The 576,716-nt window shown below is 41.6% G+C and overlaps 13 protein-coding genes and 5 non-coding genes across 51 annotated transcripts in view; 8 read left to right on the plus strand and 10 right to left on the minus strand.

Moving 5' to 3' along the window:
• The first annotated feature begins 3,938 nt into the window (after positions 1-3,938).
• Positions 3,939-95,967, plus strand: STIMATE (STIM activating enhancer). Of its 2 annotated transcripts, XM_050957891.1 has the most exons (8): positions 3,939-4,209; positions 56,291-56,339; positions 60,972-61,067; positions 65,325-65,446; positions 84,053-84,165; positions 86,544-86,621; positions 87,274-87,423; positions 91,759-95,967. In XM_050957891.1, exons 1-8 carry the CDS (start codon positions 4,026-4,028, stop codon positions 91,870-91,872), a joined length of 906 nt encoding a protein of 301 aa, XP_050813848.1. In that variant the 5' UTR covers positions 3,939-4,025; the 3' UTR covers positions 91,873-95,967. The 2 variants fall into 2 exon arrangements, with proteins under 2 accessions (XP_050813848.1, XP_050813849.1); XM_050957892.1 differs by lacking the exon at positions 60,972-61,067.
• A 5,941-nt stretch (positions 95,968-101,908) lies between these two features.
• Positions 101,909-109,010, plus strand: MUSTN1 (musculoskeletal, embryonic nuclear protein 1). Its single transcript, XM_050957941.1, has 3 exons — positions 101,909-102,062; positions 107,056-107,176; positions 108,262-109,010. The coding sequence occupies exons 1-3, from the start codon at positions 102,054-102,056 to the stop codon at positions 108,366-108,368; spliced, it is 237 nt and encodes a 78-aa protein (XP_050813898.1). The 5' UTR covers positions 101,909-102,053; the 3' UTR covers positions 108,369-109,010.
• A 6,670-nt stretch (positions 109,011-115,680) lies between these two features.
• Positions 115,681-171,896, plus strand: LOC127053293 (inter-alpha-trypsin inhibitor heavy chain H3-like). Its single transcript, XM_050957762.1, has 19 exons — positions 115,681-115,847; positions 119,148-119,168; positions 120,397-120,563; positions 124,127-124,231; positions 136,508-136,670; positions 138,125-138,235; positions 140,529-140,654; positions 147,956-148,124; positions 149,022-149,147; positions 151,994-152,175; positions 154,932-155,117; positions 156,167-156,306; positions 161,504-161,658; positions 163,230-163,268; positions 165,114-165,227; positions 167,973-168,177; positions 168,827-168,999; positions 169,626-169,737; positions 170,352-171,896. The coding sequence occupies exons 1-19, from the start codon at positions 115,770-115,772 to the stop codon at positions 170,497-170,499; spliced, it is 2,520 nt and encodes an 839-aa protein (XP_050813719.1). The 5' UTR covers positions 115,681-115,769; the 3' UTR covers positions 170,500-171,896.
• A 15,794-nt stretch (positions 171,897-187,690) lies between these two features.
• LOC127053298 (inter-alpha-trypsin inhibitor heavy chain H4-like) lies at positions 187,691-233,870 on the plus strand. Its single transcript, XM_050957774.1, has 24 exons — positions 187,691-187,765; positions 195,017-195,177; positions 195,668-195,772; positions 197,397-197,559; positions 197,661-197,771; positions 198,521-198,649; positions 205,810-205,926; positions 207,470-207,638; positions 208,870-208,995; positions 210,721-210,902; positions 212,011-212,193; positions 213,055-213,194; positions 213,696-213,853; positions 214,346-214,378; positions 215,600-215,668; positions 222,291-222,329; positions 222,834-222,860; positions 223,485-223,529; positions 224,229-224,264; positions 227,885-227,998; positions 228,642-228,816; positions 230,811-230,965; positions 232,844-232,946; positions 233,795-233,870. Exons 1-24 carry the CDS (start codon positions 187,691-187,693, stop codon positions 233,868-233,870), a joined length of 2,691 nt encoding a protein of 896 aa, XP_050813731.1.
• Positions 233,871-237,631: 3,761 nt separating this feature from the next.
• Positions 237,632-279,823, minus strand: LOC127053290 (inter-alpha-trypsin inhibitor heavy chain H3-like). The gene is made up of 22 exons (XM_050957752.1): positions 278,658-279,823; positions 271,116-271,136; positions 267,346-267,512; positions 266,453-266,557; positions 265,855-266,017; positions 264,806-264,916; positions 263,564-263,689; positions 263,365-263,481; positions 262,462-262,630; positions 258,834-258,959; positions 257,532-257,713; positions 257,043-257,228; positions 255,706-255,845; positions 255,185-255,339; positions 253,034-253,039; positions 251,445-251,471; positions 250,502-250,558; positions 248,917-249,030; positions 247,760-247,964; positions 244,751-244,923; positions 239,253-239,364; positions 237,632-239,161 (listed from the first exon to the last, which is right to left on the minus strand). The coding sequence occupies exons 1-22, from the start codon at positions 278,685-278,687 to the stop codon at positions 239,017-239,019; spliced, it is 2,637 nt and encodes an 878-aa protein (XP_050813709.1). The 5' UTR covers positions 278,688-279,823; the 3' UTR covers positions 237,632-239,016.
• Positions 279,824-279,963: 140 nt separating this feature from the next.
• Positions 279,964-317,298, plus strand: NEK4 (NIMA related kinase 4). The gene is made up of 16 exons (XM_050957763.1): positions 279,964-280,138; positions 285,095-285,361; positions 286,713-286,910; positions 289,581-289,688; positions 290,734-290,888; positions 293,954-294,095; positions 295,736-296,158; positions 297,719-297,772; positions 299,292-299,435; positions 300,428-300,568; positions 300,978-301,044; positions 301,722-301,828; positions 307,018-307,106; positions 307,816-308,021; positions 310,158-310,291; positions 316,993-317,298. Exons 1-16 carry the CDS (start codon positions 280,046-280,048, stop codon positions 317,083-317,085), a joined length of 2,421 nt encoding a protein of 806 aa, XP_050813720.1. The 5' UTR covers positions 279,964-280,045; the 3' UTR covers positions 317,086-317,298.
• Positions 317,299-321,666: 4,368 nt separating this feature from the next.
• SPCS1 (signal peptidase complex subunit 1) lies at positions 321,667-329,499 on the minus strand. The gene is made up of 4 exons (XM_050957924.1): positions 329,023-329,499; positions 327,320-327,379; positions 323,984-324,070; positions 321,667-321,862 (listed from the first exon to the last, which is right to left on the minus strand). The coding sequence occupies exons 1-4, from the start codon at positions 329,401-329,403 to the stop codon at positions 321,740-321,742; spliced, it is 651 nt and encodes a 216-aa protein (XP_050813881.1). The 5' UTR covers positions 329,404-329,499; the 3' UTR covers positions 321,667-321,739.
• Positions 329,500-329,550: 51 nt separating this feature from the next.
• On the plus strand, positions 329,551-345,873 carry GLT8D1 (glycosyltransferase 8 domain containing 1). Of its 2 annotated transcripts, none has more exons than XM_050957874.1 (10): positions 329,551-330,021; positions 334,343-334,402; positions 334,506-334,604; positions 335,788-336,004; positions 337,211-337,328; positions 338,629-338,713; positions 340,483-340,595; positions 341,220-341,386; positions 341,593-341,705; positions 344,542-345,873. In XM_050957874.1, the coding sequence occupies exons 2-10, from the start codon at positions 334,387-334,389 to the stop codon at positions 344,730-344,732; spliced, it is 1,119 nt and encodes a 372-aa protein (XP_050813831.1). In that variant the 5' UTR covers positions 329,551-330,021; positions 334,343-334,386; the 3' UTR covers positions 344,733-345,873. The 2 variants fall into 2 exon arrangements, with proteins under 2 accessions (XP_050813831.1, XP_050813832.1); XM_050957875.1 differs by lacking the exon at positions 329,551-330,021 and adding an exon at positions 330,078-330,174.
• Positions 345,874-346,548: 675 nt separating this feature from the next.
• Positions 346,549-368,492, minus strand: GNL3 (G protein nucleolar 3). The gene is made up of 15 exons (XM_050957854.1): positions 368,407-368,492; positions 367,379-367,437; positions 363,352-363,489; positions 361,766-361,879; positions 361,287-361,370; positions 357,863-357,998; positions 357,254-357,357; positions 355,862-356,000; positions 355,178-355,265; positions 353,564-353,741; positions 352,585-352,727; positions 350,118-350,254; positions 348,808-348,995; positions 347,033-347,114; positions 346,549-346,931 (listed from the first exon to the last, which is right to left on the minus strand). Exons 1-15 carry the CDS (start codon positions 368,417-368,419, stop codon positions 346,846-346,848), a joined length of 1,689 nt encoding a protein of 562 aa, XP_050813811.1. The 5' UTR covers positions 368,420-368,492; the 3' UTR covers positions 346,549-346,845.
• On the minus strand, positions 353,115-353,186 carry LOC127054648 (small nucleolar RNA SNORD19). Its single transcript, XR_007775320.1, has one exon. It is a non-coding gene; the product is annotated as a small nucleolar RNA SNORD19 (small nucleolar RNA).
• On the minus strand, positions 353,826-353,904 carry LOC127054650 (small nucleolar RNA SNORD69). Its single transcript, XR_007775322.1, has one exon. It is a non-coding gene; the product is annotated as a small nucleolar RNA SNORD69 (small nucleolar RNA).
• On the minus strand, positions 355,366-355,439 carry LOC127054646 (small nucleolar RNA SNORD19). The gene has a single exon (XR_007775319.1). It is a non-coding gene; the product is annotated as a small nucleolar RNA SNORD19 (small nucleolar RNA).
• LOC127054600 (small nucleolar RNA SNORD19B) lies at positions 357,123-357,204 on the minus strand. Its single transcript, XR_007775281.1, has one exon. It is a non-coding gene; the product is annotated as a small nucleolar RNA SNORD19B (small nucleolar RNA).
• On the minus strand, positions 357,727-357,799 carry LOC127054649 (small nucleolar RNA SNORD19). Its single transcript, XR_007775321.1, has one exon. It is a non-coding gene; the product is annotated as a small nucleolar RNA SNORD19 (small nucleolar RNA).
• PBRM1 (polybromo 1) lies at positions 368,418-452,903 on the plus strand. 28 transcript variants are annotated; one of them, XM_050957675.1, is made up of 31 exons: positions 368,418-368,693; positions 373,454-373,609; positions 374,990-375,087; positions 375,657-375,804; positions 377,205-377,348; positions 378,427-378,543; positions 379,454-379,522; positions 380,384-380,482; positions 381,648-381,733; positions 384,883-384,981; positions 385,963-386,054; positions 395,294-395,510; positions 409,020-409,161; positions 409,863-409,960; positions 412,673-412,949; positions 414,874-414,979; positions 418,032-418,674; positions 421,058-421,269; positions 422,295-422,480; positions 423,627-423,784; positions 424,677-424,943; positions 427,241-427,386; positions 427,951-428,108; positions 429,691-429,874; positions 430,692-430,902; positions 435,411-435,612; positions 439,445-439,609; positions 443,719-443,874; positions 446,574-446,644; positions 447,923-448,139; positions 449,771-452,903. In XM_050957675.1, the coding sequence occupies exons 1-31, from the start codon at positions 368,418-368,420 to the stop codon at positions 449,941-449,943; spliced, it is 5,373 nt and encodes a 1,790-aa protein (XP_050813632.1). In that variant the 3' UTR covers positions 449,944-452,903. The 28 variants fall into 28 exon arrangements, with proteins under 28 accessions (XP_050813632.1, XP_050813633.1, XP_050813634.1 ...); XM_050957676.1 differs by having other exon boundaries at positions 422,298-422,480; XM_050957677.1 differs by having other exon boundaries at positions 373,457-373,609.
• Positions 452,904-459,488: 6,585 nt separating this feature from the next.
• Positions 459,489-467,655, minus strand: LOC127053359 (small integral membrane protein 4). The gene is made up of 3 exons (XM_050957940.1): positions 467,559-467,655; positions 466,726-466,918; positions 459,489-459,860 (listed from the first exon to the last, which is right to left on the minus strand). Exons 2-3 carry the CDS (start codon positions 466,901-466,903, stop codon positions 459,799-459,801), a joined length of 240 nt encoding a protein of 79 aa, XP_050813897.1. The 5' UTR covers positions 466,904-466,918; positions 467,559-467,655; the 3' UTR covers positions 459,489-459,798.
• Positions 467,656-471,873: 4,218 nt separating this feature from the next.
• On the plus strand, positions 471,874-533,750 carry NT5DC2 (5'-nucleotidase domain containing 2). 2 transcript variants are annotated; one of them, XM_050957817.1, is made up of 14 exons: positions 471,874-472,426; positions 487,091-487,275; positions 489,789-489,863; positions 491,543-491,598; positions 495,640-495,733; positions 504,705-504,833; positions 508,798-508,858; positions 509,566-509,668; positions 510,246-510,347; positions 514,289-514,370; positions 525,391-525,477; positions 530,246-530,386; positions 531,748-531,812; positions 532,784-533,750. In XM_050957817.1, the coding sequence occupies exons 1-14, from the start codon at positions 472,090-472,092 to the stop codon at positions 533,043-533,045; spliced, it is 1,779 nt and encodes a 592-aa protein (XP_050813774.1). In that variant the 5' UTR covers positions 471,874-472,089; the 3' UTR covers positions 533,046-533,750. The 2 variants fall into 2 exon arrangements, with proteins under 2 accessions (XP_050813774.1, XP_050813775.1); XM_050957818.1 differs by lacking the exon at positions 471,874-472,426 and adding an exon at positions 477,421-477,540.
• Positions 533,751-539,081: 5,331 nt separating this feature from the next.
• The window catches only part of STAB1 (stabilin 1), a 123,988-nt gene continuing 86,353 nt past the window's right edge, over positions 539,082-576,716 (minus strand). For 3 of the 4 annotated variants that reach the window (XM_050957663.1, XM_050957662.1, XM_050957665.1), the window contains 28 exons: positions 571,947-572,026; positions 570,627-570,752; positions 569,977-570,050; positions 569,518-569,592; positions 566,550-566,669; positions 565,357-565,404; positions 565,135-565,218; positions 563,634-563,780; positions 563,017-563,154; positions 562,231-562,578; positions 560,431-560,517; positions 556,936-557,082; positions 556,656-556,721; positions 554,302-554,530; positions 553,456-553,605; positions 551,195-551,299; positions 549,833-549,940; positions 549,044-549,237; positions 547,888-548,032; positions 546,895-547,028; positions 546,025-546,190; positions 545,421-545,527; positions 544,955-545,074; positions 544,509-544,661; positions 544,280-544,390; positions 542,540-542,686; positions 540,799-540,897; positions 539,082-539,774 (listed from right to left, as the gene is read on the minus strand). In XM_050957663.1, the coding sequence (XP_050813620.1) occupies positions 539,724-539,774; positions 540,799-540,897; positions 542,540-542,686; positions 544,280-544,390; positions 544,509-544,661; positions 544,955-545,074; positions 545,421-545,527; positions 546,025-546,190; positions 546,895-547,028; positions 547,888-548,032; positions 549,044-549,237; positions 549,833-549,940; positions 551,195-551,299; positions 553,456-553,605; positions 554,302-554,530; positions 556,656-556,721; positions 556,936-557,082; positions 560,431-560,517; positions 562,231-562,578; positions 563,017-563,154; positions 563,634-563,780; positions 565,135-565,218; positions 565,357-565,404; positions 566,550-566,669; positions 569,518-569,592; positions 569,977-570,050; positions 570,627-570,752; positions 571,947-572,026 (3,559 nt within the window). In that variant the 3' untranslated portion in view covers positions 539,082-539,723. The remainder of the gene's footprint in view (positions 539,775-540,798; positions 540,898-542,539; positions 542,687-544,279; positions 544,391-544,508; positions 544,662-544,954; positions 545,075-545,420; positions 545,528-546,024; positions 546,191-546,894; positions 547,029-547,887; positions 548,033-549,043; positions 549,238-549,832; positions 549,941-551,194; positions 551,300-553,455; positions 553,606-554,301; positions 554,531-556,655; positions 556,722-556,935; positions 557,083-560,430; positions 560,518-562,230; positions 562,579-563,016; positions 563,155-563,633; positions 563,781-565,134; positions 565,219-565,356; positions 565,405-566,549; positions 566,670-569,517; positions 569,593-569,976; positions 570,051-570,626; positions 570,753-571,946; positions 572,027-576,716) is intronic. The other variant, XM_050957664.1, reaches the window with a different exon arrangement.

Raw genomic sequence — 576,716 nt, forward strand, 5'->3', positions numbered from 1 at the left:
GCCACTTCTTATTAATTAAACTAAAATTTATTAGAAAAGAGAGTATGGTTAAAAAATCAATATGCATACAGACATGAGTTTAATTCTTGAGGTTCAGATACATAGCAGAGATGGTGAGCTTTGTAGTTGAAAAGAGTTCTTTTAGAATGTAGTTCATAGGTTATAGTCTAATGTCCAATATCACCTTCAGAGAGTACCAGCATAACTGGGACCTCAATCTTCAGACTTAAACTTCCCCAGTGACGTTTAAGCAGATCTGAGATAACAGAATCTGGACCCAACCATCCTTTATTCAGTGTTCTAGCATCAACTTGACCACACAGTCCTGGGTAAACAACAGGCTTTTGATGTAACCTGCTGCTTCCTAAACACCACCAGTAATTGGTTACACAAATTAACATAGGGCAATTTATCTATTAGGCAGTCTATCACAAACTTCAGAGACATTGATATTATTTCACCCAAGATTCATCTAAATGTTAACATTCCCTTTTGATCGCTGACTTAGTAGCTATAATGGCAGACAGGAACTGTCCGTTTACACAGGTAGCATCTAAGATACACACAATTAATATTACCTCTAATTTCTAACAACATAGGCTAGAACTTTAAAATGCAAACCTATTTAGCATGCAATGGCCCTAATTAACATTTCTAACATGTCTTTAAATGTCTGCTTTGGGATAGTTAGCCTGCAAGCTGTTTAATTCTTTCTGGCCATGAGTTATATTTTGTGTAAGATTTGTCACAATTATATAACAGTCATAGCAATAATTATTTGCATGGTTATATTTTAATCAGACAACATCAGTCATCCTAAATTTTCAAAAGTTATTAGAAGACGAATTGGTAAAACCAGCCCAGATGTTCACAATTTTACTCTACAGTTGTATTTATTTTTTTGTTTGGGGTTTTTGTTTTGTTTCAGAGAAGTCTTAAACAAATGGATTAAGAATTTTTTATTTCTCCTACTTCTGGCAATGTCCTCAAAACTCAATTAAACATTGTCTGTACAAATTCAGCCATAGCTTTAAAAAAACATATTTGAATATGGAGATTAGATTTCACACACACACACCCCTGAATTTTTAAAGGAGGCACAGTAAGCTATAAGGTGATGGTATCATCTACAGTCTAATTTGTTGACTGTCTCCTTACTGCAGATGTTTGTGCCTTGCACTCAATATTTTTAATAACTTTTTTGTCCAATAATCCCCAAATCAACATGCTGGGCAATTGGTGAATCAAAGCTTAAATAAGGCAGTGTACTTTAGGGGACTACTTGCCTATTTAGTTAGGCATGTGCTTAAATATGCCTCTGGATTAGGGCCAACACTGATCATATTCACTTGGATAGCTTCCTGTTCAGAGTACTTGCAGTCTAACCCATCTACTGATCTACTTTTGCCACCTGCTGGTCTAATCAATAATCTTTTGAACTGGCTTGACTGTACTTCATTTGCTAAGAATCCATTTTTTCATTGCAAACTTAAATCTTTTTTTTCAATATACTCATTCAAATGATTTATTATTATGGAAATATCTTTGGTAAGTACAGTGCAGTAAGTGGCTGCTAAAAATGCTCCAAAACCCTTACCCATATTCTCAAGTCTTCATCCTGTTTCTGCTGCTTGGGGGGGAGGCATGGAGCCAGGTAGGGAGCCTGCCATCCCTCCCAACTCCCTCCCCACCTAGCACCAGCAGGGGTCTTGGGCTGCACACTGCTATCCCCTCCCTCCTCCCCAGCATCTGGGCCACCCTCCCCTAGCACGCATTGAGCCCCCGCTCAGCCCCCAACCCAAGTTTTATTCATGGGTATTTTTAGTAAAAGTCATGGACAGGTCATGGGCCATGAATTTTTGTTTACTGCCCGTGGCCTGTCCGTGACTTTTGCTAAAAATACCTGTGACTAAAATGTAGCCTTAATAATAAGATATCATACTCTCTATATAAATTCATCAACCAAAGGTTGTGTTTATATTTAATTCCTAAGGTTAGACCTCAATAGTACCTCCATCTACCCGTCTCTGTTTCTTGCTCATTAAAATGGTATAGGTTGAGCTGTCAAACAAGTCAAGAAATTCAAAAGTTGGGATTCCTATACAATTGTAACCCTGGCTTTCCATTTGGAATATGAGCTGTTGCTTTGATGTGCTTGGTCATGAAAGTGCCTTGATTCTTTGCTGCTTTTACAGATCCAGACTAACACAGGTACCCCTCTGATACTTGATTGGATGAGTAACTTAAGGCTTCCAATGTGACTTATCACAGAAAGTGGTATTTTTTTCTGCAATATTTTGGAATAGGCAGGATGAAGTTTAGTTTCCAAGACCATTGACCCTAGCATATTAGATTGTATGAATGCACATATAAAGCAACTGTGAACAGGATGAAAACATGATGAATCTCAGACCAGCTAGTTCAGGAAGAAATAGCACTTCTACCACCTTTAATTACTCTGGTCTACAATTTTTGAGAAGTCGTCTGTTTCAGAGATAAAATGTGATATTTATTATGTATTTTGATGTGCTGAATTCAAATATGACAATTAAAACAACTGATTGGCTACTGTTTCTAAGATATTTATGTTTCTACATTCTATGTATATTGTGTAGATAGTAGAGTGCTTGCACACTATTGCTGGACAGTGCCAAGAGATGCTCCATTTAATGAATACAAGAGGCAAATCAAGAAGCGCCGAGCAGACACTGAATAGAACTAAACATGTACATAATAGTTTTTTGCCTTTTGCTTCATAATAAATTTTATTTATATAACCCTTTTGCTGATTTTTAAAGTGTTACATAAACAGGACAGCTGAAATATTATCATGTAAAGCAACCATAAACACATGAAAAGACCTAGGTTTACAATTTATGATTAAAACTCTACTATCTACACAATATACATAGACATAAAATGTAGATACATAAATATCTTAGAAACAGTAGCCAATCAGTTGTTTTAATTGTCATATTTGAATTCAGCACATCAAAATACATAATAAATATCACATTTTATCTCTGAAGCAGATGATTTCTTAAAAATTGTAGCCCAGTGTTATTTAATTTCATTTTGTTGGCTTCAGACCAATTCTCTAAATTGTCCTCATCATTCTGAAGTTTAATGCTGTCCTGCAAGGTGCTGGCAATCCTCTCACACCTTCGTGTCATCTGTATATTTTATAAGCATATGCTCTTGTCTAATTTGTTAATGAAAATATTGAACCTCTCCTGGCAGAACCCCACGGAACACACGCTCCCAGTTTGACAACGAACCCTTCGTAACTAAATTATGGGGGCGGTTTCTTTAAAACAAATTGTTCGTGTGTTCAATGTTGCGGCGCCTATCCGTTTAAGCTGAGCCGGTGAGCTGGGTGTCCCAGGGCTGGGCGGACGCGCGACCAGTCCCAGGGATTCCCTTCCGCGGGGTACTTTGCTTTGCAGTGACGTGTTCGCAGAATTTCCCCCACTGGGTAGAGCGGGCAAACCCCCCCATTTGCGAAGGGCGGGGGGGGGAGCATCTCGCGCTTTCCTCCCCTGTCGGTAGAGCGCGGAGCAGGAAGACTCCCCGCCCGCTGCATATGAGGGCGGCTGGGGCCCGATGAAGGGAAGGGCAGGGCAGGGCCGGCGGCGGCTGCCCCCACGTGGGCCGAACCCCCGGGAGGTGCTCGCCTGTACCCGCGGGGAGCCGGCCGGCCCCAAGCAACAGCTGCTGCTGCGCTCCCGAACCCTGGGAGGCTCCGCCCCTCCTGCGCTCGAACCGTTCTGTTGTCCCCTATCTTCACTTCTGCATCCCCCTCCTAAAGGGCTGCTATGCCCCGCCCCCGGCTGGTCTTCCGGTTGGCTCCTCCCCTCAGGTGCCGCCTCGACCAATCCGGGGCGCGTTGTTATGTCACAGGCCGGTGGTGACGTACCGCGCGAACCGGGGGGGGTGGGTGCACCGCACCGGAAGCGCGAGGCGCCCGGGGGTGCTCGGCCAGTGTCATGAGTCCCTGAGGCCGTCGCGCGCCAGGGTGCCTCGCCATGGGGGGACCGCCCGCTTTGGTATCCGCCAACGGTAGCCTGAGCCAGACAACCCGGCCCGGCCGCCCCGCCGTGTCCTCCTCGGGGGACGAGGGCCGGGGCTGCGAGAACGGGGCCTTCATGGACAGCTTCGGTATCTTCCTGCAGGGGCTCCTGGGTGTCGTGGCCTTCAGCACCCTCATGCGTGAGTGACCCCTCCGGGCCTGGATCCGCGACCTCTTCCTCCTCAGGGCTGGCCTCTCTGGCACCCCCCCCCCCGGCACCGCCCCCCGCCTCCCCGGGGGCCGGAGTAACGGCAAAAACGGCAGCCGTCCAATTTTTCTACCCGTAGCGGTTACCGCCGTTTAAGTCACTACACCGGCCTCCCTGGCATCCCGCCCGCCCCTCGCTGCAGCGACTTTTATCCCCCCCCCCGTTGCCCTTCCCGGCAACCCCCCGCTATGTGTGATTTCGGGGACCCCGATGCCCTGTCCCCTCTTAACACTCCTGTGTGTGAGTGACTTTTGGGACCTAGGCCTGGTTCCTCTTTCCTCTGCCGCCCCCAGGTGACCAGATGTCCTGATTTTATAGAGACAGTCCCGATATTTGGGGCTTGGTCTTCTATAGGTAACTATTACCTCTTCCCCCCCCCCCCGCCCCGTACTGATTTTTCACACTTGCTGTCTGGTCAGCCTGCCTCTTCCCCCCCCTCGCATTCTGTCTCCTCTCCCAGAGCCTGGTCTGATCTCCTGTATCACCTTTTTCATTAGTGAGCCTGTCTCCAGGAACACTCATGGCACCAGAGTCTAGCCTGGATTCCCCTTAGATCCGTCAGGCACTGCTTACACACCTATTACCTTCTTATGTGAGTGAGACACCACCTCCACAGATACCAGGGTTGCCTCTGCCTTGGTTCTTCTCCCATTTAGCATCCCTTGACATAAATGTCTCTCCACAACTGAGGTCTGGTTCTGGTTTCCCACCCTTTCCTCTTCAAGCAGCTATTGTCTACTTGTCCTCATCCACCAGTCTCAAGCATCAAAAATGCATGTATTTCCTTATTATACTAAAAACGTCTATCACTAGTAGTAAAAAGCTTTAAAAATCCTGTTTGCTTGGTGCTGTTAATGCTCACTTTATCTCTTGTATTTGTTTGTTTGTATAAAGGAAATCAATACAATCAGTGTCACTTGTTTAGATTGAGTCTTGCTTTTGGGTTCTGTTTTACAATGCTTGGGTGACAATGTCCCTTTAATCATTTGCACTTGTATAATGTGCTTTGTGAGGGGGATTTAAAATCTGGTCAGACTTTTTTCCAATCTAAGGAGTCTTTTATATGCTGTTGTAATGATTCTGTGAATATAAGGGATGATGCCACTGTTTGTCTGCTGCCTTCTCTTATTTGTGTTGGCCACTTTTTTCTCCAGTACTGTATGTAGAAAATAACATCACTGGTTTCCTTTTTAAGCATTGATAATCTAGTGGAATTTTTTTGCAGAAACTGTATGTCCCTTTATGGATTGCATGTGTTTCTGATTAATGTAATGTGTAATAATGATTGAAGTGTGTTTCCTAATTCAGAATGATGTGATCTCTTCTCCAAAAACAAATTACCCTTTCCCCAAAAGTTGGTATTTCATACCTAGAATTTGATCATCTTCCTTTCCACCGCATTGTAATAGTTTCTTTATTTCTATTTGATCTACTAGATAAAGAATCTTGGTTCTTTATTTGTCTGGAGGAACCTACCACAGCAAGATACTAAATAAATGTTTGCACTAGCAGTTTTGTAAGTTCAACCCCTGAACAGCTACTGTAATGCAGAAGAAGAAGTTGCTTACAAATGAAAATGTACTTCAAGCTGACATCCTGTGTTCATTGAGGCATTGGGTCTTGATGCAGTGACACAAGCAGTCTGTTCTGAGACTGTTTTGTTTCTGGGCTTGTCACATGTATAATTTCTCATTTATTGAGTGAGACAAAATAACTGCACTACCAGCTTTGGCTAGCCCAGGAACCTCAGGGATGTTGTCAGTGAGCTTGTATGTGTGTGCACTTTCCATGTACTGTTCCCAGCTCTGCTCAGATAGCTGGTTCAGCAAATCGTGATAGTACTATCCTTTGTAGTTAAGTACTGGAGGCTTGAATGTCGTTGCCTCAGTAGCGCTGTTTAGGCTGCTTAATGCTTCAGTGTTAATAGTAGTGCAGCATGTTAGTTCAGCAGACCTCAATGTTACTTCTAAAGGAAGACCATAGGCACAGTTCAGTGGCAAAGGTGCTGGGCCAGGTTTATTGTCAACGAAGCATGGTACTAGCTCCCCGTGTATGCTTGTTACAATGGACTCAGCTCAGTCAGTGGCGGGATTTTCCACTGCTCCCTAGACTGGACAAAGGCTTAAAGCGAAGTACCCTGACATTTATCAGCTGAGACAAACTGGAATACACAATTTACACACCACCTTATGTATTTCATGACCTCTGTTTATTACCCCCCTTCTTCCTAATATCTTTATTATTCTTTCAAACCATTTTATCTTGAACTAGATTAACATGTCTGTACTAGCTAAAATATATTTGTGTAACTATCTAGTGCCTAGTACACTAACAGCAACTTTGCCAAGTTCGTGTACCGGACAGCGAACTTGTAAACAGCTGTTTTAATACATGGCCTGATTTTAGTTCACAACCTCTGGTTCAAGGCCTCAAATCTGGTGTGCATGCATGTGCACTGGCGTGCTCTCTCTCTGTCTCTCACAGGGGACAGTAATCTTAATAGTTTTTTTTTTAAAGTACTGACATTCTTTCTAAAGTCACATTTGGTTATTCTAGGTGCATTAGTGAGAAATACTCATTCTGGCTCTTATCAATGAAAAGCTATATATCAAAAGAAACCAGAACTGCGGTGTGTAAGATGCATATTCAACTTGAAATGTACATTTTTTTAAAGATGTTGCTTAAAACCTTTTTCTTATTTCCTGGGAATGTTGGCGCTCCCTGGAAGGATAAGAAAAAGGAGGTTGGGGGTGCGACACTTACCTGAGGCTTCAAGATGGGGCGGATCGGGGGGGGCTTCCACATGCTTCTGCCCCCAGGCACTACCCCTGCAGTGTCCCATTGGCTTCAGGGGCACTTGGGGCGTGGACAGTGCATGGAGGCAGAGGCACAGCCCTGGGCCGCCAGGAGGGGCCGGCAGCCACTGTAGCCAGCAGGCAGACGCAGCTCAGTTGTGCTGCTGGGGCCCCTGAAGGGGGAGCGGCAAGTGGGGGCCAAGGGAAAGGCTTAAATTCAGATTCTTGCTTTTTACAATTTTTATTATAAAATGATGTCTGATGCATTTCTTATTTACTAGATAATATTTGCTTGTTTTGTCAAGCTATATTGGATGGAAATAGGAATTTGATTAGAAGTGCACAAAAGCAGCATTTTAAATTTGTTTTTATTAGTTAAATAAAACTACCTTAAATATGTTGGATACATAAGGCAAAAAGTAAGTTTATTAAAGCATGTCTTGCATTTAAAACTGTTTTATTAAAAGAAGTATTAACTGTAGTTAGTCAGTAAAGGGATGGTTTCTGGTCACTATGGGCCTGATTTTTAAAAGTATTGAGTCACCAAAAGATGCAGATAAGTGTCTAGTAGGATTTTCAAAAACACCTGTCTGCATCTTTAGGTGCCTAAATGCCTCTGAAAATCTGGCCCGTGTCCTTCAAGTTTTTAGAATTAGCTCTCATCCTCTCCCTCCTGGCTTCTATTAATAGACTGAAGGGAAAAAACACACTTTCTTATTTTTGCAGCTCCCAGTTGGTTTCTCCACTTTGAATGCACTAGCCCAAATGAAGTATTCTCTGCACCTGCTAACAAAACTGAAATCAAAAGTAATTCACTGTAAAGCTACATAGCTATTGTATTTGTGTTGCTGACACTGTAGAACTGTTTAAATATTTTCATGTTATGATCTTAAATTTACTTGTGAAAAGCTTCAAGAGCAGTCTCTCATTAGGTCTTCTTAGTGATAAAGGGCTTGCAAGTGTTGTGGTGAGTAATTTATTATGTTATTCTCAAACAAATGAAACATTAAGATGCAGGTATGGTTGAAAAATGTTATTAGGCCTTTGTAATTATACAAAACCCAATGTATGAAAGACAGAAGTTTAAAAAATAAATAAATTACTGACTCCATGTCCCTACCTTTGACAAACTACCTTATTTTGCTGTGTCTGGGTTCTGTCAGATTATATTAAAAATATATGGCATATGCCTTCATTGTACATTTTGGAGGGTGGATAAATTGTTGGGTTCTTTAATATTTAATGAAATCGTGACTGAGTTTTTCTGGACATTAAAGAACAGTAAGAAACAAGATGTCGATCTTGTTAATGAATGGTTGAAATGGAGAAAGATCCCTGGATCCCTTTGTAACAATGTTGTGGGGGTGGAGTTGGAGGGTAGTGGTAGTTCTACATGTAACATACTGAAGTTATGGTCAGTGACTCTGTTTATCCTTACTGTATTTATGGTATATTAGGTAAGGACTTCTGGCTTATTGTTAATTGGTAGGTAATGGGTATCACTATTGGGTCAAAGTTAAGTAAGGATTCTTTCTAAAGCCTATTTTCCCTATAAAATGGATACATTTTTTAATTTGTGTGTGAGAGATGCTTTCTCTATGCTTCTGTAATTCATGTAGTACTTAAAAAGAAAACAACCTAAGGAAAAATGCTTAAAAGAATTAGTTTACCCTATATCTCATTATACAGCAAAAATTTTCCAACTGGTCACCTGCAAGTAAAATATATTTTTCTTCCTCTCATAAGTGACTGAACATCACATTTGCTAGAGAGTGTATGATATTTTGATTTCAGGACTTTTTTAAAGTCTCCAGAAGAAGTGGATTCTGGGATATCCTGCTTTGTTTATTTTTTTAAAAACTAATCTCAATAGGAAAACTTGAAGCACCTTGGTCACAATATGCTTTCCAAATTAATAGGACTGTCAAGTGGTTTAAAAAAGAATCAAGCGAATAATCACACTGTTAATTAAATATTTTGGATGTTTTCTACATTTTCAAATATATTGATTTCAATTACAACACAGAATACAAAGTGTACAGTGGTCATTTTATATTTATTTTTGATTGCATATATTTGCACTGTAAAAAACCAAAAGAGAGAGTATTTTTCAGTTCTGTAGTGCAGTCTCTTTATCATGAAAGTTGAAATTACAATGTAGAATTATGTACAAAAAGTAACTGCACTCAAAAACAAAACAATGTAAAACTTCAGAGCCTACAAGTCAACTCAGTCCTATTTCTTGTTCAGCTAACTGCTCAGACAAACAAGTTTGTTTACATTTGCCTGTTTCTGGCTCACCTGAAAGTGAGAACAGGCGTTCACATAGCATTGTTGCAGCGAGTGTTGCAAGATATTTACATGCCAGATATGCTAAAGATTTATATGTCCCTTCATGCTTCAACCACCATTCTAGAGGACGTGGGTCCATGTTGATAACAGGTTCTGCTCGATCCAAAATAGTGTGGACCGACACATGTTCATTCTCACGATCTGAAACAGATGCCACCAGCAGAAGGCTGATTTTCTTTTTTGGTGGTTCGGGTTCTGTAGTGTTGCTCTTTTAAGACTTTTGAAAGCATGCTCCAAGCCTCATCCCTCTCAGATTTTGGAAGGCACTTCAGATTCTTAAACCTTGGATTGAGTGCTATAGCTATCTTTAGAAATCTCACATAGGTACCTTCTTTGCATTTTGTCAGATCTGCAGCAAAAGTGTTCTTAAAACGAACATGTTCTGGGTCATCATCCGAAACTGCTGTAACATGAAATACATGTCAGAATGTGGGTAAGTTGGAGACGTACAGTTCTGCTCCAAGGAGTTTAGTCACAAATTTAATTAGCACATTATTTTTTTAGCTAGCATCATCAGCATGGAAGCTTGTCCTCTGAAATGGTGGCCAAAGCATGAAAGGGCATACAAATGTTTAGCATATCTGGCATGTAAATACCTTGCAATGCTGCCTACAAAAGTCCCATGCGAATGCCTGTTGTCACTTTATGGTGACATTGTACATAAGAAGTTGGCAACATTATCTCCCATCAATGTAAACAAACTTGTTTGTCTTAGCGTTTGGCTGAACAAGATGTAGGACTGAGTGGACGTGTAGGATCTGAAGTTTTACATTGTTTTGTTTTTGAGTGCAGTTATGTAACAAAAAAAATCTACATTTGTAAATTGCATTTTCAAGGTAAAGATCACACTACAGTATTTGTATAAGGTGAACTGAAAAAATATATTTTTTATCACTTTTACAATGTAAATATTTGTAATAAAAATAATATAAAGTGAGCAGTGTACACTTTGTATTCTGTATTGGAATTGAAATCAATTGAAAACAGAGAGAAACATCCAAAATATTTAATAAATTTCAGTTGGTATTCTATTGTTTAGCAGCGCAATTAAAACTGTGATTAATTTTTTTAATTGCCATTAATTTTTAAGTTAATCACATGAGTTAACTGTGATTAATAATTGGTCTGCGTAATTTTGGTCAATTAGGAAAATATCTTATATTTTGGAGCGGAGAGAGCTGTATGTAGGTAATCAAGCATCGCACTAAAATCTATGTAAACTGACTGAAAATATTGTGATTTAACAGTTAATATAAGTTTTTCTACTAAGAGTTTGTCATCTAGAAAATTTAACAGATGACGTGTATATATATGTTGAATGTTCATTTGAGTGTCACTTGCTGAGTAACTTATATGGGACAAATAGACAAACTAGCAAACTAGCTTTGTTTTAGTTCTCTTACTTAAGTGATCTACTACAACTAGACTTCCATTAGACTTCCTGTGAGATTACCTATCTCATGGAAAGCAGACTAGAAATCAAAACTTTTTTTATGATCCATGAAGAGTTACTGGTTTCAGAAACCTTCTAAGGCAGGGGTGGGCAAACTTTTTGGCCTGAGGGCTAGATCGGGGTTGCGAAACTGTATGGAGGGCCGGGTAGGGAAGGCTGTGCCTCCTCAAACAGTCTGCCCCCTCCCACTTCCTGCCCCCTGACTGCTCCCCTCAGAACCTCCGACCCATCCAACCCCTCCTGCTCCTTGTCCCCTAATCGCCCCCTCCTAGAATCCCCCACCGTTAACTGCCTCCTTGGGACTCCAACCCCTGTCCAACCCCCTCGCTCCCTGTCCCTGACTGCCCTGACTCTTATCACACCCCCACCCTCTGACAGGCCCCCCCAGGACTCCCACACCTATCCAACCCCCCTGTTCCCCATCCTCTGACTGACCCCTGCCCCCAAACCTCCGCTCCATCCAACCGACTCTGGTCCCTGTCCCCTGACTGCCCCCCGGGACCCTCTGCCCCTTATCCAACCCCCCCTCCCCTTACCATGCCATTCAGAGAAGGATGTCTGGCAGCTACGCCGCTGGGCTGGAGCCACAGTGCCCGGCAGTAGCAGTGGGCCAGAGCGCTGGTGGCACAGTGAGCTGAGGCTGTGAGGGAGGGGCCGGGGGCTAGCCTCCCCAGCCGGCAGCTCAAGGGCCAGGCAGGACGGTCCTGCAGGCCGGATGTGGCCTGTGATTTGCCCACCTCTGTTCTAAGGCATTTTGTTCTTAGGTGTTTTTCATGGTAGCTTTCTTGCTGACTTACTGTGATTGGGGGAGCGAGGGAAATACTATTTTTCCTAACTCTGTGGTGTTTTAAAAAATCAATTTTGAATGAGTAGAAGACGGCATGGATTGAGTAATGGAATGTACTGTTGTAAAGCTTTGAACATATAAAATAATGGATTTATTGAAAATATGCTGACTAATGCAGAAGCCCTAAAAGCAGTATAACTTTTGTCTTCATTAAGACAAGTGGATAAATCTGCTACACAGCATGCTCTGATTAAAATTTTCCCTAGGAATTACTGCTTTTGCTCTCTCAATTCTTTTTAGAGCTTTTCATAGCTGTGTCCCTATTTGAGGACCATGGACAGCTCCTCTTACATTAGGACCTCCAGAACCAGTTTCTGTGTTTGTACTACAGTAGCTTACAGAGGTCTCAGTCAGGACTCGCTCGTACTAGTCATTGTACAGAAAAGTAGAATAAAATCTCACCCCAGAGCACTCATGACCTGGGATAGAAGACAAGACTCAATAGGTGGATGATCGTGGGATGGGGACTGATATTGGTACAGTTGGTACATTTGAATAACTTAGGGCTTGTCTACATCAGAAAGTTGCAGCGCTGGTGAGGGAGTTACAGCGCTGCAACTTAGGAGGTGTACACATCTGCAGGGCACCACCAGCGCTGCAACTCCCTGTTTGCAGCGCTGGCCGTACTCCCGTTTTGTCTCGGGTGTAGAGGATCCAGCGCTGGTGATCCAGCGCTGGTAATCAAGTATAGACACTTACCAGCGCTTTTCTTGACCTCCGTGGAATAAGCAGGTATCCCAGCATACCTGAGGAAGCCTCTGGTAATCAAGCTGGTCTCCTTCCCCGGTTTGCTCTCGCGTTCCCCGAACCCCGAGCAAGCAGGTCTCCTTCCCTGCGGTTTGCAGGGTGGTTCGGGGAACGCGAGAGCAAACCGGGAAAGGAGACCAGCTTCGCCGCGGTTTGCTCTCTCGTTCCCCGAACCCCGAGCAAGCAGGTCTCCTTCCCTGCGGTTTGCAGGGTGGTTCGGGGAACGCGAGAGCAAACCGGGAAAGGAGACCAGCTTCGCCGCGGTTTGCTCTCGCGTTCCCCGAACAAGCAGGTCTCCTTCCCTGCGGTTTGCAGGGTGGTTCGGGGAACGCGAGAGCAAACCGCGGCGAAGCTGGTCTCCTTTCCCGGTTTGCTCTCGCGTTCCCCGAACCCCCCTTGAAGCCGCCCAACAGCGCTGCAGTGTGGCCACATCTAACACCACTTGCAGCGCTGGTTGCTGTAAGTGTGGCCACTCTGCAGCGCTGGCCCTATACAGCTGTACTAATACAGCTGTAACAACCAGCGCTGCAAAATTTTAGATGTAGACATGGCCTTAGTAATCTCTGGTCAAAGTAATCGGGTGGCTACCTGTAACTAACTATATTAATGTTCTAAGCATTTTTATATAAAATATGGGGTTGGAAGGGTGTTAGGTTCCAATATTAAACTTACAGGCCCCATAGAAGATAATGCATCATCTTGTATATTTATATCCTAGATACTAATATATTGACTTTTAGGAGAATACGTGATCCTTGAGTTGTTTGTGTTTGGAGGAGGCCCTGTAGCCAGCTCTGTTTGCTTAGCTCCAGTACAGAATTTAAAAATTTAGTTGCAGAGATGACCGACCGGCCTTGTGTATTGCACGCTTAGGGAAAATATGCATTTCTGCCAGTATTGACTAAAAGTAACTTGGTATTATTCAGTCCAATTTCAGTTATAACAGCTGTTTTTCACTTGAAATTCTTTGCATGATGTCTGAAAGCATTGCTTTTAATGTAGGTTTTTATAGTACTTTAATTGGTAAATGTCTTGATAGTGGAATATCATGAATGGTCTAGTACGGTTAAATGCGGCATATTTCTTCCAGATAACACTTTGGTCATATCTACAAAGAGTAAAAATAAACTTTTTAAAACAGGGTCTGAATACTGTGCCTAAATTACGCCTGTCACTAATGATCTGAGACCCATGTTTATCCCATTAGGAAAATGTAAAGCATTTGCACATCATTGCTCAGTTGATTGCTGGATATAATTATGCTTCCAGATAATAAGATTGCTCTAAACATAACTTCGTATATCATTAACTTTTTAAAATGTCTTTTAAATGTGCAAAATTAACAGAACAAATCATCTTTTTTGCTGGTATTTGATACAAAATAATACACAATATAAGGGGAAAACATCTGTGAATTGTTAGCACTTGATAGGTTAAGTAAAAGTTGAGGAGAGATTTGCAGTGTTTAACTTCAGGTAACTTCTTGACAGTGATTATCAGCTGATCTTACTCACTTATCAAACTGCAGAATGAGATTGTATTTCTACTTAACATTTTATAATTCAGTTCCCAAGAGGTTGGCTTGTACAACTGTAGATCATGCATTTTTGGCTTCTTCGCTGATATTAATTTCATGGTTAATAAGATTTGATTTAAACTAATCCTTATCAAGGTATTTACTGTGTGGATCCTTTTGACAAAATGAAAATGGATCTGTTCACCACTGCCTGCTGACTGAATGTGCAAGGAAAATAAATGCTTGAAACATTAGCTTTGTCACAGAGCATAGTTTTGCTCATCTATTCTGTCAACATTGCAAAATTATTCCCAGTATAACTGAGGGTGGTATTTCTTTCAATGAACTGAGCATAAATTTATAATTCACATAAGAATGGGTATGCATGTAATATAGTGAAGCAATGAATTATTAAAATTGACAGTCATTCTGTATGTCACATGTTTGCTTTTCAGGTATTCTAAGGGTCATGAAAACACTAAAGCTACTACTGTGTATCTCCAGAAACTGCTCCTTAATCCTTACTAGTTTCTAGAGTTCACAGTGGCTTTATATGGCTTAGTGTTATAGTGCTAAATACTGCACCAATATTTTGCTTTCTGTTACGTAATTCATTCCTGGAGGGGCATGGATCAGCATTCACGTTACACTCCCTGTCAGTACCTGGCCCAGGCTGGGGAAGCTAATGATCCAACCAGCGGATCAAAGTCATTGATTAATCCTGGTCATGTGCCACGTTGCACATATGCTAAGAAGAAGATTCATTCATACTTTGCTGGTTGGTGACTAGCCTGGGCTAAAAGGCCAAATTGTGCTTTTTTATGGTTAGGTAAATATAGAATAGCTCTATTGATTTTAGTAAAGGAGTTGAAAAGGAATACCTCTCTATTTCGAATTATGCAAAATCACAAATTGTTGGATCCTGAATCTCTTAAATACACAAGAACTGGTTAAAATCTTTCACATTAACTTTAGGCTCTGATTTCCTAGTGTTAAGATCTGCCTGAAGTTATAGTGCTATCAGAAATGTGTGAGCATGCATTTGATCATTTCTCTGATGTGCATCATCTACAATAAGTGATGTGCACAAACCACACTGGCACTCGTTGACTGAATCGAGATGTTATGTTGCATAGCACCTTAATTGTAACTGATGGCTAGTAATCATGGTCACTGCATTAAGCTTGTCTGTGTTCTTTATTTTGTGTTGTTTAAAGATTGACATTAAGGAGTAGCCTATGGCCACTGGTTAAATTACATATCTACATTCATCTGTTACTGTGCCCAAACTGTGTGTCATGGAGAGAACTGAGAATCAAAATCAGTATGCTGGAATTTTGAGAAACAATTAAAGATGCATAGGAGAGGGAACTTCTAGCGTCTTTAAATCTTAAGGGCTTCAAATGTAATTCCTAGATCCGTGTATCTGCCAGGAATTGTCATCAAGTGCTTAGTGCTCATAACTAGAGTTGGTCAAAATTTTTCCAACAGAACAGTCTTCTATCTGAAAATGCTCATGAAATTGAATCTTGTATAGAATGGGACTGGAAGGGACCTCAGTAGGTCATCTAGTTCTGTCCCCTGCACTGAGGTGGGATAAACTATTATTTAGAGCAGTGGTTCTCAAAGCCAGTCTGCCGCTTGTTCAGGGAAAGCCCCTGGTGGGCCCGGCCGGTTTGCTTACTTGCCATGTCTGCAGGTTCGGCTAATCGCAGCTCCCACTGTAGTAGTAGGTTCATCTAGGGTATATTTCCCTACTTTGTTTATGAGGGTATGGCTACATCTGGAATTTCAAAGCGCTGCCCCGGCAGCGCTGCGGGAGCGCTGCCGCGGCAGCGCTTTGAAGTGTGAGTGTAGTCAGAGCGGCAGCGCTGGGAGACAGCTCTCCCAGCGCTGCATGTAAACCACATCCCTTACGGGTGTAGCGTGCAGCGCTGGGAGCCGCGCTCCCAGCGCTGCTGCCCTGATTACACTGACGCTTTACAGCGCTGTATCTTGCAGCGCCCAGGGGGGTGTTTTTTCACACCCCAGTTGCAGCGCTGTAAAGTGTGAGTGTAGCCAAGGCCTGAGAGAGTCATGTGAGACAGTATCAAAAGCCTTACTGAAGTTGAGAGATCACATCTACTGCTTCCCTCCTATCCACAATGCTTCTTACTCTGTCAAAGAAGGATATTGGGTTAGTTTAATATGATTTGTTCTTGACAAATCCATGTTGACTATTACCACCTTATCTTCTGGGGGCTTGCCAATTGATTATTTGCTCCTATAACTTCTCCGGTACCGAAGTAAAGGTAATTGGTCTGATTCCCTGGGTTGCCCGTATTCCCATTTTGTATAGATAGGTACTGTATTTGCCATTTTCCAGTCCTCTGGGATCTCTCCTACTCTCCATGAGTTCTCAAAGATAATGACTAATTGCTCAGAAATCTCTGTAGCCAGTTTAAGTATTCTAGAATGTCTTTGTTAGGCCCTGCTGACTTGAAGACATTTAACTTGTCTAATTCTTAACTTGTGTTTTTCCTATTTTAGCCTCAGATTCTGCCCTATTTACACTGGTGTTCACTATGTTAGTTGTCTGATCACTGCTAACCTTTTTAGTGAAAACTGGGGGAAGATGGAAAAAACATTTACTATTTGGCCATGCTGCATTTGTTATTTTCTTTCCCTCATTGAGTAAAGGGCCTAGCCTGCCCTTGATCTTCCTCTTGTTTCTAATGTATTTGTAAAACATTTTCTTGTTACTCTTTATGTCCCAGGCTAGCTTAATCTTGTTTTGTGTCTTGGCCTTTATTTTGTCCCTACATGCTTGTATTGTGTTTTTTTATATTCAGCCTGTGTAATTTGACCCAATTTCCATTTTTTGTATGACTCTTTTGAGTTTTAGGTCATTGAACACCTCCTGGTTAAGCTACAGTGGTCTCTTCATATCTTTGCTACACATTAAAAGAATTTGCCCTTGTGTCTTTAATGTTGTGTCTTTTAAAGAAAGTTGGCAGGTTTTCTTACTTTTTTTTCCCCTTAGGCTGCATCTTATGAGATCTTGATACCAATTCTCTGAGTTTAGTGAAGTCTGTCTTTCTTTATTTTGCTGTTTTCCCTCCTACCATTCCTTAGAATCATGATTTCTAGGGCTGTTGATTAATCACAGTTAACTCACGTGATTAACTAAAAAAATTAATTGCAGTTTAAATCGCACTGTTGAACAATAGAATACTAACTGAAATTTATTAAATATTTTGCATGTTTTTCTGCATTTTCTGTAATTGAAATTAGTGTAATTTTTATTATAAATATTTGCACTGTAAAAGTGAAAAATAATTTTCAGTTCACCGCATACAAGTAATGTAGTACAGTCTTTGTCGTGAAAGTGCAATTTACAAATATATTTTTTTTTTTTGTTACCTAACTGCACTCAAAAACAAAACAATGTAAAACTTCAGAGCCTACAAGTCCACTCCATCCTACTTCTTGTTCAGCCAGTCGCTAAGGCAAACAGGTTTGTTTACATTTACAGGAGATAATACTACCCTCTTATTTACAGTGTCACCAGAAAGTGAAAACAGGCATTTGCATGGCACTTTTATAGGTATGTTCGTGCCAATGTGCTAAACATTTGTATGCCCCTTCATGCTTTGGCTGCCATTCCGGAGGATATGCTTCTATGCTGATGACCCTTGTTTAAAAAAATTATGCGTTAATTAAATTTGTGACTGAACTCCTTGGGGGTGAATTATATGTTCCCTGCTCTGTTTTACCCACATTCTGCCATATTGTTCATGTGATAGCAGTCTCGGATGATGACCCAGCACATGCTGTTCATTTTAAGAACACTTTCGCTGCAGATTTGACAAAATGCAAAGGTACCAATGTGAGATTTCTAAAGATAGCTACAGCACTTGACCCAAATATTAAGAATCTGAAGTGCTTTCCAAAATCTGATTGAGATGGGGTGTGGAGCATTCACAGAATTCTTTCAGAATTCTTAAAAGAGCAACATTCCAATGTGGAAACTACAAAACCCAAACGGCCAAAAAAGAAAATCAACCTTCTGATGACGGCATCTGACTCAGATAATGAAAATGAACATGCGTCGGTCTGCACTGCTTTGGATTGTTATCGAGCAGAACCCCTCATTAGCATGGACGCATGTCCCCTGGAATGGCAATTGAAGCATGAAGGGACATGAATCTTTAGTGCGTCTGCAATGTGAATATCTTGCGACTCTGGCTGCAACAGTGCCATGAGAACACCTGTTCTCACTTTCAGGTGACATTGTAAACAAGAAGCAGGCACTATTAACTCCTACAAATGTAAATGAACTTGTTTGTCTGAGCAATTGACTGAACAATAAGTAGGACTGAGTGGACTTGCAGACTTCAAAATTTTACATTGTTTTATTTTTGAATGCAGTTTTTGTACATAATTCTACATTTGTAAGTTCAACTTTCATGATAAAGAGATTGCACTACAGACCTTGTATTAGGTGAATTGAAAAATACAATTTCTTTTGGTTTTTTACAGTGCAAATACTTTGTAATCAAAAATAAATATCAAGTGAGCACTGTACACTTGTATTGTGTGTTGTAATTGAAACCAATATATTTGAAAATGTAGAAAACATCCAAAAATATTTAAATGGTATTCTATTATTGTTTAAAAGTGCGATTATTTTTTTTGATTGCTTGACATACCTAATGATTTCATCATTTCATGATCACTTTCACCCAAGCTGCCATTCACCTGCAGTTCTCACTTAAAATAATGAGTATGTGGAGGGAGCCTTTTGACCTTGGTAGTTTGCGGGAGCTGAGTAACTTTTGGGATAGTGTAGTAAAGATGCTAAACATACTACAAACACTCATGATTCTTAAGGATGTATCAATCATAATGGTATCAAAGGGCCATAGAGGGAAGCTGCTTGAGAGGGCTGCTAGTCACCTATGGCCATGTGCTGCTGGACTGTTCAGAGCTATGATCCCCAAAAGGTCCTTACAGTGCCAGGAGAAGATACCCTATTGTGATAGGAGAAACAGGGCTGCTTTGGCTAGAAATGTCTGGGAAAAGATGAAATACTCTTGCTGGAAACATCTTGTGAAACTGTGCATGCAGATGCAAAGGTGTGCGTGTTCGCTTAGGGTTTCACTGTAGTTTAAAATCAGTGCTTTACAAGTGCTTTGATTCTGTTGTGCAAAAGTACGTTATTGGGAATGCTTTGTGGCTGGTTTTTTTTTTTGTTTTGTTTTTTGACCATTGCCTAATACTGCCATTTCATGCTCTTAAAATAAGGCAGGTAGTTCAAAACTTAATTCTTGTGTTCCTACATGTGCTTAGCAGCTATTTTTGAGAAGAGGAGGCTAAGGGAGAAGCAGGAGCATTACGTTTCAGGCTGACCTGGAGAACGTAAACAAAATGACCTGCATTAATGGGGCAGCCCTTCATCTACATGAGTATCCTTCCTCAGTGACTGACTGGCACTGTGGATCAGTTTCTTGTTCATCCTGGCACCCTCCATGTCCCCATCCTGTGTTGACCTCCTCTGTTACCAGTTCTATGCTGTGAGGTGTCCACTGTTGTTGGTAGGAAAGTGGTGGGGTCCCGGCTCAGTATGGCATCAAGCCGTTTATGATAGGAACGTGAAGTTGCTTCTCTTCTGGTAGGTGTGCTGCAGCTCCTTCTCATTTGGCCCTCATCCTTGATGTATTCCTGGGTCTCCATGCCTCTGCAGTTTGCCCATATGCATCTTTATCCTGTGGGAATTCCAAAGCTTTACGTGCACATGTTCCTTCTCTGCACAGGCTGAGGAAATCTAGGGCCTTTGTCTTTGACAATGCAGCAGCACAAGGGTGAGGAGGAGCCTGTGCAGCTGTGCTTGCAAAGGTGGGGTAGCAGGAAAATACACTGGGGGTTTTAAATGGGAAGCGAGCTTCTCAGCACTATAACACCTGAGCAGCAACGGTCAAGAATTCAACCAGAACAGTTGCTGAAGGACTGCTTATACTGGCACAAGTACTTTTGCATCCCCACAGACATTAGGCCAGAGGAAATATACTAGTAGAAGGCTTATGTTGCTCAGGAAATTGATTCAACTTTGCCAGTGAAAGTTGGTTGTTTTGTTTGCAGGACTCTGAATCGAGTGTGGACATGTACAAGGCGGTGCTGACAGATGCTAGTTTTGCCAGTAAAATTTTCTTGTATGGAGCAGGCTTAACATATCACAAGTGCGTATACCAGCACATTCAAAGTATGTGTTGGTAGAGCTTGAGGAACTTAACTGTCCATAGGGCCAAGTTCTTATGCAGTATAGGATTGCTTTCAGAGTGGGAGAGTATGGAAACCTTTTAAGGTAGAATAAAGTGTAGTTTAAGGAAGTAGTATGTGTTGTTTCTTACTGTTTCTTCATGAAACTTAGAGGGAATGAGGCACATTAAACAATCTCCAGGCACATGTTTCATTCAGAAGTATTGCTTTATTCTGTCACCAGTCTGCTAAAAACAAACATTTACATCATGAGCATAGTAACCTTTGAACATTTCCCTTTGAATGCAATGAAGATGTAAGTGATTCTATTACTGATAAAAGGGTTTTATGGCAGGGTAGTCCTCTTTCAAGGTTGTGAGCTATAAAGCTGTCCAGTGAGTTTTCAGTAGCTTTCTTTTCTTGTCTGCAGTCAGCTGACAAGTTGTGGCTGCTCTCCTCTATGAGGAACCCTCAGCCACAGACATCAGGATGTGCCCAAGTCATGCCACCTTTAAGGTGCAGTGGAAAATCCTTTGCAGGCCTTCCTTTAGTAATAATGATTGGAGTAAGTTGGTACCATGTTGCCTGGGGAGACCAGAATTGAGAGAGATAGTTTTGGTCTTTCATACATAAATGAAGCTGTGAGTAGGTACGAGACAATATGTACCTTGTTGCCACTTAATTAATGTTTGGTTAAATGCTTCCTTAGTGAGTAGTGCTGTTTACTTTAGAACTGTTAAGCTATTGCTTGAAAACATCCTTTGTAACATTTTCTCTACTCCTGGTACAACTCAGAAAGTAAAGGGTAGGGACCATTTTTTTATGTTTTGTACAGTGCCTAGGTACTGCCATAATATAAGTATGCTTGGAAGAATTATATTTTTATTGGGAAACCTCAGTTTCCCCATATACACACAGACTGATCAAAAAATATTTCCATTTATGAGACTCAAAATTTACGGGTATGAAAGTAAGAGAAATGCAGCTTTTGAGAACTTAGAATTTAAATAGGTTATTTTGCTTTGTATATTTTGATGTGACGTTGACTGTGATTTATTGGTTATAAAGCTTTAACTGTCACGAAATATTTTTTATCCCCCGTTGTCTGACCTGCAATAATTTCCCACACCTGTGAAAATTAAATCAATAAAAATATGAAAGAATATTTAAAAATAAACATATTTCAATTATAAAAACATTAAAATCTAATTTGGTGGCGCCTAAATGTAATATGGTGGAGCCTAAATATATTTGGCAGAATTTGATTTTTTTTTATATTTTGATGTATAATACCAATATTAATTTTAAGCATTTTTTATTTTTAATCTATTTAAATTTTCACAGTTACAAGAAATTGTGTGGAGGAGGGTCAGACAATAGCGGGATAAGATAATAATTATTTAATGACAATAACTGAAGTCGACATAGCTAGATCTAGTTACTGCGGTGTCTCTACACCAAGCTGTGTCGATGCGAGATGCTCTCCCACCGACTCACCTTACTCTTCTCAGGGAGCTAGAGTACAGGAGTCGATGGAAGAGTGCTTTGCCATCGACTTAATGGGTCTTCGTCAGATCCTCTAAATTGATACTATTGTATCAATTGCAGCAGTGCTGATTTAGCCATAAGTATAAACAAACCCTTTACCTTTGTATGTATTTGATACAGAATGCTCACAGAAATCCTGGGTAAGTCTTTGTCCCAAGAAGCAATTTTCTCTCAAGAAGCAATTTTCTCTTTGCCTCTGCTTCTAAAAGGACCATTTCTTCTCTACTTCAAATGATTAACAGTGGGGCTATGTTTTCACTGCCCAAAAATGTGTTTTCACAATGAGATTACTGACATGCATTAAGTATCCTGCTGTAAAACCCTAGTAGAGAACAGGGTACAGGGAGCTTTTACTGTGATGTGGCTAGGTGAAGTCAGTCACTGGTGGGGGGGGATATGGTGACACTCTCACTTAGTTTCAGCATGGTAAAAGCTGCCTGTGTCGTCTCCTAAGATTTTACAGTAAGAGAACTAATAAAACCGCTTTTTTGGTAATGAAGACATAGCCACAGCTTTGTTCTACCCTTTGCATTTAGAACCCAGAAAACAATATTAGCTTCATACTCCCCTGCTGGGACCACGAGGCAAGCCTGGGCTATTAACCTTACTGTGTTCTTGAACTGCTGTCTGGGTCATTACTTTCATTGCAGACACTCTTTCTGAAGAGTCTGCCTGTTGACTACTCCATTAACCCTTAATGGGTCATACCTCTTCCATAACAATATCATTGAGATCCAAAGGCTTAGTAAGATTCAAAAAGGGACTGGGCACTTGTATGCATAATGAGAAGATTCTGAGGTGCTATAGAAAGGAATTAAAAAGCATTTCGGAGCAGGTATAAGCCCTCATTCTTTATGGCATAAATCAACTGTTAATGCAGGTTAAGAAGAAACTCTCCTTGTGGGTGAGGTTATTCCATAACTGTTTTCTGCAAGGCTTCTGAAGTAGATGTGGTACTGGTTCCAGCTGGAGATTGGTTCCTCTGTTCTGCTCCAGTATGGTATTCCTTATGTTTCAAGAGTGTGGCCTAAACTGGGCAGTAGAGAGAGAAGGATGAAAAAGGAAGTATTTGGAGTTATTGTATGAGAAATAAGCATCAAGGCTTTTGATGTGCCCTTTTGTGGAGGGTGGGGGAAGGAGGAGAACTTCTCAGCTATGTTTTGCTTGGTGGATCCAACAGAAAAAAAGGAAGGAGAGTGAGGGTGGGACAGAAGTTGAGTTGTCAAGATCCTAGAGCAGGGGTCGGCAACCTCTGGCACGTGGCTCGCCAGGGTAAGCACCCTGATGGGCTGGGCCGGGCCAGTTTATTTAGCTGCCACAGCGGCAGATTCGGCTGATCGCAGCTCCCACTGGCTGCGGTTCTCCATTCCAGGCTAATGGGGGCGGCCGAAAGTCGCGGCCAGCACATCCCTTGGCCCGCGCCGCTTCCCATCGCCCCCATTGGCCTGGGACGCCAATCCGCGGCCAATGGGAGCTGCGATCAGCCAAACCTGCCGATGCAGCAGGTAAACAAACTGGCCTGACCTATCCCACCAGGTTGCTTACCCTGGCGAGCCACATGCCAGAGGTTGCCAACCCCTGTCCTAGAGAGTATTGTTTGCGGGAAACATGCATCAAGCAGAAGTTATCTGGCTCTTGCAGTCTCTTCATGTTACAGATTGATTTGCGCACTGTTCATATTCTTTCAAAGAGAAAACGCTCTGCACTATGGCATTCAAAAATATCTTCATAAAGAGGTCGTAGCAAGTCACATAAATATATGGGAATTAACAATGGTAGCGTGGCTAACATACTTTTATACCTTTTTATAAAGATATTGCTCTAGTCAAGTCCTGCTAAGAGTAGATTCCCATGTAAGGACAGTGAAGTGAGAACCTTTGACCTAAGAAAGCCTGTAATTTCTTAACACTCTTGCCACCAAGAAAGTAATTGAGGAAAAATGAAACTATAAATGTAAACCATTTAAAACCCTTGTGATGGTATGCCCTATCTGAGAAAAGCAGACAAATTCAGGCATGTGAAAAAGATCATAGGACAACCTAAAATTCAATTACAATTGTAGTACCATGGTTGTTAATCATTTAATTTTGCATGGTTTTTAAGAATTAATACTGTATGAGTATTGGACCAATTTCTGTTGGTGTGAGAGACAACTACACTGCATACTGTATGGGTATTCCTTTATAAAAAGGTAATATTGCCACACTGTGGTGGAAGGAGGACGGCTATTAACAGAAACTGAACCGTCTTTCTGACTATATTTCCAAGTAAAATTAAAAACTAGTTTCTCGGCTAGGTTACACAATTCATTTAATCTTGTATTGGGTAACTTACTCCTAAATTCTGTCCCAAATGTACCAGGTGATTATGCCATAATGAAAATTTCGTAGTCACAGTTGATTATTGAAGATTTCTGAGTTATCAGCTGCAAAGGGAAAAGATGCAGTCCAGTTTAAGTAGTCATTTTAAAACCTGAACATAAGCTTTTCTCCCTGTGGCTGCTGGCTAGTATATTGATTTCGTTTCTAGGAAGGGGTTTTGCATATGGAATAGCTGTTTTGGCCAGTATTCAGTACATAGGCAGCTAGTAAAACAAACAGGGCTTCCAGATGTTTTAGTAGGTTTGCCTCAATAGGTATTGGAGAGAGTATGAACCCTCAGAACAAGCTGATCTGATTACTAGCATCAGTGCTTCTGAGCACTAGTAGCAATACACTTTTCAGGAAGGTTAGCAGGTAAGATGTTCTGTCTTTGCATTGCAGTAGAGTACAGAGGCCAAAATCATCACTAACACCCCCATTGCACTAAGTGCTGTACACATTTAAAGGTATTGTCCTGCTCTGATAATTTTACAGCCTAATAATATGTCAAGCATGTGCGTAGAACAGTAGTAGCTCTATCCGCGTTAGTCTTCCTTTAGGTGTTAAAGCAGTACTAGGTGGTTGGTAGAAATATTGCAAGCAGACTAAACCAAAATAAAGAAAAGTTGTTGTAATCATGCAGGTTGGATTTCCAAAAAAGAAAAATGGCAAGGAAGGGTGGTTTTGTAATTGTCATTGGACTGGAACTTTTAGGAGCTTTAGCTCTACATAGATTTCCTTTGTCTCCTTGGGCAAGTCACTTGGGATGGGATTTTCAAAAACACATGAGTGAATTAGGGAAAATATCCTAATCACTTAGCCATTTCTGAAAATACCACCCTAATTGTCTCAGTGCCTAATTTCTTTTGTGTCTAGTTTCTGATGTGACACTTGTCTTTGTAAGTGAAGATTAATTTACATTGAAATGCTCTTAAGAGTATTAGGTATATACGCTGAGCATATTTTTGCAGTGAAAAAAGAAATGTTAGCTTAAGTGAGGCTTCCACTATATTGTTAATTTCAAAGTGTAATACCAGGAAAAGGTTGAATTAAGAACAAATAGTTGGGGATTGAACATTTCAACTAATTTTTTAAAATTTTCTTTTATCCTATGTGTGACCTTTTGATATTTCCTGGCTTGCTTCCTTGTCCAACCAGTGACACTGCAACAGCAATCCATGTGATATCGCAGAATGATGTATCTTGGGCTATCCTCAAAAAAACAGGAAATATTAAAAGGATTTCAGAGAGCCAGTTGTTAAAAATACTAATTTTTTGCTGACTGTTTCCCCAAAGCCTAATCAGAGAGAATACTCAGTAAAGAAATCTATGCTTAACCTTTTTTCTGGTGTGTCACTAGTATTTAGATTATTGAACTGACAACTTTCAATGTAATTCACTTTTCACAATTTAAGTTTGGATAGTAAGAGTATTTAAACTGCTACTAATGAGTCTCACTTTGTTCCATTTGCATTGATGCAGGTTGACCTGTTTGACTTCACAACATTACGGGCAAATGTTTAAATATTAAATGGGGTTTGGGCTAATTTATTAAAAATTCTGTTCAAATCAGATTTTATAAAATTTAACTTTTCAAAAATTACAATTTGTAGTCTCAATTTAGTTGTTTTTCTTTACTATAATGGTATCATGTAAAAAAGCACCCCATGCAATAATATTTTAATTTTGAAGTTCCACTTTCTAAACATAAACTAGTTGAAACTGATTTCACTAAATAAAACTAGGCTTTTTCATGGAAATGAATCCAGAAATGATCAACAGGCAGTGCTCTAACCCAGGGGAATAATATTTTCTTTCATCCTCTTCTCTTGGCAGTCTGTGGGTTTTGTCAAAATTGTTCACTTCCTTTTTAGTAATTATGCTGGAAGCAATATAGCCATATCTCTAGTTTTGACAACTTATTGAATATTCTTTAGTTCACAACCCTTTGCTTGTGTTTCAGTAATAACTGTGAAGACTAAGCCTCCCAACCTCCGTGTCTTGATCTTATTTCTGGCCGCTTGCATTGTGCTGTCATCTTTAAAAGATGTCAAGGTTCTTGGCATCTGCACAAGTCTATTACAAAAGCACCCTTCCATCCTTCTTACTCACTGCATGTAGAAGAACGGATCATTCTTCAAACTTAATGATAACATTTTTGGGGGAGGGGAGGAAGAAGATCCATACATACAGCCAGTTCCAGGTTTCCTTTGTTTAGTAGAACTAAGGCCACAGATTAAACAACAAACCAAAGATCACAGAACAAGGTAATGGCAGACTGTGGAACCAGAGTCCTTACTCCTAGTCCAGTCATTTCAGTTGCAGTTATGTAATTACATAACTGCAACCCACAGTCCACTGCTTGATACAATACCCCGTTAGGATATTATTTTGCTCTCTAGCAGGAAGAAGTAGCTATGTGTAATCAAACCTTCCTGTGTCTGCTCTAGTGTAAGCTAGGTGCCTTGGTTATTTATGTTTATACCTAATGGTTTAAAACTCCCCTCCCCCTTGGCTTTCCATATTTAAAACTAGGATATTGACAAGAGTGTGGCTGGGGCTCAATTCCCCCTCTCTCACCCTGAAAGCACTGTTGTAACTCTGTGCTCAATGTGCCCTCTTCATTCCACTTTCTGCTGCTCTCAAGAGATGGTTTTTATATAAATTCAGTTGCTTTGAAATGTATCTGATGGAAAAATGAGGGCCTTTTAATCACATAATTATCATGAGTGGAGGTCGTTGAATCTGTGTAACACACCAGTGATTGTGATATGAATAGCAAATTGAAATGTATATATTTCGTTAATGCCAAAAGCCAGGTTCATTCCGGCTGAAGACCCAAACGTGTTCTGACTGTGAGAGCTCTCTCTCAACCCAATTTTCTGAATCTTGCTGTGTATTGAATATTCATGCATATGGATTACAAGTGGAATTTTTCTGTTTCATGTTGCACCCACCTCCACAGATGTGCTTGTGTGTTCAAATTGCCAGATTAACCATATCTAACCATTGCAATAAGTGCTATAATAGGACTATGTGCAAGTAAATAAAAGGCTGGTTTAGCAACCTGTTAATTGGCTTGTTTTATTGGATGAGGACTCTCCTTTCAAATTATCATCATCAGAGAAAGATATTTGTTCAAGAGCTGTTGCAGAAAAGCACTTGTGAAATTGTTAAAATTTTAGAGGGATTTTCATACTACAGCAAAGGTTAGAAAATATTTATACATTAGTAACCTTATTTTCCGCGTTTTAAACAATTGAGTTTTCCCAACAAAATTTTTTCTTCTGCAGAATCCTACAGTTAAGGCCCTAACCTATGTTAATGCCATCGGTATGTAGCTGTAGAAGTGAGTTGTAAGTTTGATGTATATGTTAATTACAACAACTAGTGAGGTTTTAAAATCAAATAAAAAAGCTGGGGAGTGTCTTCAGGACATCTTGAAAGAGCTTTCCATTTCACTCAGGATTTTGCTTGAGAGGGGAAATGGCTTGAGGAGAAGGAAAACAGAATAGATTTGAGTCAGACAATTTGTCGCTGGCTTCTTACAAGCCTTTTTAATATATGATCAAATGAGATGCGTTTTCTAAGTGGGTATAGGTGCATATTTATTGAAGACTCAAGCAAATATCTCATGTATTTAGCAACAGTACTTCGAATTTTCTGTAGCACCTTCTCAGTGTGTTAAAATCGAAGAACTGTGTATCAGGGTGTCTTGCTCATCCCCACCCCTCTTTCTGAATGCGCTCTCGATGATTTTCTACTATGCATTTGGGTTTTTTAGTTCTTCTCTCAACTTTCTTTGAAGTAAATTATTTAAACTGTTTAATTTCTCCCCACATTTGTTGTGTGTATAATAAAACCATTTAGTGTCTTCCCTTATTGCTCCCACCCTTTGATAAAACAATTCTGGAGACTGGAGCAGAAAAGGACAGTCCAACAGTCTAGGGTTTTCCCTCTAGCTCAAAAAGCTTCTGAGGGAAAATGTTTTGGCTCTAAAATTACATATATTACTAGGTGTGACATTTTGGGGTTCAATCCAGATCAATAAGGGGTTGTCACCACCTGCCCTGCAATTCTGGGGGCCTTAAATGCTATGCTGCTGTGGCTCACAGGTGGGACACCACCGTAATCGGCCTATAAGCATACCGGTTCCACCTTCGCTTCCACTGTCCAGTTACTGTTTGCAGAGTGACCCAAGACCACCCCCATCCCAGTTTTCCTCAAAATTCTCCCCTTGCAGTGTTCAGCCCTCTACTAGAACACTCTCAGAAGTTAAATTCACTGCTCCTTTAAAAAGACAGAAACAGCAACTTATTTTGATTGGAGTTGACGGTCACTTCAATTCAATCAAAGTACTGGGTTGCTTTAGATAAAAAGTAAAACAAGTTTATTTAATCAGAGATTTTAAGTAAGTTCAGGTATAAGGGATAAAGATAGAAAGGGTTACAAATAAACAAGCAAAGATAAACTGTCTAATGGCTAAGACCTAACTTAACAAGCTACAGTCTTTGTTCAGGGTAGTTTCCTTATCAATTCTTCCTTTTCCAGCAAAGGCTGACTAACTCTTAGTCAGAATCCCCACAGAATCCAAGGCACTAGTTTTCCTTGTCTCCTCAGATGAAGGATAACTTAGGGATTCCCTGTCCCTCTTTTTATAGACCAGTAAACCTTTGAAAAGTATAACTGTCAGCTTCAAGAGGCAGAAACGCATCCTGGGGGCACAGTCTCCAACCCCAGTTGAGATTGTGATCACTTTCTTTCCCGCTTGCTCTCCTTGTTTGCCTGGCACGCAAATATGCTTTACTTTGTCTTTGGGCACACCTTGCTCAACTTGAGAAACGTGTTCAAACAGGCAGAACTGCATTCCTTTGGGAAGAAAACTGTTTATCCACTTCCCTGACATGCCTAGTTGAAACAGATTTTGGTATAATTAAGGCTACGATTTTTTCACGGAGGTCGTGGAAGTTATGGAATCCGTGACTTTCGGTGACCTCCATGATTTCAGCCTGCAGCAGCCTGGAGCTTAAGGTCCACCTGCTGCCCAGTAGGGGTTACCCCCAAAGCTCCCAGCCACTGGCGGCAGCCCCCGCCCCCCGGACCTTCCAGCCCCTGCCAGCAGTTGGGAGCCCCCAGAGCTCAAAGCGGGCCCCCGCAGCTGCACAGCCACTGTGGGTGGTGTGGGGACCCTGCTACTAAGGCTAAGATTTTGACATGGATATTTTTAGTAAAAGTCAGACAGATCACGGGTTTCCATGAATTTTTCTTTATTGCCCGTGACCAGTCTGTGACTTTTACTAAAAATATCCATGTCAAAATCTTAGCCTTAGTCATAATTCCAGCACATCTGTATAATCCCATATGTGACTGGGGTCCTAGTGGAGAGCCAGGGATGGTCACTCAATTAGGGTAAACTGCAAAGAATGGGACAGCCAAACCCCAAAAAGCTGGTGAATATTCCAATACTTCGATTCACTAAGACAGCATAGAACAGCTTCTTTATTACCTTACTGGTTACTCAGAAGTCCAAACAACACAGTTTTTCTTCGAGTGATTGCTCATATGCATTCCAGTTAGGTGTGCGCGCGCCGCGTGCACGTTCATCGGAAGACTTCTTTACCCTAGCAACACTCGGCGGGTCAGCTGGGCACCCCCTGGAGTGGTGCCGCTATGGCACCATATATCTACCCCAGCCGACCCGGCCACCCTTCAGTTCCTTCTTACCGCCCGTGTCGGTCGTTGGAACAGTGGAGTGCAGCTTAGCTGACCTCCACCTTCCCTAGCTACTCGTAGTTCTCGTTGTTATCGTGTACATAGTTATTGTTCTTATATATAGCTAGAGAGAGAGAGATAGACAGATAGATAAACTCAGTTATAAGTTCTTACTTTAATAGTATAGTTAGTTTAGTATTACTTAGTGGGGTTTGGGGAGTAACCCCTTCCCCATACCCGGCGCCGGAGCTCATGCCCAGCTCACCGGGTTTCAAGCCGTGCTCGGCCTGTCGCAGGCCGATGCCAACAGGAGACCCACACAACTCCTGTTTAAAGTGCCTCGGGGAATCGCACTTAACAGCTAAGTGCCCTATTTGCAAAGCTTTCAAGCTGCGCACTAAAAAGGAGCGAGACATCAGACTAAAAGAGCTCCTCATGGAGGCGGCCTTGACACCGCCACCTTCGGCACTGAGCACCAGTCAGTCGGTGAACAGAGGCACTCCTTCGGCACCGGATAGCACCGGTATGCCTAAGGACTCTTGGCGCCGGCCAACACTGGCACCGAAGTCGACTCCATGTCGCTCCCTCTCCCCGAGGTCGAAGAAGGCCAAGACTCCTGCTGCCTTGGCGCCAACTACGCCGCAGCCAGAGAGCGCGCCCAGTTCGGACCGCCCGGCGCCGATACCCGCTGCGGCACCAACTAAATCGGCACCATTAATTCCGGTCCCTCAAGGGCCGTCGAGTCCGGTGCCTCATAGCTCCCCGGCATGTGCCATGGTAGAGTTCACTATGCCATCCACGCCTGAGGCGTATTTGGTGGCGAGAGACTTAATCACCTTGATGGACTCGGCACTGCCTCTACCCCCGGCACCGCCGGTGCGGGTAATCCAATCTCGGGGCAAGCCGACCCTGCCTAGACCACCGTCCATCGGCACAGCAGACCGGCACTGCTCAAGATCGCGGTCCCGTAGATGCTCCAGGTCGAGACAATGCTCCCGCTCTCGACGCCGCTCGCAGTCCCGGCACCGTTCCCCTACACGGCACCGGTCGGACTCACGGTACTGGTCAGACTCCCGCTCTCCGCCTCACTATTCGCGGCACCGCTCCAGCTCTCGGCGTCGATCCAGGCACCGTACCTCTCAGAGCCGTTCACACCGCAGAGACTCGAGATCTCGGTCAACCTCCCGGCACCGGTCTGGTCGCAGGTCCCGATCTCGATCCCGGTACCGCTACGCATACTGGCACCGGTCCCCGTTAAAGAAGGGAGCGAGGTCCATTGGAACCTCAGCCCAAGGTTTCTCTGCTCCTCCATGGCCGTCCAGGCAGTCGTCTGTGTCCTCCCACGCAGACAGTTACTACGACCAGGAGCGAGATACGGAGGTGCCTACCAGGGTCTTCCAGGAGGTCTGGTCTCAGTACCCGGGACCTCACCAGTGGTCCTTTTGGATACCCTGGGCGTACCATCAAGCCCAGGGTGCCCCATTGCTCCAGACCCACTCCACTTCCTCAGAGCATTGAGCTCCAGAGGCCACCATTAGCCGTCCCCCTCCAGCTGGGACAGAGGAGCTGATATCCCATCCACCAGGTTCCCCGGTACCACTGGAGCAGGAACCGACCCAGGAGCAGGAGGCCATCCAGGACCCCCTCATTCCCGGTCTATCGTCTTCTTCCTCCCCAGACGAGGCTGTGGCAGGGACCTCATCATCAGGGCCCCCACCGATAGATCTCAGAGCCCATCAGGACCTACTTAGGAGAGTGGCGCTCAACATCAATCTTCCCGTAGAGGAAGTCCCGGAGGTTGAGGACCCAGTTGTCAGCATCCTGTCGGTAGATACCCCCACTAGGGTGGCATTGCCTTTCATCAAAACCATCCAGGGACTGCCTTATGGCAGTCCCAAGCCTCCATTCCCCCTACGGCAAAGGGAGTTGAGAGAAAATACATGGTGCCCTCTAGGGGGTACGAGTATCTATATGTTCACCCTCATCGTCAGTTGTCCAGTCGGTCAACGAGAGGGAATGCCATGGCCAACCGGCGCCAGCCCCCAAATCAAAGGAGGCTAGGCGGATGGACCTACTGGGCCGCAAGGTGTATTCGGTAGGTGCCCTGCAGCTCAGCGTAGCCAACCAGCAGGCCCTCCTGAGCTGTTACAGCTACAATACCTGGGCGGAGGTGGGTAGATTCACAGATCTTCTACCACCGGACTCTCGCCAGGACTTTGCCGCATACCTTGAAGAAGGGAAGAAGGTGGCTAGAACCTCCCTCCAGGCTTCTCTCAATGCGGCCTACTCGGCAGCCAGAACTCTGGCCTCAGGTATCACCGTGAGGCGTATCTCATGGCTACAGGTCTCCAACCTACCACCCGAGCTCCAATACGTCATCCAGGACTTACCCTTTGATGGCAAGGGTCTGTTCTCGGAAAAGACTGACCCCAGGTTGCAGAGTTTAAAGGACAACAGGGTCATCATGCACTCGTTGGGCATGCATACACCTGTGACCCAACGCAGACCCTTCCGGCCCCAACCTCACCGGCCTTACTCTGTGCCCTGGCACAGACAAGACTTCAGCAGAAAGCATGGGAGAGGTGGCCGTAGGCGCCAGTCCAGACCCCAAGGGGGTCAGAACAACGACCCCACAAAAGCACCTCCGGTTCCTAAGTCTACCTTTTGAAGGTACGCACGAGAACGACGTACCAGTTTCAGGACAGGATCTTTCTCCTCCCTTCTCCAGCCACCTCTCCTACTTCCTCCTGGCGTGATCCCAATTGACCTCAGACATCTGGGTCCTACGGACTTTGAAACAAGGACACGCCTCCAATTTGTTTCAACCCCGCCTTCCCACTCCCCATCCCAGTCCCTCTTCAGGGACCCCTCTCACGAGCAAGTCTTACAAGAGGTGCAGTCTCTCCTCGCCGCAGGAGCAATAAAGGAGGTACCACCAGACAAGAGGGGGAAAGGGTTTTACTCCTGCTACTTTCTGATCCCCAAGTCCAAGGGAGGCCTCAGGCCCATCCTAGACCTGCGAGGCCTCAACAAGTTTATGGTCAAGTTGAAGTTCCACATGGTCTCCCTGGGGACTATTATCCCGTCCTTGGATCCTGAAGACTAGTTTGCCGCCCTCGATATGAAGGACGCATACTTCCATATAGCCATCTTCCCTCCACAAAGGAGGTATCTTCGCTTTGTAGCCAGTCACCGGCACTTCCAATTCACGGTCCTCCCCTTTGGCCTCTCTACGGCCCCGAGGGTGTTTACGAAGTGCATGGCCGTTGTCGCTGCCCACCTCCGCCGACGGCAGATCCATGTATTCCCATATCTGGACGACTGGCTCGTCAAGGGAACCTCCCAGACTCAGGTCAATCAACATGTGAAAATAATCACGGACCTATTCTCTCGGTTGGGGCTGCTCCTCAATACCGAAAAGTCCACACTGGTTCCCACACAAAGGCTGGACTTCATAGAGGCAACCCTGGACTCCACTCGAGCCAGAGCCTACCTACCTCAGCCGCGCTTCCAGACACTGACGGCAATCATTCGAGGTCTGCAGAACTCCCCGGTCACCTCAGCTCGCTCATGCCTCTGCCTACTAGGCCACATGGCTGCCTGCACTTATGTGACCAAATATGCCAGGCTCCGCCTCCGGTCCCTTCAAACGTGGCTCAACTCGGTCTACCGTCCGGGCAGGCACCCAGTAGACACTCTGGTGACCGTTCCTCCGAGCACCTTATGCTCCCTCGACTGGTGGCTGACCCCCTCCCTGGTGTGTGCAGGGCTACCGTTTCATCCACCACAGCCCTCGCTGTCCCTAACGACAGATGCATCATCTCTCGGTTACGGGGCTCACCTCGGTCACCTTCACACCCAGGGCCTTTGGACATCACAGGAGCTGTCGCTCCACATAAATGTCCAGGAGCTGAGAGCAGTCCACCTCGCATGCCAGATGTTTCGGCAATGCCTTCATGGCCGTTGTGTCTCAGTGTTTACGGACAACACAACGGCCATGTATTATATCAACAAACAGGGAGGGACTCGCTCTTCTCCCCTGTGTCAAGAGGCCATTTGACTCTGGGACTTCTATATAGCCCATTCGATAGACCTGGTAGCATCCTTTCTCCCAGGGGTTCGGAACACTCTAGCGGATCAGCTGAGCAGATCCTTCCTCTGTCATGAATGGTCGATAAGACCGGACGTTATTCATTCGGTCTTCCAGAGGTGGGGCTTTCCCCTCATAGACCTATTCGCCTCTCGCATGAACAGGAAATGCCAAGCGTTCTGCTCCTTCCAGGATCTTTCGCCGGGATCGATCACGGACGCATTCCTCCTGCCATGGGAGCACCATCTGCTCTACGCCTTTCCACCGTTCCCTCTGATTCACAAGGTCCTAATAAAACTCTGCAGGGACAGGACGCATCTGATCCTGATCGCGCCAGCATGGCCCAGACAACACTGGTACACCACAGTACTCAACCTGTCCCTGGACAGCCCGATCACCCTACCTCTCCTTCCAGACCTCACAACGCAGGACCATGGCAGTCTTCGCCACCCAGACCTGCAGGCCCTTCACCTCATGGCATGGCTCCTGCATGGCTAAGCAGATCGGAGTTATGCTGTTCCGCTGCAGTACAGCATGTTCTCCTAAGCAGCAGAAAGCCTTCCACTCGGTCTACGTACCTGGCCAAGTGGAAACGTTTCTCCTGCTGGTGTGCAACGCAGAATGTTGCTCCTTCTGAGGTCTCGATCCCCGCTGTTTTAGACTACCTCTGGCCTCTTAAGCAACAGGCCCTGTTGCTTATCTTCTCTGAGGGTGCACTTGGCGGCTATCTCTACATTCCATCCCGGAGAAAGTGGCCACTCCGTGTTTTCCCACCCCTTAGTTTCTAGATTTCTTAAGGGCCTGGAGCGCCTCTACCCCCAGTATGCTGCCCTGCCCCCAGCTGGGACCTCAACTTAGTCCTAAGCAGACATATGCATCTGCCCTTTGAGCCATTGGCGACTTGCTCGCTCCTATACCTGTTGTGGAAGACAGTCTTCCTGGTGGCCATTACATCGGCTGGAAGGGTCTTCGAACTCCAGGCACTTACGGTGGACCCACCGTGTACTGTCTTCCACAAGGACAAGGTACAGTTGCGACCTCATCCAGCGTTCCTCCCTAAGGTAGTGTCGGCTTTCCATACCAACCAGGACATCTTCCTCCTGGTCTTCTTTCCAAAACCCCACTCTTCCTGACGGGAGCAACAGTTACACTCCTTAGATGTCTGTGGGGCGCTCGCTTTTTATATCGAGCGGACAAACCCCTTCCGGAAATCTCCCCAGCTGTTCATGGCAGTAGCTGAACGGATTAAAGGTCTACCCATCTCCTCCCAGAGAATCTCCTCCTGGGTAACGGCGTGCATACGCACGTGCTATGATCTGGCTCATGTCCCCTCGAGCCATCTCACAGCGCATTCTACCAGAGCTCAGGCTTCGTCAGTCGCCTTCCTGGCCCACGTGCCTATCCAGGAGATATGTCTCACAGCGACCTGGTCATCGATCCACACCTTTGCTTTGCACTATGCTCTGGTCCAGCAGTCTAGAGATGATACAGCCTTTGGCTCGGCAGTTCTGCACGCTGCCACATCTCACTCCGACCCCTCCGCCTAGGTAAGGCTTGGGAATCACCTAACTGGAATGCATATGAGCAATCACTCGAAGAAGAAAAGATGGTTACTCACCTTTGTAACTGTTGTTCTTCGAGATGTGTTGCTCATATCCATTCCAAACCCACCCTCCTTTCCCACTGTCGGAGTAGCCGGCAAGAAGGAACTGAAGGGTGGCCGGGTCGTCTGGGGTAGATATACGGTGCCATAGCGGCGCCACTCCAGGGGGCACCCAGCCGACCCGCCGAGGGTTGCTAGGGTAAAGAAGTCTTCCGACGAACGTGCACGCGGCGCGCGCACACCTAACTGGAATGGATATGAGCAACACATCTCGAAGAACAACAGTTACAAAGGTGAGTAACCATTTTTTCCCTTCAAGTGTTCCAACTTCAGGCCTCCATCCAGGTACCCACGTCAAATATGATGAAAATTTCTGTAAATCTTGTTTCACCATATAAAAAAGAACGTTCTACCAATCCCAAAGGTTCAGACACATTACCTCCCAGGATAATGAATGTTTCAGATCTTACCCAAATACGTGCTACAGCCAATTCTTATTAACTAAACTAAAATTTATTAAAAAACAAGAGAGAGAGTATGGTTAAAACAGGAGTGTCCAACTTGAGCCTGAGAAGGAGCCAGAATTTACCAGTGTGCTTTGCCAAAAAGCCACAATAACACAGCAGCAGCCCCCATCAGCTTCCCCCCCCCCCAGCCTCCCCAGTGTCTCCCACCCACCAGTAGCACCTAACTATCCATCCCTGTGCCTCCCGCCCGCTGCGATCAGCTGTTTTGTGGTGTGCAGGAGGCTTGGTGGGGGTGGGAGGAAGAGCGAGGGTGCAGCATACTCAGAGGAAGGGGCAGAGACCTTGGGAGAAGGAGTGGAGTGGGGCTGGGGCCTGGAGCAGAGCCAGGGGTTGAATAGTGAGCACCCTGGAACAAACTGGAAAGTTGATGCCTGTAGCCCCAGCCCCAGAGTTGGCTCCTATGCAAGGAGCCACATATTAACCTCTGAAGAGCTGCATTTGGCTCTGGAGCCACAGGTTGGCCACCCTTGGATTAAAAAATCAATGTATATACAGACATGAGTTCAATCCATTGAGGTTCAGATCCATAGCAGAGATGGTGAGCTTTGTACTTGCAAAGAGTTCCTTTAGAATACAGTTCATAGGTCATAGTCCAGTGCTCAAATGTCATATTCAAGGCATACCAGCGCAACTGGGACCTCGGTCTTGTGACTCAGACTTCCCCTGACGAAGCCTAAGCAGATCTGAGATGACAGAATCAGGACTCAAGGATCTTTTATACAATTTCATGTCCTTTGACAAGTTGGCATTCCTCAAGGAACAAAAGGTAAATAGGATGACTTTGAAGGAGGTTATACGAATTAACATAAGGCCATTTGCTTGTTGCGCCACCATTCACAGTTCATGTCAAAGACAGATGAATACTGAGATATTCCCGTGTTTACAATTCATGGATCTGATAGGATCTTCTTTTGACCTCTGAATTATCAAAATAGAGCATAGGCAGGGACTGATTACATTGTCAGACCCTAATCATACATATGTAAATACACAAAAACACAAACATTATCTCCCCACGTGTTTTTTGAGGGTTATTTATTTTGCAGGATGTTGAACCCTTTCTAGCCATGCATTACACCATATAAACATCATGTAACAATATTAATGATCAGAGAGTTTATTAGTTTTCCAGTGACCTGTTGCATGACACCTTTTTAGATATAGATATATAGATATAGATTTTTAGATATTGATTTTAACAATATTGAATTGGGCAACACTGAGCTGGTCAGGCCAGTTGCAGCTCACTGCTAGATACCAGTGAGCTGTTTGCCTTCTGGTATAGGGATGCTCTGAAAGTCACACTAGGCACAGTTTACACCACTTGTGGTGAGCTTATTTTAAAAAAATGTTTAGTTAACAAATATGGGAAAGGTTTAAATCTAATGAGAACTGGCATCCTACGTCTTTTGTGTAGGATGACAGTGACTTGCATGATGGTTGTTTCATTATTTTTTGCTGTACATCAGTTTTTCATGTATGAAAAGTTAAGGGCCAGCTAGCATGTCCATTAAATCATAGAATATCAGGGTTGGAAGGGACCTCAGGAGGTCATCTAGTCCAACCCTCTGCTCAAAGAGGGACCAATTCCCAGACTGATTTTTACCCCAGGTCCCTAAATGGCCCCCTCAAGGACTGAATTCACAACACTGGTTTTAGCAGGCCAATGCTCAAACCACTGAGCTATCCCTCCCCCCGCCCCCGAACACGAGTGCATGCTTTACAGAATTAACATTGGCAACTACATCTTTGCTCTAAAAATGGAAGAACAGGTTTTTGGAAATTGTTCAGCCGAGCATTGTCATAACTAGAAAGGGAAGGGTAACAACTCTCCTGTAGACAATACTATAAAATCCTTCATGTCTAGAGGCACCAAAATCCTTTTACCTATAAAGAGTTAAGAAGCTCAGGTAACCTGGCTGACCCCTGACCCCAAGGACCAATAAGGGGACAAGATACTTTCAAATTTTGGTGGGGGGAAGGCTTTTGTTTGCGTGCTCTTTGTTTTTGGGGGTGTTCACCCTTGGGACTAAGAGGAACCAGACATCAAATCATGTTCTCCAAATCTTTCTGCACAAGTCTCTCATATTTCAAACTTGCAAGTAACAGCCAGGCAAGGCATGTTTTGTTTTTGTTTTCTCCACTTGTAAATGTTCCTTTTGCTAATAAGTTTACCTCTGTTTGCTCTAACTTTGAACCTAAGGCTAGAGGGGGTTCCTCTGGGCTCTTTGAATCTGATTACCCTGTAAAGTTATTTTCCGTCCTGATTTTACAGAGATGAATTTTACCTTTTCTTTTAATAAAATTTATCTTTTAAGAACCTGATTGATTTTTTTCATTGTTTTAAGATCCAAGGGTTTGGATCTGTGTTCACCAGGACTAATTGGTGAGGGGATTACCAAGCCTTCCCAGGAAAAGGGGTGTAAGGGCTTGGGGGGATATTTCTCAAGCCTACCCGGGAAAAGGGGTGTAAGGGCTTGGGGGGATATTTGGGGGAAGAGGAACTCGAAGTGGTCCTTTCCCTGTTTCTTGTTAAAGCACTTGGTGGTGACAGAGTACCAGGTTTTAACCTAAGCTGATACAAATAAGCTTAGGGGGCTTTCATGTGGGTCTCCACATCTGTACCCTAGGGTTCAGAGTGGGGAAGGAACTTTGACAGGCATATTGGAGTCAGAACCCGAAGCTGCTATTAGTATCAAATAGAGATTATACTTTCCAAACCAATATGTTATATGCACATTCACTGAAAAATGGTGAGAAATATTGATACATACACCTGTAAGAAATATATTTGCTGTTACATAAGGCTATTGAAAACTACAAACCAAGCATAATTTTTTTCCTCAGTCACTAAGTCCTGGTCTTGAAGTGAAGAAAGATTCTAGAACACTCGATTTACGAGATCGAATGATATCCCTTGTTTGTGTCCATGGAGCATTTTTAATCTGTAAGGCTAGAAAATAAATTTTATATCATCTGCTGAGAATTATGTAGCTCTTAGTTTATCTTTTCCCCTCTTTGACTCTTGAATTATCCCCAATGACCTTATTAAAAATAGTTGTAGATTGGCTGAGGACTGACATACAAAACTGGTTTCAAGTTTCTTGGCCAAGTTTTGAGATTCTTTCTGAAAACTGCCATTTTCAGAAAGTCTTCTCTCTGTGTTTAAAAAATCATAAACTTAAAAATGTATGGAAATTACTTCATGCTAGCGAAATTCAGAGTTAATGGTAGGGCAATCTTAAATGCAATTTATGGTACTAATTTGCTCACTTGATGTCTGAAAGTGACTAATGAAGTGACTTTGTCTTGTCTCTCCTCTTCGCCATTCTAAGGGCCTTCATTCTTTTCTGTACATATGAAATCAGCTTCTGGCATAAGTATTGCAAAGTTCAGTTTTACCACATGACTTAAAGTAAGATGCCTTATTTAGAATATATTCTAAAGTAAATGTTTGAATCCTTCCTGCAGCGTTCCTGGGTCACTCATTCTATTTCTAGAAGTGATGCATCGTTACAACAGTTTAATGATCCTGAATATTTGTACTAATTATTCCATAGCTAAAAGAATAGCCTCCAACTCTTATCTTCTCTCAGCAAACTTCTGTCCAGCTGGCAGCTCATATTACTGCTTGGCAAAAGTTCCTTAATTTCCTCCTTTGAAGAGTTCTAGCATAAAATGTTTACACATATTAACAATATTTCTATTTTTACCAGTTGCCAGATAACTCCATATCAAATTTTGTACAGAATTAGTTAATTTAAATAATCTTCAATATGGATAACTTCTGCTGCGGAGAGAATAGCATGCTCGGATTTCAACCATATGTGATAGACTACCCCTTTATTAAACATTTTTGGGAATTGGCAGATTGAGTTCCATCTGTCAACTGACATAAGGTGGTGAGTCTCCCAATTAGTGCAATAGTAATACAGGTGCCAGGAAAAACTGTTAGAACAGCTGGAAGCACTAACAAATAAAGCAATTTCCATGACAGCTAAATAGAAGGTCCACAACTTTCTATCACTTGACAGATGGTTCTCAAAAAAATCTGCTACATTCTTTAATTGAAGGCATTTACCAGTTTAAAGTGGCCTATAAATAATTTTGTCAGGTATATACTACACATAAAACTAATTCCTTATATTTATGTGTGTGTAACTACCTCTCTTACCTACTGCTGTACACTTTTCTATTCAACTAGGTAATTAGTTTTGTAATGAACGAGTGAAATACCTTAATTAGTGTGTGTGTGTGGGGGGGGGGGAATTGCAATTATCAACAGTGATGAAGGGTAAGCAAGTAGATTTTTGTGCCTGGGCTGAAACTTTCACAGCATCTTTGCAAGGCAGCAGGATCATATTGAATAGCTCTTGAATTTGTTTGAAGCACTTATTGACTTGCATTTGAGATTGACCCATGCATAGTACTGTGCTTACATAGTTTTTCAGCACACCAGTTATCTTAGATCTTTCATTCTAAGGAGCCAAGAATTAAAAGCTCTATGTGGAGTAGGGAATATTAGGTCTTCCTAATTCACAAAACGTAGAGCAAGCCTGGTTTAGCCTTCCTTTCCTTAGGCAAAGCCTTGTCATTTTAATGTAGTTTTATTGTGTAAACAATTAGTCCTGGTTTTTATATGTAAGGCCACCTGCATTTCCTTTAGGAAGTCCCTTATTCAGTGTTAGTCATTGGACATTTTCATAACTTCACAAGCAATTTGTGTATCATTCTTACTAGGAGTAGCGTGAATAAGTAAAATCAAGTTCTGAATGCATATTCACTTTACACAATGATGCTTTTTCACTCAGAATAGGAAATGGAATTTTATTAGATTTTTATAGTGCTGGCTGAGCTGCTCAGTAATTCTTCTGTTCACTTTATTTCTTCATATTACCACATGCAAATTTGCTGTAATTCTACAGTTTGCCAGAAATAGGTTTTTAAGTTCATTGATTGGGATGTCAGGTCTCTAACTTCCCTTTTCCCGTTTGTATAACCAGTTCTGTGTGGTGGTTCAGCTGCATTAAACTTTTCCTATGTTCTCCCAACTCCTATTTTTTTGTACATTTGTACAGTAGTATAGCCATGAATCTAAATATATTTTTCATTAGAAGCAGTAGACATCAAATACCACCTTACATGTGAAGTATACTGAGACTTGGCTGTATTACATTTTTATTTTTCTATAATTCTGATGTATAATATCAATATGTTAAATATTTTTCAATTTTTACTTTAAATTTTCAGTTATGCAAAATTATGGGTTTTAAGTAGAGCTGTCAAGCGATTAAAAAAGTTAATCGCAATTGTGAGATTAATCGCACTGTTTAAATAAATGGTATTCTATTGTTTAATATTGTTTGATGTTGTCTGTTTTCAAATATTGATTTCAGTTACAACACAGAATACAAAGTGTACAGTGCTCACTTTATATTTATTTTTTATTACAAGTATTTGTACTGTAACAAAACAAAAGAAATAATATTTTTCAGTTGACCTTATATAAGTACTGTACTGCAATCTTTCTCATGAAAGTTGAACTTACAAATGTAGAATTATGTAAAAAAAAAAAAATCTGCATTCAAAAATAAAACAATGTGAAATTTTAGAGTCTGCGAATCTACTCAGTCCTACTTCTTGTTCAGCCAATTGCTCAGACAAACAAATTTGTTTACATTTGCAGGAGATAATGCTGCCTGCTTCCTGTTTACAATGTCATCTGAAAGTGAGAACAAATGTTCTCATGGCACTTTTGTAGCAGGCATCGCAAGATATTTACATGCCAGATACACTAAGGAGTCATATGTCCCTTCCTTGATGGAAATATTTTTTCACCTGTTTGTGCGGCAAAATCAGTTTTCCAACATTTACAGATGAAAATCTAATCCTTTTAAGTGTAAGCATACTTTTTGTCCTCTCTTGCATCCCTAAATCTTAAATCATTGCATGTCAAAGAAATTTCTCCAAATTGAAAATTTTGTGTCCTGTAACTGTGAATGTGAAACAGATCCTTTTACCAAGATGCACTTCTCTAATCGGTATACAGTAACTCCTCACTTAACGTCATTTCAATGTTACGTCCTTGCTCAATTAGGGAACATGCTCATTTAAAGTTGTGCAATGCTCCCACACAACGTCGTTTAGCTGCCTGCTTGTAAGATTCTGTGGAAGAGCAGCGACTTTACAAGATAGCATTGCGCAAGTTCCACTTCTCTACCTCCTCCCCGTCCATCTCAGCGCTTCCCCACCAAACAGGAGTTTGGTGGCACTTAGGATTTTCTGGGAGGGAGGGAGAGGAGTAGGGAAGTGCCACATCTCTACTCCTCTCCCTCCCTCCAAGAAAGTCCTAAGCACCACCAAACAGCTGTTTAGCAGTGCTTAGGATTTTCTGGGAGGGAGAGGGAGGAGTGGAGATGTGGGGATTCTCCGCTCCTCCTCCTCCCTCCCACACTTTGCGCTTAGGACTCTCTGGGAGGGAGGGGCAGGAGTGGGGAAGCCCTGCATCCGTTTAGGACATTGAGGGGGGGACATGTGGCATGCTCTGGAGAGGAGGTAGAATTGGGGTGGGAAGAGGTGGGCCTGGAGTGGAACGGGGACAGGAAGAGGAGGGCCTGGAGCATTCCCAGCAAAGTCCAAGCCTGTTCTTCTCCGGGGAAACTGCCACTGCTGCGGCAAAGGTGCTTCCTGGTATTCCTTGCCTGCAGTGAGCTGTGCCTATGTGAGGTAAGCCAGGAGCACTTTCCAACCACAGTACAGTACTGTACAGTATATAATGCCTTTTGTCTGCCCCCCAAAAAATTTCCTTGGAACCTAAGCCCCCGCATTTACATTAAATCTTATGGGAAAATTTGATTCATTTAACATTGTTTCACTTAAAGTTGCATTTTTCAGGAACATAACTACAATGTTAAGTGAGGAGTTACTGTACTCTGTTTTCAGCTAGCATGGGCAAGCCATGGGCTTCTAATTTCAAAGTAGACATACCCATCAAACAGCAGTGTGGCCATGGCAGCTTGGGCTTGTTGCTTGTGTACAGTCCCACCTGATCCCCTGCATAAGTATTCTGCTTGATCTAGTGTGTGTATATTTACCCAAGCTGGGAACTGTATCTCTCTGCTGCTTCCCCCTCAAAGTTCGGAACAGATCTTCCTCCTGAATGTTTGCCATTCACAGCCTACTCCACATGTGGTTCCTCAGCTCTTGCTGCCTTGGTCAGCTTCCAGTTCTGTATGCATCTCCTCAGCCTCCCTGCAGCCTGCTTCTCTGTGCTCTGTTCCCAGCTCACTAGAGTGACCACCCGTGCCAAATTGGATAGGACAGTCTGGAAATGCAGAATTCAAGTTCAGGTCCCAGACTGAATGACTCTGGGACAACATTTGTCTGTGATTCCCTGTGGCACCACTCTGCACCTGCCCAACACTCAGGGGCGGTGCTAGCCTCTGCCTGGTGGGGTGAGGGGCTGAGGTGGGCCTTATCCCCCTACTGTTACAAGGCCTTGCTCCTCCTCTCCCTCTCCCTCTTCCTTGCCCCCCCCCAAGTCCCTGCCCCCTGGCCAGAAGCAGTAGTAAGAGTTGCCCAGGCTCTCTGTGGGGAGCCCAAGACCCTCCTCCTGGCTGGGTGCTGCACCCCAGGGAGGATGGGGACATAGGCCAGGGGCTACTCTCAAGGCAGGTGTGGGATCCGGGGCTCCCCACAATGACCTGGGCTCCCTGGGCGGCTCTTACCATGATCCGGCTCTGGCTTCTGACCAGGGGTAGGGCTTTGAAGGGAAGAGGAGGAGCAGGGGGTTAGACTTTGGGGGAAGAGGAAGGATTGGGGCAAGGCCATTGAGGGGACAGGGCTTCTGCATGTGTCCTGCTTTTGCTTTTTGAAAAATTGGTCACCTTACAACTCACCATGCAACCCAACCCCCTCCTCCCCACTCCCGGTCTCATTATCTTGCTCTGCTGAAGGCTTTCCAGAGAGAGTTCATTTCCTGGGTCAGACTTGTAAAGAGTTTCCACCACCTCTTTTTGGCCAGGAGAGGAGTCTAGGTCTACTCTTCCACCTGGGGAGGCGAACATTGTTCAGCTAAGAGGGTTAGCCATGTATAGTAAAATAAATCACTAAAAGTGCATACATAAAGAATAAAAAACCAAAGTTTCCCTCTCCAGAGGTAGGTTTGTATCAATTTCTGTTCTTTAATGTCCACTTGGCATTTGGGAACAAATGAGAAGAGGGAGGTAGATACACTAGTGACATTGCTTTTCCTGCCTTTAAACGCTCTGTCATGGTAAAGCCACTTAGTGGACATTGTTAATTAAAAAGGTGTTCCTGAAGCAAAACATTCTTTAAGTTCAATGCTTTTTATACAATGAAAGCTTAGACTCCATTACAGATGAAATAGTAGAGTAACAGCCATTGCCTGGAAGTGATGCCTCCATCACATATGCTTCTACTGTAAGAACAAAGCATGATCCACTCATGTACTGCGGGGTTGTGTTCTTCTGAATACTGAAATCATTGTTATAGTAGTTGAGCAGTTGGCTAAACAATGTAAGAATGCCTAACAATCTACCATCAATATGCTTTTTTGCACTATTAGGAAATTTTCTAGGGAGACTAAGTGTTTTGTTCGCTCTAGAAAAGCATATGTTTCAGTAACAGGAGATCAACCGATCTATGTTCATGAAGTGAAAAAAGGTGAATTCTCAGAGCTAAATCAACTCACAAAGGATCAGTCATGTGAAGGGCGTTAATACTATTCAGCAGTTACTGACAGGTCATATTTTACACTTTGTGTCTGGAATTAGTGTTCATATTTCTGTTGTCCTTTCTCTTCCTCTTTCTCCTATGCACTGATTTAAGTTATTGTGGGTGCATAGAAACTGTGGGAAAATTGGATTATCTAAGTCTACCTAAAGAAGTAAATGGGATAAGGGAATGCAATGACAAACTACCTCTTTACCCACTTGCTGGCAGTGTCTGCTTTTGTTACCGCTTTTCTTGTAGCGAGAGTGAGAAGAATGAATTGGTAGTAATTTTACTGAGAGGAAAGCGTTACTTTGCCAAGTGATGGGGCACAAGTGGTGTTGTAATATTTTATTTAGCAGAATATTTAAGTGAATGCAGTGTTTGGGAAAAGTGCCTGACTTCCTGTGTAAGAAGTTGACATTTAAGTTATTCACACAACTACTACAACCTGAGAAGCAGCAATGCAAGCTTTCTCCACATTACAGTAGTCAGTGTACTTCAACTCTGAACTGAAGAACTAATTCAAGGAGTGAAAAGGTTGTTCTTTTTCCAGACACATTTATTGTTTGACTTCTGAATAGTGATAATTGTGGTGTGGACAGCTGTCTGTGGGGAGCTGGGCTGAAAATACTAACTCATTTCACACGGACCCAGTCAGTACCATCCGGTAATCTTTTATCACTGTTGATCTTGCCTGGATTTGTAATTAATAGGACAAATGAATTCCACAGCCTTTGATATCAGGCTTAACTATTTCAGATGAACAAGCATCACAAACAGGTTATGAAAAAGCAAAAAGACTAGAAGGAATGGAAGAGGAGATGGATCAACAAGGAAAACTACCTCTTGGAGGTCAGGAAGTGTAGGGATAAAGGGACACTTGCCAAAAGCCAGAGTTGGACCTTCCAAAGCGAATTAAAATCAATACTAAATGATTCTTTAGCCATATAAATAAAAACAAAAAAGGAATGAAGAAGTGGGATCGCTAAACACTGAGGATGGGTGGAGATTAAAGATAATCTAGATATGGCCCAACACCTAAACAAATACTTTGCCTCAGCTTTTTATAAGAGTACTGAGGGGCTTTAGGACAGTGGCAGGAAAATTTAGTTCAACTGTAGAAGATGGGAATTAATATGGAAATTGAAAGATGGGGAAGGAAGAAGTTGAAGAGGAGACTGCAGTGGGTGATGCTGAAAGGTTGGTCTCGGGCCACTCTTATTTTCATTAATGCCCTTGGCCATAATAACATTTTCAGATGAGACAAAGTTGGGAGGTATTGGCAATATGGAAGAGGACCGGAATATCAGACAAGAAGATTTGATAACTGTGAAAACTGGAGTAATAGAAATGGGATGAAATTTAATAGTGCAGAGTGCAAAGTCATGCATTACCAACTAGAAGCAATGGAGGAGAGACACCTGGGTGTATGGGTCAATCACAAAATGACTGAGCCACAAATTTGATATGGCCATGAAAAAGGCTAATGCAGTCCTAGTATGCCTCGAGCGAGGTATTTGCAGTAGAGATAGTGAAGTGATGTTATCATTGTGCAAGGCACTGGTGAGACCTCATCCAGCATACTGTTTTCAGTTCTGACTTCCCACGTTTAAGAAAGATTAATTCAAACTGGAACAGATACAGAGAAGGGCTACTAGGATGATCAGAGGAATTGAGAACCTACCTCATGAGAGGAGGCTTAAGGAACTTAGCTTGTTTAGCTTAACGAAATGAAGGCCAAGGTGAGTTATGATTGTTCTCTATAAATATATCAGAGGGATAGACACTAGAAAGGGAGGGGAATTATTTAAGTTAAGGGTCAATGCTGGCACAAGAACAAATGGCTATAAACTAGCCATCAATAAGTTTAGGATTGAAATTAGGCAAAGGTTTCTAACCATCAGAGAAATGAAATTCTGGAACAATTTTTAACAGGGAAGAGTAGGAGCAAAAAATCTAATGTGTTTCAAGAGTGAGCTTGATATAAATTTATAGAGGAGAAGGTCTGATGAAATTGCCTACAATGGCATATGACCAATCCTCAACTGCTATTAGCAAATATCTTCAATGGCTGGAGGTGGGATGATAAATGGGGAGGACTCTGAGTTACTAGAGATAATTGTTTCCCAGGTATGTGTCTGGTGGGTCTCACCCACATGCTTAGGGTCTAGCTAATCATCATGTTTGGGGTCAGGAAGGAATTTTCCCCCAGATCAGATTGACAGAACCTCTGCGGGGGGGGAGTTCACTTTCCTCTGCAGTTTAGGGCACAGGACACTTGCAGGTTTAAACTAGAGTAAATGGTGGATTCTCTGTAACTTGAGGTTTTTAACTCAATATTTAAGGACTTCAGTAACACAGCTAGAGGTTATGGGCCTGTTACAGGAGTTGGGTGGGTGGGGTTGTGTGGCCTGCCATGTGCAGAAGGTCAGATTAGATGATCATGATAGTCCCTTCTGTCCTTAAAGTCTGAGCCTGAGATGTCCAGTCTCAGGTTACTTGGACTCCAATGACCCATTATAGATTAAGCGGTTTAGCAGACTTTAAAATTAATAGTATTTAGATTACCCCAGTAGATCTGTGGCCAGAATTCTTACTGTGCGAATCAGTGACTTAATACACTGTACACCACATGTGAATCCACAAGCTAAATCTCTAAAAGTTTTCAGAGTAAGCTTTTTCACTGTGATAGATATTGACTCAAATGAAATGGTACATTTTTCAAAAGAAAGTGACCAAACGGCAGTATGCTTATCTTGTAGTCTTTACTCTCAGATAAGTTGCTGATATAACTCAGATAAGTGTTTTGTTTATCAAATCTTTAAATACTCACTTTTGGACTGATTCCTTTTGGATGCTTTACCCAACACACATGAGTTCAGTGCTTAAAAATCCATAATGAAAATAATGGATCACAAACTAATGTTGGACAGTGTTTTCAAAATGAGTCATCAGTATAATTTCTACCTCATGTTTGCAGAAAAGGAATCATTTTCTTCCAACTTCAGAATAAGTTGTTTCTTATATTCCAGGCTCAGTTATTTTAGCTGTGGCTTTCTGGTATTTCACAAAAGTGACACTGGATTTCATAATCCATTATAGCTCTGAAAAGATTTTTTCATTAACAGCATACTGGTTAACCTAGATGAATGTCACTTTTTAACAAGTGTTTTACGTTAATGCTGGATCTGCACATAGGGAACTCTGAACTTACACACCTTGTTATTAAAACTTTACCCTCTGCCTAATGTTCAGTCTTTTTTTCTTGTCAATTCTTAACTTAATAGCAATATTACAGAGAGGTCAAATATAGTTTAGTGCTCTGCTATGACAAGTAAAAATTCTGAAAGTAGGATAGCTAGTTTTAATCCAAGTATGAAATCCTGAATTTTCACCTCTAGAAACGATATTTTTAAGTTATTTCAAAGACATGAGATTGCAGCCTTGAGCATCTTACTGTATGGTGGTTCTTAACGTATGGAAAATTATCTTTTATATGAGATGAATATAGTTGGATCATAAGCCAGTACTCTTTCAATGGTTCCTAAGTTATATAAGCATGGAAAAGATCTGCGTGCATTATTGTTTGATTAACCTTGTTTCTCTAGGCTTTAGATATGGCAACCTATTTCAACATACTGTCTGACCTACAGCTAAATTACTGATGCATACCTTCCAGAAAAGCATTGAGTTTTGATTTAAAGACATTGAGATATTGAGATTCCACCACTTCCCTTGATAGTTTGTTCCAATCGATAATTGTCCTCACTCAAAAAGTTGTGCTTTATTTCTAATTTGACTTTGTCTGCCTTCAGCTTCCAGCCACTGGTTCTCGCTATGCTTTTCTCGGCTAGATTGAAGAGCCCTTTAGCACCCAGTATTTCCTCCTCATGAAGGTACTTATTGACTATAATTAAGTCACCTGTCAGTCTGTCTCACTGCATGGTGTTTTCCCCAATTCTTGAGCCATTTTTGTGGCTTTTTCTTGGACCTTCCCTAATTTTTCAGCATCCTTTCAAATATGTGGATGCCAGAACTGTACACAGTATTCCAGGATCAGTCTCACCAGGGCTGTGTATATATATAGAGAGAGAGAGAGAAAATCTCTCTCCTCTGTTTATACAAGGATCGCATTTAATCCTTTTTGCTACAGCATCGCCCAGGGAGCTCATGTTGAGTTGCTTGTCTTCCATGATCCCATAATCCTTTTCAGTCACTGCTTTCCAGGACACAGTCACCATTCTGTAGATATGGCCTGCATTTTTGTTCCTAGATGTACCTTGCATTTGGCTGTATTAAATGTTTGGGCTCAGCTTACCAAGCAATCCAGATAATTCTATATGACTTCCCTGTCCTCATTATTTGCCGTTCAGCCAATCTTTATGATGTGCAAATCTTAATAGCAATTTTAGACTTCCAGGTCATGATGAAAATGTTGATTAGCATTGGACTTGGTACCAGTCCCTGTGGAATGCCAATAGAAACACCCCCCCATTCAGTGATTCCCCACTGACTACTGCTTCCTGAGATCTGTTTAGTCAGTTCTTAATCCATTTAACATGTGCTCGACTGATCTTGTATAGTGCTAATTTTTTAATTAAATGTTGTGTGGTATTAAGTCAAATGCCTCACAAAAGTCAATATTGCGTCAATGCAGTTATCTTTGCACTTCAAAGAAGTACATCAGGTTTGTTTGACGAGATCTATTTTCCCGAAAACTGTCAGTTAGAATTAAACATATTCATATTTTTTATTAATAGAATCTTATATCAGCTTTTCCCTTATTTTGCCTTGGACTGATGTCAGGTAAGTCATCAGGGTCATCAACAGACTTGGCCTTTTTGAATATTGGCACAATATTGGCACTCTTCTTGACATAGCATATATGATATATCCAGTGGAATCTCAGTGGTTATCATTGATTGGACACTGTCACAGCTGCAGGGCCAGCTGTGCTTAGCACCCCTTTTTATTTCTCAAATGCATCCTTTAGGTGACAGGCCTGGCTTGCTGCACCTCACTAAAGGTGAAATCACACAGTCCAGGCACTCTAGGACTGGATCGCTGGGCTCCAGCCCCCACATTCCCAACCATGTTAATGACACAGGTCCAATTTGGTTTTGGCACCTGCAAGAGTTTCCCCTCAGGAGCCCCTGGCAGCATGCTTTTGCAGGTACACAAACTGTCTTCGAAACAAAGCATTACTTATTCATAAGGTTAAATTCTTCTTTGAGTGCTTACTCACGTTGATTCAATTCTAGGTGCATGAGTGCCTCCGTGCACAGTTGTCAGAGATTTTTGCCTTAGCAGTATCCATAGGGTCGACTGTGGCGCCCCCTTGAGTGTTGCACTCATGCGCTGGTACATGAGGCACTGATGATGCTACGCCCTCTCAGTTCCTTCTTACCGTCTGTGATGGTTGGTTGGAGCACCTTGTCTTGCATCACAAGAGTGTTAGCGGTTCTTACAGTCCGTTGTTCTGTCTCCTTTATTTTTAGTTGTTAGGTACTTAGTTAGACCATTAAGTTAAGTGTTAGAGTAGTAGTCTGAGAGTTAGAGTCCCAGCTGGGACTTCACCTTGAAGCGGGGCATGCCATGTTCCCTAGTCTTTAAGCCATGCGCATCATACAGCCGGCTAATGTCTATTAGTGACCCTTATGATAGCTGTTTAAAGTGTTTGGGGGAGTCCCACAGAAAGGACAAATGCAGGATCTGCAAAAACTTTTGCCCTCGAACTGAAAAGGAACGGGCTATTCGCTTGAGGGCCCTCCTCATGGAGGCTGTGCTTCATCCTGCCTTAGAGCCCTCTCGATTGGACTCCAGGCCCGGCACTTTGGCACGCAGCACACCACCGGAATCTTTCCAGCACCATTCCTCCTCGCCGGCGCTGAAGAAACAGTCGAAATTGATGGGCCCGCCAACACTGCTTCCTGCATATCAACATCAGGGAGCTCAGAGCAGTTCGCCTGGCCTGCCAAGCCTTCCTACCTCGCATGAAAAGCAGAGGGGTCCAGGTTCTGATGGACAATACAGCAGCTATGTACTATATCAACAAGCAAGGCAGAGCCAGATGTCTTCCCTTTACTAGGAAGCCCTCAGGCTCTGGAACTTCTGTATACAACACGACATCCATCTCATAGCTCCACACCTACCCGGGGCCAGGAACACTTTGGCATATCACCTCAGCTGGGCCTTCTCATCTTGCAACAAGTGGTCCCTCCATCCAGAAATGGTCAGCATCATCTTCCAGAAGTGGGAGATTTCCCGGGTGGACCTGTTCGCATCCAGGCAAAGCAGGAAATGCTTGATTCGGGGGATCGACAGAGGGTCGCTCTCTAACACTTTTCTGCTCCCATGGTTGGGAGCTCTTGTACGCCTTCCCCCTAGTGCTGCTAATTCAGAGTCCTCATGAAGATCAAGCAGAAAAGGGCGAAGGTAATCTTCATACTGCTGGCTTGGCTGCGCCAGCACTGGTTCAGCCTGGTGCTGTACCTGTCGGTCGCTGCTCCGGTACAGCTATCACTTAGGCTGGACCTGCTGTCCCAAAACCACGGCAGTCTTCTGCATCTGAATCTGGTGGCGCTGCACCTGACAGTTTGGTCCTGCATGGTTAAATGTGGGGGAGCAGGAGTGCTCGGCCACTGTCCAGCAGGTCCTGTTGGGCAGCAGAAAGCCATCCACCAGAGCGGACTTACCTGGCCAAATGGAAGCGGTTCACTTGTTGGACCTTGGATAGAGGCATTTGACCTGAGCAGGCCTCGCTGCAATTAATCCTGGACTGCCTTCTGCATCTCAAGCTCCAAGGCCTGTCCTTTTTATCTGTCAAGGTTAACTTGGCTGTTGTCTTGGCCTTCCATTCGCTTCTCTAAGGTAGATCGGTTTTCACCCAGGATGACTGCCAGATCCTCAAGGGCCTCTACCTGCACATCAGGGACCCTGTTCCTCCATGGGGCCTGAATCTTGTGCTGTCATAACTCATGGGACCCCCCTTCAAATCTCTGGTTTCCTGCTCTCTTCTCCTCCTTTCCTGGAAGGTGGCTTTCCTGGTTGCAATAACATCCGCCCACTGGGTCCCTGAGATTAGGGCGCTTACTTTGGAAGTGCTGTATGTGTTCTATTAAAAAGACAAGGTCTAGTTGCAGCCACCCCCATTTTCCGTGCCCAGAGTGGTCTCTCAGTTTCAAACGGGCAAGGACGTTTACTTACCAGTCTTTTTTACCCCAAAGCTGCATAAGATAGGTTGCATCCCCTAGATGTTAGGAGAGCACTAGCCTCCTGCATTGAAAGGACCAAGCCATTCCAAAAGTTGACACAGTTGTTCGTCGCAGTGGCCGACAGGATGCAAAGTCGTCTGGTGTCCGCTCAAAAAATTTCTTCTTGGATCACTGCCTGCATTCAATGCTGCTTCGATCAGGCAAAAGTGCCACCCCCAGCAATTGTAACTGCCCACTCAACCGGGGTGAAAGCCTCTTCGGCAGCTTTCCAAGCCTAGGTGCATATCCAGGACATCTATAGGGTGGCCACCTGGTCATCTGTCCACACGTTTACGTCCCATTACGCACTTACCCAGCAGACCCGGGATGATGCTGGCTTTGGTAGAGCAGTGCTGCAAGCCACTAGACTATGACCTCCAAGCTCCCTTCCGAGGATACTGCTTGTGAGTCATCTATAATGGAATCGACATGAGTAAGCACTCGAAGAAAAAACAGTTACCTACCTTTTTCTAACTGTTGTTCTTCAGGATGTATTGCTCATGCCCATTCCATTACCCGCCTCCTTACCCCTCTGTCGAAGTTGCCGGCAAGAAGGAACTGAGAAGGCATAGGGTCGGAGGCACCCAATATGCCAGTGCATGAGCACAGCACTCAGGGGACCACCACAGCTGATCCTATGAATACCACTAAGGCAAAAATCTCCGGCAACTGTGCACGTGGGTGCACACACACCTAGAATGGAGTGGACGTGAGCAACACATCTCAAAGAACAACAGTTACAAAAATGGAGGCAACTATTTTTTCTTCTTCTGGCACGGGTATTTTTAGTAAAAGTCAGGGACAGGTTGCGGACAATAAACAAAAATTCACAGAACCACTCAATCTGTCCTTGGCTTACTAAAAATACCTGAGGAGTGAGGGGGTTTGCTGCTGTTCCAGCCTCTGGGGGGGCTGATCCAACCCCGACTGCTGTTCCTGTAGCCCTGGGGCTGGCTGCTGGTCAGCTGTTCTGGTGGCCCAGGGCTGGTGGCCCAGAAGAAGTCACAGAGGTTCTGGAAAGTCACTGAATCCGTGACAGAATCGTAGCCTTACTTATTCAATCCTCAGAGGTACAAAGCGCACAGAGGAAAGGCTAAAAATAACTGCAGCCTAACTGGATTGATCTTACCTATCCTCTTAGGACTAGATGCTGAGGCCCTGCTTAAAAAGGCTGCCTGCCTGCAGCTCCCATTTCTCTCCCAGTCTGTATGTCAGCCTCATATCCCGGTGACCAGTTCCCCCTCCTTTTCTGCCAGGGGAACCATTTTAGCTGCTTAGAGTCTTTTATGATCTCAGCCTTGGCAAAACAAATCCTGCTAAGTTTACTGGCACTTGAAAGTAGCATCTCCCAGTGATGTTCTCTTACCGTATTTGAAGATTTATACCAGAGGCAGCCCTAAAAGAGAGAACTCTGGGTTCCCCCCCATAGCCTCCTTTAATTTAACTTCTGGCATGTAGGCAGGTTAATATCAAACAGATAACCTGAGAGACATACAGTATTTCTTTTTCTTTTTTTTAAACACCTCCCTCGTTTTCCAGAGACCCAGTGCAAATCGCTGAAATTTGTGAATGAATTATGCGAACAACCATAACAAAGCAAGATCATTTGTGTTTTAGTTCTAATTTAAATCCATAGCGTTCAAATCCATAGCATTTAAATATACAGTAGTATAGTTTATTTTAAAAAATGAAATGTGAAGTGTTTCCAATATTTCCATGCATTAGGCTTGTTTGATTCCTTGACCTTAACATGCAATAGTAGTCTGGCCAGCCAGGTTATTGGTGGCAACTTCGCGTAACCCTGTTATATCTAAGTATTGCAATACATAAGGTCTCCATGTGGGAGTCCTATTTATGAGATGAATCTTGCACTATGGTAGACTAAATCAGAATTTCCTTGCTTTACCTGAGAGTTTACCCTTAATGTGTTAACTTGCTATTTTCTGCTTTATTAGCTAACAGAGTGACTGACTGTCTTTAAATCCAACTAAAATGATCCATTATCTTCCAGCTGCTTCCATTTTCTCCCCCTTTCTTTCACCCCAATGGATTTTTCTAAGTAACAAAGCTTAACTAATTCCTTTTATTCTCCACGTACCCCATCATTCACTGCGGCTGGGTGTGCTGTATCTATCTCAGACAGCTGTAGTATCTAGAACCAGGGGTTCTCACAGCAAAATTTTTGGTGGCCTCGAAGTGCAGTCACCAAGTCTTGCTGGTGGCCACGCAGACAATTTTTCCTAAAATACTTAACTTTAGGAAAAACAAAAAAATATGCAAATAGAACATGTTCAAATCATTGTAATTTATTAAATCTTTTTGCAGACTCAATAATAAGAATAATATACAGTTGTCTCTATTTTTTACTGAACATAAACAGAATAAAACACAAATAAGGTGCTCTGCAGGTTCTTGTCATCTTTATTGTTTCTTTTGCTTTTTTGGTTGCTTTTTTTAAGACTTACTAGCTAGTAAGTCTGCTGCTATGAAAAGTTATATTAACAAACATATAAATATCACTTTTCATGGCAGCAGACTGACTTAGTCATGGCAAACCTGGGAACGAATTAAGCCTTGGATGTGAAGGTTGGTGGGGGGAAGTAGGGGAAGAGGGAATGCATGGTGGGCTGGCAGGGGCCAATAGCAATGGGTGGGGCGGTAAGCCCCTCAGCCGGGAGTTGCAGCACCGTGGCCAGTGCCCGCCACTCCAGGGCTGGAGCCCAACTCTGCTGTCCCCAGGAAGGTGGGGAACTCACTAGCTGCCTGCTCCTCCAGCATGTGTGTCTTGGGGGGAGGTGGGGGAGGAAGGGTCCAACTCCTGCTGGTGGCCCTGGGAGAGGAACCACTGCTTTGCACACTCATCACTGCCCAGGAGGCTGTGGTTGCAAGAAATGACCCTGATGGCCTCATTCTAGAAACATTGATCTAGACACGCATAACAAATTAGTAACTCAAGGTTACAACAGAAGATCACTTATTGATTGCATTACATTGTGGAACGGGTAAACAATTTATCTTAGTGTTTATTTTTGTAGGCTTGTATAAGTGGCAGCACTCAATACTTGATTTTTTGTAAGTTGGCAGTAAATGGCACTAAAATGTTCTCTGTGTCGGACTTGTCGGATATGAAAGAACATTTTGCTTTTTTCTTCAATTTTGAGTAACGCAAGCTACACAAAGATCATCAAAACTATCCAGCCATAAAAGTAGTATACTTCGTCGAGCAAGGAGTAGACTGCCTTTGCCTTGTAAATTATACTAATTCTTAAACTTTCAGTTTCTAGTCTTGTCAGTCTAAATACTTTGTTCTGCACAGCTATGCTTTATACTGCATACATTTACTTATTATTTCAAAGTAGCAAGGGGCAGAAGAAGTAAACTGCATTAAGTTTTGCGTTTTCCTGAACCAGCCAAGCTACCTTAGATTAAGGATTATTATTTGCTGGATGAATGACCATAACAGCTAAAAGAACAGGAGTACTTGTGGCACCTTAGAGACTAACAAATTTATTTCAGCATAAGCTTTTGTGGGCTACAGCTCACTTCTTCGGATGCATAGAATGGAACACACATCCGAAGAAGTGAGCTGTAGCCCACGAAAGCTTATGCTGAAATAAATTTATTAGTCTCTAAGGTGCCACAAGTACTCCTGTTCTTTCTGTGGATACAGACTAACACGGCTGCTACTCTGAAACCTGTCATAACAGCTAAGGACACCAGTATGATGAAAATAAGTAATTGCACATAATAAACAAAAATCTATAATAGTTGATTATCAAAGTAGAGAAAACCTTGCAACTGAAAAAAGAAGTCAGTTGCTTAGAACATAAGAATTACCATTCTGGGTCAGACCAATGGTCTTTCTAGCCCATATCCTGTTTGTTTTACAGTGGACAGTTCCAGATGCTTCAAAGGGAATAAACAGAACAGGGCAATTATTGAGTGATCCATTCCCTGTCGTCCAATCCCAGATTCTGGCAGTCAGATGTTTAGGCCATGCAGCGCATGAGGTTGTGTCGCTGACCAATTCGGGTAATAGCCATTGATATACCTATCCTCTGTGAACCAATTGCTCTTTACGTGGCCGTCCCTAAGAGTTTGATATGTTGACGCATGTTTCCAAATAAAGAACTTAATTTATAGTATTGAATATTACACCTCCATATGCTGATCTACTTCTTAATTTTTATATTTTTGTTACATTGGGAATCACTGATTGTCTTTAATTTTCTTTCAGTAAAACGCTTCAGAGAACCAAAGCATGAAAGACGTCCTTGGAGGATATGGTAAGTCTTTAATTATTAATAGTTCCTAGAATGCTTTTTATATCCTAGATGTTCAGCTCATGGAAGATGAAAGAATAATCACTTGCATATAATGTATAATATGTGAAAGCACTTTAATAGTTAGACTCAAGGGAATACATGAGAAATGAACAGTCATTATTTTACTGTACGATTTTCTTGTTCATTCTGTCTTACTACATACACCTTTAGAAACCTTATTCTAAATGCTAAAGATTCAAAAAACATTTATGTGAAAGCTTGAGGTATCCTTTTTAAAGCAGCTGTTTTACTCCCTTTTCTGTACACTGAACTAAATTTTCCCTAAAATTTGCCTGTGAAGATCCCTCCTGAGGCTTTGGGATCCATGTATTTAATTGAAGGCAGAATTTGGCCCGTAATGTTGAAAAGCAGAATTTCTTGTCAAAGATTGGTAAACTTGGAATCTTAGCTGATGTGCAGGTTCATATAAACACTATTCAGATTACCCCCAAAATGTCTTGTTCCTCTGTCATCTGTATTTTCGTTTATTGAAATGTCTAATAATTCTTAAAGAAAAGACTTTAAATTGAAATTGAACAAAAAAAATATCAGGAAAAATACTAAGTCATTCAAAAGTAAATGGGATCTCAAATTACAGGACAAATTTTCAAACTTGGGTGCCAAAAGGCACCTAAATAGAACTGCTATTTTAAAGATACCTTATTGTAAATTGAAATCTAAATAAGTATCTGGACCTGGCTTTTCAGTAGTACTGAGCAGAAACAACTGCTGTTTGAGAATAGCTAAGGTTACACCTTTAAAAATTAGGTCCCAGATATTTTTTGGCACCCAAGCTTAAAAACGTGGCCCAACCACTCTGAATACATATACTACCTAGTGTAGTTGAATTTTTAGCGTGCCAGACAAAACTGTCTAAAACGAGCACCAAGATTGGCCAATTTAGGGACCCTAGCTGATCTTCATGAAAGAAGTTGACACTGATTGAAAGTAAATTCCTTGCTTCTGTTTAAGAGTAAATTTTCTAGCTGCATTACATGTAACTGGAATTCTCAGCTCTCTTGTGTGAGCATGAAATTTAATTTGAAGATGTTAACATTATCTTGTGTAACTTCAGTGTCTGATCCAATGATCAACATGCAGCTATTCAGGTGTTTAAGTTGGTAATAAATTCTCTATTTTATATGCTATTTGTTTCATCATATGATCCTAGAGAACTGTTTTGTAGAGTTTGAACTCATTATTTGGTTGCCAATGGAATACTGACTTAAAGCAAACTTCATATGAGTTATGGTTGAAAGAAGCCAGTCTGGTCCTCTCCATCAGGTAGCATGGGAATAGTTTAACTTGAGTAAATAACTTATACCTGGTGGAACCTGCATCCAAAGGATCGTGACTTCTCTTCTGAAAATGTAGTGCATTTCTTATATTTAATTTTCCATTCTTATCTATCAGTCTTCATTGTGCAAAGGTCACCAAATACATGAGTATGCTCCTTCAGCCTGCTTACAGCTTGGGGACAGAACCAGATCTGTCATTCGCTGGCAGCAGGGGAATGTCATGTCCACTGAAGCTCCCTTCAGTTTTATCTGTCTCCACAGTGACAAGTGTCCCAGCCAGATCTCTCTGCTGCAGAGCTTTTCTGAGAGAACCTTCAACTTTGTATTTAAAATTTCTGAATAATATTTTGGCTCAATAACTTGGCCATCTAGTTTCCAGCAGTGTCTTGGGGTTGCATTTGCCTTTGGGAAGACTGTCCTGTTAGTGCTGTTGCTGCTTCTTGGGAGGCATTTGCATCAGCTGTTGTCCTTGCAGGCATCAGAAAATAAGTTAGGCTTAGGGAAAACCATTGGCAACAGGGAAGATCTTGGCCTCCTGCTTCACCCCTCTCCCTCCAGTCAAGTATCTCATTGGGGAGCTTGGCCAGCTCTGAGGAGAATAGAGTTCCCCCACAGCCCAGTCTGGGCACGAAAGAAGCTAGGCTGGATTGGAGAGGCCAAAAGAGATGCACAGTATGTCTTCTCTGCAGCTGGGAGGTGTAATTGCATCCTGAGCTAGCGTCAGTCTAGCTAAATCAAAGCTAGCTTGAACAACAATAGCAGTGTAGCCATGGAAGCAGGGACAGCAGCAGGGGCTAGCCTCCTGAGTACAAGGACTGGGTACATATCCAAGCACTATGCCCCTTAACTTTCATCTAGATACATCAGTCTCAGGTGGGCCAGTACAAGCTGCAATCTCATATCTTTATTGCAGTGTGAATGTACCCACAGGCACAGTCTTTGTGCACCATGTGAGATATGGTGAGTGACCTCTCACGAAGCTTGGCAACATCTTTCCTATATGACTTCCTACCTGTTCTGCTGCTTGCCAAGATCATACAAAAGATAGGAAGCGGCAAAAAAGTGGCAGCTAGTCTGTTTATGCCTTACTGGCTGAGAACTATGGCTTTGAACACTAGGTTAATCCGGTCTCATTGAATCTTCTGATGTTTCTATCTCATAATGAAGTAAGCTTGATCTCCCTTAATGTTTGGTATCAGCTGAGGCTAATGTGAATCAGGTGCTATTGTTCTAGTAATTGGGAATTGCAATGAGCTTCAGCATTTAAAAATGTTGCTCCAGTGACCAGTCCTAAACTTTAAGTCATTGAAAAATTAAAACACTTTGCCTCCCACATATTAGAAATTAATCTGGAGCTGAAATTCCTAATAGTTCATAGAATCATAGACTATCAGGGTTGGAAGGAACCTCAGGAGGTCATCTAGTCCAACCCCCTGCTCAATGCAGGACCAATTCCCAACTAAATCCCCAAATGGCTCCCTCAAGGATTGAACACACAACCCTGGGTTTAGCAGGCCAATGCTCAAACCACTGAGCTATCCCTCCCCCCAGAAGCCCCATAACAAGTAGTTTTCTATTTTTAAAACACAATGTCTGCTTCCTAATCTTCCAGGCTGATGTGTGTAGTACTTGTTGGTGCTGATGAAGTAGGTAACTTGCTGTTTTCTCATTTCCCATGCTCAACTCCCTGCATCTGGTGCTAAAGATGAGAGAATAGAGCGAGGGGACAAGAATACAGGGCAAGAACATTGTGTTGGTCTGTAAAAAGGAGAGTTTTTTTGAATTAATGCAAAAAAGCCAACAAAGGAAACAAAAATGAAAGAGAAGGAGAAAAATATTAAGTAACAAAAGTAGAGGACAGAGCTCATCCAGATGTACTGTTTTGATACATATTTCCCAGACTTAGTGATGTGAATAAAATGTGTACTGGCCCCTCTAATTTTGTGCACAAGAAAAGAGAATGTTCTTGATCTGGACTCACTGTCAGAGTCTGCACCTAGTGTAAAGGACTCGTATTTTTAAAACTTGCCATAGTGGCAAGGGATGTTTTTTCTAAAGTAGTTTGCTACTTGGCAGTAATATTTGATGTATAACTTACATTGTAATTTAATTGAGACAAGGTAGATGAGGTAATTATCTTTTTTTTCAACCAACTTCTGTTGGTGGAAGAGACAAGCTTTTGAGGAAGAAGAGCTCTGTGTAAGCTTGAAAGCTTATCTATCTCCAAAAGTAGTTGGTTCAATAAAAGATATTACTTCACCCACCTTGTGTCTCACTATTAATGGCCAGTTTGTTTGCTTTATTTGGAGGTGGTGGGGTGGGGATGGGAGGAAAGTGCAAATGTTAAAAGGCAGTTGAGCATGTTTTTATTTTGCGCTGCTGCCTGTGCTGCTGACTCCTTGCTAGAGGGGGATGAGAAAGTAACAGCAACACAAGCATCCTGTACAAGTACTATATAGAAACAAACACTGTCTTCATTGCAAAGCTTCCATTGGATTATATTTTATTTAAAATAATAGGGAGCAAGAACTGCTGCTGAATGAAATGGTGAGCAAAATAATTTCCTTGTTCTTCAAGTTACCTTTTCAGGAGGAAGAGCTCTGTGTAAACTCGAAAGGTTGGCACTCTCATCAGAAGTTGGTTCAATAAAAGATATTATCTCATCCATCTTGGCTCTCTAATATCCTGCGATCAACATGGCTACAGCAACACTGCACACAACAATGGAAGATATTGTAAATTAATTGACATTCAGTGTAGCCATTTACTTCCAGGCTAAAATATCAATGTCAGCTTTTTAATAAACTAGACTTTAGATGAAGGGATCATTATCCAGCTGTTAAAATGCAGAACTAATGACCAGGTGATCTGAATTGTATTCCTCACTCTGCCACAAAGCTGCTATAAATACATAAATAAAAGATAGAAATCTTTCTAGCAAGACTGTGCTATATTTATTTATAAAATGCTATTAAACTCTTTAATGTTACTGTAATGCTATTCTGTAATCCACACAAAATACTAGTAGCCTCTCCCACTGCTTAAATTATAACAGAAGGCGGTGATAGTGAAGTTTCATATTATATAGAACTTGATTATTCAGAACAAGTACATTAGAAAGTACAAAATTTAAAACAGCACTTTGTCAGAAATGAATGTTATGACTTGGTAATTTGAAAAATTCCATAATTAGTACTAGGTTCTGACTTATTAGTATGATTTAGCAAGGTTCTACTGTATTTTGATTGTTTAATGTAAGTACTTTTCAAAATCCAATCCTTTCTATTTTATACAGGTTTTTAGATACGTCTAAACAAGCCATAGGGATGTTGTTCATACACTTTGCAAATGTGTATTTATCAGACCTAACTGAAGAGGACCCTTGTTCACTGTGAGTGCTGTGAATTGAGTAAACTACCCTTTAGGGAAAAGTCTTTTCTGAGATTGATTGACAATTTGATTGGGGGTTGATGATTGGAAAAAGAATCTGAGAAACTATTTTGAGGCTAAATGAAGGGTTTTTGAAAGCTCACATTTTAAAAATAACTAATGGAGGATCAGAATTCTGGTATCACTTCCTTGTCACTATGAACGGGGAATCATTGAGAGGCAATTGAGTGTCCTGACACCTTGAATTGAAGGGAGAAAGCACCTTGTATCTCCAAGGAAGCATCACCCTTCCCCCCTAAACACTCCCCTCCTCTCTTGCCAAATTAATGCATCACTAATAAGGATACAATTTAGTCATGGAGGTCATGGATTCGGTGACTTTAACAAACCTCGGAGACAGGTTGTCAGCTTCCATTAATTCTTGTTTATTGCCCACGACCTGTCTGTGACTTTTACTAAAAATAACCGTGACAAAATCTTAACCTTAATCATTAAAAACACATCCTAACAGAAGGTAAGATTGTAACACAAGGCTGTTGACCAGGGGGAGGCAGGAGGCAGGGAGGTAGAGAATCCTAGAGAGCTAAGAAAATCTACTGTGGTTCCAATAAGTATCATGCATAGACACTCCAAAAATCTTACATTAATCTAGTCAGGCATGAATATTAAGTCAGAGTGGTGTCCGAGGATATTTTATAATGGTTTTCCTGTCTGTTTTCTAAAATGCTTGTTTGCTAATGCAGTATTACTTTCACTGTTAATGCTGAAAAAATGTTGCTCAGTGTTTAGGAGGCTAATACAGAAAATATTAATTTTGCAATCTGATGCTCTGAGCATTATGACTATGTATATACACACTTAATTCCATTATGTTAAATCTGAAGATTTATGTCTTTGAGACAGTTTTGAGCTCCTGAGTCTTTACTAGCAGCTACAGAAGCAAGTGGAGGATAGTTTCGGGTCTTGAAAGGGACTCCCGCCCGACAGCTTACATGCTAAACTCTTCTGGTAATGGGTGCTGTAAAACCACTTTTAACAGCATATAATTTTGGACCTGCATTTTACACTCTTGGATCCCAGCTAGACGGTTGGCTCCACACAATGCCCCAAAGGACGCTGCTTGCTTAGAAGATTCTGAGCTCATGTTCAGTGGGCTGTTCTCAGTTTAGTTGAAATGGTGGCTCTACAGCAAATCAAGAAATTATTATTGGAAGGCCATTGTATTTTTATCAAATAATTACACACGGGTTTAGTTTTTAAAATTCTTATAAACAGACTAGTATCATGAAATAAACTTCAGTGTAGTTGTAGCTCCTAATCTTGTGGGAATGCAAGAGGCAGAGCCAGAACCTTGTCACATTAGGCTGTCCACCTAAAATGAGTCATTTTTAACTTCTGTAGCCTACTTGATATTTTCTCACTTTTCAGACTGCAGTGACCTCTTGTGGCCTGGAATAAAATGGTTTGTGTTAGGGATACTTGTGTTGCTTGTTGGTTCCTTTGATAAACACTTAAAAATTGATTATATGGTCCTCTTAATCATAATTTTGAAGCAGACTTGTGTTAACATTTTTAAAAAATGATTATGGAAATACCAATTCTGCACAAAAAGCTGTGTGTCTAAGACTTGGGTGCAACATGGCATGTCAACAGAAGTTTTGGTTTCTTTTTATACTCTTGCTGAGCCTCTTCTGAACCCACAACTGGTGTTGAGGCTTAGTTTGGGAGACTACCATTTTATCCCTTTACACCTCATCTCCTCTTTTTAATAGTACCCATTTCACCACCACAGCCCTTTTCTTCCAATCACTAGAGAGTGTCAATAGCTTTCTCTGAGACTCCAGTTTTCCTGCTGCAAATGTGCAAGTAAAACAGATAATGTTGTCTCCCTTTGTACTGGGGCACACCATCCACGTGGAAGCAAGAATCCCAGGTAGCAGTGCAAAGAGTTACCATCAAGACACTTGACTGGCTTCAAGTATTCATGTTAAAAATTTTCAACCCAATGTGGCCTTTAAAAGAACAGTTTAATGTCATGTCACTGGTAGCACCTGAGCTGTTACCTTGTTCAGCCAAGAGTGATTAGCAAATGAAATACATTGACTTACAAGATGTTCTGGTGACATTTGGGTGAAGATATAACTCATGATTTACTTAAATTCCATAATAATCACTTTAGCTTTTGGTGTATGCCATACAGCCAAAAGTTTTTTTTAAGAACAACTTAACAGTAGAGTAGCAACTATATAACTGTTGAAATAGTGTGTGTATATATATATATATTAAAAAGAGAAGGGGTTTTAGACAGTCTTTTTCTGAAGACACATACAATTACAATATTCAGAATGGCTATATACTGTACAGTAACTCCTCACTTAACGTTGTAGTTATGTTCCTGAAAAATGCGACTTTAAGCAAAACGATGTTAAACTAATCCAATTTCCCCATAAGAATTAATGTAAATGGGGGGGATTTAGGTTCCAGGGAAATTTTTTTTCACCAGACCAAAAAAACATGCGCGTGCGCACACACACAAACTACATTTTAAACATTTTAATACTGTTCACAGCTATGATGATTGTGAAGCTTGGTTGAGGTGGCAAAGTTAAATGGTGGAAGAGGGTGGGATATTTCCCAGGGAATGCCTTGCTGCTAAATCAGTGGTTCTCAAACTTTTGTACTAGTGACCACTTTCACATAGCAAGCCTTTAAGTGTGACACCCCCCAATATAAATTAAAAATACTTTTTACTATATTTAACCATTATAAATGCTGGAGACAAAGCAGGGTTTCGGGAGGAGGCTGACAGCTCGCGACCCACCCCCATGTAATAACCTTGTGACCCCCTGAGGGGTCCTGACCCCAGTTTAAGAACCCTTGTGCTAAATGATGAACTAGCACTCTGCTGAGCCCTCAAGGGTTAACAGGTTGTTAATATAGCCTCTACAAGGCAGCAGGAATGGAGGGGAGGGGAGATAGCATAGCAGACAGATACACACCTTGTGTGTGGGAGAGAGAGAGAAATGCACACTGCCCCTTTAAATAAGCTGATCCACTCTTAAGTGCATTGTCTTTTTAAGTGGATCAGGAAGTTGAGACAGCAGCTGCTGCCCCAGGCTTTCTCTGTCTCTTTCAGTCTGTGTCCCCACCCTGCTCTATATGGAGAAGGGGTAAGTGTGATGTAGGAGCAGGGGGGAGGGGGACACCTTCATATTAGCCCCCACCCCTTGCACAGCAAGCAGGAGGCTTGGGGAGCAGTTCCAAGACAGAGGGCAGGAGCAGCACATGGCAGTGGGGGGAGGGACAGCTGCAATTGCTAGCCTGATGGCAGCTGCTGCACAGGGAGCTTAGCGGAGCAGGGAGCTGATATGGGGGCTGCCGGTCCACCCTGGTTCCAAGTCTTCACCAGCTAGCTGCAACGGGCTGCTCTTCCTGCAAACAGTGGACAAAGCTGGCGGCTGCCAAACGAAATTAGAAGGGAGCATTGCACAACTTTAAATGAGCACGTTCCCTATAGCAAGGTAACAACGAAAAAACCTTAACCGGGACAACTTTAACTGAGGAGTTACTGTAATTGACTTGGTGGAATTAAATCAGTCCAGTCTAACATTTGATAGAATTACTTTAAATTTGTATTCTATAGTTATTACACCATACATATATTGTATTAGCACCGGGCTGTTCATAGCTGGGTCTACAAGCATTACTTTTTAGTAGAAAAGCTGATAGCTTCAGCATCTCACCTATGTAAGAGCTGTCCCTTCCTATAACATCCACATGCAATGAGTCAGTATTTTCCATGATTGGAATGAGTGTGATTTTTTCACTCTGAGCTGTTTTCCAAGCAATATAAGAAACAAGGTGTTTTTAAACTAAAATTTTGTTCTCAGGCTCCACTTAAATGAAGTCTTTCCAAATAGTGAAATGAGAGTGGAAGATGAGGTTGGTTTTAACTTGAGGGCATAAAATGCAAATTGGAGTTTATACACACAAATACATGGAATTTCATTTGACATTTAACTGGAACGACAAACACTAAGTAGTGCAGCAGTTCTAAAACTGTTTAAAATCTCGGATAAGAAACGGAGGCAAATAAGTAACTGTTCAAGTTTTTAAAATCTCATAGTGATGCTGGCCTTTCAGAGAGGAAAGCAAATTTACCCTTCATCAGTTGCAGCAATATGATGCCCCCTAACTCCAAGAGAAAAACCCCCATGCTCATTGTTTTTTCTCGTCTGTTCTTTCTCCCTCCTTCCAGGTACCTTATAAACTTCTTGCTGGATGCAACCTTAGGGATGCTGCTAATCTATGCTGGTGTGCGCGTAGTCAGCAGCATTGTGGAATGGCAACAGTGGGAGTCCCTTCGCTTTGGTGAATATGGTAAATATTTCTATTCTTGCAACTAAATGAATTGGAGAGAAGAGCATTGCAGTGACACTGCACTTTTAAAGATGGTCATTATTACATATATGGTTGTGGAATAGTCCGTTCTAACACTTGACTTGCATCTGTTGGGTGCAGACCTGGTAGAAGACACTGGATGAATAGTTTTCTTTTTCCTGAGTGACCAAGGAAGGGGCTACCCCAGAGCAGTCAGGAAGGTGCTAGAAGCAATTAAGTCAGACTCCATAAGACACCTGGAACCAGTTAAGAACAGATTAGAAACAATCAAAGGAAACAGGCTAATCAGATCACCTGAAGCCTGATTAGAACCGTCTGGGACTAGTTTAAAAAGAAGCCCCTTCAGAGAGGCCAGCTGCTAGGAACTGGGAGTAGGAAGGTATGTGGTGGGAAGACTGGGAGAAAGAAGGTGCACAATAAAAGACCCGGGAGTACAAGCATGATCAGGAACCGAGGAGGGTGCTAGGAGAGGCCATTTGGGGAAGTAGCCCAGGGAAGGGCTGTAGCCCTGTAGTATAGGAATACTACCTGTTTCTGCTGCCAATTAGGATCCCTGGGCTGGAACCAGAAGGAGAGGGCAGGCCTGGGTTCCCCTCCCCCCCTCATACACACACTCTCCCTTGAGAAGAACTAAAGAGGGTTCTTAACCAAGAAGAGGGTTGATTGGCTGATGACGAAGGTGACTCAGTAAGCTGTAACCCAGGCAACAGAGGCTCACTGTGCGGCCCACGGCGGGATTCAAAAGGCTCTGAGCTGCCCGCACCGGCGGGGAGCTCAGAGCTCTTTAAATCTCAGCCGCGGCCTGGATTCATAGGGCTCTGAGCTGCCCGCTGCGGCGGGGAGTTCAGAGTTCTTTAAGTCTCAGCCGCGGCAGGGATTCAAAAGGCTCAGAGCTATCCGCAGCGGCAGGGAGCCCAGAGCTCTTTAAATCTCAGCCGCAGCCAGGATTCAAAAGGCTCTGGGCTGCCCGCAGTGGTGGGGAGCCCAGAGCTCTTTAAATCTCAGCCACGGCCTGGATTCAAAAGGCTCTGAGCTGCCCGCAGTGAGGGGGAGCTCAGAGCTCTTTTAAATCTCAGACGCGGCAGGGATTCAAAAGGCTTTGGGCTGCCCGCAGCCGCGGGGAGTCCAGACCCCTTTAAATCCCAGCCGCGGCCGCGATTCAGAAGGCTCTGAGCTCCCCCTCACTGTGGGCAGCCGCGAGCTCAGAGCTCTTTAAATCTCAGCGGGATTCAAAGGGCTCTGGGCTGCCCGCAGCCACAGAGAGCCCAGAGCCCTTTAAATCTCAGCTGCCAAGGCCGGTTTTAGGCCAATTCAACCAATTCCCCTGAATCAGCCCACCCCTAAGAGGGCCACATGCCCAAGCCCCAGTACGGTGTTCCGGCAAAAGCCAGTGTGCTGTAGCGGGGTGGCCCAGCTTCCCCAGTGGGCAATTTAAAAGGCCTGTGGCTCCCAGGCCCTTTAAATTGCCACCAGAGCACCACTGCTAGAGCCCTGGGGTAGGGCTGTGGGGCTCTGGGGGCTATTTAAAAAGTCCAGGGTTCCCATCGCTTCTACTGCCCCGGCCCTTTAAATAGCCACTGGAGCCCCACCACTTCTCCAGGGTTCCCGTGGCTATTTAAAGGGCTGGAGCGATAGAAGAAGGGGAGCCCCGGGCCCTTTAAATACCCCCAGAGCCCTGGGGTAGCGGGGGGTTCTGGGGGCTATTTAAAGGGCCGGGGCTCCAGCTGCCTCTGCCACCCCGGTCCTTAAATAGTCGCTGAAGCCACACCGCTTCCCCAGGGCTCCCTCGGCTATTTACAGGGCTCAGGCGGTAGAAGCAGGGGAGCCGCAGGCTCTTTAAATAGCCCCCAGAGCCCTGGGGTAGCGGCGGGGGGGGTGGGTGTCTCCAGATGCTTTTGCTGCCCTGGTCCTTTAAATAGCCCCTGGAGCCCCACCACTTCCCCAGGGCTCCTGCAGCTATTTACAGGGCTGGGGCAGTGGAAGCAGGGGAGCCCCAGGCCCTTTAAATAGCTCCTGAGCCACAGGCTGCTACTGCTACCCTGGCGGGGGAGGCAGGAGGAGGGGGCAGTCACCATACAGGATGGGCTGTACCCCCTGTACTGCACCAGTTGCCCATAGCCACCCCCTGCCACACCTCCTGCCCTGCCTGCACCAGTTCCTGTCTGCAGCCAGCCCTGCACCCGCTGCCCACAGCCAGCCTGTCTCCAGCCAGCCCCTCACCCCCTGCCTTTCCTTCAGCCCTGCACCAACCCCTGTCTCCAGCCAGCCCTGCACCCCCTTCCCTGTCTCCAGCCAACCCCTGCCACACCCTCCTGCCTGAAGCCAGCCAGTCCTGCACTCCTTTGTCTCCAGCCCTGCCAACCCATGCCACAACCCCCCCTGTGGCCCTGCCTGAAGCCAGCCAGCCCATCCCACACGCCATCTCCAGCCTGCCCCACACGCCTTGCCCAGCCTGCAGCCAGACCCTACCTCCAGCCGCCTCCCCTCCACCTCCAGCCAGCCCCATGTCCACTGGTGTCCTGTAGTTCCCAGGGAAGTAACCCTGCACACCTGCTTCAATGAGGTGGGCAGAGAGCAGCTGGGACCCACACATGCACCCTAGCACACCCTCGGAGTGGCGGAGCTCATTTCTAGTTCAGACACATCTTTTTAAAAAAGAACTTTAGGTAGGGTTAACATACATCTGTACTTTCCCGGACATGTCAGGCTTTTTGGATCTTAAATCGCCATCCAGGAGGAAAATACGGACGTATGGTAACCCTACTGGTACAAAAAAATACATACTGTGGCAGAACTTTTTATAGGGAACCGGTTACTAAGAAATGAAAGGCTTTTTTTTTTACTTTTTTTTTTTCTTTCAGGCATCCCTGCCGGGGCCCCGCCGAAAATGTTCGAGTTGGGCCCTGCATTTCCTAAAGCCGGCCCTGCCAGCTGCGGACGGGATTCAAAGGCTCTGGGCTCCCCACAGCCTTGGGGAGCCCAGAGCCCTTTAAATCTCAGCCGTGGGCAGGATTCAAAGGGCTCAGGGCTCCCCGTAGAGATTCCCAGCCACGGCTGAGATTTAAAGGGATCAGGGCTCCCCACCGCCACGGGCAGCCCCGAGCCCTTTGAATTCCAGCGGCGGCTCCAGCGGATGCGCTGGGGCTGGGATTTAAAGGGCTCGGGCTCCCCTCAGCAGCAGGAGCTCTAGGCCCTTGAAATCCCTGCCCCAGCCCCACAAAGTTCCGGGTTCCAGCAGCCGCCGGAGCCCCGGGCCCTTTAATTTGACCCTGAGGGCTCCCAGCCAGTTCTTCAGCTGGGAGCCCCTGGTTGATTTAAAATCAAGTATCACCTCCCCACCCCCAACCTTCCTTTTTGGCCCACAGCTGTTTTGGTGGGGCGGCACTGGGAAAGGAGGGTTTGTTTCTGCAGGGCTGGGCGGTGCTGGGGCGGAGTGTTTCCGCTGGGGGGGGAGGAGTGTTTCCGTGGGGCCAGGGGGTCTCGGCCCTCAGCTGTTTTCTTTGGAGTAATGTGGCCCTTGCTGCTTTATGAGTTGTGCAGGCCTGCTGTAACCCTTGCCTCTAGGAGGGGAGAGAGGCTACACGGAGGGTCACAGGAAACCCCTGAGGCAAACACTAATCGCCTAGAAGCACAAAACGCCCTGAGGCAAAGCCAGTGCTCTGCCACAATCCCTTTGCAGTTTTTTAATTGGCTGCTATACCTAGGGTATTATACAGGAGCACCTAATAAACAACTTTTTCCTTATATTTAAAAAAACCTTAAAACTCAGTTAGCATGGCATACGATACAAATGGAAGCCTGTCTGCAAGGTATTATCCTTTTTGTAAAATATAAAAAAAACTTACTAGACCAAAAAAAATAGCGAGTCTTCTTCCAAAATATTCAGCACAATTTTGATTTTAAAGATCATTTTGTTTAGGTTGCAATCAAAGACCATTTAAATTGAAGCTTTAACTTAACTAAGCCACTCATATTTAAAGATAAGATTGGGAATCTTCTAGCCAAGTTTCAGAGCTAACACTCAGTACAGGTACTTTACAAACAATGTAGAAATGAACAATATATGGTTGAATACTTAATTTTTAAAATTAAATTTTCTTTTGTTAATACAGAATAACAACTTTTGGAAAGTATCAGAGGGTAGCCGTGTTAGTCTGGATCTGTAAAAGTTGCAAAGAATCCTGTGGCACCTTATAGACTAACAGACGTTTTGGAGCATGAGCTTTCGTGGGTGAATACCCACTTCCTCAGATGCATGTAATGGAAATATCCAGGGGCAGGTATATATATGTGTGCTAGCAAGCAAGCTAGAGATAACGAGGTCAGTTCAATCAGGGAGGATGAGGCCCTGTTCTAGCAGTTGAGGTGTGAAAACCAAGAGAGGAGAAACTGGTTCTGTAATTGGCAAGCCATTCACAGTCTTTGTTCAATCCTGAGCTGATGGTGTCAAATTTGCAGATGAACTGAAGCTCAGCAGTTTGTCTTTGAAGTCTGGTCCTGAAGTTTTTTTGCTGCAGGATGGCCACCTTAAGGTCTGCTATAGTGTGGCCAGGGAGATTGAAGTGCTCTCCTACAGGTTTTTGTATATTGCCATTCCTAATGTCTGATTTGTGTCCATTTATCCTTTTCCGTAGAGACTGTCCAGTTTGGCCGATGTACATAGCAGAGGGGCATTGCTGGCATATGATGGCGTATATTACATTGGTGGATGTGCAGGTGAATGAACCAGTGATGGTGTGGCTGATCTGGTTAGGTCCTGTGATGGTGTCGCTGGTGTAGATATGTGGGCAGAGTTGGCATCGAGGTTTGTTGCATGGATTGGTTCCTGAGCTAGAGTTATTATGGTGTGGTGTGCAGTCACTGGTGAGAATATGTTTCAGGTTGGCAGGTTGTCTGTGGGCAAGGATTGGCCTGCCACCCAAGGCCTGTGAAAGTGTGGGATCATTGTCCAGGATGGGTTGTAGATCCTTGATGATGCGTTGGAGGGGTTTTAGCTGGGGGCTGTATGTGATGGCCAGTGGAGTCCTGTTGGTTTCTCTCTTGGGTTTGTCTTGCAGTAGGAGGCTTCTGGGTACACGTCTGGCTCTGTTGATCTGTTTCCTTATTTCCTCTTGCGGGTATTGTAGTTTTGAGAATGCTTGGTGGAGATTTTGTAGGTGTTGGTCTCTGTTTGTGGGGTCAGAGCAGATGCGGTTGTACCTCAGTGCTTGGCTGTAGACAATGGATCGTGTGATGTGCCCGGGATGGAAGCTGGAGGCATGAAGGTAGGCATAGCGGTCGGTGGGTTTTCGATATAGGGTGGTGTTAATGTGACCATCACTTATTTGCACCGTGGTGTCAAGAAAGTGGACCTCCCGTGTAGATTGGTCCAGGCTGAGGTTGATGGTGGGGTGGAAGCTGTTGAAATCATGGTGGAATTTTTCCAGAGTCTCCTTCCCATGGGTCCAGATGATGAAGATGTCATCAATGTAGCGTAGATAGAGAAGGGGTGTGAGTGGACGAGAGCTGAGGAAGCGTTGTTCCAGGTCGGCCATGAAGATATTGGCATATTGTGGGGCCATGCGGGTGCCCATAGCAGTGCCACTGATCTGGAGATATATATTGTCATCAAATTTGAAATAGTTGTGTGTAAGTATAAAGGCACAGAGTTCAGCAGCCAGTTGTGCTGTGGCATCATCAGGGATAGTGTTCCTGACAGCTTGTATTCCATCTGTGTGTGGGATGTTTGTGTAGAGAGCCTCTACATCCATGGTGGCTAGGATGGTGTTTTCTGGGAGGTCACCAATGCATTGTAGTTTCCTCAGGAAATCAGTGGTGTCACGGAGATAGCTGGGAGTGCTGGTGGCATTGGGTCTGAGTAGAGAGTCCATATATCCAGACATGGATGTAGAGGCTCTCTACACAAACATCCCACACACAGATGGAATACAAGCTGTCAGGAACACTATCCCTGATGATGCCACAGCACAACTGGCTGCTGAACTCTGTGCCTTTATACTTACACACAACTATTTCAAATTTGATGACAATATATATCTCCAGATCAGTGGCACTGCTATGGGCACCCGCATGGCCCCACAATATGCCAATATCTTCATGGCCGACCTGGAACAACGCTTCCTCAGCTCTCGTCCACTCACACCCCTTCTCTATCTACGCTACATTGATGACATCTTCATCATCTGGACCCATGGGAAGGAGACTCTGGAAAAATTCCACCATGATTTCAACAGCTTCCACCCCACCATCAACCTCAGCCTGGACCAATCTACACGGGAGGTCCACTTTCTTGACACCACGGTGCAAATAAGTGATGGTCACATTAACACCACCCTATATCGAAAACCCACCGACCGCTATGCCTACCTTCATGCCTCCAGCTTCCATCCCGGGCACATCACACGATCCATTGTCTACAGCCAAGCACTGAGGTACAACCGCATCTGCTCTGACCCCTCAGACAGAGACCAACACCTACAAAATCTCCACCAAGCATTCTCAAAACTACAATACCCGCAAGAGGAAATAAGGAAACAGATCAACAGAGCCAGACGTGTACCCAGAAGCCTCCTACTGCAAGACAAACCCAAGAGAGAAACCAACAGGACTCCACTGGCCATCACATACAGCCCCCAGCTAAAACCCCTCCAACGCATCATCAAGGATCTACAACCCATCCTGGACAATGATCCCACACTTTCACAGGCCTTGGGTGGCAGGCCAATCCTTGCCCACAGACAACCTGCCAACCTGAAACATATTCTCACCAGTGACTGCACACCACACCATAATAACTCTAGCTCAGGAACCAATCCATGCAACAAACCTCGATGCCAACTCTGCCCACATATCTACACCAGCGACACCATCACAGGACCTAACCAGATCAGCCACACCATCACTGGTTCATTCACCTGCACATCCACCAATGTAATATACGCCATCATATGCCAGCAATGCCCCTCTGCTATGTACATCGGCCAAACTGGACAGTCTCTACGGAAAAGGATAAATGGACACAAATCAGACATTAGGAATGGCAATATACAAAAACCTGTAGGAGAGCACTTCAGTCTCCCTGGCCACACTATAGCAGACCTTAAGGTGGCCATCCTGCAGCAAAAAAACTTCAGGACCAGACTTCAAAGACAAACTGCTGAGCTTCAGTTCATCTGCAAATTTGACATCATCAGCTCAGGATTGAACAAAGACTGTGAATGGCTTGCCAATTACAGAACCAGTTTCTCCTCTCTTGGTTTTCACACCTCAACTGCTAGAACAGGGCCTCATCCTCCCTGATTGAACTGACCTCGTTATCTCTAGCTTGCTTGCTAGCACACATATATATACCTGCCCCTGGATATTTCCATTACATGCATCTGAGGAAGTGGGTATTCACCCACGAAAGCTCATGCTCCAAAACGTCTGTTAGTCTATAAGGTGCCACAGGATTCTTTGCAACTTTTGGAAAAGTACTGTAACTAGCAGTTGACTACATATGATTTTTTTAAAAATAGGTAATTAATGAAAAAGCACACAAAAAATTAAATGACCTTGTGAAATACAAGTATCAGATGACTTGTGAAATTTTATGACTAATTCCAAACAAATAGTTTTCTAGTGGTAAATCTTAACATCAGATGTTTATAATAGAAGTGCTGCCAAGCTCACAGTACAGTGGAACAACATAGTGCTTCTGCAATAAACCCATTCTTATATTAAGTGTTGATTTGTGTCCTTTAGGCTTCCTGTAATGGTGATTCACCCTCTCAAGTCCCTAGATGCTTTGAATCATTGGTCTTAATTGACTTCTCAGTGCAGTTACACTTGAAATTTTATTACATATGGAGTATTTCTAGACACAACTATTTAGTACTAGAGAGAACTCGCAATTCACAGTTACATCTTCACACTGTAAATGATATCCTATTTTGCCTATTTTAAATTCTGTAAAGGCCCATTTTTTTCTTGTTTTTTGGACATGCATATACCACATGGCAAATCTTCACAAAAGAGAACCTGTGCCACTGAAATAAGCCTCACCTTAGGTTGTGATGGTGAAGGAAGGAAATTTTTTCTACCTAAGTACTTGTATCTAACTTGGGAAACCCAGCTCACCTCTGTAATCCCAGTGACATTACTGGGATTGTGTTGATGTAACAGAAATTAGAACTCCATCCTCCAAAGTTTAGTAGTAATCTCTTTAGGATTTAACACCTTAAATCTCTAACAGCCAGCATTTCTTGTTTATGAATATTACCAGAAATTAGTCAATATATTGATATACATGGGTAGTTGTCTCTCCATTCTTACACCCACTTTTCAGGTATGCACATCCCTAAACTAGCTCCATACTTTCTATTAAAACAAGAATACCTAATTGAGTTGTAGTTGTTAGGCGTCTGATTTTTGTCAGAAACATCTTTGCTCTATTGTACTTTCCACCTTAAATTTTAACTGAAATGCTTTAGGTCCTAGAAGAATACACTCCATGATGAATTTACGTATCTGCTGGAAAAATAAACAACTTAGCTGTCACCTAGACCTGAGTAAGATCAAAAGTTTGTCTCTTCGGTTGAGCTCATGGCCTAAGTCAAAGCCTTTCTGCCCACATAGTCACTGATAACTATAGTCTCTCTTAAGGGGACACAATCAACTTAATTTTCAAACTGAAATACATTGTTGACCTACTAGTGTTACAAATAACTAAGCTTACCACAGCTCAAAGAATTAGAGAGAGAGAGAGAGAGAAATCTCTCTCTATTTTCTGCCTCTAATAGTACTTGCTGTATATTCATTGTCACTATTTTCCCTTGTGTAGTCAGTCAGTTTCCCCTGTTTCAAACAGACTTTTTTTAAAACAGGAAACTGTTATTCAAAACCATAAAAGTTGGTGGGCAGAGTTCCTGAAACTACTTTTAACTCATTTCGTAAATTCTGTACATTTAAAGTTGACATATCCCTTTTAAAAACAATTTTTACTTCATCATTTTTTGGCATCTATAACCATGTTCCTCAGATCAGGATAACTAACGAATGATCATTTTTATCTGTCCCATTGTGGAACCAGGACCGTTTCAGTATTTCTCCTCAATAACATCATCATTCACATTTAATTTATGAAAAATAAGAATGCTTCTTGTTAAATTCATTTATCAGGCAGTTCTTCTCCAGCTGGATTCCTATAACTGATGCCTGCAATAATCTGATTATCTTTTAGTTCATGTAGCTCTTAAAAAAGTTTCTGATGACTTTGTGTTTAAGCTTTTGCACCTTTTTATTCATGTGCATTTCATCTGTTTTCTTGCTCTGTGATTCCTAATGTTGCAAGTTGACACACTTTTTTTCCAGAAAAAGTTTTTTGTCTTCTGTACTAAGCTATCATAAGTGCCATTACAAAAAAAATTTACTGTAAACTATTTCTGTTGATATAATGGCAACATTTTGTATGTAGTTAACTAGTTGTTACAACTGAAAAATTATTATTTTTGTGCAAATAAGATTTGATTCCTTTAATTCAGCCAGTCATTGTACGCTTGGATACTTTTGTCCATAATGAAGGTAGAGTGATGTTCCCACCGAACATTCCGGTGACATTTTAGAAAATGTTTTTAGTCTTAATGAGAAAGTATTTGGTCTACGATTTGTGCTCTTAGGTTTTCTTTTCTTTCACGTTATCTAAAAAGGGTAAATAACTTGTTTGTTTAAAAAAAACTGATTACATAACTAGGAACTAAACTGTACTCAGTTGTTAGTGTCATGTATTTTTAATGTTCAAAGGTAAATTTAAGAAATTTGAACGTATATTTTCTACACACAATCTGTTGGGGGTCTCAGATCTGCCTACTAAAAATCCTCTAAGGGAGACCTAGAACTGTGAGCAAGAACCTCAATATTTTACTGAAAGATTTCTCTGGAGGTAGGCAAAGGAACTTCTTTCTTCTGAAGAGGATGTTTTCATCTTAATTACAACAAGGATTCTGGTGGCACCTTAAATGCTAACATTTATTTGGGCATAAGCTTTCTGAAGAAGTGAGGTTTTTTAACCCACGAAAGTTTATGCCCAAATAAATCTGTTGGTCTTGAAGGTGCCACCGGACTCCCTGTTGTTTTTGTGGATACAGACTAACACGACTATCCGCTGATACTTGACTTCATCTTGATTGCAAGTATAAATAAAAACCAGGGCTCTCTTCTGTGCCTGAACTGACCAATGACACTGTCCTGTGCTGTTTGATTATATAGTTTCTAGAAATACATTCTCATGATAGTTCTTGCTATGAGATCATCTCCTTTCTTAGCCGTATTACTTATTCTCTAGTGATTCATTACTTAAGATGTTGTCCAGCAGAAATAGCACTCCTACTGCTTGTATTGAGAGTCATCTTTATATGAAAGATAGTTTTAAGATATAAATGCCTCCAGGAAAGGACTGATAACAGAATTTTTATGTTCAGAAGTGGCTACTGTTTATGCAGCAGATTAGATGTGTGTGGCGCTTTATAAGTAAAACTGCATGACTATACCCCAAGAATAGTTATTCATTGTAGTTTTTCAATCTTAACATTATCTTTGTGTTTTCAAGTACAACAAGTTAGAAGTCAAGCTTTTAATATTTAGAATTCATGTGAACATAAGAACGTGGGAGAAACAGCTGAAATTCACACTAGGGTGACCAGATGTCCCGATAAAATCGGGATCGTTCTGATAGTCAGTCATTTGTCCTGCGTCCTGATGGATGTATAGTTGGGACGCCATTTGTCCCAATATACTGGCTCAGGGAGTGTTTTTTGCGCTTTGGCAGCACTCCAGCTCGGCTTTTTTTTTTCCTTTTGCTCCGGTGGCGCTCCGGACCTGCCCCCCCCATGTATCCCGATATTTTGTTCATGTAATCTGGCCACCCTAATTCACACTGACAAGAACCTATTCATGTATCTCAAATACAGAAACATTCTCCCCATCTTTGTGATGTTATACTTCTTAAGTTGCTCTGAATAGACAACAGGTGTCTAGAACAACTTAGTAAAAATGACCATATTTCTAACTTAAATCTTGCTCTGTTGTCTCTGCTTGCTTTAACTTCTTAGCCTGCAAAGCACTCCAGTGCGTCCAGTAAATCAAACTATAATTTGATTTACTGTAGCTATAATTTTTGTTCACAGAATCATAGAATATCACGGTTGAAAAGGAGGTCATCTAGTCCAACCCCTGCTCAAAGCAGGACCAATCACCAACTAAATCATCCCAGCCAGGACTTCATCAAACCTGACCTTAAAAACCTCTAAGGAAGGAGATACCACCAGTTCCCTAGGTCATCCATTCCACCACCCTCCTAGTGAAAATGTTTTTCCTAATACCCAACCTAAACCTCCCCCACTGCAACTTCAGACCATTACTCCTTGTTCTGTCATCTGCTACCACTGAGAACAGTCTAGATCCATCCTCTTTGGAACCGCCTTTCAGGTAGTTGAAAGCAGCTATCAAATCCCCCCTCATTCTTCTCTTCTGCAGACTAAACAATCCCAGTTCCCTCAGCCTCTCCTCATAAGTCATGTGCTTCAGCCCCCTGATCATTTTTGTTGCCCTCAGCTAGACTCTCTCCAATTTGTCCACATCCGTTCTGTAGTGTGGGGCCCAAAACTGGACACAGTACTCCAGATGAGGCCTCATCAATGCTGAATAGAGGGGAATGATCACGTCCCACGATCTGCTGGCAGCGTTCCTACTTATACAGCCCAAAATGCTGTTAGCCTTCTTGGCAACAAGGGCACACTGTTGACTCAGATCCAGCTTCTCATCCACTGTAACCCCTAGCTCCTTTTCTGCTTTTCCTTTTCCTTAGAACTGCTGCCTAACCACTCGGTCCCTAGTCTGTAGCAGTGCATGGAATTCTTCTGTCCTAAGTGCAGGACTCTGCACTTCTTGTTGAACCCCATGAGATTTCTTTTGGCCTAATGCTCTTAATTTGTCTAGGTCCCTCTATATCTTATCCCTACCCTCCAACATATCTATCGTTCCTCCCAGTTTAGTGTCATCTGAAAACTTGCTGAGGATGTAGTCCACACCATCCTACAGATCATTAATGAAGATATTGAACAAAACTGACCCTTGGGGCAGTCCACTTGATACCGGCTGCTAACTGGACATGGAGCCATTGATCAATACCCATTGAGCCTGACGTTCTAGCCAGTTTTCTATCCACCTTATAGTCCATTCATCCAGCCCATACTACTTTAACTTGCTGGCAAGAATACTGTGGGAGATCATATCAAAAGCTTTGCTAAAGTCAAGGAATAGCACGTCCACTGCTTTCCCATCATCCACAGAGCCAGTTATCTCGTCATAGAAGGCAATTAGGTTAGTCAGGCATAACTTGCCCTTGGTGAATCCATGCTGACTGTTCCTGATCACTTTCCTCTCCTCTAAGTGCTTCAGAATTGATTCCTTGAGGACCTGCTTCATGTTTTTTCCAGGGACTGAGGTGAGGCTGACCAGTCTGTAGTTCCCCGGATCTTCCTTCTTCCCTCTTTTAAAGATGGGCACTACATTAGCCTTTTTCCAGTCATCCGGGACCTCCCCCATTCGCCATGAGTTTTCAAAGATAATGGCCAATGGCTCTGCAATCACATCCACTAACCTTTTTTAGCACCCTCGGATGCAGTGCATCCGGCCTCATGGACTTGTGCTCATACAGCTCTTCTAAATAATCCTGAACCACGTCTTTCTCCACAAAGGGCTGGTGACATCCTCCCCATGCTGTGCTGCCCAATGCAGTAGTTTGGGAGCTGACCTTGTTCAAGAGGACAGAGGCAATAAAAGCATTGAGTACATTAGCTTTTTCCACATCCTCTGTCACTAGGTTGCCTCCCTCATTCAGTAAGTTGCCCACACTTTCCTTGACTTTCTTCTTGTTGCTAACATACCTGAAGAAACCCTTCTTGTTACTCTTAACATCTCTTTCTAGCTGCAACTGCAAGTGTGATTTGGCCTTCCTGATTTCACTTCTGCAATATGTTTATACTCCTCTCTGGTCATTTGTCCAATCTTCCACATCTTGTAAGCTTCTTTTTTTGTTTAAGATCAGCAAGGATTTCACTATTAAGCCGAGCTGGTTGCCTGATATATTTACTATTCTTTCTACGCATCGGGATGGTTTGTTCCTGCCACCTTAATAAGGATTCTTTAAAATAGAGCCAGCTCTCCAGGACTCCTTTCCCCCTCAAGTTATTCTCCCAGGGGATCCTGCCCATCAGTTCCCTGAGGGAGTCAAAGTCTGCTTTTCTGAAGTCCAGGGTCTGTATTTTGCTGCTCTCCTTTCTTGTGTCAGAATCCTGAACTCAACTATCTCATGGTCACTACCTCCCAGGTTTCCATCCACTGTTGCTTCCCCTACTAATTCTTCTCTGTTTGTGAGCATCAGGTCAAGAAGACTCTGCCCCTAATTGGTTCTTCCAGCACTTGCACCGGGAAATTATCCCCTACACTTTCCAAAAACTTCCTGGATTGTCTGTGCACCGTGTATTTCTCTCCCAGCAGATATCGGGGTGACTGAAGTCCTCCATAAGAACCAGGGCCTGTGATCCGGCAACTAACAGAAGTTACTAGAAGAAAGCCTCACCACCTCATCCCCCTGGTCTGGTAGTCTATAGCAGACTCCTACCATGACATCACCCTTGTTGCTCTTAGTTCTAAACTTAATCCAGAGACTCTCAGATATTTCTGCAGTTTCATACTGGAGCTCTGAGCAGTCCTACTGCTCTCTTACATACAATGCAATTCCTCCACCTTTTCTGTCTTGCCTGTCCTTCCTGAACAGTTTATGTCCATCCACGACAGTACTCCAGTCATGTGATTTATCCCACCAAGTCTTTGTTATTCCAATCACATCATAATTCCTTGACGGTGTCAGGACTTCCAGTTCTCCCTGCTTGTTTCCAAGACTTCTTGCATTTGTGTATAGGCACTTAAGATAACTCTCTGATCATCCTGCTTTCTCAGTCTGAGGCAGAAGTCCTCCCCTCTTGCACTCTCCTGCTCATGCTTCCTCCTGGCATCCCACTTCCCCACTTAAATTAATCTAATCCTAACCTTATACATAAATACTGAATTTGCTTGTTTCTCGTTGCTCTTGAGATGTGTGACCTGGTAATACTGTGTTGCAGAATAGCAGTGAGATGCACTGCCAGAGATGAGTAGAGAATTTGCAATTAGTCTGCTTTTGTTATTTTTCTCACTAGCCAGTGTTAATAACCCTTCATTTTCATAAGCATCAAATTAATTGTTTTAATGATTAAAAGGAAATGTGGCCCCATATCATATGGTAACCTTCTGCTCCTTCCCATGGCTGAGAATTCTACAGAGGCATAGTTATCTGCATCTGGAGGAGCCTTGCCTTGTAAAGAGCCACACTTCTGGCTCAGTAAGTAGTGGTGGCATTGTTACTCAGATGTTATCAACAAGTGGTGGCATTGTTACTCAGATGTTATCAATTTAAACTATGATCAAAAAATCAGACACGTAGGAATGGAAGGGACCTCGATAGATCTAGTCAGTCCCCTGAACTCTAAGCAGGACTAAGTAATAACTAGACCATTCCTGAGAGGTGTTTGTCTAACCTGTTCTTAAAATTATCCAAAACGAAGATTCCATATCTTTCCTAGATAATTTATGCCAGTGTTTACCAACCCTGACAGTTAGGAAGTTTTTCTTAATGTCCAACTTAAGCCTCCCTTGCTGCAATTTAAGCCCACTGATTCTTGTCCTATCCTCAGAGGTTAATGAACAGTTTTTCACCCTCTTCCTTGTAACAACCTTTTATGCACTGTACTTGAAACACAAAGATGTTAAGATTGAAAAACTTCTTTCCATATTTCAACCTCCGATCCTAATTCATTTTAAATGTTAATATTAAACAGCAGTCTATTTTGCTCATATACAGATATATTGTATGTCTAGGGCATGCCAAGTATCCTGCCTAGCACACTAGATGATATATAATCTTTATACAACTACAGTGAAAGTTAGGGCCAATGTGCAAAGACTAAGACTCTCTCTCCACATAACCCTCAAAACAAAATCTTCATTCACTCCACACATCTGCTCATCCCACTCCCCAGAAACTGCCTGCAGGGAACAGGTGGATATGACCTGATAATCAACAGAATTCACCACTAAAGGAAGCAGTTTACTCAGTGAGGGGACCCTTCCAGTTAAACCAAAGGATAGTGTGTTCATTTTAGTTGATCTCAAATGTTATTGCCAGATGGGGAAGGGCAAATTTCCCACAGTCTCATAAATATACCTTGAACAGGAGGGGTGAAAGAACAGAACCCTATGATACCCTACATGAAACAGCCTGGAGCCATCTGAAGCCTATCCTTGTGAATAGAGCCATTGCAAGAGCGACTTGCCTTTGGCAGAGTCTGCAGCCACATCAATACCTCAGTCAAGATTACTCAAGGCCACTGATAAAAGAATGATTATGAGCACTTTTATTTTAATTCATCAGCAGGAGACTCAACCAGGGAAACCGCAGTATCTGTGCTATACCTACATCTAAAAGCAGGTGAACAGAATCAAAAAATCGGAGGACTCAAAATATTGCCACAGCTGTGACACCACCTTCTCTAGAATCTTCACCAAAAAGAGAACATTACCATAGGGTCCCCACACAGTAAGATTATCAATAAGAAGAGTGCCATCAGACCACTATTTTTCTAGTTTAACACTGAACTGTATTTTATTTACCAGTCTAGGTATTAGGGGAAAGAACAAATCCTAGCTAACTCTGATGGCAATGCCATTATTCTGGTTTTCTCATCTAAATGGCACAAATGAAAGTGTTTTGTTCAGACAGTGTGGAAATATTACTATCTCTAAATGTACCAATTCATTTTTAGCCCTGAAGCCTCCAGAAATGAGAGTGTGATCATGATAAAATAGGTTTATGCTTTTCTCCTAGTCTACCTCAGAGCAGGTCAATTAATTATCTTAACTTGCATCTTTAAGGCTCTCTCTCTCGTGGGGAATGGGAAGAAAAGCTGATTTCTCTCCATTCTAGTTCAGTGTGGCTTCTGTGAGCTCTCATCCACCTTGATGGGTCACTAAATCTGATATGCAAAGTCATCTCTTGGATATATGAGCATTGTATTAGAATTGTTTTTTTATACAAGTTGTTTCCTTGCTATTGATAAACTGTCAAATACTGTTCACAAATTCAGTTTTCTGTTTTCAAGCTTTCCCAAGAAAATGTTTTAGATGATGTTATTCAGTATCTGTATTAATCTATAATAATTAGTAGTAAATCTGTGGCTCTGCATTTTTTGGACAGCAGAATTTCTACTGGCTTCATAGCTTGTTTTACATAACTTCTTTACTTTTTACAGAATATTTAAATTCTGAGGGCCTGTAAGATTTTTAAGATCAAGATAAATTATATTGTCATAGAGAGTCCTGAAAAATGCTAAGAATTCTAGAGCTCCATACTTACTGTGTTGTTTTTTTTTTTTAAACCACTTTTCTGGGTTGACTTTTAATTTGAGTTCTCTTTCCTCATCTTTGAAAATGTAGATACTCAAGAAAATTTTCTGGGTAACTTTCTAGAGGACATGTAGTAATATTTTTTTCTATGAAATGCATAATTTTAAAACTATTTCTGTAATAAAGGTGAAAGATAGCTTTGGATATTGTCTGTCAAAACTGAGTCAGATTTAATTTATTAAATGGCAGCAAGGTTTTAAAATTCTACCTCTTATCTGTCCCTAAATAGTTGCATTTCCTAACTGTGACATCAGATTTGATAGAATGACATTTGCCAGCACTTCTGTTTACCACTAGTAGATTTTTATTATTTCTGTTAACTATAACCAAAGTGTTGTATACTCTGAGGTACAATAGTATCAAATCCCATGGTGTGGAATCAGAGTATATGGGATCCTGATTTCAATTGCTGTAGTTTTCAAAATTTAGGGACCCCAGAATGGATTTTTAAGCCTGAATAGCAACTCTGTGGCTCAGGCTATAATTTTGTTTTTTTTCATAAGTTACGTAATGAAGGAAAAATTAGAAAATACTAATAAAAGAAAAGTTTGCAAGTCTGGGAATTCACTGTTAATTTCAGTCTTAACTTAAACCCCACATCTGTGGAAAATTCATAGTTACATGGCAGACCAGGAAACATGATCTGTTGGCTGAGGAACCTTCACACAGAGTTTTCACACTTTCGGACATTGGGTCTGTATAATTTAAGCCTTTAAAACAGTATATTCAAATTGTAGCACTCCAGGAACATCTCCTGGTGAATTTTTTCTGGGAAAAGCTGGGCTAGTCTGAAAAATCAGTTTCTGCCTGCTGTGGAATTTCAAGAGGAGAGTGTAAAACTCAAGACTATTTGCTGTACATCTTTCAATAGCTTTCCGGGAAAGGACGTAGCCATGGTCGACTGTGCATTACAGTTGTATAAAGGCATTTGAATTTCCATTGCACTTTATTTACAGACATAAATATTAAGCTATATTTGAAGAGGCTGTAAAAGTTGTTTGTTGAAAGTGAATGGTGAAATCTGTAGAAAAACTTTTGTTTTAAATTAAGTGTTAGGAAAGCACGCCTGAGCTGTCAAATTTTGGTGATATTGTGATGCTGGTTAAAATTCATCTGAATGTTTTGTCAGGCACTCCACTCTTATCTCAGCTGCAACCAGGTATGTTCAGTTATGCTGTAGTTATAACAGGATATATACGTTTTCTGTTGGAATATTTGTATGACAGTTCTAATTCCAGAGCAATTGGTATTTTGCTTGGTATTCATTGTACAGCACCTTACCTGGGGTATAGCAAAATTACTTAGGTTTTTATGATTTACATGTGATACTTCTTTAATCAGTGCAATGAAGATATATCCTGATTAGCTTGCAGGAAGCTCTGAACAAAATTAAGTTTTTGAAGGTTACTCATTCTCTTGTAATCTGTTGCCGTTCTTGCCATAATTACCATCAGTCATTCATGGTTGCTGACATTTGTATAAGATACCTATATATACAGTTTGGCAAAAGCACAAATGCAGGAATATTCTATTTTCTTTTAAAAGGTTATCTGTGCTAGAGCAAGATACACTGCAGCAGCCAAGTATTGTGTAAGTTTTCTGCCTTTAGAAAACATAATTATTTGCCAAAATGGGAAATAATTTATAGCAACTGGCTTTATGGAAAGGTAAATATCTTGTGAGATGTAAGCTAATTCTGTGCTTTATCTGCTGAGTTCGATAATGTATACTAAAGCAAACTGTAACAAGGTGCTCCCTAACTAAACAAAAGGTGCTCTTTCGAGTTTTCTAAAGTAAAGCACAAAAATTTGGACTGCTCAGGGAAGGCAACTTCATCCAAGCAAAGGGATATCAACAAATGTTGTTGCTATTCAAAAATATCATCAGACTACTTTTAGATGGCAACCACTTATCAAATATTTGTTTTACTTTGGTTTACCAAGTTTTTCTCCCTTGTCTAATTTTGCTTTTGTTTTTCTTAAACATATGTTAAGTCAAGTGATAGTGAGCTAAACTGGTGTATTAAACTTTTGCTTTTTTTTGTAGGTGACCCGCTGCAGTGCAGTGCTTGGGTGGGACAGTGTGCACTGTACATAGTGATCATGATGTTTGAGAAAACCATCATCATTATAGTCCTCCTAATACCTCAATGGAAAGAGGTTTGAGTCTTTATACAATTTTTATAGTTAAATGAATTGCAGATAGATGCCAGAAAGTGATAAGCTATTAATTCTACTTAATCCAAAAAGACTAAGGCTATCATGCAAGCTATGTAAAGGTCCACAGTTGGTGCTACGTAACTGTTGCCTATGGTAATGGAGCATCCTGATACCACTAATTGGATTTCACTGGTGATAATGCCACCATTCTATTTTGCATTTAGTAGGTTTTGCATCGTGTACAATATAAGATCACATGCTCACCTGAGGTATCATAGAATAACAGGATTGCAAGGGACCTCAGGAGGTCATCTAGTCCAACCCCCTACTCAAAGCAGGACCAATCCCCAACTAAATCATCCCAGCCAGGGCTTTGTCAAGCCTGACTTTAAAAACTCCTAAGGAGGGAGGTGGTGGAACCTCCTTAGGTAATCCATTCCAATGCTTCACCACCCTCCTAGTGGAAAAAGTTTTTCCTAATATCCAACCTAAACCTCCCCCACTGCAACTTGAGACCATTGCTCCTTGTTCTGTCATCTGTCACCACTGAGAACAGTCTAGATCCATCCTCTTTGGAACCCCCTTTCAGGTAGTTGAAAGCATCAAATCTCCCTCATTCTTCTCTTCTGCAGACTAAATAATCCCAGTTCCTTCAGCCTCAAGTCATATGCTCCAGCCCCCAATAATTTTTGTTGCCCTCCGCTGGACTCTTTTTCCAATTTTTCCACATCCCTCTTGTAGTGTTTCTCCCATAACTGAACATGGTACTCCAGATGAGGCCTCACCAATGCCAAATAGAGGGGAATGATCACATCTCTCAATCTGCTGGCAGTGCTACCTAAAAGGAGACTGAGTGCATCAGCCTTTCCTTTAGTTAAATTACAGCTCTAACTTTAAACCTAATGTGTATTCTTTTCCATAGTTTTAGAGCATAATAGAACATTGTTACATTTTTTGTAGTAAAACCTTAGTAATTCACACTGCAATAAAGGAATCATTGCTGAGTTACTAAAAAAATAGCCAATAAGCAAACAAAAGTCAGTTACTGCAGCACAAAGTGTATTTTGAGCCTTTATACAGGTACAGTATAGCTTAGCTCCAGTATATGCTAATACTATTAGTTACACTAATAAGTTTATGGTAGCATGTTCAGTAAGCATAATGAAGTTGCAGTAATGAGGAATGACTTGCAGGCTGAGATCTGTATGAAAGATCATAACATTGTAAGTGACCTGATTTATAATCTAAGCATGATAATACTTACCTGGAGCAGCAAAAGTCACCATAGTGTATTGTAATTCACCTTTATAGTGCCTTTGTTTTATAAAATATTTGAAAACTTCTGCATCCCATGTCCAGATATTTAACTTTTTAAAACTGCAGCATATGTTTGTAAGTGATTTCCAAGATATTGGTTCTTCCAGTCAAAGCTTTCTGGAAAGAGAGTTGAGTGGATATTTGAATGTAGCCTATGCTTTGTTTTGCTTGGTCAAACCTCTTTTATGGCCATGGTTAGTTCAACTGCAGGAAGCACATACATCATCTTGGACATGTCTCTAATAGAAACTTTCATCTCAGTGTAGAATCAAGTGGGAACAACAAGTCCACACGCTTTTAAAGGGATAATTTATAGTTTTGTCTATAATTGATAAAGCATTTTATATAACTGAACTGTGAAATAAAGTGCCATGTAGGTACCAGGTGGATTGTCTGGTTTAGTACATCATACACAATTTAACGTTCAAGATGATTACTCACAGCAGTTAGACCTGAATAACTGCTGTTAGGTGTTCTAGACTAAGGGTTCTCAAACTGGGGATCGGGACTGTCAGCCTCCACCCCAAACCCCGCTTCACCTCCAGCATTCATAATAGTGTTAAATATTAAAAAAGTGTTTTTAATTTATAAGGGGACGGTCATACGCAGAGGCTTGCTGTGTGAATGGGGTCACCAGTACAAAAGTTTGAGAACCACTGTTCTATACCATCCCTGTAGAATAAAACAGGATTTTTTACACTATATTTTATAGTATTCTGACCAGTTTATTTAAATCTCCAAGTGATGAAGTATCAGACATTTTCCTTGGGAATATAAGGTGATTAATTCATCAAGTAGTATCTGGTTGCTTCACCTACTCACAAGTCATCACATTCCTTCTGTAATCACAAATTAGTGGGATGGCAGATTGCTTTCAGTCAGCACCACTTGTTTATTAAATGCAATTTATAAACCTTCTGTAACAAAATTATATTCCTTTTCTGTGAAACTGTCCTTTCTAATTCATCTGGCTACCAGCCTAATACTTTCTATAACACTTTCCAACCCAACTGCATACACATACTGTTGTAGTCTGAATTTTGATCTTTTTCTTTTCACAGGTAGCTTTATTGAATCCTATAGAGAACCCCCAGCTGGAGCTGGCTATCGTCATGCTGATAGTTCCCTTCTTCGTTAATGTTAGTACAACTGTATGCTTTTCAAAGATGGTTAACTTGTGTTTCTCTCCCCCCACCCATCCCCTTCTCCATCTGTTAAAATTAATCTGTACCGCACAGTGTGCCTTGGTGATATCTTAGTGTTACAAGTCTTCAACACTTGTGTGTGTGTAAATAATACATATAAAGTGTTTATGTACATATGTATCTATAAAATCCATAATCAACAATGCCATTGGGCACAGAAATGGTGCACAGAATGCCCATTGTTGAATGTACTATACAGATATGATTGTACCAGTTAGAAAATTCCAGTTAAATTAGGTTTATTTAGGAAAGCATTAATTTGTTTGGAGTGCCAAAAAATATCATCCCATTGAAATGCCCTAGACCAAGCAAGACTATCCATATGTCAAGATTAAGAGCTAATAAAAAATGCCCACTAAGCAGCATCTTTTTTCTTATTGGTGCAAGAGCAGGAAATAGGGCAGCTATGTTTCAGGAGATATATGGTAAATGTTAGGTCATGTGACTGGATCTGTACAGGATTTTGCAGTATTTGGCCAAATCCCACTTAGTACAATTGTTCCCTAACTCCATTCCAAGGTCTGAATGACTAACACATATGCTGACCTAAAGAAAAACTGAACTGTGAATTTTCCCCTGTTAACAGGCATTAATGTTCTGGGTAGTGGATAACTTTCTTATGAAGAAAGGGAAGACAAAAGCTAAACTTGAAGAAAAGGAAGTGGGGCAAGATTCAAGGAACGGAAGTAAAGTCCGATACAGGAGAGCGGCATCGCATGAAGAGTCAGAGTCAGAAGTATGTAGATGCCTCGCTTGCTGTACCTGAGTCAACTCCCTTCCTCTTGACTTACAATATCTTAGATTTGATTAGTTTTGTTCTAAATTTGCCTAGAGCGCTTATACGCAAGACTCCATTGAATAAATCGGCGACTGCTAATTCACTTCTCTTATTGACCCTTTACAAAGCGGCTGATGATTTTCCTGGGGTTTCAGATGCCTCAAAAGGCTACTGCTAATTTTCAAAAGGATTGTTTTTTAGATCCTGTGGTGTCAGTTAATTCAATTAATAGTGAACTACAGCTTTAATATGGCTATCATATAAGGATATTGTATATCTAAAAATGGTGACTTCAGATTTGTTAAAACAGGCATTTCGTCTGTTATGATAAAAATCTTACACATTTGAACATAAGATCAATGTCAAGTAGTTTTGTTTGTTTGTTTTTTAAGGGTTGGTGAGGTTAAAGAGTCTACAGCAGTTTTAAAACCATATCTAGTCATTAGTGTACAGGATTATACACTACAAATAAGTGCCATGGCCGCTTCCCCATTCAGCATTGCAAATAACCTTGCATTTGACTTTAAGCAACTGTGATAGGATGAGAACCTCATTCTCTCAATTCTATTCTCCTCCTTAACAGAGGAGCTTAATTAAGGTGGTTCAGAAATGTTTCTTTTGCTTGCTACCCACTAAAAGAACTTAACCATGATGAAAGATCATTCATCTGAAGCATACAGCTGTGTAAGAGTCATTGTTATATCTCTCTAGTTCCATTTTTCTGTGGAACATGGTACTTTCAGTAATTACACTGAAAGTAAAGGGGCCAAAAAGTCAATTTTTTAAAATTTCTTGATTTAAAGATAATCTTATTCAAAATTCTGTTAAGCACTTTTTGTTTTGCATAAAGACAAGAAGCTTCCTTGAGTATATGAGCACTTCTGTCACTATTGTTTAATATCAGTTTTCTACATTATCAGTAGTAACTATTCTTTTGTTCAGTAAATAAAACTGCCACTGAAAGGTGGTCAGAGAACCCATCTGCCCACAACTGGAACATTTGCGGGGTCCCAGTACGCAGAGCTTTCTTGAGTCAAATGACCTTTCTTTAAGATCAGATAATAATACCTGTAGACTTTATGGGCCCATATCTCTATTAGAGATGAAGATGGCTGCAGTCTTCAATTTCTGCAAATGTGTTCATAGCAAATTGCTTGAACTGCTCTTGGTTAGAAACACATTTGGGGCACTCTGATTTATTTCTTGCATAGAAGGTGAAGTATGAAAAAGCATTCTGATGTTTGAAAGTTACTTTCTAATTAGAGCTATTAAGCAATTAAAAAAATTAATTGCACGATTAAAAATAACACCATTTATTTAAATATTTTTGAATGTTTTCTACATTTTCAAATAATTTCAGTTATCACACAGAATACAATGTACAGTGCTCACTTTATATTTTATTACAAATATTTTCACAGTAAAAAACAAGGCTTTTTTAATTCACTGAATACAAATACTGTAATACAATCTCTGTCGTAAAAGTTGAACTTGCAAATATAGAATTATGTACAAAAAAAAACTGCATTCAGAAATAAAACAGTGTAAAACTTTAGAGCCTACAAGTCCACTCAATCCTACCTCTTGTTCATCCAATCACTCAGACAAACAAGTTTGTTTACATTTGCAGGAGATAATGCCCATTTCTTGTTTACAATGTCATCTGAAAGTGACAACAGTGTTTGCATGACACACTTGTAGCTGGTTTCACAAGATATTTACGTGTCAGATGCACTAAAGATTCATATATCCCTTCATGCTTCAACCACCATTCCAGAGGACATGCATCCGTGCCGATGACAGGATCTGCTTGATAATGATGCAAAGCAGTGCAGACCAGTGCATATTAATTTTCCTCTGAGTTAGATACCACCAGTAGAAGATTGATTTTCTTTTTTGGTGGTGCAGTTCTGTAGTTTCTACATCAGAGTTTTGCTCTTTTAAGACTTCTGAAAACATGCTCCATACCTCATCCCTCTCAGATTTTGGAAAGCACCTTAGATTCTCAAATCTGGAATTCAGTGCTGTAGTTATCTTTAGAAATCTCATATTGGTACCTTCTTTGCGTTTTGTCAAATCTGCAGTGAAAGTGTTCTTAAAATGAACAGCATGCTGGGTCATCATCTGAAATTGCTATAACATGAAATATATGGCAGAATGTGGGTAAAACAAATAGAGCAGGAGACATACAATTCTCCCCCAAGGAATTCAGTTACAAATTTAATGTATTTTTTTAATGAGTGTCATCAGCATAGAAGCATGTCCTCTGGAATGATGGCCAAAGCATAGAATCATAGAACTGGAAGGGACCTCAAGAGGTCATCTAGTCCAGTCCCCTGCATTCAAGGCAGGACTCAGTATTATCTAGACCATCCCTGACAGGTTTTTGTCTAACCTGTGCTTAAAAATCCCCAATGATGGAGATTCCACAACTTCCCTAGGCAATTTATTCCAATGCTTAACCATTCTGACAGTTGAGAAGTTTTTCCTAATGTCCATCCTAAACTGCCCTTGCTGCAATTTAAGCCCATTGCTTGTCCTATCCTCAGAGGTTAAGAACAACAATTTTTCTCCCTGTAAGAACCTTTTAGGTACTTGAAAACTGTTATCATGTCCCCTCTCAGTCTTCTCTTCTCCAGACTAAACAAACCCAGTTTTTTTCAGTCTTCCCACATAGGTCATGTTTTCTAGATCTTTAATCATTTTTGTTGCGCTTCTCCAATTTGTCCACATCTTCCTGAAATGTGGCACCCAGAACTGGACATAATACTCCAGTTTATTTAGTTGGGGATTGGTCCTGATTTGAGTAGGGGATTTGGACTAGATGACCCCCTGAGGTCTCTTCCAACCCTGATATTCTATGAGTTGAGGCCTAATCAGCACACAGCAGAGCGGAAGAATTACTTCTTGTCTTGCTTACAATACTCCTGCTAATACATCCCAGAATAATGTTTGCTTTTTTTTTTGCGCAATAGTGTTACGCTGTTAACTCATATTTAGCTTGTGATCCACTATGACCCCCAGATCCCTTTCCGCAGTACTCCTTAGTAGGCAGTCATTTCCCATTTTGTATGTGTGCAACTGATTGTTCCTTCCCAAGTGGAGCACTATGCATTTGTCCTCATTAAATTTCATCATATTTACTTCAGACCATTTCTCCAGTTTGTCCAGATCATTTTGAATTTTAATCCTATCCTCCAAAGCACTTGCAACCCCTCCCAGCTTGGTATCGTCTGCAAACTTTATAACTGTACTCTCTATCCCATTATCTAAATCATTATGAAGATATTGAACAGAACCAGACCCAGAACCGATCCCTGTGAGACCCCACTCGTTATGCCCTTCCAGCATGACTGTGAGCCACTGATAACTACTCTCTGGGAATGATTTTCCAACCAGTTTTGCACCCACCTTATAGTAGCTCCTTCTAGGTTGTATTTTCCTAGTTTGTTTATGAGAAGGTCATGCGAGACAGCATCAAAAGCCTTACTAAAGTCAAGATGTACCACATCTACCACTTCCTCCTCTATCTACAAGGCTTGTTACCCTGTCAAAGAAAGGGGCATACTAATGTTTAACATATCTGGCACATAAATACCTTGCAATGGCCAGCTACAAAGGTGCCATGCAAATGCTTTTTCTCACTTTCAGGTGACATTGTAAATAAGAAGCAAGCAGCATTAAGTCCCGTAAATGCAAACAAACTTTTTTCCTTTAGTGATTGACTGAACAAGAAGTAGGACTATGTGGACTTGTAGGGTCTAATGTTTTACATTGTTTTCTTTTTTTGAGTGCAGTTATGTAACAAAAAAAAATCTACATTGGTAAGTTGCACTTTCATGATAAAGAGATTGCACTTCAGTGCTTGTATGAAGTGAATTGAAAAATTATATTTATCATTTTTACAGTGAACACTGCACACTCTGTGTAACAGAAATCAATATATTTAAAAATATAGAAAAACATCCAAAAATTAATATATTTAAATAGGTATTTTATTGTTTAACAGTGCGATTAATCAAGATTAATTGTTTTGAATTAATCGTGTGAGTTAACTGCAATTAATCGACAGTTCTATTTCTAATGTAATATTTGAAGTGTCTGATAGTAGTGGCAGGTAGTGACATGAAACCTAACAAATCCAAAATTCTCCTGTTGTAATAAAGCCTCTCTTCTTAAACATTGAATAATTGGGCATTTTGCTAGAATAAGTTATTTAAAATAGATTCAAAGAAGAGAAAAAACAGAGATTGAATCTTATTTGAAACGTGCTATTTATATTTCTGTTTTTAGATCCTTATTTCAGCAGATGATGAAATGGAGGAGTCAGAAGTTGAAGAGGACCTGCGGAGACTGACTAACTTAAAGCCTGTTAAGAAGAAGCATCGATTTGGGCTGCCTGTATGATGCATTCCTGGCCTGTGGTATTTGCAGGTTTTGTGGCATAAGTTTCTTGGTCAGTGGATTTTCACTTTGCAACAGCATCCCTTTTTTCCTACCAACAGTTACTCAAGAACAGGTCTGTGATTAGGATGCAGGTAGTTTGAAGCATTCCAGTTCAGTTGCACTACAGAAACACTGACCAAATATGCAAGAGCATCCTTTCGTCATTTATGGAAACACAGCATTGTGAGGGACCAGACACTAACATTCTGGTTTGCATCTGACACTTCAGAGAAGACCACAGAAAAACAATTACTCAGTGTTGACTCGCTTATTGTTCCTGTGGTGATTCAGTGCAAGACATTCTGGAAAAGGGCACCGGGATTGACTAAGTGGAACCAGTGTGTTTTATTACTAAAACTGGTAATTGCAACATATTAATTCCTAGAGCAGAATAGTTTTATTGTTACAAGCTGTAACTTAATGTTATTTTTTTAAATACATGTTTACTTCCTACGAGGTACCTATGGAACTAATAGGCAGAACAAAGATTTTTTTCAAGTCTCCTCTAACCTATTTGACTATTTTATATTTAAGTTATATTTTCATACTGTTATATTTAAGGATTCTCTTTGTCAGAGAAAAGGACACTGTTCCCTTTTTTGTGTGGAAAAAGATCAAAAGATTTGCAGTGAAGTTCTCATTCGTCCTCGTCACTTGATTACGATAAGGCAAATGATGTTTTCACAAAGGGAAAAGCTTTCTTTCACTGTTGAAACCACCAAATGTCAACTAGAAATGTAGCCCCAAGTGTGGTTTTGGCAATGTCGTTTAACAGTAGTATTTTGAAAAATGGAGAAGTTCTCTACATATTTGGCAATATGCACTTTAGCAGATAAAGAAAACAAATTTTTATGATAGTTTCCTCATCTGTGAAATGAACCTCTAAGGATGACTTCATCAATATTTTGTCTCTTAAAAACTTGCAAGTCTCTGACCATACCTCTCAACTATTCCAAAGGAGGCAGAACATTCTCTCTTTATATTCCTTATATGGGATCTAGCACACGAGACACTGATCTGATTAGAGCTCTTAGCACTACCTTAATACATATAATTCTTCCTCTGGGTTGCGTTTTTACTTAAGGTTTTTTCCATTAAAATATAAATGTGTAATGCTGATCTTTAATAACAGTACTTCATTTGAAGGCTTTAAAACATATTTCCCCAGCACACACATTCCTTTTAAAAAAAAAAAAAAAAAGGCTATTTCTCCCTTTCTCTATTTGGAATAAAACTGAGAGGTACAGTGCACCTGTTACTACGTCTAAGATGTCTGTGGCTTTCAGTGTCGTCTTTCCATGGTTAATGAAAACATATCTGCTGGTGTTGAACCCTTGTAGACATGTTTTCAGTGACCTCCTATTCCTTTGGATATTTCCCAAATGGTAGTTATTGTTTGGACAGCTTTCTTTGATTCAGTTAAGCCTTGTGTAGGATGAGGTGATGTGTCAAAAAGATATCAAAGATTAGAAATAAGTTGCAAATCTGGACATCAGATGAGTTCCAAGCCTTAAAAAAACCAAACAAGTTAACTGGAAGACAGATCAGAACTTTTTAAAGATTTTTTTTAATTTTGTATATATTGAGTAGGTCTTCATGTGGTATGTTATCAATACTGCTGAAGTGGGGTCGGTAGGCCTTTGGAAATACTGTGTGCTCCCTTGCTTACCTTCACTATTCAAATATTTGTTTACTGCTTGGCTGTTGAGGTAAACAAAATGTCCTGGGGCTTCCTCCGTACACCTCAAGCTGTCCAGCTGACTAAAAGGGACATTTCACCAAACCTGACATTTGAGCTCGGTGAAGCCCCTGATCACTGTTACTGTGCTAAAACATAATTGCAGTAAGTTAAATGTTAATGTTTTTCTTACAGTAAATCTAGAAACTAAGGAAAACAGACACTTGCCTAATTTGAGTTTCTCTGAAGTATAAAGTAAGGAAATGTGTCTAATCAATGTTGCCTCCCAGTTTATTAGCTTACATTTTCAGTAAATGTTTCAGCTTGTTTGATTTACACCTTGTCTTGAGTATTGTACGATCAGGCAGGTTCAACCTCTCCAGTACAGTAGTTTAAGAAATTCACTTCAATGCACAGTATATCTAGTACAGCTTTGCCACCCCCTATAGGAATTAAGAACTAGTCTCCCCTGTTCACAAACTTCAGTATTTTTAATCAGGAGTTTGAGGGGATTTGCCTAGGCCTTGTTCTATTTGAGGTAATGAAATAAAACAGCTGGTGCATTCTTTATTGCACCATATTATACATACCTATCCACTTTAGTCATTAGGGATCATTTGAACAGCGCACAAATCATGAGCTTTATTTTTTTCCTTCCTGTATTCAGATTATGCAGAATATCAAAATGAGCTTCATTTCTAGTGTCAGTTTAGTCTGTGAACCATCAAATGGCCTTAATCATGTAAAATAAGCTTCTTTTATACAGACCTCATATTTACTGTCCAAGTAAAGATGGCATAAAGCACCATAGAGCCATTTTCTTCAGATTGTTTTAAGGGTAAAAATGCTTTTTTTCCCCTTTTTTTTTTTTTTTTTTTTTTTTTCCCCTTAAGTGCTTCAGTACCTCTGGGTTGAGGTTTATAGTTATTGTAACAGGACTTGTGACATAGTGAAATTCTATTAGCCAAAGACTCTTGAGCATTTCACATTCCCACAATCATAACATGGAAAATGAATACCTTTTATTAAAAAGGTTGTTTGACCATTAAATTTGATATAGTCCCCTCTTTTTAATACTGGACTCTTAAAGTTCCCCCAAGTGACAGCAAGAAGTTACATTTTTGCTCATTAGTTTTTATTACCCTTTCAAAAAAGAAAAGGAAAATATTAAATTATTTCCCTGTTTGCAAAAGTCTTAAATGAAAAAATGAATTCATGCAGTAGTTACAAGTTTATACATTTTTCTTTGAAGCCCAGACATGTAACATCTAGTGCTTCACTGTGTTTTGCTGTTAGATGGAGTATTTTGGCAGTACAGTTTAAGAGGAAACTATTCCCTAATGAGTTCATACGATGATTTGAAGACCTGGCAGCACATATGTGATTTTCCTCCAAATGTTAGTCTGCTGTCGCAAATCCATCCTTTAGACAACTCACAATAGGTTTAATTCAGACTGTACTTATAAAAGGTTGTCATTATTCCATAATTTGTTCAATTAAAATAAGCTTGTGTATAAATAAATAAGTCAGGGATTCTAAATGTATATGTATAGTTGAGCAGAAATTAGAAATATAGGAGGTCAAGATTCACCACAACTTGTCAATCTGACAACACATGAATCCGTTATATCTGCGCTGTGACATGTTGTCATCTAATATGTGGTCTTAAAGTTCTGGCTTTAATGCATTCAGGTCTCCTTGTCTTACTTTAAGTAGTAAAATGCTGTATATTAATGTTGCTGACTAAAATGAATTTTCCCTGAAGAAAAGCTATATCACATGCTTGTTGAGTTGTGAACTTAACTAAAACAATGCAAAGTGTTCCAGAGGTCTCTAACAAGTGTTTGTACAGTTTCCCACTGTGCCTGGTGGGGAAAGGAATGTTCAGCCTTAGCAGTGAAGGGTTGAGTATCTTAAGGAATTTCTGCCATTGCTTGACTAACCCCAAGTCTGCAACGTTCTGTGCTTTTTGCAGCAGCAAACTGTAGTGAAAGTGAACAAATCCAGCCACATCAGGTCAAAGTAGATCTACAGCACAGCTGTGCAACCTTTTTTTAGACAATATTTAGTCTCCATTTCAATGACTGAAAATGACTACTACGGTTTTACAAAGTAAAACTACACTATCTTTAAAAAAGGGACTCTTTTTTGTAATTGGGTTTTTGTCTTTCCTGGGTATGTCTCAAATTGAACTTTGGGTTTATTTGTTCATAAGTAAATTGGGAGTAGAGCCTATGTCAGCAAACAATGACAAATCTACTGCCCTCTGTTTGAACCATATTGTTTAATCAGTGGTGTTATATTAACGTTTAAGGGTATATGATGTAAGGGTACTTACATTGCATAATGATTTACAATAAAGTTTGACTTACTACAGATTTTTACATGTGTTCTGTGTTCCCTTATGTTAAAATGAATGTGCCTTCTGTTCTGGCATGCATTTTGTTGTTTAGAGTTTAAGCACTGAACTTCAGATCTGCTGGTATTAGTTTTTGCTTCTGCATTGGGATTAGTTTCAGTATGTTGACACAGCTCAAGATCCATTTTCCAAGGAGAGACAAGATATGTTAGATTACAGATTTTGTTTATATTTGTAAATGTCACACATTTAAAATTTCTCTCAAAGTTGCACTTACAAGGTGCAAAGGTGGTTGTGCTGCACAGATTTTGCCTTGAGTATATACACACAAAACATACCTGTCATGAAATAATCAAAGTGAATGTTTAGGTATACTCTCTTTGAAGACTTATGTCTGGTTCTGTCCCTAAGTTGCCAGCAGCTAAAGTATCATAACAGACCTGTGGACTTTAGACAGAATTGTCAGTCACTGGTATCAGGGGAATGCCCCACCTCTTGAACTTCAATCATGTTTTATTTGCCTCCACAGTGACCAGTGGTTTAGCCAGAGATTTCCGGAGGCAAATTTCAATCTCTTATTGAAAATTTCTGACTAATTTGGCTCAATTTGTCTATCTGTCCCCTTAGCTCCACTTTGGAGGCTGATGCTCTTGCAGTGGCTGATGCTCCTGCAGGCTTCAGGAAGCAAACTCGGCAAAGAATGCCAAACGATCAAAAGGAAAGAGCTCTCTCTTGCTTCATGCCTTTGTGTGTCCTGTTTAGGAGCTTGCCAGGCTGAGTGTAGTTCACCCTCATAGCATGCTGCAAGCAGAGTCACCTTGGCCCTTTTCCAATGACCAATGAAGAGCCAAGCAGGAATCAAGTAGCCAGAGGCAAGCAGATCCCCTGCCTCATCTCCATGAGGGGAGTGAAGCCACAAGGTCAGCCACTAGATGGAAGATCATACTTAAGTCCCTAGAGCTGTACCAGCAATCATGCTTCTGGTCTCTGCTGCCACCTCTGTAACATCCCTCCTGAGGATTGCCTACTGATAGCTCAGGCTGTAGCCTACAGGGAAAATACTGGTCCATGTGGGACCCCTGCCAGTGGTAGAGGCTCCTGGGGATTCCATTCTTGAACCCCAGTACTTTCTTTGAGAGATCCAGAAGGGACCTCTGTTGGAAAGACAAGATGACAACCCCAGCCTTTTTCAGGGCAAGATCACTAACCCCTTGGAAATATTTTTGGACTGATCCCAGGGCCCAATTTCACTTCTCCATATTAAGCAGGATTATGGGGACAAACAAAATTAGTTTGGTTCCCTGCTCAACTTCATGGGGTGCCTCAGGGCATATCAGTGCAGCAGAAACTAAGCCATAGATCTGTGCTGATTCCTCTGAACATGCACAAACACAAAAGGGGGTGGGGGGAAGAGAAATTCTTCCTTCGTAGAGAAGGAAGGCCAGCAGTCTGAATCAGAGTTAGAGATTCAAATAACAAATAGTTTAAAAAAAAAATCTAACCAGAAGATAGACGCTTTCAGGCAGAGTCCTTGGAGTATTGTTGAACTGTGCTTTAGAGGGCTGAAGCTGCCCTACACACGTTATAGCCAAGATGCTGCATTGGAGCAGGGGTTCTCAACCTTTTTCTTTCTGAGGCCCCCCCCAACATGCTATAAAACCTCCACGGCCCGCCTGTGCCTCAACTGATTTTCTGCATATAAAAGCCAGGGTCAGCATTAGGGGATAGAAAATGGCAATTGCTTGGGGCCCCATGCCACAGGGAGCCCCCCATGAAGCTAAGCGGCTTCAGCCCCAGGTGGTGGGGCTCACGGTCTCGGGCTTCGGCTTTCTGCCATGGGCCTCAGTGAGTCTGATGCTGGCCCTGTTTGATGGACTCCCTGAAACCTGCTCCCAGCCCCCTAGGGGGCCCCAAACCCCTGGTTCAGAACCACTGCATTAAAGGAATGGGGTTTGGGACCCCCTAGGGGGCTGGGAGCAGGTTTCAGGGAGTCCATCAAACAGGGCCATAAAGAAGACTAGGAAAGCATCAAACTTCGGCCACACCCACCATTCTGGGGTACCACACCCTCACATCCAGGCTGTTTTTCCCAGATGGTGCTGCAGGTTGGTGTACCTTGCCATAACCTCCACTTCCTCTCAGCCCAGGAGTCCATGATAAGAGGGACAGCAGCCCGGGTGTGAAAGAACAAGTAGGCAGTAAAGGACCTCTTAGTCTGCTATTTACTATTCTCTACCTCCTCAACATCGATTTTCTAAGGCTAAAAGCGTTCTAGTTGTGCACCAGTCCAAATTCAACCTTGTGTCACTATGAATGTGAACATGGCTCTTTCCTGGTGGTCAGGCATTCGCCATTTCTAACGAGGAGATTTTTACCTGAAACAGTGGCCACTTTGCTATAAAGCCCTCGTCAGACAGCCATGCCTGGGCATGTGTCACCTCTGCCCTCCCTCTGGGAATGAGAACTCTCTGGCAGCATCAGCCCAGCAACAACAACATAATAAATTATAAAGTGCCTTTGGCATGGTCTACTAGCTTTCACAAGCAGTAGTAACATGGACGAGTAGTATTGGAAGTATGGGCCCTCTCACTGCCGAAGGGCTTCTCCCTGAAAAAGAGAGTGGGGACACATCTTTCATGCAGATAAGATGGGGCTTTTCATCACTGAGATAAGATGCTCAGGCTAATCATTTATCAGCTTATGGAAAATTTTATGGGAAGCTAAGGCTCAGAGCTGCTGGAAAAGTAGATTGATAATCCTGACACTTGACCTATAATTCTTTCCTACAGAATCTGGCATGTGGAAATATGAATCAGTCCACAAAGTATAAGAGGGAATACCATTTTACAAGTGGTAGCTGGAACACATCCAGGGTATTAGCACTAAGCCAACTGAGGGCAACTACTGACTTCACCTATCTGTATGACTCCCAGCCAGCTCTATCTGGAGTTAGCCTAGCACTAATTGGGGTGGCAGGCCAGAGGAAGGGGCAAGTCTTTTTCAATTTTGGTCACAATGATGTCATTGGGCATTGCCTAGAGAGGGTACTCTGTGGAGCTCTGGGTAAATCACAGCTAGTTTTCTCCCATTCCCAATATCAAGCAACCCATGGTAATATCAGGCCATGAATGAAACAACCCGTCCGCATCATCAAAATAAAACTTCTCATTCCCCATCCTATTTCTAACCTCAGAACTGGTAACAGAGCAGGGTGCCATGTGAAACATCTGAACAAGTCCCTAAAGAAGGCTTATCTTCACTTTCCCATTTTTACCATTCTACAGACATATTGTGCACTTACATATAGATGTTGGAGTTGGAAAAAAACTACCATTATTATTTGATCTGACAAGTGCTCCCAGGGCCTCTTCCACAATAGTGCTGATATTAATACTAGCTTTAAGGAAGAACGAAACTCATTTGCATCCCTCTGCCTGGAAAATTATTCTGATCAAACACAGACTGACATGATTGGAGTATCTTGGATTCATGACAAACACAGATATATGGTGCAAGCACCTCAATCATAGGCCGTGCTAAGGATGAATCCTATTAGGTATAAGGTGTCATCTCAGAAGAATGTCAAAAGAAGATAAAGATGGCCATAAGGGAAAATGAGGGGGCTCAGAAACAAACTGACTACTTAGTGCAGCCTGTTGGGAATGCTGAACTCCTGTGCATCAGTAAACCAGAGTTCACATGAGACATGTTGGTCATCCAATACTTAGCCAATGCCATTTTTCAGCAGAAGTGTTCTGAATACCTCACTGACCAGCAAAAGAAGGATATATAAAAATAAAATGCATCTTATTTAGAATGTCCATATTTAAAAGATGATCCTGCTTCCAACTCTGGACCTTAGCATGATGAACAGGAAAATTTATCTGAACGTTTTCTTTCTTCCAGTCAGAAGGTCCAGAGATCTGGGCCATCCTACACATAAACAGATCACTGAGAACGGAGATGAAAATCGACATCCAAAGATTCATGTTTATTTTGTTAAGGAAAATTATCTCAATACTCAGAAGTAAGAGAAATTATTGTGCTTTTTCTTCTTAACGCAACCTGTAATTTAGGAAGTAGAATTGAATTATCCTGGCTGAGGAAGCTGTCTCTTCTGAAGGGAGCTTCAGGGGGCTGGCCAGTCCTCTCTTGGCGGGGACTGGCAAATCTGTTTCTTCCCTCAAGCTACAGGCAGCCTGAAGTACCCATTGTAACTGGTCTGTGGATCTTAATAGTTGAAAAAAGGAAACTGTCAGGTAAGCACAGATTTTCCTGTTTGGGGCTGAGTGGTGTAATTCCTAATGAGATTAAATAAGGTGTTTATCAGATTCAGGAAACAAAACAATTTCTTTCATAGTGCAGGTTTTGAATTCTTAACTAGATCAGTTACTGCTTTCAATTATTAAAATTATATCACCGTTTTTAATGTGATCTCAAACTCTGCTTTGGATAAATTACATCAGTAAGGTCATGCATTCAGTTGATTTAAAAAAAAAATCCTGATTTAGTTTTCAGATCTCTTAATAGGGTAAAACTGGAGTGGATTGATACCAGCTTTATTTTCCAGTGTGGAATTACTTGAATCTAACAATGATGCAAAAGCTTAAGATTTGGGAGAATGGAAAGTCTTTATTATACTAAGCCACTGATTTCTTTTTAAATATATAAACAAGGAAATAGACGATTGAGTGTTTATGATGCTATTAGTAATTCATTATTTCCAGGCAGAAAATTAACATAAAAGTCGCATTCTCTCACATGAAGAGTTTTAAGTCTAAAAGCCAGCCAAAGGATATGGAAAGGGAATACAAATGACAGGTAAAGTGGAGATTTGCCACATCTTGATGATTATAGTATGTTGGTATAATGTTTTTATAATTAGTTTTACTGCCTGTGCTGCTTGTTGTTTACTAAACAATATATGAACAAAGCTTGAGAAGACACAAAATGAAGTTGTCCTCAACTAAAGCTATTATTGTTTCAATAAATATCTATTTTATAGCAAAACCATGTTTTTGTATCATTGCAGATTTGAACTTTCCATTTTTAAATTGCTGGTTGCAGATTTTATACTTTGGGTGTTTCTTACTCGCAGCTGATCCAAACACAGAGGTTAAATATTTTTTTCATCCTGAATATAATTTAACTTTAGTATAAATACAATACAATTCAATTCTACTAACCAGAATTGGAACACAATTTGAAATGATTTTTGCTATAACCTATAAATAAAAATTATTCACTGAAAAATTAGGGACATCTTTTTAAAAGAAAAGGTTTGTGATTGCTGACAAAGTACAAAAATAGTTACCTAGGCTGCTTTGTTGTTTTTCATTCTTACTTAACTCTTAACTTCCCATCCTCTTGACTTGAGGATTCAATTTTTTTTTAATTCCTTCTAAAGAGAAAACACTAGCAGTCTTAAGAGCAAAGGAACATCAAGGAAATCAAGTTTTGGCATTGGAAGAATTCAAATGATCAAATAATATCAAGTATTTGAAATGCAACACTAACAAAGAGAACATATTATGGCTGAGACCTAATCAGAAAAGTAAGGTTATCTGGCATCGGACATTGTCATACTCCTAATTGTAGGTTTTATAGCACATGTTACGGTAACACTGGGAGAGTAAGAAACCAACCCCCCCTCCAAATTTGTTTGTCAGCCTTCCCATCAGAAACGTTCACAAAGTCAGAAGAGTCCCTAACAAAGCATTGCCTTTTAAAGTTATAAATAGAGCCCCAGCAGGTTCCCCTGGAAGAACTATTTGTTATAGTAGAGTGTACTGAACTTCCATCCACTCAGTTTCACTACTGCAGCTGTCTCCTCTTGTCAGTTCTGAGCTTCATCCAGGCTCCAGCCAGGCAGGTCAGTAAATTCTACAAACCCCAGTCATCTCTAAGAATAAATCTTTCAAAACAGCAGCCTCTGTCAACCTGAATAATTCTGGGATCTGGTTTGGGAAAATGACCCACCTAATGACTTCATGTTAATGGTCTATATAAGTCCAGAGAAAACCAGGCTGCTGCAGAGTGCACTCGGAGCTGATCCAAGGGAAAAACTGCCTCTAAGAGCACTAATATTGGGTGAGCACCCCAGCTATGTCACAGGTATGGAACAATATTAAATTGGCTGGTGTGTTGCGCCACATCTGACAAATATTGCACTATTTAATGATTCTTCTGGTTAAGTAGTTTGACAGTTTATGCTTTGTTATGTTAATGAAAATTTTCTCAAATCATTGACTTTGCTAGTGACCGAAAAGTAACTTCTCCTATACTGGAACGACTGCAAATTAACACAAGAATGTAAACTATACTTTTTAGCTTTAACCACATTTGTTGAAAAGGAAAGATTTTTTTTCCATCTAGATTGTGCAGATATAGTGATAGATTTAAATGTAAAGGTGATTCCTGTTATACTTTTAGGCTAATCCCAAAGGCTATAGAATGTGTAAATGTGGGATTTTAGTTTATAGGTTTAACTTTTTTGTTTCTTGCTCTATGTCCTTGAGGAGATTTCCTTGAAGTGTTCTGTTCCCTATGTAAAATCAGGCTTCATTATAACAAAATACAGAAAAGCAATGAGTATGAGGGACTACAAGTTCTAGACATAAAGATAAAATAGATGTTTAAGACCCAAAGTACTCACTTAACTTCAAATGTACCATGTAACCAATAGGTTAAAATCGTTCTCCAACTCTATGCATTTTAAGTATGTCTAAGAGTGGCTCAATTTCAGGATTGCTCTGAATGTATAAAGAACCCAAAGAATGTATGCTTGCATACAGTTTTCCTAATGGACAGTGTTTTATGACAGAGCTGAGATGGTAAGAAAGCTTTACAGGAGCAATACTGCAAGGCTAGAGAAAAGAATCCTAAGAAGCATTAGGAAAGAATTCAGTTCTGCTTATTCTCTTTATTCCAAGTGAAACAGACTTGAAGGCAATGTTGCAGATCTTGTAAACTAACACTTTGTGCTATTGACAATTGGAGATAAACCAAGGCTGGATTGTTTTGCCTACTAAGAATAGTTTCTGGTTTAGATCCTGTCACTTGTGACTGGCAAGCAATTGAAAATAGTTCTACTTTTTGCCAGTCACAATAATACCCAGAGTGCCAGCAGGCTGAAGCTTCTTTTCTTAGGCTGTCTTCACTGCCACATGGTAAAAACTACAAGTGCCTTCCTACACTAGGGTTTTACAGTGGGATAGCTAATGCACGTTCATTACCCTGCTATCAACACACACCATTTTTGGCAGTAAAGACAAAGCCTTAGAGTTAGTGATTTCTGCCATGGTAAGTTAGGAAATCTTGATACCTGGCACTTAAGATTTAAGAAGGGATTCCACAGGTGTCATGCTCATTCTGTTCATGAAACCAGTTTTCCCCTGTTCTGGTTTAGAACCTGCACCCACACTAAAAGGCCATGTATTGCTCTCTTCATTGTCCAGTTGTGGGGCTGTGAGGTATATAAATAATTCACACTGCATGACAAATACCAATACAGACATACACAAAACCTGTGCCTATAGTAGATACTTAGCCTGTCTCTTGAATAATCAGTTAATAAATGGCACTAACCACTTGCTGAGAAACACTGTTAAAAGGATTTCTTCTTTTAGGTTTTATGCCTTTTGCTTTCATTGGCTGGCTATATAACACTTTCCCCAGAGGCCTTGAGGACATTTTGGTTCCCACAGTAAATTTCAGTGACATTAAATGCAAGCTATGCTGAGGCATTCTTCTGTGTTTGTAGCCGAGAGAGAACATGCAAGAGTCTCCAGTACAACCAACTTTCCCACTGCCAAAAGTCATGAGGGTGGATGCTGCTTGGAACAGACTATTGAAATCATTCTCACACTTGGGGTCAAGAGAATCCATTCCCCTGAATTACATGGTCTCTCTTTTTTGTCGCCAATCTCTAGAAATTCATCCATTGTCCCCCTTCCAACAAGATAGTTCTCTGTAGTCAAGTATCAGAGGGGTAGCCGTGTTAGTCTGGATCTGTAAAAGCAGCAAAGAATCCTGTGGCACCTTATAGACTAACAGACATTTTGGAGCATGAGCTTTCGTGGGTGAATACCCACTTCCTCAGATGCATCTCTGTAGTCAGTCAGCAATGATTAACTAAAGTTAAAATAAGGAAAGAGGATCTAGCTACAGTGTGTTAGGCTTTTGGTGGTCAAATAATACACAACTACTCTTAAATCAAACACTTTGGCTATTGTTTTTAGTTCTTCAGTTGCTTCTCTTGTGAGGATGGGGTTGGACTAATCGAATTGCATGCCTGTATGTTAGTTACCACTGTGCACTCCATGCCAGAAGGGAGTGGTGGCATCATGTTTGTTATCCTTGAAATAGCACCCTGAAGGCAAGACTTTCAGGAATGATGTGTATAACCGACTGACACTGACCAATGTTGTGTCATTCCTACAACTTCCTCTTTTGATGGTGATGCATTCAGGTATTACCATGCTCATTGGCTGGAAGAAGTCTACGTAGACAAATCAGAACTGTACAACATACAGTACTTGCAAAAATATGGTAAATGGCAACCCTCAGTTACTCCTGTTTCTGCTGTAGGACTTGAGATTTTATTCATCATTTATTTATTCCAGATTATGAATAAAGACACTTAAATATGTTCAGAACCTGTAGCCAATACCACTGATTGCTTGGTTTGCACTACTAAATTATACAAACTTTCTGGTCAGGCAAAAGAAGAGATTAGATGGGAGAAAAAGATATTTTAGTTACCAAAAGACTACTAATTTAATGGACAAATATTTAACCTGGATCAATTAAGTCCAACCAGAAATTTTCTCCAAAATATTCTTGATTCACAAGTCAGTAGAAAGATGCATAAAACAAATTCTAGAGAAATAAATAATGAACACTTAGAAAGTTTAGACTCAGGGTATGTCTTCACTGCGGAGTTATCTCAAACTCTTACTTTGGTGCTGTCCCTAATCTCCACACGCAGAAACCTCTGACCCATGTTTTAGTGGTGCTTTCAACCCAGAGTAGGTGCCCCATCTTGGGCTGCAGGTCAAAGCCCCAGTGAGGCTTTTTTTTGGGTTGATAAGCTACCCACTTTACAGTGAAGGCGCAGGCTAAGGGCACGTCTACACTTACCTCTGGAGCAATCGATCCAGCAGGGGTTGATTTATCGTGTCTAGTGAAGACATGATAAATCAACTGCTGAGCACTCTTCCGTCAACTCTGGTACACCACCAGAGTGAGAAGTGCAGGCGGAGTCGATGGGGGAGCATCAGCAGTCGACCTTCCACAGTGAAGACAGTGCGGTAAGTAGATCTAAGTATGTTGGCTTCAGCTGTGTTATTCATGTAGCTGAAGTTGTGTAACTTAGATCGATTACCCCCCCATGTAGACCAGGCCTAAATCACTGGAGTGCTTGGTAGTCTTCCAATATCTTCCCACAATTCCCCCCATGTGCTCAGAAGGACAGAAAAGTTCTCCCAGAATTTACTGGGAAAGAATCATAGAGCAGCTCAGTTTACTGCGGTGCTAAGAGCCATGTGAGATGACCCTGTGTCATAACTATAAAGGGAAGGGAACAGCCCTCCTGTGTACAATACTATAAAATCCCTCATGGCCAGAGACACCAAAATGCTTTTACCCATAAAGGGTTAAGAAGCTCAGGTAACCTGGCTGACACCTGACCCAAAGGACCAATAAGGGGACAAGATACTTTCAAATCTTGGTGGGGGGAAGGCTTTTGTTTGTGCTCTTTGTTTTTGGGGGTGGTTCACTCTTGGGATTAAGAGGGACAGGACATCAATCCAGGCTCTCCAAATCTTTCTGAACCAGTCACTCACAAGTTTGAAATATGAGAAACAGCCAGGGAAGGCATGTTAGTCTTATCTTTGTTTTCTCAACTTGTAAATGTTCCTTTTTGCTAAGAGGATTTACCTCTGTTTGCTGTAACTTAGAACCTAAGGCTAGAGGGGCTCTATGAATCTGATTACCCTGTACAGTTATTTTCCATCCCGATTTTACAGAGATGATTTTTACCTTTCTTTTTTTAATTAAAAGCCGTCTTTCTAAGAACCTGATTGATTTTTCCTTGTTTTAAGATCCAATCCCCTTGGATCTGGACTCACCAGGAATTGGTGGGGGAAAGGAGGGGGGATGGTTAAATTCTCCTTGTGGTAAGATCCAAGGGGTTGGATCAGTGTTCACCAGGAACTGGGTGAAGAAGTCTCTCAAGACTATCCAGGGAAGGGAGTTAGTATTTGGCAGTGGTGGCAGCAAAACCAGATCTAAGCTGGTAGTTAAGCTCAGAGGTGTTCATGCAGGTCCCCACATCTGTACCCTAAAGTTCAAAGTGGGGAAGGAATCTTGATACCCTGGAAGTCCTAGCAACGCACCTGGGTAAGTGCAGCATCAGTGTAACGACACTAACTCAGTTTACAGGATGGCTACTCACACCTGCTCTAGACTAAATTGGGTGCTCAGACCCAGGTGCTGATCACCTGAGTTAACTCTGCAGTGAAAAGTCTGATGCCTAGGTCAGATTTTACCACAATGGTTCGAACCATTCCAACTTTGGTATGCTGACACTCCTGGGCATCTTTCCCTCAGCATAATAGTTTAATGGACATGTCTTCATATTTGTAAGTCGAGATCTAGATTCCTCTCTTTCTTCTCTTCTTTACTTCCCAAACCTAGACTCAGGTTCCTTAACTACCAGTTTGGTCTTTAGGCGCAAGGCATAGTTTGGTAGATATGATGATAAACCACTTCCACTCCGTCTTTCAAAAGTTACATCATCTCAAGATAATCATAACATAACAATGGTTCTCGGGTTACTAGGGCAAGTGTTTTCAACATCTAGTTCAGGAAGATGAATGTTTGGTAGCACACTTTTTTCTTCTTTGCCATCTATGTGCAATGTAGCTGCCTACTGTTATCTGTATGTGCTGTACAAGGACGCTGATCATTTGTGTGTACAATATAGCGTAGGTATACATGGAATATAGAGTATGTGTTAGATAACAGTTCTAAATGTTTCATCTTTGTCTCTTATATGTTCTGTAACTTGAAATACTGACATCTCCCCATCTGTCAATATTTTTAGGCAGCCCCCGTGAAAAAGAAGCGTCCTCCAGTGAAGGAGGAAGATCTCAAAGGGGCTAGAGGAAAGCTCTCCACCAACCAGCAGATTAAATCCAAAACCTACCAAGTCATGAAGCAATGTGGTAAATCGCTTATCTGTTTACAATACTACAAATGCTAAAGCAATCATCAAAGTAAAACTTGAATTTAACTGATAATCCCAGCTGAAGTGCAAGCTCTCTAAAGAATAGCCAACTAGTTTCATTCAGGCAACCTCCATTTGCGTACAACAGAAAGAAATTTTTCTAATAATAAATGGAGCTTATTCATGTTTCCAAGGAGTACAATATATGCATTAAGGCACATAAATGTAAAACTGGCAGAACCCTCTGCTGAAATGCAGGCGCGATAATGCTCATATATTTTGCCCTGGCTGTGTAGATCACCTGAGAGGAAGGGCAGGAATTGGTCTGCTTCCCACCCTTCTTCCACCAATTAGGTTTTCATTAGCTGGAGCTCATAAGGTGAAAGGCTCTGCAGCAAAGTGAGCCTCTGCCTCCAGACTATACTGACTGAGCATTACAGGCTGTGCAGTACTGCCATGGATTTGACTTCTGGAACATGGGCTAAACCACGTTCTTACTCCCTAATTAATGTCAGTGTGTCTTCCTTGAATAAGCAGTGAGTTTAAAAATGAGTCAGGACTAGAGGATTTGATCCTATGTTGGGAGATGCCTGGGATGTCAGGAGAATATATATTAGCTGTGCTTGGACTACAGGACATAAACAGAGAGAAAGAAGAGAAATATTTTATTGAAATCTCTCACCTGGTGCTCATGGTTTGTCATGAGGAAAGATGGGGTTTAAATCTGAAATCCCATACTCTGAATTTAAAACTCTGTTTTGAAAGCTTCAAATGTAGCTACAGGGTTTCTTTCCTCAGAGGGATAAGTTAAAGATACTGGCCAAGAGGTCTGGCAATTGGACTAAACTGCCTTTGAGAGTCTACAACATTATTCAGAACAATAGTACCATTGTATAGTGTTGAGCAATGCAACTGTGTGTGCTGCAAACCCACACATTTTGTACCACTGACAAGCCCTGAATTTCCATGCATTTGAATGGGGTGATGTATTTCATCACAGAAAAAGTACATGTTCCAGCAGCACAGCTATTATTGGCATAAATCTTTTTCACTGATTGACTCCTTTTGTTCTTCATTTTCAAGAACAAGAGGGCTCTGTGGCACCTTCCATATTCAGTCAAGATCGGACAGGAGGGGAAACAGCCTTTGAGAAGCCTAAAGGAGAGCCACCGAAGAGCATCTTTGACTGATAACCAAGTTTAACCTGTGTGACAAAGATTCCTAATGTAACACTTAATCCCAAATTGCTGTCGCTTATACTAAACTTATTGCTGCACTAGTAAATCAACTTAATTCTTTCAAATTAGTCATTAATTAAGAGGATTCATTTTGTAGGCTACAACTTCTTTTTCAGGGGCAGCTCCAGGCCCCAGCACGCCAAGCATGTGCTTGGGGCAGCATGCCGCGGGAGGTCCGCTGAAGCCACGGGACCAGCGGACCTCCCGCAGGCAAGCCGCCGAACGCAGCCTGCCTACCATGCTTAGAAATGCCTAGAGCCACCCCAGTTCCTTTTATAAGTTTAAGTATTTTCTTTCTTTATTGTACATGCTGTAATGGTTTCAGTAAGAACCTAGTCACTGGACACAGGCTGGCATAGTAATGACCAATTTCTACTTAAATGACGTATGTGGTTTTTTTTTAAGACTTATGTTCCAGACCTGTGATCTAGTTAAATTTCGATATAATCTTAAGTGCAAAACAAGTAAAATAAACAAGTGATATGGATTTGATTTCAATACAATCCCTTCTAACTGTAAATGTTTTTATACTATTGCTATTTTCACAGTTGACCATGTAATTTTGCAAAAACATGATAAAAGACTTCATTTTTATCTGTTGTTTTTTCCTGGTATTTTCCTGTACTTCTGCTTGCCACACTGTACTTCAGGATTATGGTGAGTAAGATGGGTTATTTACTGCTAACAAGTGAGATGAAACCATGTCGAATTGAATACCACACATTCACAACTCTAGACAGCTTTGTGCAGAGCATCAGGGTCAATTTGTACAGAGCTGAATCAAATTGAAAGGATTGGATGGGGATGCAAGAGAAGGAAGGATCATTCAGTGGTTGGAGTGCGAGCATAGAACCTTAGACATCCAGGTTAAATTCTTTGATCTGCCACCAACTTCCTATGTGACCTTGGGAAAGTCACATACTCTGCCTGTGGTTCCGTTCACTCCCATTTGTAAAATAGGCATAATAGCACTGCCTTACTTCACTGCGTGGGATAAGGATAGATACATTAAAAGCTAGGAAGTGCTCATACACAACAGTGATGAGGGCTACACAGTACCTAAGTTAGAGGCTTTATGGATTTTAGAACTATTTAAAAACTATTGAGACAGTTACATTAGGTTCCATCCAGCATTACAAAACAGTGCACTGAAAATGTGACTTATACCAACACGGCTGTCAAGCTGTGACACCTGAAAAGATATTTTAAAAAGAATGAGTGCTGGTTTAACTCATATTGCAACACCTCTATAAATTGATCTAGAATAAGTCTCCTTCCCTATATGTGCAACTTGTCTGCACCAAACATCTTTCAGAATGGCACAGCTATTGCTACTCAGATGCATTGTGACATGCACACAATGGACAGCAGGTGTTCTCAAAGCAGATAAGCCACATTTAAAGTCAAAAGTTCTTATTCTAGGAATACTAGAATAATACATTACATGCTACTGTGCTATATCTTCAAATTCAGGGGAATTAGTTTGGCTAAAATAAGAGTTTGACATAACTTTGAACCAAACCAAGTTTTTCTAAGGCTCAGAATATTCAATACAATACATTTTTTCTAGCCTTTATTTTTCACTTCTATAAAACTGCATTGGTTAGCTTTTGATTCCAGCCAGATTGAAGGAGCCAAAATGGCTTGAGGTTTTCCTCTGCGTATTTCCAGCCTGACTAGAATAAAAAAAAAAAAAATCTATCTAGGGAACTTGTTCATGCGAGGAAGTTTCCAGATCATTTAACCTTGTGAGATCCCCACATTCTTTTTTCTAAAAAGGATTTTACTTCATCTTCTATGAAATATAAAACTTGCCTGTTGAACTGTCCATTCAGATGACAAACACTGATGGGGGATTTTTATTACATGCATGGGCTTTTCTAAAGAGAATTTCCACGATTTCAAGTAGATGAATGAAGACATGGAGAGAACTGCTGACAGGGCGTTATCTCAGAAAGCACCTTTCCTTAATTTTATGATTCAGGAACTTTTTGTAAGTTCATCTCCCCCCCTCAACATCTGAAAACTAGGGAGAATTCTGAGGATACTTAGGACAAGGCTACACTACAATGCTACATCAGCACAGCTGCCCTGCTGTAGTGTGTCTGCTGAAGACACACTATGCTGATGAGAGAGTGTCTCCTTCCAACATAGCACCTGGGTGGACAGTGCAAAACTTGTGTTGCTTGAGGTGGGAGTTGGCTTTTTCACACCCCTGAGTGACATAAGTTATATCGACTTAGGCTATAGTGTTTTAAAAGAGGAGAACAGTGTTTTAATTTGACTGCTTTCCTGTGTGGGGATCATGAGAGATGGAATTGCTGCAGGTCACAACTCAAGTTATCCAGTTTCCTTCATTAATAATGTTAAGAAGCTGGTGAATTGTTAGGCTCTTTTCTTACTCTTTATAAAAACTAAACAAATACTTCCTGATGGATCTTGCAGAAAAGCCCAAGATGGCTCTAACTAGGTATTTAGAAAGTGGCCCAGAGCCTACATATGACTTTAGAGAAACTTCCACGCACATGAACCTCTTAATCATTTTCTCTTTTTATCCTCTCATATAATATGAAGCCACGGAGTCACCAGGTGAAACGAAAGCAGTTAACTGAAAACAAATGTAAGTTTATACTGTAGTACTTCATGTTGTTACAGTCAACCTGTGCAATTCACTGCTCCACTCAGCCAAATTTTATAGCGAGATTTTAAAACAAAGAACTGGAATGGTTAACAATTAAGAATACTATTGCCAGCTAGAAACACCACTGAGTATGATAATTATACTTCCTGGTATATGACTGCCTGAAGGGTTTAAGAAGAAATTTCCACTCCTGCATACAGTACAACTTTGTACAAATGGTTAGGTACATTTACAGGGAGTTTGATGCCTTTTTAAACTGAAGATAAAACCTATCAAATGGAAATTGTGGGGTTTTTTTGCTTTAGACGTTTTAACCATGGTAGAATCAACATGCACTGTATTTGTCTCGCCCTCAAAAAACCTAAGGACAAAGTGTTCCCTTTAACTTGACGCTGCGTGGACATGGTGGTGAGCATGCTCTCCCCCTATGGCTATGCCAGTGCACTCTGCAACACACCACCTTTTCCAATGGGCCAAATTCTCCCTAGGAAATAGGGGAAACTGTCAAACTTCTTGTCCTTTGTTTCCAGAGATAAGAAATGAAGCTGACTCGCTACTGAGCTCTGCCAAAACATCTGGTAAAAATGGCCATTCAATGGCAGTCTTTCAGTAGCAGTACAGCTCTCTTATCCAAGCTGAGCATTCTAACCAATTAATTACCCGAACCACTCAATCTGGCCTTATAAAGAAATGGTACTACCATGGAATTACTGTGATGGAGACAGAGATAGTACAGATCATATACACCTGATACTGCAAAATACCCCATATCAGTTCTTTGGCTTTCTGTCTAGGGTACTAGATGCTCTTCGGTGTATCTGTTAGATACTGGAAAAGCAGATGAAAGTAGTACTGTGCAGTGGCACCCAGGTCATACCCAGTGATCATAAAGGAGGAACAAGCAATATGAGATAACCAGATGACTGCAAGCTAGTTGACAGGTGGCAAAGGAGAAAGAAGCATTCATAGAAAGCCAGATAACATACAGGAAATATAGGCACCAGGCAGATCTAGATGCCAACAAAGAAAGGGGGCATGGAAGAGACTTTGGAGGCTGCTTAGACCCCTGAGATTACAGAATGAGGCCAAAGTACATGCCATCCACTTCTGGCCACCTCTCTTAAGGAGGTGTACATGATAAATAACTTTAGCCAGGCTAGCCAGAAACTTCCAGTGTCTGGAAGGTATGATGGGTTGGATGCTAATCAGCTGTTAAAATTATTTGTAAAACAGGTAAGATGTAGCATGTGGCATATTACTGTAACAATTGGGTCAGGATTCTAGCTGAGTACTGTGCATTAGCATGAGATACCATCATAAACAGATGGTTAAGGGTTAATACCTCTTTTACCAGTAAAGGGTTAAAAAGTTCACCTAGCCTAGCTAACACTTGACCAGAGGAACCAATGGGGGAACAAGATGTTTCAAAGGGAAGGAGGGAAGTTTTTCCTTTGTTTAGAGTTTGTTTCAGCCAGAGTGGAAAAGATCAAGGAACCAGCCTCTTATCAGAGTAGTAAGTTTTAGAAAGGAATAAATAGGTTTATGTTTATTTCTTTGTAACCTGTCTTATGCAATTAGAGGTAGAATCAAATTGAGTATTTGGGTATTTTTTTCTGTAACTAAATTTGTGCCCAGGGGAACATCCTCTGTGTTTTGAATCTGTTGTCTGTGGGAGTAGCTGGTATGCTAATCTCTCCCAAAGTGTTTTCTTTTACCTTTCTTTTCTTTAATTAAAAGCCTTTTTCTTAATACCTGATTGATTTTTCCTTGTTTTTAGATCCAAGGGGATTGAATCTGGACTCACCAGGGATTGGTGGGGGAAAGGAGGGAGGATGGTTAATTTCTCTGTGTTTTAAGGTACAAGGAGTTTGAATCTGTGTTCACCAGGGAATTGGTGAAGTCCCTCTATATTACCGAGGAAAAAAGTAGTGCTTGGGGGATGGTGGCAGCGATACCAAATCTAAGCTGGTAATTTAAGCTTAGAAGTGTCCATGCAGGTCCCCACATCTGTACCCTAAAGTTCAGAGTGGGGAAGGAACCTTGACTGGTGCTCATGACAGAAGACTGGGGGATACCCATGGGAGAAGATGATAGCCCCAGGACAGCAGGAGTCTGGATCAGAGGTCACACACTATGTTTAATAAAGAACTCCTTACTAGGCCTTGCCTGATTCTTCACCACTGATGAAATAATGCCCATTTCTTATCAAATTTAAAATGGGTATGAGAGAATAAATATGTTCTGCACCTCTATTAAAACAATCCTAATAATGGAAGAGAGTAAAGTAATCCTACAACTATATTCGTATGAAAATATAATCATGACTGCCTCGTTGTCCGGCTATACCAGAACTACTACAGGATGTGGTTTAATCAGGCCACAACTTTATTAGAAGTCTTGGACTACCTCACAGATAAGTGTACAGTGCAGGTAAACTCCATGATCATTTCAATATCTACTTAAGGGCTTCTGCTTTTTCCATCATGGTACCCAGCCAACCTGCTGCTGGGGCCTTGCCATCCCCCTCTTGAAGGAGGATTAAGGTGGGCTGTCAAGAAAAGAGGGATGGCTGCTTGCTGTGCCAATCATAGAAGCCCCAAACTCCTCTGTTCCGCTTCTTTAACAAACACCACCTTAACTCCTTCTCTAAGCCATTTATCTGGGCATTGTATCTGTTTCCTAGCAAGTACTTGCGCTGGACATCAGCCACAAGGAGGTGCAAGTAATTGGCTTGACTGCCTCTTCCTCAACCCAACAGAGTTCCCAGACATCTCCTAATGCCTCCTTTAATGTCTGCCAAAAATGTGTCTGCAGCCAAGTCTGACAGGTGAACCCATTCCTCCCAAAATAACTCTGGTGCCCCATTTGCTAGGTCAGAATGCAAACTTACTGACCTTCCTATGACCCCCATGAATTTGGCCTCCTCTCTATGCACATATCTCCTAGCCTTGTCCATCTGGGGCAGAGGGGAGGGGCTTCACAGCTCCCCTCCAGGCCATTCATTGCAATGTATCTGACCAATTTTCACTCCTGGAATAAGTTCCAAGATCGACCTCAAGTCCCTCTTAGCTCTGAGCATTGAGACCATCTCTTTGCAAATTCCCAAATCATTTTCCCCAAGATGCGCCACAATTATATCAGGTGCCTGCTGATGTACAGCAGAGGCATCAGCTGGTCCCATAACATGCCCCCCTTTCTGTGCCAACTCAGGACTGCTTCACTGAGCCCCAGCTGTGAACCCTTGGGCAACTGGGATGCCTGCCTATGTGCCCAATAAACAATACTGTGCCCGCAGACCCATACCATTGTCTGCATAGCCCTTCTTCCCACCGTTGGAATGAAAATACAACAAATTAACACTGACTTCCACATATGTTCTGTAGGTTTCCAAACGCCAACGTGCAATTGCCTCAGCCCTCATACCCAGCTGTGCTGCTGCTGTTGCCACCTGGATCCTGAATGAGTTGAAACCAAATTCCTTGGCTGGCAGCCCCAACCTCATCAAGCCCCGTCTCAATAGCATAACAAACTGGTATGTTGTGAGGGGACTTCCGTCACCATCCCTCCCTAGTCATGTACCATGTATGCCCTCAAAGCCTCCATGGGGCAGACACCAGTCTCACATTGCTCCCCTAGGATGTTGGAGTCACCTTGGCCTCCTTGATCAGTCTTTGACTTTTGCAAGTGTTGTATCACTGCTTGCCCCACCAGTGTACATCCCACAGTTCCAAAGACCTTCCAATGGAGTCCCTACAGGACTCGGGTACTAGCTCGCTGAGCCTGAAAGTGCCAAAAAATGCTGCCCTGAACAAGGCCACCTCCTATCCACTATGACATCTGTTTCCCAGCACCTGCACCAGACCCTTAAGCATGTTAACTGTGATGGGACAACACGTATCCTCCCTCAGGCCATTGGTTCACGATGACCCCACCAAAGAAACCATCAAACTAAGAAGCTGCTGCAAGGATCTGGGTAACTGTTTAATCTACTGACAAACATAATGGCCGATGGTCAATTGGAGATTGTTGACACCATTTGAGGGGTTGCTAATCCACAGTTCCAGCACTGCCAACAGCTGGAAAAACGTGAAACCCCCACAGCCCGATTGCTACATGGAGGAAAGGAGCTATGTTCCCTCCTTTCCCCCATCTCCCTATGATAGGTGCTGGAACTAGGAGTCACACCCCCTGGCTTGAACTGGTTTCCATGATATACAGGGTCTACAGTTTGGTTCAATGGCTCTCAGCACCCCCACTGTACAAATTGTTCCAGCCCCCTGTCCCTATACAGTACTTGGTGATCGAACCTGGTGCTAAGCTGTCTTGCTAACTGACCCTTTCTGCTGCTGCTCTCCTGTCTCTCCCTCTCCAGATGCAGGGTTTGGGGGGGGTTCCCCTCCATTTCTCCCTCTCACTCTATGTGATGCCATGCCAACTGGCCTAGTCTGGGGAAAACGGGTTTCTTCCACACTCTGACCACTTCTGTATTTGCTGCAGCATCTGCCTTTGTCTCACCCCTCCCGCCCTCAAGTTATATAGCCCTTCCCCCACTTAGGGAGTGGTGCTGTCACTTCGGGTAAACAACTTTTTCTGGCCATTGTTAGTTTGAATTTGCTGATTTCCTATTTAACTAGATGTAAACATCAAACCTACTGTGAGGTTACTAAGGTGGGGTATTTGGTTTTTCTGAGCTGGAACTTTAGTTTTTCAATATGGATAGTGTCTTGTTTTATGCTTTGTTGGCATCTATTGCAACTACTACAAATGCTGAATTGTGGAATATCATCAAGGTAGGTAACTTTTATTTTAAAGTCAGGTCAATTGTTTATGTGGGATGGAACTACTGTAGTTGACAATGTATATTCTTGAAGAAAGATTTATGCTGTAAGAAAATTACTGAGTGTCAGAGTTCAAGAAGCAGCCACCTAGTCTGACCTCCTGCACATTGCAGGCCACTAAACCTCACTCAGTTAGCCCTGTATTGAGCCCAATAACCTGGATTAGAATAAAGTATTAAAGCCCTCCCGAGACTCAATTACCGTGGACAGAAAATAGGAATGATTTGTGGTGCACCAATACCCAAAGCCCCTGCAATAGCAGGCAATTGATTTAATGAGCTATACCCAGATAACCCTAGCAAACAACCTGCACCTCATACTGCAGGAGGCCAAAAACAATACCCCTAAACAAACCTTACTAAAGTCAAGATATACCACATCTACTGCTTCCCCCCATCCACAAGGCTTGTTACCCTGTCAAAGAAAGCTGTCAGGTTGGTTTGACATGATCTGTTCTTGACAAATCCATGCTGACTGTTATTTATCACCATATTATCTTCTAGGTGTTTGCAAATTGATTATTTGCTCCATTATCTTTCCGGGTACAGAAGTTAAGCTGAGTGGTCTGTAATTCCCCAGGTTGTTTTTATAGATGTGCACTATATTTGCCCTTTTCCAGTCTTCTGGAATATCTCCAGTCTTCCATGACTTTTCAAAGATAATTGCTAATGGCTCAGCTATCTCCTCAGTCAGCTCCTTGAGTATTCTAGGATGCATTTCATCAGGCCCTGGTGATTCGAAGACATCTAACTTGTCTAAGTAATTTTTGACTTGTTCTTTCCCTATTTTAGCCTCTGATCCTACCTCATTTTCACTGGCATTCACTATGTTAGACGTCCAATTGCCACCAACCTTCTTGGTGAAACCTGAAACAAAGAAGTCATTAAGCACCTCTGCCATTTCCACATTTTCTGTTTTTGTCTCTCCCCAATCATTGAGTAATGGACCTCCTCTGTCCTTGGTCTTTCTCTTGCTTCTAGCATATTCGTGGAATGTTTTCTTGTTACTCTTTATGTCCCTAGCTAGTTTGAACTAGTTTGTGCCTTGGCTTTTTTAATTTTGTCCCTACATACTTGTGTTATTTGTTTATAGTCCTCCTTTGTAATCTGACAGAGTTTCCACTTTTTGCAGGACTCTTTTTTGTATTTTAGATCATTGAAGATCTCCTGGTTAGATTGGTCAAAGCCAGAGAGAGGCTTATTGGCTGCTGGCAGGCTCTTGGGGTCAGAGTTCTAGAACAAAGCTACACAGCCACAGCATACCCAGGGTTATGAGGCAGATGGTGACCAAGCCCCTTTCTGGCCTGGGTGAACCCCAAGATATCACAGGGATACACAGTTATCTACATTTACAAATAACATTAAAGATGTCAAGCTTTTTAACAATATCCACAAGGGAGAGATGAATCTAGGAAAGAAATGCTTAAAAATGGTCTAACAAACAGCTCAGCAGCCCAGTATAAACATTTAGCAGCGCATAGCTCAAAATGCTGCTCACTTCTACCAGCCAGTCCAGTCAATAACTGCCTTGAAAGCAGGGAAAAGACTGTCCATCTCTCAGTCTGAGAGGCTGTTCTGCACCTTATTCCTCTCTTCAAAAGCAATGTCCACAGTTCTCTTGTTCTTCTGCTACGCAAGAGCAGCAGCTATTTAATTGCCTGGAGGATTTCACCACCTTTTTCCAAAGCTTTGGTTTTAACTTCCATGGATTATTCCTTGCAGCTATGATGTTTGTAGCCAACTCTCTGTGCTGTACAGACTGTTTCTAGCCCAGGCTGCTTGGGTCAGGTGTTTCTTATTACTAATTAAGCACAGGCAGGTAGGTAAACACCCTTCAGTGTAGGAAAGGCTCTGTTTCAAGGGTACTATCTACCACAGACATGCATGAACAGCAGTTAGCAGAACAATAAAGGAAGCTGGTGTGTACTGAATCACGAGGGGCCAAAGCTATGAGCTAGCCTGAGGTACGACTAGGGTGGCGGGGTTATTAGAACAAGACACCACCACAACCAAAACCCACCAGGGAGGCAATTTTGAATTCACTACTGAAATTTGTGGGGAGCCAGTAGAGTTGTTTGAAGATAGCTGATGTGATCACTCTCCCTTGTATATTATACAATAGAACATGCTATTTGTATAAATGAAGTGGAAGACACAGCGTAAATTAATAACTGTTGCAAATTAGCAAGGCAGCAAGTGAACACCTAAGAAATGAGGGAGATTACATCATAAAGCACAGAAGCATATCCTTGCCTTTTAGGAAATGAGTAGTTCCAGTGAGGTCAAGGGGACAGCTCATGTTTCAAGTTAGGAAAATGTTTGCTGATTCAGGGCCTTATTTAACAAGCGGTGTTCAGTTTTAGTGATTTCTTATACTTCCAATCTAGTAGTAAATGTTCTGCAGCAGGGCTTCTCAATTTTTCTTTAAAGTGGACCTCATGAGTTTTTCATATTCAAACTTCCCTACCTGTTTGTGATCATGCAGACCACTGTCTCACCTCCCAACTGCAATTACAAACATTTTGATGGAAACCACAGTTGTTTAAATGGACAGGTCATAATGGGAGAGAAACTTCATATTTTTAGTTTTCTTTAGACTGACAAGTATTTTGTCTGCTTGGAGGATGTAGCATGGCTGGGGGTAGGGACAGAAGTTAATTGCACTCGTTTCACCTCCCATCAGTTGTTTTTGACTCAAAGGGAATCCAGGAAAGCCAGCAGCGTGTGACTGTATGGCCCTCTGCAGAGATAATGTTTTATCCAAATAAGTTGTTAGTGCTTTGAGAACAAGCCTATTACATTTTTGCTGAGCACTGTTGGGTGGACTGCAGAGGCTTTCTTGTGAGAATTATGGGTCAAGCAGGATGACAAAATGAGAGTGGAGTGAGTGAGGTAATATCTATTATTGGACTAACTTCTGTTGGTGAAACAGACAAGCTTACGCAGAGCTTGTCTTCAGGTCTGAAGAGCTCTGTGTAATCTTAAACACTTCTCTCTCACCAACAGAAGCGGGTCCAATAAAAGATATTACCTCACCCACCATGTGTCTCTAATACCCTGGGAGCAGCCTGCTTACAAAACACAGCAAACAAAAATGAGTTGTGAAGTTCTACTGAAGAGCAGCTATATACGTAAGCAGTTAGAAATAAATGCAGGAGCTGGCAGGGGAGTGACTTGTCCTCCACTACTTCACCTCTATGGCCAAGATAAGTATAGCTGTGGGAAATTTATATTAATTTCTTTTTATTTACAGAAACGAAGCACCAGTGATGTAGTAAGTGCTCCCATGACCCAAGAGGGTGAGTTTAAGGCCTTTTGGGGTGAAAGGTGATGTTACTTCTCATGCTTTTATTTTGGGTTTAAATCCCTTTATCAGAACTGACTTTGGCTCATTTGGAAGTCTGTAAGTAAGTTATAATGCATAACTGACCCTGTTGTGATGTAGAGTCCTTAACCACTTATTGACTTGGTGGGCTCTACATCCACATAGAATCATAGATTATTAGGATCGGAAGGGACCTCAAGAGATCATCTAGTCTAACCCCCTACTCAAAGCAGAACCAATCCCCAAATCACCCCCTCAAGGATTGAGCTCACAACCCTGGGTTTAGCAGGCCCATGCTCAAACCACTGAGCTATCCCTCCCAGTTAACATGAAGTCTGTAATGATGGCTGCTAGCAGTGTTTCTCTCCTTCCCAGCAGACTAGGTACCACATGGTTATCTTCCTGTAACTCTTTAGCATTTGGGGGCATTTGCTATGCAGACAGGACCTCCTCCCCATACTTGTGTACAGGCATGCTGGGATGATTTTTATAGTGGGGGTGCTGAGAACCAAACTGTAAACCTGTATGTGATGGAAGCCACTTCAAGCCAAGGGGCGCAGCAGCACCCCCAGCTCCAGCATGTTTGTGTAGCTAGTTTGATCGAGCCTCCTTCCTCTGAGCACTCTGTGCGGGAGACCATTCCAGAATCCATTGCCTGCGGTGTTGCTGGTGCGATTCTCTGTGCATATCATCCACGCATTCCATCTCTTGCTGAAGTACTATGGGCAAGCTGCCCAGAATTTTCCAGAATGTGTTTGTTCAAACATGGCTAAGCAGTCTGGTTAATGCAGCCACATGAACATGGTTGTGTTGTGAGGGGAAAAACGCTATTTTGTGGACACAACCCAACCATGTTTTTTTGTTACAAAGTTAGAGGAGTGTCAAAAAATTGCTTATAAAAAATTGTTGCACTTGTAATGTAGATGGAGCTTTAACTCATCAAGCACCAGGGCTTTTGCTCACCTATCTCTCTCCCCATTACACAATATATTAAATAAAGAGACAGAGTAGCTATAGGGATAACTTAGCTTTCCTCATTCTAATAAAGTTCCTTGCCCCGTATTGGAAGACAGCTACTCTTTCTGTGATTACCGTTGTCACATGAGTCTTCAGAATGGAGTTAAAATAATTAGCATAGGTTTTTCACTGTAACCAGGGTTTCTCTTTCATTCTTCAGATCATCAATGGCATAGAAATCTACAGCATGAAAATTGATAGCAAAGTGACGTCTCGATTTGCCCACAATGTCATCACCAGTCGAGCTGTCAATCATGCCAGTGTGTCTAAGGAAGTGGTTTTTGATGTGGAGCTCCCCAAGACGGCCTTCATTACCAATTTCAGCATGTAGGTAGTTTGCTGATAGCTTGTCTCGATGGGGTTGCCAACCCTCCCGGTTTCGCTGGGAGTCTCCTGGAATCATGCCCCCTCTCCCAGAGGCTACTAAAACCAAACTGTAAGATTTTAGATGCTAAAAGTCTGGCAGTGCAGCAGGGCTAAAGCAGGTTTCCTACCTGGACTGGCCCCACACCACTCCCAGAAGTGGCTGGCATGTCCCTGCGACCCCTGGGGGGGTGCAGAGGTCTCTATACACTGCCCCCACCCCAAGCACTAATTCTGCAGTTTCCATTGGCCGGGAACTGCGGCCAGTGGGAGCTGCAGGGGTGGCACTTGTTTGGAGCAGGCAGTGTGTGTAGCTCCCTGCCCTCCCTGCCACTGCCCAGCAGGGACATGCCAGACACTTCCAGGAGTGGTGTGGGGCCAGGGAAGGCAGGGAGCCTGCCTTAGACCTGCTGCACTGCCGCCCGAGGTAAGCACTTCCCAGTCGGAGCCCACAACCCTCACCCCCTCCTGCAGTGCAACCCCTACCCCAGCCTGGAGCCCCCTCCTGCACCCAAAATTCCTCCCAGAGCCTGAGCCCCTTCCTGCACCCAAAATTCCTCCCAGAGCCTGAGCCCCTCCCTCACCCAAACTCCCTCCCAGAGCCTGCACCCCACACCCCTTCCTGCAATCCAACCCCCTGTCCCAGGCTCAGCCTGGAGTCCCCTCCCACACTCCAAATGTCTCAGCCCCTGCCCAGACCCCACACTCGCTCCCACACCCCAGCCTGGTAAAAGCGAGTGGGGGTAGCGGAGAGCGAGTGACACAGGGAGGTGAGATGGAGTGCGTTGGGTGGGGCCTCGGAGAAGGGGCAGGGCAGGGGCGGGGCAAGGGTGTTCGGGTTTGTGTGATTAGACAGTTGGCAACCCTAGTCTCCGACTTGCTGTATTGTTTTTTTCACCTGCACAGTGACACAATTTACATTTAACTCACCTTCTCATTTAAAAATGGCACAGTAAAATGTAAAAAAGATATGCATTAGTTAGGACTGTCAATTAATTGCAGTTAACTCACACAATTAACTCAAATGGCGATTAACAAAATTAAAAGCAATTATTTGCAGTTTTAATTGCACTGTTAAACAATAGAATACTGATTGCAATTTATTAAATATTTGGCTGTTTTTCTACATTTTCATATATATTGTATTTTGTGTTGTAATTGAAATCAAGTGTACATTATTTTTATTACAAATATTTGCATTGTAAAAATGATAAGCAAAAGAAATAGTATTTTTCAATTCATCTCATACAAGTACTGTAGTGCAATCTCTTTGTAATGAAAGTGCAATTTACAAATATAAATTTTTTTGTTATGTAACTACACTCAAAAACAAAACAATGTAAAACTTCAGTGCCCACAAGTCCACTCAGTCCCACTTCTTATCCAGTCAATCGTTAAGACAAACAAGTTTGTTTATATTTACAGGAGATGATGCTGTCCTTTTCTTATTTCCAAAGTCACCAGAAAGTGAGAACAGGCATTTGCATGGCACTTTTGTAGCTGACATTGCAAGGTATTTACGTGCCAGATATGCTAAACATTCATATGCCCCTTCATGCTTCCGCCACCATTCCAGAGGACATGCTTCCATACTGATGATGCATTAATTACATTTGTGACTGAACTCCTTGGGGGGAGAATTGTATGTCTCCTGCTCTGGTTTATCCGCATTCTGCCATATATTTCATGTTATAGCAGTCTCGGATGATGACCCACCCACCACATGTTCATTTTAAGAACATTTTCACTACAGATTTGACAAAATGCAAAGAAGGTACAAATGTGAGATTCTAAAGATAGTTACAGTGCTTGACCCAAGGTTTAAGAATCTGAAGTGCCTTCCAAAATCTGAGAGGGATGAGGTTTGGAGCATGCTTTCAGAAGTCTTAAAAGAGCAACACTCCAATGCAGAAACTACAGAACCTGAACCACCAAAAAGAGAAAATCAATCTTCTGCTGGTGTTATCTGATTCAGATAATGAAAATGAACATGCGTCAGTCCACATTGCTTTGGATTGTTATTGAGTAGAACCCATCAGCATGGATGCACATCCCTTAGAATGATGGTTGAAGCATTAAAGAACATATGAATCTTTAGCGCATCTGGCATGTAAATACCTTGAGACGCCTGCTACAACAGTGCCATCAGAATGCCTGTTCTCACTTTCAGGTGACATTGTAAACAAGAAGCAGGCAGCATTGTCTCCTGCAAATGTGAACAAACTTGTTTGCCTCAGCAGTTGGCTGAACAAGAAGTAGGACTGAGTGGACTTGCAGGCTCTAAAATTTTACATCGTTTTATTTTTGAATGCAGTTTTTTTTGTACGTAATTCTACATTTGTAAGTTCAACTTTCATGATAAAGAGATTGTACTACAGTACTTGTATTAGGTGAATTGAAAAATACTATTTATTTTGCAGCGCAAATCACTTTTGTAATCAAAAATAAATATAAAGTGAGCACTGTACACTTTGTATTCTGTGTTGTAATTGAAATAAATATATTTGAAAAATATCCAAAAATATTTAAATAATGATATTCTATTATCGTTTAACAGCACGATTAATCACGATTAATTTTTTTAATCACTTGACAGCCCTAGCATGAACATTTAAATAAAAAAGAAGCACTGAAAACATGGACCAAACTGTTTAGCATTGGCTTTGTTTTGGTGCTATTTCAATCACTTTGTTTGTCAGAGGTATTAGAAATACCATAGCAAAAATGTGTGTACCAGGAGTAAGGGCGGGACTAGTGTTTTATAGCTACCTTGCCTCCTTACAGTTAGAGCTGTGTCATGCCATTTACAGTGCTAAGCCCCAGTCTCAGAAATTCTGTCTGCTCCATAAATGTTTGTTTTATTCTGAGTTATTTTTAGTTGAATCTACAATTTAGAATGAATTTACATTTCATGAAAATGACTAATGTCTCTCTTAAATAAAAACTTTTCACTGGGGAATTTCTAGAAGAACAAATATACCTGAAGCCCTTTTGGGGCCTTATGTCTGTGCAATGTACAGCCAATTTAACACCTATCTGATCCTAGATATGTGCACTAGAAGAGCACTTCTAGATCTACAGCATTAAAACTAAAGGCTTCATGCTTGAAGTATTTCAGCCAATGAGTGTGCAAACATTGGATATTTGATGATGATAATTGAAGTTAAATAATTAATTTTCTTTTTTCTTTTCTTTTTTTCCCTCCTAGAAACATATGTTTGCTTTGCTGCAACCAACATAAGGTTTGCAGCCAGCATAAGAGGTTTGCCGGGAAGCAGAGGAGTTTGTTTAAAAAGAAAAATATGCTATTAAAATTAAGAGCCTAGTAAATAAACCATCCTATACTCAACAGACGGCTTTAAATACAGCTCATACATATGTATTAGGGTGATAATTTGTCAAGCACTTTACTAGGGTCTCTGTGCAAATCTGGTACTAATGACCTATTGTAAAACTGTCAGGCCAAAAGGTTTGCCTGTAAAATATAGATACATTTATCTTCACCCAGTTTTTTGTTTCATCTGCAGGACAATTGATGGCATCACCTATCTTGGAAATATAAAAGAGAAAGAAGCTGCCAAAAAGCAGTACGAGAAGGCTGCTTCACATGGACATACTGCAGGTCTAGTCAAGTAAGACTCAGATCAGCGTGTACACCCTTATAGCATCGTTATTCACTTCCAGTCCCATAGGAAAAGTGCATTCCTGTGTTTCATGGGAGTAATTTGAGAAGCATATACAAAAGAGCACTTACTTATCTTACAATAACTGTGGTTCTTTGAGAGGTGTTGTCCACACAGATTCCACTTCTGATGTGCAAGCACCACATGTATGTGAAATTGGATTATTTTTGGCTAGCAGTGTCCACTGGGGCTGCCCTTGGGCCCTGGATATCCTCACATCCTCACTCCAGGGCATAAAAGGCCAGAGCAGATTCAGCCATTCATCAGCTCTTTTGCCAACATGGAATCCTATTGTTGACCGAGTCTGTATAAGCAAGCAAGGAAGGAGGGTGGGTCTTGGAAATTGAATGAGCTCTAGCTTACATGGGTGGATCTAACCTAGCGATCTAATCATAGGATCTGATACAGTTAGATACCCATTTAGACAAACTGGGTGGAAATGGTGGGACCCTTAGCCCTATCTGCAAAAGCTACAGACAGTGTGAGGGAGCAAAAATGATCGTGATCATCCCTGTTTGTTCACATAATGTATGGCTGTGGGTGTTCCACATTATCAGCTGGATCCCTGAAGCAAAAGTAGAAATGCTGTGCACATGAGATATATGGCTCCGAGTGCCAGGATATTTATGTGAATATGAGTTTTCTGGGGGGACCAGAGGCCTTGTGTTTGAAGGTGCTCCAGATGAGCTCCCATTTGAATGTGGAGGCATCCATCACCAAAGGATGCTCCATTGCACACGTAAAGCAGGTCTTTACACTAATCTGATGAGGAGAGGACTTCTTGCAAGACCTTCATTTTCATGTCCATCTGGTGCTTGCTGGGTAAGTACATGGATTTCAGCCACCCTTGCAGATGTTTGAACTCTAGCATGCTGAGTGATGTAGATGCAAGATGCCATGTGACTCAAAGGGTGCCTGAGGCATGCTCTTGCAGACATCTCTGGGTGACCTGGCAGATTGATGAGATTCACTATGGTCTGGTACCTCCCTTGCAGTAGATAAACTCTTACTGACCTCAAATCTTACACAGCTCCTTTTCTCTACTTTGAGTTGGCAAAGGTGTGTTGTGGGTTTTTTTTATTTGTTGTTTATTTTTATCTTGAATCTCATTGTGGTGAAGAATCTTAAAATCACACAAACTCAGTTGGTCACCAGCTGGGGAAATTTTCCTAAGATCAGCCACTCATCCAGGCATGAGTCTTCCTGAATGCTGTGTTGTTTTAAGCTGGCTGTGATGATGGATTTAGAGAATATTCTCAGTGCCATGAAGAGCCCAAAGGCCAGCACCCTGTATTTGTAGAGAGTCTCCCACTATGAATCTTAAGTATTTTCTGTGTTCCAGGTATACAGACAGCTGGGAATAAGTGTCCTGAAGCTTGGGAGCCAAAAACCAGTCATGAAGATGTAACGAGGGGATATTTGAGGCCAGATGACCATGCTGAACTTGAATGAAAGATGAATCTGTTGAGATGTCTCAGGTCTAGAGTAGAACACCAGCCTCCTTTTTAATTTGGGATTAAAGAGTAATGGGGGTAGAACCCCTTGCCTCTGCATTTCATGTATTCCAATGCTCTGAACTGCAGAAGGGAATTCACCTCCTATTTTAACAGGATCTCATGAGAGGGTCCCTGAAGAAGGCCAGGGAAAGGAAGGGACTGGAATTAGTTAGAATACCCCTTGTTTGTAATTTCCAGGACCCAATGGTCTGATTATCATTTGGACATCTTTAGGTATTCCAGAAGACTGGAACTGTGAAGCCCTGTGTATCGCAATGGAAGTGGCTGTTGTATGTGGCACTGTATCAGAGATATCTAAAGCAGCCTGCAGAGATGTTTGGGCCACTAACTCTCTTTCAGATGCTACGCATTGTGATATCTTGTCCCAGGACATGTAGTTGTATTTTGACAGAAACATCTGATAATTCAAAATGTTCATTTGGACACTGGCCGAGGTTGTTGGGGCCAAGGAGTTAGTACTAGGGGAAGTGCACACCATGGTTGCAGGCAGTACCATGAGGATACATGGACCATCCTGTGGTGCTAAGGCATCAGAGGATCCTGATTTGAGCCATTAGCCACCTTTTGGCTGAGGGGCATAAGAGACAGAGATGTGTTTTTGTGCCTAATTTTGCTGGTCACTGGCAAGGGTGACCTTAGCCTATGTTCACTGTGGGAGTGATGCTCTGCCTACTTCTTTTCAATGATGACTAGGTGGAGGGAGACTTGACTGCTCTGCCTGATTCAGCAGTTGAGGGGTTTTGATCGGTTTGATGAAGAATGAGCCTGGCAGTTTGATGCAGAGCAGCGGTTCACAGGAGCACTAGCCAAAAGTGACTATTCAGGCTTTTGGGGATCTTTCACCTCAGGCTCTAAAGAGTCCTTCATCAAGCACTTTACAAGACAGGGCTTGAGCTGGGTCTCCCTCTCGCTGCATTCTCTTGGAGAAGGAACAGCAGATCGATCATTTGCCAAGGATGTATCCTTGGCCAAGGCAGAAGTAGTACCTAGAATGCCCAGCATTGAGCAGGATAGCAGCCTCACAATAGGAGGCTATCCCTATGAGTCCTGAGTCCTAGCACCAAGGATATCCCCAAACCTATTCTAAATTTTAGGCGGGTGAGGGAGTTTGCCAATGGGCATAAACAGAAAACTGGATATGCATTTAGACAAACTGGGTGGAAATGGTGGGACCCTTAGCCCTATCTGCAAAGGCTACAGACATACTAACTATATTAACCACTATTAACCTCCCAAACAAAAGATCATATGGTAGTCAGAGTAAGTGAACACTACAGGATTTCTGTCTTGCTGCCAAGAACAGTAAGAAGGAATGGCGGGACAGTTGGGCCTGCACTGCCCTGTGTGCCGTCTGGTGGGGGGATGCAAAGACTATCCAGTGTGCAGATGCTGCCCCAGTGGGCATTGCTATCCAAAAAGAATCTGATTTCACATGCATGGGACACATGAACACCCAAGTGTGGAATCTGTGTGGACAATCACTCAGAGAAGAAACCATTTTTCTTATTCACCCTGATATGGCATTAATTTTGTAATTAACTCTGCATTTCCTTTTACCTGGGGACTTCAGCAAAGTACCAAACTTGACAAACATTAATTGTGCCTCATCACATCACTAATATTTTCCTGCCACATAGGGAGGTGTAAACTAAATAACATATTTTATTAGAAGTGATCTGCTGAATCTAATATAGGCATTTAGACTGAGAACACCACCACAGTATCTTAGTGCCTATTTGACAAGATGAATGTTTTTAAATACCACGTGGCAATTATTTGACAGTTGGATGTATGATTGTGTGAAATGGTGTTAGGAGACCAAATTTAATTTCATTCCAGCCATTCAGTGGTTGGATTTAAACTTTGTTCTCTGTGCTTTGGCCATTTTATTGTCAGTACTCTTTTTGGGAATTGGTATTCTATCCTATTCAGGTCTTCTACCACATGCATCTCTGTATTATCTATGTAGTCATTGCAAAAAGAGGTATGCATTTACAACTGAGCAAGTAACTTGAGATAGCTATCTTGGTTTAAAAATCCTAGTGGAGACAGGGCACAGTTAGTGTTTACCTTGGTGTAGGTAGTTGAGGTCAACCCTATATGAGGGGAAGAATATAGCTAGCTAAGTCAATCTTATATCTTCCTGTCTGGGATTGACCTTGGTGAGTTACATCAAAGTGAAAATGACCTGTGCCCTGTCTCCACCAGGTTTTTACACCAAGACAGCTATCTCAATTGAAAAACACATCTATTAGAATTAGAACCAATCTATTAGAATTATTTGAGAGTGGACGAGGCTGATCCAGTGGATATAGTGTACTTAGACTTTCAAAAACCCTTTGACAAGGTTCCTCACCAAAGGCTCTTAACAAAGTAAACTGTAATGAGACCAGAGGAAAGGTCCTCTCATGGGCCAGTAACTGGTTAAAATATAGGGGAAAAAGAGTAGAAATAAATGGTCAGTTTTCAGCATGGAGAGAGGTAAATAGTGATATCCCTCAAGGGTTTGTGGTGTCCCCCAGTCCTTTTCAATATATTCACAAATGATCTGGAAAAAGGGGTAAACAGTGAGGTGGCAAAATTTGCAGATGATACAAAACTACTCAAGATAGTTAAGTCCAAAGCAGACTGTGAAAAGTTACAAAGGTTTCTCTCAGAACTGGATGAGGGGGCAACAAAATGGCAGAAGCCCTCTATACCAACATTCTACACCAAGATGGACTACAAGCCGGAAGGAACAACATCCCTAGTAATGTCATGGCAGACCTGGTGGCTGAACTTTGTGACTTTGTCCTCACCCACAACTATTTCACATTTGGGGACAATGTAAACCTTCAAGTCAGTAGCACTGCTATGGGGACCCGCATGGCCCCACAGTATGGCAACATTTTTTTGGCTGACTTAGAACAACGCTTCCTTAGCTCTCATCCCCTAACGCCCCTACTCTACTTATGCTACATTGATGACATCTTCATCATCCCATGAAAAAGAAGCCCTTGAGGAATTCCCCCATGATTTCAACAATTTCCATCCCACCATCAATCTCAGCCTGCACCAGTCCACATGAGATCCACTTCCTGGACACTACAGTGCTAATAAGGGATGGTCACATAAACACCACCCTTTACCGGAAACCTACTGACTGCTCTACTTACCTACATGCCTTCAGCTTTATCCAGACCACACCACACAATCTATTGTGTACAGCCAATTTCTAAGATACAACTGCATTTGCTCCAACCCCTCAGACAGAGACAAATACCTACAAGTTCTTCTTTGAGTGCTTGCTTATATCCATTCCAATTAGGTGTGAGCACGCCGTGTGCACGTTCGTCGGAAGATTTTCTACCCTAGCAACACCCAGTGGGTCGGCTGTGCGCCCCCTGGCATGGTGCCGCTATGGCACCGAATATATACCCCTGCCGACCCATCCGCTCCTCAGTTCCTTCTTACCGCCCGTGTCCTTCGTTGGAACAGTGGAGCGCGGCTTAGCTGATCTCCACTTCCCTAGCTAGTCACTCGTTCTAGTACTATTGTGTATATAGTTTTATAGTTGTAGTTAACACTTTTAATAACCTTTTGTAAACCTAGTTAGTGTATATAGTTCAGAGGGTTGGGGATTAGCCCTTTCCCCTCTCCCGATGCCCAGGCCCATGCCTGGTTCACCGGGCTTCAAACCGTGCTCGGCCTGCCAGTGACCGATGCCAACGGGATACCCCCACGACTCCTGCCTAAAGTGCCTGAGGGAATCCCATCTTACAGATAAGTGCCGGATTTGCAAGTCCTTCAAACCGTGGACAAAAAAGGAACGGGACTTTCATCTTAAGCAGCTCCTAATGGAGGTGGCCCTCACTCCTCCATCTTCGGCACAGAGTGCCGCACAGTCCGCGCTGGGGAGAAGTGCCTCGTCGGCACCGGAGAGCGCCGGCACCGCCAAGATGCCCCGGCACCAACCGGCACCAGCCCAAAAACCAGCCCTGCACCGCTTCCTCTCCCTCTCCCCTCATGCCAAAAAGGTCAAAGCTCCTGCGGCTCCAATATGTACACCACAGTCTGAGCAGCAGCCGAAACCGAGTCGTCCGGCACCAACAACTGCCACAGCACCGGCAATCTTGGCACCGTTGATTCTGGCCAGGCAAGAGCCGTCGAGTCCAGTGCATGACAGCTCCTTGGCACACACCAAGGTCAAGCTTATTGTTCCCACCACGACAGAGACCTTTTCGACGGCGAGGGAACTCATTGCCCTGATGGAGCCCACCCTGCCCATCTGGCACTGCCGGTGCGGGTTATTGCGTCAGCAGGGAAGCCTGCCCTAGTCAGGCCACCTTCCATCGACGCCGCAGGCAGGCACCACTCGAGATCGAGGTCTCACCAGTGCTCCCGATCTCTCCACCGGTCCCAATCTCGACACCTCTTGCAGTCTCAGTACCGATCTCCTTCTCAGCACCGGTCGTACTCGCGGTACCGTTCAAGATCCCACTCTCCGGACCGATACTCCAGACGGTGGTCCAGCTCCCGGCACCGTTCACACCGCAGTCACTCCCACCGTAGAGCTTCACGATCCCAGTCAACCTCCTGGCACCGCGCCAGTGGCAGGTCCCGGTCAACCTCTCGGCACCGGTACGACTCCCAGTACCGCTCTCCTGTGAGGCTTGACGTACAGTACCCTATGCACAGGGCTCCTCCTCATGTGCACTCTGCTCTGACATGGCCATCACGGCACCCATCTGAGTCTTCGCACGCTGATAGCGCCGCATATGGAGATTCAGAAACGCAGAGCCGTGTCCTCCAGGAGCCTCAGGGCACAGAACAAGTGCCTCAGTGGTCTTTCTGGACGCCTTGGGCATATCACCAGGCCCAAGGCGAACCCACGGTTCCATCTCGTTCCGCCCCGTCGGAACATTGGGCACCAGAGGCCACTGTTAGCCGCCCTCCTCCAGCGAGTACGGATGACTCGGCTCTTGCGCCGGATACTCAGGTGTTCCCAGACCCTGATGCTCCTCCAGAACAGGAATCACTAAATGAGCCAACCGTGCCAGGTCTGTCTTCATCCTCTTCACCAGACGAGGCAGTAGCCAGTACTCCTACATTGGGCCCGCCCTCGATCGACCTCCGAGCCCACCAGAATCTTCTCCGGTGAGTCACCTTAAACATCAACCTTCAGGTGGAGGAGGTCCCGGAGGTGGAAGACCCAGTCATAGACATACTGTCGGCGGATGCCCCAACTAGCGTGGCTCTGCCATTCATCCATTCCATCCAGGCCAAAGCGGACACCATTTGGCAATCCCCGGCGTCTATCCCTCCCACAGCCAGAGGCGTGGAAAGGAAATACATGGTACCCTCTAAAGGGTATGAATACTTATATACCCATCCTCCTCCATGCTCTCTGGTCATTCAATCTGTGAATGAGTGAGAGCACCATGGCCAGCAAGCCCCGGCCCCGAAATCGCGGGAGGCTAGAAGGATGGATCTACTGGGGCGTAAAGTTTACTCCGCCGGAGGCCTCCAACTGCGGATGGCTAACCAACAGGCCCTGCTCAGCAGGTATAATTATAATACCTGGCAATCGGTGGGTAAGTTCGCTGAACTGGTCCCACAGGACTCCCGCCCGGAATTCCAAGCCCTTCTGGAGGAAGGGAAGAAAGTGGCACGGACTTCTCTGCAGGCCTCACTCGACACTGCTGATTCGGCGGCCAGAACCGTGGCCTCGGGGATTACAATGCGGAGAATATTGTGGTTGCAGGTATCAGGCCTACTTCCTGAACTGCAACACACTATTCAGGACCTTCCGTTTGATGGACAGGACCTTTTCTCTCAGAAAACGGACCCTAGACTCCAGAGTCTCAAAGACAATCGTGTCATCATGCGTTCCCTCGGGATGCATACCCCGCAAACCCAACGGAGGTCCTTCCGTACCCAGCCTCAACGCCCTTACACCCCGCCCAGGCCACGACAAGACTTTAATGCTTAATAAACTCATGCTTAATAATAGGAGATATACCTATCTCCTAGAACTGGAAGGGACTTTGAAAGGTCATCAAGTCCAGCCCCCTGCTTTCACTAGCAGGACCAATTTTTTTGCCCCAGATCCCTAAGTGGCCCCCTCAAAGACTGAACTCACAACCCTGGGTTTAGCAGGAGGCGTGGTCGCGGGAACCGCAGATGGCAATCGGGTTCCCAAAGGGGCCAGAATAATGGTCCTGCCAAACCATCAGAGGGACCAAAACCAAACTTTTGAAGGTGCGCCCGAGAGCAGAGCACCAGTCCTTCCCCAGGATCCTCTTTAGTTTTCCAACAGCCTTTCCTCCTTCCTCCTTGCGTGGGCCCAATTAACCTCAGATCGTTGGGTCCTATGCACGGTGGAATTTGGATACCACCTCCAATTTATTTTGCCCCCTCCCTCTCACCCTCCCCTCTTCAGGGACCCCTCTCACGAGCAATTCCTCTGGCAAGAGGTTCATACGCTTCTCTCCATCGGAGCTGTAGAGGAGGTGCCGAAGGAGTTCAGGGGCAAGGGATTTTACTCCCAATATTTCCTAATCCCCAAGGTGAAAGGGGGTTTCCGACCCATCCTGGACCTACGTGGTCTCAACGTCTTTCTGAAGAAGTTGAAGTTCTGCATGGTGTCCCTGGGGACCATCATCCCATCCTTGGATCCCGGAGACTGGTACGCTGCTCATGACATGAAGGACGCATACTTACACATCACCATTTACCCTCCGCACAGACGGTACCTATAGTTTATGGTGCACAACCAACATTTTCAATTTGCGGTCCTCCCATTTGGCCTCTCTACAGCCCTGCGCGTATTCACAAAGTGCATGGCTGTAGTGGCTGCCTTCCTCCATTGTCGGCGTATACACGTCTTTCCTTACCTAGACAACTGGCTTATTCGCGGGACCTCCGAGGTTCAAGTCACCAGGCATGTTGCTATCGTCATGGACCTATTTGAGCAGTTGGGCCTGATGATCAATCTAGAGAGGTCTACTCTAGTGCCCACTCAAAGAATAGAATTCATCTGGGCCATTCTAGACTCCAAACTCGCAACAGCCTGCCTTCCATTACCCCGGTTTCAGGCACTAGTTTCGGTCATAGAAAGCCTCCAAACTTTTCCGACGACCTCGGCCCACACCTGCCTCAGCCTTCTCGGTCACATGGCCATGTGCACTTTTGTAACCAAGCATGCCAAACTACGCCTGCATCCCCTTCAAACCTGGATCGCCTCAGTTTACCACCCGGGCAGGGACGCCATAGACATGATCGTCACCGTTCCTCAAAGCGTCTTAAGCTCCCTCAACTGGTGGCTAACATCTTCCCTTGTGTGCAGGGATGCCGTTCCAACCGAGACAGCCCTCAGTATCCCTAACGACGGACGCGTCGTCTCTCGGCTGAGGGGGCACACCTAGGCCATCGTCGCATGCAAGGCCTCTGGTCATCTCAAGAGCTAGCATTGCACATAAACGTCCAGGAGCTGAGAGCAGTTCACCTCGCATGCCAGACATTCCAACATCATCTGCAAGGCCGTTGTGTTCTAGTACTCACAGACAGCACAACAGCAATGCACTACATAAACAAACAGGGAGGGACTCGATCCTCACCCCTTTGTCAGGAGGCAATCCAACTGTGGGAATTTTGTATAGCCCACTCTATAGACCTTGTAGCGTCCTTCCTACCAGGGGTCCGGAACACTCTGGCAGACCATCTCAGCAGATCCTTTCTCTCCCACGAGTGGTCACTCTGCCCGGACATTGTACATTCCATCTTTCAGAAGTGGGGCTTTCCCCACATAGACCTATTCACTTCCCGCAACAACAGGAAGTGTCAGAGGTTTTGCTCCTTCCAGGGTCTTGCCCCGGGCTCAATATCAGACGCCTTCCTAATCTCTTGGGCGAACCACCTGCTTTACGCCTTTCCACCTTTCCCAATGTTGCACAGCGTTCTCGTAAAGCTTCGCAGGGACAGGGCTCGACCGATCCTGATCGCCCCTGCATGGCCCTGACAACACTGGTACACCACGATGCTGGACCACTCGATAGCCAACCCAATCCCCCTACCCCTTCATCAGGATCTGATAACGCAGGGCCACGGCAGGCTTTTCCACCCAGACCTGCAATCCCTCTATCTAACAACGTGGCTCCTGCATGGTTAACCCAATCGGAATTACGCTGCTCTGCCCCGGTGCAAGAGATACTCCTGGGTAGCAGGAAACCTTCTATGCGGTCTACTTACCTAGCCAAGTGGAAATGGTTTTCTTGCTGGTGTCACACGCAGAATGTTACACCTGCGGAGGTTCCTATCCCTACTGTTTTGGACTACCTCTGGTACCTAAAACAACAAGGCCTCGCTATCTCATCCCTGTGAGTGCACTTGGCGGCTATTTCTACTTTCCACCCCGGAGAAGGTACTTACTCTGTCTTCTCCCACCCTATGGTCTCGAGGTTCCTCAAAGGCCTGGAGCGTCTATACCCCTTAGTACGACGCCCCGCCCCTTCCTGGGACCTCAATTTAGTTCTGACGAGACTTACGCTCCCCCCGTTCAAGCCATTGGCAACCTGCTCACTCCTATATTTATCATGGAAAACAGCCTTCCTTGTAGCCATTACATCGGCTAGGAGAGTCTCTGAGCTTCGGGATCTGATGGTGGACCCACCATACACGGTGTTCCACAAGGACAAGATGCAGCTACGCCCACATCCGGCGTTCCTCCCTAAAGTAGTCTCGGCCTTTCATCTCAACCAGGACATGTTCCTACTGGTCTTCTTTCCCAAACCTCATACATCTCAGCAGCAGTTACATTCGCTCGACGTCCATAGAGCGCTCGCCTTCTATATTTACTGTACGAGGCCCTTCCGCAAAACGCTCCAACTCTTTGTTGCAGTGGCAGACCGGATGAAAGGTCAGCCCATCTCTTCTCAGAGGATTTCGTCCTGGGTAACTGCGTGCATCCGCACTTGCTACGAGCTAGCTCATACCTCTCTGGATCATATTACCGCACATTCTACCAGGGCCCAGGCCTCTTCGGCCACCTTCTTAGCTCGAGTACCTATTCAGGAGATATGTCGAGCAGCTATGTGGTCTTCAGTACACACCTTTACTTCCCATTATGCCCTGGTGCAACAATCCAGAGACGATGCAGCCTTCGGCTTAGCAGTTTTGCATTCTGCAGTTTCTCACTCAGACCCCACCGCCTAGGTAAGGCTTGAGATTCACCTAATTGGAATAGATATGAGCAAGCACTCGAAGAAGAAAAGACGGTTACTCACCTTTGTAACTGTTGTTCTTCGAGATGTGTTGCTCATATCCATTCCAAAACCCGCCCTCCTTCCCCACTATCAGAGTAGCCGGCAAGAAGGAACTGAGGAGTGGACGGGTCGGCAGGGTATATATTCGGTGCCATAGCGGCGCCATGCCAGGGGGTGCCCAGCTGATGCTAGGGCAGAAAATCTTCCGACGAACGTGCACGCGGCGTGCGCACACCTAATTGGAATGGATATGAGCAACACATCTCGAAGAACAACAGTTACAAAGGTGAGTAACCGTCTTATCTCTATCAAGCATTCTTACAACTACAATACCCACCTGCTGAAGTGAAGAAACAGATTGACAGAGCCAGAAGAGTACGCAGAAGTCACCTACTCCAGGACAGGCCCAACAAAGAAAGTAACAGTAGCCATCAGCTTCAGCCCCCAACTGAAACCACTCCAGCGCATCATCAAGGATCTACAACTTATCCTGAAGGATGATCCCTCACTCTCACAGATCTTGGAAGACAGGTCAGTCCTCGCTTACAGACAGCCCCCGCAACCTGAAGCAAATACTCACCAGCAACCACACAACAAAAACACTAACCCAGGAACATATCCTTGCAACAAAGCCCATTGCCAACTGTCCACATATCTATTCAGGGGACAGCATCATAGGACCTCATCACATCAGCCACACTATCAGAGGCTCGTTCACCTGCACATCTACCAATGTGATATATGCCATCATATGCCAGCAATGCCCCTCTGCCATGTACATTGGCCAAACCAGACAGTCTCTATGCAAAAGAATAAATGGACACAAATCAGATGTCAAGAATTATAACATTCAAAAGTCAGTGCAAAATACAATTTCATACAGACAAAATGAGAAAATAAGCACTTTGTCAAGTGTGCTGTTACACTTTTGTATTTTTATGTCTGATTTTGTAAGCAAGTAGTTTTTAGGTGAGGAGAAACTTGGGGCTACACAGGACAAATCCGACTCCTGAAAGAGGTACATAGTCTGGAAAGGTTGAGAACCACTGTCCTAGGATGTAGTCTCTAACCGCTGGATCCTGCAAGGTGCTGAGCACTCCTGTGAGATGCTGAGCACCTTTAACCCCTACTGACTGCAATGCACCTATTAGGATGAAGCTCCAAATTCTCAATGCTTTCTAGTTCACATTATGAAATATCTCTTAATTAGCTGGCCAATCCAAGTTACTTTCAAGGAATGTCTATTCAAAATACCTACTTCTGCGTAGATTTGCAACTGTTGTTTTAGGCATGTTAAAAACTATAAGAGCATTACATTCATATTGATTCTTAAAGCAAATAAAACCAGGGAAAAGATTTAATGGTTGTATAGTGACAGCTATTTCTTATTGATAAGAAAAAGCATCCAGGGGATTCTTATATTGGTGTTTTTTCTGATCTGTGGTTATTTTGCTTAACATTTCTAGGGCCTCTGGGAGAAAAACTGAGAAGTTCACTGTTTCAGTCAACATTGCAGCAGCCAGCAAAGTCACTTTTGAGCTCACCTATGAGGAGCTTTTGAAACGGCACTTGGGAAAATATGAGATGTTGATTAAAGTAAAACCGAAGCAGCTAGTCAAACAATTTCAGGTAAATTGCTCTGGGATTTCTTTTATATTCAGCAGCGTTTATACAGAGCAGTTACAAACGCTAATAGAAACAGTGGGCGAAGAAGGGCACTGCTCCTAGGGAATGCCAGCTAAGTGTATATCTTAAGCTGTGTGCTCCAGGAGATAAATCCATTTACCATTAACAAAGGTGAGTACAAGAACAAATAACTAATGTTTCAGCTGTCTGAGCAGCCTTTATCAAAGGCTTTCTGTTCGTTTTTTTCCACAGCTGTTGCAAAACAATATGAAACAGGAAGTTATTGTAATGCATTGACAAATGCATGTGATCAAGGTTCCCTCCTGTGGCTGGCTCTAGTGATTATACAGCCTGTTGTGTTTGCTTAAGCTTGATTTATACTGACAACTGTGATGGCCACAGTTTATGCTGATTATTCCACAGCAGTTGAACCCAACCATTACAACAACCAGGACCATGCTGTCAATTCACAGGGACATGAGACCAGGCTTAATTTGCACATGAATTATCATATATTTTACAATCAATAATTGCAGCCACAATATTTGCAAGTATCTCTAATCCTTGACAGAAGACCAAGTGTCTATAATATCTATCTTTTTAATAGAAAATGCTTGTTTTTCTAGTTTAATACTAAAACCGATGCATGATTAGTGGATTGATGCTGCATTGAATCAGCTATGGGTTATATTTCTGTCCTGGTCCAGTTGCTGGTGAAGGGATGGAGAAGGTGCTATCCCTTCTTATTCTTGGCCTGTTAGCCAAGAGTTTTCTGTGTGGGCCGTGCAACCTAAAAAATATCCCTGACCATCAGTTAACTGAGGAGGGACCCAGCCCGCCTCAAGTCCCATTAGAACAGCAGAGTGGAAGAGGCTTTCCCCAGATGCCCTCTCTCCACTGCTCTAGCTGATATCTAGCTATGTATCATATGTACATATATATGGTAGTTAGGCACAGAGTTGTAGACTCTGCTTTGAGGAGGAGTTGCAGTTTGGCAGCTGCATAAGCACTAAATCAGGGGTGCCAAAACTTTTCCTCTCACACTCTCCTCCTTAACAGTACTGGAATGTGACCACGCCCCCAGGCCAAGGGCCAGAAGCAGGGTCCAGGAGTCCCAGCTGGGTGGCGCTCCCTCCCTACCCCTGTGTGGGGGCTGGCCCAGGCCCTGCCATGCCCCTCTAGTGGGGAATGCCCCACAGTTTGGGGATCACTGCACTAAATAGCTGCCTCAAAGGCAGTTATTGGGACTTGCACAAGCAGCTGCAGTGCCCAGACAGCTCATTCAGCTCCTGAAGGCTCTGCTCGCTGGTTCCACCATCATCCTCACTTTGCCCCTTTACACACTCCCCTGGTCTGCCCACAGAGTTATTTGCACTGAACATCCTTTACATGTGGCCTGCTATGTGATTCTACCCTCCAATGTCTGGCCTACTAATTGTTTTCATAAAATATTTCAGATTGAGGTAAACATCTTTGAGCCACAAGGTATCGGTGAGCTAGAAGCATTTGGATCATTTATCAGCAATGACTTGACTCAGACCATTGAAAAATCTTTCTCTGGAAAAAAGGTATGACTATTACTCACCTTAATGGAGAATACATGTGTTAAACTTGTTGAGACACTGCACTTTTTTCATGAGAATAATAAACCCTGATGCTGTCCCTGGAAATGCAGAACCTAACTGATGAGTTGTCACTGGCTTCTCATCTGGATTCATTTGCTCTCAAAGAACTTCTGCTTTTTGCATTCTGCACCAGTCTGGCCATAAGCCCAACAAGCACTCCAATGGCTACTTAGGGCCCTGCACAGGTTTGCATCTTTTAGGTCAGCCTGACCTCCCTACAGCAAGGAATTGAGAGGAAGCAATTGATAGCCTGATTTACTTACACACACATATGGACACACACACCAGAAGGTTGCCAGTCTTGTCTGAGCCCATGCAAAGCATGAGATTAGCCTTGATTATGTATGCAAGAAAAATCAAACTATACATCTGTTGTGTCCTTTGCTCTTTACACAACATACATAATATGAAGGAAGCACAGAGGCATGGTAGGGTCCAAATAACCATGTCTATTAAGTGCATATAACACTCAAGGCCTCGTTACATATATAAACTGCTGCTGCAGCAAAGTTCTGGTGGCTTCTGAAACACAGAAGACAGGGAGGACTAGAAGAGAATTTCACAAACTATTTAGAGGGATACGACCTTATATGTGTATAAATGATATATCTTGACTTTAGCAAAACTTTTGAAATGGTCTCCCACAGTATTCTTGCCATCAAATTAAAAAAGTATGTATTGGATGAATGGACTATAAGGTAGATAGAAAGCTGGCTAGATTGTTGGGCTCAAAGGTTAGTGATTAACGGCTCAATGTCTAGTTGGCAGCCGGTATCAAGCAGAGTGCCCCAGTGGTCGGTTCTGGGGCTGGTTTTGTTCAACATCTTTATTAATGGTCTGTATAATGGGATTAATTGCACCCTCAGCAAGTTTGCAGATGACGCTAAACTGGGAGGAGTGGTAGATATGCTGGAGGGTAGGGATAGGGTAGAGAGTGACCTAGACAAATTGGAGGATTGAGCCAAAAGAAATCCGATGAGGTTCAACAAGGACAAGTGCAGAGTCCTGCACTTAGGAAGAAAGAATCCTATGCACCGCTACAGGCTGGGGACCGACTGGCTAAGCAGCAGTTCTGCAGAAAAGGACCTGGGGATTACAGTGGACAAGAAGCTGGATATGAGTCAGCAATGTGCCCTCATTGCCAAGAAGGCCAACAGCATATTGGGCTGCATTAGTAGGAGCATTGCCAGCAGATTGAGGGAAGTGACTATTCCCCTCTATTCAACACTGATGAGGCCACACCTGGAGTATTGCGCCCAGTTTTGGCCCCCCCCCACTACAGAAGGGATGTGGACAAATTGGAGAGTCCAGTGGAGGGTAACGAAAATGATTAGGGGGCTGGGGCAAATGACTTACGACGAGATGCTGAGGGAACAGGCATTATTTAGTCTGCAGAAGAGAAGAGTAAGAAGGGATTTGATAGCAGCCTTCAACTAGCTGAAGAGGAGTTCCAAAGAGGATGGAGCTCGGCTGTTCTCATTGGTGGCAGATGACAGAACAAGGAGCAATGGTCTCAAGTGGCAGTGGAGGGTGGTCTAGGTTGGATGTTAGGAAACACTATTTCACTAGAAGGGTGGTGAAGCACTGGAATGGGTTACCTAGGGAGGTGGTGGCATCTCCATCCTTAGAGGTTTTTAATTCCTGGCTTGACAAAGCCTTGGCTGGGATGATTTAGTTGGTGTTGGTCCTGCTTTGAGCAGGGGATTGGACTAGATGACCTCCTGAGGTCTCTTCCAACCCTAGTATTCTATTATTCTAATTTCTATACCTCACAGTACCTCGAAATTGTGTTTTTCCCAAGATACATTTGAAGTGCCTTGTAGAGGAGACAAGCTTGACACAATGATCCAAGCACAGAACCTATAGGTAGGAGGATGAGATATGTGACAGATCTTTTGGTGGATTACTGTTAAGGAGAGGTATCTTTTTTACTTTTATTATTGGTAGCTCATGAAAACTCATCTGTTCATTACATGCCTAGAGTATTGTATTGCAGTAATAAATTGCAATCATGTCTAAGTCTTCAAGTAATGAGTCATGCTGCTTTCTGCATTTAATAAATTACAAGGAAGAAGGCAAGTATATAAGATGATTATGAAAACTATCCAGTAGTTACATATCTTACTGAATACAGTAGTTGGATATATTTTGGGAAATTATGTGGTAGAAAAATATATTTAACTTTATTTTTTCTGTAATTTTATAAAATTTTGGATTCTAATCTACTGCTTTTCAGGGCCACGTGTCTTTCAAGCCAACTATTGATCAACAGCGAACCTGTGAGAACTGCTCAACATCTTTCTTGGATGGAGATTTTACTATAAAATATGATGTGAAAAGGGACTCTCCAGGCAATTTACAGGTAGATTCAATGGTGATTTGGGGGAGAGAGGGATGTTAAAGCCTGAATCCTGCAAAGATTTCCACACACTACTTTTCACACATGAGAGTCCCATTGAGTTCACATGTAATGTTAATTACATGTTTAAGTTTTTTCTGGTCAGCTCCTACATTTTGTGCAGGTGATATGCACAACCTGCATGTTCTCATGTGCATCATGTTCTTTGTTTTTCAGATTATCAATGGATACTTCGTGCATTTTTTTGCACCTGCGAATCTCCCCAGGGTGCCCAAGAATGTGATTTTTGTAATAGACATTAGTCACTGAATGTTGGGTCAAAAAATGGAACAGGTAACTTACCAGAAACTTGAGCATAAAAAAGGATGCTCCTTGGCACAGCACATTTCTTTAAATAAAATAAGCAGGATTAATCAACTTCAAACAAAGTTGCATAGTTTATTTTTATTACTTAAGAGTGATCTGTGGGGACTGAGGTTGCAGATGTTCTTTCCCAACCTCATTAATAAACCACCCTAGCTAGTACTTTACTATCACTCAAAATGCCATAAAGCTCTTTTAACGTCCAGCACGCAACTGTTGGTTTAGGTTGTTCTATTATATTCAGCTTCACCTCCAGTCAGCTAAGCAACTGTATCATGGTAATAAATCCTAGTACGACAAAACACTATCTGAGGTTGCACCGGTGGATTGTGTAAATTCTACTACAGTTTTAAAAGTCACTTGCTTTGACAGAAGAATTCTGAAATGAAAAGAGGCATTTTATGTGCTCCCTATATCTTTACCCAGAATGCTCTTCCAATCTAGACTCATAGACTCCAGGACTGGAAGGGACCTCGAGAGGTCATCGAGTCCAGTCCCCTGCCCTCATGGCAGGACCAAATATTGTCTAGACCATCCCTAATAGACATTTATCTAACCTACTCTTAAATATCTCCAGAGATGGAGATTCCACAACTTCCCTAGGCAATCTATTCCAGTGTTTAACTACCCTGACAGTTAGGAACTTTTTCCTAATGTCCAACCTAAATCTCCCTTGCTGCAGTTTAAGCCCATTGCTTCTTGTTCTATCATTGGAGGCTAAGGTGAACAAGTTTTCTCCCTCCTCCTGATGACACCCTTTTAGATACCTGAAAACTGCTATCATGTCCCCTCTCAGTCTTCTCTTTTCCAGACTAAACAAACCCAATTCCTTCAGTCTTCCTTCACAGGTCATGTTCTCAAGACCTTTAATCATTCTTGTTGCTCTTCTCTGGACCCTCTCCAATTTCTCCACATCTTTCTTGAAATGCGGTGCCCAGAACTGGACACAATACTCCAGCTGAGGCCTGACCAGCGCAGAGTAAAGCGGAAGAATGACTTCTCGTGTCTTGTTTACAACACACCTGTTAATGCATCCCAGAATCACGTTTGCTTTTTTTGCAACAGTATCACACTGTTGACTCATATTAAGCTTGTGGTCCACTATAACCCCTAGATCTCTTTCTGCCATACTCCTTCCTAGACAGTCTCCTCCCATTCTGTATGTGTGAAACTGATTGTTCCTTCCTAAGTGGAGCACTTTGCATTTATCTTTATTAAACTTCATCCTGTTTACCTCAGACCATTTCTCCAATTTGTCCAGATCATTTTGAATTTTGACCCTGTCCTCCAAAGCAGTTGCAATCCCTCCCAGTTTGGTATCGTCCGCAAACTTAATAAGCGTACTTTCTATGCCAACATCTAAATCGTTGATGAACGATTAACTCCGGATTAACTCCGTAATTAATACTTTCCAGCTTTCAGCCATTTCATAACTGAGGTCTGGTATTGGAACTTTGGCAACAAACTGAATTGGGCTATGCTACAGGCATGCTGACTGCATTCGTGTCTATGCTCTGCAAGCCTGAACTGCATGGATATTTTTTCCCAGTTTTAGCCATTTTATATCTTTGTGTCTGAATTTCTCTTTAGGCCCATGCTAATGCTGTGGACATAACATAAGGTTTGCCTTTTTTGCTGAGGCATTTGGCAAGGAGCTAGAAAGAACATAAGATAGGATGTTTGATCATCTGGGAGTTGTAATGTAGTCAGAGGTGAAAGTAAGCCAGTACAGGCTGGTACAGAGGACCAGTAAGAAAAGGTGCAGTAGCTATCAGCAAGAAAATGGAGCATTCTCTCCTTCTCTGACTCTGCTTCCTGGCTCCAGCAAAATTGAGGGTCCGGGAGCCCAGTTCCACGAATGTTTGGAGCCAGGTCTTCCCCCTGGCCCCACCTGCTGCCCCCCCGCGCCTCCCCTGAGTGTGTCCCGGGCCCCCTTTGCTGCCCCCATGCACCTCCCTGGGTCCGAGTGTTTGTCTTTCCCCATCCAGGGCAGCTCCATGCTGCCTGCCTGCATTAACTGCCGCCACAGGGTCCTATTGCCCCCCTTCACTACGGCCAGGGCAGTCTGCCCTTCCCACTTGGACCCTTTCATTTTCCAGTGGGACCCTCAACCAATACAGCCACCTCCCTGCCCGCAGTCACTGCTCTTGCCCCACACTGGGCAAGGGGCAGCCCCAGTGAGGCTACAGTGAGGGGCAGCAGCGGGCAGGAGGCGCACATGTGATGGCAACCGCCCCCCCCCGGCATGACACCCACTACAGGGGAGACGAGGGGGATTCCTGGACCTGAGAGGGGCCCTAGGAGCATGTGCAGTGACAGTGGGGGGGGGGTGAGTGTGCTGCCAGGGGGGAGAAGGGGGTCTCTACCCCAGAGCTTGCTGCTGCCTGCAGGGAGAGGGCTGGGGGGAGTCCTTCTCTCTGGCTCCAGTCCCAGGGCAGCCTGCCTGCACCCCAAACTCATCACCAGCCCTGACCCACCCCAGAGCCCACACCCCCAGCCAGAGCCCTCATCCCCCTGCACCCTAACCCTCTGCCTCAGCCCTGAGTCCACCCCAAACCCCTCATCCCCAGCCACATCCCAAATCCACCCCCAGCCTCACCCCACAGCCCTAACCCTTGCTCCCCCTCCCTCCACACCCCATCTTATCCCCAAACTCCCTCCGAGAGCCTGCACCCTGCACCTCTCCTGCACCCCAGTCCCCTGCCCCAGCGCAGGGCCTGCACCCCAGACCTCCTCCCCCACCCAAACTCCCTCCCAGAGTCTTGGGCAGGTGGGGGGTGGAGTTTGGGGGGGCAGAGTTTGGGCAGGGGCAGGTTCTGGGCACCACCATTTCTACAAACCTGCCACCCCTGCCAACAAGAGCTGGTGCGCCATACTGGGGTGGACCGGCTTTCTGAGGCAGCAATTGAAAGGGCTGGAGCCCAGGGCCCTTTAAATTGCTGCCAGAGCCATGAAGTAGCGGCTGCGGGGCTCGAGTGGCGATTTAAAGGGCCCAGGGCTCCTGCTGCCGCTACCACCCCAGGATCTTTAAATTGCTGTTGGAACCCCACTGCCGCTATCCCAGGGCTCCGAAGACAATTTAAAGGGCCTGGGCCCTTTAAATAGCCCCCGGAGCCTGACGGAACCCTGGGGTAGTGGTGGCAGGGCTCTGGTGGCTATTGAAAGGGTTCGGGGCTCCTGCTGCCTATACCACCCTGGGCCCTTTAAATAGCCACCGGAGCCCTGCCGCTGCTACCCCAGGGCTCCAGCAGCAGGGCTCCAGAGACAATTTAAAGGGCCCTGGAGGGTAGTGGCAGTAGGCGCCCTGGATCCTGCTGCTGGAGCCCTGGGGTTCTGTAGGCAATTTAAAGGGCCTGGGGCTCTGCTGCGGTAGCAGCAACTAGAGCCCCAGGCCCTTTAAATTGCCCCATTTAAATTGCCCCCGAACCCCAAGGCTCCCAGCCAGCTCTGCAGCTGGGAGCTCAGGGGGTGATTTAAAGGGCTTGGGGCTCCCAGCTGCTGCTACCACAGCCCTAGCCCTGGATTTAAAGGTCCTGGGGATTTAAAGGCTCTGCCTCTTCCGGTGGAGGCCACGCCCCTTCTCCAGATTCTGGAGTACCGGCAAGTCCTTTAAGTTACTTTCACTCCTGAATGTAATGGAGTCATGCTGGGAATGAATTATTGTTGCAGGCACTGGAATTTAGCAGTTCAGTGTAATTGTTGGTTGTGTTTGTGTCATAAACAGATAGCTAAGGGTTAATGTCTCTTTCACCTGGAAAGGAGTAACCTGAAACACCTGACCAGAGGACCAATCAGGAAACAAGACTTTTTCAAATCTGAGTGGAGGGAAGTTTGTGTGTGAGTCCTTTGTTCTTTGGTCTTGTGCCTGTCTCTCTCTCGGCTATGAGAGGATTTCTGTCTCTTGCTTTCTAATCTTCTGTTTCCAAGTTGTAAGTACAAATATAGTAAGGCAGTAAGGTTTATATTGTTTTCTTTTGTATTTACATGTGTGTAGTTGCTGGAGTGTTTTGAATTGTATTCTTTTTAAATAAGGCTGTTTATTCATATTTCTTTTAAGCAATTGACCCTGTATTTGTCACCTTAATACAGAGAGACCATTTTTATTTATTTTTCTTTCTTTTTACATAAAGCTTTCTTTTTAAGACCTGTTGGAGTTTTTCTTTAGTGGGGAACTCCAGGGAACTGAGTCTGTGCTCACCAGGGAACTGGGGAGGAAGAAGTCAGGGGGAAATTTGTGTGTGTTAGATTTACTAGCCTGACTTTGCATTCCCTCTGGGTGAAGGAGGGGGGTGGGGGAGAGATTGGCTCTCTCTCCTTGTGTTTCCAGGACTGGAAATAGAGAGGGTGGAGTCCCTCTGTTTAGATTCACGGAGCTTGCTTCTGTGTATCTCTCCAGGAACCCAGGGAGGGAACACCTGGAAGGGAGAAGGGAAGGGAAATGGTTTATTCCCCTTTGTTGTGAGACTCAAGGAATTTGGGTCTTGGGGTCCCCAGGGAAGGTTTTTGGGGGGACCAGAGTGCCCCAAAACACTAATTTTTTGGGTGGTGGCAGCTTTACCAGGTCCAAGCTGGTAACTAAGCTTGGAGGTTTTCATGCTAACCCCCATATTTTGGACGCTAAGGTCCAAATCTGGGAATAGGTTATGACAGTTTGTCATTACTGCAAGAGGCATTCAGAGCAGGGGATGAACACTCCTAGCATGTGTTAAAAACTGAAATAAGTACATGCATTGTAATACCAGAGTATTGCTAGAACCGGTTGGGAATTTTTGAGCAAAATGTTTTTAATTCAAAACTTCTTATTCATCTAACCTGCAAATTTCCACAGGAAAAGGTTGGTTTTGACAAATTTCCTATTCTGAAAAAAAATCAGAAATGTTTTGAAATCGTCAAAACTTCCTATTTTTGACATTTTTGAAATGTGAGGCTCCTTTTTTGGTTTAAAATTTCAGTTAATTTATAGTAAAAATAAATAATTAAAATTATTCTGATTAGCCTTCTTAATTTAGAACATTTTGGTATTATAGATATTAAACATTTTGACTGACCAAAACCAATGGTTTTTTCCTCAGATTATTGGTTTGTGAACATTTGAGATTTTGACTTTGTCACAATTTGGAACAGGAAAATTTTTCAAAATCTCAAAACTTTTCTCAGGATGGGAAAACTATTTCTCATCCAGCTCTAATTGTTACACAGTGATCTTTGCTTCTAACAGGCAGACCTGTTTCTGTGCTGTGTATGTGGATATGTATATGTATTGTGGCAATTTGTATAAATATTATTACATACAACAATTACATTAAAAACATTATTTAGTTTCCAAAATCAAGTATATGACAGTAAATGCTAGTTTACGGTAATCTGTGCAATGTAATTCCTACTCTTACCCTCCCTCTGCACTGAATTAATAAGGGGTCAGATGGAAAAGCAGTAAGTAATCATGTCATTAAAGTCTAGATCCTATGCACAAGGGGGCAGAATTAACACTGCACAGACAACTGTAAATTTAGCATTTTCTAGCTTTAGAATGTTGGACTTTGCAACCTAACTAGCACAGATTTTTAAATGTAATTTACAAGATTTTGTAAAAAAAAAAAACAGTAAAAACAAATATGATTAAATTAATCTGTAATGTACCCCTGTGCATAATCATCAGGGTTTGAACACTGAATCTCCAGGACTGCAGCACAAATTTATGCCACTTGAACTAGAAGAAAACTAACTGTTTTAGCTGGCAGCAGCAGAATGCTGTTATCCCATAAGCGGGGAATAGGTTGCTGGGACCATCTGCTGGATCTGGATGGGTGGCTGAGGTGGGGAGACCAGCTCAGTCCTTTCTTTTCTTCTCCAACCCCCAGTAGTTTGGGGAACTCCTGCCCCATATAGTACCCAAAAAGTCAGAGGATGGACTGCTAGGGTTATTTACTGGGTCTGGAGAGAATATGGTTTAGAGAAGAGGAGCATGGCCAAGCACTTCCCCACCTAACTCATCCCCACACTCACCTCTGCTACAGCTGCTCTGGCAGTTTGCAGAGTTTCCTGTACAGTAAGGGAACCATGAGCCCATCTTTTTATAATGGTCAGGTATTATTTTGGCAAGCTGACAACTTTTTCATTTGCAACTGAGAGAAGGGAAATGACCATTTTCAACAGTTTATAATTAAGGGTACATCTTCACTGCAGAACTAGCTTAGCCTACGTGAGCAGCACCTGGGTTAATCTAGTCCATGTCTGAGCAGCCACAGGCTGCAAAACCATACCTCAGCTACTGGGTCCTCACTGGTGCTGCACTACCCCTTGTGTGTTGCTAGGACTTCTGGAGATATATCCCATCATTCTTTGTGCTGCAGGAAGCTGAGCTGCTCTATGATTCTTTCCCAGTGAATTGTGCAAAAACTTGTCTATCCTGAGCACATGGAAGGAATTGTGGGAAGGTATTGGAGGACTATTAGCACTCAAGTGGTTTAGCCTGCATCCTCACTGCAAAGGGAGGATGAGTGAAAGCAGCATCCAGACTCTAACCTATACCCTAGCCGGGCCAGCTAGCCCAGGTTTAAAGCACCAGGAAGCTTGGGTGACAGGTCTTTGTTATATGGATGGGAGGGTGTGGGTGAGTACGGGGTAACACCGAGGTAAGAGCCCCGGTTAACTTTACAGTGAAGACATACCTTAAGATACCTACATGAAATGTCACGATACCAATGAAAAGCATCTCTTTAGCCTGAACACTGTTTCCCTGCCAAATTGCAACGTTCTGCAGCAAACAATGGAGGCAGGAGAGCATCTCAAAAAAGGTTGCAAGAATATCTTCTTATGGAAAGCATCAGGTAATTTAAGAATAGGGGTTGTTACTAGCTATCTCTGTAATAAAATATGAACAAGCTTCAGATTTCTTGTTCTCATTTGTTTCTTTTAATAGTGATTATTATTTGTTCTAGACAAAGGAAGCGCTCCTCAAAATATTGGATGATGTCAAGGAGAATGACCACTTCAACTTTATCTTGTTCAATAACAGGATAATATCCTGGAAGGAATACTTAGTCAAGGCTACCCTAGATAATTTGAAGGAAGCACAGAAGTTTGTTAAATCCATAAAAGCCACAGGATGTAAATATCACTAAATTTTAACATACCTTTCTCTAAAAAAAATTTCATAATAAATGCTTAGCCTTTACATCTTTCCTCCAAGGATCTCAAATACGGGTTTTATGAAACCATGTTTTCACTAGTAAGCTAAATAACAAATAATTAGTGTTACTCTTTGGCAAACAATGAATATGACTAAGAGGAAATGGAAGATGTGTTTGCTGATGGACAATTGACTCCAGCAGAAGAGAATAGGAAGGGATCTCAGGATCTGAGGAAGATGGCAAGAAAGAATCTAGCCAAAGATTGGGCATAGGAACAGGATCTGGGGCCACAGAGGGCTTGTGAGGGAGTCATGAGCAGAAAGGAGGAGTAGGAACTTGACTGAGCTGGTGTTACGTGAAAGACTGCAGCACGTAAAGGTGGCAGAAGGGATCCCAGCCAACAGGATGGAACAAAGAGGGATGTACAACATTTGTTCAAATGTTTTAAAGGCTTTGTAAAAAGCATTTAGCATGATTAAAATTATACAATGAGCCAAATTAAAATGGCTATAACCATTAGCATAGTCGTATGATAAACCTCAATGCTACTGCACGTATAGCTTGGTTTCCTGTTAGACATGCATAGTAAACATGTAGAAAGCAATTGCAGGAATAACCTGATTACTCCCTCATTTGATCTGAAGTTGTTGAGGGCCAGAGCACCCCATGCTAATATAAAACCACTCTGCATATTTTTTTCTGTCTGTGCTACTGTCACATAGCTGTGAGTAGAAGCAGTCAACAGTATCCTTCACTCCTAGAGGGGCTTTTAGGCTGTTGGTAGGCTTGGAACAGTCTGGACTGACACACAGTGGAACACTGTACAAATTTGTACTTACTCTTGTTCTGTTTTCTGTGGTCATGTCTCTTGCAGCGACAAACATAAATGATGCTTTAATAAGAACAGCTGAAATGATGAATGAAGCTCACAAAGAGAAGGTTTTGCCTGAGAGAAGCTCCTCTACAATTATAATGCTGACTGATGGGAATCCCACTAGCGGTGAGTGTTCATAGTTATGCTGCCTGTGGACATCCCACTGTTGGTTCGAGCATCTGTAACTGCATCCCTGTGTTCAGAAAAGGGCAGACAAATAAACAGTGTCAAGTTTTTAAACTGCTTGTACACAACTGCTAGAAGTATAAATAATAAGATGGGTGAACTAGAGTGCCTTGTGTTAAAGGAGGATATTGATATAATAGGCATCATAGAAACCTGATGGAGTGGGAACAATCGATGGAACACAATCATTCTGGGGTACAAAATATATTGGAAGCTGGGCCGGCTTTAGGGCGATTCCCCTGATTCCTGGGAATTGGGCCCCGCGCCTAAGAAGGCCCCACAGTGTCCAGAAGAGGGGCCCTGCACACTCCACCAAAGTGCCGCCAGAAACAGTGGCAACCGATTGAGCTGCCAACAAATTGCTGCCATTTTCAGCAGCATTTTGGTGGCAGCTCTTTCGAATCAGGCCCTGCACGTCCTAAAGCCAGCCCTGATCGGAAAGACAGAACAGGTCGTGCAGGTGGGGGTGGAGGGAGAGGAGAGTGACACTATATGAAGATGTAGAATCAAATGAAAAGAAAATGTAGAATCAAATGAAGTAAAAATCTTAAATGAATCCACATGTTCCATAGAATCTCTATGGATAGTAATTTCATGCTCTAATAAGAATGTAACAATAGGGATCTATTATCGACCACCTGACCAGGACAGTGATAGTGATGATGAAATACTAAGGGAGATTAGAGAGGCTATCAAAATAAAGAACTCAATAATAGTGGAGGATTTCAATTATCCCCATATTGACTGGGTACATATCACCTCAGGATGAAGTGCAGAGACAAAATTTCTCGATACTTTAAATGATTGCTTCTTGGAGCAGCTGGTACAGGAACTCACAAGGGTAGAGGCAATTCTCGATTTAGTCCTGAGTGGAGCGCAGGATCTGGTCCAAGAGGTAACTATAACAGGACCGCTTGGAAACAATAATAAAGAATAAAATTGTCAAACACATAGGAGAATATAAATCGTTGGGCAAAAGTCAACATGGTTTCTGTAAAGGGAAATCATGTCTTACTAATCTATTAGAGTTCTTTGAAGGGGTCAACAAACAAGTGGACAAGAGGGATCCAGTGGACATAGTTTACTTAGGTTTCCAGAAAGCCTTTGACAAGGTCTCTCAACAAAGGCTCTTACGTAAATTAAGTTCTCATGGGATAAGAGGGAGGATCCTTTCATGGATTGAGAACTGGTTAAAAGACAGGGAACAAAGGGTAGGAATAAATGGTACATATTCAGAATGGAGAGGGATAACTAGTGGTGTTCCCCAAGGGTCAGGCCTAGGACCAATCCTATTCAACTTATTCATAAATGATCTGGAGAAAGGGGTAAACAGTGAGGTGGCAAAGTTTGCAAATGATACTAAACTGCTCAAGATAGTTAAGACCAAAGCAGACTGTGAAGAACTTTAAAAAGATCTCACAAAACTAAGTGACTGGGCAACAAAATGGCAAATGAAATTTAATGTGGATAAATATAAAGTAATACAATTGGAAAAAATAACTCCAACTATACATACAATATGATGAGGGCTAATTTAGCTACAACGAATCAGGAAAGAGCTCTTGGAGTCATCATGGATAGTTCTCTGAAGACGTCCACACAGTGTGCAGTGGCAGTCAAAAAAGCAAACAGGATGTTAGGAATCATTAAAAGGGGTCAGAGAATAAGACGGAGAATATCTTATTGCCCTTATATAAATCCATGGTAGGCCCACATCTTAAATACTGTGTACAGATGTGGTTTCCTCATCTCAGAAAAGATATACTGGCATTAGAATAAGTTCAGAGAACAGCAACTAAAATGATTAGGGGTTTGGAACAGGTCCCATATGAGGCGAAATTAAAGAGGCTAGGACTTTTCAGCTTGGAAAAGAGGAGACGGGGGGGATATGATAGAAGTATATAAAATCATGAGTGATATGGAGAAAGTGAGTAAGAAAGTTATTTACTTGTTCCCATAATATAAGAACTAGGGGGCACCAAATGAAATTGATGGGCAGCAGGTTTAAAACAAATAAAAGGAAGTTCTTCTTCACACAGCACACAGTCAACCTGTAGAACTCCTTGCCTGAAGAGGTTGTGAAGCCTAGGACTATAACAGCATTTAAAAGAGACCTGGATGAATTCATGGAGGTTAAGTCCATTAATGACTATTAGCCAGGATGGGTAAGGAATGGTGTCCCTAGCTTCTGTTTGTCAGAGGGTGGAGATGGATGGCAGGAGAGAGATCACTTGAGCATTACCTGTTAGGTTCACTCCCTCTGGGACACTTGGCATTGGTCACTGTCGGTAGACAGGATACTACGTTGGATGGACCTTTGGTCTGACCCAGAATGGCCATTCTTATGTTATCAGTCAGGTGCCACTCCTAAGAAGTGTCCAGAAAGCAAAGAACTCATACAGTGACCATAAAAATTATTTTGGGTAGCTATTCACTCCTATTCTGCTGAAGTTTGTCTATTTGGTTGAACCTTGAGACTATTTCTGGAAGAGTTAAAACATTATGGTCTCTCTCATTTTTAGTTGTCTTTAATTTAATTAAGAACTTTAACTAGTTTCCAAGTTAAAAATAGAAAAAAATGAACCAATCAAAAAAATAAAGCCAGATCCATTGCAACTGCAGTTGGGATTTACCTGTAGTATCTCTTCTCTCTAAGCTTGTACTTTCTCTCTGATAATTTTTTTGTGCGTGTATTTTAACCACATAATAGTATTTTTCTAAGCATGCTCTTTAAAGGGAAAGACTCTTCTCCATAAAATTTAATTGTTTTCTGTGCTTTAATGCAGGAGAATTGAACCAGGGACAAATTCAAGAGAATGTGAAGAATGCCATTCAAGGAAGATATTCCTTATATAATCTTGCCTTTGGCTATGATATTGATTATAATTTTTTAGAGAAGATGGCACTGGAGAACAATGGATTGACTCGTCGTATCTATGAGGATTCTGATTCAGCTTTGCAGCTACAGGTAGGAAGAAATACAACCACCCTAGCCACAAACTCTTACAGATATTAGAGTTTCTAACATACTTGTACTTTGATGATGTGCTTTTTCCAACATAGCTAACAAGTGATATTAGTAAACAAACATACTTTGTTAATGGTATCAAACATAATATATAGTGGGGAAACTTCTAAGAGCAAGTTTTAAAACTTGAGCATAAGAAATAAGACTAAAAAATTGTTTTTTCTGGTTATTCAGAAGTGGTGTTCAATTCCATTTTTTACGATCTTAAACTGCACCCATCACCATGCCTGGCTTATCACCCACTATGTCTCTTCAGGATGCTTGGTCATTAAAAACACAGCTCAGGTGTGCATCGTGAGGAAAAGTTAGTGTCTTATAGGTGGAGGATTATAGAAAATGGTTTTCACCACTAGTTTTAAACTCTCACTGGCCAGCCACAGTGATTTTGTATTGAGCTGTGCAATTGTATTTTCCTAACCAAATACCTTCTGCTACTTCCTTTTAGTGTTTAGAAAGTTGCCTGATAATTTTTGAAGCACAGGTCTGTCAAGTCAGAGTGTGAAGTGAAGGGGACCTGGTGGAGTCTTATTCCCCTTATTAAAATAAAGAATATGTAATACATGTGGATGAAGGTAGAAGAGAAAGGGGAGTTCCCTTTGTTCAATGTTCACCATCCAAAGTCATGTTCACTTTAAAGGAATGAGACATTAATCCAAAGCTTGTCTTTCTCTCCAACAGAGATTGGTCCTATAAAAGATATTACCTCACCCACCTTGTCTCACTAATCCTGTGGACAGATAATTTTTTTTATAATGCAATGTTGTGTTATCTTCTTCGTTCAGTATCCAGAGTTTGATAGAGAACATGAGAGCCCAATACTATAAAGTGCTGAGAATAACATGCAAAGTACTGAGCATCCTCAACTCTCATTAAATTCAGTGAGAGAGGTTGATGCATTCAGCTACTGTCAGTATAATAACCCCTGACTATGAAGCAATCACACCTCCTACTTGATCTATGTGTGTTACCCATACAGAGAATTTACAGCTGAACTCATTTTAGGTATATTGATCTTATGAATGCCTGGTGATATGAACCATTTTTCTGCAGTTGAAATAATCTTTCTGCCACTGAATGTGACTTCAGTCCCTTAGCCAATGTTCAAGTGTCTGTACAGGTTTGAAGAGACTGAGAGATTTGGTGGCAATAAATAAATAAATCAGGCACACTGTATGTATTTGTTGCCATTCATTATTAAGGCTGCGTGTCTGTCACAGAGGTCACGGAAAGTCATGGATTCCGTGACCTCCGGGACTTGTGCAGCAGCTGGTGCTGGCTCAGGGACTGCCCAAGCCAGGCAGCCCCTAGGCCAGTAGCAGCAGTTTGGATGTGTGGAAGGGGGCTCAGGGCTAGGGCAGAGGACTGGAGTGTGGGGCAGCGCTTACCTCAAGGTAGGGGGCTCCCTAGCTCCTACAGGCAGGTCCCTGCAGCTCCTAGATGGAGGGGCTAAGGGACTCCAAGCACTGCCTATGCCCACAGGTGCCGCCCCTGCAACTCCCTTTGGCTGTGGTTCCCAGCCAATGGGAGCTGCAGAGCTGGCGCTTGTGGAGAGAGCAGTGCGTGGAGCCCTCCTGCCACACCCCCTCTAGGAGCTGCAGAGAGATACTAGTTGGAGCTGGGTAGGGAGCCTGCCAGCCCCACCAACCCTCTCCCCTCAGGACCAGGAGGGGTCTTGGGCCGCTTGCCACTGCCTGGCCATCCCCGCCCCAGCACCAGCAGGGGTTTTGGGCTGCGCACCAGTGCCCAGCTACCCTTCCCCAACACCAGCGGGACTCTCAGGCTGCATGCCGCCACTGCCTTCCCCCTCCCAGCACCAGTGGGGGCCTTGGGCCATGCACTGCTCCCAGCCCCAACACCCACAGAGGTTGTGGGCCACCCTCCAGCACCTGTGGCCCCCCTAGCCCAAGTTTTAGTTAGGAGTATATCATAAAAGTCATGGACTGTGAATTTTTGTTTACTGCCCTTGACCTGTCCATGACTTTTACTAAAAATACCCGTGACTAAAATGTAGCCTTCCTCATTATGTACACTATTATTGACAGATTGATAAATTAATGTATGCATCATATCTGCTGTAATTTTGAGAAGTTCAATTTTAGAAACTCAGTCTCCATTTAGTTAATTAAAAGGAGTTTAAACTGGAAGAGCCACTAAAGATTTACACTTGTTAATGGGGTCGGGGGTTAATGGGAACACTCTGCTAGTAAAGAGGTAGCCAGATCGTTACCCACATCAGATATGCATGCTACATTATAGTGCTCATCTTTGATAGAAAGGTGTGGCTGTGGAAAGTAGTAAAAAAGCCAATGAAACACTCTTCATATATAGATCTCAAAGTGCTTTACAAAGGGGTAAACCTCATTTATCCTCATTATCCAAAACAGGGAAACTGAGGCACAAATTCTAAATGGATTAGAGAGGGTCACATCTGCAAGGCTGGGAATAGCCAGATTTTGGGACTCTTGGTCTGGTTTTCTTTCACTAGAACACACTGCCTTCTAATGTAAGTTTTCAACACGCAGTTTTGAATTAATATAAGCAGCCTGGCCAATCAATTCAACATGGAAATTTGTATGGTAAGACTCTTGGCTAGCTCCTAATGCAGCCCTTTGTTGGGCAGAATTTGAGTGCCTGTGCAGTACTACATCGCACAGACACTTACGTATTTGGATTTGATCCCTTTTTTCCCCTTGCAGAGTTTTTATGATGAAGTGGCCACTCCCATGCTTCGAGAAGTGCTGTTGCACTACCCTATCAATGCAACAGCTGAATTAACTCAGAACAATTTCAATCATTATTATGATGGCTCTGAAATTGTGGTGGCTGGACATATTATAGACAATCACCTGAACAGCTTTACTGCTGATGTGAAAGCTCAAGGTGTAAGTATTGGTTCTGCTGTGTGTTTATTTTAAGCAGTAGCCTGTTTTATAAAATGCCACGGCTTGAGACATACCAGAAAAATCCTGCAGAAAACATAAAAACAAATAAGAAGACTCTACATCCCCACTCTATAAATGGAATGTGTGTGACATATTTCAGCGGTCCTACTTATGGATAGCAGTTGCATAATCACCGCTAAAAAATTAAGTTTGACATCCACCATACAGTTAATGGGTAAACTTGCAGAAATACCTAACTTATTTAAAAGTATGTCTCTTTGAAAGTAAATTACATTTTTTTCTTTTGAAATGTTTACCTGCTGGCACAATGGTAGACAGTCTATCAAATGGCTCCTGTTACACTGACATATACGTCTCTCTACATGTGGTGGGTTGCCAGTGCCACCATTTCCTCACTGACAAATAAATCAATGTTGTTTGATCTGATAGATGGGTTCTAGCTCTCACCAAACATTCTCTAGTGGTAGTTTAGTGTTTCAGTACTTTCGGGAAGTGATAACTCAAAAGCATCCCACTATGAGATGAGCTACTATGAATTAGCAAAAAGGAGGTTAAATCTTCATGCTCTTGCATGCCATTGATTGAAAAGGAAGTCTGAGTATCCACTTAAATATCTCAATAACCCCATTGTTTCATATTTGATCTAAATGAAGTGTAATATCACTGTATTACCCTTGTATTACCTTATTTGGTAACACTGAGGTGCACTTGGCTGCTACTGTCATTGAACAGAGGTTAATAAAAATACAGAGGTGTCCCAGGATATGTTTGTTAGTGTCAGAGTATGGCATATATCCAGGAAGAGGTACCCAAAGCCTCACCAAAATTTCTTGTCTTATTTTCACCATTACAGACTAATTTCTTTATTGGACTATATCACATCAGTGTAATTAATTGCAAGTTAATAGAGACAATTTGTTAGTTGCTGGATTTCTGTATGTAAAAAATGCTCCCCGAATTGAAATACCTTTATGCAGTGATGAGATCATTGTAATTTTTGCAAACAGCAGATTCTTAATTCCTAACAGGCAAACAAGGATGTGACATTTACTGAACAAGTAGATATTGAAGAAACAGCTAAAGCTCTCCAACACCAGGAGTACATATTTGGGGATTACACTGAGAGGCTTTGGGCCTATCTCACCATCCAACAATTACTGGAAAAACGGTAAGCAAGTATAAAAAAGTATGCAGTTAAAATCGCTGTGGGTGTTGGTAGTGACCAAAGCTTGTTACTATCAGATAACAGTTGGTTGATGTGATATCAGTTCCCAGTAAACATGGATCCACATCATGAAATCCACTAAAGCATGTCAACCTCAGGAGAAGGGTCAAGAGACTAAATGGGCCATGGAAACTGAAAAATTCTCTCCTCTCTTGAAATGTTCCATTCAAATGAGAGCTGTGGAACATTTGAAGGACAGCATAGGAAATGATGCATTTGTGCTGCCACTTGTACCCTATAACTTCTGTGGATAAATAGAACACTTCGGGCTTTCAATCTGTAACCTTTCATCAGCACTTACATTCTTCCTAAATAAAATGACAAGGAAACCCCTCCCCCACCCATCCCCCACATCATTGACCATAACCAATTTGCTCTGCATTCCAATGGAAATGGACTTGGATCATTTTATTCCTCTTTATGTGGGACAAATTCTGCCTATGTGCATATAACTCATTTTTAATTATAGTGATAGTGGGCCAGGCATAAGGGTCCTGAATCTACCCTTCCCTTTTTTTTGCTCCTTCCCCACACCCGTCTCAGTTTCAGTGCTTTATTTCCATCCCCCATAGCTGTCAAGTGGTGCTAAAGAATGGCACAACTCCACACAGATCAGGGACATAAGTGAATGGAGCGACGTAGGCCTTGTAATTTGGGGTCTGAGTAATGTGGGGAGGGTGCCTGCCATCAACCTGAACCTTCACGAAGGTCCACATTGTTCTCCTGTTTTGGAACCTCCCTTTCCTGCCACACGCACTGTGTAATCATCACTGTCGTTGGGGAGTTGGAAGATAGCCCCTGAGTTCCATTAATCCCATTCCTCATCCTATAGTGTTCAGGACATACCCTTCTCTGCTCACCCCTTCCCCTCTGCAGTTTCCTATTCCCTACTGACTCTAAGAATGATGGACTAAATCTAGATAGAAACTCAAAGCCGCTCTAGATCTCCCCATGTATTATTGCATATGCCTAATTCAGGTTCTGAATGTGGCTACAATTATAGCAGCAATGTCTTAGCTTGATTATTAGTCTTCTAAAGGCAAGCAGCTTATTCATTTTAGAATAGACTCAGGTTAGAACTGAAATAAATAATTTTGCCACTCTATAGCTAAAGGAATCCTGAATACAATAAATATTTCTTTGTTATAGATGGTGAGGCTTGATCATTTTTCTTTCTCCTAAAATGCTTTCCCTCTGAAGTCAGTATTTAATGGAAACTACTGGCTCATGGTGACCTTATTAACTCAGGTGAACAACGCCACAGAAGCCAAATGTATGATAAACATGCAGGTCTATATTCTACTTTATATCACTTCATGGTTTAGAAAATGAGAGTGTAGAATGAATGGAATAGCACTAATCAAACAAGAACCAGTGTAATAACATTAGATACCTATGTATAAAAATAGACTGATAATTGAACATGTGGTATTGTTTTACATGTATTTTTAAATGTTGTTGCAGAAAAACTGTTGTAAATAGATTGGTTGCATGTGCTCTTTAACAATATATATATTTAATTCAGAGTGAGTCTTTCTTTCAGGTTAAGAACTGCATAAGAAAGACCTAATAGACTTTGTTTTAAATAAGCTGTTAGACATGTACAACCAACAGTCCACTAGAAAATGCAAAGAAATACTATTTTTTATAGGAAACTCATGTTTACAGAGTATCTTCTACTGATAGTCTGTAAAGTACTCTCTGGTGCGCGCGCGTGTGTGTGTAGTACTGCCCTCTACTGGACTTTAGGCTATAACCTCTCCAATGCAATAAAAATATTATTATTACTTGACTATGGATGGGTTGGCATTGAACCTGAAGTGCATTCAAGTCAGGGGAATTCTATATTAGATCTCATCTTGACAAGTAAAGAGGAACTGATCACAGAACTCAAAAAAATGGTAAATTAGATAAAAGTGATCATGATTTGATTACATTTGTTATGTGCAAATAGAATAACATCTAAACCAGTAACATACAATAATGGTGCTTTAAAAGGACCATTTTCACAAAGCTGAAAACAATTATGAGCCACATTAACTGAGAGAGAGAATTTAAACAGAAAAATGTGAATGTTAATTGAGATCTGTTTTAGAACATTTTTCTAGATTACTAGCTCCCCCAAAAGCCACAAACCCGTAATCAAGAAAGAAGGTCATACTGCTTATTGGAAATTGTAAAATTGTCAATAATGCAGAAAAATCAAAAGTGGTCAATAATTACATTTGTTCTGTACCTGTGGAAAAACACGGAGGATGTATGCGTATCCAGTGATGAAACTCTTTCCATTCCAGTACTAGCTCAAGAGGATATTAAACAGCAGCTACTAAAGCTAGACACTTTAAAATCAGCACATCAGGATAACTTGCAACAGAGAGCTTTAAAAGAGCTTTCCAAGGAGCTCTCTGGACTGTTAATGTTGTTTTTCAATGTCCTGGAACACTAGTGAAGTTCCAGAGTACTGGGAAAAAGCGCATGCTGTTGGACAATAGGACTTAATTAATAAAGAATTAAAGGAGAGTGATAAAATTAATGCAGTTAACATATTTTATGAAAAACAGATCTTGTCAAATTAACTTGATTTTTTATAAGATTGTAAGTTTGTTACAACACAATATTTTGATTAAGAAACTAGAATGATCCAAAATCAGCAAGGCCAACGTTAAACTGATTAAAAATGAGTTAACTGATAGGTCTCAAAATGGAATTGTAAATGGGGAATCATCATCAATAAGGTCACCATGAGCCAGTAGTTTCCATTAAATACTGACTTCAGAGGGAAAGCATTTTAGGAGAAAGAAAAATGATCAAGCCTCACCATCTATAACAAAGAAATATTTATTGTATTCAGGATTCCTTTAGCTATAGAGTGGCAAAATTATTTATTTCAGTTCTAACCTGAGTCTATTCTAAAATGAATAAGCATTTAAACAAGACAACCCGAGTAATTATTGGTCTGTCAGCCTGATGTTGATGTTGGGCAAAAAATGATGGACAATAGGACTTAATTAATAAAGAATTAAAGGAGAGTGATAAAATTAATGCAGTTAACATATTTTATGAAAAACAGATCTTGTCAAATTAACTTGATTTTTTATAAGATTGTAAGTTTGTTACAACACAATATTTTGATTAAGAAACTAGAATGATCCAAAATCAGCAAGGCCAACGTTAAACTGATTAAAAATGAGTTAACTGATAGGTCTCAAAATGGAATTGTAAATGGGGAATCATCATCAAGTGGGTGTGTTCCCTGTCCTACAGGGATGAGTTCTTGGCCCTACACTGCTTAACATTTTTATTAGTGACCTGGAAGAAAACATAAAATCATCACTGATGAAGTTTGCAGATGATGCAAAGATTGGGGGAGTGATAAATGATGGAAAGGACAGGCCCCTGATACAGAGAGGTCTGACACAGAGAGGTCTGGATTTCTTGATAAACTGGGCACAAGCAAACAATATGTATTTTAATAAAGCCAAATGTAAGATCATACATCTAGGAACAAAAAATGTAGGCCATACTTACAGGAGAGGGGAGTCTATCCTGGAAAGCAGTGACTCTGAAAAAGACTTGGAGGCTATGGTGGTTAATCAGAAGAACATGAGCTCCCAATGCAACACTGTGGCCTTGCTAATGCTATCCTTGAATATATAAATGGAGTTGGGAGATTATTTCACCTGTGGATTTGGCATTGATGCAACCACTGCTGGAATACTGTGTCCAGGTCTGGTGTCCACAGTTCAAGAAGGATGTTGATTTATTGGGAAAAGTTCAGAGAAAGAGCACAAGAAAAATTAAAGGATTAGAAAACATACCTTGAGTGATAGATTCAAGGAGCTCAATCTATTTAGCTTCACAAAGAGAAGGTTAAGGGGTGACTTGATTACAGTCTATAAGTCCCTGCATGTGGTTCATAAATGGCACTTCAACCTAGCAGACTAAGGTATGACAAGATCCTATGGCTGGAAGTTGAAGCTAGACAAATTCAAACTAGAAATAAGATGCAAATTTTTAACAATGAGGACTACTTGCCAAGACTATTAGTGGACTGTCCATCACTGCAAATTTAAAATCAAGATTGGATGTTTTTCTAAAAGAGATTCTCTAGTTCAAACAGGAATTAATGCAGGGATGTACTATAGCCTGTGTTCAACAGGAGATCAGACTGGAGCACAATGATTCCTTCTGGCCTTATTAAAATATGAATCCCTATATGTAATGTAACTTAATCTTGAAGTTATATTGATAGGACACCGACAGCCTCTGGTGAATTCAGGAAAAATAGACACACCTGTTCTTTTGCCAATTAGAGGTGACATTTGTTCATTGTAGAGAGATTTGGCTGGTTTCAATCATATCTGTTTATTATACATGGTTTCCCCCCTCCTGTCTGATATACTTGTGCTGCCCTTTTAACATCTTGTGTAGAGACCAGTGTTTTTAGAGCCAAAGGTTGTGAGTTCTACACACATGCTGTAAGTGTGATTGATGGTTGTAGGTAGGTGGCCATACGTTAGGAGTTATAAACGGAGGCAGTCTGCTTATTTTGGGAAAGGGCCAGCATGGTGATTTTTTTTTTTTTGTCCCTCATGCCAAAACTGAGCAGCCAACATATCCAAAACACAAAAGCCATCTCTGGCTAAAAGGTTTACAAATAAAACTGTCTATTGATAGCTGTCACTACACAGTCAGCCAAAAGCATCATATCCAAAATGTGATGTTTAAATAAAAAAAATAAAAAAAAAATCTTGGAAAACTCAATAGCTACTGGTTGCTTTGGTCCCCGAACTGGAAAATTCAGACAGGGATCTTTTTCACCACTAAAAGATAGAGGTAACTACTATTAAAATACAAATATACAGAATTTACTTGAGCATTGGGTGCTGAGACTTGCTGAACAAAAAGTTTTGTAATACTTCATAAGATCCTAATAGTATTTCTAACAATAATATTTAAAGTAATAAGACAAAACCAATGTATGAAAAAGACAGAATCTGAGTTCAGTGGTTTTTGGCTGATTACAGAAGAGAATGTTGCTATTATGCAGAAAAATATTATGCAGTGCTTAATGTCTTGGCTTTGTAGAAAGTTTCTAAAAAGGTGCAAGTTGCTGTTCTGATTCTCTTCCTGCATTCAGCATTTCAGCTCAAGAAGAAAAATGGAGGAATCTTGCAGCAGAAGCCCTGGAGCTCTCTCTGAAATATAAATTTGTGATGCCTCTCACATCCATGGTGGTAACAAAACCAGAAAATAATGAAGATAAAGCTGCAATTGCTGATAAACCAGTAGAAGGTAGAGACATTTTAATAGTTTTTCTTCACAATCTAATCTGAGATCATTTTTCTAGAGCTGGTGGGCTAATTCATTGTGAATAAATTATCTGATGGATTTAATCTTATTTTATGTTCACTAATCATTCAAACAAAGCTTGATTTCTGCAAATTTATTAATTATTCACAATTTTTCAAGTAATAATACACTTCTACCCGATTTAACGTGACCTAATATAACACAAATTCAGATACAACGCGGTAAAGCAGTGCTCTGAGGGAGTGGGGCTGCGCACTCGGGCGGATCAAAGCAAGTTTGATATAATGCGGTTTCACCTATAACGCGGTAAGATTTTTTTGGCTCCTGAGGAGAGCTTTATATTGGGGTAGAGGTGTATAAGCAAACAAATTTGGGGCTATGGGTGGTTTGTCACTTTTATAGTCACTAGCATAAGGGGCTTTTGAAAATTTACACACGAGTGATTTATGAGCCCAAGTCCCACTGGGTTTCAATGGGACTTAGAATCCTAAATCATTAGGTGCTTTTGAAAACTTTGCTCCAGTGTGTGCCTGGTATTGTTCCTCATCACTGACTGGATGATTGAAGCTCTTGAAGCAGGAGAAATAAAGAATAATGTACTTCCCGTATGAATTTTCGGACTGAATAATCATAGACTCTCAGATTGTCCTGATGACACAATTAGTTGATTTAGTCTCACTTTCTGTATAACATAGGCCACAGACTTTTACCCAGTTACCCCTGTACTGAGTCCAATAACTTGTTTGATTAAAGCCTATCTTCCAGAAAGCATCTAGAAGACCTCAAGAGATTGTGAGACTTGCAATAAAATAATGAGAGTTGGCAACACCGAAAATTTTCCTTGCAGCCTTGTAGCTGTATGATATATGACAAATATTTATTGCAAGTACTAATCATAACTTGACACAACCACTTCCACATTATCTTAACCACTATTCTTTTAAGTTCCATGTGTTGTCAAGTAGATGGGTACAAATTAGTTTATCCCACTCTGTATTGTCTGTGATTATACAACTGAAAATTTATACCATAACACTGATTTTTACATATATTGTGTGCACAACGCTTGTCTTTTATTCTTCCTTTGCAAGGTCACTGTGAAGGATCCTTCAAAACACCTTTCTGATAGAGAGTGAGAATCATGTGAAATAATGTAGCCTGAAGACTCTCTGAAGAGGGGAAAACTTTTACTATCTTTTTAATTCTGTTCAGAGCTAGTGAGGCAACTAAAAAAAAGAAATAGAATATCCAGGATTTTAGTATCTTAAATGTAGTTAGAGCATCTAAGATTATGATAGTGAATATCTTGCCCCTTTACCCTAGCAACTTGAACTGTTGTGAGAAAACGCTTTTCGTCAACAGATCCCTTGATACAGTAGTAAAAATGGTTTAAGCAATAATGTAGACAAGACAAAATGATGTCCAATACCATTACAAAAAGCATGTCTGAAGCTTAAAAGGGGTGTGGTGGGGGGAAAAACAATTTTAAACTTCAAAAGATGCTAGTTTAAAATTATTTTGATTCATCTAACTTTTTTTTTCCAATCTGTCAGATACTATTCGGTATAGTTACCCTTCAAAGGCAAACTCTGGTAAGTTGTCTTTTTTTAAACGTACCTACAAACAGTTCTACCTTTTCAAGAACAAATATGTGATGTCATCACAATGCTCTTAAGAGAAAGTTAGTTTTACCTGGGGTGTAGGTATTGTGAAAATGAATTCAAGTTAATGTTGATACCAGTAACATAACTTTTCAACATGAATGAAGGCACAATAAAGCCATTATCAAAACTATAGCTTATGTAATTCATAAGTGTTTAGATACCAAAGATAGAGATGTTAATGGGAAATAAAAGCAAACACTTGAAGACAACATATAACACGCTTTCTGTACTGTGCAACGTAATTCATGTAGCTTGAAGTGCTATTCTAAAGTGACTGTGCAAAATTACACCATTTTACTTAAGGTAACTGTTCCTGTTGTGTATTCAGAGTCACGTCTACCCTCTTTGGTAACAAACTTACTCCTGTTAGCCATGGAAAGTCAAAACAGCTAAGAAAGTCAGGTGCTGATTCTACTTCAGTTTGTGCATACTCAACAGAATTTGTCAGTACGTTTCAATGTAACAGTTATGCAACACAACCGAAGACAGTGGGGTTGTCCAGGTATCACTAAGTGCATGTTTGGAAGTCAGGAGGTTTCACAGGTGCAACTGACAGTCTAATTTTTTTGGCAAAATCAAATGATGCACAAGTTGAAAAGAACTGTACTTGACTCTCAGATCTCAGGTTGACGTTGCAAATCTGGCAATTAGAAAATACATCTTTTTCTTTGTAAGCTGTACACACTTGATTTGGAATCACTAAAACATGTTAAACATGAATGCCATTTTTACAGGCAAGAACATGTTAAGAACAGACCACATTTTAGCCTCAGATCATTTTCACTGGTAATCACTATGTTAAGCGTCCAATCGCTATTAACCTTTTTGGTGAACACCACAACAAAAAAGGCATTTAGCACTTCTGTCATTTCCATATTTTCTGTGGTTGTTTCTCTGATGGGTCCCCCTTGGGGTGCCACCTGGAACTGGAGTACCACTGAGCCCCCTGACCCACCAGCCTGGGCTCACTTTACACTGTACTGCTGTAACCAGCCTGCCAAGCCCTGTCCCAGGCTCCAGCCTGCACTTTTGCCACAACACATACAGGTGGGGACAGACCCAGCTGCAGTTACATGCAGGCAGGTTCTTTAACCAGTTTCTGCATAGGAGGGCACATTTAGGGCACCTCTCAGTTCTTACGGCACATACCTTCTCTCTGGAGTGTAAACCCAAAATTATAACATCTTGCACTACACAGGGAACTGTACAGCATAAGCTCATGAGATTCACTCACTCCCTCAATGTGAAGAGGACATATACACACACTGGTTTTAGACAAAGCAAAAACAAGTTTATTAACTACAAAAAAGAGGTTTTCAGTGATTGTAAGGGATAGCAAACAGATCAAAACAAATTACCTAGCAAATAAACAAAACACACAAACTAAGCTTAATATACTAAAGAGATTGGATATGAATAGCAAATTCTCACCCTAAATGATGATACAACTAGGCTGTAGGATCTTAAGGGGGCAAGCTGTGCTGGCTTACAATTTATAAACCTTCTGTTGTTCCATTCACAGGCTAAAAATCCCTTTAGTTTGGGTCCAGCACTTCCCACCAGTTTAGTCTTTGTTCATGCTGTATTGTTTTCCCAACAGATGTCTGGGATTTTGTTCACATCTATTTTGTTCTTCTTTGTTGCACTTCCAATGAATGTCATTGGGTGAAGAGTCTAATTACTAATTATCTCAGCCATAATTTACTGTTTCTCTATCAATGAGAGGCTGCTTTTGTAAGTCAATTAATCTGAGACATTGTAATGTGTTTGCAGTTGATGGAGATCCACATTTCCTTATAGAAGTGCCACAGAAAAAAGACCATCTTTGCTTCAATATAAATTTAGATCCAGGTGTGGTGTTAAACCTAGTAAAAGACCCTGACACAGGTGAGTTAATATTTATCTAAAGTAAAAGGGCAAAAAGTCCAGGAGGGAAAGGACGAGAAATCATTTTGATTCTGAACGGAGAAAAAACACGTAGTGGGTGACACCACCAGTACCTGCCTACTTCCAGATAAAATGTTTGATAGCATATGCAAGTGAATGAGAACAAATATAGGGATGGATTTAAGCAGGAGCACTAACTTTATTAACACTTCTCCATAGATTGAGGTTTATCTGCCATATATCCCCATACTAGGCATTTAAGTGGGTCCAGTGAGGGTTTACAGGGCTCCTATCTGTAGCCCAGTGGTTCTCAAACTTTAGCAACTGAAGGACCCCCATTTTGATTTACAGTTTTTGCAGATCCTCAACCTCCTGATTCAGCCCTAGGCCCTGGCCCCACTCTACCCCAGGTCCTGCCCCCACTCTCCTTCCCCCAAGGTGCCACCCCGCCCCCTTTTTCCTGTCCTCTCCACCACCACCTCTCCTCTTTCCCACCTCTTTCCACCCCGTTTCCTGAGTGCGCCACATCCCTGCTCCTCCCCCTCCCTCTTAGTGCCTCCTGCACACCACTGAACAGCTGTTCTGTGGCATGCTGGAGGCGCTGGGAGGAAGGAGGCAGAGTTGATCAGTGAGGCCAGCAGACCCAGACTTGACTAGCGAGTACCCTCGCAACCCCCAAGGGTCTGTGGACCCATTTGAGAAACTCTGATGTAGCCCATAAATAAGAACATACATAAGAACATAAGAATGCCCCTACTATGTCAGACCAAAGGTCCATCTAGCCCAGTATCCTGTCTTCCAACAGTAGCTGGTGCCAGGTGTCCCAAAAGGAATGACCAGAACAAGTAATCATCAAGTGATCCATCCCCTGTCGCTCATTCCCATCTTCTTGCAAACAGAGGCTAGGGACATCATTCCTGCCCATCCTGGCTAATAGCCATTGATGGACCTATCCTCCATGAATTTATCTAGTTCATTTTTGAACCCTGTTATGGTCTTGGCCTTCACAACATCCTCTGGCAAAGAGTTCCACAGGCTGACTATGTGTTGTATGAAGAAATACTTCCTTTTATTTGTTTTAAACCTGCTGCCTATTAATTTCATTTGGTGACCCCTAGGTCTTGTGTTATCAGAAGTAGTAAACAACACTTCCTTATATACTTTCTCTATACTAGTCATGGTTTTATAGACCTCAACCATATCTCCCCTTAGCCATCTCTTTTCCAAACAGAAAAGTCCCAGTCTTATTAATCTCTCCTCATACGGAAGCCGTTCCATACCCCTAATAATTTTTATTGCCCTTCTCTGAACCTTTTCCAATTCCAATATATCTTTTTTGAGATGGGGCAACCACATTTGCACACAGTATTCAAGATGAGGATGTATCATGGATTTATATAGAGGCAACATGATATTTTCTGCCAGATTATCTATCCCTTTCTTAATTATTCCCAGCATTCTGTTCGCTTTTTTGACTGCCACTGCACATTGAGTGGATGTTTTCAGAGAACTATCCAAAATGACTCCAAGATCTTTCTTAGGTGGTAACAGCTAATTTATACCCCATCATTTAATATGTATAGTTGGGATTATGCTTTCCAGCGTGCATTACTTAGCATTTATCAACATGAAATTTCATCTGCCATTTTGTTGCCCAGTCAGCCAGTTTTGAGAGATCCTTTTGTAGCTCTTCTCAGTCTGCCTGGGTCTTAACTATCTTGAGTAATTTTATATCATCTGCAAATTTTGCCACCTCACTGTTTACCCCTTTTCCCAGATCACTGATGAATATGTTGAACTCTCCACTGCCTACCCCTAGGATTCAGCCCTCACACTCCCTGCAGCAAAGAGGACAGAAAAAAGGACTTTGGTCTATGAAGACTTCAGGTCTCTGCTTTTCCTGACGTCTACCAGCAAAATCCCAGGTCTCTTATTTCTGGAGGCTGGCCTTTTATCTGCATTGCACACGGGCCTCAGGTTACAACAAGCTAAATATTCCTACCAATTCTTAACATTCAATTTCTAAGTCCTTTTCCTATTCAACTTAACTGTGTCTCCATGATACTGTAAGGAAGATGATAAAAACCTACCAGGCCTCAGCCTTTTGGCCTGAATAGGAAAAATTCCTTCTCACTCCCTAAAACAGGTGATCAGGCCGACCCAAGACATCCTATAATAACCAGTTCCTATGTTATCTAACAATGGGGAGGGAGTGTGGGTTTAGATAAAATGGGACAAGAGGCTTGAGAAATTTCAGGCAAGAGTTTAAGTTGATGATCATGGGGAACAATCCCTCATCCCTTTGGCTGGTCAAAGGGTGGAGGAGTGTCCCTGGGAAGGAGGTGCCTACTCCTGCATACACTCCCCCTTTCATTCCAAAGCTATCTGGCACCTTCTGGATCCAATCAAGTCTCACACCCACTAAACCAGGTGGAGGCATTCTGCTCATCTGTCTCCTTAAGTGATATACCACTTGAATCTTGCTAAACTAATGCTCCCTAATGCAACTGCTATGTCAGTGGTCTAAAGCTTCGTGTGCAGGAGAGGCCAAAATGAAAAGAAATACAGGCAAGAGACTGAAGGAGAAAAAGGTGGAGTAGTAAATTGGTAGCCAGTGAAAGGATTGGAAATTATTCTATAAAATGGTTCAGCTGCATAGTACTTTCCTTCTCCACATCATTCCTCAATATTTCCTGATCAGAATCTATCTGTACAGTAATAGCACATTTTGTTCCTTTATAACAGGCATCACAGTTAATGGGCAGCTTATTGGAAAAAAGAAAGTCAGAAACAATGCACAGATCCAAAAAACATATATTGGAAAACTTGGGATTGTAAATACACAACTGGATTTAAAAATAAAAATAACGACTGAAAAAATCACCCTCCAGAATGGCAGAAAGACAGCCACTTTTACCTGGCTTGATACAATCACCCTACAACAGGAAAGGTAAAGTACAACACAAAAGCCCAGACTTATTCAAGAATGTTCAAACTTATGAAACCATTAGTATGTAAATGTAATTAAGGCTGATGGCAGTGGCAATCTGATTAACAAATCCTTGGAAGCCACGTACCCTGTTCATGCATTCAATTGCTTGTTTCAATACTGTAGGCGCTGATTCAAGAAAGCACTTCTGCACGCGCTTAGTTGAGCATATGTTTAAGTGCTATCCCAAACAAGGATGCTTTCCTCAATTAGGATCTTAGATATGAATGGTATGATCCTGCAGCTACCTACAAACATGTAGACCTCTGCATCAGCATGGAACCCCATTGACTTCAGTGGAGCTCCAGATGAGCACAGGAGTGTGTGTGTGTGTGCATACAGTTGCAGGATTGAGGTTTTAGTCTCTTCACTCTTGAACTCTTTGCTACCACATATTAAGTATCACTAGTTGAAATATTTTGTTTGATTTATGGATCTTCAGAAAGTTTTGTTAAAAAAAATAATCTTACTCTGCCAGATGGATTTTCCATAGATTCCCTGGTCTGTTAGTTAACTTAGTGTCCACAATATTAAATGCTGAAAACCAAAAATGAACAGTTATGAGGTCTCTTCACAAATTTTATTTTTCACCTTTCTTCTCCTGCTGCAGTTTGACTATGGAGATAAATAGGGAAAAGAATCTAGTGCTTTCATTCGCAGATGATGCAACTTTTTTTGTTGTTTTGCATCGAGTGTGGAAGAAGCATCCTATACACCACGATTTCCTAGGATTGTACATGCTGGATAATTACAAGGTGTCTGAACACACCCATGGCTTATTAGGTAAGAATTCACATCCATTGAAACAGATGAACACTACCTTAATTTAAAAGACTGACATTTTCCAGACTGGTTCATTTAGGGAAAAGTAATCATGTGTCCACATTCTCAGAGCTAAGATGAATAGAATATTTTTAAAGTATCACCTCCTATATTAACTCTTTCATTATGTCTGGTCCTAGTTTGTATATTAAAAATAAAAATGGGATGTAGGGCAATAACTTCAATAAAAAACTGAGAATATGAAAACATGTTCTGTAAGTGAGAGAGAATCTACAGCCCATGTCTTAAACTCATAGAAATTACAAATGAGATGACCTAATAGATCACATTTAGCTCATTCTCTTGGGATACGTGCAGTTTTCCCTACAGTATCTGTTCTTTTGCTTTGTCTAGGCTAGTTTTAAATGTCTCAAGATATGAGATTCTACTACTTCTCTTGGGAGAGTACGCCATAGACTAACAGATCTCCCCATTATGAAGTTTTCCTGGGAATTTCAAAATTTCCTTCTCTTAATTTCATCCCCTCACTGCTAGTTATACCTGCTTGTATGTATCAAAAGTATCGTATAGCTATCAGTTGATTTAACAGCAGTTTCTGATATTGTATTTTCTCCCCTTATTTTCAGGACAGTTTTTCCAGCACATTGATTTTGAAGTTTTTGACATCTGTCCTGGATCTGACCCCAAGAAACCACATGCCACAATGATTGTCAAAAACAATAAACTGACAGTAACCAGGTAACCAAATTATTAGGAAATACTTCCCTACCCTGAAAAGATCTGTAATTTAAGGAGAGGAAGATGGGAAAATTCTCTACCTGTTACAGTAAAGGACTGGGTTCGGTTCTTTTTAAAAAGACAGGCAACACAACAGTCTCCCTGAGAGACAGAGCGCAGTGCGAGAGTCTTCTTCTGTAAGAATCTCCATCTTGAACTGTTTCACAGCACAGCACTCTTCCCCAAGTGAACAGGCAGGAACCTTACATCTACAATGGTGCAGTACATACAACAAAATTATAATCTCTCCTTACAATTATTTACCTACATATTCCTGATTATGCAACAGACTTGCTGTTTGACCATGGAAAAGCCACTTAAACCCTTTTTACACTAGAAAAACTGCCTGTTGTTGCCTAGAAGGTACCAACTGAATGGATCCAGCATGGTTTAGCTGCAAGTGTAGACAAAGACTGCTACTGTATTCATAGGTAAATACTAGTCTAAAGAATTTATACAAAGACAAACCTGGTAAAATTGCTAAGCTCACAGACAGACAGATTCAGAATCAGAGCTGCACCACATTACAAAGTGCTATTATTTTGGTTCATTCATGCTTTTTGTCTTTATTTCAGGATCAGTGAGAAAGATTATGGAAAAGACCTCAGTCATGGAACAATCGTCCCCTGCTGGTTTATTTATAACAATGGTACAGGACTGATTGATGGAGCTCACACCGACTACATTGTTTCCAACCTATTTAGCACACCATTTATAAACTAAGCAACAAACTTACATGTGCAATCTCATACTTTAAAGAAAGAGTTAGCTACAAGAAAACAATACAGAGAAATAAAGTTGCTTTTACTCATTATTAAATGTAGCTGATAGCTACAGTTTTTATTCTTTGATATTTTCCCAACTTTGACGCACATGGCATGTCTCAGTAATCACTTCTAAGTAAATATTATGATCTGGATAGTAATTTTGTCTGCCTTTGGCCTGTGCCATGTGTACATCTAGTATCATGTTCATACGTTTGCTTCAATTATAGACTGCGAGATCTGTTCCTGCTCACATTAAAGTCAATGACAAAACATGCATAAACTCCAGTGGGAACAGAATTGTGCCCACTAGTTGTGCCTGGTGTCCTAGTCAATGTGAGTAGCTAGTCATACCAGGAAAGGAAGCTGCACCACTTGATTCTTATTCACTTGACAGGGCAGCATGTTGCATTCATGCCTGCATAGCCTTCTATGCAGAGAGAAAAGGAGCTTCTGTCAGATCGAAGTCTCAACATGTAGCGTAGATTTTACTGTTCAGAGGCATTCCTTACCCTTTCCTCACTCATTTTCTCCTGCCCCTTTGGGCATCAGGTGTCTATGCTATTTCCAGGAGCTCCTGTTTTCTTACTAAGATTAAATGGTGGACAGCTGACAGCTACTGCAAGGCTTCTGGATTCTCAGAACAAGTTTAATTCCTCATGCACCAACAACTGGGATGGTTCTATCCACAGTGTCAAGCATCATATGTAACATTAAACATTCATCCATGAACATAAAAGCTGTATTTGGCAATTTTAACATAAAATTAAAACTAACAGAAGACTTTTCAATTGTACTTTACTTTTCAAGAGACATGCATCAAATTTCCATACATGCATCATTTATACCATTGGCATAATATTATGGCTTTACAACTCAGAAATATGTATTTGTTTTCCCAAGTGTTCTACAAGATAATACAAAGTGACTTGATTCCTGATGCCTGGTCTAAACAGAGGAGTATTATTGGCAAAGTTACGGGAGAGGAGGACTGGAATAATTGGAGGTGTTGCAGGACAAAATTTAATTGCATTGGTAAACCTTTAAGCAGTTCCAGAACTGGAATAATTGAAGATGGGGGAAAGGGATGTTATGACAGTCTATACTTTTATGGTCATCAATTTTATAAGACTGATAAATTTTGTACAAAGTATGCCTTGTGTGATATCATTTAAAACATCGTCTTCTGTTGAACATTATTGTCCTGGTAAAATATGTGTATCAACATTGTATGTAAAGTTATAAGTTTATATTGTATAACATTGCTGTAACATGTTCCAGAGTTAGAAAAGCAGGCCCAAACCTGTTTTTCAGAGACAAAGAAACACTAGCAACCCAGCCAGGTGTTAGTTATCACTGGTTGGAAGGGATAAACAAGAAATTTACATTTCATCACAGAGACTGTTCAATCCTCACATCCACAAAAGGCTACTTGTCACCTTCACCCCAGGTGGGGTAATCCTTAAAAATGGTAGTGTGGTATAAGAGAGAGAGAGAGAGAGACAGTGGCATCCATTTAACCTCTTCTCCTCCCATCTCTGCTCATGACATCATCACATCGACTGAATTAAGGAGGAGTTATCCCAGGCTGAAAAGGAGACCCAGCCTGTGAAATTTACAACAGCATATGGTGAGACAAAATCTTTGTTTTTAAGTTCACGTACCTTGTTAAATTAGGTATTAGCTGGCTTATTACTCTTTTATAACCAATCATGACTTTTATGCATCATCCCTTGTAATCACTTAAAATCTATCTTTCTGGAGTTAATAAACTTATCTTATTGTTTTACCTCAATCAATGTGTTTGGATTAGAGTGTGTGGGAAACTCCATTTGAGATAACAAAGCTGGTACATGTATCATTTTCCTTTGAGGAAATGATGGACTTTCTGTGAGCTTGCATTGTTCAGTAGTGTGCCGGACAGTACAAGATGCACATCCCTGGGGGAACAAGGCTGATAATTTGTATGTAATTAATGCACGACTGGTCAGAGTGCTCGTGTTTAGCCGGCAGTGAATTTACATGCTGAAGGCTGTGAGAGCAGACCGGAAGTGGCTGCTCTGACAGTAAAGCAATGTAAAAGACATCCCAGGCTAGAAAGTTAATGGGATACAGCTGTTCAATGGTCTAGATTGTATCCTGGGTAATATCACAGATGTAAAGGCCGGAAAGGACGTACATTGGCAGAGCTGGGAACAAAGGTTGATTTAACTCACTCAATGGCTTGAGACAACAGACAAAAGAAACGTTTTGTGTATGTAAGTACAGTGTTAGGTCATTGGGAAAGGAGCTGACAGGAAAATGCCCAACACTTTTATTATATGACATTGAAAAAGAATTCCATGGTCAAATTGTTTTTTATGAATCAGAGTTCTACTGATGCAGGAAAATTCAGTGCTTCTACTTTTTTTGTGATGCTGTATTTTACATGGTCCATGGACACAACACATGATATATGCAATGTTTGAGTATTGTTGCATGACCTCATGGCCTCCTTTTTGGTGGATTAGCACAAGTAGCAGAATTCCTGGCGTTGATGACACAAGCATGAGCTCAGTAAATATCAGAACTTGTATTTATTACTAGAAGAGAGGACAGAGGCAGCTCCCCCGCTGGTGCTACTGATACCACAAACACTTCTATTTTCCCTCAGCAGTCAGCACATACCTAACTGTGCATTTCCTCTCAGGGCTACTTCCTGAGTCAGGGTCCTTCCTGTTTGGGAAGAGCCATAGGCTTTGGGGCTGTGTCATCCACGGACCCAGCCATCACACTAATTCTGTTACACTGCTCCTCCTCTTGAAAGAGATGCATCCTCACATCAACATCATAAACCACATGATCATCAGAACAAACTATGTGCAAACAATCTTTATGCCAAACTGGCACGCTAGTATGTTGATTGCCACTCAGAGAGGAAATGTCACTTGTCATAACCAGGAGTGTTCTGGGCTTGAACCTATTGCTTCCCTGGGAGGAAAAAGATCCCTTTATTTAGTGCCATGCTTTAACATTGAAGGGTCTCTTGCTAAACTGGCTACCTGGATCAGTATAACTCTCTTTTTTTGCAGTTCCAAATGACTGTGCCATCATCAAATCCATACCTTACCGATGTCCCAGTCGATGGCTTCATAATGCTGTCTAGTCTATCATTATTTTCTATACCTTGGCTCAAATTACCCCTTCCACACTTGAGGGGCTTATTACATTCTCTACCAGTGTTAACTATATATGCCAGTGCAGAAGCGACACGAGGGTTTCTGACGCCCTAGGTGGACAGCCATTTCGCCGCCCCACACGGCCCGGTGGACCTACCGCAGTGATGCCGGCGGATGGTCCGCTGCTGGAAAGGCTCTGGTGGAGCTGCCGCAGTGATGCCGGCGGGCGGTCCGCTGGTCTGAAGGCTCCGGTGGACCTGCCGCAGGCATGACTGCGGCAGGTCCACCGGAGCCTTTAGACTAGCGCACCGTCTGCCGAAATGACTGCGGCAGCTCCACCGGAGCCTTTCCAGCAGCAGACCGTCCACCGGCATCACTGCAGTAAGTCCACTGGACCCGCGTGCCGCCCCCCCCGTCCCCCGGCAAAATAGCGCCCCCCAAAAATTCTGGCGCCCTAAACCGTTGCCTAGGTCGCCTAAATGGTAGCGCCAGCCCTGCACCAGTGGCATCATTCCAGAAAATTACAGGGATGTGTTTTCCAATTATAGTACATATTTTAGCCCTCACATTAAGGTTAACTCCATACCTCATCAGAAAATCAGTTCCAGGCAGTGCCCCTTGATCAGAGTACTTTTCCAAAATGAAAACTCATACCAATTTCAGGTTGCCAATTTCTATAGTGGTTTGCCAAATATCCATTACATTCAGCCTTTGACTATTAGCCAGTCTGGCTACCCCAAAGTAAGGCATAAGTTTCTGAGGGCTGTGTCTAGAGGCTTCTTTTCCTAGCTTTTCAGATAACAAACAAAGCAGCTTAAGTCCCAGAATTGACTTGGATCTCACGTAAGACTCTCTCAACCTTCCTGGGCAGATTGATACCACTCCCCACAGCAGCACTCACATAACTTGGTGGCCTAGCATCTGCCAGTAAATAGCTTGTGGTACTGTTCCCTGCACCAGTCCATCGAACAGCAATTTTTATCAGTGGGCAGTGTAGTTTTAAGTGGCCAGACTGTCCACATTTCCAGTAGGCCTGATCCGCTACAGCATTTGATAATCCTGATCAGAGCATTGCCTTGTTCCTCTTAACCGAAAATCTGCATTTCTCAAGCTCAGTATCTTTTGTCCTTGTGGAGTTATCTGCTGCCTTTCCAGCTGAAACTGTCTGACTTGCCTAACCAGTATTTCTACTGCTTCCTGCAGACTTTTAATTATATTACTGATCCCTCCTCACATTGCTGTGTTCCTGAGCTCCATGACCCTGGATCCTCGCTGCTCCCTAATGCCTTTCTAGCTCATGGATCTGCTCCAGTTCATTTGCTAGCGTGATGGCTTTAGCAAGCGTCTGGAGTTTTGCATGCCACAGCTGTATCTGGACATTCCCCCAGTAGCAATGGTGTGGTTTTGTGCTAGGTTGTCCTGTTCTACTCTGTCCCATCCTGGGTAGGTTTCTGCTGCTCAGACATTCTAGAATATATACAGTGTGCTTTGTTCTGCCAGTGGGAGATTGATTATCTCAAATACTTTTATAACTATTCATATGCTGCAAGATGCTGCACTCCACAAAGATGCTTCAAATTGTAACTGCCAAGATAAAATTTTGATATACTCTAGGGATAGAGTATTTTTAACAGCAGCAGCCTTGTCGTGGACCTTACCAGAGAAGATTAGACAGAGCCTGACCACAGTCAGGACTAAATGTCATGCCCAACAGTTTGCTAAGGCCTTTACCCTGTCATGGCATTTTCACGTGTCCCTATCCCACATTTAGGGACTGTCTATATAGGGAAATTGACTAGAAAAGCTATTGTGACATAAGCTATTCTGCAATAACTATTACCTAATAGTGCCCTGTGTGGGAACACTATTCCAGAATAAAATTCAGTGTATTTAAGAAGAATGAGAGTGCACTCATCATGCTGGCATAAAGTGACTTTTATTCCAGAATAGTGTGTGTATATGAGGAGCTGTTTTGGTCAATTTTCTGCATGGAGACAACCCCATATATTGGATGAGAAGGAAAGAAGAGAATTAAAAAAAAAAAACAATAACCAAACATGAAAACTAGCGACAAAATGAAGATGAGAATTATTTCCAGTCAACGCATGCTCAGTGCTATTATTAATTGTTCTACATTTGATCCTCAGCTCATTGAAATGAATAGAAAGATTGTCATTGATTTCAGTGGGCTTTGGATCAGGCTGTTACATACTGCAGTGATAGAAAAACCAAAGCTGCATAATCTGCTTGCAATCAGTGGACAGAGCCTCAAATAAGAAGTGTACAGTGAGGTTCGCTTGTTTTGTGTATTTACATTTTAATTCCATCATTATGCAAGAGTGAAATGTCGATAAAAGGAAATATTCTTCGCTAATACCTTATGCACCACAACTGAAGTCATAACAGCATTTTACGTGTATGCTGTATGTGAATGCAAATTTGGCCTAAATAATATAGACTGCCACATGAACAAAACAGAGAGTAGGAGCAAAAATACATCTGGATGACCAATAGCTTTGCATCTGCTGTAAAATAAATGTAATTCCCATACCTATCATCATCTGAAGCAGGCTAAAACTGAGTTTATATACCAGCGACTCAATGAAGTTCATTAAGACTTAGCTATTGCCATTGCTTTTAAATGGAAGGTGCTTGGATACTATAGTGATAGGCAACAGTATTAAACCCTTAGTGTCTGTCAGGTCCTAGGTACTTCAAAGACCTTTACAAACTATTATGGTTGGATAAAACAGTTATTCATCTTCTCGTAACTGTTGTGCTTCGAGATGGGTTGTTCGTGTCCATTCCAATCAGGTGTGTGCATGTGCACATGCACAGTAGCTGGAAGAGTTTTTTTTCCCATAGCAGCAACCGTCAGGTTGGCCTGGGTGCCCCCTGGAGTCGCACCTTTATGGCGCTCAATATAGAGCCCTGCTGACCCACCACTCCGTCAGTTCCTTCTTTCCGGCTACTCTGACAGAGGGGTAGGAGGGTGGGTATTGGAATGGACATGAACAACACATCTTGAAGAACAACAATTACGAGAATGTGAGTAACCATTTTTTCTTTTTTGAGTGCTTGTTCATGATGTCCATTTCAATCAGGTGACTCACAAGCCCAGGTTCAGGAGGTGGGGGTCAGAATTGTCCACTGAGTGGAACACTGCTCTTCCAAAGGTCACATCATCTCTGGCCTGCTGGGTGATTGCAGAGAGCCTAGTGAAAGTGAGTATGGAGGACCATGTTGCTGCTCTGCAGATTTCCGGGGTGGGAACCTGTGCTAGGAATGCCCTTGAAGAGGCTTGAGACCTGATGGAGTGCACAGTCATTGGAGGACCTTGCACCTTCACCAGATTGTAGCATTCACAGATGCAAGACGTGATCCATGAGGAAATTTGCGAAAAGAGATAGGAAGATATTGCATCCTGTCCATCGCATCCATGAATTACTGGACCGAATTTCAGAACGGCTTCATTCTCTCGATGTAGAAGTCTAGTGTTCTGTGGACATCCAATGAGTGAAGCCTTTGCTCCTTGCTGCTCGAGTGAAGCTTAAGATGGAATTCTAGGAGGAAGATGTCCTGGTTGATGTGAAACTGGGAGACTACCTTCAGGAGGAAAGCCGGGTGGGGCCTGAGCTGAACCTTGTCCTTATAGAATACAGTGTAAGAGGGCTCTGATGTCAGGGCCTTGAGCTCAGATACCTTTCTGGCCGAGGTTACTTTGTATAAGAGAGAGAGCAGGGAGCATGTTGCCAAAGATTCAAAGGGCTGTCCCATGAGACTGGAAAGGACAAGATTGAGGTCCTATCCCAAGCTGAGACAGGCTGCCAGACATGCAGGTATAGCCCGCTGAGACCTTTAAGGCAACAACTGACAATAGGATTAGCAAAGACTGAGCGGCCCTCTGCTTCTGAGTGAAAGGCAAAGATGGAGGCCAACTGAACCCTTATTGATGACATGGACAGCCCCTGCTGCTTGAGATGGCGGAGATAGTCTAATATAAGTGGCACGGAGGCTAGCGATGCTGCACTGACCAGACTGAAAAAAAATCTCTTCAACTTGGCAAGGTAAGTGGCTCTGTGGAGGGTTTTCCACTGCCAAGGAGGATTTATCTAACCTGATCTGAGCAAGAGAGCTCTGTAGGATTCAGCCATGGAGCTTCCACTTTGTGAGGTGCAGCGACTCAAGGTTCAGGTGTTCAAGATGGCTGTGATCCTGAGTAAATAAGAGCGGCAAGGAGACTGGAGCTTCCACAGATATTTCCAGGAGTGATGAATACCAGTGCTAGTGGGGCCAGGCTGGAGCTATCAATAGCACCGAAGCTTGTTTCCCCCATGAGAATAATGGGCAGAAAGGCATACATTTGATGGCCTCTCCTTGGGAGTTGGAGTGTGTCCATGATGGAGCCCAGGCTGTGGTTCAGGAAGAAGCAAAACTGCTGGCATTTTCTGTTGCGTTGCGTGGTGAGCAGGTCTATCTGGGGAAAGCCCCACTGATGGAAGATTGAGTTTGCCATGTCTGTGTGAAGGGACCACTTGTGGCCGTGGAACGACCTGCTGAGGTAGTCCGCCAAATTGTTCTGTACTCCGGGAAGGTATGATGCTTGCAGATGTATCGAGTGCTCTACACAGAAGTCCCACAGCATGAGGGCTTCCTGGCACAGGGGAAAGGAATGTGCACCCCCCTGCTTGTTGATATAGAATATCGCTGTGATGTTGTCTGTCATAACTGATACACATCTCCCTATTAAGTGGGCTCAGAAAGTCTGGCACGCCAGGTGTACCACTCAGCTCTCTGGCATTGATGTGGAGAGCGAGTTGCGCCTGAGACCAGAGGCCTTGTGTTCTGGGTTCTCCCAAATATGCTCCCCAGCCCAGAGCTGACGCATTCATCACTCACAAGAGGGACAGGTGAGGGCTGGTGAAGGGGACCCCTGCACCTACTCCTTGTGGGTTAAGCCACCACAGGAGGGAGTCTAATACCTGGTGAGGCAGAGTTACTATCCTGTCCAAACTGCCCCGAACTGGCCGAAACACTAACACTAGCCGTGACTGAAGAGGTTGAAGTCTGAGTCTGGCATGCTGTACTATATAGGTACAAGCTGCCATGTGTCATAAGAATGGCCGTACTGGGTCAGACCAAAGGTCCATCTAGCCCAGTATCCTGTCTATCGACAGTGGGCAATGCCAGGTGCCCCGGAGGGAGTGAACCTAACAGGTAATGATCAAGTGATCTCTCTCCTGCCATCCATCTCCACCCTCTGACAAACAAACAGAGGCTAGGGACACCTTTCCTTACCCATAGTGGCTAGTAGCCATTAATGGACTTTACCTCCATGAATTTATTCAGTTCTCTTTTAAATGCTGTTATAGTCATAGCCTTCACAACCTCCTGAGGTAAGGAGTTCCACAAGTTGACTGTACGTTGTGTGAAGAAGAACTTCCTTTTACTTGTTTTAAACCTGCTGCCCATTAATTTCATTTGGTGGCCCCTCGTTCTTGTATTATGGGAATAAGTAAATAACTTTTCCTTATCTACTTTCTCCACATCACTCATGATTTTATATACCTCTATCATATCCCCCCTTAGTCTTCTCTTTTCTAAGCTGAAAAGTCCTAGCCTCTTTAATCTCTCCTCATATGGGACTCTCTCCAAACCCCTAATCATTTTAGTTGCCCTTCTCTGAACCTTTTCTAGAACTGTCTTTCAATCAGTTCTCAATCCATGAAAGGCCCTTCCCTTTTATCCCACGACAACTTAATTTACGTAAGAGCCTTTAGTGAGGGACCTTGTCAAAGGCTTTCTGGAAATCTAAGTACTATGTCCACTAGATCCCCCTTGTCCACATGTTTAATGACCCCTTCAAAGAACTCTAATAGATTAGTAAGACACGATTTCCCTTTACAGAAACCATGTTGACTTTTGCCCAACCATTTATGTTCTTCTATGTGTCTGACAATTTTATTCTTTACTATTGTTTTGACTAATTTGCCCTGTACGGATGTTAGACTTACCGGTCTGTAATTGCCAGGAACACCTCTAGAGCCCTTTTTAAATATTGCCTTTACATTAACTATCTTCCAGTCGCTGGGTACAGAAGCCGATTTAAAGGACAGGTTATAAACCCTAGTTAATAGTTCCGCAATTTCACATTTGAGTTCTTTCAGAACTCTTAGGTGAATGCCATCTGGTTCCAGTGACTTGTTAATGTTAAGTTTATCAATTAATTCCAAAACCTCCTCTAGTGATACTTAAATCTGTGACAGTTCCTCAAATTTGTCACCTACAAAAACCGGCTCAGGTTTAGGAATCTCTCTAACATCCTCAGCGGTGAAGACTTTGTTTAGTTTCTCCGCAATGACTTTATCATCTTTAAGCGCTCCTTTTCTATCTCTATCATCAAGGGGGCCCACTGGTTGTTTAGCAGGCTTCCTGCTTCTGATGTACCCAAAAAAAATTTTTGTTACTACCTTTTCAGTTTTTGGCTAGCTGTTTTTCAAACTCCTCTTTGGCTTTTCTTATTACATTTTTACATTTAATTTGGCAGTGTTTATGCTGCTTTCTATTTACCTTGCTAGAATTTGACTTCCACTTTTTAAAGGAAATCTTTTTATCTCTCACTGCTTCTTTTACATGGCTGTTAAGCCACGGTGGCTCTTTTTTAGTTCTTTTATTGTGTTTCTTAATTTGGGGTATACATTTAAGATGAACCTCTGTTATGGTGTCTTTGAAAAGGGCCCATGCAACTTGCAGGGATTTCACTTTAGCCACTGTACCTTTTAATTTCTGTTTAACTAAACCCCTCATTGTTGCATAGTTCCCCTTTTTTAAATTAAATGCCATAGTGTTGGGCTGTTGAGATGTTCTTCCCACCACAGGGATGTTAAATATTATTATATTATGGTCACTATTTCCGAACGGTCCTGTTATTACTTCTTGGAACAGCTCCTGTGCTCCACTCAGGACTAAATCTAGAGTTGACTCTCCCCTTGTGGGTTCCCGTACCAGCTGCTCCAAGAAGCAGTCATTTAAAGTATCAAGAAATTTTGTCTCTGCATTTCGTCCTGAGGTGACCTGTTCCCAGTCAATATGGGGATAACTGAAATCCCTCACTAATACTGAGTTCTTAATTTTGATAGTCTCTCTAATTTCCCTTAGCATTTCATCATCACTATCCTGGTCAGATGGTCGATAATAGATCCCTAATGTTATATTCTTATTAGAGCATGAAATTACTATCCATAGAGATTCTATGGAACGTGGATTCACTTAAGATTTGTACTGCATTTGATTCTACATTTTCTTTCACATATAGTGCCACTTCCTTCCCCCCCACCCCTGTATGACCTGTTCTGTCCTTCCAATATATTTTGCACCCCGGAGTGATTGTGTTCCATTGATTGTCCTCAGTCCACCAGGTTTCTGTGATGCCTATTATATCAATATCCTCCTTTATCACAAGGCACTCTAGTTCACCCATCTTATTAATTAGACTTCTAGCATTTGTGTACAAGCACTTTAAAAACTTGCCACTGTTTAATTGTCTGCCCTTTTCTGATGTGTTAGATACCTTTTTATGTGAATGTTTCTCATCTGATCTGGCCCTTACATTATCCTCTTCCATCCTCTGTTCCTGACTGTAACCTAGAGAATCTCTATCAATAGACTCTCCTCCAAGAGAAGTCTCTGTCCGCTCCACATGCTCCTCTGCAGCAGTCGGCTTTCCCCCATCTCCTAGTTTAAAAACTGCTCTACAACCTTTTTAATGTTTAGTGCCAGCAGTCTGGTTCCACTTTGGTTTAGGTGGAGCCCATCTCTCCTGTATAGGCCCCCCCCCCATCCCAAAAGTTTCCCCAGTTCCTAATGAATCTAAACCCCTCTTCCCTACACCATCATCTCATCCATGCATTGAGACTCTGAAGCTCTGCCTGCCTACCTGGCCCTGCGCGTGGAACTGGGAGCATTTCTGAGAATGCCACCATAGAGATCCTGGATTTCAATCTCTTCCCTAGAAACCTAAATTTGGCCTCCAGGATGTCTCTCCTACCGTTCCCTATGTCATTGGTACCTACATGTACCACAACCACTGGCTCCTCTCCACCACTACACATAAGTCTGTCTAGATACCTCGAGAGATCTGCAACCTTCACACCAGGTAGGCAAGTCACCATACAGTTCACCTGGTCATCACAAACTCAGCTATCTATGTTTCTAATGATCAAATCTCCCATTACTAACACCTGCCTTTTCCTAGTAACTGGAGTTCCCTCCCCCAGAGAGGTAACCTCAGTGTGAGAGGATACCCCAACGCCATCTAGAAGGAGGGTCCCAACCATGGGAAGGTTTCCCTCTGCTCCCGTAGACTTGTCTGCTTCCCTGGGCCTTTCATCCTCCTCAACAGCGCAGGTGCTGTCTGACTGGAGGTGGGACAATTCTACAGCGTCCCGGAAAGCCTCATCAACATACCTCTCTGCCTCCCTTAGCTCCTTCAGTTCTGCCACCCTGCCTCCAAAGCCCATACATGGTCTCTGAGGGCCAGGAGCTCCTTGCTCTGCTTGCATACATACGCCACCCGCCCACAGGGCAAGTAATCATACATGTGGCACTCAGCACAATAAACTGGATGGCCCTCACTCTGCTGCTGGGCTTTTGCCTGCATTGTCTCCTAGTTAATGAAGGGGTTGTTTAAAGCAAGAAGTTTTGACTGTAGTTTAGTTTATAGGTTTTAAAACAACAACAACAACAGCAAGGAGCCTTTGCCCCTTCCAAACTCCCTTGCGAAACTCCCTGTTAGCAGCCCCTGGTTGCAAAGCTCCCTGGTTGCTTGCGCACTGCTTTCTAAAGCCCTGGCCTGCTTGATAGCCCCACCCACTGACTAAGGCTCAGTCAATTAACAGAGGCTTCTAGCTTTCAAACCTTCCTTTGAAGCTCACAGCTTCCAACTGCCAGCCACAGCACACGGTTTTTTACACAACCAAACAAACAGATGGACAAACACAAGCTCAGCACACAGCGAGTAAACCTCCAAACACAAACAAACACACACTGTAGTCAGTCACTTACCCCAAGGGTGTTGTATTTGCTCCTCCTTCACCTGGAGAACTCCCTTGTGAAACTCTCCGTTTGCAGCCCCTGTCCTAGCAGTTTCAGGCAATTCCTTGTTGTGGTGGTGGAAACTGCCTGAGACATTGAATGATGTTGTTCAGAGGCCAGAACCTCACTTCCAGGAGTTATGCCTTGGCCTGTCTCAAAACCAGTACTGCCCCTATGAACCATATCCGCTGAACAGTGGACAGAGTCAATTTCTCTGTACTGAGAGGAAGGTCCAGGTCATCGAACGCTGTTCTTATAAAGTCGACTTGTGCTTCCGCTTGAGCCCTGGATTGGCCCTTGAGCAGCCAATCATTGAGGTATGGGAACACCTGCCCCTGTCGCCTGCGCAGGAAGGCCACCATGACTGCCATGCATTTGGTGAACAGTAGGTGCCACCGACAGGCCAAATGGGAGGACAGTGAACTGAGAGGTAGTGGGTGCTGTTCACCACGCGTCCTTCAAGTTGAGGGCAACACACGAGACTCCTGGATCCAATGAAGGGATTATAGAGGCCAGAGAGACCAGATAAACTGAGTTCCTTCACAAACCTGTTGAGTTCTCGCAGGTCTAGGCCTGAGCCCACCCTTGGCTTTCAGTATTAGGAACAGGGATGGCTCTATGTTTTTTGCTGCCCCAAGCACGGCAGTCAGGTGGCCTTCAGTGGCATGCCTGCTGATGGTCCACTATTCACACAGATTTAGTGGCATTTCTGCAGGTGATCTGCCATTTCTGCATCTTCGGTATACCTACCGCTGAATTGCCACCAAAGCCATGGGACTGGCGGACCTCCCGCAGGCATGCTGCCGAACATTTGCTGACTGCAGCTCTCACGCCACCCACCGTGGCTTGCCGCCTCAGGCATGCGCTTGCTGTGCTGGTGCCCTGGAGCTGCCCCTGATTAGGAAATACCAGGAACAGAAGCCCTTGTCATTCTGCTCCTGAGGAACCTCTTCCACTGTCCCTAATGAAAGGAGCAAGTGAACCTCCTGTATAAGGAGTTGCTCATGAGAGGGGTCCCTGAAGAGGGACAGGGAAGGGGGCTGGAAGGGCGGGATGACACAGATTTGGATGGAGTATCTCCTTGCTACTGTGCGGAGCACCCAACAGTCCAAAGTGATACAGGACCATGCATGGTAGAAAGGGGATAGTAGGGATGAAAAGGTAGATCCAGTTCTTGCTCTGGTGCCTCATCCTTGACCACACCTTCAAAAGGTCAGTTTGGGGCTGGAAGGTGGCTTGGGTTGCCCAGAGCCTTGGCCTGAGGATGAAGGCTGCCTTAAGATGTGACGAACTGGGAAAGTTTTTAATGTTTTCTCTGAGTACTGTGTTGGTGCCTCAGTGTCCCCATGGCAGTTCTTAAGTATCTGGCAGAGCAAAGGGCCAGTGCACCTAAATGCCTGGCACTCTGTCTCCTAGCAACTAATGGCCTGGGCCCCTCCTCTGCAAAGGTGCCAACTGAAGGTGTTGGAGACAAAGGGATCAGGTGACCTCCTGGCCAGGGAAAGGGGCTGGGAGGGGTTGTTAGTCTGGAGCTGGCTGAGGGCAGACGTGGGGGTCTGGCTCACTGACCCCCAGAATGGACCCAGCCAAGGGGTCCGGTTCGCTGTATCTACAAGCTCTGTTTTAGACCCTGTTCCTGTCATCGAATAAACCTCTGTTTTACTGGCTGGCTAAGAGTCATGTCTGACTGCGAAGTGGGGGTGCAGGACCCGGTGGCTTCCCCAGGACCCCGCTGAGGCGGGCTCGCTGTGGGAAGCGCACGGAGGGGCAGAGGATGCTGAATGCTCCAACGAGAGACCCAGGAGGTGAAGCTGTGTAAACTTCTTGCCCTGAACAAGTCTGCTTCAAGGGAAAGGAGGCTCCCCAAAGTCCTGCCTGGCTTTGTGGGGAGCTGTTCCAGGCCATCGCCCGGTGACTCCGTGACAACTGGTGGCAGCGGTGGGAACCATCCTGTTAATTCTGTTGACGGAACTGAGGAGGAGGTTGAGGCCTGAAATGCTTCCCCTGTGTGGCGGGAGTGTGTAGGCCCAAGGATTTGAGGGTGGCTCTAAAGTTTTTCAGGCTATGTAGCCTTTTTATCTATCTTCTCTGAAAACAGAGTCACACCCTTCTCATGGCCACCCCTGTAGCCATGACTCTCATGGTGGCATCAGCAACATCCAGCGCCACCTGGAGGGAAGTTCAGGAGATTAGCTTACCCTCTTCAACTAAGGCCAAAAACTCGGCACAGGAATTTAGGGGAGCAGCTCTGCAAATTTTGTCATTGCCACACAGGTATTGTAAGAGTACCAGCTGACAATGGCCTATTGGTTGGAAATTCAGAGCGGCAACCCACCTTTCTCCCAAATAGGTCGAGATTTTTAGCCTCCTTGTTTTGGGGGGAGGGCCCTTGGAAACCTTGCCGCTCGAGCTGACTAGCAGCAGCCACAACAAGGGATTCAGGTTGCGGGTGCAAATAAAGGTGTTTATAACCCTTAGAGGGCACAAAATATCACCATTCATTGCACTTGGCAGTGGGTGGCAATGAGGCTGGGGGTCTGCCACCGGGTTTTGGTGGTGTCTGCAATAGTTTCTATGAGTAGCAGGGCAATACAGGAAGATGCAGATTGAGAGAGGATATCCACAATGGGATTGGAGTCCTCAAACACCTCTTCTGCCCTGGGCAACCCAGCGCAGCAATTGCTGCAACACCCAATTGTCTTTGAGTGCGGGGGCTATGGCGGTGCCCGCCAGACCCTCATCTGGCAAGACGGAGGAAGCCCCACAGAATGGTGACTGCTTCCTGCCATCTGCACCCAAGGGGTCCTGTGACTCTTGGGGATCCCAGGCAGGTGCCAATGAGGATGGTGCTGTGCTTAATGCTGTGGCTGTTTCGCTGAACTTGGTGCCAATGTCGGCTTCGGCACCACTGTCAGTTCTGTTGGTGGTGTGGGAGCCAGCACCAGTAATAGCGGCGCCACTGAAGCCAAAGCTGGTGTCGATGACAATGCCGCAGTCAATGGCTTCGACGTCAGTGGTGGTGGCTCAGTGGCTGGTCACTCAACTGGTGGAATAAAGATGGCTGAAGCCATCGACATCAGCACTAAGTGGGATCCTTGGCTCTTTCCCTAGTTCTGGTGAAAGGCCCAGGGAGTCCAGAAGGGCCACTGAGATGGGTTCTGCCACTGTGGTGGCCATGGTGCCAGGAAAGCCTCTCTCTCTCACACTTACCTGGACCTCCTGTTCCTGTTCTCATCGGAGCAGTAAAAGTCTGACTCTGACTCCGAAGTTTTTGAAAAGGAAGACCATGGAGGAGTCAAGCCTCGGGGCACCAATTGTCGGAAATTTGGGGACTGACTGGGTTCTCTCTCCGGAGGTGCCAGTGCCAGAGGGTGCCATGGAGAAAGAATAGTGCTGGGACATCGTCACTGGCTTCCCTCTTGATTGCACCTGGGGTCACAATGGTGCACAGAGATGGAGCCTCCACTGTCCTAGGGGGTGAGAATGGAGCTGTGAGACACAACAAGTCTTGAGCTGCCTCAAAAGCCTCCGGTGTTGAGGAGAGCTGGCCAGTAGGGTCCGGTGAGCACAGTGTGCCAGAAATTAACTGCCCTGCCTGGGCAGGAGTTGCTGCAGCCTTGCCAGGGGACCTGGTGCTGTGGCTTGACTGAGGTCTCACAGCCGTCAGTTCCTTAGATTTGGCTGGGAGAGAACACGTCCTCTATGGCTTCTTTTTCTTCTGAGGCACCAGCAACTGAGACCACTGACTGGCCCTGGGAGGAGCCATACTGGTGCCAAGCATCTCGGGAGGAGTCCTTTCTCGGCACCGATTCCCAGGATGATGGTGCCGGGGCACTCCACATCGACGAGGACATGCTGGGTGTGGGATCCCCTGACCCCGGATCTGAGTGGGGGTGAAGAGCTGCCTCCATTAGGAGAACCTTAAGCTGCTGTTCCCCTTCTTTAATAGTTCTGGGAAGGAGCTCGCGGCAGATCCTACACCGGTCCTTTTGGTGACCCTCCCCTAGGCACCTTAAATAAGAAGGGTCAGGGTCACTCTTTGGCATGCGCTTAGTCGTGAAGAACTATGTACAATAACAGAGATAAAAGTGCTTTCTAAGCAAGGGCTATGGGGTGTTCCAGCTAACCGTCACTGGCGGTAAGAAGGAACTGAGGGGGTTGTGGGTCAGCAGGGCTCTATATTGAGCGCCAAGAAGGCATGACACCAGGGGGTGCCCAGGCCAACCTGATGGATGCTGCTAGGGCAAAAATCTTCTCGCTACCGTGCACATGCACGTGCACACACCTGATTGGAATGGACATGAACAAGCACTCAAAATAGAACTAGTGGTTAGTTATGACTCCTAGGTTGTATTCCTAGTGCTACTAATAACATACTATATGACCTCTGACAAGTTATTTTTTCTTTGTTGTCTCAGCTTATCTGTAAAAATAATGGGCTACTATTTTGTTAACCTCCTACGTGTGGTATGCCTTATTTCTGAAGTGTTTTGAGACCCTTTAAAGGAAAGATGCTATAGAAGTGTAAAGGGTTATAACAATTTCACATATCCAGGCACACAAAAAGGTGCAGTCACCTTTTAATACCATATATGTGTGTAAGTTCTATGATATTAATAGACAGTTTGAAAGCTAAGTTTGAGCAGGAACTATATTGGAACCTGTTAAATGTGGCCCCTAGATGTATGGGTCCCATAAAAGAAATGTTAGTATCAGAACACTTCCAAACAAAAAGTCCATTAGGAAAAGATGCTTTTAATGATCCGAGTTATTTACAGTGTTTATTGTGCAAATATTAGGCTTACGGTCTTCCCAGAATTTCTACATAACCCAGATACTAGTTATTCATTAACTGAATCTAGTAAATAGGTTTTCATTTTGAGATCTGGTGTTTCCAAAATGGAAGGGCGAGCATTTGTCATACTACTGGTCGTTGCCTCACTTACAGCATTAGCAGAAAATACTGATCACAAGGTATTTAGTCTGTTTGTTACTGAGAGCATGTGTTAGCTGGTCTAACTTTTCAACAGAATGTAAGTAATGAATGAATTTTCAGTATTCAGTCATGTAATGCAGCTCATTTATGTTGGAACCATTAGCCACTCTGTGTATACATATACACAGTGGTGTGACAAGGACTTTCTTCTGGTCTGTTGAAATGGAAGTCAGAATTAAAGGCTTTACAGATTTGTCTGATCACTCTTTTCCCTGGGAATGTTAAATATCAATTTGTGTGATCAGTCTTGGAGGGAGACCTAGTGGGTCTTGTGGAGTAAGTTCAATGGAGTTGCAACTGCTTACATGAGGGCTGAATTTGGCCCATTAAACTGCTAGCTTCTTTAGAGGAAATAATTAGTTTCCATGGGATGTGAAGGAAGAAGGCAATTAGTTTCTTTTATTACTTTGAAGCTGAAAATGTGTTTAATGTAATGTCACAAATACATCAAAGTGGTGGGGTAAATGGACTAATTAAATTTTAGAAAACGTTTAAATGTTTGTTCTTTATTTCTGATGATAAAATAAACTGCTACATTGGAAAAGCTCATAAATTGTTATAAAACAATTTTCCTGTGGAGTGCAAAACATGCTGTATTTATGGCTGCTTTTAAAAAACAAGGTGTGGTTGTGAAAGTTGCCCTTCTGCTTCCTGGGATGCTAGGTAGCAGGGAACATTGCAGAGGGCGTGATGTTCTTAGCCTTGTGGCTGGGGGCTGGGGGAATAAAGAAAAGTTCAGGAATTGCTCTCTAATGATGCCTTCTAGTAGACACAGGGGCTAAATTCTCTCCTGCATCTGAGATTCACTGGATGGAGGGTAAAGGGAGGTGGTCTGACCAGCACCCTGGTTCTGTGAGCCAGTCTGTGTGCTGGCTGTGGTATGAGTTAGAGCAGTCTTGGGATTGCTCTAACTGAGTGGTTCTCAACCTGCAGCCTGTGGGCCACTTGCAGCCCAGTCAGCACACAGCTGCAGCCTATGTGACATCCTCGGGGCCAAGCAGGTCGTATCAGATGTTGCCCACAATGGTAAATAGGTTGAGAATCTCTGCTAACATATGCCCATTGTGATGGACCATACACCATCCGAGGATTGGCACAGCAGAACTCCACCCTGCTCCTTCTTTTCTCTGACATGACCCTATAACAGGTTGTATGCACATTGGGGCATTTACATCAACTGAGAACTCTGCCCCAGCTGGAGGAATCTCAGCTGGCCAGTTATGACCAGAATCCACCTGAGCTACATAAAGAAGCCAAACAGAAAATGACTCTGTCTCATGAAGTGATGGAGAAGAGATCTAGAAGGAGAGAGTCTAGGTCTCTTCCATCAAAGGGAAAGTTACTATACAGTGTGATATAAGATGTTTGAAGATGGGAGGAGCAGTAAACTCAAGGGGATTTATTTGGGGGCTACTGGGAACCCCCACAAAAATGTCCATAATTATTTTCCTTCTGTTCTTTTGGGGCTTTATTTTTTAATCCACTTGTTTTGAATGGAGCAAGAATTGACTGGTTTTGTTTTGCCACAGTAATGCTGATTTCTGTGAGGAGTAACAGGTGGAATTTGCTTCAAGTGAGCAGCAAGGCAAGAAGCCAAAGACCTCAGCATTTGAGAACTGTGACCATCTCACAGCAGCCGCTCTCCTCAGTGTGGTGTTCCATTTAGATCTCTCTGTCACTGACTGTGAATTAAGACAGTTCTTATGAGCAGTGGTTGTTGCAGTGATGGTGTAGTGCACTGGGTCTCAACCAGGGGTAGGTGTATCCCTGGAGGTGTACAGGGGTCTTCCAGGGGGGATTCAACTCATCTAGATCAATGTTTCTCATGAGTGTTGCAGCCCAGGGTTGTCTTGGGATGGGTTTAGGGGATCGCAAGTGCAGGGCCAGCAAACAGGGCAATTGCCCAGGACTGCACATCACAGGGGTCCCTGCAAAGCTAAGTTACATGCATCAGTCCCGCTGCCGGGGGCTTGGGCTTCAGATAAGGCTCAAAAGTAAAAAAAACAGGATCAAGTATCACACTGAAATATAAGTTCAATCAATTTATTTATAATTATATGGTAAAAATGAGAAAGTAAGCAATTTTTCAGTAATAGTGTGCTGTGACACTTTTGTATTTTTATGTCTGATTTGTAAGCAAGTAGTTTTTAAGTGAAGTGAAATTTGGGGTACACAAGAAAAATCAGACTCCTATAAAGGGGTACAAGTAGTCTGGAAAGGTTGAGAACCACTGGTGTAGTGATAGGATTGCTAATTCTTTAAAAGGTTTGAGCCCTCTAACGGTGCTCACGGTCTTCCAGAAGCTAGCCTGCAAAACAGTGTGAATACACAGGTGGGCCTTGCATGTTGTATGTATTTGCTAAATACAATTCCTTGGACTCCCTTTGCCTGGGTGATCCTTCATATTGACACAACACTTGCTTTAAGTGACCACAGAGGCTAAGGGACAGGACAGCAGTGAAACAAAAGGTAATATCCAGCAGCCAAAGAGAGAGAAAGAGGATTGATTTTTTTTTATTTTTTTCATAATTGTCCCATATGTTTTTATTTGACTGTCATATTTTTCATGAAGATCCTTGGATGGCTTGGAACACTGTCCAATACCCCGGGCTGGCCTTACCATGAGGCGAACTGAGGTGTCCGCCTCAGGTGCCAGACTGTGTGGGGAGGGTTCCACTAGGACCCAGAGTGTAGAAAATTGTGTCTGCTGCTGGTGCATGTATTCTCTCTGCTCTAGATGCACAGAGATGGTGGAGTGATGTGCTGGAGGAAGGAGGGCACAAGAGACATAACAGGCAGGCAGGAGAAAAGGTGAGGGGGAATAACGGAAAGCAGCAGGAGCTGCAGGGAGAGAGAGGAGGAGGAGCCTCTTATGTACCTCTAGCATCCCCAGGAGCCTGGACTGATTAACACCAGATTCTCAGGGAGCTTCCTGTTTCCTGCTGCTTCCCTGAACCCACTGGAGGAGAATAGACAGTCAACTGAAGTAGTAGGAGCCAGTTAGGCTCTTAAGATGCTGATAACTTCCCTCACTCAGGCCCTGCTAAGTTGTCCCCATCAACTGAGTGTTGAGAGCCACTATAGCTGGCACAGAACAGCAGTCGTGAGTGAAAGAAGAAAACACCCCTCTGGGGCAGCATTCAGAAAAAGAAAGAAAGCAAAGGAAGCTTTTCTATCTAAGCAGGAAGGAGCTCTCCTGAGATACACAGACACAAATGTTCATGGTGAGCCTTCCGGCCCCAGTGAGGATGTGAGTGGTGAGGAGATGCCTGATCTTCCAGTTAGTCAGAGTTCAGGTGACCTGGCAGCTACTGTAGCATCCACATCTCCATCTCAAATGGATGTAACCATGCACATTCTTGAAGAAAAGTGTAGATCAGAGAAGAGTGTGGTGGAGGTGCAAGAAACAGCTGCTACTGAGTTTAGTTCCTTAAGGGCTTGGCTACACTGGCACTTTACAGCGCTGCAACTTTCGCACTCAGGGGTGTGAAAAAACACCCCCCTGAGCGCTGCAAGATACAGCGCTGTAAAGCCTCAGTGTAATCAGTGCCGCAGCGCTGGGAGCGCGGCTCCCAGCGCTGCAAGCTACATCCGTAAGGGATGTAGTTTACGTGCAGCGCTGGGAGAGCTCTCTCCCAGCGCTGGCGCTCCGACCACACTCACACTTCAAAGCGCTGCCGCAGCAGCGCTTAGAAATTTCAAGTGTAGCCATACCCTAGGTCTAGATGATCCAGGACTGTGGACCCACTTGAGCAGTAGCCTAAGGGACTTCTTGTACTGCATGGGCCACAGCAAGTGAAAAACTTTGTGTTCCCCAAAGACAATGAAAATAGAAGTTTCCATCCAACACATTACTGGTGTGAAATCTCCAATGGTGACAAAGTGGAAAGGCTATGGTTTATTTACTCATACTGTTTGTGTTGCAAACTCTTCCAGTCTAATGTTCCAGCCACATTGGGTTCTACAGGAACAAAGGACTGGAAAAATCTGGCTAGAAATCTGGCATGCCATGAGAAGGCAGCAAATCACCAGAGAGCATTCCATAGGTGGAAAGAGCCTGAGATGAGACTACGGTTAAAGGCCACCATAGATGATCAGCATCAAGAGAAGATTGCATCAGTCTCTTTACTGGCAAAATGTTCTGAAAAGGCTCATTGCCATTGTGAGAATGCTTGCTACCCAAAACCTAGCACTGTGTGGCACTTCAGATCAGCTGTATGTGCCAAACAATGGAAACTTCCTTAAAATTGTGGAGCTGATGGCTGAGTTTGATGCTGTACTCCAGCAGCATCTAAGAAGAGTCACCACCCAAGAAATGTACACACACCACTATCTCAGAAAAAACAATTCAAAATGAGATCCTACAGTTATCGGTAACAAAAGCCAAACAGAAGATTGTGGCAGATCTGAAGTCAGGAAGATATTACTCTGTTATTTTGGACTGCACACTTGACATCAACCATATGGAACAAATTACTTTACTAGTGTGTTTTGTAACAACAACAGAACCTAGTGAAAATGGCCCTGCAATGGACTGTCAAAGCATTTTCTAGAATTTATTGACATTGATGATACTCCAGGAGCTGGTATGACAAATGTGCTTCTTAAAAAGCCGGAAGATACGAGAATTGCGATAGTTGACATGAGAGATCAGAGCTATGATAATGGTGCCAACATGAGAGGAAAGAACAGAGGAGTGCAGACACAGATCTCAGAGTTAAACCCTCGAGCTTTTTTTGTCCCATGCAGTTCTCATTCATTGAACTTTGTGGTCAGTGATGCAGCATCAGCTTCTAGTGAGGCTGCTGAAGTTTTTAATGTAAGTCAAGGCATCTATGCATTTTTCTCTGCATCAGCTCATCGATGGCAAATTTTGAAGCAACATCTGGGAACATCCTCTCTGACACTGAAAGCACTGAGTGCCACACGATGGGAAAGTTGAGTGGAGGCGATAAAGCCTATCAAACACCAAATTGGGAAGAGAGATGATGCCGTAGTTGCCACTATGGAGGATAATGCTATGACAGGAACTGTTCGTGGGAGAACAGTGGCAGAGAGAAATGAAATCACCAGAAACATACATAACTTCACATTTGTGTGGCTTAGTGTTGTGGTATGACACACTGTTTGAAATAAATGTTGTAAGCAAGAGACTCCAAGGTGTTGACCTTGATATACACCTCTACCTCGATATAATACTGTCCTCGGGAGCCAAAAATCTTACCATGTTATAGGTGAAGAGTGCACAGAAGTTGACAGAGGAACTTCACACAGAAGCTATTTTACCACCCATTCAAGAATACAAGAGTCACCAAAGAAGATATTTTGATTACAAGGCATGGGATAATCCCATAAGAGACCCCAAACAACAATTCTAAGTTGAATTCTTTAACCAGGTGCTAGATTGTGCAATACAGTCAGTTGGGGTGGCGGGCAGTGCAGGGGCAAGTTTTTAACCCTTTGCTGTTAGGTGGAGCAGACAGGGGTACAGACACAATTTGTAGTCTGTTTATGACAACAGTGAGTTAATTCATCACAATTTAATTTGTTGATATACGTGATGTACTCTGTAGATGATAGCATGATCATTGCTAGTCATTGTACCATAACAGTGTGGATTGAAATCTTAATTCGCCAATCACATTACTTCCTCCTCATCCTACAAATATTCTGAAGTTGTTTATTTTGCCAAATATCTTTGTTTGGACACCATTATCTTGGCTGATGTCTGCACAGTTCTGGCAACAGCTATAGAACCAGCAAAAGAGGCAACAAATTATTTATTCCTGGGTGTTTTGAATTGCTTTGTAGCTGACAGGATGCTAAGTACAACACGTCCTGGGTCTATGATGTTGGCTGACTGCTAAATTGTGGTCAGCATACTGTAAGCTTATCTAACTCAACTGTTCACAATTATGTTCAAATGTGATTAAAACGGGTCATGAAGACATGCCCTTGACTGTGAAGAAACTGACAGCTTTAAAATGGATGCTATGTATTGGTGAGCAAAATACAGAAGTGAATGATTATTTTAATTAGTAATCAACTAGCAGTTTAAAAGATTTGCAGGTTCAGTCTGGAAAAGTAAAATGATATATCTGCATCCATTTTAGACACTAAACTTTTTATTTTATATGCAATTTTACTACTAACTCTTAAAGATGCTGTTGATTGTGATTCAACTTATATTTACAGTCTTATCACGACTCTGCTTATCAAAAAATGCTGTGGCTGCTGAACTCTGATTTAAATCTTTCCATTCATGTTGTGAAACACTGCCACCCATACACTGACAAATTCTTTTGGATCAGCCTACAGGCCCACATCACATATGAAAAAACACCTTTAATAAAACAATATCATCCCAAGAATTTCCCAGTGGAGCTCCTTGATGAAATTTTCACAGGGAAAGCCTGTTGAGGTGGCTGGGTTGAAGCTGTAAAACAGCAATATTTTTCTTATCATTATTGGCTTGGAAAGAGTTAAACAGTTTGAAATAGGTGCATTTCAAGGGCACCTTCTATCTGTGCAAACAGAGAAGACAGCCTACACAGGGCTCTAACCTGCCAAACGTCACCAGAAGCTATTGGCTTGCAAAATGTGCAGCTAAGTCCTACTTGAGAGAGAGAGGATTAAAAACAAGGAAGACAGTCTGGCTCTCTGGGCCAAATACTTAAAGGGGCATCAACAGGGTGTTTAATTCTGTAAGCTGAATCCTCTACTAGTGGTTGGGTCAGGTAGTTGTTCAGCATCATAATCACCCGAGGAGGGAAGAGATTTCAGAGTGGCTTACTGTTCAGCTAAAGCCCTCTGTGGAACAACTTATACAGACCAGGCCACAATTTTGTGTACAATAGAATTTGTTATTATGGGGATGTGAATAAAGGGCAAGCTTGATCATGGATTTTGAATGGAAAATAACAGGACTCACTGCTATTGTGAACTGAGTGGAAAATCTTGTAGAGATCATGGTCACCAGCAAGACACCTTGTGTGATCCTCAGTTGAAGCCACAGATGATTAATTCTGTTTTACCTTTTAAAATAGGATCAGTCTGCCTTTTCCATTAGTCTCAGCTCTCTTATCTCAGATAGGAAGCCAACAGCCCATTGCTGCTTCTAGAGCACTATTACACCAGCCTCTGAACCGCTCACTATTTGATGCTACATTTCATTATGGTGGTAGCTGAATTTCACCATCCTATTTCAATGTATTCCTTTTTTTTTCCAGAATGCCATTGAAATCTACAGCCTGCATGTGGACTCTACGGTTACATCTCGATTTGCTCATACAGTTGTCACCAGCAGACTTGTCAACAAGGTTAATGAATCCCAGGAGGCTGTTTTTGAAGTGGAATTGCCTAAAACAGCTTTCATCACTAACTTCAGCATGTAGGCTCTTCTGCTACATCTAATACTAATAATGTGGGTCTCTGTCTGTGGTGTATTAGAACATCGGTGCACCTTTCTGATGATACACTTAGTGTAAGATTGTGAAAAACCAGGTGTGGTCTGCAGATTGAAAAAGTTGAGAATGAAAGTTGGATATAATACAGTGATATTCAATAAATTAGCCTGCCTGCTGTGCAAGGTTTTTTATATTCCTGCAAGATGGCATATTTTATTGCAGAAATTTCAAGAGGTCAGTGCTGTTTGATATTCCTGCTGCATGACCTCTAAACTCATCAAAGGGTCTCTGAGTCTGTAGGCATAAAGAGAATGACACCATGGCTCCCTAGTGAGCTATGGTGATTGGAGGGAGGTAGGACGTTAAGGCTTCCTGTGCAGATGTCCCGAGGACCACAGGGCATCATATTCTCCCTTCCTCTTCCACAGACCAGCAAAGCCCACCTCTTAGTTTTAATATTTTAAAACATTTTAGGTCAATTGATGGAGAAACATATCCAGGAACAATAAAGGAGAAAGCGTCTGCACAAGAGCAATATGACATTGCGGTTTCACGTGGTCAGAGTGCCGGCCTTGTCAAGTAAGCAGCAGTTCTGATTCACTATTATTTCCTCTGATTTTCAGTTAAAATATTATAGATTGGGTTAAACTGCATTGAAATTAATACATTCTGAAGAAATATATGAAGCAATAGAAATCCCTTATGGAATAGATAGCTGAAACAATTGAATAGGGGGCTCTCTCCAAAACAAAGCCACATGCAGGGCTGGAGTAGGAGTTAATCCTGCAGAGGTGAGGGAATTCTACTGTGATCTGATAAATTCAGAGGCGGAAGATTGGATGGGGGTGGAGGGCGAAGCAGCATGAAACACCACAGAAACAGACTAAGGCTTTGTCTACACTACACAGCTTTTAGCGAAACAGCCATGTCAACACAGCTGTGTTGCTAAAAGTCAGGCAGCATAGCCGCTGTTTGTTGGCACTTTTGCTAACAAAATACTTCCACCCCCAATGAGCAGCGTTCACATTGTCGACAGGAGAACATTTCGGCCAACAAAGCACTGTTCACACTGACACTTGCCACAGCAAAACTTTTGTCTTTTTTTTGGAGGAGGAAGGGTTTAGCACCTCTGAATGACAGAAGTTTTGTTGCTCAATTGCCAGTGTAGACATAGCCTAAGGTTCTGTCTACACTAGAGACTTTAGAATGGCACAGCTGTACTGATGCAGCTCGCTGCACTGGTGCCTGGAGCCGGCCCTGCTCCTGTCATCAGGGGAGTGTTTTATTCACATCCCTGAGTGACATAACTTTTGCCAACATAGGTGGTAGTATAGACATGGCCTCAGAGAATGAGAAGAATGCCAAGGAGATGGCAGAACAAGCTCTGGGTACACAGCCCTAAGAAAAAGCCTAGAGAGAGCTTTTGGAGGCTAAGTACTTGCTTGGAAAGGTGAGCAAAGGAAATATCTCCAGCTGTTTGATTTCCCCCTGAGTTCAAGGAAACAGGACTTGGTGCATCATTTGTAAATAAACAGGATTAAATCAAAGAAATGCATGGCTCCATCATTAATTTCTTTTCCTAATGAAACAAACTGCAGGACCCTGAATTTTGGCTAAACACTCAGGTGAAAAATGGATACCACCAAAATATATTTCAAGTCCACGGCAAAATGAAAAAAAACCCCTGTCTCTTACACAGAGTAAAGAGTTGCTAGATTAAAACTGATCTAAGCAATAAGTGCAGCAAGGGGAATTATTCATCATCCACCAAGAAATGGGCTTGGATAGAAAGCTCTGTGGGCTACACAGGTGTAACAGCATGCGCAGGCATAACCCGTTGTAGGTTCAGGACCTAACACAACTTCAGGCAACATTGCACTGGAGGAGAATATTCAGTCTGGGCTTTCAGTTATTCAGTTCTACTGCCACTGGCATTAATTCCAACCACCCGTGCCTCTAGATTTCTACTACAAATCTAAACTTATCTCCTACATATAGAATAGATACTGTACACTAAAAACTTTGAAATGGTAAGTAAGTCTCTGTGGGATGTGAACAAGTCTTATTTACACTAAATAAAGTGACCTCTCTCTCTTTGGCTTTGCCACTTGACCACTCTTTAACCCAGACAAATGGAAACTTTGGCAACCTCCCCTGCAAATATCACAGTAAAAAGCTAAGTGTCAATTTTGCTTATTTTCAGAACTACTGGAAGGAAACTAGAGCAGTTTCATGTTTCAGTCAATGTTGCATCAGACAGTAAGGTTACCTTTGAGCTGATATATGAGGAGTTGTTGAAGCGACAGCTTGGGAAGTATGAATTGTTATTTAAGGTCAGACCCAAGCAGCTTGTTAAGCACTTTCAGGTAAGCTACACCTAGGGGCTTTAGGAATAAATGCTGCTACCTTGTTTGGGCAACCCTGCAGCTGCCAAATGACACTGACCTATTTTCCTTCTTTCCTTCAGATTGATGTCCACATCTTTGAACCCCAGGGTATAAACTTCCTGGAAACTGACAGCACCTTTATGACAAATGAGTTAACTGAAGCTCTTACAAAGCTGCAGAATGAGACCAAGGTAAAACATCATCAGGAATAATATATTAAAGCTAATGTTAAAAAAAATTATATAATACATAGGTTGGGAAAAGAGTGTCTGTACATCTGGGTATAGTGATTAGATTATCCACAAATTTAAAGTTAGTTTTTAAAAGTCACATGATACCTAGAGTACATAATCAGCAATAACCCAAATTTAGGTGAATAGATTTAAGAATACAGTTTAGATATTAGAATCCGAATACTTGGGTACATCACTCATGAAAAATTGTACAGAGATTTGGTTGTGGAAAGCAAAGTATATCAATGAGTGAAGATCGTCCCTCAGTAATTGAGAATTGGGTTGGTTGTCCATTTAGAAAATACAATCCATGAGGAAAATATTTGTTACTTTCCTGACTGCGCTTCTCATCAGCACTCCAGCTCATCCCTCCTGGTATTGCCGATGTCCAGTTATGTGTCCTATGTAGATGTGTCTCGACTATCTGATAGCATCCGACACCATGAGTTGCCACATCAGCTGAGTGTAGCATTGGCTGATTCCACATTCTGTCAGCACTCGCTGTTACTGGGGTCGCATGCCCTTAAGGCGCTGATGATCAGTGCATGTGTCTGGACCTGGTAACCCTTAGCTCTCAAGGTTTCGGCCAGAGAGGTATATTTCTCTACCTTTCAAATAATGCTAATGGGAATTTATCTGTTATTGTTAGTTGCTATTTATTTTTGTGATTAATCTTAGTTTAGTTGCTTTTTGTGTTTAATTTTCAGGCTCATATTTTATTTAAACCAACAATAGTTCAACAAAAGAAGAGTCCTGAACTTGAGGAAACCCTTCTAGATGGAGACTTTATAATACGTTACGATGTTAAAAGGGGTGTCAGTGCAGGAGATATACAGGTAACAAATATACACCTGAAAGTGCAAACGAGGAAGATCATCATGGGTTGATAGATTCTGAAAGTGCTATAGTACAATTAAAAAGTGTAGTCATCAACCCAGAGTGAGTAGGAGTTGAAGGTAATCAGTAAACTCAGAAAGCACCATCCATTGACAAATTAGGTCTTATATGGCTTCATGCTCTTTTTCTGTAAAGGGAATTTTCAAATGCTGGCAAACCTGAGGATTATTTGCCAGTCTCTTTTGTAAATGGGATTAACTGAATTTTAGACAACTGTTAAACAGTAATTACTTGTGTATATACTACATTTATCTCTGTTTACATTGTAAAACAATTTTAATAAGAATTTTGTTATAAAAGAACAGATCTGTTTAAAAAGTTTGTGTACCAACACATGCCCTTGTAACAGGGCAAGGCGATCACTAGCGCCGTGCCTCCTGCTGGTCAGTCCAGGATTAGCTTATCCAGCTCAGGAGTTCCCTCCTCTGGCCGGTTTCTCCCCTGCCCTTACTTGCCCCTCTGCAGTCCCTTTATCTCCACCAGTTCAGGCCCACCATCCCTCCCAGACCACAGTGCCCCTTACCTTGGGGTGCTGCCCCACAGGGCCGGCTTTAGGCACCATAAGGCCCGATTCGAAGGAGCTGCCACTGAAGTCTCACTACTGTCTTCAGCAGCAGCTCAATTGAGCTGCCGCCACCGACAGTGGTGGGACTTCAGCAGCAGTTCCTTCGGGACGTTGCAGGGCCCTCTTAGGGGCGCGGGGCCTGATTCTGGGAAATCATCTGATTCGCCCTAAAGCCGGCCCTGCTGCCCCATGGCAGTGTCCCCACACTCTGGGTCTCCCCTTCCTGGGGAACCCCTATACCCATTTTGCCTCAGTGGCTACTGCCAGTTGTCATCTAGCCCCTTCTCTCAGGGGCAAACTTCAGTCTGAAATGGCCACTCATCACTGGCAAGGGGGTTGGACCAGCTGCCTTTTCTTGCCCTGGCTGCCTCTCTGCAGCCCTAGGACCTCCTCAGGCCTTTGCCACAAGGCCTCAGCTTGGAAGGTCACCAGGCCAGGGCTCCCCAGCTCAGCCTGTCCTTTCCCAGTATTGCTCTGTCCAAGGTACCTGTCATGGTATAATTCCCCACTCTGAACCTTAGTGTCTAAAAGATGGGGTACCAGCATGAATTCCTCTAAGCTCAATTACCAGCTTAGAACCTGTAGTGCTGCCACCAACCAGGAATTCCAGTGCCTGGTACACTCTGGTCCCCCCAAAACCTGGCCCGGGGACCCCCAAGACCCAGACCCTCTGGATCTTAACACAAGGAAAGTAAACCCTTTCCCTCAACATTGCCTCTCCCAGGCTTCCCCTCCCTGGGTTACCCTGGAAGATCACTGTGATTCAAACTCCTTGAATCTTAAAACAGAGAGGAAAATGCACCTTCCCCCCTCCTTTTCTCTTCCCCTCCCAGATTCTCCCTGAGAGAGACAGTAATCCTAACACAGAGAGAAATTAGCCTCTCTCTCCCCCTTCCCTCCTTTCTCCCCACCAATTCCCTGGTGAATCCAGACCCCGTCCCCTGGGGTCTCACACCAGAATAAAAAAACAATCAGGTTCTTAAACAAGAAAAGCTTTTAATTAAAGAAAGAAAAACAGTAAAAATTATCTTTGTAAATTTAAAATGGAATAGGTACAGGGTCTTTCAGCTATAGACACTGGGAATACCCTCCCAGCCTAAGTATACAGGTACAAATTAAAATCTTTTCAGCAAAATACCAATTTGAACTCCTTTCAGCCAAATACACATTTGCAAATAAAGAAAACAAACATAAGCCTAACTTGCTTTATCTACCTAGTACTCACTATTCTGAACTTATAAGAGCCTGTATCGGAGAGATTGGAGAGAAACCTGTTGCACATCTGGTCCCTCTGAGCCCCCAGAGTGAACAACAACCAAAAACTAACAGCACACACAAAAACTTCCCTCCCTCAAGATTTGAAAGTATCCTGTCCCATGATTGGTCCTCTGGTCAGGTGACAGCCAGGCTCACTGATTTTGTTAACCCTTTACAAGCAAAAGAGATATAAAGTACTTCTGTTCTATTAACCCTTGACTATCTGTTTATGACAGTACCCCAGTCTCAATCAGGCAGCTAGGTCCTTCTTGTTCCACTGCTGGAGCAAGACTCCCTGTCTTCTTCCCAATAGTGTTGCTAACAACCTCTTAGATTATTAATACAAAATATTAAAAACTTAATTTATATTTAATCATTTTTATTGTTTTATTTATTCTGCTTTTTTTTAAATCAGGGCAATGAAAATAGACTAGGCAATTTCAATTTTATTTCTAGTCAATTTCATTTTCTGTTTTTTCTGTGTTTGCAGGATATTGTAAAAATTAGGTTGCAAACACCATAGGGTAATGTTATTTCTTTCAAAATAAATCTTTTCTATTGAATGTTTTGAAAAAGAAGTCTAGGGAAACCTATTTTTTGATGTTGAGTTTTGCAAAAGTTTGTTTTGACAAAGTTTAGATGTTTGACCTTAATCGTCCTGATAAAATGCTGTTTATGATGGAAGAGCACCCTTCTTAAGAATTGCATAGTCCCATTGAGTGTAGTACAGAAAACAGAGTATGATTGTCTTTTGAATTACACTATACAGATGGTGATGTTTTTCTTTAAAACTTATGTTTCAACAATTATTTTGAGGAAATACAGGGTATGTCTACACTACGGGATTATTCCGATTTTACATACACCAGTTTTTAAAACAGATTGTATAAAGTTGAGTGCACGCGGCCACACTAAGCACATTAATTCGGCGGTGTGCATCCATGTACCAAGGCTAGCGTCGATTTCCGGAGCGTTGCACTGTGGGTAGCTATTCCATAGCTATCCCATAGTTCCCGCAGTCTCCTCTGCCCCTTGGAATTCTGGATTGAGATCCCAGTGCCTGATGGGGCAAAAAACATTATCGCAGGTGGTTCTGGGTACAGCCTCACCCCTTCCTCCATGAAAGCAGCAGACAACCGTTTCGCTCCTTTTTTCTTGGGTGAACTGTGCAAACACCATAGCACAGCAAGCATGGACCCTGCTCAGATCAAGACCGCAATTGTGGACGTTGTAAACACCTTGCACATTCTCGTGCAGTCTATGCTGAACCAGGACCTGCAAAGCCAGGCGAGGAGGAGGCGACTACAGCAGAGCGGTGACGAAAGTGATGAGGACATGGACACAGAATTCTCTCAAACCATGGGCCCCTGCACTTTGGAGATCCTGCTGGTAATGGGGCAGATTCTAGCCATTGAATGCCGATTTTGGGCCTGGGAAACAAGCACAGACTGGTGGGACCACATAGTTTTGCAGGTTTGGGACGATTTGCAGTGGCTGCGAAACTCTCATGCGTAAGGGCACTTTCATGGAACTTTGTGACTTGCTTTCCCCTGCCCTGAAATGCCATAATACCAAGATGAGAGCAGCCCTCACAGTTGAGAAGTGAGTGGCAATAGCCCTCTGGAAGGTTGCAACGCCAGACAGCTACCGGTCAGTTGGGAATCAATTTGGAGTGGGAAAATCTACTGTGGGGGCTGCTGTGATGCAAGTAGCCAAAGCAATCATTAAGCTGCTGCTACAAAAGGGTGTGACTCTGGGAAACGTGCAGGTCATAGTGGATGGCTTTGCTGCAATGGGATTCCCTAACTGTGGGCGGGGGTGATAGATGGAACCTATATGCCTATCTTGGCACTGGAGCACCAGGGCACCAAGTACGTAAACCGCAAGGGGTACTCTTCAATGGTGCCGCAAGCACTGGTGGATCACAACGGATGTTTCACCAACATCCACGTGGGATGGCCAGGAAGGATTCATGACGCTTGCGTCTTCAGGAACACTACTCTGTTTAAACAGCTGCAGCAAGGGAATTACTTCCCAGACCAGAAAGTAAAAGTTGGGGATGTTGAAATGCCTGTAGTTATCCTGGGTGACCCAGCCTACCCCTTGATGCCATGGCTCATGAAGCCATACACAGGCAGCCTGGACAGTAGTCAGGAGCTGTTCAACTACAGGCTGAGCAAGTGCGGAATGGTGGTAGAATGTGCATTTGGCTGTTTAAAGGCGCACCAGCGCACATTACTGACTCGCTCAGACCTCAGCCAAACCAATGTCCCCATTGTTATTGCTTCTTGCTGTGTGCACCACAATCTCTGTGAGAGTAAGGGGGAGACCTTTATGGCGGGGTGGGAGGCTGAGGCAAATCACCTGGCCGCTGATTACATGCAGCCAGACACCAGGGCGATTAGAAGAGCACACCATGAAGCGGTGCGCATCAGAGAAGCTTTGAAAACGAGTTTCATCACGGGCCAGGGTATGGTGTGACTGTTGTGTTTGTTTCCCCTTGTTTCCCCTTGATGAACCCCCACCCCCGATTGATTCATTCCCTGTAAGCAACCCACCCTCCCCCTTCGATTACAGCTTGCTTAAGGATATAAAATCACTATCATTTAAAAATCATGTATTCTTTATTAAAAAGTCATTATAAAAAGAGAGGTGTGGTTTGGGAGGAGGATAGGCAGGAAGGAAAAGGCCACTAAAAATATTTCAAAGTAATGACAGCCTTTTGGTTGGACTGTCCACGGGGGTGGAGTGGGCGGGTGCACGAAGCCTTCCCCCACGCATTCTTACACGTCTGGGTGAGGAAGATATGGAACATGGTGAGTGGTGAGGGTGGTTACACAGGGGCTGCAGCGGCACTCTGTGACCCTGCTGCTGTTCCTGAAGCTCCACCAGACGTCAGAGGATGTCAGTTTGATCACGCAGTAGCCCCAGCGTTGCATCCCACCACCGCTGATCTTCCTGCCTACACCTCTGATCTTTCTGCCGCCACCTCTCATCTCGAGCATCTCTCCTCTCCTCACATTGGTCCCTCCTGTCCTCACGTTCACTGGCATCTTTCCTGTAATTTGATACCATATCCTTCCACTCATTCAGATGAGCTCTTTCATTGCGGGTTACTTCCATGATTTCCGAGAACATTTCGTCTCGTGTCTTTTTTTTCCTCCGTCTTATCTGAGATAGCCTTTGGGATGGAGTAGGGAGGTTTGAAAAATTTGCAGCTGCATGAGGGAGGTAAAAAAGGGAGAGAAGTATTTAAAAAGATACATTTTACAGAACAATAGTTATACTCTTTAACAGTGAACAACACTATTCATCTTACATAGCACATGTGATTTCACTACAAGGTCGCATTTTGCATCTTAATATTGAGTGCCTGCGGCTCTGGGGTTAGAGATCACAGACGCAGGTCCGGGCAGCAGAATTCAGCTTGCATGTGGCCATGGTAAGCCATTGTCTTTTGGCTTCTGCCGCCTTCATATACACAGTGCCCTCCTTTCCCAAATACCAAGCAAAGCTCATTCAGTGCTGCTTCTTTCCTGTTAACATGCATCAGCAGAAACCACCTCCCTATCCAATTCTCTGGGATGATCGCTTTACCCCTCCCCCCACCGCATGGCTGGTATCATGGAAGATCACTGCTAATCACCCCCCTTCCCCACCCACCGCGTGGCTGGTAGCAGGGAAAATCCCTGCTAGCCAAATGCAAAAAAGCTCAGCTCCATTATCCCCACTCCCCTCCCCCCGCGTGGCTACCTGCCAGGAAGCATTTTTTTTAAGCAACAGGCAAACAGCCCAGTAGGAATGGCCATCTCTGTCCCCTTAATTAAATTCCTGAATTTCAACCAGGTTACCATGAACGATATCAGAGGATAACACAGCGAGATAAAGAATGGATGTTGCTTGAATGCCAGCAATCACCGGGACCATACGCAGCTAGGCTTTGTCATGCAATGATACCAGATCACTTGCTGCATGCATGGCGTCATCAAGTGTCCTACCATGGTGGACAGAATAAGGCTGCCTTGCCCAGAAACCTTCTGCAAAGGCTTTTGGAGTACCTCCAGGAGAGCTTCATGGAGATGCCCCGGAGGATTTCTGCTCCATCCCCAGACATGTTAACAAACTTTTCCAATAACTGTACTGGCCACGAATGCATCCCAAGTCCTCAGGGCAAATCAATCATTAAAAAAAAACGCTTGCTTTTAAACCATGTTTTATATTTACAAAGGTACACTCACCAGAGGTTGCTTCCATGGCTTCATTGTCTGGGCTACTGGCTTGGGAGGGCTGGGAGGGTAATTCTGTCTGGGTGAGAAAAAGCTCCTGGCTGTTGGGGAGAACGGAGTGCTGTGTGCTCTCTGCAAGGTCGTCCTCCTCTTCCTCCTCCTCATCTTCCCCGTCAGCAGAATCCTCAGCCATGGCTGAGATTACCACCCCCACCTCGGAATCCATGGACAGTGGTGGTGGTGGACCCCCCTAGAATTGCATGCAGCTTAGTGTAGAAGAGGCATGTTTTCGGCCCTGCCCCAGACCTTCCATTTGCTTCTTTGGTTTTCTGGTAGGCTTGTCTGCGCTCCTTAACTTTCACTCTGCACTGCACTGAGTCCCTGGTGTGGCCTTTCTCCATCATAGCCTTGGAAATTTTCTCAAATGTTTTTTCATTTCGTCTTTTGGAGCAGAGTTCTATTAGTACAGAATCCTCTCCCCATACACCCATCAGATCCAGTACCTCCCGTGCGGTCCATGCTGGAGCTCTTTTTCGATTCTCAGGAGACTGCATTGTTACCTGTGCTGATGAGCTCTGCGTGGTCACCTGTGCTGGTGAGTTCTCCACGCTGGCCAAACAGGAAGTGAAATTCAAAAGTTCACGGGGCTTTTCCTGTCTACCTGGCCAGTGCATCTGAGTTCAGATTGCTGTCCAGAGTGGTCACAATGCTGCACTGTGGGATACCGCCCGGAGGCCAATACCGTCGATTTGCGGCCACACTAACCCTAATCCGATGTAATACCGATTTCAGCACTACTCCTCTCGTCGGGGAGAAGTACAGAAACCAGTTTAAAGAGCACTTTATATCGATATAAAGGGCCTCGTTTTGTGGACGGGTGCAGCGTTAAATCGGTTTAACTCTGCTAAAATCAGTATAAACGCATAGTGTAGACCAGGCTACAGTTTGGATTTGTCTAGAAGACTAGTAAGCGGATGATGGATCTTATCCTGTGGCTGTGTCATAATAATGCAAGATGTAAATTGTATGTATTAACTTTTTTGTGTTTCAGATCGTAAACGGGTATTTCGTGCATTACTTTGCACCCACTGAAATGCCAACATTTCCCAAAAATGTCATCTTTGTTGTCGATCAAAGTGGCTCTATGTCAGGCAGAAAAATTGAACAGGTAACTCACTTCTCAAATACAGAATTACATTTGTATATTTATTCACAGTGTCTGTGCTATTGTATAAATTAAAGCTGATGACTCCACTGTAATTTCTAAAGGTGCTTCATATACCAGCAGCACCTTTAGAAGCACTGAAATAACAGTGACGTTCAGTTTTAAAACAACTCATGCTACTTTTGTAGACATGCAACATTTTCAGAGGCTAGAAGCCATCTTGCTCTTGGAAATATGCACACAAAACTTTATTTAACTTGATAATTTTAAAGTTTAACCCCTTCCTAACATGGCTGTTGTTATAGATATCTCATCTTAATAAAGTTCTAGCTTTCTAATGTAGTTGTTCGCATATGAAAAAATGAGCTTCAATTTTTTTGTTTTGTTTTAATAAAAGTGGGAAGAAATAAGATCACAGTGGAATTAAGCCAGTGGAAGTTTTACTCATTGACTTCACTGGGAGCAGAACTGGGCTTCAGTAGAGTATTTGCATCAGTAACAGTTACAAGATTAGGTCACCTGTAATAGCCTCAAATTAAAAGATAAAGTTACTATGGAGTCCTAACAAATGCCTGATCCTCCACCTCATATTCCACTTTTCAAAGCCATTCCACCCTAGCCTCGGTGACCAGTCCTTGAAACAAACATTACAGTGACCTCCTCCTTTTCCAGAATAAGTTACTGAAATGGTTGTGTAAGCTTTGCATATTTTAGGACCCAATCCTTTTAGCCGTTACTCAAGTGAATAAACATACAGGGCCAAATACAGTGGGTGCAACTCCACTGGTTTACACCAGGGCTGATTATGGCCCATGCTTTTTATTGTAAAGATGTTCAGAGAGAAGAACAATTTGCATAATGAAGTGATAATGGCACTTCACAGAAGTTGGTGTTTAGCTGTGCAGTACTGCCAACCCAAAAAGTTAAAAAAAAATGAGTCAACCCCCTAAAATTATGAAACTGGCTTAAAATTATAAATTTAAAAAATTGGGGTTCTTATTATTTGCCTTCTGATTTCTGAAGCTTTACTAAGTTCACTCACTTCATGTTTTCAAACTTTAATTTTTCCACAACCATGGGAATTAGAAATTGTTTTAAAATGGAAGCTGAGATTCTCTTGCAGTCTCTTTATTCCAGCAGCTGGGAGTTAAGAACATCAAATATGATGAGACTTGCAATAAAATTGCAAGAGTTGGTAAAACTAGATGCGTACAAGGAAAGTTTAGATTATGTCTCTAATGTATCCTTGTCTTAAGGGTTGGATTTACATATCAAGAGATTCTTCCTTATTTAACTATATATGAGTCGAAGTTTATAAATTTGAAACAGCTGACAAAGTGAATTACAACATTTCCACTTGGGTGTATAACACAAACAAATATTGTACTTGTAATATGTTACATTCTTCTGAAGAGAAACCTAATTATTTAAAATAAACTATGCAGCAAAAAAAAAAAGCTATCTTAATAAGCTGCAGCTCCATTTTAAATTCAAATTCTGATCAAATACAAAACAAAAAATACACTTTCCCCCCACTTTTTAACAGACAAGAGGTGCCCTCTTGAAGATTTTGGAAGACCTCAGACCTGAAGATCATTTTAGTTTAATAACCTTCAATAGCCTGGTTACTGAATGGAAGAATACTTTGTTACAAGCAACTGGACAAAATGTGGAAAGTGCTAAAAGATATGTTAAAACTGTTATGGCTCGTGGAGGTAAAGATGATATCTAAATACTTTTAAACATAGACACTCACCACAAAGTATGTGATATAACTCCTAGAACAAACTGTTGTTATTCATTTATGTTATATGGCACTTTTCAGAACAAATAAGACATGATACCTGTTTCAAAGAGTTTACACGCTAATTTTAAACAGGAAGTACTAGTTATTTTTTAACAAATACTAGGGATGAAAAGGGACAGGAAGACTAGTTACATTAATAAGATCAACTGGCAAGTAAACTGTTATATGCACATATACAGATGTTCCACTACAGTTATGAAATGTAAGGTATAAGGGAGTTTTTCCTTTTTATATATATGATTGTTTATAATAGAGCTAGTTGAAAATTTTCCAGTAGAATATTTTTCCTCAGAAAAGGCCATTATGTCAAAATTGAAATGTTCACAATATTTAATTTAAAAATAATTTGAATGGACTGTTTCAATAAGGTTCACCTTATTAGAATGGAATGTTTCAATTTTCCATTTTGAAAGAACTTTTAAAGGTACATTTTATTTTCTATAACATTATAATATATAATAATTTTTTTTAAAAAATCAATTTAAATACAACATTTCAATTGACTTGAAACAGAAAATTTTCAAAAAGTTGGTTTCAAAGGAAATTTGGAAAATAGATGTTTTGTTCTGATTTGCAACAAAAAAGAAATTTGAAAATCACAGAATTTTCTGTAAAATGGAAATTCCAGTTCTCATACTGCTCTATTTTATAAGCAAAAGGTTAATATAACCATTAGTGAACAGTGATGCCCAAAAGTTTATTTTATTTCTATTCTTCTGCTATTAATTTTGTTTTACACTTGATTGAATGTTCAGGCCTCAGCATTTGATATCAATGTAGACTATCAGTGAGCGGCACAATCCTTAGACTCCTCAAATGAATCCAAGTAACATTTCTTAAATTCTGGTCTCACAGATACTGGTAGTTATTTTATATGGATTTGCTGAAACTCTAAAAAAGGGCCCCTGACTATTTTCCTCTTCACAAAATACCCCAGAATAACTAATGTACAATTCAATATAACCCATCATTAGCAAACCAAGTATCTTAAAAGCTCAAATCATCCTCTCTCTCTAAAAATTCGTCACCTTTTACAATTTTTTTAAATCCAGTCAAATGCCTCTTTAAAACTGAGGTGAACTGATTGGGTTCTTTTGATTGTTTTAGATGTAGAATAGTGTGTATTTTTTCTGTTGCAGGAACAGATATCAACAATGCCCTACTGACTGCAGCAAACACACTGGATAAGGCCAACTATGCTGAGATATTGCAAGCACACAGCATTTCCATGATAATTTTGCTGACAGATGGTCAACCCACTGTTGGTAAGTTAATCACAGTAAGGCAATTCCCCCTCCCCTAATTATGCATCTTTTACGTTCACATTCTGGTAGTTGTCATACATGGTCTATATACTAGAAAACCCACACCCAGGAGTGGGATGGAAGTTCTCACCTATTCTAGGTCCACTCAAAATCTGAAGAGAGGCTATTTCTACAAACTATACACGAAAGGAACATGGAAAGAGCTGAACTTGAGATGGTGGCAATAGTCCGCATGTTTGAGAGCATACATCCTTTGACAAGAAACACAATCTAAACACAATCCCTTGCGCAATTTACAGTCTGTGAGAGGTGAGGCAGGCTAGCTGTGTATGGTTGAAACCTGAAGGCAACATACTTGAAGTTAAACCATGGGCACACATCAGTACTGCGTTTGTGTACTACATGTGTGCATCCTTTTGGGCTTAGGTTACAACACTTTCCCCTCACTTCCCAAAATCTGACTGTATATTTTAATAGTACCTTTTATTCTGTAATCTTTTGTGAATTTTGATCTTAATTAGCAACTCACTGTGATATCACAAGATGGGGGGATTATGATGTGAGAAAGTAATTAAACAGCTAATTCTGATGACACAATTAAGCAATTATGAGATGTGAGAAACCTGCACCAAGTTTGGATGAGTCCTTAAGAAACAAAATATTCTGTTTTCATGCTAATTTCCTTAAGCAACTAGAAAAGAAAACACTGAAATTGCAGGCCCTGAAATGAGAAGAATTGTTTCTGAACAAAGCTTTTCAAGGTTTTGCATGAGGCATCTGCTTCTTTTCAATGACTGCAAGATAGAGTCAACCCATGACCCCTGTATATGCAAAACCCATAAGTGGTAGGCCTGTCTACTAACTCTCACAATCCAAATGACTTTTTTTTTTAAACTAAAAACAAAATTAAAAGATAGGAAAATTACCTTTGTCCCATAATATTACTACAGAAATTAAGATAGTGCTGGTCTAGTAGTTAAAGCAGGAGACTGGGAGTCTGAAGACCTTAATTCTGTTCCTGACTCATCATGTGACACTAAATCAATGGGATTGCTCATATGAGGAGAGGTTTCAGGATTGGCCCTTAGTGATTTTGAATATCAAGTGGTATGAAAAGCTTCAATCCAGTGACCACAGTGGTGGCTAAATGGGGGCAGAGAGAGAACCAATGAAGTTTTTAAATCACAATTCATCTGAATTGCCCATGAGCTAATTTATTTTCTCACTCTCTATATACGTATAATTTCTGTTAATGTCTTCCATCTCCATCCCTGTGCCTCCACCTTTAATTGTTTGTATTGTAGCTGTCCAAATCAATTTGTAAGTTCCTTGAGACAGAGACATGTCTAATCCCTAACATGTAAAACACTGTATGTAACTGGAGTGATCTGAATAATAGTAACAGGTGTTTCATCAGTGTATTAGGTGGAGAATTAGACCCAGTCACTGAGAAAGCAGAACGGTATTTTCATCCTCAACTAAGCAGAATTCAACAACTTTTTTTTTTAAAGTTTCACTTACTTTGAATTATTTGTAAGACTTTTGAAGCAAAAATTTCAGTACATCTCATTGCTGCCTTTCTATATTTAACCCCCCGTATATATGTATACACACACACATATTTTCTCTCTCTCTCTCCCTCTCTCTCTCTCTCTCTCTCTCTCTCTCACACACACACACACACACACACACACACACACTGTATTTTCATTTTTTTAATAACAGGTGTTCAAGATGTTGAAATAATTCAACAAAATATACAGAAGGCTATCAAAGAAAAATATGTCCTCTATTGCCTTGGCTTTGGTTTTGATGTCAGTTACAAGTTCCTTGAGAAGATGGCCCTAGATAGTGGAGGAATAGCTCGTCGTATATACGAGGACTCTGATTCAGATTTGCAGCTCCAGGTAGGGTTTTGTTAATAATTTAGGAAACATATTAACTAGTGACTCTGGCCTATATAAATCAACTAAAGGCATGCCATGAAACTCTTAACTGTGAGACCAACACAAATGAAAAACTTTGTAGGCTCTCAAAGAGAGCAAAAAGTGGTATCGGTTTTCTCCTCAAATTTTGTGTCCAAATGAAAGGCCAGTTTTTAGAGTGAACGAAAACATTTGTGACATACACAAGGCCAAATCTTGAAATTCTCCCATCTCTCCTGGGCAAATGAGTGAAAAATTATAATTTGGTGTGAAGAGATGAAATCTGTCATTTAGTGTTACGGAAAGAAACATTCTCTAATAGAAATGATTGTGTAGAAATTTTGATTCCTGGTTCAGCTTTTTTAGTTTTACTTATTTCTGTTTCTAAAACAAAAAAGACAACTATCCAAAATTCTAGGCGTCCAGCCTGTAATTTGATACACAGCACGGGAACACATTGGTCAAGCTCAACTATAAACTCTCACCAATAAACTGACCTGACAGTTTTCGGAACGTTTGAAAAAGTTTGATACATCCCCCTCTCCACATGCCTTTATTTTTTAGTTCTGGATGGATACTGAAGTACCAAATTACCATGAGAAATATAGCTTATGTGGAATTGCTTATCTGATCAGAAATATAACTTCACTAACCCTTGCCAAAAAGGCTTATTTTGTGAAGTTTCCGTTATGCAGTTCCAAGTGAATCGGATATGTATTTGTATGTCTGTGTGCCCATCTGAACTGAACCTTGGAGCCCATTAAAGTTCCCTCTCATCACTAGTCAGAATGTGAAAGGTAGTCACCCTTAAATCCTGGAATTAAAGTAGCATACCAGTGAAACAGAATTTGTGATACCACAGGTAATCCACCAGATTCCCTGTGTTGCTATCCATGGAAATCCAAATCCAATGTAAATCCAGTCATATGTGCTAATAGACTAGGCAGAGTATAAAGGGAGTTCCTAATACGGTTTTGTAGGAAGAGAAAAAATAACACCAGACTTTTTGAGATATGTGTAAATATTTGACAGGTTACTTACTTAGAGTTAGTTATACAATCACTTGCTTGCTCTCTCTCTCTCTCTCCAGGGCTTTTATCAAGAAGTGGCTACTCCCATATTAAAGGACATTGAAATACAGTATCCAGAAAATTCCATCCTGGAATTAACTCAGAACAGTTTCAAATTGTTTTTTGATGGTTCTGAAATTGTGGTAGCTGGAAGAATTGACAATGAGCTTGATGTTTTGCCAGTGGAAATTCAAGCTCAGTCGGTAAGTACCTATAAGTCCTGAGAGTTTTCTACACAAAGAGAAATTTGCACATATACTGTAAGGGGCATATTCTTGAAATTTCCATGGTCTCTTCTGTACATCAATAAAACTTTTAAAAAAAAATCTTGTATACATTTTATGTTCACCTCTGCTTCTGATATGTACAGACCAGAGAGAGGTTCTGTTGGTCCATAAAGTATCACCACATGTTCTAAACAGTGGTTTATTTATAAAGAATAGTTTGGGAAGAAGAAATGTCAGATATGAGTATAATTAAATAGTGTAATCACTATTGTGGCACAAATAGAGCATCTATTATGTCCTGTTAGCTGTTCCTTCTTTTAGTCTTCCTGGAGCTTCTGAAAGTTATTCAGTTATGACTAGAAATTATTTCATGGGTATTTGAGATCTAAGTTGTTATATTCCATTGAGGCATATATCTTGTTAAAATATCATGTTAATTAATCATGTAAAGAGTGAGATTTTTTGATAATTCCGGCAGCTAACCTGAGAATAAGATAACACCCATCTCTACAGAATGTAGTTCTCTGATGGTATGTATTGACTTATTATAACTAATTGAATTTAAATAGTTTAACACTGGTGCACTTCAAATATGGCAGGGCAGTTTTATTGTAAATATTGTAAGCAGCTGCCTGCTATCCAAACACTAAGAAATTTCATTGGGGGAAAAAGTATCTTGTAGCTGACATCAATTTTTTTTGCTTGGTCTTTTCAGGATCTTTTAAATATATTATTTTTGAACTGGGTAAGGTCTTGAAACTTAAAAATATGATTGTCTTTAAATTATCTCTTGAAGGTCAATCTCTCTCTCTCTCTCTCTCTCTCTCTCTCTCTCAGCAAACTAGTAACCTGATTTTTAAGGAGGAAGCAAATGTAAGAGAAAAGGAGAAAGTATTTCAACATCAGAAGTACATTTTTGGAAATTTCATTGAGAGATTGTGGGCTTACTTAACTATTCAACAGCTGCTAGAAAAATCGTAAGCTAATAAGCTAATAAAATCCTCATGTTGTTTATTATGAATTTATAAACTTCTTCATAAAAACAAACCATAGATTCTTTATTCACATGATGGGAAAGGAAAGTGTGAATATTCCTGCACAGTGTCATATGCTGCTGTGTTTTGGATTATTATTGTGAAATGCTGCAGTATTTATTTATGTGAACTATAATGAGCTTCCATAGTACAGTCAAGTATATATCCAGTATAGGTGTTGCCAGCCAGAAATGATTGAGGGAGGTCCATAAATCATGCATTTTCAAGGTCCACTTGTATGTTTACTTGTAATTACAGAGGCCCTGATACAGCAAACACATGAGCATGGGCATAATTGTATAGGTATGAATAGTTGAGTTATTCTAATGGGACTACTCATATTTAAAGTTACTAGAAAATCCCCAGGAGCAAGTTTGAGGACCCCGACTAGTAGTCAGCTGAAAAGTTCACTTTATTTTTTTAAGGCATGAATGCCAACATTAGTATTTCAGCTCAAGAGGAACAGCAGAAAAACCTGCAGGTTGCCCGAGCTTTGGAGCTATCTATGAAGTACAGTTTTGTTACACCTCTCACTTCCATGGTGGTCACCAAACCTGATGATCAACAGAAACTCCATCTGGCAAACAAACCGACTGAATCTGGTAAATTCAAGTTGGAATGATCCTATCTCGGTTACAAACAATCCAATCAATAGTTGCAGATCCATTATCTCCATGATCTAGTTTTCGGTGGCAATGATATAAACCAGATTACACACTGCAAGTCTAATTTCAGACCACTATTGAAATGGAGGGGGAATAGTAAATAAGTAGTTAATTACATGAATTAATACCGATCAAATGCTTATTGCTGAAGTTCCTTCCCTGCCCACTTCAAGAAAATTTTGCTCATTTCTCTGTCTGATTAAACTGAAACTAGTAAATAAAGAGCAGAGGCTAGAAAGAATGTCACTTCTTATAGGGCTTTTGTCTACTGCATCTACAATTCTCTTAAAACAAATTCTTTACCATGGTATTCGGACAATGAACCCCTCCTATTTCCCCTAATTTTCCTGTTTACTAAAACACATTTGAGTACATCAGCAACCAGTGGTTTAAGCTATGATCCTAATCTATCATCACTCCTCTGTCTAGATAATGAAAAGTCAAGATTTACTGGATTTTCAGGTAAGCAATCTAAGCTCTTCAAGTAATTTTTCCTTAATTGGCCAAGGTTTTGAGGCCTTCCACGCAACTTCATAGCATTTCTCTGGGCTTGTCTACATGGGGAAGCACAGGACAATTAATCTGTCTGTAAAGTAATAACTTTTGAATGCTGCATCTGATCAATTTCAAAATTTCAAAGAATGTTCTAGGCATGAATGAGCACAGACATACTGATATGGGGGAAAACTAGAAAACCAGAAGAGGGAAAACGGTGGACACGTGGAGCTCCTGCCATCTGTTTAGCAGAGCCACAGTTTAAGGCACTTCTGCAGCTGTTTATAGGTCAAAGAACTGGTTGATGGTGCCCATTAATATCTTCAACACCCTAACTCATCTTTGCCCATCCCAACAGAGTTTAACATGTTGACACCCAGAATGATTTATCCCCCAGACACAATTAAAAGAAATAATAAGGGTGGGGGAAGGGGGAAATTGCAGGGGAGTAGGGTGGGACCAAAAGATTCCCTGGCTCAGGGCAGAGGTGGGGGAGAATAGGTGAACTTGGCATGGGGGGAAGGGGAGAACACAGATGCCCTGATATGGTGGAAAGAAGGAAAATGGAAAATTAGGGGTTATGGTTTAAGTGGGGAATGGCTGTGCACACAGACCCTTGCATGTGGAGGAAAATAGCAGACCCTGGCAATCTGACATGATGATAAGAGACTCTCTCCAGGGGGCACCAGGGGAATACAGAGCCTGGCATGAGAGAGTGAGGCATTCCAGAGAGACCTGGAAATAAAGGAGAATGAGGAGGTGGCAGATAGGGAGCTTTCAGGGGAAGAATGGAGGGATGCAAGGAAGCATTGGGGGATGCAATAAGGTTGGCCTACATAAGCAACGAAGTGTGGATTCCCCTTGTAGTTTCTAGAGACACATGAATAGGCTCAGATTTAGTCCCATTAGCTGTGAAATATTAAAATGAGGTTTTGTCTTTTATTTGAGGAAACATTTTGATACTGGGAAATGTATAACTGAAATGGAGTAAAATGTGAACTAAGAACAACAGAAGGCATCAACCTCCACATAGGGAGTGGTGAGAATAATCTAGTCCCCCAAAGTAGGAAGTCTCTCTTTCGAGCACTTTTAGGCTGGTCCTGTAGCCTTTACTCATATGAGTATTAACAAGAGTTAAAAAAAACTTTTGAAGTGATAAATGGTATTGACTATATTTTCTGCCACCAGGTAACAAACTCTCAAAAAGCCATATAACGAAAGCCTTAAGTTACGGAAGGCATCATGATCAGAGTATGTGTAAGTTATCTTACTTTTCCAACTACTGAATTATTTCTTTAAACAATAATCTAAAGTATTTATTAAAGTAAACATTTAAATCTCATGTTAGTGATTCTGATTGTAGTGAAAAATTAGATATATATTTTGTTCTAAAATCTTAGCCCATTTGTATTAAAAACAGTTTAAAAGTTCTCTGAAAGTCACGTGTTTCAAAATGCAAATGGGGGGTTTGCTAGCATATAAAAAATACTATTAATCGATACACTTCAAGATTTTAGGTCTAAATTACACAGGGCACAGACAGAACTTGGTCCCACTTCCACTGAAGTCAAAATTAATTTCAATAGCAAAATTTGACCTATACATTCCTGGGAAAACTTGTATCTGTTGTTTTAATAGTCATGCCCTACATTGCAACCCAGATTTTCTGGTCTTGCTAGGCTGGTCTATACTGGAGAAATTTTCCACTATCATCACCATTTCAAACACACTTCTAGTCAGATTTGATGTTTGTGCTACAACCCCTCTGTGCCAGATAGGCAGGGATGGGCCAAAGGGAGGGACATATTGGGACAGGGAGGAGGCATGGTTGGGGCAGATGTGTGCCTTTGCAATTTTGCACCCCTGCAAAAACCACAAGGGCAGTGCAACTGTGGGAGGACAGTCCTCAGGGCTCCCCTAACTTGCCTGGGGACTGCACAAGCTCTCACATTCCCTGAATTGGGGTGGTGCAATCTTTGCACTGGTATATGACTCTGTCCCCTCCTCTCCATAAGCACAAGTTGCCGTGATGGTGCACAAGTGTTGCCAGCACCTTAATACTTATTCAGAGCAAGTCTCTCCAACATTGTATGTCCTGCATCTGGTTGTACTGTGCTGCAGCAATGTGGCCATTAAGTCCTAGCATTACTATAGCATTGGTTCATTTGGAGTCCCCTTGCACTGTCTTCAATGTCTTCTTTATTGACAGCTGTTGGGACATGTGCTGGGAACCATGAAAACCCTGCAGTGAGTGCTGTTTGTCATCTTGCTTCACTGGTGTAGCTGAAACGAACAGCATTGCAACTTGCAATGGTGATATTGTCTCACATAGAGCAGTCTTGTAATTAACTAGTTTTGGAATAGAGGAAATCTCTGTAACTTTATTTTATCTTCTGGGAGCGATTCAGAGATATAATCTGTAGCATCTACAGTTACTTTGGCAGTAACATGAGAATATGTATTAGAATTTTTGTATTTTTTTAAAAACTATTTATTTTTACTTACTACTGCCAAAAAGCAAAGAACAAATAATACTGGTTTGAAGCAAGCCATAGAAGGTGGCCTTAATAGGAACTTTTACTTGTCTGGGGAATGAGAGCTTTCAGGGCATGGCAGAGTAAAGAATGATGTTTCTTGCCATCCTATGTCTTGTTTAGGGAACTCTGAGAGTAGTGCTCCAGAAGTAGGAAGATGAGACTTCTATTCCTTCCTCTCCTCAAGACACTGTTAATATTTTCCCATTCATTTTTATTCTCATTTGGGAATTGTTTTACCATGTGTTTGCATGGCAAGGAATTGGAATGAAGAATGGGAGTGAAAGGTGACTTACTCTTTTTCTTGCTTTTTCTCTACACTGTTACAGCACTGTATTCTTTCTTAACTTTCCCCTGAACTCTTTTTCCCCCTGTTATATGGGCTACCTGAATGGTGTAGTGGGACTGCAGCTCAGCTAAAGTTGAAAAGAAAGATTATTGTTCCAAATAAAAGATATTCTCTCGGGTTTGTTTTTTTCCCCTTCTCTGAAGTGGAGAGAAATAGTGGTTTCCTCAGTGCCTGGGAGTAGAAAGGATTTGACTCTACCATTTACTTCCTAGCTATAAACAGCCATTATCATAGAATTATAGATTAGGGTTGGAAGAGACCTCAGGAGGTCATCTACTCCACCCCCCTGCTCAAAGCAGGACCAACACCAACTAAATCATCCCAGCCAGGGCTTTGTCAAGCCAGGCCTTGAAAACCTTTAAGGATGGAGATTCCACCACCTCCCTAGGTAACCCCTTTCCAGTGCTTCACCACCCTCCTAGTGAAATAGTTTTTCCTGATATCCCCACACACACACTGCAACTTGAGACCATTGCTCCTTGTTCTGTCATCTGCCGCCCCTGAGAACAGCTGAGCTTCATCCTACTTGGAACCCCCTTTCAGCTAGTTGAAGGCTGCTATCAAATCCTCCCTCACCTGTCTCTTCTTGCTAGCCTAGCTGTGACTAACTAAAAGTCACAAGTGCAGCAATTCCCAATCAGTAGAACCTGAGGCAGCACGAGTCTTCTGATATGGAACTTCCTGCAGTAAAAACATAGGAAAAGATAAGCTTTTTTAGGACAATCTCAAAAACTGATCCTAAAGAACTTGATTATTCTGCAGTAAATGAGGGAAACTTTACCCATGTTTCTTTTGGCTTGTTAGGATTTATTTTAATTTGTTAATAAATCTTATTTTTAAATCATATTACCACCTCTTGTTATGGAATGCCTTATTACAATTCAACCAGTCAGCCTGTGATAGTCTAATAGGCACATTGTAAACTTTCCCCCCACTTTTCTTTCTTAATATGTCCTCTTCCTGGCTTACAGCATTCCTAGTGTACCCGCACAGCTCGATCAATGTACCCCTATTCTGACTTGCAGCACCCTTGTTATATCAGTTTTGGGCCTATTGAACAAGCAATACTAGTCATGTAAAATCATGCCTTCATTTTTTGGTTGTTTTTTTCATACCCCAAAATTATAGCACCACAGAAGTAAGTGATGGAAAAACCTACAGACCTCTGTGATGTTCTCCTGATGTTACGTGGACCAGTGATCTGCTAGATCACTCCAATCCTTGACTCTGGGAACCAGTCTTACTCTGCTCTGCTGTGAGAACCCCCACTTATGGGCTGTTCACGCACAGACTCTGGCATATTATAGAATCAATCATAGAATATCAGGGTTGGAAGGGACCTCAGGAGATCATCTAGTCCAAAGCAGGACCAATCCCCAACTAATTTTTTTACCCCAGATCCCTAAATGGCCCCCTTAAGGATTGAGCTCACAACCCTGGATTTAGCAGGCCAATGTTCAAACCAAACTGCTCCTTGGAATGTGCAGCTGAATGACACTAGCCAATATCTCTGGTCCCAGATACAACCCTAGGATCCTCCTTCTTGCAGTGTCCAGTTATGTCCACTGAATGCTGCAAGCTTATATGAGTTCATCAATTTAACAAAGAAATTGATATGTACCAGGCTTGTTATCTCAAGGGGAATCTCTGACATGCTTCAAACCAAATGCACTGCTTCAGGTAGAATAAACAAACAAATTTATGAACTACAAAGATAGATTTTAGGTGATTATAAGTCAAAGCACAAGAAGTTGGATTTGGTCAAATGAAATAAAAGCAAAACACATTCTAAGATGATATTAACACTTTCAGTGCCCTTACAAACTTAGATGCTTCTCACCACAGGCTTGCTGGTTTCCTTTCAGCCAAGCTCTCCCCTTTGATCAGCGCTTTAGTCGCTTGTTGGTGATGTCTGTAGATGGAGGTGGAAGAGAGAGCCAGCATGGCAAATGTCTCTTCCTGTTATCATGTTCTTTTCTTCCCTTTTGGCTTTGCGCCCCCACCCTTCAGGGTCAGATGAGCATTCCCTCATTAGTCCCTGACTGACCAAGGGAAGGGGGGTGACTCACTCAAGAATCCAACAGATCCTTTGTTGCTGCCTACGCCAGCGTCCTTTGTTCCTGTGAGGCTGGGCTGGGTTTGTCCCATACATGCCCTGATGAGGTGTGAACTGCCCCTCTGTTCCTGGAGAGTTTTGCCTGGGCTTGTTTTAAACCATGAGGATACATTTTCAGCCTCATAACTATAGACATGAAATTACAACCTATAACATTACCATAACAACAATGCTCAGTGCATCATGAGCCTCCTGAAGACATCCAACATGACAAAATTTGCATTGGATACCACACAATCATATGATAAGGATGAACATGGGGATGCAGGGCATTCCCTTCAGATACAGAATGTCATCCATTTAATTTCACTGCAGAATGGTTTCCTACAGTGTTATTTAATAATGCTTTCTCTACTTCTAAGAGATGAGGCTTCCCTTCTGTCAGGGTTCCCTTCTCAGTTTAAACTCTAGGGTACAGATGTGGAGACCCTCATGAAAGACCCCCTAAGCTTATTTCTACCAGCTTAGGTTAAAACTTCCCTAAGGCACAAATTCTTCCTTGCCCTTAGACGGTATGCTGCCACCACCAAGTGAGTTAGACAAAGATTCAGGAAAAGGACCACTTGGAGTTTCTGTTTCCCCAAAATATCCCCCCAAGCCTCTTCACCCCCTTTCCCGGGGAGGCTTGAGAATAATATACCAACCAAATAGGTAACCAAGGTGAGCACAGACCAGACCCTTGGGTTTTTAGGGTACTAAAAACCCAATCAGATTCTTAAAAACAGAACTTTATTATAAAGAAAAATGTAAAAGAAGCACCTCTGTAAATCAGGATGGAAGGTAATTTTACAGGGTAATAGGATTTAAAACACAGAGGATTCCCCTCTAGGCAAAACTTTAAAGTTACAAAAAAACAGGAATAAACCTCCCTCTTAGCATAGGGAAAATTCACAAGCTAAAACAAAAAGTAATCTGATGCATTTCCTTGCTATTATTATTCTTTCTGTAATATTAGATGTATCATTTCATTAGGAGCTAGATTACTCGCTTGGTCTCTCTCTTTGCCTCAGAGAGGACAGCAATAAAGCATACAGCAAAAACCTTCCCCCACAAATTTGAAAGTATCTTCTCCCCTTATTAGTCCTTTTGGTCAGGTGCCAACCAGGTTATTTGAGCTTCTTAACCCTTTACAGGCAAAGGAGGGATTTTATGCTACCCTTTGCTGTATGTTCATGACACCTTCATTCCCTCAACTTTTCTGCAGTTAACTAAGGATGAGTGGGCGCATAGTCAGCCCTATATTTTGCAGTGACAAGTGCAAATAGAGACACATGAAACCTCAGCAGATGTCAGTAAAAAATGTAGTGTATTTTCTGGGGGAAGGAGAAGAAGAGAGCAACAGTAGTAAGAAATATCTCATTTTTAAAATGCTACCAATAAGATGCATGATGCTAGCTTGAAATGTAATTCAGACATGGTATTCTCTTTCTCCATTTACTAATGGATGGAGGCTCGCATGCTTATCCTGTTAGTATTCACACTAGTATGCTACTCTCTTAATTATCTGTTTGTTTGTTTAAAATAATCGTATAAAGGTTTAAATCAACATCACGCTTAAAAAACACATTTCAGTCTCATGTTTATGATGATGATTGTGGATGTTTATTTGATACTAATTTACTAACAGAATATGATCTACAGGCATATATATTTAGGACAAAATAGTATTTTAAAGTAATTTTCCTATTTTTAAAAATTACTAAAATTTTAAACCTCTGCAAATAAAATCAATAAAGCCTTACAAGTAAGTTGTAGAAAATAAATGCCAGTAATAAACACAATTCAAGGTTTTAGACATAGTTTAAATCCACACAGGGAATAGATTTCATCTGCTATATGAATACCAGGCTTGCCTACAAAGTGAGATATAACATCACTCTGGATACCTATTTTTGACAGAAGTAACTGGGGAAATACATAGGACTCATCCACAGCTCTAGATTCGTTTGTACATGCAACTTGAAAGAACAGTACCTGGCATATCAAATTGTGCATTGTTGCCACAAGATATAATTAAAACCCATAGTTTTGAAAGATTTTTTAAAAAGAATTAGACATTTATATAGATAAGGAGAATTCTAATAGCTACATGTGATAGGATAAAAATACATAAGGGACATATAGACATTAGGTGTTTGGGGTTAGGAAAAACTTCCCCCATGCAGATATATGTTGGTGCATAGTTATCTACGCTGGAGCTTTCATGCCATCCTCCAAAGCACCTGGTACTGATCACAATTGGAGAACAGATATTGGACTAGATGGACTACTGAACTAATTTGGGATGGCAACTCCTGTGTTCTGAAAACTATTTAAACAGTAAAATGAGACTACATGGATAGGAAGTAAATCCATATCCACTTAGGACTTTACTGTTGTCACTCTGCTGCATGCCAGAGTCATTCAGAACTCATGGCAGCTGGGATAAAATTCAGATCTTCCTGCCCCAAAAGCTTCCTGCCCCTGCCACTTCAGCTATTGGATTTTAATCTTCAGCTACCAAAACCCAACTTCTCAACCTTCCAACCTGTGAGTAGGTTACACTAGGAACCAAAATGTGTTATCAATGACTGAAATATGGAACACTGGTATTTCTTTGGATCAGCCCTTGCTCCTCAAGTCACCTAGCTGTCCAAAGAAAATAAATGTAAGCTATATACAACAATTACATTAATGAAACATTTATTTTAGGGTTTAATCACATAAGTTAAGAAATACAGAGTTAAATTGCCACAGCAGCCTTAACTCTGCTCTCGTATAATGCACAAGGACCTTCATTTGGGAATAAAAAAAAATCCTACACCCACTTAGAGCTCTGGTTCTGAAACTGATAAGAAAGAATGCAGAATTCTTTTAAAATATTGAACTTTTCCTCTCCAGTAAGAAGTGATGGATATTTTGATGTTTCTCTAGACAGGGGTAAGTGAATTTACAGCTTCAAGTTCATCATTTTTAATGTAATTTAAAAATCAAGAACTGAAATTGCTATTGTGTAAGCAGCAAGACATTCAGGTAGCTCTAAATCACAGAGGCACTGAAGTAGCTGAGTGACCCCAAAGCCACAGCAATTCAAGCCAGCAAAAGACATTGATACAGAAAACAAGTGCATTTAGCTTCATCAAACCAGAAATTGCACCATTGTTCTGCATCCTGCAAGGGGCTAAATGCCCTCAACTTTCACTATGCCTATGAGGGTGCAGAGAATTCAGATCTATGTAGGAGCCTTTGTAGGATCAGGACCCAAAAGCCAGAATGTCTGCATGCATTCAGGGGACCATCTGAAAGTCTGGAGGAAAGGGTGCTTTACAATTAAAGTATGTACACATGCAAGGGTGGGAGAGATTTTCTCATAGAAACTGCTTCATTCATAATATTTTGCATTGAGTGGTCACTGAATCTTGTTCTTAAATCCCCATGTTTTAGATTACGTTCAAAGAGCACCGAAAACTGGTAAGTCACTTTGTTTTGTTGTTACTATGTTCTTTACCCTGGAGACATATGGAGCAGGATTCCCACCCAACATCATCCTTTCCCAATGACTTTGCACTGACATATTTTATAAATGACTGTTTGAGGACACAATTACTGTTCATGATTTTTAATCATAGTGGACCTGGTTATTTGTTTTTATCAGTGATAATTTCTAACTTTTCTTAGTGACATATTTTGTCCTCAGATCCACAGCTCAGTGGATTTGGTACAGTTTTGCTGTGCATGGAGTGTGGTCATGGTTCAAGGCCACTGTGAAGGGGCTGCATGGATGGTCAGTGAATCCACTGGCCATTTCCCCATGTCGAGAGGGAGCAAGAGCTGCAAATGCTATTGCAGATTCAGAGCAGCAGCCATGGTGCAGACCCAGTGCTGCCCCATGGGCTGGAGAGGGGAAAGAATACATCTCTTCTCCCTGAGAAATCCTCTCTAGAATATAGGTCAGACCCACAACTACAGGATGGAGAGGGACGGAAATGTGGGTAATATGCCATAAACAGAAAATTGAAAAACTATTTGCTTAATAATACTAATTCCAATTTTAAAAAATCTTCTAAATTTTGGTCTCTTCTTTCAATATATTAGGTCAAAGAGCTATACTGTTTGACATGACGGAACACTCACCAGACAGTATGTTATAAGAATTAATTTTAACTGTGAATTTTGGGGTGTGTGGATGACTCTGAATTGATAAAACAATGGGTGATCTCTTATTTCTAGTCATTGAACTAATCTATCTCAAGTTGGCAGTGACCAAAAATTACCAGCATCTGGTAACTGTTTTGTTTCTTAGGTGTACTTATTTGTTCCTAGTGAGAAGGAATCCAAATCACAAAAAATCCACCATTACAATTGACAATGACTAAAAATATTGATCTCGGTCCCAGTATAGACTAAAAGAATGGAACGTGCATGAACACTATATTACCTTCTTATCTCGAAACAGTGGTCTGTCTAGATCAGGTTGAGAGATACACTTTAGTGGGGTAGATTAATACGCTGGTGTCCATGTTCTTTCTCTTTTGTGGATACACAACATAAATTTCCAGGCCTGTTAATCCAGGACCATTCACCAAACCTAAATGGAACTAGCACAAATACAACATTTCCAAGCCCTTTCTAACAGGGTTTAGCCCTGAACATCAAAAGTCTAATGTGATATGTTGCTTTTCCTTGGGCCATATTGTGGCATTTATATTTAAACAGAACTCTCTTGAAACCAGTGGAGAGTTCTGCTTAAAATTCTTTGGTACAACATTGTCCCTTATTAAATATTTCAAATAAAAAAAAGTTTTATTGAAATGTTAATCTAAATTTTAAACATTTTAGTTTTCAGGACTGTTCAAACAACACCACAGCTTCTTAGTAAGTAATATATGTCATAATATTGCTTTAAAACTCTAAATGTTGACAAAACAAGCTACATGTTGTTCACTACAATTAACACATCAACAAAACTCCATAAGGTGAAAACACTGAGAAATGTACCTATTGAATAGGCACCTTGATTGTATCAGGAAAACAAGCTGATTTTGCTTTTATTTAGCATAAATAATAGAACATCATTTTTTAGAACATCATTTAACATGTTAAATGTTAACATTTAACATAATAGAACATCATTTAACATCATTTTTCTCATGAAGATGTTAAAGCTCTTTACAAACCGTAAGTAAATTAATCTTCACTACATCCCTGGGAGGGAGTTAGGTAGTATTATTCCCTTTTTACATATAGTTTAAACTCAGATAAAGAAAGATAAAGGGGTTTGCCCAAAGTCACATGAATAGTCAATCACCAAGAAGTCCTGACTCCTAGCTCCCTGCTCAAACAGATAATAATTTATCATTTTATATATCTTTTTTATTCTTCACTGTTGGTACTAAATTTTCTTGAAACTTAGTGTCTTTGCTTACCATTTTGGAGCTTGATGCTGTTTCCTCTGCAGTCACAGAAGTTTTGCCATTGACTTAAGTGGAAAGAAGAGCCAGGTCCTTTGTCTTTTCTGAAAAGAAAAATACTTATTTCCCCTCCCCTCAGTAGACCCGTCTCCTAAGGCACACATGGAATGAAACAAGCTTCCATAGGAGTTGATAAAGATTATGATGGATAAGCCCCCCAAAATCAGGAAGTGCCAAAGTTAAGGTGGTATGTACAATGCTAAATCTAGCCTTTGTACATATGCATGATGATATGTAGCTTAATTCTGATCTTACTTTTGCTTCTGTACATCAGGAGCTAGCTCCCTTAAATTCATTGGTGTTAAATTGGTGTAAGTGAGCAGAATCAGAAGCACAGTTTCTAATTATGTGATCAAATACCATTTCTAATACAATAGATAGTAATATCATTCCATTTTCTCTCTCATATTGTGAGACACAGTTTGTGTATAAATGATTTGCATGAATTCTGCCTTGCATATTCACAATGGTATGCAGACCAAAAGATGCTACACACATCCCTAAGGTTGTAGAAAAAAAATGATGTCAATATTATATTTCCCAAAATAAAAACTTCTCTCATTTACAGTTAAGGTTACTTGATGTATTTCCTATCAATGTGATCACTAAACATCAAGGAAATCACCAGTAAAGATGACATTAACATTCAGCTCAACCTTAATGCGTATTCTTTACCACACAAACATTACAACACCCAATCACATGCTCAGACTTGTCAACTCCACAATGTACTCCCTTTCAACTCCAATAGATAATCAACGCATCCTCAGAATTGCAGTCAAATGCACAACTTGAACTTCAGCATCAGTAAGATTAATGTCTCTTTCCCATAGATTTCTACTTTAAAAATCTATGTGGGTTTTTTTTAAAAGAAAACAAAAGAAATTATGATTGTGTGTGTGATTTCAAGGAATTGGATGTGTCCACTGAACAATATTTTATTTATTTATTTTTAATTACTTTCTCTGTAAAAGTAACTATTTTATTTAAAAAATAATAGATTGAACAACAATTATGCTAAGTGTGGAGGCCATATTCTGTCAATGAATTGTGGAATTAGTGAAATTTTAATGCTAATTTAAATTTTAAAAATTAACATGTCTTTTAACTATAGAAATGCTTATCAGCACCTCTGTAATTTGATGCTACATGGTTGATTTCAGTTATGGCTTTTGTTTAAAACTCAATGACCCTATATAGCCATAGGGTTGCAAATCCTCCTGGAGTGGCCAGGAGTTTCCCAGCATTGGCCTCAATGTCATGGTGACTATTAAAAGCAATCCGGGAGATTTTAATAGGCCAAAGTCCGGTCCGCAGCATAGTGGGGCTAAGGCAGGCTCTTTACCTGCCCTGGCTCTACGCTGCTCCCAGAAGCGTCCGGCATGTTTAGCTTCTAGGCGCAGGGGCAGTTTGGGGATCTCTGTGTGCTGCCCCCACCCTGAGTGCCAACTTCGCAGCTCCCATTGGCCAGGAACTGTGGCCAATGGCAGCTGTGGGGGTGGTTCCTGCAAGCAGGGGCAGCTCACAGAGCCACCTTGCCACCCCTGAGGCTAGGAGCTGGACATGCCAGTCGCTTCCAGGAGCCAACCAAGGTAAGAACTGCTTGGCCAGAGCCTGCACCCCTTACCTCCTTCTGCACCTCAATCCCCTGCCCCAGCCCTCCTTCCACACCCAAGCTCCCACCCAGAGCCCACACCCCGCACCCCCTCCTCAGGGCCTCCCAGAGGATTCAGGGGGCCTGAGGTCTTCGGCGGCAGGGGGCCCCACCGCTGAATTGCCGCCGAAGACCACGCAGTGCGGCAGGGGGGTCCTTCCACCCCGGGACCCACTGCCATGGGTCTTCAGGACCTCCCCCCACCCCTGCCGAATTGCAGCAGAAGCTGCTCCGGGGGCCCAGGACCCACGAGCGTTTTCAGGGGCCCCTGGAGTGAGTGAAGGACCTTGCTCCAGGGGCACCGAAAAATTCTCGTGGGGGACCTTGCGGGGCCCGGGGCCCGGGGCAAATTGCCCCACTTGCTCCCCTCTCTGGGCATCCCTGCCCCTCCTGCACCCCAACCCCCTGCCCCAGGTTCAGCCTAGAGCCCTCTCCCATACTCTGAACTCCTCAGCCACACCCCCTCCCACAGCCCAACTTGCTTCCCCAGCCGAGCCCCCTCCCACACCAAAATTGCCTCCCAGAGCCCACACCCCCTCCTTCACCCCAACGCCCTGCCCCAGGCTCAGCCCAGAGCCCTCTCCCACAACCAAACTCCCTCCCAGAGCCTGTACTCCCTCCTGCACCCCAACCCCTTGCCCCAGCCCTGAGCTTCCTCCCGCACTCAAGCTCCCTCCCAGAGCCCATACCCCCTCCCGCACTCCAACCCTCTGCCTGAGCTCCCTTCCACACCCAAACTCCCTAACAGAGTCTGGACCTGAACCCCCTGCCCCAGGCTCATCCCAGAGCCCCCTTCCACACTCCAAACCCCTTGGCCCCATCCCCTAGCCCAGAGCCCCCATCCCCTCGCTCCTGCCCTAGCTGGGTGAAATTGAGTGAGGATGGGAGAGAGTGAGTGATGGAGGGAGGGGGATGGAGTGAGCGAGGGCAGGGCTTCAGAGAAGGGGCAGGGCATGGCCTTGGGGAAGGAGTGGGCCAGGGGTGGGGCAAGGTGTTTGGGTTTGTACAATTAGACAGTTGGCAACTCTAAGTAGCCACCTTATACATTTAGTTGCATGTTGATTTTTACAATAATGTGTTTGTAATTCTTTGGACTTTCCCTTAAGTTTAATTATGCACATATGTAGTAAATTAAAAATACAAAATAAATATTCTACCCCTCTACAACACCAGCCCCTCAGGACTATAGAAAACTACTCGTTTACATAACCCTTTTTGTTCTCACTCCTAACTAGAATGCCCACATTCTAGAAGGGCATTCTTTGTAGAACTGATTGACTCAATACTACTAACACTTGCAATATCAGCACTATTAGGATTTTTTTTATGAACATTAAGAGCGCTCTTTCTCTCTCTGTCTGTGTTTTTAGCCAATGAATATCCACATTTCCTCTTTCAACTGCCCAGACAAAATGATGTCATTTGTTTAAATATTGATGGTCAACCGCAAGCTTACATAAACCTAATATCAGATCCTGACAAAGGTGAGATTGCCAAATCTTACGTATAATACAAACAAGTAACTATTGCTGGTTAGGAACTTATCAACAAAACATTTTCACTAAAAGGGTAGGTTTGATTAGTGTCTTTGGAAGCTCTTCCTCCTGGGCAACCCACTGAGGCTTCTGATTATGAATACAAATTCTGGGACTTGTGCATGTCCCTAATCTTTATTATACACCAGTATATCTTAACAGATTCAGGCTCTAATGTACTAGTGCAGACGTGCACACACATTAACAATCCATCAGTCAAATTAATGTGGGCTTATGCTCCCATGGGCTGTGGCTCCCTCCAGGCACCACTGGCCAGGCAGCCTGTTGCTGCCAAGGCCAAGAGTAATCTGCGTAAGACATATATCCCTGCAGGTCAGAGGGCATATATGCTGCCACTACCATTGGCCCCAAATGACTTTTCCATTACTGTGGCCATAGAGGACTTCTGGAGAGTAAATTCTGCAAATGTGAATAGGAAATTGGAGCAGGATGCAGCCCAGGAGCTGAATTTTGGCTCCTTAAATACAACACACTTACAAAAGAGCTGTAACAATAGCTTTTTTGTTTTGGTTTGGTTTTTTACTTATTATTAATATTGTGTCCCTTGAGTCTACGTTAATGGCACTTTCAGGAATCTCTGTGACTGGTAAGCTTGGGAGAAATAGAAATCACTTTGTGCTGTTTGAAATTACCAACCTGGATCCTCAAGTGCAACTCCGTGTATCAAAGGAAGGCGCTGTGCTGAGCTATGGTGGTCATACCACCAAACTCTCATGGACAAAGTCCGCTTCCTCTACAATCCAGGGGTAAGAAATGTCTTTATGCATTTTCCTTTATTTAAGAGAGAGTGAGTCTGACTTCCACTTAACTCTGTCTTCATTTGTACACTCATGATTTTCTGGATTCAAATAACCTCAGACCCAAGTTATGTATCTTCGATGTCTACCTGACTGTGTCCAGATATCTAGTAGTTAGACAATTAACTAACCTAACTGAGGCCTGTAATTATTTGTACCTACACGTTGCAGGTGTGAAAGGGAGAGATTGGGTTGAATGAAACATTTTCATAGGGTAATAAATAGTTTCTGCCTGCCTAGGAGTTAAAATATTTATCTTCCCAGAAAGAGACTTTGATCCAACAACATTTTATTTGAAAAACATTTATTCCTAATTTGCTGAAAGATTGCTGTCAATTTTATTTTTTCATCTAATGGATTTTGGTGCCCCAAAGTCAACCAGTTGCTCTCATTCTGTGTTTATTATATTATTACAGTCTTATTGGTTGATACCAAATGTACTATATGCTTCACCCGACCCAATCAGAGAGCACATATAAAAGTACAATTATAAAAGTATATTGCACTTTCATAAATAAGTTGTTTTTTAAAAAGCTGAGATTTTCTCATTCCTAAAATTTAACATATCTTATTCCTAAAAATTTATGTTTAGGCCTTTGACAGTATGAGTGAATGGCGCAGATAGTTTTGTATAAGTATCGGTAATTTTAATACATTTCTGCTGTTTGAGAACTGTGTCTTAAATTTTATTATTGGATTGGCTAACTGATTTAGTTAGCATACTTTACCAACACACAAAAGATATGAATTCAAAAGCAGGGCTGCCCAAAGGGGGGGGCTAGTGGGACAATTTGCCCCGGGCCCCAGAGGGGCCCCCATGAGAATATAGTATTCTATAGTATTGCAACTTTTTTTTATGGAAGGGCCCCCCGAAATTGCTTTGCCCCAGGCCCCCTGAATCCTCTGGGCAGCCCTGTTCAAAAGGAGACTCTAGACATCCAATTCTCTTGGTTCCTTTGGTTAACTAATATACATCTCAAAGACCAGTTGTGGACAAGAGAAAAAGTTGCAAAGTGAGTTGCTCAAAATTTCCATGTAGTCTGTCCAGACAAGGCCTGCAAGTGTGCTGGATTTATGTCACACACACAGGATGGACCCTTTAATGAAGTGCTAGGTTTCTCAACATTTAGACCAAGATATGAATTTTTATAATCCTTAGAGGTATTGGGATTTAGGGATTTCATTTGGATCACTATAGCAAGGGGCCAGCTATAAGTAAAAATCTGGATTCAAATTCGCTCAATTTTGGATGTCTTCAGATTATGACTGTTTGGTTCAGGCTCATCTCTGTTAAGATCTGATAGAAGCTTCTTGAGTTCATGTGGCTTTTTAAAAAGAGAATAATAATTATGGACATCTATGTTTTCCAAATCCATGTAGGGTAAGAATCAGAAGTAATAAACTACAGCGAGAAAGTCAGGTCCTGAATATCATATGGGAGACTATTCTTGTAAAATACCCAAGAACGTTTTGACAAGTATCTGAATCTCTAAATTTTCATCCATCATTAGTGCTAAATACAATAATTTTGTATATTGTACTTTTCCCCATTATTAAAATAATGAAAAAGCACATTTTCCCGCTTCTCCATGCATTTTTTTGCCACGAACAAAAAGGCACTTTCACTAGCAAAAAATCTTGCTAATTTAACATTTTTTCTGTAAGCTGTATTAGCTGATGTGTATTTTAGGGCATGTGTGGGAGGAGGCAAATTACTGTACATTTTGCTCAATAGAAATTATGACCTCAGTTCAAGTTTAGTGCATAAAAAACCCTGATTACAAAGGTCAGCAGCATACATATAATAAATCAGGTCCTGGTTCATGACTAGGCCTCCTAGGCACAACAGTAATGCAAATAATAATATCACCACCAAATACTCAAGCATTACATCAGTATCTTAACATTTTTCTGAGAAAAAACAAGATTGCTTTTTTTCCTAGGCTGAAGATTGCAGTTGAAAAGGAAAGAAGTCTTACAATGACAGCATCTGACAACATCACAATAAAAATTGCTTTTGTAAGGTCTTCAAATCGTTTCCTTGGATTATATTTCATGGACACTGACCATTTTTCTGACAAAGCCAGTGGACTTCTTGGTATGTATCATCCAAGTAGTGTAGTATGGCCTAGGAACGGAAGGATGGTATTGCACTTAAATTATTGACATGGAACTCAGGAGATCTGAGTTCTGTTCCCAATTTGGGCAAGTCATTAAATTCCTTTGGACTAAATTCTGCTCTTCTTACTGATGTTGATCTGTATTTTATTCCAGGAATAATTTTACTGATTTCCCATAGAAAATATTTAGGCTTTGTGCCTTAGTTCCTGACTAGTAAAATGGGGATAATAATACATCTCTATGTCACAGTGACCTAGAGAATAAATGTATTAATGTCTGTGAGGTGCTCAGTTACAAGAGTGATGAGCATCACAGAAAAGCCTATAAATAGCCTACAAATAATCATAATGGTGTGTATAAATAATCCAGCAATGCTGAAATGCAAAATCCTGCTGTATCAGTATGTTGTTCTTCTTTACCAAGTGTTAATGTCTCCCATTGCTGAGCACAAATGCAAAATGTTTTAGCTCTTAGCATTAAAAAATCCAACACTTTTCACCTCAGTTACTACACAGGCTAATACTATATTTTTAATTGGTGGTTTAAGTACAGGTGGAGCCAAGGGGCATCACAAGTGATCTGCCATCTCTAAATAGTTTGTATAGTGCTCCAGCCTTCTTTCAGTGCTTGGGTAGCACCCATGTGGGATTATTAAAGTCCTTGTGCCCAGATGTCTGGTGTTCGAAAAGGTATGTTTATCTGGTAGATATTCAGATGGTGAAAAGGAAACTTTTCCACAGGCAAGTGGAAAATTTATTTATACTTCTATATGTACTTACTCATTTTCTGATTAATCGTCAATTCCATCTAAAATTTGCCGATCAATTAGATATTTCTGAGTCCTTAACTTTGATTTCCTTGAGCAAACTCTTGAGCTCCTTACTCAGATCTTACTAGGTTTGTGCTTTGGCAAGTCTCATTAAAATCAATGAATAATCAACCTGAGTTAGCTGAAGTCAAGGGGTGTTTGCCTGAGGAAGGAGCTCTGGATTTGGTCCAGTAACCTAATTTAATCACCCAATATCATGCTTCTGTAACGAAGCAATCCAGACTCGGTTCCATGATGCTTTGGAGCCCTCTAGAACAGAGTCTTGTCCTCAGACCATACAATACTGCTATATTTCCTTTAAGAAATGGTACATTCAGGGCTTATATAACACTTTTTGGCCAACTTCAGAAAAGACAGACTTTCTGAACAGCAAAAGCCTAACTCCTAAATCTACAGTGAGATAATATACTGTGTACAGCAAGTACTTTTGATATAAAATAATGAATTAATTGCCTACCCAGGCTCAGGATTATAAAAGTCACAAAATAAATATGGAGCACATCATGTGTTTTCCCTTTCTCCACCACAAAAAATACCCAAACATCTCAACCTGGTGTAAATCTAAAGGAGAAAAAAAACACCTTTCCTTAAAATATATTGACCAAAAATCTTTTTCAGACAGAAAGACGTTGTATATCCCAAAGCTAGAAACAAATAAATGTATATGTAGGAGTCAATGGGATACTGTGTGAGTGTAAGGGTTCACATCTGTGAATCTGTTTGCAGCATTTGGTCCTGGGATCGTAAGAATCCTAGATAAGTATCTAGGATCAAAGAGAATGACTTCTGAAACAAGGGAGCTGTTTCAGAGTATTCAGAAAACTTCCATCATATGCCTTTTATTGTTGGTTTGTATGACTACTACAGCTGAATTACATGGAGCAGCTAGTATTTTCTCAGGCAGATTGAACAACTACTTACCCTGGAGCCACACCAGCTGTTCTGATTCAATGAACTAAAATATCTATTTTTAAAAGTTTTCTGATAAATGTGATTTTGAAATATTTTTGGTTTTGTGTTTCTAAGGTCAGTTTTACTTTGATACACATTTGGAAAGTAACCCTGGAGCAAGTCAGGGAGAGGATGAAAGAGTCCTCAGTGTTCATGGACAAAAGCATAGAGTTGCCAGGTAAAATGGACCAGTGGTGTGTGGGAGAGGGAGGAGTATATGCTTTATTTATGTATCGGAGGGGTAGCTGTGTTAGTCTGGATCTGTAAAAGCAGCGAAGAGTCCTGTGGCACCTTATAGACTAACAGACATATTGGAGCATGAGCTTTCGTGGGAGAATACTTTATTTATGCAATTTAATTTGTTTTAATATTCTGTATTCAGTCAGAGACACCTCAAGGATTTAGTGTGTTAAAACTACGTATCAGTGGCAAACATGCTGGAGATTAGAACAAATTCCACAATTTAAAAAGTGTTTGGTTGCAGTAATAGTTGTCTTAATCAATGTCAACTGAATCATTAGAGTAAGTCATCCAATGGTTTGTGACAGCTTGGATTTGTTGATCTCACAAGCCTCATTTGTTTCCTAGTTTGGGAGGGGTTTCAACTTGTTGGATATTGGTTGTTTGTAGATGTATAATGAATGGGCATATGGCTCAGAGCATTAAATAGGTGCATTTTTTGTTAGTTTTGTTAGCAAATAAATGCATTTAAAAAACCCTCCATTTCTCCTCCCATCCTCATTTCATTACTGGCATTCTACTTGCTTCAGGAATCCAATTCAAAATTGGTCTGCTTATTTTATACAAACTTTCAAGCATTTTGAGATACCATTTGTATGAAAGATGCTATCTAAAATAAGATCTCAGTACTATCATCAGGTTGGTATGGATGTACCTGCACACAGTCCCACTGACTGCAAAAGCAGTCTCTGCAGGCATAAGGTTCAACCCACCCAGACTGGATTGGAGTACGGTGGCCTAAAGTTTGAATGTTTTCTTCATGAGTTGTTTTGCTTTTTGTTTCAGAAGAAACAAGAAAGATTACAGGCAAGAATCAGCCACTGGTACTATTTCCTGCTGGTCATTACATATAACTCCCTAAAGAAAAACACTTGGGGAAAAGAAAACAGTAAAGTGATGATGTTTCAGACACTTCTGACTTAATTTCACTTATATATAATAATCTTATCATTTTCTTTCAGCTTTGCTTGCTAATATATATATATATATGTCAAAAATAATTTTACCTCTGAAATATTGTAATTATACTTAATAATTGGGAACTTGGAGTTTGCTTTTTATGTAATTTTAAAGGATTTATGGTATATTTGGTTATAAGATATATTGAAAATGTATGTAAATGAAACTGGAGGTAAACAAAGTAAAGAATAAAACAGTGCGATAGTGGACAAGAGAAGACATGCTATATGATTAACAGTTTCAGATTTGGGAATAATAATGAAGAACAGTTGTGGGGAAACTGCTCGACAATTCTCTGTCTCAAGGTCATTGTGAGGTGGGCATAGTCATGTTCAGCAGTCCCCTGCAGAGACAGTTCTTTCCTACGTCTCATAGACCAGAGAATGAATCTGTAATAACAACATTTTCCTGGGAAAGGGTTGTCAGGCTGCTCCAGGTTAGTCAGAGACAGCTGAGAGGTGCTGAGGATATGCTCACACCTGACAACTGAGCCACAATAAGCTGATGACGCATGCATTTTGCCACTTACCTCTAGAAGGCTGATTCATCCCCACAGATTAAACAGGAAACTGAAGATATGTTTGGGTCCCACATTGCCTTGTGCCCCATAATTGCTCAGGCTGAGTGGGTAGGTGCATTTGGACACTCTTAACCCTTCCAGTACAACACCTGAGAGAAAATGTTAGTTTTTTTCCTCAGCCTAATAACCGTTAACTAGTAGAATCAAAATTCTGAATCAAGCAAATTTATTATAAAATAATCTTTCTTGTTTCCATGGCTGACTTCATTCTTTTCCATTTCTTTTCTTGTCCTCCATTTTATTCTTCTATAACTTGATTTTCATCTTTTTTCCTTCAGTTTTTGTTACAATCCTTGTGTGCCCTCAGACTCAGATTTCTATTTCAATCTTTAAAAATGTTTCCATTATTTTTACTATTTATAACTCTCACTGTTAACAATTTGCACCTTATTTCCAACCCAGTTCTGACCCCCCCTCTCACCTCACATGCGCACACCCTCACTGGGATCCCTATCGCTGAGCCCCCTCACCCACACCCCTCAGTCACCACCTCCCTCACATGCACATACATGCACTAACCACTTAGTCGCCCCATAGCCACACACTAGTCATCCCTGCTCTCTCACACTCATGTAGTTCCCCCCCTCAAGCCCTCTTCCCCATGCCCAGTTCCCCCCTTGCCACTACACTCACCCTTGCCTCCTGGTTCCCACCTCACCTTGCACACCTGCATCTTTGCCCTGTTCCCACCAACTCCCTCATCTCACATGCCCATGCCCTCACCCTGTTCTCCACTCTCCAGCCCCCCTTACCTCACCACACTTCTCCACCCTGGCCAAGCTGTTCCCTCCTCTGACCTCACATGCCCACATTCCCCCCTCATGTCACATGCCTATGCCATTGCCCAGTTGTCCCCAACCCCCTCATCTCACTTGCCTGTACCCTCACCCATTCTCTTTGCCTGGCATGCCCTCACTGGTTTCTCCTCCTTCAAGCTTCTTTCACCAGGCATAACCTCTTCCCCTCTCCCAAGGCCCCTGCATGCACTCACCCTCACCTGCTTCCTCTCCCTAACTCTTTCACCTCTCATGTGCTCTCCCTTACCTGCCTCCCCTTCCCCCTACACCTCTTTTGCACTCAATGTGGCCTGGAAACACCCCTCCCCACTCTCACCTTGCATGCATTTGTCCTCACTTTTCTCCTCTCCCCTTCACTCACCATTCCCTGACACTCCACACACACACAACCCTCTCCCCTTTCTCCCTCACTTGCTGTCTTCCTGCTGCCATTAAAGTGGGTTTGGGGTGGGGAAGATAAGAGATATCAGAGACAGTGCTGTGCAGTGTCCATGCAGCACTGCCTGCAGGGGAGAGAAAATGCTGCTGTGGTAATTTCTTCCTTCCTGCAGGTTAGGCTGCCAGTAGTCCTCAGAAAACCTGCCCCTCCATCCCTCACATAGCAGCAGGGAAGCATAGTTTAGATATGGGGGGACCTGATTCTGCTCTTGTCCTGGTTTTACAGTGGTGTGTAACTGCATTGGTTCACTGTAGTCTTCATGCCTGATTTACAGAGTGCAAGATTTAACACAAAGGGTGGCAGGCAGAAAAATAGAAGGGAGGGGTGGAGTTCATCTGTGCTGCTCCTTTGGGTTGTGTGGCAGACCCCCTTCTTCCTCCCTACGTGTTCCTAAAAGTTACCTTTTCTCCTTCAGTCTAACTAGAGAAGGGAAATTTACCCTTGACTTACTTTAGACTAGTGTATGGTTTAGTGTGATTTTTCAGCTGCTTTTCATTTATCTTTATTAGCCTTTATAGCTTATCTGATTAAAATTTGACTTTTAGCCATTAAAAAAAATGGAAATTCAATGGCAAAAAACTACATTAATGTTGCCTATGCAACCTTAACACTGTTCTCTTTAAGCAATGTCCCAATACACCGTTAACACAAATACCTGTACACTGCCAACCCCTGTTACTTAAATGTACTCTTTTCACCTCCTTTTACACCCATTCACTCTTTCCCACAGGATCCCATCTAAAACAAATAAAGGCCTTTTCTTTTTTTTTTTTATTGGTGCATGTATGCTGTTCTCTATTTGTCTCCCCCAAAGATTTAGTGGTTGCCATCCATTACCTTAGATAAAACTTGGCGGACTCAAGACTGTTTTGATCTGCATCACATCAACAATTTAATGTCTAGCTCTGCAAAATAAAATAAAATAAAAAACCTAGAAACTCTTCGGAAAATTGCTGTTCTTTCCTGTGCTTTATAGCTCCACAAATTTGGGTCACTAACCCTACCCTGCACCCTCCTAAGGCACACCAAACTTCAAAGGACTCCAACTAAGCATGTTGCTTAGAGGAGGACTTAGAAAGTTGACCTTCAAATAGAAATGGTGATGCAACCTTAATTATAGTGGCACTGCCAAGCCAATGTTCTGGGGTAAAAAATTAAATATTAACTTTTGGAATTGTAGATATGCTATAATTAAGTTTACATGCTACTCTAATGTTAGCAAGTATGAGTGGGATAAGCCTACACATCTGTTTGTGGACATTAACTGTAAACCTGTATAATCTTTTCAATAAAATAGTTTTTTAACATGTCTTTAAAAATAATTGTATACACAAAGAGTCTACTTTTCCTCTGACCCATGCACTTAATTTTCTATTAACCTTAATGGCATCTACACATGCATCAAAAAGAGGATGAACTGCAAAATTAAAAGTAAAATACTGAGTTGAGAAACAGAAAAGTGTGATGAACTGCCATAGGACACTTATAACAACTCTGTTGCGTCTAAGCATCCAGAACTAGAGATATCTGGCGAACAATGACAATTCTGTTTTGTGACAATTTTTGAGCTCTCTCAATTTGTTTTCATTCCACAGTGGAACAAAACCAAAGTCTTTTGAATGTTCTTGCAAAATAGAATTGTGTCAAAACAGCTGTGTCAAAAAGTTCAGCTTTTTTATTTCTCTCTCTCCCTCTCTGGTCAGACGTGACTGGAGAGGCTGGGACCTCAAAATCCTTCTTGACAGAACCACCAGCAAAACAGACACTTCTCCACAAAATGATTCAGCATTGACAAAACTGCTTAGTTTGATTAAATTTAATTTTTTGTTAATTTTTTTAAGACTCAAAGATATGTTGTGGACAAAATTTACTTTTTTGGTGACTCTGCTTCCTTATAGTGTTGCCAACTTTATATTACTGGTGGGTAATTAAAACAAGGTTTTCTTATCATTTGCAATATTCCTTATTTTGCTATCAATTAGAAATACCTAGAACTCTACATATACTGTTGTAACCTTATTTATCAAAGCCAAAAAATTGGCAAATATAGAGACTATGTGCCCAGTATAGTAGCATGTATCTTCTTTATTTCTGAACGTCCCATTTTTCTTTACTAAAATTAGCGTGAAAACAGGATAGATATTTCTTATGGATTCTCATGCTCTGGGGTTCATCTTCCTACTCCTACTCTTTCGGGAAGTGTTCATTTTAACAGAATGTGCCAAATATTTACAGCACATGACAAAACTACTTTATTGTTGCATTTTGCTGTGAATTAAAATGTAGGCCTATTTTTTCCCCACTCTAGTGGTGGCTGGGTCACATTCAAAGGTTGATGAGCCTGATACAGACGAGCTATCGGAACTGAATTTTTCAGTTCAGGTAATAGTGATTCATGCTTTAAAATCCAGAGATCCCAGGATGAACCCTTGCTGCCGATCCTTCCAGGAACGTGGTGGTACACCAGCACACCACACAATACAATTAAGTACACAAATAGTTCTACAAAGTTATGGATTTATAAATTCCCTTGAAAATAAGGTCTGATCTATCTGATCAGAAGTGTCAGATGCTCTGTTATGCTGCAGATAATTCATTACAACATTTACCTGACACTCTGGAATCTATGCCTTGTTGGATGGCAATTGGAATGACTAAATAAGACAGCAAGTTTTGAAGCTTTTATTTATTTTGAGACTCAAGTACTTGAATTAAATGTTTTCCTCCATTTACAGAGAGGAATTATAAAGCTTGTAAATGAATTTAATAAAAAAAAATCTATATTTGGTTTATGTGATGAAATAGAATGATTTTGTAGATATTGGTTGCGTGATGCCTGTTTAGGCAAACACAACAGCTACTTTTCATTTAAGAATTAATCACACACAAACTAGCCTGATTCACTAGAATTGGTTATATGACAGTATTGCCAACTAACACAACAATTCTGGGGGAGGGATAGCTCAGTGGTTTGCGCATTGGCCTGCTAAACCTAGGGTTGTAAGTTCAGTCCTTAAGGGGGCCATTTAGGGATCTGGGGCAAAAATCTGTGAAGGACAGTACTTGTTCCTGCTAGTGAAGGCAGGGGACTGGACTCAATGGCCTTTCAAGGTCCCTCTCAGTTCTATGAGATCAGGATAGATAGGTAAGCTTAACTATAATTTAACAGCTGATTGATTATTAGAAAGCATAAGTCATTCAGAAAAATGGTCTCTAAACACACATCTGAGGATTAATTTACAGTTGTGCCAAATATATTGGAAACAATATAGTCTGTGTGAACTCCATCAATCAGCCCTGCTCCATTGTTATGAACAAACCAGCAAGGGATATCAATGCCATGCTTGGGATCTTTTCTGTAATCTTTCTGCCAGCCCCTGAAATAGAAAACATATAACTATGTAAATATCAATGCACAAGCTACAAGTAGATAAGGTAATATTTTCAAAGGACTTTATTATTATTTACCTAGTTACTGTCAGTTTATTGTTTTTGATCACGATTGTAGCATCTGGTTTCTTGGGATCAGACCCAGGATGGATTTCAAGTATATTAAAGTCAATGTGGTGAAAAAATTGCCCTAAAAAATGAGAAACAATATCAACTGTTAACATTTCATGCCTGTGATGTGCATTAAAAACGTCATTTACGCTCCTACATTGATTTTTCAGGCTCTCCTAAGGATCTAGGTATACAGGGCCAAAATTTCAGCAGAATGTCAAATATGCATCCACACAATTTGTGGATACACTGATTTTGCATAAGCAAATACTAACTAACTTTCAGGCCAATTTAAGTATTATTTGTTTTGTATTTTGTATAATATCTATTTAATAATAATTAATAATCCTTTACTCTTCTACAGTATCTTCCAGCTGTGTCTAAATTTTCTGTGACTTGTGTTAAAGGAAGCCAATCTGGGCATACAACTTCATGAAATATGATGAGTACTATGCAAAAATGGATGGAGTTGGACAGAGTGCTGTCTAGTTATGCAAATCAAAACTTCAAAAAGATGTTTCATGTACAAGACCATTTTGTTTGAACAGCTGTAGATCCTCACAATTGAAAACTGAGTTGCCAATAATTATCTTTAAATTATTTGATTAATCTAAATTAGTTTAGGGCTCTTAGATTAGGGATTTTATTTCTGCCCCATTTCTCCATAAATTGTGTCCTAACTCAAGCATACATGGTAAAATTTCTCTCTTTTAATCTCCCTTCATAAATTCCTCATGGTCACCTTGTTTTCTGTCATGTCTGTTCAGTTGCATTGGTTGGGCGTCCCATCCAAGCACCTACTGCTTTTATTCGACAATAAATACACGTATTGGGAAAGCAGCCATTGTAACCTTGAAAATGATTGAGCTCAGAAAACTGTTTGGTAGAATTTCTGAATTCCAATTGCATGTGCACTCTTCTGGCAGAATTTTCTGCCGCTGCTTCTGCATTGTGTTGCATTGTTTGTATAAAATTGTTATATGGTTGGTGCAGAATAACTGGAGTGTTTTCACAAATATTAGCTAACAAATAGAAATAATTGTAGTTTATTTAATAAAATACAAGGCCAAACTCAGGGGTGATATAAATGATACTATGAGATTCATGCCAATGAGCTGATATAAACCAGGCTATGTCAGTGTGCCTGTAGGATGCTGTAACTTAAAATACCAATGGGATGGTAGCAAGAACAGCGAATAATGCTCTACCTCAATGGTTTTCAAACTGTTTTTCTGGGGACCCAGTTGAAGAAAATTGTTGATGCCCATGACCCATGGGGCTCAGGGCTGGGACAGGGGATTGGGGTGTGGGGTTGTGATGCGGACTTACCTCCAGCAGCTCCTGGTCAGCAGCGCAGCCGAGGAGCAGAGGCAGGCTTCCGGCCTGTCCTGGCACCGTAGACCATGCTGTGCCCCGGAAGCAGCCAGCACCAGGTCCAGCTTCTAGGCAGAGGCGTGCAAGCAGCTTTGCACGACTCTCAGCCGCAGGCACCGCTTCTCCCCTCTCCCCAGTTCCCGGCCAATGGGAGTGTGAAGCCGGTGCTTAGGGTGGAGGCAGCAGTGTTGAACCTGCTGCTGGCCGCTTCTGAGGTGCAATGCGGTGTTGGAACAGGTAGGCACTAGCCTGCCTTAGCTGGGCAGCACTGCTGATGGGACTTTTAATGTACCAGTCGCCGGTGCTGACCAGAGCGGCCAAGTGCCTGATGTGCCATGACTCAGTACTGGGTCACGACCCGAACTTTGAAAAACGCTGCCCTACCTTATCTGACCTCTTACTGTTAGCATTTTCTTGCTATAGGGCCCCATTGGCCCGTAAATTACACCACCTAACACACTCGCTTACTAACATGTAATTTACGTCACCATTGATGACTTTTTTTTCAGATTCCAAATACAGGTGCTAAAAAATGGTGAGAGTACATCTGTAATAATTCAGTATCCTTCCACCATCAGCAAACTCACTGACCTGTTAGGAATACAAGCTTATTACCCTCAACCTAAACCTGCAAGGGAAAATTGGCAGGAGTTTACATAATTCTTGAACACACAGTAGTACTTCCAACGGATAATGCATCCCAGTAAAGGTATTACACTGGCAGAAAATACGTTTCAGTGGTGCTGTGCCTTTAAGTATGCAGCAATTCTCCAAAAAGAGACATATTTTTGGAGTTTAATGTACCCACCCTACACACACCCACATCATATACCATTTGAAAGCTTATTTTATTTATGTTCGATGAAGTACAATGTGGAGCTGTAAAGTGGTGCCGTAAGCCTGTAAGTGATGTAAACAATGGTGTCCAAAATGAGTGTGTGTCATTTTTTTCACAGTTCCAAAAACACTGCAACATGACTACTACTACAGTTTTTACTGTCTACATTAATTTCAACACCTTATTGTGGTATTTATTGGTCAAAGCTATCACACAACAATGTATTTCAAGATATTTAATGGTTTTGCATGGGGAAATATTTTTAAGCTGTTTAGCATGTGGCAAAAATGGCAGATTATCAGCATTTTGCAATATACTAATATCAAATGTTTTCATATCTCACATTATTAATTGTCAAAGTATCTCAGAAGTGATTATAATAGTTTTCTATATTTTCAATTGAAATTTGCTGAACAGATCAGCCTCACTCTGAAGGTTGTTTTCCAGTATCAATAGATTGCATGCCACAGTTTGTGCTGCAGAGTGAGTAGGTATAACTGTACATGAATTCCTAATATAAAGCTTTTGTCTTTGTAGCTTTTTAGTTCAGTTTTTTAATTCAGTGACACTTATGCTCAGGTCAGTATTAGTGTTGGAGATGACAATACACAGCTTCGTACTGGACTTCAATCAAAGTGCTCAATATACAAAAATGGCAATTTGGATCTAACATATAGATCTAATATAGATCTAATTTAGCATGTCTCTATACTCGTACAAAATGAAGAATGGTGAGTATTAGCGGTAGTAATGCTAACAATGCTGCTTTGGGAATTTATCTCTATGGGGAAGTTACAGTATATGAAGACATTGAGGACAAACGGACCTTAAAGCTTACATCAAAGAAAAAAAGTTCTCCACAAACTTTGAAAAATGTGTTATTTGTCAAGAAAATCAAAAAAATGCAAAACTGTCAAAAGCCACCAGTGCTGAACAGAATTCTGGGATGCTGGCATCAGAAGCCAGGAGAGACGAACTGTATTGGCTGCTACTGAATGAGACTCTGAATCTGATCAGAGAGCATCATAGTCATGTATTTCTATAGCCACCAGAGAAAGCTCATCCTCCAGGACTGGGTTTGTTGCATAGTTTGCTTGAGACAAAAACACACAAGAAAGACATGAAACTTCATAAAATAGAAATGTGGAAGAGCAACCAAACTAAGGAAAGCAGAACTTCAAAGAGAAGCTGATCACATGTTGCACAGAATAGGTATGGAAGACTTGATTGCTAAGGATACAGTTTACCACTTCAATCTTTCTTTCTTCCTGCTTGAGTAAAACAAATCTTAAAGTAAAACCAGCTAGTTACACTGCAACAGTTCAGTCACCTTATCATGCTGCATTTTATCAGCTTATTAAAGAGACAGACAATGACATGTACAACAAGAAGGCTCTTCTCCTCTCCAACCTGCTACAAAGATATAAAGCCCTACTTCCCTCAGATATAGAAACTGCAAGATATGCCACTAGCAAGTTACAGGCAAGATTAGAAAAACCACTATGGTTCTGCAATTTCATTCCATGCACAACATGGACAAGGCAAGTCTACCACTGTTCTATGCCAAGGCTTAAATTCATTTGGAGCCCACTGGAATAGAACTCTGGTAAACATTTTCAAACTCATGGGAGGTGCCAGGGCTCAGGTTTTGGGGTGTCAGCCCTGTGGGAGGCACCAGGGCTCAAGGTTCGGAGCTTCAGCCTTGTAGCGCATGCCAGGCTTCAGCTGCACAGGAGATAATGATGATGACTAGAAATGTCACCAGTGATATTACAATTCACTTATACCGCTACATATTTATTACTAAATATTTTTTACCCTTTACATTGTTACAATGTTTTGAGGTCCCAAAGGAATCCAATTTTGTTTTGAAATAATACATTAAGCTAACAGAGTAATTAAGTAACAAAAACAAATGCAAATACACTTCTACCCCGATATAACGTGGTCCTCGGAAGCCAAAAATCCCTACCGTGTTACAGGTGAAACCCCATTATACCGGGATAGCGGCAGCAGGGTTCCAGCAGTGATTTAAAGAGCTCGGGACTTCAGCCACGGGGAGCCCCGGGCCCTTTAAATCACCACCCGAGCCCTGCTGCTGAAGCCTAAGGGTAGTGGCGGCAGGGCTCCGACAATGATTTAAAGGGCCCGGGGATCCCCACAGCGGCCAGAGCTTCGAGCCCTGCTGTCACTACCATGGAGCTGCGGCAGCGGGGCTCGGCTGGCGATTTAAAGGGCCCGGGCTCCCCACAGCCCTTTAAATCACCAGCCGAGCCCCACTGCCACAGCCCCCGGGGTGGCGGTGACAAGGCTCCAGTGGTGATTTAAAGAGCCCCGGGCTTTGGCTCCCGCAGGGAGCCCAGGCCCTTTAAATCGCCGGCCAAGCCCCACTGCCGCAGCTCCAGCGGTGATTTACAGGGCCTGGGGCTCCCCGCAATAGCTGAAGCCCTGGGTCCTTTAAAGCGCCGCTCAAGCCCTGCTGCCGGAGCCCCGGGTTACCGCGCTATTTGCGAACCCGTGTTATATCGGGTCACATTATATTGGGGTAGAGGTGTATTTCAAAGTTGTCATTTTAACATGTTGATGGTATCGTTTTTAATTCCTGTTTCTATGGTATTGACACCACATGACAGTTCCACATCATACCTCATCTTAAAGTAGCCATAATAAGCTTTCAAATGATGCATGATGTGCATATGTTTAGAAAAGGTACACTGAATTGACCAAATTGATGATGTGTGACTCTCACTTACCTTATTCCCAGAATGACTGTTGAACACCAAATCAGGGCCTTGTCTTCACTATGGGGGAAAAAAACGGTATGTTCTTACCATGTTAGCTAACTGGAGACAAAACCCAGGTGAAGACAAGGCAGTCTCTGAGTTTAACATGTGTTAGCAGGTCAAAATATTTCCAAGGTAAAAATATACCATTTTTCCTAGTTTGGATGCATGCACAGTGAATTGGCAGATTTTGGCTGTACAGTGAGTAATGGGTATTTTAACAGTGCCTATCTCTAGGTGTAAAATGATGATCAAACTGAAACAAGAAACATCCACTTTTCAAAGAGTTTGAGAGAGTTTGTGCAATAAAGAAAACAAGTCTGTAGATGAGTATTAGGCAGACATTAAGGTGGATCAGCGAGACTAGTGAGGGCAAGTGGGTCAGTTTAAGCACTGGGAAAAGAAATAAGAAAAATAGTTGTTAAAGTTTTGAAGAGTCTGACCCCACAAGGCCTTATGTGAATTCATACCTAATAAGCCATGGGTACGTTCAGACAGCTTGTGACTATCCAGCGTATACAATCCTAGGAAGTCCTGGTGTAGAGGATGCTTCTTCCACACTTGGTGCAAAACAATAACAAATGATGCGCCATCTCCCATTGAAAGCACTAGATTTTTTTTCCTGTTGATTATGACAGTTAGACTGGGGAAAAAAGAAACCATAATTAAGAAATGTTGTTTCTTGATGTCATTATTGTGAATAACAACAGAATTACTAGAGATGATGAAGGACTTGAGAAAGGAAAACTGTCTGGCAAACAAGCAAGTAGCGCGCGTGCGTGCGTGCGTGAGAGAGACTTGAGTGCTAATCCCTCACTTTCAAATCTCTTTGCAAATCACTTCTATTGAAACATCTACTAGAACTGGCCACCTAATAATGGATAGGCTGAGACACAATTGGATATAATATGCCTATGTATTTGTTTATTAATAAAATGTATGCCTTTCATCACTATTTTTCTTGAATGCTGTGTCTCACTGCTCCCTCCCCTTTAACTGTCTGAGCTGAGACAGTAAACTCTACAGACTGTGTCATCAATGTTATATGCAGTGTAGTTGTTGTCATGTCGATCCCAGGATATCAGAGAGACAAGGTGACTGAGGTAATATCTTTTATTGAATCAACTTCTGTTGGTGAGAAAGACAAGCTCTCACAGTGTGGCTCGAAAGTGTGTCTCTCTCACCAACAGAAGTTGGTCCAATAAAAGATATTACCTCACCTACCTTCTCCGTCAATGCTAGTAAAAATAAAGCTCCAATCCTGAATAAGTTCTTTGGGCATTACCACAATAAAAATATTAAATGCACAAGACAGATTGTGTCTTTGCTATCATGCTCTCTCTACTGCACAGTTCTAACAGGTTCTAGCTGTGCATCTCATAGACTTTAGGGTCAGAAGGGACCAATATGATCATCTGTCTGACCTCCTGCACAAAGCAGGCCACAGAACCCTACCCATCCACTTCTATAACAAACCCCTAACCTATGTCCGAGTTATTGAAGTCTTCAAATTGTGGTTTGAAGACCTCAAGCTGCAGAGAATCCACCAGCAAGGGACCCACATCCCACGCTGCAGAGGAAGGCGAAAAACCTCCAGGGCCTCTGCCAATCTGCCCCGGAGGAAAATTCCTTCCCAACCCCAAATATGGCGATCAGCTAAACCCTGAGCATGTGGGCAAGACTCACCAGCCAGCCCTCAGGAAAGAATTCCCTGCAGTAACTCAGATCCCATCCAACATCCCATCACAGACCACTGGGCATACTTATCTGCTGATATTCAAAGATCAATTGCCAAAATTAAGCTATCCCATCATACCATCCCTTCCATAAACTTATTAAGCTTAGTCTTAAAGCCAGATATGTCTTTTGCCCCCACTACTCCCCTTGGAAGGCTGTTCCAGAACTTCACTCCTCTAATGGTTAGAAACCTTTGTCTAATTTCAAGTCTAAACTTCCTAGTGTCCAGTTTATACCCATTTGTTCTTGTGTCTACGTTGGTACTAAGCTTAAATAATTCCTCTCCCTCCCTAATATTAATCCCTCTGATATATTTATAAAGAGCAAGCATATCCCCCCATAGCCTTCTTTTGGCTAAGCTAAACAAGCCAAGCTCTTTGAGTCTCCTTTCATAAGGCAGGTTTTCCATTCCTCAGATCATCCTAGTAGCCCGTCTCTGAACCTGTTCCAGTTTGAATTCATCATTCTTAAACATGGGAGACCAGAACTGCACACAGTATTCCAGATGAGGTCTCACCAGTGCCTTATATAACATCTGAGGAGAGCAGAACACTGAAGTTGATCATCCCTTTGTTCTGAGACAAGAATTTTACTCAGAGTACCTAATGAAAATCTGAAGAAGTAGGGCTGTGAATATTGAAGCTAATTTAAAAACAAACAGTAGCTGATCCTCAATTATTTTGTATCTTGGATAGTCATTTATATCTGTACAAACTGGATATAAAATAATGTCATTCTGATCTGGTGCCTGGTATAAATAACTCCACACTGAGAAAGCAGGTGGAGAATCAGGCCCTAACTAGTTTTATTTTTATATATACACACACACAACAAAAGAGACATTGATTCCTCTACGTATAAATGGCATGATTTCCATTTCTGAAAATATGTGTTTGTTACAATATATCTGTTTTGTCTTTGAGCAAAATTTTTGAGAAACTTAAAACTCTGACAATTTATATATAGAATAGGCCACATCTTGTTATTTATCTCTTGAAGATTGTTAGTCACTGTAATATTGGGTACAAAGCTAAATCCTATTTTACGTAAGGGGAAAATTCTTCTCTCATTTATTACTGTAAATCTAGAGAAATTTAATGATAGTTACTCTGGATTTACACAGTGAAGCTGAGAGCAGAATCTAGCAGGATTTGAACCAGTATTAGAGTGTTCAGGTTATCCTTTGCATGTTCATAAAATGTATCCTCAATTTTAGTAGAGCTGTGCAAATAACAGGTTTTTCGATTCTTTGATGATTCTAAAAAATAAAATAAAATAAAATAAAATACAAGTTTTGGATCGGTCTGAAAGTGAAATTTTTCAGAATTTTTGGCAAATCAAAAAGTAAAAAAAAATTATTACTGGTCAAATGAAATGTTTCATTTTGACATTTTCTAAATGAAACATTTCAATTTTGACCATTATAAAATGTTTGTGATTGATTTTTTAATAAAATTAAAAGAAATTGTGAAACAAAAAGTTGTTTAGAACTGAAAATTTGAAACATTTCATTTAGAAAAATGTCAAAATGAAGTTTTTCATTTTTTCCCCCTGAATTAAAAAATAAAATGTTGGCTGAAACAATTCAGCAAAACTGGCTTTCACAAAACCTGTGCTGTTGTTGAATCTGGATTTCCACCAAAAAAGTTTCAGATGAAAAATTTCACTCAGTTTATTCTTTAGTGAACAATAGCTTTTTCACAAATTTGAAAATTCTTGAATGATTCTGGTATTTGTGATACCCTTCTTGTCGCAGGGTGACTGTATCAAGCCAGGTGAAAACTGTCTTCTTTCTGCCCTTCTGGAGGGTTATTTTCTCAGGAGTAACTTCTAGTTTTAATTCCAGCTTCTTATTTTCAATCCCAAGCTTTCCAAAATATGTGTTTTGGATCTTTGCATCACTGCTCACTCTCTTATCTCCAATAAGCTGCCCATTGACTCTGATGCCTAAAATTAAAAAAAGAAAGATTCTGGTCAGCATATGTCAAGGAATGACATGGAAAAACTAAATCTGAGAAAATAAATCAGTTCAGAATCACATCAGAATTGTGACTTTGTTTATTGTGGTCCAGAGCAGCATGTAAGAGCTATAATGCAATGGAGAATCTGGCCTGGAGTCTTCTGTTGAATGGGAATTCAGTCAGAATAAGCGGCCGTCCACCAGGGCGTATGGAATAAGATTCTACTTGTATTGGTTGGCGCTTCAGTGTTGAGAAGGAAAAGTCTGAGCCATTATTTTCTATCACTCATTTTAAGCCTATTCCAGGCAAGTTATAGCAAACACGACTTATTTGGAATTCACACTACTTCCATTCACTGGGCCATATTATACCTGTACAATTCCTCTGAGGGGATGGCCAAAAGTTCCTTTTCCTACTAAAAGTGAAAATATAGTCACACTAATGGTACAATGCACTTTACCTTTTACACTAAGGCTACGTCTTCACTACCCGCCGTATGGGCGGGTAGCAATCAGTTTCTCGGGGATCGATATATCGCGTCTCATCTAGACGCGATATATCGATCCCCGAACACGCTCCTCTTGACTCCGGAACTCCACTGGAGCGAGCGGCGGTAGCGGAGTCGACAGGGGGAACCGCGGACGTCGATCCCGCGCCGTGAGGACGGTAGGTAATTCGATCCAAGATACTTCGACTTCAGCTACATTATTCACGTAGCTGAAGTTGCGTATCTTAGATCGATCCCCTCCCCTAGTGTAGACCAGCCCTCAGTGAAGGAGTATTCCCTTGCTGTAGCTGTGTAACTCCCATTAATGTCACTGCAAGTTACAAGCTCACATTGTGTCAAGGAAGAGAAGGGCCCTCTAAATGTAAGGTGAAGAGCCCTCTAAATGAAGTAAATATCCTGATTTTTTGTATTTAAAGAATGAAAAACTCACCTGTAACTGGGTCATCTATTAAATTTAACACTGCACCTGTCTCTTCATTGATATTGAAACAAATGGCATCTTCTTTTTGTGGCACTGATATAATGAAGTGTGGATCTCCATCAACTGTAAATAATAATCACTAGCATTTATATAATGCTGCAGATGTTCAAAAGTTGTGCACAAACAAAAACTAGTTAATTAAACATTATTATGTCTCCTCTTAGTTGATTTATACTGCCTCTTTAGAACAGCAACTTTTAAATTAGAGTGAAGCAGTGGGATTAGAATGAAAGAGTAGCCACATTTGGCAATGGTCTAGCTAATACACCTTCACCCCGATATAATGCGGTCCTCGGGAGCCAAAAAACCTTACCGCATTATAGGTGAAATGGCGCTATATCGAACTTGCTTTGATCCACCGGCGTGCACAGCCCCGCCCCCCTCTCCCCCCCGAGTGCTGCTTTACCGCTTTATGTCAGAATTTGTGTTATATTGGATCACGTTATATCAGGGTAGAGGTGTATCAACATAATTTACTGGGTGGAAGTAGGAGAAATTGGAACCCAATGAGATTTCTGGACCTAAAGATAACAAATCCTCATAAGAGTTTTAGCAAAATAGTTTTGTTGTGATAAGTGTGTGTGTTGTGATAAAAGTGTCCAGTAACAAGGCCATCTACATAGGAGGCAACTTTGTTAGAAAAATATGATATCCTAATGCAAAAAGTGCTTAGAATTAGACCAAAGAACACAGTCTGAGCTTAATGTGTATAGTTAAGATATCATTTGATTCCTACAAAATGTTTCCACGAATAGGCAAATGCCAAAAAGATAAATTTCTGGGATGAGAGTTTTAGGGGGCTAGATAAAGAGAAGCTGGCTATAACACCCATTTTTTTGCAAAACTAAAAGCTAACCCACAATGTTTAGCAAAATCCAAACAATCCTGGTTTTGTCCATCTTTCCAATGTGACATGGAATTGTGGAAGAGTTAAAGCTATGTAAAATCAATATAATATACCACAGTATTCTGGATTGCTGCTAGGAAGAGAGCAACTTGGGAATTTTTTTTTAAATTTACTTATAGAATTGACCCTGTTGAAAGATGTTCTGAATATAAAACTTCTAAGCTCTACAGATGAAGAAAAAAAAATCTATAACCCAACTATTAAAATTTAACATACTAGTGCTACACCAAGTGGCAAACCAAGAAGTAAGCCCTTAGCCTCGAGTAAGCTCTGTTGGGAATAGTAACAAGGAGGGACGTGAAAAAATGCTGGTGAAAGTAGGAGGCTGAGTGATTACCATTCAGACAAAGAAGAGAAGAGTAAGGGTTATTGTCAAGAGGTTTAGGAGCAGAAAGAAAGACCATGATAAAGATTAAACCAGTGAAGGCTGAACGTTATAAAAGAATAAGGGAAACTTTAGATCAAATTAAAATGTGAGCTTATGGAACAAAAATTGCTTATTTATTTTGTTTTTATGAAAATTAATTATACAAAAGATTCTGAAGAATTTTGCAACTTGGTCTTTTTAAGGTTCTCCTCTTTTTTTCAGAGAAGACCTTTTCCCTATTTTATTTAAAACAAACTCACCACTAGTATATAGGGAGGGGATTGGAGGCCTAGAGTACAGATAAGAATGTGTTGGATCTGCATAGAAACAAAGAACAAAGATTGTTAGAACTAAAATCAAAAGGGGATATTTGCACATTGTATCTACAACACAGGTAGGATGTTAACAATTTAAATTACCTGTTCAAGCTTAATTTCTATTCTAGTTCTAATACATAATGGTTATGGTTTGATGGTACTGCTCTGCATTGCCATGTGCAAAACCCAGGTTTGAGTGTCAATCCCAATTTCCAATTTACTGGTTCAGCAGGTACTAGAAGTAATTGTGTTTATTCTCTGTGAATGACTGGGTATCACAAACAGGTTGTGAAGCTATTTCCTCTGATATTTCTTGTCTGGAAGAGGACAGACTATGACAGTACTTAAGGCTGGAAGAGGAAGGCAGAGGATTAAAAACAGAACAAATGGAGAGGATTGTCAGGGTTTTCTCAAGTACATTAGAGACTATCTACACACACACAGTTTGCTATAGCTGCAGTGTGACAGTTGCTGCTGCTCTTGAATCAGGCAAAGTGTCATTGGGCTAGAGACAAACTCATTTACATTGTCTTCATCATTTGATGCTCTCCACTTGAGGCACCAAAGGAACTCTCTTCCAGTGATTCCAACATGTGGCTCAGAGATTCCCGATGAATAATTTGGCAAGGTGTGGAAGCCTGATCTGTGATGCTTCACAGCTGTAAGACTCGAGCCCTAAATCATAAGGATGTTTATACATATGACTGTTCAATCTTTAGTTGCATTTTAACCTATTATGTTGAATTTGCTACTCTTTTCCTAGAGTTTGTTAAAATATAGGTGAAAACACAGACAAACTTACTTCCCTCTGCCTGATCATTTTTGTTGCCTGAAATGATTCCTTTGATAAATCTAGTTCATTCAGAAACTCATGATTATGACTTACATGATTGAGTGCCTGGGACAGCCCTTGCTGTGAATAAAACAAAACAGCATTAGAACAGATACATGAAAGATAAAAATAAAGTATATTCTGCATTCATCTATAGATTTCTAGATGTTTAGAAAACACATACTGCATCATCCCTTGTTTCCCAAGCTGAGAGCATTCTAGAGACAGCAAACCCAACTCTTGGAGAAAGGAAATGTCTTGTGTAGCTTTTGAGAAATCCGCTCAGGCCAACAGGCGGAGCAGCACTAATGAGATCCAAAGGGAGCTTTCCAACAATACTGGAGCTCTTAAGAGTTAAGTAATAGAGGTTAAGCAAATGTAGATATGAATATTGATAAACAACCACACTAATCTAGCAAAGTTGAAACTTACATGGGACATTTAAACAAAAAATCTTACCATGAATCTGGCCTATCCCCAGAAGTGCAGGAGAGGGGGGAAGGGTGTTAGGAAAAACATTTGAAGTAAAGGAGAATTAAGCACTAGAACAGGTTACCAAAGGAGGCTGTGGAATCCCCATCATTGGAGTTTTTTAAGAATAAGTTGGACTAACACCTGTCAAGGATGGTCTAGGTACATATGGTCCTCCCTCAACATAGGGGGATGGACTAGATGACCTTTCAAGGCCCCTTCCAGCCTTACATTTCTATGATTCTATGTAGCATATATGCGGACACAGTACATGGGTCAAATTCTGCTCTTTTCTTTAACCCCTGGAAGAAGCCAAGTCAACAATCCATTTCTAAGGCCAGACCATCTCCTCCCACAGTAAAACTTGTTGGGGGCAGGGTGTCTCTGAGGATCCTCTTTTGCCATTCCTCCTAAATTTGGCTGTAGGGCATGTGTTTTCCATCCATCGCAGGTCCTGCCCCAAAACCTGCCAGATTCCCAGGGATCTCTAAGAGGCCAAGACCATCTGCATGGAGGCCCAGTGCTTCTACACCTGTTCTCTGGCAGTATGGCTGTGTTGGGGGATTCTCATGGGGGCTGTGGGACTGTCCACAGAAAAGACATATTATCTCATCTTGTCCTAGTAAACTTTATGGCTGGAGGGGGAATGGTGTACATCCTATCTGATTCTACCCACTCCTCTGCTTTGTCAGTCTCCTCCATTTCTCCCATGTGGATCCTAGACTAATGGAGCAGCCTTTATGGGGATGAGGTGGCTTGGTGCTGAATGGGCAACTGACAACCCTGGTCCTCCATGTGAGAGGAGAGAAATATGTGCACCAAGAGTCACCTCCATATAATTATCTGGTGGTGAATGATCCTGCCCATGGAAAGCAACTAACAATTCTTATTATTTGCTTCTATTAGGCACCTAGAGTCTATCGTGATAGGTTCATTACAATTTCTAAAGACAGCTGGAGCTGAGTGAACAATGAAAACAATTTATGAATATTCTGCTTGAAAAAAAACATAAAATTCTTACCCATTTATGAATTATTCACTCAGAATACTGCTCAAATAATTTTATTTTTTGTAACGTGTGTAATTTGTCAAATAGATGACTCAGCAACTAATACTCAAGCAGCACTAAGAGACAGAAGTACTGGGTAAAACAAATAGAATTTGAAACTTACCTTCAGCTGTTATCAGGGATGGATATGAAATAATCATAATAAAAAAAAGTTAAATGTTAGTTCCAGGCACACAGTTAAACAGTTGGATAATCTGCTCTAGGTATTCTGAAGAAAAATCAAATATGGTTTGATGGTTCAGACATAACTCTTGTAGCATTTTAAATTTCAAACCCATATTCTTGCTGTTGATGTGAGTAAATGTAAACCAACTGCAAGGGGAACAAATGAAAAGAAAACGTTTAACATATGGAACAACAAATCTGGAATCAATTATGCATGTGAAAAATGAATATTAGCCCGTGGGAACAGTTATACTGACAATTGCTTTACTCTGTCTCACTTTCATGCAGCTGCCAAGTGGTCTTGATAATTTTATTCTGCTGCTATTTTCATGATATGAGATGAGACCCTTCAAATTTCTGGTACAGCTCATGACTATGGTTGAATCTGTAACCCCATTTGCATGTCCAGAAAGGGCAGGTTGGTCAGCTGGGAGCACATTTGAAGGCCAGGGATTTGTGAAGAAACTATCAGAGTGCTGGGAAGCAGGCAAGGAGAGAAAAGCCATTAGGGTAGTGGAGGTGAAGTCCAGCTGGGATGTTTTGTGGAAGGTTTGGTGGACCTAATCCAAGGACAAGATACGAATGAGGAGAATCAGAACAATGTATGTGGTGAAGTGATAGCTGAGGCACTGAAAAGGAATATACTTGTTTTAATTTCCTCAGTACCGCTTACTAAAGATGGACAGAGTCATTTTACATGCCATATAGGTTAAGTAAGAGAAAATGGGCTGTAAGAGAGAAAGCTAAATTAATGAACAACTAGCTAATAACTAACAAAGTAAACAAGAACAAGGGAAAGATAAATGGATCTGAATTTTAAATGACTACTTTCTTCTATTGCATCATATACGTATATTGCGTTTTCCAAACATGAAGATATTATACCTGCCCTTCAGCTATGTAAATGTCTGAACATGCAAAACCTTACAAGAGTACTCTGTCTTCATGTGAGTAAGAACTTGCAGGATCTGACCCTGAATTAAAACAATATACAGAAAAGTTCAGGAGGTAAGGATGTGAACTGAAGTTGAGCATGTCTAGATTATTTAGGTTAAACATGTTTCTTGGTTTTATTTATTTTACTGTTTTGAGATGTTCGTATTTTTATATACCATGATTTTGAATTTACAATATATTTTAAATTTATGGGCAAATGGGTAGCAATGGAAGGTGGACTGATGGAAGTGAGTTTAAAGGACAAAAATGATTCTGTATGGTGCACAGGAGAAAGCTACACTAACCATAGAAGGGCATGGTTTGGAAAATACATTTGCACATTGTGACAAAGTTCTGTCCTTGACTCCATGGGTCCTGCGTTTCCTGGCGGATTTTTGCTAGCCTCAGAGGCTCCCTGTGACCCTCCACATAGCCCTTCTCTCTCTAGAGGCAAGGGTCACAGTTTACTGATCCATTTTCATCATAAGCCACCAATGGAGGTGCGGATAAGCAATCCTCCCTTGCACAGTCTCTTTTGTCTCCCAGTCTCAGTGATTAATCAGGGAGGGGAGGGGGAAAGCCCAAGCCCACCCTCTACTCTGGGCTCCAGCCCAGGGACCCTAAAATTAACAGCTATGGTAGCTGACTTTTTGGAAATAGAACATGTACAATACCCTGGGCCACTTCCCCATAGCAGCTCCCCACTCAACATCTCCTTCACCGTTACCTCAGGGCCTCCTTCCTTACACCTGATATGGATTTCTACTGCTTCATTCCTCCAACAACACAGCTCCCTCCTATAGCTCCTGACACCCACACCTCACTGACTAACTGAGAGGCTTTTAACTAGTTCCAGCCAGCCCTTGTCTGGCTTCAGGTGTCCCAATCAATGTAGCTATCTCCACTGCCTTCTAGAAGGATCTCAACTGGCCCCAGGTGTCTTGATTAACGTGGAGCAACTGCCATTTGATTACCATGGTACCAGGGATTTGTTTAGCCTGGGGCTAACATACCTGTTCCTCACTACTTTACTGTAGCCATATGGCCTTGCCTCATCACAATATATATATGAAATTCTGCTCCAAAGTGAAAAGCGCCTATCTAAGGGAATGTCAAATGGTCATTTGTAAAGTAAAACTGAAAACGTCTGTACCTTCTACTGGCTTATCAGCAATTGCAGCTTTATCTTCATTATCTTCTGGCTTCGTAACCACCATGGATGTCAAAGGTGTCACAAACTTGTATTTCAGAGAGAGCTCCAGGGCTTCAGTGGTAAGATTTTCCTTTTCTTCTCCCTGAGCTACAGTGCTGAATGAAGGGAGAGAATCAGAACATAAGCCTTCTACAAAGCCAAATCATTAAACACTGGATTAAGTATTTTATTCTCTCTTTAAAATATGAAGCTATCCATTTATCTGCTGAAATGAAATACACATTTCCTTTTGAGAGTACTTCTGACTTCACTGAGGGGCAGAGAAGGTAGCCACAGTCTGATCCTGTATTTGCACTCCTTTAAAATTAACTTGAAAAATCAATACTTACTATTTTTTTGTTATGGAGAGTAAATTAGGTAAACAGTTCGGTATTTTCTGTGCATTTGTAATGAATATTGCCAATTAGCTGCCCAGTGTTTTCATGCTATTTCACAGAGAATGTTAATTTATATTTCGTTACCGTTTATCCAGTAATTGTTGGATGGTGAGATAAGCCCAAAGCCTCTCAATGTAATCCCCAAATATGTACTCCTGTTCTTGAAGAGCTTTTGCCGTTTCTTCGACATCTGCTTGTTCACTAAACATCACATCATTTTCTGCCTGTTAGGAATAAAGAAACTTCTCTCTGTAACAGGCAGGTACGACTGATCCCCCTGACTATCCATAGATTACAGGAGACATCCAAAATCTTCATATAATCTAGGATTTGAAAAATGAGGATCTACAGTAAATTAATGAACATCTTGATCCTGCACTGAGAATTGCACAGGTTCAGAAGTCAGTATCAGTGCCTTTGCTCAGGAGCTCCACAGCTGCTAGAAGTACACATATGGGGACAGAACATATTTTCAAAATTAACACTGAAATTTGGTTAATCAGGATTTACCTGTACATTGCTTATGCTATGTATTTAACATGGCACAGATATAGCAGCTGGCCTAGTAGTAGCACAATTTCTGTATTTTGAATATATTTCGTTTCAGATTATAATAACTGTAATGTGAAGTGGACCAATGTGTGTCAGAGTACATACAGCATACAAGTGATACTGTACATTTGATAAAAATTCTCTGTATGAAAGTGGTACATTCGTGTTGGGTTTTTTAAAATTGTTATAGAATCCAGGACTGGAAATAATGTTTAGTCCACTTAGTACCTAACAGGAACGAAGTTCTATTTCCATTGGAAGGCCTTTCAAATATTCAATTGCTTTGGAGAGTGGAAAGTATTCCTCAAAGTATTAAAGACAATTTTGGAGGACAAATCCATTTCACATGCAAACCAAATCACCAGAACTCTTGGGGGGAAGTGGCAAGACTGGCATCTGGATTTAACTTAGCAATATTGTATTAGAACAAGATTTTCATACTGTCATACTGATGAATCTTGAATTGTACTTTTTACAGAGTTTGCATACAAAGGTAAAAGCCACAGATTATTCCATTCAACTATTAAACACAATGTTAATGAAACAATAAGGCTAACCACGTAAAGACAAAAAAAATCATCAAGAGATGTAAACATCAAGGTTCTGATAGCAACACTAACTTAGTGAAATTGGACATACTGTACAAAGTTACTCCAGATTGACGTTAGAGTAATTCAAAGAAAAATTTAGCTAAATAAATGTCATGCCTTTTGGTATATTTAAATTCTCCATACTCTGCAATATTTTTTTTCATAGAATAAAGGTATATTGGGGAATTTGTATGCACTGCCAAATTTGGAATCTCCCACATTCAGACATTTTTTGTCACAAAGAAAGGCTTGAAACAATCACAGTAGACCCATACTTACACCTTGAGCTTTCACATCTGCAGTCAAACTGTTCAGGTCATTATCTGTAAGACGTCCAGCCACCACGATTTCAGAGCCATCATAGTAGTGCTTAAAGATGTTTTGAGTTAAGTCAGATATTGCATTTTCAGGGTAGTTTAACTCCACTTCTGTAAGCATGGGATTGGCTACTTCCTCATAAAAACCCTAGATGGAAGAAGGAGGGAGCTTATAATTAATAAATATATAATTCATAGACACTCCAGTTTCCAAAGACCTCTTGACACCTTAACAAATAAATAAAACTGTTCATTAGACCATGCTGTCTCCCAATTCATAGTCATTACACTTTACACCTTTACAAGAGAAGGGGAAAGCTGTTACCTGGAAATCTAGCACCCCAGTACATGGTCATATTTTGTTTAATTACATTGAAAGTGGAGACAAATGTCATTAGAAATATCAGAGTGACTGCCATCATTAACTGAATTTATATGGTTATGGTTTTACCTCCATTTGTATGGCTGAATCAGAATGTGGATAGATGCGACGAGCCAATCCTTTATTCTCTAGTGCCATCTTTTCTAGAAAATTATAGTCAACACCATAGCCAAAAGCTAGGTTATATAAGGGGTATCTTCCTTGAATGGCTTTTTTCACATTCATTTGAATTTCCTGACGGTCTGATACACCTGCATATTAAATAATACAAAACAAATAGACTTGAAGATTTTGTTTATGAAAATAATAGCAAACAGAAAAAAATAATAAAATGAATGAAATGTGGTTAGTTATTTTTTATTTAGATTTTTCAGGGCATGACTATCATGTTTTCTAGGCATCATTAATTCTAAACTAACTTTAGACAAAGTATATACAAGTATCTAACTTAGAAAGCAGACTTCCTTTAAAAAAACAAAAACAAAAACCTTTATTATCCCCATAAATAAGGTTCTCCAAGAGGCAGAGTACACACCAGCCACCTTTGTGCTTTCAGGATTCTGAGTTGTTCAGGGACTGGTGAGGCCCTCAGCATAACTCAGTGAAGTCCTATATAGAGCTCTGTTATGACATCCCGAGAGTGGCTGCTTTGTTTACAGGCAACTTCATAAGTGGGAGTAGCATGTATTATGGAGATCCCTTCCAAACTTCTGGTTCCATCCTGGCATGCTCCCAGGAAATTCTCTCCTACCCCTTTTGTGGCACCTTTAGGTGGGCCCTGGTGCAATGGTGATTAGGGCACAGAATGGGTGGGAGAATCCCGCTCCTCATCTTTATTCATTACCAAGAGATGAAACTCTATATAAAGAAAATATGCACCATCATAACAATTATTCAGTTACACCAGTGAAAACCCATAATGTAGACATGTTACACCAGCACAAAGCAGTTTAGCTTAATTGACAAATACCCTTCCCATCAGTGCAGGACATCTAAATTAAGGGTTTGCATCAGTGTAACTGAATTAATTCAGCTACACCAATGAAAATGTTCTTAATATAGCAAGGATGATGTCTAATTAGGCAATGGTTTAGTAATGTGGCAAAATTATGACTAGGATGAGACCCACCAAAGACACAGTGTATATATATATATATTTGTGGTCGATAATGAATCACAAACTGAAACCAAAGAGGTGATTCTCCAGTCTGCTACAGCAGCTTAACCTTAGTGTAATGCCATTGAAATCAGAGGTGAATCGGGTCTCATGTCTCCTAAAATTAAAGAATGGTGAACTAAAATTGAAGTAATTATTTTCCTTCACCTGCCTAATTCCATTTTACTGTTCGCTTCATTTACCAAGACACCTACCTTCATTGGGTTGACCATCCGTTAACATGATAATAATAGATGCACTTCTCTTGGGCACAGAATTTGTTTCAAAAGCTGTAGTCAGCATTTCAATTCCCTTCATTAAACCACCATGTAGGTTTGTCACTGCAATGTAGAGACACAAATTAGGGTTGAAAACTGGTGATCAAAAATAGAAATGTTTTAATCCTAGATTCATAGAAATGTGGGGCTGGAAAGGACCTCAGGAGGACATCTCTTCCAGCCCCACAGGCCGTGGCTGGATTAAGTATACCTAGACCATCCCTGACAGGTGCTTTTCTAATCTGTTCTTAAAAACCTCCAGTTATGGCAATTCCACAACCTCACTAAGTAATTTGTTCCAGTGCTTAAACTATCCTTAGTGTTAGAAAGTTTTTCCTAATATCTAACCTAAATCTTGCTGCAAAGTAAGCAAACTACTTCTTGTCCTACCTTTGGTGGACAAAAAGAACTGATCACCATTCTCTTTATAATAACCTTTCACATATTTGAAGGCAGTTTCATAAATTAAACATGCCCAGTTTTATCAATCTTTCCTCATAGGTCAGCTTTTCATTTTGGTTGATCCCCTCAGGACTCGCTCCAATTTGTGCACTTTTTTCTTAAAGTGTGGTGCCCAAAACTGGAAACACTACTACAGCTGAGGCCTCACCATTGCTGAGTTGAGCTGAACAATTATCTCCTCTGTCTCGTTAATACATTCCAGAGTGACATTTGTCTTTTTTGCAACAGCATCACACTATTGACTCATATTCAAATTGAGATTCCCCTGTAGCCCCCAGGTCCTTTGCTGCAGTTCTGCTGCCTAGCCAGTTAGTCCACATTTTGTATTTTTCCTTCCTAAGTGCAGTGTTGTGCACGTCTCTTAACTGAATTTAATCTTGTTGATTTCAGACCGATTCTTCAATTTATTAAGATAATTTTGAATTCTAATCCTGTCATCCAAAGTGCTTATAACCACTACCAGCTTGATGTCATCTGCAAATTTTATAAGCATGCACTCTGTTCCATCATCCATTAATGAAAATAATGACTAGTATCAGACCCAAGACAGACCCCTGCAGGAACCACTTGATATGTCCTTCCACTTTTAAAACTTTATAGTAACTTAATTGAGACCATATTTCATACAATAATAGAAATGAAGGGCTGGAAGAGACCTCGATAAATCATCAAGTCCAGCCTCCTGAGCTGTGGCAGGACCAAGTAAATCTAGACCATCCCTCACAGGTGTTTTTCCAACTTGTTTTTAAACATTTCCAATGATAAGAGTCTCCATTACCTTCCTTGGGAGCTTATTCCAGAGCTTAACTATCCTTTTAGTTAGAAAGTTGACATAGTTTCCCTAGTTTGTTTACGATAATGTCATGTGGGACTGGGTCAAATGCCTTACTAAAAAGTCCAGATATAGCACATATACTGCTTCCCCCGCCCTGCATCCACTAGGCTGTTGCCCTGTAAAAGAAGGAAATTAGATTGCTCTGGTATGATCTGTTCTTAAAAATCCATGTTGGCTATTAATTATCACCTTATGATGCTCTATGTGAAACATTGTTTATTTATTATAGAATTATAGAAATGTAGAACTGGAAGGGACCTCAAGAGGTCTTCTAGTCCAGTCTCCTACACTCAAGGCAGGACTAAGTATTATCTAGATCACCGCAACAGATGTTTGTCTAACCTGTTCTTAAAAACCACTAATGATGGAGATTTCACAACCTCCCTAGGTAATTTATTCCAGTGCTTAATTACCCTGACAGTTAGGAAGTTCTTCCTAATGTCCAACCTAAAGCACTCTTGCTGCTATTTAAGCCCATTGCTTCTTGTCTTATTCTCCGAGAACAATTTTTCTCCCTTCTCCTTATAGCAAAATTTTATGTTCTTGAAAACTGTTATCGTATCTCCCCTCCCCGACTTCCCTTCTCCTGACTAAACTAACCAATTTTTTCAGTCTTTCCTCATAGGTCGTTTTCTAGACCTTTAATCATTTATGTTGCTCTCCTCTGGACTTTCTCCAATTTGTCCTCATCCTTTCTGAAATGTGGCACCCTGAACTGGACACAATACTCCAGTTGAGGCCTTATCAGGGCGGAGTAGAGTGGAAATTTAGGAATCTAGTGAATTATCATTACAGTACGATAACTGAATTCAGGCAGTTTCAGCCCCTTAATATTTTGCCTCCATTTATAGCTGGTATTTAAATCCATCACATAAACACTTCATATTACAGTGAAAGGATTTGGTTTTGATGGCGGGGGATAAGTAAATTTGACAGAACCTGGATTTTGCAAACTAACATAATAAAAAAATGGACATTATATTTTGGGTAAATGCCAACCACAGGAATGTTCCATTAGTAATACAGAGCAAGCTTGGGGAAGGCCCTCGCACAGGTGATGGAAGGGTACAGTGAATACATATGGAGCTTCACTCGCATCTTGTGAACACTCCACATGAAATTCTGTCACAAATGCAACCTCTACCAGAATAGCTGGTCATAGGGGCTAAGACCCACCAATAAAGACAAAACTGTGTAGTGTGGCTGATGTACAGCAGACTGCAGTACTATCTGCTACCACTTGAGGCTCCTGAAGGAGCTGAAGCTATAATTTGCTTGACTGCCACCAACGGACTTTTGCCTCTACAATGCAGACTTCAGGCAGCAGAGGAAGTACATCCATTAAGTTTGGGGGACATCAAAGAATTGTCTCTGTAATCCTTCCCAAAATCTTCAGGCCAGCCTCATGCAATATTGCTAACCCCAAGCATCCAAAATTTGAGTCAGGCTCCAAAAAATCATGAGATTGGCTTCCAAATCATGAGATGATTAAAAATAATAAATGTTGAGTTCTTTCTCTTTGCTTTCTGGTTTTCTCTCTTTAGATTACAATCAGGTCACATTTTCTAACTTTTTTCTACAGCCAGGAGGGCTAGGAAACTTTACTTTTTTTAAAATGAAAGCTGAGATTTTCATGACTCCAGGAGCTGGAGCTTTAAAGAAAATCACCAAATGTCATGAGACTTACAAAAAAAGTCACGAGAGCTGGCAACACTGGTACTGTGATCACAGTTAGCATGCATCTGTCGTCATAGCACGCATCTCTGTGTGTGTGTGCACGTGTGCCCATGCACACAGAAGTGTGTGTGTGGTTGCGGGAGGAATATTTCTCAGACTCACCCAGAAATTCTGGGGATTTGAGACTGAAGTTACTGTCTGTGTGACTGCAATGTTGTCAATTTTAACCACTGGCCATGTGCTTCAGATCTATGTGGTAAGAATCACTGATGACTGAAGGATGCAGTTCTCAATTTTAAATTCCAGTAACGTTAATTTTGCTCTCACTGGTGAATTCACACCCTATTTTTAGGGTAGGAGGGTTATTATTTCTGTTTAGAACTTGCCTGTTTTTCAGTTCTTTCTCTGAAGGTTGTAAAACCTTCACAGAACCCCAAAACAAACATATAACTATAGTAGTGCTTCTTAACCAGTCAATTTTTTTTTAGAATGAAAACTTGTAGCACTTCATTCTCAGACTGAATTTGTGTATTAGCTTCTTTAATATTTATTTGAAGTACCACCTATTGGCAAGTTTGCTACAATACTTACTGCCTTGAGTGTTAATAGCTCGAACGAAGTCCTTAGCTTCCTTCAGATTCTCAGGAGTGGCTTTCAGTAATGTGTCTTTCCAAACATGTACATCAGAACCAAACAGTATGAAATTAATGTAGTCATCTTCCCTAACATCCTCTAATATTTTAAGAAGTGCTTCCCTTGTCTATAAGTAAATAAACACAAGTTTAAATGAATGAAACTGATGTGGGTATATTGAATAACAAAGGAAAGCCTACAGCTTTTACATGCTTTGTTTCTAAGGATTTTTCACTGAACATTCATATAGTGTATAGTGAAAAACTCTGGGCCTGATTCTGTCCTCAGTTGTACCACTGTCAATCAGGAATAATTCCAGTGAAGTCAATGAGTTACACCAGCATAACAGCTGTGTAGATGAGATGAAAATCAGGCCCTATGATTGTATCACTTGAACAATCATCACCTATGCTGAGCTGGAGAGGTTAGTTCTAAGGCTAAGCAATAATAACATTTGGGTTGGGGAGGAGATCTTAAGCACCAGAGCCTGGGTCTTGATATGCAGCAGCAGAAACAGAAATTCTGAGCATTAGAATGGAGTGGGGAGTTCTAACAGTAAGGTGCTTCCCCTCACCCAGGCTGGAAGAGGGTACAAAAGATATAGAAAAGGAAACGATAGACAAAATTATACATGTGTTTTAACTTACAGGATACCCAGAGCATGGGGAAGCCTTTTCTAGATATCTTGGTTTAGAATTTTGAAGATATAAAAATATAGCTTGAAAACATCCATGATTATAGTTTTGGTTGAGACTTTAAATACCTGCTCATGATAAGAAGTGTCTAGTACCTTTACTGGGTACTAGACTCCCTAGAACCTGGCACACCAGGACTGACTTCGTAGTAAATGTAATCAATTACCTGTTGTATTCCTATTCCAGACATTGAGCCACTAATGTCTATTACGAAAACCACGTTTTTTGGAAAATTTGGAAGATTTGTTGGTGCAAAAAAGTGTACAAAGTATCCATTGACAATCTGAAAAAGAGAAGATGTGTAAAATGATGTGACTTCAATTTACTAAGCATGCCCAGATGAAATTGTAAAGTATTGAATTTACTTGTAAATCACCCGGCCTGTCTCTCTTCACATCATACTTTATTGTAAAATCTCCATCCAACAGTGATGTTGAACAATTTGCACAGGTTCGCTGCTGATCAATGGTTGGCTTGAAAGACACATGGCCCTGAAAGCAGAAGCCCTCATTAGACTCAAACTTTAATAAACAAATGTAAAACACAAAACATGAGAAGGTTTGTGTTTTAGACAAATGTATGTACAGAAATGTGAAAGTCAATATGATAAAACAGGGTTTTATAAAACAGATGCCATTTTAAACAAGTTATCTATACCCAAGTCAATATTTTATTATTCTAAGTAACTGAGTTTGTGCAACTGTTAAAGATATGAAAATATTAACTACATCATCATACAAATATATAAAACCAATTATACTAAAAAGTGCTCTGCTGGGGGTGATTTTAGATGTTGTTTGAAAGTGGGGAAGTAAAATGCAAGGTGTCTGCTTATGGATAGCAAATTCTAGCCACGCAGCCACAACAGCAAAAGGGGCAGTCACTTGCCTATCTAAGAATCATCTCTTTGTCTGTGCACTGCCTAGCACAAAGGGATTTGGCCTAAAGCACTACCGTAATACATATAACAAATAATAACAAGTAGATGTCAGAGCAGAAATACCAGTGGGCTCAGGCTCAATTTTGAGGTCTTGAACTAAAACCCTGTTTCCTCACATTTAATTCTTTAAAAAGCAATAGGGTCAATTTAAATTCAATCTCCTGAATTTTTCCTTATGCTGTGGTTTCTTTATGTCACCTTCAATGGCATAAAAGGGCTGTAGGTGGCCCCTGAAGAATACCCTGTAAGGCCAGAGGGCAAAGGGACCCCCCCACACACACACACACTTTGGTTCATGTAGAGCATGTGTAATTCCTCCAAGTCAGCTCCTTTCCTGGCCCTAGTTGAGAGGTTTTATTAGAAGGGAGGGAGGGAAAAGGCATGGCCAGAGCAGCTGGATATTCTGTGCTAGTATAATAATCCATACAAGGCTGTTATAAACTGGCATGATATAGAGCAACCCTGGGAAGAGAGACTTTATAGAAATTAGAGATGGAAAAAAGCTGTATTATCCCATCCAGCCCCACTACTGGCCGGTACAGTACATTTACTTTTGCATTAACCCAATATATTGCGTTGATGTATTATTTCATAATGAGCTGACTTTCTTAGAATGCAGAAAAAATATAAGAAATTCATTCTCTACTAAGGTTATTATCCATTGTACCTTTTTTCCTGAGAAAGATTTTTTAATAACTTGTGACAGGTCATTGGTGATGAATGATCCTTGTGCTTCCAGCTCACTGATACCTTGGGGTTCAAAGATGTTTGCCTGGATCTGAAACATTCATTGAAAATACACTGTCATAGATAAATCCACCACTATAACAACTTAGATGGAGGACAATGAGCAACTCTATATGCAGAATAGGGAATTTCTTAATAAAGGGGAAATCTGCCTTTATAATGCAAAGTAGCATTCATATTTGAATCAGAAATCCGCAAGTAGTTAGATGTGACCTACCTATCTTCCACCTGGAGATTTTAAAAAGAAACACAACTGAAAGTTACTGTTTTCCTAACTGCTCCCAAGAATTTGAGTCAGATGTTGAAGAACCACTCATTTCCTCTGAAAATACCATACTGCCAGTACCAGGAGGCCATATCTGGTTATGATTTGTTTATGCTCCAGTATGGTTTTGGTCTTGTGCATAGTGCTGCATATAATGATTTAAGCATTTTTTGATGACCATCTTTGGAGTATATCCTTTTAAAGCATCTCCTGAGCACACATGAGAGAAAGCTATTGAACTACAGGTAGATTTTAGCAGGGCAGATAAAGAGAGTGTTCAAACAACCTCTGGCACTGAAGAGACCATGATCTCTATGAATTCAGACAGCGTTGTTTGGCATCAATTTGAGCAAGGTTCTATTAAGGCATTTGTTCTCAGTTGTGTTAATGACTTTCCCACCCTCCAATATATCTTAGTTTTGTAGGGCTTATTGCTTGTCCCAGCTAGTGAAGCGTATGTGTGCAAACCAGTAATAAAATACATTGTTTGAGGCTTTCATCCTGGTTCATAATCACCACTGCCAACAAGATATTGGTTGGGGACTTTCCCTTCAATTGTGAACTGCTGTGAACAAACACAGTATCCCGCTTCAACTGTTATGCATATATTCTAAAAGATGCACAAGATTTCAATGCATCTTGAATTTTTGTAACTACAGAATGTAACCACTGCAAGGTACAAATTAATTCACAATGCCATTTACCTCAAAGTGATTGATGAGCTGCTTTGGTTTTACTTTAATGAGCATCTCATATTTTCCAAAGTTTCTCTTCAACAGTTCCTCATAGGTGAGCTCAAAAGTGACTTTGCTGGCTGCTGCAATGTTGACTGAAACAGTGAACTTTTCAGTTTTTCTCCCAGAAGCCCTAGAAATGTTAAACTAATTACAAATAAGAAAAAAGGCTACTTGTCCCTTCTCTCCTATTGTGCGCCTGCTCAAGAGCCAGGCATAGTCTGGCCCACAAAAATGAATATAAGAGAAATGAGATTTATGGGTCTCATTCTTTATCACTAACTCATACTGAGAAGCATTTACACAGGTAGCTGAGTGGGACTAATCACATGAGTATGTATTATTCAATTAGTAGGGTTGCATAATTAAATTTTTCACAGTTATGGATACCCCTGACCTGACCAATCAGAAGTCATGTCTCTATTACATATAACCAATATCCTTTTCGCATATAAAGTATGAACTTTTAACAGAGGCTATAAAATATACTCCTAATTTCATTTTTAGCTATAGGATGCTGGAATAAGGAAATGAAAAGTTTAAGCCCACTGTAAGTCAGCATTCTTACCGGACGAGACCTGCAGTCTGTCCCTGTGAAACAGCCTTCTCATATTGCTTTTTTGCAACTTCTTTTTCTTTTATAGTCCCAGGATAGGTAACACCATCAATTGTCCTACAGATGAAAAAGTATCTAATTTAGCTGAATGATTTGTATTGACACATGAAGACATTATTCTTGGTTATCCTCTGTTCATTATCTTGTTTGCTAACAGTTTCTAGACTTGATCTTGCCAAGTGCTGAGCACTTCCTGTGAGGTGATGAACACCTTCAATTTCCAGTTACTTCAGTTGGAGTTAAGAGTTCTACACCTTACCAGATCAAGACCAATTCCTCCTCTGAAAATAAATGAGCCCAATATTGGGCTGATGGTAACCACTATTCAAATATTTGGCAAACTCCTATACCATGGCCTCATGAATATCATGTTTTGAACAATGACACCAGATGACATACTGTAACTAAAGACAAAAAGGTGTGATATTTTTCTCAATTTTTTGGCCTTCATCTGCTTTCAGCTACTATGTTCAAATATTGCTTCTACAATAATGGAATAAATTAAGTTATAATGTCATGATGGAAAAATTGTAGGCAATGGAACATCTTTCTAGAGATCCCAGGTTTGAACAAGTGGTATTTCTGGAAATTTTCCTTTAGACCACTGCAGATGGAAAAAAGTAGCAAATTAGTGCTCTTGTCCACAATTGCACAACTGTCTGAAGGTCCCACAAATACCCTGCATCTGTATTTGTATCATTAACTTTGCCCAAGTAACATTTAAAAATCAATCTAATAGTAAAGTAAAGATCTCAATTCATATTCTTAATGCTGCTAGTGTATATTTCTCTGTATTAAACCCAGCCAGATTCTTAGTCCGTGCTAGAAATATAAGTTCTTCTCACATGCTGAAATTGGTAATGAAGGCTGTCTTAGGGAGATCCACATCAAAAACCACTTCCTTAGACACATTGGCACGATTGACAGCTCTGCTAGTGATGACATTGTGGGCAAATCGGGAAGTCACTTTGCTGTCAATTTTCATGCTGTAGATTTCTATGCCATTGACAATCTGAAGAATAAAAGATGGCAAAATTACCACCAGTTACATCTGAACATTGTGTACATCAGTAATAATTCAATAAAACAGAAATAACCATAAAAGGGAGACCTAGCATTTCACTGCATAACACAGGCCTGCACAACATGCGGCCCAGGGGCCGCATGCGACCCGCGTGGACTCACTGTGCGGCCCATGGGGGGTTAGTAGACAAGCGGCGGGCGAGGGAGGGGAGTTGAAGGGACGGGTGGGCAGTGGAGGGGGATGAGGAGGCAAGTGGGCGGGTGGGCCGTGGTGGGGGCTGAGTAGGTGAGCCAGGGGGGTAGGGAGCTGAGGAGGTGAGTGGGTGGGCAGTGGGGGGGGGGGTGAGTAGGTGAGCCCGGGTGGTGGAGGGCTGAGGAGGTGAGCGAGGAGTCAGTGGCTGACCTGTTCTACTGATCTGGTCTGGCTCCCATCCCCTCTCCAAGGGTTGCAGCTGTCTGGAGGTGCTGCCTTCCACGCTTTCCTCATTCACACCTCATTCGTTCAACAGGGCAATTGATTACAAAGTTGGGGGAAGAGCTTGTTCTACTTCTAGCAAAAAGACTTTTTTTTTACCTTAATTATACTACTGTAGGGGCCCGCTATAGCATATTACCAAGGTTCAATACTGCTGTTTTGGTGGGGCAGCACTGGGGAAGGAGGGTTTGTTTCCATGGGGCAGGTGGTGCTGGGGGGGGAGTATTTCAAGGGGGCTGGGCGGCGCTGGGGGGGGTGTTGTGTTTTGGGGGGGCTTGGCAGCATTGGGGGGGGTTCGGTGGGGCCGGAGGCATTCATCCCTCAGCTGATTTCTTTGGAGTAATATGGCCCTCGCCGCTTTACAAGTAGTGCAGACCTGGCATAACAGAAAAGAACAAGTGCTGTATCTGTTCGGGACCACTAAGGTACAATGAAGTTTGCCTGAGTGTTTTTAATATTGTCCACAAAAAGGCTACTATATGAAAATAATTATTCTATTAACAGTAACTATAACCTCAGTAGCAAAACGTTATCTCTAGAGTTGAGCTGGCACTGCTCCTATAAGCTCCTACTTTCAGGTACTTATAACATTTTGAAATAATTTTCTTTTATTGCATTCATAACTTCTGTGTATGCTCAGTATTGGGTGTACACAACAATATACCTCTGGCTTCTGAGACCAATGATTGCTATAAACAGCAGCTGACTAGCTGGCTCATGCTGCACACACCTAAAAAGTGCTTTTGTATAAAAGTGCCTCCTCATATAGACTCAATTTCATTTCAGGTTGTCCTCCCTGGTATTCTAAGGGGAAAATGCACCCCTAAAATAGAGATCCATCACAAGGCCTGTGGACCACTTAAAACAGGAGCTATTTCTTCCATATGCTGGGAAGAAAGTAATGGGGGAGGAAGATTGTTACTATATCTTTTTCAAACAGTTGGGAGGTGCTGTTACTATGGTGATTGGGTTACATAAACACACAGTTAAATAGATAGATACAACTATTTAGGTAACTCTTCAGCAACAATATGTACCCTTTGTGCAAGAATAACATTTAGAAGTGCCCCAGGATTCTTATGGTTGGGGGTAAGAACACAAGAACGGATGTACTGGGTCAGACCAAAGGATCATCTAGCCTAGTATCCTGTCTACCAACAGTGGCCAATGCCAGGTGCCCCAGAGGGAGTGAACCTAACAGGTAATGATCAAGTGATCTCTCTCCTGCCATCCATCGCCACCCTCTGACAAACAGAGTCTAAGGATACCATTCCTTACCCATCCTGGCTAATAGCCATTAATGGACTTAACCTCCATGAATTTATCCAGTTCTCTTTAAATACTATTATAGTCCTAGCCTTTACAACCTCCTCAGGTAAGGAGTTCCACAAGTTGACTGTGCGCTGTGTGAAGAACTTCCTTTTGTTTGTTTTAAACCTGCTGCCTATTGATTTCATTTGGTTACCCCTAGTTCTTGTATTATGGGAATAAGTAAATAACTTTTCCTTATCTACTTTCTCCACAATCACTCATGATTTTATATACCTCTATTATATCCCCCCTTAGTCTTCTCTTTTCCAAGCTGAAAAGTCCTACCTTCTTTAATCTCTCCTCATATGGGACCCCTTCCAATCATTTTAGTTGCCCTTCTCTGAACCTTTTCTAGTGCCAGTATATCTTTTTTGAGATGAGATCACATCTGTATGCGGTATTCAAGATGTGGACGTACCATTGATTTATATAAGGGCAATAATATAGTCTCCTTATTCTCTATTCTCTTTTGTTAATGATTCCTAACATTCTGTTTGCTTTTTTGACCACTTCTGCACACTGTGTGGACATCTTCAGAGAACTATCCACGATGACACCAAGATCTTTTTCCTGATTTGTTGTAGCTAAATTAGCCCCCATCATATTGTATGTATAGTTGGGGTTATTTTTTCCAATGTGCATTACTTTACATTTATCCACATTAAATTTCATTTGCCATTTTGTGGCCCAATCACTTAGTTTTGTGAGATCTTTTTGAAGTTCTTCAAAGTCTGCTTTGGTCTTAACTACCTTGAGCAGTTTAGTATCATATGCAAACTTTGCCACCTCACCTTGTACCCCTTTCTCCAGATCATTTATGAATAAGTTGAATAGGATTGGTCTTAGGACTGACCCTTGGGGTTACCCCTCTCCATTCTGAGAATTTACCATTAATTCCTACCCTTTGTTCCCTGTCTTTTAACCAGTTCTCAGTCCATGAAAGGACCTTCCCTTTTATCCCATGACAACTTAATTTACATAAGTGCCTTTGTTGAGGGATCTTGTCAAAGGCTTTCTGGAAATCTAAATATACTATGTCCACTGGATCCCCCTTGTCCACGTGTTTGTTGACCCCTTCAAAGAACTCTTTGACATAATTTCCCTTTAAAGAAACCATGTTGACTTTTGCAATTAATGTTCTTCTATGTGTCTGACAATTAATGTTCTTCTATGTGTCTGACAATTTTATTCTTTAGTATTGTTTCAACTAACTTGCCCAGTACCGATATTAGACTTACCAGTCTGTAATTTCCAGGACCACCTCTAGAGTCCTTTTTAAATATTGGATGAGAGGAGATAGATGACTGCTGCCTGGCTGGTTCATTAAGTATTTAGATTTGTGCTTAAGTGGGATGGACTGCTGAATTGAGGTCTAAATGCCAACTGGCATAAGCCTTAAAGATAAAGCCACTTGCCTTCCTTGAATGAAATACTTAAAAAGAAGATAAAATGTTTCTGTAGAGGCATACAGACAATGCCAAACAGTTTTGTTATTTGTTGAAATACAACATGGGATTAGCTATTATTTATTTATTCTCTTTTTACTGCACAAAGCCTGACAGACTCTGAATTTGGGATATTACTGAATATTATGATTAACTAAACCAAACTCTTCAGATAATAGCATTTACCATGTGTACCTAGAAATAACAATTACTCACGCTGTGCTCATTGTAGTATGACACAAGTCTTTAAAATAGTAACAGTATTTTATTAACTGATATTTGAATCCATCACTGCAGCCCGGATAAAAACAAACCCTTAATTGGTATAATATCCTCAGTTATAAATGAGAAGAGAACGTACCAAGTCATCAGCACTTCGCTTCTGTAAAGAGAAGAAATTGAAAAATTGTCTCATGACTCTTGTAAGAATATGCATACAGATAAACCTATTTAGCATCTAGATAGCACTTCAGCATCTATATAGCACTTTAGCATCTTCCAAATCAAATGAGAGTTTTGTGTGAGCGAGCAATGTAGAGCCAGCCCATAGTTAGTAAATTCAAGGTTGATTCATCCTTGTGTTCTGGTACCATATGCCAGGTAAGTTATTGGGTGCTGGAGTTAAATCTGGGTATATACAAGCAATCAGTGGGAGACAATAGGAGTTTTTCCCCAGGAAAAATGAATGAGTCATTAAGGATCTGGCCCATTTATTCTGTTTATAAGGCACCAAACCCTGCAGCCTTGATTAGCTAATAATGGGTCTCAACAATTGTGGATTTGAAAGTTAGAACTTGAATGTTGCTGGGTTCGTGGTTTGCTCAGGAGACACTGAAAAAGGAGCAAAGATGGGGACAGAATGAAAAAAAATACAGACAAACTGAAAGAAAGAGAGGGGAAAGAGAAAAATTCTAATTAAAAATTAAATACAATTTAATTGCTACACAGAGGACATACACGTACTAGCCTGGATTGGTGATAGTGGTGGATTTAGTTTGTTTGTTTGGGGGGATGGTGTCTCTTCAGTCCTTAACATATAGCACAGACTTCTGTTTGTACATGCTCCTGTCTGCTGCACAAAGCAGAAATAACTGAAGAACCTCGAAGTGTCCCAAGATCCATGGGTGTCAAGAGTTGAACCCCTTTTCATTTCACCTGGGGAACAACCTGGTCCACCTAATGGCATGATCAGAGAGAAACTCCATGTTTGGGAACTCAGTTTCCTGGCCTTTTAGAGAGCAATTTGGCATTTTTAAGGAAATGGAATCTCCCTGGAGGAAAGAAGGTTTGTAAACTTAAGCTAATTATGTGAAACCCAAAATATTTAGACATACATGTATACATCCTTGAGGCTTACTTGTCCATATATTTGTGCTGCTTCAGCCCATCAGGCCACAATTTTCACACTATCTTATAAGTCAGTGGTGCGCAAACTTTTCCAGTTGCACCCTCCCTTTACCATTCATGGAATTTGTTGTGTCCCCCTCTATTACTTGTAATCTGAGGTAATCCCTTACCACTGTGCTGCTGCTGGGGGCAGTGCAGCCTTCAAAGCTGGGTGGCCAGATAGCAGCAGCTGCTGGCCAGGGCGTTCATGTCATTTGCGGTGCAAGAGGACTGCTTTTTTTAAATCCCGCTCCTGTCCCACCCCGCAGCACTCACTCTATTTTTATACTGCAATACTCACAATATTTTTATCCCACTCTCGCTATTATGGCAGCAGGTCCTACAGGATCTATGGGATCCCAGTTTCTTTGTGCACCCCCAGAGAACCTCTTGAGCCCCTGAGGGTGGCATGCTCCCCAGTTTGTGAACCACTGTTATAAGTGACAGTATTTCTGCTGGACCATGGTGGTAGATGAGGTCACTGTGAAAGGGTGTAAAGAGAGAAAGGTTTCCAGAAATTAATGTTTATTTTAAATCAGTATATTTGCTCCCATTGTAGGTGAGCTGTGCAAATAAGAAAAAAGGCAATTTTACAGGTCAGGGAAGGTCACTATTTCAAAATGAACTCCAGGAAGTTTGATCACAAATTCCTTCTTTCTCTTGGTTCAAAGTCTCATTGGTGACATTCTGTTTTTGGAAAACTGGCTTGTCATATTTATACATTCTACCTGGAAGCAAAAATACTGAGATGCTAACTGACATATTACTACTGAAGGTATGGATATGCCCCACATTACCACAGTACCACCTCATGGTCTTTAATTGATTTATCCTCACACACATACCCCTGTGAGGTAGGGCAATGCTATTACCCCCATTTTTCCAATGGAGAACTGAGAGTCAGACACCTAGATTCTCAAAGGTATTTAGTCACCTATCAGTGGGGAACTAGATGCCCAAATACATTTGAGAGCTGGACCTAAGTAATTTGCCCAAGGTTACAAAGGAAAGAAGTCCATGGAAAACAGAGACTTGAAGACAGGTCTCCCAATTCCTAGGATAGTGCCCTAATCACTGGACAATGCTTTCTTTCTGGCTAGAATCTTATTTCTGCCTACTCTGTCTCTCTGGCACCCCAACTACTCTTATGTTCTCAACTGCCACCTCCATGCAAGCAATTCCTATATATACCTCTGTCCAGTCTCACCTCTCCAGGTGTGACTCAGATGTCTACTTATGAATGCCCAACTGCCATTTCAAACTCGATCTTTCCAAAATTAAATTTCCTTCCTACTCATCCTCCTTCTTTGTCTCTCTATCCTAGTGAAAACTGAACTCTCCTTCCTGTCTCATGGCCTCAGTGTCATCTTTGATTCTTCTTCACCCATCTCGCCCATACTTACTCTCTCAAAGTCCTGTCACCTCATTATATCAGCAAAATACACCCTTTTATTAGTGTCCTTACTGCTATAACTCAGTCATATTTCACCTTGATAAATGTAACCTCCTCTTTTCCAGTTCTCCCGTCTTCTCTCCTCTCTACACTAAAAATATTGCTGTTAAAGCAATATTTCTCCTTTCTCCTCATTGAACATGTCTCACACATCTCTCCTTCAATACCTTCATTGCCTCACTGCTTTTGACTATGTCATATTCAAACTCCTTGTCTTCACTCTCTATTTAATCTTGATCCACTCACAACTGTTTTCATTTTGTAGTTTTTCAAATTGGAATCTTTATGATAATCTGGTTTCATTATAATAATCTTGCATAACACAGGCCATTTCCACTTGCTCTTCAATTTGCTTCCTACAGGTCTATTCAACTCTCATTGAAGTCTTTCAATTAACTTCGAATCAATGGAAGGAATGAAAGTTGTATTAGGTCCCAAATCTCAAAAAAAGCACCTTGTCTTACTGCTGCCTTTGTCTCTTTCATGGGATTAGCTTCATGCCTTGACTGTGCTGCCCACTATGCCTGAGACAGACAATATCCATTTTCTATTAAGCGCACCTTTTCTTCATCAAATTCCTCCTTCAGCAATTTCTCCCTACCTTCTTGCCTATAATCTCATCTCTCCTTTCCCTGGACTGTTGTCCCGTGTTTTAGCTGTCTTAGAATAAGGAGACGAGACTGTGTCTCACCCTGTGCAACTGTTAGGCATTACATAAGTAACTTTTATTACTACTACTTCTAATACAATTGACATCAAAATTTTCCCCCACTGCTCTTGTAACTTTCCTCAGTGCTTCATCCAAGTGGAAGGTCCTGGCTATAGCCCTCTGAACATAAACCAGAAATTACATACACCCACTCATTGCAAATAATGATTGCAACTTTATAAGTCATGCACTGAGGTACAGACTCCAGGGAGTGAAAAGTTAGAATTACTCTGAAATGTCAAGTGACTTTGAAATTCCATATAGTGAAAAAAACAGCTTCAAGACATTTTTTAAATCTGTTCTTTAGTTATATTACAGCCAATTGGGTGACCTGTCTACTAGACTTATACTTAGAGCCATGTGAAAAAATCCACTCCACTGGCAAAGAATTTATTTTTATTTTTTGCTTGTGCCACTTCTCACAAAGCTAATTATTATTTTCACCATGAAATGTTTGTTTTCCTGCCTAGAGTCACTTACAACCTTCAGTTCTATAGAGTAATCAGTTAAGTAATTTTGATTGTGGATTCATAAAAGAGAGGGATAAGCAGGGTCTCAATGTGCTTTTCCCATGGGAAAAAGACTTCAGGCACAGATTATATTTGCACAGACAGACCTATTCTGCCTAGGTGTTCACCAGACAGAACTGCTTTGCAGAAGAGTTCAGTTTTGGCAGGTTTGGGGTTACAGCTCATGTTAGTTTTGAATGCAGGGGTAACAACATGTTACCTTTATTGTATGAGTAAAGGGCAATAGAACGGTACCTAGCCTGCTCTGATCCCCTAAACCGAACTCCACTTGCTAAGCAGAAGGTAGGGATGTTAAATCCCCGTGAAAATGAGATGGTGGAAGAACATGTGTTCCTGAGGACATGGACTATGCCTAAAATCCTTCCCTCTCTAGTGTTTAAAGACAGAGCTGACTGGATTCAGTTGAGAGTCCTTGTTTCTGTTCATGATTACAAGACCTGAAATCACTGATGAGCAGGTCTAGGGGCTAAGCCTTAGAACTAGTGTGGGGACAGTGTTGCAGTGAAAAATAACTAAGATGGCAGCAGAGTGGTTTCCCACTATCCAGTGAAATCACTAAGAGCTGGGCTAAATGATGGTAGTAGAAATAGTACAGCAGCAGCAGTGATGAACAGCAAATTACACTGGCAAGTGGTGGCAGAGAAAACAGCAGCAGCAGCAAGCCAGTTGCAGAGGCAAGTGGCAGCAGCAGAGATATTGCTCAATGCCTCCTCCCCCTGGCCCCTTACAGAGGTCAGAGGTGAACTCAGCTCTGAACTCTGGGTCTTTGCTGGCCAGCGATAACCAAGTGTGAGTGGGATGCAGTGGAGAGAAAGGGGAGTGGCATATTAAAGGGACATTTGTTCATTAACTTTGACACCACAACATGGGAAACTGAGGCAAAGGAGACTGCCTAACATACTGTGGGGATGGGTGTTTCCTTAGGGTTACATGCTTTCATATTGTGATTGAGGTGTTTTCCAAAATTAATGCTGAGTTCCCTTTTTCTTTTTGTTAAAAGATTTATTTTGTTAAACACAGACTCAATGTTTGTGAGTGGAGAAGTACTGCCTTTTGGGTTGGTGTTTAGTTTTCTCAGATATCCAATTCTATTTTATATTGTTCAAAGAAACTCCTAAATATTGAACCCAGCCCCTACTGCTGCCGACTTCACCTGGCAAAAGTGTTACATTCACATATCTTTATCAAAGTTTCTGTAAGAACTATATTCTCCAAGAAATTACTAGGCTATGAAAACTGAAAATACCGATACACCTATATGAGGTTCCTCCAAAGCTAAGTTGATAAATAAGGTAGTGTAAGGAAGCTTGTACTACTGCTACCCATGCAGTGAATAAGCAGAAGACTGCAATTTCCAAGGCTGTCTATCCAGTAGAAGCTTTGTCATTGACAATTTTACTTTGTGTTCCTAGTACAGCTGCAGGGAGTAGAGGTGCAAAGGGAGTTTTATGGCACTCTGATCCTGGGGTTGGTTTGGCCCCCAAAAGCAAGTTAGAGCAGACCCAGAATCACACCTGTCTGCCTGTGGCCCCAATGGCATTTGGTGATTACCAGAGGACAGAGCTGCTCCTGTCACATCCCGTCCCTCAAGCCATACCCCCTACTCCAGGGGGCCAAGAATAGGGTGGGAAGGAACTTCTATGCCACACAGGGATTTCCATTATTTCAGTGGAATTATGTCATCATAAAAGTGGCATACCACAGTGGAAATCAGCTCTTGTCTTTACAGGATTCTGCATATACCTTACCAGGAATATAGCACAGAGTTGTGGGCAACTTAAACTCAGAAAGGTTTCAGCATCAGAGGAAATACAGAGAACAGTAACAATTATTAAGTGTCATGGGCGAATCTAATTTATGAAAAGAGCAGGAAAGAGGTACAACTTTATAATTGTGTTACATAATGACTAAATAATGGAACTTGTATATAGTGTTGTTGTAGCTGGGTTAGTTTCCCAGACCTGAAGAAGAGCTCTGTGTTAGCTCGAAAGCTTGTCTCTCTCACCAACAGAAGTTGGTCCAATAAAAAAAAATATTACCTCCCCCACCGTCTCTCTAATAATAATACGTCATTTCAAGAGAATTTTCAGTCATACATCTCAAAGAATTTTGAAAAGGTGGATAAACATTATAGACAAGGAAACTAAGGCACAGAATGGTTAAGAGACTTGCTAAAGTATATACAACTGCCAATGGAAATGAAGTGGTCTAACTCTCTGCCCTACCCCAAGACAACAGTGCAACCAAATGGAACTTACATAACCATCTGCAAGTCTCTAAAACATGGAAACACAGAGAAGGAAGAAAAATTGTTTGTTGTTGTTAGGCGTATTGGCACAAAATGAAGCAAAAAGAATATTTAGACTAAATATCATGAAGCATTTTCTTACACTGAGATCTAGTCAAATATAAAAAAGTGACCTGTAGAGATGTGGTGGAAGGTCTGCCATATTGTCATAAAATACACCGAAGGGTACAATCCTGTCCTGGCACCCAGGTAATGGACATGATCACCAGAAAGATATTTTGTGTCTCTGATATCTAATATTCTTTGTGGGTTTTTGCCCCAATATTTTGTTTTATTTTTCAGGTGCAATAATCAGGTGCTACAGTTATTATTCTACCTCTGTAAAAACAAAACCTTGAAAACATTTACTTTTATATTTGGGTGAGGGATGGAAGGACAGAAGAACAGAGGAAGGTTATTATGAGTAAGGGAAGTGATAGTCATTTAAAAACAGAAATACAGAAGTTTCTACAATAGATGACTCAGGAGCATTGTGCAGCCCTACAGATGATCAACTGCCTCAATTACCTCATAAATTCAGCAGATAGGGAAGTGTCCATTTTCATGTTAAGTTCAGCAGCAGAGCAAGTTCTCTCATCTTAATCTACCTGGTTCATTCAGAAGTATGCAACGACCCTATCTGCCTGGCATAACCACTACATCCAGCAGAACAGCAGGGACACCTGATTCAACTGGAAGCACAGGAGGTGCATGCCTGCCCAGTTTGCTTGAGGTCTGATCCTGTGTCCCTAGAAGTCCATGGCAAAGGTCCTAGTTGGGTGACCAGATAGCAAGTGTGAAAAACTGGGACAGGGATGGGGGGGGGGAATAGGGTCCTATGTAAGACAAAGCCCCTAATATCAAGACCGTCCCGATAAAACTGGGACACCTGGCCACCCTAGGTCCTAGTGCATTCAGTGGTGCATGAATCATGGAAGCAGCAGCTACCCGCTGGATTTTAGTTACTTACCCTGATGTTCCTGAAAGGTGTTATAAAAAAGTCTGATGTTTCAAGCACAGGAATCAATGCCAATAAAATGTAAAACAACAGATGGTTTTCCATCTTGGAAAAATGAGCAATTCTACTTTGAGGGTTATGTGCTAATAAATAATTCCTTGTTTACAGTCTGTTAATAAACAATCAAATGTCAAAACAGGGGTTAAACATTAGGCAAATGGGGAAAAAGCAAATAGTGAACTTTTGAAGTTGTAACAAAGTTTGTAGAAAATGATCTGCAAAATCTCTCTGCCAAAAAAACATTTTAATTACAGTTAAGAGTGAAAATATATTCTCTCTTCCAAATTAACATTTTGCATTATACATGACTCACAAAATCAAATCTCCATTATGGTTCTATAATTAGTCTTACATTTGCACACATGCATCCAGCCCATCTTCCACATATTCCTGCCCACTTTCCACATACATGGCCAAACCCCAATGCAGTAACTATACTCAGATGTACAGACACTCATTCCTTAACCTGTTTGTATTATATATACAAACATTAGCTTTAATAAAAAAAGTAACTACATACCCCTCCATGGCTTAGAAAACTGTCTTCCATTCTCCTGCCCTTCTGCTGTTTACTCTCTCATGAGCTGGAGACACCTATAGCCTTATCCAATGCCAGAAGTGGCAGATTGGTAGATCATGAATTATTTAGTTAAATATAATTTGATGTAAATCAGGCAAATAAATGTGTCAAGAAGGGGAATAAGGAGCATTCTCCAGCATAAGTGATGAGTGGTCAGAGATCTATGGATCCTGAGATAAAGCTAATGTAACTAAGAATCTACTGACTTTTTAATATTTTAGATCCTAATCCTAAAAATACTTCAGCACGTACCTGTGTGTGTGAATAGTCAGGTTTATGCTTAACCATTTCCATGATAAGGATGTAAATTTTCAACTATAACATCGTGTTTAGCTTAGGTATTTTGTAAGAGGAAAAAAATCTCAACTTTAAATATCTATCCAAAGCCTCAAGCCTTTCAGTGCTGCAGCTGTGAAAGGGGCACTGAACAGAAACAAGGTTTTGGTTCTGGAGGGTTGTTTTTTGTCTTATGACGAAAGAACTTTGGCCTTGAAAGAGGGGAGCAGCTATGGTGGAAAATATGTTTTCAATTTCCCACCTTAGGCAGACCTAGCTGGTACCTGACACACATCTCCACCCTAGGCTGCACCTGCTGAGACTGAAACGGAGTGCTGGAGGTGGGACCTCTCCCCTACATGGACTGCACTACTGTGAGCCTGAAGTGGACCACTGCGTGTTGGAACCTGTCCCCTAGGTGGACTGCACTGCTGTGTGCTTGAGGCAGAGCATTGCATGGCTGGACCTGTCTCCTAGATGGACTGCATCAGGGTAGGCCCGAGGTGGAGTGCTGCATGCTGAGACCAGTCTTCTAGGTGGGCTGCGTGCTGCTTGGCTTGCGGTGGAGTGGTGCATGTCTCTGGGTAACTCAGCTGCCCTGAGAGGGTGTGTACGGAGGCACATGCTGCTCGCCTCTTCATTTGTGCCACTCGGGTGAAGAATTTTGGCTCCAAGCCAGAAGACAATCAGAGCAGCCCCGTCTATGGGCAGGAGACTTGTGGTGTGGGCTACATCAGCACGCCGTCTCTAGCGAGACTAGAGGAGAGCACCAATACTGGGGACATTAATTTTCAAATTCCAAAATGGCCGCCGGGAAGGACGCCCACATCTGTAATGGCTGCTTAGGTAAATGAGGGAGGTTGCCCTCATCCAAGATGGCCATAACAGTGACACGAGAGCTGTACCATAGAGAGGAAGGCGGGCTTGTATTTACGTGCGGTGCTTCCTGTGGATCTCTATGGCAGCAGCAGTAACGTTCGCAAGGCGCCCGGGCAGCTGAGCCCTAGCGGCTCCGGCCCCCGAGCGCTGAGGGGCCGCCGGAGGTTGGGAGGATGCCCCTGGCCGCCTACTTCTTCCTGCGGGCCGTGGGCAAGGGCAGCTACGGGGAAGTGAGCCTGGTGCGGCACCGGCAGGACAACAGACAGGTAACCGGGGAGCTGGTCGCGGGAGGGCTCCGACCTCCCCCTTCAGACCCGGGGCCTGCGGCGGGTCCACCCCCGTCTTAGTCCCGGAGCCTGGTAAGAGGAGTGAGGGAGCTGCGGCAGCGGAGTCTCTCTCTCTCTCTCCTTGTCCTGTGGGGCGATCTGAGGAAGCGATGTCCCAATTTTAACCCCTCCCAGCCCGCCTGCTCCGGGCCTTTAGAGAATGGTGGGGGGAGGAGGAGTGCCAGGATGCAGAGGAGTCTGGTTTTCCCCTTCCCATCCCCCTGTGTGCTAAGGGGAGTGGTTGGTTTGTGTTCTTGTCCGGTTCCTTCATCCCAAGACCCTCCTTTCTTCTCGCGCCAGCTCTGTCTCCAGTGTGGACCAATTTCTCATTCTGTGATTCCATTTAACCTGCTATGCATTGCAAGGGGGCATTCCTTCCTGGCTCTTGCCAGAGTTTATGCTCTGAAGCATGGAGATTTTATTATCCTTATCTTAGAACCTGTTACAAAAAGGTTATCAGTCACAAAATTGTCGGGCCGTGGTGTTCAGTGCTGATCTCCTGGATTATACAAATTGGCTACAATTTTTTTGATAAAGGGTTATCTCAGTGCAAACAAAGGAGAAAATGTTGATAAAACCTTTGTTCACTATGTTAAAATGTTAAGCGTGGTCCGGGGTAACTGTTTCTCATTTTAAATAATTGTTGATTTAATGCCATCATGATAACACTTTAAAAGTTTTATTAAATAGAAAAGACAAGTTAAAAATTCAAAATTTAAAGAATTGGGTTTTCATTTTAACAATTTCCTTTTCTTTTAGCTGTATATAGGCTTTTATTGGGGGAAAAAACCCTGTTTTGGTAGTCTTTTGGATGGTATTAAATATGATAATAACTGCCCTATTGGGGTTAAAATAGAAGGTTTTGAGATATTTTAATCTGATCCTTTAGGACAAACACTCAAGGGCGAGAAGAATAACAAAGATAAAAAATGCAGTTTCTGCCTCTGGTGCTGACTTTCACTTGCAGCCTCATTGCTAGAGAAACATAGGCACAGTACGTGATTATGTCAGCCACTACAAGACCTGGCACATTCAACACTGGCAAAGTTTAAGTCATTGCTTTTAAGGCCTGGTCTACAGTACGCGTTTAAACTGATTTTAGCAGCATTAAACCGATTTAACGCTGCACCCGTCCACACAATGAGGTCCTTTATATCGATATAAAAGGCTCTTTAAACCGGTTTCTGTACTCCTCCCCGATGAGAGGAGTAGCGCTGAAATCGGTATTACTATATTGCATTAGGGTTAGTGTGGCCACAAATCGACAGTATTGGCCTCCGGGCGGTATCCCACAGTGCACCATTTTGACCGCTCTGGACAGCAATCTGAACTTGGATGCACTGGACAGGTAGACAGGAAAAGCCCTGTGAACTTTTAAATTTCATTTCCTGTTTGCCCAGCGTGGAGCTCTGATCAGCACGGGTAGCAATGCAGTCCCAAATCCAAAAAGAGCTCCTGCATGGACTGTATGGGAGATACTGGATCTGACCGCTGTATGGGGAGACAAATCTGTTTTATCAGAGCTCCGTTCCAGAAGACAAAATGCCAAAGCATTTGAAAAAAATCTCCAGGCTATGATAGAGTCCACAGCACAATGCTGCGTGACAAGCATAATGGAAAGCCAAAGAATCAAATGGACGCTCATGGGGAAAGGGAGAGGGGACTGAGGATTCCAGCTATCCCATAGTCCCCAGCAGTCTCCGAAAAGTATTTGCATTCTCGGCTGAGCTCCCAATGCCTGTAGGGTCAAACACATTGTCCGGGGTGGTTCAGGGTATAGCTCGTCAATTTACTCCCCCTCCCCTGTGAAAGAAAAAGGGAAAAAAATCGTTTGTTGACTTTTTTTCAGTGTCACCGTATGTCTACTGCATGCTGCTGGTAGACACGGTGCTGGGGCAATGAACAGCAGCATCCTTTCTCCTCCCTTCCCCGGTGGCAGACGGTACAGTGCAGGAGGGCTGGTAACCATCCTTGTCATCAGCCCGTGAGTGTTCCTGGCTAGCCTCAGGTGAGGTTGGCCGGGGGCGCCTGGGTGAAAATAGGAATGACTCCCGGTCATTCCCAGTAGATGGTACAGAGTGGCTGGTAACCATCTTCATCATAGCAACTGGGGGCTGAGCTCCATCAGCCCCCTCTCTTTCATGTATTAAGAAAAGATCCTGTACTGCCTGGACTATCATAGCAGCGGGATGCTGGGCTCCTCTCCCCTCCACCGTTTAATGTCCTGCCTGGACTATCATAGCAGCTGGAGGCTGCCTCCCCCTCATTTTATCTCACTAACAAGTCAGTGTTTCTTATTCCTGCATTCTTTATTACTTCATCACACAAATGGGGGGACACTGCAATGGTAGACCAGGAGGGTTGGGGGAGCTGGGAAGCAACGGATGGGGTTGTTGCAGGGGCACCCCCTAGAATGGCATGTAGCTTATCATTTCTGCGAGATCTGACATGGAGTGGCTATGCTCTCTAGTTCTCTGGTACACTGGTTCTCTAGTACACTTGCCCCATATTCTAGGCAGGACTGACTCTATTTTTAGATACCATAAAGGAGGGATTGACTCGGGAAGTCATTCCCATTTTTGTCTTTGTGCCCCCGGCCGACCTCAGCCAAGGGCACCCATGACAGCAGCAGACGGTACAGAATTACTGATAACCGTCATCTCATCGCCAATTTACAATGGCACAGCGGACAGTACAGAATGACTAATAACCATCTCTGCTATCTTGCAAAGGCAAATGAATGCCGCTGTGTAGCGCTGCAGTACCGCATCTGTTAGCAACATCTAGTAGACATACGGTGAGAGTAAAAAAAGGCTGAACGGGCTTCATGGTTGCCGTGCTATGGCGTCTGCCAGGGCAATCCAGGGAAAAAGGGCGCAAAATGATTGCCATTGCTTTCACGGAGGAAGGAATGAGTGACAACATTTACCCAGAATCACCTGCGACACTAGTTTTGCACCATCATGCATTGGGGTCTCAACCCAGAATTCCAATGGGCGGGGGAGACTGTGGGAACTATGGGATAGCTACGGGATAGCTACCCACAGTGCAACGCTCCAGAAATCGACGCTAGCCTTGGACCATGGACGCACACCACCGAATTAATGTGCTTAGTGTGGCCGCGTGCACTCAGCTTTATACAAGCTGTTTTACAAAACTGGTTTATGTAAAATCGGAATAATCCCGTAGTGTAGACATACCCTAAGGCATTGTTTTAGCGTGCCCCTCTTGTCAGAGTCACACCATCATTGTGAATGGTGTCTTAGCAGGCTTAGAAAAAAACAGAAGAAATAAAGTGGGGAAGGAAAACAACATGAGGGAGGAATTTAAAGTTCATGTCCCATGTTAGGTTCAGGATTTAGCTGAAGCTGCTGGAGGTAGTGGTGTCATCTGGTTCCCTTTCTTTGGTCTTTGCTGTCCTGATCCGGAAAGACATCCCAATGGTCTCATGGTTGGTACCTGGAGACTATGGAGATGGTAGCAATGTGTGTAAAGCTTGCTTCTTCCAGTCCATACACCCCACTGCTCCTCTTTAGTGACTCCTGGATAAATAATGTCCAAGAAGGGGTAGCATCTTCATCCTATTAAAAATTAACTAATCAGAATACATTGCGGTTACTTCTGCTACAAACATTTCCCTTCACTTGTAGAATCTTTCGGTTCATTGTCATGCCAATCATTGACTTTATCAGGAACCTTGAGCCCTTATCACAGTTCTTTTTAATGTAAACAGTGCAGTTTGTACCATAGTTTGCTTATGAAAGTAAGCAAAATTTAAAGGCAATTTTATGTGATTTTATGTAACAGGCTGATTCGGACTTTTGATCTCTTGGACAACTTAGCATATAGTGTTGTGCAAAGGCCACCACTCTATGTGAAAAGAACTATTATTACCTTTTTATTTGTTTTAATTGCACCTACTTTTAATTTCTTCCCTTTTGCTCTTTCCTATAATACAAGACACAGTGAAGATCTGATCAGTTTTTACACTCCTTCAAAATTTTCAATACCTTATTTACTACTGTGACAAAGTGGGAATGTTCTTAATGTTTTCTCTGAATACTGTGTGGGTGCCTCAGTTTCCCCTATGCGTTTCTCGAGTGTCATGGGGTGTGTGATTGTTGCAGAACCATAGAGGGCCAGTGTTTATCTTGTCTGCCCAGAGAATGGCCGACACTCTGTCTTCTGGCAACTAATGGCCTGAGCCCCTCCCCTGCAAAGTTGCCAACTAAAGGTGTTGAAGAACAAAGAGATAAGGTGACCTCCTGGCCTGGGAAAGAGACAAAGGGAGAGGAGGGGCTGAAGAGTTTGTTTGGATTTGGCTGGGAAAATGAAGAGAAGGCCAGACAGACCTCCTGGCCTTCCCTGGCCCCCCAAGATGGACCTGAGGGAGAGGGTCCTGTGGTCTGTACCTGCAAGACTTGTCTTGAACTGTGTTCCTGTTGCCTAAATAAACTTTCTGTTTTACTGGCTGGCTGAGAGTCATGGTGAATCGCAGGAAGTCGGGGATGCAGGGCCTTGTCTCCCCCATACTCTGTGACAACTACCCCTCTAATTTGCAGATGGCTTAATAACTATTGCAGATGAGCACTAGGATAGACATTAGGGATGGTCAAGAAGGCAAATTGCAAGGATAATACCAGTTAAATGCCTACCTGAAGAGAATACAAATGGTGGCATTTAGATTTAAAATTATAATATATGTAAAGTTTTAAATTTCAGGTTTGCGCATTTGTGAGGGGAAGACATATTTGTTCCATTCTTACAACATAATGGACACTGTTAAATGTAACTATGTATTTTAAAACATTGTTTTATAGATTTTTAGAATTTGCCAGTATGTTTTTTTAATAGCTTGGATGTTTTCATTATAAATCTTTTTTTTTTCCTCTGCAGTATGTCATCAAAAAGCTAAACCTTAAACATGCATCCAGCCGAGAGAGGAAAGCAGCAGAACAAGAAGCCCAGTTGCTGTCTCAGCTGAAACATCCCAACATAGTCACCTATAGGGAGTCCTGGGAGGGGGAAGATGGCCTGTTGTATATTGTCATGGGCTTCTGTGAAGGAGGGGACCTGTATCATAAACTTAAAGAGCAGAAAGGCAAACCTTTGCCAGAGAATCAGGTGGTGGAATGGTTTGTCCAGATTGCCATGGCATTGCAGGTATTAATATACTGTAACATATAACTTCTTAGTTTTAAAAGAAATAGGTCTGTTTTTGCTTGCTTTCCATTTAAAAAAAAACCCCTTAATTTTAGTTTTGATGTGTTAACTTTCCTTACAGATTATCAGTGTCAACCTAAGGTAGCCATGTAGAAAACGAGTTGCTGTTGTATACTTCACCTCCATCATTTCAGTATTGTAGACAATGTGACATGATGGCTGGCAGTGAATTGTAATATAAGCAAGTTTTGTTCTAGTTAAGGGGCTGTTTCTGTTATTCATAACCTTCTGTTTCCAGGGGTTTGCAGCTCAATTATACAAATTTTCTCTGTGCTGAAACTTATCAATAACATCTTAAAAACTAATTTTAACCAAAAAGTGTTTGCACAAAAAACCTTATTATTTTGCTCCAGTACTTAATTTACGTATTAAGTGAAATTTTCCAGACCATTAACTCAGAAGTTCTACTTGAAGCTGCTTCAGTCTGTTAAATTTTAAAAATGTAAAGGGAATCAAATCACAAAAAATTCATTACAGTAATAAAGTTTTTTTTTTAAAAGACAAAAGGAAGTTAGGATGTTGGACTGAAAATTCTATTTTTAACTTGCCAGTGCAACTTGTCATCGGGATGTTGTGAAAGCAAAAACTATAACTGGATTCAAAAAAGAGTTAGATAAGTTCGTGGAGGATAGGTTCACCAATGGCTATTAGCCAAGATGGTCAGGAATGCAGTCCCATGCTCTGGATATCTCTAAGGCTCTGATTGCCAGATGCAGGGGCTGGGTGACGGGAGGTGCAACACTTGACGGTTACCCTCTTCTTGTCATTCCCTTTTGAAGCATCTGGCGTTGGTTACCATTGGAAGACTGGATATTGGGCTAGATGGACCCAGTATGGCCATTCCTACGTTTGTTTGTTGTGGCTAGGAATGCAGATGTCCACAATAGCATCTGATCTTGATGATCATAGGCCTAATCCTGCAGTTCTTACTCAGGCAAAATTCCACTGACTTCATACAGTCCTTAATTCAGACAAAATTCCATACTAGGACTGCAGGATTGAGTCTGAAATCAATTGCAATAAGACATAGTGGAGAGTGAGTTAAGGACTGAGCTTCAGCCTTAATTTTGCACGTTTTGCTTCTGTATAGGCACATTAAACTAAAGAAATAACGAACTTGTATATATACATATGTTAACATGAACATATTAGTGTGATGTTGTTAACTGTAATTCATCTCTTGCATAGTGACGTGTAATTTTGTTGCATTTGTACTTTTTCCTTTATGACTCTGGTCAGAGGAAAAGAAGGAATTAACTGTTTAACTTGCTTGAAACACTTTATTTTTCAGTATTTACATGAAAAACACATTCTACACAGAGATCTCAAAACTCAAAATGTTTTCCTGACCAGGACAAATATAATCAAAGTGGGAGATCTGGGAATAGCCAGAGTGTTAGAAAATCAGTATGATATGGCCAGTACTCTCATTGGCACACCTTATTATATGAGTCCTGAACTGTTCTCCAACAAACCTTACAACTACAAGGTAAAGTATATTGATGCAAATATTGGCCCTAATTGTGTTAGTTGACTTAAGGGAGCCTTAAGCTCTGAGAAGTTTATAAATTATCTAGAAGATAATGCGAGTTATTTTGTTGACTCACCTATTAACCATAGAGCGCTACAATCTTGTGTGTTATGAAAGTAATGCCTCTGTAAAAAGCACTTTTTGGGGACTGCTGATTAACTTTTGCTGCCTTTTTTACTATTACCCACAGGGAAAAAAATTAATCACAGAAAGCTATCTTAAAGGAATTTAGTTTTCTTTAGTGTATGTGAATTGTCAACTTGTGTTAATTTGTTAGGACCAGGTTTTGTCAATTGACTTTATCAGTGTAAGTTACAATTCCAGTACAAAAAAACCCCTTTGTTTAAATGTATGTTAGGACACTGGCATATGAAGCCTAAGATAATTGGGAAAGGCTTTATCTTTAAAATTGCCATTATGTATGTAATAAGAAAACAAACCAAAAAAACCTATTAGGCATTTACAAGTATGGAGATGAACATGTAAGGGAAGGTAGCTCAGTATTCAAATATACTCATAACTTATACCATAGGCGCCAACTCTGTGGGTGCTCCCACCAACCGGCAGCCAAGCTCCCTGCACCCACGCCTCACCGCCTCTTCCGCCTCCTCCCAGCACGCCATGTCTCCGCTCCTCCCTCCCAGTGCAAAACAGCTGTAGCAAGCTCTGGGAGGGAGGGGGAAGGAGTGGAACGTGGTGTGCTCAGGGGAAGAGATGGGGCAGGGGTGGGGATTTGTGGAAGGAGTCAAATAGGGGCAGGGACTTTGGGGAAGGGGTTGGCATGGGGGCGGGGCAGGGGTGGAGTCGGGGCGGGGCTAGGGGTAGAGCGGGGTTGGGCACCCACCAGCACTAGAAGGAGTCGGTGCTTATGGCTCATACGATCTTTTAAATAAATGTACATGTGAAATATTGCAGGGCCGTCCTTAGGCATACGCAGCTGTGTAGGGCACCATGAAATTTGGGGCACCAAATTGCCCCAAATTTCATAGTGCCCTAGGCAGCTGTGTGCTGCATATGCGGCAGCCCCAGCGACCAGCCTTATCCCTCAGCTGGCCCCCCCTAGAAGGGGCAGGGCCATCCCTGGGGGGTGTGTGGCCTCGGACAACTCCCTCTGCACTGCCTCTTACCCTTCCCACCTGCTCTGCCCTGCCCACCCCCATTCTGCCTCTTCCCCAGCAACACCGCACTCACCAGCAGCGGCGGGAAGCAGAGCAACCTGGCCCCAGCCTGCTCTGCTCCTCCAGCTCTCAGCCGCAGTGCTTTGCTTCCTGTCACTGGTGAGTGTGGGGGGGGAAGGATCGCCCCCCATACTCACTGCTGGCAGGAAGCGGAGAGACATGGCCCCAGCCTGCTCCACTTCCCTTGCCCTAGACCCAGGCCATGTTGCTCGGGTTGGGAAGTGGAATGCCACGGCTGGGAGCTCAAGGAGTAGGGCAGGCTGGAGCTAGGCTGCTCCACTTCCCGATGCTGCCGGTGAGTGGGGGATCCCTTCCCCCAAGCCTCCTCCCCTGAGCGACACGGCTGGGACCAGGGCAAGGGAAGCGGAGCGGGCTGCTCCTGGCCCCCTGCTAATCCTTCAAGGCCACTCTGGGCCTGTGGGGGCCCCCAAAGTGCCCCCCCACAGCTCCTGCCTCCCAGGGGGGAGGCCTGGGGCCCCCCACAGCCCCCGCATGGGGGGCTGCGTAGGGCACCCAAATGGCTAGGGATAGCCCTTAAATATTACATTGCATTGCTGTGGGGGGGAGGGAAGGAAGGGGGGGGCTAATGTCAGAGTATCCCCCTGCTCCTGTACCCCGCTTACCCCATCTTCCATAGAGCAGGGGGGAAACACCAGGGTTCAGGATGGCGGGAGCTTGCAGCAGCTGCAGTCTCAGCAAGCTGATCTAATTAACAAGGCAGTGTACTTAAAGGGGAAATGTGCATATCTCCCTCCATTCCTGCTGCCTTGGAGAGTGAGAAAGTTAACCCTTGAGGGCTCAGTCAATTGCTAGTTCATCATTTAGCAGTAAAGGAAATATCCCACCCTCTGACTCCTCCACCTCAGCCAAGCTTCGCAATCATCATCACTGTGTACCAGTATTAAATTGTTGGTTTAATATAGTCTTTTATCTGGTGAAAAACATTTCCCTGGAACCTAACCCCCTCATTTTACATTAATTCTTATGGAGAAATTGGATTCACTTAACATTGTTTCGCTTAAAGTCGCATTTTTCAGGAACATAACTACAACATTAAGTGAGGAGTCTGAAGAAAGAATTAGTTTCAGAACTCCTTGGTGCTAAAGAAACTTGCAGAAATGTTAGAAACAAGCCAGTAATTGAAATTAGGATTTTTTTTTAATGATCTGTAACTCAGTAACAGACCAACTTTCTTCACACTTTTCAGAAATATTCTCCTTACCCTTCAGCGTAAATGTGGCCATACTCAGTATAAACCAGTTTTATTACCTGAGGCCATAACCAAAAGTTTATAGTGGAATTTGGTTGTGATCTTAACTATAGTGGCTGCCAACTCAGCATAACAGTCTGTTCCTAATAGGCTGTTCAGGAGCATAATATCTACGTATAAAGTAATTTTTCAGTATTGCATCTGAAGTGCTTATGCTGATTTTTCTGGTTTTCTTTTCAGTCTGATGTTTGGGCTCTGGGCTGTTGTGTTTATGAAATGGCCACGCTGAAACATGCCTTCAACGCTAAAGACATGAACTCTTTAGTTTATCGAATTATTGAAGGAAAGGTAAAAACTGATCTAAAGTTGTTTTTGGTTCAGTGAAAACATTTTGGAAATATGCTACAGTAAGAAGATCCTTCTGATGTGGATACTCAATCATGCAAAATGTGTATATTCAGACCTGTAATCCAATCTTGTGTGTGGAACTTGAGATAACTGTTTTCAATCAAAAGTAAGAATTTCAACTCCGATTTGTGGGGTTAGTATAATTTTTTTTCCACATGTGATGGGAACACTGCATCATCCTGTCCATTCTAATGTTTGGTGTGAGATGTGGGTACCTACTGATGTAATGGCAGATCCAGAAAGTAATTTCTTTTCAAGGTATCTCTAGAATCTTCTTTTATTCACCTTGTGCAGCTAGTAGATTGGAGTAAATAAGTCACTTCAGCACTTTTGAGTATAAAGTTTCCACTTTTAACACTATGCAAAGAATCATCTCAGGGTATTTTCTTGTTTGATATACAGCTGAATTACTTTAGCTCAATGTTAGTTCCTTACTTGGTTTGGCATGTTATAAAAACACATTTAAATCCTGATCTTCAGCTGTAACAAAAATGTTTTAAATAAACTGAAGATTCTCTGTGACTAAATTTTCATTTGCAAATCTTAGAAAGTACAGCTGACCAGCTTTGAATATCTTGGTTTAAAATTTCTGAATCCAGCTTACCAGGGAATATATTTTCTTATATGTAATCTTCTGTGTATATTGGCAGTATTTTGTGGTTATCTGATAATTAAGAAAAAAATTGCATAGAGTTCTTTCATTAAACTTTACACAAACCTCTGTTCAGAAGGTACTTAAGCACTTGGCTAACTTTAAGTATTGACAGCAGTGAGACTACTGCACTTAAAGTTAAGGATGTGTTTAAGTACCTAGCTGAGTCAGAGCCCTAATGCTCAAATAATGCAGCAATTCCTGCAGGCAAGTGTGTAAATGGTTTTGTTTGCTGTACATTGATCTCATCATCAAAACAATCAGCTTCCTATTATGAATATTAACAAGTGATTCATTCTCCTAATATGATGTGTCCTTTCAATACAATTACAGCTGCCACCAATGCCAAAGGATTACAGTCCACAACTGGCGGAACTAGTAAGAACTATGCTTAGCAAAAAGCCAGAAGAAAGACCCAATGTGAAAAGCATACTAAGGCAACCATATATCAAGCGCCAAATCTCTCTGTTTTTGGAAGCCACAAAGGCGTAAGATACATTTATTTTATTAATAGTTCTATATAAAATTATTGGTTTGGGTAACAGATTGTTAAGCATAATGTTGTAATCACTGTTTTATAGTTTGTGCCAGATTTCAGAGCAGGATGTTGAAGTTGGTTTTGCTGTGTGTAACTGCAGGGTATGGGGCAGAAAGGATCTCTTGAGATTGTTGAGGGAAGGAATTATTTGAGAACTATAACAGGAGACAACTAAGAGAGAAGATGGAAATTAGTTACATTAGGCCTTCGTAGAAGGAAAGTGGATTTAAGTTTGGGATTGCATACTACCTTCAGAAAGTAAATCCTCGTATTGTTCATTTACTTTGGTGAGTGTTTGAAACCAGCCAGACAGAAAAGTCGTACCTGATTAAATGTTAGAAGTTGTATTTGGCTGCCCTAATTAGGAGCACTTGGTATTTAACTGCAATGAATCAGTGTTTCTCTTTATAGAAAAACTAAACACCTTATTCTTAATGTATCCATTATTTGGGGGGAAAAAATGCCATGGTTGGTTCATGTCCACTGTTGATTTTAGTATATTATAACTTGTGAAAGATGGGAGGGCAGACTACTCATTAGAGTATGTGACTGGGACACCCCTGGTTTTCTTCATAGCTCTGGAACTGATGATCCTTAGGCAGGTTGGTTAGCTGTCTGACTGTCTGTATTCTCCATCTGTAAAATGGGGTTGGTAATATTGACCTACTTAACAGAAAAGTTGTAAGGATTAATTAATATTTTAAAACAATTAGATCCTCAAAAGATAAGTGCTATAAACGGCAAAGTATTGTGGGCATAGAGAATTTTAAAGTGATGTGCCTGTAATCCTCAATTTGATAAAGTTTAAAAATCTAAGGTAGCTTGGCTGGAGCAATGGAGAAGACCTGGTTTGGGGAGTAATCTTGAGACTCTCTGTACTAATAAGGTTGAAGTCTCTTGCAGCTGTGATACACTTGGACCGTAGGATGAAAGAAAGATAGCTGCATGAGCACTACCTTTCCACCAATGCACAGAGTAGAATTAGGGTATATCTACACGGCAATTCAGCACCTGCAGATGGCCCATGTCAGTTGACTCGAACTCATTGGGCTGCACAGGACTGTAGAATTTTGTTGTAGACTTTGGGCACAGGCTGGAGCCTGGGTTCTGGGATGCTCCCCCTTACAGGGTCACAGATCTTGGGCTCCAGCCTGAGTCCAAACAAATACAATGCAGTTTGACAGCATTGTAGCCCATGCCCCACGATCACGAGTCAGCTGAGATGTGCCAGGAGTGGGTTTTTAACTGCAGTATAGACATTCTCATAGGGTCTGCTCTGAAGGGTCTGTTTACTCCTCTTTCTGGCTGAAGGAAGAGCATCATGGTCACTTAAGAAGAGGGGGAAGTAGCTTTCAGATTGAGACATGTGAGAGCCTGTAGAGGCTGGTCTTCATTCAGTGCCAGACAAAAAGGCGGTGGGGTGGGGAAAGCTTGGATTATGGGAGAGAGGATGTTGAATAATGAGAGAGACACTCTCCCCAGTCGCTGCGTTTATCCCAGTTCATGTATCTCATATATAAATAAAAACAGGACTGCTTCGCTCCTGCTGACCATTCTAGCATACACAGACAAGAGTGAGCTCACAAGTTGAGAGGAGATAGTGGTAAAAATTATAAACCATTCTGTGATATTTGAGAAAATTACAAATCATCCAGTTAATAAACTATGCAAATTCCAAGTTCTGTAGTAAATCTGTGATCAATTCTTGCACCAAATAGAAAAGTGAGATAAAGACAGACAATAAATCTGAAATATGGATAGGAAATATATATCGTCACTTGCGTTTCCTTATCAGTCCTTGTTCAGGCCACTTCATCATATCTGAAATCACCAAAACACAAGTTCCTTTTGCTTGTTTTTAACTAGATGTTGGACAAAAAAGTTGAATATAAAATTTGTCATCAGATTTGGTTAACCACTTCATTGCTTCCAGTTTTTGAGACATAATGGCAATAAACTTAATTGCCAAATATTTCCCCACATGGATGAGCCTTATTGTCTTCTGGTTTGTACACTGTGCAGTCACTTACACCTATGCAAAGTGGATGTAAATTACTATCAAATCTATGCAAAGTGCCACTAACATTCTAACTTTGCACAGCTGAAAATGACTATACAGCAGTGGTCACAAACCTGTAGATTGTGATCAGCTGGTCGATCCTGAAGTCTCTGACAGTCTATTGTGATATCTGGCTGCTCAAAATCCGGCAGCGCAGTGGGGCCCTGGCCCCATACCACTCCCAGAAGCAGCTGGGGGTGTGAGTGTGGGGACGTGAGTGTGTGTCTCCATGTGCAAGCATCTCCCCTGCAGCTCCCATTTTCCGGGAATGGGGAACTGTGGACAATGGGAGATGCAGGGGCAGTGCTTGCAGGCAGGAACAGCACACGGGGACCTCTGCCTTCCCCACCCAAGGACTGCAGGGGTGTGCTGGCCACTTCTGGAAGCGGCATGGGGCAGGCAGGGAGCCTGCCTTAGCCCCTCTGCGCTGCCAACCGTGAGCCGACCGAGGGTAAGTGCCGTTCTGTGGGAGCCCACATCCTGAGCCCCTCCCGCACCCCAACCCCCTACCCCAGGCTCAGCCGGGAGTCCCCTTCCACGCTCGGAACCCCTCGGCCTCAGCCCAGAGCCTGCACCACCTCCCGAAACGTGGCCCCAGCCTGGTGAAAGTGAGTGTGGGTGGGGGAGAGCAAGTGACGGAGAGAGGTGGGATGGAGAGAGCGAGGCACCTCAGGGAACGGCCTGAGTAAATCCTGGGTTGCACTTAAATTCAAAAAGTGATCTTCTGTATAAAAAGGTTGGAGATCACTGCTATACAAGATACAAAGCAGAGAAAATCAAGCCTAGATAGAAACTCTGTAATCCAGTGAAAATTTAAAATATTTTCTATAAAGGTGAAAGGATTCTGTAGCTGGATAGCATCTATTTAATAAGGTAGTAGAAACCACAAACATCTTAAAGTCCTTGTCCTTAGAGCTTTTGTCTTTTTTTTGTTGTTGTTGCCATTTTCTTTAAAGAAAAGCAGCCAAAAATCATAAGAAAATATCTGATTCTAAGCCCAGAAGTGCTGCTTCCGTGATCTCAGTGAAGACTGGATATAATAATGGAAACATCACACACAAAAAACATCCCTCTGAGCAAGCCAGGAGATATAGAGCCGTAAGTTACTTTTGTCCAAAGGATACGTCTGTTCTTTTTTTTTTATATTTGTGTAAATGTATATATAAAAATATATTTTGAAATGCTTTGTGTTTTCCTAATATATTTATATTCAATAAAACTGTGTAAACTACATATAAAGGAGGAGAGGAGCTGTATTCATCTGCAATTGGAGCTAAGAAAATAGCCACAGATAAGTAAAACTAATTGCACTGGTCTTTACTGAAAGATACTCATGAAACGTTATACCTAATCCTTATTCTGTGAAGCTGTCATGTGGATTTTTTTTAACCTTACGGTTGCATTAACTTTTGCATGTGGCACAATCATGTGAATTCTGTGACACTGTGTACCCAGCAGAGTATCAGAAGTCACTGTACTAACAGAAATGCTAGCAAATGTTTAATGACAGGCAAATGTTGACAGTGAAAATGTTTGCTGCAGCTTGTGAGTGGAAAATCAATTATATGTTTGAGGAAAATTGCTTGTTACTCAAGGTGAATACTTTATAGCAGTGGTTCCCAAACTAACAAATTGTGGACCTCTATCACTAAAATGTCAAATCTCGCAAACCCCCTCCTAAAAATGAATATTTCCAGGGATTTTCTCCTTTACCTGAGTATAAATTATAAAAGTAGTGACCTTTGGAAATATAAAATTTGTTTTTACGACATGCTTATTAAACACTATTATTTATCATTACACTATTTTTATTACATTGTGAGAACAGTAACACTCTTCCAAGATCTCACTTTCGTAGCTTATATCACTTTGAGTAAGCCTGTTATAAGACAAGGCTCCTATGTTTTATCAAGGAATATCAGATGTGAAACAGCTTGAAGGTATTTAAGAAGCCACCTCAAGGAGTTCCTCCTACACAAGCACTCAGGTCTTGAGCAGTCCAGGCAAACAACACACATTACAACAAAGCTTAAACTTGTCCTTCATAATAATTTTCAAAACAATACTAGCTGCCTATTTAATTTTTAATACAGCAAAAAATATCCACGTCCCTTTCCATTTCTTATAAGGAGTCTTGAAATTTAAATGTCCTCAGTGTGATAGATATTCTTGCTTTGATCTGCTTAGCTCTTGGAAATCCAGGGGCTTTGGACTGCTGGCTCCGTGCTGCCCGGGGTCCCTACGGACAGCTCTATCTGCCATTAGGGAATTTTTCCCCAAGAACCCCCCGTAACATTTCATGAACCCCAGTTTGGGAACCACTGCTTTACAGTGATCCAAATAGATCGAGTCACAAAGATGAATCACTTGCCTGCTGTTCATTTTCTGCGCTGTTTGCCAGTTGGTGTTTGTTTTAATATTGAAGCCTTAAATATGTGGTTTAATACATTTTGGAGAGCTACTAGGAGAACCCTGTTTATCACTTGTGATCATCGGGGCCAAGTGGGTGCATTGCTTATGGAATAGGCTGTGTTGACATCTAAAGTGCCAAGCTTCTCATCAGACTTAAAAACTTATGAGAGTCTTTGTTATACCCCTTATTGATGGTTCCAAATAGTACTTGATTATGATTTTGTTTCACTATCACTTTATGGACTGTCTGGTATGCAGGTGACTTCTTGGAGCATCTAAAATATTCCTCAGGGGGTAATTCCACTTCTGCTTTTTTTTAATTACAGAATGAAGAAAAACATTTAATCAAAGATAAAACTTTTGAAATTTATCCCTCAGAGAAACCAGCAGCTGAGCCTGAAAAAAATGCAAACAAGAATGAAAAGAACAGCACAGGAGTTTCCATAGCAACAGTTAGCAAAGTGGATATTGATATTTTACTGTCTGAAAGGAGGAACTACTCTAAAAGTGATCACTTACTACAGGATAACAAAGCAAGGTGCTTAAGCATTCCTAGTGAAGTAGAATCTAAAATAACATCTAATGGCCCACAGACTAAGGAAGACCGACTACAGCAAAACTCAGAGCCAGGTTCTAGAACTGAAATTGTGGATTCTAAGCACTTTGCTGTTGATGTCGCAAATGAAGGAGATGACACCTTTAAACTCCTGCAGCCTGTCTCAAAGGACCAAAAGGAAAATGATGACCAGGTAATTATTTAACTCTTAAATGTTCTTGGTAGAAGGTTGAACTAGTGAATGGTTTATAGAAAGAACGAAGGTGAACAAATGTTACCTTTCAAAGTGGGGCACTTCTGATCAGGCTCTTGGGGTGCTGAAGCAATTAGAACTGGGGGTTGCGAGGTTATTACATGGGGGGTCGCGAGCTGTCACCCTCCACCCCAAACCCTGCTTTGCTTCCAGCATTTATAATGGTGTTAAATGTATGAAAACGTGTTTTTCATTTATAAGGGGGGGGAGGTTGCACTCAGAGACTTGCAATGTGAAAAGGGTCACCAGTAAAAAAAAGTTTGAGAGCCACTGAGTTAGAAGCCCTAGTGTCTCTGCAGCACTGCTTCTGTATAAGACAAAGGCTGGGGCTCAAACCTTAATTGTCTTTATTATTCTTGCCTGGGATAAAAAATTGTCTGCTTCCAACTGTAAAAGGACGAGGCAAGAAAATGTTCGAAGCTCCTACATCCTTGTTCCAAATGGTCTATGCTTCTCTATCTCTTTCTGCCATGTTCAGCCATAATTTGGGATGGGAATTGGAGGAAGAAGGGAGAGTATAATGGAAATGGAGTTAGAGAAGGTGGAGGATGGTGGAATGAAAATGTAAGACGGGTCCCCAATGCGGTGCCCGCGGGTGCCATGGCGTCTAAGTGCGCCCACGCACTGGCCAGCAGATGAGCATCCGCCGAAATGCCACTAACAAGCAGTGTCATCCAGAGGCAGCATTTTGGCAGCAACGCCTGGATGACACTGTTTGTCAGCGGCGACGCCTATTGACATTGCTGCTTGTCAGCGGCATTTTGGTGGATGGTCGTCTGCCACCACGATCCTCTGTGGCTGGTCCAGATGAAAAAGGTTGGGGACCACTGATGTAGGGGAAGAAACTGACGGGAAGGAGGAAGAGAGAGATGAAGAGATTTTAAAGGAAGACAGAAGGAGGGGAAAGGAAAATTTGTTTAATGGAGATGTGATTACTAAAGAGAAGAGTGAAGGAGTAAACAGGAAATGAAACTACCAGGAAAGAGAAGCCTTGGGATGAGGGAAAATGTTAAAGTATCCTGGCCCTCCCTCCTTTCCGGCTTCCAGAGTGCCTCATTTGGGTGATTGGTGGATGCAGAAACCTTGAACGTTGCCCTTTCCCCTGCACTCTTCAGCATCTGCAGCCAAAATGATTCTGTTACATGAATGTGCTGGGGAAGCGGGTAAAGGGCTTCTTTGCCCTTGTCTCTCTCTAGTGCACATGCACAAGGGTCAGCAATATTTTAGCTCTTAATGAAAGTATATTAAAGTAAAATACAGTTGATTTCCCTATTGTGTCTTAGGCCTTGGATTTAAACAGTAGGTCTATTTTGAATGTGTAGCTGTAATTTCCATTCAATCCTATATAGGACATTGTTTTATTCACTTAGTGATTCACCGAGTTCTGTTCTAGAATGAGACTTTTAAAGTCTGTCTTTCTCAAATTGCTAATATATACACTTTACTAAGCTTGCTCTTATTTTAGTTTGTTCATGAAAATGTAGTAACTTCTTATTTCAGAGCTTGGACTCCACTGAGAAGCTTCTAGCATCATTTGTTCCTGTCATAATTCAAGTAAGTGTTCTAGCATTATAGTTCTGCTTAGTTTGTTGGCTTTAAAATAGTTGTATTTCTTTAAAGGGAAATTATGTAGTCTGATGACTATCTTTTCCCCTAGAATATTTGAGTTTTGGAGAAGGATTATTATTGCATTACAAAATGGTTTTCTGAAGTTGCTATTAGAATGGTGGAACATATCTGAAATTTTGCTAACACGTATTTGTTGTAAAATACTAAAACTGGATATTGCAGTATTACGATAGAGACATAAGTGTACAGAACTTGTGAAATTTGTTTATGGTTTCCTGTTCAACTAACATGCTAATTGTGATGGGGAGCATAATTTTGAATATTCTAACTTCAGTTTATTTAAAATGTTCATCTTGTTGCAGTGTTAATGTAGTATTTTTGGTTGTTTTTTTTGGGGTGGTTTATTTTATTTATTGATTGCTTTTTTCCTGTCTGTAATTTAAAAGACGAGATCGCAGGCATTTTTGCAGACTGACAACCAAATAGATGTTTATGTGGTTGTGATTAAGGTAAAATTCATAGCATTTCAAAGGGTGAAGTGGCCTTTGTCAATACAGTAACTCCTCACTTAATGTTGTAGTTATGTTCCTGAAAAATGCGACTTTAAGCAAAACAATGTTAAGCAAATCCAATTTCCCCATAAGAATTAATGTAAATGAGAGGATTAGTTTCCAGGGAAATTCTTTTTCACCAGACAAAAGACTGTCTGTGTGTGTCTCTCTCACACACACACACACACACACACACACACACTTCTTAAACAAACAATTTAATACTGGTACACAGTGAGGCTTGGTTGAGGTGGAGGAGTCAAAGGGTGGGATATTTCCCTTACAGCTAAATGATGAACTAGCAATTGGCTGAGCCCTCAAGGGTTAACTCTCACACTCTACAAGGCAGCAGGAGTGGAAGGATATGTGCATTTCCCCTTTAAGTACACTGCCTTGTTAATTAGATCAGCAAGCTCCCTCCTTCCTGAGCCCTTGTGTGTCCCCCTTGCTCTATGGAAGATGGGGTAAGTGGGGTGCAGGGGGGAGGGGGACACCATGATATTAGCCCCCCTCTTCCTTCTCTCCCCCGCGCCCCCCCCCCCCCCCCTCACAGCAAGCAGGAGTCTCGGGGAGCAGCTCCAAGGCAGAGGGCAGGAGTGGCACACGACAGTGTTGGGAGGGACAGCTGCAATTGCTAGCCTGCTGGGCAGCTGCTAAACAGGGAATTCAGGGGAACTGATGGGGGGGGAGGGCTGCTGGTCCACCCTGGCTCCAAGCCCCCACCAGCTAACTGTAATGGACTTCTCTTCGTGCAGGCAGTAGACAAAGCAGGAGGCTGCCAAACAACGTTAGAAGGGAGCATTACATAACTTTAAATGAACATGTTCCCTAATTGATCAGTAACATAACCGGGACAACTTTAAGTGAGGAGATTTTGTATGTGCAAGAACAAGTCTGTGTTGGAATCAGGAAAACACATGCCTAAAGATTAGAAAAATATTTTCACTTTTTAGGATGAAGCCTCTCATGGAAATCCAGAAGATGTTCAGGAAAAAATCACTTTTCACTTACAGCCTCATAGCTCTTTCTGTGAACCTTCTCTCTCACGGCAGCGATGGCAGAAGAAAAGGGACCTAGATGAAGTCTGTTCAGAGAAGGTGCTGATAAAAATCTATCTGACAATTTGATCTTTTAAAATGGCAGTGTACTACTACCGTAGTTTTTCTTCCCATCCTACAAAAAGATTGTAACAGTTTGTAGATCCTTTCCACTAGTTGAACCATCTCCAGTCTGTTTATAATCTCATTTCTTACACATCCATAGAATTGCATTATAACAAAATGGGTAACTCTGTGGGCCTTGGAAATATACTTTTGTGGGTGCCTTTTGTCCAAGGATCAAAAAGCACTGTATAATATGTAAGTCTCTCAACGCTCAGCGGTACAAAATTATAATCCTTCAACGGGACATAAGCAAATTAAAGCCCAGAAAGATTATATGACATTATTATTATTTATTTTATTACAGTAGTACCTAGAAACCCCAGCCGAGACTGGATCCTTATTGTGGTTTGCACTGTACGGAACATATACACCTCTACCCCGATATAACATGAATTTGGATATAATGCGGTAAAGCAGCGTTCTCGGGGGGGCAGGGCTCTGCACTCCTGCGGATCAAAGCAAGTTTGATATAATGCGGTTTCACCTATAACGCAGTAAGATTTTATTGGCTCCCGAGGACAGCATTATATCAGGGTAGAGGTGTAGTTAGAGACAGTCCTTATCCCCAGAGAGAGCTGACAGTGTAAATAGACAGACCAAGGATTGGAGGAAAAGGGTATGACATACAAGCATAGTGAACAATGCGGTGAGCATCAAATGCCATTTTAGTTGTTTTTGCGTGGGGTTTTGAGGTGAGGGTGTTAGCTGAATGTAAACAGGGAATATAAGGAAGTTAGGGAAAAGTGGGTGGGTGGATGGGTAGTGGTGGGGCACAATAAGGCAATGGTAAAATTGTGAGTAGGATCCAAGAGTCCTGACTCCCAATCCTGGATTGCCAGCTTGGTGTTTGCAGTTCTAGATTTCAGAACATTTTAATTTGTTGAAAGAGGAAATGAGACTGTAATCACCTTCTAATTCTCTCTAAGCTCAGAGCAGTTGCTCCGCGGCCCTTACCTTCTCTTCCTGATGTGAATGTGAAGACAACTTATAGCCCTGCAGATCAGTGTGGCACTGAAGTTACAGAGTCTGTAAATAGCTCTAAAAATAGTGAGAGAGCAATTCCTAAGGTTTGTTCTGAACATTTTATGTGCATATTTATTTTTGTCATTTTCTTACTATTTCTTCTGAGTAGTTTGCTCCAAAAGCATGTGGGGTGGGGAAAAGAAATGTACAGAAGCTATCCTCTGTGATTCAGTTTCTGTTTTGCATCTGACTGATCAGGTAGGAGGAAAGAAAGCCAGCTCCTCTTTCCCTTAATTGAAATAAGGAGGCTGGAGGCTCCTTTCCTACAGGAATTAGGTGTGTTGATCAAGATCACCATGGAAAAATTAATACAATGTATGCTGAACTGCCTGAAAACTTTAGTTAGTAGCCATCTTTTCCAGGTGCATTTAGACAAAAGTTTTCATTTCAGATATGACAAAATGAAAAACCACCATGACTGCCACTATTAATACTGATTTGATTTATTTACAGGATCGGCCGTTGTCGGCAAGAGAGAGGAGGAGGCTAAAACAATCCCAAGAAAAGATGTTTCCTTTTGGTAACTTTGTATGCTAACTCTTCAACTGATGCAGTGGGATGGCTTCTCTTTGGAAACACTCATTTGCAATCTGGTCTTTAGTACTAACTTCCTCAAAAAAGATGCAGTTGAAATGTAGCTTTGATGTTAATAGTTATTTAACATAACTTTTATTTTTCTAATGCTCATTCAGTGGTTGTAATGGTAGCAATGTGACATTTCCACAAGAAATGCACTTTTCAGCTAGAAGCCTCAGTGTTTTTTGTTGGCTAGTTTGTCTGACCCTGATAGTATGCTTGGAGGACATACTGAAATGCTTTACTGTCACCAGTGCCCAGTTTGCAAAACAAGAGGAAAAGATTCAGAATCAGAATTAGTCGCTAAAAATGAGTTTGGTCTTGTTCATGTCACTATCACAAAGCTACCGTACAACTGGTATTAGGGGCAGTCTGCTTGAGGGGCCCAGGACTGGAATAGCAGGTGGTGGTGAATGTCATCATTTAAGTGCATTGGCAAAGCTTTGTGGAGAGACCCAGGTCAGGAATGGAATAGCAAGGGATGGTGAAAGCCAGAATTAAGAGTCCTTGGTCGAGCAGTATGGGGAATTAACAGAGCATACACCTACATTCTGATAGACTTTAGTTCCTCCCTTGTACATACTCAAAATAAATGTTGTTGTAAAAATGTCATCCTTCTAGTGCCTTCGGCAAGACGAGCATCACATAGTGCGGTAGTTGAAGCAAAATCACTTGTGGAAAATCTTATTAAAGTTACTCAGTCCTCGTCAGATCCCAGTATTTCTCAGGTAAACTGGAGTCATCTGCTTCTGAAATATTTAAATGCAGACCAAATTTCAGTAGAAAAATAAAAAGAGCTTGTGTTCTATTTTATAATGCAATGCTGTAGTACATGTAGAGGAACCTCCTGGCCAATAAGAATGCATGGCTGTTCTGAAGCTGTTGCTGCAAAAGACATTGGGTACAATAAATGCCAATAACTCACCTTTTAACTCAGCTTTTATATTTCGTAAGATCAGTTTCTAATTCAGGTCAATTCACTCAGCAGAGGCAAAGAATTGAATGAGTCGGTTAACCTCTCTGAAGTATAGTTATGGCTTATTGAGTGGATAGCCATAACTGGGGAGAAGCTCATCCTGCCACTTACTCAATTATGCTTTGACTGTGGATACATAATTTCATTTGCTATGAGTTGCAAAATACCCTGAGGTTTGCTCATTAATGTAGTCTGATTGGCTTATCTGCTAAATGTACTTAAAACAAATGTTATGGAACCGATGCTGTGAAAAGAAAAAAATTACACAATTGAAGAGAATTAGTGTTAAAAAAAAAAAAAAAAAAAATTTAAATGGAAAAACTGCCATTTGAGTGGGCACACTGAAAATAAAATATCAATAAAACAATCCCCCAACAATCATTTTCAAGCCAGTTGGTTACTTGGAATACTTATTACTGTTTGTTTACTGGGGTTTGAAGATTTTCTCAATTTGTAGTCCTATTGGCTAATGCATAAAGTTATGTGCTGACAAAAGTAGTAATTGTTAAATCAAATTCTCAAACTTTTTACAATGGAAGTGGTTAATTTTCATTAACATCTTCATTGCATGATTCATATATAGCTTTAGTAAGATCACAAATATATTTTACAATACAAAGTAGAAGTTTTCTTTAAAGGCACACTTCTAAATATGGACTTGAAAGAGGTCCAACCAAGATACTTAAGTGCCAGACTTTCAGTGTGACTTCTGTTTTGTTCATGTAACTCTCCTCACTCCAACCATTTGCAGGGACAGTCTTTTTGCATGCTATTGTGTGCGCAAATAAGATCTACATGCAAAAACCCCATCTTCACACACAAATCAAGGACATATGGGTTTAGTGCTTATAAATTATATTGACATATGCTAGTGATGTGCAGTTTTTTGCATGCTGTCCTCAGGATTGAACACACAGAATTTGAGAGGGCCAAATGGAGAATGGTTTGAAGCACCATGGAAAATGTTGGAGGACACTGGAGAGTAAATAGAAGAATAGATTTCAAAGTATTTATATATTTCCAATTTATTTTTATAAAGACTGATGCATTGTAGTCTAAGAACAATGGTTCTTTAAAATACTGTAGTCATTAGTAAGTCATTAACTGAGAATTGACCAACGTAATGAGCATAATGTAGAAAAATCTCATTCCATGAGCAAGTTACTGATGGAGAAGTAAAGGATGTGTCATTTGATTAGTAAAAATCTACATAGTCATAATTTCAGTGGTGTCGCCTTTGCAGTATGGCAGAGGGACTCTCTAGTCTCTGCCCTGGCTTCCTGGTTCAGGTTCTCTGGTGGGTGGAAATGTTGATAGTACAGTATCATCGGAAGTGGGCTGAGTTGGATATAATTTAAAAGCCCTTTCTCTCACAAACACAGTGGTAACAAGCATGACAAACGTCGAACAATTAAGTAGATATATATTTGAGAAAATATTTTAAAATCAACAGTTTTTTAAATTATATTTTAACACACAGCTGCATTGCTTAATTTAAAAAAAACATTTTGACCTTTGTTGATCCTAGGGAAGTTGTCCTTGACATGTAGGACTGAAACCATTTATTCACTGAAGTCATCATCAGTGTCATCTCTGTCTAGGGCACCAACTCTAGACCTGCTGTCATGCTAACCATCTTCTGTGCCACATTGTCACATCTCTGTACAAGGCAGACTGCTGGCCATACATTTGCAGGGTGGTGAGCATCTGGTTTTTGCACACAAGCATTTGATTAGCTGAAGGATTGATTCAGGATTGCATGGTATTTCACAGAACTGTTGTGATCAGTCCATTTTCCAAGACTCGTCCATGCCCAGTAGAGGAATGTAGTTTTGGGTGTGCTTGAACATCTTGGAACCACTCCATTTCTTGATAATTTGCCCTCTTGGTAGGCGGTATAAATGCACACCATGTCTATGGCAATTTTTCTCTTGTTTCTTGGAAAACAGCCACCAGTGTAGCTCTGAACATGTCATAATGTTAGTCTTCAAATGGTAAACTTGGCATATGAATGTCTCCAGTGCATTTATGACCTCATCAGTGACTGTATCAGCCGTTCCAAGCACCTTCAGAGTGAGGAGAGAGTGTTCAGAGGCTGAACCAAATACAATAGTGTCATATCCTGAAAGGATATGGAAATCTTGCTGTGCAGTGGCTTTTAATGGTCCAAGTGATAGGAATACGTGTCTGAGGGATATACAAGAATTCTGTTCCCCAGCAGAATTTTGAGGAAGTCTTGGGTAGTGTCTCTTGGAGCACTGAAACATCTATGTCTAATGCCAAAATGCAGAGTCTAGTTGCACCTCTCTCTGTGGCATTGATGATATGCAAGATAATTTTAGTGTTAGCTTCCTTATGGTAACTAAGAAGAAACTCCACTGAACAGTGTGAGGCAGCAGCTTCATTATACCATGCAATGATGAAATTCTCTCAGCATTTCTTCGCATAAGTGTATTTCCTGCAGGGTATGTGGTTAACTCATACTTCATCTGAGTATGAGAGAGTAGCTTCTTCGTTATGACATTGGAGATGTTCATGGAGTCAATGATTTTTGTATTGCAGCGGTTCTCAAACTTCATTGCACCGCAACACCCTTCTGACAACAAAAATTATGACAGGACCCCAGCGGGGGTGGGGGATCGAAGCCTGAGCCTGCCCATGCCCCGCCCAAAGCCCCACCTTCCTTGGCTGGGGTGGCCAAAGCCCTAGGGCTTGAGCCCCAGGCGGGGGGCCTGTAACCTGAGCCCTGCTTCCCAGGGCTGGAGCCCTCGGGCTTTGGCCCTGGGCCCCAGCAAGTGTAAGCCAGCCCTGGCGACCCCATTAAAATGGGATCGTGACCTACTTTGGGGTCCCAACCCACAGTTTGAGAACCACTGTGGTATCAGATAGGTGTAGTGTCATGGAGCCACTTCTTTCTGGTAGTATTTTTAATTGATTCCTGTGTATATGTCTAACACAAGGTGGATTTCATCACAGGTCTAATATTTTACTCTGTAGCCTCATAATGAAGTCAGCCAAATCTTGGCAAGTGTGAAGTTTCTGGTTTTTCAAGAGCTTGTACCTCAACCATACCATCTATGATTGTTATACTCAAAGGGGTCTGCTGGCATAAGGTACTGGCTGTCATATTGTCAGTAGGTCCTGTTTTAGCAAGACTATGCAAGATGTGCATTAGTTTGCTTTTCACCTGATACATGTGCATTGTTTGATCACATTTGAACATTGATTGTACTTTCTTAGAGTATTTCCTCAAACACTCATGTAAATCAAAAATATGCTGAGATCTAGACATAACCAGGAGATGAGCGAACAGTGACCCTGCGGTTAGCTCTAGAATAGTCTCTGCCGTCTTCACTATGACTCTCTCTTCTTTGCATTTTGAGCACAGCTTTAATCTGTTCTTGATTGGAGCCCATAGATTAGATTAATTGAGCCTTGGATAATTCTTTGGGTTTTGAAGGCTTCATACAAGTCATGACCCAAAGTATCCATTGAACGTACATCTTTAGCTATCTCATCACTGAAGACTGATTTTTGTCATGATATTAATGAGCTCTGATGTGTCATATGCAAATAGGTTGCCAGTAAGCTCATCCTGTAGCTTAAAAATTGTCCCTTCTTGGCATATAACAGCACCGAATGAGTTTAGATGGAGCGTGATTATTTCTGGGGAAGTCCATCCCAGCCATGTGTAAGTGGTCTGGAGTTGTCAGGAAAATCCAGGAAAGAACATTTAGATGCTGTTATGACCACCAGCTACCTGCTCTCTTTTGTCCCCACCCTCAATGACTTTCATTGCTCTGTTTTCGTGTCCTAGGCCTTCATCTGAACCAAGTGCACAGAAGGGAACTGGCAACACCACCAAGCGTTGTTTAACTGCATCCTCCATGGTGGTATTCTCCAAAGATTCAGCTGCTAGTTGATCAACACCAAAGTAAAAACAAGGATTTTGTAGTAATTACTTTGGGATTGTAATTAATGATTCTTAACTGTATGCATACCATTCATGGGTGGTTTCCAGTAATTTTTAGCTGAATGCTAACATCTTAAGCAATGCCTCCTTACAACTATTTTGGCATGATAAACAAAGCTGATAATCAATACCAGTGAACTGCTTTTTTTGCCAATGATAGCAAATCAACTTGAAGCGCTCCTTTCATTTATAGTAATCCAACATTTTAAAAAATTAATAGGGGATATCCTGTTCTGAGCATTAACTGGTAACACAGTACAGTCAGTCAAGGGTCGCAGTTTAACTTTGAGGGCTGCATGTTTTATATGCCTGTCTTAAAGTATAATTTTAAAAATGTTGATTTTAAATATTTTCTCTAATATGTATCTGCATAATTGTTCTAGGTTTGTCATGTTTGGTCCCATTGTATTCATGGGAGAAAGGGATTTTGAATAATATCCAACTCGACCAATTTCCAACAACATTGTACTATCAACATTTCCACCAACTGGAGGACCTGGGACTGGGAGAAAGAGGGGTTGGGGGTGAATCCCCCCCACCTCCATGCCACAAAGGGTGACACCACTGAAATTATGATTCTGTAGATTTTTAAAAATCAAATGACACCTGCTTTACCTTTCTATCATGAATTTGCCAGTGGAATTACACATGGTCCCAGACTAAACATAGCACAAATTGTCCGACTCTGTAACACATTTGGCAAAGCATTCAGTGTAGGTTGAAACAGCACAGGTGAGGTTTAATGCTATTTAAATGAGTATATGATGGTGTATGTGCTTTAACTAGCTTCTTTTGATTCTTGGACTTAATACATTAAAGCCCCTTGTATTTACTTATAAAGTTAAATTGTAAAAATATGCTCGTTGAAGCTTATTTTGTCACATACTTCAAAGAATCCATGCTTATAGTACAAACTATTGATTGAACAGAAGGCCTAATTCTACAAAATATTTTTTTATCTATAACAGAAAAAAAAATTAACCCATTGTCTGTCTGAGGATGAGCTAAGCTCTTCCACAAGCTCCACAGATAAGTCAGATGGAGATTCCAAGGAAGGGTAAGTGTTTTCTTACTTGCATACAGACATTTAGTAGTCACTGACACTGCAAATAAGTACTTCATCGTGCTTTAACTTGGTGTGGAAAACTATGTGTAGAAATGTGTTTCTAACAATGATGCATAGTGGTGTTATGATAAGCTACACAGTAAATGAATCAGATACCTTTTGTTTGTTGCTCTTTTGTGACGCACAGTTGTTTATCTACTATGTCTAACTTCTTTGTGTGTGGCCGCTGTGCCTCAAAGTGCTTGCATGAATGCTTTCCAGGAAATTTCTCTTCCAGCATCAAAGAGAGGAACTAATGTGTCAGGAAGCCCTAAGAACTATTACTTGGAAAGTTGCTAACATGGTTTTCCTGCCATTGTGGGCTCATCTGAAGTATTTATCTAGGATCTTGTCTACATTTGGCATCTTTCTTAAAATCGTCCTCCAGTGGTGGTAATGCTAGTGTAGATCGGATGTTGGTGGCTGGCTAGGTTCTTAAACTTTGTTGTTAAGACTTGCTTGGTGCAGAATTTAGATGAAATGATGCTAAAAGCTCCTATGCGTTGTTGTATTACTACCACCACCAATGGATCTGCATAGTAACAAGAATTTAACACAGAGTATATAACAGGGCCTGTTTAGTTCACAGGATTATGGAAAGTCCTCACTGACTGCAAAATGGAGATTGGGATTGAATTAGATTTTTTTTTCCCTTTTCTAGAAAAAGCAATACGAATGAAATGAATGATTTGGTACAGCTAATGACTCAGACATTGAAAATGGATTCTAAAGAGAACTGTGAACACTCTTCAATCCTAATCCCCGCATCAGAGTTCAAGCTTCATAGGAAATACAGAGACACTCTGATCCTACATGGCAAAGTATCTAATGAACCAGAGAAATTCAAATTTGAAGAATTTCCTTCAGGTCTGTAGCTCTATTAATGCTTTAAAATAGTGGTCTTTAAACTGTGATCTATGGACCACCAGTGGTTTGCAGAGCACTTGCTGGTGGTCCACAGGAAGCTGGCTAGTTACATGGGGCTGTTCTCCTTCTGTTAATCACATGAAAGCGGCTAAAATTAATTACATTTTTAATACCACTTTTCCACTTAAGTAATTGCTGTAGTTGCCACAGGGATGTTATTTGTTTGACAGTTGGAGGGGAGGTGCTCTATCTAATTGTGAATGGAAGAGAAGGTGTTCCATGAGGTCATTTATCAATATGTGACTGACACTATGAAGGTTTTAAATAACCGTTTAAGATCTAAAATAATAAAGTGTAGATTTCAATGTCTTAAAATACAACTTTTAAAACTTCCAATTAATGTAGTTGCTGTAAAGCTTTGCAGATCACCTTTAAGGCTTAATCTTTTAAATGGGACTCAACTCAGCATCTAAAAACCTTGGGCTTTGTGCAGATGCAGGAGTCGCTTGCTGAGATCCCATCACAGAATAGGGTCCTTAATTTGCAGCTACAAGTAGTTCTCTAATTTTGCAACAATGCAGGTAAATCAGCTTTTGAAATTCAGCCTTCACAAGAGTAGATTTTGAAATGCTACTCTAAAAATGGCATCTTAAGGTTTGTTTTTGACTTTCAGAGTAACTGTGCACTGGAATAAAAGACCTGTGACTTGGCCGTGGTTGGCCCAGGTCAGCTGACGGGTTGCAGGGCTTAAAAATTGCAGTGTAGATGTTCTGGCTTGGACTGGAACCCAGGTTCTGGGATTCCCCCACAGGGTCCCAGAGCTTGAGCTCAGTTTGCAAGTCAAAAGCTGGATGTAAAAAATCATCTTGGTATCTGAAAGTCTCAAACTGTTCTTCCTGGCTCATGTGTTGTAAGTAACAAGGATTCTAGTTGATTCCCTTCTGGTGATTGAGAAAGCAGAATTGAATCAAGATAACTTTCCCATAGTTATGGTGGTTCTGCAAAGATAACAGGTGTAAAATGTACTGAAAGCTTTTGTCTCTGTGGTCAGCGGACGTGACTATGTGAATGTACAGGGAGCAAATTTTGGTCAGTAAGGAAGTGCCTTTTTACATAGTCAATTTTTCTCACATAGCTGCATTTTAAAATTTATAATAGTGTGGTGATCTGCTCAGGTATTTTACAGCTGCTGGTACTGGAAATCTATAATCAATTTGAAGGTGCTGGTAGAAGTGCAGTGGCTTAAATTTTCTTAAATTGCAATCTCTTCTGGTTAGATCAGATCCTTTACTTTCACATGTTAATGCAGAAAGGGGATTTAGGGTGCTAATAGGATATAGCTTTCAGCCTTGAATCATTGGCTTAAATCCAGCCTATGACAATAGTGACAGCCATATTAATTTTGGATGATTTCAGTGTCCAAAGTAAAGTTTGGCACTTTTTCTGTTTTGTTCCTGGTGCCGACCTTCCATTATCATAAAACTACATTCATAAGTGGGATCCCTTGTTTGCAGTTTAAGCAGAGAAGTGAAGGATTGAAAGGTCGAGGCACATTGGTGGAAGACTAGACTGCAACTCGTGCTATTCTGTCCTGTGTATAAATACAATACTTACTGAACTTTTACATTTGTTTTTGTTTTTCAAATGTAAAGTGATTGAAGTGTGGTTTGTTTGTTTTTTAACCTATCAGGATTCTGTATATTGTATTGGTGTGAAATTTGTTATAGAATCCACCTTTTGCCACACAATTATTTTCAGAACATCAACTTAATTAAAAAAAAATGTTTCTACCATTATGACTACAAAGAACCTTCCAGACATGATCAGAGTATACACTAATACAGTGATGTCTTTCTGAGTCTGAATCTCTGAGCCCTCCAAGACCTGATTTTGCAAACTGAATCTGTATGAACCTTGCACCTGCATGGAGGCCAAGTAGTCACCTTCTGATGACTGGCCTATTTAATTGTATTTCTGCTGATCAGAGACATCCAGCTGATGAGCCTATTCCACAGTCCTAAACCACCTCCCAGGCAATTACTGGTACCAACCACTCTAAGTACTTCTAGTACATATAAGATGATTGATTGTTAATATTGTCAGTGCAAAAATTAGTTAATTGTATTACTTTTTTAGATGTTTTATCTGGTCCTGAAAAGATTAGGAGAATGGTTGAAATTTTGAGGTCTGATGTGGTGCAAGGGCTGGGAGTGAAACTTCTAGAGAAAGTATATGACGTCATGGAGGAAGATGATGAACTGAAGAGAGAGGTGAGTGTCTTTCCTGTATACTGTAGTCAATTGTATTTGCTTCTTTTTTCTTCCACACAAAGGTTAAATGAGCATTGTTGTCATTTTTATATCTTGAGAAACTGATCTGATATAATGATACAGGCCCTGATCCTGCAGAGACTTAAGCACATGCTTAATTGTTTGCAGAATCAGTATCATACTCATGTATATTCACTAAACAAATTGCCATGTTATGCAATGTAATTGATTCAGAATGTAAGAAGGGGAGCAGCCTTGAATTCTTTGATCCTACTTGGAAGTTGATATCATTTGACATTACTCTATTAGCATATCTTCATTACGTGTCAACTTTGAATGCCCAAATTCTGACTGACTTCACTGAAAGTTGTGTGTGTGTATTTGAACATGTATCCAAATGGAGAAACCGATTCTTCTTCTTTGAGTACTTGTTCATGTCAATTCCAATCAGGTGTAGGTGCATGCCGCGTGCACACCAGCTGGAAGATTTTTCTCTTAGCAGTGTCCGGAAGGCCAACCTGGGTGCCCCCTGGAGTTGCACCTCATGGCGCCAAATATAGGGCCCTGCTAATCCACCACCCTGTTAGTTCCTTCTCACTGCCGGTGACGACAAGCTGGAACAAACTGTTGCTCTTGCTTTGCAAGTGCATTTGGGCAGTGTCTACGCTTTGTGTTTATAGCTTCTAATGTAAGTAGTCAGTTAGAACTATGAACTATTAACTAGTAGCTCTTAAGATTTCTGTTGGAGGTTCCCCCCAACAACACTTCCCCAGTTCTAGGGTATGCCTCAGTCCCCAGGGTTCAAGCTCTGTGAGGACTGTGGAAAGTTAATGCCTAAGAGCGACCCGCACTCTTCCTGTCTGCAGTGCCTCGGAGAGAGCCACCAGAAGAAGTGCAGAATTTGCGAAGGATTCTGCCCTAGAACCTTGAAGGACCGAGATCAAAGACTCAAGATCCTTCTAATGGAGGTGCACTCAGACCACAATTCGACCCATGCCCAGCAGAACCCACGCCCAGCACCTCCTCATCAGTGCGCAGTGCACAAGCCGGTACCAAGGAAGGAGGACCCCAAGGAGTCACGGCAGCGCCACAGCTTTGCCCATAGACAGTGTTCTGTCAGGCACCGGTCTCAGTCCCTGGTGACCCAGAAAAAGAAAAGGCCAGAGAGGGGTCGCTCTTCCCCCTCCAAGCCCAAGAAGCCTGCAGCAGGGGGACCTGATTCGGGCAACGTTACCTCAGCTCCTCCGCCCTGGGATATAGCTGAGTCTGAACTTTTATTGCTCTCCAGATGGACATGTCGCACAGCTCCAGCTCCCCTCAATGCCAGAGGCATTCGAGGTGTCTCGGACCTTATGCACCTCATGGTGCCGTCCTCCCCACAGAGTAGAGACAAGTTGCCTGTGACTGCCCGGTCCTCATTCCCATCAAAGGGCAAGCCAGCAATGATAGCATACCGATCTCCATCTTGCCTCTCCCCGGCATGGTCCACCCACTTGGGGGAGCCTCACCGCTCCCCAGCACTGTGGAGTACCGCTCCTCTGTGGTCATCCTCCTCCCTGACTGAGGAGTCTGAGGCGGAATTCTAACATTCCGTTAGGACCAGGAGCAGAAGTTCCAGGTCCTGCCGTGACCATCAGCCATCCCCAGTGCTGTGGCCACCGTACTGGCAACCCTTGACTCTGTGGCCCTTCTGGACACCCTGAGCATATTGTCAGAGCCAGGGACAAATTCAAGGGTCAGGGTCCAGGTCCACATCGGTGTTTTTGGCGTCCTTCATTCCTCCACAAGCACCGTTGGCAGCACTGGCACAAACTCTTCCGACCTTGGCACCACTGGCATCGGCGACCTCAGCACCACCAGCATCAGCACCGATGATCCTCGTTTTGACGGCCCTGGCACCGCAGGCTATGGACCTGGCAGCTATGTGACCCCCTGGGCGCTGAGGGGAGTGAGCAGGGCCCATTGCCATGTCGTTCCTCCTCCTCCTCCCCAGATGAAACCGTGGCTGGGACATGGACATCCCCGGCCTTAGAGGACAACAGGGTCCTGAAACAGCTTCTGCGGCCGGTGGCCCAGAACCTGGGCATCCAGGCAGAGGAGGTGGTAGAGGATGCCAACCCAATGGTTGACATCCTTGCCTCCTCTGGACCCTCTCGTATTGCCTTGCCATTAATAAAGACGGTTACCGAGACCACAAAGACCTTGTGGCAGACCCCAGCATCTCTGTCCCCTACAGCCAAGAGAAATGAGAGATGGGACTTTGTCCTTAAAAGGGATATGAGCACCTATATACCCACCCACACCCCAATTCCCTGGTGGTTGATGCCGCGAACTAGTGTGAGTGCCAGTGCTACCAGGGCCCCTCCCCTAAGAATAGGGACACTAAAAGACTAGACCTTTTGGGGAGGAAGGCCCACTCTACTGGGGGGCTGCAGCTCTCCATATCGAACTGGCAGGTCATCGTTAGCAGATACTTGAACACCTGCGGTGTGATGGCCAAGTTTGCTGAGCTGCTGCCACAGGACTCTCATGCCACTGGTGGAGAAAGAGAAAAACTGATTTCCTGAGCTTCCCTACAGGCCGCATTGGATGCGGAAGATGCAGCCTCCTGCACAATGGTCATAGGGGTTGCAATGAGGAGGATTTCCTGGTTGCAGGTCTCTCCTACAAGGTCCAACAAACCATCCAGGACCTCTCCTTCGAGGGTTTGGCCCTATTTTCCAATAAAATGGATAAAAGACTCCAGTCTAAGGACTCAAGGGCCACCCTCAGGTCCTTGGGCCTCCCCACTCCTGCCACTCAGCGCAGGCACTTCTGACCGCAGCCTCCTTCACAGTTCTACCAACCACAGAACTGGCAGGACGCTCCTCAGAGGAGAAATAGGAGTGGCAGAAGACGACAGCACCTGTCCTCCGGCCAGGGCTCTGACCAGCTCAACACACCTCCCAGCCCCAGACCAGCCTTTTGAGGGTGTTGTCGAGGACGGCACCCAGACTTACCTTTTTTGTCCTGATTATCTCCTTTCTACCTTGCATGGTCATATATCACTTCGGATGACTGGGTACTCTGCACAGTAGAGAGGAGATACTCCATCCAATTCTGTGCACTTCCAACCCCCTTCCCCATCCCCCTTCAGGGACCCCTCTCACAAGCAAATCCTTATTCAGGAGATGCACTCGCTCCTCTCTCTAGGGGCAGTGGAAGAGGTTCCTCAGGAGCAAAGAGGCAAGGGTTTCTACTCCTGGTATTTTCTAATACCGAAATCCAAGGGTGGGCTCAGGACCATCCTAGATGAGCTTCCTCACCAACTTGTTGAGTTCTCACATAAGTTCCACATGGTCTCTTTGGCCTCCACTATCCCCTCACTGGATTCAGGAGACTGGTATATCAACCTCGACTTGAAGGACGCATACTTTCACATAGCAATACTTCCGTTCCACAGAAAATACCTCAGGTTTGTGGTAAACCACCACCACTATCAGTTACTGCCCTCCCATTTGGCCTGTCAGCGGCTCCTCAAGTGTTCACCAAGTGCATGGCATGTTCCTGTGAAAGCGGCAGGTACAGGTGTTCCTGGTTCAATGAACTGGGTCGCCTTCTAAACGAAGGGAAATCAATGCTGTCCCCTGTTCAGAGGATAGAGTTTATAGGGGCAGTGCTGGACTCAACACAAGCCAGGGCATACCTCCCAGAAGCCAGGTTTTGGTCCTTGGGCAACATCATGTGGGGTCTCAGGCAGTTCCCCACCACTACAGCAAGGAATTTCCAGACGCTTCTGGGACACATGACAGCTTGTATCTTCAGTTCTGGCTAGCGTCAGTGTATCGACCAGTCCAGGACAGTTTGGACAGGATTATAACCCTGCCTTACCCAGTACTCGACTCCCTCCTGTGATGGCTTGACACAAAGGTAGTAGGTACAGGGGTCCCCTTCACCATCCCTCAGCCATCCCTGTCGTTACTGACAGACGTATCAGACTTGGGTGAGGGGGGACGACATATTTGGGAGGTCTCAGAACAGAAGATCTCTGGTCTCAGTGGAGTTCTCCTGCTCTGATCAAGTCAGACAAGTTCTCCTTGGCAGCAGAAAACCTTCACAGGAGCTACTTCCTTGCCAAGTAGAAGAGATTTTCAGTTTGATCAGAGCACCTCCCATCCCTGACACTTGCCTCAGTGCCACTTATACTGGACTGTCTTCTCCATCTTAAGCAGCAGGGTCTGTCCATGTCATCAATAAGGGTTCACTTGGCCACCATCTCCACCTCCCACCCAGGTGCAGAGGGCTGCTTAGTCTTTGCAAATCTGATGGTCAGCCGTTTCCTTAACGTCTCGACAGGCTGTACCGGCTTGGGACCTCAATCTGGTCCTTTCCAGGCTTATGGGATCACCATTTGAGCCCTTGGCGACATGCTCCCTGCTCGCTCGCTCTCTCTCTCGCTCTCTCTCTGTCATGGTATAATTCCCCAATCTGAACCTTAGAGTCCAAAAGTTGAGGTACCAGCATGAATTCCTCTAAGCTTAATTACCTGCTTAGATCTGATACACTGCCACCAACCATGAATTCCAGTGCCTGGTACACTCTGGTCCCCCCAAAACCTTGCCCGGGGACCCCCAAGACCCAGATTCCTTGAGTCTTACAACAAAGGGGAATAAACCATTTCCCTCCTTTCTTCCTCCCAGATCTTTCCCGCCCTGGGTACACTAGGAGATCACCGTGATTCAAACTCCTTGAATCACAACACAGAGAAATCAGGTTTTTTCCCCCTGCTTCTCTCCCCCTCCCAGGCGTTCCTTCCCTGGGCTATCCTGGAGAGAGAGACAGATTCAAGCTCCGTGAATCTAAACAAAGGGATTGCACCTTTTCCCCCTCCCTTCTCTCTCCCTGTCTCTCACCAATTTCCTGGTAAGTACAGACTCAATTCCCTTGAGCCTCAACAAGTGGAAAAAATCAAACAGGTCTTAAAAAGCAAAACTTTTAATAAAAAGAAAGGGAAAAAAAGTAAAAGTTGTCTCTGTAATTTAGATGGTAAAAGTTACAGGGTCTTTCAGCTTATAGACACTAGAGAGAAGCTTCCCCCCAGCAAAATACAATTTAAAATACTCCCAGCAAACTACACATTTGGAAATACAGAAAACAATCAAAAGACTATAACCGCATTTTTACTTAATACTCACTATTCTGAATATATAAGAGACTGAAGCAGGGAGATTGGCAAGAAACCTAGTTGCACGTCTAGTCCCTTTCAGGACCCAGAGAGAACAAAGCAAAACCCAAAAAACACAAACAAAGGCTTCCCTCCACTGAGATTTTAAAGTATCTTGTTTCCTGATTGGTCCTCTGGTCAGGTGTTTTTGGTTTACTGTTTGTTAACCCTTTACAGGTAAAAGAGACATTACCCTTAACTATCTGTTTATGACACTCTCATACAAGGTGGCGTTTCTGGTAGCGATAACCTCAGCTAGGAGGGTATCTGAGCTTAGGGCCCTAACATTAGAACCTCCTTACCTGTATTCCCTAAGGACAAAGTTCAACTCGGGTCTCACCCGGCTCTTCTCCTAAAGGTTGTCTCCCAATTTCACATCAACCAGGACATCTTCCTCCCTGTATTCTACCCTAAGGCACACTGCAGCGTCAGGGAGCTAAGGATCACTCATTGCATGTCCACAGAGTGCTGGCCTTCTACATCGAGAGAACAAAACTGTTCTGAAGGTTTATCCATTTATTTGTGGCAGTGGCGGACAGAATGAAAGGTCTTCCTGTCTCCTCTCAACATATCTTGCCATGGATCACATCATGCATTTCGAGAGTGCTACAACTTGGCAAAGGTGCCTGCTCCTTCAATCACAGCGCACTCCACCAGGGCTCGGGCCTCCTCAGTGGCATTCCTGGTGCAGGTTCCCACCCAGGAAATGTGCAGAGCAGCAACATGGTCCTCTGTACTCACTTTCACAAAGCACTATGTGATTATCCAGCAGGCCAGAGCCGATGCAGCCTTCGGACGAGCAGTGCTCCAATCAGTGGAAGACACTGACCCCACCTTCTGAACTTGGGCTTGTGAGTCACCTGATTGGAATGGACATGAACAAGCACTCGAAGAAAAAAAATTACTCACCTTCTCATAACTGTTCTTCGAGATCTAGTGTTCATGTCCATTCTGATACCCACCCTCCTACCCTCTGTCAGAGTAGCTGGCAAGAAGGAACTAAAGGAGTGGCGGGTCAGCAGGGACCTATATTGGGTGCCCAGCCTGAACCTACAGATACTGCTAAGGGAAAAACATTGCGGCCGGCATGCACGCGGCACACACACGCCTGATTGGAATGGACATGAACAACACATCTAAGAACAACAGTTATGAGAAGGTGAGTAACCGTTTTTCATCTTCCTAATTAATGTAGATTAAATTGTAAGAGATCTTTAGCTGTTTCCATGCAAACCTTGGGTACAAATTATTACGCAGACAAGTTTAATCAAAAATTCAAGTTATGTTTTAAATTTCACACCTTTTAATTCTGGAATTCCTTTTGACCTGTGGCACTTTGGAATATGCTCTTTATTTGAGCCAATACTGTGATTGGTCAAACTTTTCATGTGACACTTTTATTTAAAGGTGCTTTGGTATCCTCAGTATAAGTCTATCAGGTAGCAGCATTCATGTCTTTGATTAAAAAACAGTTGACTATTTCTTTTATACTTAATAGTTGCACTTACGGGAGCACATGAGAGAAAAGTACACAGATTACAGTGTGAAGGCTCGCCATCTGAAGTTTCTTGAAGAAAATGTTAAGTTTTGACCAGGTGACTTAACTGGACCTTTCTTCCCTTACAGCTGTTAGAGCAGGGGTTGACAACGTATGGCACATGTGCCAAAGATGGCACGCACGCCGATTTTTTGATGGCACGTGGGGCTGGCTAATCTCCTCAGCCCGCCACTGCTCTGGGGTTTCCGCTGCTGGCCCCTTGCCAGCCGGGGTCCTGCTGCCGGTCCCACTCAGTGCCTGCTGCTACCCTGGGTGAAGGAACCCCAGGCTGGCAGCAGGCTGAGATCCCGGCTGACAGGAGCCAGTGGTCGAAACCCCAGAGCGGGACGGGCTGGGCTGGGCAAGGATCACACGAAACCAGGGGTCGGCAACCTTTCAGAAGTGGTGTGCCGAGTCTTCATTTATTCACTCTAATTTAAGGTTTCGCGTGCTGGTAATACATTTTAATGTTTTTAGAAGGTCTCTTTCTATAAGTCTATATTATATAACTAAACTATTGTTGTATGTAAAGTAAATAAGGTTTTCAAAATGTTTAGGAAGCGTCACTTAAAATTAAATTAAAATGCTGATCTTATGCCGCCAGCCTGCTCAGCTCGCTGCCAGCCTGGAGTTCTGTTTACCTAGGCCAGCAGCGGGCTGAGCAGGGCCTGCGGCCAGGACCCCAGACCAGGGGGGGCGCAATTCAGGACAGAAGGCTGGGGTGTGTGGTGGGGGGGGGGGGGTTCAGGGATCAAGGCAGAGGGCTGGGGTGTGTGGGGAGGTGCAGGGCAGAGGGATGGGGGCTGTGGGGTGGGGGGGGTTCAGGGCAGAGGGCTGGGGTGCTCGGCTTGTAGGGGTGCTCCCAGCCCTCTGCCCTGAGCAGCTCATGGCATGGGGCTGGAAGGGATGTGCCCCATTCCAATCCCTTCCCCAAGGCTCCGCCCCTACCTCTCTCTGCCTCTACAGAGCTGCATGCAGGCTGCCGTTCTTCCCCTTCCCCCTCACAAGGGTTGTCAGCTGATCAGCGCAGGGAAGGAGAGGGGGAGGGGCCGGAAAGCACCATGCTGGGGGAAGAAGTGGGGGAGGGGAGAAGCTTGCCTGCTGCAGGACCAAGCTTCTGCCTCCTGCCCCCGAAGGGGAGAGCAGTGGGTGGGGGGTGGCAGGCTGAGTGGAGCTGGGGGTCAGGAACATGGCAGGCAGCTGTGTGCCACTCAAAATCGGCTTGTGTGCTGTAGGTTGCCGATCCCTGCACTAAACTAATAAGATCTGCATTTTAATTTAATTTGAAATAAAGCTTCTGAAAGATTTTGAAAACCTTGTTTACTTTACATATAACAGTAGTTTAGTTATATATTATAGACTTGTAGAGAGACCTTCTAAAAACATTAAAATGTATTACCAAAACACACAGGCTTAAATAGAGTGTATACATGAAGACTTGGCAAACCACTGCTGAAAGGTTGCCGACCTGTGTTAGAGAAAAACAGCAAGGACCTAGTTTTAGAGGGTGTCTGGTAGACTGAACTATCTCCATATTCTGTATAGACTAATTTTGTGGTACTTATGAAAAATCCATGGGTAAATATATCTGGGTAAAGAGGTAAACTGGTCTTGACAGAGTGGAATGCTTATTTGCCTGTGCACAGCAGCACATCTTTGTTACAGCATTAGTACTCGTAATGTTTTTATATTAAAATGTGAAGGACTATTACTTTTTCTACAGAAGAAAAAATTGGTATGTATTTGGATTTTTACTTTACACTACTTGCCTTTTGGTCTCACTCACTGAATGAGTGTTTTATGGGTATGAAATTGTTTCTAGAAAGTACAGAATTTAGAACGTATGTAAACTACTAAGATTTTGTTCTAATTTCTGTTTGTTGTACTTGTCTCTTACTATACCACCAAGTGATTGGGAACATTTGCTAAACCTGTAATGTGGGATTATTAGAATTATAATGTACTGAAGTTAAGACCTAAAGCTCAGTTTGGCATGGAGAGCCGATTGTGATTTCTGTAGCTACAAAAACTCACTGCAGTTTCTAGAAATGGTTTAAAATTTAAACTGTTTAAGATACAATAAAAAGATGGACTCCTTACTCTGAGCCCTTGGGCATCATTAGAGCTCATGTTCAAGGTTTAGATTAGAATTTTGTTTTCTCCAACCAGAACAAATGCAAATACTAATTCCTTTTAGGAATGGAATAATGATTAAAGAAAGACTAGATACATTCAGATAAATTGGTCTAATGTACCATTTCATCTGTCAACTTGTCTTACAGGAAGTTTTTTTTAATACTTTTGTTATGTTCTAATGTTTGATGACAGAACGTGTTTTGCAGCATCAGTGTTCTGAAGGTTTGTAAATCTTTGATTTTTAAAGGGATTATTAAATCAGGGATATCTGAATTTTGTAAAATAAAATCATTCAGTAAGTCTACAAAATGTCCAGTTTTCTTAATACGCTTAGTAGATATTCTATCCTACAGAATAGCTCATGTAGAGATATGCTGCAGAATAATAGTGCCCATCATCAGCACAAAGTGCATTAGAGTAGATGACTTCCTAAAAAGGTAGGAGGCTCAACTCAGTTGTTCTCCACGTCCATTGCAGCTTCTGCATCTCCCTCAGTCCCACTGTTTTGGGCGTGTCTGGTTTATAGTTAACCTTCATGCTACGAGGAGCAAAATCACTTTTAATAAGCAAAGATTGGAGTGTTGGTGCAAAAGATGATTTGAACATCGAGTGCACACTAAAGATCACAAGAGAAGAGGCAGCACCCTGGCCAAATGCCAATTTGGATATTCAAATTTGCTAAGTAAATAGGCCCACCAGTTTCTGATGTGTTGGTATTCATTTCCTCTCCTAAGCCATTCTGTAGTGTAGCCATTCCACTCTGCACTGTTACAGAGTTAATGCATTTAGAACAGAAAGTACTCTTAATTAAAGTGATGATTTTTCAGATTAAGGAATTTAATCATTTATAAAGCAACCCTGCAAAGTTGCTGTGTTTCAGTAACAAAAAACAACATAATCTTAGGACTTGTCTCATACTGTTATGCTTCATTTCTATGTGACTCCAACTACTTAAATTGCTTGAATTCATGAATAAAACTCCTCTTTATGATTTTAAACTTTCTCCTTACCACCAAACAATGGTTAATTATCTGTATCTGCCCTATTCACAACTCCATGTTAGCTTTGCTGCAACTGAAATTCTCTTAGGTAAAGTCTTCCTAAAGGCCTAGTTCCCATTACCTCATTCTTGCCACATTACAGATACTAGATGTAGGCATATTTTACTTGTGTACATACATACACATCCAAGTCACATTAAAAAGGACTGATTTTCCATAAAAGGGGAGAAGGCAGTTTACTCACAAGGACCAGAAAGACTTAATTCCCTTTACTTTCCCCAGCTTTACACAGGAATCAAAACTTGTCCCTGAATTCTATGTAATAATACAGGGAAACCCCACTATAACGCGTCCCGCAATAACGCAAATTCGTCTATAATGCGATTGTAAGGAGGCTCCGGCCGCCCCAGGCCAAAAAAAAAGAAAAAGAAAAAACAGCCAGAGCGCTGCTTAAGTGCCAAAAAAAAAAGGGACCGGAGCGCCGCCGAGGCGCAATAATAAATAAATAAAGCAGCTGGAGTGCGGCAGAAGCACAAAAGAGAAAAGAAAAAACCGCCAGAGCGCCACTGAAGCACAAAACCAAACAAACAAATGGCCGGAGTGCTGCCGAAACGCAAAAAAGAAGGAAAAAAAAAAGGCTGGAGTGCCCCTGAAGAAAAAATGGAATGTGTCTTCCCCACTGCCTCTTCCCCCCTACCCCCGCTTACCCTTTTGGTGAGAAGAGCCGTTCTCCTCTCCAGCTGCTCCTCGCTCTTCCTCTGCCCCTTGCACATCTCCCCTACTCTCAAGTGTTTCCCTCTCTCACTGCATGACTGAAAGCCCCCACTGCTGGAGCTGCACCCTTTCAGTTACTGTTATGGGCGGTTCGCAAATGAAAGTAGTTTTCTGCCTGAGGGAAATTGACCGGCTTGAAACTGACCAGCTTGAAATGGTAAACCCTGCTATACCGCGACTCTGCACTTAGCGCAATCCAAATTTTTGGTCCCTAATCATCGTGTTATAGTGGCGTTTCACTGTATGTATACTTAAATTTTCATCCTTAATATACTTTAAAAATTTTGAGCAGCCATGAACTTGCAAATGCAATACTGTACACTACTAAATCAGCTGGTTATTTTTATACTCAATACCTTTGTTAAATGCACCACGGATACTTCAGCTGAAATGTTTTACTGATAGCCTGAATTAAAATACTGGTATCTCCTCGGTTTTCTTAACTAGACTGATTACAGGCAGTGTTACTTACAAGTGAAATACTAAACTGCAGAGCTTACAAGAACATAGAACTTGCCTAAGTGTACCCTGAAATTCATTTATAATTTAAACTCATTCAATGTTTACTTCCCATTTTGCTTTCATAGCACAGCCTAACAAAATTTTAGCTAGAGGCAATCTGCACGTTGTTCCTCAACCCCAAATACAGTGTTCCTTGAGTTGGATCCTGGTATACTAACAGTAGCAAGTAATCTCTAAATTACTAAGAAAAGAACGTGTCTCATACTGGGAATATCATTAGAAACCTTTTAATGAAGCAAAATTCTCCAGTCTTACATCATGAGGGTTCATATTCTTCAACTTTTAGTATGCCTTTTCAGTTTTCTCTCTGCTGGCTTCTTATCTTCTGTTCCCGACTCTTGGACAGGTAGCCATTTCAGAGGATTGCGGCGGTACATAGGCCATGGAGGGAGTGTTAGCTTTAAAGGAAGGAAAAGTTTAATTATATAACTCATTAAAACCCCAACTCTGTCTAGCATGTAATTAGGACTGTTACTACTACACAACCTTCATTATGTGTACTTGCAGTATCAGCTGAACAAGGTCTGATTACACTGCTCTACAGCCAAAATGCTTCTGAAATAAATGTAGTCCAACTTTACTAATTCTGGGTCACTGAGAATGAAAATGATGCTTAAAATTGTTGATTAGCTCTAGTTTTCAAGATATGCTATTGGGTCAGTATATACGACCCTTGACTTGGGAATGGCGGAGGATAAGTGAGTTATAAAGGGAAGGGATCTCAATTTAAACCAGAAATGACTAAAATACATCTTTGACTGGATCTATGAATAAATCTATGACTGGGTTTGGACAGTACTTGCTTTTGAGGCAAAACAATGAATGATGCAATCTGAAGCTGGTATTGCATCATACATGATATGAATTGCATCATGTTATTCCTAGAAGTCATGGATGATGCAATCATAACAAAGCTTACATCACTCTGCTGAACAAATTGCCCTATATCAGCTGTAGAAATCATACAGTGTTGTGCTCTCTTATTTGTCAGTGTTTGATTTTGCAAAGGGACACGTTTCTGTTTAGCCAAAGTGAGCAGAGATGCCTTGTACATGTGTGAAGAGTGCAGATAACTTCTGCTATGTTTGTGGTGAAGTGACTTTTGCGTCACAAAAGCGCAGTATAACCACTATGGTTAAGAAAGCCTATCACCTTTATTTTGGCTGCAAAATTGGAGATCAGGACAAGAGGTGGGCCCCACACATATGCTGCAACACTTGTGCAACAAATCTTCGCCAGTGGTTGAACAGGAAAAGGAAATCTATGCCTTCTGCAGTGCCAATGATTTGGAGAGAGCCAACAGATCATACCAGCAATTGTTACTTCTGCATGGGGCCTCCAGTTGGGAAAGGTGTGTCAAAGAAGAAAAAGTGGACTGTGCATTATCCAAACATTCCATCAGCTATACGCCCAGTACCCCACGGAGAAGGACTGCCGCTTCCTGATGCACCAGAATCATTCTCACTTGAGTCAGACGAGGAAGAGGATGAAACTTCTGGTCCTGAACCATCAATGTCACAGGACCCACATTTTCTCCCATCCTCCTCCTCTGAACCACACCTCATAACACAAGGTGAACTGAATGACCTTGTCAGGGATTTGGAACTACCCAAGAGTAAGGCAGAGCTCTTGGGCTCCAGACTACAGCAGTGGAATCTCCTGTCAGGCTATCAGGGCAAATGGAGCCCATCAATGCTTGCAGACTATTGCTGGACGGTGACAAGAGATGCTTCATTTAATGAATACAAGAGGCAAGCCAAGAAGCGCCGAGTAGACACTGAATAGGACTGAACTATGTACATAATAGTTTTTTGCCTTTTGTTCCATAATAAATTTTATTTATATAACCCTTTTGCTGATTTTTAAAGTGTTACATAAACAGGACAGCTGAAATATTATCATGTAAAGCAACCATAAAACACATGAAAAGACCTAGGTTTACAATTTATGATTAAAACTCTACTATTTACACAATATACATAGACATAAAATGTAAAAACTTAAATATCTTAAACAGTAGCCAGTTGTTTTAATTGTCATATTTGAATTCAGCACATCAAAATACATAATAAATATCACATTTTATCTCTGAAGCAGATGACTTCTCAAAAATTGTAGACCAGTGTTATCATCAATATATTACTAAAGATGAAGGTCTACCGGATTGAAGAGGCCATCTGATTTAGTGACTTAGATCACCAATAGAAGTCTTCTATACTGGAGTTCCTGTTTACATCAGTCTCTTAGGACCAGAACTGGACTATAAGAAACAAGGTACATTGGCTAAGCTAAGTGGAGGTACAGGACTAGAAGAACAGAGTTCAGAATGAAAGTGCATTAGTGCATAATGTAATGTTTCTAGTGCATCTGTTTGTATTATGCTCATCTAGTCAGTGCTAGTAGTCCTGTATTTAAGCACTGGTTCAGGTAAACAGCATTTGATGAACAGGGAACTTAGTTTTGGAAACTCCATTAGTATTTTTAGTAATCATGTAGTAATTTAGTAATTAATTTCTTACCAGGCACGATAAAGCAAACCCAGCCACAACTATATAGACAGTCCAACCAAACTGTTCAGCGATGTAGCCATAGATAAAACCAATTACCTAGAAGAAGCAATACAAATTTAATAAAATAACCTAATGAGCATTCCCAGACCAAAACTGATTTTAGTTTGACACACACCCAATAAGTATCTCCAGTTTGAGATCAGTGTTGAGATAGTTGGACTAAGTTGTTATATATGAATAGGCTTTGTGAATTAAAAGTAACTTCATGAATAAAACAGTAAAATTAGATGTTTGTTCAGTATGGTAAAGTCTGAAGTACAATTTTTATGTGGAGCTATTTTTCTAATGAATAGGCATAAGCAGAACAGGATGTGAATAAATATTTTACTTAAATATAGAGGATAAAGAACTGCTTTTAGACTTAGTGTCTAATTGTTATGGAGAAGGTGTACTTGGCTTCATGTGAGACTAGATCAATAAAATGTAGGGGAGGTACAACATCACTATGTTTAATGAAAATGAATTGGTGCAGGTTTGAGCCTGCAGTTTATACTGGACACTAAGCTGGCTTGTCTGATGTACTGTTTTTGCTTTGGATATTTAAGTTCTGTAGCTATTACTAGAAGGGATGATATGGAGAGTGGGTATATGGCCTCTGGGTAGGGCAGACAGGAAGTTTGTTTTTGGAACCCCAACACGAATTCCTGACTCCATAACTGGAGTTCTCCAAGCTACTTACATATTTTCAATCGATATTTTGGCTATACCTTTACTGTGAGAATAATTTCTAAATAATATAGTATGTACTCAGAGGGCCTCAAAGTGCTTTAAAAACTTTAGGCTTAGCCACAACTCATGTGGGAGTTCAGAATGCTTCCTCTTTTACAGAAAGAAAAACTGGCAGGTTACACAGGAAGTCAGTGAATGTGGTGTGTGTTGTATGATCCCCAGAAATTCTATGCTGTGGGGGTTCTAACTAGGACTGTCGATTTAATCGCAATTAACTCCATGCGATTAACTGAAAAAAACTGCAATTAAAAAAAACTGATCGCATTTAATCACAGTTTTAATTGCACCGTTAAACAAGAGAATACCAATTGAAATGTATTAAATAAATATTTTTGGATGCTTTTCTACATTTTCAAATACTGATTTCAATTACAACACAAGTGTACAATGCTCACTATTTTTATTACAAATATTTCCACTGTAAACTAATTTTCAATTCACCTCATACAATCTCTTTATTGTGAAAGTGCAACTTACAAATGTAGGTGTTTTTTGTTACGTAACTGCATTAAAAAAAGAATGTAAAACTTTAGAGTCAAGTCCACTCAGTCCTACTTCTCGTTCAACCAGTCACTAAGACAAACAAGTGTGTTTACATTTACAGGAGATAATGCTGCCGGCGTCTTATTTACTATGTCACCTGAAAGTGGTAGCCGGCGTTGTAAGGTATTTACATGCCAGACATGCTAAACATTCGTATGCCTCTTCATGCTTTGGGTACCATTCCAGAGGACATGCTTTCATGCTGATGACACACATTAAAAAATAATGTGTTAATTAAATTTGTGACTGAACTCCTTGGGGAAGAACAGTTATCTCCTGCTCTGTTTTACCTGCATTCTACCATATATTTCATGTTATAGCAGTTTCGGATGATGACCCCGCACATGCTGTTTGTCTTAAGAATACTTTCACTGCAGTTTTGACAAAACGCAAAGAAGGTACCAATTCTAAGGATAGCTATAGCACTTGACCCAAGGTTTAAGAATCTGAAGTGCCTTCCAAAACCTGAGAGGGACGAGGTGGAGCATGTTTCAGAAATCTTAAAAGAGCAACAGTCTGATGTGGCAACTACAGAACCCGAACCACAAAAAACGAAAATCAGCCTTCTGCTGGTGGCATCTGCCTCAGATGATTAGGTGAACATGCGTCGGGCTGCACTGCTTTGGATTGTTCTCAAGCAGAACCCCTTATTAGCATGGATATATGTCCCCTGGAATGGCAGTTGAAGCATGAAGGGACATATCAATCTAGCCCTTAAATATCTTGCAACACCAGCTACAACAGTGCCAGGTGAACACCTCGTCTCACTTTCAGGGGACATTGTAAACAAGAAGCAGGCAGCATTATCTCCCATAAATGTAAACAAACATGTTTGTCTGAGTGCCTGACTGAACAAGAAGTAAGACTGAGTGGACTTGTAGACACTAAAGTTTTACATTTTTATTTTTGATGCAATTTTTTGTAAATCTACATTTGTAAGTTCAACTTTCATGATAAAGAGATTGTATGAGGTGAACTGAATACTCTTTTTATAGCACAAATATTTGTAATAATAAATAAAGTGAACATTGTACACTTTGTTGTAAATGAAATGAATACTGAAATTTAGAAGACATCCAAAATAGTTAAATGGTATTCTGTTGTTTAAAAGTGTGACTTAATAGTGGTTCATTTTTTAATTGCTTGACAGCGCTAGTTCTAACTCATGCAGGTTTATAGGTTTATATAGTATATAGCTTGTAACAGCTGTCAGACCTGCAGCACAACACTCTGTAGTGTATGAAGCTCACAGCTGTTAAATGCTTCTGGAAAAATCTGGAGTGTGAAAGAAGCCTTAATTCTGGCATCTCTTCATTTGAATGCTTGACCTTTTATCCTTAATGTTCTCTTCATGTAATTTTTTTTTTTGCATTATAGAATAGTGAAGGGATCATACTGAGTATTTAACTATTTAGACTTTTCAGTAGCATTTATAAAGCAGGTTGCAAACACTCCTCCACTTCTATGAAAAGTGAGGCAGACAAGTGACTTACCCAAGGCCCCACAGAACAGAGTCAGAGCTACAATTAGAACTTGAGAGTTCTTGGCTTCTTGCCCTATGCTTAGTCCACTAAACTAGGCTGTCTCTTCAGGATTAAGGAATCTGACATTGAATTAAACTGGAATCTAAAATCCATAACCGATCCTCTAATACAGTGGCTCTGACTTTTACTGGTGACCGACCCCTTTCACAGAGCAAGTCTCTGTGTGTGACCCCCTTATAAATTAAAAACACTTTTGTATATATTTAACACCATTATAAATGCCGGGGTGGGGGTTGACAGCTTGTGACCTCCTGAGGGGTCTCGACCCCCAGTTTGAGAACCCCTGCGCTAATATCGATGCAATCTAACTAACTCTATTTTGAACTCCCCCCACCCCGCAAAGTCTCATTCAAAGACAGTCTGGCTGATTTGCTTCAAGCTTTAAAAACTTAAGAAGATTTCAGACCATAATCAGTTTATTTGTAAAGGATGCCTAATACAGCTTTAACCATGGCTCCGTTATACTTACTGCAGAAACAAGAATGATCCCTTGAAAAATCTGTTCTGCTAGTTTTTGACCCTTGTAGTCCTGTAGAGGGAAAAAAATAGTTAAAGGTTATAATTACCCAACCATCTACAGCAACAAGTAAACAATTCTTGCAGCCTCTTTCACGATCAAGTAGCACAAAGACAGAGCTTGTGCATATGCCCTGACTTTGTAGTGAGTGATGTGGAATACAAAACAAATGCTTAAGACTAGAATGTTTTCTTATGTATTCTTTAAAGAAATCTTGGTTTTATGCTGTAAAAATCTTTATGCCCAGCCTAGTGTCTCCTACAGCTCCAATGATAACACAAAAGAAGCAGGAAACTGCTTTCTGGGCTATCATTAGGAGTTTGGGCTTCTGTGCAGATGTCCCTAAGTCACATCACAGTTAATAAGAAGGAGGTTGCATTTAAAATTTCAGAAAATAAGTTTATTGTATTTTTATAACCCTTTGCAAAGAATCACCTCGTGTTGATTCAGTAGTTCACATTTTATAAAACTGGGAAACAGGTTGTCTTGCTGAAGGTCTCATGCAATCTATGGCAGAGCCAGTACTAGAATGCCCAGCTCTCGGCTTAGAGCGCGAAGGACCATGCTTCCGCATTCTGAATTAAATTTAACTTGCATACGAAGCGTATGTTATAAGCAGCAGATAGGTGCACACATATATTGGTGAAGAAGTGAACATAGCAAGACTGGTGCGTGTAATTTAATTGGTATGTTGGTATATTTTCCTCCTTGTGCGTTGTAACTCAGCTTCACCAGAAGAAAACCAGTAATTGCACACACTCAAATATGTCAACAATGTCAAACAGTGATTGATATGTGAAATTGAGCAGATGTGCATTTGGAATCCACCACCATATCCTGTCTTCTGCATTCCAGATACTGTCATCCTGGAGATAATAGTATTCTGTCTACATTAATATCCAGAATACTTGGTGAAGGTACAAAATGTTGCTGTAAAAAAAAAAATCAATATTTCAAGCTATGTTTCTAACTCTTGGGTGGGAAGGAAAGACGGGGAGCATCACGAAAAAGACTATTAGAAAGTCAAAGGCCACCGATTTCAAAAGAACACAATTGTCAACTGATGAAACATGCTTGCTTTAATTCTTGCATCGCAGCTAGGTATACCATAGCCACAAACATCTTCGACAGAAGTAGTCTGTTTGCATTGGTGTAGACTGATATTGCAGCAGTTGTCACTATAGAACTTTTAAATAGTTTAATGAAGTACTATATCTCACCCCTTTCCAGATATTTAGAATAGCTACTTTTTGTGGAGGAATGTTGTCAGCATTGCACTTGATGTCATTCACTTTAAGCTAAGATGATGAATACTATAAAAAGTGAGCAGTTACGATTTTAAATCAGGAAATCCCCAGTAACTCAGCCACAAAAGTGTGAGCAGCATTCCTACTGTACACGGAAGCACTGACAACTTAATTACCATGTCGTAGCGAAGAATAGCTGATCTGTACTGTTGTTTACAGCACAGACCCCTTGCACAGTAACAGGCCAATAGAACAGTGTGGCGCTGGGTATGGAAACCGAGCTAGGCAGCACCAACGCCAGGAGACGGAGACTGATGCGTCCAGCGCAAGGCAGCCGCCGGAACACTGGGCCGGTTGGTTTTATTACCCAGCCCGCGCTGCTCCCTGTGGCGTTGGGGACCCCCTTACCATCTGGGTGGGGATGGAGCCGAACAGGTCCAACATGGTGCTAGCGACGGAAGTCGCCTCGCCGGCTGCCTCCCCGCTCTCGCTGCTCCCCTCGGAATTGCTCGCCCCGCCCTGAGAGGCGCAAGCCTCGGAGACGCGCTCAGCCTCCGAAGGGGAAACGTCAGGAGCGTCCTGAGAGCCAAAGCCGGCCCTGGCCCGTGAGGTGGAGGCCTCAGCGGCACCAGCCTTGGAGGAGGGAGGCGAGGTCTCGCGGGCGGCAACCTCCCTGCCGGACCGGCTAGCCCGCGTCCGCACTCCACCAGCGGCGGCGGAGGAGCGAGTCCGACTCCGGAAGGCAGGCGCTGAGCTGGCCGGAAGCGGCGCAGCCTTGCTCCGCCCCATTTCCCGTGAGCCTCCGGCAGGGAGCTGTCCCTGCCAACTGCCTGAACAACGGCACCGACCTCAGCGGGGCGATCCGGTGAAACGACAAAAACAGCTCCTGCTCCCGATTCCCTACTTTGGCTAAATATCTACTTTGTTTGGGGGGGAGGGTTGCTCAAAGTGTCGTCACACCGGACCCCGTAGGACACCAAAGCCAACCCAGCCACAATCCGCCGCCGGCTCCGCTGCGGCCTACGCTACGCTCGGCTGCGTCTCCATGGCAACAGTTAACAACGCTCCTGGAGCTGGGGTGCGGGGTCCTCAGCGCAAAGGTGTGCCTAACACACTGCCGGACTGAACGTGCGCCGGGTGGGCTGTTTCCCTTCGCTTCAAGCTCGGGTTTGAGGATAGCCCTGTGATGTGCTAGGCCTAACGTGCCTTCCTAAATAATATTGGGGCTCATAGAACCTGTTCTGTAATCAGGCGGCGCGGTGGCTACCCGAGGCCTGGCCAACCGCTGACAGCCGCCTGCTGCTGCGGCTAGCACTGTGTTGTGTTGAGCTGGCACTTGGCTCTGGGCTGCCTGGCGGCCGGGAGCGGGAGCGCGAGCGCGAGGAGCCCGGCTCCCTGGGCACGCAGGTAAGGCATCTTCTCCGCACCGCGGCTGTCTCGCCCGCCCCCTCTCCCCAGGGCAAGGGCACCGATCCGGTGCTTGGGGCTCGGCGTTTCGTAGCCCCGGCACCCCTGGGCGTTGCGCTTCACAGCCCCGGCACCCCGGGCTTGCTGCATCAGGTATGAATGGAAAAAAATTGCTTGAGCCCAGGCACCCTTTTCATTACAAATTAAGCCCTGCACCAGTCCCTGCGAGGGGCAAGGGGCGAGCAGTGCTGCTGGGCAGACAGCAGGGAAAGTGCAGCCCTGGGCAAAGCAGTCCTGACAGTGCCCCTGCCTTGGCACATGATCTGCCCCACAGTCTGGTGCAGGTGACTGAAAACATCGAGTGCCTTGTCTGAAATATAAATGTTATCCGCTTGAGGTCTGCAGGGCTGGGCGCATAGCTGCTTTCCAACCGGGCTGTTTCTGCCTTACTGGGGATATTACCTATGAAGTTAAATTGTGTGGGACCTACCATGTTGATGCAAGAACGTTAAATTTGTTCACTGGGCAATGGTCCTTTAGAGCCTGTTAAAACTGATTCTCAAACTTTTGTACCAGTGATCCCTTTCACATAGCAAGCCTCTGTGTGTGACCCCCTGCTGCCTTATAAATTAAAAAAAACTTTTTTACATATTTAACACCATTATAAATGCTGGAGGCAAACAGAGTTTGGGGTGGAGGCTGACAGCTTGTGTCACCCCCCCCCCCAATAACCTTATGACTTGATCCCCAGTTTAAGAACCCGCGTGTTAAACTGTGCAGTTCTGCAGCAGATGAATCATTAGGAAATCTCTGCACCATACATGTGTCACATCTGAAATTATTTTGGTGGTGAGGGAGGGTTCCTGAAGAGTCAACACTTTTTTTTAGTTCTTTTTGTAAAAGATGTAAATATTTGACAAGGAGCTTTCTAATTTTTCCTTTTCCCTCCTAAAAACAGAAAAGAGGGTCTTCAGTTTCAGAGAGTGTGACAACTCCTGATAATCAAGATATATGTAGGGACTGCAAATCTGATGTTCAGTACAGCTAGTTCTGTACTACTCACAGGTAGTTTAGCACAAATGAGATTCCACCAAAAGTTGTAGTTGTATCATTAAGTCTGAGGGTAAACTTGTTTATTTGTGATAAACTCTTGCTATTTGCTTAATATGTAAAGAGGAAAAAAAGATTACAATGCTTACCTTTTTTAGCATCTGCGTAGCCTTTGATTATACACTTATGTCTTATCCTGAAAACATCTAATGCATGTGCTTAGTTTTATGCTTGTGAGCAGTTCCATTGACTTGAATGGGGCTACTTATACGTAAAGAAAAGAACATGCATCAGTATTTGTGAATCGGGGGGTTATGTCCTCGCAGAAAGTATTTTCAGAAAAAGTAAATACACAATAATTTAATCGAAACCATTTCTGGTTCTATTAAAGGACATAGAAAAACATGTACATTTGTGTAATAATTATACACACAATGACTCTTTTTCTGTCTGTAATTATTGTAGGGCCCAATCCTTGTTTACATGGGAAGTCCACATGACCTCAATGAAATTATGTATTTGAGCAAGTGTTTATAAAATCAGGCCCATATATTAAATCTCTCTGTGTGGAGAGAGACTTTGAGCAATGAATAAACAATGTTTCTGTTTTTTGTGTAGGAAGACAATAAACTGCATTTTATTACTGCTCTGGAAACTTTTCAGAGCGAGTTTACTTTTCTGACTTTGCATTCTAATAAATGAGGCATGTCTTTACGTTTTCATCTAGTACTGCTTTGTTTTTAATCACTTAAAAAGACTTCAATATAGCATGTTTCATAGTAGGACTGCTAAATGATTAAAAAATTAATCACGATTAATTGCATTGTTAAACAATAATAGAATACCATTTATTTAAATATTTTTGGGTGTTTTCTACATTTTCAAATATATTGATTTCAGTTACAACACAGAATACAAAGTGTACAGTGCTCAGTTTATATTTATTTTTATTACAAATATTTGCACTGTAAAAAAACAAAAGAAATAGTATTTTTCAATTCACCTAATACAAATACTGTAGTGCAGTCTCTTTATCATGAAAGTTGTACTTACAAATGTAGAATTTTGTACAAAAAATAACTGCATTCAAAAATAAAACAATGTAAAACTTTAGAGCCTACAAGTCAGTTCTATTTCTTGTTCAGCCAGTCATTCAAACAGACAAGTTTGTTAACGTTTGCAGGAGATAATGCTGCCTGCTTCTTGTTCACCATGTCACCTGAAAGTGAGAACAGGTGTTTGCATGGCACTGTTGTAGTTGGCATCGCAAGAGATTTACGTGCCAGATGTGCTAAAGATTCGTATGTCCTTTCATGCTTCATCCACCATTCCAGAGGACATGTGTAACCCACACACCTTCTGGGGATGGTGTTCTGTCCATCTAGTGGCACTGAGACCACTTAGAGAGCAATTAATAAGTCTACTCTATAACCTTAGCTAGAGCAATTTGGCTTTTAGCTCATGCGATAGAGGTTCATGCACTAAGCTCCAGATGTCCCCGGTTCAATCCAGCTCACCGACAACCGGGATCTGTCAGTGTTATTCTTGCTGATGATAGGTTCTGCTCGATAACAACCCAAAGCAGTGCAGACTGATGCATGTTCATTTTAATCATCTGAGTCAGGTGCCACCAGCAGAAGGTTTATTTTCTTTCTTGGTAGTTCAGATTCTGTACTTTTTGCAGTGGAGTGTTGCTCTTTTAAGACTTCTGAAAGCATGCTTCAGACCTCATCTCTTGTTACCCAAGGTTTTCAGAACCTCCAGCAGGGGCAACTTAACTATTTCACTCCAGGTGGTCTAAGGAATAAATCAACAGGAACATAGCAATTCTGTCTGACAAGATTCATGCAAGTAAGCATGCTCTTGTCTAACACTGAAGTTTATTAGATTTAAGCACACACAAACATAAGCAATAAGTTGAAAACATCCCAGATATTTACCTAACATCCGGAACAGTATTGAGTAATTAGCAGCAGGTTCACAGTGGCCAGTTGCTCATCCACCTGGGAGAAAAGGTATCAGGAAAAACGTCTCTCAAGATGATTTCAGAGAACTGCTCCAAAGTACTGTATTAGCTAATCTTTTATAACTAACTTCTGCAAAACGCATAGGTCACAATGACCTCTACTATAGCATCACTTTTTTTACTTTCAATAAACTTTTAATATCAGAGGCGCCCAGACTCAAGGTTTTCCAACCACCAAGGTTTTCAGTCTCAGTTGTTTACTTGTTTGTCCCCTCCTCCCATTCTGAATAGCAGAAACTGCGAGCTAGATATGACATTGCTTCTGAAAGCCTATCTCTAAATTAACCCTTAACTACATGTTGTTCTATGGTTGCAATTAACTGCATCACATTCTGGGGTATACACATCTCTCAAATCCAGGATAACACTCTCTCAGATTTTGGAAGGCACTTCAGATTCTTAAACCTTGGATCGAGTGCTTTAGAAATCTCACATTGGTACCTTCTTTGCATTTTGTCAAATCTACAGTGAAAGTGTTCTTAAAATGAACATGTGCTGAGTCATCATCTGAGACTACTATAACATGAAATATATGGTAGAATTCAGGTAAAATAGAGCTGGAGATATATAATCCTCCCTCAAGGAGTTCAGTCACAAATTTAATTAATGCATTATTTTTTTAATGCGTGGTATCAGCATGGAAGCATGTCCTCTGCATTGGTGGCCGAAGCATGAAGGGGCAATACGAATGTTTAGCATGTCTGGCATGTAAATACCTTGCAGTGCCAGCTACAAAAGTCCCATGCAAATGCCTGTTATCACTTTCTGGTGACATTGTAAATAAGAAGCGGGCAGCATTATCTCCTGTAAATGTAAACAAACTTGTTTGTCTTGGTGATTGGCTGAACAAGAAGTAGGACTGAGTGGACTTATAGACTCTAAAGTTATACATTGTTTTGTTTTTGAGTGCAGTCACATAACAAAAAAAATTTACATTTGTAAATTGCACTTTCATGATAAAGAGATTGTCTGAGGTGAATTGAAAAATATTATTTATCGTTTTACAGTGGAAATATTTATAATAAAAATAATAAAGTGAGCACTGTATACTTTGTATTCTGTGTTGTAATTGAAATATATTTGAAAATGTAGAAAAACATCCAAAAATATTTAATACATTTCAATTGGTATTCTATTGTTTAACAATGCAATTAAAACTGTGATTAATAATAATTAATTTTTAAAATCGTGATTAATGCATGTGCAGGCAGTGGAATGTAACCGTTGTATGTTTTCCTCTTACAGGTTTGTAAAGAGGCTTCACTTATAAACAAAGACACAAGGGAAAAATGACATTCAGAAAAGGTACATATTTAAAACAAGCAGACAAATAAAGAATTTTTGTGCTGTTAGCTTTTCCTGACCTGTGAGATTATCCTAATTACCTTTCTCTTTTTTTCTGTTTCAGTGAACATTGCCATCCTTGTACTTGCTATTGTTATATTTTTATTACTTCTGCATCACAACCTTCTAGGTCTCAGTGACTTTTTGAAACGAGATGTAGCAGGTACAGTTGCTTTTTTAAATATATTATTGAGTTTTCTTTTCAGATCAGTAGCACAGTGCATACCTAATCCAAAACGAACCTCTGCTATACTAAAATGGTTTCTGCAATATAATAACAATAAATCCCTTCTATAATGAAGTGTATTTTGAATGCATAGATTTCCTGTCTTTTTGTTTAAATTTTATGTCTGTACTCCATTAACCTTAGATTTTTACTAACTTCCTCAGAACTAAGAGGAAGTTGGTCCTGATTAGTGTGTCTGCTGTAGACTTCATTGTAATGGGGTCATGAGTATGCAAATACAGATGGAATCCAGCAGTTTGTGCTGCAGCTATATTTAGTGAAAAATGGCAGCTTTGATGGTGCAGTAGTATTGCTATGTATCTCAAGTCAGACATTCATAGATTTTAAGGTCAGAAGGGGCCATTATGACCATCAAGTCTGACACTCTGCCTAACAAAGGGCATAGAATTTAATCCAGTGATTCCTGCATGGTGTCCAATAATTTAAAAAATATCCAGTTTTGATATGAAGACTCCAATTGATGGAGAATTTACCATATTCCTAGATCTGTTCAGTTGGCTAATTTAAAATACCAACATCCATTTTTGTATCTGCACATTGCAGGTATAAATAGTTGTGGGTTCAGTTTAGGTCATTTTAGATATCTAGGACTGCTGAGAGACACTCTGTCAGCTTGGGGAGTAGATGACACCATAGCAGCATTAATATGGTGTTTCCATCTCAGAGGAATTAGAAAGAGAGTTGGAAGAGAGGATGGTGCTGGGAAGGGTAGAAGCGAGGGAGGCTATGTGCTGAGCTGAGAGTGCAGCTCATTGTGTCTCAGACCCACTTTAGCTCTCTGTGTTACCAAAGCCTTGAAATTAAAGAATGAAGGAAGGAATTTAATCTAAACTCTGATGTTCCTGTGTACCCTGCCATGCTGGCTCATTGGGGAGTTGAAACTTATATGTCTGTATAATATTATTGTAATTTTCATGTGTTATTATTACAAGTTTGTACAAAACCTAGCTTTAAAAACTTGTAATAGTTCTGATCCCTGCTTGGGGTCTCTAAGAACAGTAGAAATAGAAATAACTGGAGGTGTTAAGAATTTTCAAACACTAATAATTTTTTATTTGTAGAACAAATATATATAAAATTCTATTCTCTTGTCCTGCAGATTCAAGTCCATTAGGACTCCAGCCTATAGATTTCATACCCGAGGCTCCTCAAAGGCAGACTGACGAAAGCAATGATCAGGAAATTCCTGTGGTCATTACAGCATCGGATGACAGGCTTGGAGGTGTAATTGCAGCCATGAATAGCATTTACCATAACACTAAATCCAACGTGGTGTTCCATATTGTCACTCTAAATGATACAGTGGACCATTTGAGGTAAACTGTGCTTTCCAGATTCAGCTCGTTGCATTAATGTCAGACAGGATTAACTTTCAGAAGAGGAAAACACCATCTGGTCCAACAGTCTAGACTAATTGTAATCCTACCTGTTTGCTTTATTACCAGACCTTGTGATCATTTCTTTTTCAGGCAGCTGTAGGTGCCTCTTGAAACTGTATATTCTGTTCGCTACTGTCGCCCTCCCTGGCAACATTCCAGGTGTAGACTGCAGTCTGTGTGGAGTAGCTCTGCTTTGCTTGATTTCTGTGTTCCTGGTTTCCTAACTTTTCAAAAATGTACTACAACAAGTAAACACTGAGGACCTGTCAAAACCAGTGAGCCAAGAAAATCCAGAATTTCCAAGGATTCAGGTTCTTCCCATGTTTGTCTTGTTCCCCACAATGACTAACATTCATTTTAGGGCCCAATTCTCTGAAGTCCTGAGTGCCCTTATCTCCCATTGATGTCTCAGAATGAGGCCCTTGATCCATTCTTTTACTTGTTTGACTTTCAGCTGCACACAAAAAAACTGCCACAAATGGTGGGGTATTTAGTAAGAGATTTCAATTTACAGCATTAAAAAAAGAACGGTAAGAAATTTGCTTCCATAAATGTGGCAGAGGAATGATTTCCTACTCTGCTGTTGTGCATGCTTAAAGAAAACAGATTAAACATGAGAGAGAGGAAATTATTTTTTTTGATAGAAGACAGATTCCATCATAGAAAGATGAACCCTAGCAGTGAAGTGTCCAAATTTTTAGATTGGTATTTGACCCTTTTCTGCCTTCCTCATCTCCCTTCTCCAATTAACTGGAAGGTCAAAGTTAACACTGATTATCTTGAGTAATGCTTTTTGTAATGGGAGCATGAGTTTCTGATGCTAAATACTATAATGACTTGAAAAGTAAATCTCAGAAAATTCCATTAGCCAGCACCTAGGGCCACAATCCTGCAGTGAGCTCTATATAGGCAGACCTCTGTATCCATACAGCACTGTACTGAAGTCAAACAGATTATATACTACATGCACATTTTATAGCTAGGGAAAACAACCAAGCTAGAGTAACCAGACCAACACTTATTTGTGTCATTATCATTTGGATGATCTCTTTATTTCTGGTTTAATTTGATCTCATTTCTCATTTAACCATGCTTATTATTTTTTGTAAATGTGCGACTTCTCTTCCTCTCTTCCCTGGGCAGGGCGTGGCTGAGTAAAACTGCTCTGAAAAAGGTGAAATACCGAATTTTGGATTTCGACCCTCGTATTTTGGAAGGGAAAGTGAAAGTGGAGTCTGAACAGGCAGACTCCATAAAACCGGTGAGTATGATGCTGATTATTTGTTGTAAATATGAATCAGTGGTTACATATGTTGGTAAATGATGTAGGCAGACGTATTACTTAGATCTGGACAGATCTGTGATTTATAGCTAGTATTTTATAGCTTTATTCTCTGTGTGTTTTTAAACCTGTATTTTCATAGATGTAAAAGTTTGCTTTTTGTCCAAACTTAATTGTATATTCAGTTTAGAAATAATGAGGCAGGTACAACCTTCCCCATAGAGATTAACGCTAGATAGTGACTGTGGTAGTTAAATATATGGCACTCTTCTGATTCTGTACTAAACCAATATACCAGCAGGGGATGCTCTGCAGTTGGACATGCTATCCCTTCCGATAATTTGTGGTTATTAAATATCCCAGTGCTCTTTTCACAAGAATAGAAATATTAACTCCAAAGTCGTGTTCATTTTCCAATTTGGATAATTACATTCTGGTTCCCTAAAATCCACCTACATTTTCATTTGGATTAGGAGTCATTCCCTTCCTATCCTAAACTATTGCAAAATGCTGGTGTGCTCTGCAACTATGGGAACCCAAAGATTGCTACATTTCATTAGTGAGAAATATAATTCCTTGGTATAATGGGATCTTTCAGGATAACAAGTATTATATAAATGTCCATTGATTACATTATTAACCCTTTGCATCTAGTCATGATTAATATGAGTCAGTCGTTCAATCATAGCTGATTATTCCAAAAAAGACGATACGCCAACTTAATTTTTCTGTTATAAGCAAAATATTTTTAAACAGCTCACGTAGGCCCCAGTCCTGAAATCTGATCTGCTAGCATTGATCCCTGCATTTGTGTGAAGTTCTACTGAGTTAGTGTAGTTCTGTGCAAGTGCTCAGGTTAGTTAACTGCATTGTAGAAGCAAGGCCATATGGAGCACTTAATATTTCCAAAGTGCCGTATGAACATTTAGGCTGTGATATTCAAAAGAGCCTAATGCCCAGATCCACAGTGGTACTTAGACTTCTAAATTAATGGAAGTTAGAAGCCTTCCTACCTCTGAAGATCTGGGTCGAAGTGACTTAGTTCCACTGACTTTCAATGGAGCTTGTGCTCCTAAGTCATTCAGGTATTTTTGAAAATTCTGCCCTTAACTTTTGTTTTAAAAAAGCAAAAAATTCCCATCCTTGATGGTTATTTTTCTTTTGTTGCATATGTTGTCGTGGGTACTGGCATTTCCAGAAAATTAGTGCCTGGGATATCAGTTAGAGTTCCCCATTACTCTGTCACTTTCTCATTTCTCTTGCTTGCTTGTGTTCACAGTTAACCTTTGCAAGATTCTACTTACCTATGTTCGTTCCTCATGCAGAGAAGGCCATATACATGGATGATGATGTAATAGTGCAAGGTACTGAACATTTTCTTCCTAAGTGAATAGGAGTTGCCTTGGTGGAATGGATATAGTTCACTATCCTGTCTCAGATGTTAGCTAAATGCATCTGCCCCATGTAAAGGCACAATAACCCCGTAAATGCACCTAATCTGTATAAGTCTATACATTCAGAAGAAACTTTTTCCTATCCCTGCTTGGTCAGTTTTTGCCCTGGTGAAGCATAAAGATTGCTGGCTCTCATATTTGTACCTTGTCTAGTTTAACCAAGTTGTTGAGATAGTGTTGATGTTACTGTAATTTTAGCATCTAAAATATATTTTGTGTATGCAAACTAAAACTCATAATTTTCCTAACACCTTTTCTTTGACAATGTTAATGTTAATTTTTACTTACTGTTTAAATCTCCCACAAAAGGAGTATTTTATTACAAAAATAAAAATTTAAGTTATTTCAGCTTTAGCAGTAAAACTACTGTAGAATTCTCAGTTCCCTAGTGAATCTTGCAATGTTCTAGGGAGAAAATTCTTTACCTAACAAGACCACAGCAACAAACAAGGGGATTTTTTTTTTTCAGATTCTGTTTTTCATTTCACCCCCTTTATATCAGGGGCAGGCAAACATTTTGGTGTGAGGGCTGCATTGGGTTTCAAAAATTGTATGGAAGGCCGGTTAGCAGAGGCTGTGCCTCCCCAAACAGCCAGGCGTGCCCGGCCCCACCCACTCCTGCTTCTTGCCCCCTGATGGCCCTCCCGGGACTCCGGGCGCATCCAACCCGCCCTATTCCCTGTCAGCCTCCGCCACCCCATCCAACCCCTCCTCTCATTCCTGACTGCCTCCCCCGGGACCCCTGCGCCATCCAACCACCCTTTTTCCTGACCATCCGCAGAAACCCTGCCCCTGACTGCCCCCTGCCACCCCATCCAACCCCCCCTCCCTTCCTGGCTGCCCCCTGGAGACTTCTGCTCCCATTCAACCCCCCTGTTCCCCACCCTCTGACTGCCCTGAATACTATCCACACCCCTGCCCCGGACCATCACCCTGAACTCCCCTGCCCTCTATCCAACCTCCCTGCCCCCTTATCGCGCTGCCTAGAGCACTGGTGGCTGGCAGCATGAGCACCAGAACAGGCAGCCGCACTACCTGGCTGGAGCCAGCCGCGCAGCAGAGCACTGGCTCAGGCCGCGGCTCTGCAGCTGCGCTGCCCCAGGAGCTCAAAGTCCTGCTGCCCAGAGCATTGCACTGGCAGCGGAGCAAGCTGAGGCTGCTGGGGAAGGGGAACAACAGGGGAGGGAATAGGGCCTAGCTTCCTGGGCCAGGAGCACAGGGGCCGGGCAGGAGGGTTCCGCAGGCCGGATTTGGCCCGCCGGCTGTAGTTTGCCCACCTTTGCTTTATATTGTGTATGATTTCTAATGTAAAATCCATTTCTCAAACAAAAGACCTTGGTTTTAATGTCAGCTCCTGTTGTATTCAGTGAGAGTTGGATTAGGCCTCTAGTAATCAGCAGGGTGATTTGGCCAGAGTAGAATTGGAGATGCAGGAGTTAGAGGTATACTTCCACATAATGCAAGCTTGTGTATAACTGGCATGTACTGTATTTAAAGGAATATATTTTTAAACATTTAATTGTCGTGGCCCTATTCCTTGTTTAAAAAGATGTAGCTCTGTTTTCAGTTGGATAAGATTGTGTTGGTATCAATACTGGGACAGAGTGTACAAAAACCATATGAACTAAAGCTTAAGCAATATTTGTGTTTTGATTCTCTACTTGGTTTGAATTTTTCAGATGATATCCTTGAACTTCACAACACACCACTGAAACCTGGCCATGCAGCTGCATTTGCAGATGACTGTGACTCAACCTCTAATAAATTTGCCATCCGTGGAGCAGGGAATCAGGTCTGAACAGTTCAGATAAAATAATATCAATATTTCAGACTCTCATTTTCAGAATTGGCCTCTGAGTTTGTTCCTACTTACTTGCTGATAAATTCCTTGGCACTTGGATGTCAAGTATGTGACGGAACCCGCAAATTATTCAGATATTTGTGGGCACAACTGAAAGCCAAGTTGAGATCACATTCAAAAGTAGAGACATAAGCAGAGCTCTTGGAATTTACAACTGTGCTGTACAATGGGAGTAAGACGGTGCTGTGAAGAACATGCAGTCTAGAACTTAACATTCTATAGATATGATTTAGTTTGTGTGTGCATATAATATGCTCGCACTAGTGGTGAGATTGGTGACATCTTAGATTTTAGGTATTAAGGTGAGTGAGCATTCCTGAAAGCGTAAGAAAACTTTTATAGTGAAAGCTTTACATGTTGTCGTGCCTCTTAAACCACATGCTCTATCCTGTACTAAAGGAAGGGAAAATTATTTTATCCACACAACAATCCTCTGCTCTACAAGGGGCACTGAATTTTTTTTAACTGTGATGGAGCAGGGGGGAGGGAGAATGCTGAATGACATTTTATTTGGGAGCAGTTAAAACTAAAATTCACTTTTTGTTCCGTTTTCAGTACAATTATATTGGATTTTTAGACTATAAGAAACAAACAATCCGGAAGCTCGCCATGAAAGCCAGCACCTGCTCTTTCAATCCAGGGATCATTGTTGCTAATCTAACAGAATGGAAACTACAGAACATCACTAAGCAATTGGAGAAATGGATGACACTTAATGTAGTGTAAGTATACAGAAATCAGAGTAGACAAGTCAGGGGTTGGGGTTACCGTGACGAAGATTCACTGTGGAATGAAGGATAGTGGGGGTCTACATAAGTAGCTAGCCAGACAGAATGCAGCATGTTCCTCTGTGAAGTAGTTATATGAAAATTAACCATTCTAGAGCTGTATCTGCACCCGTAGCTAATAACTTCATCTCCCCCTCTAGAGAGGACTTATACAGCAGAACTCTGGCAGGTAACATTGCCACACCACCACTGCTAATTGTATTTTACAAGCAACATTCTAATATTGATCCCATGTGGAATGTCCGACATCTTGGTATGTATGAAATGAAATCCTGACACATTATTCCCTCCTGCTATGCTTATTACCTCCCCACATGCATTCTGTCAGATCTCTAGCTGAATGCTGTGTTGATGCACCAAATTGACCCCCCTCCCATCCCCCGCCCCCAGGGATGCATCTTTTTCTGCTTTACACTGTTCTCCCCACTTTCAGAGCTCCTGCACCTGCAGCCTCATTTCAGAACCAAATGATTGCTGCTTTTTAAGCTGCCAGGAGGCTTGAACAAGCTGAACTTACTTTCAAGTTTTCTACATTATTAAACACATTTAGTATATTTGGAAGAACAGATCTGCCATTTCAACTCAAATGCCTGTGGCGCATACTTCGGTTTTTATTAGGGCTGTCGATTAATCACAGTTAACTCACGTGATTAACTAAAAAAAAATTGTGATAAATTGCAATTTTAAGCACACTGTTAAACAGTAGAATGCCAATTGAAATTTATTAAATATTTTGGATGTTTTTCTACATTTTTCATATATATTATATATATATATATATATATATACACACACACACACAGTATTCTGTGTTGTAATTGAAATCAAAGTATATTTTTATTATAAATATTTACACTGTAAAAATAAGATAGTATTTTCCAATTCACCTAATACATGTACTGTAGTGCAATTGTCGTGAAAGCACAACTCACAAATGTAGATTTGTTACATAACTGCACTCAAAAACAAAACAATGTAAAACTTCAGCGCCTACAAGTACACTCAGTCCTACTTCTTGTTCAGTCAATTGCTAAGAGTAACAAGTTTTTTTACATCTACAGGAGATAATGCGCCCATCTTATCATTTACAATATCATCAGAAAGTGAGAACAGGCATTTGCATGGTAGCTGGCATTGCAAGGTATTTATGTGCCAGATATGCTAAACATTCTTATGCCCCTTCGTGCTTCGGCCACCATTCCAGAGGACAGGCTTCCATGCTGATGACGCTCGTTAACAACAAAAATAATGTTAATTAAATTTGTAAACGAATTCCTTGGAGGAGAATTGTATGTCTCATGCTCTGTTTTACCTGCATTCTGCCATATATTTCATGTTATAGCACTCTCGGGTGATAACCCAGCACATGTTCATTTTAAGAACACTTTCCCTGCAGATTTGACAAAATGCAAAGAAGGTGCCAATGTGCGATTTCTAAAGATAGCTACAGCACTTGACCCAGGGTTTAAGAATCTGACGTGCTTTCCAAAATCTGAGAGGGACGAGGTGTGGCACATGCTTTTCGAAGCCTTAAAAGAGCAACAGTCTGATGTGGAAACTACAGAACCCAAATCACCAAAAAAAAAGAAAATCAACCTTCTGCTGGTGGCATCTGACTCAGATAATGAAAATAAACATGTGGATTTGGATTGTTATTAAGCAGAAGCCATCTTCAGCATGGACGCATGTCCCCTCGAATGGTGGTTGAAGCATGAAAGGACGTATGACTCTTTAGTGGATCCAGCACGTAAATATCTTTCAAGTAACGCTGCCCACTTCTTGTTTGCATCATCTCCTGCAAATATAAACAAACATGTTTGTCTGAGCGACTGGCTGAACAAGATACAATACTGAGTGGACTTGTAGGCTCTCAAATTTTACATTGTTTTATTTTTGAAAGCAGTGTTTTTGGTACATAATTCTACATTTGTAAGTTAAACTTTCATGATAAAGAGATTGCACTACAGAACTTGTACAGTATTAGGTGAATTGAAAAATTTTTTTTACAGTGCAAATACTTGTAATAAAAAATAAATGAGCACTATACCACTTTGTATTCTATTATAATTGAAATCAGTATATTCAAAAATGTAGAAAACATCCAACAATATTTAAATGAATGGTATTCTATTATTAACACAATTTTTTTAAGTGCTTGACAGTCTTAGTTTTTATTACAAGTAGTGCAGCCCTAAGAATGCTCTGAAGTGCACTGGAAGGCCACAACGGCTCCAGAATAGGAGCAATGGCACAAAGCAGTGCTTAGCTGTACCTGAGAATCTGGCCCCAAGAGTCTTAATTTGTAATAGCAGCAAAGAATCCTGTGGCACCTTATAGACTAACAGATGTTTTGGAGCATGAGCTTTCGTGAGTGAATACCTACTTCATCGGATGCATGTAGTGGAAATTTCCAGGGGCAGGTATATATATGCAAGCACGCTTGAGATAACGAGGTTACTTCAGTCAGGGAGGATGAGGCCGTGTTCTAGCAGCTGAGGTGTGAAAACCAAGGGAGGAGAAACTGGTTTTGTAGTTGGCAAGCCATTCACAGTCTTTGTTTAATCCTGAGCTGATGGTGTCAAATTTGCAGATGAATTGAAGCTCAGCAGTTTCTCTTTGAAGTCTGGTCGTGAAGTTTTTTTGCTGCAGGATGGCCACCTTAAGATCTGCTATTGTGTGGCCAGGGAGGTTGAAGTGTTCTCCTACAGGTTTTTGTATATTGCCATTCCTAATATCTGATTTGTGTCCATTTATCCTTTTCCGTAGAGAAAAGGAAAAGGATAAATGGACACAAATCAGATATTCACCCACGAAAGCTTATGCTCCAAAACGTCTGTTAGTCTATAGGGTGCCACAGGATTCTTTGCTGCTTTTACAGATCCAGACTAATACGGCTACCCTTCTGATACTTAATTTGTAATGACTGACTCACTTGCCAATCCCGTCCCCCATACCCCAAACTAAGGCCATCCATTGTTACATCTGCATCTCATAACTGTGAAGTTAAAATCTTGCATGCTAAGATGATTTTACTGCCTTTATTTCATGCTCTAATGTGCAGTTGCAAATTGCTTCTCTTTCAATACAAGGCTCTAGCACTGGAAAAAGGTATTCTCCTCAGTTTGTGAAAGCTGCCAAGTTGCTCCATTGGAATGGACATTTCAAACCCTGGGGAAGAACAGCTTCTTATGCTGATGTCTGGGAGAAGTGGTACATTCCAGATCCTACTGGCAAGTTCAGCCTGATCCGCAGACACTCTGAGATCTACGAGTCCAAGTGAACTGGATTTTATAAACTATTGTCATTTTCTCAGGAAACTCTTGGAGACAGCAATGTTTCTTTCAGCTGATTTGTATTACAGAGCAGTCTTTGCTTCTCTAGAGCACAGGAGAAAGTACATTTTCAGGTGACATGATAAACTGTACCAAACTGCATCTCTGAAGAAGAGACTTATTTGAAATATGATTGGGGAAACAGTCCAGCCGCACTATGAAGAGCGGAGAAACACCTACATGAACTAGCCTTTTTGCTAGGTAATTCCTTTTAATTACATTCTTCTAGTCCAGTGCAAGTCTTCCATTTGATATTTTGCAAGCTACAGAAATAGATGTCTCTTGTTTGTAGGAACAGTTTATCTGGGTGACAGCCACACGCAAATCTTGCACACCAATTTATTATAATCAAAAGCTGCTACTGGTTTCTTGGTATCTTATCTTATCCTCTGATATATGGAGCTTTATAAAAGGCACTTTCTCTTGCATGAAGACCTACTCACCATTTATATGTAACCCTTTCTTGCACTGTCTGTGTGTGTATGATCTTAATCTTTATTTTTCAAAGGCGACTTCAAGTGTTATTTCACTGAGAATTTTTTTAATGTGATTGCCACTCAACACAAACTGTTTTGAAAGGTGTGGAATAAACTAAACTTTGTTAAAAAAATAAAACGATTTAAGGTTAATTGTTCAAGTAATTTGAGCATCAGATGAATATAAAACTCATTCTGGTCTTGAAAATGGTACTTGGTCTAGTAGTGGAAACTTGTCTGTTTTAGTAGATTTTGCATCTAATTAAGAAATGTAATTTTTTAAAGAAATGAATTTCCTTGGCACTTCAATTAATTGTAAAAAGAAAATATGCAAAATGTCTTGAGTATTAAGTTTTCAAATTAGAAACATGTCAATTTTTAGAGCCTGAAACAAGTGATATCAAGTGATTAACTATTGCCCCTGCCATTTGGAAGGAGCATCGAATTACAGTGGGAACTGGCAAAGTTAAGGCTAGTAATAACCTTGTTTTTAATGTATGTCAGAGATAGTGGTACTATCCCTTATTCTGTCTGGAGCACCTTCTTTTGTGATTGTCTGGTTTCTAGTAACTCACCAGGGGAACACTGCCCTATTAAAGGAAATATCACAGCATGCCTTTCTGAGCCTGGCCCTTTAAATTAAGCAGAGCTAAGCAGCTGGAGTCCTAGCATAGCTGTTTTGCACATGCATCTCCTTTTCTCCCAGCTGGTAAGTGTAATTCAAGAGGTTACACATTGAATGTCAATTTTTAGCATTCCTTAAGGTATATTACTGTGATCTGTTTCTGCAGCAAATAGTTTCTTCTTCTTTAGCAATAGGCTGGTTGCAGGAGGTATTTACCTCTTGTCATATAAGGCAGAATATACATTTTATAACCTTTCAAGTTTGCACCAAGCTGAAGGGATTAAGCATGCACATGAGATTTTCTGTGTGCAGTGAATAGGGATTCTTATAGTTAGCTTGACTTTTTTTTTTTTTAAGTGTAGGAAGGTTTTTATGTAGTCAAGACTAAATTCTGTGGGTTAATTTGATAGTAATTACTATAACTTTGTACTGTGAAGTTGCCTTGGTTGAAAGAGCTTTGATACCTTTTGCTAAGGATTAGATTCTTCCTAGTGTAAGTATTTGTGATCTGAATGGAGTGAGGGTGTAAACAGTATCTGCAATTTCATAGTTTATACTGTGTCAATTTTAATGTTTATCTTATAGTTACAAAATGGAAAACAGTAGTGAGTAACTTCTTCTGAAACATCTTTTTCCTACAGTACATATAAGACTCAGAGGCTATTTAGTCCTTAAGATTCATTTAATAAAATCTTTTTACAGAAGTTTAATTTAGAGAACTACAACATTTACAAAACTGAAGTATACACAGTTCTAGAAAACAAAACATTAAGTTTGAAAATCAAGTGTAAGTTGCATTCTTTATAATATTTCACGTCAGTAGAGATAGCGGGTCTTTGCAGCAGCCTCTTGCAAGCAAGGTCCATGAAAGAGGCCGAAGGAGAGAGTGCTTTATAGCTACTTCGAAAGTTAGCAATGCCCTTCTCAAAATTAGGCCTTTGAGTGTATGTTTTTCTGTCTTTACACATAATCTGTATTAAAATCATAAGCATCATCCTGATCAGTTGTCTCATCCAAGTTGAATGCTAAAGTACGGGACTGTTCACCTTCAGAAGAGAGAATCTATTAGACTGAAATCAATACTAGATTGACACTGTTACAGAGAATGATGTATTTATTACTTAAATCACTGGCTTTAAATACATACCTGCTGTTTGCTCTTCTGAGCTTCCATCCTCCACGCTCAGTTTTGCAGGGTTTGTTTTGTTGTCTGTCTGAACATCACTTCCCTAAAACAAAGTTACAGATATTATTGCTGTTTTTTTCAGTCAGCAGTAGGAATAAACTTCCCTTTATAGGGGAGACTCCTATAACAGATCTACCATTCCCACAGAACTGGTGCTCCTTACATAGTTTCAGTGACTGATCCAGCAGGTGTACAGATTCCAATTCACATTACCATTTCAAAGAGTTTTACTAAATGTTTAAATATTTTTATGTAAAGCATTCAGCGAAAGCATGTGCTGCTTTAACCATTCCAGCTCCATTACCGCAAAGGCACTGATAATCTTTAAAAGAAAAAATCCTCAAACTAGTAAGAATTGTGCGACAATGTACTGCTCAATCATACTGGGTTTCACCTTTGCCCTCCTAGCTTTTTTTAACATTTAGATGTAAATTCTTCATGGTAGGCAAGTACCATATGCAGAATTATTAGACATTACAGTAAATAGGATCACTTCAGTCACACTGTGGGAATTACCACTAAAAACTGAGTAAGGGGAAGAGGTAAGCTTCTTTCTCAACAAAATGAATAGGATTTTTTCCATCTGTTACATGGTCAGACATTCAACAGCATATGGGAGGTGACTGCTTCTCTACTGGGGTTACTATACTGGCACAGCAGAGCTGGGAAATCAAACCTATTTGCACCAGAATTACATAAATCATCAATTCCTACAAATAGTAAACCAGTTACAGCTTCCAGCTTATTAAAGAGTTGCCTAGTCACTCTACTTTATAAACACCAACCTATATCAGTTCTTGTTTTAGGAACACATCAGCTCAACTATTGTTTGTCAAGTGCAATATGGTCAGATTTCATATATTTTGAGCACTAAAGAAAACAAACAGGTTTTGTTAATCAGCATGGGAAGGTTTAACACACCAAAGCTGCTATAGGTTGCACTACTTCTTGGCCAAGCTTCAAATTTAAAACCGGATAAGCTGCCATAAACCCGTATTTCAGGAAGGCACAGGGATGATAACACACCAAACTCATACTCCCAGTGTAAGCAGAATTGAGTTGTTAACAAATAGTTTGGAGACTTTACCAGAGAAGGTTAAGAGAAAACATTTTGATTTCCTCAAGTGATGAGTGGAGCTAGAAGTTAGTTGAAGATGAAGAATTTTATATTCATTTTGAGTAGCTTTTGTTCACTCAGTGCTTTAAAAAGTGACTATAAAAATAAAGTTTATGAAGTTCTAAGTTTGTTGCTCAATGATTCTGTAGCAAGTTCACTCAGTTGAGCACTACTGCCACAAACTTATGCTAGGATCTGAAAGACGAGGTGGATTCTATCTGACCATGATGTGCTTCTGAGAATTCTACAGCCGACACTTAATTAACAATTTGGTTGATGGATGAGCCAGAATAAAATCCAGCGCACTCTTCCAGAGCTGTTAGCTCTGTAGATGTAAGGAGAAAACTGATTTAAAAAAAGCCCATAAAAGTTTACAGTAAAATGAAGACAGGACTCAGACGCAAGGCACAAAGTTTGAGTAGGATAGTGCCACTCTTAGGCACTCACTTTCCTGACTGTAACAATGAAGTTCTCTACCTAACCTTCCCCACTTTTTGTAGTCAGGCTAACAGACTCTCTAGGGAAGAGATTAGGTGGTTTCCCCTGCCACCTCTACAGTGGATACCCTTTTCCATTTACAAGCCGTGATACTGATTGGTTTTTATCAGCTATGTCTTGCCTCTTGAACAGCTTCCTCTTCCTCATCGCTGTCCTGGTCATCTTCAGTTAAATCCTCCCCTTCTTCACTTGTTTCCATGTTCTCCAGTTCTGATGTTCCCTCAGTTAGTTCATTCTCTTCTATTGTCCCATTGGTCAAGCCAGAAGACTGGAAAACGATACTGCTTGCCAGATTGGGATGTTTTACAGCTGTGAAAGATATTGGACACCTCTGTTAATAAAGTTAACAGATGGACCTAGATGTAATGAACAGATATATATGGGTATCCATTTCCCAAAGGGTGAATCAACTTCCCATCGCCTGCAGGAAAGAAAATAAAACTTAAGTGTGGCAGTGAGGATCCAAGTTCTGAACTGACCTTAGCATGCACCCATGGTCACCAATCAGTTAACAATATAGCAGTTTGACAAACTGCCCATACAAATAGATTCTTAGTTAAAATACCGTACATAGCTTCTTTATGCTGTTTCCTACCCTTTTCCAGATGGGAGAAATTCAAGCAGACCGATTAAGTGATTTATCCAGTGACCTAGAGTGAATCAATTGTATAGTTGAGAAAAAATTTGATTCCATGTCTTGTACTCTAGCCACTAGGTCAGCCTTACTCAAAATATTTAGTAACTTTTAACATGCTGATTAAAACTGGCAGCAGCATATACCCTAGAATTTTACAGTGAAGGGGATGCATCCCAATCTTAATCTGAAGCATCAAGTTGTTATATACATGTATTGTTAGACATGGACAGACTTGAAGAGGAGGTGCAAACCACACAGCTATTTCACTCTTATAGGAACATGAATTCTAGAAGCTGCCCCAAAGAGGGGACTGCATGCCCGTAAGGCTTATAAAGGAGGCCCCAAAATGAAGTTTCAGAGAATACAAAGGACTCACAAGGTGGTTATGTCTTTCAGGTCAGGGCCAGGCAAAGATAGCCACATACCACCACCCCCTTAAAAAAAAAAATCCATAAAGAAACAGTGCCAGTGAGGAGGAAGTGTCCACGGAAGCAACTTTTCCCATAGTACCATAAAGAAGGCAGCTATGTAGTGAAGGCTTTAGATTTCAGCATATGACTTGGCAAAATAAGGAATTTGAGAGGAAGGGCTCTATAAAGAACAGGAGGATTCAAGCACTAAAAAAAGGTTCATGCAGATTAGTGGAAACAAAGGCCTAGCCAACTAAGTAATAACTGTGTAATACAGGTTACAGCTACATCATGTGTCTCTAAAATAGGGCTCTTATTTGAGAGCTGTGTGCTAAAATCATACCCACCATAACTGTGGTAGTGCATTACAAAGACGAGTCTCACCTTTAATAGTGTTCATATTATCCTTTGCCAGCTCCTCTAAGTTAAAACCCTGCTGCATTTCCGCTACTACCTCCTTGGTGAGGTGTGGTGACAGACTCCGTGATGCAGGAAGCAATGAATGGTAACTAACTTTGGCACTGGGCAAAGAAAATACTGGAATTAAAATGGATTTGACAACACACTAACTAAAACCAGCAACATGCTTAAAGGCACCCCAATGTTTAAAAAAAAAAAAAAAATACAACCCAAGAAGTGATGTCTCTTCTCACATATCTCAACATAAGACTTGTAATTTTTGCGAACTTCAACAGAAAAATTCTGACTATATAATCTGTCTTGCATATTTTATATCAATATTAAGTTCTTGGCATTCTCTAGAGGGGGAAAGAGGAATTACACCTCTTTTCCTGTCAGTACAGACCACATCAGCCCACTAGCTATAAAATCTCAACACTATTATTTAGCTGAACTCTAAGAAATATGGGAACCGCTATAAATCTAAACAGACCAAATGGTCCATGCTGTTGGGATGGTGCTAAATTGGTGTGGCCACACTGAATGAATGTGAGCATAACATGACAAACATGGCTGAATGGCTGCAGAGGATCCTGGGAGCAGTTCCCCTTTAAGCAGAAGCAAATTTGATAAAGGACTGGCAAAGTCTGCATGTACGAATTATATTGAACCTATTGGTTGGCAAATCTGGGCCCATGCAAAAGTAAATATCACATCTACAGACTTCTAGCATGGAGCACAGGTTGACCTGGTTATAGTGACCTTACAGCAAGGATATCATGCAGAGCCAGAGTGAATGACTGATGAGTGAGTAAATGTGGGGCGATCTTCCTTCGGTACTACCTCACTGTCCTCGAGCCCCTTCTATAATGCTAATTAGGTAAATATTAGCAACCACCCGCCTACTGGCCATGCTTTTAAGACATGTGACTCTTCTGAGGAAAAAAAAAAAAAAAGTATAAGAATCAAGCAAAGTCAACTACTGTTGGTTAGAATTCTTTAATTGACGCTTGAAGAACAGGGCCGTCTCCAAGTTTTTGGCCGCCCAAAGCAAAAAAATTTCCCCCCACCTCCCCGTCCCAACTCTGTTCCATTCCAACCCCTTCCCCAAATCCCTGCCCCTTCCTCCTCCCCGGGAATGCAATATTTCCCATCCTACCCCTGCCTCCCGGGCAAGCCTGGGAGGGAGGAGGGAGAAGTGGAGTGGTAGCACGCTCGGGGGATGAGGTGAGCTGGGGGAGGAGCAATTCCTCTGCCCCCCCCCATTACTTCCTACGGTCCTCCTCACACCCCCCACTGCCGCAGCTCACTTCCCCTGAGCGTGCCACCGCTGCTCCACTTCTCCCCCATCCCTTGCACACGGCAAGCCGGGGAGGGAGGAGGGAAACCAGCAGAGCGGCAGTGCACTCGGGGGAGCAGGTGGCAGTGGAGTGAAGGTGAGCTGGGGGGAAATGTGGGACAGTTCCTCTGCTCCCCTCCCCCGGTTACTTCCTGCGGCCCTTCCCGCGTTCCCCACCGCTGCAGCTCACCTCCGCTTGGGGCCAGCTCCTGGCTTTTTGTGCCCCAAGCACATGCTTGGAGCACTGGTGCCTAGAACTGGCCATGTTGAAGAAGCAACCCTGCTAGACAAGAGTAGCCAAAACTCTGCACCGTGGGCTCAAGCAGGACTGTGACCCAGAAGGGTCTCAAGGCAACCAAGGCTTTGCCTTGAGGGAATCTGAGGCAGACCAGTGGGCTAAGAAGAACAGACCAGGAGGGAAGCAGCAGTCTATAAAATTGGTAACGACCTTCTCTGTTTTCCAAGCAGGAACTGCGTGAAGCTAGCGCAGGGTCTGTTTGTGTATGTTTGTGAAAGACTCGTTAAGAGGAGTGTATAGCTCTTAATGTCTAACACAGAAGTTAATATAACTCTTTACCGCTTGTGTAATTCCTTCTCAATAAACTGCTGTGTATTGCAGATAATTACTATGGACCTTTTCCACTGGCGTGACAGTAATCTGCTCCACTGGGAGTCAGTAAAGATTCATTTCAGGGGTAGTAGCACCCCCTGTTGTCATCACATGCCTATGGAAGAGGACTATATTGACTCAATGGTTCAAAGGAAAAACAAAACTCCCATGGCAAAACTCTGCTGGAGCTGTGCTGTGGCAGACTTCAGCAAACTTGCTCTAGATCTGTATATACAGGGACCTTTACTCCATTTTCTTAAGCAAGTTCCGAAGATTAATTAAATAGTAGCTCATTCTCCTTCCCATTCTGTAGCTCTGTTGTCAAGCAAGTTCAACCAATGACCCCTGTGGTGTAGTATGCTGAAGTAGGATGAAGAGAGCAACTTAACTAAACCTCTCTTGTCATTTGTTAGTACCCAGAGCTTCTGGTGACACTGTTGTAAAATGACTGGGTTTGGTTGGAAAGAGGTTCATATACTGAAACAAAATCAAAACATCCTTACCCCGTCCAGTCATAAAGTAGTAATTTAGCTGCACCCTCTGTGTCAGGGACACCTCCCTTTTTCAGCATTCCCCTTTTTTGTGCAAGTAAAGTTAAAAACTCCACAGAGTTTCGGAAGTCTGGGATGTTGTAGTACAGTATCATCTGAAACAAAAAAACAACGTGGACAAGGGTTCATTAAGAATCTGGTCCATTTAGTTCTCTCATGATTTTAGGAATGAAAGTACAAATCCAATTGTTTTAAGACTAGTTCATACTGAGGAGGCGCGCACAGAAAGAGAAGTAAGGAGATATAGTTGGGGAAGTCCTTTATTTCTTTTACTTTTGACACTACACATTACAGAGCAAAAGTAGCTATTCCATCAGCAAATGCAGCTGACACAGACGGGTATTACTATCAGTGTTCTAATTCCAATTTATCCACGTATAGTTTTCATACCTCTCCCGTCAAACAGCAATGGCGGTCCACAGAGACCTAACTCGGTAGACCTCAGTGGGAATTAGATCAGTATTCGCTTTAAAGCATTGAACATTCAGAATGAGATCAGAGTTGGATCTGATGTCTTCACTGTAACAGTAAGACAGAGTGTATCCTCATTTCTCACTCTGCTAATAAAACGACGTGACTAAGTTAATTATATTTCATCAAATTAATTATAAAAAATGTACTGTCAGAAGAGTCACTGGGAAAGAGGCAACTGGCTGAGAGGATCTGGTGCATTTTACCTGTCTGCCAACATTAAGAGTTAGATTTTGTGTGATAGATATAGCACCAGTAATTGGTTCTCTGTGTCAATGAAGCTTCCCATCTGAGGGACCTCATGCATTCAACTTGCAGTAGATAGCATACTATCCCTTTATAAAAGCTAATCTTGCAGGCCAGAAAGCAAGATCACCTTTTGTTGGAGCAATAAAGGTATGCAGGACCTAGATGCATCGGGATGAGATAAGAAAGATACTGAAGCCATGCAATAACTTACCTGCTGTTTACTGCAATGCTTCAGAATAGCATTTACTGCATCTAATAATTTTCCTGATTCTTCAGTATCTGTGGTGGTCCTCAAAGCCAGAGCAAGAGCAGAGTTGGAAGGGGCTGCAATGATGCTTGGGCTGTCTATCATCTTGATTCGTTTGTCAATATGGACTGTCTGCATGCACCTTTGAGAGAGCAAATGCATCCTGTCTGTAAGTCAACATAAATCAACCACCATGAAGCATTTGCTAAAGGATGAGAACTAGCAAAATATGAAGCTCAGTGTTGGACTGCATACAAACTCCTCATGCAAAGTCAGTTCCAATGCACCATCATGTGCTTCACATACAGTGGAAATCTAAAGCAAAGTAGCTTTGTGATTAGAGGAAGAAGCAAAGTGTTAAAACCCCAAGGTTCTATTCATGGCTATGCAAGTGATTCATTGAGAGTGACCTGGGTGGGGCACCTATTTAATCTGCACAGTGTCTAACCTTTCCCAACAAAATTTCTGCCCCTCTATGGGTCAGTATTGCTGGCCAAATGTCACCCCAAGTGTTATAATGTGGCCCATGAGTGCCTTCATCTTTAATGAAAGGTATGGCTGCAGGAGCCTACATGTAACAGGTCTAGCTGCTCAGACAGAAACAAAGCATCACATATTGGTAGCCTCTGCATCATCTAAAGGCTGCAATCTGCTCTTTATGCAAATCAGAGCTTATCCTTGGACTCATAAATTGCAAGAGCGGCCACTGGACAAGCCCCTGTCTTCAATCAGATTTAAGACCACTGGCTGTGTCTAGAGACAAGGCATTTATCTCAAAATTAATACAAAAATTGACAGTATTCCAGAATTGAAAATAAAAGATGTTAGACTTTCATCCTGAGTGTGATGGGGTGTACAAACTCCACATTGGGCAATAAGGGGTTAAGGAGTTGCTCTGGGCTCAGTCAGCCACACCTGCAAGAGATGCACAGGCTGGAGGAGGAGTTAAAAGGGAGCAGAACAGCTCACTTGTGAGCAGACCAGGCAAGAGAGCAGAGCTGCAACTCTCAGCTCCTGAGGATAGGGCTGAAGGAAGACAGTATCTGTTCTGACAGCCACTGCCTGAAGGAACATCTCTGAGGGGAGGGCCTGATCCTGATACACCCTGAGAGGGAGGCATTCCTTCCTCTGTTACTAATTCAGTTTGTGTTAATTCTCCTTGCTTTTTGTTTCTGGACTTACACACCCCCCCACATCCCCCCAAAAAGGGGGAGAGACTTGAAAGTGACCTGGTCAGAGGGCCATGTCACAGGAAGAGGCACAGGCCACTCAAGAGGTGGAGCAGCCAGAAGCAGCCAACCCTAAGGGATAGAGTTGCTATACCATGCCCAGCGACGAGGAGGCATCAAGAAGTGAGCTAACCTTTTCACACAGAGATCCTACTGCACTTTAAAAATTACATATAGGGGCATACTCTGTCCACCACTGAAATGCAGCAGCCGTTTAGGGAGCGGTGCTCAGTTACAATGACTGATCAGAACAGGCAGTGGAGAATGCTGTAGCCAATTGAAACAGCTAGGAAATGTACATAATCAGAATATACCTACAAAACCAATGGTTTCATCAAATTAAACTTACTTGGTAACGCCTCTGACTGGCCCCACATTACAGACACGCACCTCCTTCAGACTATTGATTATACTGCTCTTCCCCACATTAGGGAAGCCTAATGTGAAGAAAAACACAAATGAATGGTAAAAATACCCTAATTAGTTAAACAAGAAACCCTACTAAATTAGATCAGAACTACTGGCTTTAATACATGTAGTCAGAGTGAGATCAGAGTTGGATCTGAAGTCTTCACTGTAACAGTCAGACAGAGTATATATCCTCATTTCTCACTCTAGTAGTAAAAAGGACAAGAAAAGTGACGTCAATTAAATGAAAAATCACAGCAAGGATCCATCAAGTGTAAAAAGAGGCAGTGCTGGTTGAGAAGAGCTACATGACTTGGTTAGCATTCAATCTGGTAAATTAACTAGCATCAGATTTTTTTGTGCTTCCCATAGCCAGACTGGTCACAAATTCAATCATCAGTTGGTCACCAATGTTAGACACACATATGAGAGCTACCTCTGATGGGTAGGAAGTGCAAGAGGCATCACTGGGTAGCTAAGTCCCACGTCAAACCTAAGAATGTTCAGTAAAAGGCCACAAAGTATTTCAAAGCCTGAGATGTGAGATAGCACCTACTGATTGTGTTGTATCACCCAGCTTCTGTAATACTGTAGTTTCTTTGTAAGGAAAAGAAACACACCTTACCTATCACCCCAACTTGAATGGCTTTGTCTTGAGTCTTGCAGTGCTCTCGAAGAAGCTTCAAAAGACACTCACTTCCAAAACACATGCTGCCTCTTGACAAGTCAATGTGAGCTCGCTTCTTTCTGAGCTGCTTCTCCTGCTACAAAATTCAAAAATAAAAACATAGGATGGACCCATTTTAACTGTATGTGTTTGGGATGTTAAATATGAATCCAAATGTACATTGTACTCCAATATACCTCTCTTGGATGGCCTTTACAGCATCTTTCTTCCAACCATAAGGAAGGGACTTGATGAGATACCAATTAAAGTGCAGCTGAATTGACTGGCAGTAAGGAGGGCAGTCCTTCAAAATGTTAAGGAGACCATGCATCTAGCAATGTGAACTGACTAATGGGACTTGTGCTTCCATTCCTGGCTGTGCTGAAGTATCACTGTTGGACCTTGGGAAAGTCACATAAAGCCAGAATGGGGGAGGAGCCCTTACTCACTTTGCTGAGCATTCATTCAAGTAATCCCACTGATTTCAAATGGGACTACTTGCATGAACAATTGTTTATTAATCTAAGGGCTCCACAATCTCTGTGCCTGAGTTTCTCCACTTTCAACATGCAGTGATGCTTATCTATTTCACTGTGGCACAGTGAAGATTAGCATGCGTTTGCAAAGCACTTTAAGTCTCTCTGATGAAAAGTGTTACACGAACATTATCAGGGTCTTAAATTAATGCATGCAAGAATCAAAAGATATGTATTATCATGCTCCAATGGGAGACAGGCAGTGGGGACGCCACTTCTCTATTACCCCAACTCTTTGTGAAAAAATTCCAAATACCACTCTTAGTAATGTACAAGTTTGGGATAGAAATAAGTGTTCACTCAGAGGCTTAAACCAGTTTAATTAAATTGCTTTAAAAACAGATTAAATTTAAACCAGTGCAATGGTCTCCTGTAGACAAGACCTTAGATTTCAGGACTTCCTCATTCATTCAGTGCTGATTCCATTTTGTGCATCTTTCAGTACAAATCCTTAGCTTGTTGCCTTGCCTCAATGCAATTTTCCAGTCATAATTAGTAGTGTGCATTACTAAAGCAAGAATTCACCAACAACTGTGAAGTTTCCCCACCCCAAGCAGAAACGTTCTAAGACTGCTCGTCACTGTCCCACCACGCCAAAAGAATCAGTTGCAGGAGCACAGCCAGTTGGCCGCTGCACGCACGCACGCACGCACACCCCCCAGATCAGTAAAACTTTGTATTTTAACTGGGAGAAATCAGAGTTGGATCTTGCAATCTTCATCTTCCTGTCAAGAGTCCTTGCTTTTCATCATGTTTCAACCCAGTGACACACATATGATTCTGTCTTACACAAGAGAGACAGCAGTGCTCTTACCACACTTCTGTCCTTCAGCTGCATTGCGGATTTAAAAGCGACTGTTGGAAACTCATTCTTCAAATAATGTAACCATTTCTCCAAGTTCTCCCTTGGTACCAGATCTGGAAAGGAATACAGACCTTTCACTCTAATGAACTCCAAGTGTCACTGTACGGAATTTATTAGGCCTGGGATCTAAAGAATTGCTTTCTGTTTTCAGCCATTAGATTTATTCTTTAATATCATGTACAGTTTTAGGAGCTTTTATTCCACACAGTAGCTGGTATAGTAGCTGAGATTACCCAGTCACCTCTGAGAAGGCTACTCTGTCCTTAACATTGAATCTTTTTTGCTCTTAAGCAAACAGTTGCACCATTAAAATAAATAAATAAATAATGTTCAATAGTCAGTTTGACCTGTTTGTGTGGATCTTGTCACACAGCAAGAGGTGAGAAAACATATAAAATGGGAAAGTGTAATTCCTTGAACAAGACAGCGAGCTCAGAGTTGGATCTTAGTCATCAGTAGTATCTCAGACTACATTGGTATCTTCCTCATAAGCTCATATACTAACACAGAATCCTATGAGTGACTAAACATCTCTACAAAACAGACTGTTTCACTTACCGATTTTGTTTAACACCAATAGTAGCTTTTTGTTTCCTCCAGACTGAGTAATGATTTGCTCCACCTGGGAGCACCGACAGCCCAGGGGATCTCTGGCATCTAAGACCTGCAGGACTATATCTGAAGCCCCAATCACCTGAAGTGGAATAGAGAAAACACATTCCCATCCACAAGATTAGAAACAGCATTACAGGGAACATCTCTGAAATCATCAGTACTGTTCTCTAAAATGAAAATGTCATTGTAATGAAAGAATGACCTGTAATTGAGCTTTCCATTATATAAAAAGTCAACTTACATTTTTGCAGTTTATTTTAAGACAACACAGGAAAACAAATTTAGTTACTGTTTGACTCCTTAACTCTTAGCATTGTACAAGGAAGACACACTCACCACCACACAGAGCATACAGTGCAGAAGTCTGGGTGTCAAGGTTAAGAGAGTTTGTCATCTTTAAATCCAGCAAATCTCCTTCAGTTAAAAGTGAGCAATGATGCCTGTTCTAACAAGGTTTCAATAACACTGGTCTACAATTTTTGAGAAGTCGTCTGCTTCAGAGATAAAATGTGATATTTATTATGTATTTTGATGTGCTGAATTCAAATATGACAATTAAAACAACTGATTGGCTACTGTTTAAGATATTTAAGTTTTTACATTTTATGTCTATGTATATTGTGTAGATAGAGTTTTAATCATAAATTGTAAACCTAGGTCTTTTCATGTGTTTATGGTTGCTTTACATGATAATATTTCAGCTGTCCTGTTTATGTAACACTTTAAAAATCAGCAAAAGGGTTATATAAATAAAATTTATTATGAAACAAAAGGCAAAAAACTATTATGTACATAGTTTAGTCCTATTCAGTGTCTACTCGGCGCTTCTTGGCTTGTCTCTTGTATTCATTAAATGGAGCATCTCTTGTCATTGTCCAGCAATAGTCTGCAAGCATTGATGGGCTCCATTTGCCCTGATAGCCTGCCAGGAGATTCCACTGCTGTAGTCTGGAGCCCAACAGTTCTGTCTTACTCTTGGGTAGTTCCAAATCCCTGACAAGGTCATTCAGTTCACCTTGTGTTATGAGGTGTGGTTCAGAGGAGGAGGATGGGAGAAAATGTGGGTCCTGTGACACTGATGGTTCAGGACCAGAAGTTTCATCCTCTTCCTCGTCTGACTCAAGTGAGAATGATTCTGGTGCATCAGGAACCAGCAGTCCTTCTCCGTGGGGTACTGGGCGTATAGCTGATGGAATGTTTGGATAATGCACAGTCCACTTTTTCTTCTTTGACACACCTTTCCCAACTGGAGGCACCATGCAGAAGTAACAATTGCTGGTATGATCTGTTGGCTCTCTTCAAATCATTGGCACTGCAAAAGGCATAGATTTCCTTTTCCTGTTCAACCACTGGCGAAGATTTATTGCACAAGTGTTGCAGCATATGTGTGGGGTCCACCTCTTGTCCTGATCTCCAGTTTTGCAGCCAAAATAAAGGTGATAGGCTTTCTTAACCATAGTGGTTATACTGCGCTTTTGTGATGCAAAAGTCACTTCACCACAAACATAGCAGAAGTTATCTGCACTGTTCACACAAGTACGAGGCATCTCTGCTCACTTTGGCTAAACAGAAATGTGTCCCTTTGCAAAATCAAACACTGACAAATGAGAGCACGACACTGTATGATTTCTAGAGCTGATATAGGGCAATTTGTTCAGCAGAGTGATGTAAGCTTCGTTATGATTGCATCATCCATGACTTCTAGGAATAACATGATGCAATTCATATCATGTATGACGCAATACCAGCTTCAGATTGCATCATTCATTGTTTTGCCTCAAAAGCAAGTACTGTCCAAACCCAGTCATAGATTTATTCATAGATCCAGTCAAAGATGTATTTTAGTCATTTCTGGTTTAAATTGAGATCCCTTCCCTTTATAACTCACTTATCCTCCGCCATTCCCAAGTCAAGGGTCGTATATACTGACTCAATAGCATATCTTGAAAACTAGAGCCAATCAACTATTTTAAGCATCATTTTCGTTCTCAGTGACCCAGAATTAGTAAAGTTGGACTACATTTATTTCATAAGCATTTTGGCTGTAGAGCAGTGTAATTATAGGGACACAATTAGCTTGAAATTGAGTTAATTCCAGAATTATTTAAAAGTAGTTTCAATTTGTCTGAGGCCTTGTCTACACTACAAAGTTTTGCCGACAAAATAAAACCACCTCAATGAGAGGCATAAAGCTTTTTGCGGTAAAGTTAAAGTGACAAAATGTCAATGTAGACACTGTTTGTTTTGTCCTCAGAACTGGCTTCCACTGGTATCCCACAATGCCTGCCCTGACCACTCTGCTCACTGTTTTGATCTCTGCTGCCCTGCACTGGTATGCACCTCTCCGCTTTCAAAGCTTTGGGAAGTATCTGAGAGCTGAGCATGCTGCTCCCTTTGGTGAACAAAGAGCAGATAATTAGCATGGAATGCTCCAGTTCTGCCCTGCACTAGGAACACTGGAGCAAAACTTTATAATGTAGACAAGGCCTGAGTCCTCTACCAATTTTATCATTTTACAATTGAATTTTCCCATTTTTAAAGTGTTTCTCTCCTGTATGAAAGACCCACACACACAGGGAAAACAGACTTGCTTTAGAAGGAAAAAATTGTAAAATGGGCTATATACAAGGTTTTGTACAAAAAAAAAAAAAAGAATTTTTCAACGATATAATCTGTATTACTTGTAAGGCAGAGTTTTCAGAGTGATTTTTCTTTCGCTCTACAGTAATGGAGACAAAAGCAGTTAATCAAGAACAGATCGATTTTCTGAACTGATCAAACTTGCTTTATTCAATTTTTAATAAGGTCTACCAGGCAATTGTGAAGAGTTTGTGTGGAAATCTTTGTTGTTGTGATCTCAAATGATAAAAGGGTTTTATAGCAAACTAAAATATCAAAGAATTTTCATTTTTTTTCATCCTATTGGCAGCAGCCCATTGGATTTCTCAGTCAGTTCTAACACTTGGGTCAGTATCAACCTATCATTGCAAAAGCAGTGTAACAATACAAGGGTATGGTAGGCCTCTGTCTTGCAGGACAGAAAAGTGAAGCCCCTTCATCTTTTTCTTTAAGCAGGCAGATGTTAGTTAATTGGGAATGAGAGTTTAATGATAAATAACCTGATCCTGAAGTACTTCGGTCAAATGCTCCTTGACTTCAGCCCGAGACGGATAGTGCTCAAAAGTGTTGAATGCCCACAACTGGGAGTTGAGAGTGCTCAGCACCTTTACAACACTGGGACCCTAAAAGTGTACTGTTCTCTAACAAAGTCCATAATATATAAACCTCTTAACTGAAAAGGAAAGTATCAAATTAATTTTTTTGGGTGTTGATGAAAATATAGAAAGTAATAATTAAAGGTGCCTACCTTTTTAAGTTCTCTACAAAATGACTTCTTTGAATTTTTATCCAGCAGTGTGTTAGATTTTGCTTTTAGTTTCATGGTTGATTCCTGAATGAAAAGAGGATGGGAAGAGATAAGAGAATCTGAAGCCACAAATTAAAATATTGTCTTTACACAACAGAAGGTAATAGCAACTAGAACTGCAATATTTCTGATAGCATGAAAAAGCAACAATCAGGGAATACATGTTACTTGACATTAGCAGTAAACCCGACACCCCTATATATACTTTGATTAAAAGGGATGCATAATAACTTCCATGTCCTCACTAGTTCTATCACTACACCAAGTCTTTTCTGTTGTTCCAAACTGAAGGCAATGGGAGTTCTGCCATAGACTTCAAAGGCTGCTGGATTAGGCCTTATGAGAGGATGGAAAGTTTCTCTCTTGTGCTGCAAGTGAACTAGCCTCTTTGAAAAAAGAATTATACTACACATACATACCTTCTCCTCTGGATGTTTATTTGCTTCGGTAGCATTCTTTTTAGCCTGTAGCTTTCTTTTCTTTTCAAGGTCTTTCTGCCTAGCAAGTTTCTGCTTTTGTTTTAGTTCTTCAAGCTAATTGCAAGAAAACAAGACAGAGAACAACATTTCATAAGTTAAAGAGTATTCTTCCTCCCCACTTACGATCAGGATTGTTTGTAAAGTGCTTTGAAGATGAAGAGCAATGCTTTAAAAGTGCTACACATTACCACCTAGGATTATTCTTTGAATATTTTGCATGAGTTTTAGTGCTAGTGAAAGGTGCCAGGTTGAGAGCCCTAGAAAGCTAAGTTATCTATCCATACAAGAAGCGAAATCCTGGTTGCAGTGAATTCAATGGCAAAATATCAGTGGGACCAGGATTTCATTCAAGAGTATGATTTAGGTCTTAATCTTGACAGAGTGGTTGCACTGAAGAAAAAGGAATATTCCGTCTCCACGGTCTTTTCAGTCTTGGTGTATGCGTCTCTGATACTGGTCTGGAACTATTAAGAAATCAAGGGCGGGAGCTTAAAGAACTGGTTGGCTGGCGTGAGCTTATTTCTTCTCCTGCTTTTACCTGATGGAAATGGTGATACATTATTACTGCCAATTAATCTTTTGGAGGCACTCAGATACTTTGGTACCAAGACAGACAGAAATAAAAATTTTATTAAAGCTAATTTTAAAAAATTATACAGAGGCAAGAAAAGAGTGTCTGTACATCTGGGTATAGTGCTTAGATTATCCACAAATACAATGTTTGTTTTAAAAGTCATAAGATACATATAGTACTTAATCAGCAATAACCTAAATTTATGTGAATAAATTTAACAATACAGTTTAGATATTAGCATCAAATATTCGGGTACATCACTCATAAAAACTTATACAGCAAGTTGGTTGTGGAAAGAAATATCAAAGAGTGAAGATTGTCCCTCAGTAATTGAGAATTTAGGGTAGGCTGCCCATTCTCAAAATACAATCCATCCGGGAAGTATTTCAGTTACTTTCCCAACTGCGCTTCTCATCGGCACTCCAGACACCTTCAAAACGGTGTCAGAGATGGTCTTTCTGTGGCAGAGTAGTCACATTAGCAAACAGTGTTAATGTTGCCCACAAATATTTTGGTGTCTATACAGAGGATATCATACAAGTGTCAAACTGGCGAGCCCTTTCCCCCCTCCTCCACATAATTTAAGTACACCTCTACCCTGATATAATACGACCCGATATAACACAGGTTTGCATATAGTGTGGTAACCCCGGGGCTCTGGCAGCAGGGCTCGGGCGGCGCTTTAAAAGGCCCGGGGCTCTGGCTGCTGCAGGGAGCCCAGGGCTCTTTAAATCACCACTGGAGCGCTGCTGCCGCTACCCCAGGGCTGTGGCAGCGGGGCTTGGGCGCCGCTTTAAAAGGCCCAGGCTCCTCACAGCGGCCAGAGCCCAGGGCTCTTTAAATCACTGCTGGAGCCCTGCTGCTGCTACCCCGGGGCTGCGGCAGTGGGGCTTGGCCGGCAAAGTGGGGATACGCACATAACATCTTCATTCTATTACAAGTTGTATTTTACCCTTTGCTTCCTTTGCTCCGCTTCACGAAGAACCTCTTCTTTAAAAGGTGCAGCATTGGGAATTCCTGGATCTTTCTTGGGCTTTTTGTGCCCACGCTTCTTGGCTTCTTTCCTGAGTTTTCTCCTGTGCTCCCGAACCTATGGGCAAGAAAGAACAAAATCTGGTACTGGAGTCACAAATCCAGTTTGATAAAGAGACCATCACACTTCTCCTTCCTTCATATTTATGTCTATAAAGTTTTTCTGTGTTTGGAGTGAAGGGCTTTCAATTAAGACTGAATCAGCAGGTAGCTGTGCTTAAATAAGCAGTCCCTGAATACTGCAAAAGTTAAATATTCACAGACTTAAGTTATTATGTCATCTATCTGACAATGTAGATTTGTTCCCTACATTTAAAAGCAACTTCCCATTGCAGCTGAACCCTATGTCCACTCACAATAAGTTCTGTATTGCCTAGTTTTTGTATTACTTCAAAGCAGTTGGTTGGTTTTCTGTTTAAAAGTATTTGGCATTAAAAAAGAAAACTATTTTTACTAGGGCTGTCAAGAGATTAAAAATTAATCGCACTGTTAAATGATAACAGAATACCATTTTTAAAAATATTCTTGGATGTTTCCTACGTTTCAAATATATTAATTTCAGTTACAACACAATACAAGGGTACAGGGCTCACTCTATATTTATTTTTATTACAAATATTTGCACTGTAAAAAAGAAATAGTATTTTTCAGTTCACCTAGTACAAGTACTGTAGTGCAATCTCCTTATCATGAAAGTTGAAATTAGAAATGTAGAGTTACGTACAAAAAAATACTGCATTCAAAAACAAAACCATGTGAACTTTAGAACCTACAAGTTCACTTGTCCTACTTCTTGTTCAGCCAAATGCTCAGATAAACAAGTTTGTTTATGTTTGCAGAAGATAATGCCGCGCTCTTCTTGTTTACGTCACCTGAAAGTGAGAACAGGTGTTCACACAGCACTGCTGTAGTCAGCATTGCAAGATATTTAGGTGCCAGGTGCGTTAAAGATTCGTATGTTCCTTCATGCTTCAACCCCCATTCCAGAGGACATGCATCCATGCTGAAGACGGGTTCTCCTGGATAATAATCCAAAGCAATGCGGACTGACACATGTTCATTTTCATCATCTGAGTAAGATGCCACCAGCAGAAGGTTGATTTTTTTTTTTGGTGGTTTGGGTTCTGTAGTTTCCGCATTGGAGTGTTGCTCTTTGAAGACTTTTGAAAGCATTCTCCACAACTCATCCCTCTCAGATTTTGGAAGGCACTTCAAAATTCTTAAACCTTGGGTTGAGTGCTGTAGCTATCTTTAGAAATCTCACACTGATACTTTCTTTGTGTTTTGTCAGATCTGCAGTTAAAGTGTTCTTAAAACGAACAACATGTGCTGGGTCATGATCTCAGACTACTATAACATGAAATATATGGCAGAATACAGGTGAAACAGAGCAGGAGACATACAATTTTCCCAAGGATTTCAGTCACAAATTTAATTTATGCATTTTTTTTAAACGAGCATCATCAGCATGGAAGCATATCTTCTGGAATGGTGGCCAAAGCATGAAGGGGCATATGAACGTTTAGCATATCTGGCACATAAATACTTTGCAATGCTGGCTATAAAAGTCCCATGTGAATGCCTGTTCTCACTTTCAGGTGACATTGCAAATACGAAGAAGGGAGCATTATCTCCCATAAATGTAAACAAACTTGTCTCTCTTAGCGTGACTGAACAAGAAATAGGACTGAGTAGACTTGCAGATTCTAAAGTTTTACACAGTTTTGGTTTTGAGTTCAGTTATGTAACAACAAACAAAAAATCTACATTGGCAAGTTGCACTTTCACGATAAAGAGATCGCACTATAGTACTTGTATTAGGTGAACTGAAAAATATTTTTATCATTTTTACAGAGCAAATATTTGTAATAAAAAATAATATTAAGTGAGCACTGTACACTTTGTATTCTGTGTTGTAATTTAAATCAATATATTAAATGTAGAAAAACATTCAAAAATATTAAATACATTTCACTTGTATTCTACTGTTTAACAATGCGATTAAAACGATTAATTTTTTTCAGTTAATTGTGTGAGTTAACTACGATTAACTGACAGCCCTAATTTTTACATGTGTGAACTTTCTTTACACCAGGGGTCTCAAACACGGTCCCCACTCTCCCCCATGTTGGGCTGGAGCCGCTCTAGGTAAATGCTGGGGGAGAGCTCCCTCCCTGCCTGCCTGCCCTGCCCCCGCACCACTCCAGGAAGCAGAAAGAACTTGGGGGGAAAAGAGGCACAGATGTGTGTTGATGTTGCTTCAGGCACCACCCCCAGCAGCTCCCGTTGGCTGCGGTTCCCCATTCCTGGCCAATGAGAGATGCTGGGGGTGGTGCCTGAAACAACAGCCACACACACCCCTGCACCACTCATTCCCCATGTTCCAGAAGCTTCCTGGAGTGGCACAGGGGCAGGGCGGGCGGGCAGGCAGGCAGGGAGCCTGCTCTGCCCCGGTGCATGCCAGGCCCGAGCCCGCCCCCCAAACCCCTCTTGCAGTCGAACCCCTTGCTGCACCCTGCACCCCAACCCACTGCCCTGAGTCCCTTGCCACACCCTTTACTCCAACTCTGTCACACCCCTCCTGCAACCCAACCCACTGCCCTGAGCCCCCTGCCGCACCCCAACCCAGTGCCGTACTCTGCCCTGAGCCATCTGCTACATCCCTCCTGCACCCGAATCCCCTTCCATGAGCGGCCTGCCGAACCCCTCACCCATCCTGCACTCCACACCCCAACCCACTGCCCTAAGCCCCCTGCTGCACCCCGCATCCCTCTTGCACCCAAACCCAAAGCCCTGAGCTCCGTCGCACCCTAATCCCCGCCGCACCCCACACCCCAACCCACTGCCCTGACCCCTGCTGCACCCCTCATGCACCCAACTCCCTTCCCTGAATCCCCTGCCACACCCTGCACCCCAACCCACTGCCCTGACCCCCCTGCCACATCCCTATCTCCTGCCACATCCCACCTGCACCCCACACTCCAGCTCCCTGCCCTGAGCCCCCTGCCACATCCCTCCTGCAACCCAACTCCCTGCCCTCACCTCGTGCTGCACCCCTCATCCCTCCTGCACCCCACATCCCAACTCCCTGCCCTGAGCCCGTCACACCCCACATCCCTCCTGCACCCCCTGCGGGCAGGGAGGGGATGGAGTTGGGGTGAGGATTTCAGGGAAGAGGTTGGAATGAGGGCAGGGAAAAGGCGGGGCAGGGCTTCATGGAAGGGGTGGAGTGGGGGCAGGGCAGAGGGCGGGGCAGGTGAATGTGTCAGTAATGCGGCCCTCAGGCCAATGTACTAATCCTCATGTGGCCCTTGTGCTCATTTGAATTTGAGACCCCTGCTTTACACTGTGGTATTAGCATCCAGCATTAGCATTACAATGCACACTGCACTCAGTCAACATTCATTTTCTATCTTTATGCCCATTCATTCAAACAGCAGAAACACCATCAACTTTGAAATAATACAAAATAAAAACATGTCTGATATCAGAGTAATGTGGATGCTCTGGGCAAGCTAATGCTACCCTAATTTGAATACAAGGTGCTTAGATGCCATCGTGCATTAGAAATATCTTAGATAAACTGATGAGCAAAATGACAAACAAGTTATGTATGGAATGGGTGGCTCACAGTTGGGCCTCAACTTGGCTGGCTACTACTGCAATATAAATGTTAAACAGAAATTATATCACACTCCAGAAGCATTTTGGTCATTAGGGCACCTACATTTAGTTATGCTTTAAACAGATATGGGTTCCACTCAAAGCTTTACATCCAAACCCCACCCAAATTTGGATCCAGAGCTGAACTTTACACTTCAAGCCAGCTGCTAGTTTTTAAACACCATGAAATCCATGCATTTACATAATCCATCATTAGGACTGAAATATACCCAAGTGTCCCTTTAATATGAATGCTTAATAGCAAATTTGGAATTGAGACCTACCTTCTTCTGGATTTTATATCGTTTATGGCAGGTCATGCGCTTACTAGCCTTCTTCAACTCTGAAAACATCAATATGGGTTATAATCAGGCAGAATGGATACACGTTCCAAATACAAATCTAATGAGCAACACCCGAGTGGAAGCCACAGATGCAGAGTTTACCAAACAACATTTTTTTTGGTTTAGGGACAGAACTGAAAAATTAGAAGAAAAATCGATTTAAACCAAAACTATTTTTTCCCAAAACATTTGTTGAATTGAAAAAACACATGAAAATTAAATTGACCAAAAAGACTTCAGTTGACTCAAAAAGAATTTCTGTCCCAGCTTTTTGTTTTAATTTAGTAACTTTAGGGTGTTTTTCACTCAATTTGTGTTTTATTTTTTAAAATTGGCCAAATTTCAATTTAAAACGCTGTTTTGAAACAAAACGTTTCAAAATTTTATAAACCAAAGGTAGAAACAAAAAAAGTTTTGATTTTTTATTAAAAATAAAAATCTTCAGTTCTTCCTTAGCCCAAACTATTTGTTGAAATGGGACAGAATTTGCGAGTAGCGTCGCAGCACTAAGGGCGGGGGGGAATCTTTTGACCCTTCCCCCAAATTTATACGTTGAAAAAAATCTCGCGCACTTCAACACGCATCCCCATCTCGCCCCGATCCTGCAAAGGCTACAGGCATGTGTGAAGACGTGAAGTTAAGCAGAGCCCAGCGCGGGCCCAAGTCTTGGCACGACCAGCAAGGCCTCAGAAGCGAATTCCAGGGCTGGAGCCCCAGGCTCGGAGGGGAGCAGAGGCGACAGGGCGAACCGCTGTCGCTCCCCCAGGCCCGCAGGGCGCTTCCCCCCCCCCACCCCCAGCAGCTCAGAGAAAGCCCCCGACCCCACGGAGACCGAAGGGGGGAGGGGAGCTGTATCAGCTCCTCACAGGCTCGATCGCGACAGGGAAGCGCCCGCTGCCCCCCTCCCTGCTCGGGGGGCCTGGCGACCCTGTCCATCGCCGGCCTGCCCGCCCCTAGCGCGCACTCACTTGGCCGCCTCATGGCGGCGGCTGCTCCGGGCGCTACTCTCTTCACGTGGAGACCGCTGAGGCGACTGGGGAAGGCTGGTCCCGCGAGCAGGCACTGCCGTAAAGCAGGCCGGACCCGCGGCTTGGGCTGTGTCGCGCTGGCGGGCTCGCTTGGCGGCCGGGCGGGCTTTGCGGCAGCGGCAGACTCGGCAGTGAGGAGGAGCGGCAGGAAAGCAGCAGCGGTGGCGGCGCGGGCGGCGGGGGGCGAGCGCGGCCGCGGCTGTCGGAGGCGGAGCGGGCCCGGCTGGGTAAGCGCTGGCTGCCAGCCCGGCGGTTCGGAGCGGGCAGCCGGGCTGCGGGAGCCGGGAGGCCGCCGCTTCCCTTTGTGTGGCCGCTGCGCTCCTAGTGGGGAGACGCGCCCCCGGCGTGGGGGTGCCCTGCCCGGGGCACGCCCCGGACCCTTCCGGCGGCGTGGGAGCCGATCCCCTGTTCCCATCTTCATCCCTGCCACCCCCGAGGCACCAGCTCCCCTTCGCCTCGCCTCCAGGGGCACTGATCCTCCCTCGGTGAGGCTGGTGGTGTTAGCCCTCTTTCACATCTGGGGAAAGTGAGGCACGGAGTGCGGAAGCGGCTTGTCAAAGCAATCAACTCATCGAGTCGCTGTTGGAGCTGGGAACAGATACGAGGAGTCCTGACTCCCAGGCCCTAACTCTGACCTTGGGTACATTACTCATATTTTATTCATAGCACCCAGGTTCTCCAGTTGAGGAGCATGGCCTTTTGTACCGAAAGTATCATAGAAATGTAAAGGTGGAAGGGCCCTCAAGAGGTCATTAAGTCCAGCCCCCCATGCTTCTCCAACCTGTTCTTAGAAACCTCCAGTGATGGTGATTCCACAGCCTGCCTTGGTAACCTTTTCCAGTGCTTGACTAACTTGATCAGTAGAAAGGTTTTCCTAATATCTAATTTAAATCTCCCTTGCTGCAAACTAAGCTGATTACTTCTTGTCCTGCCCTCAGTGGACATGGAGAACAATTGATCACAGTTTTCTTTATAACAATCCTTTACATATTTGAAAACTGTGATTATGACACCCTCTCACCCATCTCTTCTTCTCTAGACTAAATATGCCCAATTCTTTCAGCCTTTCCTAAGAAAGGGACAAAAGACTGTTTCTGTCACAGGGAATTTGCAGCTAAGAGAGTGGAGCACTCCTCAGGGTAGGTAGGAATGATAGACAAATCCATATGCATGACATTTTTACCAATCAAAATATAGAAAGCAAATGATATAATATATACGCTCTTCCTCAGTTTTTCCACCTGTAAAATACTGGGTGCATAGTTAATGATTGTACAGTACTTGAAGGTGTGTATATATCTGTACACAAATATTTTATTATATTTATAGGGCCATAAATAGACCCAGTCCTCCCTTTCTTACCAAAAGAGCCTCACAAAATTTGCTAGAAAATATATTTCTGTATACCATTTAGTAATATTTAAACTAGAAGCAGGCCTGCATTACACCCAGTAGTTAATCAAATAAACAGTCACATTATCTGTCCCTTGTCTATTATCCCTTCAAAGATTAATGAAGAAATAAACATGTACATTTAACTTTGCTAACTTTATCCTTTTACAGTTCATTATTCCCTCTATCCCCTTTTCCTCATATGTTTCAGGCCAGTTTCAGGTTTTATTTATCAGTAATCATATAGACAAAATATATCCTAAATCTTTCAGTCATTTTGTGACATTTTCCAATTATCTGAGAAATATTTCTGCAGACATGGAGGATACCCATAGTGCAAACAGTTAGTTTTTCTTGACACCTGTGTATCTTTCCTGGTTGGTTATTTTTAAAGGGACACAGAAAAGTAAATGCTTGTTAAAACCCAATTGACTTGCTTTAAGTAAATTGTCTTGAATATGTGTAAAACCTCGACTCTTTCAAGGAGTTTAGGCATTATACTATGTTGATGAGTCCTTAATAGATTACAAGAGAAAAATATTTATTGACATATCCTCAGGAGATGTGGCAGTGAGTAACCTGTCAAGTTTTAGGAGTCACGAGAGAGGTCTCTCAGAGAGTAGCTGTAGAAGAAGGTATTATAAGAGATCTGACTTTTAAAGAGTGGCTGTAAAGGTTATAGAAAGTGTCCAAGATGTAAAACAATTTCTCATGCGAGTGCTGCAGAAACAGGGTTCTCAGGTCCTGTGGGAATTGTCTGAATAACTCTCAAGAACTTCTCTACTTCACACAAGGAGTGAAAGTGTTTGTAGGTAGGGAGATTGTTTGTACCCCAGAAGGTACCGTGAGACATCAGTTCCATTAAGAAGAGAGCAATATTTTCTACACTTTCTCAACTAAATAGAAGGTATTGTTTTGAAATCAATAATTTGATTATTGTACAAAGACGTAGCGATCTGGAGAATCTAATGCAGTTCAGGCTCTGAAATGTTACCAGTTTTGTGGCAGCTATTCGGTATTGTTTTCTAGCTGCCAAATATCTTATGGATGATTCTTACTGAATTTCGGTACATGGTGGTGTCCAAACCTTGATATAGGTTTTACATATACCTAAGTTGTACAGGGAGATAAAGCTCTGAAGTCCTTAAATGAAATACCGATTGAAACTTAATATGCTCTTAAACTTTCTCTGTAAGAGCATGTGCAGTGTAAAAATACATAGGAAAAATTTGTCATTTGGTTAACACAGGGATCAGCAACCTTTGGCATATGGCTCGCCAGGGTAAGCACCCTGGCAGGCCGGGGTGGTTTGTTTACCTGCCGGGTCCACAGGTTCAGCCGATCGCAGCTCCCTCTGGCTGCGGTTCGCCTCTCCAAGTCTTCCTGCCACCCCCATTTGCCAGGAGCAGCGAACTGCGGCCAGTGGGAGCCACTATCGGCTGAACCTGCCAACGCGGCACTTAAACAAACCGGCCCGGCCTACCAGAGTGCTTACCCTAGTGGGCCGCGGGCCAAAGGTTACCGATCCCTGTGTTAACAAGTTGTCTTCCATGTCTTTTGTTTCTGGTAACAAACAGTAAAATAGCGCATACCAGATAGGTAAGACTAATTTTATTTTCTGTTTTATTTTTTTATTAATATACAGTTCTGTATATGTGGTTGGGATTTGTTAGAAAATCAGTCTTAAAAGAGAAACTGCCATTGATAAGATATAGCTATTCTGTTAACAAAATTCAGCTTTATATTTTATATCCTGGTTGATATACAAGCTTGGTTTTGATAGAAATGTTTTTCAACAAGCAAACTGATGTATTTGTTGCACAGTCTTATATTGATAAACTTTATCATGCAATAGGATACGTGGCTGAAGTTTTATGAACAGGGGCTAAATGTTTAGTAAGGAAGGCTACTGTTGAGTAAAGAGAGCCATAAAACTCCTCTGAAGATGTTTCTTGATGTGGGCCATTGCTAAAGAATCTTATTACTTTTTTGAGAATTTAACTTTTTTTTATTTATACATTCACTGTACTGCTTCTCCACTCCCATCAGTTTACAATGTTGCGGTTCTTTTCTTTTACATTCAGACTGGCAGTAAAATCTGTGATGTGTCAGCAGGGCCTTTAGGAAAAAGCAAACCGTTTGTTTAAAAAATCCAGAAAAATGTCTTATTTTCTGTGCAGAAAAAATACTCTATGTGGAAGTTTGTTTTTGTTAAGAACAAATCCAAAAAATACTAATATGTTCCTCTCCTCCCCTACCTTTCCTCTTTCCTCACTATTTTTCTTGAATTCTGTCTATCTGCTCTCTCCTTTTTACCCTTCCCCTCTATTTTTCTCTTCTTTTTCTTCTCTTTCAATTTAGACTGTACTAACACCATTGCTGAATTGACACTTGTAGAGTCTTATCTTCTCCCAGTATCTTAACTTGGCCAGCAGACGCTATGAGGAGATTGGCTTTTCGAGGTGCTGGTTGTACTCTGGTAAATCTGGTACATTATTGATCATATATGCATCATTCTCCCCTCTCCCCTACCTTGACTTTCTTTTTTTTATCCTGGCTATAATGAATCGCCCCTCATTAATTCAACTTATTTAAGTGTTTGCTGGTAATTAATTCTGTTCCTGGAATATGAAAAAGATACTCTAATGTAGTTATGCCAGGCTGCTGCACCATTTAAAAACAACACATACAAGAAAAAATGCCTTGATTATATTAGAAAATGGAAGGAGATCTGGGGAGGCTCTAGTCTGTACCCATTCAGTCTTTAGTCTTTGAGACTCCCAACAATAGTGCCAGTAGAGAGAAATCTTTGTGATACAGAAATTGAGCTACGTCCGCCAGCTTGTTTCATAAACCACTCAGTAGTTGTTGGATGGTTATTAATTTCAGTCACTGTTTACTTTAGTAAATTCATACCCGAGGCCAAGAGGAGGCAGACACTCTTACATTGCCAGTTACTTAGGCTATCCAATCCACACTGATTTTAGCATTGGAGGGAGAATGCGAGGGCTTGAGAACATAACAAAATGTAACTGGGTTACAGCCCAAACCCCTTTTGGTGTGATCCCAGGACTAGATATTAAGCAGTAGTTGTGATTTTTACCTGTCAGTGCAGACTCTTAATTACATCAACAGTGTTGTTTGTTTTTCGCTTTTGGATGTGGGATGGAGTACTTGTCAGTCAGAATCACCAAATTATCTCTTGTTTGAGCTAGTTCATCTGCTATGACAAAAGTTCTTATTTTATTATCATGTATGGAATGACAAGTCACAAGAATTGATGAGTGATTTAAGAAAGCATACTGGTAAGTGTTGTTAGATACATTTTCATCACCCTGTAAGAGTCCAAGGCACTCTGGTGTTATGGTGATGCATGGCAGTATAAAACTCGAGGATAGATTGGATTACCAGGTAAACTATGAAAGACATAAGCATTGTTTTAGCTATATGATTTCATGAGGTAATAATACATAACTTAATTTTAGTGAACCATCTTGAATACATATACCCTAAAGAACTGCAAGTTTAATGCTCACTCTCATCAGAGAGATTGGATGCAAAGCCATAAGTTTAAGAACATCTTTCTTTATTATAGAAGAAGTTGGATTCCATGGGTTCCAAGAGACGAAGAGCTACTTCTCCGTCCAGCAGCATCAGTGGAGGAGATTTTGATGATGGTCACCATTCAACAAATATACCAGGCCCAAGCCGGAAAAGGAGGAGACTTTCAAATCTCCCAACTGTAGATCCTGTAAGTACCATTGTAATATATACCCGTTCTGTTTTATTGCACAAATCCAAATGTGGAATACCTTTTGAAATTGCTATAAGCAAACATCTGCAAAAAAAAAAAAAAAATAGAGAGAGAGAGAGAGAGAATATTTAAGATAAGGGTACAACATAGTATTCTATGGATGTTTTCTGGAGTTGCAAAGTCTTCTTCCAGGCTTTCCCCAATGGGACGGTGTTCTACATTTGTATGGAACCCTAAGGAACAGCTTCTGTTTCCTTTGCTATATTGTGCACTTTCCTGGCCTGAGCTCCAATTTTAAATGACATGGGCAAGTTACAACTTCCTCCTGAGCCCAACAGCACTGATTCTACACTGGCTGTAGAGCAGGGATATCAAACTCATTCTGTGGAGATGTCTGAGTTACATTTTTAATTATGGTGTGTGGGCTGGGGCATAAATTTAGGACTACGTATCTCCTTCAGTCCATTAGTTCTCCCACTGATGTCAATACAAGATTTGTACAAAGAGCAAAAGGTAGAATATTGCCTTTCCGTGTAGTACCTAAAGTTCTATTATTTGTTCAGTACCTTACTCATCCCTGGCCCATGAAAATATGTTCATCTTTAGGACCATCCCAATTGATGTCCTTTTTCTCTTCCTTACTCATTCTCCTTTAGCGGCTTTTCTTTTTTATTCACTGTCTTTGTATTTCTCGTCTTATCTTCCCATTGCATCTGCTTCCTTGTAGCAGTTCCTGATTTCTATACCTTATGGCTTTCACTTCCTCCCCATCCTCCTTGCATCTGCTAAAATGGTCAGCAAAGAAATAGTAAATGCTGACATTTGAAGTGCCATCCTTAGGCATTAGTTAGCCTAAGAGAGATTGACTGTGAAACATTGGAGTCTGCATTTCCTTATTTATTGTTTTTGGTGTCTTCTTGAGTCTGTAGTCATCACTGTGTTGGTTTACATTTGGGAAGTTTCCTTTGCAATCACGGGGGCTAGAAAACTCCTTTTAATAAAGAAAAAACACACAAATCTGGGTATGCCCTGGTACTATATTAATACATCAAATAGGCTGGGTGTTTAATACTCTACTGTAGAGCAACTTATGGTGTGACACTCCTCTCCCCCCACCTTCCTGCTCTAACCAAGGCTTGGGCATAAATCCACATCCCTGAGAAACATAGCTATGCCGACCTAAGCCCTTGTGCAGACAGAATTCTTCCATTGGCCTAACTACTGTTTCTCGGGGAAGTGGATTACCTATGTTGACAGGAGAACTTCTGCTGTTGGCATAGGTAGTGTCTACACTGTAGCATTTCAAGTGCAGATATACCCTAAATTTGTTGCCTCTTGGCATTTCCATTGTTTTACTGAATTGTTCTTGCCTTTTAGATTGCTGTGTGCCATGAACTGTACAACACAATCAGAGATTACAAAGATGAACAGGGCAGGCTCTTATGTGAGCTTTTCATTAGGGCACCAAAACGAAGGTGAGGAGATGGCTTTGATTGGTAACAATCTTAGGTATGAGAACTAGTCCTGGAACAAATGGATTTTGAGAAATAGCTCATCTGTGTAAAAGTTGCAAAACTTGTGCATTAAATATGCAACAAGCTTGCATAAGTCTTTTGATCTTTATATTTGACAGCATGCCTCTTTGAACAACTGTGACACAGGTGCCTGTGTTCGGGCAGAAACATAGAATATAAAGCCTTCCTGACCATTGAGATCTATTTGACTGTAAAATTGTCTTCAAAGGTGGAGGAGTAAAATACTAAAAATATATCCTAGGGACAAACCCATAACTGACTTTTGGGAATGGAGTACGTGAAGTGATAGACTATTTCTGTCTGTAATTTTTTTTATAGATTTAAGATAAATTTTAAACTATGTGCTAATTCATTTATATTAAGGCTGTTTGTAAATTTGAGCTATTTAAGTTGTAGCAAAAACATACTATAAAAATTTCTGCATTAGTCTTAAATTTGTGCAAAGTTAAATACTGTAGGGTTCGCTTTCAGTGCTCAAACTCTAATGTCTTTACTTATTGTTACAACAGAAATCAGCCAGACTACTATGAAGTGGTTTCTCAGCCGATTGATTTAATGAAAATCCAACAGAAACTAAAAATGGAGGAGTATGATGATGTGAACCTACTGACTGCTGACTTTCAGCTACTATTTAACAATGCAAAGGCTTACTATAAGGTGAGGAAGCTTCATATGAAGGCCCAAATTCATATATTCTGACAATAGCAGGTCTGGGTGCTGTTAAAAGATACAGCCAGTTTCGTATGTAAGAGACAATTATGGTAATATACATCTGTTCCAGTACTTCAGCGGTTCCAAAACTTTTCTGTAGTGTGGACCAGATCTTAAAACAGAGATTACCTCATATGCCTCCTCCTCTCTCTTTCCCAGTCATGTAGCATCCCTGCTCAACTACAGCAATTTCTTCCATGGAAAAATATTAGGAAAGTATGTCTTTTTAGGTGTCTCATGTGATGTGTGTTTTCCTTTGGGAAAAACATTAAAGAGCACAAGTAGAATCCTGAACTCAGTACTCAGGCAAGTAAAGGCCGAACAGATTTAAAGTATTTTATCAATACACTTCCCATTTAATGAATTGGTCATTCTGAATGATTATATATTTGTTTTTCTATATTTAACTTGATCTCATCTTTTTTATTTTTTTGAAAGAAAAGAGCAAAAGTAGTGGGATGATTTCATCTCTCACTTCCATCAGTTCTGCCTCTCAGCTGGAAACAAGCAGGAGAGCTAAGATCACCAATAAACAAGTGGTTTGCTAGCTATCAATGGTGTGCAGGACACTCATTTGAAATCTCTGCAGTATTATACTCTGTTTAAAAAAAGCAGTAGTTTTGCACTTATATAAATCAGAGGTGATCGATGCTCACTTTGAATGGGGGGGAAGAGGGTGAGTATCAGGGCAGAATAGGGAAGTTGGGGTGTCTCTTTTTCTGGGGATAGCTTCTTCTGGCCTAATCACCCTGGTTCCGACTGAGACTGAGACTCAGTCAGAGGTTGCTTGTGTCAGGGGCAGGGCTCAGTCAGAGGCAGCTCAAGCCAAGGCTCAGGGTTAGAGAGCTGAGTGTGACGTGGGGGAAACTGGGGACGTAAATCAGCACTAGCTCCCCTCATCCCTTTGGTTCTGCTGCCCCTGATATGAATGGTACACTTTAGATGTTAATGGGTTTTATTAAGGTTATCTTTAAATCATTTTGTTAGCATTTTTCCTAAAATTTAATGAAAAAGTTAAAAATGTGTTTCAGAATCTTAAAAAATAAATTGTTTTCCTGTATTTCTTGCATTGAAAGTATCAATATCTTGTGGCAGAGATGGGATAAAAGAAATCCAAAACTTTATTGCCAATCTGGGATAACTTAGCCTCCACCACACTTAAGGACATTAGGTATCTATTTTAATTCATAATAGCATTCCTGACGTCACTGTGTTGAAGAATTACACAGCCAGTAATTTCTGTGTTTTCTATTATTTAATATATTTCACTTCAGAATGCTCAGAATTTTAAGAACACTTTTAAAATAACAGATAGCAATAATGTGCTGTTTGGTTCATTCTCACAGCCAGATTCTCCTGAATATAAAGCTGCCTGCAAACTGTGGGATTTGTATATGCGCACAAAGAATGAGTTTGTTCAGAAAGGTGATGCTGAGGAGGAGGAGGAAGAGGATGAAGGGCATGACAATCAAGGGGCAATATCTGAAGTAGTAAGTAGGAAGCACTGCATTTATAGTTTGCTTGTGAAATTAAGAGGTGTGTGAAAACTGGGCTTTCAGAATAAGGTTAACCTCAATTTATAGAGGGACATCGGTTGATGTGTGGTTATTAAGCTGGGCCAAAACAGGTTATGGGACATGCGTACGTATAAATTAAGTCACTAGATTATGTTCTGATACACTGTTTAAGGGTTCTTACATATACATAGAAAATGGTAATGGGTTCAGTACTCTCTATGTAAGTATTTATACCTTTGCATATGTTTGTGCATATATTAGGGAACTCTTAAGAAATAAATGTTTACGAGATGATCAGTGATATAACTATTGTATATGTGGTTCCATTTTAATCCAAGTTTTTATAATAAATATGACCTCTGTAACATGCATGATCTGAGGCCCGGTGCAAGAAAACCTGGGTCCCAATGAGAACACTTTCAGATGACAAGTATCAGAGGGGTAGCCGTGTTAGTCTGGATCTGTAAAAGCAGCAAAGAATCCTGTGGCACCTTATAGACTAACAGACGTTTTGGAGCATGAGCTTTCGTGAGTGAATACCCACTTTGTCAGATGCATGCACCATACGTCAGATGCATTCACCCACGAAAGCTCATGCTCCAAAACGTCTGTTCGTCTATAAGATGCCACAGGATTCTTTGCTGCTTTCAAATGAGACACCCATATGGTCAACACGATGGTGTTATTCTCAGACTTATTGTTCTTTGTATGGCCTTAAACCAGCGACTTAGGCTAGAGCTACTCCTGCAAATCTCCGTTAGTACTGCATGACATTACAAGGCATATTTTTATTTAACTTTGAAAAACAGTTCTGTGCACGAAATGTGTATGTGACATTGAGACTTATTCAAATGCCTTACTAAATGCATAACCATAGTACTATGTCTTGAAAAGTTGCACACATCTTTATAGCTGCTGTTTTCATCCTATTTTCCTTGAAAAAGAATATTTATACATTTACACTGAAATATTTTACAGAGGCCATTAGAAGCTTTTATAAAATTGAAATCTTTCTCATCAAAGCTTTTTGTAACTTCATTTCCTGTACCAGTCTTCTCCAAGCTACTTGAAAGAGATTCTTGAACAGCTGCTTGAAGCTGTAGCCATAGCCACCAACCCATCAGGACATCTCATAAGTGAGCTGTTTCAGAAGCTTCCCTCTAAAGTGGTGAGTAGTGAAATGAAGTCATTTGTGTTCTCTGTTTGGTATCTGGAAAATAGTATAACTGAATACTGTGGGCTGACTGTGGGACTAACAGTCAAGTGAACAAAAATGAATAAAAATACTTTAAGCACTACCAAGTCATAATATTTTGCTTTTCAGTGGAAATTGTCTCCTTATGCCTGTTTACTGAAGAAGCCATTATCAGTTTAATCAGATAATGTACTATAACATTTTAACTCTGAAAGCAGACTGTGAGGGGTGTGTATAATGTCTAATAGCTATCAGTGTTGTTACGCATTATAAGATAAAGGTCATGTTATAAAATCATTGCTTCTTTCTGAGGAAATAGTTTTTTTCATATCACTTTGGTGGAATGATGAAATATTTCACTTTTCTTAATTGGCTGTAAGGGCTGCTTATTGTTTTAGCAGCTTTCTGCTGGTGGAAAGGTGTTTATGGATCAACCCTAAAATAATCTTTTTACTAATCTAACTTTTTTGTTTTGAAGTCATTTACAGCTCAATTCAGAGTGAGTGTAACTCCACTTAGTTTGAATTTCATCTTAGTGTAAGGGATCTACTCTGTGAATGAGATCATTAGCTCATTTGATGAATCTATATAAATAAATCCTTTCAAATGTTGTTAATAAGCGATATTAGTTATGTGAGCAATGTATATCTTAATGATATGGAGAAAGTAAACAATTTTGGTTAAGAGAATAAACCTTAATCAATACTGAATTTGTACATAATCTTTCAACTGTTTTGTTGTGGTTATCTATCTTCTCAGCTGCCTTTGGTAATAGGCCATCAAAATAATAAGTGTTCATTTAATACTGATTTTTATTAAGTGTTTCCCTTGTGAATGATATGTTTCAGTGTACAACCACAAATATATCATTTTTTGTTTCCAGCAATATCCTGACTATTATGCAATAATTAAGGAGCCCATAGATCTTAAGACTATTGCCCAGAGGATACAGGTACAGTATGATCATGTTAATGAGCTGTATATTGTAATTTTGGAAAAATAAGCTTTTTAAAGTTTAGAGGGAAAAGTTTATGTAGATCAGTAGTAAGTGTAAGTTTTACCAGTAAATTAAGAAACTGAAAACTATACTGCTCTGAGGTTCAGGACTGGCTATAGTCAGTCCTGCGCTAGTGTGCCAAAAGTAGTCACAGTTTTAAGGTTCAGTGTCTTAAACCACTAGTTGCTGATATGAATGAAATGCCAATTACTGTGAGTTCTTGGCCATGTACTAGTATTAAAGTAGTCATTTCTGGCCAGGGAAAATTGAGATATTTAAGTTTAGATTAATGCCATTCTCATTACCATCTTGCTTTCTCCCACTCATCCTTTCCTATTCTTTCTTCGTTTTAGCTAGCTGTTATCCTGAACTCCTGGAGTTAGAAATTGGTGATCTATCCTACCTCAAATTATTCAAATCTAATTTTTAAAATGAAGTATTAGTCTCTAATTCCAGAATTTTGTGAAATACTATCTGCTAATTCATATTGAACTTGAAGTGGAGGATAGAGATGTGTTAAAATGGTAATCCAAATGATGTGTGTTAAAGTTTGCTTAAAATAATTTGAGTCAGTGCATTGTTCATTTAGTTTGTTGGACCTGTCACTTAGAAAATAACTTTTATATTTGTATCTCCTATATGATTTTCTTTTCTTTTTTTCTTCAAGTTTGTTTATATGCTGCATAAAGAAATGTCTTTATTCAGTGTGAACTACCTTTTACTTTCCAGTGTTTTGCATTTTCTTTCTTCATGTGACAGGATAAAAAGGATCAGTTATTATCTAAAGAGTAAACTGCTCTGTTTTTTGTTCTGCAGAATGGAAGTTATAAAAGCATTCATGCAATGGCCAAGGATATAGATCTCTTAGCAAAGAATGCCAAAACCTATAATGAGCCTGGATCTCAAGTATTCAAGGTTATTTTCAGATTTTTTTTTTGACAATTAAGTCAAGGTTCAGTCTTTATTTATTATATTACATATTTTAAAATTATTAAAATGGTATTTTGTGTTTAGTTTCTAAAGCATTTCTAATTTATCTGGAAATATTAAAAATGATATTGTCAACTAATTTCTATGCCTTTTATTGTTAGTAACTCCCTCTTAGAAGTTTGAAACTCATATTCTTTCCCTGTTGACTGTTCTTTTCCGTTTGCCAACTATACATTTCTCTCTTCCAATTTTATTTCAAATGGGACATAAATCAGCCTGGTTTCTTATAGGAATGAAGGATGGCTTGCTGGCTGTTAGGTTAGAAATGCCTAGAATTCCTGGCATTACAGATTCAAATCATGGCACTTGACTGTCCGTTCATTATCACAGAACATTTGAATTCTGTGCAGTTTAGTGTAGGGAGGTCTGCGGTGTAAAGCCTGAAAGAATGGAGGTCTTGCCTCCTTTGCATGGATAGTAAAGATCCTTTTCCAGCTTTTGTAAGAGTATGCATGCATCATATGGCCAAAACTCACTCTCATCTCTTCCTCACCACTTCCTTTTCTCTCTCAATTGACCAGCATGCTGTGTGCATATTTTCTACCTACCTGCCTACATACCTTCCTGTACCTAAAAGTGAATGAATTTCAGTGGTGAAGTGATTCCTGCATATCTTTAACTTTTCGGATGAAGGGCGCTACATATATGTAACATTCTAAGGGTAAAATCTATTATTTTAAGAGTAGAGGTAAATAGAATGCTAAGGCAGGCTAGCTATAACACCAATCATCTTCCAGTGGACAGAAGAAAAACAAATCCAGTCATTCTAATGTATTGTTTGTATGTGTTTGCGCGCATGCGTAAGTCGTGGATTTTTTTTTTTTTTAAGGATGTTGCAAAGAAGTGCCACAGACCAAAGCCACAGTTTTATTCCCTTTTATTTAACCATTGAAAATCTCCTTTCAAGTTAGATTTTGCTATAGAGTTCTGACACTGGGCAAAGTCGCTCTCTATCAAGAAAATATGTAACCCTAACTTTTGTTCTTTTCTCACTATTTTAAATATGTATAGTTATATCTATAAAATTTGAGTAAATCCTTGACTCAGTCTCATTTTTTCTGAAATGGAGTATTCTTATTTCAATTAACAGGATGCAAATGCTATTAAAAAAATATTTAATATGAAAAAGGCTGAAATTGAACATAATGAACTGGCCAAGTCAAGTCTTCGAATCAGGTACTGCAAGTAAAAAAAAAATAAAAAAGAAATGCTGTTTGAGGTCTGGTTTACATGTATTTACTGATATTTAGTTCCTTAATTTTGCCCCTCAAAAAACAAAAACCAGATAAAATTAACTTGCTTGTTGTTGCTTTAAATCGTAAAAACCACTGAAGCAGATTTTTGAAGGTAACTGCTGAAATATACTGTGTAGGTGATATATTCCTACTTTTAAGATATATTTGGCACTGAAATATAGAGAGCCTTTAGGAGCCTCTAAAGCTAAAGTTTTAGCCAGCTTCTATTCTATGTGTTTAACGAGTAGAAACAGAAAAGCTGGAACAACGAGCAGAGGCTCAGATCCTCAAAGATATTTAGGCATCTGACTCCCACTGAGGTCAAATATGTTTTGAGGATCTAGGTAAGAGTGCCCTTCTTCATAAGAGTTGCTGGATGGCCAAGGGCCTCTGATGTATCCTGAGGCCTGCAAAGAATTAGGGGGACCAAGGATTCATTTTTTGCATGAGCCCAAAATATTTATTGGGGGGGGAGCAGGGAAACAGCCCAAAATTCATTCATTCAGATGCCCAGCAATCATTTTGGAGGAAAGCCCAAGATTTAGTAACACTCTTTGTATGTGAAAATCTATTTTAATTGTAATAAGGGGCAGAATTATGTGAGATAGGGATAGAATCGACTTGTTGGTGATGGAGTGAAGTTTTGGAAATGTAAATTAAATGGATGTGGCTTGTGGGAGAGGGGGTAGTGCAGTTATTTGTCGTTTGGGCTATAGGGTTGGTCTTGAAAAAATAGTTGCTGAGAGAGAGATTTTTTTCAGGCTGTTATTTCCTTCCTGAAATCACATTAATTGGAAAAAGCTTTTTCCTCCCGCGCAAATCCTCACTCTTCAAAATGTCAGTGTGGACATTTTATGCACATTTCATATCCCAGACTATAGAGAGATCCAGATCTCTCATAAGTTTCACTTGATATCATTGGCACTTCTCAAAGCTAGGAAGAGGGGGAGAGAGAGCTCAGTGGTTTGAGCATTGGCCTGCTAAACCCAGGGTTGTGAGTTCAATCCTTGAGGGGGCCATTTAGGGATCTAGGCAAAAATCTGACTGGGGATTAGGCCTGCTTTTTGCAGGGGGTTGGATTAGATGACCTCCTGAGTTCCCTTCCAACCCTGATATTCTATGAGTCTATGATTAAATACTTGCTAGGGTGAATTATATTCTTTATCAGAAAAGCTAAGTGACATCTTCCAAATGAGCACAAGAGTTAACTTCCTTGGTAGATAGGGAACTTCTTTAGATATTTTGCAAAGGACCAACTTGGAGTACGTGTCCTTTTCAGAAATAAATGTCTCCTCTTCTGAAGCTGTTTTTGTGATAGGATAGAGAACTCCACAAACATCCTTATATTAAAAGCATTACAGTTAACTTAAATATTTGTCTTAAAATGTTTTGCCTTCTGTTACAGATAACACCTAAGATTAGTGTAAATTAAAGAGATTAGAAAACTAAACACTTTTTATGGTTTACTTGGTGCTTTTGACAGTACTTTGAGTGTATAGTCAGTTGTTACTATGTCTTCTGTTTAATCAGTCAGTTTCCCCTGTTTGCATAAACCTTTCATATAGCAACAGCAGGAAGGAGAAACTTCACAAAACAAGAAAATGTGATGTAAAATCACAAACACTGTCAGAGGGGTTCATGTGCAGGAGTAATTCTTGAAACGTTTTTAAACATTTCTTTTAAAAATGGACTTGATTACAAATTGATGGTGTCCTCTCCAAAGTCTACTGTGCTCATTTAGGCCCTGACACTTCAAACACCTAGCACGTGTGTAGCTCCACTGAGGTCAGTAGGTCTACATCTCTGCTTATGGATTTTCAGGATCAGGGCCTAAATGGTGACTCGCTGACTTCATTAGGAGTAAAAGGGGGAATCAGGACTTTGCAAGGTTGGGTACTGTACTTAATTTTGAGGCTGTGACTGCTCGTATCTTAACAGTAACGCTTTTTGTGCAAAGACGGCTGACAAATAATTATATTAGTATTTGTTAGTTGAATTCCTCTCTCTTGTACTGCCAACCCCTTCTCTATCCCTTAGTTATCTTATTCTGTAAGGTTCTTTTAATATTTTACCTTGTCTGTGAAACTTTTATGTAGTTGTGTAGGGCCACAAGTTGACTTTGTGTCCAGAATAATTTGACAGCTCTCATCTTGATTTCTATATCTTTTGAAAAATTTTTTGCCTCAAGCAGGCAAAAAAACCCCCACTCTTAAACAAAAATAAAATTCCCCAGACACCTCATGGTCAATTTGAAGGCGAGAAAAGCTTAATTTAAAAAAAAACAAAACCTTCCTGCTGCCATGAAGACTGCTATTGGCTGTCAAGCACAAACCTGTTGTTTCAGATCCCTTTTAACTTATTAAACTCTAGATGGTCATCTAGTGGTTTTTTTTTTTTTAATAAATACATGACTTCTTAATTCTTCCACCTCATCTGGGAGTCCTTCACCTATATACTATTATTAGCAAAATACCTCCTTAAATTATTCTAGCCTATTTTCCTCTTAATTTTAAAAAGCCTAACTTTATAATAACTCTTTGCTACTTTAAATACTCTAATCATTATGTCAAGAATAATCCCAATTTTGTGACTCTATCCTGATGCACATCCTTCATTCCATTCATCATCATAAATTGCCCCTTTACATGCTCTTATCTGTCTTTGGTAATATTATCTTAAGAATGTACAATGGTGTCCACAACACCATTTAATATGCTTTATTAAGTAATAACACAATATGCTTGGCTTTGTATTGTTAACCTCTCAATTTTTAGCAATATTCTGTTAGCCATCTTTATTGCTGCAGTATGCAGGACTGAGCATTTAAATAATGGTTCTATCAATATTGCTAGAAACTTTTCTTTTACCTTTATAAACAAATTCAGTATCATTTACATTATGATTAACTTGGGTATTATTTATACCTAAGTGTATCACTTTACATTTAGCAACATAACATTTTTTGTTTCTTCTCTGAGTGCTTTTCAAGATTACTCTGTGAAAGAGCTACATTCTAGTTACATCTCTTCTTGGGTCTAAGGCAAGTTTCTCTTTTTCTCCCTTTTTCTGGGTTGTTTCTTCTTCTTAAAGGACTCCATCAAATTTGGCTGCTTCCAAACTGACAGGTCCTTCCTCACAGGGTAAAGGCAGTGTTGGTGATGAGAGAAATTCTACTAACAAATATTACCGGTAAGTAAATTGTCTGTTTTCGTGTGGATGCCATCTAATTTGTTTGATTTTTTTATTTATTTATTTTGGCTGGCTGTCATTTGGAAATGTTACAGTCAAAGTTTTTTTTCTGAAATTTGAAGTGTGTTTTTTTTAAATGAACTCTCAAACTTAATGACCTAGGTACACAATAATTAAAATATCAGATTTAATAATCCCTCCTTCCCAAATAGCATAGTTTAATAGGTTATTTACTCTAAATTGTTCTTTATTATTTTTAGAGTTTTACTTAAATTTTGTTAAATTTGTATCATAGTTGATTTAACATTTATTTCCTTGGAAATGTTCCAAAGAACAGCATCTTATATTTGATTACAAAACTAGTCGTTAAAAGTATCAAAAATATGTATTGCAACTCAAAAATATTTGTGAATAATTTTAAAGTAATTTTTTAAAATGTAAAACTAAAGAACATGGAAAAGCAAAATGGAGGAAAAAACCTTAAAGGAAAAGGGATGCATTTGGAATACTGTTCCAGGAGACTCATGTTGTCGTGATTACATGGAATATTCTGCCCTGTTCATCACTCGAGTTCTGTGGCCTAGTATATTAAACACAATCAGTGGCCTCTTGTCACTCCCACAAAGTAACAAGAAAATCATGCCTTGGTGGGTACTTTCTAATTGTTCATCTTGAATTGTTTTTCATTATGACTGGTAAATATTAAGAGTAGTGCAGAGGGCATTGAGTAGACTAAGCTTTAACTTCCCTATTTCAGTAGTTCTCCAACTTTTTGACTTGGTGGAGCATTTTATAAAATAGATGATATCATGGGCCATTGTCCTCTGCTAACTTTCCGTCTTTTCTTGGGTTAGTCCTGTCTGCTCTTCTAGTGGTGGTTTTGTGGACTGCTAACATGACCTTCATATTCCACCAATTGTCCACAGAACATAACTAAACAGTAGTTTGATATATACATTGCTTTTCTTTTTACTTTTAAAGTAACAAAAGATCAGTCCAAGGGGATCGTTTATCTGCAATAACCATGGCATTGCAATATGGATCAGAAAGTGATGAGGATGCTGCTTTGGCTGGTAGGAGTTAATACCTCACTTGTACCAATTTCAGTTTATTAAAATTTACTGAACAATTGTGGAGATACTGACTTATCCAGATGTCTGTATGATACTTCCTTTGCTATTTTTCTGGAGACTGCTGTTCCCAGATTATTTTGCATAGTTTCCAAAGCATGACATGCAATTTCCCCAGTGCTGGTCACTGGTTGCTGGAAGTGTAGATGAAATGTGCCGTTGGCAAGTGAAGGAAAGCCAAAATAACTTACCTGCTTTGATTTTGATTTTTGTTGCATTGCAGTCCATCAAAGCTTTATAAACTGGGGAAAGTGTTGCTTGTTTTATATATCGTTTTGTTAAATTAGAAAAGACATTGGATACTCTTCTAGTGTTGAATAGAGAAAAATAGATTCTTTCAAGTTCATAGGTCAGCTAACTTTATTCTTAGTAAAATGTTTTATTTTATTTTATTTATTAAGCTTTACTGTTGGTCTTAAATACAACGCTTAGACAATCCTCTTTTACATATTCTAACTTCTGGCACCAATTTAAACACTTGAAATCACAGCTATTCCTTAAAAGGATAGCAAAAGATACTAGGTCTTATATTAACATAGCCAGGTGGAATTCTTAAAGTTACCTAGAACTTTAGCAGTAGGGCTCTTTGTGTTTGAAGTGATATGATGACAGCTTGCCCATATTTAAACTTCTTTTTAAAAAAAATCTACTAATAGTGTATAATAAACAATTGCAAACTCTTGCAAATAAGTGAATATTAACATAAGACATGTAAACAAATGTCTTTAATATAGTCATCCTGTTTTACTTTTCTCATAATCAGCCTTTTTAGCACCTAACATTAGCATAAAAAAGTTGTACTGAATCCATGTATTTTGCTCATGACCTTTAAAATATATCTCACCAAAGGAGGCTATTTTATTATTTTTATTACCCTTTTTCCTAATTTTTCTAGTTAACTTCTCAGTGCTCTGTTCCAAAACAGTTTTCTCAGTTTTATTTTATCTGAGTTTTGTTTTTGTTTGCTATTCTTGTGAAATTGGACATGGGATCTTTTTTTTTTTTTTTTTTTTTTTTTTTTAATAAAAATAAGACAGGATTTAGACAGTTTACCAAGCCTCAACTAGCCTGAGGATTAAGCTTACTCATCAGGGTGAAAATTCCTATGTCTTTTTTCCCTCACCCTGCAACTTAAAAGAATAAAACAGTTGTGTAGTGCGGCTAGTTGTAACATGTTATCAATCAACTATCTCATTAATAACTTTTAAAATATGACTTTTGAAATAAGTACTTTATTTCTTTCCTTTCTTGGCTTCACTTCCTACTCTTTTTCTTTATCTTAGAATAAATGATGATGTATATTTTCGAGAGTGTCTTCATTGTCAGTTTCCATTTTCTGTCTGCCCATTGTATTCTTTACTTCTCTCTCTCTCTCTCTCTCTCTCTCTCTCTCTGTCTCAGTGAAATATTTCTTTTTTAATATGTCCAATCAGTGTCTCCTACCTGTCCCCTCACACACATTCCCTCATCCTCATCTATTCATACACAGAGCTAAGATATTTTACTAGACACTTATTAGCCAAATACCAGTGTGAAAGATAGAGAAAACATCCTAAAGAAGCAGTGGCTAGATGAGACACCAACTATGCCCAACTGCAGGGAAAAGGGGACATGCTGTGATTCTTACCAGGGTGCTGTCCCTGAACTCTGATTGGAGACATGTTCATTTTCCTTTCTTTATTCTTCCCAACCCAGAACTTCTTATCTGCTGCAAGGTTGAGTGAATGGCCTCTGCTACCCTACAATCTTCTCCAGCATGCTGTGATGAGGGGTATTGTATTCTACCTCTCCCTCATATTTCTGGCTGCTGCAAGGAGTTATTGTCATTCCTCACTTCTCCCAAGCGAACCTTCCTCCCAGTTTCTGTTTTTTAACCCCTCTCACCAGTGAATGGCATTTATTTGCTTGTGCTGCTCAGAGTTGTTACAGTAGTGATAGAGTGAAATTGGGCTAATTTTTGTCAGTTTCACTACTGCCTAAGAAGATTCTGAAAAGCAGCACACATTGACAAAAATGCTTGTTCTCTCTTTGCTGCTGCTTAGTCAAGGTCTGAGCAGCAGCAGTGTCACTAGAACTATGTCTTCTGACTTCAGAAGATGCCCTGCATTATCAGCTTAGATTTGGTTCACATTTTTAAGGGTTTTTTTTTTTTCCAATTGTAGTAGCTATAGTCTTTTCTTTAAATGAAAATGTAGATACTGCAGAAGTTGGACACACTCTGGTAGGAAAGCTTTGTGCCCAGTGTGGGTGAGTGGATTTTTCAAGCCCAGTAAAAAGATCCAGTTGCCTTTTTTCTACCAATTTGCAGTCACTCTGTATCAGCAATACCACTTTTAAAGGCACTTAAGTTTTCAGCCATAAAGTGCAATATGTTAAGAGTTTGAATTGGTCAAGGATAGGGAGAAGTGGTTGTGGAATGAAATGGACAACAGATAGTGCCTTATTTAAAAACAAACAAGCAAACAAAAACCTGTTTAATTGTATGTAACTTGTTGATTTAGTCTTTTGTACACCTGTCTTGTGTTTTGCCAGGTGTGTCAGCGTGACATATATCTGTGTGATATTATGTAAACCTTTTTCTTTTTTTATCTGTCCTTTATGGTGCTTACTCTTTTTCCTTTCTTTAGGTTTTAGTTTAGATGTCCTCTTATTTCATTGTTGTATGGAACACCCAGTATACATATTTACATATAATACATTATTATTTTATTGAGAAATCAAAGGGTTTTTTTTTTTTACTTTCTCTTGTCTAGAGACTTGTATCTGGTCAAATGATTGTCAATATCAAAATAATATGAAACTGGGACATGCCAGATTATCTTGTTTTTTCTGAAATAATACAGTGGAGTAGATTGATTTCTGTTGGTGGTTTATATCAGCAAGCAGGGAACCTTGATATAAATCTATTTTACTCTTCATTTGCATTTGTACTTTTTAATTATTTTCCTGGAGAAGCTGATTCTCAATACTTAGCACTGTAACTATAGATCTTTCTTTGAGCAGTTTTATATTCAGCTTCTCAAGTTTTTTACAGTTTTTTATATTAGACCATGGTGAATGACCCATTCTCTATTTTCTGATGGTTAATTTTTCATTTATGATTTGTGTCCAGCTGAATTCCAATATCCTTACAAATTCAATTAAAATATTTTAAAATTGAGTTCTATTCGTTAAATAAAACTACCTTAAATACCTTAAATATGCTGGCTGCATAATTTTTTTTCTTATCAAAACAGGTTTTGCCTTTAAAACTAACTGATTTATTAAACAAAGGATCATCTGTAGTTAGTGAATTGAAATGATTGTTTTTTGGCCTCCAGGTCCTTCAAGATTTTAGAACTAATAGGTTGCATCTTCTCTCACACCTAATTTTTAATTGTATACTGGAAGAGGAAAAACAAGCTTTCCTGCTTTAACTCCCATTATGTTTCTCAACTTTGAATGAGCTAGTCATTGAACTTCTGAACCAGCTGAATAAACTGAAATGAAAAAAAAAATTCTCTGTACTTTCAGAAGAGGCTGTTGTTGTCAAAAGTTTGTTTAACACTTAAACATTAGTTGTAGGCCAGTGATTTCACCGGTTCACTGGTTTTACTTTCTTTAAAACTTCATCAACAAACATGTACTGCTTGAATATAATTTATTTTATATAATTTAAATCAGTTTTAATAGATTGCAGTAAGCTCAAATCTTAACATAGGTTGTCATAATTTTAAGTAGGTTTATTTTTAAAAGAAAAATGTATTTAATTTAAAATAAAAATGAATTTTTAATTTTTTAAAAATTCACTGAATTTTATCCACCCTGCAACACAAACATTTTCTAAAACGTTGCCAAGAACCTGAAACAGGCCTTTCTCAGGGGCTTTTTATAGCCTTCCAATAAGTAGTTTTAGTGTCCTAAGGGAAAGTAGGTCTAATTAGTGCTTGGGGTTGTTTTGTTTTTTTATTGTTGTGCCCACACAGTAAGGGTGATCTTCTGTCTGTAGTAACTCGTAGCTTATAGTTGTTTTAGATGGAGAGGCTGGGCTGTTCTTTCTGTCACACTCTGCAGAAGATGCTTAGTGAGAATTTGTCACACAGTCTTTCTCCATTCCCTTCCAAATGTTCTCGCTGAGCATTCACCAGCTAACTATTTAGTTTTCTGACTGGGAAGGGGAAAGAGAGAGGACCACTGTCATTTTAAAAAAAAGTTTGACAGAATGAACTGTTTTTAATCTGTGCTACAGATAGACTTAATTCTTTGGGTTTATATTGTTCATTCTTTCATTCACTTTTACCATTTATGTCATTAGTTTACTTAAGCTTTTATCTCCACTTGGAGAATAAAAATGAACCAGCCTTTTTCACTCTTCATTTTATGCATGGGTGCTCGTGCACATCAAAATGCGACAGTATCTTGGGTTTAAAACATTGCTGGGTAATATTTTTGTTTGTTTGTTCCAAAAAAATGTTTTTATTTTAATTAAAATAAACAAATTAATGGAAACATTACTATTCATCTTAGGCTTTACAAAATATTAATTTTACAAAAGTAAATTGTGCACTTGATTTTACTTGACAATGTCCTCTGAATTATTTGCAGTTATTACCCTGGTTATTATTAAAGGGTGGATACTGAAGAGGAGTGTTTTAGTTTTAAAACTTTTAGCTGCACAGGTTAGTGGCATGCATATTCATTGTTAGGTCTGTTGTCATAATTTCCCAAAGGTGGGATAGAATAGACTGTTTTAGTTGTGTGTTCCACATTAGTAGTGAGCATCTCTTTGAAGCCACAGCATAGCTACAGAGGTGTGCCTTCCTACTCCCTTATGTCTGAGTAGTCTGGGAGTCATCATGCAGCTGGACATTCCTGCGGACCATCAGTTTCAGACTGGAAAGGAAAGATAACGCTAGTGTGTCATGTGAACTGTCTGGCTACTGACTTGTCATTTGTTTAATATGTCTTTATTTAAATGGATAGAAAGCTGAAACATGGTCAGGCTATGCTGAACCATAATGACAAAGTCTGCTGGAAACTTGGTATGACCATTAGAGGATTGTCTTTTGTGTCACTGATCCAGTGGGACTCCTCTACCAAACTTTCATTCAAACTACAGTGTGGGGAACAGGGAGACTGCTTTGATGATGATAACTTTTAACTGTACAAAAGTATATAAGGATCTAGTGGTTTTGTCTGTCTGGTATAATTCAATTACAGTTATTTAGATGTTTTGTAGGTTTAGTGATTCTATACACCCATGTGCACATATATCTTTTCCTTATGGTTCATGATACAGTGTCTCTCACTAGTTTCCTGCACTAAATATATATTTCTTTTAGGGCTCTCGATTAATCGCAGTTAACTCACACGATTAACTTAAAAAAATAATCTCAAAAAAATTAATCATGATTAATCGCAGTTTTAATCTCACTGTTAAACAATAGAATACCAATTGAAATTTATTAACTATTTTGGATGTTTTTCTACATTTTCATAATATATATTATATTCTGTGTTATAATCGAAATCAGTGTATATTATGTTTGATTAAAAATATTTATACTGTAAAAATGATAAAAGGAATAGTATTTTTCAGTTCACCTCATACAAGTACTGTAGTGCAATCTGTCGTGAAAGTGAAATTTATAAATGTAGATTTTTTTGTTGTTGTTGCATAACTGCACTCAAAAACAAAACAGTGTAAAACTTCAGAGCCTACAAGTCCACTCAGTCCTACTTCTTGGTCAGCCAATTGCTAAGACAAACAAGTTTGTTTACATTTACAGGAGATAATGCTGCCCTCTTCTTGTTTACAGTGTCACCATAAAGTGAGAACAGGCATTTGCGTGGCACTTTCGTAGCTGGCATTACCAGGTATTTATGTGCCAGATATGCTAAACATTTGTATTCCCCTTCATGCTTTAGCCACCATTCCAGAGGACGTGCTTCCATGCTGATGATGCTTGTTAAAAAAAAAATAAAAATGCATAAATTAAATTTATGACTGAACTCTTTGGGAGAGAATTGTATGTCTACTGCTCTGTTTTACCCACATTCTGCCACATATTTCATGTTATAGTAGTCTTGGATGATGACCCAGCACATGTTGTTCATTTTAAGAACACTTTCACTGCAGATTTCACAGAACAGAAAAAAAGTACCAATATGAGATTTCTAAAGATACCTACAACACTCGACCCAAGGTTTAAGAATCTGAAGTGCCTTCCAAAATCTGAAAGGGACGAGGTGTAGAGCATGCTTTCAGAAATCTTAAAGAGCCACACTCCAATGCAAAAACTGCAGAAACTACAGAACCCGAACCACCAAAAAAGAAAATCAGCCTTCTGCTGGTGGAATCTGACTCAGATAATGAAAATGAATGTGCGTCGGTCCACACTGCTTTGGATTATTATCGAGCAGAGCCTGTCATTAGCATGGACACATGTCCTCTGGAATGGTGGTTGAAGCATGAAAGGACATATGAATCTTTATTGTATCTGGCACGTAAATATCCTGCGACACTGGCTACAACAGTGCCATGCCAATGCCTGTTCTCACTTTCAGGTAACATTGTAAAGAAGAAGTGGCAGCATTATCTTCTGCAAATGTAAACAAACTTGTTTGTCTGAGCGATTGGCTGAACAAGAAGTAGGACTTAATGGACTTGCAGGCTCTAAAATTTTACACAGTCGTATTTTTGAATGACCTTTTTTTGTACATAATTCTATGTTTGTAAGTTCAAGAGATTGCACTATAGTACTTGTATTAGGTGAATTGAAAAATACTTTTTTGGGTTTTTTTTTAAGTGAAAATATTTGTAATGAAAAATAAATATAAACTGAGCACTATACACTTTGTATTCTGTGTTGTAAATTAAATCAATATATTTGAAAATGTAGAAAACATCAAAAATATATAAATGGTATTCTTTTATTGTTTAACAGTGCGATTAATCGTGATTAGGGTTGTCAAGCAATTATAAAAATTAATTTCTTGTTAGCATCACTTTTGTGAGTCTTAGTCCTGAAGTTTGTAGATTTGGGGAGAGGGGGGAAACACTATTATAAAACATATTATGGATCATAAGTTTAGGTACCAATCAAAGGAAAGTGGCCTAAGTGAGTTCTAAGTAGGACAACCCTCAGACTTTATGTAGTCTTTGTTGCTTCCTCTGTGATACCTTTATTAGTATAAGCTCTTCAGTCCAGATGTGATAATTTAAGAAGAAACCTGAGAACATTTCTCCACACACAAATGTATAGATTTATTTTGAACTTAATCACTTAAACTAACTCCCTTGGGTGCATATGAAAATCTCAGCGTCAGTTTACTAATTTCCACTCTTGTAGCTAATTCCATTCCCAACTGTTCCAACCACTGTTTGTTTAACCTTAGGTAAGTCGTTTAGAACAAAACTTTCAGTTTTAGATCCTTGGCACATCAGAAATCAGGCACAAGCTGTCTCACATTGAGTGCCCTCAAATCAACGCACACAACGTTCACAGATTCATAAATTTTTAAGGCTAGAAGGCACCATTATAATTTCTAGTCAGACTTCCTGCATGACACAGATCACAACTTCACCAAGTGATTCTTACATCAAGCCCATGATTTCTGGTGGAGCTAGAGCATCTCTCTAAAATTAGTGACTATTTTCTGAAAATGTGCTTGTTAGCTTTGAGCTTCAGTTTCCCCCTACTTCACAGGATTCTGAGGCTTGCAAATTTCTTTATTATTAAAGGTTTAAGTGAGTACCTATACACACAAAAAATAAAAAACTACTACAGATTTCTCATTCTGTCTCCATTATGCACATTTCCATATTCATGTGAACATTAAATCTTAATATGTAAATCATCAGTTCAATCCAAGTATAAGCTATATTTGCTAAAATATCATTGTTTACATTAGTTCCAGGACTTCTGAAAAAGTATGTAGTGCACCCTCCCCCCCCCCCTTTTTTTTGGTCTCCTGTTGAGTAATCATGTTTAAAAACCAGCCACTTGGATGTATATGAGTTTGAGAGAGAGAGTGATTATTTCACAAACATGAATGCTCTAACATTAAGTGTTGAAGATATCTATGGGCTCACACGTGGAAAACTCTCTATTGGAACTGATTATTATATGTTTAAATTCTTAGGATAATTCAAAGAATTGTTCCTTTAGTCCATTAGTATTTTGTAATGGGACACCTCAGTTTAAAAAAAATATATATTCCCATGAGGAAGGTAATCAAGTCCCTTTATGCTCATGAATGTCCAGAGATGTGTAAGAGGAGTGCCCTGTTGTCCACACCATGTTATTAGATATTCATAGGTTTTGCAAATTATCTCACTTTCTAGCATTTCTAAAGATTTTAACGTATGCTTACAGCACAAAGGATTTGTAACCGCCTTTAATTGGGTTTATAAATATTTCCTGTGTTATTTGAAGGATTATTCCTCCTTCCCCTAAAGGATTCCTTCAGCACCTTTCTTATATGCAACAGATATTATGCCTCACCAACGGTGGATTGCTCCTGTCCAGGCTATTTTCTAACACTCCTGTGTGTGTTCTTACTTTCCTTCACTCGTGTGCTGTCGTTTCCTTTTAGAAAAGTACAGAATGCAACCCTGTAGCATAATGGCAATAATACAATTCTATAATTGTAATTTAATGTTGTTGGTTTGGTTATTAAATAAGCAGACAGCTGTTTTCTTCACCAGCTGGTGTTTGAGTGGTCTTAGTCTGTATTCTCAGGTATAGTACATTATAGTAATCCCATCTGACGGTGTTAAAGGCATGAGATCTGCATCTGGTAAAGCACATAATCTGCTAGCCAAGTCAAAGTTCCTCTGAGCCAGTGACTCTTTGGGCTAGCATGATTAAGAGACATCAGTTTCATAGCCAGCAGTACACAAGGGAGTGGTGCAGCCAGCATCACGTCTGACTGCTTTTGACTGTCCTAACCAAATGGATCAGATATGTACATAGGAAAAAAACGTTTTAGCTACTTTATTACCTGGTCATCCAGAAGCAGCAGAGAGCATATGATGTCCCTCCCAAAGTTATAAATCAGAGTATTAAAAAGCGGGTAAATTCCCTCACTTGTGGGTCAGGCATTACCTCATCTATTATTTTTAAAGTCAAACAGTCAAAACAACAGCACTTTATTTGATTGCCGTTCGGTTTCTCTACTTCCTTCTTTCTATTTTACAGCTGCTGCCCGTTATGAAGAAGGAGAGTCTGAAGCAGAGAGCATCACTTCTTTTATGGATACTTCTAACCCTCTTTATCAGCTTTATGATACAGTTAGAAACTGCCGAAATAACCAGGGTCAGCTTATATCAGAACCCTTTTTTCATTTGCCTTCCAAGAAAAAATATCCAGATTATTATCAGCAAATCAAAATGCCTGTTTCACTGAAGCAAATCAGGTAAGAAAATATGGCGTATAAACTATATTTGCTGGGTTTGAGCACATTGAAGAGCTTCTTTCATTTCTGACATATTATACCGTGAACTAATTCTTGTTTTATATTTATATAGATGAATATAGATATGATATGATATAGATCCGTACGGTTACTATATGTTACTATGTGTTACGTGGATTAGTTCTGCAACAGCTGTCATAGATTAAGTAGTTCAAAGAATTCCGTGTATTTTGCCTTTCAAACTGATCTACATCCATCTTCAGTCCTTCCTTTGTAGATGCCTTCTGTTTGTATTTTTTCATTTATTTTAACTGAAATTAAGGTGTAGGACTCAGAGTCCTGAAGGTTGAGATATCTTTTTACCAAACAGGTGCAGAATGGCTAGTAATAGAACAAGCTTCCACACAACACCCACATTGTTGTTTGTCCTGAACCTTGTGAGACACTTGTATAGGAGCAAGAAGATGGTTTTATCTCTGGTCATTCTGTCTTTGTCCCTCTGCTTAGACAACCACCAAGGTGTAAATTGTTAAATTCTTTGGGATAATAATACATAATGACTTCAGTTAGTTACTTTGCTTGTAATTTATTGTAACTGAGATCTCAATCTGGCCATTGGTTCTTTTTGCTATACAATATCTTTATTTTTTCATATTTTATTCATGTATATACACACACACATAATACTGTTGCAGCAATTACATTGCTTATGGAAGTAGTTAATGCACCTTGGTGCTGTGTAAATTATTTTTTTTATTCAAAGTGGAGAGAAGGGCCTGAAATTCACGTATGCTGTATATAGCAAAAGTGAATTTTCATATTAGCTTTATCTTGTTCACTGACAGGTGAAATGTATTAATCTGGCTGCTGCACCTTGGTTAAATCTTGGATTATATTCAGTCAACAGTTAAATTGCCATGTAATCTTTGCACATTTGTATGCACAAATATTCTTCCAAAGGCACATGTGCATTCTTAAATGTGTATGAGTTTAATTACATAAAGACTTGCAGAGTTAAACACTGGAATAAATTGCTTTGGGAGGTTGTGGAATCTCCGTCATTAGAGATTTTTAAGAGCAGATTAGACAAGCACCTGTCAGTGATGGGCTAGGTAATATTCAGTCCTGTCATAAGTGCAGAGGACTGGACCAGAAGACCTCTTGAGGTCCCTTCCAGTCCTACAATCCTATAGGGAAAATAAAGCAGATTGGGTCCTAACAATACTTTTTTACATCTTCGAAGTTCTCTGTATTTGTGATTAATTTTATGAGGTACTTACGTAAATAGTATCTCTTCAATTCCACAGATAGGGGAAAAGGAAACGGAAAGGTTAAGTGCCACAGAAGATAGAAGTCAGTGGCCAGCAAAGTGTGGTACTCCTGGCTCCCAGCTCAGTCAGCTAGACCAGTGACTCTCAACCTTTTCAGACTACTGTACCCCTTTCAGGAGTCTGATTAGAGTTGCCTACCACCAAGTTTCATCTCTCTTAAAAACTATTTACTTACAAAATCAAACATCATAATACAAAAGTGTCCCAGCACATTACTACTGAAAAATTGTTTACTTTCTCATTTTTACCATATAATTATTAAAAAATTGGGATATAAATATTTTACTTACATTTCAGTGTCTAGTATATAGAACAGTATAAGCAAGTAATTGTCTGTATGAAATTTTAGTTTGTAGTGACTTTGCTAGTGCTTTTTAAATAGCCTGTTGTAAAGCTAGGTAAACGTCTAGATAAGGTGATGTACCCCGTGGAAGACCTCTGCATACCACCAGGGGTACACGTACCCCTGGTTGAGAAGCATTGAGCTGTACCATATTGCCAGAGAGGTTCCTGAGGGTCCATGAAGCTTGTGGCCATCCTCACGCGTTCTCCCTTTTCCATCCTCAGGTCCCCAAATTTTGGAGGGGGGGGCATTATAAATGTTAAGGCTAGTAAGTTCTCTCTGAAATGGGAAAAAAACAAACCTGTAGCCTTGAAAGCATAAAGCTGATTGCTAGTGGAGAGAATTGATCATAGTGAGTGTCCGTTTAAAAGAAACAGTTATTTACATTTTACCCAACCCAGTCACTCCCGATGATGGTCTTATAAGCCTGTGAAACAGTCTTTTGAGCTTAGAGTGGATTCATGATCATGTCTGGATGTGGGAAATAGTGTTACTTGTGGTGCTGCTGATGGCATTAGTCCTCTGACAGCAAGTTCCCTCCCAGCTAGCTGCTGGCAACAGAACTGACTCTCTTCTGTTGAGCTGTTGTAGCATCTGGAAAAAGAGTCCTGGCACAGTATATTGAGAGAGATGGTATTGTCTGGTGGACTTGAGGATAGACTGAGCAGAGAAGGAGACAGAAAGAAAGGTGGGAGCAAAGCAAACAGAACAGAAGAAGTATGAGAGGAGTAGAAGAGAGTGTAGTTTGGAAGAGATCAAGTATGACTAACAGAATAAAGCGAGCATGAAAGAATAAGTGTAAGGGGATGCATCTTGTCTGAGAGAATACAAAAGAAAGAAACAGTAGATAGTATGGAGATTGATTGATTGCATTAGGCATAGAAGGAAAGAGAGGGGATAAATAGGAGCTAGAGGAAAGGGAATCAGAAAAAACACAAATTACATTTGCTGTGATAAAATAGCTAACTCATACTCATTTTTATTGAATATACCTGGCAGACATTAGTTTCTGTAAGTTTGGTAAAGGCCGATGGATGGGGTAATTATTCCGAGAATTTAAGTTAATATTGCTGGCTACTCTGGATTCTGTAGTCAAATAATTGGAGGAACAGACAGGAAACAGTTTAAAATTCACCATAATCTGAACACAGTCACCTGGGAAATGGGGCATACTAGAACTTCAGTTTACTTTAAATAATTATCCTTTGAATAAAATTTTAAAATGCTGGCAACTATGAAACCAAAGAGAAGCAGATGAGTTCGTTTTCTACACAAAAGAAGCTGAAAGTTTGTGAGAATCTTCTAGCCACTACCACTTTTTAATGTATTAAATTGGGAGATGGGGGGAGAGGGAGTTGCACATGCCCTAAGAATAATAATGCTGCCTCCTCCCTTTCCCCCACCCCCCAAAAATCATAAAGCAAATCCGGTGCAGGGTTGTGATAAATTGTGGACAGGAGGCAATTAAGTTGAAAAATCTGTCTGTCTACCACAAAATGTTACGGCCAAGTTGTATCATGCTCCTAAATTAAGAATACTTAAAAAATAAACTAATCAACAAAACCCTAGCACCACCACCCTGCTAAGCAGATATTCCAATTCATATTTTTGTGTGAATGGATAACATCCAAACATTCTATTGCAATGCATACGTACAGGGAGAGTGTTAAGGTTTTCTTGGGGTACGTCTACACTACGGGATTATTCCGATTTTACATAAACCGGTTTTATAAAACAGATTGTATAAAGTCGAGTGCACGCGGCCACACTAAGCACATTAATTCGGGGGTGTACGTCCATTGTCCGAGGCTAGCATCGATTTCTGTAGCGTTGCACTGTGGGTAGCTATTCCATAGCTATCCCATAGTTCCCGCAGTCTCCCCTGCCCCTTAGAATTCTGGGTTGAGAGCCCAGTGGCTGATGGGGCAAAAATCATTGTCGCGGGTGGTTCTGAGTAAATGTCGTCAGTCATTCCTTCCTCCGGGAAAGCAACGGCAGACAATCATTTCGGGCCCTTTTCCCCAGGATTGCACTGGCAGACGCCATAGCACGGCAACCATGGAGCCCATTCAGCTTTTTTTTTTTTTTTTTTTTTTTTTTACAGTCACCGTATGTGTACTGGATGCCGCGGACAGAGGCGATACTCCAGCGCTACACCGCAGCATTCATTTGCTTTTGCATGATAGCAGAGATGGTTACCAGTCATTCTGTACCGTCTGCTGCCAGTGTAATTTGGCAATGAGATGACGGTTATCTGTCCTTCTGTGCTGTCTGCTGCTATCATGGGTGCCCCTGGCTGAGATCGGCCGGGGGCGCAAAAGCAAAACTGGGAATGACTCCCTGAGTCAATCCCTCCTTTATGGTTTCTAAAAATAGTCAGTTCTTCCTAGAATATGAGGCAAATGGACTAGAGAAGCAGTGTATCAGAGAGTACAGCTGCTCCGTGTCAGATCCTGCAGAAATGATGAGCTACATGCCATTCACGGGGGGTGCCCCTGCAACAACTCCACCCGTTGCTTCCCTCCTCCCCCAACCTTCCTGAGCTACCGTGGCAGTGTCCCCCCCATTTGTGTCATAAAGTAATAAAGAATGCAGGAATAAGAAACACTGAGTTTTCAGTGACATAAAATGAGGGGGAGGCAGCCTCCCAGTGCTATGATAGTCCAGGCAGGACATTAGGCAGTGTGGGGAAGAGGAGCCCAGCATCCCACTGCTATGATAGTCCAGGCAGTACAGAATCTTTTCTTTTCAGATGAAAGGGAGGGGGCTGATTGAAGCTCAGCCCCTAGTTGCTATGATGAGGACGGTTACCAGCCGTTCTGTACCATCTACTGGGAATGACCGGGAGTCATTCCTATTTTCACCCAGGCGCCCCTGGCCAGCCTCACCTAAAGCCAGCCAGGAGCACTCACGGGTTGATAAGAAGGACTGTTACCAGTCCTACTGCACCGTCTGCCACCAGGGAGGGGAGAGGCGTGGATACTTCTCTTCACTGCTGCAGCATCACGTCTACCAGCAGCATTCAGTAGACACAGGGTGACATTGAAAGAAGTCAAGAAATAATTTCTTTCCCTTTTCTTTCACGTGGGGTGGGGGAGTAAATTGACGAGCTATTCCCTGAACCACGCCGGACAATGTGTTTGAACCTATAGGCATTGGGAGCACAGCCGAGAATGCAAATACTTTTCGGAGACTGCTGGGGACTGTGGGATAACTGGAGTCCTCAGTACCCCCTCCATCCCTCCCTCAATGAGCGTCCATTTGAGTCTCTGGCTTCCCGTTACGCTTGTCACGCAGCACTGTGTAGCCTGTAGATTTTTTTTTCAAACTCTTTGGCATTTCGTCTTCTGTAACGGAGCTTTGATAGAACAGATTTTTCTCCCCATACAGCAGTCAGATTCAGTATCTCCCGTACGGTCCATGCTGGAGCTGTGTTTGGATTTGGGACTGCATTGCCACCTGTGCTGATCAGAGCTCCACGCTGGGCAAACAGGAAATGAAAATCAAAATTTCGCGGGGCTTTTTCTGTTTACCTGGCCACTGCATCCGAGCTGAGATTGCTGTCCAGAGCGGTCACAGTGGTGCACTGTGGGATTCCGCCCGGAGGCCAATACCATCGATTTGCAGCCACACTAACCCTAATCCGATATGGTAATACTGATTTTAGCGCTACTCCTCTCATTGGGGAGGAGTACAGAAATCGATTTAAAGAGCCCTTTATATCGATATAAAGGGCCTCGTAGTGTGGACGGGTACAGCGTTAAATCGGTTTAATGCTGCTAAAATCGGTTTAAACGCGTAGTGGAGACCAGGCCTTGGAAGCTATTAATTCAGTTTTTGTGTGATTAGTCTCATCCTTCAGATTTACATTAACACAGGACTGTTTGTATATAATGGTATAGTAAATATTACCACCTGTTCAAACACATTTTGATCTGTAATTTAAAATTGAAGTAGTTACAGCAGATAGAGGAATAAAACGTGACAGTTCACTTGAATGATGAAGAAAAGGTGGCATTTAATGGAAACTGATGTTTGAATAAAGGAATGAATGCATGATTAGATGATCGTGATGGTCCCTTCTGTCCTTAAAGTCTAAGAGGTGTATATAGAGTACGGCACTGTTCTGCAGATTAGATTATAAAATTACAGAAAGAAGTTGCTTGGTGTTTAAATTTCTCAGTCTGTTATGTTTAAACTAAATGATCATTTGCTTTGTAAGTTAGAACCATCTTACAATGTGAATAAGACTGACATCCCTTTTTTAGTTCAGTGTATTTAGAAGTCAGACCTTCTAGCTGTTACATTCGTTTGTTTATGCTGAAAAATAATGCACTTCTGTGTGTGTTACTATTCATTTGTTTTAGAAATGCAGAAAGTGGAAAAATACACCTACCTTGAATATTCATGAATACTCTGAAAGAGAAATTACAGTAATTAGTCTTGCTTGGTTAAAATGATTTGTAAATATTCACAGCTTTTTGAGCTTTATAAAATTTCATTTCCTTTTAGTCAGATTACTAGCAAAGCTTTGCAGAATGTTACACATATTTCTTGTAACATGCTATTGAATAAAAGTTGTATAACTTATTTTTAATATGTTAGCAAATGTTTCCAGTGCATATTCATGTGTGTGTGTGTGTGTGTGTATGTGATCTTTAATGTGGTATATAAAAAGAGTTTGGCATTTCAAAAACCACTTAGAATAGTTTGTTCTATTCTTTTGCTTCCTTGGTCATGTGTGTTTCCCCAGTGTTGTCAGTCTTCTCCAAGAAAAAGAGACAGCATTCTTCTTCCTTGAATTCTTTCATTCAGAGGCGGAGGTCAGACACGCATGGTTCTAAATGTATGTTTTATTGAACAGATTTTGACGTTTAATCGTTTGTTAGTTTTTGCATTTTCCAAGGATTCTTCACATGGTATGTCTTCAGAATAAGGAAAAATAGGTAATGTGCAGTTTGTTCATTAGAATGCTGTTTCCAGGACATACCTAGCCAGATTGTTTGACTGTGAAGCAGGTATCGTTTTGTCCTTAAATTTCACAAATGAAAGAGTGATCAGCTACTGGAAGAACTTGTGTTGGATTGAGTGCTGATTCAGCTCCTTTCACATTCTAATTATAAAGAGGTCCAAAAGAAAGAAGATGTCATGTGAAGGTTAATTTGGGCTCATTGGACTTCAAAGCTGTTCCCAGATTTCAGCAGCAAACTAATCTTTCTCATTCTATTTAAGAGGGAAGGCTTTTCAAATGCAGTACATGTTTCCAGTATACTCTTGAGATCTTTTGAGTTTGGATCAGAAGAGACTGAACTTTTTCTTGAGCTCATTCTTTGAAATCTTTCCATACCAGCACCATCAACCATGTACTTCAGATTTTTCTTGGGTTTTCTTTATATAAAGGTTAGCATACATAGGGTTTACTGAGTTACAATGGTGCATTGCTGAATAGGGCTATAATTTTGGCTAGTTTAAGCCTCACTGTACAAAATAAGCAAATGAAAAGATTGTTACCATGCAGAGTAGCAAAGTTGGGGTATTTAAGTTTCTGCTGAAGGCATATCTCATTCTGTAGAGCTGGAAAAGTCATGATGCTTAAGTTTTATTAACTTTGAATAGAATATGAGGAGGGATCAGGGGTAGGCCAACTATGGCCAGCCTGCAAGCTCCAACTGGGGAGCGCGATCTGGGGCTTGCCTCGCTCTAGTGCTCTAGCCAGGCGCTGGATCGGGGGCCGTTCCGGCGTTCCAACTGGAGTAGTGAGTTGGGGGCTGCACCACGTATCTCAGCCCTGCTCCGGTGCTCCAGCTAGGGCGCTGGGTCGGGGGCCGCACCTGCTGGGCCACTGGGTTGGGGGCTGCACCACCTGGCTCGGCCCCGCCCCAGCACTCCAACTGGAGCCTGCTCCACACGGCTCCTGGAAGCTGCAGCATGGCTCCGCTCTGGCTCCTAAGCGCTCCAATGGGAGCTTCAGGAGCAGTGCCTGCCGATGGGACAGCATGCAGAGCTGCTCGGTTGCACCCCCGGATAGGAGCCGGAGAAGGGACATGCCACTGCTTCCGAGAGCCGCTTGAGGTAAGTGCCGCTCGGAGCCTGCACCCCTGAGCCTCTCCCTAACCCCCTGCCCCAGCTCTGATCCCCTCCCAGTCTCCAAACCCCTCGATCTCAGCACGGAGTACCCTCCTGCACCCCAAAACTCTCATCCCCAGCCCCACCCCAGAGCCCACACTCCCAGCCAGAGCCCTCACCTCCTCCCCGCACCCCAACCCCAATTTTGTGGGCATTCACGGCCTGCCATACAATTTCTATTCCCTGATTTGGCCCTCAGGTCAAAAAGTTTGCCCACTCCTGACTTAGGTGAATAACCTCCTTTATCACCCATTTATAGACAGGCAACAAGCACCTGATTTTTAAGAGCGCTGTTCATGTGCCCTACGGTATGCCAGTGCTACACATGAATGCCCACATGGCCAATTGACACCTAGCTATCCAATCCATGTGGATGTGCTAATCAGTAATTTACTCATGCCTTAAGATTTTATGCAAATGTAGTTTTGAATCTTCAGCCATATTTCATGAAAATCAGAAATCCTTCATTTTGCAGTGCCTTGGAAAGAATAGAAATGCCAACAGATACAAACCTCACTTGTAAAATAATTGAGGGAAACCCCTCTCCCCCATCCTTTGTTTAAAAGATGGAGGATCCCTCCTCATATTCTCTTCTCCTTCCCACCCCGCTTTGTAGAGTGAGGTCTCAGTTTTACCTCACATGTAGATCACACAAAATATATCTGATCAGTTTCTTCTTCACCCATAAACCAGCCTTATGGTACTCTGACTTGTCAGGTAGAGATATTTGCACAGAACCTCTGTATGAGAGAGGGGGCAGGTTTAGAATTTCAGATATTTTTCTGAAAGTTACATTTTCTTAATAGTCTTATCCCTGCTGTTGTCACTTCAAGATTGGACTACTGCTGTGCACTCTACATGGTCATGCATCTAAAATCTATTCAGAAAACAAAGTTTTTGTGCAGAATGTAGAGGCCCATGTACTAACAGGCATATCTCTCCAGGAGGCACGTGATGCCAGTGATCTGAGGTCTGCACTGGCTCCCTGTTGGCTTCCTGGTGAAGTTTAAGGTGTTTTAACCTATAAAGCACTAAAAGGTTTGGGACCTGCTGACTTGAAAGATTACTTCTCTCCATGTACCAAACAGTTAAACTGTGGTTACCATAGATGGTCCAACTAGGATCCCCTCATTATAGAAGGCAGAATATTCATAGACTCATAGAAGATTAGGGTTGGAAGAGACCTCAGGAGGTCATCTAGTCCAACTCCATGCTCAAAGCAGGACCAACACTAACTAAATCATCCCAGCCAGGGCTTTGTCAAGCCAGGCCTTAAAAACCTCTGAGGATGGAGATTCCACCACCTCCCTAGGTAACCCATTCCAGTGCTTCACCACTCTCCTAGTGAAATAGTGTTTCGTAATATCCAATCTAGACCTCCCCCCACTGCAACTTGAGACCATTGCTCCTTGTTCTGTCATCTGCCACCACTGAGAACAGCCGAGCTTCATATTCTTTGGAACCCCTCCCCCCATCAGATTTCTTTTGGCCCTATTCTCTGTGAAAGCTCTTTGCCTCTGAAGTTTAGCTTGTATTTGTTGAACATCAGAGCACAGTGCAAAGCTTATCTATTCGATAAAGGCTTTGAGATGGATTATGGTTTGGGGGGTGGGTGAAGAGGGATGCGGGTATGTTGTTGGCTAGTGAGCTAATTAATTGTATCATGCTGGTGGGTTGGTGTTCCTATGTGTATTTAAACTTACAATGCATTGTTAAGGGCCCTAGAACTTGTGTATGATGTGTATTTAAAGTCTAAATAAATAAGATTTTCTGAGCTCTTTAGAGGGTCTCTAAAGGCTTATCTGTACACAGTTCTTGTACCATTTTCAACTAAATCAGTTTAGAAACAGATATGGTTACGTCAGTGCATAACCTGCCACACCCCAATATTGCTATAGTTATACCAATATAAATTTATGGAAATTGGATTTACATTGATATAGTTAAATAGGTACATAAACTGTGTTTAGACCACCTCTTAATAAAGAGGAATAGCATAAAGGGGAGAATAGCACAAAGGTAATGGAGAGAAGATTGCATTGAATAAAGAAATGCAGTATTTGTGGTGTGTATGTAGATGGAATCCATCAGGAGTCTTCAGAAAGCTGAGCAAAACCTTTCTACAACACAGCAATCAAAATACATTAACTGTAACTCCCAAACTGTACTGTCTAGGAAGTCAATTAGAAGTCTAGAATTTTTAAGGTGTGTATTTTCATATTATTATCTTCCAATGTCTTAAAATTTCTCTCTTTCTACAAGAAGACAAATACATCAGTGTTGCACAAGAACATTCACAAGGTATACACTGCTAGAATTAAAACAAACATCAGTTAGTTGACTCAGCAAACAATTGAGAAGCATGAGTATTGCATCTACATACCTTATGTGCTTTCGAGGTGATGAACTTCAGCATATATGCATTCTTTATCCCAGCCCTAATGATTACCTCTATAGCAAATACTTTAGAATGGAGAAGGGGTAGCTTTTTTCCTTCTCCTCCCACAGCAGTAAAGATGGAGGATACTCTTGCAAATATTTGGAAAGTTCTACTTGAAAAAGTGTTTACTATTCCTGACTGTCATGAGCTTCATAATCATAGTCCCATTAGTCCATCTCTGACTGAGACTAATTCTGCCATACTGTCTGTCCGTGGTATGCAAATTTGGTGAGTGGGGGGAGGCACAAAGAAACTTCAGCCTTTCATCCTTTTAAAAAACAAACATACAAATAAAAGCACAGCTTGTCTTATTTTCAGTGATTTGGTAAGTTTTATAATGACAGCAGGTCTGCTATGCCCTTAACATTAATTTAGATACTTATTAATTTTAAAACTCATTTTATGATTAATAATTGATTATTAAAAGACATAAACTGACAACATATATAATAATAGTTGAGAGCCTGGGATCCATAGAATGAGTCAGACACTCTAATACTTAACCGAATGAATGAATAGTCTCACCTCTACATTTCCCCTGCACCTTCCAATGTGAAAACCTAATTTCACATTACAAGTAATGCAAAATACCCAGTTTCAGATTACAAGCAATGGAGGGGGTGTCCGAGAAGTTCCATGAATGGTAAGGTGGGGCACGGCTGGAAAAGCTTGCATACCACTAGTCTACGTCAGTTGTCACAGTCCTCTGAACAAAGAAATATTAACAAAAAATTTTGGTCGGATGCCGTCACATTCCTTGAGAGAGAAGCAGGATGTTTATTTGTGGGAACATCTCTCCCATTGCACTCCTCTATGAACACTTGGAGTTAGTGTTTTGATGATTCTTTCATGTATAGGTTCAATTCTAACTAGTAATTTTAGAAGGCAGACAATTAGCTTAATTGATTCCCAATTAGTTTATGGGAAAAGATGTCAAAGAACATAATAAAATTACACTTTAAAAGTGTCAAGTATCAGAGGGGTAGCCGTGTTAGTCTGGATCTGTAAAAGCAGCAAAGAGTCCTGTGGCACCTTATAGACTAACAGATGTATTGGAGCATGAGCTTTCTTGGGTGAATACCCACTTTGTCGGATGCAAAAGTGTAAATCGCATGCTTACATTTTCTCCCTTGACAATGCAAATCTGATTTACCACATGTAAATCCCATCAGTCAAGCAGTAAGCAAACAAGTGTCATTTTCAGATTGGATTATCCTATGTAAATTGGGAAATAAGAATATTAAAACATCCTTCTTTTTAAAAACATCCATTCTTTTGCAGTTTTCCGTGACACTTTCTACCCTGTGTTACCTTGTATATGTCTAATGGGGTATTGTCCTTGTTATATTAAAGTGTTCAACAAGGGTGTATGTATGTACATGCATGCACACATCACATACTTGTCAATAACTTTGTTAGACTTGAAGAATTTAATATATTTTATTATACAAGATCTATCTTAAAAAAACCAAACGTGCATACTATCTTCATCAATTTTCTAATTAGTTTTAGTAAAAGGATCCTATAGTGTTTGATACTAGACAAATGGAAGAGGCACAAAACTTATATTTTCATGAATATGAAATCACCAAGTGCATCACATAGAAGAGAACTTGAAAAAACATCCTGTACTCTTAGTATCTGTTGTTTTTAAAACAAAAAATCTCGAAGTAACATATACAGAATGCATCGTGCCAAATTCTACCCTTTTTACACCCAGGCAAATAGTTGATGTTAATGCAACTGCACAACACCGCAACTCAAGACTGAATTTGGCTCACAATTTAATTTGTACCAAAACCCCTTAGTAGTGGATTTTGATAATCTATAATGGAAAAGAGTGATACCCTTGCAGTATACATTGAGGGCAGGGTTGCAAAAAAAAAAAAAAAAAAAAAGTCAGTCTGCTGCTTATTCATAAGTATTAAAAGTGAGCTAAAAAAAGATTTAAAAGAAATTAACAAGCTATTCAATATCCTAAAGTGTTAATAGAATGTGTTGATTTAAAGCAAAATGTTAGAAATTAAGTTCCTGTTCCTCTTAATGTTCAGGATCTTGGTTCAGGAGTTTATTTTTCCCCAAGAAATATATTCTGGTAGCACCGAAAGGCCTCCACCAGCTATGGGGCCAGTTGTGTAGACTGTACAAACATAAATGATACTCTCTACTTACAGATTAAAAGACATCACATCAGATGGATGTGACAAACAAGCAGGCTCGGAATGAGGTGTGAGGGAGGTGGGATAACAAAAGTAATAGGATATGATCAATTTTTAGCCAATCATTAACAATACTCACAACTTGCCTGCCTGCCTAGCACAGTTGCCAACTTTCATGCGTAAGCAATAAACTACACCAAGCCAAAAGCAGGAAGCCAAAAATTAGCCAGTAAACAACTCACAAGCCAATTAAGCCAAAAATAAGCTCAATTTTTACATTTTTTCCATGAGTTTGGAATGTCTGCCTAGCAGTTTGCAGGTATTGTGTGCTGTTTTGTGGATACTGGTTTTCTGTATGCACTTTAGTTGAGGTGAGTTTTGATGGGGGATGTGATGGAAAATGAAGTTTTTGACTGGCAGTTTTTCCAACACATAAGGGGAAACAGGAGAAAGCAAAAGGTGCTTGCAAGTCAGTGCCATCTGATTGCAGTTTGTTTCCAGACATGAAATGACTTGATGGTCTCAGACCAGTTCTTAATAATAATTTCATAACAAACTTTACTGCAGTTAGCAATAATCTACACGCTTCTTGCTGGCAGTTTTAGCAAAGGCCAAAAATTGACAGCCTGATCCAAGGAGGTGCGGAGCACCACCAGTTCCCGATAATTGAAGCCACTGGCACTTAGCATTTTTCATGTGGCGCTGACTGCTTTGTAGGACCATGCTCACAATGAAAATGGGGATTGAATTATCTTTTTATACTGCAGGTGGTCCTTCCAGGCATGTTGGAGCAGTTTTAGGGGAAACTTGTACTTCTGCCTCACATGCTATATTTATTCTATGTACAAAAAGAGGGCTAGAGTCTTCAGAACGGTCAGTAAGGCACCTTTCCTAATGCTAAATTAACTTTAATAAACACAAACAAAACCCAAACCCTTTATTTGGCATATCCAGTTGCAGTGCTGAGGTATCAAGGCACCATCAGAACACATTCCTCCACGTCAGAGTTCTTCTGTTATTGACTTGCTTGAAAAAAAAGCATTTGAAATAATTACTTTACAGTGATGAACTATTGTGAAACAACATAAGTTGTGTCTGTCTTTTCCACAGAACCAAACTGAAGAATCATGAATATGAAACTCTAGACCACTTGGAGTGTGATCTGAACTTAATGTTTGAAAATGCCAAACGCTACAATGTTCCTAATTCTGCCATCTATAAGAGAGTACTGAAAATGCAGCAAGTTATGCAGGTATAAAGAGAAGAGTAAACAATCAAGATGATAACTATATGTATGAATTCATTTTCTTTAGGTGGTAGTTCTTAGAACTTTTAAATGTGCAGTAGCATATTTGATAGTTTATTAGCTGTTCTGAATGTTCAGCAATGCAGTTTTCCTGATTAAGTATCCTGAACATATTTTAATGTTCAGAAGTTCTCAATGCGTCCTATACTGGGTCATCTGTCTTTGTCAGGAAATAAATCTGTAAAAATAATGTGCTGAATGGGGAGTGGATCTTCTTAGTTATTTCTCTAAATGACTTTGTTTGCAAGTAGGTTAGAATCAAGCTATGAATGTAAGTACAAGAATCTTTAAAATTGACAAATACAATAAAGCTAAAATGACTTTAAAGAATGCTAACACACTTTGTGTATCATGAATTAGAACATTTAACAGAGCAGTTCAAATAGCTGCTAGTCTGAAGTAGCATTGGCTTGAATTGATTCTTCAAAATATTTTCATGTCAGTTTTTAATACAATTTTCTTTTGTGCGGACATCTTTCATTGAATTACAGTCATTGGAAATCTTTTAATGGTGCTTTAATATTTGTGCATCCTACAGCTGTAGTTGTGTCTTTCTCAGTGAATCTGATCTGTGCAGCTGTTTAATATTCATTTATTCTGGGAACATTCAGTAACAAGTCTAACACTAGGGATTTGCACTTTTTCAGGCAAAGAAGAAAGAGCTAGCTAGGAGAGACGACATTGAGGACGGAGACAGTATGATCTCTTCTGCCACATCTGATACTGGAAGTTCAAAAAGGAAAAGGTATGTATTTTTGTTTTTCCTACAGACATCTTTTTGTTGCTACTTTCATTTGTTATATAGAAGAACATTAAAACATCTATGTTTCAGACTTCATATATGAATTCTAAAACCATGAAACGTATCTCATTTATCAGTTATAATTAATTGTTTTATTTTTCCATACTGATATTTTCTCACTAATATGTAAATATATACCTGACAAGAATGTTTATACTTCAGTTTCTTAAAATGTATGATGCTGACATTTTACATAATTATGTAATACTATGTGTGTTTCTCACTTAAGATATAGTATTTTCAGTCCAAATAGTACTCTGTACGTTCTTGTGATTTGTTCTAACACGTTATCTGTAACTAACAAGTTGCTCCTCTTCCCTTGTTTTCCTCACCCATGATTCTCCTTTTTACTATTGGTTAGTAATTTCCGAATGAAAAATAAATTGATTTTAAAAATGTATTTTCAGTTTTCACATTTTATTGTCAGTCTTAAATCCTGTTGCAAGATATGGGTTTTTAGTGGGGAAAACTCCCTGGAATAAGATTACTGGATTTTTTTAATCTGATCAGGACAGATCAAGTATGGTTTCACCATGAAAGTTATGGTGGCCCACCTCTCCCTTCCTTCTGATCTCACATTCCCCAAGTACTCTATCAGGAATCATCATGGCCAAGCAGTACGTAAATAGACCAAATGTAAGAGAATAGGATGATTATGGCAGGTGGTAGAGTATTAAAATTTGTGTACATAAAACACAACAAAACAAAACACTAGACATAGTGTTCTGAAAGCATTATAAATGCCCACTAAGATCGTAGGTTTAAAAATATTGTGTTTGAAAGATAGATGCTAACCCATCCATTCTTCCTCGTAACAGCGAAATTTGGTGGTGTAAACTGAGATTCAGGTTCCTCCATTGTTGCTCCAGCCAGTTATTGTCAACTTTACAGGTTCTGAGTTTGCTGTTATGCTAGGGGGAGGGACTGGAAAAAAGTGAAACCAGATCAGAGCCATCAAAACAAGAAATTCTTTTATTAGCATGATTATATAATTGTAGCCGCATTCTCCATGTTTTCTGGATTCCAGTCATCAATCAAAGATAGAAACTTCTCAGCCAGAAGACCAGTAACTGAGCTATATAGGAAGTGGTACAATTTGGTGATACTATAGTGGGGAAAGAGATCCTGAAAGGTGGCTGAGTGATCAGAGAGAGAGAATAAAGTGCCAAATAAAGATCAGCGAGGAACAGACCACAAAATTGCAAGCCTGTGTGACTTGTAGAATCAGTGGATACTGCTGACACAAGCAAATTAAATTGCCCTTCATGCCCTAAAATCATGTATTGCATTGGATACTCTTATACAAGAAAATATTAAAATCCTTTAAAAAATAATCTAAGAATTCATCAAGAAGAAAATGAATAGGGCTATTAGAATGATTCATAGACTCTAGGACTGGAAGGGACCTCGAGAGGTCATCGAGTCCAGTTCCCTGCCCTCATGGCAGGACCAAATATTGTCTAGACCATCCCTGAAAGACATTTATCTAACCTACTCTTAAATATCTGCAGAGCTGGAGATTCCACAACCTCCCTAGACAATTTATTCCAGAAAGGTCATCGAGTCCAGCCCCCTGCCTTCACTAGCAGGACCAAGTACTGATTTTTGCCATAACTTCATTATACTTTTAAATCTCTTACTTGCAATATCATTAAATCATAATAGTTTGCTATAGGGAGACAAATAAGTGTCTGTGATAGCGTAAGTATAGCCATTTGCCACTTTCACTATAGAGCATTGGTAAAGCTTGCTTTTTTTTGACAGGTGTTCAAACAATTCAGAAGCTACTTTCTATTAATTTGTAGAATGATCCTTCTTTATATTTTATCCTTGTGATACAGTATATATTGTGAGAAATGTAGAAAGATTCTTACAAGTGGAGAAAAGTCATAAGTTCCCTTGATGCTCTGTATATAGTACATTTTGCCAGTGAACCAGTCATTTCGAGGCAATTTGTAAAAAATTTAGCCCTGTTTTTGAGTGTTCAGCTTCAGAAGCTTCGGCTTGTTTTTTTTTTTTTCCCCCTCCAGGGTGGTAAGTATCTCATTTACTTGAGCACCTCTGAAAACCAAGCTCAAGGTTTGTGAAGTTGAACACCCCAAAATTGAGGAACTCAGAATTTGAGAGGCCACTTTTAAAAAAAATTTAGGTCTTACAGATGAAACTTACTTCATCTAGGCACAAGAGTTTATGAAATAAGATGATGCGTCCACCCATTCATTCTTTTTGTCTAATAGGTAAGTGCAGTCATAGAGGTCATAGGTCTGAAAATGCAGAGTCTGACTCCATAATTTGAGGAATATTCAGAGTAAGGCAGCATCCTTCAGGAAAATAGTGATTTGTTTCATGCTGGGGAAACTTTTTTATCTCAAAGTGGAGCAAAGGAAGATGGGAGGTGGTGTTTTAAAATTAACTGGCTAGCTCCCCTAGCGTTGCACTTACCTATGGACCCAAATTTTCTGGTCCTACTATCATCATTCTGTAACTGTTTTTAAAATTTGTGTGCACACATTTCTAGCATGGTGGTGGTCTTTATACACAGGTACTATGCTTTTTTAAAAAATTGCATTCAGTGTATCTTGCAACAAAAAGAAAAAGGCTGTTCTGGTGTGGGTGAGGAAAAAATAACTTTTTTTTTCCTTTTTTACCCAACAGTAAAAAGAATATAAAGAAGCAACGAATGAAAATATTATATAATGTTGTTCTTGAAGCTCGAGAGCCTGGCACAGGCAGAAGACTCTGTGATCTATTTATGGTTAAACCCTCCAAAAAGGACTATCCAGATTATTATAAAATCATCTTGGAGCCAATGGATTTAAAAATTATTGAGCATAACATCCGCAGTGATAAATACTCAGGGGAGGAGGCTATGATAGAAGATATGAGGCTGATGTTCCGAAATGCAAGGCACTATAATGAGGAAGGCTCACAGGTACTGTTTAGGTTATCCAGGCACAGTTACCTTCGTGCTTCGTTGCAGAAGGCAAAATTGTGTTAGGATTTTGTAATAGTCGATCTCTGGTTATTCCTTCCAGTGGTTACGCTAACAGTTACAGAATAAGCATATGCACCCCATCATAGCACTTGTTCTAAACCAGAAATACTACTACTTCTGTACAGATATATTTTTGTGTTTTAAATATTGCTTCTGCCTGCAGATATATGCAGACATAAACACAGCACCTTCCATTTTAAATGTACATCGTTTAACTGTACAATTTTATTTTTTATCCTTTTAGCTGTGTTGGTTCTTACACTGCTAAGAAAGAGTTAGCTGTTTTATTTTCTTCTAGTGCATAATAAACAGTTGTTTACTCAGTTCCCATGATTTATACCCTGTAAACCCATTGAAGGCAATTGGATTACATAGGGGTCACTAGGGACCTAATTTAATCTTTAGAATTTTTGTTACTGTGGAGTGATGTGTTGGATGTAAATAACCCAGTTTGGCTCTTAGATCTCAGCATGATTTTGCAGGGCTTGTAGATGGAAATGGTATTTCAACTACTCTAACACATTTGACAAAGAAATTGATGAGAAAAGGTGAACATGCAATCCCATCATGTTATTTTTATAATCTTGTCAGAATGGAGATGCAGTTTAACTGCACACTTTACATATGGTCATTATCTCCATTATTAAATTAAATATTTATCTACTATGGTTAAATGTATATTCTGCAAAGTGTATGCAAAAAAGAAATACAAATCCTTTAACAAAGTAATTATTGTGGATGAGTGAACAGAAAGTGACTAAGAATTAAGCGGCTTTATTATTTATGGACCAAATCTTAAAGTTCATAGTCAGTCCTTAGTCAGGTAAAGCTGAGTCAATAGCTAACAGAAGAAACATACATTCATACTCCACTGTTGACAACATTACCGATGGCAGTGAGAAGCTGGATACTCTGTCCTTTTGTGATCGGAAAAGAAATATTTGATGCCTTAAGAAAAGTAAAACACCACTGATATCTTACTATATGAGGGCAACTAGAATGCCTGGAGACTGGAGTAATATAGAAGATATGATTAATAAGGTGCATACCAATAGATGTTGTTTCTCACAGATGCCAAACGTACTCTGTATATAACTTAAAAACTTATTTCTGCCTGACAACCTGAAGTCATGAATACAACCCATTGAGCTGGACAGCATAAGCAAATTTAAGAAGCAATACTGGTCTCTTGTTCTTAATCAGATCATTGAAATGTCTAATGTGGCAAGTGATGAACATACATCTACACTTGCAAATAATTTGATTCTGTTTGATTAGCTATATTGGCAAAGAGGCATGAAACCTTATGACTGCAGACTGCAACCTGAACTTTGCTTATTTACTTGTCCTGCAAATGTATTTGCCTGATGACTATAGCAACAGCATACTGTTAACAAACAAGATATTTATATTCTTTCCAAGATGGCTTAACAAGATTTTGATCAGAATGTAGAAATTGACAGTGATAATGCTATACATTAGAAAGAACGGATGCAGTCTTTTGGGGATGCAGTCTCAAAAAAATTTGACTTATGAACGAGTAAAGAAGACAATCTAATATAGGACCTTTTTCTGAAATATCCCAGAGTTCTTTACAAAAATTACATATATTAATTATTTAATCCTTCACTGAAATACAGACAAATTTAGGGTGGAACGAACCAGTTGTTTTAACAACATATTGCAACACTATACAATCATTCAAGAGTGGAAGCGAAGAATATTGTGCTACACTGAAACTAAGGAGTTAACTCTTTTGTGTTAAGAATTTTCTTGGTATACTCTATTACATTATCATAAGGAAACAAATAACCTAAATATTGTTTTATTATTTTTCTTTCAACACTTTAATGACTAATAGGTATATAATGATGCCCATGTCCTAGAGAAGATTCTTAAAGAAAAAAAGAAAGAGTTGGGACCTCTTCCTGAAGACGATGATATTGCTTCCCCTAAACTAAAGCTAAGTAAGGCAGCCTTGTGGATTCCTACTTCTTGGTAAATGTTGATGTGGAATAAAATGATACAGTTAACATTAAAATGGAAAACCATATCACCATACATTGAAGGCCGATTGCATAATTTGTGCCACTTCTGAACCCAAATGTACACTAAACTGCAAAACTGAATTACATTTTCAATATCATCATAATTGCAGTGGATATTGGTATGTGTTTGTGCTGAAATTAAAATTAAGAGGTGAGGGGTGGGAAAGTCAGAATGAGAGAATCTGTATGAAACAATTTTTCTATACAGGCTAGGTTAGAATGAAGAAGAGAAATTCAGAATAACTGGAATATAATCATTGGTATCATACCTCATTCATTTGATTGGAGATATAATAAGCATATATAGTAAGCTTTGAAACATCAGAAAATGATTCAGCAGCAGCTGAAGTGCAAATAGATTAAGGAGCTAGAAGATCTTTTCTGTTTCCATAGACATCCTTTGTAACTTTGTCATTTACTCTCCTTGTGTGTCATTTTTGCATCTGTAAATTGGGGATATAACTTATTACACAAGGGAGCTGAGGTTTAATTCAGTAATGGGGGTAAAGTGCTTTGTGATCCCCAAATGAAGAGCGTGATAAAATTGCAAAGTATTGTTATTACCTTGTTAGTGTAATACATCTCTTAGAAAATGCTTGCACCTACTGTTGTTATAAGTAGCACCTCTGGTTATAATAAGGGAAAGAGATTAGAGAAAATTATTTTTCTCTGATTTATTTTTTCAATGTCTTTTATGCATTTGATAACACGTTGTATATAAGGATTTCTGGCTATGTTCTGCTACCTTTTATCGTATACTGAGTAGTATCTTATTCTGTAAGTAGTTCTGATGATTTTAATGGGACCACTCAGAGTAAGATACTTACTTACAACATGAGTAAGGGTGGATCAGACCCTTAGTTTCCCCTGTTGTGTATTTGGGTCTTCCACAGAGCAACAACGTGAAGTGAAACATCTTTAAGAGAAAATTATTGTAAATCCCCTTACAATGGCAGGGAAATTCAGCAGTAGGTGGTGTTCTTAGAACTATTTTTCACTCCTTTTTAAAAAAAAGTAACTGAGCAGATTCCAGGTTGGTGCTGCTCCTTTCATATATGTGTGTTAAGTTCTAAACTGACTAAATGAGCAAATTGCATAGAAGGGTTTTTTTTTTTAAAAAGAAAAGCACACATGCCATATTGAAGCATCACTGAGGATAAAAATGCAAAATCACCAAGAAAGTGTAGATGTGGAAGAATCCAAGTGCAAAGACTTTGTAGTGCTATGACAATTGATCCTGTATAAACAAATAGTTAATCTGATTGGTAGCCCCATTTGAAGGCATTATTTTGCATTTTACCTATAAGAATTCTACCTAGTTTAGCTTAAATCTGCTGTGTGAGGGAAAACTCACAATAAGTGGGATTCTTAGGATGTGTCACGGCAATTGGGAGTGTGCCACTCAACCTGGTAGGGAGACTTGACTTGACTAGTGCACTAACAATAGCTGTGCGATGTTGCAGCACCGGCAGAGGCTCAGGCTAGGCACACCCCCAACGGCAGTGGAGACTTACCCACATGTGAAAATCCCCATGAAGAAAGAATTTTAATGGCTTTGAAAAATCCACATGAAGAGAGGATTTTGATGACTGCTGAACTGAAATGAGAATTTCACATAGTGCTATTGTGTTGGCTTCTCTTATAACTTTAGGCCAGTGGTCCCCAACCTTTTTGTGGCCAGTAGCACATTCATGTTTTCAGAAGAGCGTGGCGAGCGCCAACAATTTTTCAAGGCTTATTTTGTATTTGTACATTACATAATACGAAAAACATTTAATATTACATAATATATGAATCCATAAGATAAAAAGGGTAATTTTACATGTAAAAAGTATTAATTAAATCATTCGGCAATGACTCTTTCACCTTACCATGTGAATTTGCTCTTTTTTATCTACCTGTAAGAAAAATTAAGGAGTTTTTAACAAAATAAATATCATAAACAGTTTTTATCTTATTTATTTAAAAAAAAGTAAAACATTGTTTAACTGCTGGTCCAAATATATTTGTTATTCTTACTTTAATATAGAATGAAGCCTGCAGCCCCAGAGTTCTCTGTCCCCAGCAGGGGCAGTGCCACGGATTCTCTCTGGCTTCGAAGCCGCGGCCTCGTCCCTGCCGGAGACAGAGAACTACGCCCGCAGCCTGCAGCCCTGGAGAAGCTGGAGAGAAGCCACAGCCCCGCACCTGCTGGGGACAGAGAACACTGGCGCCCGCAGCCTGCAGCTCCAGAGTTCTCTGTCCCTGGCAGGGGTGGGGCCGCGGCTTCACTCCGGCTTCGAAGCCAGAGAGAAGCCGCGGCCCGGCACCTGCTGGGGACAGAGAACACTGGCGCCCGCAGCCTGCAGCCCCAGAGTTCTGTCCCCAGCAGGGCTGGGGCCACGGTTTCCAGATTAAGCCGCGGCCCCGTGCCTGCCGGGGACCGAGAATACTGGTGCCCGCAGCCTGCAGCCCTGGAGAAGCTGGAGAGAAGCCATAGCCCCGCGCCTTCCAGGGACAGAGAATGCCGGTGCCCACAGCCTGCAGCCCCAGAGTTCTCTGTCCCCAGCAGGCGTGGGGCCACGGCTTCTCTCCCCTGCTGGGCACTAGGTGGGCGCACATAAATGCCCTGGCGGGCGCCATGGACCCGCAGGCACTGCATTGGGGACCACTGCTTTAGGCTGACGTGCAGTCTTGAAGGTATTACTAGTGTTATTTTATACTTATGGAAGACAGACTTCAAAAGTTTCAGATCCAGCACTCGTATGTTGTTCTAAATTGTCCATGGAGAAAACAGAGAAAGCTGTCTGAAAAAAGTAATTAGTCAGAGCTGATGGAATAGAAATGAAAAAATTGTATTTGTAAGTGGCATTGCTAATCTGGTAGAGTAATCGTGGACTGAGTTACCTGAGCCATAGAAAAGGAGTTAGGGAAGTAGGTGCACAAGGTTGACTGATCGTTGTACATTTGTTGTTGTTTTTCGTCTGTCTAGGTAGAAAAAGTGGTATTTCCCCTAAGAAATCAAAATACATGACTCCAATGCAACAGAAACTGAATGAGGTGTATGAAGCAGTGAAGAACTACACAGATAAACGAGGCAGGCGATTAAGTGCCATCTTCCTGAGGCTTCCATCTCGGTCAGAACTGCCTGACTATTATGTAACCATTAAAAAGCCAGTTGATATGGAAAAAATAAGAAGTCACATGATGGCCAACAAGTACCAGGACATCGATTCCATGGTAGAAGACTTTGTAATGATGTTCAATAATGCCTGCACTTATAATGAGCCAGAGTCTCTGATTTACAAAGATGCCCTTGTCCTACATAAAGTTTTGCTTGAAACTAGAAGAGACATAGAAGGGGATGAGGATTCTCATGTCCCCAATGTAACATTGCTGATCCAGGAACTTATCCATAACCTTTTTGTGTCCGTAATGAGCCATCAGGATGATGAGGGCAGGTGTTATAGTGACTCCTTAGCTGAAATTCCTGCTGTTGATCCCAACTTCCCAAACAAACCACCTTTGACTTTTGATATTATCCGAAAGAATGTAGAAAATAATCGCTACAGGAGACTGGACTTGTTTCAAGAGCAGATGTTTGAGATGCTGGAGAGGGCAAGAAGAATGAACCGGTGAGTGAAACCACACATGTATCGAACCTTAGTCTTGTCAAGTTAATTTTGAGTCTTCATCATTGGTCAAATAATTCCCATTTTAAAAGACATATTATCTTTCCTGTTAGTGTGCTAGGGAGAAAGCAACTTGCTTAGTTGGGTGCCATCACCTTCAGCAGAATTTAAGCTTTCGTTTAAAGTTTGTAGCCCCTGTCTTTGAAGTTAACCCTGGCAAAGCAAGGTTAAACCAATGCAGGGCTATCTTCCAAAGTTGAGGGAAGGCAAGTTCAGAAGAGGATCTTGGCGGGCAGCCACATAGTGGTAAAAAGGAGACCATTCAGAGGTATGGAGAAGTAAAAAATGGGTTGTTTTTGAGGGGAGATGTTGTGTAGAGACATAGACTGTCATCAAACAGTAAAGTAAATCATTACATTGGGCTACTGCATTTTTAACTGAGTTAGTACATTTCTGTAGAAATTTTGGAGGGCTGTGCCAGAAGGTAAAAATGTATTTGACTGCAGAGTCAGCCTTTTCAGCCTCTGATCAAGATTGCAGCAAGTTCTGCTATATTAATTGCCTTTAGTAGGTTTCCCAGTTAGAGCAATCATTTATATGCAAGGTTTCTTGGGATGTGCAAAAATATGCAGACATATAGGTTCCTGCTTTCCACTGGAGTGGGTCAAATAACATACTTGGAGATGGTGTTAAGGTCTCTTAAAAGAGGACAGTGATCAGTTGTTCTCCATGTCCACTGAAGTAGGACAAGGAATGATGGGATTAATCTGCAGCATGGGAGATGTAGGTTAGATATTAGAAAAACTTTCTAACTATAGGAGTAATTAAGCTCTGGAATAGGCTTTCAAGGTAGGTTGTGGAATCTCTACCATTGTAGGTTTTTAAGAATGGGTTGAACAAACACTGTCAGAGATGATCTAGGTTTACTTGGCCCTATCTCAGCACCAGGGGCTGAACTTGATGACTTCTCAAGGTCCCTTCCAGACCTACATTTCTTTGATTCTGAATATAGGGAGGGTTTTCCGGCTGTAACTTTAATAGGAAAGAAGACATATGGTGGTGGTAAAATCTCTTCTTTAAAAAGCAATTAAAAAGATCATCTGGCATGACAATGGATGATGAGTACAATTACTCTTTTCAATTAAAGAAACAGCTTTTTAGTTTCTCAGAAGTCTCTCTTTCAAAAGCAGTAAAGTCAAGTTACAAAATACCTTCATTTTTGGCTGGTTGCCTGTGATTTCTCAGAATTTCAGTTGGAGTATATGAGAATGCTTATCTGACTTATATGGAAATCAGCTTTTTCTTTTTTGTTGTACTTGTACTTGTTGTTGGAGAGACTGGTGCATTATTTTTCTCTTCAGAGTACATGCATTTAGTCAGAGGGCATCTTTAAGGATGACCTGCAACTGGATTTAAAAAAAAATATTATCCAGATGACACATTTTAGTTTTCCTAAACCTGAGAGAGGTGAAATGGTAGAGCCATATGAAGACTTAGCAGTATAGATCGCCAACCTGTCTTTTTTGCTCTCCCTCTCCTCCCCATTGTGATTTATAATAACTAAAATTTAAAAAGAGAAAAATCAAGCTTGCTGTGAATGTTCAGTGTCAGCAAAAGCAGCATTAACCCAGATATCTGTTCTTTTAAAAACAAAATAGTATTCTGATTACTCCATGCTGTTTTGATTGGAAGCTGTTCTATTGAGTAATAGAATATTGATCATTGTCCTATTTTAAGAATAAGGAAACAAAACTGTACTAATCTCCGCACCTTAAAAACAGTTTGGCTGAATATACAGCAAATTCTTTCATTTAAAAACTGCTGAATGATTTTAAACACTGAACAAACACAACACTAAATAGAAATACAGAATACCCACAATGCATCATTTTGTAAATTTTCCTTTTGTAAATACTCTTAAGAAAGCTGGATTAAGTTGCTAGTGCTTTGAGAGATCACTTGAGCCCTATTAACAGGCTACAAAGGTACGCTGATAATACTGTGGTGCAGGCCATATTATATGTCCTAAATAACTTAATTGTGTAGAAGTATGTTGTTTAATTACTGGTTGAAAAGAAAAGCACAGATGTTTGGTGATTTAAAAATTGGATAAATAAAAACTAACATGCATGCATTTTGTCTCTGATTTTTACTATTAAAGTACTTTTAAAGATAACTAAGGGGAAATCTGCTTATTGCTAATAGAGCAGTATGTGCTGAATTTTCCGTCACTTTACCTCTTTGTTGAACAGAAGTTATCTGGTATACACTAAGTTTTTGTAATTTATCCTTAAATGTAACAGTTGATGAGTTTTTATTTAGAATACTGTTTATTCCTGCATAAGATATATTGTCAAGTTGTAATCTGTCAGTCATTTACATGCAGGACTGATTCAGAGATTTATGAGGATGCTGTGGAACTTCAGCAGTTCTTTATTAAAATCCGTGATGAACTCTGCAAGAATGGAGAGATTCTTCTGTCACCAGCACTCAGCTATACCACCAAGCATCTTCACAATGATGTAGAAAAAGAAAAAAAGGAAAAGCTACCCAAAGAATTCGAAGAGGATAAACTCAAAAGAGAGGAAGAGAAGAGAGGTAATTTCATTTTGCTTTCAAAACTATAAACAGTTGTTTCTTGTTATGCTTTCATTGCTGAGCCAGGCCTTTGCTGTTCCTACTGGAGCAACTGTGTTACTGAGGAGGAACTAGCTTGCAGCTATGTTTGGGACAAGGAGGCCTTTGTAAAGGTCTTTTCTGTCACCCTCCCATGCAGTCTCTGTGCTCTTCATGGCTTTAAAACAAGCTACAGGAAATGAATAAAGATGTCTTAAGGCTCCTTGTCACTAAGAGAGGAGGACGACTCCCGACTCTGCCCCTTCACCTGTCTCTTCAAATAAAGAGCAGATGGTTGTCCTTTCCCCACAGCACCGAGATCAGTAATGATCATCTTTATTTGCTTCCTTCAGCTGGGCTCAGTGCTACACGAGAGCACAGGATGGTGGCTGTAAGTATAAAGGACAGGAGAGAGGTAACAATGGTGACCTTTCTATAGGCCTCCCCTCCCTCATTGCTGTCAGTGAGTTCATTTTCACTTACATGGAGGCCTCGATAAAATATATCTGAAGGTCTGGGCCCCGCTCTTCAGCAGCAGGAGGGAGAAGCGAGGTGGAGCATAGATCATTCTCAAGCCATACCTTGGAACTAATATCCACTGGGTATGGTGTGGCACTCCTGCGTTGACCCTCAGGGAGCATGATGGAGCGACCATCTTTTTGTTCTGTGTTTCTTCAGCACAGTGGTGTCTTGATCCATGTCTATGTGTGGTTCTGTGCACTACTGCAATACAAATAATACATAAGAATGTGTCAGACATTGGCCCCATTCCCAGCTCTAGCTGGTCAACAAACTTTACTAATCTGCAGTAATGCTCCCACTTGCTGCTGTCTTTCTCTTTCCCTCATCCCACAGTAAGGAAGGTTTTACTTAAGTTACTAAACAAAGGTGCCGTGATTTAACTCATGGAGAGCCAGTATATTGTAACAAAGTGGCTATTCTTAGACTCTCTCTCCCTTCCTTAGATGGCTTTTAGTAATTTTTGTTTCCTTTTATGTTGAAATAAGAAGCTGAAAAGAGTGAAGATTCTGCTGGAGGAGCTGGTCTGTCAAGCTTACATCGGACTTACAGCCAAGATTGCAGCTTTAAGAACAGCATGTACCATGTTGGGGATTATGTCTATGTGGAACCTGCAGAAGCCAACCTGCAACCTCATATAGTCTGTATTGAGCGATTATGGGAAGATTCAGCTGGTAAGGACACAGGAAAATAATGCAGTACAGCTTTTTAATATTGCTTGTTAAAACTTCCAGTCTGAGTTTTCCTTGGGCGGAGCCTTAATTATTCTGCTTACAACTGTGTGTGCGTGTGTGTGTCCGTGTGCGCGTGCGCTGGTGTGTATTTTTATTAATTCTGTAACACCTGATTTAAAGGATTTTGGGGAGCTTTTGAGAGTGCTAAATGTCTTGTATTTTTCACATTATAAACATCCTGAAGGTAACACCCTCGCCTTCTGGTCTAGGAAGGCTAAATGTGGCTCCTTCCAGAACCCATCAACCCTGCTTTTGAGTCAGCTAGGGAGGAACAGAAGGGTCTTGTCTAAACTAGAAAAAAGTATCCATTGCTGATAACAGAGCCAGTGCTGAATATAGTTAAATTACAAGTGCGCCACAGGACAAGCCAGCATCATTTCTGAACAAGTTAAATTCCAAAACAGTGTTAAACATGACTTGTCCTGGACAGACTTACAATTGAATCATAGAACCATTTCAACCGAAACTCTCGCTTTTGGCAGAATACATGAGGATTGAGACTTGAAAAGTTCTATGGTACTGTAAATACACTGGGCCAGTCTGCATACAATTTATTTTCTCTGATTTTGAGTAATACCAGAGTGTCCATTAATGGTTTATAACAAAACTGTGAAGTCACAGCTTGACTCTGTCAAAAGTAAGGAGATGGCAAAACAGGAAAGGAGTTATTGTTAAAAATGTACATTTCAATCTGTTATCCAAAGATCTGTGGGGATGGCCCAAATTTTCAGATAGTCAGGAGTGATAGACTCACAGGCTTTTTCCTGTCCTTGAGCATAATATTCAAGGCCTTTACAGTCAGAATTTATAGATTGCAGACTGGATTCTCCAAGGCCACCTGGCTCAATGGCATTAATTCCTGTTGTGTTCTTCTGAGTCAAACATCCATAGGAGAAGCCAGCTGGTGGACTTCTTACATATCCAAACCTCACTTATCTGAAACAGTTGAGAAACATTGTCCTATTGTGGATCGGCGAGGTTTGGATGTACCAGGTATTGCTATATAAATGTTTGTGTTAATAATCAATCTACTGTTGTCTTTACTTCCTTGTGCAATAGAAAATATATCCTGTTTTTTGCTTTTAGGAGAAAAATGGTTGTATGGCTGCTGGTTTTATCGACCAAATGAAACATTCCATCTTGCAACACGAAAATTTCTGGAGAAGGAAGTTTTTAAGAGTGATTACTATAATAAAGTTCCAGTTAGCAAAATTTTAGGCAAATGTGTGGTAATGTTTGTTAAGGTGAGAGATTAAATAGACTAATTTGTTAAACTATTTACTGATTTGTGCACTATTTTTAAAAATAAGACTCAAGGACTCACAGTACCTATATGAAATAACCTTTTCCCCCATCATGTCTTACTACTTGATACATTGTGGTGCCTCTGTAGTAGAGAAAAATGACATAAAGTTGCATTATTTGTTTCTCAGTGTCAGTTTGGCTATAGAAATCACATTACACACCGTTATCAAATTTGTTGATGTTTTGAGAGAGAAATAGGGAAATTGCAGGTAACGTCTTAAAATTTTCCTCAAAATTTTTAGCTTTAGTTTTTAGTGGAAGGAGGGCTGGATAGCTCGGAGGAATGGTAATGCGATATAGAGTTTCACCTCTACATCACAGTTTAATTCCACCCAGGTCAGTTGTGTTTATAAGTTTTTATGATCTGAATGCTTTTTGGCCTGTGTACAATGAATCAGCTCAGTCCAGTCCTTAGTGGATGTTTTGTTTATGTAACTAACACAATCACTATGACAATCCTTGTTGGTATTGTAATAAAAGATTAAGTGGGCATAGAACTCTTCATTCCTCTCTCAACTCAGTGGTGGTCTTTCCTGCTCAGAGTTCAGACATACTGGCAAGTTAATGTTTGGAAAACAATTGCCTGTAATAATAATTATATGTGTTTGGTATAAGAAGTAGTATAATGTAATTCTCCTGAGCTGTCAACCTGGTACTTTGCATTGAATTTAACATGCACATTTAAAAAAAAACAAACCCAAAGAGAGACTTAGTGAATAGATTGTATTTTTGGGCCAGAACAAAAATCAGGCTTATATATATATAACCTCTTTCTCCATGTATGTTCCTGGAAAATTTCATCTGAAATGATCCCTTCTCTTCATTCAACAGGAGTATTTTAAATTATGTCCCGAAAACTTTAGAGATGAGGATGTCTACGTCTGTGAATCTCGTTACTCTGCAAAGACAAAGTCTTTTAAGAAGATTAAACTGTGGACCATGCCCATTAGCTCTGTAAGGTTTGTCCCTCGAGATGTGCCCCTGCCTGTAGTCCGTGTCGCTTCTGTGTTTGCTAATACAGACAAAGTGGAAGATGAGAAACACACTGAAACCCTAGAGGATAACAAAGTGGGAGACAGTATCCTTAACCTTGAAAAGGTAGGCAAGATGATAATCTGGATATTGAATTAAACTGGATAGACTCATAGACTCATAGGTCAGAAGGGACCAATCTGATCATCTAGTCTGACCTCCTGCACAAGGCAGGCCACAGAACCCCACCCATCCAATTTTATACAACCCCTATCCCAGGACCGAGTTATTGAAATCCTCAAAAATGGTTTGAAGACCTCAAGCTGCAGAGACACCACCAGCAAGCGACCCGTGCCCCACGCTGCAGGGGAAGGCGAAAAACCTCCAGGGCACCTGCCAATCCGCCCTGGAGGAAAATTCCTTCCCGACCCCAAATATGGCGATCAGCTAAACCCTGAGCATGTGGGCAAGAGTCACCAGCCAGCACCCAAGAAGGAGTTCTCCGCAGCAACTCAGTACCCATCGCATGCAACATCTCCCCGCAGACCATTGAGCAGACCTGTCTGGTGGTAATTCAAGATCAATTGCCCAAATTAACGATCCTATCATAACATCCCCTCCATATACTTATCAAGCTTTGTCTTAAAGCCAGGAAAGTCTTTTGCCCCTACTACTTCCCTCGGAAGGCTATTCCAGAACTTCACTCCCCTAATGGTCAGAAACCTTCGTCTAATTTCAAGTCTAAACTTCCTAATATCCAGTTTATACCCATTCGTCCTCGTGGCTACATTAGTACTAAACTTAAATAATTCCTCTCCCTCCCTAACGTTAACCCCCTTGATATATTTATATAGGGCGAGCATATCCCCCCTCAGCCTTCTTTTGGCCAGGCTAAACAAGCCAAGCTCTTTGAGTCTCCTTTCATAAGGCAGTTTTTCCATTCTGCCTTTTGGATTTCAGATCAGAGATGATGAAAATGTGAACATTCATGTTTTAGGTTTCACATCCTTCCAAAAAGCTAAATCAGTAGAGAAATAAGAAATGACAGTACATCTCACTTTAAAATGTGTTTAAAAATATATATATAAAATGTATATGAAGTATGCACACACAAATTATATATAATTTGTGTGTGCATACTCCATATAAATAACTGAAGCCTTGATTCAAATAAGTGTTAGCCCTGTTTGTGCCTTAATGATGTTAGATACTGGCCACCTACGCTCTTAAACTTGCCATGTACATGTTTGTTTTTTTTAATGAATTTTGGAGTTCTCAAATTTACCTCTGAATACATACTGTATTCAAATGCTGGACTAATCTGAGTTACAAACTGTCGTTTCTCTCATTGTGTCTGAAATTGTTTTTTTCCTTTCTTAACACCTTTAAAAAATTTCATCTACGTAAGTCTGTCCTAATGCTAGACAAATCAGTGAGACGGAAAAATCTATTTTTAACTCATCCCATTGCTGGTAGGTATTGCAGATATCCTTTATATTTAGTTTTTAAGTATCAAGTCTTCATTAAAGAGAAATAGAATAGTAAGCATTACATGGTGGTATCATATGCTTGTCTGCAACATTTTATCATATGTTGAACATCGCTTATTTATAGTTGATACTTTTGATGTTTTAAAATCATCTGACAGTCAGACACTTGGCATTCCTAGGGACTTTTTTCTTGCTAGCATATTGCTCCAAATAGACTCCCCCCCACCCAAATAAAAGCTAGAGATGTATGTTCTGATTTATCAAATGATAAAACAAAGGAATAATCTTAGCAAGAATCAAGATCACAAGATCTGATCCTGCCAAGTGTAGAGCGTCCCCTATGAGCTGCCTAGTACTGTTGTCTCCTTTTGACTTGCGGATACAATGGGACGTGATATGAATTTTGGATATAAGAGTGGGAATTAAATAGAGCAAACAGCATGAAATTTTTTTAAAATATGCATTATGATGGTAATTGTGATATTTAAGATATTAACAGTGAATGCCTGCACCCTCAGTAATTTGACCAAATGCCTAATTTAGTTGCCCCAACCATGTCATCATGTTTACTAAAACAAAGTGAGGAATATTGTAGTTTTGTTTTAACCATACAAGATAGCGAATTAATGAGTCTGATATCAATTAACCAACAAAATGCCAATGTACCATCAAATTGATTATCCAGAAAAACAACAACTTTTTATTAGGAATTGCAAAGCTAAGCACTTTCATAGCCAGCAAGCTTGGCTTTGCCTTTTAATTTCCAGATTTCAGGGCTTACATTTTTGGATGTTTGTGTGTACTTTTTAACTTATTTTCAATAAAATAAAGATTCAATAAAACCTGTTTCTCTTTTACCTACTCCAGCACCTTTTTCCTTTTGTAATAAATTTTCCTAATCTCACCAGTTTTTTAATATATATATTGATGTAGGAGAAAGAAGATGTTCCAGTGGAAATGTCAAATGGAGAACCTGGTTGCCACTACTTTGAACAGCTCCGTTATAACGATATGTGGCTTAAGGTTGGGGATTGTGTCTTTATAAAATCACATGGCTTAGTGCGACCTCGGGTGGGCAGGTAGATACATTTTCTTCTCTGTTTGTAAATTGTAGCTATAAAGTTAGCATAATTAGACAACTAAAATCCATCAGTTTTATAAAAGATTTTAATATTTAAAAAATGGAGAAAGGAGGATGAGGAACCGTTCTCTTTATAAAAGAGTTCGGTACACATTCTTAATAGAATGCTTGAGGTGGCAGCCTACCAGCCAAAAAGTAATATGGTGGATGCGCTGATTATTTTTCTTTCACCTATCCTCAGTCACAGTATAATTATCCTAATGTACGAGAAGGTGTCAGACTACTGTCAGATTGCACAGTGCTGCTTTAAAGCCTCTTAAAATTGAGAATGGAGCTTTGTGACAGTAATTAAGTAGCAGTAATAAATTATATAAATGAAATAAAGTGCTACTTAGCCAACATAATTTTTCTCATTTTTAAGTGCATATAAAGTAAAGTTTTTGACTCTTTTAATGTAGTACTTTTTTAATAACAGCTTTTGTAACCATCTACTGTATGAAGTTAAGTCCTATAGGAGGGAAGTCCTTTCATTTCTTTATCAGAGGTTTGTTTTCTTTTTTAGAATTGAGAAGATGTGGGTACGGGATGGAGCTGCGTATTTCTTTGGCCCAATCTTCATACACCCAGAAGAAACTGAACATGAACCAACAAAAATGTTCTACAAGAAGGAAGTGTTTTTGAGTAACCTAGAAGAGACCTGTCCAATGACCTGCATTCTGGGTAGTTATTTACAATTTTAAATGCAATTGGCTGACTCTCTTTTCCTGTATACTTTTTTTTAGTCTAAGATTATAGCTGTGTGGGGGGTCTATTCCCCCCTCTTTGTGTTTTTTTTTTTTTGTTTTTTTTTTTGAACTGTGTAGAGGGAAAGAATGGATAAATTACCCAAAATTACTTTTTTAGGCTTCATGCTATTCACCTTCAGGGCTTTTTGGAAGATGCTTTCTTTGATGTTTTCCCACCATAACACAAATTATACTTATTTAAAAACAAAATACAGAGCCCATATAACTAGGAAGCAGAAGGCTATGAAGCCCACAGGAATTTCTTTATTCCAGTTTAATGTATCGGAAAAAGCACCTAGATACCATTGTGATGTACTAGGACAAAGGTGGCGAATCTGAGCCTGAGAAGGAGCCAGAATTTACCAGTGAGCATTGCCAAAGAGCCACAGTAATACATCAGCAGCCCCCAATATACTACCCCACTCCAGCCCCCAGCACCTCCTGCCCACTATTAGCCCCGCCAATCAGTGCCGCCTCCTTCTTCCCCCTCCCCTCCTGCCCACTGCAATCAGCTGTTTTGCAGTGTGCAGGAGTCTCTGGTGGAGTGGGGGGAGGAGTGAGGACATGGCAGGCTCGGGGGAAGGGGTAGGGACCTTGGGGGAAGGGGAGGAGCGGTGGCAGGACCTGAGGCAGGGCGGGAGGTTGAGCAGTGAGCACCCCACAGCACATTGGAAAGTTGGCATCTGTAGCTCCAGCTTCGGAGTCAGCGCCTATGCAAGGAGCCGCATATTAACCTCTGAAGAGCCGCATGCGGCTCTGGAGCCACAGGTTGGCCACCCCTGTACTAGGGGATAGATGGAAATGGTCCCTTGACTAAGAAATGGGATCTTTAAACTCTTAATAATTTATTTTGACTTTTTGGATATGTTTTTGCAGTGATTGGGATGCAATATTAAATGCAGTTGAATGATAGTGATGAATTTTTTTGTGACAGTATAGGATTTACTAGATTATTTAATTGATCATTTCTAGGCTTTCTAAATACAGTGGAATCCTGATTATCCAATCTAATTGGAACCGGGGCCAGATTGGATACCAAAAATCCAGATAAACCAGATCCCTGCCACCCGTTCTCCATCTGTCCACTCCGGCTGGAGCCCTGTAGGTGGGCTAGTGGTTCAGTTAATATGGAGAGTCGGATAATATAGGCTCAAATAAACAGGGTTCTACTGCATTTGGTTCTTTTAAAACCAAAACGTTTTTTACCTCAGCTATCTTCTAACCAAGCTTTTTGTTTTCAATTTCTCCTGTCCTTTTTTTTTTTTTTTTTTTTTGGTAATGATTTCTCTTGTCTGTGTGTGAGTGCAGCGCTCCTCTGATGGATCATATTACTCTTAGTATGAGCAAAGTGCAATGAATGTGAGTGTGTTCCATTGAGTACAGTAAAGCACCATGAATCTTCAGGATGTATGAGATGGGTGTAAAATTGAATTTCCTGGCTTTTTGTGAAATACTTCATGTTAGAGCTATGATGACAGTATACTACTGTTCCTTACTCTTCTCTCTTCCTTTTGCAGGAAAATGTGCTGTGTTGTCATTCAAGGACTTCCTGTCTTGTAGACCAACAGAGATCTCTGAAAATGATGTTCTACTCTGTGAGAGCCGCTACATTGAAAGTGACAAACAGATGAAAAAATTTAAAGGGCTTAAGAGGTTTTCACTCTCTGCAAAAGTAGTGGATGATGAAATTTACTACTTCAGGTAAAATATGGTTGGGGAAAAAAACCATTTTATTTTATTTTACTATTCAAAATTGCAACAGGTAAGGGAGGATCAAGTCAGGCTGATCACAAATTCTTAAAAATAATCTCAGCGGCTATCATCACATTTCGCTTTCCTCCTGTTCACTGAACTCTAATTTTTGCTCCAAGCTTTGGTAAAAGCTGTTCTGTTCTCAAAGGGCCATTCCTCCTGAGATCTACACAAAATAATATGATATGATCTTGCCATGCAAAGATGTCAGAGCGAAGCCCAAATATCCTCTCACTTGATGGACATTATTATCAAGAAGGAATATTCATTGTTACTTTGATGGACATTATTATCAAGAAGGAATATTCATTGTTACTTTGTTTCCTAGTTTGGGTAGACAGACACACAGCAGTTCTGCTTGAGCTAGCCAGCTAAAAAGAGCAGTGTAGCTGGGGGTAGCATGGGCAGCAGCTTGGGCTGGACTCCCAGGTACATACCCAGGGGGATCAGGCGGGTTTGTGCTCAGATAGCTAGCCCAAGCTGCCACCTGGGCTATCCCCAAGTACACTGCTATTTTTAGTGCACTAGCTCAAGCAAAGCTAGCACATGTCTGAGTACAAACCCACCTGAAACCCAGGTTACATATTCAGGCAGCTTGCCCAGGCTGCCACCCATGCCATCCCCATATACAAGCACACAAGCTTGAACAGAGCTAGCATGTTTGCCCAAGGTGGGAAACATTCTCCCAGCTGCAGTGCAGGCATACCCTCAGAATAAGGGTGAAGATGCAGAGGATGTATTTTTTTTTCCTTTTTCTTTTCCTCAGAAAACCCATAGTTCCTCAGAAGGAGCCATCACCACTACTAGAGAAAAAGATTCAGCAGCTAGAAGCAAAATTTGCTGAATTGGAAGGGGGTGACGAGGATATTGAAGAGATGGCAGAAGAAGAAGGTGAAATCATCGAAGCACCTTCTATGCCTCAGCTTCAGACTCCACTGGCTAGTGAACTGGATATAATGCCATACACTCCACCACAGGTAAAAATGCCTCTTAAAAAATCTTGAATGGTATACCAGTCAGTATTCTCTATCCCACTACCCTCCACCCCAATCCTAACAAGAAAATAAAACAAAAGTGTAGCTATATCCACTGTGGAGGTTTATATTTAATCTTAACAGCCCATGGAATAATTTTTCAGAACACTTCTGCATTCTAATTTGATATGCATTGCTGCACAGGTGTAGCACAGTTAAATCATTGTTAGGGAATACGTTCAAATGGGGAGATAATTAGAGCAAGTTTACACTGTTGTGTGAATAGTGTGAAGAATTCTACAAAACTTAATGGTAGGAAGCAAGCAGAATTACGATGGTGGGATGGGAGAAAATGTACCTCTCCTCCTGCCCCTCCACTAAAATGGCCTAGTGGGTTTTTGTGTGTGTGTGTGTGTGTGTGTGTGTTGACTGAACTCCTGGTACTCTCAATTTATGAACATAATAGATATTTGAAGCTTTTTTTATACCAAAAAAAAGCATAATTTTCAAAAGTAACTTTTGATATTTGTGTGCTCAGCTTGATACCCTTTTAGAAAACACTGAGCATCCATCCGTTGAAAAATAAGCCTCTTTGGGCTAGTAAATTACTAGTTACTTGTGAATATTTGGGTTATTAGACACTAATTTCAATCTGTGAATTAAGACTTTATTCTAAAGTGTTGAAAGGAAAATGGTGAGAACTTCAAGTCTCTTGTTATTCCTGTTAGAAAACAATAAAGTTTTATATAACTCTCTAAAAACCTGATAAATGGGAAAAGGAACGAGCCGAGTCTTTGGTTAGTGGAGAAAGGTATGTGACTAATAGATGGAATCAACTATCACTGGATGTTGGAAAGAGGCATGGGTAGAATTGTGAATTCCAATGTGGCTTGCTTGAACCTAAGCTTCTGGAAGGTGGGCAGGACATCTGATGTCGTCTTTCTGTATAAAGTTGTTTAGCCTCAACTTACTTTTCAGTCTTCACAGTGTTGAACTCACTAGGTCATTTTCTTATTTTAAGACTTGTAAATGTGAAAGCTGCTGATCAATCCTGCAAAAATATATGTATTTGATGATTATCATACATCAGTATATGGGTGAATGAAGTGATAAGAAACAGATAATTAAATAGACTAAAGTAATGAAAAAAGATAATTTTTCTAAATTAAAATGTGAACATTATCAGGAGCATGACCACTGCCGAAAGCAATACAATCAGGGACCAATGGGCATGGATGATGACACCAGAGTGCTTTTTGCACTTTTGACTCCAATCATGCTCTCCCTTGTGCTGATCTGCTGTTGTTGCAATCCCTCCTTCCCCCTCTTTCATGCTCTTCAACCCCCTCTCATCCCATCCCCACCTGTATCTTCTCGTTTAGTTAATTCCCTTCTAACTTAACTCCATGCTGAGATTTAAATAAAATAAAACAAAACAAACAAACAGTGTGGAAAAATAGCAAAAATTTACTGGTGATTATGCCATAAAAACTAACAAAAGGAAAAGACATTGAGCTTGATAAGAAAGTTGCAACCTAACTTTGCCTTCAGTGTAGCACAAATGAGCAGTTTAAAGAAATGACAAAAGCTCTTCATCCTTTATGTATACTCCTAGATAGATTTAACCTCACAGGTCCACTATTAGGTGTTGCAAGTGAAGAATCAGAGGAAAATTGAAGGGGAAACTGAAAATAATCAGTGTTAACATTAATACACGATGGTTGAATGAACACGAGAAATAACCTAATTATGAACTCCCAGAAAATACTCTGTGCTCTTGAGTCTGTCTGAAAAGAAAGCTGCAAAATATTATGTTCAAGTTAGTGTTCAGCATACTACTTAGAAGTTGCTAAGAAAGAAGTAACACATTACACAGTACCGAAGTGCGCAAAGAAATTCTTCCACAGTCAACATCAACTTCATAATTGGTTGGTTGAAAAAGGATTGATATCCCAGCTTCCAGTGTACACCTTTTAGCACTTTCAGGAAGATTGTCTCTGGGGTTTTTTTCTATCCTGGTGCCCTAAGCATCTAGAAATTATTTTATACAGCAAAAGTCTCTACAGAAAAGCAGTAAATTTATCAAATCTACTGATGCTGGTTTTGGAGGTGCTTGACAGATTACAAGTGGACGCTGTTGTCCCTGTCACAGTTTCAGTGAAAATGTGGCTTTATGAAATGAACAACAAAGAACTAGACCCACACAACAACAAATTTTAATAAATAAATCAGACAAAATGTGGAACCTTTCCATTATTAGCAAACATAATTGATGCAAATTATAATGGTTGTCAGTTGAGCATAGAATACAGAGAAAAAGCTGAAAAATGACACTGGAACTAGAAGATCTAGATGTGGCCTAGATATATGGGTCTAGAGCGAGAACTGAGTAAAAGATGATCCCATGTTATGGCCTTAGTGACTGGGTGGGTGGATGGGTGCTGTTGAGTGACAGAAAATTTGGGAGGAAGGAAGGACTTGCAGGGGTGTACTAATAGCTCAGAGTTGGCCATACAAGCTTGCTGGACATGCATGACGAGGTGTCGGAATGACATGCCAGAAAGAAGGAACCAGATGTAGAACTGAACGAAGGATCAGAAGAAAGACAGATTTGTTAGTCATCAACAGAAGGGGTATATCTGTATTGCATCTGGGAGCCGGGTAGACAGACATGCTAGTTCTGCTCTAGGTAGTGCACTAAAAATAGCAGTGTGGCCATAGTGGCACAGGTAGTGACTGGAGCTAGCCTCCAAAGCTTGTACCTAGGGCAGGGGTGGGCAAACTATGACCCGTGGGCCAGATCTGGACCATCAGGGCATTGGATCCAGCCCACGGGATTGTCATCCCCATGGTGCCATGGGCCCTGTGCCACTTCTGGAAGCGGCCGGCACCACGTCTGTGCAGCCCCTGGGGTGGGGGGGCTGGCAGAGGGCTCCGCGTGCTGCCCTTGCCTGTAGGCACTGCCCTCCCCTTGCAGCTCCCATTGGCCAGGGACGGGGAACCGTGGTCAGTGGGAGCTTTGGGGGAGGTACCTGCAGAGGAGGCACTGCGCAGAGCCCTCTGCCTCCCCTCACCCCATGGGCCGCAGGGACGTGGTGCTGGCCGCTTCTGGGAGCGATGTGGGGTCAGGGCAGGCAGGGAGCCTGTTTTAGCCCCGCTGTGCGCCGCTGCCACCCTGGAGCTGCTCCAGGTAAGCATCACTGGGCCAGAGCCCACGCCCTGAAGCCCTCTTACACCCCAACCCCCTGCCCTGAGCCCTCTGCCACACCTGCACCCCTCCCACACCCTAACTGCCTTCCCTGAGCCCACTGCTGCACCCCAACCCCCTGCCCTGAACCCCCTGCCACATCCCCCCGCACCCTAACTCCCTGCCCTGAGCCCCCTTGTACACGCTGCACCCCAACCTCCTACCCTGAGCCCCTTCCTGCACACCACACTCCCCCACACCTTGCACTCCCTCCCGCACCCCAATCCTCCACCCCAGCCCTACGTTCATGGCCCTGAATGTAGTTTCCCCACTGGGCCAAAAAGTTTGCCCACCCGACTTAGGGAGTTGGGCAGACTTTTACTTGGGCAGGTAGCCTGAACTGCTACCCATGGCTGCATTGCAGTTTTTAGTTTGCTAGCTCTGGTAGAACTAGCCATGTCTGTCTACCCACTCTGGGAAGCATGCTCCAGGCTGCTGTGCAGACGCAGCCAAAGATTATTGTCTAAGTTGTGTGAGTGGAGAAGATCATTCAGTGATAGAGAGTAGAGGGAGGAAAGGAAAGGAGGAAGATCTACCAAACAAGACAAGGAAAGCATATTTAGAGAGAGAGAGAGAGAGTTGAGAAAGCCAAGGAGGAAAGGTAGAAATAATTTTAGTAAAACCCATGACCATAAATACAATGTATATACTCAAATTGTATCTGCAGCGCAGACATTTATGGAATGGGGTTTGAGATATAATGAAATTGCACTTATCTTACCTTACCATTCCATTTTGACATCTTTAATCAGTTTGCTGAGTCACAGCCCATATCTTATTAATCTTTCTTGGTCTAGAACAGTGATTTTCAACCTCTTATCATTTGAAGATCCCTAAAAAATTTTGAATGGAGGTGCAGACCCCTTTAGAAATCTTAGATATAGTTGTCGGACCCCCATGAGTCCGTGGACGACAGGTTGAAAACCACTCATCTACAAAGTCCTTTTGCTCAGCTTGGAATGATATTTGTTCTCTCAATCAGAATATTCCCAAATTTCAGTTGTGAGGTCAGCATAATATATGGAAAAGTTAAAAACCAGTGAAACTGCTTTTTTCCCCCATGTGCCTCATGCACTTGTATGGTTTTATAAAGTGAGCTGTGAGTTTGAGACCTGACATCTCTTTGAGCGCTGCAAGGGAGGGCAGCTGTTTAATAAATACTACTGAAGCACAGGAAATGTTGATACTTTAACCATTTTAAAGGCTTTTGTATCTTGTGACAATTCCATTGTATATTTGTGGTTATAATCCATTTTTCTTACAGTCCACTCCAAAGTCTGCCAAGGGCAGTACAAAGAAGGAGGGATCAAAAAGGAAGATCAACATGAGTGGGTATATCCTATTTAGCAGTGAAATGAGAGCTGTGATTAAAGCTCAGCATCCAGACTACTCATTTGGAGAGCTCAGCAGGCTTGTAGGAACTGAATGGAGAAACTTGGAAGCAACCAAAAAAGCAGAATATGAAGGTAAATGAAAACTAAAGTAATATATACTCGGTCTGCTTTTTCCTTTCTGTAGAGATGCAATAATTTTATTCAGATAATTATTAAAGAAGAATGTTTTGTTTGTAGCTTAATATGTGGAAAGGTTTAAATAAATGTTCATGGTAATGAACTGTAGGAGTGAAATAGAAAATATCTTAGTATAATTTAATTATATAGTGCAGCATATGAACACTGTACTTTAGAAGTATAAGAGTGTGTCTCTGCCACAAAGTATTTTTGATTGAACACAGAGACACACAAAACAAGGAAACACTCAGAAGTGGATGGGTATGGAGATAACATTGCTGGGGTGGAAGTTGGGAGGGAAACCTGCTCAGGGGTCATTTGAGGAAGTGATGATTTAAAGAGGATTGGAGGAAGACAAGTAAGAGAGCTTTGTGAACAAGGAGGGGAGGCTGTTCAAAGCAGGGGAGGCAGGTAAGAAGGCATGAAACATAATGGAAAAAGAAGTCTTTCGCTTAATTAAAATTGTGCTAAAATAAAGTAGGACAAAAATAATAAATTCAGGATACCTAATCCGTTACAATGCTGGGAATATAATCTTTTCAATCTTAGAATTGTCCAAGAGTTGTAACTGATTTTCTGAAATATTCTGTTTCCTAAACGAATCCTAGAATGTTCTATAGACCAAAGATTCCAGGCAGAAAGTACTCCATTAAACTTTTCTTTTCTTACCTGATATTGGTCATGGAACTTTTTAATCAAACTCAAATCACAAGCGACAGTCTTCAAGAGATCCCTGCCTGAGTACAGATAAACCATCATTTAAATCTCTTCTGTTGGTATTCACTATTGCTGCTGTAGTTAAGAATGTGTCAGCATTTCCATTATAAGCACAAATTATAGAAGTATATAGCACTACTGTTATAATAAAACATTACTTGGTGCAGGAAACTAGCATATAAGGTTTTGGCTTTAGAACAAATATTACTTAACTTTTTTTAAGTTATAAGTTTGCTTTTTCTTAAAGTATTTTGTTGGCATGCTCATAACTCAAAAGCAGTTTTGGTTTTCGGACTAAATTTGCATGACATCACTTCCCCCCGGTGGATTTTCCATAGCATCTCTTTGCAGTGGTAGAGCGTAATGAGGCTCTATTTAGTCATTTGCAGGTTATCTGTTGCAAACTCCATAAAGGAAATAGCAATGCTGTTACATCATGAATGTACCATACAGTATGACATTTTTCCTATGCTGTAGTTTGTTTATACATCACCATAGGTATGCATGGCACCTTATAGGAGAGAAATGTCCTTTCTTATGTCTTTCCTCTCAAGAACAGTAGGATGGTTGGCATGTTTAAAACATTCTAATTAGAGAAGCTAGATTATTTGCTTTTCCAGCAGAGTACGCAACTGTAATACAGTGGTAGCAGCAATGCCCGCTGTAGTTAAGGTTGCATAGGTAGTTCCATTTTAGTCGCCTTATTTTACTTGCTTACAACTTTCCAAAGCTTGCAATTTAAACTAGAACTTTGCCAGAGTTGGTCCCTGCCCAAAGTTAGATTTTTTTATTTTATTTTTTTTGCGGAGAGGGGCGGGGGGAAGCTCACAACATCTGACCTGATTTGCTTAGAGTATGTGTGGGTGGGAGAAAATATATTCCTTCCATTGTGAAAACACACAAAATTCATGCAAGTGCTAGTGTGGACGCTGAGATGGAGGATAGAAAGATGAAATTTGGTGTGATTTTTACACCTCAGTGTCTTTCAGTGTTATGGTGAAAATTGGTTTGGATTTGACTGAGTTTGACCCATTGAAAATGGAACCTTGCACATGTGGGGTATAAGTTGTACAATTTTTAGCAATATTCAAGCACAAGTAGACTCATTGCACATGTTTGCATGGCTAACTTAGCTGTACTGCAAAGAATTTTGTAAATATGTACTATGAATGAGGCAAAGACTCATTGTAAGGAAAAATGAAGTTCAAGCAGAGGGGCATCTTCTTGCCTTATAAATTGTGTTGGATAGATCATTCCAGTGTTTCAAACCCTGGTCTGAAGGATTTGGGATTGGAGTCACTGAATTTTATGGTGAATCCCAGCTGAACTTTTCTAAGTCTGTGCACCTTTATTGCACTGCTGTGACAATGTTGTAAGTTTCATCTGTTAGATCTGTGCCAGTTGTGACATCAGTAGACAGATTTTACGTAGCATTGCCCTGTGTTAGGTAGGTCACAGTCCTATTTCAAGACTCAGCATTCCAAAGTTGAAGTTAGTAACATTATGGTCAAATAGAAAATTTAACAGTAATTCAGCAGTGTGTCTAAGGGGCTTCTTCTATCTGATCATTTTTATACTGGCCAAAACTAAAGGAGAGTCTGAACAGCTGGGTCTGTCTTTTCTCCAAATTCTTTATCACTCTGAAGAGGAGTGTCCACTTTCCTACTTTGGCATCTCCCCTTAAAATGGCTTGTGTTCTCTGTTCTCAATTATATATGTGTTGCCAGTAATAAATTTAGGAGTTCCTATGCGTCGTCATCCCTTCCTGAAATGATTGGTGAAAACACAGAAGGAAATGCCTAGAAGAAATGGAACTGGTCTTTCAGTGTATTTTTATACTTCTAGAGGTTGCACAAACAAGTTACCCATGAAACACAGTTGTATGAAAGGCTTTTGGACTTCTGTGCTGGTAAAAGCTAGTGTTTTAGAAGCATATAGCATTTAATCTCGTTGCTGAACTTCTTAGCTTCATTTGACACTTTATTGCTGTTTTTAGTAACAATTTTCATCTTTCACCAACTTCAAGAAAACTTTTAGTCTCACCATTCAGTGCTGTTAAAATCAACAGAGGTATATGCTGCATTCATTTATTCTTTGTTGCTTCTCATTGCTTCAGTAGGATATAATATTCAGAGAAAACAAATCAGTAACTTGCATGCCCAAAAAGCACCTTGCATGGGCATTTGAAATACCCCTTTTTCCATGTAAAATTGTCTTCTTATCAGAGTCCTGTGCAGTCAAGCTTTTATTCTTATAGTAGTAGTGAAGAAACTTGATCTAGGTACCAATCAGATTCACAATACTAAGGACACACATGCCTCTACAGAGCAGCACAATTTGAGTTAGACATCTGTAGCTAAAAAGGAAATGGCTATAAGGGAACTGTAATGGGGAAAGGGAGAAGTCAGAAGGAGAGGCAGAGGAACTATTTTTGGTCCATCCATCTGCTGCTTGTTATGTTCTAAAACACTAAGGACCTATCTACACTAGGGAAATCTTGCAAGAATTTTGCTACCACTGTTTCAACTCCCCCCTCCCCTAATGTAGATGGGCCCCTGATTGCCAGTTGTATTTTAAACACTCTTATGATCTTGCTTGAGACAAGTCTAACCGACAAAGTGCTTAAAATGCCAGCAGCAACTGGTGGCACATCTACACGAGAGCTCCCAACATTGCTACTGCTGGCTTAGCTAAGCCGGTGGTATGAAAAGTGGGAAAGTTTTGCCCAGTTTTCCTAGTGTGGACTGGGCCTAGTGCTGGATTGCTGCTATCATGTTGGTAACACTGGTGTTATGATCAAATCTGTTCTTTGACTTTTTAAAATTAACTTTTTAATCAAATAAAACTTCACATTTTTGAAACTTGATGGAATATTTTTCATGATAAGTTCTCTAAAAGTTTTAACTGGAGCCAAATGAATCAAATTATATGCTGTATGAGTAGAATAATCTGTTCTATTTTATATTAGACTAAACTATGCCAGTGTTTTAATAGTCCTCTTTAATGAACAGATAATATTTTGAAATTCTGGGTTACAAAACAGAACTGAAAATCTAAAATACTTTTACAGAGCGGGCAGCTAAAGTTGCTGAGCAGCAGGAGAGAGAGCGAGCAGCACAGCAACAGCAGCAGAATTCCTCCCCCCGGGCAGGCACTCCTGTCGGGGCTCTTATGGGGGTGGTGCCGCCACCAACACCAATGGGAATGCTCAATCAGCAGTTGACACCTGTTGCAGGTAAAAAGTAGGAGCTATGACCATTTTTTCCTCATCCACTTTATCAAACCCCTTCATAACTCTGAACGCTTCTCTTGGGTCACTTTATTCCTACTGAAGAAAAAGCTCAGCCTCTTCAGCCTTTCTTCATAATAAATATACTTAAACTTGAAATTATCCTGATTTTCCCTCCCATTACCCTCTCCAGTAGTTAATATTCTTCTGAAAAAGGCTGTAAAATAGGTTCCTCCTTTCGCAGTAGAGCTGCTCCCTGTTTGTATTCCATCATCTGTGTTCACTCTACTTATTAAAGGAAATGCTTACTGCTATTAGTACTGCAAAGAGAAGTGAGCTGGATTTCTTCTAGTGCATGCATCATCAATGGAAGTGTTTAAGTAGGTTCCATTTGAAATCTTTTATTGTTGGTGACATGTGAACTGAAAAATCCAGCCTGACTTTCAGATTCCAGGATGAGTTTGCAGATTTGGCAGCTAAAAAGGTTATTTTGCTTGTAAACAGAAAAGGCTTGATCTGGGATAATTGAGAGAATAAATATGAAATCCCACATTGTCATTTTTACCAAGTCACTTCACAGAATAGAACTGCATTTTGAGGGCTTTTCCACAAATCTGTACTATCTGGTGTTGTGATTAGCAGTCATATCCCAACTGAATTCAGGAGGACTATACCAGTCCTAGGATTAGGTCCTAAGGCTGGGCAAAGCCCTAGAGAATGTGTTAAGGGAACCCATCCTACATTGGCAGGGGTGTGTATTAGGTCTTTTCATTCTCCAATATCTAATTCTGTCACAGATTAATTAAAAAGATGACATTAGTTTAGTCAAGTTCTAAAAATAGTGCTTTGTACATACAATTAAAGTATATTTTATCTCTCCCTTACTGCATTTGAGTTGCTCCATTTGTTCTCAATTTTGTTTTTTAGGCTGCAGCCATACTTTAAGCTGACAGCTTGAAGTTGTATTTTCTGTTATGACCTCTAAATTCCTCTTTGGTCAATAGGTTGCATGGATGTTCAATTAAATACATGTTTCTTATTTGGCTTATGATATCCAGACTGCAAAGCATTTGTTTACACTAAATTGAATTTTTCTGTTATTATCCTAATCGTGTAAAGAAATTCAAGTGGTTCTCTGAAATTCTCTGAGTCTGATTGTTCATTTTTTATGTTCAGTTGTTATACCTTTAGCAGATTTTGCTGTCTTACATTTTGATATTCTCATCTAAAACAAGAGTTCCCCACTACCACCTTTATTTTACCTTGAGAATATCTTATACAATCAAGAAAAGCTACAAATTTCAGCCTCTCGTGTCTTTATACTGACCATCAATTTAACATATTTTCAGGGAGTCTTTTTTTTCATAGCTAGTAATGCCCTTTGTGAAACCTTTACAAATGCTTTGTGACAAATCTAAGTTCTGCACATAATATTCACTGTTTACTTTATCTCTTGTGGTGAGTTCTTCAAACACAAAGACCATCCTCTCATAATTCAGACTGATAGAAATGAATTTCCAAAGTGTGTCTTCGCTATATCATGCAAAATACTTCCAAATATTTTCTTTACAACTGATAATGGAGTCATCCACTTCCCAGTTTCCAGGAATCTTTTGTTTGAAAATGCCTGAATAAATAAATTGAGATTTCACTTATTTCTTCCTCAACCTTTAAGCCAGTGATGAGGTAATAGAAAAATTAAGGGCTGCATATATTCAGTTCTGTTACTTTCATCTGGATTAAATAATCCCGTGAGACTAGTTGCAGGACTTTTGTTCAGCATCTGAGTCTGAGAAATCCTAGCACTTTCTAAGATACCCATTTAGAGAACAAATCTCTAGTCATGTGTAAAATTACATATACAAGAGCTTCTGTAAATGTGGTTTATATGGAAAATGGGGGAAGGTACAGTTCAGAAGATGTAAACAGCTATCCAAGGGGCCAAAAAAAAAGGGTTACCAGTTAGATTTATTTTTAATAACTAAAACTGTAGTGGAAACTGCACATTGAGATATTAGGTGGTCACATAAACCATGAGTTGGACTACTGGAATCAATCCTTAATGCAGATTTCACTACAGTATATTAAGTCAATCAGCTATTGAGTAAGTATTCCATGCAGCATATGTGCAAATAAATGTTTGTAACTGAAAGGAAAGTTTTTAAAAGATTCAAGTATCTGACTTGAAGATCTTACTACAAGCTGGTGTAGTAGAACTTTTTAGCTACTTTGGAACCACTTACTATACTGAGACTTTTGTCTGTGAGTTTAATTTTTTAAAATAAAAATGTGCATTGAAATATATTGATAAATTCAAAGAGACCAGTTTAAAAATATTTGAAATCGAAATCTATTACAATTTAAATGTTGAGCTAAATTTCTTGTTCGCCTAAAGAAACTTATATTGCAAGTGGGACCAAATCGTTATTTCTTGATTGTTGGCTTCACTTGAAACATGAAAAAAAGTTGATGTTTCTCAGATCCGTCACGATGTTTTCTGAGCAAGCTGCTAGTTATTTTTCAGCTACAAATACCCTTTGCTCCTGAACACCCAGTAGTTCTATTTGAGAGTAGTCAATCAGAGCTATTGAGAGTTATCAGTTGGTCTTAATCCAGAAAACTCTGCATTCTTAAAGTAAACTTTTTTATAGATTGTTCATTGTCAGTGTAATGGAGACTCTGGAGGTGTTTTCTCAGCGTGCACTGTAGATTCTCCATATTTTGCATATTTAGTTCCATCTCCTGTTCTTTAGAACGTTGTCCGATCCTCAGTTGTCTTTTAATAGTATTACAAACACCTTTCCTTAGCTCTCTGACAACATACCATGCAAAATTAACAAACTTCAAGGGACTGGACACAGCAAGTTAAAATTCTAGGGCTTAATAAACACAATACAGACCTTTCACATGGCCTTTCAGGTTAGCTTACTGACAGTATCATACTTGGGTCTTTCTTACTGCCAAGAAATTGAGATTGTTAGCAGATGGTCCAGTATATTCTTCAGTGTATCTTTTTCTTTCTTATGAGGCCTAGGAAGCATCAGAGATCAAATTCTCCCTTGATTTTTATTCACCATATAAATCAACTGACTTCAGTGCGATTGCATGGGATGAAGGTTGATATGGCCGAGCACATCCAGAGCTATCAGATTTTTAATTTCCACTTAAATACACCTCTGCCCCAATATAACATGGTCCCCGGGAGCCAAAAAATCTTACCATGTTATAGGTGAAACCGTATTATATCGGGGTAACGGTGGGGTAGCAGTGGCAAGGCTCCGACGATGATTTAAAGGGCCCAGGGCTCCCCACAGGAGCCAGACCTCCGAGCCCTTTAAAGTGCCACCCGAGCCCCGCTGCCAGAGCCCCGGGGTAGCAGCAGCAGGGCTCCAATGGTCATTTAAAGAGCCTGGGGCTCCTGCCACTGTGTGGCATCCTGGGCCCTTTAAATCTCCGCCCAAGCACCACTGTGGGATATAACGCGGTAAAGCATCCCCTCCCCCCAGAGCGTGAATTCGTGTTATATCAGGTTGCATTATATCTGGGTAGAGGTGTATTTGCTCAGGTTGTATAGAAGGTAATTAAAAAAAAAAAAAACCACGCCACTACGTTGAGTTAAAGAGCATGCATTATAAATAACCTTGATAGGTGAATTCTGCATGCATACCACAGAAAAATGGTTGGAGAATTTTATATATTGCAGTTAAGTTTGTCCACAGAGCTATCCCACAGAGTGTGGATGTGCATAAATTGATGTACTGAGTGTTGTGCTGTTAATTTGAATATGAATGACAGAACTTTAATGCTGTGTTAAAACTGTTGACATTAGAAACATTTAATTGTGGCTGAATTTATTCCTTGTGTTAATTTGTATTTGAACATTCAGCATTTTTTGCCCCATCAGAACATTACAAATACACTAAATACTAATTCATCCAAAGTATAGCATTTCATATTTATAACTTTATTTTAATTTTTGTTCATTCTTGCAAGATACTAATTGTAGTATTGTCCTGCTGTACTAAAGGTGCTTATTTGTGGGTAGTGCATGTCTTATTATTTAGATCATATTGCATGTTATTGATGCATGTTTGAAATTTGTTGTGTCCTTCAAGGCATGATAAGTGGCTATCCGCCAGTGCTGCCACCTTTGCAGGGCCCAGTTGATGGCATTGTTAGCATGGGCAGCATGCAGCCACTTCACCCTGGGGTGCCCCCACCCCACCAACTTCCGCCAGGTATGCCAGGCATCCCAGGCATCCCACCACCGGGTAAGAATGTCCACATTCACTCATTATTTCATCTTCATGTTCTCACAGTTTAACTAGTTGTTACAGAAGTTATCTGAAACTTGTTTGTTTGTAGCTTAACTGCTTGACTGTTGCTGAATGTTCCAGGTATGTCTAACTGTAACATATGTGCCATGCTGCGGAATATACCAGGTATATCCCAATTGTCCATTGAGCTTAATGGAATGTTAATAAATATTGGCGGAACAAGCAACAAAAGATTTACCTGGTGAAATATGACTAGTCAAAATCATGTTATTTGGGCATGTTTATTAGTAGCTTCAAACTGTGAAAGCAGCTTAGTTCTTATCCTTGTATTTCAATAGAAGGTACAATTTTTTTTTTCTAGGGCATAGGTGGGATTTCTTGTTGCCAGTGCCTGGTGGAAATCCTTTGTATCTGTGCATTGTTATTTTTTTAAATTATATTCAAAGTCAGTTTAAATCCACACAACTGACTATCTCTATGTATTAGCAGTAGGTCAGATAATCAATTACATATACATATGATAAGATTAGAAATTGTCATTGTTGTTTATTCACCAGATATAAAAGTGGAAGGCAATCCTCACCCTTACTTTGCAATCTATAAAATGACCAATCACAGAGCTAATTATAAAATTGTAAGCAATCTTACAAGTTAATATTAAATAGCCTTCAGTGCTAGTGAGTCAACAATATGTTATGTCCCAGAACTGGTAAGAACATTCATTTGAAGTACGTGTTGGTGAAGGGAATCAATCACAGTCAAAATCTTTGTTGACAAAGAACAGCATTTTTTCCCCATTTGTCTTTATTTTCACTTTTAAAATTTAAATTTCTGAGCAGAGCAAAAGATGAATGGTAATATTTTAGGAAAGCCAGGGAAATGCAAAGTACAGATAGTGCTGTTGTCTCATTTATGTTCTGGGACTTCTGGCCACTACCCTCTTTTATCCTCTTTACTGCTGCTCCCTTCCCCGTTTGCTCCCTGCAACATACTCCAATGCTGCCGTTTAAAATGTCGCACACGTTCAGTAGTTAAGCTTTTAATCTATATCTTGTATAAGGTATCTTGTTTGCCTTTTATTTTCCATTTGCAACTACAGTAGATGTTTACCTGAAGTCCTATTAACATGGTTATGTAATTGAATGTAAGTGGTTTAAAGAAAAACTCAGTCAGTATTAGATATGCAACCTGCATCCTAAACTGGTGTGCAAGATTCACATTAACTCCATAATATTAATGGGTTCAGTACCATAGTTTGTTGATAGACTGCAAGATACAGCTGCATCTCCTGCTCACCAAGTCAGGAAATTTAAGAGCTGGTGGTAGTAGTATAAAGGTTTGGTGGTGCTGCACTGTGCCATGTTGGTGTGTACCTTTAAGAGGTCACTTGTTCATTATCACAACTGGAGAAATGAGCATTATAGGTTCAGCATTTTAGAACTGAGAAGGTAGAGATTCAAGGAAGAAATAATAGACCTTGGACTGAAGGATCCTCAGAATCTCATCTGGAACAGAGTAGAGTGAGGGAGGGGCCATTCTTAGATGCTGGAAGAGGAGAGGTTTCTTCCATTTCCACCCCCCAAAATTCCCTAACATATCACATTATTTGCATTAGAAGAATTCTTACTTGTTACTCGATTTTTGTTACTGATAATACATTTGAAACAGGGATGTCATGAGTTTGAAAATTAGCTCAATTTATGCTTAAGAATAAATGCCAATGAAAAATTGCTATGGCATATGTTTTAAAATCAACTTCAATCACTGATGTAGAACACTGCGTGCAGATTACATCTGGTAAAATATTTGCATACATTTTCAGCTAGAAAATTAATTATATTTGATTATGACAAGATGAAGCAGTGACACAAATAGAAAGAACAGCATCAAGAGCAACTTTCATTAATCTGTTCAGGCCCAGTCATCTTCATGTAAAATGTCACGAACCAGATAGCTCTCAATTAAGTTTGTAAATTCATCTTTGAGTGTGACTTACCTGGTCTGTTTCCTGGTGCACTTCATGTAATAGGGAAAACGTGTAAAATATTTATCCAAATAATTGGAAATGCTTTATCATATGTAATTTCCAAAGTTAAAGAATAAGTGGCTAACATTAATCTGTTTTACTCTTAAGACTATGTAAACTAATCTTATCACTTCAGCATTAAGCAATGTAAAATTGCTTTTTTTATTAAAAGATTAATATAGTACAGTAGCATTAAAAAGAAGGAATTGTATGGTTTTGCTGCTGCTTGAACACATTTTATAATGTTGAATGTAGGGGAAATGTTGGATGTCACTGAATGGAACAAATCTATATTTCTTTTTCTTTTATTTATTAAAAAAGGGATGGGATGGGATGGGATGATTGCTTTCAAATAAGAGATGTATAGTTTGAATGATGAGATTTTGCAACTGGAAAAATGGAAACCAGAATAGAATCTCTTTTAAATTATCTTTTTTTGAAAAGCATGGGCGGGGGTGGGGAAAGAGTTTTAAACTGAGCAGTCTGCATCTCAGAATCATGCCTTTTTTTAAATCTAGAAACTTTCTTTTAAAAGCAATGTTGTATCATTATGGTGAATAAAATTAATTTCAATAGTAAAGATATGATATTCAGTTTTATAAAAGACAAAATGGCATTGGTCACTGAGATGAAATAAGACTAATTTTGTTTATATTTTAAAATGTAGGTGTTATAGGCCAAAGCGTTTCTTCCATGGTAGGCACTCCGGCACCAGGAGGTAGTCCCTTTGGACAGCCGGTAAGTAGTTTACATTCTTTATGAAACTTTAAAAGTCATATTTCATTATATTCTGGGTTAATATTGAACCAGTGTCTCCACAGTGTGCTAGTGAGTGCTATGATGCAGTTTGTCTTTCAAATGAGATGTAAAATCAAGGCATTTCTGACCGCTTATGTCATTGAAGATCCCATAGGCAGAGTATTTGTTTTTCTTGGCCAGATTCTAACTTGGTTACTTTAATTCTACCTAACAAAGTGCCCTCTGCAATTTAAATTAGGCAATATTCTTTTTTTCCTGTCCTAATTGTTGTGAGTCATTTTTGTGCACTGTGTAATTGCTGATAACCTATATTTTTTTTTATTTGTTTGTGAGAAGATTCCTTGCTCTATTCCAAACCATCAATAAACAGGCTGCACCTCCTTTATTTCTTCAAAAACTCATAAAACCAATAGACAGTATCTGGTTCTTCAACAATCAAGTCAGATTCTATTGATGATCAAATGTTCCTTCTCATTGATTAGTATAAGCCAATTGTTTGTTGGCCATCCAAATCATTAGACTAATTCTAACATTTTAGAGGGGAAATTATTTTGGACTTCTAGAATTATTTTGAATCTGTGAACCAGTCAGAAGGTAGTAAAGTGCATTTGCAACCTGATTGGTTAACATTGTTCCAGAACTCAGTATTGTTGACCTTTTAAGGAGATAAATAATGAAAACTTACTGTCATATGGATTTTAACCAATCATGAACAAGGATTTTCTTATGTGCAGTAGTGATTCTTGTGTGATGATGATTGTTGTTTATATTCTGGAAGTGCTCAGGGTCCCCAAAGAGGATCAGGCCCCATTGTGTGGTACAGCTACATAAGATGATATAGATTTTGCTCCTAAGCTTACCATCTAGTTTAAGAAAACAAATACTAGAAATTGCCTAACTCTGACAGTCCCTGTACCTGTGCACCTCATTGAAAAAACAGGGAGCCCTGTTTTGTGGAAGTTTCACCTGAAAATCTTTTTCTATTTTATACATTGAGTTGCCTGTGCCGAAGTCTCAACTGGTATTCATTCTGATGCTGAATTAAGAGACTAGCCTCTTGCACATCTTGTGGGGGACATGTGGTTATCTGAGTATTTCTTGGCATTCTTTGGAAACCATAGAAATGCCACCCTTTGGTAGGTATGGGGTTAAAACAGGAAAGTCTTCACATGGCCTTTTACCTGGCTATGTTTTTACATGGAGATCTGTGCAGCTGAACAAAAAAAATGCTCACTCTCCTATCATTTGTCATTTCAGATGGGATTGCTTGGGCCACCTGGCCAGCAGGCACCACCTCCATACCCTGGTCAGAGCCAAGCAAGTCAGCAGGTTATACAGCAGCCCACAACTCCAATGTTTGTCTCCCCTCCACCAAAGACACAGAGGCTTCTTCATTCTGACGCCTACCTGAAATATATTGAGGGGCTTAGTGCTGAATCAAATAGTATTAGCAAGTGGGACCAGACCCTTTCAGGTAAGGCTTCTACACTAAAGTAAGACATTGGGAGACAGAATACATTTTTATTATTTTTTATCTGGTTATCACAGTCCTGTCTTGGTAACCAGTTATAAAAGCAGTTGTAGATTAAAAAGGATATTTGTTGACACTTTAAGAGTGCAGCAGGAAATACTCAGCTGAAATAAACACAAAACTTATTTGTCCATGCTACTTCCATTAAAGTTAATGGAAGTCAGATGACTACATTCACATCCTTAATATATAGCTTGAAATTACTGTTTTGGCTCCTGTAATAACAAGATGACAGCGTCCCTTTAAGGATGCACTGTTGACTGCAGAAATATTAATTGACTGTACATTGAGATAAAGCATGAAAGAAAATTCAGCACTGTTGTTTACGTTAAACGCAGCAAAAGCAGGCAATACAGTTTTTTGCTAATTCCAGGTGCCTTTGTGAAATGCTGCAACATCCTGTTTTAACAAGAATTTAAAGAGTTTCTTTGTTTAATTTACATTTAAAAAAAATTAGATGTTGCTGCAATGCTCAAGATTTCATAAATATTTTATTTGAGATAATGTGGTGTTTGTGGAGGATGAAGTATTGATTTAAGGCCCTGATCCTGGAAATTGGATCTGCACAGGCCTGACTTCTGCAGCCATACAGATCTTTATCATTGAAGTAAGTGTGAATCTCCCCACACAGATCTAGTGGCAGGATCTGAACCTGAAATTGCTACCAATGGATTGTTGTATACTGATTGTCAGAATCGTGGATCTAACTGAGAACTTGTTAAAAACCTAAAGTTTAGATTCATTTTTAATTAAACTAAAAGGATACTACCTGATCAGAATGTTTCTGCTATAGTAAATTAGCAGCATTTAAAGTATAGATCTTTTTGCATATTCACTGGACGTTAATGCAGGGGATGGCAATGTCAGATTCTTCATGCAGCTTCCAAATTGCCTGTTTTGGTTTTGTAACATGAGCAATTGCTTGATATTGACTGAGGAGATTATTATGATTATGTTAGTGTAGTTGATCTATGAATCACAAATCAAATATGATCTATAGATTCAGTGATTAAGGCAGTTGTTTTTGCCATCAAGTCTCCAAAGGCTTTCGAATATGTAACAGTTTAATAAAAGTTTACTATAAAAACAAGTTTAGTATAATAAAGTTTTGGAATAAAAATGTTAGCATAAAAGTTTAATAAAATATTTATTCAACTAATTCAGTCCCAGCAACAGAGTACAAGTGTATCCCTCTCTGTTTCTCCAGCGTTGTTATTTTACATTTTAAAATAGGTAAAGAAGGCTTGTACAGAACCAGAAGGTATTTTAATAAAACTATGGATCATTTAATAATAAAATACATGCATGCAACCATAACAAAAATTAAGGATATAAGATGAGCATACCAAAACTCAGTAAACTAATTCCTTTATTTTAAAAGTGTAAGAAAGAATAAATTTAAATGTTCTGTATATTCTTGAGGGACTGGAGATGCGGGGGTAGGGGGAAAGGAAAGGCGTATAGTAGAATTGTATTCCATGTTATTCCAATATGATGAGAAATCTTGGAGGGGAGGCAGGCAAACCAGTTTAAAATGAGGCATGAGGTAATTAGGCTGTTCCTTAATTTTTCAGCACGAAGACGCGATGTACATCTATCCAAAGAACAAGAGAGCCGTCTTCCTTCACACTGGTTGAAAAGTAAAGGGGCCCATACCACAATGGCAGATGCACTGTGGCGTCTTCGAGACTTGATGCTACGAGACACCCTTAATATCCGTCAAGCATACAATATAGAAAATGTTTAATCACATACATTGCTTTCTTCTTTAATACCAACATATAAAGAGTTTTGTGGAACAATAGCTGTTTTAGTTAATGGCTGGGGAGAGATAACCAACAATAATTTTTATTGCATTTTGCTGTACATTGCAAGACCATTTTTATATAAGGACACTTTTAATAAGCATCTTTCACTTTGTTATATTAAGTTGACTTTATCAAATACACAAACTTTTGCATATGTTCCCTTTGTTTAAAAGGCAATTTCATATTTGATTATAAGTGTAGTCAAGGTTTCATCTTTCTTGTACTTATTACTGAGAATCTAATGCCATCAGTTTTTTTGTATAAAAAAGAGAAAAAAGCAAAACAAATAAGTGTTTACAAATTAGTTTGAAAAATACAATGGAATGTGAAATTAGTCATAGTTTACCTCATAGAAGAATGTGTGTACATGTGCTTGTGTGTGTTAACCACTTCCAGCAGAAATACCAGTTGGATGTGAACTGAAAGGCTTTATGTAAATAAAGGTAAAGGGTGCATCAACATTAGCAACAATTGGATCTGTGATTAACCACCAGCGCAGCTTCACTGCTTGTAGCCACAGTGGAAGTACTAGTGTAGAAAGGAGACAGATGTGCTTACTGCTGTGTTGTCCAACTGTGTCCAATTATTTGATGGTGTCAACAATGGCCATTGAGATCGCAGATCAGTAACAGAATACACGTACAAACTGAACCACAAATAAATGCATTGGAAAGGTGAAATGCTTTATCTGCCAAGACCTGCATTCAAGGTTCTGTGACATCACTTACACGTATAGCAGAGTAGGGATCTGCATTCCTTGCATAGGTTTATGTTCATTAATATTTGCTAGAGAAATGCAGAACTTTGACTTAATTTAGGTCTTGGAAGGTAAATAAAAGGGGGAAAGATTGCAGCTGATTAATTTTAAAATGATTTTAAAATCTATATATGTTCTGTTAATGATTTGGTACTGTAAGAGATTTTTGTATACTTTTTTTTTTTTTAAATGTTTCAGTTCACTATAATGAAAGTATTGTAGTATAGCTGGAGAGAAATTTAACACATCATTCTAGCTTTAAAATAAAATACTACAGCATGTGTAAAATCAACACAATGTGTACCAGGGTTTATAGGTAGGACAAAATAGGTTGCTTGCATTGCAACTTTTTTCTTCCTAATCACTACGTACATATGGTGTGTTCTGTCCACATTTCAGGGCTGTGACTTCCTTCTGTTCAGAACTTGCCAGACAGTTAAAAACAAATTAACAAACAAGCTTTTTGACTGCAAAGTTGTTTATCAGAGCCAAATACTTTTATGATACTTAATTTTTTTAAATGATTTTGATATGCAGCAAATAAAAAAAAATGGGAAAGCAAAATTACTTACAAATCTTCTGCTAGGGTGATCAGTGAAACATGTATCCAAAAGAACCAATCTGCTGATATTTTCTCATCTAACAGAGTGAAATATTCATCATGTGGAAATGTATTTTAAAAAGCACTGGAATAGAAAAGTCTTCCTTGAGCACAATGTGCATATTTTCACTTTAAAATAGTCAACATTTTGGTGCCTAGTTCAGTGACATGCTTTGTAGTGATGAGGAAAATGTGATGTACAAGTATAAATTGTGATTGATCTTACACTATTTGTTAAATTTTTCAGTGATTACTGGAAACATTCTTTCATATTTTCTGGTAGTCATTTAAAGATCCAGGTCTTCAGACGTGATACTAATATGAAGGAAGGGGAAACACTATGGAGCGAGAGAGAAGTGATTTGTAAATTTGAGCCCTACCAGTAATAGGACTATGGCACATATACTTTTTATTTAATGTAATGCCATTTGTAAACAACCAACTCTAAATTTAAATTTAATATAAAACATTTTGCAAATATATTAAACCTCCACAATGTACAGTATCATTTTAATGTACATTTAAATGACCATAAGCTTTGCAGATTTTAGCAACAAAAACAGGACATTGAGCTGAATCAGACAGGCAGCACGTCCTAATTTTTGAGTATTTAGAACCATCATGAACTGTATCACTACAATCAGATTCTCTTATTGCTAGACATTAACAAAATTACACCAAAGAGCCTGGATTTAATTTTAGTTAAGTTATTTTTTATTTATTTTTTAATTTTTCTTTTGGGCACTGGATGGGACTCCCTTTGGAATCTATAAATCTCAGATCTTTAATTTGTCAGAAAGGTCAGTGTTGAACAACCTGCAGCACTGCCTCTTTCCCGCTGTAGGGAGCCTTCGCCGCTCCTCCTAGCCCAGGAGCAAGAGATTGGAACTGTAAACCAAATCCTGGGTCTCCTGCATGGCAGTGCAGAGCACTACCATGAAGCCACTGGGCTGGCCCTAATCAGTTATATTAAACTTTTTATTTATTTCAAAATCATGTCTCTGTATATTGTGGGCATTTCAGTGGAGAATGCAGTAAAATTTAGGATTTACAGTTTGATGGCTACAATCTAGAATTATTTTCTAACTCTGAATGGTTAAAAAAACGTGCCTCTCTTTGGGAGTATTTGAACCCATAATTTGTATTTCACCATGATTTACTGTATTGGCATAAATGAAATTTTCATATTAAAAAAAAAGGATGCATGGGAAATGGTTGGCTTCTGTGAGAGTAAAAAATAGATTAATTTAGAATCTGTATTTTAGTAAACTACCTGGAGGCCGTTAATTGTTCATCTTCTCTTCCCCAGTCCTTCCCCCTAATCCCTCCCTTTCCTTCAAGAGAAAATTTACTGTTTGTGTAAAAATTTTAAAGTTGGTGTTGGTGACTTTTCCGCATATGTTTTCGGACCTGGTTAATCCATGTTTGGTTTGGTTACATCTTTGTATCCAAAAAGTTAGGGATAACCAGGCTTATAAAATGTGTGTACCATCAATTTGTTTGAGGCTTTTTAATTTGAATAAAAATAGTTTGCAAAGTGATTTGGATTAACCAGGTTTGATTGTCCCATGAAGACTTTAGTTAAAATTTTATTTCAAGCAGCTCTGACTGTTGCAAATCCAGATTTCTATCAAGACTTTGGGGGAGAAGGTGTGTGTAGTTTTTTTTGTTTTAAGAATCAGTAGAAAACAGCATTCAGATTGTCCTCTACACAGTAGGAAATCCCTGGGCTGTACTGCCAAGGACAGTGATGCTGAACGATACAGATCCAATATTGAGCCATGTCGGATATGACCTTTAGATCAGCAAGAACTGAAGAGCAGTCACCAAAAGAAGCAAACCAGTGGTGATTGGCATGGTAGGATTTAAACCAACCCAGGCTGTCATAGCACAAACTGGCAGTATAAAAAATAAAAATAAAAAATCCCATGATTCCAATTAAGCCAAATTATAATACTAATGGTGAAAAAAGCACAGTCTGTCTGTAAACCTGATATTCAAAGACCTTTACCTAACATTTGAAATTGCAATTAAAAATGAGGATGGAAATGTTTTCTAGTTTTATTTTTTAAAAAAATGTACAGGGACTCCTATCTAAGGATCTAAGTGTCTGGCATAAATTGGAAACACAAATCATGTCAAATAGCCAGCAGGACACACAATGTGATGTTTTTAAGTAATTGAATTAACAAAAGTTAATGGTTCTCAAGAGAGGAGACATTTCTTCTCAAGAAACATAATGTCTGTCAACTTTTTAAATGGTCCTTCACAGCGAAGTGCCACAGGGGCCTGTACAATCCATTTGAGCAGGAAATTTCCCAAACTTCAGACTGTTTCTGCTTGAAAACTCAGTTCTTATATTCCTATTACTTATGCTATTTGCCATCAAGTCTAATTTAGATCTTAATGATACAGTGGAGCAAAATTACTGCTGACATTAGTGGGCCCAGATGAACTGTGGAGCTGTGGCTGCTTCAGCTAGTGCTGAATTTGATTCAGTGTCTCATTATTAAAGCAGAGCTGGCAGCACTACCTACAGTTAAGATTGCCCAGCACTTTTGCAAGACCCTGTTTTCAGTTACTTTGTCAGACTTTTTGCTTATTGTGCATATAAAGATCGTTCCAAGGGTGCAGTCACACATCAGGCTCCTTCAAGGCTTTTTCTTCAAGGTACTGGACTACTCCACGGAATGCATGAAAGATCAAATGAGGGTTTCGGGACAGGTAATCAACTCTTTAAAATGGTGGTCAGCCCAGATCAGCATCCACTAGGTCATGCCGATGAGTCTTCTAGATCATTTGATGCTCACAATCAACGCCAGCCTGAAAGGCTGGTAAGCATACTTGGGGTCCCGAACAGCTCAAGGCATCTGGAACCCAGAGGAAAGGACCTACAGCATAAGCCTCCCAGAACTAAGACCAGTCAAGCTGGTGCTACGATGGTTTCAGTCCAGCCTAGAAGGAAACTTAAGTCCTGATTCAGGTCCTATAACATGACCACGGTTGCTTATGTGAACAACCTAGGGAGGAACAAGCCCCGTTTTTTGGACCTGATAGAAGTGAAATTAGGACTACTGCTACAGCTCCTAAAGAGACAGGTCATCCTCTCACAAGGTCCTCTTCTTCAGTCATCCAAACTAGCTGCACCTAATAGCCTTGTTATTGAAAGGGAAGCACTAAGGCTTGTCCTCCAAAGTCATCAGGACAGTTCAAGAAGAGTGGTGACCTTAAAAGCATGCCCCTTTATATGGACCAAGTTCTGAGACTGGTGCAGGATCACGAAGCTAATCCTAGGAAACCAGGAACTCTGGCTATTTTGGATTTTTCTCTACGAAAGCTTTGACAAAGGTTTCCTCCAAACTAGTACCATTGCATCTCAGGTGTCTGCCATTAGTAGTCTGGTGTTTGCAAGATCCATGGGTTCTCTGGCAGAGAACCCCCAGGTAGCCAGATTCCTTAGGGCAGTCCAATTAGCCAACCGGTGATCAGGCCTCATTCCCAAATGGGTCCTGCCACTTGTACTAAGAGCCATGACTAACCACTGGTGTAAGTGTCAGCATTTTATTTGTCCATCAAGACTGGCTTTCTGATAGAATATCATGTCCGCCAGGCAAGTATTGGAGCTGGCAGCGCTTTCTGGGCATGAGACTTATTACGTGTTTCATGAAGACAAGGTGGTGCTCAGACCTCTGGAATTATTTGTCCCAAAGGTGAACTCTTCCTTCCATATAAGTGATTCTCTCTTCATTTTGTCCAACGCCACAGCAGCCCACTGAGGAAAGGTGAGACAGATGTTAGAAGACTTTCAAAAGCCTTCTATCTCAAATATACAGGGTTTATGCGGAGTTTGGGTGCCGTGTTTGTATCCTTCCACCTGATATGCCAAGGACTCAGAGCCTCCAAGTCCTCTATTGCTAGGTGAATTAGATCAGTGGCTCTCACCCTTTCCAGACTGCTGTACCCCTTATAGGAGTCTTATTTGTCTCATGTCTCCCCAAGTTTCACCTCACTTAAAAACTACTTGCTTACAAAATCAGACATAAAAATACAGAAGTATCATGGCACACAGTTACTGAAAAATTGCTTGCTTTCTTATTTTTACCATATAGTTATAAAATAAATCAAGTGGGGTATAAATACTATACTTACGTTTCATCATATAGTATGTAGAGCAGTATAAACGTCATTGTCTATACAAAATTTTAGTTTGTATTGATTTTGCTTGTGCTTTTTATGTAGCATGTTGTAAACCTAGGCAAATAACTAGATGAGTTGATGTACCTCCTGGAAGACTCTGCGTACTCCCAAAGGAACATATCCCCCTGTTTGAGAACCACTGGATTAGATTATGTATTGTGGAAGGAAACAAGGCAGGTCAGGACACACTCCCTGCACTCTTTGGTGACATCGTGTGCAAAAAGAGCTCATGAATGCACAGCAGAAATTTGTAAGGTGGCCATATAGTCAACTGCTACCAATGTTAGCAAGCTTTACAAGGTGGACTTCCTGTTCTATACAGTGACCTGAGCAGAAAGGTGATGACTTAGAAATTATTTTTGCCTTTGAGCAATTGCATACACAGGGAGAGGATACTGTTTTCCTTTTCTTCTGACCTTCTCTATGCCCTTCTTACATCTATTCATTGCTTAACAAGTCCCAGAGAACTGTGGGAGATGCTGGGCTGCAGAATGGAAAATTTCTTATTGATAATTTCCTTTCTGCTAGCAGTGTCTCCCACAATTCTACCCACTCAGCCTCAAGCCAAAAGGTCATCTGATGAGTGGGATCTTTAACATGGGACTTTTTTTTTCTGTTGTGGTCAACTGAACATAGTCAGTCAGTTACCTCTGAAGTATTTGTTACTAATATTATTACTACAATTTTTACAGCTTTGGAATAACTCATCTGTCCACAGGTGGGAGCCAAGGGGGCATGGCCAGAGCAGTGGCACCAAAAAGCTGATCTGCCTCTGAATTGCAAGAGTGAGCAGAACAGCCCAGGTGTCAAGAACTATGGAAGAAACTGCTAGTAAAAGGTAACTATTGGTAAGAAATTTTCTATCCCTGTGCTCTTTAGTGCTGGATCACAGGCAGCATGAGGAAGGAAGCTCACTGACTTGAATGCAGACAGGACAAAACCCAGACTGGGGTGGGGGTGCTAGGAGAAAATTGGTATAAGGAGACTGGGACTTGCTGGGCAAGATGAGGGGTTGGGAGCCAGTCAAGGGAACAGGTGGGGGACGAGGAGCCACTTTGCGGGGGGGGAGGGGGCGACTGAGATCAGATGAGGAGTCCATCTCTATGGGTATGTATGTGAAGACAAACTGGCTGAGCAGGAAGACTAGGAATAGGCACAGATTGGGGATAGGTGAGGAGTCCAGATGGGGGAAGACTGAGACTGGAACTATGATGAGGGGTATAGGGTAGAGGAAGTCAAGGACAGAGGCCAAAGACAAGAAGTGTGTCTTATCCCTAGGTCATGCTCTCTTCCAGAACCTTCAATGGAACTCAAGATTCCTGAGTGTCTCTGTTCCTCGGCAGTCAGCAAATATCTGTGAAACCCACTGGCAAAGTGTGTGTCTCTTCCAGTGCTGACCCACCTAGGGAATGATGACCTACTATTGATATCAGTAGTTCAAGTGGCAGAGGTCTGTGCTGAGAATCTTAAGGCTCCAACCCTGCTGATGACCTGTTTAAAGTGTCTGGATCCCTTCCTCATTAGTTCAAAGGTGTGTAGTTAGTGAAATGAGGCAGGATTGCAAGAACAGAAAGGAGGGTCCCATGGTTAAGGTATTTGAATGCCACTGTGAGAACTGGACTCTGCTCAGCCTCCATCAGAGTTCCTATGTGATGCTAGACAAGTCCTTTAGAACAAACTTTTCATAGCTGGCCACTAATTGTGTTCTTGCTTTCTGCTTGCCCAACTTGAGACTCTGAAGTCTGATTTGCAGAAGTTCTGAGCACTCACAGATGCAGCTAAAGTCAGTGAGAGCTGTGCTTTGAACATAAATTGCTATAAAAATGCTAACTACTCTGAAAAATCAGAATGCAGAGTTCTGAAATTGGGCAACCAAAGTTTATTGACGCTTTTGATAATCTCTCTGTTTCAGTATCCCATTTATAAAAAGGGGATACTAATATGACCTGATCTCACATGGGAGTTATGAATATAAATTCATTAATACTTGTGAAGCACTCAGATACCATAGTGAAGACTACCATAGAAAAGTGAATTAAGAAATTAACAATTGTCATCAGTGTTGGGTGTGAGTAGGGTGCAATTAATATGAGATTAGGCCACATATTAAGCCATGAGAATAAACAAAATATTGAATAATTGCTAATTCAGTGAGCATGTCTTCCTGTGCCCTAAATGATGCAGGGCTAGGTCATTGGGGGCGGGGGGGAAATGGTGTACACTAACTCCTCACTTAAAGTCATCCTGGTTAACATTGTTTTGTTGCTGATCAATTAGGGAACATGCTCCTTTAAAGTTGTGCACTGCTCCCTTCTAACCTCGTTTGGTAGCCACCTGCTTTGTCTACTGCTTTCAGGAAGAGCAGCCCAGTGCAGCTAGCTGGTGGAGGCTTTTAACCAGGGTGGACTGGCAGCCTCCATCAGCTTGACACTCTCCAAAGTTCCCTGTGCTGCAGCCGCCCAGCAGGTTATCAATTGGCAGTTCAGCTGTCCCTCTGCCTTGGAGCTGCTCCCAGAGACTCCTGCTTGCTGTGGGTGAGGGTGCTAATGTCAGGGTATCCCCCTCTCCCCTACTTCTTCACCCCCCTTACCCCTTCTCCATATAGAGAAGGGACGAGACACATGGGGAGGGACAGAGAGAGCTTGGGGCAGCAGATGGTGTCTCAACTTCCTGATCCACTTAAAAAGACAATGCACTTAAGAGTGGGTCAGTTTACTTAAAGGGGCAGTGTGCATTTCTCTCTCTCCCACAAAAGTATGTGTCTGTCTCTGTCTGCTATGCTGTTTCCCCTCCCTCCTGTTCATGCTGCCTTGATGAGAGGCTACATTAACAATGTGTTAAGGCTTGAGGGCTCAGCCAAGTGCTAGTTCATCATTTAGCAGTAAGGCATTCCCTGCGAAATCTCTCTTCCACCCTCTAACTTCACCACCTCAACCAAGCTTCACAATCATCATAGCTGGGACCAGTATTAAACTGTTTGTTTAAAATGTATACTGTGTGTATATCTATATATTTTGTCAGGTAAAAAAAAATATCCCTGGATCCTTCCCTTTCCCCTCCCCTTTTACATTAATTCTTATGGGGAAATTGGGTTCACTTAACATTGTTTCTCTTAAAGTTGCATTTTTCAGGAACATAACTACAATGTTAAGCAAGGAGTTACTGTAATTAAACACTATCATAATATATTTGCATAGAGAAGGGGCCAAATTTTGTACAGGTAAAATTATGGCATTTTTCTAATTAAGTTCTTGACTTTGCAAACTTAAGTTAGAAGTTAACACAAACTGCTGCACACAACTTTGGCTTGGCACTGCAGTTTTAATAATCAATTCTAATTCAAAATATTGTATTACATGATAGAGTGATGTTCCTGCATTACTGAAATGCCTTTATATATTGAAATTAAATGTCCTTAGCTCCGCTAAGGTTTAAGACCAAAAAGTTGTTTTCAACAGCTTCCTGTTGTTCTTAAGCAGTATTTTCCTTCTATAGAAATAGATCCAGGCATCAATTAAAAGAATTCAGTATTTGATATGATATTTCTGTTGCATGTCCCTCCACACTTAAGGATCTAAAATAACTTTTTCCCAGGACCATATTTATGTATCTCACATTCATCTCCTTATCATCAACGTGGCTGCAGTTGGTGTAACAATACTTGTATTTAGTCAGGCCTATATGGATGGATGACTCTTCAAAACACACTCTAAGTGTAGCAAGCTTATTTTTCCATAAATCTATACTATTGTATTGGGGGGAAGAGCAGTATGCTGGAAAGAAAACAAACCAGATGAGCAGTTTCTAGCAATACAATCAAACCAACCATGGAAATTGCTTATGTGCCAAGATACACGTATATTCAAAGTAAAATTTACCTACCCTTCTTCTGCTTAATCTGGTTGCAGAGGGAGTTGTCTCAACATGCATAGGAAAGAAGCAGTAGTACTTTGTTTATTCAGTTTTGTTTATTTAACAGAGCTTTCCACAAACAACATTCTTCACCCTTCTATTCAGAAAATATTACTGGAAAAGATTCTGAAGTGGGTGAAGAAAAAATACATTCTAAAAATACTTTGGAAAACCATGTTTCATAGACCAGGCGCTGAATCCATTACAGTCCAACTTGCAGAGATGTAGTCTTGTGAATGCATTTGACAGGAGTGACAATTCTCTAAACTATGATTCACAGGATTCAAGAGTTCAGGGTTTTTCTGTCAAAATGGTTCAGTGCAAAATTCATCTTTCTTCCATCCTCTGCTCATACTGTCTCTCTGAGCGTTTCCTACGGTAAACATCATCTGCCATGAAGAGATTGATTGATTATTTGTCTGAGATTTTAGGAAGAGTCAATAAATCTACCAAGAACAAAATCCTAAATTTGAAGTTTGACGCTTAGAAGCTTTCAAAGCTAGTTTCTATTTGTAGATGCTGACAAGAATTTAAAGAGAGTCTAATCTACCCTATTTAAAAAATAAATTCTCACTTCCATCTTGCCCAGAATTGCTGTTTTATCCAACACAGAATATACATTTAAAAAAAAAATTTCTATACCTGAAATACGTGTACACAGTTTCTTGGCTATGTGCACTGTTCCATGGACGCAACAATTTAAAAAAAAAAAAAAAAAGACAGCACATCTGTTTGAAGGCAGGGCCAGATTAAGGTATAGGTCTGTGCCCAGGTTCCTAGTTCCTGGAATATCACAAAGGCTTTAGAATCTCAGCTTCGTAAAAAACGAACAAAAAAAAAACAAAACCACAACACTGTTTCTAGACTTGATGCTTGCAAAGACTGAAAATATAACCTGAGTGTAACTAACACACTAATGTCTACCTGCATGTGCTGACAGCCTGAAACAGCAGCTCAGCTGTGAGCTACTCCACAGAATGAAGTGTTGACTCTGAAAACCCCTGTTCTAGGGGGCCCTAGTGACACCACACCAGCAAAGGACTGTGACCGGGGTGGGGCTTTGATTGCCACTGCTCAATCACAGCTCTGCTGGAGTGATGTCAGCAACCCCTCCTCCCCCCCTCCAGGTTTATGAAGGCTGAAGTCTCCCTCCTTTGGGTGGTAGTGCAGCCTGTCTCCCCCAGTGGACATCTTCTTGGGGTGGCACTTGCCACTTGAGAGGAAGCTTCCCATCTATCCCCTACCCTATGCCACAGAATCCCTCAGGCCCCATGTTGCCTTAATATGGTCCTGTCTGAACTTCTAATTCATAATAAACACCCATGACCAGATGAGGTCCTGCAATGGAAAACAATGATTAATGATCCATTTTACCATGTATGCCTGTTTTTCAGGAAAACAATCAGTTTGGGAACAAGTAAAACTGCAGAATTAAGTGAGCCAGCTCTGCCTTTAGTGCATCATTTAGGTATATGGCATTCCTGTTACATGGAGGAAAATAAACTACTCTGCTGAAATGCAAAGGATGTTTTCTAATTAACATGCTTTGCTTCATAACCTTACCATACAGCAGTAGTGCCAGTGGAAGATTTACATGCAAAACAAACCAACCAACCAACTCACTAAAAGCACCTAATGTGAGACATCAAACTGGGAAAAATATTAGTTTTCAGCTGTGGAAATGATATATTTAGGTGTTTGCAAATGTAGAAAACATCAGGATATACAAAAGTATTCCTGCATGTGAAGTGTGATGGATTGTTGCATCGTACCAAACAGCAACACTGAAATGTTATGTAGTTCCTCTTTCTGAAATGCCCCTATATACAAGTTTAATAGGAGGCTTCTTTATTAAAAAAATAAAAAAAAAAAAACTCTGTAATTCATTGCTTCCATAGAGTTTCTGTCTGGGTCTCTGGTAACACGGACGGGGCCTCTGTGGACGGTTCAGGAACAGGAATGGGTCTGGAAGCTTGCCTGGTTTGGCTACGGGTAACCATTCCCACTCTCTTGGCCCGCCTCACCTGGTTGGCCAAGTCTTCCCCCAGTAGCATGGGGATAGGATAATTGTCATAGACTGCAAAAGTCCACATTCCTGACCAGCCTTTGTACTGGACAGGCAGTTGAGCTGTAGGCAAGTCTAGAGCTTGTGACATGAAGGGGTAAATTGTAACTTTGGCCTTTGGGTTGATGAATTTGGGGTCAACGAAGGATTGGTGGATAGCTGACACTTGTGCCCCCGTGTCTCTCCACGCAGTAACCTTCTTTCCGCCCACTCTCAAATTTTCCCTTCGCTCCAAGGGTATTTGAGAGGCATCCGGGCCTGGGGATCTTTGGTGTGATGGTGGTGTAATGAATTGCACTCGCATGGTGTTCTTGGGACACTTGGCCTTGATATGTCCCAGTTCATTACACTTAAAGCATCTTCCATCTGATGGGTCACTGGGCCGAGGTGAGTTACTGGAGACTGGTGAGGTTGAAGGGTAGGGTATCTGTGGCTTTACTTGGGTGGTATGTGGGGTCTTTGGCTGTCCTCGGTCGTAGGGTTTATGGTCTGTGTGCCCCCTGGGGTAATCGTTCCCCTTGACAGTAGCTTTCTTGCCTTCTGCCAGTTCCATCCATTTGGCTCCAATCTCCCCCGCCTCAGCGATATTCTTGGGGTTTCCATCTTGTATGTACCGTGTGATGTCTTCAGGAACACCATCCAAGAACTGCTCCATTTGTATGAGGAGGTTCAGTTCTTCCAAGGTTTGAATGTTGTTTCCTGTTAGCCAGGCCTCATAGTTTTTTGCAATGTAGTAGGCGTGTTTGGGAAATGACACCTCTGGTTTCCACTTTTGGGTTCTGAAGCGCCGACGGGCATGATCTGGGGTTATCCCCATCCTGTATCTGGCCTTGGTTAGAAAAAGTTTATAGTCATTCATTTGGTGCTTAGGCATTTCAGCTGCCACCTGTGCTAAAGGTCCACTGAGCTGTGACCTCAATTCTACCATGTACTGGTCTTCGGGGATCTTGTACCCAAGACAGGCTCTTTCAAAATTTTCCAAGAAGGCCTCGGTGTCATCACCTGCCTTGTAGGTGGGAAATTTCCGGTGCTGTGGAGCAATATTTGGCGCCGGGTTGTTAGGGTTGGCTGGCACAGGCAGCCCAGCTTTTGCCAACTCCAGTTCATGTTTTCTCTGTTTTTCCTTCTCTTCATTCTCTTTTTGTTGCTTTTCCATTTCTCGGCGGTGCTTTTCCATTTCTCGGCGGTGGGCCGCCTCTCTTTCTCTTTCTCTTATTTCCATCTCTGTTTGTTTTATTTCCAGTTGTCGCCTGTGTTCAGCTTCTCTGACTTGCTCTTGGGCCTCAATTTTTGCCTTAGAAGTCATGATTCCTGTTTTCTTGTGTTGGGGTGCCCTCCGGTGTTTATCTTCTGAACTGCAGGTTCTCTGTTGCCTCCTGAAGTCTGCCTAGCAACAGTGTTTTTTGTCCTTTTCTCTCTCTAGCTAATGTTCAATGAAGGGAAACCAGAAAAACCACTTTATTTGCATGCCTATAAGTGCTGGTCCGACTCTCAATGGGAGTGCTATTGTGTGACAAAAGACTGTTAATAGTCCTTAACGACTTCTGCTTAACATGCAAGCCACAAACTGCCAGAGAGAGCAGAAAAAAAAAATTTCTCTCTGGTTCCCTTTTAAAACCAAACTGTTCCTCTCTGCTAAAAAGCCCTTAGCAGAGAAAAGAAAAATATAATATTCCTACTGGCTTCTGGATTCTAGTCCCACCAGCTGCACACCACGTAATAACCTTAGTCCCAGATTTGGACCTTAGCGTCCAAAATATGGGGGTTAGCATGAAAACCTCCAAGCTTAGCCACCAGCCTGGACCTGGTACCTGCTGCCACCACCCAAAAAATTAGAGTGTTTTGGGGCACTCTGGTCCCCCTGAAAAACCTTCCCTGGGGACCCCAAGACCCAAATCCCTTGAGTCTCACAACAAAGGGAAATAATCCTTTTTCCCTTCCCCCCTCCAGGTGCTCCTGGAGAGATACACAGACACAAGCTCTGTGAATCCAAACAGAGTGAATCTCCCTCTCTGTTCCCAATCCTGGAAACAAAAAGTACTTTCCTCTTCACCCAGAGGGAATGCAAAATCAGGCTAGCCACTTCAACACACACAGATCTCCCCTGATTTCTTCCTCCCACCAATTCCCTGGTGAGTACAGACTCAATTTCCCTGCAGTAAAGAAAAACTCCAACAGGTCTTAAAAGAAAGCTTTATATAAAAAAGAAAGAAAAAAATACAAATAGTCTCTCTGTATTAAGATGACACAATACAGGGCAATTTCTTAAAAGAATATTGAATAAACAGCCTTATTCAAAAAGAATACAAATTAAAGCACTCCAGCACTTATATTCATGCAAATACCAAAGAAAAGAAACCATAGAACTTACTATCTGATCTCTTTGTCCTTACACTTAGAAACAGAAGACTAGAAAGTAGAACTACTTCTCCAAAGCTCAGAGAAAGCAGGCAGCCAGAAAACAAAGACAAAAACACTCAATTCCCTCCACCCAAAGTTGAAAAAATCCGGTTTCCTGATTGGTCCTCTGGTCAGGTGCTTCAGGTGAAAGAGACATTAACCCTTAGCTATCTGTTTATGACACCCCTATATACAAGTTTAATAGGAGGCTTCTTTATTAAAAAAATAAAAAAAAAAAAACTCTGTAATTCATTGCTTCCATAGAGTTTACTTGGGTAAACAGCAGCTTGCTGAGAGGAAGCCACTTTAATGCAACTCGTTAATCTTTCAGGTGTACAACAGCCAAATTAATGTTTCACCTTCATTGCACCTGGATTAAAAGTCTGACACTCAATATACTGGATTACTACCCTGATACTGACACACTGTTTTGCTTGGATGGTTCTGATTCCACTGTTGACAGGGCATTAGATAAGGTGTCTTGATAAGGTGTCTTCAGTTGCTCTCAGGCTGAAACAGAACCTGCAATGGGAAGTCTTACAATATAAAACTACAGAGCAACTAATTTTCAGATTTTTAAAAATGTAAGGGGTGTTTAAAGTTTAAGCATACTTTGTTAAACTGGAGGCTAATTGCTTGTTACTTAAAATCTTAAATCAGATTTTTAAACCAACTCTAATGAAAGCAGCTGCTAAGTAAACAAAAATAGCACTGGTGTGCTCTAGCATGCCTATGGGAATTTAGTATCAGAGGGGTAGCTGTGTTAGTCTGGATCTGTAAAAGCAGCAAAGAATCCTGTGGCACTTTATAGACTAACAGACATTTTGGAGCATGAGCTTTCGTGGGTGGATACCCACTTCATCAGATGCATGTAGTGGAAATTTCCAGGGGCAGGTATATATATGCAGGCAAGCTAGAGATAATGAGGTAGTTCAATCAGGGAGGATGAGGCCCTGTTCTAGCAGTTGAGGTGTGAAAACCAAGGGAGGAGAAACTGGTTTTATAGTTGGCAATCCATTCACAGTCTTTGTTGAATCCTGAGCTGATGGTGTCAAATTTGCAGATGAACTGAAGCTCAGCAGTTTCTCTTTGAAGTCTGGTCCTGAAGTTTTTTTGCTGCCGGATGGCCACCTTAAGGTCTGCTATAGTGTGGCCAGGGAGGTTGAAGTGCTCTCCTACAGGTTTTTGTATATTGCCATTCCTAATATCTGATTTGTGTCCATTTATCCTTTTCCGTAGCGACTGTCCAGTCTGGCCGATGTACATAGCAGAGGGGCATTGCTGGCATATGATGGCGTATATTACATTGGTGGACGTGCAGGTGAATGAACCGGTGATGATGTGGCTGATCTGGTTAGGTCCTGTGATGGTGTCGCTGGTGTAGATACGTGGGCAGACTTGGCGTCGAGGTTTGTTGCATGGATTGGTTCCTGAGCTAGAGTTACTATGGTGCGGTGTGCAGTTACTGGTGAGAATGTTTCAGGTTGGCAGGTTGCCTGTGGGCGAGGACTGGTCTGCCACCCAAGGCCTGTGAAAGTGTGGGATCATTGTCCAGGATGGGTTGTAGATCCCTGATGATGCGTTGGAGAGGTTTTGGTCTCTGTCTGACCTCTGACCAACACCTACAAAATCTCCACCAAGCATTCTCAAAACTACAATACCCGCACCAGGAAATAAGGAAACAGATCAACAGAGCCAGATGTGTACCCAGAAGCCTCCTACTGCAAGACAAACCCAAGAAAAATACCAACAGGACTCCACTGGCCATCACATACAGTCCCCAGCTAAAACCTCTCCAACGCATCATCAGGGATCTACAACCCATCCTGGACAATGATCTCACATGTTCACAGGCCTTGTGTGGCAGACCAGTCCTCGCCCACAGGCAACCTGCCAACCTGAAACATATTCTCACCAGTAATTGCACACCGCACCATAGTAACTCTAGCTCAGGAACCAATCCATGCAACGAACCTCGATGCCAACTCTGCCCACATCTACACCAGCGACACCATCACAGGACCTAACCAGATCAGTCACACCATCACCAGTTCATTTACCTGCACGTCCACCAATGTAATATATGCCAGCAATGCCCCTCTGCTATGTACGTCGGCCAAACTGGACAGTTGCTACGGGAAAGGATAAACAGACACAAATCAGATATTAGGAATGGCAATATACAAAAACCTGTAGGAGACCACTTCAACCTCCCTGGGCACACTATAGTAGACCTTAAGGTGGCCATCCGGCAGCAAAAAAAACTTCAGGACCAGACTTCAAAGAGAAACTGCTGAGCTTCAGTTCATCTGCAAATTTGACACCATCAGCTCAGGATTCAACAAAGACTGTGAATGGCTTGCCAACTATAAAACCACTTTCTCTTCCCTTGGCTTTCACACCTCAACTGCTAGAACAGGGCCTCATCCTCCCTGATTGAACTACCTCATTATCTCTAGCTTGTCTGCATATATACATCTGCCCCTGGAAATTTCCACTACATGCATCTGATGAAGTGGGTATTCATCCACGAAAGCTCATGCTCCAAAACGTCTGTTAGTCTATAAGGTGCCACAGGATTCTTTGCTGCTTTTATGGGAATTTAGTTCATGGGAGCTGTAGTTTATAGGTAAGAAAAATGATGAAGTGTACATCCTGGAATCGTAGAATATTTTGGATAGTAGGTCATCAGTAACAGCCAGCAACTTAAGGCCCACTTCACTAGAGAAAAAGGTATTGGATCCAAGAGCAGAATATGTGCAACTTGACAATACTCTCCTGCCACTTACAAAATGTCTCTTCACCAAGCCGGACATTGATCATAAACCACTCCATGGCTCCCCCAAGGAGAAAGAAGAAAGGAAGGAATCTGTACATGCCAAAGTACTGCTTTCCAGGCACCAGCCGCAAGAAGTATCTTATTTTTCCCCTCCCCAGCATTTCAGGGATGACTAGAGGGTCTCCCATCCACCCCCAAACAACCTGAAAGAAATAAGAGTTGTGGAGTCAAATAAAGTGTTTACAAGCCCAAACACAACCCACCCCAGGGTGTTTCTTGTGCATCGCTCACGGCACACATGGGAGAAGGGAAAGGTTTGTCACACAGTAAACAAGGACAGCTGGGTCTTTGCCACTACACCATTCCCTCTACCCGCGGAGCAGCTGAGCACAGGTGAGAGGAGGCAGGTCGGCTCTCGCCTCCTGCCTCTTCACAGCCGCGCTAGTTCCACCCACCGCTACTTCTGTCCACACACAAGAGCCTCCAACTTGAGCTAACAGCACAGCGGGCGGGGGAGCTGCAGTGCGGACTCAGCCAGTATTAAGGGGAGGGGAGGACGTGTTAACCCCCCTCCCTTTCCCCAGGCACACTAGTGGGGGCAGGGCCGGGGGAGCTGGGGCCCTCGCCGCTCCGCAGAGAACAAACCTACAGGCCACTCCCCGAGTTCCTGCTCGGGGGAGCCCCAGACCCTCCCCCAGCCTGTGTAGTGGTGTCGAGAGGCCCCAGCGGTCACTCATATAACGGTCCCCAATCCGGATATGCCCTCCTGCCCAGCCCCGGGAAGTCCGAGTGCAGCCAACAGGGGGAGGCGTCTCGCGAGCCCCATGTAGGACAACGACCCACCTCTCGTCTCACTCGGGCGCGGAAGGGCAAACGCGAGGAGACAGCTCACCAGCAGCGGGCACGTGATCCAGGCTGGTGGGTTGCCGCTTGCCTGATTGGTCAGAGCGGCTGGAAAGGGACGGGCCTAAGGAGCGCGGTTCGTGATGGGCTGTAGCCCAGGGCGGGGCCTGGCAGGTGACAGGGAGCCGCAGCGGCTGTGCGTGGCTTCGGCTCGTGTTCTGTCAAGTCTGCTTCGGGCCCTGTGCGTGTGCGGCTTATCGCCCCGCCCCTTCCAGTGCGTCTGTAGGTCACCGCCTGCGGCGAAGGGGGGCCAGTGAGGGGCCGAGCCAGTGGCTCTCAGGCGAGAGCCGGGAAGCCGGGCCCTGGCTGGGGTGCTGGCCCCTTGCCGATGGCTCACAGGAAGGGGTTTGGGGAGCTACCGTGTTGGTCTCTTGGCGATGGCTCTCAGGCGAGAGTCAGGGTGCCAGGCTGTTGGCTGGGGCATTGGCCCCTGGCTGATCGTTCTCAGGCAGGGGGCCCGGGTGCTGTGCCTTGGGCTGGGGTGTCAGTCCCTTGCCGAAGGCTCTCAGACTTGGGGCCAGGGTGTGGGTACCTAAGAGGAGGTACTGCCCCCTTGCTAGCTATCTTTGTGGTCAGGGGCCCTAGGCCAGGGTTTATCCCACTTGCTAATGCCTCTCACTATCTGAGTAACTTTCTATGTTGCTTATCTGTGTAACAGACCAGGAAAAAGAAGGAGGAGTACTTGTGGCACCTTAGAGATTAACAAATTGATTTGGGCATGAAGCTAAAACCCACTTCATCAGATGCATGGAGTGGAAAATACAGTAGGAAGATATATATCTATAGATATATATAGAGAACATGAAAAGATGAGGGTTGCCTTACCAACTCTAACGAGATAAATCGATTAAAGTGGGATATTATCAGCAGGAGGAAAAATCACTTTTATAGTGGTAATTGGGATGGCCCATTTCAAACAGTTGACAAGAAGGTGTGAGTAACAGTAGGGGGGGAAATTAGCATGTGGAAATAGTTTTTAGTTTGTGTAATGATCCATCCATTCCCAGTCTTTATTCAGGCCTAATTTGATGACTGTTGGTTACTACCAACCCCCTCCTGTGATTTCAAGGTTGTCGTGAGCGAAGAGTTTACTGCAGAGCCTTACATGGAGGTGTGACACCCAAACTGAGGAATCAAATGGTACCTTCAAATAAGCAAATTTACACATACTTTTCCCTAGACTGAGGAACCCCCAAATGTCAGCCTGGAGAAGTGAAACTGAATTAACCCTAAGAGATAGTACTGTGCAGCGAAGCAGCTTGCCAATGGATCAGTGATGCACAATGACACATGGGCACAGAATGTTAAACCTGAAATCCTATCCTGAACAGTGGTATGTGTTTACCTCTGATACAGAGCTGATGGCTCTGCTCCTTTCTCCCATTTGGGCAATACCAATAAAATATTTTCTTTAGAAAGTAACTAGTTTACTTTCTGCATTACACCTGTTCCAAGCTGCTAACTCCAAGCACATCTGAACAAGTCTCTAATATTGAAAGCTGGCTTTCTGCTGCTATAAACCCCATCAAACAACAGAAAAGGTTAATGAGGTATCCATCTCATGTTTAAATTTCTTTTGTGGCTCTGCTTGGCCACTGCCTCTAGCACTGCATTTCAGAGAAAGTTCATCCTTCCATGTGCAGTAGAAGGTGCAATTGCATTTGGCTAGCTTTCACAAGGAAACTGAGGCAAGAGGTCAGTTTTCATTTTCAGATGATCCAGTTAGTACACTGGGGTTTTTGAGCAGCAGCTTATCCTTGAGGTAGAAGAACGAGATACACAAACCCCAGCAATCTTCCCTCTATCCCAACATTAGTTTGTTTTAATAGCAGTAACCCCATCGGGGGACAGCCACATTTTTTTCTTCAAGGTGACCTGTCTGTATTCTTACTTTTGGGATATACTCTGCTTCCTGAGCTCCATGCCCTATATGTCAAGAGGGCTTTGAGTTTTTACATGGACCATTAAGAATTCAGAAGATTTTTTTTTAGTTTATCGAGTTCTGTGTAAAGGGAACGCCATTTTCATTCAGTGCCTGTGTAAATTGAGTAGATTATAAATTGAGTCCTGTTATGCCTTAGCTAGGATCACAATAGCTAGGGTCATTGGTTTTATTCTGCTGGGGCTAAAGTGGCATCAGTGGTCTGCCTCTACAGTACTTCCCATTTTAGAAATCTTCAGAACTGATAAGTGGAGTTCTGTTTGCACACGGGCATCTAGATCTGGTACTTACTTAACAGGGCACTTCTACAATCCCTGTTCTGCAAAAATAGCATACATAATCCAGCCCCATTATAATAAATTAACTTAACACTGTACTTGGACCAAATATGTGTGATATATTGTGGTCCAGCGTTAAAAGCTTGAGTGCACAACTGAACTATGTCAAGGGTGTAGTAAAAAGTGGGTTTTTGTCTAATATTTTTCAGTTTAGGCATTTTTTTTTCATTCCCAAGGGTTTTAAAAAATATTTAAAAGAGAGAGAAACAGCATGTTGACTTGCAGGATCTTTCTTTATCCTGTTGAACCCTGAGGTGTATAAGGGTATCCATCAGTTTCCACCATTTATTTTGGTCTTGTGCTGGTTTGGCAGGAAGGGACTGTCCTCAATTTTTTTTTCTGTCCAGGGCTGACTATATTATCTGTGCTTAAGTATGTAATTATTTGGGAAGAACTTAGTTTTACTTAATTCCAAAAGGAGACATAACTGCTTGCAAGACAGGATTGATTTAAATATTTCTAACTGTATTATAGAGGGCAAGGATTAATTTATTTTATTTTAATTAAAATACAGTTTAATGCTTTCAAGAAGTGTGACTGATAATGGGATTATGAATGCTATTTCTAAATAAATTTATTGGCAGCCTACTAAATATGCCATCATTCCATGTTTTTATCTCATCATGTAAACCAAAATAACCTGATCATAATGTCCTGGGACAGTGTTCAATGTGTGTGTGAGGTGTGTAATGATCAGTTGTTGAAAGACTCATAGGTAAGGCTGAGAGTCTGTCATGGAGGTCACGGAAGTCACAGATTCTGTGTGAAACAGTGGGGAGAACTACAAGTTCTGTGCCGCCGTGCAGCCCCGGGGTCCACACGTGGCGGCTGTGTAGACGGGGCGTGCTGACCTGTAGAGACTGCCCCCGCAGCCCCCGAACGCTGGCTCCTCTGCTGCCAGCAGGTGCGTCTGATCTCAGGGCCACCTGAGCAACAGCACTGGTGGTCCCAGGCCGGCATGGCTGTCCCCCACTAGCAGCAGTGGCAACAGTTTTTGGCCACACACCCCCATCGACGAGCACCAGCGGATGCCCCGGAGTCCCCCCTCCAGAGCAGCAGCTGCACCCCTGGAGCCCCCCAGAATACCAAAACCGTAGTCATAGGTGTATAGTACAAGTCATGGACAGGTCACTGGGCCCTGAATTTTTGTTTATTGACTATGACCTGTCCGTGACTTTTACTAAAAATGTCCATGACTAAATTCTTAGCCTTACTCATAGGCCATGGAATTGAAGCAAAAAAAACCCCTTCCCTTTAAAAGTTGTTTTGGTTGCATCTATAATAGCACCAGTGGAGTTCTAGTGTACACAATGCTCCAGCAGCTTCCAGGGTTTTTTTTTCCTTCTAATTTTTATTTTTTTACACAGCTTTCAAATCTGCTGACTTGTAAAAATACATGAAGAGGATGGAATATTGTCTGCAATAGAGCTCCCAGCAGTACAGCTGAACTGATGATAGCACTAACGGGTTTTTCCCTTAACTTCCCTAATGTAGATAAGGCCATAGAAACGGAATATAGAGAAGATAGCATGCATCTACTCCATCTTCCCGTGTACGGGCAAAATTATTCTCTTTACTGCTTTCCTCTGTGGTCAGTCTAGTTGGAAATAACTCGGGCTACTGGACTCTCCCATTCCTTGTTTAAATAGTAACTGAGAAGAACGGAAGTCACATCCCCTTCCCCCACGCTGCCACGCACACCAAAAACCCCAAACTACGCAGAGCCCTGCGCACCGCTCCCGCAGGACTGCAATAAACAATATTTAAATACCCTCCAGCTATATGGGCGAAATGCTTCATGGGAGCTGTAGTACTTGGCGCGTCGGTTGCCTGACCAGGGCCCCAGTGAAACACTGGGGAGAACTACAAGTTCCGTGCCGCCGCGCAGCCCCGGGGGCCACACGTGGCGGCTGTGTGGACGGGGCGTGCGGGCCTGTAGAGACCACCCCCGAACGCTGCAGAATCGTGGATTGGCCGCGTGGCCCGCCTCGCTCGGCTGCTCATTGGCTGGCAGCTCGGAGTTAGCTGCCGCGGTGCCCGAGCAGCAGGCGACTGGCTGGGCGCTCGGTTTGCAGGGTAGCGGGAGCGGTGCATGGAAGCGCGCGCGCGGGGCTTCAGACCCTTCCCAGAGGGCTGCGGTTCTTCGGGCCCGTCTTAGGTTCCGCGCCTGCCGGGGAGCCGCAGGGAGACCATGGCCGCTGTCGGCTTCAAGGCTGCGGGCAGCGGCTTGTGGAAGGGCAACGGAGCTGGCTTGCAGCTGGCCGCCGCCGTCTTCTGCCAGAGCTGCAGCTCCGCCGCCAGCAGCGGCCCTGGCGAGGGCAGGCGGGCGGGCTGGGGCCAGCAAAGGGCTCAGCACCAGTCTGCGGGGCAATTCCCACCCCCGGCAGCCCCAGGCAGAGCCCGGAGAGCCGGGGAGCCCAGCCCGGCCGCAGCCGGCCCCCTGAGCAGCCAGCCCAGCCCTGCTGAGGGCGCCGACACTAAGTCCTACCTATGGGCCAGATACCACGAGATGAAAAAGCTGGTGTATGGTAAGAACCGGCTTCGGGCACTGCGCCTGCGGCATCCTGCAGTGCCTCGTACTGCTTCTCAGCTCCCGGCCCACGCTGCCCCGGGGTCCGGGCTGTGCCCTGCCTCCGGCTCAGGGAGGACGGGGAACCGCTAGAGACTAAAGTGCTGCCAGCAAACCAGCCACCCGTCAGACCCAACCCCGTCCCGGCTGTGCCTCAGGCAGCCGGTTCCCCCGCGGGGAAATTGCCCTGCGGTCAGTCTCCGAGCGTGCACCCCCGGGGCTGTGCGCCAACAAACTCCTGCGCTTGCAATCAGTCAGCAGGTGGGCAGGCTCTCAGCCCCGTGGGTCGCAGCACGGGCCCTGCCCAGAGTGGTGGTCTAGATACTGCTTGTAATGCCCAAGCGGCTCTCTACACAAGCATCACCATAACGGGCACTAATAGCCAGCTTCCTTAAAGGGTGGGGCATGCATCTGCCCCAGCAAAACTCAAGACTTGTAAATCGCCACTTAGTGTTGCCAGGACACTGGAACCGTTTGACTATGTGGTTGTTTACTGGTGGTGAATTATGACTCTGACTTTTGTTAGCGGGCAAGGCGATGGGTACAGAACTCCTCTTTGGAATACTTTCCATATCAAGATATTAGGCGTGGACAAACTTGTCACCAGTAGTTTGTTGTACCTGTTCTGTGGTTAAATGCAGGACTTCGGTCTCCAAGGCTGTCAAACCAGCACCTTCCGGCATCTCTTTGCTAAATTTTCTTAAACTGCTTGCTTACCCAACACAAAGTAAAGGAGGATATTCTCCTGTGGGTTTATTAGTCCCTGGAATGCCCTGAGTAAGCAACCTTGCAAGGCTAGGCACAGTCTGACTTTTTTCTTTTTCTACTGTGAAGTAGCTGTTTGTAAGGCTGTTATTGTTAGGAAGAGGAAGAAAGTGCGCCTGTTGTTTAGTTATATTCATCTATGAAGACAGTGCTGCTGCTGTTTAGATTTACTTGTTTTGTCATGAATGTTTTCCAAACAAAAAAAAAAGTGATTATACAATGTAAGGTTCTGTATGTTCCTTAGTGGGATGTGCAAAGGTAAGTACTGTGTGTCCATAAGAGACAATAGGAAGTATTAAGTATATGCTGTCAGAATGGGTGTTAGTTTTAAGTCTCAAGCTGCAAAGGCGTTCCAATTTGTCAGAGTCCTAATGTTGCTCTAGCAGTGTCTTGGAGCTCATTTTTCCTTTTGTTTCATGCTAGTATTAAAAGAGGAGCGAGAACCTCTCAATTTAAAATATGTGGTGGTAGAAGCTATTACAATCTCTTGATAAATGTTTATTTAGAAACTTCACGTGCAGACTTCTTGACATGGCTAACTATGCCTTTTTTTTGTTTGCATTATTACAACAGTGTGCATTTGTATGTGTTATCACAGATTTGTCAATCTGTGCGATATGATTAGCAGTACCAAATGCAGAGTGCAAAATATGAGAAGTAGCTAATGTGCATGCAGAAGAATAGTCTTCTTTTTTTCTCAGACCTTTAGTAAGGTATTTTCCATACACTGTATAAAAAAGTCTGTGATTAATAACAGGGCACACATGAAAACACACACACACCTATTATTGAGTCCTGGCAGGAAAAAGTGTAAATCCTGAATTCTTTGTGTCTCATAACTTTTTTTATGACTAAAACTGACTTACACCAAACTTGGTGTCAAAGGTTTGCTCCTTGACTGACAGTTATTTCAAGGTTCAGTGTCAAATGAGCCTCTCTGGATGAATTGCAAAAGTTTGAGACTGACTACAACGGAAAATGTTGTCAGATCTTTGAATCAATGTCATGTCTGGGTAATCTTACAAATTCTGTATGTTATGAACACTCTTCTTCACCTATAAAACATGTCTCTTTGCATTTTCCCCCATTATCAATGCTTATCAAGATGTAAATAGAAACTCTGCCTTTTGTAATCAGCTTTTGGTGACTGCTTAGTTCATTAATGATACCACCTTAAAATCTCTTCTGGTGTGAAATGTTCTTTGCTGATTGAATGAGTTGGAATAGAATAATATATAGGGAAGCTTCTGTATATACACACACTAAACAACAATGTTATGGGTTTGGTGCAGGGAAGCACCATGCATCAGAAGTTCACAGCTTTTTCCTGGAGTACTGGAAATGCATTATACTGTGGTGTGCTTGAACATGGCAGTAAAGTTAATAGCTATGCAAAAGCTGATGTGATTAGAATTATGCACTTTTACATTATTGCATACTTTTTTCAATACAGCTTCCTTTATGGTATCTCACCATTCAAAACATTTTATATATATTAACAGCTGTTCTAGCTTTATGCATTTTATTAAAATACGGAGACCACAGTATATAAATAATGTGATATGGCAGAGGCATGGTCTGGGAAGAATGAGCTGTATAGGAACAAGGAGGTGACAAAAATCACATGCTTTTGGGGATAATCTTATTACAGCCGGGGTGAGAAGTCACTCTTTTTTTTTTTTTTTTTTCCTCTTTCCTCCCTTCAGTCCCATCCAGGGCCAGCCATTAACAATACTGCATATTGCCCATGTATGTTTTAAGAGTTTTTTTTCAGATAAAGCAAACCGAAAAAAATCAGTTATTTGCTGCTGGAGGCAGAACATCAGGCTTGGTGGATGGATAATCTGAACCAATATGTAAATTCCTTTTTTTTTAATGACACCCTTGGACTACCTTGGCTCAGCGGGTAGTGATTGATCTATCACAGATTGATTTATCATGTGTAGTGTAGACACGATAAATCCATCCCCTATCACTCTCCCGTCAAGTGCTGAACTCCAGCTCATCGAGAGGTGGAAGCAAAGTTGATGGAGGAGCCGTGGCAATCGAACCTCGCGTCCTCACGGCGTGGGGAAGTCCAACTAAGATACATCGACTTCAGCTATGCTATTCTTATGGCGGAAGTTGCATATCTTAGGTTGCTTCCCCCCCACCGCCCCCAGGGTAGACCAGGCCCAAGGGAGTAGGATCTAGTGGTTTTGTTAGTGATACTGAGATCATGGTACTGAATTGTGACACAAGTGGAAAACAAGTGATGATTTGGCAATGGAGAATTAGATGTGTCCATTTCTAGGTATTGCTGAAGAGAGATGATGGTAAATTGAAGCTTTAACTTGGATTTTGGGAGAGACTAAAGCCAGCGGTTAATTTGTAGTGAAAGAGTTGTCTGGAGCTCAAACAGATTTGTTACTTTCATAACTGACGCAGCAAGCCCAGAGGTGCTGGGGCTATGAACTGCGAAGTCTAGAGGTGCTGGGGCTCAGCCCTGGCACAAATTATGCATTTACTAAAGCAGGGATTTAAGGAATGAAGACATGCAAATTCAAAACATTCTCCACCAAAATTCACGTGCAAGTGACTTCCAAAATATTACTAAACGTGCCTCCCAAACTTGTAAAATAAATTAAGGTGAAGTCAGATACCAGAGTTCCTGAGGTGAGGTTGTAGGGGAAATGGTGGTATTTTAGGAACGGTTTAGTGGTATTGCGTATGTTGCATGATTTGAATACGTTGTCGACTCTTGGCTATGGCTGAGAGCTGATGAGTTTGGGACATGCAGAAAGGCCTGATCTGGAAAGGGCCTCCTGGACTCCTGTTGTTGCTCATGGTTCCAAACTGAGAAGGGTGCTTGGCCCCTTGAAAGATGAGGCCCAAAGGTGCCCTCCTGCCCCCCCAAAAATAAATAAAATAAAATAAAAAAAATCTAAATGAGCTTGGAAAAAGGGTTGCAGAGAGGATTGGAGATGGCAGCTGTGAAGTTGTTGCTGTGTGTGTTTGACCTTTTGATTTTTATTTTTTATTTATTTATTTATTTTTTACACAAGTGTGTAAACTGTGGGATAATTGATGTGCTTTGAGTAACTGAATGTGGTTTTTTTTTGTTTTTTTTGTTTTTTTGTTTTTTTTTTTTTCAATGAGATGGTGTAAAATAAGAAGAGAAGTCTGGGCTTTTTTGATGTTGATCCCTGTATATCATAGGATGTCTGTCTTTGATCTAGCGCATATTAATTATGAACATGTTGCAAGTCTCAAGCAGGCTCAAAGAATAGATGGCTCTGTCTTGTTGGTTTTCAGTATAGTATCACTTGTTGTAGATCACTCTTAAAACTAGCGTTCATAATATGTTGCAACTTAAGTAGTTTCTGTTGGGCAGAAGTAGTAGCTAAATACCCAAAGAGTTGCTATCACAATAGGTGCTTTACAAATCACTTGGGTTTGGGAGGTATCATGGCTTGGTGGATTGAGCAGAGACTGGGAGTCTGGAGATCTCTAGATTCAGTTCCCAGTTCTGTTGTTCACCTCTTTCACCTTAAGCAAGTCACCCTCTACCTCAGTTTCCCCAAATGTAGAACAAGGGTAATACCTAAAGCTCTTTGTAGGGCTCTAGACATCTGTACTTGAAAAATATTTTTAGAATGAAATTGCTACTTTAAACTCAGCAAAGTCAGCATTGTTTCAGCATCATCTTTTGTCATTTAATACCCTTTGTTAGACCTGCACTTTGAGTGCAGGGCCTATTAGTCTTTGCCAAGATGGAGCCTACTGCCTTAATACCAGAGAGCCAGTTGTGGTGCTGGAGGGTGTCTACCATAAGAACAAGGTTCCTGTACTGGCTGCTATAGTCACAACTTTTTTTTTTTTTTTTTTTTTTTTTTAACTTCAGCAACTCCTCACTTAACATCATCCCGGTTAATGTTGTTTTGTTGCTGATCAGTTAGGGAACGTGCTTGTTTAAAGTTGTGCAATGCTCTCTTATAATGTTGTTTGGCAGCCGCCTGCTTTGTCCGCTGCTTGAAGAAAGAGCAGCCTGTTGGAGCTAGCTGGTGGGGGTTTGGAACCAGGGTGGATCGACAGTGGCCCGGCCGTCTCAGTAGCGTAGCTGGTGGGGTTCGGCGGAAGCAGCTGCTTCCCCTCAGGGCCAGAGGAGCCGCGGAGTGGCAGCGGAAGCGGTGCCTGCCGGCCGGCACTGCCACCTACACAGCCGGAGGAGCTGCGGGGCTGCAGGCTGGCGCAAAAGCTGCGCCTGCCGGCCGGTGCAACCAAACACTGGGACAGGAGCCGGGGACAGGTGGCAGCACAGGAGAGAAGGTAAGGGGTGGGGGGTCTGGTCTGGGGGCGTGGCCAGAGGAGGAGTTTTTTGCTCCCCCTACACTGAAAACCTGGCTATGCCACTGGGCAGGCTATCAAGTGCCGGGTAGTTCAGCTGTCCCTCCACCCACTGCTGTATGCTGATTCTGCCCTGTGCCTTTGAGCTGCTCTTGGGAGCCTCCTGCTCGCTGTATGGACGGGTGGGGGAAGAGGGGTGCTAATGTTAGGGTATCCTCCCTACTCTGTGGAGGAGTAGTGGGAAGGGGAAGATATGACAGGGCTCAGGATGGAGGCAGCTGCTGTCCTAACTTGCTGATCTACTTAAAAGGCAGTGTACTTAAAGGAGTAATGTGTGTTTCTCTCTCATATGGTGTGTATCTTTCACACACACACACACATCTGTCTCTCTCTTCGATGCTATGTCTCCTCCCTCCATTGGTGCTGCCTTGTAGAGTGTGAGGCTATGTTAACAACAGTGTGTTTAACCCTTGAGGGCTCAGCTGAGTGCTAGTTCATCATTTAACAGTAAGGCATTTCCTGGGAAATATTCCACCCTCTGACTCCACCGCCTCAACCAAGCTTCACAATGATAATTGCTATGTACAGTATCAAATTTTGTTTAACACTTGTCCGGTGAAAAAATTTCCCTGGAACCTACCCGCCCCCCATTTACATTAATTCTTATGGTGAGATTGGATTTGCTTAACATCATTTTCTTAAAGGAGCATTTTTTCAGAACATAACTACAATGTTAAGCGAGGAGTTACTGGTACTTTAAAGTTTTTCAGATGCTGCTGTAAAACCTACAAAACACCACTTTGGAAAATAATAAGAGGTACTTGGAACTAATAATGAAACTAGACACTTCTTGGGGTTTTATTAATGCATATTTGAGGCAGGTGATTGAATATCAGGCAAAAAAATAATTTGCACGCAGAGTGCTTTTTAATGGGCGACATAGAGGAGAATTATGGCAAATATAGTGCATCTTATCACTATTCTTATTACTTGGTACTAAACATATGAGATTTGGAAGCTAATGCATATGGCATTTTAAATTCCTTGGGGGGTATAGGGACTGTCTTTTTAAAACATTTTGGGTCTGACACTGAAGTGTTGAGAGTTTCCTTTGGATTACTGAGCACTTTTATCTACCACTGGAGAAAAATGGGAGCTGAAGATGCACAACACGTGGCAGGAAATATTTGGCACCTACTATGATTGGACATTTTTCAAGTCAACATAGGTCATATGAGATCCTGAAGTTTTTCACTCATTTTTTTTTCAATACGTTGCCCAGCTATTCACAACTGTGCTCTCATTTTAGGTGTTAGGTATCATTGATCTGTAACAGTTGTGGAACATTGCTGTGCAAGAGCAATGCAAGTTAGAACCTGGGAGTGTTTTTAAATTAGCACTAGCAGCTGTTCAGTATTTCAGATGACTTGCAATATTTAGGAGTGAAGGGTATTGCAGGCATTTTGGTGATTGCATAAGTGTGAAAAAGCATCTAACCAATACCCTTGCCTTCTGGCTGAAGTATGTACGCTAAGTTTCATCACAGGGAGTATATTCATGAGCTGATTTTATAAGTCCTTGAGCAGTCATGTTTTAACATGGCAATGTGACTGCTTCCCTAACCACAGCAGAGTTAGTAGCAGTTGTAATACATTAGTTAGGCAAATTCTGGAGGTTTTTTTTATTTCAGGAGTTTGCTCTTTTTGCCCATACAGTGATACTGCTTCTATTAAGTCATACGCTCACTGCCTGCGTAAAATGCTGACTAGACAGTGACTAACTATGATATTGCTGCTAACTGCAAAATGCTGCAGGATTTCAGTACAAGGAGCAGCCCTGTTTTTGGCAGGCTTCCTGTTTTTGGAAGGGCCATTTTCCACTTGAGTTTCTCCTGTTCTAGCCTCTCATTCATTTTTTCCAAGCATCACCTATTTAAATGTGGTGTTCATAGCTGTTGGGCACCGAGCAACATAATGTTGACCTGCCCTGGAATGAAGTTTTTCTGGTGCTGACCTCCATTATTGAAGTGCATGTTGTAGGACTAGTCTCTGTCCTACTATATGGTGAGCCTTTCACCTAGTGCAGTGGTGTTCAAACTCCAGCCCTGGGGCCAATTGTAGCTATTGAGGTTCAAAATTGTCACCCTCAAGAGTGACTGTATTAAGAACAACATTTGTATTTGATCATGAACTGAAAATGTGTTCGCTGAGCCAGGCTATGCAATTTTTAAACTGAAGAGTTTGAATTAATCCCATTGCTCAGGGTGCTACCTCCCCAATTTCCCCCTGCCAAAGCCTATCAGAACTGGGGATGTTGTTAGAACTTGGAGTCTTTTCACTGCTACAGCTGTTTAGCAGTTCCAGGAGAGCTTTTGGCTGCTTCACTGCCTTCCCTGCCAGGGAGAACAGGATATGGACTCAACTGACTCTGCCAGGACCCAAGGATGACTCCCCTCCCTACACAAGACAGCCCAGGAGAGAGGGTAGAAATTGAGAACTACCAACCAATTATGGCTCCCTGATTCTGTGTCTGTTACCCAGCCCTAGAGCAGATATGGCTTGTACTTGTTGGAGACTCCCCGTGCTGGCAGGCAACTTGAAGCTGTTTTCTCTCCCTTTCCCCTGTCGAAGAGTGACAAAGGAAGCTGTATGGGACAAAGAACGTGTCCCAGAGTATTGACTATAGTAACTTGACCTCTTTGAATAGGTTCAGCCCCTGTACTGAAAAGGTTGGACGTTACTGCCTAGTGTTCAGATATGCTTTGACATACATTTACACCTTCCATTACTTTCCATGAGCATAGTAGAATTTGAAAGAGCCATACCTCATGGCTTGTAATTGGTCAAACATGATTCCTAATGGAACTCAGATCCCTGTTCCTCGTGTGCAATCAGCTGTACACACTCAGTGTCTTACTCTGTTATAATATCTAGCAGAGTCCAACACAAGACATGGAGAATATAAAACAAATATTTATATAATGCAGGATGGATGACTCTCTCAAAAAGCTCAGTACTTCCCTCTACCCATTAGAGGCATGGTTCACTTCAGGTAGGGTACAGGATACAGAAAAGCCCTGAAGTGTCTTGATGTGGGCCTGCTAGGGAGAGTGCCAGATGTGTTGGGACTCCACCTTAAAGAGCAGGAGGAAGGTGGGAATTAGGACTGGTGGTTATTTTACCAAAACACAGTTCACTAATTCTTAATTTCAGCTGAATTCACCTGACTTGGAAAAGCTTTCAAATGGAACCTAAACAGAAAGTCCACCAGAGTGAGGTGCCTGTTAACTAGTGATTAAGAACGGCCGTTAAAGTGTCTGGAGTGCTGTTTCAAATGTAAAATTAAGGTTTGATATTTTCCTAGAAGAAACAGGAAATCCTGCTCGGGGGGTGGGGGGATAGCTTATACTGAGATGGCTTGATGTGGTGCCTGTGAGTATCAGAGCCACGTTCATTATAACAGTGAACAGCTTGCCATCTGGGTACATCATAGACTATCACTTTATCATCTGGTGAGCAAGGCAACTATGCTGGCCATGAGGTGAAGCTGAGCATGATTCCTTGTCAAAGACAAAATGATTTGTAATGAAGCTGATATGTATGACAGGCCTGGCACTGATCTAATATGTGTTTGTGCAGTACACAGCCTTCCTTCAATGGGCATCTCAGGTGGGCATCTGGAGCTTTTGTTTTAAGATGCAATCAAACACATGTATGTTGTAGAGGAAAAGCTCTTTATCCAGAGCCAAGTGAAGATGTTGCAACTGTTCTTTGCTCTAACTAAAGATGGGGTTGAAGAGGGAGAGGAGTATTTTAGGAAAGAGGAAAAATCATAGTATGATTACTTGAATGGTTAAATATTGTTGTGTGGTGAAAACATTGCACTGAGATGTAATTTTGGGGAGAGATCCAAGAAGAGAATGTGCGGAGCGCAATGTGGTTGTGGCAAATAAGGTGAAAATGGAAACGTTTTTCTGCTACAGCACTGGTTCTCTTAAACTTTTAAATAAGGTGGGTGGACATGTATTATGTGAGTGCCAATGGCATGGGTGACTATCTAAGGTGTTGGAGTGGAATAAAGTTAGTGGCCCAGCATAAGGATGGGAGAGCACCAGAGAGGCCATGTGGCACTGTAGGCTTGATGGGACAGAAATATCTGAAACTGATTGGTTTCAAGGAAACACTTGATGCCTGGTAAACTGGCCAACTCCAGTTATATACACACACATAAAACTTGCTCTCTGTGCCTAGAGAACCTCAAAAAGGACCAACAGTTTTTTATTTTTAACGTGGTGACAGTTGTCGGCTGGATAGCTAGAGAGTGTCCCCCCCCATACACTCTGCCCCCTCCCCTCCCAGAGTCACGGCTCAAGCATTAGGATTGCATATTTTTCCCACACCATCCCATGTGTCTGGATGTAATTAGCAAAGCACTATGTAGTTGCAGAGCTAGAAGTCAGTCTGCATCTGGCGTTACAGTAAAGGGGATATAGGGATGCATGATGCTTTGGGATTCAGACCAGACCAGCAAGGGGTTGTCACTGCCTGCCTTGTAGCTCTTGGTACCTTAAATGCTAGTTTGTTGTGGCTGTCAGCTCTGATACCAACAACCAGCAGACAAGCATGCAGGTTACACCCTGACTTCTACTGACCAGGTATTTTTTTTGCAAGTGACCCCCAAGATCCACCCAGTCCCAAATTTTCCCCCAAACCATCTGCCCTGTGACACACTGCTGAGGTTCCCAGAGCAATGCTGGTGCTAGGCATAAGCAGGCTAAGCAATTGCTTAGGGCCTCAAACAGCTCAGGGGGAGCCTCCATTCTCTTTTTTTAGTGTGGGGAGGGGGAAAGACCCCAAAATATTCCTGATTAGGCCTCCAGTGGGCTAGCACTGCCTCTGCCCACAATTGTGAATTACTGTTATCTTTCTCAGCCTCAGTGAGAATGTTGCTACTGCTAAGCTCTGTGACAGCTCCCTGACACACCAGCTTGTCTGCCCTTGCCAGCAAACTCTTCAGGACTCTGCAAGCACACATCTTGAACCCCAACTCTTGAGTTCCCCAGAGACTTCTCCCTGCCATGTCCCACCCCCACCGGGAACAGTCAGAAGTTGTTTGTTGCTCCTTTAAAGAGACAGTACACTGCAGCTCAGTAATTTAACTGGGATTTGATAAACACTCTTGTTTCAGTTGCAACATTGAATTTGTTTCTAGTGAAAGTAAAACAAGTTTATTGAACAAAGTCAGGTTTAACTGATATCAAGTAAAAGGAGTAAAGAGAAAAATGGTTACAAACTAAGAGTAAAAATATGCTTCTAAGGATGTGCCTGCACTTAAAATGCTACAGTATCACAGCTGCACCATAGTAGCACTTCCATGTAGACGCTACCTAAACTGAAAGGAGATGTTCTCCTTCAGAGTACATAATCTACCTCCTCAACAAGTAGTAACTAGCTTGATGGAAGAACTCTTGTCAACCTAGCGCTGTCTATGCGGGCACTTGGGTTGACTTAACACTGACACTCAGGTATGGATTTTTCACTGACCTAATTTTCTAGTGTAGTCTAGGCCTAAAACTAAAACTTAACTTCAGCAAGGTGCAATCTTTGCCTGAGTAGGCATCTCACCTATATTCGGTTTCCAGAGACTTCAGCCCACTGGGTTGAAGGATCCAGTGTTCCTGTGATTTCAAAAGCTCTGTCCCCTTGATTCCCCCAAGTGATGGATAACTATGGGGTTCTCTCCCTTTGTTTTAATAATTCAGTAGCTTTTGAAATATGTTCTTTGAAAAGTAAGCCCAGACCAAGCTAATTGACATTGGTTCAAGAGGCACGTAGGTTTCCTGCTATTCTTCTCTTCTTCTTGGCTTCCCATCTCCTTGCTGATTTGTATGTAAATAGGGCTTGTTTGTTTTGATTCTGTAATGCTTCATTTACATTGCAGACAGGTAGACAGCTGCCTTCCCTCCTGTCTGGGAAAGAACCTGTTTCTCCCTGTATTTAGTCACAGACTTTAAATCTTATTTGTGAGGATCCGTAATTCCTCATTGTGTTGATGAATGTTTCACAGTGATATTAATCACTAGAGTGTCAGGTCTTTTATGAAAGCCTGTTACTTGATACACTTTTATAATACAGTAATACTGTATACAATCAGTTGATTCAATTGCTTATCTTTTGAGGTTCAGCCCCTGTGTCTTTATAGCCAAGAGGCTGTCTCTGTCCCACTCCCTAGTTCAGGGGTGGGCAAACCTTTTGGCCCGAGGCCCACATTGGGATTGCAAAACTGCATGGAGGGCTGGGTAAGGAAGGCTGTGCCTCCCCAAACAGTTTGTCCTCTACCCCATATCTGACCCTTCCCACTTCCCGCCCCCTGACTTCCCCCCTCAGAACCACCAACCTATCCAACTGCCCTGCTCCTTGTCCCCTAACTGACCCCTCCTGGGACCCCACCCCCATCCAACCCCCCTGCTTCCAGTCCCCTGACTGCCCCAATCCCTAGCCACACCCCTGCCCCCTAACAGGCCCCCCTAGGACTCCCATGCTTATCCAACCACCCTGTCCCCTGACTGCCCCTCAGTCCAGGCCCTCTTACCATGCTGCTCATGCTCAGCAGGAGCATGCACCCCCGCTGCCCAGAGCACTGCCCATGTGGCTGTGGAGGGAGGGGCTGGGGGCTCACCTCCCCGGCCGGGAGCTCAAAGGCTGGGCAAGACGGTCCCATGGGCTGTGGTTTGCCCACCTGTGCCCTAATTTGATGGTTTGACAAGCTGGTGTTTCAAGGAGTTGTCACAGAGCTTAGAGTAGTGAAACTTTCACTTGCTGGGGGCTGAGGAGAGTATCTCAGCAACTCACAATGCTGGGAAATCCAGCAGAGTGTCACAGGGCAGAATGTGCTGAGGGAATTTGGGACTGGGAGGGTGTTGGGATCATTCAGCAAACAGTACCTGGTTGGTAGAAATCAGAGTATGACTTGTGTGCTTGTCTGCTGACTGTGGTGGTGTCTGGGCTGAGAGCCATAGCAGCATAGCATTTAAGGCACCCAAAGTTGCAGGGCAGGTGGTGACCCAACCTCTCACTAGTCTGGGCTGAACCCCGAAGTGTCACAGGATGTGTGGTGCAAGCTTGCATAGTGGTTTATTTTACCCTGACTTCAACAGGAGATGAAGGTACTCACCCCTCTGCAGGTTTGGATCCTGTTGTGGTGAGAGCTGGGTGGGTCCTTTTGCGTTTTTTTTTTCCCCCTTTTCCTTCCAAAAACTTATGTCATCCAGCCATGAAAGTCCGCCTATCACACGTTCATGCACTTCAGTGATTTTATAGGGACAGTTCCTATTTTTGAGTCTTTTTCTTATATAGGCTCCTATCCCAGTTTTTCACATTTGCTGTCTGGTCACCTTAGTTGTTTTCAGGGTCAGAAAGAAAGGGCTTGTTGAGACTTTCTCTAAACATAGATATTTGTCACCTCATAAACAGTCCTCTGAAAAGTTGTTTGCATTGCTCTGTGATATTATTTTTTTATTATTATTATTTAAAGATAGTAAAGGACTCTGTGTCTGCAAATGCATTCACACTCTTCAGCCTCTTCCAGAAACTGTCTCCAGCTTAGAAGCAGGAAGAGAGCTGTTGTTTTTGCTCTGTAGCCACCAAGCCATCCACTCAGCTTCAGAGGTTTGCTTTCCATTGTAACAGTTCTGCGGCAGTTCTTGCAATATAAAAAAATTCAGACTAATCTGGGAGAGGGGTTCTGACTAGAGGTGAGGTACATTTTCATAATGTTGGTTTCCCCTTCCTACCTTAAAAATAGCTCAAGTATTGCTTTGTCTAAATATTCTGCTACTGTGATCACTTGTATGTTACTGAGTAAACAATAAGTGCACTTGTGGGTTTCACATAGGCTAATACAGCAGTGAGCCTCACCATTTTCTGTAATGGTAACAGATTAAGTCTTAATTGGAACCAGCCAGTGCCACTATCTAATGTACAATAGAGTTTGATTTACTCCAAATTGAGAATCAGAATTGGTTTTGGAATAGCCAAACACTGAGGTTTGGTGTGTCCACAAGTGAATGGGAGGCAGATAGGAGTGCTCCGGAATGGAACCCATAACAGAGACCCATCTCTAAGGGAAAAGAACACCTAAATATAATTATGGGGGTGGGAGTGAGTAATGTGCTATACTGTGTCCCCTGTCTCTTCCCTCCTCTCCCTGCCCCCACGCACAAAGTTACGGAGCCTTATGTGAGGAAGTAGCACTTATTGCGGTTGGTCATCTTGTGAAGACAGTTTGTGGACAATGGCAAGCTTCAGATGGTGTCTGCCCTGCTTTAGGGTATGTCTACACTACCCGCCAGATCGGCAAGTAGCGATCGGTTTATCAGGGATCGATATATCGTGTCTAGAGATGCGATTATATTGATTCCCTGAACACGCTCCCGTTGACTCTGGAACTCCACCAGGGCGAGCGGCAGTAGCGGAGTCAACAGGGGGAGCCGCGGCCATCGATCCCGTGCCATGAGGACGGGAGGTAAATCGAAATAAGATACTTTGACTTCAGCTTTGCTATTCCTGTAGCTGAAGTTGCGTATCTTACATCGACCCCGCCCCTTAGTGTAGACCAGGCCTCAGTGTGGTGTCATAGTAGCCAGCTGAAGGAGAAGATATAAGAACTCAGAATGACTAAACTGTTTAAAAACTTTTTTGTCATTATACAACTGAGCTAAACACTGCACTCATGATTGACTTAAAATGTACCTTGCTGTAAAGTCACAGAAAATTTGTAAGGTCTGGGAGATCTGTTTTGGCAGTAGGTTCTCTGCTTCACTCTGATAAACAATCTGTTATCAGCACTGCACTCTAGGAGCTTAGTGTGTGTGTGTGTGTGTGTGTGTGTGTGTGTGTGTGTGTGTTAATCTGCTTATCTTTCTCAGTGTGCATGAGGAGCAGAGAGTGAAGTAAGAGTAGAGAAAACAAAATAACTAACCAGACCAAATCTGAATAACTCTTTTGTGAAGTCTTTCTAGTTCCATGGCAAGTGGATGACAGTCTTCTAGATCTTTGGTTTAATCATTCTGGACTTCTTACAACTGATGTCTAGATTGTTGTGATGTCAAAGTATGAATAAAAGGATATATTTTATGAAGTTACATACCACAGTTACCTATCACACAGCATGTCCAGCTGGTGCTACAGGTGGCTAGCTGTTGTGATCCAGAAATTTGGCAGGATTAAATCCTCAAATCTATTTTGTTTTAATGTTATGTAGATCAGAAAATCAATAACATTGTTTTACATCTTATCACTAAATGTTAATCTTGCTGTTTTTAAACAATTGCCATGTTCACTAGGCCTGGCTGGAAACTTTATAATGCCTTTTCATGAGAAGAAATATTTTAGTAGTTTTTATATTAAACTTTGACAGCAGGATTACAAATCCCTTTCCTTGGAGGGGAAAAATGAACACTGTTTTACAAAGTAACTGCTCCAGTTTAAAACTAAGATTTTAATTTATGGCTTCCCTCCCCTCCCCCCTCCAGATCTTCTTCCACCAGGAGTCTGCAATCTCCTTAACCCTGCAGCTATCTACGCAAATAATGAGATCAGCTTGAGAGATGTTGAGATCTATGGCTTTGATTATGATTATACATTAGCACAGTACTCTAATTTATTGCACTCTATGATATTCAACACTGCCAGAGACATACTAATTGAACAGTACAAGGTAAGCTTCTGAAAAGAGGATGGGTTTCTTTCATTAATCTTACTGCTTTCTTTTCTCCAAAATCTCTTAGTAAAGCATTCTCTGGAAAATTTGCTTATTACCACTGTGTATGTGTACATTATCTATTGTAGTGATAGCTATGTAATTATATATTTCATGAACCTGGCAAACTGTCTGTTAATCCATTTCCCTTGGGATTTATTGTAACATTGCAAATGTCTAAGCATCTTCAAGGAGTTGCCACTATTTAAAAGAACAACACAAAAAATATCGTCACCACATATCCTCCTAACCCCAAATCAGAAGATGGGCAATAGCCAGTCCTGGGCTAATGATGGGCCCATGTAGCCCTAGAAACAGGTGATTTTATTTTTATAGTTAGAGTATCAGCCAGGTAATAGTTGTATGGGACTTAAGTTTTCTAGACTAAGTTCTTAAATAGGCACATCCTATGATATATATTCTCTTGTCTTGTTTTATTTGACAAGTTAGCAGCACTTTCTGTGTTTAAGAAAATAAATACAAAGCTGGGTACTTCAATATATGCAAATTTCTATAGGTGTGTGGCTGAAACTGCAATATTTTTCCCTAGTGCCCATACCATGTCACACAATGGTTTTGCGATGGCATTTCCCCCAGTCATTTTAAGGCTTCAGGTCCATTCATTCTCTCCTTCCCCCCACCCCTCGAACCCCGTGCCTCACCCATTCTTTCACAGTGGAGCAAAACTAAGTGGTGGGACATAAGACGACCTGTAAGAATCTATTTAAAATTGGGATGGAGGATTCTTCCAGAAAATGGAAAAAAAAATTATCAAAAGAACCAGTATATTTATGCCAGGATTTTCAAAACAGCCTGAGGAGTTAGGCATCTTAACTCCCTGGTGTTCGTTCTCTCTCTCTCTCTCTCTCTCTCTTTTTTTTTTTTAAAGAATTCCAGCCTACATCTTCTACCATATTAGGATCTCTGATATCGTAGTGACGGGTACAGAATAATGCATACAGAATAGGACCCTTAAAGCCTTCAGAATGAATAGTCTGCTCATTGCAGGCTAACAGACGTGTGGCATCTGACAAGATAAATATGGCTTATAAGTAAATCATTGACAATAAAAAAAAAAGGCAGTCTGTAGAATTTGTGGGAGTAGGATGACAGATGCCAGGAATTTTAAAATGGGGAATGTATGATGTTGACTGATAATATCTATTGTTACTAGGGCTTTTTTGGGGGAGGGGAGGGAGAATAAAGGTATATCTCCATATATTTTGTCTCGTAGAACTGGAAGGGACCCCAAAAGGTCATCAAGTCCAGTCCCCTGCCTTTGCTAGCAGGACCAAGTACTGATTTTTGCCCCAGATCCCTAAGTGGCCCCTTAAGGATTGAACTCACAACCCTGGGTTTAGCAAGTCAATGCTCAAAGCACTGAACTATCCCTTCCCCCCACAGACACTTATTAGCCACAGGTAGCTGTGAAAGACTAGGTCGGGAGAGAATCTGTATTTGCAGGGTCCGGGGGAACACTATTGTGAAGAGTCCCAGATGCTGGGAAGGATGGAGGGTATTAGGATATCTATCTCATTGTCTAGCATGAGTTCTAGCTAGAAAGTATCTGAAACTTGAAACTCCACTCCCTCTAGTAGTACTCTACACATTTGTCAGCTTCCTATTTGTGATTAAGTGAAAAAGCATGGGCAGTAGAAAGCTCTGATTCATCAGCCTCTTTCAAGCCCCCTAGCCCTATCCCCCCTTCTTAATAATTTTTTTATGTGTAAGGGAGTAGAGGAGTGTTGTCCCTCAGGGAGTAGCTCCAGTGTCTGCCTATGGCTTTTTTTTTTTGGAGGGGGAGGGTCGTGAAGTTTTTTATCCCAAACTGCAGCAGTATGAACCTGACAAACTTCTTTCTTTTCATTGCTGCTCAGAAAAGACTTCAGCTATGTTACTTTTGCTTGGTGGCTGCTTCAGAGCACTGACCAACAGCAAATACAATGCAATTGTCTATCTGCGCACCTGGGAAGAAAGCCCTGAGGTGTTTCAAATTTTGAAGATAATGATAATATGCACAAAGATTTAGAAATAGCTTCTTTTTAATTAAAATAAAATGAAACTCCAAAAGTTTAAATCCATTCAGAAATTGGTGGCTTAGTATAGCCTTTTCTCACACTCTTTGGGAAAAACCTCACTTATATGATGAATTTAGTAAGTGGATTTCAAGCTCATCTCAAGATACAGTTACCCTTTTTAGGGCACCAGCTGTTTGGTGTAGGAGTTAGGGATCAGTTGCCCATGCAAACATTCCAGTTTGTAGAATCCCAAATTTTGGCAGTTGCATTATAGTTTTTTGGCATCTTTTGGTTCACTTAGGCCACTGTTGGGTGGAGGGTACTGGGATTTGATGGGCTACAGGGACTGATTCAGTATGTCAAATTTTTCATTCTCTTGTCAACTGGAAAACTTTCTTAAATACCTGGCACAGCTTCACTGAACTAACTGCTTTCTCATGAAATATTTTCCAGTATCCAGAAGGACTCAAGAAATATGATTACCTTCCAGGATTCGCCATCAGAGGGCTTCACTACGATGTGCAGAAGGTGAATGACACAAATTTAAATTTCATACTTGCTTTCCCTTGAACGGTAGTGTTCTGCCTGTCACATAACTCGGTCCCATCTCTTTCCTGTAAGACAACTGATAGAACAGCTTTCAGAAGAATATGCACTGGGGATTGTTGTATCTGTCCCTGCATAGGTTTTCTTAGATTGTAAGCTCCTTGGGACAAATGGAACTAATATAAAAGGCTGGCTACCTGGTGTCTTTTCTTTCTAATTCTTTCTCTTTCAGTATTTTAATATCTTTTAAAATCATTTTTCCTTTCACTACTTCCAGTATTTGAAATAGAGGGCCAGAACAATTCATTAAGCTTTGTAGCTTCTCAAGATATTCCTTCTGAAGCCCTGTAATGTTTGAGAGGCTTAGGAGCACACAAAGTGCTGCAGTTAAACAGCGTATAGTCAGTAGGGAGACAGACGAATACTGGTACAAGCTAGTCTTATTTTGATAGTCTGGTTATTTCTGAACCAATTAAGTGTGTTCAATCAATTCAGTATAACTAGAGAATGCACCCTTTTAAAGAGGAATGAAGACATTTTAGATTTTCCAGACTCTATTCTCTTCTGCCCAAGCTAAGATGTAATGCTGAAACTGACATTATGGCAGCAGTCTGTCCTGAATGTAGGTTTCTGGCTTTGCAGCAGGAGAGATTGTCTAATAACTTTGTCTTCTGCTTGCTAGTATCCAAGCACAGATTTCTGAAATAAGAGCACACATCACTCAGACGCCAAGTAAACTCTTCCTTTCAGTGGGTGGGTAGTAGTGTTGGCTGCCTCATTTCTCATTTCAAACCACCTGAAAATCAAGCCCTGTGCAAAAGGAGCATACTGCCCATTTGTTTGGTTTAGCATAACTGCATATTCCTGTTCAGAAGGTGGGAATGGAGGCTTGACAATAGTATGGTGACATGCTAGATATGGGAGTGCCTTTTAGTTTAGGAATATTAGGGAACAACGTAACCTGCACTCATAATGGTGAAGGGACAAATTGTTCTGATACCACACTGTTATCTCTGATTCTCAGAGTGGTACTGGGTTAGTCTCAGAGGCTATACTTGGTTAAACTCCATTATGACTATTGTGTAATGCGTGGGGGAATGAAAAAGAAGGCATACCTTGTGACTAAAGAAGATCGGTACAAAAAGAGGGAAGGTCTGATTTTCCCATGCTGGTTCAAGAATGGGAACTTGAGCATGGAGTAAAAAAGTAAAAAGAAAATAAGATTTGACACACACACTTGAATTATTAGTTCTGCTTAAGTAAGATGTGACTTGTTATAGATCTTCTTACACATAAGCCCCTCCCTTGCTATGTGTACACAAAGGATTGTTTTAATGTTAAAGAACTGCTGTACTCCATCCCTCTTCCACCTGCAGCTCCCTGAAAAAGTTTGAAATAGGTCCTGAATTGGAATGTAATATTATGTAATGCTTCAGTTTATGGTAATTTGATGTTTTTCCCTGTGATGCTTCAAAAATGTTGCAGTGAAGGAAAAAGTGATTTAAGCACAACTTAAAAATACATTCAGATTAGGTTAGTTTTAACTAGAATTCATTTTTTTTATTTCTTTGGGACATCAGTAAACTTAATCTGTTGTTTTTCCTGAATAAATGTATGCCAAATGCTACCAATGAAGACTGTTCACTGTTCTCTCTTCACAGAGTCTTCTGATGAAGATTGATGCTTTCCATTATGTCCAGTTGGGGACTGCATATAGGTGTGTCAAATATGAATGCATTTACTAAATGTCCCAAGGGTTCATGCTGAAGATGGAGTGCAAAGTCTCACGTCTTTAAAGAAGTCAAACTTCAAATGGGGAAAGCAACCTTCTCTAGCTTATCCTGTCTCCACTTGCTGAGTAATGATTCCAAGCTGTTGCCTGACATGCAGTTACAGGTGGCTGTGGTTTTTTCAGGCATATGGAGCCAAGTGTGGGAGTGAAAATGTAATTAATTTTTTTTATGGACAATGATGCATCTGATCACTTAACCAACTAAGTCTGCAGATTGCAGTGCAGTCTACTTAAGGCGACTTTTCTGACTAAGTCATTGGACCAGGGAAAGACTAACTCTTGTAGAGCTGTCCATACATGAAAAAAACCTGTCCTAACAGGTGTATGCTCACCAATGCTGGAAAGAAAGCTGTTTGGAGGTGAAAATAAGGATATGGATTTAACTCCATTTGGACTGAGGCATTTTTCTTGAGTGGAAAAAGTTGAGTAAAGTGCCCAGTTAAGTAATAGGGAGTGCCTTTCTTAAACAAGTGGGCTAGAAGTCCTTGAATAGAGCATTGGTATGTAGCACACAGGTTACTTTGGCTGCTCTTGAGTTCACTACATGCTGCATCCTGGCAGTTGGAGTGACACACTTGATATAAAAGCTTTTCAAGTCTTAATCCTGTCTAGTTATATAAGCACCAGCAAGTTCCACTGACTTCTGTGGGAGACTTGAAGACTGTCCTTTTAGAAGCAAGGAGACCAATACAGAGCACTATAACAAACGAATGCTCCAAAGCAAAAACTAAAGCCCTTCAGAGAACATAGGGCAAAATATTTTGCTACTTTTTTGGTGGCTGGAATAGTTAAGTATTTTTTTCCAAATGAAGGCAACTAATGGCTGATGTCCCCACCATACTTCTAAACTCTTCTTTGGGCCAGTGACTCCCAAATGAAGCACCTCAAATATTTGCCAATGTTAAGCAAGAAATTCATTTACACTGAGGGAGCATGGTGAAGCTTCAGTATTGATTGTCCCCTCTGTGTCTCTTCTCCCCCTGCCTCAACTCCCCCAAATAGGAAACAGGTACCCAAAAATAAATACTCTGCAGAGTTTCACTACTGCTGTCAGCCTTCAATAACAGTTGTGCATTATTGTTTGCAATATACAGCATCATTAGACTAGGAAGGACAGAATTAATGTCATGTATGGAACTCTGTCTGGACCTGGCCCTAGGATTTACAGAGACCTGAATGAAGTAATAAATGTGTGTCAACATCAGCTTCCTCTGCCACAGGCTGTGGTGACATCCCACCTTAATTTTTCTTTTAATTTTTTTTGAGGCATGCTTGATGCCCTGCTCCCTCTCCCCCAGTCTCTTTGGATTGGGACAAGGCCAGAAGATGCAGCCAAAGCACAATGTTCTACATGGGGAAAGGTGGCTAGAGAATTCTGTTATGAGCTATTGGTCTCATGTTTGGGTGGAAATATACCTCTCAGCATCATAGTGTGGGACATAACTTCTTAACCCTCCCATTCCCAAGATCTGGCTCCTGCCTAATGAATTCCTCCTTGCTTTTCAGCAGCCAGTGTTGCAGTTGACCGGAGGTTTCAGTCAGCTCTTGTATTCCTTTCCCTATCACGGCCCCTCTCTAAGATTGCAAAAGGGTGGATCAGTGGGACTAGATCCCTTTTAAGAACATGTAGCTCATTACAGCAGTGCTGTACAGGGGACTTTGTTCTCTACTCAGTGTGTGTATACAAATCCACTAATATTGGAGTTTCCATCTGCAGTGAAGGCTGGTCTAAAGTCACTGAATATGTTTATCTGATTCAGCTTTGCCAAGCAAGAATAGACAGTGAAGGGGAATTTTTTTTATTTAAATTAATTCAGGGAACTAAATCAGTGAGGGCCAACTTTTGAGGTCCTACTTTGGGTAAATTTCTACTGATTGCAATGAGTTTATTTTAGATTACAATAGAGACCTAACAGCATCCATTCAAAGTCACGCACACCCTTGACAGTTCTTAAAAACACAGATTGTGGGAGTACAGACATGGGATTTGCTCCTAATAATGTTATGACAAAAGTAGGAAAAGCCTCTTTAAAACATTATCAGTCATTCTGACTGTTCTGTTACCCTCTCCCAAGTACTAATATCCTATATATTTGAAGCAGAACTGTCAAAGCATGAGAGACTGCAGTAGGGAACCATCCGGCACTGTTCCTTTTTATTATTTATTTATTTATTTTTATTTATTTAGGATTCTGTATTAAAAGTAATACTCATAAAATGGTGTGTGTTTTTTTGTTTCCTGAGCCTTTTGACTATGGAAACTGACTGTTTTACTTGCGGAACAGTGCCTTTTCACAGTTAAGCTCTGATTACATTAAAACCCCAAGATTGGCAGAAGCAGAGTTCCAAAATCGAAGAGAATTTCTTTCTTTCAACACTGCCCTGTTTATGATTCCCAGGCATTTCACCAGCCTCCACTGAACCTGTATTAGAGGGTTATTTCAAATAATTTTTTTAAAGCTGATTATTTAAACTGACTTTGTGTAAATATTTAAATTTCTTTTTAACAAATAGGGTAACTTAAAAAAAAACTCTTCAAAGAGAACATTCTGATCTGCTGAGTCAGAAGAAAGGGTCATCATTGGCTTGATGAGTAAATAGTTTGCAAAACAAGTAATTACAAAAAACTGTATAAATGTGTGCATCATCTCTATATCTGCAGACTAATTTTACATAGCTTTTGAAATCCTGAAAGCATGGTTGAATGTTAGGGGCACATATTAGGTAAGGTTTACCCAGGTTGAATAGTCTTTTACAGAGACAACCTTCTTGGTTATGAAAGCTAAACTAACCAGTAAAATATATTTTAGACTCTATTCTGTGTTAGAAATATTTGTACAAGTTATACAAAGCCACATGAAACTTTTTTTCTTACACCATCACACTTTCTTGCCATGTTAAGTTAATAATACAATAATTACCTGAAGGAACTCTGGATGAGCTTTAATTATACAATGCTGACTAGTGTAGATTGTACATTGGTCTTCGGTTGATACAGATGCGTGCGTGCGCTCGCTCTCTTTCTCTGAGAAGAAGTATGGAGAAGCCTTGCATCTTGCATTAGTCTGATCTTGCTGTGGCAAGATCAAAGCCAGCCACATCTGTTCAGTGTGCATGTCCTCCTTGAGATAAAAATACGTGGAACTAGAATCTTTCACATGTTGACTAAATCAAGGTATAGAGAAACTTCTCAGTCAAGCTAGAGCCTGTAAAGTATCTTGAGTAAGTAAGTCCCTCGTAGACTGCAAAGAGCTACAAAAGGATCTCTCAAAACTGGGTGATTAGGCAACAAAAGGGCAGATGAAATTCAGTGTTGATAAATGCAAAATAATGCACATTGGAAAATTTCCCAACTATACATATAAAATGATGGGGTCTAAATTAGCTGTTAACACTGAAGAAAGAGATCTTGGAGTCATTGTGGATAGTTCTCTGAAAACATCCATTCAATGTGCAGTGGCAGTCCTGTGAAACTCCTTGTCAGAGGATATTGTGAAGGCCAAGAGTGTAAGAGGGCTCAAAAGAACTAGGTAAGTTCATGGAGTTCAAGTTAATGGCTATTAGCCAAGGTGGACAGGGATGATGTCCCTGGTATCTGTTTGCCAGAAGCTGGGAATGGGCGACAGGATGGATCCCTTGATTACCTTTTCTGTTCATTCCCTCTGGGGCACCTGACATTGGCCACATTCAGAAGACAGGATTTTGGGCTAGATGGACTGACCCAATATGGCCATTCTTATGTTATGTTCTTATGTACCTATTTACAAATGTCCTATGGAAGTTTATCTCTGCTCTTTCAGAATTGTGAATACGTGAAATGCCATGTGTTGGAAAAAATCAGACTTCATGCCAATATCCACTTCTTGTCCACTTCAGAGCTTGATAAAAAGAGAGAGATCTTTCCTCTCTCCTCTCTGGTTTGCAGCCCATTTAGTGATGCAATTTTTTTTGTGATTTATCTTGTAGAGGGCTAAAGCCAGTGGCTGATGAAGAGGTTATCGAATTGTATGGTGGTACCCAGCACATCCCACTGTACCAGATGAGTGACTTCTATGGCAAGGTATTGTAGGCAACACTTCAGTGCATTCTTTAAAACTGATATGTTAACTTTTACTGTCAGCTGGGAACCGTGCAGCGTAAGGCGTAAGTGAAAGTGACTATATAGCTTCTTCCAGATTAGAAAAGGACAGCACTTGCCAGTTTAAACGCATTCTGCTTTTGTGGGAATTTTACCCCAGAGCTTATTCAAAGGGGTATAGAAGCTGAGAGCTGCCTGTGGAAATATTTTTTTTAATTGTTGGGGTATTTGGTCCAGAACTCAATGGCTCTCGATTGATAATGAGGTATGGTGTATTCCATATTCAGGTCATCCATTCAGTTCCAGCCCGCCTCATTAATTACAGTCATCAGGCCATTTAACAGCAGTTAATATCTGCAAAAAGCCAACCCCTGTGTGTATTCTCTAATGAACAGGCATCCTAGCATAGTTAGTACCAGGGTGGATTTGATTTAAATCACTAATCAGGAAGACTCGATTTAATCATGGATTTCTACATAAAAGTGCATTCTTGTTGGTTGTTATAACCTTAATACATATTCTTCACAATTCAGATGTGGGTTTCATTTTTAGAAGGTATGCACTATAAATTTTTAAAGTGATTTATTTTGAAAACTTTTCAGATTAGTTTTACAGCTATATCAGAAAATGAATGAATCTTTTGGTTATTTCATTTACCAAAGGTAATTGAAGCAGATAGTTCACCTCCCAATGACTTCATAAATATCTCCAATTCAACAGGCTAATCATTAATATTTGGAAAATTATCTTGCCCTGCTGTATTAGGAGGAGAACATCACCAGACAGAATCACAATTTTTATTTAACTAAAACAACATTATATATTCTGGATTTTTTCCCTCCAACAGCAAACATATAATATTTTAACAAAACAAGCATATGACTTTTTGAATTTAATTAAACATTCAAGTTTTTTAAAGTCAGGGGTGTGTGTGTGTATGTGTATATTTCATTTAACTGTTTTACTTAAAAACAAACTCTGTCAGCCAGGTCAACATGAGAAACTTAAAATATTCGCTTCTGCAGCTAACTCAATTGTCTTCACTTTCATTTTCCTGTTTGTTCACAATTGGAAAAGAAAAACAAGCTTTCCTGCTTTTTCAGGTCTCAAATGATTTCTCAATTTGGAATGAATTATTCCAAAGGAAGAAAATATTCTTTCTTCACCGGCAGAAGGAGCTACTGCTGTTAAGTGAGATTATCACTTCAACAGTCTCTGAATCCAACTGCTTAAGTGACTTCACCCAGTTCACTGGTGTGACTTCTTTAAAACATCATCAGCAAATATATGTATTTCTTGAATGGTTCCCCCTTAGTTCTGAAGTTTATTATAGTTAGCCATCATCCCTCCATAATGCCATAACATGGACATCCAGCAAACACCTCTTCTTCAGCAGTTAAGGTTTGACCCTGGTACTGAGTATTGAGAATATTTGCCCATTTTGTTTTTTTATGCTTGTAATTTAACTCTGTCATTGCATATTTCTCTTTTTAAGATCTCACTCAGTTCCTTCCAAATTTCAACAGCGTCAGCAATAAAACAGCTATTTCCCTGCATTTTGTTCAAAACTACAGAAATAGCCTTCGGGGTACTCAGCATGTGTTGAACATTTCTCTTAAGCTCAATGTTGAAAACTTTGGCTGTGACAGTGCCATCTATTTTGTCACAATTTTGTTCACACACTGCCATCAAATTAGGCCAGTTCTTGATGTAGTCCTCACAACAGTCCACTACTGAGTTCCATCGCACGTCCCGTGGGAGAGTTAGCTTGCCTCCCACTTTTTTCAGAGCAGCTGCTGCAATGTGGTTGTTACAGAAGTATTCTGCAATTTCAATATCGTTAGCCTTTATTTCTGGAACACTGAAGTCTTTGGCTAGGAGGTGCATCAAATGAGCACTGCGACTGTATGTTGTTAGCTTGGGACTCTTCTAAATTTATTCTCATCTTGGATACATTTGCAGTATTGTCTGTGACCAAGCTGCATACTAGACATTTGAATTTTTTTCACGCTTTGTTATAGCTTTTACTGCTACTTCTTGTAAGTATTCTGCTGTGTGTGCATTTCCTGATGTATCAATTGTTTCTGTAAGGAAGACATTCCCTTGTCACACAGGCACATACAACAGGATCATTGAGGACATTGTTCCACCCATCAAGACTCAGGTTAAAAATTTTACCTTCTAGACCTTTTGCACACTGCTTAGTTTCTCTTTCATACATTTTATCCAGCAATTTGCCTGTGACATCTGCTCTGTTGGGTGGACTGTATCCTGGTCGTAATGCCTGAACCATGTTAATGACATGTGGGTTCTCAATAATACAGAAAGGAGAGTTTGTTGCATGAACAAACTGGGCAAGTTTTTCATCAATTACCTTTTTTGATTGTCTGCTGGTTCTTACCACAAACTTATCAATGGCTGTTTCTGGATGATGGAGATTTCCCCCCCCTTTTTTGCTACAGATGATATACTGTGGCTATGTGACATACATGATGATGTGACTGAAACACTATCATTGGCAGGTAACTCCTGAAACTATAGAAAATGATGGTGATCTAGAAGTTAGATAGTCTTCAGAACCCTGTATGTTGAGGATGGATTCTCCTAAAGAAAATAAGTCAGTGCAGTTATTTAATTATTATTACCATACTGTTCGTTTAGTATTACTCATTGCATTCACTGACACTCAGTACTACTTTAAAGGTGAAATTGTAAAAGGAAGATCTGCCTATTTCAGCTATTTATTTTTTTATCACAACTGCATCTAAAATGCTAGTACCATAGAGTAACAACTAATTTTTTTTCCTCAAACATGAAAATTCAAGAATAGTCCAGAAGGAAGACAGGCAATTCTTAAGAAAGCAGTATGAAATAAAAAAGTTTACCCACTTGAAGATCCTGCATATTCAGACATGTTCCTATCATTATCTTCAGTGCAGCTTCCTCCTGAGAAGGAACACCTCTCATGATATTATTTCCTTTGGGCAAGTAGCATTGCATTTTGCTTGCATGCCTGTCTTACCCACAGGTAAAGGAACTTAATTAAAATATTCCCAAACTGTGCCTCTTTTTATGGACTGCTGCTATTACAGGTTTTCCCTTTTAGTGAGAGAATATTATGGTAGATCTCAAATCAATGAAGGTCAACTCAGAAAGACCTCTAGACTTCTGGAATATGCTGCTCAAACAGTTTAACATTTGTTTCTACTGCCTGTCCCTCCCTTCTCACATTTATCTCCAGACTTCTCCTTATCCAGATCTATTCTGCATCCAGCAGTCTTCTATTCATTGAACTTTTTGAAACTTTTCACTTTTAGAGAGAGGTAAGAGATTGACTCAGTGTACACACATTTGCAGAGGGACAATTGGGTTGAGGTCTGTTTTTTCTCACCTCCGATATTTTTATTTATTTATTTTAAAACATTTTTGCTGTTATCTCTGGAGACATTAAATCCACAGTTTGAGAACTGCAAAACTAAGCATTTCTGATAGTGCTCAGTCTAGAACAGGAGTTCTCAAACTGGGGGTTGGGACCCCTCAGAAGGTCACATGGTTATTGCATGCTGGGGTCGTGAGCTATCAGCATCCACCTCAAACCCCACTTTGCCTCCAGCATTTATAATGGTGTTAAATATATAAAAATGTGTTTTTAATTTATAAGGGGGGGCTGCACTCAGAGGCTTGCTGTGTGAAAAGGGTCACGAGTACAAAAGTCTGAGAACCACTGGTCTAGAAGATACCGAGTTCCATTGAGTAGATAGAAAGATTAACCTAAATCTATACAGAAGCCCCTGGAATCCCATAAAACGGGGTCCCTAATCCATGAACTATCGGAACTCATTTACAAAACTTTTCTTGAACATTACATGAATATATTGTCTCATACTATAGAATTAGAATTTTTAATCCTTATTCCATGATACATTATAGCTCAAAGATCTTTTTAGATAACATTTAAAAACGTTTTTTGAGGGAAAAAGCTAACTATAAAAGGTATGTTAGATTTCATACTTCCATTTGGCTTGAATACTATTTCTAGAGAATGAATGTGCATTGGCTAACCTTGAGCCTGGATGATTATTCAAGTGCATGTATGAGCAGCACAGACAGCCAGAGAAATCCATCTGCTTTCAGCACTGCATAGGGCTCCAGAAACTGCTTTTTAATTATTCTGTGGATCAGATTCACTGTGTGTTTGTGTTTTTTATACAGTCAAAGGTCTGACAATATTAAGTTTCTTTCACTGGCACCTTTCAAATTTGTCTACATTGTCTGAAAAGGAACCGGGCTGGAATCAAATCTTCTTTTGAGAAGAACTGTCTAGCTTCATGCCATAGAAGTTTTGGAAAAAACTAAGTTCATAAATCCCACCCCCAACCTCATTTCAGACCCTGAGTTAGTTCTTCACCTGGTAGCTGAAGTGCAGGCTTCCTCAAAACATTCCAGTAATACCCCTTTAAATCAGTTGTGCTAAGTCAACAACCCAAGGTGACTTTGATTTCTCTATCACGGGAAAGGCTAATCTGAGCTGTTAGCCCTTTGGAAAAGCAAATACTTTGTTTGTGGCCAAGAATTATTCACAGCTCTTAAGTTGGGTGTAAGTCTGTTTAGAATGTGAAATATCTGTACACACACTACTCATAAATGTAATCCTTTTTGTGAATAGCAAACTTCCAAATTTTAGACTTGCTCTCGCCCTAAGTATGAAGTATAGCTACAATAGTACTTGTGCTCTAATATAACTATTTACCTTTCTTTGTGATCTCTTAGACACATTAACATTTTCATCAATTTTTTCCTTTTGTTCCCATTTTTGATACCAAGGAAATCAATTTTTTTCAATTCTTCCCCTTTTTCGCAAGGAGAATCTTCCTTTGGTGATGAGCAAGCCAGATTCTCATTGCTCAGGAGCCAGTCAATGATACTCTGTGCATGTTAGAGAGACAGGGTGGAGGAGGTAATTTTTTTTTTTCTTTTACTGGACCAACTTCTGTTGGTGAGAGACAAGCTTTTGAACTTACACGGAGCTCCTCTCCAGGTCTGCGCATGTGTGAGACATGTGCAAAGGCCCCTCAAATATCACAGAACATACTCCAGTCCCTACTGGGGAATCAGGACTTAAATTTGCTCACATGTTGGGCAATCCATGGTAGATTTTATTATTGACTCTTGCTAGTAGGCAGATGACTGACACTTAAGTATGTTAAGAATTTATTACATGGATTAAAAGGCTAATGTATATAATGCTTTGTATGGCTCCTTCTGGAAACAGTGCCCTGCCATGGGCTAAGATGAGCACATCAGTTTTAGAGAGGGTCAGGTTTATTTTATGGAACTAGAAAAACTGAAATTCTCCATCTTCAGCTTGTTTATGCAGTGTTGACAAACTTGGTTGAACCAATAACATAATTAGAAAAAAAACTATTTTTTTCTTCTCTTCCAGACTTTTTAATATTATCATTCCAAACACAACAGTACATGTTGCATAGGATTTGTGGTCAGAAAGACCCAGAGATCCAACAAGTCTCTCATCTACCATTAGGTATTAGTTCTGGTTCAGCAAATCCCCTCTACTGTATCTTTCACAGCAAACTGTTAAACTTCCTGTGTCTGTAGTGTACTTCGAAGGAATTATTCAATTCTAAGCCATTAAAGACCAACTGAATTAAATAAAATGTATAATGAGAGAATTAGAAGTCTATATTTCTGGTTCTAATATACAACATCAGTGCAAAGTTCCTACAAGTACTTTCCAAGGAACTAAAGCAATTGTTTTCTGTGCTTCTGCTGATTGCTTACTAATTAAAACAGATTCCCCCTAAACTCCTGATGTTTATCACAGATGTTTGGCTTACCTCTTGGTTTCTAACCTGGACCTATAAGGTATTTGTTAAAAATCACTGTGCACAAATTTAAACTCCTTTGACTGGGCTTGCTGCAAAGGAGGAGAAGAAATTCCCTCAGGGCTGGTCTACACTACGGGGGAAAATCGATCTTAGATACGCAACTTCAGCTACGTGAATAACGTAGCTGAAGTCCAAGTATCTAAGATCGAATTACTCACTGTCCTCACGGCGCGGGATCGATGTCTGCAGCTTCCCCTGTCGATTCCGCAACTCCGTTCGGGTTGGTGGAGTTACGGAATCGATATAAGCGCATTCAGGGATCAATATATCGCGTCTAGATGAGACACGATATATCGATCCCCGAGCAATCGATTGCTGCCCGCTGATACGGCGGTAGTGAAGATGTACCCTCACAATCACTTCATATCTACACTGGATCTCTTCTTAATGATCACTTGCTAAGCTATAGGGGCTTACAGTAAGGATAGCAAAAATCACTTTCAAAACCCATTTGTATTCTTTCTTGAGCTGAATATTTGCAGTATCCTTTGAGCTATGAGAGTTAGTGTTGGTGGATAGTAAATCTGCAAGGATTTACATGTCTTTTAAGTTCAGAGGTGTAATATTGGGTTCTGAACTTCCAACTTTTTTTTTAAGCCTGGAAGGGAGAAGCATTAGAAGGGGGCTTGACTAAAGTATATGAATTACATTATGGAGGGTGTAGCAGAAACTGATCAGTCCCTCCTCCTTGTTATACAACTCCCATAGTATGAGGAGATGAGTATTCAGTTACTCTGTAGAATGCACTGTAATGAGGTTATGGACTAAATACTTTAACTAGATTTTAAAAGGGGATAGGTAATTCTATGACCAAACTAAAATATAAATAAACCACTTTGTGGTCTAATCTCAAAGACTTTAACATCAGGAGGGACCATCATGATCTCCTTGCCATAAGGTTCAGGATGGAATTCTTCAGACACCTCTTGACATTCTGTTGCTGCATACACGCATTCTATGGGGTTTTGGTTTTCCCCTGAAGTATCCATTATTGACCTCTGCCAAAGGCAGGGCATTAGACTTGATGAACCAATGGTCGGATTAAATAGACAGATACAGTGTTCTTGTCATCTTAGTAGTGCCAGAATGCTCTTGTGCAATAAATATAATTAAATTTCTTCATACTGAAAGATGAAAATAATGCAAGTTGTAACATCAGTTAATAAAGAAGGTGCTCTCTCTTGGATGAGATGTAAAAATAGGTCCTGACTGCTTCTGGTCATTAACAATCACATGACGCTTTTGCAAGAGCAAAGGTCTCAACATGAGTTTCCTAACCAAATTCCAATCTAGGTAGTTATGTTTTATCAATTAAAATGTCACCTGTATTTTGACACTCTTGCAATAGATATAATCTAATACAATGGATGAACCAATGGACTCTTCCATCTGGGATGAAATGGAACAGTATCTTAACTTAACTCTGTACAGGTTGCCTGGATGCAACACTTCTTTGTGGTCTGGTTTGAGGAACTGGCACATAGTTTCCCTCAGTAATGGCTGGACATGGAGGGGGAGGAGGAGAAGCTGTCATTGAGCTCTGTGGTAGTGCTTTTGTCATCATGGGGTTGGGGACACTAAACATCTGGAAAATGTTTCTGGAAATGCTCTGTCTCTTGTGCCTGGTGAAAGATGCCTGCTGCGTCTAGAGCATTTGACCTACATTTCTTAGTGAGTCAGCACTCACCCTCTCTTCTTCAGGGGTACACTTCCTCATATCTGTATACTATGTGTGTGTATACTTTCCATGTTACTGCCTTTATATGCATTGACTTTGAGGCCATGGACATGCTGGAGTGTGCCGGGCCTATAGGTCTCTATTTGCTAGGGAATTTGTTTATGGGTCAAACTTCCAGGCTCTGGGGTTTGCAGTGAGTGCACAGACATCCTTAATAGCTAGATAGAAGATAGATTCTTGAGCAATTCCAAGCACTTCCCAGACTGCTTTTCTGTCATCAGATGTCTTTAATTAGTGCGAGAGTGGCTGTGAGAATAGACAAATGAAAAGTTAAATTACTCATTTATCTGCAGGTCTCAGGAGAGATTTGGGAATCTCTCTCCCAAATTTTAGTACATCCAGAAAGAATTGCAGTGGTGGTTATTTTGTATCTGTTCTGGCAAAGTCCTGTTGTGTTTAAGAAGAGCGAGCTCTACATGTATAAAGCTAGCAAATTGTGTTAAACTAGAATTCGTGGTCCAAAACCTGCTGTTTGACGTGATTTCTAGAGTAACATCTGCTCACAGTGGGGCCAGATTAGGCCCATAGTCATTTAATTTTTTATTACTAATTTTATAACTTTTACAATAAACTCAGCCTTTGTATAATTAATGGGATTGAAATAACTGGGGCGCTTTCGCGTTGTGTGGCATGAGTTTTCTGGCCATTGTTATCTTTTGGGCACACATTGTTTAAATCATTTTGCTACCTGTTGATCAGTTAAATACCATCTGAAACCTCTTCAGGAGAATAATTAAGCATAACCCTTTGAAGTGGTGATGCCTTTGCATCCGAGAGTCTTGAAACACATCATAAACATTTAACTAAGCCTCCTGGCACTCTTATGGAATGGATATGGGGGATTTACAGGGATACCTGTCACCCCTTTGGAGTGAAACACAACCATTTCTCAGTGCACTGCAATGTTATACAACAGTTCTGAACAGGAAGTGAAGAATACTGTATTAGGTTGGTTAATTCCCCATATCTTATAAAAAAAATGCTGTGGTTATCTGATGACTATGGTGGTCAGGAAACCTGTTTTGTCAAGTGCTCCAAAGAACCATTTACATTATATAAGTACCTAATTTAAGGGCAGAGTGCCACCTACTAAGTCGCTGATGCATCCTGCAGTACCTAGGCTTTCTTTGGAGGTCTTATCTGGAAACTGATGTGAGCCAACCCTAATTAGGTTGGGGGGGGGAACCCAGTACAAGTTCCCCCCCACACACACCTTTAATTGGTATGGGAAACCATTCTGAACTCTTTAACACCATGTTCACAGCTTTCTTGCAATTTCTAATACAACTTTTTTTCCCCTTCTGATCAGGGTCCTTCAATTAAACAATTCATGGACATCTTCTCCCTTCCTGAAATGACCCTGCTCTCCTCTGTCATTGACTATTTCATAAATCATGGCATTGAGTTTGACCAGGTTCATCTTTACAAGGACATATCTGTGAGTATAAGGAACACCTGAAATGCAGATGCAGTAGTATGTATATGGCACAGTTAATCTTACGATTTTTTGTTGCTACTTGTGAACTCTGTACTGTCCAAACTCAAGCTTTTATTATTTCTAACATCTAGTTTTTTAATTAGGGAGGCTTGGTGCACATACAGTGCTTTTTAAAAAAATAAATAAATTGAGATCTTTGTATACTATTAGATCACGATATTATTATTATTTGTTTGTTTTGTTTGTTTTAACATTTATTTTGGTAGCTTTTAGAGGCTTGTTAGCTCAGGGCCCCAAAAATGATAGAAGAGTTGAATTATTTAATTCAATGTGCTTCAGGAAGTCCCAGCTTTTATTTGTAGACCATTGTCTGATCCTCTTTTATTTAAAATGGGCAATTAAAAAAAAATCAGACCCCTACCCCTCCAAAAAACCCCAAATCCTTAGCATTGATCTAATTATTCTGATGTTGCTCACCAATATGGGCAGGATATTTCTTCACTCACCTGAGGGGATTATTGACTAGCTTAATAGCTTGGTTGTATTCTGAATTTTCAGTTAATTTATAGGTAGCATTTTGGTGAGTCCCATGAGTCCTTTGACCTAAATAGAGTCCTAAAAGACTCCAGGTCTCCCCCTATGCAGGACACATGGTTTCTCCTCTATGGGCAGGGGCTCTCAATTCCTACTTGATTAAGTGAGGTCTTGTGAGAAGCAGTGTGCAAACTTGCACCTAAAGGTAAGGACTGCATTGCTGTGCTTTTTGCCTTCCCTAGGGGGAAAAAAGAATGTTCTAACCTTGTGTTAACTAACTCAAGGTAAAATCCTAGTGAAGACAAATTAGTTCAAGGAAAACCTGGTTTACCTCAACCTGCTCACATGTGAAAACTCCAGCTGCTCTCTTAACTCATGTTGACTAAGATTTTTACCTTGGGTTAACTCATCATGTTCCTAGGGAAGATGCATCCTTTCAACCTATACTATTCCAAAGTGTAAGAACAACTGGATAAGGGCTAACTGATGATGATCTATTTTACCCTGTGGCCTTAGTATCCCCCTGGGGTGACTGGAGAACAGATAGGTTTATCCTGTCTTTATGAGGTTATGTGATGTTAAGAGTATGGATACTTTGAGTATCACTTTTTTATAATTAATCACAAAATACAAAAAGATCTGTGAGCTAAAAGATGTTGGTGTTTTGAAACATCAACTGAATGTTTACACTTCAGAAAATGGGAAGCTTTGTTCTAACTTGAACCTAACCTAGAGTTTTTTCTGTTGCGCTGATGTTTGGATTTAAAATACAGGTATTTGTATGATCAAAACATGGAATCCTTTTTCTTTTTCTGCTACTAAGGGTTGGAAAAAAAAATCTATATACAGTTGGTATGAACCGAGTGTCTGGTTATTTTAAACATTCTAAAGGACAATTCATTAAGTAGATTAATCTGAAGATGTGCTTTTCACCATTACAGTATGAAATTTTCGCCTTGTATAGCAGATGAAAGTATATAAAACAGCTGTGTAATTTTCAGCTTCTGGGAGCTGTCCTACCAATGTTGTAATAATATACAGGGGAAGTGAAAAGACTACAGAGGTGAATATACATGGCATATTTTATTTTAGTACTTGGGTGGCTGGATATCAAGGTGGCAAAGGCCTTCCTGAATTGTATTACACTTATTTAGTCTGGTTTTGGAGTGAATCCTGAGGAGTCATGTCAATGGTTTCTTCAAAGCCATTGGATGAATATACGACTTGGGACCAAATTACTGTACTATAGGTATAGATAAGCACATTTAAAAGAGTGCCATTTATTAATGGATGGCAATAATATTCACTACAGTGTGATCCAGAAGAATGAGTGCGCTGTCAGATTCTTAAATTCTAATCCTGGCTGTTGCATTGGCTTGCTCTTTGGCCTCAAGTTACTTCACCTTATCTTCTGGAGTTTCTCTTGTGTATAAAGTGGATGCTTACAACGTATACCTCACTGGGTACATTGTGTGGGTTGATAGCTGCTCAGCACTCTGAACATATAAAGCACAATAATAAATCAGCCTGCTGTGCTGTGTTCTGATGGGTGTCCAACGAATGCAGAATTGGGGGCAGGGGGAAATCTTGTCTGACTTGAGGACTAATGAGGGTAAATATTTCTTTAAAACCTTACCTGTTCATGTCACTACTCCCCTGAGGCTAATTCTTGTGTTTTGGAAGGCAAAGAGTCTGCCAGACATGGTTCAGAATGTGGTTCAGCAAAGTAGGACAGAAGTTCTTGTGAAGAAATAAATACGAAACTCCTCCCACTCTGTTGCTAACTCCTAGAATTGAGCATTCTCAGAATAATGATGCACATACTTTGGTAATAGCTTTGCAAACAAACCTGGCAGCCACTCCTCCATCCCTTGTAGAAAATCGTTTTCAGTGAACTAAAAGGTATTTTTAGGATCAGGCTCATGTTGGAAACACTTATCCTAACTCTTGCTGTTAGTGGGCAAGAAACATTTATCATGGGCAATCTAAACATTCACAGTTATCTTGGGCACTTCTCAAAGACCTGTTGTTGTCTTTAATATGAAGCTTGGCACTGTGTACTGGTCGAAAGGTCAAATATTAACTGATTGTCCCAGGGATTAAAGCAAGTGAGCATTTTGTTCACAGGCTCAAGTTGGTCTGAAATCTTGGTATTGGGGAACAAAGTGCGTAACTGTTTATCAGCCCTGCCATCCTTCAGAGAGCTTTTCTAACATCACGTGGCATGTCCCAGGGTTTTCAAGGTTCTAGCTGCAATATATCTCCAGGCTCTCTTTTTATTTTTGTGGGATAAGGAGTCTGCGACCAAGGAGCCTAGCAAACCGGGTGTTCTTTTCTCCACTATGAATATAGTTTTGGCACATAAGTACTTACTGTTGTCTGCTTTTGACACCGATGTCAAGCCATCAGAAGAGAGATTTTTTTCCTGAACAGGAGCTTGCATTTGTGGTGGTAACCCCATCGCTGTTTGGTACTTGTGCCTCTTAATCTAGTAGACTGATCTATTGGTCAGTGACATGGGTCATCGGTTTTTAGGGTTCAACCAGATTTTCACTTCTGAACTCCAAATGTCAAAAGACTTAAGCGCAATTTATTAAATATGTCCTAATGTGCCGTTCAAATCTTCAATACTGTTCCTCTGTCAGTAAGCAATTAAATGGCCTTCAAGTAGCTGCTGAATATCAGCTCTGCTGCCACCACCACAAAGGGACCCTGTAAGCATCTGCTGCTGCATATAAATGCTTGTTTAAAATTATTGTAGACCCTGAATATAGGAATCTGCAGTGAACGGGTACAACACGTGATATGATGGAACGTGTCTGATCTAAAAATGTCCAGTTTAAGCTCCTTAGGAAAAATTTAACTTCTATATAACCTCCAAACCTTTACAAATGAAAAGTGTATCTGTAACTCACTCACTCCCCACCGCCACTCCAACCCCAGAAATTGGCGTTGGCTTTAAAAAGCAGAAGTAAACCAGATTTAACAAACACAATCTGAAAATAGGATGGTTTAAAGAGTGACACTCTTGGAACGAATGTGTGCAGCTTGCAGGCCTTGTTAGATGGGGGGATGTTGGGATTCTTAGTTGGACAGGTCCAAATAGTGCATGGCTGCTAGTCTCTTTCATACATATAGGAAAGAGACAGACACCCATGCACTATTTGGGATTCCTCACCTTATTGCATATAATGAAAGACACATGCACACAGGCAGATCAGTATATATATATATTTTTAAAGATCCTTGTTTATATAAAGAGAAATTTTTTGGTATATGGCATGAAGAACTCTATTGTTTCAACACCCCTTAAATCTTGGCACAGACACCTGCACAGAACAGGTTAAAATTGAAGTTCTGCATCAGACTAGATGTTCCCTTCAGGAATTTCCGATTTAAAACTCAAAGCTGTCGTTTTCCCCTCTTTTAGGATTCCATTAAAGATGTGCATGTGAAAGGAATGATGTACAAATGGATTGAGAAGGACATGGGTCAGTTAAGTTTAAATCTATTCTTCTTAATTTTCAGTGCTAATGCATATTTTATTGAATGTTTACATGTGTAAATGGATTATTGGTTTTACAGTACATCACCAGAACTGATAGTGATAATAGCAAGCTACAGTGAGGTCATGTTCATAGCTTATGCTTAAAGCTATCTGAGGAGTTGAAAGAGGTATTTTGGTACTGACCAAGGCTGCTTTACAAAGAAGAGAACAGTCCTTTCATTACTCCAGCATTATTTTATTTGCCTATAAGTTGAGGATATTAGCAGTTAAGTGGAAAAAAGGCTATAGCTATTATAGATGAACTTCTTCCCCCCCCCCCCACTATATAGTCAGCCCTATGACACTGTACTTGTTCATCTTGTCTTTTTACATTTACTTGCCTGCCAAAAGTACATTAACTCACTTGTGCATAAGGGTGGCGAACTCTTCTAGTACATAAAGCTAGCTTTTTATTTTGTTGTTGCTGTAATTCTCTATTCATCTTGCTTATTATTTCAATAATTATAACGCTGTGTACCCAAGAGTATGGGCCTCTGCATTCCAGATGATGTCTCGTAGGCAACCTTTTTTAAAAACCCTCTTGCAAAATTTTTAAATAATATGCGGGTGGAAAAAATTGATAGTAAAAGATGATACAGACTTGTGGGTCTCTCTCTTCCTTTTTTTTTTTTTTTTTTTTTTTTTAAACAGAGAAATATATCCTTCATGGGGATGAAACTTATGCTGTCCTAAACCGACTGGTTAACCTCAACAAGAAACTCTTCCTTATTACAAACAGCCCCTTCAGCTTTGTGTGAGTATCGTCTGTTATGAAAACAATATGAATCAATGGTTATAGTTGCATGCATTAGACTATATGGTTTGGGGCCTATTTTCCTCAATGAGGATTTGAAAGTAGTAAACTGGATGTTTTTAATGGGACATTTCAGTGGAATTCTATTTGATTTGGGGGAATAGAGCAGTGGCTTGTGATAAGATTATTAAACATGCATACCACACAAGAGTTCTTTTGTCTTTGAGGGAGCTGTTCTAACTTTTTTTTCTTTTGGGGCTGTGACTGGCCAGTATTATTTTGCCATCACTTTTACTATTGATGCCAACAGAGCAATATCTCCTAAGTCAGCAGACTTGCTGAGCTTTGAGAGTAGGATAGAGGGAGAATTCCTTAGTCATGGTAGGAATAAGTTAATGATCAACAACTGGTGTGCAACTCCTATGTGCAGCCAAATGGAGTCAGAAGCTTTTTGAAATGTCTGCAGTTCAAGACTTCAAACATTTTTTTAAAAATGTAATAAGCCCAATTGAAATAAGCTTTTATGGATTTCACTCTGGGGATTTCTTGGAATATTAACTTTTCCACCTGTTTGCAGAGATAAAGGAATGAAACACATGGTTGGCAAGAATTGGCGGGATCTCTTTGACATGGTCATTGTGCAAGCTGATAAACCCACCTTTTTCACTGATAGACGCAAGTATGTTCCATTGTAGCGTTGCACTGCTGCATTGTGGCTTGTAGAACTTTTCTGAAGCAAACATTTCCCTCTGCTTTCTCTCTCCACCCATCTCAAAAGTATTGTTGTTATCAAAACTGTCCACTCTCTTGGGGGAGGGTGCGAGAGTGTGTGTGTGTGTGTGTATTAAATCATAAATTCTAAGCCTGATGCAGAATTGGGTCCCCTGCTTCCACAGATTCATTAGCCAGATGCATCTATTAGGGCAAATATATTCCTCCGTTAATAAAAAGCCCTTCTAGTGAAGTCCTAAGCAGAATTTGTTCCTAAATTTGGGGCATTTAACAAAGTTTTTAAATCAGAAGTTTTATGGTACAGAAGAAGAAATGGAAAGGAACAGAATAGTAGAATGCTTTGTATGAAAGCTGAATATGCCTGGACATTGTGAATGTGCCAGTTTTTTTTCCCTTGCTGCAATTAACGTGCCTTCTAACAAATGGCAAAGTAACTTAAGTGGGGTGGTTTCTTAATTACTTGGTACTTTCACCCTGTATGTAGTGGTGGATTTTTTTTTTTTAATTTTTATTCCTTATTTCTCTTTTCAGTAACTCTTATACTTGATGACTAAAGAAAACATTCCTAGGAAAACATTTGACATACCAGTTTTTTATTTTTTATTGGTAACGATTTCCTTTAGACTTGCAAAATAAGAAGGGAGAAGTGGTCATGCTGGCTCTTGAAAACAGATATAGAGAACCTGTATCTTTTTACAATGCTGCCTCAACTTATGAATGACACAATTTTATTCTATTATCAAGAGCAGAGAATCTTCTTTTTAATCAAGCCATTAGCCCAGTTAGGAGTGGAATTGTTCAGTGTTTTCCCCACTCATTAGGCATATTTGCTTGGCTTTTTTGTTTGCAAACCAAAAATCTGATCAGTTCAGCAGGGAGGTGGCTTTCTGCTGAAAACCAACTTCATTTTTATTGGCGTGGATAACTGTTTCCTTAATTACTGCATATTTTTGCAAGTTTTATCTGTAATGCTGCTGCTGTTCATGATGAAAATGCAGGATTCAGTTGTTGTGCTCACTCAGTTAATAGTGCACATCTACCCTGAACAAGACACACCTCTGAACACAATTAGTAGCCTTAGCAAAAAGAGCCTGGAGATAACAGACCGTGAAAATTAGGTTGCCCTCTCATCTGCTACCTAGAGATATTTCAAGGCGTAGGTGATTTGGGAGGTTTGTTTTGAGAGGCTTGTGCTGATGCTGTCCATAATTTAACTGTTTTCTGCCTACCTAAAGAACTTCACTATCTATTGCCCTAAAGCCAGCATCTTTCGCCAGCACTACATTAACTTTAAAGCCCATTTCCTAGTGGTATAAATGTTCACATCAATTGACAACAGTGAACCAGTTTAATTGTTTGTGGTGTTCTGTTATGGCACTGTTACAGGCCACCTACGCTGTCTGGCTTCAGACTAGCCACTGCCTCCTTTTCTTCTCGCTCAGCTTGGCTCTTCCCTACTTCCATCTTGGTTTGGTTGCTTCGGCGACTCGGTCTTCCAGCTAAGTCCTAAAGAAAAATCCACCCCTTCTGGGGTCTTCAAGTCCAGAACAGTCTTCCACCTCAGTCTCAAGCTGAGTAGAACCCTTCTTTTCTGAGGATCAGTCTTCTCTTCAAACTTCAAAACAACCTTCAGCCTGCCCTCTGAGCTCAACTCGTAGCCCTTCTTGAGCTCTGCAGTCTCCTAGCAGCCCTTGAACTCCCCTCTTGTGCTCCTTTTGGATCTGTACCGAACACTGATTCTCCCTGGGTTTCCTACTTGGAGTCTCCTTTCCTCTCTTTAGCTCTCCACAGGCGTCTGTCTTGTCTCCTTGCTGTCTCCTTCCTCCAGCCCCCTCAAGGCCTGCCTGTCATGTACTTTGCTCATTTTCTCCATCTGGGGAAGTGCACTAAGTATGTCTGGTGGGGCTGGACCCATGTCACAGGATGAATGGCTCTCATGAGACATGACAATACAATGCTGCTTAGTGACCCACCAAGGACCGTTTATGCTACAAATCTCTGCGGAAACAGTAGCACATTGGAGAGAGTTGAATTCTACCTTATAACATTCATGTAACTTTAAGTGAATGCTTTTAACTAGTATTAAAAAAAATAAAATCATCTTCTGAGACCTCTGCATACAAACACTGAGTTTGTCACGACCAGTTTATTTGTTCTGGGGCACCACTACAATTTACATAAAATATTGCACAATTCACAGTTGTGTTGAAGAACCAACTGGTTAGCGGACAATGCTATGTATAAATAACACTATTGTTTGAATAATTATCAAAAGTTCTAAATAACTGTTAGGCACACTTGTTCTCTCAGAGTACTCAAATTTACTAGTGTGTTTTACTAAAGTTTCTCCATCTGTAATCAGCCTTGGTTTGGAAATTCTTTGTATGGTGACAGGGTTCCAGGCCCATCTCCAGTACCTAGTATAGTAAATAACAGTCCGGTTGTTACTATGCTGCTCCTTATTCTGTGGTGCTAAACCTTTATATCTTATTTCATACTCTGTTTTTTGTACATCATTGTAAACCATGTAGAATAATGAATGTTTGAATTTCTATCAAAGCTTTACTATGTGTGGGAGAGGGGAGTTTGTTCTGTGGATGGTATAATTTTGTGTCTGTAATTTGACGTCCTTTTTTTTTTTTTTTTTTTTTTTTTTGGTACATCTAACCAAGGCTAAGTCCTAATAGTAAGTAACATACCAAAACAGGTTCAGAAAGTGAGAGTACTCTGAAAGGTTGAGGGTTACAGGCATTCTTGGTACAGTATCTTGGAATAACCATACTAGATAGAACTAGTTTTCCTTATTTCCCTCTCACATCCATGTGCTTCTAATAGTGTAGGAAAGTGGCATCAGAATTTTTTTTAATTTTTTTTATTTATTTAATCAGCCTTCCTCATTATTTGGAACCTAACATCCACTCACAGTAAGGCACCTCACTTTGTTTCAGGCATGAGGAGCTGTCTAATCTACGTTATCATGAGAGAGATTTACAGCTTGTCTTGGTATCTACATACAGCATGTAGACCTTGGGGTTTTTGAATAACAATGCTGTACTGCTATAAATTGTAAAATGAAGTGTAAATGGAGCCAGACGTGCATGATTTATGGAGAAATAGAATTTGGCTAAATGACTAAGTGGGATCTGGGAGACATGGCCGTACAAATATTTGAAGGGCAATATACCCCAAAATGAGATGGACTGTTAACAGAGCAGCAAGTCATATAATAAGAGTTAATAGGGTGAAAGAAAACACAGGCTGCATATCAGGAAGAGCTTGGTCATAATGAGCTGTATTACACTGTGGAACAGTCTCTCAAGGAAATGGCTAGCAACCCGCTGCTTTTTAGTCACAACACTAGGACAGAAACTGTACAACAGAGACTACTCCTACGCTGATGGGAGACCAGCAAGATGGCACATAGAGAATTCTCTTCCACTTTTGGTTGTATAAATGCCAAGATCCCCATTCCACCAGCCCCCGGTTTCTGCTGCTACAAGAGCTGCTTTTCCCTATTCTGAGATTTCCTAATAGTGAGTTCCTAATGGGGTGTGTTGTACCTCAAAATGAGATAGCAGCCAGGGTAGGCACATGTCTGGGCAAAAGGCTGCCTGACTGTAGCATTTGTTTTCTTGGTCCCTCAAAAGCAATACAGATCTTCCAGGTGTTTGTGGTAGTGTAGGGAGGGGTAATACAAAAACTTTAATAGGCTAAAACTAGATTTTATTCTCATGAGAAGAGGAAGCTAAAGGTCACTTTTTGCTTAAAATTCACTTTGTACAAGTTGCATAACATTAATTTAGGAGCTTCATGACGTGATTTACTGCTGTGTATGGCAATTGGAAAAATGTGAGTTACTTAACTCTTGCTCCCTCGTTTCCTTTTTAGACCTTTTAGAAAATTGGATGACAAAGGCTCACTCCAATGGGACAAAATAGACAAACTAGAAAAGGGAAAGATCTACAAACAGGTAAATAAAATATAAAGCCTTGTATTTCCTTTGCTCATTCCCTCTAAAACCATAGGGACTAATATAATTCTTATGTTCTCAGAAGTTCCTGGCAAAGCCTGGTGAAAGCTTTATTTCCTCCTTCTTTTTTTTTAAATTTTTTAATTTTTTTTTTTAAAGCAAAAGCTGTACAGTCTTGGTGATGTGAAAAATAGCTCATCTGAATATTTGTGATGGCTGGTGTAATAGGGGTGTGAAACACAGGAGTGCTGGTGAGGGAGTCCTGGTCCCAGTTACATGACAAGGGCAAGAGGGAATGTGGCATGGGTCAGAATCCACGCACACCAGTGACAACTGTTACAGATAGCATCTTCCATTCCTTCCCCCCCCCCCCCCCCCCATGGAGATTCCCATGGTGTTCAAGACTCATCCTCTCCCCTTCCCTCACCTCCACTCTGACACTTTCAGTACCTCTAGTACATCTGTCAGATCTCTGCTGTTATGTTTTTTCTACAGATCTTTTAAAACGGGGATTTTTCTGTTCTAGAGATAATAGGTCTGAGACCCTTGTAACTGCAAGCACTTGATAGATCATTCCTAAGGCCTGGTCTAAACGCAGTTGTACTTGTATAACTAAAGATGGGACTTTTTAATAACTATTTAGTTAAACCAATGTGACTTTATATGGAGACTTTCTTAAATCAGTTTAAACTTGGTTTATATCAGTTTAGCTTGTGCCTGTGCACTTAACAGCTGCAAACTGAACTGATATATAACTAGTTGTATAAGAGAGTCCACATAAAGAAGGTACACTGATTTAATAAAACCAGTGCACCTTCTGTGTGTAGACTTGTCCCAAGAACATCAGAAATTCTTTCATCTTTCCCTGGTTTCTCGTGTAATGAGTTTCTCCTTGAAAAGCAATAAGTGAAACAAATATATCTAAAGAAAGCAAATAAATAAAAAGCAGTCTTTGTTCTGTTTCATGTATGTACCAAAGTTGGATGCTGCTCTGTTCAATAGACCTTGTACTTCATGCTTTCTTAAGAGAGAATTCTCCTTCTCTTGGTTATACTGAGACAACCTCATTTCAGTCAATGCTGTTTTGTTAATGTAACCGGAGAATGTGACGCTTTGCGTATTTGAGTGACTGAGTTTCATTTGGCTTCCAGTTTTTAAATAGTGCAGACTTGCGTCCCATTCTCTGTAGTACACGATGGGAGTGGTGGCAGAAAAAACCCTATAATGGCATGGTTCCCTGTTGATTTGACAAGATGTTTAATCTTTGATGTTGGACCTTAGTGACAAGTACTACTTGTGTATATAGATATATATCAGTTCTGAGACTCTGTGATACTCAGTTATTGCATAGGCCAAAAGGCCATCACTGCTAAATTTTTACATTTTACTCCCTATTGACTAGTAGGGAGTGAGTTTGGGCAAAGGTCAGTAACGGCTGTGTCTAATTGCTTTAGCAGTAGACTTGTGAATTAGATTCTGCTATTATTTCCAAGGTAACTGCAAGCAGAATTTGACTTCATTTACTTTCCTTGCACAGGAAGAAAGGAGAACTGGAAAATGTTTTTGATTCCAAGAGTTAATTTCAATAGAACATTCAATACTTAATAATGGGTTAAGATGTTTGTGGTAATAAGCTGTTTATATGGATGGTCAGTCGTGTTCTCTGCTTAACCTTGTAACCTTCTTGTAACCCTTTAAAATAAAGATTTGCCTTTTGGTGTCTGGAAACTTGCAGTTAATTTAGCGGGAGTGCCTGATAGTCTCCCTTATTATTCCCTTAGCTTTCTTAGGCAGAAAAATTGATTCATACCTTTCCCAATTACTGGATTCTCCCAGATGTCCAGATGGTGCTTAGAAGGGCAATTGGGAGCTTGTGCAGTCCTGCTGGGGGTGGGGGGCAAGATTCAAACCCTTCATGCCAGAGACCTTGTACCCAAAGCCATTACCCTAATCTGAGGTCAAATGACAGCTTCTCTTTAAGGCTCCTGTCAGTGACTGGTGTCGCTCTGAGACTCTGCACAAAGTATGTTAAATACAAGTATTTTGTTAGCAGCCTCACAGAAGGACTATCATAAAATGACTTAAAAATATCTAGTCCTGAATTAGAGAGAGTATTGTTAGTATTTTTGTGAAACTTAAGTTTCAGGCCAGGCTATCTGGCAGAAACAGTCCACATCTCCAATTCAGTTTGTTATCCAGATTGTGTCCAGAAAAGTATATAATTGAGCACGTTTTCCCTATGGACTCTTTGTGTAGTGCAGGGGCCGAGACACCAGACCCAATTATCAAACTCTCCAATTACCTAGAAACAGACTCTGCTCAGCTACATTGGATGAAAAGGGCTTGTTCCAGTGTAATTGAGAGGAGGAGCATTTATCCTCCTGCAGTGTGTAAAACATGATCCATTCTGCATCTTTTGCTACTCAAGGAGAAGGTAATGCCTTTGAGGTAGGTATTAACTCAATCTTACATGTGTTTACAAATACAGAGATTTCTGACCTTCCCAAGGTCTCTCACAGTCCCATAGGAGAGCCAGAAATAGAGTTCCTATCTCATAGGCATGTTGTGAGAATGACTTGTGGTTCGCTTTGAGATCGTCTAATCCATAAATCCTACATCTACAAGAACCTTCCAAGTCGGAGATTCTATTGATAGTGTACTGAGATGCTTACTGTTATTTCCAGCACTCATTCACAGTAGTCACTTTAATTTTTGGCTATTTTCTAGTAAGATGTTACACTAGCTGCGGTGTTTTCTGTTTGCAAGTGGTAAAAAGGATGATCTTTGCATGAATAAGAGGGGATGTGGTCTACAAGACCACCTTCCTACTAAAAGGGTGCCCACCCTATAAAAACCCTGTCTTAAATATAGTAAGGCACATTGTCTTGCATCCTGATGATGCTGTATAGCTTTTGCAAAGCTTTAGTGTTTATACCTAAGGCAAATTTTAATCATGCTGTTGTTTTCCCTATCTGCATGTTACTCATGCAATGCGATTGCAGATTTCTTCTTTACCCAGTTGAAAATCAGATGCCTGTGCTGACAAACTACTTGGCACCTTAAATACTGTAGTTTTTCAAAATGCTCTTCCTCTGGATAATGGGATAGTTCCCTTCCTAATGAGGATATTGTGAGGATTGATTTGGTTATTCTCTGCAAAGCATTACACATGTATCTGAGCACTTAAAGAAAAGTAGGTGGACAAGGAAAAGTGGCATCCCTTTCTTTATTCAGAGCTAGACTCTGACATAATGGTCAAGTGCAGCAAGATTTGAGGTTTGCATGATTGTGTCTATACTCCCATTGTCTGTCTGGGAAATGTATATTCCTATCCGAGTAGTACCCTCCTCTGTGTAAATAGGTGCACTCAGCCCTTCCTGTGCCCTGATCCTGAGGACTGCTGATCATATCTCTTCTCAGGATTGACTCCAAAGAGAGCAAACTCCTCAATTTTTCTTAGTTTAGCAGATTAAGAAATTCACAGAAAGGGCTGAAAAGCACCTGACTCCGTCTATTCTGTCACTTACTTTTGAAACCAAATTTTAATTAGAATTGGCCTTTCTTTGCTTTCTGTGAAGGCCATGTTAGTGAGTGAGAAGTGACATTGGCAATGTGAGAGCCCAGTGTGGGGAATTTATAAATCAGTTTCCAGCCTTCATTGATACAAGTTGGAAAGCCAAAGTAAGAGCTCTAACAATGAATAGTATGAATTATCAGTCTCAGAAAATGAGAGATGGAGAAAACTGTTGGCTGATCAGTCCACCCCCAGGGGTAACCACAGGATGGCTACTGACTTCTGATTAGTAAGATGGCAATTTAAATACAATTTACTCTTAAAATACAGCTTCCTGCAAGTTCCCAGGGTAAGCACTATTTCCTGCCTTCTGTTAAGTTGTGATTACAGGCTAACCACAGAAATAGCAGACTCCTAGCAACATACAGTAGGTCATTGGCTGCCTGAGGAAATGTTCAGACTCCATGGAAAAGTACAAAAATGTCACTCTTGCAATGAATTGTAGCTCTGAGAAAATAAACTGAAATATTGAGTGCAACTTGCTGGACAGCTCTAGATTGAATAATTGACTGGACAAATGGCCAGGAATTTAGTGGGGTTGCCAGTGTAGATGTATGCACATGCAATGGCTAACTGGCTGTGGTAGTGAGGAGACTAGTCAGTGCAATCTTCTTGCTTTTGGAAGCTAGCCCAGTGGTGGTTTGCTTACCAAGATCCTTGTAGGCAAGTGGCATGACAGTTGGCTCATGTCATGAAATTGCTGCCCCCTTCATCTTCCAGTGCCATAACAGAGGATCTTTCTACCCCACTGCCTCCTGTTTTCTCATTTCTGCAAATCAAATTTTCCTTACTACCCTTCCTTATTAGGTAGTTGCTACAGGTATTTCCCAGTCTAAGTCTGCTTGCTTCTTTTTACTAACCCACATCTTCAGTTATCAATCTTAGAGTTTTATACTGCCACCTGTCACTCTAATATCAGAGTATCTTTCACATAAAGTATATTGGCAACAGCTTAGTCCCTGGCAGGATTCATGCAGTGTTTGTCGTCTTCCTTTCTAGGTTATAGAAAGCTTTGCTTAGGGAAGGGTGTGGGTGTGTTTTGGTAGAGGAGGGTGGTTGATACGGTGTGTGGCCTTCTGATTATGGCAGAAAATCTTTTTCAAAGAGGAAGCTTTTGCAGCATTTTCTAAAGATGAGTATAGATTAATCTTGTCTGAGAGTTTCCTTCTACAGCCAGATTACCCTCAACTGAGAGTGCTTTGTCCTCAGTGCTCTCACGTCTTGTCCTTGGCTTCATGATCTATATTGTCTCAGAGGAGTAAAACTGTCTGGGCAATTCATAGATGGCAATATGGTCTCTAGTGTAGCTGGGACCCTTACTCCTGAGGAAATTCTGCACCACTGCGCAGTGCAGAATTTGCAGAAATTAACGTAGTGCGTGCAGAATTTCTTTCCTCACAAAAATGGGCTGCAGTGCTGCTGGCTGCCACTAGGGGCTGCTGGACCTGGCACAGCCCAGCTCCTGCATAGAAGACACTTCTGGGGAGGAAGCTAGAGGGTTCCCAGCAGCTGCAGTTCCCCACACGTCCTGAGGGAAGGAAACTCCACACAAGCCTGGGACCCAGCATCAGGCTATTTCTCCCTCTGGGTCCCTGGGCTCTGAGGGATAGGCGGGTGGCTGTCTGGGCTGGGGGGGCATGGCTGGGCTCGGGGTGGGGAAGGGTTGTGGGCCGTGACTGGGCTCTGGGAGGGATGGGCTGCAGGTGTCTGGGCTTGCAGGGCCTTGTGGCTGGGCTCTGGGGATTAGTGGGTTCGGGTGTATTGGCTTGGGGGAGGGGAAGAATTATGGGTGTCTGGCCCCCCAGCGGGGCTGTAGGGGGAGAAGGGGTAGAGAAACAAGAACTGGGTTGTCATAGGGGTTTCGTTAACTGTCTACTCCTGGGGGAATTTTTGTGTCTGTGTTAGACATACTTGCTGACAGCTATTGAAATAAATTACCAAAAGAATTGAAAGTGGCATGATTATGTAGTGTTGGGGTTTTTTTTTGCAGAGTTTTAAAATATGCACAGAATATTTAATTTTTTGGCACAGAATTCCCCCAGGAGTAGGTGGCCTTAGGTCTGCGGCTTAAAAGTAGCATTGTCAGCCAGCTAGGAGCCACTGGTTGAGGATGCACTAGGTTGCAAAGCTGCCAAAAGCAATATGTTCCAAGGGCTCTCACAAGCATAGCATGAGCAAGATTTAGGATTAGAAATGTACTACACCAAATTGCATTTCTAAATTCTTGACCTGCTTTAAAGTGCACGAGGCACTGTTTTGCTGTTACAATAGCAAAACTTAAGTCTCGACTGCTGGGCTGCCTTGCTAGTAGTGGAAATGACTTTGGGCAAGTCATTCAACTTCTGTTCTCCATCTGGGAGATAGGTGTAACACTCTCATGGGGCTATTGTGAGCTTTTAATAGTCTGTAAAGCATTTTGTGACTCTTGAGTAATAATCCTGTTGCATATTGCTCCAAGTCCTTCAGTATTGCTAATGCTGTGGCATGGAGCAGAGTCAGGTTTTTGTAATGATGATCATGGGACAGGAAGGCAGTCCAGTATGTGTGCAATGTGCACACAGGATACCCAAATAGCTGATTAGTTTAGCCAGCAGCTCCCTGTATTTTTGTTACTGCAATATATTGTGCTGCTGGAAGAATCCAGTACTGGGGCAAGGAGTAAAGTTCATTCCAGCTTCAGTTTAAACAGGCATGAGGGTCAGCATTGCTGCAAAGGGTTGTATTTGACTACTTATTTTCTAAAAGGTCCTGTTTGCTTTGTGACTTTCAAGGGAAACTGCTCAGGAGGAGTGGAAGGAGATATGCTTCCATAGATGGACATTAGGAAACATTCAGACACAGGGGATTATTTTTTTTCTCTTGAGTTGGAAAAGTGTTTTGGCTTTCAACTTTCAGAATATGGGTGTTCTTTGTGTTGGTTTTGGATTTAAGTTGGTTGTAAATTCAAAACCATATAAACATGTTCTAATATAAGGGATTGAAATGCTTACCTGAACGTTGCTGTTAATGCAGCCAATTCTGGATTAAGCAATATTGTCTGGCACAGCAATGTGGGGTGGAGCGGGGAGAGGAGGAGAGGTTCTTTTCAACAGATCTTTGATAAACAAGTCAGATGAGCCTTTTATGACATGGGATTTTGAAGTAACATCTTGAATTTCCACAATATTATTCTCTGTTCTGAGTTAATTTTTATTTTAATGTTTTGATCTCTCTCTTCCTCCCTCCTCCTGTGTCTTGGACTACTAATTCTGTTCCCCCCCTGTCCCCATGTCCACCCCCGTCCACCCTCTTGTGATTTCACTCTCCGATATTCTCAGAACTCATACGCCTCCTCTCATGCTCTTCAGTTTTCCTGCTTTCAGGGGACTAGTACCTATGTTTACCCTTCCCTCCCTAGGGGCAATTGCACCCAAAGTCTTGATTATCTCCTGACTCTTTCCTCCCCGGAAGTGTGAGGAAAGGCTGCTCTCCAATCCCATCCCATGGAAACCACGGAAAGGGGTGGGTGAAGAACTACTTTCACCTATATGGAAAGAGAGCAGGTTGTCTTGATAGTTTCTTGATCCAGGGGAAGGAGTTGCAGAGGTCTGTGTTCTCTCTCCGCTCCCACCCAAGGAGTGATGTTGCTCAGGATTATTGTCTCTTCTGACTGTTAGGTCAATCTTTTGCAGCTACTCACTGGTCGTTACCTGAACCAGCAGGAAACAGCACACAGATCTTTGTTTCTACAGTATTGGTGCTTCTCCCTTTCCCATCCACTTCCCCACACCAGATTGTGCTTAGAGCATTGCAGGGCAGGGGCTGAATGGTGCTGTTACCCATGAAACCGTAATATCCTTCAGAAAATACACAGAGGCAGCTGTTAAGTTCAAAGGCAAAACTGACATTCTAATCAGCCATTGTAGTGGTTTGGTAACCCCAGGGCTGGTGCAACCATTTAGGCGGACTAGGCGGTTGCTTGGGGTGCCAAAAAGCAGCGCCCCCCAATTTTTTTTAAGTGGTTGAGCGGCCCACTGCTGCTGGGATGGAGAGGGAGTCTGAGCTGCCGGCGGCAGCAGCAGCAGTGGGCAGCCCAGGATGTCCCCTGGGTCAGTGCCCCACTGCGGCAGCTGGCAGCCCAGGGTGTCCCCTGAGCTGCTGGCTGCCGTGGTGGCACACTGACCCAGGGGCCCTGGGTCAGTGAGCCACCGCAGCATCTGGCAGCCCAGGGGGTCCCCTGGGTCAGCGTGCCGCCGCCGGCAGCCCAGGGGTTCCACTGCGCAGTTGCTGCTTTACTTCTCCCGCCTCCCAGGCTTGCGGCGCCAATCAGCTGTTTGGCGCCACAAGCCTGGGAGGAGAATTAGAGCAGGACAGTGTGCTCGGGGAGAAAGCGGAGCAGAGGTGAGCTGGGGTGGGGAGGTATCACAGGGCTTCTCGGGCTAGGGAGTGGGGAGCTGCCGCGGGGTGCGGGGAGCTGCCGCGGGGGCAGGGGGCACACTTCAGGGCGGGGGGGGGGAGCTGCTGCAGGGCTGGGGGGGCGCAAGGTAGAAGTTTCACCTAGGGCGTGAAACTTCCTTGCACCGGCCCTGGGTAACCCCTCTTTGCTATGGCACCACCGTGCAGTTCCAAACCATTTTGTAGGGTCTCTACCTTTTCTACATTGCAGCCACCAGTTCCTCAAGTACTGTTCAGGGTTGAGGGGGAGAGGGGAAAGAGTTGAAAATGATCTGGATGCTGCTGGTTAGTTCTGTCTAAACCTTTTTCAGCTGTTTTATAAAGTCTCTTATTTCAGTATTGGGCTACAAGTGGAACCAGCTTCCTCTCTGGTATGTTGGAGACTGTCTTGTTGGGCATCAGCAGCCATGAATGAAAGGCCAGTTTGTAGTCAGTCAAATGCAGGACTGGTTGTAAGCAATCTCTGCATAAGAAGAGCGCTTAAAGATAGATTCCTCCCCCGCACCCACCCACCCACCCACTTGGAGTAGTGATGAGAAAATGGGCTTTCAGTACATGATCTGGCAATTGATCTTTATCTGCTTGTTAAATACCTTATTTTTGCCACACACATAATTGAGTAGTAATGGTGAAGGCTCGCGGCATTTCCTGAAGAGGGCCTATTTCTGTACCATAGGCAATCAATATCAAGTGGGCACTGAGTCACAGAACCGTGTGCTCAGTTTGCTGGGGCTATTGCAGAGCAAGAAAAGGTGGAGAATGGGGAAGAATCTATAGGCTTCTTTGTAGGCATTGTCATCACTAGTTAAGTAAAAAGTTAATGGGGTTTATGGATGATAGATTTGTAGAATAAATAGTACAGTAACAGACGGATTGATTTGAAAAGTCAGCTTCAATAGGTTAATATAAATCTTTTCTTGGTTTTTTAAATAGTCTTGGAACCAAGCTGTATCCATATGATTTTAACACTGTGGTGTTCTCACCCTCCATCCTCTTTATATTTGTTGCACTTGCTTGTTGCCTTTTGTCTGACATTCAGAATGTAAGCTCTCTGGGGTGGGGGGATTGCATTTTACCATGTGGACTGTCAGAGCCAGATTTCCAGCTAGGCACAGTAGGCATATGTGCCATGGGGTGCCTAAAAGTTAAACGTGGGTTAAAAGTTTCATTTTTTTTACTGCAAAACTACGAAGGTCAGCTGTAGGTGGGGGAGGGGGCAAGGCATGGCGCTGAAGATGCTGTGCCTAAGGGCACAGAAGGTGTAAATCCAGCCCTGCTGTGACTGTACAGTGCTTATGACATTGGAGCCCTGACTGAGATCTCTGGATATCATACGTTGAGGGCTTTTTTGAAATTTAGGTCCAGATCCTCAAAGGTATTCTAGGCTCTTAAAATCAATTGAAGTTAGGAGTCTAAATACCTTTAAAGATCTGAGCCTTAAAACCTAAAGAGAGAGGATTCTATCATTTACCCTGTCTAATGTATCAGATTATTAAGGTTGTTAAATAAACCACCTTTCTGACATCTTCATTAAAATTCTGTTATCTGGTAGCTCTTGTCTTCCTCACATCTGCAACCACTGCCCATGTTTTCCCAATAACAGTGTCACATGTACCTCTGTAATCAGCAGCAATTGCCAGAAATGTGTAATAGCACACGTGCTTCCCTAATAGATGTCAGATGGAGTTTGTCTAAGCTGATGTGACACCTGGAGAACTTTGCTTTTCCTTCTGATGCTTTTCTGACTTCTTATAAAGTAAATGAGTTTATCCAGGGCACATGACTGGAAAAGCTTTCCAAAGCAAGTCATAGTTTGAGATGTTCTTGACTGTAGATAAAAATGTGTGTGGTGGGAAGCCAGACAATCTGATTAGAACAAGGGCAAATTACATAAAAGGGAAAGGTTTCAGAGTGTAGCTGTGTTAGTAAAAATAATGAGGAGTCCTTGTGGCACCTTAGGCCTGGTATACACTGGGGAGGGGAGGGGGGAGATTGATCTAAGTTATGCAACTTCAGCTACGTGAATAATATAGCTGAAGTCGGTGTACTTAGATTGACTTACCATGGTGTCTTCACCACGGTGAGTCAACTGCTGCCACTCCCCCGACGATTCTGCCTACGCCTCTTGCCAAGCTGTTGTACAGGACTTGATGGGAGAGTGCTCAGGGTTGATTTATCACGTCTAGACTAGATGTGATAAATCGACCCCCACTGGATCGATCGCTGCCTGCTGATCCGGCTGGTAGTGTAGATACATTCTTAGAGACTAACTCATTTATTTGGGCATAAGCTTTTGTGGAATAAAACCCACTTTATCAGATGCATGGAGTTAAAAATACAGTAAGCAGTATATTTTTCACTCCATGCATCTCATGAAGTGGGTTTTAGCCCATAAAAGCTTATGCCCAAATAAATGTTAGTCTCTAAGGTACCACAAAGACTCCTCATTATAAAAGGGAAAGTATGTTTAAATCCAAAATTTAAGATGTAGTTTTGAAAAACTCCTCAAAAATGAGAAGCTAATAGGAAAAATTGCTCTGCTTTAATAATCATAAAAATAACTCTTCAAGCCACTTTTTTTAATTTAATTTTCATGCGACCATTCTAGTGCATGAGAACCCGGAAGTGAAACTTGATGATAAGAAGTGAAATTAATTATTCCTATTCCCCCAGTTGAATGAAGTACAGAATATATAAATGGTGCAAATACGTTGACTTTTGAATGATATTTGTGTTTTAATACTTGAAGGTATTGCCAAAATAACTATCATACTGGTGCATTGTATTCTCAAAAGCAGCTAGCTCTTTTTGGAGAGATTTTTTTTAAATGTCTATATATTAAATTCTCATGTGAAATAATTTAACTTTACATTGTCTCATTAGGAAGTCGTTACTTTGAATATTTTGCTTTCCTGAACTCCTTGACAAAACAGTGACATGTCATCACTTGCAGAGAAAAATGAGGTGTTTGGTTTATATTCACATTCTTGTTTGTTCTCCCTCTTTTTGCAGGGAAATTTGTTTGATTTTCTAAGGCTAACAGGTTGGCGTGGGTCCAAAGTTCTTTATTTCGGTGACCATCTGTACAGCGATCTTGCAGTAAGTAGAACCATGTCTGCTTCTGCTTAATACCAACACTGCTGAATATTTTTTTTTTTTTTTGGTCTGCTAGAATTTAAGGAGGACTTAATTCTTGTCATAATTTTGTATCCTGTTTTTACTCAGATACTTTTGCATTGCTCAAGGTAGAACCCTCTGCTGTGGCTGCTTTTAATTTAGTTGTCCTGTTTAAATGTGTTTTGGATTGAGTGGAATTACAATACTCCTATGAGAAGAAAAAGCCCAGTTGAACTGAATGGTGTGGCTGTGTGTAGGGAGAAGGTAGCAAGAGACCGAGTTTGTAGGAATTGCTCAGGTCAGTCATTCTCAACCTTTCCAGACTACTGCACCCCTTTCAGGACTTTGATTTGTCTTGCATACCCCAAGTTACACTTCACTTAAAAGCTACTTGCTTACAAGATCAGACATAAAAACACACAAGTGTCACACCGCTGTAGTACTGAAAAATTGCCGACTTTCTCATTTTTACCATAAGATTATAAAATAAATCTTTTGGAATATAAGTATTGTACTTCCTTTTAATGGTGCCAGAGACCCACTGCCCAGGACTGAAGCATGTAACTTTTTAGCTTTGCAGGGCCCACTGTGGCATGGGGCCCTGGGCAGTTGCCCTGCTTGCCACTCCCTAACGCTGGCCCTCACTTGCAACCCCCACGCTACCCTCAACCTGTCCTGCGATCGTAGAGAAACACTGAATGGGGCAAAGATCTTGATGAGTTGATGTATCCCCTGGAAGACCTCTGCGTATCCCATGGGGTATGCGTAACCCTTGTTGAGAACCACTGGCTCAAGTGACAAAGTAGTGACTTCTGCATGGAATCTTTCCATCAGCAAATATTGGAGGACAAAGTGTGTAGAACTGAGCTATGATGTTACTACGGTGTTGAAGGAAAGAAAGCAGTGAAGAGAGATGGCTGGGAAGATACAGTGGTGATCTTCCTTTTTATGTTAATTGTTGCTTATGACTAGGGCTTTGTTGTCACAGAGGTCATGGAAGTCAGATTCTGTGACTTCCTGCAACCTCCATGGCTTCTGCAGCAGCCGGTGTGGCTGACCCCAGGGCTGCCCAAGCAGCTGGTCCTGGGGCCATTTTCACCAGCTGCTGCTTTGGCAGTCTTGGGCAGCTGGCCCTGGAGACTGCCTGAGGAGCAGCCGATGAGGCTGGTCCCAGAAACTGCCCAAGCAGCAGCCCCGGAGGTAGGGGGAGCAGCGGCAGCTCAGCGGTTCCCAGCAGTGGTCCTGGGGCTGCTGGAGCAGTGGCTGGCCCTCTAGGGTGCCCCCTGCCCCCACAGCGGCAACAGGAGCAGCCACTGACCTCCTGGGCCTCAGCTCCCCCTTTCCATCCCCCCCCCCCCCACAGCTGTGATCTGTCCATGACTTTTACTAAAAATACCCGTTTGAATCATAGCCTTACTTATGATTCCCTTTCCTCAGTTACTTTAGTATCCACACTATGCTTATCTTAACCTATCTTTTGTTGCAATACCATTGCCTATTGCCCATCTTATTCCTGACATTGACATAGATTCTAGGACTGGAAGGGACCTCGAGAGGTCATCGAGTCCAGACCCCTGCCCTCATGGCAGGACCAAATACTGTCTAGACCATCCCTAATAGACATGTATCTAACCTACTCTTAAATATCTCCAGAGCTGGAGATTCCACAACTGCCCTAGGCAATTTATTCCAGTGTTTAACCATCCTGACAGTTAGGAACTTTTTTCTTAATGTCCAACCTAACCCTCCCCTGCAACAGTTTAAGCCCATTGCTTCATCCTTAGAGGCTAAGATGAACAAGTTTTCTCCCTCCTCCTCATGACACCCTTTTAGATACCTGAAAACTGCTATCATGTCCCCTCTGTCTTCTCTTTTCCAAACTAATCAAACCCAATTCTTTCAGCCTTCCTTCATAGGTCATGTTCTCCAGACTTTTAATCATTCTTATTGCTCTTCTCTGGGCCCTCTCCAATTTCTCCATATCTTTCTTGAAATGCGGTGCCCAGAACTGGACACAGTACTCCAGCTGAGGCCTAACCAGCGCAGAGTAGAGCAGAAGAATAATGACTTCTTGTGTCTTGCTCACAACACACTTGTTAATCCATCCCAGAATCATGTTTGCTTTTTTTTGCAACAGCATCGCACTGTTGACTCATATGTAGCTTGTGGTCCACTATAGGCCCTAGATCCCTTTCCGCCGTATTCCTTCCTAGACAGTCTCTTCCCATTCTGTATGTGTGAAACTGATTGTTCCTTCCTAAGTGGAGCACTTCGCATTTGTCTTTATTAAACTACATCCTGTTTAACTCAGACCGTTTCTCCAATTTGTCCAGATCATTTTGAATTATGATCCTATCCTCCTCCAAAGCAGTTGCAATCCCTCCCAGTTTGGTATCATCCGCAAACTTAATAAGCGTACTTTCTATGCCAATATCTAAGTCGTTGATGAAGATATTGAACAGAGCCGGTCCCAAATCAGACCCCTGCGGAACCCCACTTGTTATACCTTTCCAGCAGGATTGGGAATTAACTACTCTGAGTACGGTTATCCAGCCAGTTGTGCACTCACCTTATAGTAGCCCCATTTAAGTTGTACTTGCCTAGCTTATCGATAAGAATATCATGCGAGACTGTATCAAATGCCTTACTAAAGTCTAGGTATACCACATCCACCACTACTCCCTTATCCACAAGACTCATTATCGTATCAGAGAGGCATCAGTTTGATTTGATATAATTTGTTCTTTACAAATCCATGCTGGCTATTTCCTATCACCTTACCACCTTCCAAGTGTTTGCAGATGATTTCCTTAATTACTTACTCCATTATCTTCCCTGGCACAGAAGTTAAACTAACTGGTCTGTAGATTCCTGGGTTGTTTTTATGTCCCTTTTTATAGAAACATGTTTTCATATTGTTTGGCAGGTACTCATGCTATCGTTGAATTATGATTTTAGGTATCTGTGGTTTGTCACTGACGTTTTTCATAGATTATAAAGTCAGATCATCTAATCTGACCTTCTGTATAACACAGGCCATAGGATTCCCCTGAACTAATTTCTGTTGCGTCTTGATTGAAAAATTCTCTGAAGAATTTACTGTTTATCAGACTGAACTACTCACTGGGTTTTTATATCTACTGTGTGGTTTATCTTCTCCAGTAACTAGGAAAGCGTTATATCAAGTGCATAGTTTTGGCTATTGTGTCTGAGCTTCTGAGGCAATAAACTGCTAATACTGCAGTGCATGGATCACGACATCATGAGGACAAAAAGCCCAAAGTGGTGCCTTTATATTCTAATATGCATCCTAAATTTTAATGTCCAGCTGAGGCAGTGTGTGGTTAGTGAGGTTAGATTTAGAAAAGCAATCTACTTGGCTGTTCTTGACTTTCTGCTGTGGCTCATTCTAACGTGTGGTTCCCTTTTAACCTGGCATTTTTTCAACCCAGTTGATTGTATTTTTTTTTCATAATTATTGTTTCTAAGGTGCAGGGGATCATATGGTTTTTTTTTTCCCCATGACCCGCAGGCAAGAGCAGAGTATTCTGCTTCTATAACACAGCGATCTTAAATGAATCCATGGTGTCAACAATTCCACGTTTTGCTTCAGAAGGCACCAATCATTTGTCTAAACAAATCTTTAAAGTCTTCCCGTTCTAAAAAAGATCTTTCCAATTGTTACCCTATTTCCAGTTTGCTGATGGCCCTCAAGGCCTCTCAGTGAAATATACATCTGTGTATTGGTGAGACCCTCCCCCCTCGCCCTTTATTATTATTATTATTTTTTTTTTAAATGCAGCTAAAAATTAGCTCGGTCTTTAACCTCGCCATACAACTGAGACTGCAATGGGGGCAAGGACTTATTTGGCTTTTGTCTGCTGTCTTCTGACTTGGTATCTGTTTAAAACCCAAGTGGTTTTTCATCACTTAAATCTATTGCTTGTGTCTTTATTTATTTTTTAAAAATGTATTTGAACCTGGGGAAATCTGGTTAGCATCTCAGGTTGAAGTTCCAAGCTCAGTGGTTTTATTTTCAACAATGTTCATCTGCTCTGTACCAGTACAGCTGTTGGGCTCCTCAAAGGCCCCCTTTTGAGTACTGTGCTTTTCAATGTTGACTGGGACTGTTTCCCCTTAGGCACCACTGTGTTCTACATCACTGTATTATACTTTTAAAATCTCCCCTCCTCCACTGCCATACACAAGGAATGGACATTTGTTTATTCACCTACTCACCCCGCTATCAGGAACATCCCTCAGGATTCACTCAGAAAGCTTGGTGATATGCTCTGAAAGGCACACTCTATTATTCCCTGTGTCAGGGGTGCTTTGTGGAACGCTCTACCCCGGCATTAAAGAATGGAGATGTAGCCCTGCAGTCTAATGCAGAACTTGATTGCTTGGTCTTCTAGCTCACAGAACAAGGTATGTGTGTGGAGGAGGGACCCAAGTGTGTCATGTAAGAGCCCTCATCTCTGAACCATTTTAACTGCCCTGGTTTTGGAAGAGATTAGCAGAGACCTCTTTTTCTCCTGCCGTACAGGAAGCTGAGAGCACCATTACTGTGATGCTCCAGACCCTGTGAGCCAGTATTTTCCATAGGATAAAAACGCTGCTAACAGTCAAGCCAGTGACACTAAACAGAGCATAGCTGCTATTCTGAAAACTCTAGTACTGTTCCTCAAAACCCACTTTTACATCTGACGGTGTTGTAAGATAAAGTATAAAATTTTGGGTTGCTTTCTAGGACTTGATGCTGCGTCATGGCTGGAGGACTGGAGCCATTGTACCAGAACTGGAACCTGAAATCCGGATCATTAATACAGAGCAGTACATGCACTCGCTGACTTGGCAACAGGCACTCACAGGGCTGCTGGAGAGAATGCAGGTAGGCTGGAGCAGAGCCAGGTTATGGAGTCTGTCTAGTCTTCACCTCTCAGAACTAGGATTTAGAAGTTTTGGCTTGGGTCAGATTGCATTTGATCTCCTTGTGCCCCTGTAAACTTGGACCATTCTGATAAAACTGCTGCACGACTTAGTATTACTACTTGTCTATGCTCCAGTTAGGTCCTGGACTAGAACAGCAGTGGTGTCTACGACTAAGAAATTAAGCTAGTATGGCAGAGGTGGAGTTGCTGGTAGCATACTTTTTTTATGACGAAATAGAATTCCTTCTACATACTGGTCTGGTTGTACATAGGGATGGGTGTCTACTACGCTGGCAGGTGAATAACATAACATATCCTCCATAGTATAGTCCACATCCTGCTGGTCTCATGGCAACCTGAAGTTTTAATTAACCATCTCTTACCCCATCTCCAGTATCCTTTCTGGGAGGGCTAACTATCAGAAGAATGTTACTCTGATTTGTGAAATAAAACAGCCTGGAAGCAGCTTTCCTGTCTCACTAAGCTTTCAGTAACACTAATTTAATAAATGATGGCTCTTTTCATAAGATGATGCTAGTCCTAAAATCAAATCCCTGCTAATGGAATCTTTAAATCAGTGTAGGTCATAGATTCCTCCACAGAGCTCAAAAATGGTTTTGCATGTTAGCTGTTAACTTGCTAAGCATGACTAAGAGCCACGGGTGAACACTTACCTTTTGTCTCTGAAGACCTGAATTTCAGTCTGGCTTAGAGCCTCAGTAGGGGACTAGGGAAAATGAGTTTGAGATGCACAAGACAATTTAATGTCAAAGAAATTCATAGGTGTCAAAACTGCTTGGAGGAAGATTGCCCTGTGCATGTGCTATGGCAGCATCAAGCCACTGCTGTTACTGCTTTCTTCTCTAGTCACCTAAAATCCTTCATAAATATAAGGCAAAAAACCCACACTGTGTGACGTAACAGATGTTTTCGTGAGGATCTTTTGTATCCTCAACAGATGTTAATACGCTTTAGGCAACCAACACACTCTGCTAGGCAGTGTTGGGGGATTAACCAGTGACTTGTGGTTTACTCTCTAAACCAAGTAGTGCATAGTTGTGGTGCATCTCCCAGAGCACGAATACTGGAGAGTAAAAGCAGGGAATTTGGCGGATTTACAGCCTGTCTCACCATTTCTTTTTTCTTAGTCACCGACTTTTTAATTTTCTCCTTGTTGGCAATTGTAAGAAGTTGCTGAGCTCCAAGGGCCATAGACAGATACCTGGCACCTAAGGTGATAGTGGCACTATCACCTTAAGGAAAAGGATTTGAGAAAAGTTAGTGTTGAGATTTAACTCTTACTGGGCTTTTTGTGTTCTAGATGTATCAAGATGCAGAATCAAAGCAGGTGCTGCTGGAATGGATGCAAGAGCGTCAGGAAATTAGGTGACTCAATGTATCTAAATCTGAGAGTGCTTTAGGATGAAACTGCAAACTTCCCTTCCTCCCAGAATATTCCTGTGGAAACCTGTAAATTTGTAAATATGCTCCTATGAATGTAGATACCTTGAAATCAAGAGTTGGATCTCCAGTGCCTAATTAGTTTCTGATGACTGTAGCTAGTGAAGCAGTGCAACCTCTATTCTGAGGTGTGTTGTGTTGTAAGAGATTTCTCTGTGAAATCTAATAGAATTTTTAAGCTAGCTACACAGATTTTTTTTCACAATGCAGAAAGTAGTCATTACTCCTGCATTCATTCCACTGATGCAATCACTTTAGATGACAGATTACACTCCAGATTGTTTTCATTGCTATCTATATTTTTCCATCCATAGAAGCTGATTGGCAAATCTTTACTCACATAAGCGTTGTAGGCTCCAAGCCTAAATTGTTAAGCTTTCATCTTCCTTGTTCACTTCAAGAGCTTGGCTAAGGAGCCTACTCACAGTTTACTTAGATGAAACTAGGCATCTTGAACAAACTTTTTTCAATTCAGCCCTGATGGGTCCTGATAACAGTAAAGTTTAAGAAATATAGATGCATAAATTCCTCCTACAGGGCAGGACTCGTGTGGCAGGCATGGAATGACTTGGCAGTGGATATCAAACCATTGTCTTCATCTTCCCTAAGAAGAAATCTTAGCCCTTACTATTTACATTTACTAGGTCCATTTAGTATCATCGCTTCTGGGTAATATTCAATCAAGGTTAGACTCCAGTAATAATCTCTTGCTGTCTTTTCTATCACAGCATAGCCCATAAGGAAAGTACCTGCCCTGGTGATTTTGGTACCCTGAAATTTTAAAGCCTTGTGTAAAATACCTGTTTCCAAGGTCTGAATTGTCAAATTAATTACAAAACCTGTGTTAACAATTTCTCCAAATGTTAGCCCGTGCAAACCAAGTCCTATCCTTTCAGGTCCCTTACGAAGAACTTATTCAATCCTCAGTTCGGGAGCATCTTCCGAACCTTCCACAACCCAACCTACTTCTCTCGGAGACTGATCCGGTTTTCTGATATCTACATGGCATCCATCAGCTGCTTGCTGAACTATGATGTGAACTTCACCTTTTTCCCCCGGCGCACCCCTCTGCAGCACGAGGCGCCCCTCTGGATGGATCAGCTCTGCACGGGTTGTATGAAGACCCCCTTCCTGGAGGAGATGGTGCACATCCGATGAAGGGGAAGTGTGTGAGCTGAAGTTTACAGTAATGTAGTGTTAGAATTGTTTGTACAAAGGGTCAGGCTGTTTGGCCGTGAATTGCCTATCGCTAAGGATGATTTTAATGTGGGTGTGGGTTATGTTTGGTGTTTTGTCCCTGACCATCACTGAACCTTGCTTTCCAGCACTTCCAAATATCTGCCTTGCTAACAAATTGGTGCTTAAGTTAAGTGGAAGGGAGATATGATTGACTATTAACTTGCAAAGCATTCTCAGAGTTAGTTAGGTAGAAGTAAAACAATCACAGCAAGCTGCATTTCATGACCCTCTAAAACTCCATCTTCAGCCCCTGCCCAAATTCTGGCCCAAATCTTCTAATATGGGTAGCTGACATTAGGTAACTGCAGTTAGGCATCTTAGCAAGAAGTGGCCTGATTCTCTGAAGTGCTAAGCAAACACACCTCTCTTCTCTCTCATAAATTTAAAGGTTTAAAGGCACCTCTGAAAGCTGATTTTAGGCAACTTAACTTTTGAATGTTTTGGTCTCTGAATATAGAGGCTTTTTTTCTTCACTTGTTATAGAAACAGTTCAAAAGCTAAGATCTTGACACACTGCTTAGAAGGTGCATTTTTGCAGCCTTTGACATTAAAATCATGTATTTGCCGTGTCTTTGAGGATTGTTTTGAAAAGCATGGAAGTTAAATTATAATGGATTTAAAATCTTTGTCCTAGTCTTAAATATATTTAAGTCAACACTTTGATTTTTCAAGCCAGTACTTTTCAGTGTTAAATTTTAATCAAAACACTACCTTAAATTTTACAGTAAACAGCTTAGAGCTCATATCTTAATAAGATGAGCAATGCCTCTGTATTTGCACAAATTGGGCCTTATTCTGAAGTCATGGGCTGGTGTGAAGTTACACCACCTCCAGTATAAAACCTGAGATTAGAATAAGGCCTGTTTGTATTCTAGACTCATCAAGGCCGTTCCTACGGCTGTGGAAGAGATTATTCTGATTCAGTAGTGGGGGCGGGGAGCAACAAAGGATAAATTGTGATCAAGCATGGAGAGGTAGGTGAATCTTGCGTTAAATATATTTTTCCAAAAAATGAAACCAGTGTTGTTGACAATGGATGGGGATTACTTTATGCCAAATCTTTGGGTAGGAGACAGTGATTTCTAGCTATAGCTCTGTCTTGGCTTCTGTTTAGTACTAAAGTGTAGAATGTCTGTGTAACTGAAGGAGTGGAGCCACAGGTGTTCTAAAGGGCCAGAGAAGCATAACTTCTGGGCTGCTGCTTTATGACAGAGTATTTTGCACACATCATACCACTGAATCTCTTCTGCATACTGCCAGGAATCTTACTAATGCTCTTTCAAGTAGTTGGAAATATTATGACAATGATGAAGGCACTGAGAGCTGCTCCTAGACGGGGATGCTATTAATAATAATCCTCCCTCCACCCATCTCAGGTCAAAGCTAGCCCATAATTCAGCTTTGTCAGGTCTATACAACCTAAAACCATATGGAAATGTTACATTGAAACCTGTGTTTTAAAACATTCTCCTGTAGTGTTTACACCCCAAACATAACAGTGCTAACCCATGAGAACCTGTCTAAGCTGAGAGAGATTAAACCCGAAAAGAACTTTATCTTAAGGTAAATGGCAGTGGTAGTACAACACTTGAAATGAAATCTAAACTCTGTGGTGATATCTAACATGAAGGATGCAGTCAGTTTACATCCTTGCAATTGTCAAAGGAGTTTCGCAACACAGAAGGCAGTAACATCTGAGTGAAGTTTATATAGCCATAAAACAAACTTTAGCATAAACATCCCTCTTCACCATTAAATTTATAACACCCTCTTTTTCTGCCTGCCAATAGACATTTTTGAGCTATGCTTAAAATCAAGGCATGCTGTTTATTTCCATTTAGAGACACTCCAGCGTGGGAACTGAGTGGAAGAAGCAATTAAGTAGCTAACTGCTTTTCTGTATGCCTTTTCTTCAAACTATTCTAAGCTTTCTCTGCAGCCCAGCATCATCTCTCACAATTCTGGTGTACAGCCCCCAGAGGCAGTTTAGAATTGCAAGGCTGTGGATGGAGGCCCCAGCCTGGGTTCCTACTTGCCACCTCATCTTTCTTTTTCTTTTTTTTTCCCTTCTTTTAACTGCCTTTCTCCTTCCCTGCTCTGGGACTGGGTGGGGTTGGGTTTGGAACCACAGGAGCCTCTGCTGCATCACCTCCAGGCTCACACTTCTGCCTCTCTTTTGGAAGGGAAGAAGTACCCCTGAAAGCACCATGTGAAGTAAAAAGATGCTTTCCCAAGCTGACAGCGAGGGAAACATGAGCAGGAGGACCTCATCCAATCATCCCAGGGGAAGTCTGGAATGCAAGGACATGAGGTTTGTGGGGCTCAAGTACCCCACCCCTCCCCCATCTTGAAGTGGCTGCTGAATGCTGTAGCTCTCTTCCCAGTTGCTGACCCTGGCAGAGCAGGACTCAGAAGGCAGTTTTTAGAGGGTTTCAGGTCTTGTGGAAGGTCACAGCAGCACACCTACATCCACAAGCAGTCAAACAAAAAACAACCCAAAAGGAGCAAGAAAAACTATCCACTGCCTCACCTTCCAGGGCTGAAGGGGAGCTTTGACTCTTAATCTGAGCAGGGCCAAGGGAAAGCCCAAGAATGATTGATTTATTTTTGGCGAGAAGTTTTGAGTCTATGTTCAAAACAGTGGTGGTGCCATAGTACAGATCCAACCTTGTTTTGGAGAGCAAGTCTCCCAGTAAACGTATCCCCTCAGGCTGAAATTTCCCCATACTCCACCTTGGTGGATGTGAGGGTAATGGGACAGTTTCAATCAACTGCTCTGTCCCTCAAAGGTGGATACTCATTCTGAATGGGTCCTAGGCTCAGCTAGGTTTTGCCTCCTCTTCAGGGAAAAGGCTGGACAAGACAGTGGCAAAAAATGGTGCAAAATCCAAACACTCCCTTCCATCTCCATTAAGTGCTCTCAGGGGAGAATATAAACCCTCTTTCAGGCAGACCCTGAAATGCTCTAAGGGAACATCTTCGAATGTAGGTTCAGAGGTGGTTGAGCAGCCTCCAGAACAACTTTTTGACAATGAACAGATTTATCTCCATCTAGACTTGAAGCTAGGAGCCAGAATTCCCCATTTGTTAGAGGACTGGTAGGTGTTAACCCACAAGACAAGGGCTCCACCCCATCCATTCTTCATTCATCTTCTAGCTTGAGGAACAATCAGGTCCAAAAGGAGCACTTTCATCTTCTGAATATAGGTGTCTCAGAAGATAAAACAGTTTCTCAGGGTTCTCTTATCTTTCAAAAATACAGAGGGTCTGTGTGTCAGAGCCATCTTTCCATCTGAAATGACAAGGACTCAGCATTACCAAGTCACCCATCACTAGATGGATTAGGCTATGCCTTGCTGAGGCCTATAAAGCATTAGAAGTCCTGGGAAGAATTCAGCCAGACTCTATGATGTGGCTGCCAATCTTATTGGCAGAACAAGCAAGTGCCTCCACCTCAGAAGTCTGTAGAGGAGACCCTTAATTATTGGGTAACACTTTTATAGGCCAGTACAATGTGGACTTGACTTGTCATCTGCTGAGGCCTTGTTTTCCAGTAAGGTGGTGGCCCCAAAATAGACATGCTCAAAGGCTATGTTAGCTGGTGGTAGTGGCAGGGAAAGTTCCTTTTATTCCTCTGCTCTCTACTTTCCAGACATAGCAGAATTCCAGGAGATGCTGGGCTGCAGAATGGAAAATTTCTTAATGTCCTTTCTGCTTGCAGCAGCTCCCACAAGTTTACCCTGCAGGCTCTCTGTCTAGTGCAGCGGGTTTCCTTTGAAGTTTTGTTTCTAATATTTTTTTCTGCATAGCTTTGGAATGATTCATGGGGCTGCAACTGTGAACTGCTGAGTGCAGGAGCTCAGACATAGCAGGATTGTGGGAAACTGTGGAAAGGAAATTGATGGTTGAAAATTTCGATTCAGTGTTAGGGCTAAATTGTGGTGCAAGATGCTAAAGATTACTTTATTTCCCTTTGTAGTAAGGCAGCACAGCCAAGTGCACCGTTTCCTTTTCTGTGTGTAAGATACATGGTAGGAGAAGCACTTGCTTGCACCTAAGAGCTTGGTGTTCTGCAAGCCACTAAACTTCCAGAATACTGCAGTCATGGTTGCATTTCACCTTTTAAGTGACAGCACAAAACAAGTTTGCTCTTCATTGCTTTATTATAGTGCATGAAGCCCTCCAGGTTTTTCTGAAACAAAGCAACCATCTTGGATCTTCACATCCCTGGTTTTGCTGAGGACTAGAAAATAAGTAGGATAAAAAGTGGGTCCTTTTGTGGCCCTCAGTTGAGAAGGGAGGCTTAGACTGAATGAGTGAGTTTCAGAGCTCTAGCTGAAGGTTATGCAGAACCCTTCATTGGTTATTCGGAGCTAACTGAGTGCTGGCTATGGCTCTAGCAATCATCCAGGCAGTTCACTTACTTACACTTAAAGTAAGGCTTTTCCCTCCCCTCAAAATATGGATGGCTGGGACAGCTCAGTTTCAGAAAAACATACTTTGAGCATGGTAGGTAGGTAGATTAAAAATAAGCTGAGTAGCATAGACACTGAAGAGGGCTCAAAGAAATCAGGGCAGAGTCCCAAGCACAAGCCCTGTAGTGTCAGCTTCGGAGGAAGCTGGAGTTGGTGGGGAATGCTAAATAACTTATCAAGAGCTGTGAATTGACTGACTCTGCAGCATAATGAAAGTTGGAGTGTTTATCATGCTGGAGCCTTGTTTTTTATGTACTGTAGCAAAAGGTCAAGCTCAGGTTGGAGCACTTTTATAGTGAATCTGTAGCAAAGTATTGGTACATGAGACTTGTGCAGCTAGGAGAAGTATAAGAGGAACAAAATATCAGTGACTATAATTACAAGAAATAGCATCTTTCATCTTGTGTGGAAAGATATAGAAATATGTAATTTTTACCAATCAAGAGTTATCTGGGCAGAGAACATTAGCATGGTACAGCATTAGGTTAGGTGAACTTCATTTTTAAAAGCTACACTTCAGAGCTGTGCCTATACAGAGAATTCTTGGTGCATGTGTGGCTTTGAAGGGGAAGGCTTTCTGTGCCTAGTGGACAAACTGCCAGTGGCTTATTGCTCTGTGCCAAGTTTAAATCCTGTAGCAGCTAGGGGACATGGGTGAAATAATCTAATGCCATAACAGTGTTAATACAGCAGCTGTGAGGACAGTAGGTAGAATGGAATGTGCTAGAATATCTTTGGCAGTGAGTAGCAACTCTAACCAGTTAGGAACATGATACCTCAAGTACATAAACAGGGTACCTGTCCTGGTGACTGGATGTTTAAACACAAAACCACCACCTCAAGAAGCCATTTAACATTGAAACTATTCCACTTTTGTTTGAACATCAAAATAATGAGCATTAATGTAAAAACTTGTTAAACATTGCTATATCATTTGACGACTACTGCATTCTCTAGTGATGTAATGTCTTGGGCTGTGACTGTTGTGCAGCACACTTGTGGTCTGTAACCCTGGAATTGTAATGTATATGCTGCAACAGAAGAATGTTTCCGCTGCTGTAGAAGCACCTGCCATGTTATGTTGGAGCTAGTGGTGGGAACTTTACCACTTGATAGACTAGGTGCCTTTGCCAAAGTTGTGACTTTTGAAGACAAATAGTATAGCCACCCAAATTTGATGTAGTTGGTAAATAGGAAACCTAAGTGGAGGGTTGTTACTCAAAATGCTGCACTATAATTTAACACAGCAATTGCTGTTGTGTGGGTTTGAGAATAATTTGAAATGTAGCATGTTGAAGTTCTTGTCTAAACTTTCTGTAGCTCATTGTCTAGTTCAGTGGTAGGTTATTTACCATACATATATAGAAGTTTAAAATAAAATAAACAAAATAGTATGACAGTGATTTACCATCTGCTTTCCATTAGAATCGCAGTGGCTAACAGCTGAGAATCTGACAAGGAGACATGTTCTAAAGTGCTGTTTATTGAAGAACCGCAAAACAGTGCAATGTGCACAGACTTCAGTCTAAGCCTGTTTGAGGAGTCATCACTTGATTAAAGCAAAACATAGCAGTTGAATAAAAAGCAGTTTGTCATGCTCCCCACTTTAAAGGCTTAGCATCATTAGGTTTTCGGACAAGACTGTTTTCCAGCTATCAGATGCTGTGTGTCACTCCATCCACATTCTATTTTATATATGTAACTCAATCCTGGAGGATTGTGACTGTGTAGTACTGGCTATATTTTACACATGGTACTGTTATTTTAAAGCAATGTTCTTCAGATGTCTGCAGTGAATTTCCCCTCCTACAGTTATGGAAGAATATCAGTGCAGAGCTCCAACTGTCACCTTAGAGTCACACATTTGCTGTTCCAGTGAAGATTTTCTTAACTGCATCAACAAGGACATTCACTAATCAGAGTAACTGCAAGTACATCTGTCTTAGGGTAGTTCAACTGAGGTATCTTAGCTGATGAGTTTGTTTGGTTTAATGTTAACCAGTAGCTCACTCTTCATCTGCTTACCACGTGCAGGACCTGTGGGCAAGCTCCACTTAGCACTAGCATGCAGCAAGACGACGACAGTGGTTTTTTCCCCCTTCTGTTTGGCTTGGTGTATGCTTTACTCAAGAATTCTGTGGGTGTCTGAAAAATCTTCCCCCCTGAAAGAGTCCTGAAACAGACACAAACTGTTAGAAGCCAGCTGAGAAACATGCTAACTTCACACAAACATTCTTTAAGATTCTAAAGTTAATGAGAAACAAGCTGCTGTCTACTGTAGCAAACCCTTGACTCTCTACATGTTTAGCAGCAGGAATGCAAGACTGGGTTCTTAGACAATTCCATTTCTGAAGTGGATTTAAGGGAGTTCTTACTACCCTGACACTACAGTGTACATTTTTACTTCAGTCTTCCCTTGATGAAATTGTTATAAGTAGCAGCAGCTGCTGTGCTGGTCTCATGCCCCATGTACTGGCAGTAGGTTAGGTGATGCACCCTTCTTACCCCTACCTCTATATTGATCTCCTCTAAATCTATTTACTCAGTCTTTGCAGGAGAGAGAAAATTCTCATTAGCAGTGGAAGAGGATACTGAGCCCTTGGCAGAAACCACAGCTGGGTTTAGCAGGCATCTAATTTGTTAAATCAAAATTGAAAATGTATTTACTGATGCTTTTAATTCAATGAAAAGCAGCAAGGATCCTGCACCTATAAACACTAATGGGTGTTCTATGCCTGGACTAAAGCACAAAGAGATCCCCTTACTTTAGGTCAGGTCTACACTTAAAAGGATAGGTTGACCCAGCTCTGTCACTTAGGGAGTTGGATTTTTCACATCCCCAAGGATCATAGTTAAGCCATTTAATGCCCAGTGTACACAAGAGTAGGTTGACTGACAGACTAATTCTTTCACTGACCTCACTAATGCCTATACAGAAGGTGGACTAACTATAGGGACTGGGGAACCCTTGGAGCTAGTGGCTATGCTGAAGTACTATAGCTGTTTAGACATGTCCATAGATTCCTCTCCTGACTGGCTCAAGCATCCCTTAATCTACACTTAACACAGGGTTGTTTTTACATCCTTACAGAATCCCATTCACCCCTACTAGTAAGTATGAGCCTCCTTCCCCCTCATTTGGTTAAGTTTTAAACAAGTGTTTCATCAAAACAAAACAGGTGAGACCATTTTCTTACCTCAAATGGGTCACACATCAAACTCTGGTCCCCAAAGATAGGGTTTGGGAATGACACTAAGGGCGGGTTCCTGGCCTGCTCTTCCTCTTCCAGGTCAGCCTGTGTGCAAAGGTACAAGAGATTAGGTACTGGTCTTCCCTCTCCTCTAGAGGTGAGTTTATCATTACTGCAGTCTTAAGCACTTCTGCAGTCCCTTGCATTAACAAGGTAGTGAAAATGAAATTGAATTACAGAACCTAGTTAGTAAGGTGTTCTTAAATATAAAATCTTTTCCAAGACATTTGCATAGAAAGGTAATTATTTGTATGATAGATCAGTTAAGGGTAATTTTATCCATATTGCTCATTTACCTCCCACACTGGTTTCCATATTTCTAGCTTCCTTCTCCCCATACCCATTTGTACCACATAACAATGCAGGTTTAAGGTAATTAGCAACTTTTTAACATGTTCCATTGCCTAGGCCAGACTCCTTAATAACCTCACTCTAATTTAAACTAACCTACATGTATGCAGTCTGCAGCCTGCACTACAAATTATCCAGTTATTCCCATAGTGGCTAAATCATAGGCCTGGTCTACATAGCTATGGCATGAAGGTCAGGCTATGCCAAGCTAAGCCTCGGTGTAGACACAGCTAGGTCAATGGAAGAATGTTTCTGTCAACTTAACTTGGTGGCATCCCTATTGCACAGGAAATACCCCTGCTGTCACAGTAGTCTGTGTCTACACTATGGAGTGGCATAGCTATGGCACTGTAGTGCCTACAGTGTAGACATGGCCCTAGTATTGCAAGTTATGGGGACAGCAGTGACCCAAATTCTCACTACAGACCTATGCACTTGGCCTAGATCTAATAACACCTTCATAAGCTGTCACAGTATAAACTGGAAGATCAACTACATCAAATTCCTTTATTGTAGCATTAATTGTTCCCCCATGTCCCTTGTGCAATGACTATCTTACCTTAAGAAATTTCCTTGTAGAATCACAGAATATCAGGGTTGGAAGGGACCTCAGGAGGTCATCTAGTTGGACCACTCCCCAGATCCCTAAATGGCCCCCTTAAAGATTGAACTTATAACCCTGGGTTTAGCAGGCCAATGCTCAAACCACTGAGCTATCCCTCCCCCTACCATGCTGTTTAAGAATTTTTATGAAAAGTAGGTGAGTGTCTCACCCAAGCCAACTCTTCAGGCTTGTGTACAAGGTGCAGTAATGCGCACGAACGAGCCTGCGTAGACCCTCCTGGCACACACTAGGGAACTTTTAGAGTGTGTCAGCAGTGGCCAGTTAGTTCACATGTGCATAAGAATTTGCTCCATGTAGACAAGCCCTTAAAGATGAGAATTCTTAGCACTTCTCCATCCAAGTTCTTTTTCCAGAACTACATCCTAAGCAGTAGCCTTACAACAAGTGTAACTGAAGGAAATATGCCTCAGAAAACTTTCTGAATGTTTTCATGGGGGAGCTATTCAGCCAATTCCAAAGGTTACATGTAAATATGACTCCAACAGTGAGAGTTTAGCTGCAGGCTATTTAAATGCATCAGAAAGCAAAAAACCCCACAAGATTTCATAGCTGCATAGTATCACTCAGTTTGGCTACTGTAACAGCTTGAGCTCTTGTGCATATGACCATTGCTGTACTGATAACAGAAATGGTTTGTGCTTTGGTGAGAGAAGCTGTAGCAAGGTTGGTTTTTTTTTTTTAAATATATAGTGAATATACTTTTCTCCAAACCTGAAAGTAGTGGAACTGGAATCCTGGGTTTTTTATTTTTTGGTAGTAATAGGACACTCCAGCAACAGCTAATAGCAGCAGCACTACACCAACAGCTGATGTTACCCCAGTGGTCACAGGATGAGATGATTCCATAGCATTAGTAACCTGGAAAAGAGACACTAAGTTGTTTTAGTTCTTTGTTAAAATACATAATGAAGAACTGTCTTAAAGACAACTTGTGTGTTAAAAAGCGTTAACTAAACTTTTTCACACCTGTGAAATAGAGGGCTGGCTACCTGCAACATTTATGCTGTTTGTTTGCCCTGTGTGCTAAGGTTATTCCTGATCATATCTCATCTTACAGACACACAGCTCAGACTGGACGTGAAACCATGTAGAAGAATAAAACATTTCATCCACTATCCTATTACTGCCTGGAAGTTTCAAAAGAAGCTATAATACATATACTGATGCATCTCATCATTACTATACTGGTTACCTTACACTCAATTTTACATCATCACAGAGCAAAACGGTCTCTTCCCTTTTCAGATTTGGGACATGCCTTTACTCAGCACTATTACATTTTCAAGGCACATAGCAATAGGCCGAATGAGAGGAGACTAGCTCTCTTTGTTGTTGGCTGGTGGACAAAGAGTGCATTTTTCAGAGTGGTGCTATCCGTTGGATTACCTAACAGCATGGGCCTAAGTTTTTGTACTGGTGCCACTTGTTTGCGTCATGCTGTTCTCAATGTTTTATAGTATTTGCATAGCCATTGCTATGACTGGACATCTAAAAATGTACAAGTACCACACTATGTCATGTCTTTGAACTGGTCCTCCTGCCCCTCAAAACAGCAGGCTGAGGAGGGCTGCTGTGCCAGGGAATTGGAGGCAAACCTGCACCAGGTAGGCAGATAGGATGCCTGTTCCAGCAATGTTCAAGGAGAAGAGGAGGGATTAGTAGGAACAGAGCACAGACCTTTGCCGGGAAGTGTAACACTCGGGTATTAGTTCTGTGCAGGGAGGAGGGAGTAGTTGGTAACTAACATACATGATCTGAGGTCAGAAGAACTCTCTGATGTGTATGTATAGCCCATTATACATAGCAACTACTACAGGATAACTAAAGGGTAACTGACTCAATATGCAGAGCCATTCACACTAAATTCATCCCTGTGTTGTATATTAATACCTAGCAGCCTCCACCCAAAGATCTTTAATTTAGGTTCAACGCACTTGTGCTGTAGCAAAGTATTATCCCCATTTTACCACTGAGGAAATGGAGGCCCAGCAAGTTTGCCACTTGCACATGCCTCAGCTGTAGCCTTGTGTCCAAATAATGCTTGGTTTTCTTTACTGGGATTTCCTGCCACGTTACACCATACCGAATGCATTAGTATTGGCTATACGAGGACACACACTAACACAAAGGTCTGTTCATAAAATTCCACATGCTAGCATCTTCTAAGGCAAGCGCCCTACCTGTAAGGGGGCACTTTGCCTTTACCGAGCTATCACAACTACCCCAAAGAGTAAGAGCCTAAGCTTGTGTGTCCCCAGTCTAGTTCTTCACTGCAGCAGGCCAGAGTATGGCCAGGCTGGACTCTATTTAATGACATACATCGCGGTACAGTGGTTCCTTGGTGAGCGCATTGAATGGAACTTGTTCTGCTCTGACGCAGAGTAACTGAACCCAACATGTATCCTTACATCTGCCATTTAAACTCTCAATGGAATTGAACAAGCAACTTGCCTGAGCCAGATGCACAGGCATCCTAAGTGGCTCCTCGATGGCATGAATGATTCCATTGAAGGTCAGAATGTCCCACTGTACGATCAGAGTATTATTAACCACTTTGGAACCCTGTCACAAGAAGAAACAATATTAAGGGACTCAATGTGAATATGTTTTAGAAAAACACTACCCATTACCTAGACCCAAGAGAAGCTGGCTGAGTACTGAACTGTCCCAACATACTTACAGGGGGTTGAGTGCTATTCAGCAGGGGAGCATCTGCAATGAGAAGATTGTAGCCAGAGCAGGAAGGTATAACGGTACCGTTGGTGAGATTGAAGCTCAAGAGGGAGACATCACTCAGGGAGACATGGAGCTTCACTTCCTCCCATGTTAATGTCTGAGAAAAGGAAGCATAGACATGAGGGGGAGAGAGTCAAAAGCAGGGGGAAAATAAGTCAGGCATTTTCTGCTCTTTCAACATTTTAGTTATATGCTGTCCAGTGGGTCATTGGAGAAAGACTTCTCGGAGTGCAATGTAGACAAGGCACCTGACTAGTTCTTGCATTCCAAGCAAGAGAGCCAGAACAATCCCACTTCAGACATAAAACCCTAATCCTCCAAGCAAGCAACTGCACCGTATTCGAATGGCTACAGATTGTGTGTGGCCTGTATTCTCTCCAGCTTTCTCACCATATTGACCCCAAAGCCAGAATTCAAGGGTACAAAGAGAGTTTTATATGCGGTGTCATTGGAGAGGAAGTTGAGGAACTCAAGTCCATCTTGCGTGGTGTTGGTGTAATCCAGTAACATCTGGGGGAGAGAGAGAGAGAGAGAATCTTAAGTGCCAGTCTGAAGCTGTGGGTTTGTCAGAACATTCTGGCCAGCAGAACCCAGGAGATGTCATGTGAATTCTCCCCACCTTTGCTAGAATAGCAGAGACGTTAACTGGCAATGAGAGGAAACAGTTTGACTCTCTCATTATACATGGCACTTCAGAGAGCACAAACTCTTGCCTTCCAGTTCAATGATTTTCCTTTCCAAACCTTTGGGGTCTGAGGATTCCCTGTTAGTCACTACTTTGCTTTACTGACAGTTTGCAAAGGAGCATGCCCCTTCCCACTTCCCTGGCTAGAGGGAATGTGGCACCAGCACTTACGGAATAGAAGGTTGAAAAGTTGGAGTGCTCAGCCAGCACAGCCAGGAGATTTCCACTGCAGGAGTAGCCATCTCCAATGAAACCATCTCTACAATTACACCTCACATCTGCAAAGGGAAGAAAGATGTGAGAGGAACAGGATTGGGTATGAGCTCTTCAGACAAATACACTGAACTATTGCTTAGGATTTCTGTCCATGCAGAAGGCAGCTGTGGTCCCATGGACAGAGCTCTGGATTAAGAGTCAAAAAACCAGGCTTCTCTTCACCGCGTAACCTTGGGCAGCTCACTTAACCTCCCAGTGCCTTAGATTCTTTATCTGTAACAGGGAGTCTCAAAACACCTGTCTTTATATGGCACTTTGAGATCTCTGGTGCTTTATGTTATTTAATAAGTGTTCAGGGCATAAACCAATGTAGTGGAAACTGGAAAGTTTAGAGAGAGAGAGAGACAGTGTATTGCAGATGTGTTGGGTAGGTTTTTCCCCTTGACACTGTGGTGTGTGTATAATCAAAAGGAGCATAAATTCTTGATATAACACACGCCTTTGAGATGCAGACTTGTGCAAGCACATTCCCTGCTGCAGATTCCAAGGGAGCCAATACCTTTAGCTCTGTAGCAGAAAGCATCCCACCTCTCAGTCAGGTTTTTTCGGGAGCCATAATCCACAATGCCAACGTGGTTGGAGCCACAGCTGGCAGTCGGGTACACGGTCGGGTATCCTGCGGTACCATTACTGAGCCAACCAACTAAGCACAGATGGAAACCCATCTGCAACAGGAAAAGAAGTTGCCCAGTGAGAGAGAGGATTGTATGAGCCATGAATCAGTTTCTATAATGGCACTCATTCACTTTAGTATTCTCTACTGAAAGCCCTATATCAAGGAGATACTCCTGCCCTTGTAATTCATACACTGCCCAGCCTGGAAGGACATCATTTTACTTAGGCAAACAAAAGCCTGATGCTTCATTGGCATGAAGCAGCATCTTTTACTGGGCAAGAGAGAGAGAACATAAGTTGGTCCAATAAAAGTTATTACCTCCCCCAACCTTGTCTCTAATGTCCTGGGACCTACACGGCTACACCACCACAGCTTACAGTTCATTTGCCTGGCATTTTTCCATCCCATCAAAGCACATCATCAGCCCCACTGCTCTGGGGCACTGTGGCTCATACACAGCCTCAGCGCGTTCCCATCACAGAAAAAGCAGCGCAAGGCACCTGGCACTTTGAAGGGGAAACAGCCATGACAAAGGCCATGTGACTGGTGTACCTGGCTGCTGTAATGGACACACTCAGAACCCTGTATAAAAAAGCACTGGCCCTGGGTTGCTTCCCACGTTGCTGCTAAAGCCAGGATTCCAACCCAAAGGAGAGGTGCCAAAATGAGGGGGATCACTGAGCCCATCACCAAACTGGCTCGTTCAGGCCCATTGAGGTACAAGAGCAGGCTCAGCTGTGACTCTGCTTTTACCTGCTGAGCTGCTGAGAGCTGCTGGAGAGTGGCCAAAGCAGCATCTTCGGCCATGCAGGCAGCCTCAGCCTCCACGTAGGTGAAGGTGTATTTCCCTCTTGGTGACTGGAGGTGGAACACACCAATGGTTTTGTCTGGAAAACAGCGGTGCCAGTGCATGTCACTTCACAGGGAGATCTCCAGAAACACAGGCTCAGGGCCTGACTAGGAGAGAGCCCTGTGATCTGGAATCCAAAAATAATCACAGGCACAATTTTATGGCCATTCAATTATTCCTGCAAATCAGCAAGGTGGCTGCATCTGAAGATCCAACGTAATATATATTTATATAGTGCCTTTCACCTAGATCCTAAATACTTATCTACACAAGTGTGTGTGTTTCTCACTCTCACACCTAGAGAGCAAGGGCCAGATTCAGCAGCTGCTGGACACCACATTGGCAATGCCAAGCAGCCCATGTACACCACTGAGTCTGACCTTGCAGACCTAATCTACTTCTGACTTTTTAAAAGGATATATACACATAGCAGCAGGGTTATTTATCATTAAAATGCAGCTACTTCTGGGGGGCGGGGAGGATGGAAGCCATTCTGCACCAGTGCTCCTTAACTCCATACTGGTTATTAACTCACCCTAGACTCAGAGGGACCAGCACCATCTACTGAACCAACACCACTACTTCCTGCTGCACGAGGGCTTTTCTTAGAGTCTCCTCCAAGCAGTCTGGCCTTGTTTAACTTGTGAGATTTTACACATTAACAACTGACAGAGGCAAGAGATTGGGAGTTTTATGGGACCCTTGAACCCCCACTGGGTCTGAGGTAGAAATCTCAGGGGAGGAAACAGGCTTTATATCTGATAGAGCCTGGGGCCGGAAAACAGAGGCTACCCATCTCTGGGCAGGGTGGTCTGAAATAAGCGGTGACAGCACAGCCTCTGCCTCCCCAACTCCTGTTCTCTGATGAGGAAAGTGGTGACAACAAGGACTCGTACCCTGAAAGTGCAGATCAGTGCAAATGGCCTCGGGGTGGCAGTACCCATTCTCTTCCAGGCAGCGATTGGTGGGTGGCACAGCTTCCTCCAGGCACTGGATTCCATTGCCAACATAACCTGCTTTGCACTCACACTTCCGAGCATTCTGCAATGCAATGGAATCCACAGGGCACTAGGGAGGCCAGTCCCAGCGCTCGGGCACCCCGTGATCTCCTGCTGAGGCCTGGCTGGTTCTAGCAATGGGGTTGCTGACCATACTGAAATTTCTGGGCTGGGTTTGACCGTAACAGGACAACCTCCTGTCTTGCAAACCCAGTCTGAGCTCTTCCCTGGGCGTGGGAAGTGACATGACCTGGCGGTGCCACCTGAGGCCACAATTGCAATGTCACAAGGTGACCCAGTGGAATATACTCCAAATGTGGTGGCCTTACCCCAGAGAGGGGATGGGATCAAAATTACAGGGGACAAATCCTATGTCCAGTCAAACTTGCAGGGAAAAATCATGCGCCTCCCCCTGCCCAGGACTGCAAAGCAGCTCCGGGGCTGCCACTCCTGCCACAGAACTGGTGTCACACCCACTGCCCTTGCCCCCCCCACCTCTCATTAGGGGAGGGAGACAGGAAGCAGAATTGTGTAGCACTGCCCCATGCCTTCTTCCAAATCCTCCCTGCACGCTGCCCTGTACGGAGCAGAGCTTTATGGCACAGCTGTGACACACACACCCTCCCGCCTTCATGGGCTCTCCCAGTCCTGTCTCCCTCTGCAAGAGAGCTGGTGCCACTGCAGAGGAGGGGGCAGCTTTTGCCCTTTCCCACAGAAGGTCCCTCACACCATTCTATGTTGCCGTTAGTGTTCCCCCCACACTCTAGGGAACAGGGTTCACTTTAAGCAGAGAACCCCTGAAAGCTAGCAGCAAGTCAGGCTTCCTCAACCTTCGGAGTATGGCACCTGGTGACAAGAGCGCCCTGGGGAGTCAGGGGGGTTGAACGGCTGGGGAAGCATTGACTAGAAAGCTATTGCTCATGGCTCTTGCCATGTAGACTAGTTGCTGCCATTGCACCTGTGTGGTGGTGCCAGTGTTCCTCATCCATCTCAATGCTGTTCCCACAACATGGGCAGGGCAGCCAAATGCCTTTCATGTTCATGACATACTTACTGGCCCAGTGCTGATGCACAAGGCGTGCTCGCTGCAGTCTCCATTCCTGCCATCCGCACACCTGTCTATGGGGCTGCAGACGTAGCCATCTCCTTGGTAATCCGGAAGGCAGGTACAAGAGAGGTGAACACCCACCTGAGTGCAGTTGGCATGCTCACTGCACCCTCCGTTGTCATCCCGGCACTGATCAATCACTAAGGCAAGAAAGACAGTTCAGCCTTTTAACTCGGCAGGCTTTACAAGGGCATGATCCTCCAGCCCTTGTTTGTAGGACAGTCCCCGATGTGACTTCCGGAGAGTCCTTCATGGATCAATCTTCTTTCACAAATACCTTTTTGGTCTTTCCATACCACAACTACGTATTAGCAAACTAATGGCAGTGGGTGCAATGAGAGAGTAGCTGTATACTACAGCATGCCTGGCAGGAATAGGAATATTGCACTATAATGGATACAGGGGCTGGTATTTATTAATGGCATTCCCTGTAGATTAAAATAGAAACAGATCGTGTAAATTAAGGCTGAGATGAAATTATGCATCCAAATCCCTTAGGCAGATTTGAAAAATCTCAAGCCTAAATACTGATTGGTTGATAATGTTCTGCACTGTGCTATTTAAATATGAAGCACATGCATCCTTCCACGAAGTTCTGGATGATTATTTTCCCCATCTTTCTGATGCTGGTACCACCTTCATTTTTCTTCATTCTCCAAACTACCCACATCTCCACATTTGTCAGAACACTAGAGATTGCCCAGCTCAGGCCCAGGTCATATGCTCCAACTGTACCTGTGCAAGTTCTGCCATCTCCTTCATAATGTAAGTTGCATTCACAGATATTCTCAGCTCGGCAGGAGGCATTGGGGTGGCAAGCTGGGGAACACACCGGTGTTGCAGCTAGACACAGAACAAGCCATGCAAATCAGTAGGTTGCACTCTGCATGCAGACACATCTCTTAAGTCCTGCGGCAGTATATGCTCCACCCTCCCACTCCATCCTGCATCTCCTGCCACTCCCTACCTCAAGCTGAGGCTGGTCTCCATGCCTAGTTCCTCCCTCCTCCCACTGTGACTTTCATACTCTTTGGCCTGCTGATCCCTTGGCCTGGAGCAATGTCCCTCTTTCCAGTCCACCTCACTCCTCCTGCTCGCCCCCATTTCTGTCCCCTGGCTCCCCATCAGTGCCCTTCACCCCCCAGGCTGCCTAAACCCTCCCTCTTGCTCAATTTAAATAAAAATGAGAACTCTCCGACTCATTCACAACCTAACTTCCTGTATCTTTGTTCCAACCCTAGTTGCCAACTCCTCGGATGTTGTTATGGGCCAGCCCAGCATTCTGTTTTAAAAAGCCAACTTTTCCAAAGTATTTTTGAAACCATTTGCCTGCTCAGATCATCTTGGACATGATCTCAGGGCAGGCCTCAGGAGGCAAATTTGGGCTCTTTAGATCAAGGCGTTCCCAAGATACAAGAAAAAATATTCCTCCTCTTTGACGCAGATTGGAGCAGGATCGAGTCTGCCTTAGTCTCTGCAGAGTTAGGGCCCTATGCAGTATAATAATTCAGGGCCTGATTTTGAGAGGTGCAGAGCCCCCAGAACTCTCATGGGCTTCATTGTGAATTGATGGTGCTCAGCACCCATCAGGATCCAGCCTTGAATTCCCACTCAGCACTGAACAATCACATTACCTGTCCCATTTCAGAGCTCTTCATGAGAACATTATAAGGAGCAAAGATGCTCCAAAGGGAAGGGTTGTTCCAGTGGCAGCTCAGAGCTGTTCTCACTTTAGCAGTGTATGGCAGAGATTGTTTGGCTAAGGTTGCCACACATTCTGGTGCGCCAGGTTCTGCTCCTTAATAACCCCAGATCTACACCATGAATTCCCTGCCCCTCTCTCTACATGGTGCCTCTCACTATGTCCAATTCTGCCAGCTGAGCAACTAGAGCAGCAACGTGTCTGGATGCTGTAAAAATAAGAGCAACAGATGGGCTCATGCGTACAAAACAAACCTCACAGGACAGAGAGAACTTTGATACTGATGAAATAAAAGACAACATGTGACTTATGCTACAGGTGCCCATTCACAGAACCACCTGCCCTTGGGAAGGAACGCTACTTGGGGGTTTCACCTGTAGACTCGTGTATGTTACCTAGTTTGGTTTCGCAGCGCTCTCCTGTCCATTCCTCAGTGCAGAAACAGATTCCATCCCCATTCAGTCCTTCATTACACATCCCATTCTCTGTGCACTTACACTCTGCAAAGTGACAGACAGGAAGAGAAGAACACAGGTGTTAGTTGATCCACCTTGAGAAGGGAAATGTAGCAATGGAAGAGGGATTTTGGCATATGGCTACATGAGGGCTCTTTGTAGGCCTGGACTTTTAGAATTGTGCGTGCAGAATTTTGTACCGGTGATTACCGCAAGTCTGTGCAATTGTAAAATTGCAGCCACCAACTTCCTCTGCTTGTGCTGGTGTCCATGGCCTCTCCCCCAACACCCGTCTGTGCTAGGTTCAGGGCATTGACTAGTGATGGACCAAGCAAACTTTGCTTAACCACTCCTGGAGGGATTCCTTCCCTTCTCTGCTCTGTAGCCCTCTGGCAAATGCCCTTGCTTCCTTTTTCCTCCTCTTGGCGGCTTGTGTCACTTACTCAAAATTCCCTGGTCAGTGAATCCTTTGAAACTTTCTCCCATGCTCGTGTGTCCCTATCATAACCTTAGTCCCAGATTTGGACCTTAGCGTCCAAAATATGGGGGTTAGCATGAAAACCTCCAAGCTTAGCTACCAGCTTGGACCTGGTACTTGCTGCCACCACCCAAAAAATTAGAGTGTTTTGGGGCACTCTGGTCCCCCTGAAAAACCTTCCCTGGGGACCCCAAGACCCAAATCCCTTGAGTCTCACAACAAAGGGAAATAATCCTTTTTCCCTTCCCCCCTCCAGGTGCTCCTGGAGAGATACACAGACACAAGCTCTGTGAATCCAAACAGAGTGACTCCCCCTCTCCGTTCCCAGTCCTGGAAACAAAAGCACTTTCCTCTTCACCCAGAGGGAATGCAAAATCAGGCTAGCAAATCCAACACACACAGATCTCCCCCTGATTTCTTCCTCCCACCAATTCCCTGGTGAGTACAGACTCAATTTCCCTGAAATTTCCCAGTAAAAAAAAAACTTCAACAGGTCTTAAAAGAAAGCTTTATATAAAAACGAAAGAAAAATACGTACAAATGGTCTCTCTGTATTAAGGTGACAAAATACAGGGTTAATTGCTTAAAAGAAATATGAATAAACAGCCTTATTAAAAAAGAATACAAATCAAAGCACTCCAGCACTTATATTCATGCAAATACCAAAGAAAAGAAACCATATAACTTACTATCTGATCTCTTTGTCCATACACTTAGAAACAGAAGATTAGAAAACAGAAACTACTTCTCCAAAGCTCAGAGAAAGCAGGCAGACAGACAAAGACCTTAGACACAAAATTCCCTCCACCCAAAGTTGAAAAAAATCCGGTTTCCTGATTGGTCCTCTGGTCAGGTGCTTCAGGTGAAAGAGACATTAACCCTTAGCTATCTGTTTATGACAGTCCCACACACTGAATACCTAACCTAGGGAAAGTGTCTAGGTTTCATGCTTCTTAACCTGGTCTTGTCTTCCTCTTGGCCTGACACAGCACATCAGGACACGTCATGACGCAGCAGCATGATATAGCACTGACCCTGAAAGAGACTGCTGGGGGCCCCATTGCCTCACAAGCCCATCCAATTCAGGACACATGGCAGCTCTAATTAGGAGTCTGTCTGATTACAGGCCCATTCACACCTCAAAGCACATGTTTAACTCTCACTGACATGGATGGAGCTGCTTAACTGCACCAAGTGGGGAAGAGAGAGCATCTTACACCTAAAGGCCTCAGCATCAGTGAATTATAAAACTGAAGTAAGTGTACTCGGCCTGGCCTTGAACTGCCTCATGTACATCACAGCCCAGCCTCTTACACCTCAGGAAAAGTGGCAGCCAATGTTATTCAACTGGTTTGATGACAGAGTCCTGCGGCGAAGGATTAAGAAAGGGAGCAGCTTCCCCTCCACAGTAGCTATAATCTGATGACCTGTCTGATGTTTAAATCCACAGCACACTATAAGCCCAGAGTTTCTGTGGGGTTTTCCTTACCCTTTAATATTCCACTTGGAGCACAATGCATTACAGATCAAACAGTCATCATTGCTATCCAAACTGCTCCTCTAACCCCAGGTCTGTCAAATGATCTAACCCAAAGTCTATCATCCCCAGTCACGTCAAAGGAACTAATCCCATCCTTGACAGTCTGGTCAGTGTACTGCATGAACCAATACGATGCGCGCACACATCACTGTCATTTACGGTTATCTGTTTATGTGTCTGTACCTTGGCAGTCCGGCCCGTATCTGCCTGGCGCGCACAGTTCACAAGCTGTCCCAATGAAAGCCTCGGTGCAGTTGCATCGTCCTGACCCATTGATCCTATCATCACAAGTACCACGGTTACTGCAGGGAGCCTCCAGCCCTCCTGGGCAGACTGAAAACAGAGAGCCTCAATAAGTTACCCAAACCGGAGACCAGGCGAGAAAAGGTTCCTGCTTTTCCTGGAGGCAGGGAAAACTACTCATAAAAACTTGATTAACTGGTAAAGAGAGTGAATTTGGTGGGTTTACTGGATAGAGCTAGCATTCCCAGTCTACACCCCAGACTCACCATCACTGCTTTGGTGTCCCAGCATCCACTGGCCCTCACCTCACCCTTGGGATGGATTCCTCAGGGGCTGCCTCAGGTGCTCCTACCAAAGTCCTGGTGAGGTGCATGGAAGGGATGTTCCCACAGACACTGTAATGCCTGGCAAAACGTCTATGGGAATAACCCCTCGCCATGGCTTTCATACAAAAATGAGATCAGATCTCGTTTCGCTATTGCATGTCTCCTGACACTCCTAACTTGCTTTATATAAAGAAAAGGAACTGGTGGCACCAGCACTATTGGTTGGGATAACACAGGAAGACAGCACTGCATTGGTCACCATAAGATTATCTTTGCAACATAAGGGCTAAAAAAAACTGCACACACAGAAATACTATGACAAAAATGTGACAGCCACCAGCCATCACGGTGACCCTTCAAAGGAGCTTCTATGAGTAGGCACCACCATCTGGCTAAGAGGACACCTTATTGTGACAAGAGAAAAGAACTCCTTTGTGCCAGGGCGGTGCAGATTTCTCACCATGACAGTCCCTTCCATAATGGTTTGCACAGCACTGCGGTACCCAGCTGGTGGAGAAACAGACTCTCTTGCACCCTTTTGTCAGGGATCTCCGAAGAGAATACCTGCGACCGTCGCTATCAGACACTGACGAGTACCAATGAGGTCTTGATAACAGATAGTTGCGGCGTGAAAAAAGAGAGAGCCTGGAAAATGGATTCAAGTAATAAAAGCAAGACTGGCTTTTGCCCTGTGGGGAAAATGACAACAGTGGGTCAAAACCATCAACATCCTAAGTTCTGTCCCAACTAGCTACTTCCTCACCCCTTAACTAAAGGGAGAAACTTCTCCAAGGACATTAGTAAAATTGTTACAATATGACTAAAACCCAACTCACATACTGGAGGGAGGTGCTACCCATATTCCCTTTTCTGTATAATCATCTTACAAATGGTGGGAAGGGATGAAGGACAGAAAAGATGTGGGGCAGGTGGAGGTGGAAATCCGTGTTTGCAGGCTATCGGGCGGGTGGTGGTACATGACAACGCAGAAAATGAATCTGGCTTGGAACAATCAATGGTCAAGCTGTCAAGTGAAACTTGTTGCCTCACCAGGATCAGAGTGAATAGGCTGGCATGATCATAGATATGAGTCTATACCCAGGAGCCTACTGCTGTGCCTTACCAGTAATGTCAGATTTAAGTAGCCCGTCATCCCAGAGGTCTGCAGCTGCCTCACCAAAGAACAATAAGCTCTGAGGTGGAAGCCAGCAGCTAGACAGCATGCAGCATGTGTAACTCCATTGTTCAGTGTATGTTCTCTGTCTCCCTTTGGACATCATGCACAGAGGAGAGGAGGCGGCTTGGCAGGTGCCAGCCAAGGGCATCAGTACTTTAGTTCAAGCTGTATAGCCTCATGCTCCTAACTCAGGGAGTCCCACGGTTTTAGGGTTAAATCACAGTACCCAGGCTCTAGTCCTTGGAAGGATGAACTGCTCTTTAATTTCCATACCTACGTTTAAATGGCTAACCCAGCAATAAAAGAGCCTTTGCTGTTTGAACCCAGCACTCCTGGCTGACACCAAAGCAGCAGGAAGATTGCCGGACTCTACAAGAAACAGCCAAAAAATCTAACGGCCATTTAGGTGCTTGAGGGAAAACGTATGGCTATGTTAGCAGATGGCTCCCACTCCCATAGCAACTCAGCACCTCCCGACACCACTGCGAGGGAGGGAATGATCCCCATTGTACAGGTGGGGAGCTGAGGCACAAGGATTAAGTGACTTGTTCAGGGTAATACAGGGAGTCTGTGGCAGAGAAGAAAATTGAAGCCAGGTCTCCTAAATCCCAGCCCAGTGCCCTTAGGAGCCCATTCTCCCTTCTACACTCCTGCTAATGGGCAGTGCACAGGAAATGCCGCTGCCCCCTCCCTCCTCCTGCACTTTGCAACTTGCCCAACTAAGCTCTGAATTTAAAACCAGCACGCTCCACAAACCACAGAGCTGTCTGGAAAGTTATTGGAGATGAGTGTCCTGTCAATGGAAGCAAGAGATAAAGCACAGCCACAGGCACTGAGTGGGCAGGTGGCAGGCAGAGGTAGCTGTCCCCAGATCTGCCAGTGCACCTCATTCCAGCCTGGATGCAAACCCCTGCCATTCTGGACCCGGGACACCACATGGCTCTGCCAATCTAATCCCAGGGACCCTCAAATCCTGACATGCAGCAGAGCCTGCTAGTCCAGCTTTCTGCCACCCTTAACTGAGAACTATATAAAACTGCGTGGCACTAGAACGTAAATAGGTACCAGAATGAAAAGAGTGAAGTACTGAGGGCTTCGTTTTGCCTTGTACACTTATACCCACATCAGGGTGTGAACCCAGAGGTGAAAGACTGGTGTTGTCACTCACTTCTCCACCAAGGCACCATGCAGCCCTCTGCCCCAACCTTTGGGGGTCATTTTTGCAGCCACATTTGCTGATTCATGCGCCTGAGTTACTGTGAGCGGGTAGTTGAAAAAGAGAGGCAACCAATCCCAGAGGATAGCATGTGTGCCATGCTCTGAATACAGGGCTGCATTATCATCATGTGCAGTGCAACCTAGAGTTCTGCAGCTGCTGGTGCTGAACTTGAATGGTTCAAAGCCTACAGTATAAACAAGAAGTGAGGGACACTAGCCAAGAACAGATAGCATGGCTGTGCTTCTGTAAATGACCCCACACTGGCAGACCTCTGGGCCCATGCAGAGTCACATGGGGCTCAGGGATCACAACCCCAGTGGTTATTTATTTGAATGCTCTTAAAGCGCTGTAATGAGCCATAGACAGTAATCTACAAGCAGTGACTGACTCAGTAAGTTTACAGAGCTGCACACTTTACCCGTTCAACTGATCCAGCGGGACAGGAAGGCTCAAAACCACAAACACCACAGCTCTCAACTGAACCCTGAGCGGGGAGGAGAAAAAACACACACATCTTACTTTCTCTGTCCCTTACAGACCAGCCTGCAATACGAGGTGGTGAGCCCACCCTGCCCAACATCCAAGCCTGTTAATAATCCTGATTATTTCAAAGGCTGCAGCGCATTGTAGCACTACACAGACTGCACATCTGAATGGGTGTTGGGCACTTTATTATTTATAGGAGCTTAAGCACTCACCCTAAGCTCAACAGAGAGGAAATCATCACAGCGGGATCCCAGGTTTGGGGGCTCCAACAGCTGATCAATGCCATAGGCAATGCCCCCATCAAACTCCATGTGCCTCTGGACAATCTTAGCATTGCCATTGTCCACCAAGAGCTCTCCCTGCAAAGAAAGAAGAGAAAGATTTGCTCAGATCTAAAGCATCTGCCAGGTCTTATTTTAAGCAGTGCAGAGAGGCTAAAATGCAGCTCCCAGCTCACACAAAGCACAAGCACTCAGGGCTTTTTGTGGGGAACCAAGCCAGGTGCAATTCATTCCGTAATGTGGACAGGCTGCCCCTTCACAAGGTATTAAATCCCTGGAAGTGCTGATCCTCCATGTTGGTCTATTTGGGCCCTGCCAGTAGCGCACAAGAGATGGACACATTGCCTGGCCACTCTACCCATTCCCATGGTGCCTGTGCAAATCCACCCTTGGGCTTAAGTTTGGAGAGCCTTGCACAGAGCTGTATGTAATTCAGCCTAAACAATTAAGTCCCATGTTCCAAGCACATGGTCTGTCCTGAGTATTTGGGATTGGGGTTGGAGGGGAGGGGAGAGAATAATTAAAATTTTATGCCCACTTCTTAAGTAAAAAAAAAAAAACCCTACCCACACCACTTTCTCAGATCTAGAGCACATGTAATGTATTAGGGTCCAATCCACCTCCCGAAGTAGGCAACCAAAGGAATCCCACTGGCCTGCAGGACTTTAAACAAGAACTTTTTTTTCCCTTGCACTTGCACAGCATCTCCTATCTGAGGATCAAATTTATCTACTGCAATAAAACGCCCTGTGTGAGAGTATGATTGCAGCCATTTTGATTAATGGGAAGCAGACACAGAGTGTGGTTAAGAGATCTGATTGTGGCTACACACAGCAAGTTGGCGGCAGAGCCAAGATTAAGAGAAAGTAAAAAAATGTATTTTATTTTCTACAAAAAATATTCATTGAAAATATTCATAGATTTTTGGGAGGTTTCAACTGTTGAAAAACCACCATCAATTTTTCTATAAAAACGTGAAAAAAAAGATGAAAATGGATATTTTCTTGCAAATTTTCCGTTTTGTCAAAAAAAACTTTTGTTAAAAAAAGTTGACAATTTTTTTTTTTTACTGGAGCTAATTAAAAGCCACAATCTTTGGCTCTCAGTTCCACTTGTCTAATTACTACACCCTTGCCTTTGAGAAACAATGTGTCGATAAATGCTTCCCATGAGCTCAGAAGAGGCGAAACCCAGCAGTGAAACTTTTACAAGAGCCAGAAAAATTTACTCATCAGAAACCAAAATTCCACAGATTCATAGAATTTAAGGCCAGAAAAGATCATTCTATCACCTATTCTGACCTTGTGTACAGTGTCACTGACTAAAGCATGCCTTTCAGAAAGCATCCAGTCTTGATCTGAGGACATCAGGGGATGGAGAATTCATCATTCCTCTTGTGAGTTTGCTGCAGTGATTAATTATCCTCACTATTAAAAAACTGTGCCTTATATCTAACTTAAATATGTCTGGCTTCAGCGTCCAGCCACTGGTTCTTGTTATTGCCTTTCTCTGCGAGATTAAAAGCTCTTTAGTGCTCACATTTTTCTCCCCGTGGAGATAGTTATACACTGTAATCAAGTCACCTCTATGACTTCTTGTGCATAAACTAACCAGATTGTGTCTTTAGATCTCCCAGTGCAAGACGTTTTCTTCAGCCCTTGGATCATTTTTGTTGCTCTTCTCTGCACCCTCTCTAATTTTTCAACATTCTTTACAAATTATGGACACCAGAATTGGATGCAGTAGGCCAGCATCAGTCTTGCCAATGCCAAATACAGAGAAAAAAGTCATCTCCCTATTCCAGCTTGCTACTCTCCTGTTTATACAGCCAAGTTTGCCACAGCATCGCACTGGGGGCTCATGTTCAGTTGTTTGTCCACTATGAACCCCTAACCCTTTTCAGAGTCATTGCTTTCCAGGATACAGTCTGCCATTCTGTAGGTATTGCCTGCATTCCTTAGTCTTAGATTTATGACATTACATTTGGTTGTATTAAAATGCATTTTATTTGAATGGGCCCAAGCTTACTAAGTGATCCAGTTTACTCTGTATATGACGGTCATCAGCATTATTTACCACCTCACCAATTGTATCATCTGCACATTTTATCAGCAGTGATTTTATATTTACTTCACTCATGAAAACATTCAGTAGCATTAGGCCTCGTTCTGATCCTTGTTGAACTCTAGTAGAAAGACCTCCATTTTATGATTCCCCATAGAGCTGCCCCTCAGCCAGGTGCATTGGCCGCTGCAGAAGTCACGGAAAGTCACTGAATCCATGACCTCTGTGACAAACTCACAGTCTAATTAATGGGGTTATCCTGCTTGCCCTTTTTGAATATTAGCAAAATATTAGCATCCTTCCAATCTTCTGTAATTTCCTTGGCATTCCAAGATTCATTAAAAATTAACATCAACAGGCCAGAGATCTCCACAGTCAACTCTTTTAGGATTCTTAGGTGCAAGTTATCCAGCCTTCTGATTTAAAAATGTTTATCACTAGTAGATGCTGTTTAACATCCTCCTTAGATCTTAACAGACTCAACAGGCTTCACCCTCACATTATATGACTACTTTATTCTGCTTCTTTCCAAATACAAAAGAGAAACATTAATTGAACACTTTTTGCTTTTTCTGTGTCAACAACAATCTTACCCTCTTTATCGAGTAATCAGCCTATGCTATTGTTAGGATTTTTTTATTCCTAATATACTTAAACTCCTTCTTATTGTCCTTGGCTATGCCAGCCATGGATTTTTCCTTGATATCTTTAGAGTCTCATCAATTTTCGATACTTCACAACTTCTAATTTACACTAATTATGTTATCTAAGTCCCCTTTTCTCCATTTGTTATATATTGTTTTTTTATTTCTAACTGCTGCCTTCACTTCCCCACTAACCCAAGCTGCACTTTTAACCAAAATTGTTGTCCTTCTTGATTGAGCAATTGTGGCTTTTTGGCCCTCTCTTCTTAAAGCACTCCTTATTTTCATTCACATATTTCTGTCTAAATTTAACTCACCATTACCTGTTCTGTATAAAACAGCATTAACTCTCCAAGGTTTTTGAAACATCTGCTTAATAAAAGATATCCCTTCTGCTACCCCTAGTACATTGCAGTTGCTTGAGTGCACACACATGCACTGTACACTTAGTACCTACTCACCATTCAATTACAACCCACATGAATAACTGTGTGGGTCTTTGCTTCCCCCTAGTGGCTAAAACAGATAAAGAGGTTTGTAAGTGTGTACACCAGTCAGAACTGATCCTTTAGCTCAGAAAGTTGGTTACTCCTCATCTAAAAGCATGAGTGTCAAGTTCAATTCTTGCAGGTGACCCTTTCTGTAGGAGCAGTCACAACTCAACTGCTTCTATATATCGTTTCCACAAAAAATATACAACCAAGACTCTGTTACTTACGACATTGCTCTTGCTGCAGCTGAATGAGATGGTGGATCCATGCATGGTCCTTACAGAAGCAATGTGTGGCAGGTTACCAGCTACAACCTGAAGACAGATAGAAGTAACATGAGGGATGAGGTCAGGCAAACTAAAGATTTATATGTGTGTCAGAAAAGATTCCCCTTTGAAAACACAATTCCAGCCACTACCCTGAGTAGAGCTTTATGAAAACACAGGTACATATGGATAGAATAATACCTAGCTCTTATATCCTAACTGTCAATAGTAGATCTCAAATTACTTTACAATGGGGAAACTGAGGAACAGAGGTGAAGTAATTTGCTCAAGGTCACCCAACAGGTCACCAACACAGTGGCAGAGCTGGGAATAGAATGCAGGTCCTCTGAGTCCCAGTCCAGTGCTCTAGCCACTAAGCAAACTGATTCCTTACTGGAACTACTTAAATATTATCTGTTTGGATTTGGACCCTTCAGTGGTTTGTAAGTGGTTCACAAACCAACCCTCGTTTCCTTTAGCTGTATTTGTTACAGGGCCGGCTCCAGGCACCTGCCGAGCAAGCTTGTGCTTGGGGCGGCAGATTCTACAGGGCGGCATTCCGCCCAAACCTAGGGCAGCAAGGCCACTTTTTTGTTTGTTTGTTTGCTTGCTGCTCTGGCCACCCTGTAGGGGGCGGTGGCGCACAGGAGGGGAGCGCCCTGCAGCAAACTCTGCAGGGCAGCCCGCATCCTTCCCTCCCTGCTGACCAGAGCGGTTCAGAGCCCTCCCGGCAGGTGGCGCAGTGGTTGGGGCCGCGTGGTGAGCGCCCGACTGAAGCGCTGGCTGCCCCCTTGCTCTCTCTCCCCCCCGCTCCCTCCCCCTCCCTCTACTAGACCGGGCTCACACTCTGCAGCACAGGGAGTACCCCTGCACCTTGGCTCCGGCCGCCCTGTAGGTTTTTTTTATTTTGTTTTTTCCACTGCTTTGCCGGCCAAGCTGTTGTTCCCCTCCCCCCCATTTGCTGGTCCAGCTGTGCCGTTTTAGTTTTGTTCTCCCCTGCATTGCCACTCCAGCCGCGCAGTGTTTTTTTTCCCCTCCTGCTTTGTCACTCCGGCGCGTGCCCCCCCCCTTTTTTTTTTGCTTGAGGCAGCAAAACGTATTTGGTCAAACAGCTGAGAGGAATAATTTTCACACTACAGGCTGTTTGCAAACCTCAGTTTGCCTATTTATGTCATGACTATTTATGACTTTGTTGCCAAAGTCACACAGGATTTGTTTCTGCTACCTGGTTGGATGACACACATTTTAAAAAACAGGAGAACCCTTTTTGGGGGGGGGGTAGGGGAGGGATGAATCCATGCAGTTTTTAGGATTCACAGACATTTTCCTGAAAGCCTGGCAGATGTCTAAATACTGGCCAATGAGGAACGAGGTCACTCACTGTGATGAATGGAATTCAGCACCTTCTAAATGAAAATGTGTCAATACCCTAGTATGGGTCTCTCTTTCCTATAGAGGAGCCTGTGCTTCTTTTGAGGATGTTGAGCGTATGCAGGTTCAGCTGCATTTAACTCGCTTACACCTGGTGGGACGTCTCAGAGCTACTTTTGAGCTGGGAATTAACCCTTGTTATCCCAGGCCATTGGCTTGTTTGGCAGGAACTCCTCCTAGGGACTCCTGAGTAGGTTTCAGAGTCTCCTCCCTGGGGTGCCAAAATACCTCTGCCTCCCATCACACTGACGTGGCAATCGATGCACTACCTAGACCATGATAAGTACTTAGCTGATTTAAAAAGAAATTCAGGTGGCTTGAGCCTTTTACCTTCGTATCCCTAATCATGTGCATTTTGAGATAGGCTGCCAGCTTGTCCCTGTGGTCTTTATTGTACAACCACGATTGCATCTTCTTAGGCAGGGCATTAAATACAGCATCAGTAGGCCACAGCATGGTGAAGGGTCTGTGAGCAGAGTTGTTAACCAGAGATAGCAGTTCTGCTTCCTGTCCAGAGACACAAGACAACATGGAAACAACAAATACATACAGTGTCTGCATGAAGGATCCACATAGCCCAGAACTAGACAGTCTTCCTAGAGAATTCAAACCATTTACCCTCAGTAGTTTGCTGTAGATTTTGTAGCCATATGCTTCTGCCACCTCAGTGATGCTTTGCTAGAAAATAAAAATTAAAACCATTACAAAAAGTGAGAGCTTGTTTCACTTACTAGAGTTCCTAATAAATGAGCAAATTCAGTCAATTCCCAGGGCCAAGTATGCAAGAGACGCTTTACCTAGTGATGTAAAAAGCAATCTGCGCATCTCTATTTGTCAGGTTTGTCCTATCACCGGCCTGCATGGATAGATCCTAGCTTCCTCCTCGCCAGCACACATCCACATGTACCATGAGCACAGCTGGCTCTACAGTGTAACCTCTTTATGCTTAAACCACCCCATGCGCTACTGATAAATGAAATTCCTAGAGTACAGTAACCTTGTGCCTAAGAAATCTGTAGCAGTATTACTCATTCGCTACACCACCATTCACTCTGGGGTTGGAGAAAAATCTCAGGGTGATGATCATTCATTAAAATGGTTTTGTTTCACACATACCTGTGCTAAATGGGAAGAAATGTTCTCACTCTGCAAATCTGCTGGGATTAAAATCTTGTCAATGATATGGATCACCCCATTCTTGCCAACAATGTCACTGGTGATGATCGTTGCCTCCTCATTTAGATGCACGCTATTCTGCGGAAGAAGGGACACAATACAGTGAATGCAGATTTCCAGTGAGATGTGACCTCCCCTTGTAGCTCATCTGCAGAATGCTCTGGGATCCTTCTAGATGAAAGGTGCTAGCTCTCAGGTATTTTTAGTACAAGTCATGGACAGGTCATGAGCAATAAACAAAAATTCACAGCCTGTGACCTGTCCATGACTTGTACTAAAAATACCTGTGATTAAATCTGGGGGAAGAGGGGGGCGGCGGCGCTGGGCAGGAGAACCAGGGACCACCACTGCCCAGAGCCATGGACTGTGGCTACACTAGCTGCCCCTGGACCACTGCTGGGGGCCACTGGAGCAGCAGCTGGTGTGGCTGTCCCAGGGCCTCACCTGAGCAGCTGGTTCCGGGGTCAGCCACATTGGCCCTTGTAGAAGTCACAGAGGTCACGGAAAGTCACGGATTCTGTGACAGACACGGACCCCTAATCATGACGGACAACTACCTCTTTCACCACAATCCTTATTCTGTGTCCTGACAAAGCCGTGATGGACTTGTGTGTCTCCAGTTCGCTGGCCAGCAGTTTCTGACAACTCACTATGTGATAGCGAAGCAAATCTTTGATGAGGCTTTTGTTCGTCCATTCACTGAACTGAAGAGAGGAAATTGGAAATACGACAAACTATCATGTTAGGACATTTCTGGAAGTGATTACTTTAGCCAATGACTAAAATGACAGGGAATATGATGAGTTTTTTGCTCTACCAACTCTTAACCATTATTCCTTGCTGAAAGCCAAGTCCCGATCCAATACACATAAAATGGATCACAGGTAGCTGAATTATGGGGTTATATTCCAAAGAGGCTCCAAGTGACTTCAGATGATGGAAGTGAGCAGAAAGTTCAAGTCACTGGCTCAAGGAGAAAAAGTAACTTTGGCCCCAAACTGTCATCATCCAGGATTGGCCACATTCTGAACAGAGTAGGGGGGCCAAACCAAAACCTCAGGCTTACTTTGGGGAGATCCAGATCTGGGTTTTTCACAGGTCCCTTTCCCTGTAATGGACTAGAACCCCCAATGTCTGAACATCCCTGACCTTTGGGACCATTTGTTTCTGAACTTGGAGGCTTGTGGACAGGGCCCCATGTCCACCCCACTGCAGTGCAGCAGAATGCAAATTAAACAGAAACAAACCAAAACCAACCCAACAAAAAGAACCAATAAAGGGGTTTATTGAAAGAAATATGAAAACAAATACCATGGGATATTAAATTCCATTTATTTTCCTGTGCCACAACATTTTTGCAGGTCTGGAGATATTTGTATTAACAATGCAGACCTGCACAGTACCAGTTATCAGGGGTTGTGGCGAAGCTGAAGGTTTTGGCACCTGCTGGACATTTTGATTGTCCTCGTTAGGTTTCAGAATTAAAACCCTCTTGGACACGAAAGGGGATGCAGTTCACCCCCCTCAGAGCTATTGCTCCATGCAGTCTGCAGATTCAAGTAGACATCAATGCCTCTGTTTATATACAGCTCACGTTTTAAAAGGTTTTCTTGGTTACCACAAAATCTAGAAAATTAATTAATTTTTCAATGAAAACTTATATTCTGGAACACAAAAATGAAGTAAGGGGTGGATTCTTCAGAATTGGGGTTATGTGTAGTTCTAAAGCTAATGGTATTGTGAAGCCAGAACAGGAGAGAATCCAGCCTGGCTGGCAAGATGGTTAGCGCACCTCCTAGTTGAGGGTTCTGTTATAGTAAAGGCCACATTACAAGCATGCTATTGGCTTGAATAGGACCAGAGACTGAGGAAGAATCCAACGAGCACCTCAGGATTTGAATACAGTTAAAATGTTGGGGTGTTTTTGACCCCTTGAGTCAACTAAATAGAATCTAAGGAAACAGAAGTTTGTCTGAGAGGAAATCACAGTCTGATCACACCAAATAACTGACAAAGCTAGGGAGTCAAAGAAGGGGACCGAAAGGAGGGGATGCTTACCGTTGTACTGTTTTGTATTGAATCCGCATGTGGAACAAAGATGGTGAAAGGCCCCTCTCCACTTAACTCCTTGATTTTGAAGGCCTAAAAGCACAGAGTAAGCACCAGGAACAAAAACAAAGCAAAACAGAAACCAAACACAATTCTCATTAGCCAGAGCTTTTCACGAAAACACCGGGCAATTTTTATACTTTTAGACAATAATTACTGTTTGCCACCAACCAGTATCTGCTTAAAGAACTCGGATGCTGCTTTGCTTCTCAGGAGCTCCTAAAATAAATCAGAACAGCTAACGTTAATGGCGAGTCTCTCTATAAATCTCTTGGGGTTTCATGCAAAGAAAACCCTTCCCATCAGCTCACTAAACTGATCTTGCCACTGACCTCTAGGGTGCTCTCCCTACCCCATACATAGAGACTCAAGTCCTTTGACTACACTAAGCTTGTTTTTCTAGTATTTCCCACGTTGCTACAGCCAGGGTTTCGATAAGGGTTAGACAACACAGCGGTTAAAATGCACAACCTGCACTGGGACCCACCTGCTGCAACCACCTATCCATAGTAGCAGGGGTAGGAAAGTTTAAGGGAAAAGCCTAATGTAGACAATCCCTTCATAGGAGTTAACTCAGGGATTTTACCTGGCCCAGCATTTAGGCCATATCTTTTCTTGCAGAATTGCCCATGGAGCAGTCACACACATCCACTCTGCATTAGCCTGTTTGTGCCAGCAGCATGGATATCTCCAACTACAACCAGCAAGTGACACACAAGACATGAGCAGGGCACATTGTCCCATCATAACAACTGTAATTAATACTAGGCGTTAACACGGCACATGTGTAAAGAGCTCTTCCCCCATAGATCTAATATAGGCACCACTGTTGAAATGGAGAGGTCACACAATGAGTTGGGGCAGAGTTGGGAACAGAACCCAGGCCTCCCTGACATCCAGTCTGGTGACATGCTCCTTGACTGCCTTGAGCCCCTACCCTTCGAACTAGTGATGTTCTTCCAGTTCCACCAGCCCGAAGAACCAGATGTCACTCCTGAAAAACTCTTTATTTGCCCCCTGAGCACACTGGTGCTGGAAGTCACCCACCCATGGAACCCCAAGTGCCCCTTTCACAGGGACACTTTTCAGAGTGCAGCTGCATTTCATTGCTGTTTTGCTGGGCATGGCTCCTCTTGTTTCAGCTTTCTCCTGGTTAGTAGGGACATCTGGCCAGGATAAATGCATTTCTAACCTTTCTAGGTCTTTCATACATTTCCCAATCCCTTGGCTGAATTTCCAAATGTTTCCAGGTCACAAGAGTTCAGTATCCTGCTTATTTCCTGGTGTGCTGCTTCAGAAGAGGAAGTATTTCACCCAGACTAGTGCCCGTTCAAACACAATCCTACTGAATGCACTTTACCTACCTGATACACGCTGCCTCTGCAAGTGAACCCATCTCCAACTTGGCCCCAACCACAGGAGCAGTTTCGAGTTCCAGGTCCAGTGTACTTGCAGAAACCAAATTGACTACAGCCTCCATTATTCTGGCAGGAAAAATAAGAGCATCCCAATTAGTCACACAGCTAGTGGTCTGAAAGTTTATTTACCAGTTAGTAGCGGAACGCCCACTTCTTCATGCCTGCTCCTGACTCAGGGTAACCTCTAACATTGTGTATTGCCCTCTAGTGTCATGCACTTCTATTGAAACTCAATATTTTATTAATCTTTTTTTCCTCAGGTTTTCTTCCACCAAGCTGGCAAACACTGCTCTGAGACAGATAACTACACTAGGCCCAACAGAGGAAAAGCCATTCAAATAAGACAGCTCTGAAGGATTTAGCGATGAAGAAAAATAATGGTTTACAGTGGCTTTTCAGCTGAAGTAAAGTAATGAAATAGCATAGCAGATATTTGTTTTAAGCTTTCTACATGGGGCGGCTTAGTCGTTGTCATAAACATACAGCTAAGGGTAGAATAAAATCCCTCCTTACCTGTAAAGGTTTAAGAAACTCAGATAACCTGGTTGGCACATGACCAAAAGGACCAATAAGGGGAGAAGATACTTTCAAATCTATGGGGGAAGGTTTTTGGTTTTGGGTTTCTTTGTTTTCTCGGAGTCAGCAAAGAGGGCAGGGAAAATACATCTCCCTAAGCCATATCTGAACTAAGAATCTTATATTGCAGAAATAGTAAGTAATAGTAAAGAAATGCATTAGAGTTTGTTTTGTTTTAGCTTGTGAATTTTCCCTGTGCTAAGAGGAAGGTTTATCCCTGTTTTTGTAACTTTAAAGTTTTGCCCAGAGGGGAAAATCCTCTGCGGTTGAAATCTTTTCGTTACCCTGTAAAGTTATCTTCCATCCTGATTTTACAGAGGTGATTCTTTTACCTTTTCTTTAATTAAAATTCTTCTTTTAAGACCTGATTGTTTTTCAGTGTCCTAAAGACCCAGAGGGTTTAATCTGTGCTCACTTTGTAACCAATTGGTTAGGATATTATTCTCAAGCCTCACCAGGAAAGGAGGTTTAGGGGCTTGGGGGTATATCTTGGGGGAGGTAGGGCTCCCTGAACGTTTGTTTAAATCACTTGGTGGTGGCAGCAATACAAAGGGCAAGGAAGGAATTGGTGCCTTGGAGAAGTTTTTAACCTAAGCTGGTAGAAATAAGCTTAGGGGGTCTTTCATGTGGGTCCCCACATCTGTACCCTAGAGTTTAGAGTGGGGAGGGAACCCTGAGAGTTGTCTAAGAACAAGACTTGGAAGGCTTAGACTGCATGAAACCGCAGTTCCGCTCAGTTCAGCCCTTCTGCTTTCTGAGGTAGATATATGGAGTACCAGACAGACAAGTCAGGGAGGTAACATGGAGTACCATACACTTAACTGTGGGTTGTGTGAGACTAGGCTTCTTTCTCAGCCTGCTCTAAAAGCTCAGTCCATATGTTATGCGGAGCCTAATCTCTCCCCTCCCTTGGGTTTGGTTTTATTAAAAAATAAATTAAAAAGAAGTTCAAATGAAATTTTCTCCTGAAGTTTGGCAACTCCTAGGATTCCTCTCTCAGGACTTCTCAGCGCACACACTAGATCAGAGGTGGGCAAACTACGGCCCGCAGGCCACATCCGGCCCATGGGACCCTCCTGCCCGGCCCCTGAGCTCCTGGCCCTGGAGGCTTGCCCCTGGCCCCTCTTCTGCTAGTTCCCCTCCCCCGCAGCCTCAGCTCACTCCATCACTGGTGCAATGCTTTGGGCGGCAGGCCTGTGGGCTTCTGACCCAGTGCTCTATGCTACGCGGTGGTGGTGGCACAGCTGGCTCCAGCTGGGTTGTGCGGCTGTAGCACTGCCAGCCACCCGTGCTCCAGGAAGCGCAGTAAGGGGGCAGGGAGCGGGGAGGGTTGTATAGAGGGCAGGGAAATTTGAGGGTGGGGTGGGCAGGGATCCCAGAGGGGGCAGTCAGGAATGAGAGGAGGGGTTGGATGGAGTGGCAGGGGGCAGTCAAGGGCAGGGGTTCCCAGGACAGTCAGGGGACAGAGAGAAGGGGTGGTTGGATGGGGCAGGGATCCCAGGGGGGCCATCAGGAATGAGAGGAGGGGTTGGATAGGGCGGTGGGGGGGAAGTTGGGGCAGGGGTTCTGGGGGGTCCATCAGGGGACAGGGGGTTGGAGGGGCAGGAGTCCCTGGGGGGGGGGAGATAGGGGATAGGGGCTGGGCCATGACCCCCTCCCCTAACTGGCCCTCCATGCTATTTCCAAAACCTGATGCAGCCCTCAGGCCAAAAAGTTTGCCCGTCCCTGCACTAGATCATGTCTCCCCAGTGCCCTTCTGATTTTCCTTATATGTGGCTGGGTTAATGAGCCACCTGCACAGATAATTCAACAAAAGCTCATTTAACAGTCTTTCAGGAGAATCAACACCTGTGTGAAGTGTGTCAGACAAAAACTGCCAGCCTGTTATAGAGGATTAGAGCAGAACTAGTTGAACATGAAAGAGGCAAGTTTCTCCACCAATATGTCTCAGACTTGACACAGAGTTCCACCTCCTGGAGCAAGAGGGGAGCTTGCTCTCTTTGTTGAGGCTGCCAATAAGAGTGTCAGTTTCCTGCAAGTTGTGATGCTGTTTGTTTTACTCTGGACCGTGGAAACTTACATGCACTAGAAATTGGATCAACATTAGCAACCCATTCCACTAGCCAAGAAGCTTGTCTAATAGAAAGGAAGCAATGAATCAGAGAAGTGCAGTAGGGCATTAGTGTGCATATTATATGCATAACATGACAAGTTAGTTCATTCTGAACTGTTGCATGCTGGATAACTTTTGAATAACTCTGCCTATTAATGGTTTGCATGAAGAGATGCTTAAGGGTTTAGTCCTTTGACAGTAAGTAAGAGGGAAATGCAGACAAACCTCACTGCAAAGATTGATGGGGACACATTGTTGCACACCATCTCCACTGTAGCCAGGAAGACAGTTACAAGCAACCTGTGAAGGAAAAACAAAGCTATTTTGTAGAGCTAAAAACAATATTGAAAACGTACAGTAGTCAAGCAGAACAAAGGGGTAAGAAGAGAGAGAGCATATTTCACCTAACAGTTTAAGGGCGTACTCTGTTCATTCATTAATAACCAGGTCCTGATTACTTAATAATCACCTAAGAAAATTCCCCAGCCTTTGGCCAACAGACTTTATATAGGCCAATATGCAGTTAACAGCTCTCAGACAGGGAGCCCCCTGTAGTTATCAGTTAGTTACAAGTAGATCCTTCTATATGAAAGAGAAGAAATGCAAAATGTTAGTAAAAAATATTCACAAGGGAAAGATTACCAATAACCCCAATGAACTCATCTGAGAAAAGGATTTGCTTACCAGATTTGGGCCTGTTTTAGTGCACTCTGCATAGCTGTGGCAATTCCCATTGCGCTCTAGACAGCCATCTATTTCTGCATCAAGAGAGTAGATCCGTGTTAACACAGCAGAAACCCAGAGTGGGAGGTGACCAGTGAGTGAAAAACATGACAGAGGAATAGCAAACAGAGCTCCCTCCAGCTGGAGATACTGTCGCACAGAGGCAAATCATCACAGCAGTAACCATGAGAGTTTAGTGATGGGGAAACCAAAAAAGTTCCATTCATCACATCCTCTTGGTCTTGAAAATGTGGTTTAGAGCATATGGTGGGGAACAAGGAACTCCTGAGTTCTAATCCAAGGTTTGACTTTGACTTGGCATGTGGCTTGTCTGTGTGTCTCAGTCTCCCCCTACTATAAAATAGAGCAATAATCCTTATGAGTCTGTAAAGTGGTATCAAGTTGTGCAGTGACATAAGTGCTGACTAGCAGCATTAACATCTTCCCCAGTTTTAACCAACACTAGACTTGCTTTTATAACTTTCTCACAAATTGTGATGCTCCAAAAGATATGTGGTCCTTTGGTATTAGGGTCTGGCTCACCATACCAGCATGATTTCACCTCCCTGCAAAGTATTGCAGTTAAAACGTAGATCAGAGCACTCACTTACCCTGGCACAGAGTCCCGTCTCCAGCATAGCCTTCCTTACAAGTGCAGGTATTCTCTCCAGCAGAAACATTAATACATGTTGCATATATGGAGCAACCACCATTATCAGTCACACATGGATTTATTTCTGTGACCAAAAAACAACAAAGGAAAAGATTTAGTGGGATACATATCCAAGCCCAATGGATTGACATTGCAAAGATGCAATTAATGAACTTCATGCAATTTTCCTCAGGCTCAGAGAAAGAAGATACTGCTTCTAAGAGCTAAAGCTTTATTTCTGGGGTTTAAAGTGTCTTATTTTCAGAAAGACCTTGTTGTAACAAAAAATATTAAACCATTTTCAATCAAAGATTGTTTTTGATGAAGCTAGAGCTCCTTTGTAGATACAGATGACTAATAAAGATGCTACTGAGGCTGATGCTGAAGGTGAGCTATCAAATTAATTGGTATAAGAATTTGATTAGCTAACAACTGACTGCTCTGAAGTACTTGCTGTGTGAATAGCTACAAACTATGCCAGAAAAAAAGCAGCACATCTGATTACAATAAAGCTTTTTCATCTGTACAATGACTCTGGTGAGATCAATACCAAAGGCGAGCTATTACATTCACTGGCACTATAACTTGATTAGCTTGGAATTTATTGCTTAAAGTGCCTAGTCTTTGCATAATTACAAATTATGCCAGAAAAAGCAATGTGATTCTGTTAGAATATTGTCCTTTAAATAGTTTTGTTTTTTATATCTAGCAGATTTCAACCCCATGGTGTCTTGAGTTGCATTTTGTTTTTTGGGGAGAGTGGCAGGGGTGGAAAGGGGGGAGAAGGTTAATAAATGTGTTTGTCCTAGAGAGTCTTGTTTCAATAGTATTTATTAAGCAAGGCAGAATTTTCATGAAATGGTCAAATAGACTAAAATTCTAGATATTCTAAGAAGGTATATCCTATGGACCTGATCCATCACTGCAATCTATTGAGTGTCTGGAACTATTCCGGAAATAATTCAGCCAATTCACATGCCATTTCCTTTATCCACCTGAGCAATAGGAACAGTTCCCTTTCTGGTCTAGATACGTGAAAAGAGTTGCATTAAGGTCCTGGAAACCCTCTGTACAGAAGTCAATAGGAGGTTCTGCACTTTGAGGCAACAGGGTTTTTGTGATCCTGCCCTGGGTAATGCATTCAATCTTGCAATGCTTTTGCAAACTAAAACCAGAATCTTACAGCTATGAAAGCAAGCAACCTTTGTGATCGCTCATTTGTGTAGCCTGTGCTGGCACTCGAGAACACTTGGAAACACTGCATGTATGTTGGAAATACCTGAGCAATATGTTCCATTCCCAGTGTATCCAGCAGAGCAGGAGCAAATAGGCAGGGAATCCACAGAGCCATTAATGCAACTGAAACGACCAAGAGAGTGAACAATGACATTCTCGCCTTAACCTTACACCTGGTGATAGACTTCAGTATTATACAATGTTAAACGTAGCTACTATGGCAGCTAGATACTATGATAAGAGGTGAGTTTGACAGAATATGAGAAACAAAATCAAGCAGTTAAGCTTTTCTTTACAATGCCCAAAACTGATCCAAATACTTCATGCACAGGGTAACAGCTGCAAGGGACAGTTATCAAGAAGAGAGCACTATGCTTAGTGCATGAAGCACAGTGGGCTTGTGAACACCATTCTGTACATCTGTAGATGTTGGAGCTGCATTAAAGGTTGCCCTATTCCATTACAGTACTTCAGGTATAGAATGAAAATAAGGGACTGAATAGCTGAGCTAACTGGTGATGGAGAGAAAGGGCTCCATAGCCTAAGTCACTGTTTTTAACCTGCCCCAGGTCAGCAGGGACATAAGGTCGTTACTATCAGACGTTTTTCTGGTGCATATGTGAAGTGAGTTGCCTTTAGCCCTGTTCCTTGCAAGCCAGTGAGTCTCCATCTCGAAAACACTGCTTTAATAGGCACTGCTTAACCTGACTATCAGCAATATCAGCAGAGAGGCCAAGGACTGACCAAGCATGGAGACTGAGAGACCTTTTTACTCCTAGAGGTGGCCCCTCCAAGTCACTGGAGAGGCTCCTTAATGGGATAGTGGGTTGCCAGTGGGGGAAGCTGGCATTGCTGCTGTCTTACCTGGGCCTGTTCAGTCTAGCACCTGTCACCTGTACTTAAAGGTTCACTTAATATGTACAACATCCCCATTCCCCAACCCTAAAAGTGTCTTCTAGTTAATACTATTAAACCTACTGTGACAAAGCTCTGTCCTTGTCTCCGTGGGTCCCGCATTTCCTGGTGGATTTTGCTAGCCTCAGAGCTCACTGTGACCCTCCATGTAGCCCTTCTCTCTCTCTAGAGGCAAGGGTCACAGTCTACTGAGCCATTTTCAACATGAGCCAATGAAGGAGGTGAGGAGAAGCTACCCTCCCTTGCACAGTCTCTGTTGTCTCCCAGTCTCAGTAATTAGTTGTGGGGGGGAGGGCAAAAAAGGGGGAACCCAGGCCCGCCCTCTATCCCGGGCTCCAGCCCAGGGACAAAACGGTTACCCACCTTTTAGTAACTGTTGTTCTTTGAGATGTGTTGTTCATGTCCATTCAAAGTAGGTGTGTGTGCGCTGCGTGCACGCCAGCCCGAAGATTCTCCCCTAGCAGCATCCGTAGGGTCAGCCCTGGCGCCCCAATGGTGCCCAATAAAGGGACCCGCTGACCCTCCAGCCCCTCAGTTCCTTCTTGCCGGCACTCCGACAGAGGGGCAGGAATGTGGGTATTGGAATGGACATGAACAACACATCTCGAAGAACAACAGTTACTAAAAGGTGGGTAACCATTTTTTCTTCTTCGAGCGGTTGTTCATGTCCATTCAAAGTAGGTGACTCACAAGCTTAACCTTAGGTGGCGGGGTCGGAGATCACTGCTGACTGGAGTACTGCATGACCGAAGGCTGCATCATCCCTAGCCTGGTGCGTGATGGCGTAGTGGGACGAGAACGTGTGGATGGAGGACCACATGGCCGCTCTACAAATCTCCTGAGCCGGGATCTGAGCCAGGAACGCCGCAGAGGAGGCCTGCACCCTAGTGGAGTGGGCCGTGACCGGAGAGACAGGGGTCTTAGCTATGCGGTAGCATTCCTGAATGCAGGTCGCGATCCACGAAGAGATTCGCTGAGAGGAGACCGGGAGCCCCTTCATCCTATCCGCCACTGTGATGAAGAGCTGAGTTGAGCGTCTGAACAGTTTTGTACGCTCGATGTAAAAAGCCAAGGCCCTGTGGACATCCAGGGAATGTAACCTCTGCTCCTCATTGGAAGAGTGTGGTTTTGGATAGAACACCAGGAGAAAAATATCTTGATCCATGTGGAACTGTGAGATGACCTTGGGTAAGAAAGCCGGGTGAGGTCTAAGTTGGATCTTGTCCTTATAGAAGACCGTGTACGGGGGCTTGGATGTTAATGCCCTGACCTCCGACACCCTCCTGGCCGAGGTAATCGCCACCAGGAAGGTGGTCTTATACGACAAGTACAACAGGGAGCACAAAGCCAGAGGCTCAAAGGGAGGCCCCGAGAGGGCGGAGAGGACCAGATTCAGGTTCCAAGCAGGGGCCAGCTGACGAACATGTGGAAATAGCCTGTCCATACCTTTGAGGAAACGCTGGACCAGTGGATTCGCAAACACCGAGACATCCTCCTCTCCCGGATGGAAAGCTGAGATGGCTGCCAAGTGAACACGAATCGAGGAGAGGGAGAGGCCTAGTTGTCTGAGGTGGAGCAAATAGTCTAGGACAATGGGGATTGGGACCCCCAGCGGACTGTGACCTCGCTGACCCGACCATATGGAGAAGCGCTTCCATTTGGCCAGGTAGGTGGCCCTAGTTGACGGTTTCCTACTACTGAGCAGCACTTGTCTGACCTGCTGGGAGCACTGCATCTCCACTGGGTTCAGCCATGGAGCATCCATGCTGTGAGGTGAAGGGATTCCAGGTTCGGGTGGCGGAGGGAGCCCCGGTCCTGCGTGATCAGGTCCGGTAGCAGGGGCAGCGTCAGCGGTGCCTGAACGGACATGTGCAGGAGTGACATGTACCAATGTTGGCGCGACCACGCCGGAGCTATCAGGATTACCCGTGCGTGATCCCTGTGAATCTTCAAAATCACCCTGTGTATCAGGGGGGTTGGAGGAAAGGCGTAGAGCAGACCGACCCCCCAAGACTGTAGGAAGGCGTCCGACAGAGACCCCTGACTGCGGCTCAGGAGAACCGTCAGCACTTTCTGTTTTCCCTCGAGGCGAACAGGTCTAACTGGGGAAAGCCCCAGAGCTGGAAAATTGAGAGTACCACGTCCCATCGGAGGGACCACTCGTGACCCCGGAACGAGCGGCTGAGGGTGTCCGCCAAACCATTCTGCTCCCCTAGAAGGTAGAACGCCGTTAGGTGGGTAGCATTGTGGACGCAGAAATCTCACAGTGTGAGGGCTTCCCTGCACAGGGGAGAGGAGCGTGCACCCCCGTTTGTTGATATGCTGATGTGTTGTCCGAGAGGACTGAAACACATCTGCCGGCCAGGTGGGACCGGAAGGTCAAACAAGCCAGGCAAACCGCTCTCAGCTCCCTGACCTTGATATGCAACTTGAGGTCCTCCGGCGACCACAAGCCCTGCGTCCTGAGGTGTCCCAGATGCGCTCCCCAACCCCGATCTGAGGCATCCGTTACCAGGGAGAGGGAGGGTTGAGGGGCAGCGAAGGGGACACCCATGCACACTTTCTGCAGGTCAAGCCACCATCGCAGTGAGCTTAGCACAAAGTGGGGAATGGACACCACTGAGTCCAAGAGGTCCCTGGCTGGGCGATATACTGTCGCTAACCAGGACGGTAGCGGGCGAAGCCGGAGTCTGGCATGATTTACCACATAGGTGCACGCTGCCATGTGACCCAACAGCCGGAGGCAAACTCGCGCCATGGTAATCGGGGCGTGGTGCAGTCCGAGGATGAACTTGGAAATCGCACAGAACCTGGATTCCGGCAGGTACGCTCTGGCATGGGTGAAGTCCAGAACTGCTCCTATGAACTCTATTTGTTGTGCCAGAGACAGGGTGGACTTGGCTTCGTTCAAGAGGAGGCCGAGATTGAGAAAAGTCTGCCTGATGAACGACACCTGGGTCTCCACCTGCTCCTTGGAGCGGCCCTTTATGAGCCAATCTTCCAGGTAAGGGAATACTTGGATGCCTCGCCTGCGCAGGAAGGCTGCCATGACTGCCATACACTTCGTGAAGACCCTTGGAGCAGCTGACAGGATGAACAGGAGCACCATGAACTGCAGATTGGCGTCAGCCACGACAAACCTGAGGTACCAACGGTGTCGGATAATTATGGCAATGTGGAAATAAGCGCCCTTTAAGTCGAGGGTGGCATACCAATCTCCTGGATCCAGGGAGGGAATAATCGAGGACAAGGAGACCATGCGGAACTTGAGCTTTCACACAAACTTGTTCAGCCGCTGCAAGTCTAGGATGGGTCTCAGGCCACCTTTCGCCTTCGGTATTAGGAAGTACTGGGAGTAAAAGCCTTTGCCCCTGAGCTCCCGAGAGATTTCCTCCACTGCCCCTGCCTCCATGAGGGACTTCACTTCTTGACTTAGAAGTTGCTCATGAGATGGGTCCCTGAAGAGGGATGGGGAGGGGGCTGGTGGGGTGGGAGGGAGGAGAACTGGATAGAATATCCCCTCTCTATCGTGCGGAGCACCCAGCTGTCCGACGTGATTCGGGACCAGGCACGGTAGGAGGGGGACAGACATTACCCAAAGATAGGGGTAGAAGGATCCACAGTCTTGATAGGTAGGTCGCCCTCGACCATACCATCAAATAGGGGGTCTAGGCCCCGATGGTGGTCTCGATTGACCAGACGCCTGGCCGAAGGGGTGGCGTTGATGACGCCTCCTGCCATTTCTGCCCCACCTGCGCCCCAGCTCCTGGCAAGTCTGAGGCTGGTAGGGGCGTGGAGCCGTTTGCGGCCTAAACTGCCTGCGCTGGGTTCCAAGGGTATGCAAGCCCAGCGAGCGAAGCATGGCCCGCGAGTCCTTTAAGCTATGCAGACGCTTGTC

The sequence above is a fragment of the Gopherus flavomarginatus genome, chromosome 6, assembly GCF_025201925.1.
Source record: "Gopherus flavomarginatus isolate rGopFla2 chromosome 6, rGopFla2.mat.asm, whole genome shotgun sequence".
In the NCBI taxonomy this organism is placed as follows: domain Eukaryota; kingdom Metazoa; phylum Chordata; order Testudines; family Testudinidae; genus Gopherus; species Gopherus flavomarginatus.

Coding starts and splice junctions, on each gene's coding strand:
- STIMATE (XM_050957891.1), top strand. CDS start 4,026: ATGGGGGGACCGCCCGCTTTGGTATCCGCCAACGGTAGCCTGAGCCAG. Junction 4,210..56,290: donor GGCCTTCAGCACCCTCATGC/GTGAGTGACCCC, acceptor ATTTTCTTTCAG/TAAAACGCTTCAGAGAACCA. Junction 56,340..60,971: donor AGACGTCCTTGGAGGATATG/GTAAGTCTTTAA, acceptor TATTTTATACAG/GTTTTTAGATACGTCTAAAC.
- MUSTN1 (XM_050957941.1), top strand. Junction 107,177..108,261: donor CCAAGTCATGAAGCAATGTG/GTAAATCGCTTA, acceptor TTCATTTTCAAG/AACAAGAGGGCTCTGTGGCA.
- LOC127053293 (XM_050957762.1), top strand. CDS start 115,770: ATGGATAGTGTCTTGTTTTATGCTTTGTTGGCATCTATTGCAACTACT. Junction 124,232..136,507: donor CATACTGCAGGTCTAGTCAA/GTAAGACTCAGA, acceptor TAACATTTCTAG/GGCCTCTGGGAGAAAAACTG. Junction 169,738..170,351: donor AATAAACTGACAGTAACCAG/GTAACCAAATTA, acceptor TCTTTATTTCAG/GATCAGTGAGAAAGATTATG.
- LOC127053298 (XM_050957774.1), top strand. CDS start 187,691: ATGGAAGGGCGAGCATTTGTCATACTACTGGTCGTTGCCTCACTTACA. Junction 212,194..213,054: donor TGGAAATTCAAGCTCAGTCG/GTAAGTACCTAT, acceptor TCTCTCTCTCAG/CAAACTAGTAACCTGATTTT. Junction 230,966..232,843: donor CAAAGCCAGTGGACTTCTTG/GTATGTATCATC, acceptor TGTGTTTCTAAG/GTCAGTTTTACTTTGATACA.
- LOC127053290 (XM_050957752.1), bottom strand. CDS start 278,687: ATGGAAGACAGTTTTCTAAGCCATGGAGGG. Junction 257,229..257,531: donor ATTCAGCCATACAAATGGAG/GTAAAACCATAA, acceptor TCTTCCATCTAG/GGTTTTTATGAGGAAGTAGC. Junction 255,846..257,042: donor CAGATGTGAAAGCTCAAGGT/GTAAGTATGGGT, acceptor TATTCCTAACAG/GCAGAAAATGATGTGATGTT.
- NEK4 (XM_050957763.1), top strand. CDS start 280,046: ATGCCCCTGGCCGCCTACTTCTTCCTGCGGGCCGTGGGCAAGGGCAGC. Junction 294,096..295,735: donor AAGCCAGGAGATATAGAGCC/GTAAGTTACTTT, acceptor TTTTAATTACAG/AATGAAGAAAAACATTTAAT. Junction 308,022..310,157: donor ATTTGAAGAATTTCCTTCAG/GTCTGTAGCTCT, acceptor TTACTTTTTTAG/ATGTTTTATCTGGTCCTGAA.
- SPCS1 (XM_050957924.1), bottom strand. CDS start 329,403: ATGGGGCGGAGCAAGGCTGCGCCGCTTCCGGCCAGCTCAGCGCCTGCC. Junction 324,071..327,319: donor GGATCATTCTTGTTTCTGCA/GTAAGTATAACG, acceptor TGCTTCTTCTAG/GTAATTGGTTTTATCTATGG. Junction 321,863..323,983: donor GGTTTGCTTTATCGTGCCTG/GTAAGAAATTAA, acceptor CTTCCTTTAAAG/CTAACACTCCCTCCATGGCC.
- GLT8D1 (XM_050957874.1), top strand. Junction 338,714..340,482: donor TGATGATGTAATAGTGCAAG/GTACTGAACATT, acceptor TGAATTTTTCAG/ATGATATCCTTGAACTTCAC. Junction 341,387..341,592: donor TGGATGACACTTAATGTAGT/GTAAGTATACAG, acceptor CTCCCCCTCTAG/AGAGGACTTATACAGCAGAA.
- PBRM1 (XM_050957675.1), top strand. CDS start 368,418: ATGGCGGCGGCTGCTCCGGGCGCTACTCTCTTCACGTGGAGACCGCTG. Junction 386,055..395,293: donor TGAGGATGCTGCTTTGGCTG/GTAGGAGTTAAT, acceptor TCTATTTTACAG/CTGCTGCCCGTTATGAAGAA. Junction 435,613..439,444: donor CAAAAAAGCAGAATATGAAG/GTAAATGAAAAC, acceptor ATACTTTTACAG/AGCGGGCAGCTAAAGTTGCT.
- GNL3 (XM_050957854.1), bottom strand. Junction 356,001..357,253: donor AGCTGAAGGACAGAAGTGTG/GTAAGAGCACTG, acceptor TGAATTTTGTAG/CAGGAGAAGCAGCTCAGAAA. Junction 350,255..352,584: donor CTACTTTATGACTGGACGGG/GTAAGGATGTTT, acceptor TTCTTTGCCCAG/TGCCAAAGTTAGTTACCATT.
- LOC127053359 (XM_050957940.1), bottom strand. CDS start 466,903: ATGGGAGACCCTCTAGTCATCCCTGAAATGCTGGGGAGGGGAAAAATA. Junction 459,861..466,725: donor GCTTGGTGAAGAGACATTTT/GTAAGTGGCAGG, acceptor TCTTCATGGCAG/ATGATGTTTACCGTAGGAAA.
- NT5DC2 (XM_050957817.1), top strand. CDS start 472,090: ATGGCCGCTGTCGGCTTCAAGGCTGCGGGCAGCGGCTTGTGGAAGGGC. Junction 489,864..491,542: donor TTCACTACGATGTGCAGAAG/GTGAATGACACA, acceptor CTCTCTTCACAG/AGTCTTCTGATGAAGATTGA. Junction 514,371..525,390: donor AGGGAAAGATCTACAAACAG/GTAAATAAAATA, acceptor CTCTTTTTGCAG/GGAAATTTGTTTGATTTTCT.